The 496,845-nt window shown below is 43.9% G+C and overlaps 11 protein-coding genes and 2 long non-coding RNA genes across 17 annotated transcripts; 7 read left to right on the top strand and 6 right to left on the bottom strand.

The window, feature by feature from the left end:
* The first annotated feature begins 2,269 nt into the window (after nt 1-2,269).
* LRRC58 (leucine rich repeat containing 58) lies at nt 2,270-16,196 on the top strand. The gene is given in 6 exon segments (XM_065742104.1): nt 2,270-2,314; nt 2,317-2,400; nt 2,403-2,920; nt 8,987-9,115; nt 10,433-10,710; nt 12,071-16,196. Coding segments are annotated over 6 exon segments (1,263 nt in total). The 3' UTR covers nt 12,280-16,196.
* An 8,232-nt stretch (nt 16,197-24,428) lies between these two features.
* Nucleotides 24,429-34,888, top strand: GPR156 (G protein-coupled receptor 156). Of its 2 annotated transcripts, none has more exons than XM_065742103.1 (10): nt 24,429-24,479; nt 27,471-27,678; nt 28,270-28,406; nt 28,595-28,730; nt 28,845-28,955; nt 29,050-29,175; nt 29,655-29,750; nt 32,131-32,367; nt 33,233-33,391; nt 33,632-34,888. In XM_065742103.1, the coding sequence occupies exons 2-10, from the start codon at nt 27,574-27,576 to the stop codon at nt 34,814-34,816; spliced, it is 2,292 nt and encodes a 763-aa protein (XP_065598175.1). In that variant the 5' UTR covers nt 24,429-24,479; nt 27,471-27,573; the 3' UTR covers nt 34,817-34,888. The 2 variants fall into 2 exon arrangements, with proteins under 2 accessions (XP_065598175.1, XP_065598174.1); XM_065742102.1 differs by having other exon boundaries at nt 28,249-28,406.
* Nucleotides 34,889-51,936: 17,048 nt separating this feature from the next.
* On the top strand, nt 51,937-187,887 carry GSK3B (glycogen synthase kinase 3 beta). Its single transcript, XM_065742125.1, has 11 exons — nt 51,937-53,274; nt 103,451-103,644; nt 129,663-129,746; nt 140,291-140,401; nt 143,957-144,087; nt 145,686-145,792; nt 153,112-153,209; nt 164,009-164,104; nt 176,346-176,532; nt 181,671-181,769; nt 187,364-187,887. Exons 1-11 carry the CDS (start codon nt 53,187-53,189, stop codon nt 187,429-187,431), a joined length of 1,263 nt encoding a protein of 420 aa, XP_065598197.1. The 5' UTR covers nt 51,937-53,186; the 3' UTR covers nt 187,432-187,887.
* An 8,512-nt stretch (nt 187,888-196,399) lies between these two features.
* On the bottom strand, nt 196,400-222,137 carry CFAP91 (cilia and flagella associated protein 91). The gene is made up of 15 exons (XM_065742122.1): nt 221,980-222,137; nt 219,172-219,255; nt 217,385-217,441; nt 216,344-216,525; nt 215,511-215,688; nt 215,036-215,193; nt 214,605-214,787; nt 214,350-214,492; nt 208,477-208,593; nt 205,773-205,844; nt 204,962-205,108; nt 201,800-202,021; nt 200,431-200,579; nt 199,140-199,231; nt 196,400-196,734 (listed from the first exon to the last, which is right to left on the bottom strand). Exons 1-15 carry the CDS (start codon nt 222,111-222,113, stop codon nt 196,547-196,549), a joined length of 2,106 nt encoding a protein of 701 aa, XP_065598194.1. The 5' UTR covers nt 222,114-222,137; the 3' UTR covers nt 196,400-196,546.
* A 13,481-nt stretch (nt 222,138-235,618) lies between these two features.
* Nucleotides 235,619-237,601, top strand: LOC136051514 (cytochrome c oxidase copper chaperone). Its single transcript, XM_065740964.1, has 3 exons — nt 235,619-235,795; nt 236,703-236,813; nt 237,375-237,601. The coding sequence occupies exons 1-2, from the start codon at nt 235,677-235,679 to the stop codon at nt 236,785-236,787; spliced, it is 204 nt and encodes a 67-aa protein (XP_065597036.1). The 5' UTR covers nt 235,619-235,676; the 3' UTR covers nt 236,788-236,813; nt 237,375-237,601.
* Nucleotides 237,602-241,989: 4,388 nt separating this feature from the next.
* Nucleotides 241,990-251,429, top strand: POPDC2 (popeye domain containing 2). 2 transcript variants are annotated; one of them, XM_065742101.1, is made up of 4 exons: nt 241,990-242,864; nt 245,005-245,113; nt 247,177-247,558; nt 251,217-251,429. In XM_065742101.1, the coding sequence occupies exons 1-4, from the start codon at nt 242,374-242,376 to the stop codon at nt 251,297-251,299; spliced, it is 1,065 nt and encodes a 354-aa protein (XP_065598173.1). In that variant the 5' UTR covers nt 241,990-242,373; the 3' UTR covers nt 251,300-251,429. The 2 variants fall into 2 exon arrangements, with proteins under 2 accessions (XP_065598173.1, XP_065598172.1); XM_065742100.1 differs by having other exon boundaries at nt 247,177-247,696; nt 251,217-251,304.
* A 1,635-nt stretch (nt 251,430-253,064) lies between these two features.
* On the bottom strand, nt 253,065-273,751 carry PLA1A (phospholipase A1 member A). Of its 2 annotated transcripts, none has more exons than XM_065742124.1 (11): nt 273,502-273,751; nt 271,952-272,153; nt 267,803-267,980; nt 266,706-266,814; nt 265,317-265,418; nt 264,335-264,424; nt 263,537-263,704; nt 262,708-262,797; nt 262,144-262,252; nt 255,099-255,263; nt 253,065-253,524 (listed from the first exon to the last, which is right to left on the bottom strand). In XM_065742124.1, exons 1-11 carry the CDS (start codon nt 273,572-273,574, stop codon nt 253,446-253,448), a joined length of 1,365 nt encoding a protein of 454 aa, XP_065598196.1. In that variant the 5' UTR covers nt 273,575-273,751; the 3' UTR covers nt 253,065-253,445. The 2 variants fall into 2 exon arrangements, with proteins under 2 accessions (XP_065598196.1, XP_065598195.1); XM_065742123.1 differs by having other exon boundaries at nt 253,065-253,527; nt 273,502-273,749.
* A 37,752-nt stretch (nt 273,752-311,503) lies between these two features.
* LOC136051513 (uncharacterized) lies at nt 311,504-313,567 on the top strand. The gene is made up of 3 exons (XR_010622472.1): nt 311,504-311,552; nt 312,199-312,390; nt 313,528-313,567. It is a non-coding gene; the product is annotated as an uncharacterized LOC136051513 (long non-coding RNA).
* A 9,643-nt stretch (nt 313,568-323,210) lies between these two features.
* ATP1A1 (ATPase Na+/K+ transporting subunit alpha 1) lies at nt 323,211-346,254 on the bottom strand. The gene is made up of 23 exons (XM_065742115.1): nt 346,046-346,254; nt 340,398-340,502; nt 339,113-339,172; nt 337,920-338,123; nt 337,470-337,583; nt 336,764-336,898; nt 336,463-336,580; nt 335,427-335,695; nt 334,241-334,439; nt 333,182-333,291; nt 332,663-332,797; nt 331,937-332,129; nt 331,296-331,471; nt 330,643-330,779; nt 328,842-328,992; nt 328,165-328,333; nt 327,421-327,575; nt 326,985-327,108; nt 326,101-326,246; nt 325,841-325,971; nt 325,203-325,304; nt 324,025-324,116; nt 323,211-323,546 (listed from the first exon to the last, which is right to left on the bottom strand). The coding sequence occupies exons 1-23, from the start codon at nt 346,055-346,057 to the stop codon at nt 323,518-323,520; spliced, it is 3,066 nt and encodes a 1,021-aa protein (XP_065598187.1). The 5' UTR covers nt 346,058-346,254; the 3' UTR covers nt 323,211-323,517.
* A 43,107-nt stretch (nt 346,255-389,361) lies between these two features.
* MAB21L3 (mab-21 like 3) lies at nt 389,362-402,384 on the bottom strand. 2 transcript variants are annotated; one of them, XM_065740961.1, is made up of 7 exons: nt 402,337-402,384; nt 399,332-399,472; nt 397,235-397,306; nt 395,029-395,320; nt 392,534-392,715; nt 391,663-391,857; nt 389,362-389,986 (listed from the first exon to the last, which is right to left on the bottom strand). In XM_065740961.1, the coding sequence occupies exons 1-7, from the start codon at nt 402,382-402,384 to the stop codon at nt 389,753-389,755; spliced, it is 1,164 nt and encodes a 387-aa protein (XP_065597033.1). In that variant the 3' UTR covers nt 389,362-389,752. The 2 variants fall into 2 exon arrangements, with proteins under 2 accessions (XP_065597033.1, XP_065597034.1); XM_065740962.1 differs by lacking the exon at nt 397,235-397,306.
* An 18,615-nt stretch (nt 402,385-420,999) lies between these two features.
* SLC22A15 (solute carrier family 22 member 15) lies at nt 421,000-449,357 on the bottom strand. The gene is made up of 12 exons (XM_065740960.1): nt 449,271-449,357; nt 439,390-439,602; nt 436,289-436,421; nt 435,272-435,436; nt 433,590-433,719; nt 431,695-431,910; nt 430,555-430,695; nt 429,730-429,815; nt 429,212-429,332; nt 428,217-428,289; nt 423,065-423,253; nt 421,000-421,638 (listed from the first exon to the last, which is right to left on the bottom strand). Exons 1-12 carry the CDS (start codon nt 449,355-449,357, stop codon nt 421,552-421,554), a joined length of 1,641 nt encoding a protein of 546 aa, XP_065597032.1. The 3' UTR covers nt 421,000-421,551.
* Nucleotides 445,070-445,876, bottom strand: LOC136051510 (uncharacterized). Its single transcript, XR_010622471.1, has 2 exons — nt 445,363-445,876; nt 445,070-445,275 (listed from the first exon to the last, which is right to left on the bottom strand). It is a non-coding gene; the product is annotated as an uncharacterized LOC136051510 (long non-coding RNA).
* A 42,318-nt stretch (nt 449,358-491,675) lies between the features above and the next one.
* Nucleotides 491,676-492,095, top strand: NHLH2 (nescient helix-loop-helix 2). The gene has a single exon (XM_065740959.1). The coding sequence runs from the start codon at nt 491,676-491,678 to the stop codon at nt 492,093-492,095; it is 420 nt and encodes a 139-aa protein (XP_065597031.1).
* Nucleotides 492,096-496,845: the final 4,750 nt, after the last annotated feature.

Raw genomic sequence — 496,845 nt, 5'->3', positions numbered from 1 at the left:
GGGCTGGTTCTTTCAGGGGTTTTTCTCCCATGAAGATCCAGATATGAAAAGCTAGCACCTGTGATGTGAGTGAACGAGCCCACAGGAGCTGCAGATAATGCAGGACAACACTGGGAATCACTGTGTTCTGGTGGCCCTGGAGGAAGTGTTTGGTGGAACAGTACTCATTAGACACCTCCTAGGTCCCCTAGAGAGGGGCAAAGCAGCATCATGTGCTGGTTCTGGAGTCACAGGAACATGGTTAATAAACGTTTTGCTTTATTCTGCCCCATCTCTGAAGGGTAATTCATGCCTCTCAGCTCAATTGCTTGCAGCTTGGATCATTGAAGTGCCTTAGTAAAAAACACAACGGCTTGCCTTAAAGGCTTTCCCTGGTTGGGAAGAACATCTTATTGTCCAGGCAGGAAGATCTCCAACTGAAACAAAGCATGGTGCAGGAAGGAGAGACATCCATGGCAGAAGGGCTTCTGTAGGCTGCATTCCCCAGTCCCCTTCCTGCAGATGTTGCAGTCTGTGAGGATGGCTGCTGGGGAGTTGTATGCTGCCAGTCAAGATTCACAGGACTTGCTCTTGGACTGAGGCTGGGGGATGGGCTACTCCTTCAGGCAAGACAAGCTAAGCTCTCTAACAAGCCATGCAACAAATCCTAGAACAGCATGGTGTAGGGGTACAGTGAATGTGCCCCTATGGAAAGAGCTGCTACCAGTGAAGCCCAGATCATACCCCACAACAGGCAGAGGGATCACTGTCATCTGCAGGGTGACTCAGCTGTTGAGGGAGGGAGTGCTGAATTCCAGAAGGTGCCCTCTGGGACAATTGCTGTAGAGACTGCAAGTGGCAGGGAAGGCATTATTTTAAAAAGACAAATTTAAGCAACAAACAAGTCCCACTCGTCCCTCTGTATTCCCTCCTGTACGTGTGTGAGAGTTATCAGTATTCCGTAGGTTTCCTTAGTGCACTTATTTTACTTGATTTTGTAATATTTTGAAGCAGGGGAGGGGGGGTTGGATATTACTGCCAAATAAAATAAAATTTTAAAAGTAATGCTTGTTTATTTTTTTACAAGCCTCAATTCCTCATTTTCGTCCTCCAAAACCAACCAAACAAAAAAAAAAAAATCCTAGCTGCCTTTCACACGTCCTGTGGTGGCATTCAGACAGATCTCCGTGTTAATATTAAGACATAGCCCTCTGTGGTTTCCAGCTGGTGAAACTGTAAAGAGAAGTGGGAAGCCACAACCACAAGGTAAGCCAGGGGCAGAGGCAAGCCTCCAGCCACAGCTGCCTCCCCGCCGTGCACTGTGAGCAATGGGATTGAGCTTCACAATCCATTCACAATTCTTTCTGCTCCCTTAGCATCTGTCCACCTGTGATGGATGTCTTTGTACCTGAGTACGGTGCCAGTTCAGGGTTCTGTGGGCTCGATTTCTCAAGTTTGCAAACTTATAAGGGCAGATCCGAAGCCTTGGGCTAGTCAAAAAGAAAAGCTCTAAATGTTCATCTTCTAAGTGTCTGCTACAAACTGAGCTAGATGTTCTGTTTGCCGTGTGTGATGCACATGCTTAGCAAGGCTACGTGATTTTAGTCGTGGGAGGGGTGAAGAGCAAGAAGTCTGTTGCCCACCTCTAGCAGAAGCCTGTCAAGCTCTATCTGCTGTGTTAGGCAGTAAAGCACGTGAATATTGGTGGGAAGCTGGACTGTGTGGCTACGTGCACTTGATCACTTTGCAGTTGAGCTTCAGACTGAGGAATATGCCATCCAAGTGGCTGATCCAGCCTCTGAATAGCACTTGTAAGGTGTTATCTTAAATTCTGAAGGTGGGAGCAAATTGGGCCATCAGGAGAATTGGTGCCTGAGGTTGGAGGGACCTTACAGACGGTCTAGTTTTAACCCCTGCCGTGGACGTTGCTGATTGCATAGCTTTCAACCTGTGCCAAAAGGGCGACAAACTGAAGTTGGGGCTCAAGCTGCTCGTGCAAGTAATACACGGTGCCGGCCGGGTCAGTTCGGTATCAGTGTGCAACCTGACAGACCTACGGCCTTGTGGGCTAAGTGCAGTGAACGTCCCAGAGAGTAAAGCAGTTCTGTGGTGCCCAGGCAAGGACATCCCTGGAGATACTCAAATGCGCCCTGCCCGCCCCGCGCTGCTCGAGCATGGCAGGCGTCCCGCCCCACACGCCTCTCCTCGTGCACTCCTCCGTGTCATGCTCGTTCCGGGCCGGCGGCAGATTCCCAGCCTCCCCTCCGGCGGCCGGCGGGAGCCCCGGAGCATGAATAGGAACGCTCTGTCCCCTTCGGCCGCGATCGCCACACCCTCCCGAGCGCGCCCGGGATCGAGCATGGCCCTCGAGGGCGGCGGGGCTATTCAGGTTCCGGGGCGGGCGGCCCCGTCAGGCGCGGCTGTCGGTCGCTGCGAGCGGGATGGCGGCAGCGGGCGGTGCGGCCGCGGAGCCGGAGCCGGAAGCGCCTCGGCGGGGCCCGGCGGAGGACGAGGAGGCGGCGGCGGCGGCGGCCGAGCTGTCCGCGGAGCTGTGTGCGCGGCGCAGCGCTGAGGCGCGGCGGTTGGTGCTGTCGCCGCGGCGACTGTGGGGTCCACTGCCCGCCGGGCTGTCGCAGTGGTTCCCGGCGCTGGAGGTGCTGGACGTGAGCGGGACGGGGCTGGCGGAGCTGGGCGAGGAGCTGCTGGCCCTGCCGCGCCTGCACACGTTGCTGGCCAAGAACAACCGGCTGGGCGGGCCCGGCTCGCTGCCTAAGGCGCTGGGGCAGGCCCCGCTGGGCCGCTCCCTGCGCGTCCTCAACCTCAGCGGCAACCGCTTCGCCGAGCTGCCGCCCGCCCTGCTGGGCCTCCGCGGGCTGCAGAGCCTCAGCCTCGGCGGCAACCGCCTGCACGGCATCCCGCCCGACATCCAGGAGCTCCGCAGGTGAGCGGGCGCGGCCCCGGAGCGTTGCGGGCGGTGGGCTGAGGCGTGCCGTCTGTATCACGCAGTCCTGCGCGCTGTCCCGCTCCTCGCTCATGGCAGTGTGTCACCAGAACGAGTGTCGGCGCGCGGAGAGCTCCGTGCTCTGGCTTTGATACCTCCAGGGGAGAGAGAAGCCAACCCTCGGGTCCCGTGCAGCTCGTGGCAGAGTGGGAGGATAAAGATCGGATTGTGGCTTATGCAAATGCACGGGCCTCTTTACTGATGCAGCAGCAGTCTCATTAGGATGCTTGGTTGTGTTTTGGTTTTATTTCTCTGCCCTGTTTTATTCTTTTCTGTTTTATTTCTCTTCACTTGTAAGGATCTGACAGGTCTGAAGCGTAGAGCTCTGTGCCACGCTCAGGGTCGTGGCACATCTGGTGCCATGGCTTGAGCAGACCAATGCAGGACGATGACGCAGAGATTGAGGGCTGAATCATGGTAACCAAGAACATTTTTGGGGTGGGAAGAGATCTTATGGATTGTCCGTGCGGTATTGGGTGCCCGTGTTGACCTGGGACGGGTGCTTCTGAGGCCTGCCGCAAGCTGAGGGTGGTGTTCTGACTCGTCGATGACACACGGGCACCTCAGTGAGTTCTGCTGGCCTGCAGGGCCTCGGACCAACCCCATACTCTTTGAGACTGACCTCTTCTCACCCTGACCCCTTGCTGAGCAACTAGCTGGAAGCAGCCTCTCTGACGCAAGTCCCAGCAACCTTGGCCCTATGAGACTGGGTTCATCGTGGTGGTTCAGCAGAGCCACATCCAGTGGGAACTTGAATGCGTGGAGTGCTGTGTCCCAAGCTTCTAGCTGGGCTTGCTAGAGCTACTGGAATGCTGAAGGGAAATGATTTTGTTCACTGCAGCATAAAGCAGTTTGATATGGCACAGCGTGCTCTTGTGGATCTGGAACAGTGATGAGCTAGGATGGAGAGGTACATTTTGAGTTGGGCTGCATTCTGGGTTGGGGTTGCCACATCAAAGGGGAGTCTCAGCTTTTTATTTCTTCAGGAGCAGTTGCTTCAAAGACAACAAAGAACATGAGGACGGTGGCACCAGCTTCTTAGGAGAGGAGGCCAACATCAGAGATGAGCTGCATTGCCTCCAATACACGTGTGGTAGCTGCCTGGGTTGTGCTTGGAATTCAGTTGTGACTGCCTCTGTGGCGGAGGCTTCTGCTGCTCCTTGCGTGCCCTCATCTGTGGTTCTGGTTTTATTTTTCTTCCAACAAAACAAGCCTCCAGCCCAGTTTTTGTCACACAGCTGACCCCAGGAAGGCACCTGGCTGCATCACACAGCATACGGTGCTCCAGTGAACTGTGCTCGGTGCAACATTGCTGTCAAACGACCGCTGCTTTCTTCCTCTGGCCTGCCCTGAAGCAGGAGTCCTGTTTTGTCCTGTCCTGTGGCTTTTCTTCCACTGGTCATACTTGAGCCCCAGACCGACAATTCTGAGAGGGCAAATGCGGACAGAGCTACTGAGCCGTGGGTTTATCGTTACAAAGTGATGTGTCAGGTAGAAAAACTAAACTAGACTCGACTTGTGTCTGCTGCCTGTGAAATTGCCGTTAACTTGTTGAACTTCTGCTGATGTGTCACCATAATAAAATTGAACTTTAGCTCAAGGTAGTAAACCCCTGCTCCTCCAGGACTGTCAGCTTCTTCTCCATCAGCAGCCCTTCTGTGCTGGGAACTTTGAATAACAAAAGGAAGGAGCACGCTTGCTTGCAAGAATTAGAGAAAACATTACTTAACAGTTTAATATCTCTCTACGGTGGATCTTGAATCTGCTCGTTGAAGCCAGCTAGTTGGCAACCTGATGCCCTTGTCAAAAGGATGGGGAATATAGAGAGAGCTGCTGTCAGACCCTCCTCTCACGTCCCAGTGAGAGGGGTGTCACCAAAGGGAGCGTGCCTGGCATTGAAGTGGGTAAAGCAAACTTGAGGAGGAGCAGAGCAGGGCCAGCTGCTGTGGTACAGAGGCATCTATTTGTTTCTGAACTTTAGCGGGGGGGAGCTGGTGTAGGCTCTGGAATGAGAAATGTGTCAGGTGATCTTAACTCATATGAAGGTAATAAGCCTACAGCTTTGCAGCAAGCTGGGGTCAGGTCTTCTTAGCATGTTCCTAGTGACTTGGCAAGTTAATGAGCTATGATGGATGAGAACCACAGCCAGTCCCACTGTCTTACTGCTTCCAGCCTCAGCCTTCTGCCCTATCTTTGTCCCTGCAAATCCTTGGGTGCTGCGCAAGATTCTGTGTCAAAAGCAGGCACTTTTCAGCTAATCTTGTTACCTCCTAGGCAGTTTCAGAAGGATTGTCTGTAAACGTTCTTGTGGCTTCTAAAATGAATAACCGTGATTGCTGTAGTGACAGCAGTGGGTTGGTGCTGGTCATAGCAAGCTGACTCCAAGGATAAAGCCTTTGCTTCTTGTTTTCTGTCAGAGATGTTGCAGAAAATGCAGTGCTGCTCTTTCCTCTGGATTCCGTAATCTCTGGTCGGTGGTGATCTGGAACCACCTTTCAAATTTCTGAGGAATAAGTGTGGGCCCTGCTGAGGGGGTTTTCAGTTGTGTTATGGCTGAGACAGCTCCTCCTGTATGCCTGCCACCTCCAGGTACCGTCAGCTAGCAGTGTCAGTATAGTGCAGGACTGCATTCTACAAGGATTGCAGTGCTGGTTGTTGCTGTGAATTTAGGGTAGAAAGTGCGCTAGCTAGGTGAGAGCAACCCTCTTTGTGTTTGTTGCCCCTAGAAAGGTGAGCTTTCTGTCAGTGATCCTAAGCATCCTCTCTTCTGCAGCTCTCCCTCCAGCATGGACCTTGCTGTGTTTTCAGTGTGAGATGGTCATGTGCTCTCTCTCAGGCTTGGCTCGTACCCCAGAAGCTCCTCCATGTGATGAGCATCACTGCACAGACATCTCACTGCTGCTTGTCCAGCTAGGGATGCATGAAAGACTCATGTAATGTGGCTGGTGAGTTAGAAGTGTGCTCACCTGCTTCTCCTGGGTTTGGACAAAATCTCTTTGGTAAGGCAGGCTGTCAGCGTGCAGCTCTGCTCTTCACTGCAGGTTTTGGTTTACTGGTGCACATTGTTCTCATGGCTGTGTGCTTTGGGGATGTCTCGCCCTTTAAAGGGAGAAATCCTTAAGAACTTGGTGAAATGCATTTGGTCCCCTGAATCTGCTCATGTGAGTTTCCAATTCAGTGTTCCTCTCCCAGTTAATATCCACATGCAGCAGGGCATCAGGAGTGAGCAGAAGAGCACAGAAAAGAAGCAGGCTCCTTTCAGGCATCTGCCATATGCGTTCCCTTCCTTCTTGTTTGGAAACCTGTACTAAAGCCCAGTCATACAAAGACAGGGATCAAAGGCCTCGAGCTCAGCAATGGATTTGTCCGAGTTGTGTGTCGAGGCTTAGATGCAATGAAAACCAGAGTATTTGCTTTTATTCATGGCGAGTATTAATCGTGTCAGACGAGCATACGCTTAAGAGTGGTTGTTACGGTGTGGGAAACGCAGCAAATGAAGCTTTGATAAAGATACAGCATTAGGAAATCTGCTTGCTGCCTCCCTTTTTCTTCCCCTCTTCAAACGTTTTGCAAATAGTTTTCAGACAATTGTTTGATCTTGCATTTGCATGTCAGCAAAGGCAGTGCTCTTCTCCCGGGAATTAGCAAATCCGTAGAACAGGGTGAACAGGAGCGTACTGTGGGTTGCTTTTAAAATCCTCCCTTGCATGAGCCTCCAGCTGCTGTGGAAATTCCTTGCTAAAATATGTATCCTAAGCAGACCTGGAGCTGTTATAGGCCCGCCATTTCTTTTCAGATTACCTATTTAGATGGGTCTGTTTGATGTCGGCTGTTATATGTTATCCGAAGAAGCATCTATGGGGAAACTGGATGGGTTGAAATTTTGTTCATCTTCTGTGCCAGAAGACGTTTTCCCCTTGAAGTGTGATATGGAAGTGTTTGGGGAATGGACAGGGCATTAAAAATAGCTCTCGGGCTCAGAGTGGGCTCTTAGCTACCAAGTGTTTGGGTTTGTTTTGTGGTGCAGGACAGCCTGGAAACATCAAGACGTATTCCAGCAAGCACGTGCAGTCTCTTGACACCTCTCATGTATGCTTCGCTGCCACCACCTGAGCCGGTTCATGGCTGTGTGCAGGGCTGCTGGAGAGCCAGCATCCCCATGGCCTCTAGGCTGAGGCTTAGCACAGTGTGAAGCGAGACCAGGAGTAGGTGAGCAGCAACCCGTGACCCTGTGCTGTGGTCAGCTTAATTCTAATTACAAAATGGTTGCATCTCTTTGAAATGCTGGTCTGGGTCGTGGTGAGCTTTGCGTAAACAGTTCTTTGACTTGACTTGGCTCCAGAAGTGGCTGTTAGGTATTCCTCGGTCTTGCTCAGCCAAGATGAGAGACTGAGTCCTTCCTAGCAAAGAAAAAATAATCTCAGAACTGACCTACTTCGTGCCTTTGATTTCTGTGATAAAATCTAAATTGTAAGTACGAGACTGGTCCCAGTTACTATCTGCCAGCCTCTAAAACATGATACAGAAAATATGTGAAAGAAAAACAGTTTTTAAGAAGCCCTCTGTTGCCAGAGAAAGAATTACTTTATTTGGTGGATTCTTTGTGACGCTCTGTAGCCTGGTGCTGGGGCTTTGTATCTTAGCTAGTGGCAGTGCCCTCATTACACGGCCCTTAAAAAGAGTGGACTTGAAAGCTGTAAGTTTGTTGGCAGTGTTTGCATGCTGAGCATGTGCAGTAAGCTGATCTTACAATGTCTGTGCTTTATGGCTTGAATGGGGTTTTGAAAGTGTTCACTGCATATTTTTGCTTCCCTTTTTCCCTTCTCTGCAAGAATGAGTTTGTAATGGCGTTGTCTTCAAGCACAGAGGACAAAGAGTTAATTATTCACTTTTCCTAGGACATGGAGACCTGTACACATCTAAAGCTTATTTAAACATTGAAATCCACATTACTGAAATTCCCTTGCCCAACACTTTTTCAACGTGAGCTCCAGCAATGGCACAGAGTTAAAATATGCGAAGGAACTGTAGTGTCAGCAGTTAGGCTGCTTGGCTCTCATGAGGCATTAAGTCCACCTTGGGAAACAATGGAAGCTGGAGGAATTTTGGTTAAAATTCCTTTGTTAGGGGATCAGAATTTAATTAAAACTGTTTTCCCTTGTGCTCTGCACGACAGCCTCTCTCCTGCCCCCACTCCTCACCCTCAGGTTGTCCACGTAGAAGAGAGGCAGCTCTTGAACGGTGTCTGACCTCCCTCTGTGTACCCCTCGCACATTGAGCATAACCTCCACAGATGCTGTCCTATCAGTCCTGTCTCCCATCTGCTGAGTTTCGGCAGGGAGGAGTTGTTACTATTTCAACCCAAGCTGCAGTTAGCACAGCCGGTGTCCTTGGTAGCTCTGGGCTCTGTGACTGTAATCAGTTTGCTTGACATGTGTGCTTGTGTGACTCCGGTGCGCCTTGTGCTCTTGCAGCTGGAGTGCTGTGGGTATCTGAGCTGTATAAGCAGGGCATGGGATGCCTCTGACTTCTGAAAGACTGCAGTTAGTCACTGAGGAGTCAGGTGGCACCACAGTGTGTGACTAGCCCTCGTGCAGGGCCAGTGCCACTGGGATTTTTCAGGGGAACTACTACTCTTGCTTTTCTCCTGTTGAAACTGAGAGCTCCCGCTGGCTGCAGCAGGAGCTGTGTGGGTGCTGCATGCTGTGAGGAGGTTGCTCCTCCTCGGAAGGAGCAGCTTTGTGTGTGGAGTTGGTATCTGGTGCCTGTCTGCAGATGTAACGGTGACTGCGGGAGTCTGGAGGTAAAGCTCAGTGTTATCTGTTGCAAAACAGCAGCTCTATTGTAATTGTGATGTGTAACAGTTTATTTTTTCCCCTCAGCAAATTATTTCACACTTAGTCAGCTGTAAGATCTCTTGAAGAAATGCATGAGATGGGAAGACCTGCTGTTAAATGAGGCTGGAAATGACCATAATGAAATAATGCGGTGTTTTTTCTTTTTCAGTTTGGAGTTTCTATACCTTGGAGGAAATTTCATTACTTCAATTCCACCTGAGTTAGCAAACCTGCCTTCTCTAAGCTCTCTAGTTCTATGTGACAACAAGATTCAGAGCATTCCACCTCAGCTGGCACAGTGAGTATTTACTGTCATCAGCCACAAGCTGCAGTTAACCCTTTGAACTCCTCCTTCTCCTGGTGTGGATAAAAGCAGATAGGAGGGCATGTTTGTCCTTCAGTGTTTCATTCAACACAGAGATCCTTAGCACTGCAGGCAGACCGCAAAGATACGCTGTGGAAATCTCAGTCAGAGTGCTGTGGAAAAAAAAAAGTCACCAAGTGCACTTTGCTGAGTGAACCCATAGATTTGTGCAGGGAGCCCTGAGAGGTACCTGGGCAACTCTCAATGAATAGCTGCTGTGCTGCTGTATTCTTAGCAATGAATACTTGGTTTGTCTTGTTTTAGCCACAGCCTTCCTTTGCCTTTATGCCGTACCATCTCTTGTGTTCCCTTGGCATTTCTTATTCTGGGATCTGAGGAAATTTTAGCATTCATTAAATCCTACAGCACAGCAGTAGAGGATGAGTTACTGCTTTATGATGTCTTGCATAATGGGGAAAGTACACTTCAACTGCTGTATGGGTAGCCTAAGATGGGAGGTGAAGAACTCAGTGTGTAGTTGCAGCCCCAAAAGCAGTTGGATGGCAGTGTGGAGTTTTCTCAGTTGGAATTCGGTGTCTTAGTGGGGTTATTCTTTATGTACAGTGCTTAATGACTCCAGGTGTCTTGTAACTTGTACTAACTTGAGAGCATCCCTGGACATTATGCTGGAACATGTCTTGTGAAGGCCCGGATACTGCTTGCTGCCCATGCAGACGCTAGCCTGGCCTGACCTTGCTAAGCTTTTAAGATCTGGTAGTATCACAGCACAGGGTGATGCAGCTGCAAGCACTGAAAACGTGGGGCTTCACAGATCTGGCTGCCTACCAGCATTCATCTTTAATGCATGAGGGAGAGCAGGTGACTTATTCAAAGTATTGCATGGAACCATTTTTGGTGCGTGCACTGGATACAGAGAAACATTATCTCCTGCTGAAAGCAGCCAACCTCTATACTTCTCTTCTACTTTTTTAGTGGCTGAGGAGACTGTGGGGTGTGTACTGAGAGGCACACCACCATATGGAAGACTTTCTTTAAGCCTTTCATATTTAAGACTTTCTCACATTTAAGACTTTCTTTAACAGGCGTTCAAGAGCTGAACCGAGTTTTCAAAGGCGTTGTGAGCACTGGAATAGCAGTGTCTCCTTTAGCATGAATTTATGCCTTAAAAAGAAGGAAATCCAAAGCAAAGGAATTGTCAGGAGGGAGGAGAGTAATCAGGTCTACGTGTAGTGCAGCTGTGGAATGTTTTTTTCCTGCACATCCTGACTGGGTTTCCATCTCCATCCTCAGGCTGCATTCCCTGCGTTCCCTCAGCCTGCACAATAACCTGCTGACTTACCTCCCCCGAGAGATCCTTAACCTGGTTCACCTGGAGGAGCTGAGCTTGCGAGGGAACCCGCTGGTGGTTCGCTTTGTCCGTGACCTGACCTACAACCCCCCGAGCCTTCAGGAATTGGCAGGGCGCACAATTAAAACTCGCAATGTTCCCTACGCTCCCAGCGATCTCCCAGAGAATCTTGTCCGCTATCTGAGCTTGGCCAGCAACTGTCCCAACCCTAAATGTGGTGGTAAGCTTACCTTTGCTGCTCTGTTTCCTGCTTTTACCTGATGGGTTTTCTTTCCCTCTGACTTGACGTGTCTCTCGTAGCTCAGCCAGGTTAGATGTGCTGCCACGTATGCTGTTGGCTCCAGCCCTCCTGAAACGTGTCTTCAGGGATCCTGATTCGATCAGTCTTCTTAGGAACAGCATTTAAAGTTCTAGCACTGGTTTACTACAGTTATTTGGGAATGCCAGACAGCGTTTCCATTGGAGCACTGACAGCTCATCCCAGCACTCCACCGTGCTCTTATGTTCTGAATTTTCTGACCCATCTGCTCTAAAATAGCTCAGACCGAGTAACTGACAGGAGAACTTTGGCAGACTTTTAAAATTGGGCTGCTGAACAGCAAATTTCTTTTCCAGATGGAAAAAGAGGAGGGGAGCTGCAGTGCTTGGTGGGTAACAAGAGCATCTTTTTAGCTCTTGCTTGGATAGCTAATGTGTAATACCTGTATGGAGAGGACTTGTTGATAAGCCCGAAATCCTTGGGCTTAATTTGGCTTAATGCTTAAGCTTTATTTGGAGTAATTGATCTGCGTTTGGCCTTGAGAAGATTAAGGAAAATCATTAATATATACCCTGCAGTCATTATGCAGTTTGTTATCTTATCTCCATATGGAACAATATCAAAGCAGGTTCTGTAAGCAAAGGTGAAGGGCTGCAACTCGTGCATTGGAAGAGAAAGCAATGTTTCCTTTTTTTAGAGCTTTGAACAGCCTGGAATGACAGTGGATTGGTTTTCCTCTTTTCTCATTTTTCCATATGAATTAGCACAGCACTGCAGTGTTGCTCTGACACTGCAGGAGAAAAGATTGCTCCGTACCAGCCAGGACTTGAAAGACTGCTGGAAACTTCTGAAAATGTCAGTGTCCAAAATCACTCTCTGTGACAGGAAGAGAACGTAATTGTGCATTACAGCAACACTGTTGCCATGGCAAACAGCATCCAAACTCAGCATGGTGACTTCACTCAAGCAGAACAGAAGTGGAGCCATGAAAGAGAGGGGGTCTATTTGTGGACATATTTTTGCTAGCTGATAGAAGAGGTTTTACAGATTTGTAAACAGAGTGGGTGAATTAATTCATCATTTAAGGTTGCAAATTCCCAGCCTGAGATTTTACCAAGGAGAAATTCACCAAGGAGAGAAGTTCCATGTTTCCATAGGTCCTTTGGTCCCTTCTTTCTCCAGCTTCCCCACCACTTCCACATCGGGTGCTGTGTTATATCCTAACTAGAGGCGTTTGCATTAAGCACAACAACCTCATGGAGCATGTGAATCACTCCTCACACGGTCTCACCTGTTGTTACTGTGCCCTCTGCCTTTGCAGGTGTCTACTTTGACAGCTGTGTCAGACAAATCAAGTTTGTTGACTTCTGTGGGAAGTACCGCATCCCGTTGATGCACTACCTGTGCTCCCCGGAGTGCTCCTCGCCCTGCAGCTCTGCCTCCCAGAGCTCCACTTCCCAGAGTGAGTCTGACTCCGAGGACGAAGCCAGCGTTGCTGCACGCAGGATGCAGAAAGTCCTTCTGGGATAACAGAGAACAAAACAGGAAGACTGGAAGGAAAAGTGCTTGAAAAGTAATAATGGAACAGTAAAGCACGAGCCTTTGGCCTGAGGGGCTCACAAGAAACTTTCCTCAAGTCCTTGTAGAGGGCAGAGCACCTTAGCAAGCCTCGGCTTGCTTGCTTCAACGCTTCTTAAGAGAGCTAACTCAGTGGATACTGCCTGTAGGGTACCTGGGGTTGTTAGAGATGTCTGCTGTCTGGGTGATCGCCTTGTGTGGGGTGGGGAGGGGCTTTGTCCTGACTGGCAGATCGAGAAGCGTTTAATAGGAGATACTTCATGGGGCTTCAGCCATCCCACAGAGCTGGATGGAGGCTGGCCAGATCCCTGAACGCTGTGGTAAATCAGGAGCAGGCTAGTGGTGCCACATGGGTATGCACACATGGATCCCAATGTTTTCTGTAGCATTTTGATTCTTTTTTGTCTCCTTTGATTTCAGTTACAGATCTTGAACCCATCCACCAAACATGGGAGCTGTTGTTTTTTTTTTGTTCTTCAGAAGTAGATTTTCCAAACTCTGGTTACTGCTCCTTTGCCTGGAGGCACGGGGTCTCTGTGCTGCTGCCAATGTTACAGCCATAGAACTCATAGAACTGAGCCACCCTTTTTTCTCCTTCATTACACCAGGCTGCCCTCAGTGCTTCCTCCTAACAGTATTTGTTGTTTGTTTTTTTTTTTTCCTCCTTCTGCCTCTTCCTATTATGCTTGGGATGCTGCTTTTTTCTGGTGCCTTCAGAAGATGGATCAGTTGTTCTGTTGAGACTTGATACTAGCTCGGACCTATGGCCATGTGTGCACGGGACCAGATGTGATGCTTTCTAGCATGTGTTTGAGTCTCAGCTTGCTGAAGCAAATCTACTTTTGTATCTGAATTGCAGGAAAGGTCTTAATTGACATTTCCTGTCCTTAAGCAACCGTGTTCCTGTGCTGCAGCAGCCAGCTCTCCTGTGCTTGCTGCAGGGCTAGCATCTATCTTTAAGCTCATCTATTTAAAACAGAGAGCACCTTAGTGAGGTGGAGGTGCTGACAGATATGCTGCAGAGAGTGGTTTTTGGGTTTTATTCTTAACATGAGAGGAAAAACCAGTAAGATAAACATGACACACTTTGAGCATCTTGCTGGGGGTGCTTTTGAAGCCCCTTTCTTATTGGCATTTGCTCTTGCTGTAACAGAGGTGACAGTCTGTTGGGTTGTTCAAGTAACACATCCTGTTATCTTAAGCTACGTTTAAAGGAAAACCACAGAAAAAAAATCAGAATTTTTAAGTATAAAGCAATAGCTTTTAAAGTTAGAGCTACGAAATTGAATGTTGCTTATAAATGTACCTGTTGGTGTTTGGCTCAGTGAGAGCTGCTGCTCTCAGTTTCCAGCAGACAGTCCTTTTGTTGCAGTCTCAGCAGAGCAAATCCAGCTGTGCCTTTGAATGCGTGAGCAGAGCAAATATTTCATGTTAAGAAGCAAAATGAACAAGCAAAACTTTACTTAACACACTTTGGTCCTAAGGGGGTAATTAAAAACCTGTGCTTCTCTCTTGCATTTGGAAAACACATGTGCCTGTTAGGATATCTTATGGCAGCTCTGTGTTAATGATCCTGTTTAATGATGCTTGACACGTTATTAAAGCACTTTGATAATTCTACTCTTGTAACTAGCTTTAGTGATTTTTTTTTATTATTTTAAACTAGGATTTTCCTTTTAATGTGAGCTGACAAACAACGTCTGTGAAACTTATACATTCCAGCCTGACTTTGTGTGTAGATCTAAATTCTTTCCTTGAACTTCCTTGACAGTACTGATTGCTTCCCTGGTTTCCTTTGCAGAGAACTTGAATATGAAAGAAAGGATCTGCTTATGAACTATTGCAACTTACTCTAAATCCTGCAACTAACAAGTGTATAAGGAATTGAGTGACACATGCTCTGTGCCTTTCCAAACCATTGTCACAGGTAGATTTTTAAGACAGGTGCACGTACAAAGCGACTGGATGTCACTGTAGGAAATTCTGTGAGGTTTGCTTAGAAAGAAAAACCCACCGTTGTGAAAAGAAAGCACCTGCATGCTGCCAGTTAGAGAGGGATCAGTGAGTAGACGATGTTTTCTTCATCCCTTCTTTCAGATGCTTCTTCCTGTCCAGATTGAATCTTGTCATACAAATGCTAAAGGACAGTAAACTGATTGCAGAGCCACAGTTTTAAGTTTACTGCTGATTTTAACAGGAGGGAATAACTGTGTGATCTGGAGCTTGGCTCTTTTGCCAGTTAGAGTGAACTGCATAAGCTGAGATCTCAAGATCTTTTGAGCTCAGGGCCACAGAGTACTGCCTGCCTTTCTTCTCTTGAGTAGCCGCTGTCTTGAAGTGATGTCTTTTTCATTTGACAAAGTTACATTTCACAGCCGCCTTGCTGCCACAGTTCCTTTTTTCACAGTGACTCCTATGAGTGTGAGAGGCCAAGACGAGTGGTGGCTGATTTTAATTCAACTCCTTCCTCTGGTGCATTTTCTTGCCTAACTGAACAAGCAGCCCATCTCTACCCCATTCCAGTAATGCTAATAGGCTAATCTGTTTCTGTAGCTGCTTTACTGTAGCCAGGTTGAAATTTGACAGCTTATGCAATGGATATCTCTACACTTTAGGCTTGATTAAAATACCTTGTCTCTTAAAAAAAAATACATATATTATTATATATATTTGTGAATATAGCTAAAATGATTTTTCTGTGCTGCTGGGATTTGAAGTGCAATTCAAGTAAGTCAGAATTTAAAACAATCAGGGACTTGTAAGAAATATGACTTGTTAGTCATTTTCCCCTTGGAGGTGGATGTGAGAGCACTAGGGATACAGGTTGGTACTCGCAGTGCCTAACATACTGAGCACTCCGGACATCAAGATTTTTGGCAGTTTTAGGCCCCAAAGACTGGAAAAGGTACTGGACAATAAAATAGGTGAGATGAAACTTGAAAATTTGCTGATGGATGGTAAGTTCCTACCATCCCTTTCTTGGAGGCCCCGGGAAGCAGGCGGTGGTTTTGCCGGCGCTCTGGCTCGTAGCTCTTTATTCTTCGCCAGTTTTAAGTAAGTGGATTTCAGTTGCTTCCGATGTGCCTCTGGCTGCAGTCTTCAGTCAGTGTTTTGGTATCGTTCCCCTTGTTGCTACAGCAGCCCAGCATGTCTGGCCTTTGAAAATGTTCTTAAATGGAGACACAAGCGTGTGAAGGAAAGCTGCTCATTCCATCTTCCCTGCAGGGTCTAGGGCCCTGCCGGCATTGTTCCTCTGTCTCACCAGCTCCTTGCCAAGGGGAGCTGATGGTGTGCTTCTGAATGCAGGTACTCAATAGGAACAGTGGGATCACAGGAAAAAGAAGTAAAATACCAACTCGACCGGGAGCAGTTTCTACAGTTGCCAGTTCTTTTATGTTTGTTATTCTTTAATAAGAGGTGAGACTTGAGGAAGTCAGTAATGAATATTTAAACGTGCTCTGAAGTGGCCAGATGCAGTTTTTCATGGGCTTCTGTCCTGGTCATTTTGAGTCTTTGAAATCTTGTGTTGAATTATAATGGGAGTAGGGGAGAGGGAGAGGAAAACCAGCTCCTTTTTGTTTCTTACTCTTGTTGGCAATAATGAATGGAAGGAATTTAATCCAATGAAAGTAATGAAACTTAATCCCTGCACTGTGTCTTTGTTAACCAGTTCAAAGAACTATTTTTAATGCATCTTATTCACGCCAGGCAGATGAATTTCTGCCATCGCCACCCCCAACCGAAGGTACTTCAAGTAGACTACTTCAGAATGCACACTAATGCAGCAGTAACTCTATCTTGGAAGCTTCCATTGATTATTTCATTTGCCTGCCTGCCTACAGGATTGGTCTTTTACTGACCTGAACATCAAGGCGAGTGAGGGTTCTCATCTAGCCCACCTGTTGAATTTGTATCATGGGCGTTTAGTTTTAGGAAGCCTTAAAGTGCCTTACGTTTTTGGGGTTTTTTTTAAATATATTTTGCTAAAAATGTCTGAATGTAGAATATCTCTAACATTATTTCATTATGAGCTGTAAAACCAACTGTAAACACTAAACCAAAAACGTTATTTCTATGGCTGTGTGTGTCCGTTATTTGCCGACGTCTCGACTCTGCGTATCGCTGCAAGCAGAATGCTTGCAGAGGTGTGAACTTTACAAATGGGGCTGTATGCAGTCTGAGAACAGAGTCCTGTGCTGTGTAAAACCAGCTGTAGGTGAAACTTCCAGAAGGGCTGTTAATTTTCTGATCGTGCTAACTGTGTTCCCATTTCTTGTGTAATCCCATGTTTCCTTCTACATCCTTAATAGTTTTTTGTATTCTGTTGCCAAAACATCTCAGATCCTGCTGTGCAATTACCAGGTGTCAGTGCAGGAATGTGGTATATTGGAAAACTGGATGGTGTAAAACAAGAATTAACTTGATATTAACTTAATCAGGAACTACCTCAGACAAGGTTCAACTTCACATGCAATGAAACCTCTCAAATGGTGCTGCAGATCCATTCTAAAAAAAACCCAAACAACAAACCACCAAGGAATCCAGTGACCTTACCTGTAGTAAGCAAGCTGGGAATATTCTTGCCTGTTTTTGTGACTAATATGAAGACACACCCCTCTGAATGTTGATAGAGATACTGCTCCAAAGGAGCCTCTGGTGGTCTCTGGTCTGCCATCTCCATTTAAGAAGGAAATCACCAACACTGGTTCAGGTCATGTTGGGTTTGTCTAGCTATCTTAGAAACCTGCAGTGATGAGATTCCTCTGTCTGCCTGGGATTTGGTGCTACAATCTCCTAGTGCAGAAATCTCTCCGGACACTAAACATCTTTCTGACAGCAGTTGCCCCTCTTCCAATCTCAAGGAATGAATTATGGCTCTCAGACTTCCTTACCTTTTAGCACTAATGAACTAAGGAGTGTAAATGAAGCACCATAGATGCTTGAAGCAGGTCCTCAGAACATCAGATTGGCATTTTAGCCTCATGTTGAATTGGGAACGTTCTGTTAATGCTTTGGAAGTGAACATCATGAAGCAGAGCTATACCTTTCCTTGCATCCCAGATAGCTACAGCTGGATGCACACGCCTTGTCTGTTGTGCCCACCAACTGCTTAAAGAATTTATTGAAAGAAAGGCAGTTGTAGTGCTCCCCACAGGTTGCAGTGAAAAGGACTGGTGATATCTGCAACCTTCAGTCACAGTCTGGAGATGTGCTGTCTCTGTCCCTTCTTGACAACTCTGTGACTTCTCAGATGAGATGTGAATGCATGTGTTTGTGTAGAGGAGCTTGCTGGTGCAGTTGATGAAGTGAGGATTTTTGACATGGAGTTCTAATAGCAGCCAAGGTCCTTTCAGGGTAAAGGGGACAGTAGTCCATGGTACAGACCCTGAGTCTGCTTCTGAGCAGTATTTTGTGGTGGGAGTGAGTGCAACTCCAGTTTCAGTTGAGTGACTGGTTGTTGGGAATGCTGTGTGCAGATCCCTTCACCCTCATCCTTGTCCTGGCCTGATGCTGTACTGGTGGCAGCTCAAGGGATGCTGTCAGGCTGCCAAAGCTTCAACATGTGGTCAGGGTGCTGTCCAGATGCCCTGTCTGTAACTGTTCCTTTGGTTCTGTGGAAACAGGCCCTGAAGTCAGCAGCAACTAACAAGCAGGTATGCTTATCCTGAATACTACACGTGGACCAAAGAGCCTCAAAGCCAGGCAAGACACACTGCTGTTTAGTTAGTAGGAAAGGACCCTTAGGGGTCATCTAGTCCAACTCCCCTGCAATGAACAGGGTCATCTACAGATAGATCAGGGTGCTCAGGGCAAATTTCATCCACAGGACTTTGCAGATGGGCAGGAAAATTCCACCTTATTAATGATGATTTTCCATTATTCATGGGTGTCCTGGTGTCCATAGTAAAATTGAGTTCATAACAAATGTGTGTAATAATGTTGAGAAAATGCTGTGCTTTGTGCTGGATGATGTTACATGGTTGCTGTTTGTGGATTTAATTTGTTAATAAAACATCATTTACTCTGGGGAGGGCTGTCCTGATGCTGGGAGGAAGAGCTGTGTAAGAAGAAAGGCACTGACCAAGCCTTTGCCAACCAGGCCACAGGGGCAGTGTGGAACAGAGATGAACAGCGTCTTCTGTTTCCCTTCATGATGGCTCTCTGCCACTAGGACAGTGTTTTTTGGAGATGGGAGACATCTGACTTTGGAGATGATCCTTTGCGTTGAGCAAACAGGTCACTGGAGCTTCCTTGCCACTGTTGTGGATCCCTTTTTGCTGTCCAGGGCAGCACAGAGTTTCTCTGTTTTCTTCTGCTCCTTAGCAAAGGGCCCGTGGCACTCCTTGGGCTCAGCCCCCTGCTCAGAAAACCTGCCTGGTGGTAGGTACCTGGAAGCACTGGCTGAGCTCAGTGCTTTGTGTTGTGTTATTTACAGTGCTGCTCGAAGGAACTGACCGGAGGATTTTAAAACATCCACTGCATGAACATAACCAAGCAGCCTTTATCTCGGCCATCAGGAGCAGCAGGGAAGGGCTGGTTGAAGAACCGAGCGCAGCGTTTTCAACTTCAAACAAACACAGCACTGCCTTTTGCAAAGTTATGTTCCCTAGTTATTCTCCCCACATATCGGGTTAAACTGTGTGTGTTTGTTTGTGTCTCTCCTTAAAGCAGCAGCAGTCTTCTGAGGAGAGATGCAATCATGAAAGGCCTTGCAGAAACCCCACGTGACTGGGCTGGTTGAAACATGTTTTGAAACAATTCAGGAAAGTTTGAAGCTATTTTTGGTTTTCTCAGCTTGCAACCCCATCTTCCCCCTTTACTCTTTCAAACCCCTGCCTGAAGATAACCCTTTGTGATGGTTTGTAGGGAAAGAGCAGCCTCAACGCCGGCTGTGCCTGGCACCGTGGCCTGGGCCTGAGCGCTGCTCTCTGGGCACCCTGCCCACAAACCTGGCTTGGTGAGCATGTGGAGGAGCGATACACGGCCTTAGCTGCTGCCAACCTGTGTGCTCTGGGCTTGTTATGGCAGTGGGTGCTTTCGTCCCTGAGCTCTGAGGGCTCTTTGGCAGTCAGCCACGAGGGTGAGAGCAGCTGTGGAGTGCATCCAGTCAGGCCTTCATCTCACGATGGAGTGCTGTGGGCGTTTCACCCTGTGCGAAGTTGTAGATGTTTCTGCTCTAATACGTTGCTGTAAAAGCCTGTGTTGAAGTGGCTGGCAGTGCCCTGGTGAGGTGTATCCGTGCTCCTGGCCTCCCCGTGCCAAGCTGCTGGTTGTGGCTGGTGCCTTCCTCCAGAGGAAAGAGGGCAGAGGGAGACCATGCTCACCACACAGGAGGACGGCCTTCTCCTTGTTCACCTTGCATGTAAATAAGCAATGGTGTTGCCTGTGGATAGAGGCATAACATGCTTTATGGTGTGTAAAGGTAACAGGCAGTGCTCTCCTGATGGATGGGGATGTAGCACGTCAGAAATAGGGAAACGTGCCTCACAAACGGTTATTTCCCATTGATCATATTAATGCACTGTCAGATGAGCCCCCAGTGACATCTGGGGTGGTAAGGAGATTCACAGGTATCATGAACCAGCAAATCCAGCTAATGGCTGGTTCTTCACCCAAGGAAAACCTTTTCATCTTTCCAGAGACTTCTTTTCAGATGACTGTAATAGCTGTAGTCCTGGTCAAGGCAACCACAGGAGTGGACATGGGTCTGTGGCGGCTTTGTTCAGGCAGCACATTAATTCCTGAAATCCAGAATAATAGCCCAGCATCAAAAAGGCTCCAATGGCACTTGAAAATAAGTCTGTTTCTGGTCATCTTTAGCCACTGCTCCGGGTTCCAGGATTGTGTATTTTCCCAAGCCTGCTTCCAGAAATGTGGGGGAACCCTTGGGTTTGACCAACCACTGCAGGAGCTGAGTTTTGTGAGAAAGTGTTGACGTTGGCACTATTGGTCATAGTGATAGAAATCCACCATGGCTCATCTACTCTCCTTGCACTAATGTGCCTGAACATCGCAGAGCTAAGAGGTTCCCACCTCAGTGTTGTATTTACATAGCAGCCCAACCATTCCAGCATTAACGTTCTCTTCTCTCTTTTCCCATTACAGAAACAGCGTTTTCAAACCTGAAAGTCATGTTGCTTTCCTCATTCACTCCTTTTTATTTATTTATTTATTGTAATCCTTTAGGTTGAAAAAAGCCATCAAATGTCTTCATGATCTTTTATCTGGTACTAGTTGTTTTTTCCATGCGGATTTCATTGCTAAACTTCTATTCATGAACTTTTTCAAAGGCTCCTTTTCTTAAGGAAAAAAAAAAAGGGCGTGTTTCTTTTAGTTTTAAAGGATGAATGGGTTTCAAAGCTTCAGAGAGACTGCAGAGTTTACAACATCGGGCTGGTGTATGTAGCTCTGTGAAGTCGGTGATTATAATGCTTTTAAATGACAGCAACCTCTCACAGCAAAAGCTGCTGTGGTTGTAAAATACTTTCCCATCTCAGATTCTAAAGTTTGGGTAAAGCAATCTGCAGTCGCTGCTCCAAGTTTCTTAAGTGCTTCCCACTTCATTGCCACCATCCGGGTGCTTTAAATTCTGTGCTAGTGATCCTAGGCTTGACTCGACTTTAAAGGACATGGGAAATCTATCATATGACTTACATTTTAGGTGTATGATATTGACACATTTAGATCAATAGCCATCACTGTCACAGTACTGAAGGGGCTGCTAAACTGGGTGTTGTATATCTGCAGAAAGCTGAAACAGTTTTACTTTTAAAACTTATTCCTAGTGCCTTTTATGAAAAGCGAGAGGTAGTTGGCTCCTTGGATGCCTGGGTTGATTTACCTTTTTCATGTCCTGAAGCTCAACCTGCTCTTTCTCTGGGACATGCTTATCTTCCCCCTGAGGTGAGTTCTCCGTCCTGTGTCTTGTGCTGATGCCATAAAGGTATGTTCTTCCCTCTCAGTGCAGCTCATCATCTCTGCATTTGCTGTTCTTCAGACACACTAATATTCTCCTGACTCGATGGATTTCTTAAAGATATTGGCTAACAGTCACATGGCTCCAAGTTGGATCCAAGATGGATCCTTCAGAGATGCTCATCCACTTCTTACCTTTTCACCTGCCCAGTTCCTTCCCTAAAGTTATTTCTTAAATTATCTGTGACATTTGCATCCACTCCAAGTGTGGACAGTAATCATTTCCTGGCCATTTCTCATAATCCATTCTACCCTCAGCATCCCCTTTCTTCTTTCATTGTTCTGTTTCAGTGACCCATTGTATTCCTTTTTCCCTGTCAGTGCTCTGCCAGGGATCCTTCCTGCCAGCACAGTGTTTGGGAGCAGAGAGGTGAGCCCTGGGTCCCCACTGCAACAAAGGACCGCCTGAGAAGGACTGCAATCTACACAGTGCTTCAGATGTAGTAGATAGAGCCAGAAAAAAAAGGGGTGATTCTGTTGTGCCTTGGATAAGAATTAGATCTGTGCTAACAGCAAAGGTTTTGCTTCTGTTTTTATTCTCCATTGTTAGAAGTAAAAACATCTTCACAGTGCCAAGCAGAAGAAAACACAGTGAAGGACTGAGCTGAGGTCACTGTGTGACTTCATAGGTAGTCACGGACTGCTACAATTGAAGGAAACCATCATTTACCACCTGTTATTTAGCAGATGGGCACAGCTGAAACACAGCACTGCGGGAGACTTTGTTGTTTCCTTATCAAATCCTGTGAGGCTGAGATACCTCCCGAGACCACTAAGCGCTGCTGGGCATGGGTGTTGCTGGCCGCAGAGGGTGAACCCTGAAAGCTTTGGTGGTTCACATGAGCATCAAAGAAGCTGGCTGCTTTCCCTGGGTTCCAGGCCACGTTAAACCTTTAATAACAATAATACACGGTGTTTTCAGTATTACAGGAAAGAGCAGGCTGGATTATTGGACACACTGGACACGGGCAGTCGCCTACATAAATTAGCTGAACTCCTGGTGTCCTGTGTGGGCATGTACTGGGGCCTGTGCAAAGCCCAGCTGGATTCCTCAGGAGCACTGTCCTTGGAGGTCCATATGGAGCACTGCTGTGGGACACCAGCGTGGCCTTTCCCTGAAGCATTTCCAAACTTTGGAAGAATTCAGTCATTCTTTCACTAAAAGAGTTTTCCAGCCACCAGCTCAGGCTGCCCTGGGTCCCCCCAGCCTGGCCCTGAATGCCTCCAAGGATGGGGCAGCCACAGCTTCTCTGAGCAGCCTGTTCCACCATTTACTGGGTTTCTTTCTCTGCCCAGCTGCAGAAACTTGTCAGAATTTCACAGCTATGAGAGTCCCCTCCCACTGCTAAATCTGTTGCAGTTTGCCAGAAGGTTTAACCACTGGTGAAGCTGACAATGGGCACCCAAACAATCTCTGAATATCCCTCAGGATATCACTCTCAAAAAAGGAAATGATCCCAACGAACTGGAGAGGCTCTTGTCAAAGATGAGGGAATTGTTTGTCTCGGATTCCCATGACAGTCTGCATCGTTGCTGCCAGAGCCAGGTGCCTCCTCACCAAGGCTGATCACAGCCCCCGTGCTCTGACCACACTGACGCAGAGCCGACCTGCTGCTGTCTTAGAAACTCTGCCCCACCATCCTTCATCCTGATGTGGTCCCCATCCAGCCGTGCTGCTGGCAGGGTGCGTGTGGTCTGCAGCCCCTTGCTGTTTTTAACAACCTCAGTGGTTCTGCTTAGCAGGTGGATCAGGGAGAGTTGAGCACTCTGCCTGTCCACCAGCAGCCCATTGTTTGTGGAAAAATGGCCAAATGGGGGCGGAATGATGTCTCAGGCCCGAGCCCTCTGTACTTTTCTGACCTCCTGTCTGGTGAATCTGGGATCAGCCTTGTTTGCATAGGAGACAGGATGGGTGAGAGCAGGGTGTTGCTTGCAAACCAGTTTTTACTGGTGGGAGTAAACTTGGATTCTAAGCACAGTGGAAACCACGCTGGAGCTGAAATTCTTGCTTCAGACTGTGCCATAGCTTCGACTTATGTGGGCTGTAGGTCTCCACTATTGGTACAATGTGGGGGATGTAAGGATTGAGCACTGCCCTGTCAAAAATCTCCTGGGGGTACTGCTGGATGGCATCTGCAGCACAGGAAGGCAACCATATCCCGGGCTGCATCAAAAGATGCAGGGTGAGGGGGAAGATGCTGCCCCTCTGCTCTGTGCTGATGACACCTCACCTGGAGTACTGCGTCCAGACGTGGAGTCCTCAGACATGTGGACCTGTTGGGGCACATCCAGAGGATGGCCACAAAAATGATCCAAGGGATGGAACCCCCTTCCTATGAGGACAGATTGAGAGAGCTGGGGCTGTTCAGCCTGGAGAAGCGAAGGCTCTGGGGAGATGTGAGATCAGCCTTTCTGTATCTAAAGAAGGGCTATGAGAAGGATAAAGGGGAGAGTCTTCATCAAGGTCTGTGGTGATAGGATGAGAGAAAGTGGTTTCAAAGCAAAAGAGGGAGATTTAGACCAGATAGTAGGAAAAAGGATTTTTTAGGCTAAGGGTGGTGAACAGGGAACGGGTTGCCCAGGGAGGTGGAGGATGCCCTGGCCCTGGAGACACTCAAGGTCAGGCTGGATGGGGCTTTGAGCAACCTGGTCAAAGCGTGGATGTTCCTGTCATTGCAGGGCTATGGGCTCAACGGCCTTTAAAGTCCCTTCCGACTCAAATGTCTCTATGATTCTGTCACTAGAGACAATTTCAGAAGGATCACAAAGCCAACAAGGCGGTGTGGGAATAACAAGAGAGCAATAGTGGAGTCAGGATCCTCAGAGAGGAAGAAGAGACCGATTTTCCTCATCCTGAAGAAAACACAACAAAACGCAGTTCATCCCGAAGGGAAACTCAGTAAAGTCTGACTGAAAGCTGAGTAATCTATGGTGAGCTGAGCGGGTGACCCCGGGTACGAGCAGAGACTGAGGGAAACCGGGACCCCGGAGGAGAGGCTCCGAGCCGGGCGGGAGGAGCAGGGCCGCCCCGGCCCCTCCCCGCCGCCCGCCTCCACCGTGCTGAGCCGTGCCGTGCCGTGCCGAGCCCAGCCGAGCTGAGCCGAGCCGGGCACAGCCGCCGCCGGCCCCGAGGTTGGCACTTCGGCGGCGCTCCGCAGAGCCTCGGGCCGGTGCAGGTGGGTCGGGAGCTGCCGCGGGGGCCGAGCGGCTTTGGGGTCCCGCTTCGGGGAGGTGTGCTCCGTGCTCACAGCTCTCCGCGCTCGGGTTGCTCCGTGCTCGGGGTGCAGCGCGGTGCGTGGAGGTCAGCTCCGGCCTCGCGGTGCTGGTGGCGGTGGGAGTGGGGCGGTGGTTTTCTTTCCTCCGTTTGGAAGTCCCCGCACCCGACGGGCGGTGCCGTGAAGTGGGATGCCGAGCAGGAGCGGGTTGGCTGTGGGGATGCGGAGATGGGAAGTTGAGGGTCCCACGGGGTTTCGCTGGAGTGGAAGGAACACGGCGACGAAAGGCTGTGCCCAACCCCTCAGCGGGGCGGAGGGTCCCATTTGGCCCTGCGGCATCGCACCCCTGCCCCGTTTGCTCGGGGGTAGCTCATGACATCCCACTCGGCCTCAGCTGGATATCAGCGTTGTGCGCAGCCCGGGCCGTGCATTTTCCACTGCCCCATGGCCACCCCGCAGCCTGAGCAGGGCTCAGGGGAGAGAGGGGAAACCAGATCCCTGGAAACTGGCAGCCGTCACCCGCCTGCAGCCCGTGTTGAGTTGCAGCTGGCGTTTCTTGGCGCCCTTGATGTGCCGGCATCGCCTCGCCTGCGCCGTGCCAGAGCGAGCCCAGTGGGAGCTGGCGTGGCTCTGACCCGCGCGGGGCCCTCCCCAGGAGGCATCGCACACTGTTCTGCCTCCTGTTTTGGGGTCAGAACCCATCGTCCAAATTTCCAAGCTCCTATCTGATTTTAAAAGGGAAAGAAAAAAATAACAAATTGATGCCGAGCTTTTTTGGGTCGGCAGCATCCCCACTGCCCGGCTTTGCAGTGCTGCCACTCTCACCCGACCTGCGGCAGCACAGGGACAGTGTCTGGTTGCAGGTGCTCCTCTCTGCCAGCTCCTGAAATGGTGAGCTCCCGGGGGACAGCCTCCATCTGCAGCACAGCCTCATGGAAACATCCCGCTGCGGCCTCTCCCTCCTCTGCACTCCGTAGCTCAGCAGCGAGGAGAGAACCTCTATTTTAATTAAGTCCCACACACCTCAGCCACGGGTCGCATCGTTTGTGTAAGCAGCATGCTAGATGGCTTCTTTGGGTGCAGTTATGGAGAGCAGTGCAGGCTGTGCCTCCCTGTGGCTGCCAACAGTGCGAGTGCCTGGAGGCCGCTGCCGCAGCTTGGGGCCATGCCTCAGAGCAGCACGCTGGGACAGGATTTGGATGGGAATGGCTGGGAAAAAGGTGGATTTGCAAAGAGGAGAGCCCTCGGCTGGGATGGAAGCAGGAGGTGGTGGCATCAGCCGCATGGATGGGCACCCAACAGCGCTTCCATATTTGGAATGTGGATGAGGATAGATGCATGGCCACATTGTTGGGGTGGCTGGAAATAGTGCATGAGAAAGCTGAGAGGAGAGAGGAAGAGGCAGGTTTTCAATAGCTGTGTTTGGGGGTGCTGCAGTAAGTGTAGCTTGGGATTTTTTTTGGTCGCCTTGGGGTTGGCAATGCTGCAGGTTTCTCAGGTCAAACGAGAAGGGATCTTGTTGGGCGAGAATGGCAGAAGGGAGCAGTGCGAATCTTTCTCAGAAGAGCCAGAGTCTTCTGAATTGCAAAACCCATCTCATGTCATTCATCCTACTGGAAAAGCTGTATCAAATGACTTGGTGGTTTAAGCGTGGGGCCCAGCATCCCGTCCTGCTAGGGTTGCTCCCCACCAGTAGGCCCCATCTCCCATCAGTGGTGGCATCAGCTCCACACGTTAGCAGTGGTCTTCTTCTCGGCCTCCCTCAGGTTGGATGTTAGGAATAACATCTCAGCAAGAGTGGTGAGGCACTGGCACAGGCTGCCCAGGGAGGCGGTGGAGTCGCTGTCCCTGGAGGTGTTCAAGAAATGTGGAGATTGTTCTATTGTCTGCAAATTGCCTTCTTTGGTTTTCCACCTTTGGATTCATCAAGCTGTGACATCACCATCTTTTTGGGAGGAAGAAGTCTTTTTCAGTGCTAGATGAAAAAGAACTGGTTGGGGTGAAACATTTGTTGTGCAAGCTTTGGGCTCAAGCAATTTGCCTTGATTTTTCAGCTTCTCTAAGTTTTGGGTTTTTTTGTTGTTGTTATCGTTGTTTGTTGGTTTTTTTTTTACTTTGCTTTTTCAAGAAGGATCTGAAGGCAAGGAGAAACTTTGAGAGAGTCAAGATTTTCATTTAGACGTCAGCAGTGTTGTTGCAGGCCGTTTATGTGCTCCTATACTGTTGCTCAGCATCGGTAGATAAGTCACCTTGGGTCTTGGAGAATCAGCCCTGGAGACACTGAGTTGAATGCAAATTGCCTTTAGCCAGAGCATTCCCAAGGGGCAGCTCCATGGGGAGACACACCGGATCTTGGTGCCGCTCACTGAAGGGCATCTGGACATCACCACATTCACCCAGGGCTGCTCCATGAGCTCCCTGCACACACGTTTGTCTGTGAGCGGTGGGAGAGTCTCACCTGGTGCTGGCCACATGGTGGTGGCAGCTGTTCCTAACCAGGAGTTTCTGTCCCAAGAGGTGCATCTGAGGAGGGGGAATGCTGGTGCTAGGCCCTTTAGCTGTGTTTGGGGTCTGAGCTTAGGGTCCATGGGCTGGGGGCAGCCCTGAGGAACACTGCTGAAAAGAATTTTTGCCTGCATGCTGCTACCAGTGAACAGGGACAGAGCTTTTGCAAGTCCAGCCCAGCTGCTGGCCGTGCGAGCCTCGCTTAGGGCCGTGTACGGGAAGCTAATTAAAACCAGTGACAATGGTAATTGGGTAGGGATGCTTGAGGATAAGTATGACCTCATGTCTAAAATGGTAATGAGGCCTATTAAAATCCCCACCGAAGAGGAGCAAAGGAGGCAGCGGCAGCACGCAGGGGCCAGGGTGCCAGGACCGGCACAGTCCTGGCCTCAGCTCGGTGCTGGAGTGTGGCAGCCACAGTGACCTCCACCCCATGCTGGTCTGCAGGGCACCCTGAGGAGCCAGGCAGGACGGTGCAGGATGGCACCGTGTCACACAGGCACCCTGCGCTAAGTCAGAGGCCGTCCTGGATGAAGGCTGAGGATGTGCTATGGAGCTGGGTTTCAACTGCTCTGACCTCTGCGATGGCCAGCCTGGCTTCGGCAACCAGGAGCAGCGGCAGCGAATGCTGCAGGAGCTCTGCACTGTCACCATCGTACGTGCCCTTCAGGGATGGGGATTTGGGGGAAGGGATGGAGAGGGGCGCGGGGCAACACGGTCCCCTCCTGGTAGAGGCTGCATGCTGGGTGTCCTTCTTTGCCCTTGGCTTTTCCCACCCCCTGCAACTTCAAAGGGCTTTTCAAATATTAATAGAGCAGCGTTTAATTAAAAGTCACCATGTGCAATAAGAGGCACCTGTCCCCACTGCTGGGCCAGCAGGAACAACTCGGGGACGCGTGTGCAGGCACTCAGCTCCACGTGAGGCTGTCGCAGGGACCGGCCGAGCATGGCCCTTAATGAGAGGGCCATAAGCTGCTTGGCTCCCCGGCCCTGGCAGCTTTGCTACAATTAATATTCCCCCTGCTAGGGCCGGGATTTACTCTGCTCAGTGGTAAACGAAGTGCTCCATCAACTTCACACAGTCACAGGCCGCTGATGTCCTGGGAAACAGCAGCTGTTTTGTGTGTATGTGTGTGTGTGTGAGACAAAGGAGAGTTTGGGAGGTGTGGTTTCGCATCCTTTCTGGCCATGACAGTGAAGGGACTTCCCTCACTGGGAGCCCCAGAGATGTCCTCTTCCTCCTCAGACATCATCCGACCGCAGTGGAAAGAGCTCCCCATCCTTCTCTGCTGCCCTCCTAGGAGTTGTGTGGACGTTTCTGACCGGAGGAGTCCTGCTTGCGTTCTTTTTTCTTGTCTTTACCATCCGCCTCAGGAAAAACAGGTGAGAGCCTCCTTTCCTGCTGCAAGGCACTTCCCCAGGGCTCAGGGTACAGGGTACAGGGGGACAAGCCTGAGGGACAGCACGAGGCAAGCAAGGCTGCCCTTATCTGTGCAAGTGGACTTCATCCCAGTTTTGCTGAGCCATCGTGCTCGGTAACTGTCACCACTTCCCTGCTTTGTCTCCTGGAGGATCGTGAAGATGTCCAGCCCCAACCTGAACATTGTGACCCTGCTGGGCAGTGGCTTGACTTACGCTAGTGCTTACCTCTTCGGGATTCAGGAACAGAGCCTGTCATCGGGGAAATCGGTGGAAATGCTCATCCAGGTGAGCAGGGATTGCCAGGATGGGTTCCCTCAAACGTGTCCACATGCATGAACGTGGGTGTCAGCCAGAGCCCTGGAGACGTGTCCCCAGCTCAGCTACTTCCCCTGCCTGCAGGTGCGGCTCTGCCTGCTCTGTGTGGGGACCTCACTGGTGCTCGGGCCTGTCCTGGGGAAGAGCTGGCGGCTCTACAAGGTGTTCACCCAGCGGGTGCCAGACAAGCGGGTGGTGAGTACCAAGTGCCCAGAACAGCATGCAGTGGTTTGGGATGGCTGATGCCACCTCCACATCGCTCTCCTTTAACGCTTTCACATGTTTACAGATTATCAAAGACCTCCAGCTGCTGGTGATGGTGGCGGTGTTGGTGCTGGCAGACGCTGTGCTGCTCTTCACGTGGGTTTTCTCCGACCCGGTCCAGTGCTTCCGGAGTCTCAGTGTCTCACTGCGGGTAATGGGATGGTGCAGTGCTGTGCTGTGTTGGAGGGGCTGTTTGGAAATAAGGCAGAGAGATGAGCTGTGCAGCCTTCTGGATGGTCCAGGCTAAGCTTGTGTCTATGGCCTATTACATGGACAAGGATCAGCCACAGACCTGGAAGCAGTCGCTGGTAGCAGAGCCCTAGTTGGCCAAGCAGTGGGATCCTGGTGAATGGCCTTGGCCAGTCTGTGCAGGTCACCTGGGTGCCACAGGAGAGCCCCTTGCCATCTTGCCATCTGCAGCTGCTCTAGGAAAAGGCTTAACCAGTCCTGCTGGAATTGGAATACCGCAACTTCCCTTTAACTGTCCGCCTCAACAGCATCGGGTTTGGCATTTCCCTTTAGGAGTGTGCAGAGGAGACCTGCTTGGGTTTGCAGACCCATCTGCCCATTGGTCTGTCTGCTCCTGGGCAGGGCAGCAGCCTTCACTTCTGCCTTCCCATTGCCTCCTAGGCCACAGAGAAAGGCATGACCTGCTCAGTGAGTCGGATGCAGTCCTGTGCATCTCTTTATTCCGATCTTTGGCTCGTTCTCATTTTAGGGTTCAAGGTACGTAACCTATTTATTGATTCTCACAACGTATCTCACCTCCTTTCTGGCCTCACAGCCTAAACTGTTCAGCAGTATTCCTAGTTTTGCTGCCCTCCCAAGCCACGTGTGCGCTGCAGATCTCAGCTGCTCCTGTTCATCCTGAAATCCTCTCATCCCTATTCCTTCCCTCTTGACATTTTCTTGCATTCTGTTAGCCCCCCCTATCTCTGCTGGCTCCCCAGTTCTCACCCTGTAGCTACCCACACCTCATCTCTCTTCCTCCTTAGAACTTGTGCTTTAATGTTTTCCAAAGCTCACTCTTTCCATGAGGCTTCACTTGGCCGCCCACCCCAGTGATGCACCATGCCCCTGAGTCCTCTGCCACCACATCAGGGAGGCGAGGTGCTGACAACAGGTGCTTGGTGCCTACCTGTACAGGATGTTTATCAGCTTAATTATACCACTGAAGCTCACTTTCACTGGTGTAGCGTTGTATGCGGCCATTCGTATTCCAGGAGAGTTAGTTATACCAATGTAACTATGTAAGTGTAATTATAGCTGTAATTATCTGTGGTCTCATGTGTCTTTGGGCTGGCAGAGGCTGGAAGCACTTCAGCGAGCAGATTTTGGTGAGATCACAGCCTAACCTTGTGCATGGCTTCATCTGCTTCTGACTCACTGACCATCCACCAGGAACTACAGGAAAAAGAGTAGGCAAAGGCCTCAAGACACTGTCCTCCCCCCCACTCCACTCCATTCTAGAGATATTAGCTTACCTAGCCTAGCATTAAAAGGCCTTCGGTGCTGGGCACTTCAGACCTCCCTGGGCAGCCACTTTCAGTGCTATGACATTATCTCCAGGTGTGTTAGGTTTCTTCAGGGCTTAGACAGGAATGCCTTTCCTACAGACTGGTTTTGTTCCTCCATTCACAATAAAACCTTTTCGATCACAGTTACTCTTCATTAGCGGTGCCTTCAACCTGGCCCTGATCCTATCTAGCAGGTATTTCTTTAGTGGTTTCTCTGGAGTTAATCAGGACTTACACTAATGGGAGAGCAGGCTCCATCTCCATGTGTATGTAGCACTTCTTATCTTGCAAGGCATTACTGTGCTCAGCCCTTTGTGAAGCCACTCCGTGTATTATCCCACTTTTACTGGCAGGCAGCAATGGCTTGCCAAGGTCATCAGTTGAATGAGGAGTGCAGTCCTCCACTCAGGATTTAAAACAACAACAACAAAAGTTAGCCCTGTGCTTATTTAAAGTTCCACTTTACCAGATGGCAGTGTTTTTGTCTGTGTCCCTGGCAGGCTATGTGAATTTTAAATGGCACTTTGGTGTTTGCCCTCGGGATGTGTGTTTGGAGGTGCCCCGTGGTGAATGCTGTTATGATCCAGTGAATGTTGCTGTGCTCCAGTTAGGATTCACATGATCCTATGGAGCAGGTCTGACGGTCTGCCTAGTTCCAAGCTCTCTCACAACTGCTATTCTCTGTGACAATTCACAGTGCCCTTAGATTGAGAGTCTACAGAATATGTGCAGGGCTGGCCACAAAGCTCTTCTCATTGCCCAGATAGCAATTTAATATTTATTAGTAGCAAAAAGCTGACAGCTGCACTTGCTGGGTGCCACGGGGGTAGTGTAGGAGTCGCGTTCCTGCTGTTCAGGTCTTTGCAGGAACGTGTTAGATGGCATTTCCAAAGGATGCTGATGGCAGATCATGCCCTGTGCTACAGAGGAAGGCATAAGACACTCAGTGCTGCCTGCCAATGTGAGCAGGGAGGGGGCTGCTGTGCGCAGAGCCCTTCTGCAGCCCCAGCACCATCACTGCAGTCGGGCAGGAAGCAGGGAAGGGAAAAGAACTGAACCGAGTGGTTTCCCGGATTTCTATTTAGAGGCACCAAGGACATCCTCTTCCCTCCAGCCTACCCCCTTCTTCTTCCGTCCTGCTGTTTCCTTCTGTACATCCTTCTGAGCCTCCTTTCTGCTCTGTCAGAGGTGTGTTGTTGCAGAACGTCCCCCACTGCTGCGTCTCCATGCTGTTGTATAACATCCCCGAAGGGACTTGTGTCTCTCATCTGCCTTGGCTGCTCCCACTGCAACACAGCGGAGAAAGTTTTCCCAACTTTTCAGGCTGTGCCCTGCCCTGTGGCATCACTGCTCCCACCACTGCCACTGGTCCTGCCTTCCTGGCCAGCAGATGCTGACATAGCATCCCTGTCCCGTGGCTGCTGCTCTCTGTGGAGTGCCTGCTGCACACACACAGGCTGTGAGACGCATCAAGGGGCCTTTACAAGGCAGCAAGTGTCTCGGTGTGGGGTGGGGGCTGGTCTTGGGATGTCATTTTCCATGCTGTGTCAGCCTCCACTCTGAAGGCAGGCCCTGGCTTCTGCTTCCAGAGTGTGCTGCTGCTGTACGGGACGTACCTGGCCGGCCTGACTGACAGCATCAGCTCTCCACCAGTCAACCAGTCCCTAACACTCATCGTGGGGGTCAACCTCATCTTCCTGGTAGCTGGCACTGTTGTCTTGGTTCACCGCTTCTTCCGTGCTTGGCACAACTTGCTCTTCGGTTTCACCTCTGGAGGCATCTTCGTGTGTACGACGACAATCAACTGCTTCATTTTTGTCCCACAGGTACAGTGCCAGCTCTGTGCCATTAGTGGGAAAAATGCGCCCATTGTCACAGCGAGAGGAAACAGCTGTTTGCTTGGAGTTGGGTTTGGAGGGATGTTAGGGCTCGAGGAAATGAGGTGAGGAAGGGAGGTAGAGGTGAAGCTGAAGAAAGAGCAGATAGATCTGTGCAAGTGGTGCTGGGGGATCTCACCAAGGCACACAAATACCTGATGGGAAAGAGGTCACCACCTGCTTTGGTGATCCTCTTGCAGCCGGTCAGTGCCATGCAAGCATGGAGCTCCAACCTCTGTGTTAACAGCCCCTGAGGAGCTCCACGCCTGCTCATGCTCTCTGGGCAAGAACGAGCATCCGAGCTGTGCTGCTTTGTGCCTTCTGCCTCTTCTGTTCCATCACTGCAGCCTGGGGGCCTCGAGCATTTTATTTATCCTGCATCTTTTAATTCACCGCCTTGTTTCTCCTAATGGGTTCACTTGTCTATTGCTCGCCTGAGATCGATGAGTGGTGTGAGCTGGGCTGTGCAGAGCACCAGACAAGAAAACAGACCCAAAGTGCTCTGGTTGATGGCTTGTCACCAACGATTTGGGGCCAAGGCTGTGTGCAATTCTCTCTTTGTTACAGGGCTGGAGGAGGGGGGGGATTCTGCTGCATGCCTGAAGGCTGCAGCACAGACAGGAGGAGCTGACTACCTCTGTTTTAGAAGCCAAGACAGAGCGGGCAGGGTGTGGCTGTGCGGGATGCTCCCTGCATCACTTCACTGCCTGTCTCCACGCTCATCTGTCACAGCCCTTGTCCCCCACGCCCTATTCCACTGTCTCCTTTTCCCTCCTGTGGCTGCCTCCTTTGTAACAGATCCTTGTGCCTGCAGCTCAGGCAGTGGAAGGCCTTTGAAGAAGAAAACCAGACTCTGAGCCACATGGCAAAATATTTCAGCAGCCCGAGCAGGAGCTACCACTCAGTGTACAGCGAGGAGCAGCTCTACCAGCTGATAGGGGAGAAGAACTCCATGAAGCAGCTGCTGACAGAGGTAGGGGACTTGGCAGCCTTTCCACCCCCAGCTCGGCGAGGTGGGAAGCCCCCATTACACCTCCATCCTCCTTCCAGAGAGGGCGAGCTGGTTTGTTCTGTCCTGTCATTCTGCATCCTTGTCCTGAAGTGGTAAAATAGGGGCATAACCTGTTTTTCTAAAAAAAAAAAAAAAAAAAAAAAGAAAAGCAGAGATGGAGTGAGAGCAGAGAAGCCTGACGCATTTGTTTGTTTGATGCAGAAAAACGCCGTGATTGAGAGCCTGCAGGAGCAAGTGAACAACGCTAAGGAGAAGCTGATGAGGCTGATGTCGGCGGAGAGTGGCTGCAGCCCTGCGGTGCCAGCTCCCTGCTCCCAGAGTACAGGGCAGCATGGCGAGAAGTGCAGCGGTGCTGGGGATGTGCCCAGGGAGCACTGGCCCCTGGATACAGAGAGGGATGGGCAGCAAACCTCCTGTGTGCTACGTGCACTGCCTCACAGTCCCGTGCCTCTTAGCAGCGATGCTCAGGACCTCTGGAAACATGTAAGCCGTGAGCACGAACTGACCGAAGAGCATGAGTGCTCACCGACGCTGTTTTTTGACACGGGGGACAGCCTTGAATGCAGCCCAGAACATGCCCAGGAGTGTGGAATGCTTGCTGGGAAGCGCTCTCTGGAGCAGGACGCCTCAGCTGGCGTGGCCGGAGAGCGTCCCCACAAGGTCAGCTATGTGAGCAGCGAGAAGCTGCAGGAAGTCCTGCAGGAGCTGAGCCTGGACAGCAGGACCTGCAGCCCGGCCCTTCCTATGCACGCAGGCAGGATGTGGGGGGCACAAGAAGGGAGCCCGGCCGTCCGCAGCCCCCTCAGCCCCTACCTGACCCGGCGGCGGCGGCGTGTCCTGCTGGCCCCCACCTCCACTGGCATCCCTGCGTCCCCTCGTGCCCGGTGCACAGCAGGCAGCAGGCCGGGCACCCGGAGCCATGGGGAGCCGGCGAGACTCGGTCCGGCTAGGGAAGGCGAGGGGGCCGGCAGGGGGCTCCCCCAGCCATCGCTGTCCTCTCCCTCCATCCCCGCCAAGGGCTGGCCGGGGCTGCGGGGCTGGGCGCTGAGCGGCACGGAGCTAGATGGTCGCCGCAACTCTCCCTTGCAGGACTGGCAGCATCGGAGCAGCCTGGGGGTGCCGGCACGTCCCATCCTGCAATCGCTGTACCATTACCCGGACTCAGACTCCAGCAGCAGCTCTGAGGAGGTGTTTCCCTGCTGCCACCGGCCGTGCTGCCAGCTCTGCTTGCAGAGTCCACGCGGTTCTCTGGGCAGCAGCAGCAGCAGCAGCAGCACAGAGACAGACATGGAGCCTGGCCGGGCTGTGGGACGCTGGCTGGAGCCCCATGGCAAGACTCAGCCCGTTGTGAACTTCAAAGAAGATCTGAAACCTACATTCGTGTGACCACAAGCACCCCTGCCTGAAAGGCGAGTGCCCCCTTCCTCCCAAAACACACCATGCTAGAGGAAGCACGGCGATGCAGAAGTGCATCCCTCTGCAATGGGGATGGCAGGGGAGCTCACAGCCTGTCCCACCTCTGAGCCAGGCCTCGTGGCCGAGGGCACATTGGAGGCCCTCTGGTAAGGCTCGGTAGTATCTGAATTCATGCGTGGAGTCCAAAGGTGACATTTCTGGATGTGACCCTGTGTTTTGCGTGGCTCAGTTGCACGGTCGTAGGTTCCACTCAGGTTGGCGCTGAAGGGAAGGAGAACCAAACAGTCTTCAGTCTTAAAAGAGGATCTGAAAAGGTCCCTCCATTTTTATTTTTATTTTTCCTGGGGCTTGCGTGCCCTGCTGTATGCCTTTGTGGTGGGTGAAGTAGTCTGGAATGGTTTAGATTTGTTTAAGTTAATGTGGTTTGTTTAATTTTCATCTGAGAAATACCAAGACCAGTAAATGTGGTATTCCCACTCCTGCTGGGATGCGTGTGAAGGCATTTCAGTGTGTGGCTGCCACCACAGGAGAAGGATGGGGCAGTGAGAGCTGAAGCTCAGCTCACAGGGACCCTGCGGAGGCAGGATGCAGCTGTGCTGAAGGGATGGCACCAGATGTGGTCCCAACCCATCTCTGAATGATGTGTGTTAGTGCATCCCTCTCAATTACCCTTTGTGAGGGTGAACCCCTTCACCACCACTGCCTTTTCTTTCCAGCACTTCTCAAGATTTGCTGAACTCTATGGTTCTGGGGCAAATCACCGAACCCAGTAATCACAGAATCATAGAATATCTCCTGTTGGAAGGGACCCACATCAAGTCCAACCCCTGGCTCCACACAGCACCACCCAAAACCCAAACCCTATGTCTGAGAGCAGTGTCCAAAATGCTCCTTGCGCTCCAGCACTCGGGGCCGTGCACACTGCTCTGTGCATCCTGCTCCATGCCCACTGCCCTGTGGTGCAGACTCTGTCCCTGACCCCCAGCTGCCCCTCCCCTGACACAGCTCCATGCCGTCCCCTCGGGCCCTGTCGCTGTCACACACAGCACAGCTCAGCGCTGCCCCTCCGCTCCCTGTGAGAGCTGCAGCCGCCATCAGGCCTCAGCTCCTCTGCTCTGAGCACACCACGGGACCTCAACCACTCCTCACACACCTTGCTCTCCAGACCCTTCCCCATCTTTATAGCCCTCCTTTGGATGCTCTCTCACAGTTTCATGTCCTTCGTACACTGTGGCACCCAAAGCTGCACCCAGTGCAGGAGGTGAGGCAGCACAGCGCAGAGCAGTGCAGGCAACCCCTTCCCTCCACCAGCCAGTAGTTCTAATGATCTTGAGGGCAACAATATTCCCTCAGCCCCTCTTTGTTCCTGAAATGGGAACACTCCAGAGCATGATTCCAATCCCCAAAGTCCACGTCCTCTTGAGGCCCTGGTGGACCCTTCCCCAGCTGTGAGGGCAGCTAAATGCTGGAGATGGTGCTGAAGGGGATGGGGTTGCCACTGGTCCCAGCCTACTGTTGCCTCCCTTGCAGAGAAGGAGGGCAAAGCAGTGGCTACATCGGGCATGTTGCCCTGGAGGGATGCAGGAGGATGGAGGCTCTGCCTGCTATGAGATTCCCTGAAGGGAGGATGGGATGTGGGGAAGGAGAGTGGTGCTAACAAGATGGAGAAGGGGAGTGTGAACAGTGCCTGGTGCTTTTGGTGGGGCCCAGTTCTAGCTTCCTCCCATATCCAGCAAAGAACACATGCTGTATCCAGGTGGGAAGAGATGAAGAGCCATGCGATGGACCAGGCTGCCCATGCATGAGAGGAGAGAACAGAGAGAGATCGTGGTCTGTCTTTTATTGCCATTAGTATTATGGGATTGTCACATTGGACACTGCACGCCACATGCCTGCCTGCTGCCTATCTTTAGTATTTGGTATTTACTATTTGGTTCCCCCACAGCTCCTTGTACGCAGCCTGTGGAGAACCCTGTCTCCCCATTAGCTGATTCGAAACACCTTAATGAGGGCTTTGCCCAGGACCCAAGGTTTCTGAGCTGCTGTAGTAGCAGGGATGCACGTTCTGGTGGAAAGGCAGATTGTGAGAGCTCTGGCAGCAGAACTGCAGTGCCCTGTCATGTATTTTGTTGATGGTGTCTACAGAGGAGTGCTCAGTGAGAGCCATCTCACACGTCAGGGTTTGTACCATCAGTGTCCCACACAAGCAGTGATGTCCTCTGAATGTTTCTAGCCTCCTGAGCTATGTCTCCAAGTCATTCTTTCCATGACTCCAGCTGCTGTCTCCAAACTATACAAGGCTTGTAGGAGGAGATAACAAGGCTGTCTCAGCCAGTGTGTGCACAGTGCGACAGGAAATCTTGCACAGGTGACCCACAAAGGACCTTTTCCCAGTCTGCAGAGAGAAAAAAAGAGTGCTGCTAACCATGGGAATATGGGGATCAGCAGCTGATGACCCTGCATCTCTAGATGGAGTGGGCTTCAGATTTTGAGAAGGTGAGGGAGCACCCACATCCATATGGAGACCTCCATGGGTCTGAAAGAAGCTGCAGAAGAGTTGTCCAGCAGCCACATGGGCTGCAATGAAGCTTTCTCCTCCTGACCACTGTTTGTTTCCTGAGCCCAGACACCAGATCAGTCTCTTACCTTACCCCACTCCTCTCATATGCCTCCTTTTTGGCCTCTACCTCTATGTACTCCTCCAACTGCAGTTGCTGACCTTACTCAAACGTCTGCTCTTAAAGCCAAGGGCAGCTAAGCTGTAGATGTCCGTATGTGAGGTGTCAAACCTTTGGGTTTATCAACAGCATCCTGACCACAGCCTTGTGCTGAAGAAAGTGATCCCATACTCAAGGGACAGAAAAGAACACCATACAAAATCAGTGGGTCCTGCTTGGTAGGAGAAATGTGTCTGCTTCAGCAGTGGATGTTAAATACATTTCTGCTTCATTATATGACCATGCACTGTGGAAACGATCCCCCATGCACATGGTGCAGCAGACATGCACACACAGCTCAAAGCACTGAGTTTCCTTTGTGTGTTAGAAGTTACGGATTGAAGGACTTGGGGCACACTCACTTCCAGGCACACACCTCTCCAGTGAGGTTTTTTGCTTTCATATCCACACCACCAGCTCACTCTGTGCAGCTGAGCTGAGCAGGTTTTCCTCTGGCTCAGGCACCTGCAGACTTCTGCTTTTTGCTGTCAGAGCGCAACCATTTACGTAAGGATATCTTTTTCTCTTTTTTTTTTTTTTTTTGTTGTCCTACAGCTTCTTGAAGACAGGATGGGCACAAGGGACTTTGTTCTGCCAGGCAGCTATATAAAGCACTCAGTGATTCAGCATTTACTGGGCCTTGCACAGATTCCTCTGTTATCATATCAACAGGAATGCGGGGCTAGGAGGGATCTCCAAGTCACTGCCATGTTCCCTTGCAGTGACAAGCACTGAGTCATGAAGTCCCTCTTTTTAATTTATCACAGTCCATCTCAGAAGTCACTAGGAGTTTTCTTGGCAGGTTATTCCATAGCCTCAGTCTGACACTGAGGAAACTTGTTTCTGATTTCCAGCCCACATTTTTTTTTCCGAGCCTATTTTTATCTGTTTGTTTTCATGCCAGCGCTGTCTTCTTGTTAATAGCTTTTCTTCCTTCTTTAACCTACTCTTATATGCTGATAGAGAGTGAGGCTTTGCTTCCCAGAATCACTTGTCTACTCAGACAATAGATCTTCTATTTCTAGTTCCTTCCGGCAGCCCATGGCTGCTGCTCTTCCTCTAAAGAGCTTGTCAAGTGCAAGAATGGGACTGCACTCACCTTTGAGAAAGCAGGCAAGAAGGAATACTCATCAGTAGTTAGGGCAGCAGAAAGGCATGCCAGAAGCAGGCAGCGTTTCTGGGGGTCAGCAAAAACTTTAACTATTTCTCTGAAATCTTGCAATGGACCAGGGGGTCCTGGTACCCATCAAGCACTAGGTTTAGCAACAGTAATGTGCTTGCAGAGGGAGGCCTGTTCATCACTCATGTGCTGATGTTTCCTTCCAGCACACCTCCTGCAAGTACCAGGAGATGTGCCTGTGCCTGATCCTGAAGAGCCTTTGCTCATTGGAGCTTCCCATGGCTTAGGACACCCATAGGGTCAGATCCTTGATACTTCTCAAGGAGCCACAGGAAGGGAAAACAAAGACATACCTTGCACAGTGTCCTGATGACATGACACTGGTGACATAAGAATGATTTGGTTTGCCCAAAGAAGTTGTCAAGTTGCCCAGATAAGCTATGGATGCCCCATGCCTGGAGACATTCAAGGTCTGTTTGGATGGGTCCCTGGGAAGCCTGATCTAGTGAGTGGCAGCCCTGCCCTCCACGGTGGGTTGGAACTGGATGGGCTTCAATGTCCCTTCCACCCCAAGCCTTGATTCTGTGAATGGCATTTCCATTTTTATTGGACACAGTGAATACAACCAGTAAGACACCCTCCCACAGATGTGTGCTGCTTTCCAGGCAGTTTCACCTTGTATCTAGCTCAAATGATCAGGGCAATATTTCAAACCAAAAACAACACCAGGAATATTGTTAGCTGATGCAATCACATCTTGCATTTACAGCACAGCTTGGCAGGTCCATGAGCAGAGGGATATATAAGTGGTTACAACAAATTCAAGTTCTTATTTGAAAGCAGCTGTGTTTTTTCTTAAAACTGTTCCCAAATACAGGTGCTGGATAAAGACTATTCCTGTTACAGGTGAATCTTTCATTTGATGGTGGATTATGCTTTTACAAGTGTCAGCTTATTTTCTCACTATTACAGTATTTTTCATACAAGTTACAGAAACACATTTTTGTGTTTCCTGACTCATTCTTTGTGACCCCCTGACGGAGAGGTCTCATTTGGCTGTCATTCAAGGCCACCTCCCTGAGATACATTCAGGCTTCCTTAATATGCATTTACAAAATGCATTTGAGTGCTTCCCAAGGAGGGCCAGAGAGGCAGGTCAACCCTTCAAAGAACAGGAAAATGAGAGCCAATACTCCCAGCCCTTGTGGCTTTCTTAGCCAGCAAGGCTTGGAATCCCAACATCCTCTGGAAAACGTGGTTGAGACAAGGGAAGAGAGGAAGGAGATCAGGCAACGGGCTGGGGTACACATGGTGAAGATTGATGTCGCTGTTGAGTAATCAGTATTTGCTGTATTTGGATGATTTGTTCAAACAGCTGGTTTTAGTGAATCAGATCATAGTTTTGTGCATGCTCTTGCATATATTTGTGTCCTCCCACAAAGAGGAAACATCCCAATTTCCCAGAATTACCCCACCAGGAATTAACTGGAATTCGACAATCGCGAATTAGAAAGAGCCAAGAATTCTTCTCTCCATCAGAAATTCAGGCATCAGCTAAAATAAGCATGAGGTTTCTACTACCACGTGGAGGTATTTCTAGATAATGACAACTTTAGAAGAAACCCCACAAGCGAGGAAAGTCCACTAAAGTGCTAAAAAAACAGGTGTCCTGCTGTGCAATCAGAAGCTGGGCTGTGGGGGGCACTGTCCTACCAGAAGGGGCGATGCCTCTAAGCCAGGCCTAGCAGGAGCCTATTTGCTTTGCAGAACTAGTCTGTTCCCCTCCAGGTCCTGGCAGCCATCAGTCCTGCAGCAGCAGGAGGAGATAAGGTCAGCTTTGCACTGACTGTCCACCTTACAGGGCCGCTGGAAAGCTAGGGACAGCATCGTTTAAAAAATCATTCATTGAATTTCCACTCGGGTGTCAAGATCTGTGTTGGTGAAAGCTGAGTGACTGAGTGTTCGTCTTTCCTTTTACAGGATTGTTATAAAATAATTTCCCTCTGTGACCAGTTTAGGCTGCTCTAATGCACAGTCAGAAATGAGGCATTGACATTTAAAGATCTTCCTGCCCTTAGGGTGACAGATGAAAGAACAGGTCACAGCTTTGTTCTGCTGCAACGTGTCTGGAAGTGTTCGGAGGCGTGCTTTCATTACAGCAAAATTTCCACTGCCTCATTGGTTTTTTTTTTGCAAGTTTGCAACCTACCTGTAGAGTATAAAGGAAATGCTGGGATGACCAAAACAGCTATGAGACATGGATTTGCTCGTATCATTTAGGCAGCAAGAGCTGTCTCTTGGCAGCTGTGTCTGTTGAACAGAGTACAGTGGCTTACGCCTGTAACATAAACCTGGTGGCATTTCTCAGCAGCTCAGCAGGCGTTGCCCAAGCCCAGGATAACATCAATTAAGTTAATAAGCCAGAATATCATTTTTACAAAATAAAGTCATCTGTTAAAGAGCTCTTTAAGTCCAAGGACAGTGCTCAGATCATTTCGAACATACTGCTGTTTTATCTCTGCCTTTGACTTTTGTCCCCAGTTTAATACCACTGTTTTTATGACTGTGCAATAACCAACGGAATCAATTAATTTAGCTGTTCCAGATGACGAAGAATTTGTTCTGCAGCAAAAAGGTCTTCAGTGAAGACTAAAATGTTAGAGACCCATAGCATGCAGCAATTAACAATTTTTTTTATAATGGGAGAGAATACAAAGGAGAAAAGCAAGAGTGAAAGAAGACGAAATACTTATTACTTCATTATCCAGCAGTTAACATCCCAATGCATATTAAGGCTGCATTTTCCATACAAATATCTTGGATTCACTTGCCTATCATTCCTAAAAATCTAAGCATTATACCAAAATTTTCATGCTGAGTGTTCTGGAAGAATGAAAGTGAACATGATTGAGGATGCTTCCAAGCATTTTCCACCATTTCCAGCACATCTGCCAGGTGTTTTTATTATTATTATTATTATTATTATTATTATCTTAATTTTTTGTTTGAGACACTTCATCTCCCTCACACCGCACAAACTGGAAGTGTATTTTTATGGCTTTTGACATTTTTATGGGTCGTAGGATTCAGTAGACAAAAACACATCTCCAAATCATCCCTTGAAAGCCCTTTCAGAGCATGCTCCATCCCCTGCAGCTGCCAGGCTTTTCTGCAGGTGGTGGCCAAGCATGCTCCACCTGCAAGTCATTGCAACAAGTTATGGAATGGGACACTGAGCTGGCAGGGAAGCAGTGGTTTTTTGTTTTTGTTTTTTTTTCATGTGTGCTGACCCCCATGCTGGTGTTGAAGCAAGATGGAAAAAGAAGCAGACTTGAAAGCCAGTCGTGAAGAGGTAAATCTGATTGAAGAATGTGTTGTATCTTGGGCTGGAATAGCTAGAGAAGGAGGAAAAATGGAGAGCTTCATTTTCTGAGAGAGGATAGAATGGATCAAGCTGCTAAGGACTCAGAGTCTAGGAGCTGCTGGTAAAAAGGTAAGGCACTGCTTGTTTTCAGGGGTCTGGAAAAAATGGGAAATGAGAGAAACATGGAGGGAAAATTTTCCTGGTGGCGCATGTTGCCCTCTACAGTCTGGGAGGGAACTCAGGCATCCCTAGTCTCTCATCTCATCTGCTGCCAGCACATGGGTTTGACTCCAAGGCTTTCCAGCAGCACAGTGACCTCTGCTTACAGCCACCCTTACCTTGGATGGTTGCAGGGGGCACAATTGCCTCTGACAGTCCCTGGAAGGTGTTCCTGTGGTTGATCTAACTTTTACAAGCTTTGGAGGGACCTTGTGGATGTGCACATCGTAGTATTCTTGCTAGGTCAAGTTTGCTTTAAAACAAGCCATCCAGGATCCTAAAAAACAGCATACCATAATCTGTGCCAAAAAGTCTCTGAAATCAAGAACTCAGAAGCTAAGGGAGCCTGGAATTTAAACAACTTGTGCAAACTTAATTTGGCTTTCTACAGGATGTATGATTTTGTGGAAAACAGCCCTGGAAGGGACCTGAAGGAGCCAGCTGGGGATTCCAGCCCATCTCTTTGCCCTGAGGCAGGGCCAATTATTCCTGGACCATTCTTGACAAATGTTTCTTTAATCTTCTCTTTTGAGGCAGACTTTAATGACATGATCGCATACTTTTTCTTAATGGGATCCTGCCTCAGTGCATAAAATAAACCAGGACCATGCTGTGAAGGAGACTGGGAGCTGAGCAGGAGAAAGGACTTGTTTGTGGTTCGGCTTGCTCACTGCTGCCCTGGAGAACTGCCTTTGCTTCTGAGTTCCGGGGTGGCCATATAAATCAGACTTTTCACAGTCAGTCATTAATTGCATTTTCTCTATTTTCTGTGTGTTCAGCTTGAAAATACTGCCTCTGACTTAACTGCCCCTGTTTGGTGCCACATCTTGATACAGACTTAGTGCTTTACTGCTTCCACTACACAGCTAGCCAGCCCGTATTGCATTGGTTGTCATAGTCTGGGAAACCCAACTGAAATTCTTTTGTGCAGTACTCAGCTCTGGCTGTCATAAGTCACTCATCTCCTGCTTTTCATCTGACCTTGCCCCGTGTGCTCTGCCAGCCTCCATCTGCCCACCCTTTGCTTATTCATCTGAAAGTATGTGTATCAAATCTCAGCCTTGAGTGATGATCCCCAAACCTTGTAATTTAAGAACAGTTCTTCTGTCTGTTTTATTAAGTTCAAGATTCCTTGTAATCACCTCATCCTCAGAGCCATATGTACTCTGTAAAGCTAATAATATCAGTAATACCTGTAATTACCTCAAGGAAAAATAAGAGTTTAACAAAATGCATAAAAATCAACACCATATAGGGCCTACTTCCTTGAATAGGAGTGCTGCTGGATGTTCACGGGGACCTCAACTCAAGGTCTCCTTCTGCAGAGCTTCCTTCAAGAACTGCTGGTGCCTGGTATATATTTGGGCATGGAGTTGTTCCTCCTCAGGCACAGGACTCTTGAACTTCATAGGTTGCTCTCTGCTCAATATCCCAGCCTGCTGAGCTCCTTCTGAATGGCAGCCTGCACCTCCTCCCAGCTTTGTAAAAATGTACAAAACTGTTGCAGGTGTACTCTGTCCCATCATTCAGATCTTTACTGTAACTCTTGAACAGTAAAAGACCTAATACTGACCCCTCATACACATGACTAATGATCGTCCTCCAGCTGGACTTTGTGCTACTTATGATGCCCTGGGTCTGGACATTCATACACTTTTTGACCCACCCCACTGTTCACTAATCTAACCCATACTTCACTGAGTAATGTATAGGGGTGTTAAGGGAGACAGTGTAAAAAGACCTACTAAATTTGAAGTAAATGTCATCCACAGTTCTCCAACCATCTACCAGGCCAGTCAATTCATTGTAGAAGACTGTCAGGTTGACTGAGCCTGTCTTTACCTTTGTAAATCCATGCTGGCTGCTCCCAGTCACCTTCTTTGCTCTTCATGAGTCCAGAAATGGATTCCATTAGTTGTTGCTTCATTACCTTTTCAGTAATTAAGGTGAGGCTGACCAGCCTGTTGTTCCCTGGTTCCTCCTTCTTGCCCATCCTGAAGACAGGAGTGATGTGGAGCTGCATCATCAGAGGGTCAGGTTGGGGATTATGAAAATGTTCTTCACCAGTGAATGGTAGGACCCAGGAACAGGCTCCCCAGGGCAGTGGGATTGGTCCCAAGCTGCTGGAGTTCAAGGATACCTCTCAGAGGTAGGATTTGGATTCTGGGTGGTGCTGTGTGGAGCCAGAAGTTGGATTCGCTGACCTTTTTTGGTCCTTTCCAACTCAAGATGTTCTACAATTCTGTGTCAATCCATATGCCTCCAGACCTCAGGAACCTCTCTTGATCGCCATGATCTTTCAAAGCATGGCCTCACAGTGATATCACTCAGCTTCTTCAGCACGTACAGCCCACTCCTCAGGGATCTGGGATTGCCAAAAGGCAGTGTCTCAAGTCAAAGCTTCTTCCTGGGTCACTTCACCTTGCTTTTGCCTTCAGTGCACTTCCTTTTCATTCCAGAGTTCAGTCAGGGGCTTCTTGTTCACCTACACAGGCCTCCTGCTGCTTTTGCTTGATCTTGTCAGAATGAGTCACACATGAGCTCAGAGGAGGTCATCCCGGAATATCAGATTGCTCAGGCCTTCATTTGGAGTCCACTATCTTGTTTGACTGTGATCAGGGCAAGATATTTGAGCGTGTTTTATAAATCTTACCATAATTGGAAAGTGGGTGTATAGCCATTTCTGTAGAGTTGGAAGACTGTGTTCAAACAGCAGATTTCACATCACACATAAAAAAAAAAAATACTTTTAACATTACCTCCTTCTGAGGTGAGTATTACTTAGTACTTGTCCAGATTCTACCAGCTTTTCTGTACCTGTGGTATCCTGTACCAGTGATTTCATAGCCTGGCTATAGACAGTGACTATCTTCTGTCACCTAATGGGAGGTTTCTTACCCCAGGACTCCCTTACTAGCTGTGGAGAAATGAGTCTCCTCCCCACGAACTTCGAAAGCAACCCCACTTGGGAACTTGAAACGCTCCTGGAGGCATCTTTCACCTTCCAGTGATAAGAAAAATATCCCAGCCTGTACAATTACTGCTCCATTTAAAACAATTTCCTTCTGCTGCTTTTAAAAGTTCAATCACTCCCATTAATTGTGTTGTCCTCTTGCTTCTGCACCACGAGGCGGTGGGACGGTCCCTGTGAACTCAAAATGGCATCATCAGCTAGATATGGCTTGAATCCAGTCTAATTAAAAGTAAGTAACTGTAGCACTTCCCTTAAGTCAGTTGTCCTGAAACGACTCCTTTATAGAAAGGCATTGTTAATCCCACCAGGGTTTTTCTGCTTGTAGGCTCTTTTCTCAGGGTTCTTTTGGAGTGACTGCTGCTCCAGTCACGCTAACCTTGCTTGAGCAGCCATTTCCTTTCCGTGTCCTTACGTGCTTGCTCATTGCTGCCTGTTGAGTACAGCTCTGCTCCTGCTGGTTTGCAGCCTCTCGCTGGGTCTGAGACAAGAGCTCATCCAAGTCTCGCAGAGCAGCCAGCCAACTGGGCGAGATCAGGAGATAAGCATTGCTGGCCCTTAGCAAAACAATGGCCTGTACGCTCAGTGCTACAAAATACACTAAACAAACAGAGGGGGGAAAAAAAGGTTGCTGGTAACAATCTCAGTTACAAAATGTTCAGGAGGAAATGAGATTCTGGGTTATTATTTTTTTAAGGATTGCAATTGTTTCTATTGATTTCTAAGACTTTTTGGTGTTTACATGCTGCTGGCTTCTTGTTCCAAGCCTGTTAGATCTGTTGCCTGATCATGAGCCCCTTCTTGAAGAACAGACTTTTAGACTGTGTCTAATAAGATGAAGCAAAAGCAATACAGGCTGTTTTCCTGATCAAATTAGGAGGTGTGCTCTGTTGTGAAGGGAGTAAAAGACTTTGCTGTGTCAAGCAGTCAGTGTGGAAGTAGGGGAAATGGGTATTTTTTTTAATGGCAAAAATCCAATGTTTTACAGACACAGCAGTGAGCCTCTTCTGATCTTATTCCAGAGCCTACTCTTAAGCTTTATGTTTGCAGACCCCTTCCCTTTACCCTGTGCATGTACCTGCTAAGTTTTTATGCTCAGCAACACAATTAAACTCTATGCTTTTCCAGGTGTTTTAGAGATCTGGGAGGGAACTCTCCTTTAGGAACATCTGTCCTCATTTCAGGCCCACAACAGCTGTCAACACCAGACATACAATGCAAGGCGCAGCGACAATTAGTAACTATTTGCAAGCCAAATACGAAGGAAGTAGTGTGCAATGGTCATTAGTGAGCAGCCAGGGACAGGGATCATTAAATTAATTAGACTGCTTGGCAAAAACTCAGTGAGCAAAATGGAAATACTGTTGCAGTTTCAGCCACTTCGCAATTATCTATGCATTTTCTCACGGGTTCTGCTCACTCTCCATTCTGTCACCTTTTAAAATAGAACAAAACTGAGGACAACCACCACTTTTAATGTGGGCTGCAAATCAAAAGACCTCAGAGCCCAGGAAGTACATGCAACAATATTGAGAGCTTGCTGCTATGGCTGATGTATAGAATGACCAAGTCTTCCTCATAGCCCTCTTCCACCATTTTGCTATGTGTTGTGTATCACTGTGCTGTTATATATTGCGCAAAGTACAGTGCAGAGGGACCACTCCTTATGCAGACATAGATGCATCCAACTTCCCACAGTCTGTCTTGTGGCATCAAGAGTGCCTGTAGCCCGCCAAGAGGAATTTTCTTTCTTCCACTCATGCTATTATTTTCAGCTAGGGTAAGGGCAGCTAGAACAGCAATGGCTGGGTGAACATTTCATTGCAGCTACAGATGGTAACCTCAGCCTGCAGAGAGCTCTCATAGGAAGGTCAGCACCCCAGTCACCCTGTGCCACTCACTGGAGGTCTGTGCCTGGATCCATGTGTTATCAAGCCAAGGCTTCCCACAGCCATGAGATTTTCCTAACTGGATTGCAGGCTGTCTGTAATTCTTTGTATTTGGACAGCTAGGCTGGAGGTTGGATGAGGAGGTGGGAAAACAGTGAGTGTGGGGCATGGGTGGACCCTTCTACCAATTCTGTAGTTCAGAGAGCCACCAATAAAGTGATGAGCACTGTTTTTTTAATCATAACCTTACTGAGATTAAAACAATCTTTTGCTGAGTGACCCATCTGCTCGTTGGTATCCCCTTTGCAGAAACAGACAGGACTGCTTGGAGCACTGAGAAATACAATAGAAAGCAGATGGGTGAACATCTTTGGCTGCTGGAGTGAATCTAATGTGAGAAGAGCCCAGTAATTTTCTAGATTTGAACCATTTCAAACTGCTGAGGAAACAGACATCACTCTTGATTTCAAGAGAACAAATGTCTTGAGGGCTTGTCAAAGGATTATCAGAGCAACATGGCTTTTCTGGCTCTGCGTGCTGTGTCCTTTCAGAGCTATTTAGGAATGGGGTGCGGCTGGACAAATGCTGGAACAAGGGAAGCTGTTCAGCTGAGTAACGTGTCCTGTCACACAGTGAAACCTGATGTCTCTCTCAGTGAGTAGGAGCAACCTTAAACCTCTCCAGAGCATCGGTGGAGAGGACTTCCATAGATGGGTGCATCAGCCTGCATTGTGAGTCACCAGTGTTTTCCATGTGTTGCAATGTTCCTGTGAACCTTCACTGGACAGCTTGGCTTGTTCTACTGTGCTGCAAAATTGGGAAATGGAAGCTCTCTGTGTCTCATTACATTACACTGTTCAGATTGCCTGGCTCTATTGACTCTAGTGAATCTACCTGGCATCCCAAAAGGTCTAGGTGCACCCACGCACACCCAGATCAGCAAAACATCAGCTGGTCTCTGAAGCAATTGTTGGTGATGACGTTTTGTGACAGGAAGTCATTGCAAAACGCTGGGTTCTCAGGACTGAAAGCATCTGTCCTGTTCAGAAAAATAAATGCAACCAGTACATTCTAAACAGATTCACGTGGATTTTGTTCTGGGATAAAAATCAAAACTACTCTTCAGGATTTATTGTCCAATAATTAATGCCTGAGCAGTCAAAAAAATCTATGGTTTTCTGTTAGAAAAATAGAGAAAAAGTTCAACTATAGCCATTGATTCTGCCCATGCCTATTAACCAAGAGACAAGTCATTACATTACCTCATTAATTACTATTATTTTTTTTTATAATTCACTTGTCAATATTAAGGAATTGGATGCAAAACCAGTAGATCCGTCAATATCAGTTTCATTCACTGGTGTATCAAAGTGCAAAGAAACCTTGAACGATTTCACCCTTATCAGCCAAACAGAAGTATAAAACGCTACCCTCCTGCCCTCTTACCACGGCTGATGTTGGAATGACACAGCAATAGCTGCAAGATAAGCAAACAAAAAGGCATCAGAGAACATTCTTGCTGATTAACTGAAGAGGAAGAAGAGGAGAAAAAGCAGGAATCCCCTGTGCCAGGAACATGTCTACTGGCTGCTCATGAATGCTGGAGCTGATCTATTCAGTGTATTCTTAAAGTGATTGGATTTGAATTTGATGGTGATATATGAAATGTAAGTAGTCAAATTAGACAAACAAAAAAGCTACTGAGCTTTTAAAAGCTTTGTTCTTCCCAGAAATAGTACCAATTTTCTAATTCACTGCCACCTTATGGCATTTTGGAGAGATAACACTTCACTAATTTCCATCAGATGCTTCATGTTTCCAGGCACCCTCTCTGAGAACTTGGATGTGACAGGAACGCTTTGATTTTTAAGTCATTGCAGCTGTAAAACTGCCCTTTTCATCCAGATTTGGAACAATATTAATGCCTAAGACACTGGATTATTCTTGCTTGTGAAAACCGATCATTAAAGCGTCAATTCTATTTATATTTGCGGATTCTAAAGGGAGGTCACTTCATCAGCAGAAGGGCCAAAAATAAATATGAACTTTGCAATGTTATCAAAAGAGAATCTTTCAATCTAAAAAAGCCACTAGCTCACTCATGACTTCCCCAAACGAGTTTAATTCAGTGCATTTTTGACACTGAGGATGAGAGCTTAGCAGATGCCCTTCTTTATGTGTTAATGATTTTTCTGACAGTAGCCCTAGCTGAGGAAATAATGAAAAGACTAACAGAAATGGGAGATGGTTAATAGCTTTTTGTCTCTTCAAATAAATAATAACCCTACTGTTTAAGTATACGCGTGTGGTTTCATTCTAGATGAGAAGACACTATGACTGAAATAGGGTTTAGAGAGTTCATTGCTTAACTATTACAGAGAAATATGGGCAGGCTTGCCTATAAAGCAAGTAGAACTACCAGGATATCTGTAGTGTGCATTCCCAAGTGGACAGTCAGGGTTGCTGTTCTAGAAAAGCAGGAGTATCAGTAACTGAGGGTTGGGGCTTGATGTGGACTGTTTTGGTACTGGGGGATGGGTGACTTCTTTGATAGAGCGTAAGCATGAAGCATTTTCCAGAATTAGCCTTGTTCTTTGCATGTGCCTGAAGTTGATTTTTCTATTTGTGTTACCAACTCGTAGACTCATCATAAAGAGGACATTTTTCACATTGATTCTGGCAGGGTAAATTACACACAGGCTTGATTTTTATTTACCACTATTACAAAGAGCTCCTTCTCCTCATGATGTTTTTCAGCCCATCCACTTTGTCGAGACACAAAGATTGGCTATCTCTCTTTAGTCAGTGCCACCATTTACACGGCTTGTCTAAAGAATTTCATCAGTAAATAAGAAAGTGAGATTTGCGTTGTGCTCAAAACCAAAAAAAGCTCCAATTTTAAGCTCACCTCTAAAAGATGACTGGAAGGCCTGTTGGTGCATTTCAGGTAGAGGAAGGCTGGATGCCACCTCCTTCCATGGTCTCTTTATTATGGAAGATTGCTCTTTAGAGAACTAACTTAGTATGGAGCCCTAATGATGGACAAATTCCCTCCGTGACTAATATTGTCTGGGGGAAGAAGCTCTAGTAAAATAGGCCAGAAATAAAATTCTGGATGTTGGCAGCTTCTTGAGACTGTGTCTCAGGGACATCTGATGTATAATGAGTATGGCAGGGTGCTGTGGGTTGTGGTAGTATCACATGAGAACTCCCATTTCAGATCGTCTACTCCTTCCAGTTTCCCTGCTGCATTGGAAGCTCACAATGAATCAAACTGTAAACAATCCAAAGTCCTTTGTAGTAGGTAAAATAATTCATCATCTATCAGGCAGGAAAAAAGCTTCTAGCAAATCAAGCACCTCAGGGTGAGCAGAGTGCTGAACAGGGCTGTGTGGAGAGGCTAAGCTGGTTTTCTGCTTTGGAACAAAGCTGTTATAAAGGATAAATTTTAGCTGCCATTGGCCAGATCTTTGTTTTCTCACATAGCAATGTCATTTAGAATGCAACTGGGGGGGGGGAGGTGAAGGAATAATCTGGCAGAATTTTGGTACTTTGAAAAGAAAGGAGCAGTCTGTTTAGACTCTAACACTGTCAAAAAGTGATGCTGCAAGTCCAAGATATTTTGTTTGGCAAGAACGTGCTTTTTAAAACCAGTATAAGCAAATGGGACTCGTTTTTTTTTGCTGAGGGCTGACGAGTGATTTCACTGAGGTCACAGGAGAGCACCACTCCAGCTCCTGCCCTGCCCCAGCTGCTGCCCTGAAGGAAGGACAGGCTCCTCTGGAGGTCACAGCAGTGGCTGGACATAGGCCAGCACTAAGCAAAACCCTCTCGTGGTGGCACCAAGACATGGATTCGAGGCCGTTTTAGTGGCTCTAATATAAAATGGATTTCCTACTATTTGCTGGCAGCGGCTGAGCTGAGAGAACTTTGTACTCATCTTCTTCCTCTTCCTCTCAACCGGCTTTTCTGCAGGTGCGTCCTTTCTGTCCATAACCTCAAGGTGATTTCAAGCATTGCAAACGCAGTGATGAACTGCTTTTTTAAGAAGCAATTCTATTCTGCGCACAGGGATTTTTGCAGCCAAACGTCCCCACGACTTAAAGCCATTAACACCCAGTGCGACGGGGTTTAAAGCCTTCCATTTTACGGCTTAATAGAACCACGAGGGAAAGCTTTGTGCTTCCACACGGAGGAGGATCACGTATCCCCCGGCGGTTTACGAGCACGATATTATCTTGCAGCATTCTCAAGGCCATGCTTTTGCGCACCTTACGCGGACCCTCCCTCAATCCTCGCTCAACTGCGCGGGCAGGGTGAGAACCACCCCGCCCCGCCGGACCGAGCATGCCCACTCTCTTCGCAACCCCGCCCTGCGCAGCCGGTGAGGTCAGAGAGGTGAGCGGGGCGGTGCCCGCCACGGCCATGCCCCAATGGGAGCGGGCGCTGCCGCCGGCCCGGCCTGGGGATTGGTCGAAAGCTGGCAGCTGGTCGCCGTCTTCGGGCCGCCTCATCGCCGTCAACCAATCGGAGCTCTCCGTCGCGCGAGCCAATCGCAGCTCGCTCCCGCTCTCCGCCTCGGGCTGCAGCTTGAAACCGTCCCAGGGCTGTGTAATCGAGACAGCGCGCCCCGCGATTGGCTCTCCCGCTTCGGCTCCCTTCGGGTTGGCCCGGTAATAACCGGAAGAGAAGCCTTCTTCCTATTGGCCGCCCGACCGCGCTGCTAGGGCGGTGGCAGCGCTTTCCGATTGGCCCTCCGCCTCGCGTCGGGGAGATTCGGCTGCGCCCGTAAGGGCTTGACGATTGGTTACGACCCGTCACGGGCATTTCCGTAGCGACCTCAGGATTGGTCCCGACGAGGCTCGGCTGTTTCCGTGAGGGCCTCGGGCTGGGGGCTAGCGAGTGCGTCGGGCGCTTCGGCTGGCTATTCACAGAAGGTGCTTAGGGCCGTTCCGCAGCGTAGGGCGGCGACCGGTATAGGCGGCTGCGCGGCTTTGGCGCACACAGAGAGCGCAGCAGCGGGAGCCCGGCAAGCAGCGTAGGCAGCAGCGGGGACAAAGGGACCGATCAAAAGAAACGGGGAGGGGAGCCCGGCGGCAGGCAGCCGGTGCCAGGAGGGAGCGGCAGGAGGCTTCAGCCGGGCGGACGGCTCCCATGCGGTTCGGACGCCCGGGGAAGCAGCAGCAGTGAGAGCCGCCGGCGCTCTGAAGCCGGTTGAGGAGGAGCCGGGAGCCGCCGCCGCCGCCATGGCCCGCACCGCCGCCACCGGCCACCACCCGCACTGCAGCCTGTCCAGCCTGAGCCGTCGCCAGCTGCCCCTGCGGGCGCAATGAGGAGCCGCGCCGGAGCCGCCGCCTCAGCGCCGCACTGAGAGGCTTCAGCCAGCGAGGGAGCGAGGCCGCCCGTGCCGCTTCACCCCACTCCTCCCGCCGCGGATCCCGCCGCCACTGCCGGATCCCCTTGCGTTCGGCCGCATCGCCTCCCGTCGGCGGATTCAGGAGCTCCGAGATCCTTCCGCCGGGGGAAAAGTAGTCCCGCCGCCTCCCTCAAGAGGCGAGGGGGCAAGGAGAGGGCGAGAAAAAAAATAAAAAGGAAGAAAAAAAGGAAAAAAAAAGACAAAAAGGGTAAAAAAAGAAAGGGAGGAGGAGAAGGAGAAGAGAGAAGCAGGATCGGAGGAGCCGGGCCGCGAGCCTCCGCCCCATGTGACTGCGCTGAGGGTGGGGGCAGCGAGGCCTAGCACACCCCCGCTGCTCGCGGCCGGCCCGGGGGGCTGCTGCTGGGCGGAGGCGGCTCTCGGACACAGCGGCGCGACGCGGGGATGGCTCTGTGAGCTCCGGGCGGCTAGAAGGAGCGCGGCCACAGAAGAAAGGAGACGCGAGCAAGGCCGGTGGGGAGAGCGCGAGGGGACGGGGCTTCCCCGAGGGGGAAGGGGCCGGCGGTTCATGTGGCACAGCTCGCCCTTCGCCTCCCGTTGAGCCCGCAACCGACAGCCCCGCAACCAGCCCCGAGGAGAGCGGAGGAGGCGGACAGCCCGTCGGGACGCAGCCGGAGCCGGAGACCATGTCCGGGCGGCCCAGGACCACCTCCTTCGCGGAGACCTGCAAGCCGGTGCAGCAACCGTCGGCCTTCGGCAGCATGAAAGTCAGCCGTGAGTATCGGGCCGTTCCTCGCCGCCTGCCTCGCGTTCATCTTGGGTGGGCCGCGGGCTCGGCCGGGCCTCCAGGATACAAAAAGGCCGCTCCCGGCCCTGCCCTCGGTCCCTGATGGCTGTGCCGCTTCGCCTTCGTGGGGTCTCCTCGCGCCCCGTTTCTGCTTTTTGCCTTGGGGAGCGGGGGATGAATGACGGGCACGCGGGTACGGCCTTGACGTTCGTCCTCGTCAAGTGTTTTCTGCCCTCTGAAGGAGGGAGAGGTGGGGACAGGTCTCTGTGTTGGGTGTGGGCACCCGGTAACCCGGCCTGTGAGAAGGGGCAAAAACGGTTGGGGAGAAAGGAAGAGGGAAGAGGGGGTTGGGGGGATTACAAAGGCTCTGTCTGAGGGGGGCTACAGAGCGTGTTGGATAGACTGCCAACGATCCCCGATGGAGGGAATGAGAATCCTCATTGTGGCGTGTGAGTGGTTGTTTCGAGCCGAGGATGCCTTTTCCAGGTTTTCTCGACGGGAATATTTTTAAGAATGAGGCTTTTGCTTTATTCTTCACGGGCAATGCTGCAACTGAGCAGTGCTCGATGCATGCCCATCCTTCGCATCGCGGCTGGTGGGCTCGGCCATGCTGTGTGAATGGAGAATGGGCATTGCTTCTCAGTATGACCAGAGAAAGGCCTGGCTCCAGGTCACTAACAATTAACTGTATCTCTGGAATGGCAAGTAATTTCTGAAGTCCTTTTTTGAATATGTGCCTATTAGCAGACAAATCTTTGCCAGTTCATGCTGTGGGCTTTGTTTTCAGAAATATTCCTGTTTTTCGTATGGAAATGGAGGGCAGGGTCTTTATGGGACCCGGGAACGCTTGATGGGGCGTTATGGTTTGATTGATCCATTCGATGTTGCGTGTGGTCACACCTGACGCTGCCGTGTGTGTGTTTCTTGGTGTTTGAGGCTTTTCATGCCGAGGCTGTGCCTGGTTGTGGGCTTTTTGACAGATCAGAAATTCTGACGTTTTTCTGCACCGAAATGTACTTCCGCTGCGGTTGAAGCCTTGAGGAGAATGTTGGGCTGGGGTTCTGGAGCTGCCTTGTATCTGCACGATCAGCGTGCCTGCTGTGCTCCAAAAAACACAGAGTGCCCTTTATACCCTTATACTACTAATATGGGCTATGTTTGATCTGGTTAAAGTGTATTAAAGATCTTAATTCACACAGGAGAAAAATATGACTCCATTTTAATTTATTGATTTACTTCATGTGCGCGTGGTATAGGAAGCAGGTTTTGTTGGTGGGTATTTCTGCAGGTGGCTGTCTAATGCTAGCCAGACCTAGCCCTGCCGTGCTCCGAAGCTAAATTTGCCTTATTCAAGCTCTGCGGCTCAATTCTTGAAAGGTCATTGATGCTCCTTTCCTGTTTGTTTGAGGTCAGAAACTAGACAGATGCTTGCCTGTGAAGCGGGTGCTAACTGATGCAGACTAACAAGTTTGCAAATACGATTTGATCCCAAGTATATAACACCGAGGGGGAAACAAAGGCCGTAGCATAAAGCACACGCACTTGTGATAACCCCCCCCCCACTCCCCTCAGTCGCTCTAGTCATGTGCTCCTGGTCCTTCTGCTGTCTGGAAAAAAATGTCAGAACAAAGCAGGAGAACCACATGCAAGGACTGTGGGGAAAGCAGTTCATATTTTCAATTAATCCATCCATATAAGACAGTTCAGGAAGTTTAGACTTTTTTTTTCCTTTGTAAAAGAACAGCACTACTGGTTGCCAAAAAGGGTAATATTTTTCTGGTTTCCTGGAGTTTCAGTAGCACCTTATGAAATGGCGTAGCAAGCCATCTATTACTGCTGTTGACTACTTAGAGGGAAAAAAAAAAGCCAGGTGTGATGTATAGAGATTTTGCTGGGCTCTCTTATTTGAATGTGTATTCAGACTGATACTTAATGACATTCTGTGCCCTTTTGAGTGAAAAGTGGGATGTAAGATTCCTTGTGAAGCAGGTGGAAATGGATGGGTTGCTGTTCTGTGAGTCCTGTAGGCAGTTTTTGTATCCTCATCTTGGTTCAGGCCTTCTCCAGCTCGTCAGGAAGCAGAAACTCACCTGCTTGATGCCGGCCTCATTGCTCTCATTTGTAAGGCTGGAGTAGTGCTGGAATGATGCGAAATGATGCGGTGAGGTTTGCTTGCTTTGGTGGCCACCTTCTGACTGGGCCTGGCGGTAGTTCTATAAGAAGAAAGGATTCAAAGGAAGAGGTGGAAGCATTGATGTAGGAATGGAGGAGGGCTTGCTGGACTTTGTGTTAGGGAACTGGAGTGCAGGGAGTGTGGTGATCACTCTTCTGCTCAGGGTATGCAGGGGGAAGGGGTGAGTAGGCATTGTCTTTTCCCTCTTATCAGACTGTGCTCAGAAGTTGATGAGAAGCCTGAGCCTTGAATGAAAGGGGATTCCCAACAAGTTCTTGTCCTCTGGCTTCTGAGGAAGGCGACTTCCCATGCACTCTGTAGTAGTGATAAGAATTTACAGTTCCTGTAAAAGTAGGAATCCTTTGGCCTTTCTGTATCTCTTTGAAGACATACCAGCATCAAGAGTCCCTGTGAGATCTGCCTATTTTTTTTTGGTATTTATGTTTTGGTGGTTTTGAAATCATTCTGTGTTTCTTTCTGCCCACTGTATGGATTTTTGTGCTCAAATAATTCTCAGGTAGCTTGTTCTCTGTTCAGGTCCTCGTTGCTGGGTTTGTAGGTTTTCTTCGCACAGAAAATGTGTGTTCTTAGGTTGAGCCCGTAGGAAGTGCGTGGTATGGCAAAGATCATGGTTGTGAGAGTTTAGCTGTTATCTTAATGTCTAATAGTGCAAAAAATCTGCTTCAAAATCAGGTGATGAATATGTAAATCAGAAGCTTGCAGTTCTCCACATGCTGATGCTATCTACCTGCTGATTATAGCATAAGAGAAGAGGTATGAGCTTAAAGCTTTCTTTTGTTCTTCACCTAAGTATTCTTTCATTGCCTCCAGATGGACGTTGTTTCCCAAATGGGACAAAAATAATACTGAGGAATAAAGGATGGTCATATAACGTGACACAGAATATCTACAAAAATAGAATTCCTGAAGTTTAGTTTGTAAATTTTCATCTAATGACTACGGAATTTATTCTTTTTTTTGTTTTGTTTTTCTTACACCTCCCCTCCCCCTCCTTGAGCTTCTGGAAGGTGTCACTTAAAGCAGTCTGGTGGCTAATACTTGCCATAAAGACCTCCTTGCTTCATGTTTGAGCATTGTGGCTTTGTAATAGGTTGTGCAGAATTTGTAAATGTAGAGGGTGAGGATGGTAACTGAATTTGCTTTAGCTATTTCTCGTGTTGTACACCTAATCTTTGTTGCAAAATCAAAAGGACAATCTTGCAGTAATTCATTTTGGATTCTCTTGAAGAATGTTATACCAATGCCAGATAGGTTTTTGTTGAAGTGTTTGTTTTCCTTCTCAATTCACTTTTTGTTTAGTTTGTGTGTGTGCACCGTATACTCTTCCAACAGGACAGTATGATGAGAACCCTCCATTTGCACATAGTAGAACTGCTGATGTGTGAACCTGATGCATCTCTCGTTAGTGTAGCGGTGCTTTTAAAAACAGTCACTTGAAGGATTAAAGCCTGGGAATTGGTTGCTCCGCTCATAAGCCAGTGCGTAAAGATTTGGCTGCTTTTCAGGCAGAATGAGATGTTTAATACTAGATGTTGTTTAGGTCAAGCTGTAGGAAGGTAGGTTCGAAAAGCACCCTGGGCAGCTTCAGCGAGAGGAACAAGTGGGACTGATGAAACTGGCCCAATGGCTGGGATAGCACTGCCTTGTTTCTCAACGTGCTTAGGGTAGGGCCCTCTCTGTTGCTTTGATAGCAGTTTCTGCCTAATTGGTTTCTGAAACTGGAAGCCGCCCATCCTGCTCTCCTTGCTGGAGAGAGGAAGAGCACTCCCTTCCAGAAGCCTGCTGAGAGCTGTGTAGCAGTGCCTAGCCCTGTCCAGCTTTCTAACTGCTGCTGCAGGAGTGGCTTTCCTCCTGCCCGCTGCTTCAAAATGGTAACAATAGGAATCGGTCCAGCTGAGGTCTGCTGATGGCCATGTGTGCTGCGGTGACCCAGTCATGCCTCGCAGGCTGAACATGAGACTGACGGCTGGCTGTGCTACCTAATTCTATCCCTGGCTGACTGTTTTCTCTTTACTTATGTTGTTTAGGGGTAGTTGGGCAGAAAAAAAGAAAAAATAATACAAAAATGAAGCATCCCAATGGAGCCTAGCAAATAATAATCTCATTAATTCTTCCTCTGTGTCCCCCATGTCTTACTTTTGTGATGTTGATTTTTTTTTTCCTCTAGTATGGGAGTTATTCTGAACCTTTTCTTCTTCTGTCATTGAGCTACCTGTTTCTTCTTCCCTGTGCTGTTTTCTGGAGGTGATTTCCTCTTGTATTATCACTTGATTTATATTTTCTAGTTCTTATCTTACACATTCTTTACCTTTATCTTACTCAGAATGGGTTTCTATGTCTGTGTTCTGTACCTACGTGCATCCTAGTTCTGGAAGTTGTTAAACCATTTCATCCCTTAACTTGATAGGGTTGTAGGTATCACACAGCACGTGTTTATGTGCTTTGATCTATTGGAGGATAAGAAAAGTATTTCCTTGAGATCTGTAGCTGAAGACCACCTCCTTGACTGAAGGATTTTCCTCTTCTGCCCATAAAGCTCTCTAATTTTGATGTATTACAACTGCAAGTGCAATTTTAGATAGAACTGAAATTATTTCCCAATATTGATGTCAAGTGTAGTCCTCACAATTCGTCATAATTAATTCTGAAATTTGGGTTATGGACTGTTACTGCTCCCCTGCCCCATGCTCCTTCTTGAACTGCCTAGATGAACGATGCAGGGTCTGAACATCAGTGAGGAGTCCATGTCCACAAAAAGCCTGCAGTGGGAGCTTTATGCTGGAAGAATTCCAGCATTTTCTGTTGGCTATTTGTATACAAGCTAATAACACACAAAGTGGTTGGAGGACACATGCAGCCTTCTTGTTGGAGCTCTTGGACTCTTTTTGTTTCAGATGGTTTATTGACTCTTGTTTTAAATCAAAAGATCTTCACGATTTCCAGAAATTTCTACAGACTTGCTCATTAAGCACTTTCCTGGACTTTCCTCCTTGTTCTTGGACATAAAGATCTTTGCTCTTAAGGACTTCTGGTCAGCTGTAACCTGTGAGCTAAGTGCCAAGGCAGCCATCTCCTACAGTACTATGGTTGGTGGGGGGGACTTGGCTGCTTCCTGAATTTGTTGAGCAGCCCATCTCAGCCTTTAAAGACTGACATGTTTTAAAGTGAAGCAGCTGTGAAAAGGAGTTCACTGAAAGCTTAAAAGCTTCACCCAATTCCATATCAAATCCAGAATTTCATATTGTAGCAACTTCCTTTGATAAGCTGTGCATACAGATTGCCATTTATTTTTAGTTATGTATGTTGAAAATAAGTGCTAATTACAGCTTCTACATTGCGGCGAGAGAAGATACTCCTTTAAACAGCTCAAATCCATTTGGACCTGTAGAGGTCAAAATGTGTTGCTTTAGATGCAAAAACAGGACTCCCTCCCCACCTTGGGATCTGATAGAGATGAATCCCAAAGTGCTGCATACTGGTTTGGGAGAGTATACAAGTTTGGAGTCATGATGGTCTATGCTGGCTGCTCAGCTGCTATTGTTTAATTGATTTCTATTGTAGCCATCCTGAGTGGGTGCACTGCAGCAATCTAGTCTCAAGATGAGGAAGGTGAGCGCTGCTAACAAGGTGCACCTCTGTGAGCTGCAGCTACAACATCAGTCACAATCAGATGAAGTGTCCCTGGTCAGTGCTGCGGTAGCTTGTTAAGCAGAAGCTTAAACTTGAGCTCTTTCCAAAGCTGCTTCAAGCAATGTTTGGATAACAACCATAGGTAAAAGATGCTGTTTTCACAGAATCTTCTGCTCACGTTAGTTCTGGCTTATTATATAGAGAGGGGGAGTAAGTCTTCTGGGTGTAATTCATGAGACAGCCCGTGGTCAGCTGGATCCTATACTCTGTAGCGGTGCTACCCTTTAAAGTTATGTCAACAAAAATCTGCACGTTGGAGGTCTTAGTGAAAGCATTTTTGTGACACCCTCTGAGAGCTGTCAAAAACCTGAATGCTCAGAAGTTGTTGTGACATGCCCCTAAAAGAAGTGGACAGTGACTTTTGTCTGATCTGTGCTATCGAAGAATCTTTTCATCAGGTGCTCTTACCATAGATGCGTCGTCTGTTGTTCAGAAAAGGAAATAAAGCGGTTCATTCTGTACTTTTACCTTGTGCAGACAGGAAGTAAATCTAAGCATTTAAGGCAATTTGTGCTCTCACCCTCGCCTTCCTTACAACAGAAGAAAGGACAGTGGTATGATAGCTTTTCAGTGTCAAGCACTGAAAGCTTTTTTCCTTAAACAAGATCAGTACAGTGACAGATTTTCAGAAGAATGGCACCTGTCCTTAGGAGCATTGCACTTTTCTGCAGCAGTAAACTCTGTATTTTCTGATGTACCATCATCATCTTAGGGTTGGTGAGCTTGGCATTGGTACTTTCTCTCTTAAAGTGGATGTTGCACACCTCCACTTGATATAACGTCCATTGCATCTCTTTTCCACTTGGTGTTTTGCTGGGTTTCTGTGTCAGTGATACAGAGTCAGCTCAGCTGAAGGAGTGGCACCAGTGTTGCAGGGGGCCTTGTTGTCTTAGATCTGCTAAGGAAAATACGGTTTTCTAACTTCGTAATTAGCCTGAATAGGGCTGAGTGCCTTCTGCTTTGTATAATGACCTATGAAGTTGTTTTGAAAGTAGTGGACTACTATTAGGGAGGTATTATGATGAAATTAAGTAGCCACTAATATATTTTTGTTTAGGTAGCTTCTGTTGGTTGTATATGCGTGTGGAAAGCAACACTTACATGTAATACATGGCAGGAATGTGAAGTGGCATAGTTGCATTGCTTGACATGTCTCCTCAGGCAGTTGGGCAGATTTGGAGAACCCTGCTAGTAGTCCATTCCCTGACAGCAGAAGTCCTACAGCTTATTTGAGGAGCCCTTCTGATTAGAAGGGAAAAAAGAAGGGCGCCCCGATCAGGCTCACTGGATAAGTATTGGCAGCAAGGGTGTATGAGGTAGGAGTACAGTACTGTTCTGCATGTGTGAATACAAGCATCTGATGTAGCTGCAGAAGTTGCAGTGGACTTTTGGATCCAAGCTCTTAGATGGAGAGGAGTTGGGTGTTGGCTCCAAAGTTATAACCAGAAGGCAATCAGCCGCTGAATTTTTCCAACCAAGACATACTTCTTAGAGCTGCATCTATAGAGCATCATCTGTTTTGACTTTTTTTAGTAGGAATATAATTCTTGTCAGCTACAAGCCCTGTACTTCAAAGAACTGCCTTTTGCCAGGAATGCAAGCAATTGTTTAATTTTCAGGCAGGCCAAGAATATGTTGTGCAGAAAGATAAACTAAAATTTGACTGTTGCTGTGAAGCAAAACTTGGTTGTCTCTGCAGTGCAGAAAAAGAAAATTACATAGCTGCAGTTGATGGAGTTAATCTGTTTGGTTTTCTTGATTCTCACCTTACTGTAAATGGTTGCGTAGAACCTCTGTTATTACTTGTATCCCATCTCTCGCATGCTTCATGTGGTTTAAGTATTTGTGAATTGACCAGTATGAGTGGGTTTCCTTGAAGGAGGGAGGAAGGGGACACAAATTCATCAGTCTAAATGAACAGAGTCTTTGATTGTTGGCCAAGTAAACATGAATCATTTGGCACAGATTTGTATCCCTGCAAATGAAGTCCACGGCCATAAGTGAATTTCCACACATTTGTGGGAGGCTGAGTATCAGCATCAGAAAGAATGTTTTGTGCCCTGCTGAGAGAATGAAGACTTCTAGGCAAGGCATACTTTTTGCAGGTGAGTAGATGTAAGGCTTCTGGAATGGTTTTTCTCTACATGTCCCAATTGCTCAATTGAAACTTGCAGAAGTGGAAAATAATGTTGTCCTTGAGAAGATTGTATCTGTTGGCCATTTCACTTCCAGTCTTGCAATCTTGCTCCCGGTTGTATCTACTAGCTTGGCAGCTGCTGCTATATAAAGCGTAATACAGTGTAGTGGAAACAAAGTCAACTTGCAGCGCTTTAACAAGAGAGAAATCTTAATCAAATTTAAACTATGGTGACTTTGAAATGAGTTTCTCATAACTATTAATTTTGGAGTACGTATCAACTGTGGAGTTCATTTGAATCTTGGGGATATGCTTTAAAAGGTGTTTGTTTACCTCTTTGTCTGGTTTTGGAGGATCAGCTGGTGAGCGTAACTGAGCCAGAAGCACAACATTTGCAGATTGGAAGAGCTTTGCTATTCCAGAGATCTGGGGCCTGAGCTTCAGGACAGCGGAAGTGAAGGTAGTGGACTGTTTTTGGTTGGTTCAGCTTTGAGCCTGCTGCTCCTTCTTGGGTTAGTTGGAAGATGTGTGGACATTGTTATGCAAGTGGTGTGGGGCTGGCACTTGTGCGTGTTAGCTGGAATCTTGATGTGTCTGAACAACAAAGTTCACCAGCAGATTATCTGTATGTCATTCAGTCAGTGTTTTAGAAAATCTAATTGGCTTAATAGAAGTTTATTTTAGGGAAATGAACATTACCAAATTGGCAAGTCTTTTGTGTTTTGTGATGGACTTCTCTTTGTCTGGAGGTACTGTCTTTGAGCCTCTGTGAGTACTGCAGAGGGTTTTGCTGGGATATCTATATGTATTTTTAATATATTTTTGATGGAAAGTGTGGGCCAGAGAAGAGAGAGAGGCATGTATGCACTGTCAGAAACACGATTGGAAGGGCGGACTGTAGTCTACGCTTCTGGGGTCCGGACTTTAAACCTAGAGCACGTGTGAAGGCTTTGCTTTAGCACTTCAGTTTTAAAGCCTTTAAAGGCTCCTTTAAAACATCCTGTCAAATCTGGGTCGACTAAGTACACTTCTGCAGGCAAAGTTTGAGAGTAGTGCTCTAATGCTTGAACAATAATGGCGTTGTCAGAAAAAGTGAACCTGTTTCTCATTTGGCTTTGCATGATACATTTTGAGACTTGGTATCGTCCTATCCCACTGGCATTAACATGTAATTTTGATGCTACTAAGGAAGCTCTGAAACTGTGTTGCGATTTAGAGTACTGTCTATGTTTCCGAATATTTCCCCTTGAGAGAGGTGACTATAGGAGGATTTCCGCCTGGCTGTAAACTTTTGTTTAGGTTGTCAGCAAACCAATTCTAAAAGAACATAACGATCAAGGCAGGAAATGGAAGTTCTCACATTGATAAACTGTCAATTTTGTGTGTGTGGCTGTTTTTGAAACTCTTCAGAAATTAATTTTCAAGTACATAGTCTCTATAACAACATGTGCTGAGGACCAGGATTCAACACCTGTGTATTTTTCAGGGTATATTTGTCTGTTTTTGTGTGAAAGCTTGGGGTGCACAGTGGAACAGGCAGGAAAGCCAATGTCAAAACAATCACAAACTTACACCTATAGTATGTGTTTATGTCTATTAGAAACTTACAGCCCATGCCACTGTTTTTACTCTGGAAATATTTAAGCATTACAGTGAAACATTCTTACTGTACCTTTGCTGTCACTGATCTGGAGTTTTGAATTGGTTGGTTTTGGTGGTTTTACAGTTTGGCATTGAGGCTGTAAACATAATTTTTTGACAGTAGTGTATTTGAAAGATGTGTTTTTTCTCAGTATAGTAGGAAACAAAGGCAAATGTTTCTCACATATTTTCCTGGAACATTTCTCACATATTTTCCTGGAAATATCCAGGAAAATTAGTTAATAAAGAGACGGGGAATTTGTCTACATGTGAAGAGGAATAATGAACTTCCGTCTGACCCTGAAGAGAGCAGATGCCACTAAACTCCTGGAGATTTCTTGGTTGAAATCCCTTGTAATGTAGTAAGTGCTCCAGGCATCTATTAACACTGTTTTGCTTCAATTCATAATTCCATCAGTATAAAAGCATGCAGTGAGTTAAATAGAGATAATATGGCCATTGTTTTGTAGCACTTAAACCCTGCTGTATGGAGTTACTCTCTGTATGAAAGCAGCTCTGCTGTTTATTGCTAGTTTTTGTACTTCAGTGGAAAGTAAGTCATTGAATGCTAAATACACAAGTATTAGTACCTTTCCCTATTTTTTTTAAAGTGAATATACAAAAAGCTAATGCAGTGGTACCAGCATTTCGTCAAGTTTGAGTTATATGCAAACTGATCTCTTGTGTAAACTGTACTTCTTAGGACATCCTGCAGCAGAGTACATAATATGCAACTCTTCCTATGACATGAAAAATTGAGCTCAACTGCATTGATACATGAAAGCTAGATGACTTGACTCAGGAGTCAGTGCTGCTCCTGAAGGTTCAAGAGTGTGTTCTCTTCTGTAAAATGCAACAAGCCTGGTGCAATTAAGAATCACTTTTGTTTCATCTTGCTGTAGTATTAAGGAAAATATTCCTTCGTGCTATTAAAAGAGAAATAGCTGAAATCCCTTAGAAGTTGTCCAGAACGGCTCTTTTTTTAATAAATATATGTTAAAAAAGTACAGTATTCAGATTTTGGGAGTGACCCACTCCGTGGCTATTCTTTGAAGAAAAGAATGTGTAGGGCACTGTACAGTAATGGCTGAGTTGCAGCCTGAACCACTGATTGAGCACCTGGAGAAAAGAGCCGGTCAGCCCTGGGAGCACAGGTGTAGACAATTCATCTGTGCAACCAGAAGACCTCATAGACCTTATGTAAGGGCTAACTGCCACTGAGGCAGGATCTCTTGTTGGAGTTCCCTCTGTTGTGAAGCTTTTCCTGCAAGTCTTGATCCTTGGAGATGGGTGAGTGTTCCATTTTCTTCTTCGTTTGGAAGACCTTCTCATTGTGGTTGCCATTACAACCACAGAACTAAAACCTCTTAATAGACGATCAGCCCTAGAACGTGTTGGTAAATGGAGTCAACTGTGGAGCAGGAAAGTGCTCTTTTAAAAATATACCAGCTGCTAAAACAATTCAAATGTGTACTTCTGTAGAATACTGTTTATTTTTCCTCCAGTAATTCAGTCACAGCATTTTCATTTCTTTTTGCCTTCATACAACTGAGAGCTCTTTGTTAACGTAAACTGGACGTGGGTAACAAGGCGAAGTGCTGGAGAACAACTTAATTTATTTCTAGATAAAGCTACTGATATACTTTAAACACACACATATATAATATATCAATATGGTATAATAATATGTTGAGTTTGTATGTATTCTATGAGTTCTTTTCTGAGTGCTTATTTATGGCTGCATACAAAGATGTAGTGAAGAGGATTATATGAGATCCTGATCTAACCCAGTATGTCAGTTCTTAAATGTGGAATGTAGCCTTTATGTTGTCTCTATTCACTTTCATACTTCTATTTTGTATTTCTGGTCAGAGTTTCAGGCGTTTGTTCATCTAATCAATGCATGTAGCCACTGTAAAATAAAGGTTTTTTTTTTTTTTTTTTGAGATTAGTCAGAACTTACAGTTTAACTAGGACGATGGGAAAGGGGCATTCTGAGAGTTTTTCTTAGGTGTAACAGGTTTTGTTTTGTTTTTTCTTTTTAACTGGTTTGAGCAGACTTTCAGATTGCATTCCCTTCAGAGAAACTCCAAAGACTTAAGATCATGTGTTGAAAACAATCTAAACAAATAGCAAAAGTGTGGCATGTAAAGTAGGATGCAGTTTAGTAGGACCACATGTAGTCTGTCAGATTTCAGACTTAGCTGTGCAAATGATAAGGTGGAGGATACCTGGGAAGGCATGAGATCTGCAAAGACAGCCTATCAGCTAGGTGTCATGCTTTTCCTCTCCACTACAAATAAAACAAGTTATAGACTTAGGCAGCAAATGTGCTTTCAGTTAAGATCAACAGAAGTGCTGTGATAGACAAGGAAACTGTCAGATTTCTGGCAGTGGCTGTCTTAAAAATAGAGAAGTTTGCTTGGTAGTTTTGATTGGAAGTTTGCATCGGTTAGAATTAAGGCAGCTGGTAGTCCATTACAGCCATATTTTCTATCATTCTGGTTAGTTCTGCGTGGTCTTGGACTGAATTTCAATTGTAGACCACTAGTCCTGTTCCTGTTTCTTCTCCCATTTGGATTGGGTTAGGTAGTGCTACTGGCAGCTTGCTGGAAGTTGTTGGATGTGAAGGTTGAGGGCCTGTGAAATGTGCCATAGCTTTCAGACTTACAGCTACGTTGTCTTAAGAGTTGATTCAGTTTGGGAACATACTGTATGTAGTGGTTTGTCTTACCATTGACATGTAACTCGTTCAGAAAGAATCTCATTACACTTCAAGTTGAGGTAACTGTATGATGCTTGAAAGTGTTTAATCTGTTTGGGAAGGTTTTTAGTTTAGTTAGAGGCTTAAATCGGTTCTGAATTTCGCTTTTGACATAAGTCCTGCGTGCCTGAACGTTTGCTGTAGTATAGGCCTCCTGTATTGCAGTTGAGAACTACTGAATTTCTGCAGGGAATCTCCATCTTGCCTTGTATGGGCCCTAAGGAAATTAATTCTTTCCTTCAATTTTTTGTCCTGTGGTTTTTACTTCAACACAAGGGGATTTAGTACAAGTGAAGCATTGCTCTGAGCTTCAAGTGTAGACCAGGTCTGTATTGCTGTAGCTGTCTGTGTATTGATATTATGATAGGGGTGTATGCCCGAATGAACTGACGGTGTAAGTAGATAACTTTAATGTGTGTAATGACAGTGTGTGAAGAACGCTTGTCCCTTTATAACTTTCTAATTGCAGTAGTCACTTTTGTTTCTATTAAATAAATAGGAATGCATCTGAAAATTGTGTGTAGAAACAGACGTCACTTAGAGGATAAGCCAAAAAAGGAAAGAATCTGTTGGTCTGCTGTAAATGTGTAGTGTAGATACCTTCCAATTTTATTAGAGTTCTCTAGTTCAAAAACAGAAGATTTAATGTGGACTTCGAAAATCAAAGCATTGTCAGTTAACACTGTAATCATAATTCTTTTAGGGTTTTGAATTGACTTATACCCAACTTCTTGTTACACAAAAAAAGTGGAATGTATGAAACTCTAGAATTGTCTCATGAGCGCTTAAGGTGCTTTGAAGCAATACTGGTTATCTCTACAGGTTAGTGGCTTCCAGTTTGGTGCTGAAACTTTGAGGAGCAGTACTAAGCAACCACTTCCTCTTCTGTGCCTCACAAAGCTTCAGTCTGTGTGTGTACACATATGAGGCTACTTTGGACGGCTGAAATTCTAAACTACTGTTAATATAGCTTCTACAACTATTTCATTTTTTAAAAAAATTGATGTCTTTCTTCTTTATTCCATATGATTTTAATAATAAAAAATAGATGGATGTCACTTTCATTTTTTTTCTTCCTAATGGAAGAGGAGATAACTCTGTAGCTTTGTGCTGGGCTTCTCCTAATGTGTAATAGCACAGAATACCTTTTATTTTTTTCCCTTTAAATCTTTGGCTGATTAAAAAAAAAAATCAGACCTTCAGCTGTAAGAGAGGCTCTCACTTGAGATTGCAGAACTTTGCTTAAGGCTCTGGATAGCGTTTGCTCTGAATCTGACATGCATAAAATAGTCCATCTCTTAGATGGCTTAGACCGTCAGGGGCGTGCAGATCTTTTTTTGTCTGCAGCTGTCATCTTATGAACGATGGAATAGTTTACAACTTGGGTATTGTGGAAAATTTGTTCCTCTTCCCTGCTGATAGCTGTGAGAGACTGGGGTGCTTCTGTTGACATTCTTCAGCTTCAGAGCTGTGATGATGACAAGAAGTTGGAGCAATCAAGTGTCAGAAACAGCCATGAAGAAGGAAGTGTGGCACAGTATTTTTTCCTTACAGGAATCATTTGGATGAATAGAAGGACAATGAGGTTTGAAGTACAAGTGAACGAAAAAACACATGCTTCTCTGAGCTTGGTGGGTTAGGAGTGCAGCAACTGAGATGAGTTGGTGCACAGGCTGAGATTTAGAAGTTAATTTGTGTGTATTGAATAACTTTTTCCTTGTGATGAAGTGAGAGAAGCACTCCTCAGCTTTTATTTTGGCAAAATTGTGGAGACTTCTCTTTGTATGAAGACTGTAGTTTAAATGATTATATGTCGCTTCCTTGTACTTGCACCTTTCTTATTTTCTTACTTTTTCTATATTTTTGATTGAAGTTGTATGGAGCTACAGCTCTTCAAAATGTTGTATTTATTGTTTGTAATGCCGGAGTTTAGTTGATGTTACTGTAATGTTTTGTGTGGGTTTCAATTTTAGACAAGTATGCTTTACAAATATTAAAAAGTACATGCTGTTTTTTTGGTTTTTTTTTTTTGAGGTTAAAGGGGAAGTGGAATGGCAAACTTGAAAATGGGCCTGGTTTAAAGAATGCAGCAGTACATGTTTAGATTTAAAAAAATAATCAATGCCAATGTAGGGTTTCAGGTCTTATTGATATTCTAGATGTATTTTAAAATGAGTTCCAAACTTTTTTTTTGTCATTGGCTTTCAGAGTTCTACACAGATGGTAGAAGCTTATACAGATGGACTAAGTTTCCAGGTTTGGACAAAAAATTGATGCTCAGATGAATGTAGCCAGCTGTGAATTTCTCAATAAGACTAGAGTAGTTTAGTTGAAAGATTCTTATGAAGACCATAGAGTCTGATTGATTGTCCAAGTTAAAGGATATTACCAACAGTGTAATCCAAATGCGTCTTGAAAACTGACAATCAAGGGGCACCAACTGCCTCTTTATGAAGTCTGTTTCAGCATTTGGCCACGTTCATGATAAAGAAATGTTACCTGATGTCCAGACCGACCCTCCCCTGGTGCAGCCTTCTGCCATCCCCATGCATCCTTGTATCAGTACCAGGGGATAAGAGACTGCTGTTTCCATTTCCCATGCTCAGGGAGCTGCAGGAAGCATTGAAGTTGCTTCTCAGCCTCCTCTCAACCAGACTGGACAGCACGCATGTCCACAGCTCTCCTCACAGGTCATGCCTTCCAGCTCTGTTAACCGTTTCACTCCATCTCTGGGTCAGAATCTGACACACGCCCTTGTTGACTTTCATGCCATTGAAGGCGGGAGCACTGGACAACCAATCTAGCTCCCTCTGCAAGGTCTCTCATCCCTCAAGAGTCAACAGCACCTCCCAGCTTAGTATCGTCAGCAAGAGGTAATTAATGTGTGGTGTACCCAGAAGCACTGCTCGGTTTGGGTAGACAATAACAATTGCCTTGGCTGTAAGTGAAGGTAAAACTCCTTATTGTACGCCTTTCAAACCACTGCCAGTGGGAAGAAAATATGAAGTCTTGAGTCATTCAGAGTGACCTCAGTAGCAGCAGTGAAGTTTGTGCTGATCTTATAGATTCATACATACATTAGGTTGGAAAGGACCTACAAGATCATCTAGTCCAACCATCCTCCTATCACCATCCTTACCCACTAAGCTACTAAATTATTTCTTATTTCAGTGACTTAGCTTTCCTGTTTTCAACATAGAACTAATTCTTATTGTCACAAATCGGGGAGTAGAACAGCATACAGGAATACTTCGTACAGCATTCTAACAGAGACAGGAAAATTGTAAAGGGTCACTGCTGCTGGGGGCTGCATGTGGAGAACTGTGTGCTGGTTGTGTTGCGTGGGTTCCACAAATGGCATTTCCAAAAGCAGGGGTTATCATAGGAAAGGCAAACTTGGAAGTGAAACTAATAGTAACTGTCTTTATACAAACTTCCTCTCTGACTATTCTGCTAGTGTTATTTTTCTCTATGTAAGTATTTTGGGTGAAATAGTGACCATTTAATGATTGTTTTTATTCATTAGAGTGCAATATTTGTGCAAAATTCAGGGACACCAGTGTTTGGTTTTTTTAAAAGTCTTCTGTCTTAAAAAATCTCAAGCTCCTGTTCTCCCACCTGCCCCAAAAGTCGAAGAGGTAAGTTCCTTATAGATGTACTTTGAATACAGTTGCTGTGTTAGCAAGAAATTCGACTTAGGGACTTAACAGGTTCCTTTTGGTCTTCTGCTTGTAAGATGTATATGAGACATTAAAGCTTCTTGCCTCAAGTTGTGAAGCCTTTTGTAATTTTTAAAATGCCTCTGACAAAACCCTTCTAAAAAAACCCTCCAAAACTCAAACTTCAGCCGTCTTGAGGGGACGTTTTGGTTTATACGGAGCTGGAGGCTTTCTTTGTTGTGGCCTGAAGAGAAAGCCTTACTTGCTCTTTGTAAAGAGCAATTGTGCCTGTTTCCAGACCACTAAAAATGGCTAGAACAAAGCTAAAGTGAATAAATAGAAACAGTAATTTAGTTGTTCATGGACATGTATGGGACTTTCTTGTGGTTAGTAGTAACTAGAGCAGCCACCTAACTTTATCAGATGTGGAGCTGTCTCGACTCGCATTCAGAATAAAATCTCTATAGCAGCAGAATTGTTTTCCAGCCTCTCTGTTTAAGGCTTGAGACTGGTTCCAAATAGAGTTTTGTTCATTTGATAATAGCTCCCTCCCCCTCCAGTATTTTGCATGAAAATATGAAAAGGTGCTCCCCTCCATTGATTTCCCCCCCCCCCCCCCCCCTATTTATCCAAATTGTTGCAGTTTTTTACCATTGCACTTCATGTAGCTGAGTCAATTCTATGGCTTACTTAAGAGGCATCAGTAATATTTGACTGCCTCTGGCGTGTTGGGCATGCTCAGAGTCTATTCAGGGGAATTCCCTTCTCATTGTCAAGTCCATAACTGCTTGTGTTTTGATTGTAATCCAAAGTGAAGGACTGAATGTGTATTGCATAATGAAATTACATTTCACTTGGGCTTGAGATTGCTCTTAGCTGTCATGCTGGGCTTGGAGTCAGATTATTTAAAATTCAGAGAACTGGACTGTAGTATCAGTAATAAGGGGATGCACTGCGAGTCCCACATCATAAGATATAGCGGGAACCAAATTGATATGAAAATATTGAGACATACCTTAATTTCTGAAGTTTGAGGTACAGTTAAATTTCCGTGTGTTCCACAGGAACAGGGTTGCACTGTTACAAATCCTCTGTCAGCCAGCAGTGTGACAGTGTAGAGACTTAGTTCTGTGTTTTACAATAATTATCCATATAGTCAGTGTACTGGAGAAGAAAGGAAAAACTATTTATGTCATAGACTTTATTTTCTTGTAATGGGAGGAATGTACTTCTGTTGAGTTTTTGAGTGCCTTTTTTCCATCTCCATCCAGTTTTCTCTTGCTTTTGTTTTTCTAAAGAACCAGTTCTTTTAAGTACCATTAAGCAAAACCATTGTATTTTAGGTGTTGGTAGAAAAGTTTGTCCTCTGGTCATCTTGGTTATTTTAAAATATTAAAATTTTAAAGGAAAAGAAATACAGCAGGTTTTGGTCAGAATGCCGTACCTATCACAAATGACTGCTCAAGTCCCTGGCTACTTAACAGCAGAACCTCATCTTCACAGCTTTTTATTTCAGTGTTAGTGAAGAATTTTAGGTAGAACAAGGCTGCAGTGCTGAACAGGGTCTGACTGTCAAAATTTGCTTTCTGATGTATGTACAGTTAACTTTTACCATTGTATATGCTCAGGTAAGAACTAAAACTTCATTTAGTTATGTAATTAAGTCTACACAAGTAGTAATGCACAGTTTTTGCAATATTTCCAAGTACAGGTGACTTGGATCAAGCTTTTCTTTGGATCATGACTTTCTATCTAACCTCTTTATTTGGACTTCTATCAGCATGTGCAGGTGTCTACATATCACTATTATTTGTTGATGCATGGTTGAGATGTGCCAGTTGTTTTTGTTTAGTCCTTCTTCTCCCTTGTTAACTGTCCCACCATAGCTCTTATGCAGTGAACAATTTTGATGAAGACTTTTCAACTGGCAGTCTTTAACTGGACATGCATAGTTTTAATGGTTTTTTTACTGAGTTTTTTTTATTACTACTGTGTAGTACTGAGTACATCATCCCTGGAGGACTGAGCTTTATGCTTTTAACTGTGGTCTGTGCTGTTGTGATCAGAGTGGAGACATGCATGCTTCTGTCCTGTTCTGCAAGGTGCTGCTTGCATGTAAGAAGCTGAAATCTGCAGCCAGCACATTGAAAGTCCAACATCAGTCTGCACTTTGTAGTAGATAAACATAAATATATTTATACTTAAAATTAAATACCAACTTAATATGCTGTTTGAGAGATTTCTGCTGATCTTCCTCACTGTGAAGCTTTTGTGCAGCGAGCAGCAAAATTAATTGTATTTAAAAAGTAACTGCTTGGCTGTATGGAGGAGCTTCCTCACTGTTTGGCAGCTTGATCATTTCAGGGTTTAGAAGAAGCACACTCAAGTCTTGGCACAGCCCTGAAACAACTTCTTGAAAGCCTGGCAACTCATGTCTTCTGGCTAGGAAGTGTCAGTCTCTTCCAGTGTTGTCACATCCGTACAGTTTATGACCGGATGTAAGCAGGCTTGAACTTCTAAACCCTGGCTAAATATATATATTTATATTTTGTGAAACCAAAATACTTAGCCTTTCTGATGTGGAACCAGCTGGTTTTGAGCTTGGGAACATACTAGCTCAGAAGACTTGCAAGTGAAACTGAGGTGCTGAAGCACGGGAGCTGCTGCAGTTTCTGGGGGCGTTTCACCCTGTAGCGAGGCCATGAAATCACCACGTTTATGACCGTGGTGCAGAACACTGTGTGAATTTTGCATGTGGTCCACCGTGGCTCTTCTGTGTTTCCTGCAGTTGCTAGTACATTTCCTTCTGATGGGTCCAAAAAAAATGAATTCTGATTGTTTTATCTCAGTTTCATGAACATATGGATTCAAATTTAAATATTCATGTACACACAAGGAGCTGAAATATGTTTTATTGCTTTTTGTATTGTTTTTTTTTTTGGGGGGGGGGGAGGGAGAATTTCCTTTACCCTTTATTTGCTGACAAACTGAACTCTCCATCAGATTTTTATTTGTAAGCTGTAGTTAGAGATATGAGTTCTGATGCATTTAGCTGCTATTTTAAATATAAGCTAAACACTGTGATTTTAAATCACTTGTAATATAGGCTAGCTGCTTGCTCAGATGGAAACAGTACAAAGGACATGAAGCTTATGTCTTTCTAGCTCCAGATAAATCTTGGCTTTCCTATTTCCCTGAATGTGTGCTTAAACTCTGCTGGTTTGCCTCCATTCTTAGCACACATCCTTGTTACGGTATTTACTTTTGGCTGTGATACAGAGCTCAGAATTTGTTTTGCAGAAAGCAACATTTTTTTTTTTACAACACAATTCCTTGAAATACAGTGTGGCTGCCATCAGCATGACAGCTATGCTTAAATCATGCCTACTTTCAAAATGTCCAATTTACCTCTTTTCCCAAGTGAAGCTTAATTGCCCTCGTGTTCTTGTTGATCCTTGACTCACCACTTCATGGTAGAGTTCAATTTATTTAGAAAAATGGCTGCTTGGAAATTGAATAATTACCTGCACAATTCTGTACAAAAAATCTTCTGTCTGAATATTTGATGTTTGAAATAGTGGCCGTAGTTAACCGTATAAAGGGTTTCTGGTCTTTCAGTTTATCTAGCAAAGGACTTGACTATGTTTGAACTCTGTAAACCGTCTGAAGCAGCTAAGATGGTTGGTATTTCTGGCTGACAGGGCTGTTAGGCTTTTAGAGGGCTGCTGAAGGACTCGTTTGCTTTTGTATGTGTAATACATCCACTTGGAGCTTGGAACACACAGCACGCTTAGGGAAAGCCACTGTTATTTGTTGAGGATACACTAGTTTTATTTACATAGCAAAGTGGTTGAATCTTCACTTTAATGGTAAAAATGTAGCCATATATTTAGCTAAAATGTGTGGATTAACAAATGTTGCTTCTCTAGGCTTAAAAATATCTTCATTATTTTTAGCTTGTCCTTAGAAACTCGCAGTGTTTATTGTTGGAATGGAGCTTCTTGATATGTTTGGAATACAGAAATATTGAAGCACTTATTTTTCTTCTTTGGGAAGAGTTACAAACATGCTTGCTGCATTTTAAGAGTTAGTTCTTGTGCCTTTGGTAACAACTCTGAAGATGTCTTTGGAGCTGTCAGAAGATTGCACAACTTTCTTTGAGCCTCTCTGTGACAACCTGTGTACAGAGCCTCAGGGCTGAGAAAAATCTTGACTTCCCTTCTAGTGTTTGCCTTGTTCACTGTCTCTTGATTTTTCTCTATATATGGAACGTTAAATTGAAAAAGTGTCAGCTATGTAACTTCTTTTCTTTTTTTCCCAGGAAGTTGTCCTACAGGTGGCCAAAATTCTTAACTTTTTGGCTCTAGAGTTGCTATATGGTAGCTGCAAGCCTTCACATGTTGCTAGAGTACAGCATGCTGCTCACTGCCATGGAGCTAATGGAATGGGCTCTTCTGGCAGAAGTTAGCAGAACAAAGATGTGGGGGATATGTGTCTTATCCTGACCACAATACATACTGAAATGGCTACTGTGATCACCCTTGGAATTCAAAGTTTAGGTGATTATCTTTTTCTCCTCTGAATAAAAGCATGACTTAATGTGACTTTAAAACTGTAGCATTTTGGATAAAATTGTGTATTCATTTAAAAACAGATACTCATTCCCTTTGTGACTTCTTTTTTCCTTTAACTGTTCAGATGTGCTTCTATATGACAGAGCATGCAATTTTGCCACCTTTTTGGGAAAGTGAAGTTCGAAGCCACTTGTTATGGTTTGTTTAGGGATGGAATGAACCATAGTGGTAGGGAAAGCTACTGTCTTCCTTTTTCCTCTGACACTTAGTGATATGATGTGGTAGGTTCTTCAGACAGAAGTCTTAAATATGATACAGCTGAGTATCTGAATCAACTATTTTGTTTTTTTTTTTTAATTTGAAGAAGTTCTTGAACAGTATTTCATAAAATAAGTAGTTATTCTGATATTTTCATTAGATAATGTTCTACCTGACTGTTAAGGTTTTTGGTTTGAAAAATTATCTTATAAATAAGTGTGATTATAAACTTGACCTCTCCTTGTGGAACTAGAGCAGGTACATTGATCTGACCTTGGTTGATCAGATTGAAGTATGTTAAAAGTGAGTTGTGAATGCCTAATTTGTCGTAAGAATACCTGTGTACAACATCTTAATTTTAGTCTTATCTAATTTCCTCTTTTCTCAGCCTGGTTACTATATTTTACTACCTCAGGCAGCTGGTTATGGTCATAATGCAAACCAGGAAGTAAATGGGTGAGGTTGTACCTATGGCCTAGTTGCATCACAATTGAGGAATCCAGAACAAAAGAATTGGAATAGATTATGCAGTGCATACTGAGGTTTTCTAATCACGACGTTGGACGTGGAGAATGGGAAAATGCAGTGATTAAGGCAGATAAGATAGGCATTATGTTGAAAATAGAAGACCAGCAAAGAAGTGAAGGTATTATCCAGTGTCCTAATAACCCAGTTTCCCTAAACCAGTGACTTGCTTTCTCTTTCCTTCTCACTTTTGATCTTTAAATGGCCACTGCAGCTGGGGAGGAACACTTTTTTCCCTTGAAGGCTGTCACCCAGCTGCAGCCACATAATGCAGTGGCTGTCTGGAGCTGACCCTGCCTAGTGATGTGAGCTCACAGCCACTACACACTTCTAAGAACGTGACCCTACCGAGTCGCTCCAGCGCAGAGCCCTCGCTGTTGGATTTCACATGCTCCTACAAAATGTTTACAGACAAAAGCAGCAGGGTAAGCAGACAGAAATAGAAAACCAAATGGTTAGTTCTGTAGATCTCAAGCACTTTTAAACATGTTGGCTTAAATTTTGCTTACTTAGAGCAGCAGGCTGTTCTGAACTGAACATAAAGGTTAGAGAATTACTCACTCTGCTTTTGCTATCTTCTTGATTAAAAGCAAGAGCAAAAGAATTGTTCTTTCAGAGATTTGTTGCTTCACTCCTTTAGAGATGCTTCCTGTCTAGTGGTGTTCAGCCAGATTATGTTAACACTGATTTTCCATGCTGTGTGTAGGTTGGTCCCTGCCTGTCTCCCAGAAAAGCATAAGCTTTGGTGGGTTGCTGGCTTCCCTCTCAAAGCCTGTTAGATGGCAGTAGAATTAAGAAAATGAAAGCAGTTGATCCTCAACAATTGAGGATATCTTTTGGGTTCTCTGTAGGATATTAGAACTGAGGCAGATTTATCGTGAATCTGATGAATACTGATGGAGTCCATTTTGAGTTGTTGCCAAAAAAATAAGAAAGTAAAGCTTTATGTACCACATGATGCACTGTGGTTTAAAAAGAAATTCTCACATTAGAATTACATTTTCTTGCACCTTTTGCACCTGCCTGTTACTAAGACTTTCAGGCTTCATGTAGGGCAGAGGATTTTGTCCCATTTTATCTATCTCCACTTGTGCTATGGCTCGTCATGCATAGATTCATGCATGAAGGTAGTAATTGGTAGCAGGGATGCCCAGTGATACACTAAAAGCACATGCAGGCTGTGGTTATAATTCAGTTTGCAGTCTGAATATCCATAGTACAAATAGAGCATCAACTTCAGCACTAATACATAGGTGTAAACACAGAATGACCTTACTCCACAAGATGTAGCTCTTGCTGTTACAAGTTTCCTAAGGGCATGTTGCCAGGATTTTAAAGCAAGTTGGGTGAGACAGGGTGGGTAAAGAAATGAGGTCAAATGTAGGTGGAAGCAGAGCTCTGGAATGCTTTAAAGCAGAGGTTGAAGAGTTTGTGGACATGCATGGCACAGACTTCTGAGCTGTGGAACTAATGATGCCTGCTTTCTTATAGATCTGTCCATTTATTTATGTATGTGCTAAAATTCAGTGACCTTAGTTTCCTCCTCTTACAGGCAGAGAAGGCATTTGTTTTGGATTGCTGGAAGCACAGCATGTTTCTGCTGGTGCCTGGTATGTAAGGGCTGGTGCATTGGCTTCCTGATGGCAGCCAGTGTGCAAGAGCCGATCCCTGCTGCCCTGCTTGGTGAAAGTGTTGCCGTATTTGATGGGGTGTCTGAAATTTCTCACAGGTTTCTGCACTTCCACACATAGTCAGTAGTAGCCAATGAGTTCCAGGTCTTCTGGTAATGGTGGGGAAAAACAAATGGGCAAAAGTATGGCCACTTCAGCATAGTAAATTCAGGGTTCTGTTTGAAAAACTGGTAGCCAGGGTAGAGTACAAAAAAGAGAGAAGTGGACATGAATTTTGCTGATAATTTGTCCCTTTGGGCAAAAGTTTCATTTTTCCCCAGTATATCAATTTGCAAGTCATGTTTTAATCACCATCATTACTCTGAGTGCTTTACGAGCATTTCCTAATAAAGCACTGACTCCTGAAGAAACTGTCAGCTGGAAGACTGTGAGGCTTTCAGTTCAATCCCCATCTCTCTCACAGTTTTTTAGCCTCACTCTGCTTCATTCACAGGGCACGTTAATAGCAGTGACAAGAGTTGGCTTGTCATGGTACTGTCTTCCAGTTTCTGTAGCAGGAAGAGGTCTCCTTTGTACCTGGGCAGACTCAGGGCTCTGCAGCACTGCTGGCACTGCTGACAGTCCCCAGCCATACTCTTTGCACAGTGTGCCAGTTCCTTTCCTTGAGCAGGGCTGCTGGCTGCAGCATGCTTTGCTGCATGGAGCTTTTCTGTACAGCCCAAGAAATGCTGTCACTGTGTGTTTAACATGTACACACATCTGCCTTTTTTCTAGGGGTTGTTATGTAGCTAGCAAATAGTTTGTAAATACTGTGAACATGGTAACCTTAGATAGGGTCTTCTTAGTGGAGTGCTGAGAACCCGAACCCCAGTATGCATTGTTTTATTCAAGTTTGAAGTAAGTAAGTTAGGAAGAGGTAGGGCAGTTTCATGTCAGTATTTCTGGGAGGTGCTGACTAAACATCCTCTTCCTCCCCCTCATCCCTGCTGTGCACAATTCATATTCCTTGTCTGTGGTCTCCTCCCCTCCTCTCCTTCGCATTTGTTGGCTGTAATGTGTTTATGAAAGAGAGGTTCTATTTGAATGTGCTTCTGAGAAGTCTGGATGGCTTTCTTTAAAGCCAGAGGACCAGCCTGCTCAAATTGTCATGCAGGAAGCAGCTGAACTCAAAGGCAGACTGCTCAGGCTTTCACCTTGTCCTTGATTCCAGTCTTGCCTAATGTGGGATTTTTGAATGCTTCCTGGAGCTGTGCCGTGAACCAAATCATATAAAAGTCATAAATAAAGTTCTCCCCAAGAGATGAGATTAAAGAATTGCCTTCCTGTTTTTTACACAAGAGCCATTTGTTTGTGTTAATGATTTTTTTTCTTCACAGTTGATTGGAAATAATTTCGTTTGTGCTTCTGTGTTTACCTTCACAGTAAAGGATGTGGCATTTTATTTTTCTCAATTTCCTTATGTAAGCATACTTTCGTTTTGCCTTTTTGGCACTTGAGATCTCTTCGCTTTTTCTTCACTCTTCTCTGCCCTCCTTCAACAACAAAGAAGAAAGCTATTTTTCTCCTTTCAGGATGGATAACATTTTTCCTTTTCAGTATCACTTTTCAGGTATCTGTTTCTGTTGCTTTCCGTCTCTGGCTTGTCATCCTGCACATCAGGTTATGTTGATACTAATGCAGTTTTCTTTCTTGTTTCTATTTGTAAGGTGTGTGGGATGTCAGTCTTTCAGAGCAGCCTGTTTTGATGCATTGACTACAGTTTCTATTTTTGATGCTGTCTGTTTACCACTGCAAGTAAAGATGATGAGAAATGGTGCCTATCCTGACTGACTTGAGGATGAGTCATACTGCCTAATGTACAGACAGATTTTCATCATTTGAACTAATGAATTTTGGTCATAATATCAGGAACAAAACACCTGATATCAAGCTTCTGATGAAGTTGGTTTTGATGAACCAGTTCCCACAGAGATCAGTGGATTATAATGGAATAATTAGTTACAGCAACAAAATAAGTTACTTCTTTGTGTTAACACCTTACTCACAAGATAAGAGCACCAGCAGGTTGTTCATGTCAGCCTTTCTTTTTTGAGGTGTTGACCAAGTAAGGTGAATGTGCTCAGGAGGACACTGTTGCAAGTCAGTGTTTCCTGAACGCTTTTCTGCTTAAGAATTCACGCCTCTGCTGGACTTGGCCCTAGAAATTATTTTTCAGAAAATCATTGTTTTACAGAAGCAGCCAGATCAGAGGCTTTTTGCCCCTGAAAGTAAGTAGTGTAAATTAATGAAAATCTGCAACAGATAATGAGTGCTCTCTCCTGTGTTCTTTTTAGTGATTGTTTTTCTGAAGAGCAAGTAATGGTAGCGGTAACTTGCATTTGACACCAAGAACTGACCTTATGAGTTTTTTAAACTTTAGAGCAAAATCCATATTTATTTATACTTTATTTTTCACTCTTGTATAATGAGTGTACATGTGTATAGGTTTGGCAAGGCCTCGGCTTTTGCACAGAATTTGATACTCTTCTTGAATGTAATTTCTTTGCATATAACTTGTGCATGTAGTGTCAGTTCATCATCGGTTGCAGAAGGATTATCTCGTTGCTATCAAAATGGGGTTCCCCATTTGTATTCATTCCTATGTTTGGTCTCATTAGAGCTTCAGGTGACCCTGCAGTGAGCCACCTGAACTTCCTCATTTATCAGAAAGTGAGCTCAGTGTGAGAGCAAACACTTTTCTGCTAGGTGAGCAACTTGATCAGGCTTATTTTTAGCTGTGATGACAAGGAATGGGATAGACTTCATGGCTGGGGGAGAGAAGGAAGCAGGAGGGAGTGTCCCCTCTGATGACAGCAGAGCATTAGGTCATTTTGTCTAGCCACACCCATGGCAGTGTAAAGGCTGAAGACTCATGCTTTTACCCTGTCCTTGATGAGTATCGCTTCCCTTCTTTAGATGGAAACGTGCAGGCATGCTTTTCAGATGCAGATCAGGGTCCAGGTGATGAGCCTTCTAGAACAGACAGAGCTGACTGAAGTTCTCTTGGCTTAGAACTGAACTGTACCTTAACGGAAGCTGGAAACTCTATTGAAACTCTTTCACTACTGCACTCTTAACTGTTTTAGCAAGTGAAAGTGTATGGTTCCGCCTCTGAACCAGAACAGCATTTCTACATCATTAACAATGCTTTTTTTCGTGTGTCTCTGTTCCCTTCCATAGACAGACAAAGGGAAAGCAGTGCTGAGTGTGGTGCTTATTTTGGTTCCCGTGGAGCCCTCGCTTGGATTGCAGATTATGTCAAATATAAGGAAAAGATGGGGATGGGAGGTGGATGTACTTGCTAGGGAAATGCTGGCAGTTATTGTACCAAAATATCTTTAACTTTTTTCACATAATAGAATAGGTAAACAAGCTTCAGATAAGCCCAGGTTTGTGTGGAAATGCACTTGGAAGTTGCATTACTTATAACTGGAATTTACCTGAAAGAACTGTTCTGATGTACAGATTTACTTGAGTGTTGCTCAGTTCTTATACTAAGGGACTGTCTTAAATACAGACATGTCTATTAACATTGCTGCCAGTATGACACGAAAAAAAACCCACATGGCTGATATTAATCTTATGTGTACTTGTGAGTTTATCTTATCAGCTGAAACTCATGCTTCAAGGGTGGAATTGGGAAGCTTGCCTTTCTTAAAGCTTTTATTCACCTAAGCCTGTGTTAGTAGTGTTCTACTATTTTCTGCACATACTCTCAGCTGTGGAAATATTGGTCAAGAGCAACTGATTTCTGAAATTAAACAAGCAGTTCCAAAAATTATGCGCAATCAGTTCTGCTGTTTGCTATCATCAAAGTAAACAACTTATCTGTTCCAAATTGGCATTTGGAGATGTGGGAATCCAAATAAAAGTACGAAGCTGTCATAGTTTCGAGGCAAGCATGAAAGCGTTTTTCTGTAAGCAGTAACTTTGTTCCCTGAGAGTGGCTGGATAGCAGAGAGCCTATTGGGGAGTGAGGGTTTGGTACAATGGGGGGGATGCTGTAGCAGCTTCTGGATACATAGGATTTCTTACATGAAGTCAGTGGATTTGACTTCAGTCTCTGGGCAGCTTGGGCACTGCTTAAGGCTTTCCCTGTACACAGTGCTAGTTCTGCTTTCTCCCTAGTCATCTTGAAAACCCTTTTGAACACATTCTCCAAATATTCTTAGATCTGTAAAATGCATGTTGAGATTCACTTAATGTCTAATGCTGTGACATTAAGTGGGAAGATCTGCTTTTCTGAAATGACAAAAACTACAGTGTTTGAGGTGGCATTTTTCTAAAAATGGATGTTTATTGAAGGCATTTTAAACAGTTGTGTGAATTACATGACCATATTAGAAGTGTATATACAATTAGAGTAGTGCTTCTGGTAAATAGTTGTCTAATTTAATATCCCTTTTGGGAGATGGTAAGAAACATGTTTTGCTACACAAAAATAGAAATGTTTTCAGACCTCTTCTTACATAGAGAAACGTAGCTTACTTAAAGACTTTCTAGTCTGTCTGCTCAGAAAACAAATACGCTGAAGGCAGTCAAAACAATTGTGTGAAAGCTGTTGTAATTGCTTCTATAAACGTGGATTAGGAGTTTTAATTTACCCTATGGGTTCTGGGATCTTTACAAGTCCTTGCTCAACCTCTTATGGAAGGATATGTAGCAAGACAATAAGAATAAAAAATAAAATAATCTCCAGAGCAGTAAATGTGTTTGGGAAGCAAAGTGATAGTGTAATGGTGCACCTGGAGACACCAGCGTCTTGAGGACACTCTCACCTGTGTAAATGAGCTCTTGGTTGTCAGACCCTCACTGCTTGCTTCCAGGGGCTGGAAGCACCTTTTCAGAAGCAGACAGAGGCTAAAGAGGTGTCTCACTCTCCAGAGGGCTTTTGGGAGAATTTAAAGCCTGAAGAAGTAGTTAACATCCGCACTCCTTGATAGGTAAGAAAATGTGTTACCGTGCCTTACCTGTGTTGGCTTGATTCATTTTCACTGTTGCACTGTAAGCATTAAATAGCTTTTCTAGGAAAGAACTTGGCTGCTGGCGCACAGCTGTGTGCCAAGGTGTAGGAGCGTGCGTTGTGATCACTCTTTCCTAGCTAGATAAACACCACGTAGCCCTGCACTTGGTTGTGCTTATACTTGGACAGAGATGACTTGTACACAAATTCAGCTTTCCTTCTAATCACAAGGAGACTGTGTGGCTGCAAGGAAGGCTGAAATAATGTTGTTGACTCTGTCATTGACCTCTCAATACAGATTAAAAAGAAGGTAGGACGTGATGAAAGGCACCCCTCCAAGTTTGAGGGGATGAAAGAAACAAACTTGAGGTTCCTGCTGTAGTTCTGAGTTGGGGACAAGGAAGAAGCAGGTCAGGAGAGGAGCTCCAAGGAGGAAAAATTGATCTGAAAGGGCAGTGAGAGTAAACAGGAAGGATATGGAAATGCATGCTTGGGAAGAGTTTGGGTGAAAATAATCAAAGTAAGGTTTTCGCAGATGGAAGCAATTGGTCTGGGACATTGTGCAGGTGCATTTGTAGAAAATGATTTTTAGTAATTCCACCACATTGTGAAGCAAATGTCATTATAGTCTTATAGGTATTTGAACTCTTGCTTGCCCTCTGAGTAAGCCAAAATGTGTGGAGCTGTACTTTTTGTTTTGCATTAAATAAAAACCTCCTGTTGTACCTAATTTTGTAATTGTCAACTATTTGCAGGCAGCACTGCCCAGAATTGCAGCATGTTCCTAGCTTGAGCTGGGAGAAAGAAGTTTTTGTCTTTAGGGTTATGGCTCCTTGTATTCCCCAGGGTTAGGGCTTAACCATAGGATGAAAAATGAGGGTTGCTTTTAAGGAGAACTGGGTTTATTCTAAGTGACTCCAGAAGCAGGCTCCATAAAAAGAGTACCAGCTATTTAAAGTGGCAGTAATAGACGTGGCTTGTAGTTTCGGTATTCACTGTGTGTGTGTATTTTTTCTTTTCCTTTCCTTAGCTGTTAGTTGTCTGACCAAAGTAAGTGTTCATGTTGCTTCCTGGGCTTCTGTGCTGTTCTGTTGTCTCTGCCCAGTACAGAGATGAATAATTCTTAACACTTTCGTTTCTATTTTTGTTACTGTCCAGTTCCAAAAATTACCCCAAAATATGGTAAACTTTACTAAAATAAGGTTTCTATAGATGGACTACCAGACAACTTAAAACAAACAAGGAAACTCTTCCTTCCTACTTCCTCAAGTTGAATAGCTGAAGAAAATACTGTGGACATAGATCATGGACTGAAACTGACTATTAAAAAATAAAGTATCTCATATTTTCTTTTAATTTATTAATTGCTCTTACCTGCTTGTAAATTGTGAGGATGTGCTTTTAGCTATTTAAGACAGCAGTTGAGGTATTTAAGTGGGGTGTAAGTGAAGCTGCTGGTGTATTTTTTGTGCTTTTGTAGAATTTAGGATGCTTGAACTCTTGTACGTATGTTTGACCAAGTGCTGTTAGTATGCATGTTTACTGATTCTTTGTGATTACTGTACATCAGGCTGAGTCCCCTTCACTGCCATTTAAACAGATAGCTTCCTTTCATCGAAATCTGAAGACACAGGAAGCTCCAGGTCCTTTTTCTTGCTGTTCCTTGTGTCATGGCCATTGATTCTGGTTTCCTGCTGCCTTCAGAGATGGTGGGAGGGCCATGGCCTTGCCTCAGGCTTTGATGCTGCCTGTTATTCCCTCCCTGCTGCCTCCACAGCACAAGGTGTCTCAATGAGTGTGTCTTCAGCTGGACTTGGGGTGCCAGCTCTGGAGTCCATCCATCCCTTGGGGCTTACATGTATCACCCATTCTGTGCCCAGCAAAGCTAATTGGAGCAGGTGTGTCGGATAACCGTTCTGGGTCTGTGTTGGCAGGTTGCAACTTGGTTCAGCTCTTTAAAACCATTTTGCCTCGTATATGGGTGTGGTTCAGGCTGTGTAGCCTCTTGTCAAGAAGTGTTTTTCTGCTGTAGGGCTGTCTTAAAAGTTATCTGTCACAACCTTGCCCAGTTCAGAAGGCTGTTAAGATGTTCCCCAGATGTTCTGGTTCTGTACTGACATGCAGCCTCAGTGGAGATGGCTCTGCCCAGCTGTGGAGCACCCAGTGAGAGCAAATTTCATCACCTTGAGATATTTCTCCAGGGGTTGTCTGTCCCAGTGCTTTAATTGCCAGTCTGCCTGCTTCTCTCACCCTACCCCCATACAGGGAGCAGAAAGCAGGGAAGCAGTGTTAGGTAGCTGCTTGCAGGAAGACACGGAGAGGATGTTAGTCACACTTGTATTATGGACTCAGGTCCAGGTCAGGTGAGCAGGCTGGAGCCATCCAGCAGCAAAAGCTACACTGAGAGCCTTGCTATCTTCTACTTCCATGAGGTTTCCAAGGTGGGGAGGAGTACCAGTGAGACTTGTGTATTTGCTGGGATTTGATTCTTGCCATAACTAACTTGAATCCTGCTGGATAGAATCTGTGATTGCTTGATGTGGCCTTGCCTCTTTTGAAGAAACATTTGTCTGGCATACTGGGTAGTGACTCAATTGTTTCATGCTTGTTCTTCTGTCCCTACTTACTTGCCTGGAGGTGAAAGAGGTGTTGCCTTTTAAAGGTGCATTTTACTCAGGGTGGAATTCCTGTGAGGTGACATCAACTATGGCTGGTCATACAGCTGGGGAGTCAGCCCACTTCTAACCTGGACTGACTTTGCTGACATGGATGCTTTCAGAGATGGAGCCTGTGGCAGCGAGGTGTGTGTAGCTGTCTTGGAAGCAAGTTTTTCCTGACTTGTGCCTGAAGTAAGGTATAATTGAGACAGCTAAACTTGTCTTCTTCCTGCTCTTTCTCCCATAACCCAAACCCCAAGTTCCTCTACCACATTTAGCTTAGGATTTGTCCTTTTCTTCTCTGAACTGATGTCCTTAGAGGAATGTAATGGAAATTAGTTCATTAAATCATGGTCAGAGGTTTTCCTGCTGTTACATCAGACAATAATACTAAACGATTAACGTTTCTCCTCCAAAAGTTTTGATTTAGAAAGTGAAAGGTAACCGTACTGTGTGAGGTCAGTAGTTCTTGTAGCCAAATATTTGGTCTTCAACAGCAGTAGTGCTTGGCTGTCTAAGGACTGCGCGTGAATGTTGCTCACAATCTTCCTCCTCTTCTAGCTTTCGGTTGCTGTTAGAATATGCATCATCAGCCGTTCCTTCAGTATCTGCTCCTGACCCTGAGGTAACAGCTGGCAAGGAACTTCTGCAGTCTGTGTTGGTGTTATCTGCTGTCATCAGGTTTTTGTGAGCTTTGAATGTATTCCACCCCCCCAACTTGTGTTCGAATCAAAGAGCCCTAGCTTCATCGTCTTTGCAAGAGATCACTCATCAGTGTCTTTAATCCTTTACTTCTCCTTTTCTATGCATTTCTGACTTGTGCTGCTTGCGCGTGCTTATTGTCTCCACTTCTTTCTAGTTGAGATCTCAATGAAGTGCCTTTACATAGCAGCAGAAAAACTTTCTGCCTTGTTTTCTGTCCATTCCTGTTGATGTCCAACTTAATAATGGCTGAGGTCCCTTTTTGAATATTGTAGTACAAATGCAGTTTGGAAATACAATTTACTTTTTCGTTGTATTGCTTCACATCTCTGTGCTGAAGCTCACCGCTCATCAAACTTTGCTTGTACTTTCAGTTTTGTGTGGTCTTTCTGAAGTTCACAGCCTGCCACTGCAGCAGATAGCTTTGTCTGAAGACTTGGAGAATTCAGCTGTGATCTTCTCTCCAGGTGTCTGCAGATATTGAACAAAATGAGTCCTGGAAGTGCTGCCAGCTCAGCTCCACCACTGATTCTTTTACTTACTGGGAATTTGGCTATTAAGTCTTACCCTTCCTAGTCTTTAGCCAGCTTTCTGCCCATACATGAGACCTTTGCTCCATAACCAGGCAGCTTGATTTCTTGCTCTACATTGTTAAAGAAGCAGTCTAGGCTTTCTGAAAATCCAGATATATTTTTTTTGATCCCTTGTGCCTGTCTGGTTGAAGTGCCAGCAGTCTAGTGGGGCAGGGTTTCCCTTTGCCAAGATGATACTCACCTTTGTCCAGCAGACTGTGTGTGCTGTGCCCTAATTTTCTGCAGTTTTGCCCTGGAAAGAGGTCACATTTTATCAGTCTTTGAGCACTCCCACCAGAATCTACTAGGTTAATTATGAAATAACTTGAAAGCGTAAATGTGAGGCTTCATCCCCTGAGTCAGTACACCCAAGAGTACAGCTTTGGAATAGCAAGAAGTAAAAACTTACTTTCAAACAAAAAGTTACAAACAAAGCAGTTCTTCAGGTATTAACTGTTTTGCTATGTATCATATTGGATCCAACTTAGGCACGTGCCTTCATGTAAATACGTATGTGATTTACAGTTCTATTAAGCAAATACTGCATATATTCCTTTTGAAAATAATAACCCAAGCAAACAGTGATCTGTTCTTAATGCACTTGGCCTGAAGGTAACTATTCTGAATAGTGGGAGTTCCCTGCTGTGGCTGGTGAACCCTCACCCCTTGATGCTTTTTGGTTTTGAGTGCAGTGAGTGCAAGGCTGATTTCATTTTCTTGCCTGACCTTGGTCTTTTCGGTTCACCATGCTAGTTTCTTGTACAACTGTGCTGTGAACCCCATCAGTGAGAAGATCCAGACTTAAAAGTGTATGTTTTTTAATGAAAAACATAGCTTGGTTTCCTTCCCAGATTCCTTCATTGATGTTTATAGTGTAGTCACCAGCAGTTTCAGCAGTGTGATTTAGTGAGTGATGAATTATGGTAGGAAGAGCAGGAATAAGCTGCAGCAGTGTGTGGGAGACTTCGTAATCTGACTTTGCTACCAGAGGCCAGCAACATGGCACTACACAATCAACTCCATGTAGAACCACTAAGTTAGGTTTTTCATGCAGAGTACTTTGCTACTGTGGCTACTGTTACAGCTGCAGGTTGTTGGATTACTTTTGTGAGGTGGAACTGTCTTTTTATATTCAGTATCAATATTTAACTGTGCATATGCAATAAGCAGTAAATGTTCACTTGTTGCCATAGGATACAGTGATAGAATATTGCACTCTTGTAGTTTTGTTTTACTTTAGAAAGACTTGTATTGATGGCAGTAAGTCATTATTGGTAGGAAGTGTAGAGGATAGCAAATTGCTTATCTGCTTCAAGTGACCTTCATGCTATGTTCAGATTGTCCCCATGGAAGCTGAAAGCTAAATAATGGACAGTAAAAGAATACATGCTGGTAAACCTGAAATATATTGAACCTGAAATATATTGAACCTGCTTTAACTGCTTTGAGGGACAATATTGTACTGATGCAGAGCTTTTGTGGAGGTGGGTTGATGGCTGTTAAACCCTGAAGCTCCATGTAGCTGATTGGAAGCTTGCAAGTAATAGCCACCTATGTGCTAAGGAATCCCTTTCAAATGTTTTATTTCTCGTAATCAGACTGTCTTAGAATGTGAAACTGCACAGTATTAATTTTTTTGAGAGAGATTGATTATCTAAGTTAATGTTCTTGTTGAATATGGCTACAGATGTTCTCTCAATCTGAATGTGTGTACTTTGCGGACAGTGTTGCATTGATCAGTCCTGACTGTGGTTTCTGTGGGAACTTCTCTATCTCATGGGGAAGTGATAGGAAGATGAATTATGAAATTGAAAGAAGTAGCTTAAAACTGTTAAAAACCAGGGTATATATGTAATTTACTTATGTTTAAAACCGCTGAAGTGGTGTTTCCAGTGTGTCTTTTTCTAATCATGTGAAAATTGTTAATATAAAAATAATTCTGCTAATGGATGTTTTACCTAGCAGTTTCTCAGTTTAATGCAGAGCACTGTTTACAGTCAACTTGCAGAGCCTGTATTTAAGGAATGTATTCATATCCTGGCCACAGGTCTTTCTGTCTTAATATCTCATAAAAATAATGAACTTCTTGGTTTTCAGAAATGACCATGTAGTAAATTGGATACTTAGATGGAATTATGGAATAAATCAATGTACGTACTCCACAACTACGTTGACTGTTCATTTCTTCATGTAATTCTAACTTCCTGGGGAATAATTCTGCTTTCTTGGTGAATGATCGAAGGGTAAAGACAGGTGAAGATCCATTACTGTGATGGATGATTCCACTAATTATGAACTTGTTTTTGAGTAATTTCAATATTGCCATAGTCTTTGTGTTTAAAAAAAAAAAAAAAAGCTTTGAGTTTGAATATTCTCCAGCCATCTAATTTTGAAGCCAAGTGTTAACCCCTCTCTGATGAGCAGTGTATATTTAAGAAAAAAAAAGTCTGAAGGTTCTTCTTTGTCCCTAGTTCCTATCCACTGCATAAACTGTCATGCTTAGAATAAGAAGGTTTTTTTAAACAAACAAACAAAAACAATAATTGGATTAAGAAGTATTTCATTTTCAGGTCATCTTACAGAAGAAACGAGTCCTTTGAAAAACTGTTCTTCTGAGATTGCGTGCCAACTCGATTGCATTTCATTCTTTCAAAGGAAATACTTGGAAAAGAGCTGTTTTCTCCTTAATTGCATTCTGAATTGCAGTTCTATTTGTTTTATCAAGGATCTAAAGTGAAATCTTAGAAGTTTCTTTACATGTCAGCATAAGGGGAAACAAAATCCTGGGTTCAGTTCTCAGCAGATAAAGGGCCATTAGTCTTTTTGTTTTTAAGAAAAGTCTTTATTCAGAAGAATGCTTTTACTAAAAGTGTTCTTCATAATAACTTTATATCTGAACTGAAATACAAAGAGCTAAGATGACAGTCATCTTACCTTTGCTGAAGTCCTTCAGTGGTAAATTGGGTTTTGCAATCGTTATCTTAGCTACAGTGCCTGGCTGTGATGTCTCAATGTAATTTCCCTGTGGGTTTGTGGGTGAGTGGCTGCTCCTGTAGAAGATAACTTCTGTTCAAGACTTTGCTTCCTGTTTCAGGCAAAGTGCAAGCATGCAAGCATATTCTGTAAACTCCTTTCTGACCTTCTTTTAGTGAGAACTATGTTCTTCTAAGCTCTTCAGAGAAATCAAACACTGTTTTACCTTTTTACGCTTTACCTTTTTTTCCTGCTTTTTGCCAGACAATCCTGACGTTACTGTGTCACTTCTGCCTGTTCAGGAGCGGATGGTTGTTTTGCTGCATGGAGTATCTTTGGGCCTTGGGATGGGTTTGCAAAGGCAGAAGACAAAAAGCAGAGGTACTGCCTTGGGCATGGGAAGGTCCTGAGCCACATGTAGCTAGAGGCTGGGAGAACGGTGCTAGGGAATGGTCTCAAAGAGCTCCTCCTGCTGTATGCTCTGCCTTAACCACTTGCTGTTTGCTGCTATACAAAATGGGGAAAATGGGACAGGTGTACCTGTGTTTTACGTGCTTCTTGTACTCTGAGTACTTCTGAGTACTTGCAAAGTACTCACACAACGTATTGAATTAATCATATTGAATTAATCTTTTCTAATAAAGGAATTGCATTACTTAGTGTTTTGTTTGCCACTTAACTGTCTTCAGAGGTAGGTAAATAAGCCCTTCTCTGGTGAAGAACCATAATACTGTTCCTCTGTCTGTAGTCCTATATGTCTGTTGTTGTGCTGAAAGTAACCATTCTAGTTGGATCAAGATTTTCATTGTTCTTCTGTCTCAGCAGCACTAAAACAATTGGCTCTGTTACCTTCTTCTAGAAATAGGAGTCCTTGGCCTGTACCTGGAATTGTGGTCTTATAATGCCTAGATTCCTAGGATGAGGAGTGCACATAAGAAGGAAGAGCAAGCAGCGTTGAGACCTCAAAGTCTGTTTTCTCTTTTCTTAGATCATACTTGTAACTAAGAAGACTTGCTGTGCTGTTGGCAAGACACCCTCAAGTGCTTTCAAAGCCTGTAGTGATTTGACACTGCAGTACTTGAAAAGCCTCCACTTCTGGATAGGTCTGCAACTCCTGCACAGGCCTAGATATCATTTCTTAGCTTTTACTCTCATGAGTTTTTAGGTTAGTTTTTTACCTGGTATTGCTTCTTTTCTGCTTCTTATTATCTTCAGAAGTGATAGAGGCATGGAACAGTAGAACTGAAGAAAAGTCTGGTTTTTTTCTTCCTTGCTCTCACAAATGAGGGGAAGTTTTATTAAAAAACAACGCTGCTCTTCTTTCCACGTTACCAGAAACCTGCCTCTATTTCAGGATTTCAAGCTCCAGCAGTCTTCCTTAATGAACAATTACAGGAACACTGTTGAGAACCTCAGTGTATGTTTAGAGCTTTTCTCCCAAAGCCTCATGTGCTGGCAGGAGGGAATCGATTCCCCAGATGGTCGGTCTCATTCCTACAGACAGAAATATTCCTTTTGTTCATGGCTTTTCTTTGTGGAGATTCTCACTGTGTAGGATGTTGTTTTAGTAAAATCTGTGTACTGCAATAAAATATTTAGAAACGTTACCACAGTTTGAATTGCACTATTACTGGCCTGTCACTGAAGCAAAAATTCTTGTTAAAATAAGGTGAGGGCCAGAACTGTGCTTCTTGTGTACAGCACACAGCTCTGCCATGGCTTGGATTCCCAGGATATGATTTTACATTGCATGTGTCTGAAAGTGCGTGTGGCAGGGAGTGGTCCCATTCACCCTTCTTCCTCTTGTCAGACCTGACAGCTACCTGTTCTCAAGACAGATTGCTTCAGTTTGGAGATGAGTGTCTTTGTCAGATCTGTAGCTGACCCGACTCAACCTAAGGATACAAGATTCCCTATTGCAGGAGTGAAGGTGGGAAGTTGGATCATTGTTCTAGACTGTAGCCCTACATCAATTAAGTGATAAGGGGGGTATAGTTCATCTACCAAACTTAAATGGTTTAAGAAATGCCTGATACTTAGTTTGCTTTCTTGCCCCTTCTAAATGCTGCCTCATCTGTAGTGGGAGTTCCTACACCTAAGCTATCTATTTCTGCCAGGGGTAATATCTGTATTATGTTAATGGCACGCTTACAATTCCTTAATATTGAGATTATGTTCTACTTGAATTCAAAGCCATCTTCAACTTAAGCTGACTTGTTTCGTTTTTGTGCTATTCAGTGTCATTATGAGCAGCACTGAGGCTGTGTAGTCTTAGGGCTGCTCTGTGTTCTGAAGCAGGACCTGTGCAGTGCTGTGCAGCTTAGTTTCACTCTCTTCACGAGTGACTGATGTGCCTTTGATTCTTCAATTAGCGTTGGACTGGAGATTGCAGTTCAGTGTGGGGATTTCAGATGAGCTCCTTGTTCAGTCTGTTCTAAGCCATTTTATTTATTTATTTTGCTGTTTGTTTCCCTATGCCTTTTTTCTCACCCACAAAGGATATCAGTTCTGAGCAGCTGGCTGTTTTCTTACTTGTCTCTGAGAGTTAAATGGTATAAAATACTTTTCATAACTGGCTTCATCTGTCTTTCTGTTGGGATTTTGGCTGATGTATTAGATTCCTGAGTATCTGTTTCTCACTGTGATTTCATCTGCAGACTGATTATGCCATAGGTTGGTTATCTGGTGTTGTTTCCTGGCCTTACAGGGAATAGTACATAAAAGTACATGCTGTGCTCCTCTTCTCTGTAGTGTAAACTTGGAGAGTAAGAGTGGTACTTCTTTGGTGGCTCACAAAGCAGTACTGCTGCAAATTCTTTTGTTGAATTTCTGGTTCCTGCTACTTTTTCTCTTTTTAGTATGGTTCTGATCTTGGCTTCTTGACTTTTTTTCCTACCTTTCTTCACCTTTACTTCTTTTTTTTCTTTATTTATTATTTTGGCCTATTCCTTTCAGGCATTTTCTTCCTTCCTCCATCCTCAACCATCCTCAAATAACTCTGGTACTTGCCTGCACTAGCTGACCATTATACAGTTTCCTGTGAGATCTGCTGTCTCAGCCCAGCTTGGTTGGTTGGTGTGTGGTAGGCCAGCCTGCAGTTCTGGGACAGGAGCTTTCTTCTCATCAGAGTGGCTTAGGTTGGAGAGGACCTTAAAAGATCATTGAATTCCAGCCACCCATTAAATCACATTGTTTGGGGCCCCATCCAGCCTGGAGATGGGACATCCACTGCCTTTCCAGGCAATCTGATTCACCACCCTGTGTGTTAAGAGTTTTTTCCTAACATCTCACCTAAATCTTCCTTCTTCTAGTTTAAAGCCCTTACTCTGTCACTATCAGATAAGCTGGAAGAGTACCAACATTTTAGACTAAAAGCTCCCTTCAAGTACTGGAAGGCCGCAGTGAGATCTCCTTGGATCTTCCTCTTTTCCATGCTGAATGAGCCCTGCTTCCTCAGCTTTTCTTTGTAAGGGAATAGCTTCAGTGCTGTCATGATTTTCGTGGCCTCCCCTGGACCTGCTCCAGCAGCACTACATCCCTGTGCTGGAGGCCCTACAGCCATTGATGTGCCTGGCACAGTGGGCTCCTGTTCACAGCTGATCCTTAAGCACTGCTGTAACAAACAGGATTGAAGGATTTCTCATTTAGACTCCATAAGTGTGGAGACTGCCTCTAAGATGCATTAAGATGTTCTTAACTCATGCAGTGCATTGTAGGGAGGGTTTTGGTGACTTGGAGCTACTGCATGCAGGTCTCCTGTGATAAAAGATGCTGAGAAGTAATGAAAAGGGAAAAGTCAACGATAATGCCTGTTCCTAGGGGTCAGGTATGTGTTTGGCTAGGTGACATACCTATCTATGTTTAACCAGCATCAAATCCTAGGACAAATGCAGTTAAAACCAAGCTACGAAAGTCCACAAGTAGCAGGCCTCCCTCTTACGCAGTTTGTTCAACACAGTTATGAAAGACTTCCATCTCATACCAGAGGGGGAGATTGCAGGTCTTTCAGGAATTCCCAGAAGATGGTATCAATTGTTAGCCTTTCAGAGAAGAGAGGGGAGGTGTGGAACCCTTGCCAGAGCTGTCAAAACGAGTGTATGGGTGGGTGTCCGGATTGAGTGTCAGCTGTGCTAGAAGTCACCAATGGATGCATTGAGGATCAGCTGTTGAATGGCACGAGCAAGTGTGTAAATACGATCCGTTTGTAACTTGGGGCTCTTCAGTGCCCTGTCAGGGCTTGGTTACAGGGGGGTTATAAGTTATTACGTGTCAGCTGAACTGCTATAGTTGTCTTTGGCAAACACTTGCTAAATCATGATCTCTGATGATGTAAGAGGGAGGAATAACTAAAGGAAGCTTCAAATGAGAAGTTCTAGTACTGTATGCTTCCTGGGCTTGCCTGGGTTTCTCAGACAGATGTATAGCATAGATATAGACTGATGAGGCCACAGTAATATTGTGTTGTTTCCACATACTCCTTGTTGTAGCACATCTCATTCCGCATGTAATCTGTATGCTCTTTGGGGCAGGAATGACCTGACCCAAGATGATGAAAACAGACATTGTTATGATCACTTTAGTACTCGCTGCATAAACTGTGGAATCACCTTATCTAAATGTAAAGTTGATCTATGGAGCCAGGCAGCGTGTGTGGAGTGGGCTTGTCTGCATATGTGTGTGTGAGGTGGGTGGGCAGAGAGGAGAACAGAGAGAGGACCTGCTAAAAATAGCTACTAATGTCTGCCAGACTGCTTATGAAACAGCACTAGCAGCCACTGCTACGATTACCTTAATTGTATGTTTCTGTATTTTTTTCAAAGCAGAAGTTTAAGTGTAAGCATTCAAGTGAATACTTTGTTTAATCATGGGGAAAAAATTTTTTTCATGATGTAGGTAGATTTTCTTTACCCCACCTCAGTGTTAGCAGTAGCTTGATAAAGCTTTTTAGCTTATGAATTTACCATGCCGGTCTGTTTGCTGTGCTGGGAGGAGTGCTTGGAGAAAACTGCCACAGATGGTGAAGGTAGAAAGGTATGGGCACTGGCTCACATAGTGATAGGAAGAAAGGCTTGAGGAAAATGATTTTTCATTTTGACACCAAAAGTAAATATCCCTTTAAATATGACTTAATGGTTTACAGCACTGTGGGATGATGACCTGCTGGGCCTTAGTGGTGGCCACCCAGCAGCTGGCTGCTGAATTCCCTTCTGCCACTTGGACCCAGAGGAGTCATCTGATGGCCCAAGTTATAGTGTCTGTGCTAACACAACAGGCCTCTTCCCCTGCTTTTCCTTCCCTGTGGGTTTTATTTTGTCAGATTGCTCTGAGTCAAGCTTATGCTGGAGAAGATGAGCACACTGCAATGTGAAAGTTGTGCTGTGTTTGCCTTGACTTCCTTAGTTAAGAATTAAAAGCCTGTGGAAAGTAAATGCCTTAGAGCTTAGCGTGACCTTGCAGCGACCGTTTAATGAGACCATCACGTGAATGTTCCTGGAGCTGTGAAGCATCTTGTTATTTTTTAAATGATTGTTTGCAATCTTAAGCTTTCAAATAGAGAAAATGGAACTGCTCCTCTAAAATAGCGGCTTAAAACTCTTGTGACATTTGGAATGATTGGACTGAAGTGTAGTAAATCTAGATGCTATTGCTTAGTAAATAGCAGGAGAAAAACTGCCCGTGCATCTTTTCTGTTCCTTGTGACATACTGACCTCAAAAAGGCATGAAACAGAGTGCTTGATTTATACACTTGTTCATTTTTTTTTAATGAAGTTATTTTGCCTTTCTGATCTGGTGCATCATATTTTATAGCAGCGTCATAGTCTGTTTTACAGTGATGGTGACTTACTTCTACCTAGTATTTACTGTTTTCTCCAGCTTTTAGTTACATCCTGAAGACACTTAGCATTTTTTTTACTTAGAATTTGTGTGGCCATCTTAGTAGTTCTTTTATGCTGGCAGGTTTTGAGATGATTGACATCTAGAAAGCTCCATTAACATTAGGTGCAAGTGGAATGAATATGTAGGTGTGTATATGTATATATATTTTTTCCTTTGTTCCTGTGTGTCCAGACAGAAACAAAGAGGTTTAAAAACCTGAGTGATCCTTGTATGGCTTATCAGTTGCTGCTAAAATTGATCTGATTGTGAATTGGCACACAATTGATGGTAGCTATTGGTTGGCCATTATCAATAAAGTTAAAAGGAGGATTGTTTCAACTTTTCATCATTTATCACAATCTTCTATTTATTATAATTTGTCAACAATTTCTAAGCTGAATACAGATTTTGATTGTGATGGAAAGCAGCATATTTAGTATTGAGCGATGACGCTGTTACATGGGGGCCCTGGAGAAGTATCTGGTCTGCATAATGTTGTTTAAGTATTGAATTTTTGTGGCATTCTGAAGACCCAGAGAGATCATCACGATCATCATGTCCAGGCTTTCTTATTTCAAGCCTGGTAGTTGTTGCTCAGCTACACAGTAAGCTTTAGAAGCAATTCCAATCTGAAATAAAATGCCATGCCACAGAAATCACACCAACTTTCAGAGTCTGTAGAAAATTCATGTCCTTGATATTTGACTTCTTTCCAGTTCTGTCCCAGACTCTTGCAACTTTTGTTTCTGATCTTTGTATGTAACATCTTCTCTTATTACTAGGGCCCTCAACTGAAATTTCTGTGCCTTAAGTGTGTCTTTTAGGTATAATGCTCATTTCAGTTTTCTCTTAGACTTAAATTGGTTGACCTCTTGAAGTCTCATTCAAAGGAATGTATCTTTCTGACCTTTTCGGATAATGTCTGTGGCAGTGTTTTGAGTTATCTCTGAATTCTAGTCACCAGAAGTGAGTACAATAACTTATGCATAGATGGCAAGGAGGGAAGAGAAATTTATTTCTTGATTGTTTCCTGGCTGATGTTCTTTTAGATATCCACCTTAAGGATTGCTTCAGGTCTCAGTAGCAGTGTTCAACTTAGGTTTTTCTTTCTGTTCCTTGCTTTCTGGGGTGCCTTTCAGGTCCTAGTAGATGCTTGCACTCTTTGGGTTTGACGCCATGGCCCACTACCCTGGTTCCTAAAGCCCTTTTATGCCTGGATTTTGCAGGGAGGGAAGCTGCTTCTTCATTATGTCTTCTCTCTGCACAGCGCTGAGTTCTATGTTGCTTTTCTTTCAGGCTGGTGGCAGAAATGTCAAGAAGACGAACAGTTAATACCTGTGGGGTCTCTACATAGCTCTTCTTAGTTATGTTGAAACCTACAGCCTAATTGTAATTTGATTAATAATCGTACTTATTTCTTTATGCTTGTTTCTTGGTTAATGTAGGAGGGAGTAAGTCACAAAACCCTGAAGAAGTGGGTTTATATCAAGGCTCTTTTTTCTTTCTACTCCATATGAGCCTGCAGTCTGTGCAAAAATGTGGAGCCCAATGATCTAGTCTTCACAAACCATGTTACTGCTTCTGTACTAACAAAGTATCTGACATGATTTGATCTGGAATTATCATCAAAGTTAAAGGATCATAGTTACCTGGGTCATCCCATTTGTGATTGTTCTGTAATCTGATTGCTTTCAAAAATCAACACCATTTCTCAGCTAGCTCTTCTAAAATCCTTGGACTCAAATTGTGAGATTCTTCTGATCTTACATAATGTCTGATGGCTCTTCTTTTCTTACGGGTATTCGGTTTCAGTCAGGAGGTCAGATGACATTTCCTGTGCCAAAACCAGTATGTAAATTTATTGAGTGCTTCTGCGATCTCTGGGGATGACTGACATATGAGTCTTTGTTTGGTGTTTGACTTGAGCTGTTTTTGAAATATAGAGGTTTCCTTTTGTATTAGTAATAAAATATATATATATATTTTAAATGTTATATTTTAGACTCCTTACTTCGATTTTTTCTAATTCCGTTGTTGTAATTTATTTCTATCTTCTGCCATCTCCCAGTGGGTAATGTTCATTCATTTCACTGGTGAAGGGAGGATGCTGCCCAGTAACACAGTTCACAGAATCTTAGAATTACTCAGGTTGGAAAAGACCTTAAAGATCATTGAGTCCAGCCACAGCCTAACCATACAACCCTAACAACCCTCTGCTAAATCATGTCCCTGAGCACCACATCCAAATGTTCTTTAAACACACCCAGGGATGGTGACTCAGTCACCTCCCTGGGGAGCCTATTCCAGTTGATTAACAATCCTTTCTGCAAAGAAGTGTTTCCTGATATCCAACCTAAACCTCCCCTGGCACAACTTAAGGCCATTTCCCCTCCTGTCACCAGTGAGAAGAGACCAACCCCACTTTTGCTTGTAAGCACCTTTTAGGTATTGGAAGAGTAATAAAGTCTCCCCTCGGCCTCCCCCAGACCAAACAACCCCAATTCCTTCAGTCTCTCCTCGTAGAGCACGTTGTCCAATCCCTTCACAAGTCTTGTTGCCCTCTTTGGACCTGCTTCAGCACTTCAACGTCTTTTCTGGACTGAGGTGCCCCAAACTGAACACAGTACTCGAGGTGGGGCCTCGCCAGTGCTGAGTACAGGGGCAGGATGACTTCCCTAACCCTGCTCACCACACCATTCCTTATACAAGCCAGGATGCTGTTGGCCTTCTTGGCCACCTGGGCACACTGCTGGGGAAAAAAATCATTTTTGTATTTTGTTCCCTGTACTGGCTCATAATTATTAGCTTTTATTGAAGTTAACCTTGCTCAAAATTGTGCTGGGAATCCATGTTATTAATTCGGATTTACCTATCTAGGTATCAGTAGTATAATTGTAATGCAATTGCTTGCACTTAACCAACTACTGATTTGATCAACTTCTTTTTGTCAGTTAAATTCCACAAAATTTCCCACGCCGTATGCAGGAGAATATTTAGAAAACTGTCATCTAGAGCTGTGACTTCTGCTGCTGACTGTGTTATGACCTCAGTCATGTGTTGCTTACACTGAAGACTTGTAGCTGAGGACTTCTAGACCTCTTTCTTCTTTCATGGGTCATTAACAGGTATCTAAGCAGCCAGGAGTTTCGTTCCTTAGTGTAATCTGATGGGCTGCATCATGTCTTAGCAGATGACTTTTCTTGTGCTTTCTATTAAGGCATTTGTTTCACGGTGTATTCAGATCCTTTGACCTTCTCAGTTAGCAATGAGTGAAAATCACCAATGTGGTTCTGGTAGACTTCCATTGCCCCTGGTCACTCATGTCCTGTAAGCAGAGGTGACAGCTGCTGGTTGTAACCTATTGCACTTGGCAGGGGTTACATGCACTGGTGTAGTATTTCCATGGCATAGTGCCTTGTTGAATGTATCGAACATAAAGTAGATTAAGATGAGAGACCGTGGGAAGGGGAACAGCCTACAATATTGACTTAATATTGAGCAATATCTTTGTAGGGAAGTGGCTCTGAGAGTTAAAACAGATCAATGGAGGTATTTGAATCAAGTGGAGACAGGTAGCTATGTGACCATAGACTTCAGAGAGTATGATGTAGATGTGTGAGTTCTTCTTTTAGCTCTAGGACACATCATTAACATCTAGTGGGATGACTGTGCATGGTAGCATGAAGAAGTGTACCAGCTGGAGGGTGGAAGAAGAGCAGGTAGGTAGAGTTAGAAGGAAGGGGAAGTGGAGGAGTTCGTAAACAGCACGAGGGATTGAGGTTGTGTTTGAAGTAGGAAAAAAGCAGAAATAAACATCCTATTAATTCTTACTGCCCTTCAAAACGTATAAAATAGAAGGAAAATAGATTATATGTAGTTGAAAGATGTAAATAGTCATAGATCTGTCTGTGTGTGTGTTAGTGTGCATCTGTACTGCTCAGTCAGAAGTTAAACAGCTGAAGGGATGTAGAGCAGACATAACTTTGGACTTTCTCCAGGCCTATTCATTAGAATGTATGGTGGGAGTTGGGATCAATAGCAAAGGAAGTCTTTCATGGTCTCAGAGGATTGAAGTGAATTTTATTGACTGACAGCTACGTTGAATCACTAGCAAAAAGCCTACGTGCAGGATGCTTGCAGCTTTGTGCTGGCAGTAGGGGTCTGCAGCTGATGGGATATTTATATGAGGAAATCCTGGTCCAGTAGCATAATCCATTGTCATACCTGGGTAAACATCATATGGTGGGTTTTTTTTTTTTGAGAAGCACGCCTGTGTTTCCTAAACCATGTGAATGTCTCATTACAGTGATGCTGATCTGAGTTCATTTGGGTGTAACTGATGAGTTGTACAAACAGAATGAAGAATTTAATATGAGGGCTGCTCTGAAAGTAACGCCTCCTGTTTTGTTACGTTGGCTCACAATGTCAGAGGTGGACATTGGTGGTATGGCAGTAGAGATTGCACCTTCCCAGCAGATGCTCTGTTACTTCTTGTTGCTGTGAGACAGATGGCAGTGGAGGGGCAGTCTGACAAAATGGCGTCTGACATGGAAGTGCAGATAAAACAACAAAGGTTTCATTGAATTCTTCGATATAGAAAAAGTTGCACCTGTTGATGTTCATTGGTGCTTTCTGAATGCTGATAGAGCACAGTGAGATGTGCGTCTCAGCAGTGATGACAGCAATGGAAAGACAAGCCACATCCCGGACAGACAAGTACAGTAGTCACACCACAAAATGAAGAGTTTCTCAATCAGCTCATCCATGTGAATTGGTGGATTGTGATCAGTGAACTGTGTCTGGAGTTCAGTATGTGCTTCAAAGCTTTGGGAAGGATGGTGGCAACATTGCAATATCACAGAGTTTCTGCTGGGTGGGTCACACAAGAAAAGAAAGAACAGTGTATTCAGGTTTGTCTGGACCTATTGAACCAATACAAGGCTGCAGGTGATGGTTTCCTGGATTGTAAAATTAGCAAAGATGAGACATGGTGTTGTCATATGAACTGGAGTCAAAACGGTAATCCATGGAGTGGCAATGTGTGAATTCTTCTTGGAAGAAAAAGTTAAACATGCAACCCTCAGTGGATAGAGTGTTGTGCACTGCCTTTTGGGGTAGGAAAGGGGTGATCTTTCTGGATTCTTGAAATGCAGACAAAACATCAACTCTGACTGCTATATTGCCATGGTGACTAAGCTGAAGGCTTGGCCGTACCAGAGAAGGAGGCAGTCTTTCTCTTGCAGCGTGGTAACACCTGGCCCTGTACCACTTTGAAGACCAGAACACATGGCCAGTCTTGGCTGGACTGTCCTAGCACACCCACCATGTAGTCTGGATTTAGCACCTTCCCACTTTGATCTGATTGAGCCGATGAAAGATGGGCTCTGTAGGCAACATTTTCCTAGCAGTGTCATCATCTTAGCAGCTGTGGAACAGTGGATCACCTTTGCTGTACAGATTTTTACAAGCATAGCATGCACAGCTGATGGTAGACACTGTTTAAAAAGTGGTGTTTTTTGGCTAAGAATTTGCTGTATTTAAAATAGTGTTATCGAGCTCTGTTTCTGTTGTAGTTTCTCTAGAAATAAACAGAAGGCATTACTTACAAAGTGACCTACGTATACTCACAGAATTTGACTAATACCCGAGATTGAAAGGGTAAATTATTGCACTAAGGTAAAATGATGATATGAGCCATGCTAAAATCTTACTAAGATGCTGTAAAATAGTGTTCAATTTTGCAATGATGCTTTAATTAACTGTTGTCTTGTGAGTGTAGTACATTCTTTTCTTCACCAGAACTGATTTCTATTCTCTGCTTTCAAACCACTGACTTTACCTAATGCTCGTAATGTGTCCCATTTAGTAATCGTGTGCTGGAGGGTGGAAAGTGAGCTAGAAACATCAGAGCATTTGGGAATTATAGTGTGTTAATTTTGTTTTCACTTGCACTTCTGTGATCCACCTTCTGCAATTCGTCAAGAGCACCCCTATGTACTATGGAATGGATGTTAAACACCTAAACAAGTGTCTTTAACAAATCGGTGTTTATTTTTACCTATGTTTCTGTCTTGGATATTGAGAAGTTGGTTTACTTAGATGGTGGTTGTGCCATCATGTTAATTTGCTTTTTTTGTTACAGTGTAGCGAGGTACCATTAGCACCACAAATCAGCTTGCTGGAACAAACAGTAGTGGCTGTTCTGATGTGAGCTGTAGTGTTTTGGTGTTTGGTCCCTTCTTCCTTATATTTTCAAGTTAATCTTGTAGACCTTCTGCAATCCCAAGGCGTTGAGAACATTGTGCCCGCCTAGCCAGTGGGGACACCAAGTCTGGCAGCCTGAAACCCAGTAAGAGGCAAAACAGATGAGATGAAAACTGTCTCAGCTTCGCGTTGAGACTTGCTGTGGTGTGACATTTCCTGGTGTTTGCTGTTGGGAATCTCAATTTGGAGATAGCAAAGATTGCTGGAGAAGGGTGTTTCCTCTCCACCAGCTTTTGTCACACTGAGGCTAAAACCATATTTCCCAGAGTTGTTCCAGCAAACTTATTTGTATGCTGTTTGGCTGGCAAGTTAATTCTTGCTGTCCAGACACTAAGAATTGGCATACATGCTGAACCGGGTACGGGCTTCTCAACAGTTAGTACATGAGTGGCAAAACTGGCTTGGGGCTCCTGGATGCTGGTGTGATACAAACACCTATTCGTATGCTTGGGGAGGAAGTAAGATGCTTGCTGTTTGGAATCAAAGCTGTCAAAAGTGCAGAGTGAATTTTACCTCACAGTAACTTAGTTTCAGATATTCTCTAACGTAGGCCAAGCACTTCACATCACAATGGGAGTTGCTGGTGATGAGTTTCCTTCTACCTCTGGAGTTTGGGAGAGTTGGGGAGTGAGCCTCATAACTTGTAATCTCAAAACTCCAAGCTTGTGACCAAGCCTGGAAAAAAAAGAGGTGGGGAAGTAGAGGATTTACCTTTTATATGATAAGGATTGCTACTGCAGGAACATAGATGTCACCTATCTGTATAGGCTGAGTTAGAATGTTCATCAGAGAAAGTCAGCCAAATTGAGGTGGACAGCTACTATGAGAATTACACTTACATCTTGTTTACAAAAAAAAAAAACCAAAACAAAAGGAGTTTCAATGTTCTTTCTCTTCTTGGCTTCCATCCTTGTAATTCTTAAAGTTATCAAGGGGGAGGGTTAATCTTCCATGCAGTTTTAGTCTGCTTTCCCTTTGTTTTCCTTTCTCTCTGAGCAGATGTTTATCTCCTTTTTTTTCTTTTTGTTGATTTGCTGTTTTCTCTTCAAATGTATAAAACTGATTCTCACCTTGTGAATATTTTGGGGGAAGGAATCTATATATATCTACTGGGTATTGTTTGGCAAGTAATTGTCATCCTTTGCAGTAATGTTCTTCTTCTTAAATTTGTTTGTTTCGTGGAGCAGTTTGGTGCATAAAAGCAAACAGTTTGTAAGGACTCAAAAGGTAAAGAGATGAGTAACCGTTAATGTGATCTTTTCAGGAGCAAATAATGCTATACCAACCCACTTGGTTTCTGCGTTTATGGATGCAGAAGTAATAGCAGATGCATGCATCTTGACTTAAACATTTTCAAGCTCATTTTCCCATGAGCAGCCTGGGAAAGTTCTGGACTTTTAGAAATCCCTTTATAGGGGAGCACAGGTGTTTGGTTATTTTGTTTGAGTGTAACATTGGGTTCAAGATGAAATAATATTTAAGGGGTTTCTGCTAACTCTTTCAGCAGGCTTGGAGGATTCCCTGTTGTGGTTTTTTTGTTTGTTTGTTTGTTTTTTTACAGTTTCTGAATTTAGCTCCATGTAGTGTTGTGAAATGGGTCTTCTTTCGGTGGTCACTCAGTATTGGAAGAGTACTGTTGGAAAGCCTTGGATGCAGTTCAGCTGGGGCAAATGTGGACTCTTTGGTCTTGATGAGAACAGCCAGGTGTGGAATGGAAAGGGGACGGTGATTGGCAGGCAGTGCTTCTGCACATAAGGGTTTGGCACCTAAACTGGCTGTGAGTCAGCCAGATTCTCACATTGCAAAAGCTGCAAACGTTGTGCTGGGCTGCACAAACAAGCGTGTTGCAAGTTGGGTACAAGAAACTGCTAGCATGCTGGGCAGAGCTCAGGTAAGCTTAAGCTGGAGTGCCTGCTTTTGGGTATCATTCCCGAGAGATGTTAGCAGTGGTGGGACAGGTCCCCAAAAAGAAGTAGCATCTTCATGTCCTTTGCAACGGTCCTTCATGTGTTGAGAGTGGAGCGGGAGGAGAGAAGGTGAAAGGGGATTGCATACTGTTTTCTTTGCCTATGGGGAGTGAAACTAGCAATATGCCTAACCCAAAGGTGACCTGAATTATGTATTAGAAAACTCTTGATACATGAGTTGTGAAGGTCTGAGGAAGCTGTGGAAGGGAGCTTTCCTAGTAAACAGGCGTGATGGGCACTTTGAATCCCATTCACGTTGTGTTGGTGAGTGATTTCTGTCAAACAGCAGCTTCCTTCTGGCTTTTCTTGCAGCCTTATTTGATAATGCAATCTGAACCATCAGAACTGAAGGACAAGTGCTGGTGTGTACTTGCAGGATGACTAAAACTTTGGTCCTGTTACAAGTAAAATCAGACTTTGAACACGAGGAAGCACATTAGTAATAAATTGTTGTCATCGTAGGCGATAATGGTTTTGTCTTTATGGGGAAGCAGCTGTGTTACTCAAGAGTTGCTGGCTGCCAACATCAGAAACCCACAGCTGCTGCATCTGCACTGAAGCACATGCACGCATGCAGTTACTTTGGATCCTGAGTGCATGTTCTTGTCTGTGCTCTGCTGCACAGCATGAAGCATGAAACTGAAATACTTTGTCATGCTGCTGGTTTTTTTTATTGCTGGATATGCACATGTGTTCGTGTGCTGCTGTACTGACAGCTTTGTTTCTTTCAGTTACGGGAAGCTATATGGAAATACGAGCAACTCTGTGTTTAATGTCACTTGTCTTAATGCAGAAATGAGTATTTCTTCTGGTCATGCAGCAGATTTTATTGCTGAGTTATTTATATCAGGAAAGGAATATTTCTTTTAATGATCAAGTGGAAACCTTGTCAAGCACTAAATGTGTATCAGTAATAAAACATATTCAGTGGCTTTTCTGCCTTTTGACATTTTTCTTCCTCACTTATATTAAAGCATGTCTACTGATTTAAGTCTTTGCCCTTTTCTGTTTCATTGTTACTAGTAATCTTGCTTGTGAATGTATTCTGATTATTTTCCTCTCTCTTCCTTCCCAGGAGACAAAGATGGCAGCAAGGTGACTACAGTAGTCGCAACTCCTGGACAAGGTCCAGACCGACCACAAGAGGTTAGCTACACGGACACCAAGGTGATTGGAAATGGATCGTTTGGTGTTGTGTATCAAGCCAAACTCTGTGATTCAGGAGAACTTGTGGCCATTAAGAAAGTCCTGCAGGACAAAAGATTTAAGGTAAGAGTATGCATAGCGTTAGAATATTCTTCATAAATGTTACCTTGTTTTCCATTTATTTTATGACAGTCTTTTTCATTTGTTTTCATTGGAGCACATAAATGCAAAATCATCCAAGACTAAAGATTAAACAGATGTTTTTTGATAAAGGAATATAGTTTAACTTGAAATGAAGTGAGTCACTGCTGTTACTATTAGCAATAGTGCAAAACAGGAAGCTGAAAATCTTGATTTAGTGTTGTAGTGCTGTTCCCTGATTGCAGACTTGATTCTTGACACAGTGAACCAGAGCAAAAAAAAGCTGACTTTTTTTTCTAGCATGGATTCTTCTCTAGTAATTAGCAATTAAGCTGCTGTAAGGAACAGGTGCCTTTGGGCTTCATTCTTGGGCGTTGCCACCTATAAAGTAGAAGGTTATGCTTGAATAAATCAGAAACTCCCCAGGCCAAGCAAGAAGGTAACAAGGTACTGAGCCCAGGGCAGTTTGGCCTGAGGGAGGATTACTTCCCTTCATTATCTGATTCATAAATGTGATCTCTTCTGACTGAAGACTAGTGAATCTTTATTCTAAGCAGTAAGTAGCCTTCTAAGAAATTTTGATACTTAAACCAAACGTAGGGCCATTAGCAACCTCATAACTGCTGTTATTTGCCCCTGCTTGGTGCTTGGTGTGTTTGACTGCTTTCCCGTATAGTTAAGGGAGATGCAGATAAACTAATTCAAGAGTGAATGGTGGCGAAGGTAACTGATTTTCCCACAGCTTTTATGACTAGGTCGGTGTATGGACTGTTCGTAGAGAAGGCTCTAAGGGTAATCTTGTTGGCACAAGCTAGATGCAAAAGCTTCTGAGCTTTAAGATAGGAATTAGAAACATGGCTAAGGAAAACTGATGATTTGAAACTCTTTTGAAAAATGTTGTAGAAGTCCTTCTGAGAGCTAGTGGATGATATTTTCACCATCTCCTTTGCAGTTCTTGTTTTTTTCAGTAACATTTCATGCCTTGCTAGCTTCACCGGTTATATTTCTAATTGGGTCCTGTTTTAGTAGGAAAACCATCCTTTTGAAGTATTTTGAAATTAGTAGAACATGCCTTTTCCTTGAATCTTGAAATTGATGTTATCATCAACAGTCATCACTGTATCACAGAGACATCAGCTAAAGAGTGGAAAGGAAAGAGGTTTTGAAATTATATTAATAGTGCAAGCATTGTTTAACTTATAATTGAAGGAGGTATTTAAAATTCTTACATTGTTCTTATATTTGTCAGATTTATTTCTGGCTTATATTATGTGTTAAAGGCAATTAGCACTGGAGAAGCAGTATGGGAGAAGAACACATTCTAAGAAAGGAAGAGGTAGGAGAATAACAGAAGCTCTAAATCTAGTCATTCTTAAAAGAGTTATTTGATCTCTTCCACTTTTATGGTTTTAGATGAAAGGCTAGTATGTTTCCCTTGCCATGTCGTGCTTGGTGGATATCGTAAAATCATAGAATCTCACTAAAGTTGGAAAAGACCTGAAATTGTCTAGTCCAGCTGTCTGCCTACCACTGATACTGCCTGCTAAACCATGTCCCTTAGTACCGCTTCTGCATGTTTCTTGAAAACCTCCAGGTTCCGTGATGCTTAGTGATGCTTCCCTTGGCAGCCTTTTCCAGTGCCCAGCCATTTCCTTCTGAGAGGAATTTTTTCCTGACGTTCAACTTGAACATCCCCTAGTGCACCTTGAGGCCGTTCTATCCCACTCTATCACTAGTTAACCAGGAGAAGAGGCTGACCCTCACCTTGCTACAACCTTCTGTCAGGTAGTTGTAGAGAGCAATAAGGTTTACCCTGAGCCTCCTTTCCTCCAGACTACGCAGTCCCAGTTTCCCTTAGCCATTCCTCGTGTGACTTGACCTCTAGATGAATCACCAGCTTCATTGCCCTTCCCTGGACACACTCCAAGGTTTCAATGTATCTCTTGTAGTGAGGGGCCTAAAACAGATCACAATACTCAAGGTATGGCCTCACCAGAGCTTATTACATGGGGACAGTCACTTCCTGTGTCCTTCTTTCTGCATTATTTCTGATACCACCCAAGATGCCGTTGGCTTTCTTGCCTACCTGGCACCCTGTTAGCTCATATTCAGCCAAGCAATGATCAACATCCTCAGATCTTTTTCTTCTGTGTAGCTTTCCAGCCACTCTGTCCCAAGCCTGTAGTGCTGGCACAATGTTGTTATGACCAAACTGCAGGACTTGGCACTTGGTCTTGTTGAATTCTAGTTCCCCAAAGAGGCTGTGAATGCCCTATCCCTGGAGGTGTTCAGGACCAGGTTGGATGGGGCCCTGGGCAACCTCATCTAACACTTGATCAAGCATTCAGCCGTCCTACCTGCGGCGGGGGATGGGAACCTGATGATCCTTGAAGTCCTTTCTAATCTAAGCCATTCTACAGTTCTGCGGGCTTCATCCCATTGGCTTCAACCCATCAATCCAGCCTGTCCAGATTCCTCTGTAGGACCTTCTCTGAGGCAGATGAGTGCTTCTCCCCAACTTGGTATCATCTGCAACCTTACTGAGCATTCACTCAGTTCCCTCTTCCTCATCATCAGTAAAGATATTGAACAGAACTGACTGTATTATTGACCACGGGGGGATACCACTCATGGCTGGTCTCCAGCAGGATTTAACTCAGTTCACTACTGTATCAACTTGTGCTTTGGACCAAATTTGTAGCTATTTTTTAATCCCATGATTTTGAGATTATGATGTAGGCTGTCAAAATGACAGTTTGCCCAAGCGTTATAGTTTCTGCCCATCAGATACTGGTAGTTTGTGAGGTCTTTTATGTTTGTTTGGTTAAATAAATCTGTATTGGACATCTAATTAAAATGAATGCCTTTGATTATTTTTCTTCTGGTATTTAATCAGTGGAATTTTTGTTATCAAAAATGTAGTGCTTCTTTAAGCCATTAGGAAAAAAGAAGGCTTGTTTTCAATATTAGCCCTCTTCTTATTTAAGGGAGAAAAAAAGCTAAAAATCCCATTATATTTATTTTTTGTGCCTTGAACTCTGAACTAATTGTCCCTGTATAGTAGACATGAGCAGGGAATGTTTAGTGTCCCTAAACTGGATGGAATTAATGTTAGGTATATGAGTAGATTGATGGGTTTATAGCATCAATTAAAAAAAGTTCTTTTAATTTAGTAATCTGCATAAGTTACATCTGCAGTATGATCTGTTTGGGGAATAAGAACATAAAATGTTACACATCACCTATCTTTGTCTTCAGCTTGCTTTTTTATCCTGTAATTCATAAGAGTGGCCCTTCCTTTCATTTTACACTTTGATCTGGAAGTGCATGTTCTGAAGGCTGAAGGCGCACATTCCTGAAGGCTGGGAGAAAGCTTCTGCTTAGACAGATTTGGAAGGTGCAGATAAGGTATCTTATGTCAAGAATAGTTTACAATTACTTCATAGTGTGCTACTCCTTGGGGACATCTGATCTAGGTTGTAAATGCTGGACTGAATATTTTATTAGGGAACTTGGAGTGCTTGTTACCTGTACAGTTTGGTTGCAGTTCAGAAGGAGACCTCCTCTGTTCAGAGGGCTGGCTGGGAAGTGCACACCAGCTGTGCTCTTGCCAGCCCAGCATGACTGCCCAGGTGGCAGTCTCAGCTGTGGTGACTGTAATTCCCACTTCTCTATCATGAACCCTTTCTTTGGTACTAGTGAGGAGAAACCCTACCATAGGCAGTGAAGGATGATGGTAGTAGTTGGCTTGCCTGTTTTAAATCAGCTTTCTCAGCTTTTGAGTGAAAAGAGGAGTGCTTCAGCGCACCTGTCTGCGGTGGTTACAGTGGTGGAGTTGCATCAGGAGAAGAGTGTTGTACATAAATTTCTGAATTTCAAATAATGAGTGAAATTTTTGGCTGTGCACTCTAGCTGGTGCCTGCTTATGTCTTATCACCTAACAGATTTACCTTGAGATATGCTGGACAATTTCTTTGTTGTGTCCTGGCCCACAAAAGTGCTTTTAGAGAAGACAGCAGGAAGTCTTGAAACTTAAAGAAGATTCAGAAACTTTAGGAAGTCCCAAGAGAATGTGACCTCTGGGCTCCTTCTGTATTTTTGCGAGTGTGGAGGGTGTTCATTATGAAAACACAGAAAACACACTGCAGTTGCTCATTTTTAGATTCCTTTCAGGAAGTTGTGGTACCTTTGTCCAGGTTTGAAGCTAGCTTGAAAGCTATTAACTGAAGCAGGAATTACCAAACAGTGTTGCAGTGTTTTTTACTTGTTTCTTTTTTTCATTTCCCTTACTATGACACGTTTATTCACTGAAGCAGAAGTAGTCTTGGTCTATGCCAGAGCAAAATAACTGTAAAATCTTCACTAATGTGTTGAGTGCAACAATTTATGTGATGGTATGGATAGTTTGCTGTGCTGCTACCTCCTTGTTGCAGTTTAGTTGGTTCTTCAGCTGTGGCACTGTGGTTCTAGCAAGGCTGTGTTTTAAACAGGGTCTCTGAGTTTTAAAATGGTGTGTGTTAGAATTAACTGTAACTTAGAGCAACACAGTGGATACACAAGGGATAGACTGAAAGGAACAGCTTGAACAAATATGCTTAATTTTGATTTGCAGTTCAACTGCCTTCATTAAGCTAGATCTCCATGTTAGTCATGTCATTTTGGACAACAGCATGATACTTAGGTGAGTGGTTCACAGATGGTGTGCTACTTGTCACTTACATGTAAGACCATTGCAGTCGTCTGTAGTTGGTGTGGAGAATCAGAAATTAACAGTTTGATGAGGCTAAACATCTCTGTTTGAAGAATGGTGCAAGACATCTTTAACAAGCTTTTTGCAGCTAAAACCTACTGGAATAACAGAATTTCCTGAGTGTTATCTCCTACCCTTCATAGATACTGTGCTTCTGCAGATGTGTAAGAATAGGTCTTCAAACAAGCATTGGTAAGGATAGATGCATGCAGTTAAATTATTTATAATCTTTTCCAGTATTTTCATCCACACTTTAATGCAGGCTCTTAATTACCATAGTCTCACTATGGTGCTTGGGAAAAAAATTCAGTAATATAAATCATCTTGCCCTGATTTTGTTGATTTGTTCTTTGGAATATTCTCCAGAGTGGAGAGCAGCATGACTGATTCTTAATTCTGCAAAAAGCAGTAATAAGGCAGCAGGTCTTAGCACACACAGGAAGTTCTGAGTCTGATTTTTGTTGTTTTTGTTACTCCATGCCCATGCTTAAGAAATCCTGTTGGAATGGATTCATGAATTGCTGGAAATATCTCTTGACCGACTGGGAATAAATACTGAACTCTGCATATCTAGTACTTGATGCTTTTGCTTTAGTCTAGGCTGTTGCTATCAAAATGGTCGGATTCTTAATCCTTCACCTTCTCAACTGATGCAGAATTAGGCATTGCATTTCCTGGGTGTTGGCCTGAAGTCTGCAGTAAGAATGAACCACATTCTGTGTGGGAACAGTTCATGCAGTGCAAGCCTTTCATGTCATTCAGAGACTGCTTTGGTTTAGCTCTTAAACTGCGTGTGCCATGGCTCAGTTGCCTGAATTTCTCAAGTAGGCACACAGGTCTTCCAGAACTTAAGAGTCTGTCAAACTAGGTCCCTGGTAGTCCATTAACATGAAGTCCTGTGTAGGTAAAGCTGAGGCTGCTAAATAGAGCAAGCAGTGAACTTTCTTCTGTTTAGCCAGATTTACAGCATTTACAGGATTATTATTATTGTGTTTTAATATATAAAAGTTTCAGCGTCAACCTGAGCTTTACAAGCTTATAAAACAGCAGGATGGAAAAGTAAGTATATGTTGAGGTTCTGTTTTTTCTCTTTCTCTGCTGGATGTGTGTACTTTGGGAAGCTGTTTGAGGTGCTTCTGAAAGAAAACCATTTTTATTTCTGTTCCAGTCTCAGATATATCAAGCTCCTAAGTATAAAAAGAACCTTTTTCAAATTGGTCCACATCCACTGTTGGTGTTGGCTTAATTACAGTAACTTTGATTATAGCATCTCACATGGAAAACATAAAACCACAAGGAAGAGTTCCCATTTAAAAATGATGTGTTCTTCAGTTATATTAACTTTTGAAGAGACCTTTCTGTTCAAAATGTTGAAAAATCTAAAGTTGACGAAGTTATTTAACAGATTTTGTGTGTCTGGTTGTGGTCAAACATGTCAGTCTGTAGATATGCATGTACAGAAAACACAAGCCTGTTAACTAATGAGATGCATCTCTTTGGCTGTCAGAATCTTGCCTGGTAACATATCACTGAGTCCATCTTCTCGTTTGGCTTAACTGGTTCCATTCCTGGCTGCCCTCTGTGGCCCTTTTCTTGTCTCTCTGTTATCCTTGGCTACTTAGAACAGAGAAGATAGCAGATATGTATTGGAAAATGTGCTGCGTTTTCTGTGGGCTTCGCTCTACCAAGGCGACTGTTAGCATAGTTGATTTCTTTTGACAGGGGTACACGGTACTCTGATTGAGTTAAAGCAAGCATTTTCTGTGGTCTATAAGTGCAGACTGTAGATAGTCCTGCCTATGGACTGACAAACAAGGGTTTGACAGTCAGCCCCAGCAGAAAAGCTTTTGAGGATGAAGTATCACGTTCTCTTCCATGCATGCTTGGTTTTCCCTTGTCAGGTTCAGACAGAGTGTACGAGGTATCTTCACTTTTTAGTATTTTAGCAAATCCATCTTCCAGACTCCTATTCCTGTGTACTGCAGCTTTGCTATGAGAACACTCAGCGTGGAGATGAAGAGAAGCCATCTTCCCTGTTGGACAGTTGAGGTACCTACCATGGTAGAACTCTGTCTCACTCTGTATATGCCTGAGCTGCCAGTCTTTCAGGCACTTGGAGTTGAGGGAAGGACATTATGCCTTTCTACAGAAGGGACTGAGAGGTGATCAAGCAGGTTTAGAATGAACATTGGCTTTGTCTTCAGACAGTGCTTTAGGTCTGAAATCAAGAGTGAGATACAATGTAAAAGTTAGACCTGCTGTGTTGCATTGATGGTAGTGTTTCTTGGTGGCCTTGTCATTTGCCTAGGGGCTCCACCAAGGACAAAACTTATTTTTGTTACTTTAATGTGTGTGAGCTAGTCTAGTGTTCTCATATCAAACATTGAACTGAAGGCCTTCTCACAAAATAATGTTTTCTTAATTTATTCTGCCTCATTTCCATGGGATGAAAGGTCATAAAGGATAGATGTGATGATGAGAGATAATAATGTTTAAACACCTCTCTTCTAAGTCTTTGAGGACTTTCACATCTTAGCTACTGTGAAGATCTGAGGGCTAATGAATCACTGCTCATTAGACCATTATGGAGGTGGCAGTTTTAGAAGGATGGCTTAATTTTATTGTTAAATAACCAAAAGCACCCTGAACAATAGTTCTGTCTTCGTACTACTTCAGTGTGATGCGTTATGCTTGTAATGCAAGGGGAGAAGAAAGCTGCAAATATTTTCCTGTGGCATTAGCTAATCTTAATAACTTCTGTAGAACAAGCAGAAAAGATCAAGTTAGCTTGACTGGAAGTCTTTTCAAAACTATCCCTTAAGCCCTTCCTATTTCTGTGTACAGGGTTGCAGTCCCTCTCAAAAACTGAGGCCATCAGATATGATTTGAAGTATCAGAGACACTTGGGCACATGCATGTTTGGAATATTTTCCCATGTTCTGAAGAACTCAAGGGCTGTGTTCTGTTGGAGAGCCTTTCTTCTAGTCTGTACTTTAATTATTGTATGGAGGCCAAATGTGCAGCTATGATCCAGCTTAGTTTATCCTGATTAGCAGAGATGTTTACCAAGATAATAGCATTTCTTACGACACTGTTTAATCTTTCTCTCGAAAGCTGGCTTATCTGAGCCAGTTCTGTCATTTGGCTGTTACTGTGATTGTGTTGCTTTATTGTTCTCAATGGGCTGAAGAGTCTGGATAGATAGCTAAGTTCTCACTCCAAGCCTTGTATTTCATTCAGTTTTCCTGTTTTCACAAAAACTGAGTATAGCCAACAAAACCAAAAGTCTTTGTGTACCCTTGATTTGGCAAGTGTTGAAGTGTGCAAGTGTACGGCTCGATATACCAATCCCTGGGCATACTCCTGGACCCTAAGAGGGCTAAGAAGCATATTCTTCAGTTGGTCTTATTTTTAAGTCTTTATTGACTTTGTGGTTATGTTAGAACTCTTTCTACATATGTTTCCTCATCTTCTAGATGAATTGGATGCATATTGGTTGTCAATGCAAAATAGATCACTTTGGGGCATGGAGACAAATCAAAGTTCTATTATAGGCACTGATTTCCCTTTTCTTCATTAGCCGTGCAGTCGGACTGCAAACTATTGCTTTTAGGATGCGGATCTGTCCTTTGTGTACATGCAGACTCAAATGAAGAACCTTTAGAGGTATTGGCTTTTGGTAGTCTTTTGCTTCAATAGTCCAGGTAGTTTGTGTAGCTGCTGTGATAGTGGTTGTGGCTAACATGGATGCAATGCCGTTCTGCAATCATGAGACTGAGAGTGGAGATTAAAGTTTAGAAGAATTCCACAGACATTAAGGTATGGAAATGTGTAGTTTCAGGAACAGAAATAGCTGTTACTCTGCCAGGTACTGACAGCATACTGAAGCTATTTGACTGCAGTTGAAGATGCTTCAAAATGCCTGATGCTGCTCACATTAAATTTCATTTTCCAAGGCACTTTCCTTTGTCCTTTCCAGCTAAGCTGTTTAAAAGCCTGAGAAGGAATGATACAGAAAAAAACAGAAGTCTGCGTGCAGTAGGATAAGCTGCTCTTTGTTCCTATTTGTAAATCTTGTAGGTGTTTTTTCTGGGACACCCCTGGGAGGGGACCTTGCTCGTAGTGCATGTTCCTAGGACTGTGTAGCCACAGTGAATGGTGACTTGAAGACTTTCTAGTTTTTGAGTGGTGAGCTGATGTTCAAAAGCAGTTGTAAAATATGTGTGTCTATATGGAAAAGATCTCTGATAGCCTTCAGAGCTTCTGTCATGAGCACTAGCATCTTTCCTCCTGGATCTCAGCAATTTAGTGATTCACTGCTGCTTAGGGTCATATACAAATTCTAAGCTAAATTTTTTTCCATCTTGTAGTTTTAGTTAAGACTACAAGACAGAGAGCAGGCATGCCTAATGCTCCTCAGAGCTGGCTAGCACTGCTGTTGTACTGAGCTCAGGTATTAAAGTGGAAATGGTGTCCCTTTGGGAACCTTCTACACCTGTCTCCCAGTTGAGAAAGAATAAAAGCATTTTACAGGATATAAATAGAGGATTAGTTGATCTTTGTTGAGATCAAAATGGTGTTTTTGAGACTGCTTAGAAGTTCGGTTCATGCAGTTAATTCAAGGCTTTTTGCTGTACCATTGTGTGCTCTCTCTTAGAAGTGCACAGCATGAGGTTGTGCCTGCCCACAGCAGATTGAGCTGAAGGGCTTTTACATCTAGCAGCATTACGTACCTGTGCCTCTTCCTTGCTGACTTTCACTCCTATTTGATTAAATTACGTTTGATGCAGTGTGCCCTTCTTAAGATGTGATTGGAGTGCACTGTCAAATGATTTGTTTTTTTTTTGCCATTTTTAACTTAAAATATTGTCTGCTATCTCAGGCTACAGCAAATGGCCTCTCTTGAATCCAGTACTCGTTACTTATTAAGGTATTCTACTTTGATAACTGAACACTTTGGGGGATGAAAAAGGGATAATTAATGAACTGTAAGGGACAGGAGGAGTGAAACAGACTCACCTGCTGCTCAGTAGAGGTTTCCTAGAGTAAGGCCAGGAGACAGATCTGCTCAAGCATGGTACTTCAGACCTGAGATGTGCCCTCCAGCGCTGTCTGCTAGCTCAGCCCACTCAGCTTCGTTCAAAACCTTGTAAATGAGCTGGCTTTATCCCTAGCTCTCCCTCCTTGAAGAGAAATACCTCAAGTTCAGCAAGCAAAATAAGGAAGGCTGCAGGAAATGTGGAAATTAGAATAATTTTTGATTTGCTACTTTGTTTTCTTGACTAGATCTGACATTTTTAAACTAACTGGTGTGCTCCTAGGAAGCTTTCAGAGCTTTAGGAGCTGTGTAGCTCTTGTTTCCCTTGCTACTGAAGGCAATATGCAGTGCCTACTTCTGGTCAGAAAAGTAGTACAGAGATGTGAGAAAATAATGAAAGCAAGCTATTTTTTGTTAAGCCTCTATAGTGCAGAGAAAAGGACCTTTGGTCTCTGGTTTTTCCTGTGGCTTGGATGCTTCCTGCTCCTGGGTAGAACTGAAGATGAGATGTGAGTGCTAGGCTTGTTTTTAGGCTGCATCATATAAGGAATCGCCTTTCTGCTATTTTACTCTGCACTTAAAAAAAATGTTTTGAGGGAAGTGTTTTGTTTTGTGTCCTTCTGAGGTCATTCCCTCATATTGTGGTTGTTTTTTTGTTTTGTTGTTGTTTTTTTTAAATCTGCACTATGCAGTGCAGTTTGGCAGGACTAAATTTAAGGATGAAAGAAACAGCGAGGTTTTGCTGGACGACCTTAACTTCTGTATGTTCTTCTGCAGGAAGTAAAACTGGATCTGAATTTTGAGTGACTTCATAAATGTTTGTATCATGTAATAATGCCTGAAAAAAGAAATATTATGGAAAGGTGACAAGACATTCATTCCAGTAAGGAAAATATTGTTTATGGTGCTTGATGTCCTGGTTTTGCATTGATAGATATTTTAAAGTATAAAGAATTGTGTCAATACAAAGCTCACAATGAACTTGTATGGAACGAGGATGACGCCCACTCCAAATCCTGTTCTGCTTCTTTAGTGTGAGATGTGACGAACTCTTAACTAAGGAGAGTGCAGTCTCCTTTCTTCAGGGTGGGTTTCTCTTTCTGTGGTGCCTGGAAGAGTGAACTGGAGTGAGTAATCAAGGCTCCTGTATGTGTCATGATGCAAATACCCAGACTGTGTACGTCTGTGTTCTGGAGTTCTAAAATTCAAAGCTCAGCATAATTGTTACAGACCCAGCAAAGGTATTCATTCCACCTCTTGGTTTGTGATGTTCCTTTGAAAGTCCCCAGCCATAGTGATTAGAGTGCCTAGTACTAAGCTAAATAGTCAAAATACAAACAGCCTGAGTCATTGAAGTATAACAGTGCATACTAAAACAAACAAACAAAAAAAAACCCAACAAAAAAAAAGCAGCTGGATCTAATTTAGGTTTTTTAATTGGAGAGGCACTCTGATGTCAGAGGACTAGATTGTATTTCCCTTTCTTTTTTCCCTTAGTTTTTGCCAAATGAGGATGAAGATGGATCTTAAAAAGGCATCAAGTCAGACATTCTCTTTCTATGCTATTCAATTGAAGATGTCTGAAGATCTGTTTATCAGACTTGAGTTTGCAGGCCCTTGTGCATTCATCTAAATTTAATGGCACCAGAAAAATGACTCATAAAGGTTGTAGCAAGTTTTTTGGACTTGAGAACAGGCATCTCATTTATACCAGATGACTGTAACAGTGCAAGAATGCTGACTGGTTGTAAATTAAATCATTTGTTGCAGGCTACTTAGTCTCTGAAAGGGGACAGTGCAGCTTAGCTGCTTCTTTGGGGGTTTTGGCAGGGCAGACGTGCTTCCTAAGCTCCAAGCTGCACTGTTAGTGTGGATTTATTTATTTTTTCTTATTCCACACTTGCCCATATGAACCTGATGAGGCACGTTCATGGGGAAGTTTGGTTTTCGTGGTGAGTTACAGAGGAAGTTTTAAAAAGATGCATTTCTGACTTCCTTTAGTGTTAATACCAAGTGTGGAAGTTGGCACTTTCAAGTTTACTACTTCAAAGCTTAGGCTAGGGAAGTTCAGTGTGGTACATGGATGTGCTTGTATTAGCTTTCTGATCTGGACTGTGTGAGCACATTTCAGACCAAGCTTGACAGGGAGCCGTGGGATGCAGGGCAGGGAATCTGAAGTGAGCACGCATTTCTGAAGAATTCTTGAGGACAGATGGTTACTGTTTTTCTTTATGTTGCTTTGCTGACATCTTTATATAGTAAGCAATTCTGAGTTACAAAATTAAAGATTGTAAGAGCTGGTAATTTTTAGTTGAGGGAGTGGCATTAAACTTCTGTCTTTTTAAAAGCATACATGCAATATTTATAGACTAGATTCTTCTGTTAGTGCAACATCACGGTAAACTGGAACTGCGTGTCTATGAGACCTGGGGCTTCCTTGCTTACACTAGGGTTATTAACACTGCTCACTTGTCATTTAGGTACCTGCAAAAAGCAACGTTGTGAGAGCATGTGAAATAAAAACACTCTTTTTCCCCAGTGTGATAGAAACCACTGCAGGTGATTGAAGTCAGCATTTGAAGAGCCAGAGCAAATAGTCATGGACTTGATACAGCGCGTGCTTTTTCTTTTTTTTTTTTTATTTTCTGAAAAGTCAACATGAGTTGGGAAAGGACAGAAAAGGACATGGTTTGCAAATAATATAACTGATTTCCTGATAGGCAATGACTCTACATCTGTAGCTGTGTGTAACAGGCATAAAGGTTATCTACAACTTTTTCATAAGGCCAACAGATCACATAGGACAAGGAAGGAGTATGAGACATAGGAAAACTAGGGCAAACTAGGGGGTTGCCTGGAGTGCTGGAGGTACAGCAGAGTCACTGCACTCATTGTGCAATTTGTGGCAGCATGAAGGCCATCAATTAACAGCAAGGATAAACAGCGCAAGCTCCTGGTTTGGGCTCCTCTGATGAGTAGCTCTGGAGAGGGTCCGCCTTGCTAGTGGGAACATCCTGTACTCAGTGCAAATGCATGGTGCTGTGCGCAGGTAGCACTGGGAAGGCCCTTCCTGGTGGAGCACTGGGCTGTGGCATCCTGCCCTACTGGCTTGTCTGCGTGGGTAATAACGTTGTAGGTGACTTTTTGAGTTGACTTGCTTTCAGAGTTTATTAAATTCAAGTGAGACTTCTGAATTCAGCTGTCCACCAAACGCTTGCTATCTTCACTTACCTTTTAATGTTTATTTGAATTAAATTGTCCTGAATGACAGTGTAACTCAGGATATGGTGTCTGTCTTAATCTGTCCTTCTGTGCTGTTAACACTAGAATGCATTGGTAGCAGCACTGTCTTGCCTACATACGCAAGCAGTGTTGTGTCTTCAGCATGAAGGAACTTTGATATTTTGTGCTGAGGTTATTTTGAATACAGAAGAGTGTCAAGACTCTTCTTTACATGAAGCTTGATTTCCCACCAAAAATGTGGAGAGCATTGTTCAGTGTGCAGAGATGGGGGTGAGGAGGCGAGCTGGGGCACAATCCTGTTGAAACATGAGGCAACTGGTAGTATTTCTTTGCATCTTTGGTGAGCACGTTGCCTCTTAATGTTGGTGTAAGCAGGGCCTATCCTTCAAACTTTCCTTCTAAAAGCAATTCAGCAGATCTTGGTCCTGTGACTGCTGATCTGGGTAGTTAAAGAGGTGGAACTGCTGGCATTTGATCTTTGGTCTCTTCACTTCAAAGAACCAGAGGCTCTTTTATAGCATGCTCACTCTTGAGCTTTTAGCGACTGCAGCTCCTATGACATAAAGTATTGTAAAGTACAAGATACCTTCAGCTTCTTAAAACTGGCGTAAATTACTACTTGCTAGGCAAACTTATTACTTGCTACATTTCATATCTTGTTTCTCCACTTCGACGTGCAACATAGAAACAGTCCATGAAGTAAAATAAAGCAAAATGTGAGAGGGATTTTGAAACAAGTTTTGTTTACATTAGCTTGTAATAATTTTGGAGGGATCAATTCTGTAATTTTTCACAACTTTCAGAATTGTATTTCAAAACATTTCAGAGGAATGCAGAAAACATGATGGAATAAGTTTGATATTCCTAGCTCGTAAAACTGTCAATAGAAAGCATTCTGTACAGAAATGGGCAGTAGAATTCTTGTGATAACTTGTTAAAACTTCTTGCACAGTGGAAGCAATCTGGGAGAAATTCCAGCTTTTCAGTAACAGCATGGAACCCATCTGAACTCAAAGCAGATTTTTTCTATCTGTACAGCAATCTTGCTTGATTAACTCTGGCTATGGGATAAAGTTATAATGTTTCTGAGCCTAGGAGGGGGGATATAATGTGAGAAGTGGGCTTATGGAAGTCCTATTGCCCTACCTACGTATTTCATGCTAGCTTTGAATACAGCTGGTTTTCAGAAAAAAGTTGAAACTCTTGTGCATCCTTTTTGGTCCGTGCAATGTAGGAAGCTTTGGGCAGTGCTTTCTGTGTCTGGTAAAGGCTTGCCATAGACAAGTAGCTCTTAATGAGGTGCTGATACAAGTTGAATCCAGTGCCTCTGTTTTGATTTCTCAGAGAATTGAACAGTGGCTACACCCTAGTTCTGAGAGGTGATGCAGAACAAAGTAGATCCCAATTTCTAGTCTAGCAAAGGGTGTTAATGTGATAAAGTTGAGAGATGGAATTTGTTGTCATCAAGGTATCATAAACTGAATTTTGCTGTTACTAATATATATGTCAGTGCTACAGTTTTTCTAATATACTGCTTCCCAAAAACAAGATGATGGATAGAGATGGAGATTGCTGCTTTTCATTTCTTTTCTGCACTGATGATGAAGGTTAGCATGTTAAGCTAAGAGTCTTGAGGAATAAAACTTTAGCATAGAGACACTATTTGAACATTTCTATTTGTGATTATCTTGATTGCTTCTGTTAACAGTAGACTGATGACTTAAGAACTTAATTCTTAGTATTTCAGTTCTTCCACTGTGTTAGTTTTTGATGAGTCACTGTTCAATTCTCTTATTTGTATAAGCCTTTTGATCTTGAGGCTGGCTTTTAGTAGCCCTTAAAATACTTTTGACTTCACAGAATCGAGAAGGTTGGAAAAAGCCTACAAGATCATCCAGTCCAACTGTCATTTGAAGCTGTCACATCTTCGAGAGACACTTGATAGTTTTTCTGGGGTTCTGCTTCAGAAACTTAATCAGGGAGAAGCAAAGATTCTAGCTTATTTTGCAGTTGGGTGTCACTAATTTGCATATTCCTCATACCTCTAGAACAGAAATACTTAGACTTCTTCTATCTACTCAGAACTTCATGTTTTCCACCTAATTGTGCATACTGTGCATTTTTAGGAAGCAAAAAGATTATGGTTAGGGAAGACAAGCGGACCAACTGATGAAAGGTCTGTGGTATGAAGACTTTACTGGCCTAGACAAGCCAATCTAATCTGGTTATCTCTGATGTATCCTTGTACCAGTAGAGGCTCCTCAACTGTCTTTGTTTTGTATGACATCCCATTTTCTGATTATATACCTTAAGTGTGGACAGTGGGAATTTCTTTTTCCTCCAGTCTGTTTGTGTAGTGGATTCATGGTGATTTGGCTTTTGGGCTAGATGCGAACATCTGTGTTGTACTGGCTGATCTCTCACACATTCTTGATTGCTCAGTTCTTCAGAGTACACTGCTGGACAAAGTGAAACATGTAAGGGCTTGCTGGAAAATCACATCTGTGTGACTTTTCTGTGTGCTAGAGGTAGTTTCAGGTGCATTTTTCACAATGCAGCATTATGAAGTGCTGAGACTGAAAGACCGTTCTTGTCATTGCTGCAGTTATCAGTGTATTCACTGCAGAGCTTTATGCTTTTATACCCAATGAGATGAGGCCCCTAAAGGTGAACCTGCTTTCATTACCCAGCACAGTGCATCTCTGCAGCAGCCCTATAATGTAACTGCATCCTGGGGAAGCTGGGTGCTCTGCAGAGGCCCACTTGGCTGAGGGGCTATCAGGAAGGAGTGGGATGTACTTTGGCCATCACAGCTTTTGTCCAAGTAGGAACCATATTCATTTCTCTTAGTAGTTTTCTGTTGCCTTCTAATTGACTTGAATAAAAGTAACATTCATAGAGATGAGGGAGAGGCATGTTCCTAACACAAGTGATGTAACTTGCATTAGGAAGTAACAAAGAAAGATCTTGTAAGAAAGATCTCTTAAATGTTTTTAAGTATTGTTACTAATAGCAACTATAGAGGTAGAACATCCTTCTTTGTTTTGTACGAGAAGCAAGTTGGCATAGAAAACCAGAAATATTGTCTCCTAAGCTATGGAAAAAAAGGTCTTAACCATGGAAAGTACCATTGGCGGTTGCAGCAACCACACAGAGCGGAGGGGCAGCGCTGAGCTGTGCTGTGTGTGACAGCGACAGGGCCCGAGGGAACGGCATGGAGCTGTGTCAGGGGAGGGGCGGCTGGGGGTCAGGGACAGGGGCTGCACCACAGGGCGGTGGGCATGGAACAGGATGCACAGGGCAGTGTGCACGGCCCCGAGTGCTGGAGTGCAAGCAGCATTTGGACACTGCTCTCAGACATAGGGTTTGGGTTTTGGGTGATGCTGTGTGGAGCCAGGGGTTGGACTCTGATCCTTGTGAATCCCTTCCAACTCAAAATATTTTATGATTCCATGGTAATTGACTGTGATTGACTGTGACACAGCGTCACAAAGTTGTTGTTTTACAAATGCACTTTTTTGAAAGTAGCTAACAAGCTTAATATGGGAGGTTGAACTTGGTTTTCTTTAGGTTTTGGCATGCTAGGTGGCTAGGAACTTCTTGGAGTCTTCTTAGAAATATCGGATGCTAACAGCTGGTGAGGTACCATGTGACCTAGTGCCCAGAAGACCAAATTGTCTTGGCTACCTTAGAATCTTGGGTTCACCAGTCTTCTTTCTTTCTTTCTTTATGACAGTTACGTGGTAATTCTCTTCTGATTTTTAGAAACAAGCAGAATGCTCCTCAAGCTACTCCTATCTCATACAATAACAGTGCTACTTCTGAATGATTACCAGCTACAGCTGCGGCTTTTTACTTCGCCTTTCTTGTGAACTTAGTGGTCTGTTGCTGATAACCATTGGCAGCTCGGTGTGTGATTTGATCTCGATTGGTAGGGAGCTGTGTGCTTTGGATGCTGGTGGGGCAGGTTGTGTGTCATACTGCCTGCTTATGGCTGTAGGGACATGAGCCTGGGCCATGGGGCACGGAAGATGACTGAGCCTGGGGAGCTATGACTGCTGGCCATTGCTGGGACCTGTAGGCTGCCTGTCACAGCATTGTGCTCCTGAGACCCTAAGATGTGGGTTGTGACATTCAGCCTGGGGTAGGCTTGAATTCAGAGGTATATTACTACACACAAAAAAGGGAGTGGCTGAGTCGATAGAATTCCTAGATTTTTGCAGATAGTGGGAGAAGAAGGGCTGAGCTTTGCTAAGATTAGGTCCAGATCTGTGGATCTGGCTCTTTGGGAAAATTTTAACTTGGATTCCTGTGGAGTGGTGGTATAGGAGACATGCACCAAATTCAGAAATGCTCGCCGACAGCTTAAACCACTTCTCTCTGCTTCTTTCTTTCTGTTGGGGTTTCTTACTACTTTTTAGCTTGACTAACCAGTGAGTGGCACTGTGTCTTTGTGTTTTTAACACTTTACATAAAATGCATATTTTGTCATGCAAATACAAAAAAAAATATTCCTATTCTCCATGCTACATCTTCTGGGGGATTTTAGACCAGAAGTGTATTTAAAGATTTCCTAATCTTTTGGTACTGTGATGCCTTTTAGTCTAAGGAAATGATTTTTGGAAAAATGTAACTGCTGGAAGTGCACTGGTGCTGACTAAGGAAAAAGCTCCAAAGTCAGAAGTCTGACAACCCATTTTACCAACCGTGAGTACTACCTATCTGGTAAGTTTGTAGGGTATTTGTACATCGGCATGGTTGGCTTTCCTTTTTAAGTGGTAGCTTTTTTGCATCTAGGAAAAGGTCAACCAGTGAAATTGTTTTGCAGCAGTATAAAAATACATATTTGAGGGAGCTTGAATTGTTTTAATATGAGGCTACAAAGAACTGGTTTTGAAGCATTCTTATAGACATGTGGCTACCATCTGAAATTTGGTAGGACATACGGTTTCTTAGGCATGCTTATCTCAGACTCAACATTTGCACGTGGAGGTTCTAAAATATAGTGGTTAACTAATAAATGCTGTTATTTGCTGATGACAGACTTAGCAAACCAGAGGCTGGGAAGCCCTCCAGTAATTTGGGGAAAAATAATATTTTTTTTTATGCATAAGGGATCTACGTCCCTTTTTTAACTTCAGTGCTGGAGTGGTGCCTTGGTGCTGTGCATTCTCCACCCCTCAGAGCAGGAGCTGCCTGGTCTCTCATTGAGTTCAGCAGTGAATGGTTAACCTTTAAAAGCTCAGTCAGCTGGGAGCTCATTATTAAGGCTTGTACTTCTGAAAGTTTTAATTCTGCTGGCAAATAATTATCTGAAGGCAGCTAATTCCACTCACCAGCTACACTCTCCTTCCTTATTCTCTGTTTGATTTTTACCCCAGCTACCCTTTCTTGTGTCCTTACATTTGAATGCTCCCTTCAAGTTCTTAGGAAGATGGATATTTTCATTTGGATTGAAATGAAAGTCCCTAATGACTTCTAATATCAGACATCTTCTGTCAATGTAGAAGTAGTCTGAAATGAAAAGATTGGGGGCAGCACTTACCTGTACCCTAAAAACAATGTAGAGACATATTTGTTAAAATTGAGGATGAGAATTTTGTTTTGCAAGTCCTTTGAAATCTGCTTAGATTAAACATCTGCTGTGTCATATGTAAGAAGAGAAGGCCAAGAGTAATAAAGCATTTCATTAATGTTTAATAGCCTGGTGATTAGCAATTCAACAGATGTCAATGCCCATGGGAGATTGGAACTTATTTGATTAATAGATTAATTGCAACCTGTTCTGGTTGTAATTGCAGGTGTAACTTTCTATGGATGTTGCAGACTCACTAGCACTGGTGTTATGGACATGCTTACACTTTCTGTTGCCTAGCTGAAGAGTTGGAAATCAAAATATGAGAAAAATCCATTTTTATTTTTTTTGAAATGAGAATGATTTTTGTCAGTTTTTCAACAGAGGTCCTCTGTGCTACCTCTGAAAAAGAATGACTATTATCTCTGAAAGCGCGAGGCTGCCTTTTAGAGAGTACTTTTTCTTTCAATTATTATCTTTCCTTCACTTTCTTATTTCAGTGTTGTAATGGACTTGAACCATCTCTCTGAATTTCACAGCTAGTTCCATTTTTCCAACTTTTATAATGAGCGTGCTGTAATTCCTGCTGCATATGGCCTCGCCCCTGGTAGAGCACAGTAGATGCTGCAGGACTGAGATTTGGAACTAAGCAGTTCACCAGGTCACAGGCTTTGGAGCAACCACTTGAAAATGATTAATTGAATTTCAGGTTGTGGTCTGAAAAAGACACGAGGCTGTAAATCAGTTTCTGTTCCAAGTTTGGTCTCAAGCTTTCTGAGAGCTGGCAGGAATCTAGAAATGGTATTAAGCCTCTGAGAGGCTCTCAAGCTCACTTCCATTCAAAGAGACCATGGTGATCTAACTAAGAATTTGTTTTTTTTTCCCTTCAATTAACCGCTGAGATCTGGGGAGAAAGTGAAAGAAGAGACAATTTTTCTTCTGTTCCCCAGGCTTGTCTTGTGCTCTCTCAAAAATAGGCAGTTTGTCTTTTCAGTTGCAGAAAGAGGTGTGTCCTAGCTGTATGAAGCCAAAGTTTTCTGTTTAGGGACTGTGTCCCGCATTGGCAAGAGCAGGCTGGAGGTAATATAAAATGGCACTGTATGGGGGAACAGGTAGGTGGCCCATTTGTAAGAAGGGGCACAATGCTTGAGCTTTTCAATGAACGACTACACAGGATGGAAGTAAGGTGTGTCTTAGTGTCTCCATTTTCTATTCAGCATACCTTTCTGACAGCTCTCATTGCTGCATGGTGGAGATCTAATCTGCCTAGCTTTCCAGGGGTTAAAGAAACCTGACCCATATTTGAGGCAGCCTCGTGCGAGCTGACGCGTTTTACCCTGTTCTGTACCCATGCTGCGACTGAAGGTCGGTGCACTCAGTAATAATTTTTGACTAGAGTAGAGCTGACACACACTGTTTGTGCTCTGACTCTTCCTGGGTGTTCTGCATTAACAGCTCTCAGGCCAGCGTTCAGAAGCGTTGTGCTCCACAGCCCTGCTGTGCATCTCTATCTTCTGTCACATTGGGATGTTAACCACCAGATTTTTTGCATGAGGACAAAGAGTGGAAAGTTTGGCAGCATTGTGGAATTTGGTAGGGAAAGGGAGCCTGCATTCCTTGCGGTTGTGTGGTGACATAGCGTGCTGTGACTGCACTGCACAGACAGACATGCACGAGCGTTCTGTGTCTTGGGTCCCTTTGTTCACGCTTGCTTCACAAAGTGGGTTCATTATCCTCATGTTGCATGGGTGCTTAATATTTAGGTTTTCCCCTCTTTGAAGGGCTGGAATTCTTGTGAATGGCCAGGAGAGGTGCAAGGGAAGGACTGCATCTGAGTGGGGTGGTGGAGTTGAAAGCAACAAGTCTACATTTTGCTGTTAGCTGCTGGTTGCTATCGCTGATCCTTATTTTTTTCTCTCAGAGAAGCCCTGAATGCTAACAGTGTACTAATGAGTATGATATCTGTCTCTAGGCCTTTTAGGATTATAGAAATGACAGCATTTTACAAACAAAATCCTCCAAGCTGCACACGCGTGCTGTTCATTGGTAGGGATTGGAGCAGGATGCGGCATCTGAACTTTCTGACCCATGCACTAAGCCAGCAGAGCTGCGAGTATTTTGCAGTCACTGATGGACTAGTACTAACTGGGTGATGGTGGCTATTGGAAGAGGGTTTTTCTCTAACCTAGATCCGTCCATGTTCGAAATACACTGTGTCTGGCAGCAAGAAGACGACTGGGATTGGACTTGATTCACACCACAGATGTGAATGAGGAAAACTGTGATCGCTGTTGACATTTCTCTCTGCTTGAAATTGCTTGCCTGCAAAATGGACTTTTCATGCCTGGCTAGCTATTAATGACTGACATGGGCAGATTCCCAGCCCTGGCCTCTGTAGTTAAGCCCTTTTCACTTGTTTTTCCTTTAAGCACTGTTCTATTTCAGTGATGGCTTGGGGCAAATACAGGATAATCTAGGAATTAACCTTTATTCTGTAAATGACTGAATCATCATATTTCTGTGCAAGTTATTTCTCTGAAACCTAGAATTTTCGGACATTCTTTTGGCAACAGCAGGACAACCAACTCCATTAAAAGGAGCCTTGTGACTGACAGCATTTGTAATGCATTTTTTGTGGAATGGGTCAGGCAGCTCCAGGAAGACCTCAGATGGAGAGATCTGTCTGTGTGTGATCGCTGTCCTGTGCTGGAGTGCAGCTTTTTGCAGGTGGTGTGAGATGGATGGGATGGTGAGACTTCTTTCTGCTCTGTGGAAATGCTTGACGTCTCTGGAGGTGTGACAGCCTGAACTCTTTCTCCAGAGAGGCTCAGTAGTGCAGCAGTTGAGTGGAGGTGTCTAGCCATTCAAGCTGTTCAAGTGGAAGCAGGAAGAAGAGGGGGAGAAAAAAAAAGAAACAACAAAAAAAGCACCAACCTGAGGCTTTATAATAGCCTTCATGCCTCCTGCTGGAAACTAGTTCCTTTTTCCACTGCACTAATGACCCTGTGCTCCAGCTCATCACTGTGTAAAAAGCTTTGCAGAAGAATATGAAGCATGGTAGAAAAGAGAAAATTATGGAGGCAGCGGAAGAAAGCTGTAAATGTGAGACACACTGGGAGAATTAATGTATGCCAAGAAATTTGAATCTACCTATGCTGCTTCTGTCTTTGTGTAATGCCAGAATCTATGATGATTGTCATTTGTCAGCTTTTTGCAAATAGAGAGAAGAATGGGGCATATCAAGCTCAAGCATTTGAGCATTTGAAGGTATTGCCCTAAGAACAATAAAAACAAAGTGCAAAAATGATCATTACCTTTTTTTGTGAGAAGATGGGTGCTGAAATTGTTGTTCGAACACATCAGTATTTTATCCCTGAAAGAATGCTGCCTTTCCTTCCAAAAGTTGTCCTCCCTGTAGAGAACCAGAGGTACATAATCTTACGTAGTTGTACCAGGTCGTAGCCTTGGTGTATCAAAACAAAAATGCAACTTTCTAGTCTCTTACATTTCATCTGCTTTGAGCATCTTCTTTAAAGTACCTTGCTGGGAATGTAGTCATTTTGGAAGGAAAAAAAGAGCAAAATCCAGCATGCTCTTCAGCCAAAGAAACTATGAGAACATCTCTTCTGAACTGTACCCAGGTGGTATTTCTACACTTCGAGTGTGTATTGATTCTGACATGCTGGTGGGGACTGCCTGGAACTTGTCACCTCTATTTGCTCTGATGCAGTTCAAGAAGTTTCAAATCCATAATCCTTTAAGATCCAGTTATTTTGTGATATTATTTAAACAAAAACAACAGAAAGATCCAGATTAGGATTGATAAATAGCTGACATAGCTCTAGAAATCTGGACGGGGGCAGAAGAGAATGTGTGTGGGGAGATAGTTATCCTGATCCGTTATAGCAGATTAAGGTAGTGAGGCAGAAATAATCTTGCTTTGGTGGTTTTATATCAACTGCAATATTAGCATAGCTATGAGAAGTTGGGATACAACCTCAGACAGAAGTCGTGCATCTTCATGCATCAGCTTAATTGGCTGTGGTTTAAAGTTACAAATCGGATGATGTCTCGGCAATCTTTAACTTTGAGCAACTGTATTTATTCAATATAATGAACAGATTTAGAGACAGGGCTAGGAAAGTTGTCATCAGAAGCAATGAACAGGTTTTTGTCAGGCTAGGTTTGCATCAGTAATTATTGAAAGGCTGAAATGCACTGGTTGCAGGTCATTCCTCAGGGACTGTGCGTCAGCATCCCCTTGCATTCTGGATTTTAGGTCAATCTAACTGCAAGAGAAACTTGCTGAAGGTTCTTCTCACGGTGCCATTGTTTTTGCTGCTTCTTGAAGGTGTGTAGCATGTACCACAAGAGCTCCATGTTTCAGATAATCTGGGTCCTCTCTTGTGGAAGGACTGGTGCTGAAGGTTGAAGCTGCCTTCAGCGCTTTCTTGGCTGAAATTCTCAGTTGGTGTGTAAGCCATATCTATGAATAGAGGTATATGAATAGAGCCATACCTATGAATAGAGGTAGGAGAAGAAGGAGGACTTCCTCTGAGTCTTGGACTTTTCACCAATGTCAGTTCTTGAATGGCAGAGATGAATGAAGGATGAGCACAAGCTTGATGTTTCCATCTGCTCTGTGTTTTGGTCGTGCGCTGTCAGCTTGTCTCTTCAGTATGTTTTGAAGTGGTTTTAGCCTGTGTTATATCTTAGCTGTGCACTTTCTCTCTTAACACTGTGTGGGACATCCATCACTGCTCTTTTCACGAAGAATTCCCTTGGTGTAATCCAGTTGTTTTTTTATAAGTATATTTATGCACGAGTAATTAGTGACCCACTTTGATGTGAAATGGCTGTTATGCATTTAAGAAGCATACAGTGAAGTAGTACAGTGAGAGTTCTTGATGTATTCATTGGAGAGAAATGAGTTCTTAAGAGCATCAGCTTGTGACATGAACATCAGAAGCTCTCTTCCATGCCACATTCCGTTGAGAAATTGTGACTGAGTATTCCATTTTCACCTCCATCAGGAGTGATGATTGAAAGTCTGGTTGGTTTTAAGATGGCTGAGACAACTGACAAAGATGACAGTTGCTTCATTCAGTCTGTTTCCAGGATGCTAGATGTAGGTTACTGTGTAACTGGTTTATGGTTATTCCTGATGTTAGTACCCCTTGAAACACTGCCTGTGGAGCCGCAGCAGATGGTCAGGGTCAGTGCCGAAGGAGACAGATCTGAGTGGAAGGCATCAGAGTAGGCACAGATTGTGCTTCTGCTGGGCTGAGGTACCAGGGGATAAATATAGCCTCAGCCTTGTATTAGAGTAACTCCTGATTTTTTTCCCCAGAGTATCCAGTCAGCTTACACATGCTATCTTAAGAGCGTGAAGCAATAACTTGACTTAAGAGGGTACATGTGTATTTTAAGGAGCTAGTAGAGGGATTGCTAAAATAGTTTCTACATGTGCATGCTTAGTACATTCATGTGTCTTCAGTAATTCCTTGAGATAAAAGGTATTATTTCCATCTTACTGGGATAAATGGAACTAAAAATAATTTAGCTTGCCAGTGGAATTGAGTTGGAGATACGGGAAATTCTTGTTAGTTTCAGTCATTTAGTAATGTTGTTAAGCACTGTAAAATCTACCTGGGGAAATGAGTGTCACAAGAAGTGTTTCCACATGACCGGTAGATGCATCTTAGCTTCCTCATAGTAGTAAAAATCTGTAATGGGTTTTAAGGCATCGAGGTGATAGCACTTCATGAGTGGTGGTATGCAGGTTGAACAAGAGAAGAAGGCAAGGTCTTCCTGTCCATCAGAAGTCAGAGTTATACCACCTGTCATAGGAACCCCAACACAGCTGTCCAAAGTGACTTCTTGGTAATTTTTAATAAGGAAAGGAGTAGGAAGAGATTATTCAAGCTTCCGTTCCTGCCCGAAGAACTCTTTTTTTCCATTAGGTGCTAGGTGTGTTGGTGAGATTACATGGTGAAGCCAATATTCTTCTTATGCAAATAGACTTTATGTGATTGCAGAAGAATTTCAGGATTCTTGTGGAGTTCCTCAAACTTTAGAAGTAGTGGTAGGCACTGTATGTGACCCTCAAATACTTGGAATATGACATCTGTGTTTCAGCAAGTGCACCTCACAAAGTATGAGCTTTGAGTATCTGGATGAGAGTGTTCTGTAGCAGAAAAGTTTTCTTCCTAAATATTTCTGAAGTTTTCAAGGTTAATGAAGCTAGTAGGACTAGTGTATATCTGGTCCTAACTAGTCAGGTTGCATAATTTGCAACCCTGTGATCCAAGTTAAAGTTGAAATACCTTCTAGTTTTAAAACTACAGATGCAGTAAATGAAGGAAAGAAGGATGTGTAAGCATAACCATGGGAGAAAGGTGTATAACAGCAACCACCATAGAATAAAATACAAAAAACATAGCTGTGCTAATTTTACTTGTTTTCATTCATACCTGCAATGCGACATTTCACTCGTTTTATCTGTTGGGCTAGAAGCTCCCTAATTTGTTTAGGGCTCAGTTGCAATGAGTATTTGCACTAAAGTCCCCAGTTTATTATGTATATAATGAATTGATTTTATCTTAACAGGTTTTCCAAGTTGATGTAAAGTGGGAAAAATAGTGTTGCTGTGCTGTGTGCCTGCAACTAGTTAAACCTTGGTTGAATGAAACTGGAAATTGAGTTCCCTTTCCAATTACATGGGTTTTTTTTATTGTCATTTCAAGGATGGTAAGGGAAAGGCTCTTCCATCATCTGGCTGTGGTGGAATTCATTTGATTTCCACCGGTGAGCTTTTTCTTTTTTTCTCATCATCTTTTCTCCTTCTCCCTTTGAGGAAGGGAATGAGAAAGCACTGTGGTGGAGTTCAGGTAGCCATCAGTATGCTGGGATTCACCTGGCCATCAGTATGGTGGAATTCAGTTGGCCGTTAATCTGAAGGATGGAGGAAGAGAAGTGCTATGTCTGCTTTTACACTGTTTGCATTATTTTTACAGTATTCAAGAAGGTCTTGTACCCATTCTGGCTGATAAGATCAGGAAATAAAAATGCAAAGTAAATATTTTCTCATCTTTTACCAGTGATACTTCGGTAATATAAGTAGGTAATTATTGGGTTTTCAGTGTGTTTACAGATCTTTGTTTTCAAGGGAAAATACATTTGATGACATTGATGTTTTCAGTGGTGAAGTAATTTGAGAGTAAGACTAATCAAAGTGTGATTCTTACAGCAAGAAAACTGTTGCATCTTTCCAACTTCCAGTTTTCTTTGGCTTCAGTTTTATCATCTCCTTTATGTGAATTTTATGGTGTTCAGTGAAGTACTCTAGCTTGAGAAAAAAGTTTCTAATTGTTTGTTTCTCCTGTTTTTTTCAGAACCGAGAGCTCCAGATTATGAGAAAGCTGGATCATTGTAACATTGTCCGATTGCGTTATTTCTTCTACTCCAGTGGAGAGAAGGTAAGAATGGAAAATAGAAAGATGCTTCCTAGAACCCATCTGGGCCATAATGAGCTGTTTGAATTTGTAGAGACAAGAATGCATGTAAAGATAGTGATAACACTGAGAAGAAGCTATCAGGATGCTGAGCAGATGTTTTGGAGCAGATCTTCATTTCGGAAGTGTGGTCCAGGAGGAGTACTTTTATTAATGTATCATAACAATAGTGTAACAGGTTTAGGTACACGATGCTTCTTTTTTTGGAGAAGCACAGTAGGGCTTCATTTGCACATTTCACCACTACCTTTTCTGAACTGTAGACATGTTTTCTAGCATTCAGCCTGAAGCACTTTAGATTTATAAAGCTTACGTGATATTTTCCAGACCTAGTCTCTGGGTGCTTCTGTACCCCTTCCCATGATTGTAATGTTTGTGCTCCAGAAGGAGGAAAAGATTCATAGAATTATAGAATATCTCATGTTGAAAGGGACCTGTAAGGATCATCAAGTCCAACTCCTGGCTTCACACAGCACCATGGAAAAATTAATCCTTATGTCTGAGAGTGCTGTCCAAATGCTTCTTGAGTTCCAGCAGCTTGGGGCTGCACCCACTGCCCCTGGGAGCCTGTACATATATGTAATAAATATTGGCAGAATGGGAGAGGGATAGTACTCTCACACCTTTAAGCCTTCAGACCTTGTCTGTGGGATTTAGGAGAGGAGCTGGCACCCCGAAGATGACGCGGTGACACAACTTTGCATTCTTATATGATGCATAGAGGGAGAACTGTGGAGCTTCTCTTTGTCAGTGTAAAGCTTGCAGAACCAGCTTGCAAGAGTCAGGGAGGAATCTGTTTTGTTTTTTATTTCCTTTTTTCATTATTTATTTATTAAAAGTTAGATTATACATTTACCATGCTTGCCAAACAAATGTAGAGGGAATATTTCCAGTTTTTTATGTCTGTTGTTTTTTTGGTGATAGTTTGCTGGAGGTGGTTTTCCAAGTATACAGTGATCATTTAGCATATAGTCTGAAATTCTTCAAGTAGCATGAGTATAAGAAGAAGAAAACTACGAAGGAGGGCTTGGTTATGGACTCTCTAACCATCTTGTAACTTGACCAGAGTGAAGTAGAACTTCGTGAGACGAGCAGAAGACAATTGTCTTATCTATTGTCTTTCAAAAATCTGCCAACAGTGGAAATGTTAAAAGTTAGTATACTGTTCCAGGAGTCTTTGTCTAATAGTAACTTCTTAAGTTATGGTCTTTTGAAAATCTTTAACTTGATGTTGAGCTTGTGACAGGATTTTCTGTTTGGCTCTTTCAATTCCACATGGCTAATTCTTGGCAAAGCTAGTTTTGATTTTAATAATGCACTCTCTGTCCATGACAAGTGAATCTTAATGCTTTGGGGAGTAGTTTTTTCACATTCTTTTCTGTTCTTTTCTGTCCATGTCTCTTGCTCTGTGCCTTTGAAATTTCCACTACCACCTTGCTGCAAAGTGTGGCAAATGGGAGCCAGTCTCTAGAGTGAAGGTACATTCAGCACCAGCATCAGCAGCAGTGTTCAGGTTGCAGGGTCTCTTGCAGTTTTGTATAGAATGGTACATAATTGGCTTGTGAGTATTTTCACGTTGGCAGCAGTGAAGAATAACTGCAAATGAGTTTGTCCTCTGCTGTTTGGGAAAAGTTCTAGATAGCAGCAAGTCAGGGTTCTTAGCGATGAGTTTAAGAATTCTTGTCTGTCTTCATATAGAGCTTAGCATAGATTAAACACAAATTAAAAACCTATCTGTGACAGAAACGTTTCACATGTAGCTAACTGTTGATCTCTTTAATAAAGCAGTTTAACAATCAACTTAATTTTGGTACCTACCTTCTAAACATTTTCATGCTGTCGTGATTGTTTCACTTGTTGGTCCAAGTTGGAGGGTGCTTGGACTTCTCTCCACTTACATCCCTGATTCTTGACACCAGGGACTCAAAGCCCAGAAGTTTTTGTTTCTTTCTTTGTTTTATTATTATTATTATTATTGACTAATAACTGAAGCATAAATTTACATCCAAATTCTGCCTGTTTAGACTGGTACTCTTTCAAAAGCCATGTGCTGAATAGTTACTTCAGTTCAGTTTAGGCACATGGCAGTTTTGGGAATGAGCCAGTCTTAAAGCTGACTATATTCTTGCAAAAGAGGCAATTACATTTATTGTTAGAAAAGTTGAAGCAACAGAAGATAGATAAATATCAGGTGTTACTTGGAATTAGTTTTATAATAGGACTACTCTTCAGCTGCATCAAAACTTTAGCAAAACTGTATAGAGATTCAGAGTTCTCTGTTCACTCTTTTAGAATCTGTCCATTGAACTGGTTAAAGTGGTGAACTTCTCATTTTTATTTCTTTCATTTACTTATATTCCATTCCTGCTTTTGCCTAAAGCAATCCAGAATTAGCAGCAGGGAATTCTCGAATTAAACATAGTTTTGACTGAATCCTTCTCCCTTGTTTTCTGTGTCTGTGTGAATTCCTCATTTCTGTACATCCTTGGCATTGTATTACCTATATATAGGTATGCCTTATGAAGAGGTTTTTGCATTTATATGTGTGTGCATGTATATGCTTACTTACATATACGTTTATTTATACATGTATTCCTTTACGTATATAGGTTTGACCACTGACTATATATTAATCGTGTTTGACTAATAATTTCCAACTTAAGATTGCTCACAAAGAACGTAATATACATTAATAAGATGGTTGACAGGCGTGGCATTCAAGTTGCTTCTGTAAACTGTATCTTCCTCAGTTCCTTCTTCCTGTAAGTTTACAGGCATTCATCAGAGCCATTCTTCCAAAAGATTACCTTAACGAATTTTCCAGAGTAGTTTCTCATTTCTTTTTTTCTAAGGCTTTATGAGATGACTGATAGCAGAGCGCTGACTGTTGTCACTATAATGTGCTTTTTGGTTGTCTAAAACCTGTAATTTTAGTAGTAGAAAGAAATGGAGGAGAAGAAAATGTAACCAACTAGTAGATTGATTTGTGGAATGTTCCCTTTATGGAAGCAGCAGCAAGTGTTTTCCAAGTGTAGTTTTGTGATTTCTGTTTTTCTAGATAATCCTTGGTGGAAATGGGCAGGTTTGTAGGGCCAGCTATCTCTCCTGTGGTTGGCTGTTGTTTTGGTATTCTGCCTTATGGTATGGTCTTGAACTAGAGACCTAGTTTGGGCAGCTTCCCTTGAGGAGATCAGTCCATATTAAGAAGACATACTTTGTTTGGCTTTGGTTCCTTTTCCTTAATTTCAAGAACTAGTTTGCATGTAGCATGATAGATAAATGTAAGTGTTGTATTAAAGTATGGAGTAGTCCATGCAGCCTGCCCTGTTTAGGTTTCAGCAGCACAGAACTTTCAGAGCTTTTGAACCATGCTCTAAGGCAGGGTGGATATGGATGGACTGAATACTACTCCCTTTGGCTTCTGTGCTCAAGAGTATTTCCAGATGTTTTGTTGCCCAGACTAACTTTCTTAGATAAATGGCTGCTGAATTAAACCCTTCAGCTTGGTAAAGCCTGAAATAAGAGTTCCTAATCCATTTTTTCTCCTCTGTATTTCTGGTTTGGATAGTTCTTGGTGGTATTTCATAACTGTCAGGTTTTCCTGTGTGGCTGTTTTTGAGTGTTTGATTGACCTGAATCCATGCCCAAAAGAGGAAGAGAGGTCACTGGAAAGATTTCTTCATGCATCAAATTGTATAAAAGTAAAATAAGTACTGGTTTTATTGGGTAATTGCATCTCTGGTTATGTAGCTTTTTTTTTTTTCCTCTTTAAGGTGGCTTGTTATTCAGAGTCGTCAAACTATATTTGAAAGATCATAAATATGCAATATGCTGATTCTTTTCTGGAGGCTGAGCTGGCCCATCTGCATCTTTTAATTGATTTTTAATCTTATTTAGCCTTAGTGTAGCAGCTTGCAGCCAAAAGCCCATGCAAACTGAGGGTAAAAATTTTCTCCCATAGACCGAAGTTTAAAATAAATATGCAGGGCATAGTGCAGAGCAGTTTATAGGTGCAGCTCAGTGTGCATCTAAAACGTGCTTTGGCAGCAAATTACTAAGCTACATTGAAGAAATTTGGAAGAAGGGAGTGACTGACTGGTTTGAACGTTTGGGCCTTGCTGAACAGCTATTATTTCTGCAGGTTCACATCCCTGTTAGGAAGTGGTGCATCTTCCAGTTTCAGAGACATGAACATCACCAGCCTTTTTTGCAGAAGTTACAAAAAAAAAAAATTGGTTTTGTGCAATACACTCAAATGACAGAGCTTTGAGCCCAACTGAGAATGGTCAGAGCCTGTGTGCATGCATTGCACCAGCCCGGTCAAGTGCTGGAGGGCCATTGCTACAGATGAGTTTAGTCACTGTGATCCATTTAATCCTTGGCAGATCTGCTGTGCTGTTAACAAAGGAACAATTAATGCCAATTATGATGAGTTTGTGATGTTGGTATCTCTAGTCCTTGCCTGAGGCCCGCCTTGCATTTTTCAAAAAGGGCACTGGTCGTCAGATAATGATTATCAGTTACTGCTGCTAGAGCTTGCAACATGCTGGGAATTTCCTTAGCTGTAGCTAGGAGCAGTCTCTAGTTTCCAGTAGGTACTGTTACTAGAAGTTGCAGTTAGGTCTCTCTTCAGCAGGGCTTTGCGTTAGACAACAGGATCCTCAGTGTGGTCAGTGCCTGCTGTGGAAATGCAAAGCTCTGGTTTCACTGGGTCTGTGAAACATCCACTATGCCTAGTGAGTCACTTCTGTCTTCTCAGGACATTCTTCCACTAGTTCTAGCTGCTCTTCTCATCTTCCTTCTTGGGTGGCTGTTGGGAGGCCCTTCTCTCTCATGGCAAGGTATGCAGGACTGCTCAGTTAGCCCAACTTTCCCCATTAATTTGCATCTTTCTACGGATTTGTTGCCAGGCTGTGGAATAGTGTCTGAAAGGTGCGGTTCAAGTGGCCATGTATCACCTGTGTCAAAGATCACAAATCGGTTCTACCTTTTAGATGTTGTCCTTCCAACTTCCAAGAAATATTTATCTTTGAAAAAACCCTGAGGACCTTTTTCCTTAAGTGTTTTTTTTTTTTTTTGTGGGAAAAACTATGGCAGAAAACTTTTAATGAAGGGAAGAAGCATTGTATTAGAACACAAGACTTAGAACATCACCTAATAATGTAGCCTCTTCAAATGATGAAACAACTGTTTCAGAGTCAGATCCAGGAAAGATCTTAAATATGAATTATATTGATTGGCCTGATTTCTGTCCTTATGCTGCCATCACAGCTGGTCTGGTAGGCATCTCCTGCCTCAGAGTATATCCTGCTGAATAATAATGAATATTACAGGCCACTTTGGGAATCTTCTGACAGGTAGATGTAGGAACAGAAAGCATAGCACCCTTGTAATTTCTCAAACTCCGTCAGAGGCACTGAGGGAATAGAGAAGGAAATACTTTACCCAATATTTGCTATACTAATAAAAAATAATGGTATATTTCTGAAATGTGGTTATAAACTGCAAATACAGACGTGCTCATGTGGCCACTGGATGTCACCATTCCTTCATACAAATAAGATCATTTCCAGCATTTTTTAAATTTAAAATTTTTCCAGAATGTCACGGATACTAAGTAGTTAGAGTAGGAAGCCTGAATTTTCTTTCTTTCTCTATGAAAGCAGCTCCAAAGGCTTTAAAGTTGCAAAGTACTATGGCAGCATTTACGATAAGAGAAGAAAGGTGTGTCTCCTACTGTTCTTGGTAAGAGTATATGAAGTCTGTGCTGGTTGTAGCTGTAAGATAAAATGGCCTTTTTTAAAAAACAAACAGAAAAAAAAGTTAACTTCAGAGTGTTGTTCTGCATTTAGGATTTGTGAATGCAGAGTTAATTTAAGAAACTCCTGTGCTCTTCATTTCTATTCAGTGGTGCTCATGCAGTTGATCATCTGAAAACTAGCTCAGAGAAATGAGTTGGTATTTGTAAAAAAAGAAAAGAAGGGATGGAAGGAAAAAACACCTGGAAACTACACAATTTCACCGCGTTCTTGCTAACCTGGCAATGGAGATGGAAACTGAATTGAGCATGCTCATTACTCTTTCCAGATACTGACTGGTAAATTCAGTCACCACAGAAGAAAAAAGTGTGCAGAATAGTTTCAGTACTTCTTATTGTGTTACGTTATGCCCTGTAGAATCATGGGACAACTACCAGTTCATGAGAACTTCTGACACTGTTCCAGATACTTATGTATTCTTCAAAGTATGACCTGTGATGCTCTCCCTTCTTACCTTCAGCATGTCCTTTGGCGTTTAAGAGACTACTGGCTTCTTTCATTGTGTTGGTGGTGAATAAGGGACGCTCCTTACACTGAGACTGACAGATGCCAGTTGCAGGTTTTTACACACACATTCCAATTCCAAATACAGTATGGGCAATACATGGGAAAAAAAATGAGATCTTATAGAAAGCATTTAAGCGTTAGCTTAAGTTTGTTGAAAAGGGAGTTTCACAGAGAAGAAATATTCTTTCCCTGCCAGGAAAAATCCAGAAGAGCAAACCTTTTAATTCAGTAGCTAATGGTCTATATTGACTGTAGAGAATGTCAACTGGATGGTGCTTTGAACAGTTTTACTTTGTAGATTGAAGAAGAGGTTTAAAAATTGACTCTGTGACTTCCAGAAGCCTTTTGTGTTTGTAAAACAGCATTTTTGCTTTCACCAGGTCTTCAACCATGCAGTATTTAATGTTCATGTACTGGAGCAGTTGTATTACAGACTTTTTGCTTTCTAATTTCTGACACAAAAGTTTCAACAAATTCTGACTTCTGCATCCTACTCATGCTGCTCACTGTGGCACAGTTTGTATTGGTATTTGTTTACATGAAGTGTTTCCGATCACAGTGAAATGATGCTTCAGCTGTTGGGTCCTGAGAAATACAGACTGGTTCAGTGACAAGGCCATGGTTATTTTGCTCTGAATCTTTTAAGTATTCAGAAGCAGCATGTGTCAGCTGAGAATTTTATCTGCCAAGAGACAAAAAAAACCCAATAACTTCTAACATTTGATACAGTTGATCTTAAATGAGTCGCAATGCTGAAGTCAAAATGAGGACAGGAATGCATTGATCCTTTATTTCAGGATCCAGCTCCTCTGTACACCCTCTTTTTAAAGAGTGTATATAGAGAGTTAGAACCTGAGCAACAAGCATGGGAAAATGTGGGTGCATGTGAATATTAGACCTGTTGAGGAAGGTTAATAATCTCTTCAATCCCAACATATTTAGAGAAAAGTGCATTATTTAATGACACCTTATATCTGTTTTCTGCAAATGATTTCTATGGTGCAGCCTCCTCCAATCCATTCTGGGCTCTGAAGATGTGTGAGATAGGCTCCTGGTGGGTCATTTATCTTGTCTGATTCCCATCCCAGCAATTTTGGGACAGTAGTGTGGAAACAAGTCACGTGCGGATTATGTGGTGAGGTCTGAAAAATGCTTCTGTAATGGAAAAATAAGCCTTGATCCATTCTCTGGGACCTCAAGCAGTTGCCCTCATTTGGTGACCTCTTTGAGCTAGCCCTGTTTCCTGTTGTACTATATCTGGGTCACTGGAAAAAATATGTGTTTGTGAAGAATGCGTGAGCTAGGCACACCAGATTACATCATTCTCAGAGCTTGTCAGGCCATGACTGCTTTCTAGCTCACACTGAATCTTGGTCAGGGAAATCCAGGTAATTTGGTTGTTATTTTTGTCCAGATCATGCTCACAGTGAAGGGTGAAGGTTCTTGAAACCTGTTCTCTTAAGTGTTTATCAGATTTGTACTAGGTAACATCAGGAGGAGGTAGGTCAGAACACTCAAATCATCTTTAATTCATGAGCATAGCTATTTAGGGCACTTCTGAAGTGTCAGTTGCTTGTGGTAGGAGTGGAGTATGTTGCTTCTTACATAGCTGACACCATAAGGCTTGCCTTTGTAGTTGCATATTAAAGTTCTGGGTACTTCAAATATATGGATCTAGGTAACACGTTTATTGGTTGGGGGAAAGATATTCCTGTGCCATTGCATGTAGATTTTAATGTGTAACATACAGTTTAACAGAAACAGCAGCGTGCAAAAACCGTATAGGTTGTTCACATGCTGTGGGTAACATCAGAACTCTCAGGGATTTGATTGGGTGGGTGGAAAATCTCCATCTGCCATTTAAGTGCTTTTAATGTTTCTGTGCCTGTGTCACATCATGCCATTGAAGTAGTCCTGTTTCCAACAGATTGCAAAGTCAAAATCAAAATGGAAGAGAGAAAAGTAAAACAGATGGTATGAACTAAACAGAGTTCTTTAATTCTTATAACTCACTGCAGTGGAGGTTTTAATGGTTTCATGTATTAGTTGTACCTACCTCCTTTTGCTTGTACTGTGAGAGGATAATGAAATCACTATAATCCCACTTTTACTCATTTTTTCTGTCAAATCTTTCATGTAAATCTTCTTGATACATGGAGCATGAACCCCTTGAAAGAGAGTAATCAACCTCAGTAGCAGACAGTTTGGCACAGTGACTTGTTACCCATATGACTGCTGTTCTCCAAGAGGAGAGCATTCTACACATTTGTCAGGATGTATCTACACTGAAACAAGCATATCCTCTTCAGGAGAATGTTTTCTCTCTCGGTGTACAGCTTGCCCTACCAGGCATAAGTTAATGTGGATTTTTGAGGGCATATATTGTACTATTAATAATACCATGACATCTCTGACCCAAGTAGGTGTTGTGTTGGATTTGTGTTGTCTGAAATCGAATGGGAAAGAACTGTTGATGCAGAAGGGAAAGTGCTGAAGTATGGCAAGTTTTTCACATGATTGCACACCTGTGGAATTCTAGATTAATTCGGTATTTCCTTCAGTGTTTGTCCCTCATCATCCACGTTCTGGCTTGTTCCCCGGGTTCTATGGTGCCGTGACCCATTTCGCAGGACAGGGTTGGGAGGCTTCAGAGCAGGCAGGGTTTCTGGGGCTGCTTTTCCTTCAACCATGTTGTACAATTACAGTAAGTGCAGATTCAAGCCATTGTATCCGTTGGGCCACTGGCATTCATGTAGCGCTGGTGCTGTTACTGCTGTTGTTTAAGCAACAATGTTTAAAGGAGAATATCCTTTTGGATGGAAGATGTTGTGAGCAGGGCCTTGTGTGGTGGCTTTGCCTTTTAGGAGCTATTGTTAAGAGCTGCTGATACCTCCTGAAAGTGCTGGTGTTTATTGTCAAGTAACAATGACTATAAAATTCACACATCAGGTATTTTGAGGTGTTTCAGTGTTACCACATACCGTTTACATCCTTGGCAAGATCCTAGCTACTTGCTCAGACAGGACATGGTGAGAGTACACACCACACTGTGCTCTAAATTATTAGTTAAGTCACAGTAATTTTATTAAATTGAAGCTAAATGAGGTTTGTTTTGAAACTGAGAGATGTTAAGATCAATAGGCAGTGGACCAAGCTGAATACCTAGGAACTCTGAAGTGTCACCATCCATGTAGTGTGTTCCTCTATCTCACCCTTTCCTATAGAAAGCTCTAGTTCTTAGTGCAACAAGCACAGAAGTATATCTCTGCTTAATTCACCTAGCTTTCAAACATAGTTTTTTTTTAGGTTGATATAATTAATGTGTGTGGGGGAGGGGGGGTTAGTATAATTAAATGTTTGTAGTCCTCATGCTTTGCCCAGAAGACTGCATTAAAATATCAGAAGTCTTTTTAAGACCTGTTTTACCACTGAAATAATCCCTACCCCAATTAGAAACTGTGATTACAGTACTGTGTCATTTAATTCCTCTTTGTTCCTTCTTTCCTTTGCTAACATACTCTGCAATAGAATACCTTGTTGTATAGCTACTTTTGTTGTTTTTCTGTATTACATTCACTCAAATCTTTAACTTAATTCTGGATGTCAGAAGCAAACATTCAAGAATCATTTTTATCTTGTTCTGTTTTACCAGGAATCAGTTTGTAGGCTTAAGTTGGATGGAACTGGGATGTTAGAATGCTTATAAAAACTGTCTATGAATATTAACACTAACTTGCTGTCTATGAATGTGTAGTAATAGTCAATTATAATTACTAATCTCTTAATTGTTAGGAATTTAGTTAGATTAAAGCAGCATTTCTAAAATATGTGGTGTTTTAAAACATTTTTAATGTGTATTTGTGTGGTATGAGCTTGGGAATTTTAAGTTTGCCCTTGGGTTTTCCCAGGGAAGGGAACTAATCTTTCAAGGTGGTGTCCCATAATGAAAATATCAAGTGGACATCATTGTCTTCTTTTATAATCAGAAAATACTTTATGGTAGAGACTATCTAGACTAATGTGACCTTAAATGTAAGTTCGACTCAGATATTAGTGTAAAGGGAAAACAGTTCAGTGGCACACTTAGTAAAGATGTTTCTCAATCTGTCAGCTTTTTTGAATGCTTTTACTGTTCCTCATGCTTCAAAATGATTATTGATTTATTTTTTTCTTCTCTTTCAGAAAGATGAAGTGTACCTCAACTTGGTGCTGGACTATGTTCCTGAAACAGTATACAGAGTTGCCAGACATTATAGTCGGGCCAAACAGACACTCCCTATGATTTATGTCAAGGTAGGTAACTAATAGCTGTGGTTAGATCAAGAATTATATTGTAGGAGCAAGCTCTCTGTATACCTCTTTTCTCATATAATTAGTTTTCTGAAGTTCTTCAAGTACATGTGTCTTGAAGCAAGGAGCAAAAGGAATCAGGATGTCTATTTGTTAGGGTGAAGGAAGAGTAGAAGTGAGAGGCTTAAGTTTCAGCGCTCAATTTCTCACTTTACAGAAGTCTTGGAGTGGTTGAGGGGAGGGCTATTAAGTGGGGGGGTGTTTTGTTTTCATATAGCTTAAAGACTGACACCAGCTAGATTCCTAGCTTCATCTTCCAGAGGTGATGGTGACACAACAGTACAAAGTTCAAGAATTCAAAGAGGATGTCAGTAATAACGGCGTTCTCTTATGTGTTATCTTCTTTGCCTGATAGGTAAGAGCTCCTGTGCCTCTGTTGAAGGAATGAAAGGTGTGCTTTTGTCCCCTTTTCTACACTTGGAGCTCATTGACTTTACGAGCTGTGTTGAAGAGTGGGGCAGTATGTTTATATGCACATTTTAGCCTTAAAACCTCACTTTTAAAAGATACGGTTGTATCTTTTATTGTCTTCTACAAAGTGGATAAAGATGAATAAAACTTCATTTTTTGTCCAGTATAGGACCCATCTGGGTCTCGTAATTATATTTTGCGTATTGTGGTGGTCTCAATTGGCACGCTCATGAATGATCATAGAATTATAGAGTATCTTGATTGGAAGAGAACATAGAGTCCAGTGTTGTTAACTTGAATTTAACTTGATAACATAGCATGCAGATAACAGGCAGTTGGAATTAGCAGTAAATGTTTGATTTGTATCGATTTCTTCAGGCTTATTGTTACATATGTAATGCTTAACATTAGGGTGGGCTGAAGAAAACTTCTTAATGTAATTGAAAAAAGGAGTGCTGCAGAAAGTAATGATTCCAACAATAACGTGTTGTACCATAACCTTGTATACAGAAACTGTAAACAGAGTGTCTTGGCAATAGCCAGCACCATTCCCTGTTTTTAAGAAGGCACAGAATCTTAGAATTCTACAGTAAGAATTTCTACTGCAAAGTAACTTCTGTGCTTGGCCTGTTAGTGGAGCAGAATGTCCTCAGGTTATATGTGCCACAAAATTTGCTGGCTTAGGTTTTGATTAGATTATTCATTTATTTTTGTTTTAATTGCTATTCATTATGATGACTTTGAAAAAATTGTCTGGCGATGAGCCAGCAGTGTGCCCTGGTGGCCAAGAAGGCCAGTGGGATCCTGGCTTGTATCAGGATGAGTGTGGCCAGCAGGTCAAGGGAGGTGATCCTCCTCCTCTGCTCTGTCCTGGTGAGGCCTCACCTGGAGTACTGTGTCCAGTTCTGGGCTCCCTTGTACAAATAAGACAGGGATCTCCTTGAAAGAGTCCAGAAGAGGGCCATAAAGATAATAAAGGGCCTGGAACACCTCTCTTATGAGGAAAGGCTGAGAGACCTGGGTCTGTTCAGCCTTGGGAAAAGAAGACTCAGAGGGGATCTGATCCACATCTATAAATATCTAAGGAGCAGGAGGCAAAGGGATGAGGCTGGACTCTTCTCAGCAGTGTGTGGCAATAGGATGAGGGAAATGGCCACAAACTGAAGTTCCACACAAATGTGTGTGGGAACTTCTTCACAGTGCAGTGATGGAGCACTGGCACAGGCTGCACAGAGAGGTGGTGGAGTCTGCTTCTCTGGAGACATTCAGGACCCGCCTGGATGCCTACCTGTGCAACCTGGGCTAGGGAGCTGCTTTGGCAGGGGGTTGGGCTCGATGATCTCTAGAGGTCCCTTCCAACTCCTACAGTTCTGTGGTTCTGTGTGTCTGTAAGTATCCTTTGAGAGATAATTCTGTTTCATCTGTTTCATCTTTCTGGGTATTTGGGACTTTCTTTTCCATGTAGCCAGGAAATCTGTTCTTACTTTGTTTTTCTGACAAGGCAAGCCTAATACACATTCTAAAAGCGGTCATATGACTTTGATGGCATTAGAACTTTTGCAAATGGAGGATTGTTTGGCAATTGCAGATGTCACGTTGTACTCGTTTGTTCACCTTTGATTGAAAGGCAGAGAGCTCGCTCCTCTTTCCTGGGTAACAAACAAGCTGCTTATGAAACTGCAAGAATCTTTTAAAATCATCTTTTTGTAACTTTTTATTGCAACCTCTAACATTCTGTAATACATTTGTGGAAATTCTGTGTTTGTCCTATGGAGATGGAGGGCATACTTCATGAACATTGCATGCATTAACTTGACTCTTCAACTTCCAGCAATCTTCCAAACTATTTTGCAATACAGTTGCACAATAAGTACTTGACATGTTAAGAACAGAACAGGCAACTCAGAAAATGTTTATTTGCTTTTCTTTGTGCAGATTTCTGGTTTTGAAAAAACAAATATGAAATCTGAAAACATAGAGCCAGTAATTAGACAATTCTTCTCCTGCTAGTATCTTCCCTGCCAAGCAAACAAAAAAATGAGACAAAGAGAGTGCAAATGCAAAGATAGTGGTGAAAATGAAGCAAATGTGACTTGTTACCAGTGTCTAGCAATTGCACCTGGTTTTACAGACTACTGAAGCTGATGTGTGGAGAATGTGCTTACAAAAATGTGCAGGTGCAACTGCAGTGCTATTTCCAGCCTATAGTCTGATTTTACATCATTGGAATAATTTCAGAAACCATGGGGGACACAAGAAAACTATGAAATAGCCTGTCTGCTTGTTGGCAACTTCCATGTCTTAATGACTGTATGTGCTCTACAGCACTAATTACGTCCAGCAGGTCCTTATTCCTTGCAGCCAAAGATGTGGGCAGCCCTGCTTTACCCTGTCATTTTGCCATGGCAAGTTCTCAGCTTGCTGTATTTTTCATTGCTAAAAAGTTGGCCAGCCTTGGAAGGGGGAACGGAGCAAACTCTCTCCATTAGCAGGCTTGTTTACTTTGCCTCGTATAAAATTGTCTTCAGTTGACCTCTTTTAGCCTGGAGGTTCTAAATTAGAAAGAGTCTGCCCCTTCACCAGGAAAAGCTGGGAGATCATTCCAGTGGCAGGCTGAAATAAAAATATTCCTTGGACAGCCTTAATAACTTCCTTGGCTAAAGGGTGTTTTTCACTTTTTATAATAACCTGGAATACCTCATTTCTATGAAGAGTGTGATTTATAAAGTAAATGGAAACTTTATTTTCTATGTTTTCTTTGATTACCATCATTGTTTGCTCTGTTGTTATTTATATATGTTGGAAAGCTGGCATAATTACTTCTTTTGAATTGTGCTCATTTCCAAAAGGAGAGTCCTGAACCTCATGTAGGAATGTGGCAAACAGGGAGAAGACTTGCCAGTTTCTGGGCTTTCCCTGTCTCCACAGGGCTAACATAGGTTCATCAAGATCTTTTCTTTTCCCCCTTTTTTTCTTTTTTTGTGAGTGGTTCTGTTTTTCACTTTAGTAAGAGTTTTGTGTTAGTTGAGTTGTTTAGCCTGCTTGGGTTGGGAAAACATACCTTATGCAATATTTCTGTTGTTCCAGTTGTACATGTATCAGCTGTTCCGGAGTTTAGCCTATATCCATTCCTTTGGGATCTGCCACCGGGATATAAAACCACAGAACCTCTTGCTGGACCCTGATACAGCTGTCCTTAAACTATGTGACTTCGGAAGGTAAGCTTGTTGGTGGCCTGAAGCCTGGAGAGTAAGAACTTTTTATTTCAAAATAAATCTAGTGAAATTTTGCAGAACTCTCAGTGTTCCTCAGAAGTTTGTCTGTAGTTTTAACAGGGAAGTTAACATTAGAGTGTTTTCTTTTCAAAATGAGCTTGTATGAAGAAAAGAAAAGGAACTGGTGAAGGGTGTCAAATAGACAAATAAAATTCAAGCCTGATTTGTGTGCAGATACTATTAAAAAAAAAAAGTAAATGGGCCATTGCACAGGGAAAATACTATGCCATGGAGAAATAACACTGAACAGTAGGTTAAAATGTATGGAAGAAAAATAGGCAGAGTGGCGTAGTAACCTGTAAAGGCTAATGCTGCTTTATTAGCCTATTTGTGTTGGTCTGCCAATTCATCTAATATTTCAAATACTGTAGAGGATCAAGTTCACCAGCAGCAATTCCAATTGCAGATAGTTGACATCTGTATCCTAGTTTCCAGTGGCATGTTTTTTCCAGTTCTGTTCAAGTGATTCAATTGAACAAGTGAGTCCAGTCCTCCTTTAGAAAGTAAAACAGATAATGAAATTCTAGATATCCACGCTGAGAAAGGAAACAGATTTCTTCCTGGTAAAGTTCAGTCTTCAGATTGTGCTGTAACTTTGCAGACTGAAATAGCCAGGTCATACACGTGTGAGGTCACTGAAATTGCTGTTGCTAAATTTGCTTGCCTGTAGAGAGTGGGGATGTCAGATGGTGATTACTCAGGCAGTGCATTGTCACACCTCGTGGTTTGGGAATCTCCTTCCTAGCTCTGCCTCATGAGCATTGGAGCAAAATAGGAATCACACTTAAACTTGAAGTAACATCGCATGAACAGGTGGTACCTCTCTTTATAGTGCTTTGAATTGTGGTTTCTATATCAGAAAACTGTAGGCAAAACCAAGACTTTTAATAACTGTCTAATTGGGTGGTAGGAAGCTATTCCTTTTCTTAAAGGCTCAGTGATGAATTTGGCTGGGGTTTGTTGCCACTTAGTGTAATATATCATACTTCTGAAAGAGCAGGTTGTTCTTCCAGATCCTCTCTATGAAACACGTGATATTAATTAAGAAAGAAATACTGTGTAAACTCATGTTCCAAAAGTAATGTGCTGTTGTGTTTCTAAAGGCACTTGTTCCTGTGGTTGTGGCAGTACTGTATGTTCGATGCTTTGTGGCAGTGTAAATGGAAGCCTTCATGTTAATCTTGGACTAACAACATGCACCTGTACCATGATAGCTACATCTGACTGAGCTGGATTCTGTTGTCTTTAACTTTGTACAGAAGCTTTTAAACACATCAAACTTACACAGGCAACTGCCAGCCAAAATCCTGACTCTATCCTCCAAATTGTAGTCAAAATTCCTTTTGCTGTGTCCACTGTAAGGTAGCTGCCTGATGGGCTGATTTCACAATAAATCATGTGCCTTGTATCAGCTCAGAACACAGTACTTCGCATTTAGGAATCAGGGGTGGTAAAGAGTGCTAATGCTTAATACTGGTCTGCACAAAAAATATTGTGAAGCTTTTTGTTGCTAAAATATTACTGATTTGTTTCCATTTCAGTGCAAAACAGCTGGTTCGTGGAGAACCTAATGTTTCATACATCTGCTCTCGGTACTACAGGGCACCAGAGTTGATCTTTGGAGCCACCGATTATACCTCCAGTATAGGTATGTGTATGTATTTGTTGAAGTCTGTACCATCTGTATGGGTTTTTATTCTGTAGTTAATTGTAAAGGCTTGCTAGAGGCAGAATTCTCTTGTAAATGAGCAGATACCACTTCTTAGCAAAGTATACATTTTTTAGGGGGCTGTTACAATTTTTATATTTTCTGAGATTTTGATGTCAATTATATAATAAGAGGATGTTTGTTTTTAGTTTGAGATGAAATCTTATTGAAGTAAAACATTTTCCAGCTCTCCAGGTAATTTTGCTGTTTAGTTTAAAAGTAGGTACAAGAAAGAGATCAAACTAAAAAGTGCTTTGATGACTGAACTATAAAGGACTCCTAAAATATAAACAATTCTACTGTTTCTGATAAGTTGTGATTTAGACCCTAATGATTTTGTAGCTTGCTTGCTTGGCTTTTAGCGAGCTGTTTTTAGTGGGAGAGAAAATTCAGGGTGATGTTTGGCTTTAAACTCTCTTGGCAGGTTCAACATATCATATGTGGCAGTATTTCAGATTGTGCTCATTCTGTTAACTTTTGTTGCCCCTTTGTCATTGTGAACACGAAGACTTTTTTTTTTTAAATACTGGGCACACAGCTGCATCGTGGAAATGATAGGGAAGCTGGAGGTTTACGCTGAGAACAGAAAATATCCTGGTGTTCATAGAGCAGTTACAGAAAGTTTCTCATAGTAAACAGCAATGAGATACCTTCTTGTGAATAACTTCATCATTTTTTTTTTGGTCAAGGTACTCCCAGGGCTCTTTCTAATGGCTGGTGCTAAGATTTTATCTTGCTTACAGTCTTGAGGAGTACAGACTAGATTTAATAGGTTCAAAAGAATGTGGAGGTTGTGAACAAGTCTTGGAATAATATGCTTATAACTTGGTGAAGTGTGTTTAGAGGTAGTAAGTTCTAACTAGTGTTGAAATCATTGACTATCTCATTTCATATGTTCACTTCTTTGAAAATAGAAATATTTCCAAAGACTGACTTCCTCTCATTGTTAGGTTTTTTTTGTTGTTGTTTTTTGTTTGTTTGTTTTTCCCATTAGTTATTCTCCGGAATCATTTTATACCAACTCATGTTGGTGTAAAAAAGGGGCAGGACTCAAAGTCCAGGAAAAGTAATGGCATAGTAAAGATAAACACATATCTCCCCTGGTATGAAAACGTGGAGAGACAGAAGTCTGGAGAGAGTAATGGCACAGTAAAGATAAAGTGACAGAGCTTCTTTAATGGTTAGCCAAGCCAAAAGTGGCAGCCTCAGCCCTCCTTTTGCTCTTGAGTACACCAGCTCCCACTCTTTCCTGTTCAATATGCTGAGTCAGCTTCAGTTTGTCTAGAGACTTCATTTTGGCTAGGTTAGCTTTCTGCAGTGTTAATGAGTTGAATCAACATTACTGCGCAGTCTGATAAGCACCAGAGCACAGGTAAAAGCATAGTGGCAGGAGTTTGTGAGTGAGGGAAGGCAGCTGATCCCAGCTGACGTCTTTTTGCCAGCTGAGAGCTAATAGATTGACTCAGCTGTGTTATCAGAGCACACCGAAACAACTTGGTTTCAGGGGATAACTACATAAAACAAATATTTTAGGTCACCAGAAGAGACTGTTTTATAGATAAGTCTATGATTTTTTGCTGTCTCCAACTGTAAAATGACTTTAATCTAGCCTTTTTTTGTAGAAACTTTATCACACTGTTGTTTCAATGTTTGTTTTCCTACCTGATGGTCTCTAAAATAATTCCATTAAAAAAATTAAGGTGAGGAGTCTAATTTCCATTTGCCAAAGCCATTGTGATTTTAAACCATTGTGGTTCAGACTTTCTCATACACCCAAAAAACTCTGTCACTTGAAAATCTTCTTCTAAACAAATCAACTGTGGTGAAATTTGCACGGAATTGTTTGAAAATGAAGTTTACCAAATCCTTCTTTCCCTTTCTTCTTTTAGCTTCCTACAAAGTATCTTTCCATTTGGGAGCTGAGAAGTAATAAAGTGCTTTTAGAAACTTTTTTTTTGTAGTTCCCAGAACTCTGGGATGTCTCTGCATCCTGGAAGTCACAATAGAAATGTAAACTGGCTTGTAATTTCTGAGATCCTCATTATTTTATCAAAGTACATCAATTAAAGAGAGCAGTTTTTTGGATTATTGTTTAAAATAACTGAAATTGAGAGTAGTGTTTGCACTTTTGTATTGGGTTGGTGGCATAGATACGTGTATGACAGCATCAGTGGCATCAAAATTTAATGCAGCTAATGCCTCAGTATGTGTCATCTTGCAAACCTGGAACTATTAAAATAACGAACCGGGAAATTCTGTTGAGGCTTCTGAAAGTTGCTGTTGCCAGTTAATTACTAAACCAGGCCTGCAGCAACATTCTTAGTGTGTACTTTTAAGGGATTTTTCAGGGGCAGGTCACAGCATTTGTGTCAGGTGAGAATCTACAGAACTTGGGGCTTCATTCACCTGTGACTGAATTTTATGAGTGCGTCTGTGAGGCTAAGGATGGCATGCAGTTTTGTTCCTGCAGCTAACTGGTAGGAGCATCTGTTTTTATGCAGACAGAGCCCTTCCGCTGCCCCTGGATAGAATTTTAGTCAGAACTTCCTCCTTTCAGGTCATGTTTGTGCTGCTGTCCAGGGGTATGCTGCCTGCATGCTGCTGGCTGCTCTCAAGTGCTTGTTGCCTGGCTGCTTCTGCCAGCTGAAAACGTGGGATTGCTGCCCACATTTCTCTAATGTACGGAGACAAACATAGGCAGACTCTGGAGTAGGGCTGGATGCAGGCATTTGTTACTACATGGTCCCCCTTTATCAAAAAAAAGAACTGAAGTTGAGCTTTACCTGGAGAATGTGTGTTTTTTACTAGGTCAGGAGATGAGGAAAAAAGAGTGCTCATCAGGAAATGTGGTGCTTCTGGCTAATGAGGGTGTGCTGGTCTATGGCACATTCTCTCCGCAGTGGCACTGGTAGGGGTTGAGAGCATTCCAGAGGCAACATTTATAGCTGCTGGCAGAGAAAGATCAGTCTGTACAGCTGTATCACTGGCTTCTGCTGGGCTGTCCAAAAATAAGTGTCACAAAGTTATTCATTCACTTTCCTAGCAAGTACTAGAAGTGAGGATGAGAGAAGTTCATCTCCTTCAGAGCGGAATTTGCCCTGGAGGCATATGCAGTAAGGTTGTCTCCAAATTTCTTGGGGGAGAACTGTCATGAGGTGTGTCTCAAACCTGCTACCGAGCAATGAAAAGGATTTGCCTCTGTCTAAGATGGTGACTCCCATTGCTGGAGATAAGCATGGATGTTAAAGTACTGACCAGTTCTTTCACTTGTGGTTGCAGTTTCATCCCTTCTTTGCAAAAAGAGAGATACCCATGTTGTTGACTTCCTAACCATTTCAGGTTTTAGCCTTATTCTACCTCACATTGGCTGTGGATCTGTGCTGAGCAGGTGTGCAAAACTTACACTGACATAGCACACGTGCCCGTTATCTGAGATTTTGTTCTCATTCTGACATTCTAAAAAGCATTCCAAAAAGTCTTAGCAGTGAAAAGCATTTTATGCTCTGACATTTAGCAACTAGAAGCTGCTGATTTTACAACCTCCTAGGGCTACTGTTTCGGCTCTTCGTTTTTTCCCTGCTGGTTTGTACAGATGATTGGCTTTCAGAGAAACAGTTTTGAGGTGAAGGAAATCCATCAAGTCGGATCAAAGGATGCTGAGGCAGAGCTGACTCATGCTGAGGAAAAGAATATAGGAGAGTGGATGTGCCCCAGAGAGAGGAAATTTCTTAGTTTTCACTGAATTGATGAGAGCAGGCAAATATTTGTTTTCTTCATGCCCTCTAAATAACAAGTTGGGGAAGGTTGTGTATAGTACCGTGAACATTGTGTTGTGATGATGGGAACCAAATTCCCAGCTTAGAATGTTGAGTTTGAGATCACAACAAAATGTGACAGAAATGGCATTAAAATGCACAGGAAGTATTCATATAATTAATATTTTATGAATTAATACTTCTGGAAGCTAGGCGCATTGTTTGTCCATATTGTTGAGACTGTGTTCTACTGAAGGTATGAAGAAAGTAGCTTTGCTCACTTATGCATAAAATCAGTAACTTCCAGTCTTTCTTCCTGCATTTCACATCATCCTAACTAGATTCTGAATTTTTTGGAAACATTTTTTACTTCAGAATTGTGAAAAATATTTCCATCCCAGTTTTGAAATTAAATTCCAGAAGGATAGACTCAAAGGAAGAAAATGTTATGGAGTAAAAATTTCATACTGTTATAGTTGGTGGCAAAAATTTGCATTAAATTTTACCAGAGTCAAAATTTCCCAGTTTCTTCCTTAATTTATGTTCCTCAGCGGAGTTCTATAAACACCTAAGGTAAATTATTTTGTTGCCATTCCTACTTCAAGCTGCTGAAGTTGGCTGCAGATCTCTGGCTTCAAATGAGAATGTTTAAAAGTTTTTTCATTTCCTTGAAGTGGGAACATTGCCCAGGTCCAAACTTGGAAGAGAGTGAAATGATGCTCCTGGAAAATAAGAGTTATGCATTTTAGTGTATCTGTTGTGCATGTTGACACATTTGAACTATTAGCAAGTAAAATCAAGGAAAATAAAATAGGTTTGTAAGAAGGTATTGAAACACATGATCTTACAGACTTCCTTGCAGAAGGAACAATGGATGTGTTTCCAGTAGATTGGCTGTGTCTGCTGGATTCCTCTATCACTAGTACCATAAGCATTCCTCAGACTTCCCCGTCTGCTCCCTTGTGACCTGCATCCTTTTTATTCTTTCCCTCCGCAGTGCCCTTAGCTTCTTCCTGCATGCTGCTGGCAGCTGCTTGTGCATCCTCTGGCTTGTCTGCAGCTGCAGCATGTTCTTGGTCCAAGCAGGTCCTGCAGGACTGAGCTCTCCTTCCCACAGCAACGATGCTGCTGCTTGCCCTCCTTTTTTCCCAAAACTGCAATGGCCTTGATTCTTCAACCTTTAAGACTTGTCAGAAATTGGCTGGTGGAGTGGGAAGGCAATTAGAGAGACTGGAAAAAGGATAAAAGCACAAAGCCATTGTCATGGAGAAGCCAGACCAGAAGGTTAATTAAGACAATTTTATGAAGCCACGGTCTAATTAAAAAAAAAAAATCATGCTGACTTCGTTTCCAGATCTTAAAAATAACTGAGTTCTGAACTCAAAATTATGCAAAACAAAGCTGGCATTTAAATATGTTCTATCTTTTCAGTATATTGTTCTTTTTTATTCTAAAATAAGCCTCAAAATCATCAATAGTGATTACAACTTCGGGGTGCCACTTGTTTTGTATGTTCAGTGGAAGAATTTCCACTTTCTCAAAACCCCTTACAATGCCTTCAAATAGACTTCTAGGTTTCAGAACTGGATTTAATACATTTTGTGTTTCTTCACTACTTCTGAAGAAATCTGTTGTCTTTTGGTCTGCTGTGCAAGTTCCTGTAAATGCACCTACCTATTTGGAAGGTTCTTGGTACATATGGATGACATAAATCATATGTTCTTTTCATAATTTGCTCATATGTATCGGTAGCTATCAGTTAGCAGCTATTCAGCAGTCAAAGCAATGTGTTGTTCTTTTCCTGGTGCATTCTTGGTTTTACAGAAGAGATCTTGGCACCTTGGTGGCATTCTACTAAATATTGCTAATATTTCAAAGAGTGTCTGGTTTTCCTTATTTTATCATCTTTATTGGTGATTTAGATGAGAGAATTGAGTGCACTCTCAATAAGATTGCAGATGACGTCAAATTGGGGAAATGTCAATCTGCCCTGGTGGTAGAAAGGCCCTAAAAAGGGAGCTGGATGAAATTCAAGAAGACTAAGTCTCAGGTCCTGCACTTTGATCAGAACAACGCTGTGCTGTGCTACAGGCTTGGGACAGATTGGCTGGAAGGCTGTGTGGAAGAAAAGGATCTGGGGACTGTTGGTTGACTCTTGACTGAACATGAGCCAGCAGTGTGCTCAGGTGGCCAAGAAGGCCAAGGGCATCCCCGGGCTTGTATCAGAAATAGTGGGGCCCGCACGAGCAGGGATGTGATGTCCCTCTGTACTCAGTTCTGGTGAGGCTGCATCTCGAGAGCCGCATTCAGTTATGGGCCTTGCACTGCAAGAAAGATATTGAGGCCCTGGAGTGTGTCCAGAAATGGGCAGCAAAGCTGTGAAGGGTCTGGGACACAAATCTTACAGTGGCTGAGGGAATGGCGGCTCTTTGGTCAGGAGGAGACTTGGGGGGAGGTCTTATCACTCTCTACTACTCCTTGAAAGGAAGGATGAGGTGGTGATTGGCATTTTCTTCCAGGAAACTAATGATAGGACAAGAGAGAACGGCCTCAAGTTGCACCAGGGAAGGTTCAGATTATTAGAAAAATTTCTTCACAGAAAGAGAAGAAAGGGGCATTGTAATAGGTTGTCCAGGGAAGTGGTATAGTCACTGTCCCTTCAGGTGTTTTAAGCAAAGTCCAGATGTAGTACTTAGGGACATGGTTTAGTGGGCAGTGATGGTGGGGGGTGGATGGTTGGACTAGGTGATCTTAGAGGTCTTTTCCAACCTTAATGATTCTATGATTCTATTACTATTGCTTCTTGAAATTCAAGACTTAAACATGGGCTAGTTCAATTGCCATTTGCATTTGAAGTTGTTACCTTTTAGGATGAATACTGTTTCAATGTCTGGACTATGGCGTTGTGAAAAGATGCATCCATTTAATGTAGGAATTACTTCTACAGCTGCAGTAATGAGCAGTGCTTTTTGCCTACTATATGTTAGCATAAAACTGTATCTTTCTTGATAGGAGAGGAAAATAATTTTACATTAACCCTCTCTCTTTATTAAGGAAAGGGTCATTCTAACTAACTTCCATATGGTTGCATTACTGACTTTGAATTGCTGAATGTGTTCTTAAGTTACTGTTGTAGTACTGAACTGTCGTATTTGTATATAAGATAGACCTATAACAGATGAAGATTGTCTTCACATAAAGGAATAGTTGCTTGTGGCTAGATGTGTTTTTTGGTATATGAACGGAAGTGAATCTGCAGATGTTGTTAACCTATGCCCTTCAAAGCTGTTGTCCAGTGAAGTTTGGAAATGGAACCGGGAGAAAGATTAGGTCTCGATGCTAGATGTACATTTAGGAGAGGAATATTTTCAATTTTGTTTTATGTTATATACAGTATGAAATGCGGCAAGTAATAAAGTAGAATTGCTTATTTTTTAATACAAATGAACCAGTGCATACCTTTTACTTACACCTTTCCTGTACTCTGCTTTTTTCCCCTTTTAGATGTGTGGTCAGCGGGCTGTGTATTGGCTGAACTGTTACTAGGACAGCCAATCTTCCCAGGTGACAGTGGTGTGGATCAGTTGGTGGAAATAATCAAGGTATGAAATTTTAAGTGTTTTTTCAACTCTATGCAAATCAGTAGCTTACATACTGATACCATTGTACAAAGTTTTGCATGTAAACTGTGATTGGAAAAATTTCTCATGTGTTTCTGAGAACTTGATAGTCTTTATTTGCCCATCTTGAAGTCAGGCACAATGTCTATGTCTTCTAATTATATAACTCTTTTTCCTCTTAGAGTTTTGCAGTTCTGGTGTGATTGGAAATGGTTCTTACATACTGAGCCAATATTTATTAATACATGATTCTCATTTTTTAAGAATCTAGCTCTTTCCTTTGTTGTATGCAATTAGTGCATAGTTTTGAAAACAGTGTGGTTGAATATCTTTGTGTCAGATTCTTCACATATGTAGCCTTCTTTTCTTCCTTCTTCCTACCAGCTCTTTGAGATGAGCGGTGAAAATGGGTACTCCTTTTTGGAGATGGAAGATCAGGACGTAATTAAATGTAGAGCAAAAAGACCTTCCACCTGAAGTCCTGTTTTTGAAGTGAGAAAGACCTAATGTTTCTAAATGCATGACATTTACATATTGCTTATGCTCAGATGCATCTTGATTGATTTCATTTGGTAAGCTGTGAATGTTCTTTGATTCTCAAATGAGAAGCATGGAACAGTACTTCATAGCGTACAGAACTGGGGCCTGGTTTCCCAGCATCTGTCCAGTTCAGCTTTGTTACCTTTGAAATGATTCTTTCCCTGGTTTAACTCCATCCTCCTTCAACTTCTGCAATAAGGGAGGCAAGGATTCCAAAGAGCATATGTAATTCCTCTAGACACATCTGTACTGTGTTCTTAATAAGATAGCAGCATTACAAAGGATAGGTTGTGTACACGTGCTTCTTTTGTGTGTGTGTTACTGCTATCTTTGTACCTGTCCTATCATAGCATCTGAAACCAGTACCAAGCTGCCATCCTTCTGCATGGGGAACACAAGCAGGCGAGGCTCAGAGTTTCTGTGGCTGGCTGTAGAGTCCCACTGGTGTGTGCCCTGACCCTTCTAGGTTTTCAACATGTCTCCTCCAGCCTTTGGCCATGTAAACTTAGCTTCTGCTACAATGGTTTTATGCCTGTCCTGCTGGAAGTCTTCCAGTCTACTCCTTTTCTACAGAGGCCTCTTGTATCTCCTTCTCCTATGACTTCCTTGCTTTTTTAATACTGTCTTTCTGCCCAGTGTATCTCAAGCTCAGCAAGTTCACATAGGGTCAGTTTACATAGGAAACACCAGTGGAAAATGAGAGCTGCTGTCCCAAGTAGAGCTGATGATGCCATGAGTGAGAATTTTCTCCTTTTGAGAAGTGTCTTGGAGCAGTGCAATTCTTTCCATTGCACCTCTTTCGTGAGATGTAGAACAGTCTGTGTAAACATGTCAGATTGCTAGAGTTCCCGTGGAATTTGTGCAGTAAACTGTGCTACTTCCCTTCAGATATTTGCAAAAAAAAACCCTCACATTTCAATTCTTGATTAATATCTGCAATCCCAAGAATCTACATCTAAATGAGTTTTCATAAAAACTACTTTTTATTTAATGATGAAAGCCCTCTAAGTCCTTCCATGATTCAGTTAGAAAACTGAGAGACCTTATCAGCAAAACCATAGTGCTCTGCGGTTCCTTTGACTTCCACAGTATGAAAGTAAAATAATAAAGGAAATAGATGTCCCTTCATTATTGAGATACTTGCCAAGCAGAGATCGTCATTTTGCTTGAAGTTTTCTAGAAGCTGCTTTCATTACCTAGGCATTTTCAGTTTTACAGTTCTGGGGGTAAACGTCTGTAAACTAATGATTTTGTAGCATACACGTGCTCTGATTGTGATAATTTGGCTTCATTTACACTTATCTGATGGTGTATTGAAGCAGTGGAATACTTTAATAAAATTGTTGATGGCCTGCATGCCACCTGCAACTTCTTTAAATGCCAGTACCATATGATTTATAATAATTTTTATTGACCAGTTCACAGAACCATAAAATACCCCGAGTTGGAAGGGACACTCAAAGACAATCGTATGATTTATAATAATTTTTATTGACCAGTTCACAGAACCATAAAATACCCCGAGTTGGAAGGGACACTCAAAGACAATCGAGTCCAATTTATAACTGAATATATAGTGTTCGCAAACTCACATTATGACATGTCTAATAATTTCTTTAAGTGCAGAAATAGTAATTCTGAACGATCATCCAAACCTGTGTGTTTGTTTTTTTCTGCTCCTATTATACATGTAGCCCTCTGCATAAAAAAAAATAATTTAAACAGATTAAATGTAGGAATAACCTCATTTAAAGTAAGCCTAGTCTCTTCAATTAAAAAGCTACAGTACTGAGAATGTTATAGGAAAGTCTAAGAGAACAAACACTGTACGTCTTAGAGTAGTGGTTATTGTGTTCACTAAATCCTTAAAATACAATGGAAAATGTGAACTTGAATTGGGTAGGTGCCATGAATAATTTTCTGCCCATATACTTGTTATGGAGACAACATAGATTCTCAAGGCAACAATGGAAGAAAAAATGAATGTAAACTGTAGAAGTGTACTGTTTTTCAATACCTCTGCATGTGACATGTTGTGTTGTGAATTTTGTAATAGCTGTATATATTCATAAAAGCATTGGCAAAAGGCCAGCGTGAGAACACGAAGGGAATTGCAGTTGAGGATAGTGCAACCACCAACATGCAAGGCATGAGGTTACTTAAGATGCCAGCTGGCTTTAAAAGAAGCAGAGCCTGTGGGATCTACTAACTGCAGGGAATCTCTCATGAGGTCCCATGTTGAGCACTGCATCCAAGGCCTCCAATATGAGAAGGGCATGAACCTGTTGAAGCAGGTCCAGAGGACACCTTGAGGATGCTTAAAGGACTAGAGCTTCTCTCTTATGAAGGCAGGCAGACGGAGCTGGACTTATTCAACCTGGAGAAGGTTGTGAGGAGGGCTTATTGAGGCCTTTCAGTACCTAAAGGGAGCCTGCAGGGAAGCTGGGGAGGAATGCTTAGTCAGGGAGCACAGTAACAGACGGGGAGTGATTTTAATTGAGAAGTGGGTAGGTTTGTATTAGACACTAGGAGGAAATTCCTTAATCAGAGAGCATTGAGGCACTGTTGCAGCCTGCCTAGAGAAACTGTGGGCGCCCCATCCCTGGAGGTGTACAAAGCCAGGTTGGATGGGGCCCTGGGCAGCCTGATCTGGTGTGTGGCAGTCCTTCCCGTGGCAGGGAGTTGGAACTGGGTGGGCTTCAAGGTCCCTTCCAACCCAAGCCATTCTATGATTCTAGAATAAACAGTCATGAACTTTATAGAAGGTGGCGAGTTGGGACTAGCGGCTTGCTGATACACTGTGACTGTTTTGGGGCCTGACTTTTCAGATAGACACTTGGAATGTGTGTTTGAAATTTAGAGAAAGTTGAGTATGTTAAATTTCCCAAAAGGATTAGAGTTTAAAAACAAAAAACAAACAAAAAGTGTATCCACGCATTTGGGAATGCATCTGACTTTTCATCACTTTAGGTTTATTTGATTCCCCCCATGCATGAGGTCAGCGTAGAAATTCTCTTGCTTGTTCTTGTCAATTCAGGATGACTACAAGCCATAGTTAAACTTGCAGCATTTTTTAGGCCAGGCTAATTTTTTTGTGTTGCTTACTCAACTCTGAATAGTCACAGCTTCTTTCACAGTAGAGCAATTGGATGCTGCATCTCTATGTCAAATTTTTTGCATTAGACTGAAGAATGACTTTGAAATGCCACTCTGTTCAACTTATCCTTCCTTTCTCATTCATTGTGTGATGGCATCCTCTTCAGTGCTGGTAGCCATGAAGGCAGACATTGTGATATGTCCATCCAGCATGACTTTTTAATTCTGCTGGTTGCACGGATCCTCCAGTTTTCTCCACATCCTCAGGTCCTTGCTACACCAGAAACATCTCAGCAGTGTTCACATACTTCCCTTTCATCCAGTTTTGTAATGTCTTCCCCAGCCACTTGTGCTTTTAGTTTCTCAAGACCTATTTCTGATTTACCAGCTGCTCTGAAAAACTGCCCTTGTAAGTCACAGCATCACATTCATGTAAATCAAGACAGCACCCTTATTTTTTTAGTTTCTTTTTCTCTTGTTTGTATTTCTTCAGTCTTTGTTCAGTCTTTATGTAGTAGTACTTCCTTCTTTGCTTCTTTCTTTTGTATTTTGTTAGCCTTTCTGGATGTTCTCAGTCTGACTAGGAGAGAGGTATCTTTGATGACTTACCTTTGAGGAAAAAAGATTCTCAGTATGGCAAAATACTGCCTTAGAGCTGAAAAAAATCTGAAAAAATAACTAATTAAATTCTTCTTGAATTCTTACATTGTTACTGGAGAGAAATTACATATGTGCTTTTTCCAAGGTTTTATCTTGGATGGTGACTCGTCATTATTTTTAGTTCTTGCAGACTATTCCAAATGCTAGGTTATCCCATTGCTGGAAATATCTCAAGTAGGTAACCAGATACATTAATTTTAATTTTGAGTAACAGCCTCCTCAGAAATTTGCTAGTTCCTGAAACAGACACAGTGGCACTGCAGGCATAGCAGTGGTCATGGTAGAGAAATTACATCTGAGCGAGTAATACACTTGAGAGAGCAGTGGTGTGGGTTGGGTCCCTTTGCTGTGGGAAAGGTGGAACTGCTCCTGTCAATAGCCCAAAAGGGTTGCAGTTTCCACCTAACTAGAATACAAGCAGGATATTGCTGAATACAGCTCAGAGAAGAGCTCTCAGCCCGCAAGAGGGAATTTTTAGAGATGCAATCAGTGCAGGCTCCTGTGTGACTCCCTCTCCTTGTGCTCACAGCAAGGAATGTAGTTGTGGTGCCTGCAGGATGGCTATGCCCACTCTGGAGGCTTGGAGAGGTAAATCCTGTGCCTCCCACACCCTGGAGAGCCCTGAAAATTTGCTGAAGTATTCCCCAGACTGAACCATCTTAAACTGCAGCTCCCACAGAAAGGGATTGTGCAGTGTTCCCCATGCAAAAAGGATGTTTCTGAAGCATTATAGTTTTCTTTCTAAGATACATACTTAAGTTCATATTTATCTTCTGAAGGATTCTGCTTAGCCTCTTTCCTCTACTCTGCTCAAAACAGGAAAAGAAATCTTTGTCAAAGGAATGAAACAGCAGTACTCACGTGAGCAGTCCTGGCACATTGGGAGGACAGCATCTGATAGTCTGCTTTTTGTTGACTGCACCATAAATATTTTTTCCCTGTCTGCGTTGCTGTCTCAAGCATAACATGCAATGACCAACTCATGATAACTGTAAGAAACGGCTAGGGGTTTTTTGGTGTGGACTTCTGGTTCCTTCTGGATTGTGCATTTATTCCTTGCACTGAAGGAAAAAATGAAATCATCTTCCCATAGTTCTCTGGGTTAGAAATGAGGCAACAGGAAAAAATGTACTAAAACCCAAACTTTATAGTATCAGGAATCCTATTCATGTGTAACTTTTTGATCTGTGACAGTTTTACTGAACCGAACCCTAAGTATAGACTGCAATTATAATATATGGCTCACACTCAAATGTCAGGGTGCTATTTTGGGCTCAGTTTTTGCAATAAAATAAATTCAGTCACAGCATTTAATGGGGAAAGTGGAGCTGTCTCTTCCGGGAGAAGAGGCAAGCAGAGAGAAGACAGCTTGTTATCGACTGTGGTCCTGCATGAGAGAATGTGGCCCAGGGGCTGATCATTGATTGTATATGACACCTGTGTATCTCTGCTGCAGGATATCGTCTGGGTCCTTCCCTCGTGCCCATAAAGGAAGTCCCCTGGCATTTCACCTCCAGCATGCACCACAACTTGCCTTTTCCTGTACCTCGTGTTGTTTCTTGCTTCCAGTGCTTGCTGGCAGGCAGTATAAAAAGATGACGAATAATTATGTTCGCGTCAGTGGTGACAATGGATTTTTTCCTATTCCTGTTGTGTAGCTATTCATGAGTTTTTTAAGTAGAAGAAATATCTATATTTAGTTGGCTTTCACTTGTGTTTGACAGGACCATGATTTTGAAAGAAAGTGCATATAAAATGTGCAAGTTTTTTTTTTTTTACCATAGACCTCTTGAAGCGTTATTTCAAAACCAACTTGTCTTTACTGCTTGAGATGCCAGCACCATGAATTTAAGTAATTAGTTGGCACACCTCTAACAGCTTTCTGAAGAGGTGCAGACATGTTTGCAAAAGTAATATTTATGCCATCTGGTAAACCATACACACCTGGTGGATGTTTCCTCCTAAGATAGCATGGTTTTCATGGGGAAGGCACTATAACGCTGTGTGGTTTCTAGAAGACTCTGAATTAAGTAACAACCTTCTTTCTTCTCAAGTTCACTTCAGTCTTCCCCAGCCAGAGTTTCTGAACTCTGCTTTTGGCTGATTTTGGTATTTTGGCAAATAACTAGCAGTAAGTAACAATGGCTGTCAGAAAGGGCCTTCATCCTACTGAAGTTTATGCAAACCTTGCAGTTTCCACTTCCTCCTATGTTGAAACATTGTGCTTTTGGTCTCATAGACCTGCAGGGTTCTTGCACAGTGAGGGCAGGTGTGGACAGCAGCTGTCTTCACTTCTGGACTGTAGCTCCTTCTGTGAAAATTCAATTGCAAGTAAAGGAAATGAAGATCTTTACGCTATTTGTTATAAAATTCAGGACTTAACTCCAGATATGAAAATTTCCTGGTATTTTTAGAGATGTGATTATCAGGAGCCTATAGATTTTCTTCAGTTGCTTAAGATATATGCTGTTATGCTACCTTCATTAACCCTGTTAGTAGAAGAAAAAGTATTTGGGGAGCTTAATCTTGCAGGTGAATGTCAGGGAAAAACTTTCCTGAAAATCCCTGTAAAATCTCCCACATTCACTTTTCATCCTAAGAGAATTAAAGTAGCATCTATTTTATCAACAGATATTCCTTTGTTACACAGATAATTTTTTAATGTGTTTTTATTTAAGAGATGATTATGACTTTTGAGGATGAAGAGCAAAACCAGTTATCTCTAGCCTACAGTTGTCTTCACTTGTGAGATCTTTGCTTATAGGCCCCTTTCATTCCAGACACAGTTTGTCGTTTTTTAATTAAAAAGATAGAAAAAAACCTCATCATTTTATTTGAAAATACTACCTTTCATAGGGCTGTACCTAAGAAGCAGAAGTAGAATAGTATATATTGATGTGCATAGACAGGAATAATTAAGTTTTGGACTAAGTATTTCTTAAAAGCTGTCTAACCTATGCAAGGTCTGGGGAATCTCTTCCATGTAAAGAAATACCTGAAGGAAAGATGCAGAGAAGACACAGGTTCTTTTTGGGTGCCCAGTGCCAGAGCAAGAGGCGGTGGACATGGGCTGGGACACATTAAACTCAAATCTGTACACAGGAAAACAGCTTTTATTATAAAGGTGACAAAATATTGGAGCATGTTTCCTGGAGGGGTGGTGGAGCTTTCATCCTTGGAGATTTCAGAAGCTGCCCGGACATAATCCTGAGCTCTTGCTGACCTGCTTGAGCAGAGGCTTGAACCATTTGGCCTCCAGAAGTCCCTGCCAACCTCAGTGTTCTGTGATTCTGTGAAACCTGTCAGCAAGGAACATCTGCTCCATAGTATTTTCAGAGCTGGTATAGCTAGAGTGGTTGTTTCACAGTGCAATTCTGCCAAAAATGTGCAAAGTAATTTATTCTTCTCCCTTGCATTCCAACAGAAATAGCAGTCATATGAATGACTTCTCTTTTTAAAAGAGAGAGTGTTTGACCAGCTTTTGTGATAGCTTAAATGGTTGCTGCTACTCAACAAGGTTACTCAAAGGTATTGCTAATGTACCTAAAACTCTGCATAAGTCAGTAAGTTATGATTTAAAAACGGTGCTGCAAAGTGCCCTGGAGGGCAGGGTGGGGTTATTTCCATCCCTTGCTACAGGACCTCTTCCAGGCATTGCAAAATACCAGAACATTTTTATAGCTTATCATGTCATTCATCCCACATTTCTTTTTCCCCCCTGAATTGTGATTTGAATATGACATTCTTAAAGGCTGCCTGCCATTTTTCTTGCTGTGTACTTTCCTCTTCTTATTATTTTTTCTTTTTTGCCTTAATCTGCCTACTCTCAGTACAAAGTGGAAGCATCCAGACACCAGTGGCATGGCTCTGCAATGTAGGGAAAAGAAAGTAAATACACTGAGTGGTTAATGTAAGTCACTTAATATTCTCTATGGGTCATTTTAAGTGTCTGAGGCTATATGTAACCATAAGATCTGGCTTGCTCTTCATTCAGCTAGCATTATCCCTCTTCATAACCTTCTTTTCAAAGCATTCACGACACCTTAGGTACAGTTGTTTAAAAGCTTCACTATCCTTGTCACCAAAGATCCAGCTCAGGAGTTGCTCTCTCCCATCATTTGTATTTAGGTCTTTGGGTTTTTGTGAAATGCATGGCTAGGTCTTGTCCATGGGTCCTCTCATGAACCTATCTTTGCCTATCTGATCTGAAATCTCCCCCATCCTATTTGCATTCTTTTTAGGTAAAAATACAGGCACTGTGCAGATTCTCATTCTGTGAAGCCTTGGGAATCGGGCCAGATTCCTGAATTTCGGTGATGTAAAAAATTTAGTCCTTGCCTTCTCTTAGGAAAGCTATTACAGATGGTGTTTTTTATTCTTCTGAGGGGGAGGAGGTGAAGGAAGGTAAGCTTGCCTTTAAACAAGCTCTCTCTATGCGAGGGAGGCCTTAAAATGCGGTAAGCCTTGAGAACTTGTATTGCTGTCCCATCATTTATCTGTAATTTGTCAGGAAGTTAAATAATCCAGGGAGCTTCCAAGTTTTTGCACATGGTTTTTACCACGCATTGAAACTGAAATACTATTTGCAGATCTGAAATTCCACCCATTTTTAGAAGCAGCATTTGAGAGCAGTGGTCTCAAAGCCTAGAGCCAGGGAAACAGCACACTTCTGGCTGCTCCTATCTTCTTCATAGTTTAGTAGAACATATAGGATCCTGTAAATGGACTCTGCTACCAACACAGGCGTGCACAGAAAAGTAGTCTGTCAGATGTGAGCATAACTCTTGGATTGTAGAGGAGGTGGGATTTATGTCTCGGTTAGCGATCAAGAGGTGGGCGTTCTGTGATCATTTCTTTCATGTAACTTGCCGATTGAATCTATTACCCAGGAAGTAATTGCTCAAACAAGTTCTGGGAGTTTCTTTCCTTTTGCTGCTGTTAATTTAAAGCATTGCTTTATGGGTAGATATTCTGTTTCATACAGTTGTATTTTAAATTGCAAAGAGGTAGCAGACTCCTTTCTCCTTTCAACTGCTAGGTTTTTTTTTCGTTGAACTGAATAGTGATCTTGTCCCTTTTGCCTGACTCTTCAGAGTGTGTTCGTGCCATTTCCACTCCGGTAACAGAATATATAATGAAATACGTCTTTAGCACTCTGCCTTACTAGCTAATGGCGTCGCATTTTGGTTGTTTCCTCGTGGTGACAGTGCATAACATCACAGCAATCTGTATGACAGGAGCAGTGTAGTTATAGGATTGCCATGGGAAAGTGAACTTGAGCTGAGTAGAGGGACAACTTCTGCTTTCTGCTCTCCTCTCTTCCTTCTTTACAGAACAAAAGGATGCCCAGTGTGAACAGAAAACGATGAATTCTTTGGACTTGCTTTCCAACTTCTATATATACATAGAATTAAGCATTTTCTTAAGATTAGATCAGAAAGCCAAATTGTCCTGCTGATTCCCTAGAGGAATTTGCAGGACCCTGACAAAATATATCCTGCCTTCCAAAGAGATGTATGATTGCATGGTATTTCTTACATGACTACCAATTTGCAGGTAATAAATAATGTTGTGCAAAATAGGTTTAAAATAAGTTTATCTTCTGCACTGAACTTCAGGGAATATATGTATGTATTTATTTATTTTTATATATTTCTAATGAGAAATAAAATACTGTTTTATTATTATCTCAAGAGCAGTAATTGGCTGATCTTGTGAGCTTGTCCATAGAGTTGTTGTTCTTGACTTAAAATGCAGTCTGTTACACGTCAGATCCTTAATCAGCTGTATGCTACAATCAACAGCACTGTCTTATAGTATTAAAGTTACAGTAGACTCTATTCCTTATTGAAATATCACTTAGTTTGAGAAAGATTCTTGAATTTTGTGAAAAAAAATTAGAAGCTAATTATATTTTTAATGCTTAGCTTGGAGCATGAACTTTGCCACCAAGAGACTACTGAAGCTGGAGCAAGAAGTGAGAGATGACTGAGGGACTTGAAGTATCTGTCATATGAGCAGAGGTTGTGAGAGCTGAGACTGCTCAGCTTGGAGCAGAAAGGGATTCAAGTGTGACTTTATCCGTGCACATAAATATGGGCTCTTCTCAGTGGTGCTCACTAACTGGTCAAGAGTCAACAGGCACAAAGTGAAACACATGCAGTTCCATCTGAACATAAGTTGTGAAGTCTCCGTCTGCAAAGATACCCAGAACCCAGCAGAACATGGTCCTGGCAGCCTACCCTATATCTAATCCTGCTTGAGTAGTGGGTTTGGACCAGATGGCCTCAGGAGGGGAGATCCCTTCCAATTGAAACTGTGGAAGTTTTGTTGTTTTGTTCTCAACACTGTATTAATTTACTGATTATACAGATTGACCTCAGTTAAGTTTACTCGCTGTGTAATAGATTGTACTGGGCTCTTCCAGATCCATGTGAAGCATATGTAAGCAATTGTTGTTTTTTTTCTTTCTCTTTGCTTTCTAGGTTCTGGGAACGCCTACAAGGGAGCAAATTAGAGAAATGAATCCAAACTATACTGAATTTAAATTCCCTCAGATTAAGGCACATCCATGGACTAAGGTAAGTCGATACGAATTGGATAATAGCAGCATGTGGGCTGAAACTGAGAAATTCAAGGAGTTGTGGGATTGTCTTTGTAGCTGTCAATCTAAACTAGGTACCTTTAACTATGCTAGAGACCCAATAACTCTTGATATAGGTAAGAATAAGGAAGATATTGAAGCAGTGTATTGCATTATATATATATTTTTTTTGAAGCTGCATACAGCCTTTTTCTTTAAAAAACAGAAACAAAAAAACAACAGAGGTGTGTGTGCTTGTAGTGGACTGCAATATATCTAAATCCTGTAACTCTTGATGTGTGCAAGTCACTTAGAAATGAGAAAGTGTTCCATTGATGTGTGTGACACTTCTGTAATGCTGTTACATAATCTGGCAGTGAAGATTGACAGTCATTTTCTTAACTGGTTCTTTCAAAAATATTATATTTGTAATCCTGTAGGTGTGTTGTTCAGTGTTGTCTTTTTTTTCCTGGAGTTGCATCTTGAGACTGTTTTGCTACCTAATTTTCAGAAGGAGGTACTACTGCAGTAAATACTTGCAATAATATAACAATGATCAAAGTGGAAACTGCTAGCGTTAGAGTAAGTACATGGCCCTGCAGTTAAGCTGTCCTCCACATGTGGAGGAATGGTAGATTTTTTATTTGTAAAGAGGTAAAATCTGATAATTTAATTAGCCTCCAGCTTGTCAATTAAGTTAAATATCAAGTTTTAAACAACTGATGTCTGACATAGTTGTAGTATGTTGTCATCATACCTTGGTGGTTCAGCTTTTCTTCTGCTAAGAGCATATTGTTTATGTATGAAAGGATTTTATTCTTAGCTGAGCATGTGTCCAGGTCAGACTCTTTAAGACCAAATGCACTGTGGTGGTAGGAACTCTGAATAAACCAGCTAGAGCTAATCAAGAGTCTTTCTGACAGCTGGTGATCTATCTAGCAGGTACATGCCAAGCCAGATACGCTGTTTATATGATAGATTATTCAACATTTCATGCACCACTTTGTTTCTCCTTTTCCCCAATAATTCCTGGTTTTTATTTCCATATCATAGTTTCTGTGGGTTTTTTAAGTGATTTATAATAGTATGAGAGGTCTGTAAATCCTGTGATGCTTTTTAGCATCTTGCCTTAACTGGGGAAAACAGTAGTACAAGTTAAATCCCTGGGAGTTGGCCTCTTCCCTTTAAAATTGCACCACGGTAGAAATCAAGTCACAAGAATAAACCCCAAAGCCTTATAGCACAGAATTCTATGATTCCATCTGGATTTCTGCGGTGAAGGTGTTCTGGATTTGAGAGATTAAAGTAACATGCAATGGGACCAGGGGTGTTGAGAGGTAGCACATGGAGTTAAACAGCTATGCTAGCTATGCAACTTATCTTCTGCCTGAAAAGTCTTAAGAATCATCTGTATGCACCTGATGATCACAACAGTGGCCTTTCAGCAAATGCAAGCTTCAAGAAAGAAGTGTTCCTTATATTTATATCCATTATACATACAATAGTATATTTTGTCATTCTAAGTGGTCATAGGTGAAAATAAGTCAGTTTGAAAGAATTGAGAGGAGCTTGCCAGGAGATCACATCTGCATTCTGCATTAGGACACAGTTACTTTTGGACATCTGTGCTTGCAGCATGGCTGCTTCTCAACTCATTCTACACGTTCCTCCTGACGTCAGTTGGGTGTACAGTGGCATTTAAACCACTTTGCTGCAGCTGAGTGACGTGATATTTCATTTATGTCATCTGCACTTCTCTTGTTTAAAAAAAAAATAAAAAAATTGTACTTTTAGAGGTGCGGCTGCGTGGTGCGGAGCGGAGTGGGACAGCCCCTCCTCCCACCTGGCTGGCAGTGCCGGGTCTGATGCACCCCAGGGTACAGTTGGCCCTTTGTGCTGCCCTTTGTGCTGCCAGGGCACTCTGGCAGCTTATATTCAACTTGCCATCAGCCAGAACCCATGGATTCCTTTCAGCAGAGCTGCTCTCCAGCCTCTCATCCCCTGGTCTGTACATAAATTCAAGATTGCCCCTTCCCAGCTGCAGAATCTGGCACTCAGCTCTTTTTGAATTTCACGCAGTTGATGATTGCTTAGCTGTCCAATTTGTCAAGGTCTCTCTGCAAGGCCTCTCCATGCTCTGGGAAGCCAACAGCTCCTCTTAACTTACTATCATCTGTAAACTTATTATGTGTTTGAGTCCTGCATGTAGGTCATTTAGGAAAACACTGAAGAGAATGGCTCCTAAAATAGAGCCCTGTGGGATCTCACTAGTGACTGACCACCAACCTGGTGTGACCCCATTTACTATAGCTATTAGAGCCTGATCCATGAGCCAGTTCTTCAGCCATAGCTTTATGTTGTCCAGCTGCCTGGTCATTTTGTCCAGAAGGATACCATGAGAAACAGTTTCAAAAGCTTTGCTGAAACAAAAAAAAAAAAAAACTAAGCCAGCATTAATCAATCACATAGCATTTTAACTAAGTTTCTTAAGCAGCCAAGGAGTACAGGTTTCCAATCTAAAACTGCAGAATTCCACACCAAAAACCTTACAGAAAGGGCTTCAATAAAAACTTAAAAGAATCACAGCTGAAAGTCTTACCTCATCCTATAGCACTGGTTGCACATACTCTTCTTGAGAAGTTATTTATTTGACAGTTACCTGTCTCATCAATTTTTGTTAAAAAGTGTTTTAAAGCATTATAAAACATTATTATAAATAAACTTTCTGACCCTTGATCAATGCAACCATGTCTTAACAACTACTCACTCATCATTTATTAAACCTTAATAAATCACAGCCTGATATAGCAGTGACCTTTAATAATTTGACATTAGAGAACAAAGAAGCATTAAAAGGATAAAGACAGCAGATCACTGAAGGGTTTAAGATTACTGAATACAAAAGTGTCCATCTCTTGGAGTTTCTGTATTTTAGAGTTGAAAAATTCCACTAGAGAAGTGCTTCTGAACTATCATTGCAAAAGTGCAGTCCTAATAAGTGGTAAAGGGGAAAGGGCAAATGGTTTTTGTTACGTGTATAACTAGAGTGCTGTAAGTAGTTGCCAGCAGGACTTCAATTTTGAAAGCTTCAACCTCAGTAACACAAACATTTGTCATCTAGGTTTAAGAATTACTGAGGATTCTGTATTTAGAAGGCTGCTATTTCTGTGATCTGGTTATAACCGGAGGGCTCATCAGTTAAGAGTTAAATTTTGTGTGGAAAAGTTTCCAGGCAGCTGTTTATCAGAATAGTTAGAGGAAGAAGTCACTCCTCTGTGTAGGCTCACAAGAGCTTTCTCATAATATTTCAGGGAAAATTCATTGGTTTGCAAAAGTATGTTTGGATTACAGTTAAAAGGATTCTAGTGTTTTGTATTAGAAATTACGTTTGTAATGTGAGGACTTCTGTTGGACGTACCTGGTGCGGTGGTCTGCTCCCTGGGTATTTCTGGCAGGTTTTGAGACCTGGCCTAGTGGGATGTGGCCCTGCCTATAGCAGAGAGATTGGACCTAAATGATTTTAAAATGTTCTTTCCAACCTGAACAGTTGTATGGTTCTATAATATTGCTAATACTATGAAGTATTGGGCATATATTTTAGATTGAATACTGTGTACGTTGGGTGTGTCTGTGTGTACAGTCTTTGTATGCATTTTACCACTGTGCTCACTGGTCCTTAATTGTTGAACTTTGCTGTACTTGAAGCAGGTAGTCCTGTCCCCCTCCCCTCACCGTGGGACTGGGACATAAGCAGTCTGGTCTCTCTCATGACTGTTTTTTTCCACCCTCCCGAGTCAGCCTCATGTCCTCATCCTGTCCTACTCCTGCTCTCCTGGTTCTTGTCTGGCTTTTAAGCAGATTGTTTTGCTTGTAATACATCCAAGTGACTGCTCATGTTGTAGACAGAAGAAAGAATACCAAGCAGTAAAATAAGATAAATAACTTCTTTTGTCTCTGCTAATTATAACTGATGACAAAAGAAAATGGAAATTCTTCTGTCAGAAGTCTTCCTTGGTAAACTTGCATTTGAAATAAAGTATCAAACTTCCAAGTTTGGGCCTGATCTTTTGTAGAGATGTAGAAGTAGATTGGAGATTATTTCTTTAGATGCAGTTTCATAATTAGCTCAAGTTTGTCATGAAAAGGGTTCTGCCTTTCCATTCCCTCCTGCCTTCCTTTTGCATTATTGTTTACATAGTATCAAAAACCTCTTGGGGAAAAAAAAACAAAAACAAGTTATTTGAGGTCTGGGCTAGCTTTCTTACCTCCTTGCTCATTCAGGCCCAACTGTACGTATTGGGACTAGAGAATCGGGCACACTTGCAGGGCCAGGAGAAGGGCAAGACTGTCTTTTCCAGCATGATCTAGAGGCGGTTGATTGCCTGTTGTGAAACCTTGGTTCTTTTTGAAAGGTACACTTCTGTTTTTTACTGGATGTGTAATGATTTTTCAAGCAAAGACTGAAAACAGCTCTGCGGGAGGCTAGCTTAAAAGAAAAAAGAGCCAAGTTTTTCTGTTAATTTCATCTTTTCCAGATCCCTCCGTAGGAGCAGTGATTTTTGGATAGTGTAAATCTCTTATCTCCATCTAATGCGTGAGAACAGAGGCCAGGTTGTGTAGGTGATAAATTGCCCTGCCTCACAGCCCTGTTTGTATGCAGTAAAGAAAGTAGTGTGTAATCGCAAATAAGAGAGAATCCTTTAATATTAAGACGTGATTTGCATGAGTGCAATACAGCAATCACATGCTAAGTTTTACTGGTCTTCTGCAACGCAGTGTCTGTTCTGCTGTCCTATTGCAACATGTCTGCAGAAGCTGTTCCTTGTGGCTGGCCTGCTGAGGCTGGGATCATTTCCAGAGGCAGATTATTTTTATTTTTTTCTTTTTTGAGTTCGGTCTGAGGAGAAGGGGAGCTTGTTATGCTTGGCTGTGTTGCCCGCCTGTAGAGCTTGCTAGAAGCCAAGCATGTGCTGGTTAATAAAGGCTACTTGGTGCTGGTTTTGCTGGGACCTCAGTGGAATTAGCCCAATAACAAGTGTGTGGTCTCAGCAAGTAGGAGCTCCGCAGACAGGTTTCTGGTTCTGTTCCCAGTTCTGTGTCAACTCATTTGCAAGCCACTTAACCCTTCTGTCTTCATTTCTCTGGCTGTAGAAGTGCCATCAGACAGGGATTTTTGACTACCAAGGCGTAAGCAATTTTTGAGAGGCTTTTGAGAAAAATATGTAAGGGGATTCAGTCAGAGAAGATGGACTTCTTTAATCTTCATTTGCATAATGCGAGTTCTACGCAGTTCAAAAATAGAAAACTGGTGTATTTTAGAAACCCCCTTCCAAATTTCATAGGCTCTTGGGACAAGACTGATCCTCAGAGCAAGAGCACAGTGTTAGTTTTGGATTTCCTTGCATTCGGGTGAAGCTCAGTCCAGACATCGCTGCCTTGCATGCGTCTCCTCCTTTTCCTTCTGTGTTTATGAACATCATGTTTCTCATAAAGCTTATTATGTTTCGCTTGCGTGACTGAAATACTGCTTCATGTTGGGAAGCTGTGCTGATGGTATTGTGTGATTGCATTTCAAACAAGCTGACTTGAGGGGTCGTGTCCTACATCTGACAGCTTTGATGGCTTGCAAACAGGAGGAGCTTTCCCTGTTCCTTAATACTGAAGTGTTTCCAGAGAGACAGTATCCCCCGCTCCCCAGCCTGGGGCATGTGACATCGAAATGTGCTTACGGACCAAGAGAGATGTACGCAGGCTGTCGGCCTGCAGTGGGGCTGTGGGTGGTTCTTGGCAAAACACATGGGGCTCCAGAGCTGGCAGGGAAATTTCTAACTGCAGTGTCACCAACTTGATGCGTTAGCAACAGATGTCATTTTAATAAGCTTGTGCTCTCTTAGGAGCACAGCACGCTAGCAGGACTCACAATCTGCATGCAAAACATGTGGCGGTTGATGGCAGGAGCAGTGTCTTTTAATACACGCTGGCTGGAAGAGCACCTTGCTGTAACATTGTGGAGCTTGGATGCGTAATTAGACCAAGGCGGCGGAGCTCCACGTTGTGCATGGCAAGTCAATGAGCTGAAAGTCAGACCAGGCATTCTGCTGAAACAATGCTCAACTCTTGCCTCGTGGGGTTTCATTTGAGGGCTGAATGCTGATGGAAGTGCAGTGAAATAGAGCATCCTATGCTTCCCATTGCTTTTCTTGCAGCGTATGTTAGTCAAGGATAAAAAATAAAAATTGAAATTCAGAGAGAACTCTACTACTCTTATAGGAAGCATTTCAAATCAGAAAGATAGTATGTGATTTGTTCTGCCAGTACACGAAGGCTTCCTCTAAATTGGTGTCATTTGGGGTTGAAAGCCCAGTAGTGCACCTGGGGCATTTAGGCCTGAAAGTCACTTCGGAATGTCAGAGGTGGTGGTGATTCCTGAAAAAATGGAGAGGGAGCTGCATGAGAGAGATCACACTGATAGCAGTGTCACACAGGAAGGAAATAGGCAACTTGCCTGGGCTCACTGCCTGCAGTCATGGGCGTTCGAGCATCACCAGCATGCCTGAACACAGAACGGACTTGTGCTGGTCCCTCAGCTTTTTGGTGAGGTATAGAACTATTGGAATCTGAAGGAAAACAAACAAAACGAAAACACCAAAAGCTGTGGTTTTGGATGAGTCAGCATTTCCATTTTACATGACCATGCAGAGATTTTGTGACTCATCCAAAAAGAGCCAGTGACTTGGGTCTCAGCCTGAAATTCATTGCTTTGCAGAAACTAAAAGGTTTTGAGTTATGCAAGTGCAAATTTTCCTTGGAGAATATTGTATGTAAAGCCTTTTTTGTTTGTTTGTTTTGTTGTTGTTTTTTTTTTTTGCATTTGTTTATCTCCAAAACAGGTTCATTTTTTAAAATGAAAACTTGAGCCTTCGGTCCCGCCTGTGGACAAATAGCCTTACCAAAGGTCTTGTTTCATTTTAGAAAAATGAATTGCTGCGCCGGTGGGGTAGTATCTGATTGCTTTAAAAGTTCCTGTCAGTGTTTTATTTTTGGTTTTGTTTGTGGACTTGCTGTGCATTTTGCCCGGCCATATTTAGTCTGCATACTAAATGGTAGTCTGCCCAAACACTTTACTTTGTGCACTTAGCTTTTTTCCTTTTTGTTTCTTTTTTCTTTTTTTTCCCCCTTTTCTCCTTTTTTCTTTCCTTTGTTATTTCTTATTTCTTTTGCTTTCACCCAGATGCACCTTAAACCAAGACAGACTTTGCTCCAAAGGGCCGGATTTTAGTCCGTGCACTAAATTTTAGTCCGCAGACTAAAAAAATAATCCGCGGATTATTTGCTACCTCCATTCCCTCACTGAGAACTACCCGGACCTGAAGCTCTGGCTGCACCCCACGGCCTGGGGGGGGCTCACAACTAGCAGGGAGCCCTGCCCTCTGTCCGCTGCCTAGCAGTGACTGTCCCCAGCTCCACACGAGTGTAGTTCTCAGTGGGTGAATTTGTCAGCCTTCCCGGTGGGGCTGCGTGGGATCAGAAGAGCTGGAAGACGCAGAGGGGTCGCTTTTAGTTTTAGTGCGTTAGTCCAAAGGAGAGGGGGAAACAAATTGAGGGAAAATTTCTTAATCAGTGGGTGCGACGATATGAGGGGGAAAAGACCCGTAGTAGAATGAAATTCAGTCCATACCCGCACTCCTGAGGTGGTATCTCCAGTTCCTGAAGAATCCTAAAGAGATCACATCGGCAAACTCCTGTGGTGGGGGAAGTCAATCCAAAATGGAGAATAATCCGCGGCGGCCTGAGACACCCATAGCTCACGCAAATTGAAAACATCCAAATTGGAAGGACAGAACCCAGATTTTTATTTTCTTTTCGGCACCAATTATAAATTGCTAGGGGTTTGGCTTTTTTTTTCCAGAAAAATAAAGTTTGCATTGTGTCTCTGGGACAGATTTACAAGTGGGATGCACTTTCGAAGACAAACAAATTCGGACCCATTGTCTGTGGACATTTATACCCAGGACCAAAGACTGAAAATTCTTTATGATGAGAATTTCAATTACCCTTTTAGTTCGAGTTTTGATTTCAATTTTTTTTTAATTTTATTTTTTTAGTAAATGCACTGGCATTGGAACATAAATTTGATAGAAAAATGTTTCTATACTATGCCTCACCATTGCACAATCAATTTTTTGGCATACACTGTGGTGAAGTTGGACTTGCTGCTATGGAGACTGATGCTTAAAGTTTCTAATTGTATAAACATTTTCTATGTCTCCCACACCATGGATTTCTTATAATATTGGATATATTTTTCCTTGCTGAACTATTCTCATTTGGATTGACTCCCCCTGTTTGGATTATTTCACTGCATTATCTTTAGGACTCGTCAGGAACAGGACATTTCACCTCAGGAGTACGGGTATGTACTAAACATTTTTTCAAATTACTAGGCCTAGCCTTGAAAAAAGGAGAGGAATGCTAGAAGTGATATTTGAGTTGAATGAGCATCCCTGAAGCAGCGGACAGGCAAATGTTTTTTACCACCAGGTGATGAGGAGATAGGTTTAGATGTGCAGCTCATTCACCACTTAGTAGTATGGAGGGTGGGGGGAAGCTGAGTGAGGACTCGAGTAATTTGGGTTTTCTCCTCCCTGGTTCTGTAACAGCTAGGGGGGCCCTCAGGCACTGCCTGCCCTGGGTGCCTGGCTGCTCGTTCAGAGGCAGGTTGATTTTAGGAAGAGGCTGTGAGGGTTTCTCTGCCAAAATGAAGAGCTTAAGAGCTAGACAGCTGGGAGAACTCTTCTTGCAGACAGCAGGTCTGCTGCTCTGCCTGCCTGCTGATGTGCGCCAGATAGGGACTTATCTTCTTTTCCTAAAGGAAGAACAAAATGATAGTTTTTCAAATCTGTATAGTAGCAGATAAGTGAGCTGTCCTGAGGGAAAAACACAGCTGAAAATGAAGTACTTCAGTTTCAAGCTGTGGTAAATCAAGCCTGCTGAAACACCAGTAAGAAGATACAAGACTGAGACTCTCAGTAAATATAAGAAGACTTCACTTCAGTGGTTTTACCTCACGACGTGCTTATTTACATGATTATATACACTGTTATTTACACTACTGTATACACTATACCATAGTGTAAACAAAAGTCACTTTGACTCCATGAGTCCCAGCCACAGGAGCTAGCACACCATGTGAGGAACTCTCACAAATGCTCTCCAGCACCCCTGGAGGACTTGTGTCCAATTCCCATTCTCCAGAGCACGTTCTTTGGCTTTCAGCCCGTCCAGGGGTGCAAAGTTTCTAACTGCGGACAGTTAGCATGCCACGCACCAGTTAATTTCTCCTAGGTGCTGCATGGTGTGTGTTCACTTGCACTGGTGCATGAGCATTTTGGATTAGCTCTGCTTTTATCAAAACTGCTGGCATCAGAACTTAGCACTCACCCCAAGCTCACTGCCTTTTCTGCAGCCTGTGCATCACCTGTAATATAGACTCATAGAATCCTCAGAGTTGGAAGGGACCTTCAAAGTCCCCTGCAATGAACAGGGACATCACAGCTAGATCCGAGTACTCAGAGCCTGGTCCAGCCCAGCCTTGAATGTCTCCAGGGACAGGGCTTCCTCCACAATCTCTGGGCAGTCAGTTCCACTGCCTCACCACTCCTTTTCCATATATCCAACCTAAATCTACCCTCTTTAATTTCACCTTGTCCTTGACTGACCCTGCTAAAAAGTGTGTCCCCTTCTTTCCTGTAGTGCTCCTTTAGATACTGAAAGGCCACTACCAGGTCACCTCTGAACCTTCTCTTCTCTAGGCTGAACAGCCCCAGCTCTCTCAGCCTTGTAGGGAAGGTGTTCCATCCCTTGGATCATTTTTGTGGCCCTCCTCTGGACTCACTCCAACAGGTCTGCGTTCCTCCTGTACTGAGGACTCCACATCTGGATACAGTATTCCAGGTTAGGCCTCACCAGCAGAGAGCAGAGGGGCAGGATCACCTTCCTCTCTGCTGGCCATGTTTCCTTTCATGTGGCCCAGGATCCTTTTGGGATTGCAGCCCTTTGTGGGTTGCGAGGGCAGATTGCTGGCTTGTGTCCAGCTGCCATCCACCAGTATCCCCAAGTCCTTTATGGCAGGGCTGTGCTCAGTCCTTGTACTGGGAGTTTCCTTGACCCAGGTACAAGTTCTTGCACTTGGCTTTGTTGATCCTTTGTTCTCCTGGGACCACTGCTCAAACCTGCCTAGGTCCCTCTGGATGGCATCCCATCTCTTGGACATATCAACTGTACCGTACAGCTTGGTGTCATCTGCAAACTTGCTGAGGGTGCACTGACCCCTGGGGAACATTGCTCGTCACTGATTTCCATCCAGACATTGAGCAGTTGATAATCACTATCTAGACTCAATCCTGCAGTCGGTTCTTTGTTCGTCAGACAGTCTGCTCAACAAATCCATATCTTTCCAATTGGAGAGAAGGATGTGAGGTACCATGTCAAAAGCCTTACTGAAGTCCAGATAGATGACATTGGTGGCTCTTCCCTTGTCCATTGTTACAACGACACCATCATTGAAGACAGCTAGGTTGGTCAAAGAGGATTTGCCCTTCGGAGAACCAGCATGGCTTCTCACCTCCTTGTCTTCCATGCACTTTAGCATAGCTTCCAGGAGGATCTGCTCCATGGCTTTTCCTGGCACAGAAGTGAGACTGACAGATTGGTAGATCCTGGGTCATCCTTTTTACCCTTCTTAAAAATAGGTGTGACGTTGCCTTTTTTTCCAGTCACTGGGGACTTCACCTGACTGCCATGACTTTTCAAATACCATTGAGAGTGGCCTGATGACTACATAGGCCAATTCCCCTCAGGACTCTGGGATACATCTCATCAGGACCTAGGTTCTTCAGGTGGTCATGAACCTGGTCTTTGCTCACAATAGGAGTGGCATTGCTTCCCCAATCTCCTCCTTCCAAACCAATCATTTGAGGGCTGTGTGACAAGCAGTTATCAGAGAAGTCCAAGGCAGTAAAGTTGTTTAGTGCCTCAGCCTTCACCTTGTCTGTTGTTACCAGCTTCCCTGTGTCGCTCACTAGTGGGAGTTACACCCTCTTGGACGTTCCTTTTCTGGTTGGGGTACCTGTAGAAGCCTTTCTTGTTCTTTTTGGCACCCCTTGCCAGGTTTTGTTCAAGATGGGCCTCGGCTTTTCTTTCCCTATCCCTACATGGCTGAACAGCTTCCTTTTACTTTTCCCACAGTACTTGTCCCTGTTTCCACTGCTTGTGCCTTTTCTTCTTGCTTTCCAGTTTGACCAGCAGGTCCTGTTCAGCCATACTGGTCTCTTGCCTTCCTTTCATGACTTCATAGTGAGGTTCAACATAGTGAGAGGGCATCCATGTCACCTATATGATAACCTTCTCTTCTCCTTTTACGTAAGGAGAAAGGAGGATGGGAGTATTATTAGGTGTGTGTATAGCTATTCTTGGAGGTGTAACACCAAGCTGAAGTGAGAAACAGCTATGAGCTCTGTGTTGTCATCAACCCAGGTAAAAATCTTTTAGAATGGAGTAGTTGGTTTTCTTGACACAGCTTTCAGCCTTAGAAATACCAGATGTGCAGGAGTTATCCCATTACAGGAGTGACTTGCCAGAATAAGGTCAAGAAAGGATAAACCTGCAAGTTAGAGCTAGACATTTCCTGCACCCCACCCTCGCTTCCCTTGTTGTTCTCCAAAGTTGAACAGCAGCCTCCATAGCAACAATCTGACCTGCTGCCTGCAAAAGTCCATGTTAGTAAGACTTCAATAGCAAAAAAATAAGAATAAAATTGAAAAGAAAAAAAACAGTGGGGCCCTATTCAATTTTTGCATTCAGTGAATCCTGCTCATTTGAACCCTTCTCCTCACCTTCACTCCACCCCATGTGCATGGCTGGTAGCACCTGTGTGTGTTTGTCATGACTTTTGAATGAGTTCCCCCTTCGTTCTTGGAGTTGTTTCTCTGAGTGCGCTCCCATGAAGTCTCTTGCTGGCACTGCTCCTTCACTGAGTGCAAAGCTTGGCAATTAACCCTTTCTCAACCCCAGGAACTGGATTTTCCCATCCTCGCTGGGGGACGTGGATTACTACAAACACAAGTTTGTTCCAGCGCGTTGGGCAATGAGAGGTTTAATTGCTCTGGCTTGCTGCTGCTCAGTAAAGAGAAAGAACATACCAGACAACCTGTTTCTCCTTGCTTGTTGGTTTTTTTCAGGTCTTCCGGCCCCGCACTCCACCAGAAGCAATTGCGCTATGTAGCCGTCTGCTGGAGTATACCCCCACTGCCCGCCTGACTCCCCTGGAGGCCTGTGCGCACTCTTTCTTCGATGAACTACGGGACCCAAACGTCAAGTTACCAAACGGGCGAGAGAAACCTGCACTCTTCAATTTCACCACTCAAGGTAGCCTGCAGGCATTGTGGATCCCTGCTTTAGGGAGCCCTGGGATTGTTTGTTACGATGCACACATCACTCAGAAGTTAAAAACCAAAAGGTTTACACTTGCAGTTTAGTGTCCACATTCTAGCTGATACCTGTGCTTGGAACACCATAGTCAGTGTCCACAGAGGTTGGTTTTTTTTCCTTTTGGAGGTGTTCCTGCTTCTTCTTACTTGCAATGCCACGTCAAGGAGCAGTGGATATTAAGGTTGGCAGGGAAGTTTGTAGTGTTGCTGCCTACGTTGGTTTTAGACATGAGATAAGTGCAGAAATCTCACTGTCCATGTTTTATGTACTGTGGAGTTTACCTGGCATCATGTGGACTCAGTAAATCAGAAACAATAAAAATGACAGACAGTAAGCTTTTTTATTTGAACCCTAGACCAGTATCAAATTTTAAAACTATTCATGCATGTTCCTCTACAGAAATAAAGAACTGATATTCCAGCAGAACTGTTTTGTCTTCCAAGATAGAGAGCGTGAGAAAAATGGTATACAAATACCTGAATAATTAATGTTGCAGCATTTCATTTTAATGTTAGGTGATGAGCTGCAAGTTCTCACTCTTGGAGCAAAGACAGATCAGTGTGTATTTTGTGCTGGAAATCTAAAGTACCTTTTCTCTCAGTTAGCATCAGTGTTGTTTCTCAAATCCTTTAGTGCACGTGATGTCCATCTGCTGAAATGTGCCCGAGTGTGCACAGGTTCTGAATGACTGCCTTGCAGAAGGTGAATGTACTACATGAATACAAGGGTTTAAAAAGGGATTGTAAAGTGCTATAGTGAGTACTTTAAAAATCTGTAGAGAAAAAATAAATACATGTGTTGGAAATTTGTCCCTGGTTTCCCCTAGGCAGTGTGGAAACTGCTGAGCAATCTAATCCTCTAGTAAGCTCCTCCTTTGCCAGCCTGGAGAGCTGGTGTACTCTCACAGTGACTCTTGGGAATGGCAGGAGAAATTGCTTCCAGGGAAAAGAAATCCTGAAGATTCAAACAAGCAGTTTTCTGTCACTGACAAGTGCCAGTGTTAGCATCTATAAAAAGAGTGTGGGATAGAGGTTAGTCATTAATACGTTTCCAAATGAGTTGTGTTGCATGTCACAAGCAAAACAAAAAACAAAAAAACCTGACCAGAATTTTAAGAATAAGTAAATAGTTTCTCAGTGATTTTAAGACTTCCGTTAATAAGCATGCAGTAATAGGTCCTGTCTAACAGCAGTAGTGATTATGACCTGAGGATACACAAAGGGCTTCTGCTCCTCCTGTGTTATTGTCAGTCTTTAGCTGGACTGCACAATAACCCTATCAGACTGACTAATCCAAGTCAGAAATCATATTTGGGAAGCAGACCAGGACTTTGGAAATCAGATATGCTGATAAGTTATGTCATCTCTGGTAATTCTGAAAGTGATGAAAGACATCCTTTTGTTTTCTATGTTTGATTTCAACAGGCGATATTAAATTTTAAAGGAAGTGTTTTATTTGGCTATGACCAGTTGACCGAAACCCATGGAGTAGGAGGTTGAGAAGGCTTGAAAACAGAGCTGTTAGAAGTAACAATATAGATCTGATCATTACTGTGCTGAATTGATTTTCAGAACAAACCTAGGCAACCTACCAAATCTGCTGATCTAGAAAAGTGGTCTAGAAAAAAGCACAGAGTGTATGTGACAGATAAAGATTGTGGTCTTTGGCTGCCAGCAGTGGTTCTGGGGCACATAGATGCCTGTTGTAGAGATGGGAGCTGTTAAGAGAGCTTTTTCTGATCATTCTTACCATCTTTCTAAGAGTAAAAACAAATGTGCTAATTATGAATGATAATTAAAAAACTATCATGCCCAAGGAAGCATCTGTAGTAGTCAGTGCTGCAGTTCAGTGACTCCTAGACCTGCAAGACAGAAAGCATGTTTTTTTTTCTCATAGAAGATGAATTTTCAGTCAACCTGTAAAATGACTACCACTTACTATGTTTCTTATAACATCTCAGTGATTCTGCTGGGTCACAGATGTTACTATCAGTTCATGTTATTTAACCATTAAAGACTTAAATTCTGCTGTGATTCAGCACTTAAGGAGTGGCTATCATTGCTGCTTGATGACAAGCACTTTTATGCCTGGAGTTTTTAATCAGAAAAAAATGACTTGTGACCTTTAATTATAAAAAGGGGTTTTATTTTTTCTTAAAAAAACAAAAACAAACAAACAAAAAAAAAAAAAAAAAAAAACCTATTTCTGTCCAGACTGTCTCAGTGTGACCATTTGAGTGTCACCTAGTTTCTAATGATATTTCTGTTTAGGGTATGCTCAGTGAGGAGGCACATAAAGAGGAGTGTGAAACTTGTGTTGATTCCAGCACTCCTCTGCTTTGAAGAGAAACTGCTACATACACTTGTCACACAGAAAGTTTGTTATTGTGACCAAGTAAATGGTACAAAACTAATTTCTCCAGGGCATTCTGGGAGTGTTGAACAGCTCAGTGCTCTCAGCATCGTCTTTTCCCAGTGCAAAGCATTTTATTGTGTTTGGGAAATTAATATAATCTGGTGTTCTGGTAAAACTGGATATTTTTATTCTGACTCCTCATTGGAGATGCAGAGTGGCTGTATGTATCAAAATTTGAACAGGAGAAGGAGAGAGGTGTTTCCCCAGCTGATGTGAACCACAATTGGCTCTCATAAATGTATCTGGGTATCACTGTTCGGTTCACATAATGATACCGAAGGCTTTATCTATGTTGCCTTGATCACAGTATCTTCTTGCAGCAGTATTGGTTGAAATTACCACAATCCTGAACTACAAGTTTGGTTTAGATAAACATGCTACAGTTCTAGAGCTTGCCCATAGGTTGTGACAGAAGTCACTGAGAACAGACTGTCAGTACCACAGCTCACACCTTTTATTCTGTATTGACATGCCTCATTCTCATAGGTACAATAGACACAGATGCAGCAGAAAAATTCAAATTCTGAAGCAAAGTTGTTCTTAAACTCCAACCAAAGAAGTTCAATTTGCTTTGGTTGTTTGTTGCCTGAACTGGCTTGCTTCTCCTCTAAGTGAAGTACCGAGACACCCGAAGCATGCTGACCTTAAGAAACTTCTTACCAGTTAAGACAACATGAGGTTTTTGAAGAAGTGAATGGTATCAGCCTTGTAGTCTCTGCACATTCTTCTAGGTGGCTACAGAGAAGCACCAGTGCAACAACAACAAAAAACAAGTATGCTCCTCATAGCTGTTGCTGTGAAAGGACATATTCTAGCAGTACTTCAAGAAAGTATGGGAGGAATCAGCCTGGGATTTGAAGTGCCGTTGCAGCACTATTTTTCTGCCAGTTCAGCTGGCTCTTTGGCCCTAGGATTCTGGCTACAGAGGTGCTGTTGGAGGGTAGTTGCATCCTTGAGGGAACTACTTAGAGCCAAAAGGTAGCAAATGTCATTCGGCTATCACTGCCTCTCTTTGAGCTGCAGTCCCATACGACTGCCAGTGAAGAATAGGAAGGAATGCTTGGGTAATGGAAACTTTAAGAAAATAATGAAGAGAATGGCAGATTTCCTGTAGTAACAGATTAAAGAAACAGCTTTAGAAAAGGTATTAAAGTAGCAAGATTCTACAAAGCAGCTAATAGCCAATGTAGGATTAAAGTATAGGTTTATTACTTGAGTTCAGCTTTGGTTTTGGAGGATTCGTGATTCTTCAGTTTATTTTTCCGTAAAAAGGAGACTTGTGAATTCTGAATGATGTTATGTATCTATGAATTCTACATTATTTTCATATGAGTTTGAAGACTTGTATTTATACAAATGTTTTGATTATTGAAGCATTATGGAAAGGCCAGGTCTTCTTGGACCAGTATGTAGTGTTACAGTGGATAGATTAGATGGGTTGCAGGTAACATAGTAGTTTCTGTTTGGTTCTAGATTGGAACTCATATTCAGAAGTGCTTAAATACAGTCTCAAAATATGCATTAATAAGAGGGTTATGAACAAGTGCGAGTTTTCTGCTACGAAGGGAAGATGCAGACAATGAACTTAGAAGGAGGAAAAGTCATCATTTTAGGCCCTAAATTTAAAGCTTGTGTTAAGGAAGAGAAATAGTCTCTTAAGGAAAAGCTCCATTAATGTAAGACTGTGTACAAAACCCCTTGGAGCACCAAAAGTCATAAGTCATCCTCCTGTGAGGTGACGGCTCACATCCGTCCCACCGGATGTTGCTTTCTCAAAGAGACAGTCACTCCTGATGCTGAGGCAGACAGGAGCTGTCTTGTCTTGGCTTCGTACCACCTTCTGTGAAACAGTCACTTCTCTTGAGAGGCTGTCAGAAGATTGTCAGTTGTTGGCAATGTGTTGCCCTTCACCCTCCCACAGCAGTGGTTTTAAGATGCCTATTTCTCATTCTGGTATACACTAAAGCTATATTGGATTTGGAGCCTAAAAGCCATGGCTATTTTTTCCTTAGTTAATGTTTCAGAAAGAATGGCTGTGTCATTTTGTTGTCCATTTAAATCACCCTGCAAACCCCCTCCCTTTGCCTTTCCCTGTACTTTTAGAGGAGATGATTCCTCTTCTGGACCACACTCAAGGAGATTGCCATAAGATTGGTCTGGGTTCCCAGGTCCTTGAGAAATGAAGCTTGAGCCAGCCAAAGAACTGAACCCTTGGAGCTCTTGGAGCCACTGTGACAGCTGCTTGTTGCTGAGCCAGTGCCCCAAGCAGCGCAACTGCTATCAGCATTCAGGCTGATTGCCAGTGGGTTTGTGAAGGGAATCCTTCCAGTTCTCAAAAGGCAATGCACCATCAGGCTTTGAATAAGTAACAGGCTTGACCAGTTCTTTGCTAACTCAAACCACTGTCTTTAGGAAATAATTCCCTGACACCCGTACCACCCTGTAGTCCTGTCAGCCTTGCTATGGGGATGGCCTTGTTGAATATTGCCATGGTTTCCCCCTGCTGGTCGCCCAAGAGGAGAAGCATAGTGTGGCCTTTGGCTGTGAAGGACACACGTTTGCCCCCAGCTTACCATTACAGGGCAACCTGAGGAGCTGCGCTGCATGCGGGGCTCTTTCTGAATGACAAGCTAACTCTGTTTGTTCCACCTCCCCTCCAGAACTGTCAAGTAACCCATCTCTGGCTTCGATCCTCATCCCTGCTCATGCTCGGAACCAAGCAGCTGCTTCAACCCCTACAAACGCTACAGCAGCCTCAGGTGAGAAAGTGCGCCCGCCTGCCTCCCCTGCTCCATGGCACCATCCTCAGTGAAGGCCCAGGGTGAGCAGGAAAGAAAGGATGGGCTTCTCCAGCCCTGCCCTCTGCTCGGTCTCCACTCGTGGTCACCAGGATGACAGCTGTGGTCACTAACCCACATCTTAACCTGGGCCACCGATACGTTTGTTGACACCAAGACTTTCACTATGAAATAACAGTTAGCTCCCCTGGTTTTTATTTTTTTTTAACACTTATTTTAGTTTGGATTGTTTTGCACCTGAATTCTGAGCTTTCGGCCTCTCCAAAGATAATACTACTGACTTCGAGCATGATGCCTAGTAAGAGGAGGAGTGGCTAGCTCAGTAGACATAGCCTCTGCAGAGCATGGATGTAGAGAATTTTCCCCAGTGGGAAAGGGAGTAGCTTACAAAAGTCAGGGTAGGGAGTTGGGTCACCTTGCTCACTGCCTCTTCTCCGTAGCTGCAGTTGCTTCTTACTGAGTTTACTTGTGTTATCTGTGAGCACTTTGGGTTTTGGCCAGCACTGAGTGACCTTCTTTGTTCCGTCTCACTCACGTTTCTGTCAGAAACCTTCCGAAATCTCCCTGTCATTCTGTAGCTACTCCAGTTTGTATTACGTTTCCAACGAAACCTGAAAAGCTGAGTAATATCAGTTGGGAGACTCCCAAAGCAAATCCCAGGTGCTGCAGGAAGTGGCAGCGGTGATTCACACGTGGCACTGCATCAGGCCTGAGTCAGCATGCCAGCAGGCGAGCTCGCTGAGGTGTGCAACCCCAGGCAGGCTGCAGGATGGGTGTGTTAGCATGCATGTCTCTTAAGCATATCAGGCCCACTTGAGAAGGGCAGGGACCCGCTTTTGAGGTGCAGAGCACTTACTCAGTCGTGCAGGAAAATGTCTGAAGGTTGATGTGCCAGTTACTTCAGTTCTGATGCGCTTGGTCCACCCACTGCCATACAGAAAGTATTTTCGTGGTCCATTTTAGACAGCTGGAACTGATTTAGAAGATCAGACTTCTCTCTGAAAATGTGGCATCTGTTAGTAAAAGACAGAGCCTATATAATTTATGTGGTTTAATCTTAGGAGAAAGCAAATTTGCTCTTTTAAAATTTACTGTGTTTGTTTCACACACTTGCCAGTATTTTACAAATAGTCATGTTCTCTGTTTCCCTTCTGTGTACATCTGTTGCTCAGTGAGTGAGGAAAAAACAGCTAAAGTAGTGATATGAAAACTACAAAATACAGGCAGGGGATTTGACTTTAAAGTCCTTCTGAAAAATCCCTTCACTTAATGTCATTTTAATGCCTTTCTGAGGGGCTGCTCTCTTTGGTAAGATGAGGACTGAACTGGGTTAAGATAAACTGTTTTCACCCAGTACTTATGCTCCAGTACACAGAATGGGAAAATGCATTACTCTGAATCCTAGAAGCATCCTAAATGTGAAGTATACTAACAGAAAAGGAAAAAAGAACACCCATCTCATCGACACCAACATGTGTAAGCCTCCTGTTCACAAGCAGCACTCACAGTTGGGACAGGACATCCTTAGCTCAAAACCAGAAAAAACCTTGCAGCTTGGAAGGAGTCTGTGAAATCAATTAAGTATTGGGCAACTTGCAGCATTGTGTTTCTGCTGCACAGCTGTTTTGTAGTTCTTTGCTCACGTGGGGTTCTTACAGCAGACCTTGGGAATTTAATCCGTAAATCACAATTGTGATGAAGTCCTATATGAGATGATGTTAATCTGTTCTGTTTTGCATGCTGTTGCTGCATTGGGCAAAAACCTTTCATTGAAAGAGTCCCTTATTTCCCTGCCTCTTGCACAATCCAGAGCAGGAAGCTCTTCAATACTGCTAAAGCAGTGTGGAAGCAGCTCTCCCACCTGACCCAGGGCAGCCTAACAGGCAGGAGGCTCTCCTGCAAAATGTGAACCTGTGTGAATAAACAGTGCAAGTTCAGAAACTGTTCCGAGCAGGGGAGAGAGCAAACCTAGTTACATATAACCACAATCCATGTTCATAGTTTGTCTCCTGTCAGCAAGCAGAACTGATGCTGAAGTTTGTGTATCCAGTGCTGTGCCCAACATAGCTGCTTACATAGGTATTCTGGCACTGAAATGGAGCGAACAGCCAGCTGGGCTGCTGTTACCTGCTCACAATCATTTGCATAGCTGCTATGCAGCAGAGTTTCTGACAGGAGTCTCCATTTCTTTGTGAGGTGTAAAGCACTGCTTTATATCACACACGTATTATTATTACGCGTTAACCAAAAAACTGTGTTCATTAACTGGTGGATGCTCAGCAGTGATTTCAGTAGCCCAACACAACAGCAACTTTGGGACCGTGATGCAGGGGAGCTGGCAGTAACTGTTGGATGTGAATTTGTTTGTAAATTTCCTCTCAAGGCATAAAGCCAGGCTCCCTGTACTGATAGAACCTGGCTTTGCAGTGGGAGCATTGAGGCCTTGCTGCTCTGACGCTGGGAAACTCACACAGAGTTTGAGAAATCCCCTATGACTTTTATGGCACAAAGGGAGGAAAGAGAAGTTGAAAGTGATTGGCCCTGCTGGAAATGGTGTGCTGGCTTTCTGTGAATTGCACTGATCATTGATAAAAAATGCCAGCGCAGACTTATACATGTGAATGCTGACTTGATCAGTCCAGGGGAGGAGGACAGTTCTCAGCCATGCACCCACACCAAGCTGGACAGTTCCCTGTTTGTGCGACTGCGTTTTTCTTCCTGGCTCAGGCAATAGCAGCAGTTACCTCTCTGTTAGCAGTGCCAGGATGGGAAGGGTGTAATTGCCATCTGCAGGGTGCTGAGCCAGCCGGGATGCTGGGGCTGTTGTCTTAGGCATCCTGCTGTGCTGATCCCCCGTAATCCCAAACGAGATGGTTTGCCTGAACTTCCAGCAACAAAACAGATTAGAGCTAGTGTCACCTGCCAATGTGGAGTGGTTGAAAAGGCCACGCTGCTCTAGTGAAATAAGATTTGGTGCATGTATGGTATTCCCACTGAAGGAATTTTGGACAGCTCTACTTCCTTAGACAGGAGAGGTGCAGGCAGTTTTCATGGCAGCTACAGGAGAGCAACTTGTGCATGCAAGTTTAACCAGTTCTGCGTTGAGACCAGCATTTCTCCTTCAGTAGACACTGCAGGAAAAATGAGCCCTTCTCATCCTTTACTCCTTTCCTCTGTTGCCCCATGAGGACTCCTGGGCTGTTTGCACTCTGCTGCTCTCTTTGTAGAAGAGCAGTGCTGTCTGTCAGCTCTCAAATCCAGTCAGGTAGAGCTGTCATTAGTGTTAATGGGCTTTTTCAGACTGACTTGGTGGCTCTGTCTTTGAACTGCAGCCCAATCTTTCCTTTCTGGGAGCTTTCTAGGGAGCACCATGTACCCTCTGAGAAAGCAGAGGCATTCCTCAAAGGCAGCAGATGAACTGGCAGAGAATACATTGATGAGAGATGACTTTTTCCCTGTGTTTGTAAGAAGTTCAGAAGTAGCTGATGCTTCAACCTTGCTGTGGTTCCCTTGCCACGCATGGAGATGTCAAGTGTGTGGGTCACAGCAGAGCCTGCCCTAACAGCCTGCCCTGCCCTCAGGCCACAGGCTGCTGCACTCACTTGTGCTGAACTAGAGAGCTTCATACCAGCTCGTGGCTTCAGCCCCTAGCACAGCTTCCACAGCAGCACGTTGGCAAAGCAGATTTTTAACAGAATTTAGGGGTGTTGCTGAAGGCATAGTTTTTCTTCTTCTGTGCCTAAGGAACTATTTCTCCTGGTGATGAGGAGTAACTGGATGCCCAGAGACCCTCCTGCTCCAGTTGTGCCCTTTTTCCAGCACTTCAGCAGAGAGATGCTGGAGCAAGCTCTGCTCTGCTCCCCTAATGCTCTGCCTACAACAGTGTCACGATTCTGCATTTTCTTGCAGGTTCAGAGTCAGTGCAGCCCTAACCAGCCCCTGCTCTGTCCCAGACTGGATGCACTGTTACACAATGTTGTGGAAAGCCCCATGTAAATGGTCTGGGGCTACATCACCTTATTTCCTTCTTACCATATGCCACATATATTTCTCAGAAACTCCCCCATTAGCGTGATGACAAGAGAAGGAGCATGAGTTACGTGTTACGTGAAGTAGCTCCATCCCCTCCTTTCTTTGTTATCTCTGTTCAGCAGCAGTGTCGTGATAAAGGTTTCAGCCTTTGCTGTCTTCAGGAGTTAGGAGATAAAAAAAAAAACACGTTTTATTTCAGCAAATGAAACGCACACACTTTTTGTTCTTATACAGAGGAATCCTCTGCCAACAGCACAATCTCCAGCTGGACTGTTTGCATCAGGCACAGATGTTGCATTAGCTAGGGTTTATCTCTACCTGCAAATCAGGCACAGTTTGAGGCGTGACTCAGCCAGAAGCTGAAAGTCAGAGTTTCCACTTGAGATTTCCTTGGTCATCCTTGCTTTGCAAGCTGCTCCTTGAGAGCTAGTTTCCCCACCTAGTAGGAGGGCATCTCTCCCATGGACAGATAGCTTCACACATAACACTGGTGTTGCTGGCACATTGCCATGATGCTTTGAGCTTCTTTTCTTGTGGTGGGCATTCCTACAGGAGGGAGAGCTTGGGTCACTTTGGGGTGGGGGGAAAGGGAATGGGAAACTTTCCCAGCATGGTATTTAGCATCCCATGCCCACAGAAAGATTTCCCTTTCTTCCTACACTTTCCTCTCACCATTTCCTTTTCATACAAGCGTCGCACTCTGTCTCCCTTGTCCTTTTCATTCCTGGATGCTGGTGCTGGTCTGATTGCCCTTTTTTGTTGCCCTCATCTCTGTGTGTTACTTAATTTGTCACTCAACCGGTGCACTCAGTTTCTGGGCTCTCATTCACCTCACTGCCTTCTGCTCGTGGTTGCACTTCTGACTGCAGTCAGGTTGGCATGGCCGGACAGCAGATGGGCTGCACGAGCTTCATCCCACTACCATGCCTCACCAGTGCTCCTCCAGTGGAGAAGCACTGCTGCACCCCACCCCCCCCATTTGTATTTTGTCCTGTCTGTTATTTCTGCTGGTCATGCTGTCCTTCATCAGTCAGCAGATTTACTCTGTCCTTTGTGAGCCCTTTTCCTTGTCTTCTGAAAGCAGTGCTTTCCTGCTCTGCCCTCTTCTGTACTGAGGTAAAAGCCATTTTTTCCCTGTTGCAGTAGTGATAGTTTTGCAGCTAACCTTAAGTGGGAGAAACACACCTTTGCTACCAGGAGGCCTAACAACAGGAGGCATCAGCACCAGCGTGTGGCCTGGGCAGTTGTGCTGGGAAGCCTGAGCACGGCCTGTCCCACCAGAGCAGCTGGGTGTTAGCATGCTGAAATCGTGTTGTCCCGCTCAAAGCACACCTCTGCCCAGAGCAAACTGCTCCTCGTGGACCCAAGGAAATCAGGAGAGCATCGTGCCTCGGTGGTACAGTGGTGGGATTTGGGACCTTCCCTGTGCGGGCGATGTCATGGCTGTTGTTGCAAATGTCTGTGTTCCAGAGGTAATGCTGGTTGTTCTTTCTTTCTTTCCTTCCCTCGCCTGTCATTTGCAGATGTTAATGCAGGAGAACGAGTTCAGACCAATAGTGTAGCTACAGCATCAGCCTCCAACTCCACCTGAACCGGTACCAAGCAGCCAGCTGCACAGGAAAATCACCAGTAATTTGAGTCTTGCTCAGCAACACTGGTCACATTTGGAAAGAAAATTAAAAAGAGGAAAAAAAGCAACCAACCAACCAACCTGTTCATTTTAGTGTTCAATTTTTTATTATTATTATTGCTGTTCTTATTTAACCTTGTAAAATATCTATAAATACGAACCAGTTTCATTGTATCTCACTCTGCAGGGTGTCCGGGGCAGGGACTAGGTGGGGGGGAGGAGGGAACGCGGAGCAATACAACACACCGGTGTCTCTCCCCTCAACAATCTCTTCATGTTGGAAGTTTGCTGTTGTGTACTTCAGAACCAGGACTCTTGCCTCATGCCCTCTCCCACAACGGAAAGAAGGAAAAAGAGAAAAAAGAAAAGAAAAAAAAAAAAAGAAAAAGGAAAACAAACAAACAAAAAAAAAAAGAACCCCCAAACCTCATTCTCTGCTGAAGTTTTTTTTTGTTTTGTTTTGTTTTTGTTAACCTCTTTTTTTTTTGTTTGTTTGTTTTGTGGTTTGTTTTTTGTTTTTTTTTTAAGCGAAGTTTCGGACTTTGTTGTAGTGCACAGCTTGAATTTGGTCGGGAGCTTAGCAGGGGTCATTCAGCAGAGCTCAGCGTTTGGTGCCAGCAAATCCCACGGCCCGGGCCGACCGGCGGGCGGCTGGCAGCTGCCCTGGCTGGCGTGGTAGGACATAGGCTGCCTGGGGGCGGGGGGAGGCTTACGTGTGTCTAAGACTTGAGCTGCTCGTGGCAGACTTTCCTTTCACAAATCAGTGCTAGCGATGAGGAGACCTGCAGCTTCCTTCCAGAGGAGCCCCTCGTGAGGCTCTATATAATATAATACACACACAGGCGGAGGGGACGGCGAGGGCCGGGCTGGGAGGTGGCGCCGCCTGAGCGATTTCCCAGTCCCAATTGGTATAGGCTTCCCTTTCCCGAGATGTACAGGAAAAGGACACCAGGATTTATAATGTGAACTGTAACAGTCTTCTACTGGTTTATTTTGTAATATTTTTTAACTGCAGCTTTAACTCGCAGGACGCCACATTCTACGGTAGCTCTGATTTTAAATCCACGGCTAGAACCTGTATTTAAATTTCATCTTTTTAACCTCTTTGCTTTTTTTGATCTCTATTTATTGATGCGCGTTGCCACGTTGCCATTATGTTTTTACATCGGTAGAATATTAATAAACTACACATCGGAGTGCTATCAACAGTAATTGTACCTGCTGACTTGTAGGAAAGCTGGCTACATATGAGTGTGTGTGTATATATATTATATAAATATATACATGTATACATAGAGACAACACTGTTTTTTTATTTTGTCTATGATCTCGCAGCAGTCTGACTGAAGCGTGAGGCGGGTGCTTGTCGTAGCCCAGGCTTTGGGTTCCCCCCCACGAGGGTGAGCGACCCCGCATCTGCCCCGATCCCGAGCAATATCCCTGGGGAGGACAGGTGGAGGAGCCCCCTTGCCTTGCGCTCCTACCGGGAACCTCTTCTCCTTGCAGCCCTGGGGCTTGATCCAAGCCCTGACCCTGCCTGATAACGGTGGGTTTGTGGGAGGGAGGAGCGAGCACCCACCCTGAAACCACTAAGCCCTTACGTTGCGCCCCGCGTCGCTTTGCTGTCGGGGAAAGAAGGCATTTCTGTGCTTTAAAAAGTGGCTGTCCCGAAATTCTGGCTGATTGTAGAGGAAGGCACGCTGCCTCTTCAGGGCTGAAGGCTTTCAAAATCCTCACGCGTGACGCAATTGAAAGGGCTGAGAGCATCCTAAGGGCAGAAGCACAGGTAAGTGTGGGGGCCCAGCGGCAGCCTGGCCATCCACGTAGTGCAGGAGACCCACAGAGCAGGGCACAGTGTGGATCTGCTGCAGGACAAGAGCGCTGGGCCATCGCCTGTAGGCGCTGCTACTCAGAGGCAGATAGATGACTGAGTCTGTAAAATGTAAAAAACAACGAAGAAAAATCGCTGCTCGTTCCAGGAAATGTGGCTTTTCCTTTTCATTTTTCTTTCTTTCTTCTTTTTATCCTTTCATTTAAGCGTAGCGGAGGAGAGTGAAGAGCTTTGCTCCTGTTCTGTGCCGTGTCTGTGTGCACTGTGCGTGTGCTAGCCGGGGGTCGGGGCACCCCGGGGTTTTTGTTGTTGTTGTTGTTGTTTTTTTCAAGGATCACAGCAGGATCACCAACTCTTTTATACAGTTCGATCCAGGTCTTTGAGTAACTTTTTTTTTTTTTTTTTTTTTTTGTAAATAAGAAGAAAAAAAGGAAAAAAAAACACACAGGAAAAGAAAAAAAAAAAAGAAAAAAAAAACCACAAAGCTCCTCACCAAATTCAAGCTTGTACATTATTGTTTTTGGTTGTTTTTAAATTTTGAGTTTTATTGTTTTGTATGTAAATATGTGGACCCAGGAACTGTTATTAATGAGCAAAAAGTTACCGTTCAGGGCAGTGATTCTGTTTAATAATCAGACAAAATGTAGACGAGCTTTTTAAAGCCATATAGTTTTAACTCTGTACAGTAGGTACCGGCCTGTATTATTGTAACAATAACTCTAGCGATGTATAGTGTATCTATATAGTTTGGAGTGCCTTCGCTTCCATGATTTTTTGAATTTTATTTCCTTTTTGTTTTTGTTTTTTCTCTCCCTCCCCCCCCTCCTTTATTAACAACATCCCCCACACAACCGCATCTCTGCTCCCCGCTTTCTAATTCGGAGTGCTGTCAGGTTTCGGTGATACCCCGATCCCTAGCGGAACGAAAGGAAACCCTCCTCGCCCCCATCTCACCTGAGCCACGGCTTTGCTCTGGACGTCCCCGGCTCCCCCTGCCCTCCCCCTCCCTCTCACAGTGACCGGTTTTGTCCTCGACTCGCTCACCCGCGGCGGCCCTGTGGCTGGCGGCTGAGCTCGGCTTTGCTCGTCTTCTCCCCACCATCAATGGTGGATCCTCCGCCATCATTGATGGGTCCCCCGCCGTCATCGGTGAAGGGCCCTCTGCTGTGGTCAACGGAGGGACCCCGCTGTCGTCAATGGGCCCTGTGGGGGCCCGGGGCTCTCTTAGAGCAGGGGGCTCCTCACCGCATCCCCTCCCCACAGTCACTTTTGGTTTCTTAAGATGGCAAGTTGAACATGACTCTTGAGTTCTCGCGCCCAGCACGAAGGCCTTGTTTCTACAACTAGTCCGCTTGTGTTTACTACCTGGTTAGTGTTCCACCTGAGGTTGTCTTGAATGGGAAAACACTGCACCCTGTACCAAACCAAAGGTTGCTGTCTTGTTCTGGAGCATCTTGCGTTCATTCCGGTGGAGCAGAGGCTGCACTTTTTCTGGTGACACAAAGGTCAGTGACGTCACGTTGCTTCTGACGGTCCGCTCAGAGCTGTTACTCTCTTCCCTCCGTCCGGGGCATGGTTTTGACAACGTATGGTCTCGATCTGTCCTCTTGTCAACTCCACAACGCGTAGGTCTCTGAGATGGAGCTGATGGCGATCGGGATCCCCTCCGGGCACCCGATTAAAGACACCACTGTTCTTAATGCTGATTAACTTTACCTACCTTACTCAGAAAAAAAAAGAATTACAGAACAAAATTGGCTAACGGCGGATCCCTGCTCACTCTCTTCGGTTATTTTTAAGCAAAGCTTTGCCTACAGCAGTGGCAGGTGCCCGCGGCGTGCCACTCGTGAGCACATCCAACCCCCTCAGCTCGGCGATCCCTTCTCCGTTAAGTCTGCCTTTCTGAGGCGGGGAGGGGTGCCTGGCTCCCAGGTTCTTCCCACAGGGCTCTTAGTCGGTTTTGTTCCTAGTTCGTATCGTTTTGCCACCCTGCAATAACAGCAAAACGACCGGAAAGGAAAACAGTACCTAAGGGGTTAGCTTGAGAAAAGTAGCTTCCTTGTGTTGGTCTTATTCAATTTATTTTTAATATATATATATATATATATATAATATATTTATATATATATAATTTGCTTGCCTGTAAAATTTGCGTTCATTAATGTGTTGCTGATGGATCACTTGGGCCTGTACACACCGATCAGTGTGACCACTTCCATCTTAAAAACAAATCTAAAATATATATATATATATTAAGGACTGTGGGTTGTATACAAACTATTGCATACACTTGTGCAAATCTGTCTTGATTTAAAGGAAAAGCGAAACCTGTATAACATTATTACTACTTGAATGCCTCTGTGACTGAATTTAATTTTTTTATTTCATTTTAAATATAATTTCTTTTTTTTCTTTTTTTTTCTTTTTTTTTTCTTTTTTTTTTTTTTGTGGAAAGTATGCTTAATGTTTTATTATTTCCCCCGCCCCGTTCCCCTTGTAAATACGTTTTGTTCTGTGTGACTCGGTTCGGAAATAGTTAACTGGTACTGTAATTTGCATTAAATAAAAAGTAGGTTAGCCTGGAAATGAAATTGAAACTTCCCAAGTGTGTGGTCTTTATTTCAAAGTCTTGCCCCCCCTTCCTTCCTCTTCCTCTCCCCCTTCTCTGCCCCTTGCTCCTCGCCCCCACGCCTTTTTTCCACTCCGCAAGAATAGGAGGACGTTGAATCTTTGTAATAATGATAAAAATAGAAAAAAATAAAATAAAATGAATCATGAGAAATAAGCATGTTTTCTTAAATGAGCTGTGTTACTCCATGATACTTTTCCAAGAGGTGCCAGCTTGTCTCTGATGCCGTTTGATTTGATGGAGAGAGGAACCCTGGGACACGATATCTCAAATTAAAACCGAGCAATCTTCCTTTACTGTCCACCTATAGATACAAACTTCAGAACCTGTGTAAACTGCTGGCTTTGAATACTGCACTCATCGTTTCTTTCTTTCTTTTTCCTCATTGGGTCCCATTAGTAACGTTATTTGGTGGTGATTTGTAAAGTTTGTCAAGACCACGTCCAGTGGACCGTTCCTCCAGCAAATCAGCACGTAGCTATCTCTGAGTTGGGTTTCCGGTACTGGATAATGTGTGTATTAAACATGACATGTCTATTAGCGCAAAAGAAAAAAAGAAAAAAAAAAAAGAATAAAAATTCCTTTTTTGGGCTGGCTGACCTGGCCGAATCCATTCTGTCGCTATCCTAAAGGCTAGATGCAAGGTCATGTGACTGCTGCTTCAATAAAAACAAATTTATATTGCACGGCGGCTCCTCTGGCTTTGTTCGGGGACGCGAGCGGGCGACAGCTTTGCAGCCGGGCTCGGGGTGACACGAGCCCCGTGGGGCGGGCGGCAGCCACCACAGCTCCCCACCTGGGCTCTGCCACCACTCTGCAGTCTGTGCTGCACCCAGGGCTCCCGGGTGGCAGGGCATGGGGCCGGGAATGAAGCACTGCCCACTGTTGGCTGCAGGGAGTGGGGCACTGCTCGAGCAGCACAGGGAGCGGCCGGTTGCACCTCTGTGGAGTCACCGATGGAACTGCTTGGTGAGTTCATATTGGTCTGAATTTTGCCCTTCACCACAGCCCTTGGTAGTCTGCGGTATTTACCCTCGAGCACTTTCCTTTCTAAGTACACTGCTGCCTCGTGCCTTCTCTGAGTACCTCTGGTAATGCCCTTTGACAAGGACCCCGTTTTAATTTGAAACCATTTCTTCCTGTCCTGTCACCATAGGCCCTGCTGAAGACCCTGTCCCCTTTACCCTCCTATAGCCCCCTTTAGATACAGAAAGGCTGATCTCACGTCTCCCCTGATCCTTCTCCAGGCTGAGCAGCCCCAGCTCTCAATCTGCCCTCATAGGAAGGCTGTTCCATCTCTTGGATCATTTTTGTGGCCCTCCTCTGGACTCACTCCAGCAGGTCTGTGTTTCTCCTGTACTGAGGACTCCACATCCCAGCGCAGTACTTCAGGCGAGGTCACATCAGCACGGATCAGAGGGTCAGGATCACTTCCCTCATTCTGCTGGCGACACTTCTTTTGATGCAGCCCATGATATTGTTGGCTTTCTGGGCAGTGAGGGCACGTTGCTGGCTTGTGTCCAGCTGCCATCCAGCAGTACCCTCTGTTCCCTTTCAGCTGCGCCCCATCCTTTCATCCCCCAGCTTGTACTGATGAGCCAACATTGTCTCAACCGAGACACAAGACCTTGCACTTGGCTTTGTTAAACCTCGTGAGGTTCTCCTGAGCCCACTGGTCTGAATTTGGCCAGGTGGGAGGATGATGTGGGCTGACGGGTTCAGTAGGTGAGGGACCAACATGGTGTTTGCAAAAGGCTTTGATTACAGATGCCGGCTATTGCTGACTCATAAAGAGGGGGAAAAAAAAAAAAAGATTTCATCTTTAGGATCAGTCCTGCAGCAGCTCGGAGAGAGAGGAGCAAATGCAGCTTCACAGTGCTGCTTCTCAAATGCTGGAGAGAAGAAACGTTGAACAAGCAGATGCTGCCGAGTGGGTGTATGGGAGGGCAGCAGGGTTTGGCAGCTTGTCCTTCAGGAGTTACATAGCAGCGTGGCTCGGTAGTGCTGCATCTGTATTCAGAGCACCGGTGCTGCACATTGCTCAGAGCTGGTGCTGTCACCAGGAGCAACGGCAACGGGTCCGTGCTGCGCAGCTGCCATTGCTCAGCGCACTTTGCAGATGCTGTCAGAGTGAGGACTGTACCTGTAGCTGTATGAGCCCGCAGTTGTGTGAGGGCTGAGCCGAGCCCAGCAAAGCAGCAGGCAGAGCCCGAGCACCTGAGTGAGACCAGAGGAGAGGGCACTGCTCAGAGAGCAGGAGTGCAGCTGCTGTGCAATGGCTCTTAAGGGAGGCGGGAGAGATGGAGGAGTGTGTGTTTGTCATCCGTAAGCACCTGGGGAAAGGTGAGCTGCCTTCAAGTTATCCCACCAGGCCTTTCTGCTGCTTGGAACTGTGCTTACTGCGAGAGGATTTCCTCACCCCGTGCTGCAGGGAAGACCTGAGACCATCTGCCTTCATTCTTTCACTCTGAAGAGACCAATTCCCATCCACTCCGGCTGCTCCATGGAGCCTGTGTTCTGCGCTCCCTCCAGGCCCCATGGGGATGTGGAAGAGCTGTGTGACACTGCCAGGCTCCTCCCTGGAGCTGCTGGAGGAAGCACAGGGCAAATGCCATCACTCAGCTGCTTCTGCTCATCGGTGCAGCCCCGGAGGCACCTGCTGTGTTGCAGGTGCAGCTCCTCCCCAGGGCTGTTCTGGGTCCTGCAAGGAGGGAATGCTGCGTCCTTGTGGTATTCATCTATGAGCTCAATTCCCTCTCACTGTGCTCATTTTCTTCCTCAAAGCACATTCTGCAAAGCCTGAGAAACCCCACACGTGATGACTGAAAGCAGTTCCTGGAGCGGTTTTCAGCAGCAACCCTGCCGTGCGTGGCCTTCAGTATCCATGCCATGCCTTGTCACATGGAGAAGATGGCTTTTCCCTGACCACACCAGAAGCCACGGCGTGTTTAGCTCAGCCTGCACACAGCACCCACGTCCCCCACTCCTGGCTGCACCGCTGCTCCCCATGCCCACTCCCACACCTGCTGGAATGCTTCTTGCCTCTGTAACCATGACAAACCTGTACGCAGGGGATGTTTATTTCCACATGCAATCTCAGAAATACAGTGAATGCTTTGCTGGCTTGCTCTTCCCGTTCTCCTGTTGTGCTGCATCAACTTTTCCATCTCTCTCTTATTACACTGGATCTTGTGATTCGTGTTATCCCCTCTTTCAACCAGGCTAAATTTGTCCAAGGTGGCCTGAGGCAAAGGAGCCAATGCCCTGCACAGCCGCTCCTCCCACACTCTGCGGTTTTTATTTTCTGCTTCTACATGTGTTACCTTCGTTTGCAGTGCTTAGCAAGGTACGCCATTGGAATTTTCCCCAACCCTGAGCCTTGCCACGTGCATCCTCACAGCATCCTCACCCATCCCTGACTCCTTTCAGACTCCACAGCATCACAGAGGCTGTGAGCCCCCATTTCTGGCCCGGCATACTCTCCAGTCCTTGTTTACAGCTCAGTGCAATGTAGGGGTACTCTAGCTTTTTTTCTTTCTCTCTCCTCTCTATCTGCCACTTGCTCCCTTCAGTCCACAGAACAGAAAAGCGATGAAAAATGCTTCCAGCACTGCCCTGGTGGGCCTGGACTTTTGATCAACAGCTGCTTTTGAACAAACGGAGCAGTGCTCAGAACTGACTGGACCACGCCTGAGGCTCTGCAGCCCCAGCACCAAGCACAGGCAGCCAGGTACAGAGAGGTGCTGGAAGCACGCAGATATCAGCCCAATGCATCGGCATCAGGAGATATTTGTTGAGCAAATTACCACTAGAGGAACCGTGAGTAAGCATTTGTGGGTTTTGGTCATGGCTGTGCCTGAGTTTCATGTTGGGTTTGGTGTCAACTGTGATGCTAAACGCAGAGACCTGGGGAGTTTTGACAGGTGAGTGGTGGAGAGCTGGCAGCTCCATGCTCAGATGCGCTGCAGTGTGTCTGCAGCCCGCTGACTGCTGCATCCTCAGCCTGAGCACCCCCTGCCTGCACACCAGGCCACTCCTCTGAGGCCAGGGGCACCTTTCCTCAGTGCATGGCATGATGCAAGGGCTGGCATCATTAGTAGCTCATCAAAGAGGGGTTGCACTCAGATACAATGCCAGATAGTGGTGGTACTGATACAGCAACCTGCTTGCTGCTTTACTCTATTCAGGCAAGCAGAGGGATGTGCTTGAGAAAAGCTGTGTGGAGGGGCTCACCTCAATACATCCCACTGCTGGAATACTTCGTCATTCGATGTTACTGATAGAGGACACACCATCAAAAGCTCAGGTGCAGATCGCTGTAGGCCTGCACATACAAACAAGAATGCCAACAGTGGTCTCTCACTCAAGCTGCTCTAGTAATTAGAAGAGAAAAATGAGCTAATGAGGTCCAGTGGTCGTTGGATCAGGACTGTTACAATGGAACTGTATGTTGTTTGGTTACAGGACAACAGAGCTGGCGGACAGCTGAAGGGACAGAGAACAAATTTTGCATTGTGGATGCCTTGGAAAACGTAAATGTCACGTGCTTCCATCTCCTTCCCTGTGCTCTGAGCTCAGGTCAGTGAGGGGAAGGGAAGCTCACCATGCTTGTGTCTCTAGGAGGCCGTGCCACCCTTGTCTGGTCCATCAGCAGGGCTCCCTGCTCGCTCCTGGGGGCTTTCTTCTCCCCTGATCTTGCTGGCAGACGTCTCCTGGTGCAGTGCTGGATCAGCCAATAACTCTTGCACACTCCTGTGGATGATCTGATGAGCAGCGTAGATGTGTTTTCTTTGGGACTGCCTCACTGCACAGGAAAAGAGGTAAGTGAGGCTCTTCCCTGGGAACGGGCAGCACAGGGCTCTCTGTGGGGGAGGCGGGAGGGGCAGCTCGGAGCCTTTCTGGAGCTATGGAAAAGCCAACCTCAGGGAAAATCACACCCCAATAACTTGGGTGAAAGCGTTCTGCTGCCACCTAATAGCAGCAACCAACTCTGCATTTCGCTTGGAAGATGAGCTCCCCCGCCCGTGGAGAGCACGGCCCCAGCATCATTCCTTCCAGCTTAAGGCATAACTGCACGTGTTAGCGGGCTTTAAATTAACTTCTCCTTCTGCATCTGTTAATTGCAGCGGGGTTCTAGAAGAGCAGAGCTGAAAACTGCTCTTTATGTTACGGTTATGCTCATACTAAGAAAGAGTTCAAAGGAAGACCTGGAGACAGGGTAGATTCATTAAGCCACCCATCCTATCATCTCCCTTTTACTCCTGTAGAATTGTTCTTTACCAGTTCCCTTCCTCCATCTACAAGAAAGAGGGTTCAAAACTGCAGGATGGGTTTTCTCCTTTTAAAAGCAGGTTTTTTTTCACATGAACCCACCGACCTTCGGTGAGGCTTCAGGTTCAGAAGTGACGTCCCGGGATGAGCCAACTCTGGGTAATTCCTGCTTTTACGCATAGGAACAGGAGAGAAAGGAGGCAAGGAGAGGACAAGAGTCTACTTAATGGCAAAACAGAATAGGGAACGCTGAAGCGTAGGCACAGTGTGAACTTGGAAGCCCTCAGGCCTTTGTTATACAAATAGGCTTGCTCCAGTGGCAGGCCGCACAACTGTGCTCTCAGATCACTCCCCGATAGTTTCAAGGAATGTGTGAGCTCAAGAACGTGCTGGGTTAATAAAACACAGCTTCATAATGAATAAGCTGGCTCACAATGGGGAAAGCTTTAGAAGCTTCCACAGAAATGCAATACACTGATGTGCTCATGAGATCTAACATTGCTCTTTGATAATACTTCCTTTGGATTCACATGGAATAGTTACTGATTCTGCTTCCCTGAATGTCTCACTGTGAAGGAGGTCTATGGCAGAGCTTAATCATTACAGCACACATTTGGTACTTGTGAAGGCTTCTGTCACAAGAATATTGTGCCAAACATCACTTTGAAGGAGCTCTTGTACTTGATCACCTATTGCTCTAGCTCTTCCCCCAGCCTCCATTTTTGCTGGGTCTAGCTCTCCCTTCCAGGCACTTCCCCTGTATCTGAGACAGTGGATCTTTGATGATTTTTTTTTAACTTCTGCTTCCTGGGAGCTCTTCTGAGATGCTTCATCCATTAGCTACTGTTGCACTTAAGCACCGTCTGTATTTTCTTTATTGATGGTACCTCAGTGCGTCCAGAATCCTAAGCCATGTCCAGGTCTTCTCTTTGTGTTCTCCTTTCTGACACAGGCAAATCTGTGTGTGCTATTACCTATGCTGCAGGCTTCATTGACTACCATTACATCATCCTGCTTCGGAAGGAGTGCAGAAGCAAGGCTAAGGAGAAGGGAGCTGATTTAAGCTTGAAAGAACTGTCAGCTGCTGAACAGATAGTTGTGGTTGTGACAAATACACAAACCAGCAATAAACAGGTCTGCACAATTCCTAGATCATAAAGTGTATTTGGGAGGTTTGTGATTTCATTTAAAAAAAAAGTACAATAAAAAGTAAGCACCTTTTCAAGGCAGGGAAGTATAATGAGGCAAGAACCTCTTCAGACTCAGCAGTGATGCAAGTGCTTTTCATAAGTTATATCCTCATTATATGGATGACTGCTTTAGTCAAACCTTCTGAGCATGCTAGTCAGTGGAAAATTCTGAGTTACAAACAGCTGTCAAGGTAATGCATGGGTTTCCAGTGTCCTCCCCTCTGTATTTTGAGGTATACAACTGCATTTTGACTAAACAGAAATATCTTTTAACACAACAAGATTATCTCCTTCCAGCACGGTGCCACTACGTTCAACCTTAAAACTGTATTTGTGGGTTTAGTTTATAATCAATTGGGAATAAAAAGCAACGGAAAGGATATAATATTCCTTTCAGATATGGTGCATGTTTAGGTAATGTGCTTGTTAAAGACTTCTCCGGATTTTACAGATTGCCACGTAACAGGCAATTCACAGCCATGCTGCTTAAAGATTTTTCTCTCTTTCTGGAGACACAATGTTTTTTCTTCTTTCCACTCATGCAGTTATATGTTGCAGTCATACCAACTTACATCAGACATAATCCAGGCCATCAAGATCACAAGAAATTGGTGAAAAAGGGCTCCACACTGCAAATGAGGAGTCTCAGAGAACTGAGACAACTCCTGGCATTGCATATTTTCCTTTCTGTGAGCAAGAGTGAGGATAGTGAAGCAGTTCAAAAACAGCATTAAACTTGACTCCTCACCTTTTTCTCTCATAGACATTTTCTCAATCTCTGGTATCAGGAAAGCATAAACCAGCTCTGCTACAATCTCTTCTGACTGTAGGTGAGTTCGTCTACAGAACAGATGCAGAGAGTAACATTAGTATTTCATTTTTCTTTCCAGACTACCTTTGCAAGAACACAATTTCCTTGTAAATATTATCACTGTTTTCAAGTGAGTCATGGCAGTAATCATCAACTCAGTCTACTTATCCTAAAAACTGATGCACTGCCATGACAGTGCGACTATTGCCCTTTGCACTGCCAATGTCTTCAATACTGCATTGGAAAAGCAGCATTTTGGGAGAGAAGATCACCCTACACTCTTCATCCTCTGAGGTATTTAGGAGCCCAGCCCTGACTGATGATAAACTGAGTTAGACCCACACACGTAGCTCCAAGGATTTGGGTCTTTCACAGTTTAATTTTTGGCCCCTTGCTGAGTTTGCTGAATTCTTCTCTTTTGTGACTTTGCACTGGTCCCCATGCTCTTTACCATGCCAGTGTTTAGTGGGTTCCCAACTGGCCCAAGGGCTGTATGCATTATCTACGCTTCATTCTCCCCAGGGATTTTGACATTGTGTTCCTATTCATCTAGTTACAAAATAGACGGCTGCTGTACCATAGGGGAGCCACTGTGTCTTTGGGATTTTTATGGCTTGGATCCAAAGAAAGGGCATAGAAACTGAGCTAGAGGTTTGGCAGGTCCTAAAAAGTATTCACTCTTGATGCCCCAGTCAAACACAGGACTGTGGTGTTCTCAACAAGTTGCTCTACCCAGAGCGTCATCAATACGGCTGACCCCATGGAAACTGGCACTTTGTTAAAGAACAGCCACCTCAGAAGGGGAGATTTTTGTACAGCTGTATCTTTAGCATCTCTTTCAAACCGAATTTCTGTAATACTGCGCATAAATGAAAAGATCAGTATGAATGGGCATTGCTTTAGGCAGTTCCCAGATTCACTTAAAGTTCAGTCACAGCATCACATTGGCATGAAGAAGTCTAAAAAGGGTGATACACAGATCCCACAAGTGGTTTCCAAAGGGAATCTGGCACACGCTGCATAAAAAAAAATACAGCTCTGATGAATTTATATGCATGTACCAGACAGTAACAGTGTGGTTCCCATACCACAGTGCCACTAATGAGGTGGTCATGAGCAGTAGTGCTCTACCCTTCCTTTCTCTCAGACTGTACATGTCACCACGGATGCAGGTAGCTAGGCAGGTTCCAAACTGCTCTAAGTAGTCACATGCTTTTTAAGTACATACCTTCTTTCCAGTTCATAAGCAATGTCATTGATTTCTACAGCCATTCTCTGAACTTCTTCCCTTGCTTGCTTTTCAGCTGTTTTCTCCACACTACTCAAGATAATGTCTTCCAGGTAGGAGTCAACAGTGCTCTGCTGCACTTTTATCACCTGAAACAGAATACCAAGGTGTTGCTCTTACTGCCTGTTGCCTTGCTAAGAGAATGGAACCAGATTTCCAAAGAAACAAAAACAAGTCTCTCTCAATTTCAGGCAGGCCAGCCTGAGGTTTGGCTTCAGAGACCCTTTGTGGGAAGAATAACTTGTGTAAAAAATTCTTCTCTAATAACTCCATCTGAGAACAAATAGATAGAAGCAAGTGCAGGAAAGAACTAGCAATAGATGCAAAACTTATCAGCAGACACACTTCTTCTGCAGCAAGTTTACTATGAATACAACAGCAGTTGCTTCTTCAGTTCTCATGAGCTTCTGAAGAGCTGCCAAATAATTAATACCAGTATTGGCTTCAGTAAGTTAATCAGCTTTCATTCAAGCAAGTCCTGGAGGAGAAGCTTCCATTGAGCCAGACAAAGATACGTGAATAACAAGGTAAAATTATTGGTTTCCTTAACAATGGAAGTTGAGCAGAGATTCTAGAAATGGGACTTTTCCCTCTGCTAGTCTGAAGGATCTGAACTAATTGCATTTTGACCTTCCTTGCTTGCCACTCGGAGAACCGGAAAAGAGAAAAAGACAAAATGAAAAGAAAAACGATCCTAATTTCAGACTCTCCTGGTATTAATTTCCTCCCATCAAGTTTGAAAATCATTGGTTTAGACAATTAGGCTCCCATTCATTCGTTTCAACTGCTTCATGCAGCCAGGAGCTAGGGAATAGGAACAGAACTACATAGTAGTTATAGAATAGGATAATCTCAGGACTAATTTCTGGACTTGACAGTTATGTTATTCATTATTGCTTCCAAACAATCTTATGGTACCCCTTGTTATTACAGTCCCCTTTTGAGGACAAAATGGTTCCAAAATCTTGCTTGAAGGCATCCTTCCTGGGACAGCCCCTAGCAGTTCTGCTGGAATGCAAGTGTCCAACAACTTCTGACAAAACATTAATCCTAAAGATGACTTAGATTCATCTGTTCTCTAGAATTATTTATGGAAGCTTGGAAACTTACATCCACTCAAGACACTGAATGCTTGACAAACCTGTCTGTAGGGGCACTCGGATCATCCTTAACTGAGTGGAGATGACTCTCCTAGGAAGCAATCACTTTCTCTTCACTAGGCCTTCCTCCTACCCACCACCTTGGCACTTCCCTTCCGCCCAGACCTTCCCACAAGCTGCCCACAGGTCCACCAGTCTCCTTCTCTTGCCTGTCTGAAAATCTCATCTTCCTGCTGCCGCTGCCTCTCTTCCACCTGACGGCGCCCACTCTCCTCTGCCTCCCGCATCCGCCTGATCCTCTCAGCCAGCATGACAAAAGCGTGGATCCTCCGCTCTTCTTGCAGCCTCAGCAGCTCTTTGGACAGGAAATCAAACATGTTTGCCAGTGCCCTTCCTTCTTCCCGGGCCAAGTGGCTTTCCATTGATGACAGCTTGAAAAAAAATGCAAAGAATTGTGTTACAAGCCTCAGGAATGTCCCTCTGGGTCCCTGGACTACCAAAGGCATGTGAAACAGCTCTACAGCATCCCCTCACGCTGACTGTGGGGAGTTTTGCATTCTTGTTTTACATGCACAGACCTGAATTCCACATAATGTAGTGCTCCTGTGTACTGGCCCTGCCAGTACGAAATGGGAAGAAGATGGTAAAAGCCACTGTGGGGATGGTCCTGGTCCTGTTGCACTATGACAAGCAGCCCCTTTGCTTGGGTGAGTAGGAGGGGATAACACACTAGATGCACTGCAGTCCAGCTTTTCTGAACTGTTTTTTTGTCTGTGAATATAATCAGAACAGTCACTGGGGCCTTCTCTTTGCTACTGGGAAACTGCTGCAGGTCCCAGACCGGGAAAAGGGAGATAAAAAGGTGACAATGAAACGGTTTCAACTGTATACCCTTCATCTAAGGGATCCAAAGCTAAGCTTAGCCAGAAAAAATCAGATCAAAAGATGCAAATACAGCTTCTAACATCTGGAAAGTAAAGCCTCGATTCTTACAAACTGGGAGCTTGAGTCAAAGTTTAGGAAACTGTGCAATTCTGAGTACAGCCACATTTCTGTGCTACTTTGAGGACTCACGTTGTCTGTTACAGTTCAAAGCTATCTCAGAGAAATGCTTCATTTTTGATTGGACATTCATGATGCAATCAAACTGACGAGGTGATACAGGATATCAAGAGGTTTAGGTATTGGGTTATTCCCTAAAACTGTACAAATTAAGTACTGGATGCTATCAAATTCAAATTAACAGTGATTACACTTGATTGCAGAAGTGCTCATGAGAACTCAAAACTCCAGGCAATGGAAAATCAGAAAGTCTGTGACAGAGCTGAGCCCAGAGTCCTCAGGTGTTTGGCACTACACTGCCATTCATGACTTGTTTTATGGGCCTGGTATGCGTGACTGCACTTCTGAAAGTGAGAAGATATATGGTAAGTGCATTATCTCCAGCATGGACTATGAAGCCACAGTCTTCGGCAGGAAAGAATGTCTGGAGCTGGCTGGGATGCTGTGTCTCTGTTGGAATAAACAGGCAATAACAGAGCAGACTTGAATGTAAAATCCAAGGCATAGTGGAGGTGAAACATGCAAGAGAAGTAGAAATAAATCAGATTTCTTATACTGCTATGCCATTTGCTCATGCAGTTTTTCCAACTAGAAGTGACAATGCATAGGTGTTTAAGATGGAGGACAGCAATGCTGTAACTGCACCATCCCTCAGGGATGGATACCAAGGAGCTAGCAAGCTTCTTTCTCTTAATTGCTCATGGCGCTGTGTCTAAAACCTGTCTGAAATGGAGGAGAACAACCAAGGAACAAACCTGTCTTAGGAGTTTGGTCTACCTCAGGTTAGAAATTTTCATCTTTGACTGCTTTTATTTGGAATTTCGGTCTTTCTTCTACAGAAAACAGTTCTTGAAAAAATGCCTCTTTTCATACCAGAGAAGTTAAAATCCTGAAAAAACTGTGACCACCGCCAACGAAAGGATTGTGAATCATCAGTGACTTTCCAAAATAGGCATACACTTACAAAACTACTGCACATGCATTCCAGAGTTTTAAAGTTCAAAATATTTAAAGACTTGAGCCTTGGACTGTGTGCCTTCAGAGACTTAGTTCAAAGAGGGGAAACTTAAAAAAAGAAGAAAAAAAAAGGAAACCGGCAAGTGCAGAGGAGATAGGTACCAGCAGAGGGAGATAGTGTCTCTCCCAAAAGGAAATTCTGAGATCAGAGGTCAGCATTTTTACCATTTGCTCTCTCTCCTCTGAATGTTATTATATCTGAACTGCTTTCTCCTTCATTCTTACCCGGGCTTCCAGAGGAAAAAGAGCAAAAAGCTTTCACTTTTTTTCTTAATTTCTCAGTAGATGAATTCTATATTCTAAAGTTTTACACTCGGGCTCCCTGTGCATTAAGGGAGCATCTAAAAATGACAAACAGCAAAACACAGTCACCTAATTCACTTTGTATTGAGATCTGAGTGGAAACGTTGTTGCTGCCCACCTAGCAAGATGCAGTACCTTGACTTCATCTCTGCCAGGCCAGTGGCTAGTGGATGCTGTTGGCATAATGTGCATCCTGCAGGACTGTCTCACAGCTGGCCAGTAAACACCAGGAAAATGATAAAAAATAAACAAACACTTGCAGAAGTTTGGGAGAGACTCCGTACCTGAGATGGACAGAATTTCTTTATGATCTATTCCAGTCTAACACTGTCATTTGATTAACTTTGCTCTGGAAGCCCACGTCCCTGCAAGGAAATAGGATGAGAATTTGTGTCCCCAGCACTCACTAAATTCTTGGTAGAAGATTGGGCCTAGAATTTTTCCTCTTTTCTCTTGAACAGTGGCAAGAACAGCAATATGACATCTCCATCCCTACAAGATTTACAAAATAAATCCACCAATTCTTCGTGCCTGAGGAGGACTCTGAGGGAGTGCCAAGACAGAAAAGGAACTGGAAATAACACAGTAAAAACATGCATTCAATAAAAAGCATCTGACAGGTGCAAGTGACTAGCATGTATTGTGATGTCAGGTCACAGCACCAGGCAAACAGACTGAAATGTGGATAAACCAAGCTTCATCTGAAGGTGCAGTTTGTTCAGAACCACAGGCTCTGACCTACAGAAGTATAAATAAGCAAGTAAGAGCCTGGGTCGCAGCTGTGGTCAGGGTGCTTCAGTCTGCTCTTGATACTGTGCAGGCTCTGGGGAACCTCAGAAACATTTTTAGCCCCACAGACTTGAGTTACTTGGGGTACTTTCTGTGCTGTGGATAGTAGAAAACAAGTGACAGTGCTGCTGCTGCTGTAAGCACAGAGTGCCCTGCTAGAGGAGTGTGGTGAGTCAACCTCTCCATCTTTACAGGCATACCTTGTGCATTTTCAAGTCACGATGCTGCTGTAAGGCACGGGTCATTTTCTCCTGGGCCTTCAGAAGCAGCTGTCCATCCTCCTGAAGTGCGTGAGTGGTGCGCAGCTCTTGGATCAGTTCCAGCCTCTTCTCCTTCTCTTCAAACATCTTTTAAATAAAGTTAGGCAAACAAGCATATTGAATGGAGAACATATTCAACATGTTCTGCCAGCAAAGCACACACTTTTTCACCATGAGTAGAACAGAATAGTTTACTTGGAAGGGGCCTACAAAGATCATTGAGTGCAAGTGCCTGACCACTTCAAGGCTAACCAAAAGTTAAAGCGTACTACTGAGGGCATTTATCCAAGTACCTTAAACACTGACAAGCATGGGTCATCAGCTCCCTCTCTAGGAATTCTGTTCTAGTGTTAGTCCACCCTCAAGGTACAGAAATTTTTCCAGATATCCAGTATGAACCTCCCCTGGCACAGCTTTGTGCTGTCCTCATGTGTTCATACACTTGGGATCCCGGCATAATCATGGTAAAATGTACTCATGTTCCAGATCTAGTCTAGAATTTGCCATTTGTGTAATTCTGTTACGAAGCATCTAATTAAACAGCTGAATGGACAGCAGGGAGACAGAAACAGGTAGGAACCTAAGAGTCCCTGTAAAAACAAAGGAACTTCAAGGACTTCAGAGGACGTACAGGAGGATGTGCTGCATAACCCTCATTACCCTAGATTAGTTCTGAGGAAGAAAGACTGCAAACACCTCAAATCATTCCCATCATTCTGAAGAAAGACATAAACAAAGAGACACAACATACCTTGTTCTGAATAGCCCTGCCTCGGAGCAATTTCTGCAAACAGATCACTGCCAGTTCTCTTTCCTCTTCCTCCTGCCAAAACAAAACAAATATTCATACAGTGGCTGACAATTTCTTTGAGGGCTGAGGTTTCTATGGAGTATCCACCTAATTATCAAAAAGTTAAATAAATATCCAATTTCTCAATCGTTTCTGAATGCTTTTCTTCTAATGAAAGGAATATGAGTCAGAATAATACATACTTCCATGTTTTATAAGAGGTGGGGGAGCAAGACAATGTAATGAGGTTCTATCTGAGATTTTAGGGGGCCTCTAGAGAGATGTACCTAATTGTAAGAAGATGTTGATAGAGAAAATGACTGTACATGTTAAAAGTACTTCCTATCGCTTGAGTGAGTTGGCAAAATGAGCATGAGCAACACAAATCTACAGATGGAGATGCTAAGAGGATAGAAGAATTATTTAAGGAGGTACAAGAGAGCTGTTAATCATAAATAAAGGGATTAAAAAGCAACACATCTTTTTTTTTTTTTTTTTTGGCTGATATTTCTTCCAGTGGTGACCTTTATCAGAGTAACTTGGTAAATTTAAGACTCAGAAAGTGATAGTTTGAAAGTAAAATAAATTACCCTATAGTGCAATTTGTTTTGTTGAGAAGTCTACTGGCCTAGCACTGTATGACAAATACCAGCTTGGAAAAATGATAGCATGTAATGAGAAAGAGAAACATGTCCACAGGAGAAAAAAAAGGCATATTTTAAAGGGAAGAACTTGCAGCGTTTTTTCTTGGTGAGGGATGTTACTGAATTGACAGCAGCAGGAAAAGAAAGCTCATCAGGTATCTGGGAAAGATAAAAAGAAAACTAAAAATTGAAAGAAGGAAGTTTTTGAATAAAGAGTGTGCAAGGCTTGAATTGAAATGTGGTATTTTAGTAGTACTGGGGAGGGCGTGGGAGAGAAGTGGAGTGGGTTTGAAACTAAGTAGATGTTTTTTCCTTAGGTATTGCAGATGAAATATTCTGAAAGCAAAAGAAAGCACTCCTGCCTTTCCTTACCACCACCCTAGAAGAGAAAAGCAGAAGTAGCCAAAGGATTGCCTTTCAACTTGGTGTGTTCTTTTTCCCGTGAAAAGAAAGGATGAATTTACAGTCCAGTTAGAAAGCTAAACTGCACCACGTCACCTGGCTGTGGAGGTGAGGCCTACAACCCCTCCAAACTAAGTTTTGGAAATGATGACAGTGAACATACATGCAAGACGGGTAAGGCAAATTACTGTGAGATTTCATTTATATTTTTGTGAGATGTAATCTTCTGTACTTGGAGTTGTATTGTTGAGTGCTGCAAACAATGCTTTAGCAAGGGTAATCATCAACCTTTTCAGCCACCTGCTACACTTTTCCCACCTGCAGTGGGAAAGAGTGACTAGTTCTCCTTGCAGCCAGCTGGTAGGAGATAGCTTGCTTGGACTCTTGTAAGGAAGGTGATGTTGTAAGTGCTCTTCAGTGGCTGAAGTGGACTGATTTTACAGATCTCTTCACTGGAGAACTCAAATCAGGTATGTTCACACATAAAGATATTTGAAAATCAACCAAATGTTGGCAGAATCAATTTAAGTGGAATTCTATTGTAATGGAACTCTTGCAAAGGAAAATATAATCTGAAAACAGCTTCAGGAATGACTACGACTGAGGGATAAATTTTTCTGACTTCTTTTCTTGTAGCTAAAAAAATCTCCTAAACTCTTTTATTTAAATAGTGTGAATCTACTGCTCCAATGCAATACCTACTACCTAGGTGTAAGTAAAACAGTGGAAAGCTCTCCCCAGGGAGAGATTCTTGTTGCAGTCATCTTAAAATGGTCTCTTTAAAATGTAGATCGTCATACTGCATGAGGGAAGATGGTGTGGATGGTTTAATAAGAGTTTTTCTCTCTTGCTAAATGGCTCTGTGACTCCAAAACTCACAGGTTTAAATGGTAATTACGTCTGATTTTTACCGCCTCAGGAAAACAGTGTTAATAAGCAGACAAAGCAATCCATGGGGGCAACCATCTCTTAAGTGCATTACTTCAAAAAAGGGAAAAAAAAAAGTTGCAGCTCCCCCAATAAGTTCTTTTTTTTTTTTTTTTACTGCACATGACATGTTCTTGCTGTTCTGATCTCTACAGAAGAATGAAGGTGAACTGTCACCTAAATTAAGCATGCACATCAAAGACTGAGTTCTATGCAATGACAAGAACTCCAGCAAATTAATGATGTGCATGGCCAGGGCTAAGTACCCAAAGTCTCATGGATTTCAGTGGAACTAAACTTAATAGCTCCACTGCATTACGATAGTGTTGTCTGAACAGAAGGATGGAAGACACTGAAAAAATTCATGCTTGCAGAGGTATATGACTGCTTTTTGGTTCCCAAAGATCAAGGGAACAACACGTCCACTAATTTATTTCTTTATAAATGGAAGCTAATTAAAGGATTTAGCCAGCAGATAAGGTAAAGGATTTCCAGCTCTTCAGTTACTAGAATCTTTATAGACTAAATAAATAAGAGAGGCTTAAGAAATACTCTTGCATTTCTAAGACAAATACACAACAACAAAGAAAGATAAAACTCACTTCTTCTCTGGGCATTCCTTCTACAACCAGGTAGGGAATAATTGAGGATCAAAAGAAAAAAATGAATACTGTTAAAATCATTCCACTTACAATTGATGGTATTTCCAGAACTGGAGTGGGGGGACGAGGGACAGGCTTCTCTACTTTTTCAAGGAAGAGCAGAGGCTTCTTTGGCTCCTCGACTTTATTCTTCTTCTCCAAAAGTGCCTGAAACAGTCATAGAGCTTAATCAGAACTGAGACAGATACAACAAGATAGTAAGGCCACTCCTGCAGATGCTGACTACTACTGATCACATCGACTGCAAGAAGTTCTGCATTTTGAAGGCTTATAGCTTCCCTTTCTCACTGCACATCAACTGAAAAGCTATATAATTTTATATAGTTGTAGTTTATACCAACTATATAGTTGGTAGATGGTGTTATTGGTTGGTCAGAAGATACTGGTGGGGATTTCAGAACAACCTGTAAGGAAGTGAGAATTATTTTATTACATTTACAGGTAATCATCAGCAACTGTACAGAGCAAGTCGCCTAAAATTGGTGTGAAACCCATCTCTTAAATAAAACATCCTTAAAAGTATTTTTTTCCATTTTAAAATTTAATACTGACCCACCTGCAAGCAAAAGCAGTTGTATGTGTTACTTTCTTGCCTTACACAATGACAAAGATAATAATTTTCTTATGTTAGAGGTAAAGTTCTTTGAAAGCATGGGTAAGAATATCACAATTTCAGTTTATGTATTGATAAAGAATGGTTTTAAGTGTTTTGCCTTTAACTGTAGGTAAAATGACTGTTACTGCAGTTGAAAGTGTTACGTAGCCACTAGTAAAGGGTTTACTCCAAGAGTCATTGTTCTGTGCTCACTCCTTGGGGAAATATCTTTGTATGATATGCTGTTACAGCACAGGGCTGTACTGAATTACCCAGGACATCTTCTTTGCAAAATATGCTTTGGAACTCTCTTCTGCCCAGCAGCACTCACAGCAACAGCATAGGTAGATTAAAGGCAAAAGGGATGAGAAACTTGCCTGAGAACTTCCTCCTGCCAGGAAAAACCACCACTGAAAGTGGACTTTACTCTGCTTGCAGCTGCTTGGTGGCCTATGCTAGAACTCACAAGCCAAAGCAGGCTGGAAGTTGAATATTGCCAACAAGGTCTCAGCCACTTCAAGATAGTTGCAAACTGTTTATACAATGAAAGTCCTGCCAGATGCCCTTTGGAACCTACTTAGAGCAAGATATTCAAACAATCTTTTCCAACTGCACTGCAACACCTGTTTGCATACGTTCAAACTTCCTTCAGAGATGAAATCCTACTACTGCATGGGTTAAAGAACAGATGTATTTCAGCAAGGAAAAGTTGGCCTTTTATTGTTTATTTATTTATTTACTTTTAGGGTAGGCAGGAAAGCGGGAATCAAAGAAAAGAAATCCAACACTGAATTTCTCTAACAGCAAATAGATGGCACTTGCACAAAATTCAAGTTTTGAAACACCAGTGGTCATTGTACAAAACTTTTCTTGCATATTGAAGCTGAACATTCAGGGCAGGATAACTAATGGGTGCAAAAAAGGAGAGGATTTTCTAGGGGGAGGGGGTAAAATGCTTTAATAGTGCGACTTCTGAAATGGACTACATTAATAATGCAAAAATCAAAGCCTGTAAACTGTTTATAAGCCATGGGAAACAGTTATAGCTCAAAAAAGTTACATTTTCTGAACTTTTTTTGTATTTGATGACCTCAGAGCTTTCTGGCATGAAAATTACAGTAGTGTTTGCTATGATTTATAAGGTGTTTTGCACGATGGGACAAAGTGAAAGAAAAAATCCCTGGTAATTGTGACGATTTTCAAAACAGTGGCTCCTATGTTTATTAATACAGTGTTGCATTCATAAGAATTTTTCTGATAAAACTTTTTTTCTATAAAAATACTTCTTGTTAATCAGAATAACAAAACACAACCAGAATTACAACTTTTAAAGCCAGAAAATCTACAAGCACTTCTGACAGGCAGGAGTTCTTATGAGTGTAGTTTTGAGAAATACTGCAGAAGTGGCTGTAAGCTTTCATGTCAGCACGAGCTAGCACTGCTTTGTTATCCTTACTAAGTCAAAAATGGTTACCATTTGCTTTCCCAAATTGGAGGTTTTAAGTTATTTTAAGACTTAATGGTACAAAAAGAAGACAGTGTGTTTTTGGCATTAACCTGTTCTGCTTAACTTAACAAGTGGCCGTTTTTCCATTCCAAATAGAGAGGCCAGAATGGAAGAACTGCTGTACAAATATTTTCTTAAGATTTATAAAAATGTGCTGAAGTTCTGAACAACACATTTCAAAAGCTATTACCTACCTCTCACATGTTAACATTTCTGAGGTAGATTGCATTACCTCTTTCAAGTAGTAGGTTCAGAGTCATGGTAAAGTATAATTGGATTGGACAGTGAAGGATCGACTGAATCTTTCACCTCCTTTTCATTCTCCTAATGAATGCAGTGAACAGGAAATAGCACCTCTGCTTTTGGCCAAACTCTTTGCACTTTTGGCTGGCTTTTGATGGAAGCAAAACTCTTGACAGAATAGTGGCTTGAGAAACAACTCTCCATACATAGAAATGATCCATTAGATTTTTTCATTTTCTATCTTCTCTTTAATCTTTGTTTACAGGACACCATGTCTTATTTTCATACACAGCAGAGTTTTCTGTTGTGTCTCTTCCTTCCTTTTTGCCCATGCTGCATCTTGGCTGCTCAAGTCTGGTGTGATAGCTCTTAGAGTCTGCCTGAGAATCAGCCATCTAACACTGTGTTAGAGAGCTGTTCTTGATGAAATAACTGCTTTAACAGGTTTTTCCTGCTCTTTGAAGCTGGCACAGATTTTCTTCAGAGATATTCTTGGCCATCCTACTTCTCCACCTCCTTCCAGCAATGGGATGAAGGAAAATAGCCATGATGAGAATTACATTTAATGCTGAGGTGAGAGATTCTCTGTAGCACTTTGAAAATACCTGACACGTCCTCTCTCCTGAGACATCAGAGCATCATGGTCAGCCTGCAGTCATGCACTGCTCTGCACTGGGATTTATTCTAGTAGCTCCTCTGTTCCTTAGTGTATTCAGTTTCCTAGTTGCATTTATTTTTTGTATGATAATTAGCTACATCAGTACATTATCTCTTTCTTGAACTAAATTAATGCCTTTGATTATTACTTAAGATTGTATAATGGTTCACTTACATTCCCTTAAGCATTACTGTGTGCTGGCTAAGAACTGGCTTTCCTTGTCCTTTTACAGATTTGGCTTAAGATGCAGAACATTGTTGTTACTGTAAATCTTGTTTCTGCCACATTCTCTTGTTTTGGTGAATTATTCAAAGAACACTGAGGGTAAATAAGACTCTTGCAAAAGGTTTCAGGATACTCCTCTAAAATTCTGCTTCTAAAATCACTCCTGTTTTGATTCGTTTCAATTCTAAAGGAAGCTGTTCTTCTGTACCTTTTCTGTAGTTGCCTGGGTAATCACTTGTGCCTTTTTATAGCCTTTAACCTTAAGAAAATGCTCAGTATGGCAAACCAAGAGGAATACAATGAGGAGAAGTAGTCCAACTTGCCACTTGTTTGGCCAGAGAAGCATGCCTGGCAAATTTTCTTTATTAAAAAATAATTATTTCTAATGCCAAAGTCTAACATTCCTCCTCTTCTGCTGCTTCTTTCCAGAGATTAGCCAGCAAAAGAAACAGAAGGAAGTTCACTCCAAAGCTAGATAATTACACACTCTGAATGCTCTAGAGTACTGCTTAATTTCCAGAAATATGGGAGAAAATTTCCAGACTGAGTGCTAGGAGAGTGCTAAAAAGGGGATTTTGAAGAGAAAACTGGTCTAACTGCTTGGCTACAGAAATAATACAAAGCAACATAGTCCTTTGGAGAAGCCCAACTGTCTGCTTTAAACCTCTTTCATGTTCTTTGTGGAGAAGATTGTTGGCAGGTTTGAGATCGCTTAAACCAAGTGATCTGACTGCTGCCCACTCAAGTGCTAAACTCTGTTAAGTCAGGTACTCTGCCCCCTTTACTGCCCCCTTCTTGACAGCACCAGTAGCTTATGAGCTGGACCGGTCATAGATGCTCCCGCTAAGCCAGAGAACGTGGTACAGCTGCTAAAATTGGGAATCCAAAGGCTCTGATGAGAGAACTAATCAGCAACCTCACCACAGAGCTCAAGAGCTAACCAAGGCAGAAATACTTGCAATTGTGCAAATTGATTGCTGTGATAAAATTGTTTAGCCTCTTGTTGCTCTGAGAAGAAAATCTGTTTAATGGTGTCTGAGTATCTAGCAGTGTGTCACTACTTTCTGCTAGTCTGGACTGACCAGTTTGGTGTCTAGTTCTGTATATCTAAAATTATTAGTTAAATTTTGTGCAGTAGATTTATCATCTCTGCCTACAAAGAAAATATTTTGTGATTTTAAAAGAACGTATATTTTGCTTTTTTATGGAGGGGAAATGAGTTTTTGTTATGCTAGCCTCTCAGCTGCTATAAATCAATGTAGCCCAAGTGACGTATTGCAGAAGAAAAGATGCAGTATTGTCTGCTTTTGTTCTACATTCCATTCCTTTTGGCTATCATTTTGTCTCTGAAGAGACATTATTATGTAAGCAGCCTCTATTAGGGCATATTTCTCACCAGTGACTGCAGTTCAGACATTCCACTGTGGTCTTTCAAACCTTGAGAAGTATTTTGAAAACAGAATACAATTGTTGTAATTAAATTTCAGTCCTTCAAGCTCAGGCTAACGTTCTGCTGCCTGTGAGAACTACCTCACGTGTCAGGATCGTGGGTATACATAGTCACTATTTTGATTTTATGTGAAAAACACCCAAACTCAAATGTTGTCTTCTCTAAACCTGTAGTCAAACAATATCCTTAGTTCTTGAGCACTTTCTGCAGCACTCTAGACTCTCTTTGAAGATTTTCTATCTGAATAATAGCCAGATAAAATGCTTAATCTTTTACAGGGTCCACTGGAATTTATAGTTGAAGTAATGTAATTGTTTTCTCAGACAAATATTTCAATTTAAATATGACTCAATTTAGCATTATTTAATTACACTAAACCAAGAATGCTATACACGTAATTTCCAAACTTGAAATATTTTCCACTAAAAAAAAAAAAATCTGTGAAGTAAAAATAAGCAAGATTTGCCAAGCTTTACGAATTAAATTAGTACTCTTCAGAGATGCATCAGCCAGCAAGAATAAGCCTGATTTTAATGAAAGGAAATCCTCATAAGGAGCATACTTAAAGAAGTACTTAATTTACTAATATTATGATTGTAGATGCAAATGAGTTGTTTCTTCCCTTAGTGGTTAACAGCATACATGGACAACTCATTTGCATGAACAGTTGCGATAAATTAAGATATGCAAAGCACTACGATAAGATACTGCTGTTCAGGAATAACGGTGATATAAATCCACCATTCTGATTCAGTTTTTTGAGTGCAGTCAATTTGCTGCATGTGTTTTTACAGTATGTACTTAAAATGTACATTTTTAAAAACGTAAAGAACTTTTAGCCTATGAATTCACATTTGGTTTAATTCATTATTGTGAGTTTGACAGTGTAACCATCAGGCTTGCCACATGTGAAAGGGAGAAAAGAGAATGAGCAAATTGCAGGACACAGTTTCTAACTGACATAGCACATCCCAGTCCAAACAACACCAAATCTGTAGGAATACAAATGCAGCTACGCTTGTTTCCTACAAGGCCAAAGCAGAACCACAGATGCTCATGAGACAAAGTACTGACAGACTGAGTTCCAGAGTAGTGCTGGTCATGTCTACACCAGACTGAATGTCTGATACACTCTGTCCTTGAAGTTGTCTCAGACAAAATATGAATATATATATATGAATATTTCTGAGCAGAAACTGACACACTGCTGGATCCATCTCCATACCTGGTGAACCAGAGCCAGCTCCACTTCTAGCCTTGCTGATCTTTTAATATATCCAGTCCTATCAGTGGTGCGTTTAGGTTTTGGAGCTTTAATTTTGACTTTGGTGGCAGAATCTGGGAGAGATGCTTCCAGTTCACAGAGTCCTAAGAGAAACAAAGAGCAACTAAGTAACAGAGTGATGGCGAGCAAAATCTGAATTTTTTTAACATCTTTATTAAATATCTCATAGCAACTAAATCTTCCAAAGTGCCTTACCTGCAAAGGTGTTAAGGTAGAAGTTTTTTACAACGTATCTTTCAGAATGGTTGTCTGGGAAATAACCAATCCTAGACAAAGGAGCATATGTTTGTGATGCAAAGTTAGTATACTCTTCGATGATATCTCGTCTCTCCAGCTTCCCCATCACGTTCTTCCTCTTAGCTATCAGTTTCCTGAGCACTGAAAAGGATACACAAATGTAAGAATTTTCTTCATACAAACAGTTCTAAAAAGTCTCATCTCCAGAAATTCACAGAGGCTCTGGCTGGGTAATATAAAACATGGCTGGTCTGCTCAGAACTGGCCATGCATATCTACACTGTGGTTATGACCTGTTTCATCTTGATCAAAGACTGCAACTTTGCGAAAATAGAAAGAGCTTGTTTGAAAATTAAGTCTCATACTGCTCTCCTGGTTTTCAAACATACTCAGTGCAAAATCATGCTGAATCTTCTTTATTTTCTCTTCTTTAGCCTTCTGATGTTTTTGCCAGTGGTCATCCAAGCGCTTCCAATCCAGCTCATTCTGTTTCTCCTCTCGCCTCTGCAGCAGCTTCATTAAGACTTCCAGTCGAATCTCTTGCAACCTGTAAGGGAAAGAAAGGCCAGGTATGATTTAGAGTGCTCTGCAGTGTTCTGTGCAACGTACCAGCTGACTGCTTTACACACAGTTCATATTGCGTATCTCATTTTTAATCTTTCACTTTTAAAAGTGAATACCTGCAGGTTAAAAGACTGTTGTAATAGCAATCTTTTATATTAAATTTAACAAAAATATCCCTTTTGAAAATCAGGGGATTTTTGCAGAAATCAAAGGTTTGTACCCTCTAGCCAATCCACTAACCCTTCTCGTCTCTTTTCAGGTCATAATTAAAAGAAAGAACGTGTATAGATGGTCTCTCACTTTTCAATTTCCTGTTCTCTAAAAGCCCATTCCTTCCTCTCCATTTCATCCATCATTTTCCTCCTCTTTGCAATGTTTGAGGCACTGTCCAAGGGTGGAAGAGTTGCTTCCCATGCACGTTTTTCCCGGGCACGTTCAATCATCTCCACTTCGTCCAGTCCTGCTGGTAGCCCCCGACCTTAAAGGGACAAGAAGCAGTAGCTCTTTAGAAGGACTGTCAATCCAACAGAGCACTAAAGTATTAGAGGGCTTCATGGGCACAAACCCATGAAATGCAGGAGAGCCAATAAGCAGAAGTAAATACCTCCAAGGCCAATACAATTCTAGTGTGAGAAATGGTTGGACCCGCAGTCGCTATAGCTTAGTTGACATTTTACACTAGTTCTTCACTAAATGCCTCAGAAGAGCACTATTAAATACATGAATATCATTCCTATTTTAAAAATAGACGAAATAACCATAGAATCATAGAGTCATTAAGGTTGGAAAAGATCACTAAGATCATCTTGTCCAACTATCAACCCATCACCATAATGTCTACTAAACCACATCCCTCAGTGCCACATCTACAGTCTCCTTGAAAACTTCCAGTGTTCCAAACTGTTCCAATGCATTGCCACTCTTCTAGAAAGAAATTTCTCCTAATATCCAACTTGAACCTCTCTAGGTACACCTTCAGGCCATTATCACTTTATTGTGCCCTAAAGGAAGACAGCAAAGGGCTACCATACCAAAACTACAAATAGGCTTAAAACCTGACATTGAATAAAAGGGAACCTGCTGCTAAAGGGGGGGATATAACTATTATAATTTATCTTGATTTTGCAACTCACCCCAAGTGAGAGAAGCAATCATCAGAATTTCAGGGACTGAGACACTGGAAACTATATATTCAGGTGAATATGGATCTGTCTGGGCTTCACCATCCCTGTAATCAGTCTGTGTGCCGAAAGTTCGTACCTTGGGACCAAATTTCTCACTGTCTTCTGTAGGTAAATAGACAACGGGCTCTGTCCTAAAAAGAGATGGAAGATGGAAGAACATTTGTCATATTTAAAAGAACAAAACAAGAGATGCAACACTAAGTCAAAAGAAGCATATTCAAATGTGCATTGCTTCATCTGAATTTGGCTTTCATTCATGATAAATCCAATATCTTTAGTAAAAGCAGTCTGAGGCAACACTGAATCCTTTGAAAGCTCCCTCCTTCAGTAAGCAATCCAGAAATCTTCCAGTTTCAGCTCTCTTTAATTACTACATGCAAATCTTCCCTATGTATTTGTTCTAAAGCATTGCTTTTAATAGGCAGAAAATGTAACTGATGGTTGAGTTTAAAATGAAGGAGCACCACTTCAGTTTAACTTACACGTTAGCCTTTCCAGTATTTCCAGAACAAAACTCAGTTCTGGTGCAAGCAGGTGCAACTTCCATTGACTCCACTTGTGTTCTTCAAAATTTGATTCACACTGGAAATCACATCACATTACTCAATGGATGCTCTATACCATTGAACGGTACTGCAGCTATCACAGAAATTGTAAAAAAAAGTCAGGAGAATTTCCAATAGCATTGCTGTACTGAAGAATTCTCTGTTTAGGTATATCTTCCAAGATTCAGAGAACCTTGGCTTATTGTTTCAGACCTCATAATCTTAACATACTTCTTTTAACCAGAAAGAGCTGTTTACCTACTGTAGGTAAACACCAAACCAGGCATTCACCTGCTTGCCCAGGAATTTTCAACAGTGAACAAAGTCTACCACTTAACAAGTTTTTCTTGTCCTTCATTACAAAAAACATTCATCACTAAGCAATAATTTTCTGGTGAGATGTGGCCTATTACAACAGTTTTGTCCCAGAAGAGAATATACTTACTTTGCAATCGCATAAGAAACATCTAGTGGAAGCAGCTTATTAGGAGAGAGAAGTGGTCTAAAAAAAAAACACAAACAAAACAAAGAGGCAAGTCAATAGCCATGAGGCATAACAGATTATTATAGCTTAGAAAAACTGCAATTCATTAATTTCAGTGAAGTTACACTGATTTTCCTCAACTCAGGATCTGAATCTGCATGTTGTGCCTGAATACTCAATTCACAGCTAATACCTCAACAGTAGGAGTGAGTGCTATTCTTCTGACAGAGCATGGAAAAAAAAAGTATTCTTCTGATTCAAAATCTTGATTTTCCTTACTGCTTTTGATACTGATCCAGTTGTGACTTCAGGAGAATTACAGTGATCTGTGGGGTGCTAGGAAGTGGGGAGTCACCAATAGCAAAGCAAATTAACTCAGTGATTTCCAACAGCTCAGAGATCCTGGATACTACTTGCAAGTGGTCCATTAGAAGAAACAAAAGTAGACCTGTTATATTCGTTATATAATGGTGTACACTAAGACTGGACACAATGACACAGTACTAATACTAAGAATTCCTTCTTAGGAATTCTTATAGTTTGAATGTTGTTGCTCCATAGCAATCTTCTGAAGCCTCTGAGAGGTTTAAAAGACATTACAGATAGAAAACTGCATGTCTGCAACTTGAAAAAGGCATAAAATTGGTGTTGTATGATAATGTTTTAAACATATAGTTTTTATAAATGATAAATGCTTTCTATTTACAGTCAAGATTTAACAGAATATTATAAAGAACAACTGATGAATTAGGAATACTTATGTTCTGATTCTTTATTTAACACATAGTCCATCATTTTCCTTTTCTAAAGGAACCAGATGAACTAAAAGCTTTCAATCAACAAAAGCCATGCATGAGACTTTTTGCAGGTGACTACTACTGTACTGTTTTAGTTATTCTCCTTCAAAGAGTGTAAAACAAGACAGGTTGTGGATGTCCTCTCCCTGGAGGCAATCAAGGCCAGGCTGGACGGGGCTTTGAGCAGTCTGGTCTAGAGGGAGGTGTCCCTGCCTATAGCAGGGGATTGGAACTAGATGATCTTAAAGGTCCCTTCCAACCCAAACCATTCTATGATTCTAAGTCAATGTTACAGCAAAGCTAACCTAACATCAAGGTCCCATTAGAAGGAATGGACTCTACATAATAGACTTAAATAATCTTATTAACATATGTAATATATGTTAATATTTAACATATTGTTATTAACATAGCAATTTTACAGGATTTACAGTGGACATGTTGGCCAATAACCTTTTCTACAAATGGATTTAACACAAAAGTATACATGACTAAGTTGAGAATGTTTGTATGCTAGCTGTTGGTTTAGATCTTGATTCCAGTGCTGGCTGCAGTGTAATTCTGTCTGGAACAGAACAATACTGCAGTAGAGGACATGGATGAAAAGTGAATTAAAGATTCCCTTTAATCCTGTTCTGTTCCTGGAGGAAAGTGGGAGTTTAAAAGTGCCTTCCATGCCTTCTCCAGAAGGCATCTTTCCAGGAGTCTGGAGAGCCATGATGGTCTAGTTTGCCTGAAGCTTTCTACAAATAATTATTAAGTACAGAATGCCTTGTACAGTAACTCATTACCTGAAAATTCTGGGACAGTGAGAATGTCCCAGAAAGACACATAAAAAAAAAAAAAAAAGAAAAAAGAAAGAGAAAAAAAAAAGTTTTGGGCATTTAAATATTATATCAACGTCACAGAATCAAGCCTCAGAACTCTGTTTCAACTCAGTTCATTGCTTACCTTGCAAAATATTTGTAGCGATTCCTTCCACTAACTTCAGGATCTTCATACACCATTTGGGGTATTTGGAGAGAAGTTTGACCTCTAAAAGCCAAAATACAGGTTAAGTACAGGTTCTTTACTCATCAAGTACATTCAGAGCAGTTCTGAATTCTTTTTTCTTATGTTAATCATTCATTTTTTCTCCCTGCTTCTCTGGTTGCACAATCCAAACATGCATATTACAAATTTCACAAAATCCTCATACATACGCAAGCAATTATATTTTGCTTTTTTCATACTTAGATATGTAGCAAGACAGTTTCACATGATATCGTGCTGTTCCCTTGGCAAAAAAAAAAAAAAGTCAACAGACAGACTTAATAAGAGTTCTTTATGTACCTGTCATGACAAGGCCTAAATGCTTAACCTAAAAACTACTACTCCTGGGATTTGGGCGCGCCAAGCTCATTTCCTTAAAGTGAAAAACTTTCCATAACAGAAAATATGTGGTATAGTGAACAGAGTGGAAGACTACAATCTGCTGCCTTCCAAAAGTAGCTAGAGATTTTAAATGTGAGAAGAAGCTCAGAATCAACAATTTCAATTTCAGTTCTCCAGTACAGTAGAAAAACTATGCTGATCACATGAATGTTTCAAAAATTATGCTGAAACAAAAACATTAATAGTGATTCTTCATTTTCTCCTCATCTTGAATTTAAAGTACTCAGATCATTTACATTTACTGCTATAACATCTTGTGGGTTCTTTTTGTTTGTTTTTCTTTTAAAGCTAGGAGGTCTTAATTTTAAAACCAGGAGGACTACTGAGGTAGGTATTCAGTGAGAGAATGGGTGGAACTGAGTCCTTTGAAGGCTATGTATCAGGATTGCCATTAGATTTCACAGCTATTTCATACTCCAGTCTTACACTTCACAACCTGCAACCTTGAGAAAAACAAAACTGAGTGGCTGGTTAAAAACAAAACTGTGATGTTGTTGTTGTTGTTGTTGTTTTTAAGTAGTATGTCATGCTATAAAGGTCAATCCTTAAAACTGTTCGTGAGGCCAATCCTGAAGGTTATGTTTTCCTAATAATATTTTTGGTAACTTACAACAATCCTGACCTTAAATGTATGGAATTCTGGGTACTCCAGTTGGTTGCTGACACCTAATTTTAAATACAGAGCCACAGTGACAAAGTTAACAATACGTAATATTGCTCACTGGGATCAAAACGGGGATTGCACACTGAGATCAGCTGTCTTCAAAGACCTCGTAAGCCCTGTGAGCTGTGCTGTGGAACTCAAGGAGTCAACCGTATAACAGCAAAGCCTGTAGTGATGCCTCCTACATCTTCTGTGACATACAGTTTTACTGATAAGGTCATCTCTTCCCAGCATTTTCAGTCATATCATGTAACAAAGGAGAGGAGAAGGGTTCAAGGTGCTGTGCAGTAACAGTGGATACTTAGTCAGCACTAAGCAACCTATTACTGTAAAGTTGTGTCTGAAATTCTAATGAGATAACTGAGCTGATGGCGAGTTCCACTAGCTGACTCTACGTATCAGTGTTGCTCCATTCAGATGGGTTTGTGTTTCATTCAGCACAGGTAGACACTTATTCTTAAGATCTAACTTTATTAGCATAAGCTATTTATCGTGTTATGATTTGTTATAGGCACAATGGGAACCCGCTGAAACATTCTCTTTTATTCCTCAGATCCTGCCTCTTCCAAGTCCTTGACTTACATTTGCTGACTTTGCTGAAATAAATGAGCATTCATTCCTGATGACTTTGCTGAAGCAATACAACTACTGGGAAGACAGCTGGAAAATAATTCTATCATTTCAGTACCAGTAGCACAGTCAACCAGTGCAGGCTGGGTTTTTTTGGTTTTGGGTTTTTTTTTTTGTTGTTAATTGCAAGCTATTTTGCAAGATATTTTGCAATACATGTTGCTGAAATATAATTTTAAAACACCTAAAGCATCAAACACCTAAAGCCTGTTACGGAACAAGCAAAATAGAAGAAGCCACTGAGGGTTTCATAAAAAAACAAAAGCACCTCCACAATTATCACTCTGTTGTAGAAATGAGACAAGTATGCTTTTGAAACTGAACAGAAACAGGTGTGAAATCCTTCGTATCATTCTTAAACACCTTTGATCGCTCTCTGGCAAGTGGTAAGACTCAGTTAACAATACCAGAGCATATATAGTATGAAGACCCCATGGTCTACAGTTAGTTTGTTAGGGCAGCAAAAAAGCTTGAAAACAAGTAGCCAAGCTGATGCCTGCATTCTTGTTGCTACAAGAAGACTCCTAAAGACACGTGCTGTGGCAAAACTCGAATGATTGCTTAAATATTTGCTGAATCAGAAGTGCAAATTGCAATGCCAGGAGAAAAGTCATCCAAGAAACCTCTGAACTATACACACGTGTCCTGGTTCAAACACTGTACATGCCTGAAACAACTGCAAAAGCAATCCAAACAGTTGCAAGAGGCTGGGACTAAAAGGAAACAGCTATCACTGGAAATAACACATGAGCCAGTGAAATCTTTGCACCTTGTCTGATCTACAAGAGATTGAAATAACTCTTCATTTTGCCGGCAAACTGCAGAGCAGACAGCACAGGGATGAAGGAATGTGTAATGTCCATCCTGTGAGAAAGAGATGAGCAACCATACTCCATAACAGCTGCAATCTCTTCATTTCAAGGGCAACGTAAGTAGGAGCAAACTACAGTCAATTCTATGTAAGTGTGTAAGGGTTTTTGTTGTTTTTGTTTGCATGTTTGTTTTAAATTACTGAAGCATGGAACACTTACACTGCAAGCTGTTGAAGAGCCTCCAGGCAATGCCGAGCCTTCCCTCTCCATCTTCGGTCCATAAACAGAGGCACTGCATCTTTGACCTCCAAGCACAGACCATGGGCCGGGAAATGTATCAAGCTACTACGCATGCTTCTGAAAATTGGTACTTTTCCCTAATGTTTGTGTGGACACAAAGAAGAAGTGGTGCTTTAGTGATTTCAAATAGCATTAAAGTGATCAGAATTTCAGCTGGAGCTGGTGAGCAGTATTTACGAGCAGTCCATAGAAAAGCCTGGTGTTATTTACAGGGCATTTAGGAGGAAGAAAGAAGACATACACATGCTAATGACTGCAGCTGGTTAGACAGTACTTCTCAAGATGTGAAGCATACCAGACTAGCAGCAGATGCACAGATATGTCTTCTGGCTGTTTTCCAGCATCTAAACTTACACTACAAATCCAAGGGTCTTACAGTTTGTTACATAAAGAAGTTAGTATGCAGAAACTGTGAATATGCAGTAATGTGAACTTCTAGCAGACTACCCCATGTAACTCCCTCCCACTCAGTGTGCTCTAGAAACGAAGAAGCATATTCCACTTACAGTTACATTATCTTATACTACAATAATTTTAGCATGTGCTAAAAATATCTCCATGGGAGTTAGCATACAAAAAAGATCATATTAAAAATCCACACTCTTTCTTCTGGAGTACTGATTTCCCTGGGTAGATCTGCCTTAAATCCGAAGATTTATGGTTACCAATAAATCTTTGTGACTCAATTATAAGTGATGTAGACACGTAGATAAACTGGCCTCTGTAAAGCCTGAAATCAGTTCTGAATTGCACATTACCTCCTTCATTTCAGTGGACAGTAACTCACACACATATAGGATAACAGTGACATTTCAAGCACACTAACTCATCAGAGTGTGTCAGATTATGAAGGCCTAGGCAACTTTCTATGAGCAACTGCTTTCTGAGCATGAGACTGCATTTTTTGTTTTATTTCTCTTGAAAGGAAATTAAACTTTCTAGAGTTCAGAAGTGCTTATAAACTAGCATTAGCTCAGCCTCTGCTCACCCCATTTTGTGACGCTATAGACTAGGAATCCAAAGTTGCATTGTTTTGTACAGCACATTACGCACTTGGTGATTCATACATTTAAAACACATCTTACAGAAATCAGAGTATGTCACCATACCCCTCTGCAACATTACATTTATGGCATTCACAACCTTCATAACAGTACATCTGCTTTCTTGTCATGCCTGAACTATTGGCACAGCCATACTGCTGCAAGGACCTTTATGATTACAGTTCCACGTGTTTCTGCACAGAGGGGTAGACAAGCACAAATTTCTGTCAAGCAGATGTATGCTTACATACACAAGAGCCTGACGTAACTAGGTAAGAGACATCCAGAAACATTCTTAAAAAAACATTTCTTGATCTCACTGTTGGGAAAGCTTTTGGGGGAATTTTTCCTTGCTGTAGGAATAGGTTTTCAGAGTTCCAAATATCTTGGTCAAGTGCAGTTACAGGAGGGGTCTTTGTTTAAAATCCAATTCATTGTGCTGCTGTAATCTTGCTGTAGCAAATCTGCTTTTCTTGTCATTCTGCCTATATGTAGCCTGTCCAGACATCCATCACTGCTGTCCAAAGGTGTGACTGCAGTTCCCTAAGGATGTGCCCTAGCTGGTTTTAAACTAGCTAGGTTGAGTGCTGATAGCAGGAGGACAGCGGGGAGCTAAGCATGGGCTAACTAAGAGCTTAGCTGGGAAGCTGAACTATGCAAACCCAGCATGAAGAATCAGGATGGGTTTGCAACCTGTTACAGGCTGTTTAGCTGTTGGTACCTAGTAGATTTCAAACTGCTTGTTACCTTGAGCTGTAAGGTAAGTACATCCCAAGGTAAGGGAGAGGACGCTATGAAATAATGTATTTTAACAGCTGCATTTGAACAACAGCCCAACAACTGTCCAGTTGTTTTATTTTTATTAATACCACATGCAAGATATTTTTATCAGTATTTGGTGGTACTTTATTAAAATACTGACATGCAATTTTGGAAATTACCCAGGATATGAAAATGGGCATTTCTAGGCTGCTGCTACAGCCATCCCAGCCAACAAAAAGGTGCTCTCTGTGTTGTCTTTTATTAGGTAAAATTCCTACTTTTCTTTCCTTTGCCGTGTAGGTTGCGGTTTTAAGGGAGCACCTGAGTAAATAAGGTTCCACTGATTTGCATGCATGCACGTGGAAAACCAGATGCACTGCACTCTTCGGCAAACACCTACCAACTTCCCACCGACCAGATGAATGTGGCTATTTGCCTTTGGACGGTCCTTCTCACTTGGTAGAGTGTACAAAGGGTCTGAAAGATAAATGTCGAAAATAAATGTCCGCTCCCCACGGGCGGGGATGGACACCCAGAGGCCGCGGCCACTCACACCGGGGATGCTGGGCCTGGCCACCCCAGCCCCCCCGCCCCGGTACGGGCCGCGAGAAGGGCCCCGCTGCTGCGGCGGGCCCGGTACCGTAGAGACACAGGAGAGTTCGACCTGAAGCCGCTCCGCAGCAATGGCCGCCGAGGCGCGGAGATACCGCGCGGTTCGTGGCGGCGGGCGCCTGCCGTTTCCAGAGCAACAGGCAAGAGGGCAGGGCCAGACCGTGGAGGCCACGCCCCCTTGTGGTGACGTCACCGCGCTGAGCGGGAGCCGAGGTGGCGGGTTTTGACCTGCCCAAGATGGAGGGTGGCGGGTGCAAGGTTCTCCAGCAGTACAGCTATCATCCTCACAAGTCCTTCGCCACCAGTAGCACAGCCACTGCGCAGTTCTACATCAGCATTGCTACCTCAAGTCTTTCACAGCACCAGTGCTTGTAGATGATGCTCCCCGGTTCCCCTGGATCCTTCCTTAATGAAGGAAAAACTGTTCTAGCAATGATGCTGGAATTGAGCCTGGATGTTCCTGCCTCTGCTCGTGTCTACAAGAATTCCCTTGCTATAAAACGGTGAAAATGGGCTAGGTGCCTACCTACTGGAGCAGCAACTGGCATTCTTGCGTTTTTACAGTGCCCAAAAAGACCTACATGAGGGATTATAAATAGACCTTACTTTGCTAGTGCAGCACTGCTGAGACTGCTCATAGAGAACAGGGCACAAAAAGCACCAGAATTGTCTCTTTAGTCTACTATCCTAAAGTAGGTATCTTGCATTCATTATTTTGTGTGCAAAACTGTATACCAAAAGAATTATTCACAGCTTGGCATGTCTGACACAAAATTCTGTTCCCTCAGTATTTTATCACAGGAGAGAGACATGAGGACTGTGGCTCCAAACTCTTTGACTCTATCAATTTACATTTAAACACTGAATTTTGAGTTTGAAATGCTGATTTACACTTCCTCAAGGCCTGAGGCTTGTTTGAAGCAGCAGCATATTTCTTCAGGTAGCAGATCAAATGGTTCAGTTCAAAACTCTGTAATAAAAAGTCCTGTTGCAGCTTTACGTGGTACATTGATTAATACTGTAAAGATAGTCAGCTGGCTGTAATGGCCCTCACTTATTAAAAAGCTTTACAAAGTGACACCTTGTAATTATTAACAGGACAGCAAGCATCACTTAATAGGTTTGCTTAACATTTCCCATGATCAAGTTCTGTTTTCCTTTTTCTTGTATCTCATTGCACAGGAACTTCATTATTTCCACAGTGAATTTTTTTGTTCTGAGCATCTGCCTTGAGATGATGAGATGTGTCAACTGTATGTTGGCCAAACAATGGCTCTTTGTCAACTCCACCCTCTCACATTTTTCCTCTTTATGGTTTTCAGAGAGTATAGGATGCAGGTGCATGGACTTTTGTTTTATTTGTTCTGATGAGGGAAAGACTGGATGGAAACTCAATAGAGAAGAAACAGTGGAACAATTACTTAAGTTGTTGATACAGAAGTACAAAATCTCAGGATTTAGCCTAAAAGATGAGTACTCTTGGAGCTATGGAAGATCAGAAGGGTGTAGTCCCACCATTAAACTTAGCCACTTCACGCAGGTTTAAATGTAAGATGCTACCACCTTCTTAATTCTACATGCATTACCTGGCCTTACTGCCTCTGACCTGTGGGTGTTGGCAGCTGGAAGGCTGTGTGGGGAAGTAGCTCAGGAGAGTGGTGTGTCTGGAAACTAACCAGACACAAAATAAAACGTTTTCAGATCACGGCATAACTGCCTGAAGACTAGCACCCACTCATGGGAGGTGAAGGCACTTGTGGCTAAGCAAAAAAGCCCAAGGTTCAGGTTCTTGGAATTTGCTTAGATTAGATTAGGGGAGGGAGGGGATGAAATACCAGCTCATTCTTACCTAATGTTTCTGAGGAATCCGTGAATTACAGATGCGTCCAGAGAGCAGTTGTGCAGTGTTTGAAGGTGTGTCTATCACTGCTGTCTTCTTGAATTATCTTTGCCTGAAAGCTTCATGTTCCTGTGGACTTGCAGCTGGAGTGGAACTTGGCCAGGGCCCAAGGAGCATGGCTGTACGCTCTGGAATAAACTGAAATGAAGCAGTGCTGATGTTTGTCTGAACTGGTCTTCTTTTTTATTATTATTTATTTATTTTCATTTTATTAATGTGGATCAGCCGTTTTTAAAGAAAAAAAATCCCTAAGAATAAAGGACTCCGAGAAAGGTGTTTGATTACCAGACAGTAAACTGACGATCTTGTTTCTGGACAGGACTTCAGAAAATGTGTTTGAATCTTGGCTGGTAGGTCTCTGTCTCAGAATGCACGCTGTTGCTTGAGTTAAAGTGAGCTAAAGGTAGCAAAGCTGTTAGAAATTAAAAAATTCCTTAGCTTAGTTTTCAGAGAACTTGACTGTTGGTTTTCTCCTTAGGGCTGCAGATCAAAGAATGATATTTATTTATTTATTTGGTAATCGCTTTCTCAGAACAGGATGGTGTATCTGAACTGAGGTCCTGTCTGTGTGATGATTTCTTACACCCATTTGGCTGTGTGGGAACAGCAAGTGCTCAGATGTATGGGTAAGCTGTCCACAGCTCTGAGTTACTGTGCAGTGACTGATGGAGTGGACTAATGCTGGCCCAGTGCTTAGCATGTTGGAAATGTGTGGTAAAGTGCACTAGTTTAGCCAGCCATGAAAGAGGCTGAGCTAACTGCATTTTACTTCCTATTAACCTTGTGGCAAGACAGAGTAATTTGCTGCAAAGATGAACTACTGCCACTCTATTGATGGACTTGTTATGCTGTGATAGTTTGCTGATGTGCTTGAACTGTAAAACCAGACAGAGAAAGTGGAAAGCTGTGATGAGGAGGCATCAGCTGAGAGCAGAAGTAGCTGGGCAAGGAGAGGATGAATTGAACACAAACTATGATATAGGAGGAGAGGTCTGGCTGGCTGAGCAAAGAAATGTGTGGAGAATCAGTGCGTAGGGGAGGAAGGGGAGACAGAGTGAGCAGGCAGTAATATAATACATGGTTTGGACAAGAAAATGTGAGACAGGGTTGAGGAGATGAAAAAGTGAGGAAGGCTGTAATATCTCCTCGGTCTTCCTTCTGCCCAGAAAGTTTAGGAAGGAACTGGATTTTTGAGTGTGGCTGTTCTGCAATCCATAAGCAGCTGCGAAAACCCTGGCAGTACGTCATCCGTCTGGCTCTAAGCTTGGTTATGTAGGTGTTCCTCTTCTGATGTGTTTTTACCAATAATCAAACAACCATGCTGTTGTGGTGTGATGCTTTGTGGTGTTTTTTGTTGTTGTTTTTCCTGGTGATTGACAATAAATTTACAGCATTAAAAGCATTGTTGAAATGCCCAAAGGAAAACCACGCGTTTAAAATTAGTTGCAGTCAGATGGAGCTGGCATTTCCCAGGCTTGCCACAGGATGTCAGTCTTTCTCCGTGTGGGGGCTGACACAGGAGAAAGCTCCCTAGCTTGGGAGCTCCATTTAGAGCTTCTACTAAACGTGAAATGACAATTACATGAATTTGGCCCTTGGGCTCATCCCAGATAAGCCCCAGTATCCATTCCCAGACCGATCTCCACGTGCTTCTCTAACTGTGTATAGTATTAGTGAGATGTTGGCTCCTGTGAAATCTGTTGCTTTGTGGGTCTAGGCTTTGTCTCAGCGCTGGCTCTTGGCCATGGTAGTGCATTATAACTGCTGTGGAATACCTCACTTATGACATCTTTTGTAAAAATGGCCTTAGAGTACTGATTATGCTAAATTTAGCTTCATCAAGTTGGAAACTTTGGTTTCTTTTGCTGTTTTTACTTATAGCTCAGCTAAAACCGGCATCTTGAGATAAAACCACTGAAAAGGAAAAAAAAAATCACAGAGATGAAACTCTTTATGGGAAACCTTCTGTTCTCTCTTTCTCTTCTTTTCTTAGTACAACTGCTGGCATGTTTCCTGAACTAAAAGCAATCTACAGATGAGGATAACTTCAAAAGTCAAAGCTCAAAGAAACTGAACCAGCAGTGCTCTGTGATCGCAGTTAAAGGATTCACTCCAAAGCCTGTTGAAAGATTTCTATAATGGTTTTGATTAGGGAGAAGAAAAAAAGAAAAAAAAACAGAGAGGGAAAAAAAAAAAGAGAAGGGGAAATTAAGGACATTTTCAGGCAGTAGGAAGAGAAGTGCAATTTCTGACAAAAGCCCACTCACTCATACAGTTAAGACATGCATGTTCATAAACTTCATTTCACTTAGATGAGCTCTGGAGGAAATTCTCAGTGATTAGGGAATAACTGAGGCAGACATTTGGTTGCTTTGCTGGCCTGGTGTTGTCTAACCTCAGAAGAGGATCTTGAGTGAACTGCGTAGGAAACTGGTGAATTCCTAGTATTCTCACTTTCCTCATGTAATACTCAGAAAAAAATAAATGGCAGTTCCAATGTTAGCTTGCACTGTTCGAGTTCCAGTGTGCTAAGACATCTAATTTCAACAAAAATCCTTGAATTCGTTTTCTCCCTTGACTTCCCGAGCAATGGTTGAATCAACCTTCTAATCAGAGCACAAGAAGTAATAAAAGAATCATTTCCAGAGCTAGAGGAACAGTGGTTTGATGGAAGGGGAATATTATACTGACTTAAAAGACAGGATATTCCCTGTGTATGTGGCTAAGTAGGAGCTGAGAAGAGCTTGTATCTTCAAAGCGAATCCAACTACTTGTTTCAGGAAACCTGGAAGATGTGCTTGTAGCTGAGTTGTGATTGGAGGCACGTCAATCCCAAATCTGCTTTTCATGAGGGTCTGGCCCCAGACTAATAATTTTAGTCTGTTTTTTAAAATAACAGCTACATTTGCTGCTAGCAAATCATTACTCAGCCTGAGGTACCCATCTCCATAATACTTGCCTGGTGATTCCTGTTCAGCCTGCAAGGATGCAGGGAGGGTGCTTTCATGAGCACTGACCATCCCAGCTGGGACAGCTGAACGTGCTACCTGTCTCTGCTCACCTTCAGATTAAAAGAAATGGCAACTTCCTGAGAGTATTAAGGCCTGCAGAGAGAAAGTTGTCCAATTGGTCCTAGGAGATCTCTGTATCCAGAAGCTCATGAGTTTGGTAGCTAGATTTTACTTGCTGTTTGATAGATGGTTCTTACTGTAGCCAACAGTAGTTCAGAGTAGTATTAAGGATTCAGCAGATGGGGAGACAGGCAGTATATATTTGTGTGATGTGTCAAAAAGTATGCAGTGGAGTACCTTATTAACTTCTGCAGCATTTCTGCTCACCTTGCTTTCTCCTAATGTTTGTTGAAGTGCTTGGTCAAGTCTGTTTTCCAGTTAATGGGAAACCTTTCTAGGAAGTGAGTATGTCTGCACAAAGACCTGATGTGAAGGGAACCCCAAGAACTCTTGATATTCTGTTAGCCACTCTCTTCATAGAAATCAAGTAGCTGGAAAGACATGCTGAGAAGCTGCATTTCAGCTTGTAATTATAAATATAGCTCTTCCATATACCACATTCTTATTTTCTCTCAAATAATTAGTGCATCATGCAATCCACTGGACTGGGTTAAGTTGAGGGCTGGCATGCATCCAGAGATCCAGGGAAGGCCTATCAGAAATAAAAGGGTAAGGCAGCATTGGCAGGACACCAAAGACATGGCCAGAAATGAGCTAGAATTGGAGGGAGCCTTTTCAAGGGTTGAAGAAGGATGCAATCTCAATCACTTCCTCTGTGTAGCAAAGCAATGCTTGTGGAAGTTCTCATATCCTGCCTCTCCATCTTTGCCAAATAGTCCTTCCCATTCACTTGCCAGTTTCAAATTGTGAAGACTGAACAGAACACAGTACAGGATCCAGAGCACATCACCAATGTCTTGATATGTCAGCTGTGAGGCATGATAGGAACAAACAGCCTGTAGCACATTGATCTGAAAACATCTCTTTCTGAATGTACCAATAATGCTTATCAAATTCCAAAGTTCTTCTCTTGAATCAACAAGAAAATTAGAAGAAAACAAGTGCAGGAGAATTAGGTATTTAAAACTGCAGACTAGTCTGACCACTGATGTGGAAGAAATGCCTGCATTTTCTGCATTATTTTGTAACTTTGCCTAGCATATAAGAGCTGTGGGAAGCCTGAATGAATTTAGAAGATATGTAATGTTTCCTGCTCTTGACTAGCGACTTGCAGTGCTATATAGCATATGTATTGATGCAGTATTTAAGAGGAGTGAGATGCTGGGACACATGAGTATGCAGAAGAATGCAGCCAAAATCAGTAACGTATTTGGAAATACTAAGTATTCCTTCCAGGCTTTCATTTATATCCTGCAGTTTGTTGTGACTGTTAAACTGCTTGCTATAACAGAGCTCACATTTTGTAAAACATGATCAAGAGAGACTTGAACAGATTAAAGCAAGCAAGATTTGCTACTGACACTGACAATAAAATGGCACTGCACCAGGCAGAATAAGATTTTTAATAGCAGCGGGGATGACTGTAATGTATACAGTGAGCAAGATGTTGACCTACTGCATCACTAGATCAACAGCTGAACACCATTCATTGGAGTTTTTCAGTAACACTGCTTGATTTGAGCAAACTGATCAAAGTGAGAAGATGATATTGTGGAATACTTTATTTGACTCTTTTTTTTTTTTTCTTTTTTTTTTTTCTTTAATTTTTTTTTCAATACATAGACAAGTACATTTGTGTTCTGAATGAGATTTCCTGTATTGAATAAGCATAGACCTTAGACAGCATTTGCTTTCTGTATGATAACTAATCAGAGATCATACATGCATGTGTGGGGTGCTTTATTAACGGTGGCTAAGCTGTCTGATTGCTTGGGCTCACATTCAGACATTTTGGGCAATTTGTGTACAGGTTATGCAGAAGTTTAAGTCTTATTCTTCCAAGTCATGAGAAGTGAGAGTGAAAGAGGTTTCCTGTTTGGGAATATCTACATCAGCAGCTGCCATAGTTAACTCTGTACAGGAGTACAAAATCCCAGCTTCCTTTTTTTGTGATGTTGCCACGGTGACCGCATACTGAATTTACTGATCTGACTTCTAGAGAGTTCCACGGCAAATTCATAATCTTTGCTAATATGTCTGGATATGCTTTCAGGGTAGGGAAAAGACGAGGAGACATTGCATTAAAGTGATGATAATCTTAGCACAAACTGAGGAGAGATTTGCAGCAACAACATGACTAAATGAAGCTTATGGAAAAAAAGTGCTAATGTCCATTTTATTTTTCTATACAAAGAACTGGTTCTCACCAGAAAAGTCATTAGTTGCTGGAAACAATCTAACACGTTCCATAAAAACATTGGTTCCTTAGCAGAAGCAGTGGTAGCAATGCTTGAAATTTTTGTTGTAAATATTGACGAGGACAAAAGTTTTTCTCTGTATGTTTTTGTAGGAAGCTCATCGTTTTTCTCACCATGGATGAGTGGGCCATACAGTCCTCATCTCAGCATGAGAACTCAGAATCTCTGGGATGCTGTTTGCTGAGCCCTCTTGGGGATGGAGGCAGTAGTTCTGCTTCTGAAATGAAAAGTGACTGCAATCTTGCAAACTGCTGTCCACCTCCAACCTTTGACACTCTGAAGATTTGGCTCAATTTCTGGCAAGAGATGATCCGTTGCAGTACTAAACTCATAGAGCATTAAAACCAACAGAAATGTCTTAAAAATAATCATGATTCTACCTTAATAATGTTTCTTCAACAACTCACTTTCCAGTAAGACTGTTTCCATACAACCTTCCATGATGATCTCCCAGTCCCACTGGGACTGTCCCCAGAGGGGACAGTGCAGTGCTGTTGTACAGAGTTCTTGCAGAAAGAGATCATGCTGTAGTGCTGAAACATTTATGCTTTCAGCCTGGGTCTGGACTGAAGCATCACTTTTTGAGGTCAGGCTTTTTTAGCTGAGGTTTAGTGAACCAGGTACCTTCACTTAAAGATGGAGTTTGAAATTTATAGGGTTGCAATTAATCATGTCAGTCTTTTCCACTGTACAAGATCAGAGTAAAGGTCCTTCAATCCGAGCATTCATCCACTCTCATGTCATACTCCTGAGCAGATAATACTGGGCAGTTGCATATCTGCAACACTGATTGAAAAGGGATACTCTATCCAGTACACAGGCAGTTAATGCAGTTGTTAACTGGGCCATGACAAGTCATCTTTCTGTGAGGCTTGAAGTCCTTTTCTTGTAGCTTGTGGATTTAAGTGTTAACCAGAAATACAGACAGCTTGTGTGACAATTAGATACAGGTTAATTGGGCTGCTGGGGCAGTGACTGTCTCATATTTATACTAGGTCAAAGAAAAATATTTCCCTAGGTCTATTTTCAAGACAGTAAAGGGTTAATGGATCCCAGAATAGACACTGTGTGGAAAATACCAAAATACATTTGGCTGTGGTTCACCACACAGATTTTCCATTGCTAAATTCACCTTTTATGTCGTGTATATCAGAAGTGTGAGAAATCTGGAAAACCTCAGTCTGCTCCAGCTGACATTGAATAGGGGTTTAACCTACATAACATTAACAATGAATATAAATATACTTTTGAGGTTCCTTGAAAAGTCTGCCCTCTTGAGCCTCTCTAACAGACAAAGACTTACTTTTTAAGCTGAAGATCAAAGAAGCCAACAGCACAGACCGCAGTGCTACTGGGATGCTTACATATTATGTTGCTGAAATATGTTCCTTAATTCTGATAAAAGGTTGTGCATGGAAAATAATCTATAACACCATGGAAACTGAGCAGGCTCCTCCGGTTCACCCATTACTCCTCTAAACCAAGATCTGTAAATGCCCAGCACTCTTTGTATTCCTTGTACTTTCGCTTCTGGAGCCAGGCTGCCAAGTGACACCGTAGATTGGAAAACATCTGTTTTGATTACCTCTTTCAGAGGCTCTGAGATTTTCACTGAATCTCCTTTCTTGGGCATTGGATCTGACAATTTTCCAGCAGTTTCATCTCTGCAGCTTGCCCTTAACCATTTTTCTTTGACTTGAGGATAAATCTGTTCCTATGAAACAGCTTTCTGACACAAATTCTTTAATATAATTTGTCTGCCACTGTCAGCACACAGAGGACAAATGGAAAACAAAAAGCACTAACTTAAGCATTCATCCTTGTGTACAAGGTAACATCAGAAGACAACAAGTGTGCTCTCCTCTCTGCCCTGTACCCCAGGATGGAACAATCAGGACGAAAATGTGTCAACTGTACTTCATGTTGTGAAATGTCTGTTCCTTTCCTTCTCATCCCTCCCAATTCTTGCCCACCAAGAAATGATCCCTTCTTCCAGGGTGATCTGTTACGAGCCATCACCATGTGGGCAGTGTGGCCAAAACAGCAGTGCTACTCCTTAATTTGGAAAGATGCTGGAGTTGAAATGGAGTGTTGCTCGCAGAGATGTTTCTCCAGGCTATACCTTTGTGTAAAGAATGAAGACAACTACATTTTCACCCCACCTCCCTTGGTATTCTGTAGCTCTAGCTAGACTATAAAATGTTTTGCTGGAAGATGTTAAATAAAAAACACTGTTCACCTACAGACTTGGAAAATCCCTTTGAGGTTTTTACCCTAGATTCTTCAAGGTTTTTACCTCCAGAGCTAGGTCTCTGGATAGTAATCCGTAGATAAAGCTCTAAGAAGAAAAAACAAAGCTCATTTATTTGAAAGAAAAATACATTTAATATATTAAACAATCAAAACAATAGCAAGGCGCTGCTTTAGAGTGTTGATGCAACCTTTCAATAAGAGTTTAAATCTCAGCTCCACCTTGCAGGATGTTTGCATGGATTTGGGAAAAGCGTATCCTGGTCAACATATAAAACCTGTGCATCTTCCAACTGAATTGAAGAAAAGAAGCTGAGAAACTTAACAGCAGAGTTGTGTTACCATTAAGTCGGGCATTCTTTATTAGTGGTGCCAGGAAGCACTGGGGATATTTCCACCATAAGTGCTTTCCCGATTATGTGATTCTTAGTTCATGTTATTTCCATAGATAGTACATATTCATCAGTTACCCACGAGATAATTAACACAGACATGCCTATCTCAGGAGTGATTTATGAGGTTCTCAGTCTTCTACTCCACGGTCTCTTCTACCGTCTAGCATCCTTTCAGCATCATGACAGTGAAGCTGAGTGCCTTCTGCTTCATACAGTGGTCTTCCTCGCTCACTCTCCAGATGAACTTTCACTGATGCATTCTCAGTAGGAGAATGCCTATCATAATTTATAGGTACCAAAATCATAACAACTCAGCACTTTGGCCATTATTTCTTAACTTCTGCTCATCCTTGGATAGAGGTAAGTTTGGCAACCTGTCTTGTAATGAAGTATACCAGGGTGTTGGAAAATAAGGAGAACAGAGGTGAGTATCTTGATGTCTGCCTGCTGCATCCCAATCTACTCCCAGAGTGAGACAGTTTGACCTTGCCTGAAGGTCCTTTTGATATTTGATAAGGCTACTTGTGTCTTCATTATTGTGTTTCTTTTGCTGAAGGTCTCTTAAAAGAGAATAGCCAATGCTACATCCATAACCATTTGCAACACCCAAAAGCTATTAACAGTTTTGCAAGCAAGAACTAGTCACATAATGCAACAATTATACAGCCATATTTCTAAAAAGATGCTACTAAAATATACTGTGTATTTACTTCTTCTAATCGCAGCTGGGTGCACAGCCTCACAGAGCCTGTGTGCTGAACCAGTTGGGCACGGGCTGCCCTCAACAACCTTATCAGCCACAGACAGGTAGCTGGGGACAGGCTACTGATATGAGATTGGCAGGTAGTTAAACAGGCGGTCAGTGGGGTGAGCGAGTGGTGCGTGACACCATTTCAGAGGCAGGAGGCAGCTCACACAGGAGCCTGTGTTTTGAGGAGCTGCATAGACACGGGGCCTCAGGATGGTGAAAAGAGAGAAGCCTCATCTCTGCATGTGATGAAAACGAGGAGCTTTGGCCATCTGGAAAAGTGTGTTGCACGCCCTAGACTGTATCACGAGAATGGACCTGCCCCCAAAGACGCATAGGGGACGGAGCCGAGCGACTTGAGGGAGCATCGCGCATGCCGCCGCCCCCACAGAAGCGCACTCAGGCCTGGGAACTACGCTTCCCGGAATGCAACGGGCTACGCGCGCAGGCGCAGTGCGCGAAGCCAGTTCCGGAAGCCAAGCTCGTTGCAGGCCGTGGTAACGGTGAGACGCTCGCCATGTCGACGGTAGCGGCTGCCAGCTGTGACTCCAAGGGGGCTGGGGAGGTGCGGGACGAGAAGAAGCCGCTGAAGCCCTGCTGCGCCTGTCCCGAGACCAAGAAGGCGCGGGACGCCTGGTGAGTGACCGGGCCGCGGCATCGAGCTGTGTGGGCGCCTCGTTAGGATTAACGCGTGGCGGCCCGGCGTAACGGAGGGCGGGGGCCGGCTGCTGCCTAGGGGGCTTCGCTGCTGCTGGCTCTGCAAAAGTCAGGCGTGTGTGTCCAGGACCCCCTGAGAAAAGGGGATGAGGTGCGAGTGTAGCGTCTGGTGGAGCTGCCGTGGGTGACAGGCGCTTCTCGTCACGCTTACCATAGCGAAACTAAAACGCCGACGAGTAGAAGGTATTTTCGTACTCGCAATTTTATAGTTCGTCCTTCTGGCAGTGAAGTCCCCGCCCCTGGGGCAGGAAATGCTCTGCGAGCTGCCGGAGAGCGAGTCTGAACTGGTTCTGTGGTGTGTGCTGCGCTGCAGTGATGGCAGCTTCCTGATACTGGTGGAATACATAATGGACACTGAGATGGATGAGTGATATCAGAAGTTACTGTTTGTGGCAGTGCCTTTATTTTTAATAAATGGATGGACTTTTCTTCCTTTTTTTTTTTTTCACAGAATCCCTAATAGCCACCATAAACTGGGCAAAACTATGGTTTATTCGTAAAGCCACTCTAATCTGTCCTGTATGGTAGAAACTTTGTCCCTGTCCTTACTGAATGATTTGAGAACTAGCTGTCAAGATCAGCAACCTGACAAAGTGAAGCAACAACCACGTACTGTATAATAAAATCCCAGTGGACGTACTCATTATGGACTTTAGGATTGCTACCTTACACACGATAGGCCAAAAAAATCTCTGGAGCCTAATTGGTTTGGTTACATTTTGTGTTTTTATTTTAATTGTCCTCAACAGCTTGTCAGCTGTGTGGTTTTGACTAATGGTAGGATAACATTTCATTGCTGAACCTTGGAAATCTTTTTGTTTTGCAGCATCATTGAGAAGGGAGAAGAAAATTGCGGCCACTTAATTGAAGCTCACAAAGAATGTATGAGAGCTCTGGGCTTCAAGATATGAGTGAAATGAGTAAGATGATGTGTGTGGTGAGTATAGCCTATAGGAACACAGTCAGTGCTTGATTTTTGTCTCTGAAGTATCCTGGCATCTCAGCAGCTGCTGCTGGAAGGTACAGGATACTGTCCCTGATGGCAATGGGCAAATCTTCCCTAAAAGAGGGAAGGAAAAGTAAACCTCAGTGACCCTGGAGTAACCATTGCTCCCCTTGTGAGGCTGCTGAAGCCTTCTGGAAGCACAGAACCCATGTGAATGGCTCTTGAATAGTGAAGTTTGGTTCTGTCTCTGTTCTCTTTCAACAAATCTGGAGTTCAATTTAGATTTCTAATGGTAGGACACTGTGTCTAGTTCACCCCCCTCCTTCATCCAAATGCAAAAGTCACATCAAGAAGAAAACCTTTTCTTGTCTCATCCTCTTTGGAAACAAAGATAACTGTCCCTGGAGTTGAAAAAGAAACTCTGGAACCAGTTTAAGAGCAGAGTAGGGATGTTTGTAAACAATACTCTGAATGACTGGAGACTGTTGAATCGCCCCTTGATATTCTGTGGGAATCCATGTTTAATGCATCTGCCTTTCCTCCCTTTTCTAGATGATGACTGTTGCGTGACTGGTGTACTGGAAGGCTGAAAAATAAATTATTTCTGCGAGTTGCTTCAAGGGACAAATATGATAAAAGAACCTATTTATAAATAGAGCCTTTAATGGTAGACTGTGTATCACGTCTGCAGCTTTTCCACTGTTACTTCTTTATTGCTGGTATAGAAAATATATATTTTTCCCTCTTAATAAAAGTCTAAAAATGTTAAGTGATCCTGACTTCTGTTTTTTGTTTGTTTGTTTTCAGTAAAAAGAAAAAAAAAAGACAATAGTTACTCAAAACACTGTGCCATATGAATGGGGAGAGTGAGAAAAGCTTTAATTGAAATGAGAACAGGGATCATTCAGACCAAGTGGGTCTTCAGTGTGGGTTTTCCCTTTGCAAATTGTGAAATCATGGTAGCAACATTGTTGTGTTACTGCTTTCAGCAAAGTCATGCTGAGGCTTGTTGAGCAGCTTGTAACTGTATTTCCAGCAAAGGCAACTGCAGTCTTATGAAAGGAATTGTTTTTTAGAGTCAAAACTGGATTTACTTTCCCCTACTGAAAAGTAGAAACAATTTTAATACAGGTCTGCCCCAGAATTACAATTCTTTTTAATGAAGAATTAAGAGCTTTTCTGTACTGAGCTCAAACTCTTGAGCTAATTGTCCTTGAAAGGAAGGGGAGGACTGCAGGTAGCTCCCCTGAAATAAAAGGGGTTATTTATGCCCAGTTTTTTTTTTTTTTTTTTGTTGGGTTGGTTTTGTACTAGGTTTCATAGAGGCTTTTTATTTTCTGTCTTTTCCCTCTCTTGTGTGAGATCAGAGTGGGAAGGTGTTTGTGGCCTTTTATTTCTTCTTACAGTCCAGAGCAGAAAGTGAAGTTGGAATTTGTCACCGATAGGATTTTTTTTGTTTCACGTTATGTCTCCATACCAACTTAATGTTTTTCTTCCTTTGGCAAGTTAGCTTTAAGGTAACATGGCTGGTTATTTCTTTTCTTCCTGACGAGCTTTCTTTTCAGAAACTGAAGATAAGAAATCAGCTTTGTCTTGTTTGCTGTTGAAGGTACGTGTGTAGTAGTAATCCTTTGTCTGTGTGCTGGGGATTGCATATTATGAACTAGCAGCAGTGGGCCTGTGAACGTTGTTATGTGACACTTGGTATTGTCTCTGCCAAGAATTACAGGTTCTGTGAGAGGAATTCATACTGCTTTCTAGAATGTTTCATAAGCAAAGTAAAGAGACTGGTAGGGGAGAATGGAGTGCTATTTTAATAAGAACCAGAAACGGAAAAAATGGATTCCCGTGCACAAATTCTGGAGACATCTAGACCTGTATAAAATGAAAGGCATGGTAGATGTTCTCAAATTTTTTGGAAGAAAGGAAAATGATGGATAGTCTGCTGCGGTACTGGTGTGCAGCTGCTCAAGAGATACTGGACAGCTGTATACTTAAAAGCAACAATTGCCTTGTAGTCCAATCTTGCTGAGAGGCTTCCATTATTACTACAGGATTCTTGTGGTGTAGGTTCAAAGCTTGAATGGAGGGGGAATAATGGCAGACTCTACTCTGCACATGGTGTTCAGTGTAGCTGCAAGGACATGAAGCAGGAGTTGGAAATGTGACCAGCTGCATAGCAGTAGTTCCACTAAACACAATACAAGTTATCTTTGTACGTTAGCAATTGACCGTGAACTTTTCTGGAACACTCTTGAGACCTTTACCAACTGTTGTAAATGCTATGTGACTTGAAACATCATGTGGACAGTCTGGAACTAGAGGGTTTATTAGTGTGTATATATGTTTTGCAAACTGCTGTCAGTAATTTAAAAAAATTCTCTAATTATACCCACTCTGACTTTAGGCCATCAAGGTATTAATGTCCACAACTCAGGTGATTAGACTTCTTTTGAGATTACAGGGTCACTAGTGAACCTATATAAGTCCTGAAGAAAATAACAGATCAGGTAGCTGCTGCGGGGTCTGAGGCTGATAATCTTTTGATACAGGGCTGCTCTCAAAGATAGATGATAATGCCGTGTACGCAGATCTATTTGCCAAACATAATGCACCTGGTTTGCATCATCACCTGTTACTGAATGTGAAGTGCTACTGAGTGAGTTCATTATATGTAAGAAGTCAGTAGAAACCACTTACATGCTGCTGATGTCAGGGCTGAAGAACTCGATGTATCTATTTTATTTCCTCACATGCTCGTTTTGTTGTAATGCCTATTGTCTTCTTCCAGTGAAGAGTTTTGATGCTGCTCAAGTATCTTATTATTTGCTCTCTTGATTCCAAGTTATTTTGAGCTTGATATCTCCCTTCTAGTGTTTGTTTAGCTTTTTCCCTTGAGTCAGTATTGGCTTGTGCGTGCTCAGCTTGGAAGGACCTCAGCACCCCTAGGTAAGAAGGCATGTATTCCAATTCTAGGCAATGCATTAGAATAAAATCTATTTTCAGAAAACTAAGACAGTTATTTAAACTCTTGTTGGATAGAAAACTGAAGCAAGGGCCTTGGTGTATCATTTTTTAATAGTTGCCAGACACCTCCACAAGCACTGATCCAAACAAATGCTTGAAGCAACCTCAGCAGCTCAGGCACTCTTGCATGTTGCCACTGAGGACTCTTAATTCTGTATCCTCAATGATACAGGCTTTGATTTGTATAAGTTACAGCACTAGTATAAAAAGTCAAGGCTTGACCCCAATTGAATGTGCCAATACTGTAAAGGAAGTCTGGCTCTGAGGTATCTTCCTTGCAATCTTAATGCCTGCAGTTACTGACATCAATGTTTTTTTCCAAGCGAGATGTGTCCTGTAAGATATCAGGGTAGCACTTTCTTTGTCCTAAGGAGTGGTTAACTCTGTGTACCCTACGTATCTTCTGCAAGAATTTGCCTGAGGTAAAAACATGTTACTTTTTCTCTTTTTTGGTCCCTTTCTTTGGTAGAACTGCAGAAGTTTTTTCATAGTACAGAAAAGCAGGAGAAATTATGACCTGATGTTACATGCAGGAATGGGATCTACCAGAAAGAAAAGGAAGAGCTGGATGGTGTTTAAAACTGTTGAAGCTGGGCTCTGAAGTGAATCCATTATTCAGATGGGACAGATCTAGAGGTAATCTTACTGCAACTTTGCTTTTCATAATGCTTCTTGAAATGCAGTTCAGTATTATTATCTACAGCAGTTCATTTTTATCTTGCATATCTTATGTAACATATCTTAAGTGTTGCCCAACTTTATATCAAATGCTAGCTCACCTTGAAAAAGGTGTCCCTTATGATATTGCATTTGCAGAGGCCTTAAGGTAGTTGCTCTCAACAATAGCTTGTGTAGCATGAACGTGACAATGATAGGAAAAGCAGAATTTGGCTCCCAATACTGTTGCTGTAGTGCTTTGGCTGTAAGATCATCCTTTCCTCTCTGCAAAGGGGCTAAGGATGCCTCTTGCGCTGAGCTTTGTTATGCATAGTTGGTAGAATTTCTTAAGTAAGGGATCATTGGAGGCAAGTTTCCCTGTATCACTTCACCCTTAACACAAGCATGTTTCTGAGTGGATTGTACTCACCCCCTGAGCAAAGCTTAATTTGTGTCATTTCCTTGCCACGTGGCAAACTGGTCAAGGTTCCTTCACTGCTCATAGTCCAGCATTGTGTTGCACATAAACTAGTCATTGCAGAGAGCAGTCGTGCTGGCTGAGACCATGATGTTTTCTTCAAGGCTTCCGTGAAGCATTGCTTGTGCCTCACCCAGTTGATAGCGTTATCCTAGAGCACTATTAGTGGGAGAGCTGATTGTGTTTCTTTAAATGAATGGTGCCAATAGGAATGGCATGTTAGGCAGGGCAGCTGCAAGCTCATCCTGAAACACAACCACCCTTGGAAACCCAATCCCTACCCCACTGACCCATGTGAGCTGACTTCATACTGTTGACTGACCATGCCGGTTGCGTCAATGCCTGAAATGTAACTGCTTCCTGGCAGCAGGGTGGATCCTGCTGGTGTGATTGACAACGTGTTACTCGAAGCAGGGGAAAAGCTGCATTTACACATCTTACCCATGACTGACAATGCAGGCCTGCTGCTTGTGGGGTGAGAGAATCCTCACTCAGTTGGGATGTATGTGCACTCACAAATGTACTCTGGTGCTATACCTCAGGCCTCTAGGACTGAAATGCCCTGCCCGTGGAGAGGCTGTGCTGCAGAGCCCATTGCTGGAAAATAACATCCCACGGAACAGCCTCTCTTCTGCTGAAATCCTGGCACTGCTGCCTGTTGCAGCAGGAGAAGGAGACACCCTTTCTCCTTTTATGTTCTGTGTGAGGGTCACTTTCTTGCAAGAGCACAGAGCAGTGCTGAGCCCTGCAGATACCTGGAGTTCTCAGTGATAAAGCCTGTTGCTCTCCCTCTCCTTTCCCCTCATTGCACTGGTCTTATCTGGGTGCCTGAGTTATGTTAAGTGGCGGGTGCGTGCCTGTTCTCCATTCCCCTTGCTGCTTTTGCTCCTTGGATTTCAATTCCAAACATGGTTATCCCTCTGGGGTCCCTCTCCTCGCTGCTGCCAAGTGATAGACGTACCAAATCCAACCCAGCCGCCCTCCCTGCCGTGCTCTCACGGGCTCATTTTCACTTCCAGAGGGCTGGCGACAGGAGCATTGCAACCAGATCTCTAACTGGGCTCAGAGTTTTCCAGCTAATGGCCTCTGCTTTCTTTTCTCCTGAGCTTTTTCAGCTTCTGTTTAGCCAGATCTGTTTTTCTTTGGTGCAGCCAGGGAGAGGGCCAGCCTGATTTGTGAGCCACAAAGAGGAAAAGTGAGCGCTTTGGGGATTTTTCAGGAGTGAAAACATCTAGCAGTGCTTTAACATGTTGCTGTGAAGTGCATTTCTATGGGACTGGCCCGTGCTGAGGAGTAGGAGGAGGAGCAGCCACCCAGCAGCTCTTGTTTCAGACCTCTGCACTCTTTGCATATGACAATTGCTTTTTAACGCCAGCCGGCCAGGGCAGGATGAGCACCAGCAGCCCCTCCTGGGACCAAGCTATCCTCCAGCCTCCTGCCTGCGATGCCTGGAAGGAGCATATGGAGGGAGCGGCCTACCACCTGGCCAGCTGTATCGTCCTCCTGGGCTACATGGGTGGCAGTGGCATCTTTGGGTCCCTCTACATCTTCGGCCTCCTGGCCCCGGGCTACTTCTGCTATGCCCTGTGGGGCTGGCTGAGTGCCTGCGGGCTTGACATCTTAGTCTGGAATGCGCTGCTCGTCCTTACCTGCGTGCTGCAGCTGGCCCACCTGGCTTACCGGCTCCGCAGAGACACCGTCCCTGAAGAGTTTGAGCTTCTCTACAAGGCCATGTACCTGCCCTTGCAGGTACCCCTGGAAGTCTACAGAGAAATCGTGAAGTGCTGTGAAGAGCAAGTGCAGTCACTAGGCCGAGACCAGAATTATGCAGTGGAGGGCAAGACGCCCATCGACCGCCTCTCCTTGCTGCTGTCTGGCAGGTAAAGCTCTCCTGGTTCCCAGCAGACCCACAGCAAAGTGCTGAGGCTGCTGTTTGTAGATTTCCCCCTCTGTACTGATTAGGGTGGTGATAATTTCCTTTGTCTGACTGGGTGTTGAGATATGCATCTGCCTGCTGCGTCTGCTGATTTTTTAATTTGCCTTTGTGCTTTTTTTATATATAAAAATATTTCAGGTAATGACACACAGAACCAAGCAATATGCAGTGAAGCTGCCAGTACAGCTGTGCTTGTGATAATGTTGTGGGGTCCTTACCACTTTCTTTGTCATTTTAAAGTGATTTTATTTTCAGTGGAGCCGTCAGAGCAGATGTGTCTGAACCTATGTTCCAGACAAGGCTTTGTGCTATGGGTGGCTGAGTACACCAAGCTGGAGTCCTTGGTTCACCTGCTGCCCTGGCCAGCAGTGTTAAGGGAGACTTCTCTCCCTGTTCCCAATACCTGGACTCTCAAGGCTCAGTTTTTCCTCTTTGAGGGTCATTTTGTCAATAGAGAATTCATCTCACCTCAACAGGCGTCTTTCTTTTTTTCTACTGTCATGCATTCACACCTTCTTGGACCATCAAGGAAAACCTCAGGTTCTGTAGATAGTTGCAGCTGATTGCCTGCAAACTGTGTCAATTTGCTATTTATTTTTTGGGGGGGGAGTGATTTTAGAGTGAACTGTGCTAATGGAGTAATGGCATTTGTTTACCCTTGAGCCTGTGGCACACATCCATGATATTTTCCAATTCACAAAATCGAAATGCAGAAAATAGTAGTGATATTAACTGCTGCCAGGCACTCAGCAGTAATGTCAGGAGAGAGTAAAAAGGGAAAGAGACCTGTAAGTGTCTCACAAGGATATTCCTTTGGAAAGACAAATCCAGCACCACCTGAAACCTGTGGTCTACTGCAGTGGAGGTGAGGGGTGCGTGAAGAAGGGCTGTCCTTGTTTGTTGTTTTTTGTGTGTTTGTGCATTTTCGAGGGATGTGTTAAAAGCATTCTGGGACCACCAACTAGGCCATCTGAGAGGAAATTGGTTAAAAGTATGTCTACTGGATGCCCTTCTCCTTAGCAAACCCCATTGCTGAGCAGCCTCCTTTGTACTGGACCTGCAAATAGCATTTCTGGGGAGAGCTGGTGCTGCCTTGCCTTGCACTGGGTCATCTGCTGCTGCTCTGTGGGCACACAACACTGCAATGGCCAGTAAGCCAGTGCTGATGGGGTGGTTCTGCTCTTTTTTGCTGTGGGAAGTATGCATCTTACTATGGGATGCTCAGTGGAGGTGGGATTGGATTTGCATTTCTTGGTACCCACTCTGTTACCTTATGAGGCCATAGCTGACCCTGCAGAGCATAACTGCTGTTATGATGCCCTCTCTGGAACTGAGTAATAACAAGATAAGGTGGGCTGGAAGCACAGGATGTGCCTGCAACAGAAAGTCTTGCAGTCCCTGACCTTCCCAGGCAGTGCATCTAACTGACTGGAATACGGCAGTGAACTGAGCCTTGTAACTCCTGAAAGCTGGAATTGCCCCTGAGCTCATGCTACTGCTGAGTGTGGCAGCAGAGAGATAAGAGATCCTAAATCATGCAGCAGTGTGGTAGTGCAGATCTAAGAACAGAGCTGCTGTTCCAGGCTGTGTAAATGTTGCTTGGAAGGCAAGAGGCTGAGAGATTAAATGTGTAGTGAACTTTGAGTTTGCAGCATGATGATGTCAGTGTGATTTTGGGAGAAAACTGTGTAGCATGGAGGTGAGGATTGCCTGCCCTCATGCAACTCTAAGGAAAGGGGGAAGATGCCGATAGAGGTATGGTCAGGCTGAGAAGTATTTGAACAGCAGCAGCCCTGTAGGCTGAGAAGTCCTGGTTTAGGACTGACATTGTACCTGTGTAGGCTAAGTAAGCAGTAAAGAAATAAAACAGGTGGAGAGCAGGGCACTGGCAATGAATCTCATTTCCTACAGAGTAGAAGAGGGACAGCCCCAAAGGCCAGAGCATTTGCAACTGTCTGGGAGGCTGTGGGAAACATATGAGGCAGGTAGAAGGCCTCTCCTTACAGGTAGGACTGGCTGTGTGGTCAATTTCATGGGGTGTCTGTTTTGCTATCTAAGTCTGTGCATCTTGCCTGTACCCGCAGGGTCCGTGTGAGCCAGGATGGGCAGTTCCTCCACTACGTCTTCCCATACCAATTCCTGGACTCTCCAGAGTGGGAGTCACTGCGACCTTCTGAGGAAGGAACGTTCCAGGTAACCCAGAGGGTCACTCAGTCTTGCTCCTAGTATCCCACAGACAACCAGCAGCAGTGCCAGGCATGGTTCAGCAGGCAGTGAGGCCTTTGGCTGCTGGCTTGCTGCTGTCAGAATGCTCCCTCATAACAACACTGAAGTGTTTGCCCAGTGGGCTGCTTTATTCTGTGGCAGGATGGCAACTATTTGGGGTGGAGAAGCAGAAAGGACTATTCACGCCTGAATATGGTCCTTTCTGAGCAGAGGAATCCCCTGCTGAGAGACCAGACCAATTGTTATTTGTGTCAATTGAGAGGGTTTTGTTCTTGCTGTCAACACCACAGTATTTGGCTTTTTTTCTGGAGGAGATTATGCAAGCCGTATCTCTCTGCCTTTAACCCATGAGCCAGGACAGGCTGATAGTTGGGGCAAACAAGGAGGGTCTTTTCTAGTCCCATGGAAGCGTGGGACAGCCATGAGGGAATTATGATGCTGTTACGAGAATGGCCATGTTCAGTTTTGGTTAACCCAAGACAGCTCCCCATATCTGCTTTCCTCAGGTCTGAATTTGGCCTGGGAACTGTGTGAGAGGAGTCATGGTGACTGGTTCTGAAACCATCTCTGATGATCACAATCCTGCCAGAGGAGCAGTGGCAGGGAATGGCTGACACTGTGAGAGTGGCACAGACTTGTGAACAGAAATTGAGATGCCAGACTAAAGTACTGAGGTGGATAGAGGATAACAACAGCATGGCTGTGCCAGAGGTGGGGGTATCTTGTGTTCTGCACCAGGCTCCAACCCACTCCTGGGTTGTGTTTGAGTAAGAGCTGAGGAGAGAGAACAATACTTCTTGTTCCCTGAGGGGAAATGGTCCCGCTAGGGCAGGAAACATCTGCACAGACATTTGCAGTGCTTTCTGAGCTATTATCTGTGGAAGCAAATGTTCCTGGAGATTTTGGTCAGGGAGATCGGTTGTGAGAGGCACTGGGAGAGGGAGGTGTTGGTCTAGGTGGAGGAAGGTATGCTAGAAATGCTAAAATCTTGTCTGCTCGCTAAGGAGAGTGAAGAAGTATGAGGCTACCTGAAACCAGCATTCATCAGGTGAGGTTTGACTGGTCCATGTTCCTGGCAGAACACTGTTCTTGCTGCCAATGGTGATGTGCTATTTTTGGCAACTGTTAGATCCACTAGTTCCTCTTATCTGTGTCACTTCCAGCACCACAATCGTGTGGGTAGAAAAATGTGTATTTCACTCTATACCTTTGCTGGATGAGTACATGGAAGGGTTTTCTTGCCCACATTTCCCACCTTGGCTGCCTGGGTTAAGCAGTTTTAGGCTCACTGAGAAGTGGCAGAGGCCTGACTCACTCCACTTTTCCTCACGCTTTCTGCCTTGGCCACTTGGTCTTCTTCCCGCTGAGCTGCTGGCTTTTAGTACCTGGAGCAGTCAGGTTCTGTGGCTGGCTCGTTCTCCCAGAATCTCTGATGATACCAGAAGGGTTCATGAACAAATCCTGCTTGTTGCCCTGGTTAGGAAAAAACTTTTATTGTCACAGCTCTTCTAATCCCTTGTAAAAAGCAGAGGCCTTTGATTGCTGTGCCAGAAATTGGTTAGGAAAAGGAGATTCTGCTCACTGAGGTTTCTATGTGACCCATACCCTTGCTAACCTTGCCCTGGGGAAGTTCTTGGGTGTTAGGTCCTGTATTTCTTTCATAGGGCAGCTGCTGGCATGGCAGCAGTGTTAGATATCAGTCCCAAGGACACACACTTGCAACCAAGCCATGTTCAGCTTCCCGATGGCCCTCTGCCACGGTGGCTGGCCAAGGAGACCCCTGTGTATGGAGTGAAAGGGAGCCCCCGGGATATTTTGGTTCCAACGCTTGTTTGCATGCCAATGTCTCCATTACATTCAGATGTTCTTCTTTAGCCCAGGAGCGTTTCACCCTGCATATGTCTCTTGTATTTTATTAATATATTTATTGGATTATACAGTCATGTGCTGTGTATTTTTTAAATTATTGTTAGCCTGGTCTTATAGCTAGCGTAAAAAATGGCTATAATAACTGTCTTGCTGCTCTACAGGTCACACTGACAGCTGAAACTGACTGCAGCTACATCACTTGGCCAAGGCGGCGACTGTACCTCCTCCTGAGGAAGGACCGTTACATTGCCCGCCTCTTCTCCTCTCACCTGGGTTATGACATTTCAGAGAAGCTCTACTCCCTCAATGAGAAGCTCTTCGCCAAGTTTGGTCTCCGCTTTGACATCCGCTTGCCCAGCCTCTACCATGTTCTGGGACCAGCCTCCTCAGAGGGGGAGCTGGAGGAGGCTGAGGAGCTGCCGCGCTCACCGCAGCCTGACCATGAGCTGGACGGGGCCTCTGAGCCCCCTCCACAACCTCCACCACCACCACCACCAGCTGCTTCGCGCCCTCGGTCTTCCCGGCCTGAGAGCGACCTGCTGGGTGAGGACTCCACCAGTCTTGTCTTGGAAGATTTTGCTGAGTTACCAGGGTCATTTATGGACTATGTGAGCGAAGGGGAGTATATGAAGTGAGGGTGATCCCTGCAAGGGCATGCGTCACCCCATGTGGCACCCCCACGTAAGTACCCACCAGTGGCAGCAAGTCCTTCCCCAGCCTCTTGCCCTTGCTTGCCACAGTGCTGGGGAAGAGTGCAGGTGGCTCCCCTGAGGTTCCCAGGGGCAGAGGTACAGCAGCCCCAAAGCAGAGCAGAGGATAGTGTCTGCTTGGCCTTACCAGCTCCCTCCTGGTGGCTCTCGCTCTCCTTTCATGGAGGTTAGCGTATAAGTAAGTAAGAACCTGCAGCATGCAACACTCTTTTTCCCAAGGACATTATCCCCAAATGCACCTTATGGTTGCCAGGTGCACCTGCTTGGTCATAACAGTGCTGGGAAGGATTGTGATACTACCATGAGGTCTGCTGCACTTGGCAGCGTTTGTTTTTTTTTGCTGCTGAAACAGAACCCAACAGGTCCTTGATCTGCGTGATTTTAAGCAGGAGAAGGTAAAGGCTTAATTACAGGCATCAGGCACACAGTGGGGAGTAAGGACTGGTCACCAGCCCATAGGAAGCTCCTCCCTGCCTTGTCCACACTCCTGGGGAGCAGAGGTCCTATAATGGTGTCCAGGTGGGTGGGACGTATGGATACCTGCAAGGACAGCATGTAATCAACTTGCTTGTGGGAGGCAGAACTGTGTCTGGAGATATTCTGGTGTGGAACTGAAGAGGGTAAATGCAGGTGAGAGAGCTGACAACCTCAGTGAGGCCAGCACGGTTAAAACCACCTCCAGTGCTTAGCATGGATTGCTAATGGGAAGCACTGTGCATCGTTCAAAGTCTCCAATGATTCTGAACCCTGGCAGGCCAAATGTAAAATGTTGTTTTTACATGCCCCAAGCTCTACTTTCTGGTAAGTGGGAATAAGATGCTCCCCTCCAAAATGCCAGCTTCTTGCTCTTGGAGGAGAAAACTCCTGGGCTTGGGGACACTGGGGCAGTACAGGCGAACAGAAATAGCTAGTAGAGTGGCTCATACTTGAAATTCAGATCCAAGTGTCTAGAGATAAATTCCATGCTGAGCTACATTTAGCCAGCTGCTGCACGCCAGCTGCAGTCCCCAAATGTGAATTCCTGCTGTCTTGAAGTACTGCTTTCTGACAGCCAGTTGCCAGATTCTAAGCCTGGGCCTGGGATTTCTGTACTAGAAGCGACCACTGTGTGAGTCCAAGATGAGTCTGCGTGGCAGCAAGAAAGCTGAAAAGAGTTTTTGAAAGCAGTAGAGCTGGGAGCTTTTGCTTTCCTATACCATTCTGCTTTGAATTAAGTCCCGTGCCTGTTCCTGCACTTCCATGTCTACAGATTGAAATCTGGGATATAAACAAGTGTGTGGTTTTCCTTGAATTGGATTTTAAGAAAATTTCAGCAAGAGTTTTGCTTAGTTTAATAAAATGTTTCAGGGATTAAAAAAATTAAAATCTTATTTTATTTTCTAGCTTAGGAGTCCTCCTAATTTGACAGTAAGGCTGTAGTCTTCTGGACGTACAAACTTGAAGCTTTTTCAGTCCTTACTTGGAGAAGTAGGAACATGAATCAGTTATGAAACAGTCATCCTCTTAAGTGTCAGGCATTTCTATTAAGTAGATGTAATAAAAAATAATTGCAGTTGGTGCTGTAAGTGGGTTACAGGCACTTTGTCTATGTTTTGCTTGTATGTTGTCTTCTCAGCACTAGGATATCCATTCTCAGGTCATTGGCAGAATTCTCCTGGTAGATGAAGCTCAGAAAATTTCAAATGCAATTACAAAACAAAAAAAAAAAAAGTAAATAAGGAAGGAAGTGATGGAGGCAAGGAACACTACAGCTTTTCTTGAATTGAACCTTTCATCCAACTGTATTTGGCATAAGACATTACTGTGAACATGCAAGCAAAAGGTGCCTGTGTATGTCTGCATTAGGGAAAGCTCATGGGATGCAACACAGAGCTCCACATTCTGTCACAAAGTCCTTTTGATGCATTTGGAAGCTCATGTCTTTCTAGATCTTGGGTCTGAGCCAATGTCAGTGTGGGTTGATACTTGGAGTAGAGATTTGTGATAGAAGCCCAAATGTTCCAGAGGCCAGTATTTGAGGTGGGAGGAGATGGATGGTCTTCCTTTGTCTGTCAGTTTTCTTGTCAGTACGTTGTTCCACCATGACCTGAGCACTTAACAGCAAAACACAGTGCTGGAGAGGAGCTGCAGTCCTCAATCTTGGCTGGGCACAGCTCAGTGGTAAGCTGCACCAGCCTACTGTGGCCTGGGCAAGCACTTTTGTAACTTCTGCCTGAGAAGTGGTGAAAACATTAACAGTAAACAGGGATAGTCCCTGCAGCATCTTTGAGTTATGCAATAGCTGTGGTCTCAGAGCTCCCCTGGGGCTTTCTGCTGTCCTAAGCTCTCATCTGTCTCCCCAGCAGCTTCCAGCCTGGGTAATTACCTACTGGTTCTTTAAATTCTCCTTGCTGGAGTGCTTATGCAAATCACTTTTCTTATCGCTGACTGTTGCAATAGTCACCTTGCTATGCCACAGCGCAAGAGACAATTTTTGAATGCCACAGTGATTTTTGAATGCCCACAGAATGATCTCAGTTGGAAAAGACCTGCAAGGTCATGAAGTCCAACCGTCAGTGTGACCTACTGAGTCCCATCACTAACCACATCCCTTAGTTCCACATCCACACGTCTCTTAGATACCTTCAGAGATGGGAACTCCACCACCGCTCTGAACAGCCTTTTCCAATCCCTGACCACCCTCTCTCTGAAGAATTTCTTCTTAATGTCCAACCTAAACCTCCTCAGTGCAACTGTTTCAGTACGAAATATTCCTGCGTGATGTGTTGTCCTACTGTACTCATCACCTAGTCCTTGAGAGAATTTCTAGTCTGCTTGTGAGCAAATAGACTGTGTTATCCTACTGAAGAGCACATGCTTTCTCAGGAGAACAGCTGTTTCAGTAATTTGTCTGTTTAAAAGAGACAGGTTCAAGGGTTCTGTTCAAAACTTGCTTTTAACAGTGTACTGCTGTATAGCCTAGTGTTCCCTAGCAGATAAAGCTTTAATCCCTGAATGAAAATTCATACAACCAAAAGCCACCTGCCTTTTCCCCCTTCCATGTCGCATTTGCTCTGGCTTCTTCTATAAATGCTTACAAGATTTTAGTTCTGCATCCGTGAGCTGGCTTTCTCTTGTGTGGGCAAAATGGATGGGTGCTTGATAGGTGTCTACATTAGTAGGAATTTTTACACCTGCTTTGCAAGCAAAACTAAAAGGAGCTGTGGGCTTTGTTCTAGTGCTGTTGCAGAAGATGCTTGGAAAAGCTTTGGTTTTGCTGCAGTGTACTTGGATAACATTTTCTGATTTATTTTGTGCAGAAGAACAATATGGTTTTACATGCTAATTTAACAGGAGAGGGGAGGAGGAAAGGTAATGGTGGTTTGTGTCTTGGAATGGTTTTCAAGCCAAGTAAGAATTATTCCTGTGATAATAATGATACTTTCTTTCTTTCTTTGTCTCTTTCTCTCCCCCTTACTTTTCCTTCCCGCTCCATTGCTTTCTTTCCACAGCCTCTGAGAATCTCCGGAGCCACCTTCCTGCTCCCTGCAAAGGACGAGCTCCCCTGGCTCCCACCCAGACCCCTGAGCTCTAGGGAACAGCAGGCTGTTTGGATCTCAAGCCCCTCTGAGGGCGTGTGTACTCACACACCTTCCTGACCAGATGGACACTCTGTAGCACGCACCAAAATGTCTGCCTGCATGGACACGGACACTCAGGAGCACATGAAGCACACGTGTGGGACTGCAGTGACCCTCCAGCACATCCCACTCCACAATGTTTGCTTCAACCTGCCAGTCCCAGGGCGTGGTTTGGTTCCTAGTCCTGGTAGCCCTGGTACCATGACACAGCGATATGGCTGCAAGCAGCATGAGCTGCTCACGGGATCTGTGTTCCCTTTGATTTAACGATTCCCATTAAAGACAGAGGAGAAATTGGTGGTGTTTGAGGATTTGGAGAGGGAGATAGTGCTGCTTGAAGAATGTGACTGAAAGCCGTGGGGGAAAGGGCAGCGGGCATTGGGCTGCCTGGTGGCTTTGGTAATGGGCGTGTGTCAGAAGGCATTATATGGGGATTGGATCCATTACATCACAGCAGGTGTCCACTCTAGTGAGGCCAGGAAAGCCCTTCTAGGGACTAGGTTTCTCACTGCTGGCAAGTACTGCTTAGCACTGACACTGCCAACTTCAGGTGAAGGGTCAGTTGTTCGAGTTGATTCTTTTGGAATAAGGAGAAGGAACTGGGACTCAGGTGAGAAGAAAAGTTTGAAATGGTATTTTTATACTCAGTGGGGCTTGGTCTCAGGGTGTATCCACAGTGAAAGAAATGACTGAGTGAAAAGCCTCTGGGGAAAACAGCCACTGGTAAGGAGGAGGTAGTGCAATGCCTTAGAAGAAAGTGTGGAAACGGAAAAGCCTCTTCCACATTCAGCTGCAACAGTATTTGGCTGATGGGCTTCCCCCACCAGACAGATCTCCTCCAAATGGGGTCTGAAGCCTCAGGGTCTGGTGCTGAGTGTTGGAGGTAACTCTGCACTGACGCTCTCTGGTGGAGTGACAGCTCATGCCAAGTGACATTTCTGGTTTTTCAAGGCTGAAATGCCTTTAGTATGTTTCTTTAACTTGACTGTGGTGTTCCTGGTACACTTTTCTGTCACCCAGTGATGCCAGCCCCAGGGAACTAGAGAGAGTGATCTGCAGAATGCGTGGGTTTTGGGCAGCAGTGAGGGAAGACTTGTGTGCTCTTTAATTTGCAGATACATCAGAGTGGTGGAAAATAGGTGGAATGGATGAGGGCCACTTGCGAGTGTATGTTTCCCTCCTACTATAGGCTTCTACCAGCACTTTCCAGACATCTGCTTTTCCAAGGTCTAAAGGGCTGTACTGAGCTCCTGGGACTAATCTGTTGGGTGGTCCTATAGCTGAAGTGCTCTGTTCCGTTACATTCTGTTCTGAGTGGTTGTTTTAAAGCAGTGCGAAGTTGTATGGAAGAGTACTGCTATGCTTATGGTGAGCCTCAAAGAGACCAAATCAACAGCCAGAAGAACAGCTATAGTCCTGTCATGGGATGAAGATCCACTTTGATTACATAACAAGAGTAATTAGATGAAATCAATAGACTCAGTCTGAAGGTGTCTTGTAGATGCTACAAGTGAGTTATCAACTGGGGGAAGCTGCTGAAGCAATAGGGATGTGGTTCAGTGGTAGATTTGGTAGTGTTAAATGGTGGTTGAACTTGATGATTTTATAAATCCTTTCTGATCTAAATGATTCTATGATTCTGTAATGCTTCCCTGTGCCAAGACTGAACCAAAACTGAACTCCCCATACTGAGGATAAATAATACTTTACACCTTTAGTACAAAGATCTCAGGACACTTTAATAAAACATAAATGAATCATCCTAATATTCCCTGTGTAGGAAGAGTGAATTATCTTCTTTCATAATGAATCCAATCTTGAGATTAAATGACTTGCCCATCTTACTTTTCAGACCTGGGAACAAAATCTGTGAGATAGAAGTTCTAATAGAGACTTTTTACTGAGTGATCTTGTAACTGCTTAGTCTTGTAATCACTGATGGACTCCTCGCTTCTTTTCCTTGATATCCGCTCCTAAAAGCGGGAAGTAAAAAAAACCCACACAGTTCTGTAATGAAAGTGTCATCCATGAGCAGAGAGCAGCAGTAGGCTTAGGATTCCTTCGCAGCTTTGGGCATGCATTTGTGCTCCAAATGCAGAGCTAGCTGTAAGCAGACAGCTGGAGGGAGAGTTCTGCGTTGTCATAAAGAGTGAGGTTCCAGGGCAGACAGAACATGGTCCTGCTGTGGGAAGAGCACAAGGAGGTCAGGCTGAGTTTTGGCAGGCAGGGACTGCCGTCCTTACACAGGGGCAAGCAATCTGCTGATGGATCTTGTGCTGCTTTGCAAAGGTATGATGAACGTGTGCTGAGGTGGGATGAATCAGCTGGACCTTGCTGCTCTGAGCAGTTTTGTGATGAGGGCAGTTGTGAACCTGTGCAACTTCACAACTTCCCACCTGCATCACAGCCAAGTCCAGTGCTCCCAGTGGTACAAGCCAGCAAACTTCAAGGCCATGCACAGTGCTATCCCATACATAAGTGCTATCCCATACATAATACATAAGATACATACATGTATCTGCATACCTGCCACTGCTTTGTACTGCTTTGCTCTGCTAAGCCTGCTAACAAGGAACAGTTGTTTCACTTAAGTGCCTGAAGTCTACAAAAGGATGACTATTAATTATCTCTGGGCCTATAATATATTTTGCTGCCTTGTGCTTGACTTCCCTTGCCCTTCAGAACAGTGTCTGAACACAAGCTGGTTTCCCTGCTCTGGAGTGTTCACTGGCTTGCTTCAGCCTGGAAGCAAGGTAAGTGTTGGCCCAGAAACAATATGGAGAGTATAACACATCTGTATGGACCCAGTTATTTTGCCCTGCCTACAACAACTTAGGATCTGCAACAGTCCTGGCAAGTGTATTGTACTATGGAGAAGTTCATCATCTCTTTCAGAATAAGAAGGACTTGGTTACTTCAGCTGTGGAGAAGGTAGTTATGGCTGTAGGTATATGTACTCTGCAGTGTCTGGCTCTGAGAACTCCTAAATGGTTGTCTTCAGCCTCAGTGCTTCATAAAATTGTGTGGGGTGTGTGTGCATACACACACATATCTATATCTATGGTCTTCAGTTGTCTCACCCTGAAAAACGTGTTTCCATCATGTTTCAAATGGAGACCCGTTGTAGGAATGGGAAAGATGAAGAGAACAAGGGAGCACAAAACCAACAATTCCATTTAGTATGAGTTTTTGTTGTGGTTTGTGACTTCACCATCTTCAAGGTGAGGTGAGTGGCATTTTCCCTGTATGGTGTAACAATTTTATCCTGAGGGAAGGACCAAAGGAAACTCATGGTAAACTACCGTAGTAGTTTTTGTCTCTCACGGGTAGAAAATTATTAACACTTTTCAGAAGTGTGTGGAGACAGGACAAGGGGGAATGGACAGAAACTGCAGCATAGAAAATTCTGCACGAAGGTGCACAAGAACTTCTTTACAGTGAGGGTGATGGAGCACTGGCACAGGCTGCACAGAGGGGTTGTGGAGTCTCCTTCTCTGGAGATATTCAAGACCCACCTGGACACCTACCTGTGCCACCTGGTGTAGGGAACCTGCTTTGGCAGGGGGGTTGGACTCAATGATCTCTAGAGGGGTCCCTTCCAACCCCTATGATTCTATGATTAATGTGGGGACTCAGAAGGATGAGAGAGACCTCTTTACACTTTTATAAAAACTGAAGAGAGAAGGCATTGGTATAAACTACAAACTTCATCCCCAGCTCTGTGCATCCTTGGGAGATGTTCCTGTGACTTACTTGTTACCAAGAGGCAGTGGAGCTGCACAGAACTTGCCAACAATTTGTGACTCATCCTTCCTCCAAAACCGATTCTTGGGGAGATATTTGAGTGTCACGATGTCTGTCTGGAAGAGGGGAGCCCTGTGGGCCAGCAGCCGTCTGCCTACCTCCTCCTGCTTAGGTCTGCAATGGAAGGGGAGAGACATGAGAGTTGGTGTCCAACTAACCTGCAGATATAGATTGAAACACTGGAGGTCCATTCGTCTGAATCCCTTGGGTAAAAAAAAAAAAAAAAAATGGAGCACAAAGATTCATCTGTCAAAACAGGGTACTACAAAAGAGTCAACAATTGAACATATTCTTCTTAGCTCTTTCTTCATATTTCATCTCTGTAATCAGGAGTACTTCCATATTAAAATTACTCACATTAGAAACTTAACATAACTGCAGACATCATGGGAGGAGCGTGGACAGGTTCATAAAATAAAAGTGCTGGGAGCTAATAAAGACAATCCATCTTTAGCTGTGAATGTTCCTGAGATGTATTTAGCTAGAAATAGGGAAACTACCTTTAAGAGATATTGCTGCATGCCTACATTGCCTTTTTTATGCTCTTCTTTAGGAATTTGCTTTAGACCATGTTGAAGGTGATGGGATGCTTGGATAGATGGATTTTTCATTGGTTCATAGGTTCATAAAGTTGGAAAGGACCTACAAGATCATCTAGTCCAACCATCCTCCTATCACTATCCCTACCCAACTACTAAATCAAATCCCTTAGCACCTCATCTAAACGCTTCTTGAACAGCGCTAGGGACGGTGCCTCAACCACCTCCCTAGGCAGGCCATTCCAGTGCCTGACCACTCTTTCAGAAAAAAAATGTTTCCTCAGGTCTAATCTAAATCTTCCCCGGTGCAACTTCTGGCCATTCCCTCTCATTCTGTCATTATTTATCAAGGAGAAGAGGCCCACCCCCTCCTCACCACAACCCCCCTTCAGGAAGTGGTAGAGTGCAATAAGGTCTCCTCTGAGCCTCCTTTTCTCCAAACTAAACAATCCCAGCTCCCTCAGCCGCTCCTCATAAGACTTGTGCTCCAGACCCCTCACCAGTTTTGTTGCCCTTCTCTGAACACGCTCCAGGGCCTCAATGTCCTTCTTGTAGTGAGGGGCCCAAAATTGAACACAGTACTCGAGGTGCGGCCGCACCAGAGCTGAGTACAGAGGGATGATTGCCTCCCTGCTCCTGCTGGCTACACTATTTCTAATACAGGCCAGGATGCTGTTGGCCTTCTTGGCCACCTGGGCACACTGCCGGCTCATGTTGAGCCGAGCATCAACCAACACCTCCAGGTTCTTTTCCTCTCTACATTCTTCAAGCCATTCTGCCCCAAGCCTATAGCATTGCATGGGGTTATTGTGGCCAAAGTGCAGGACCCGGCACTTGGTCTTATTGAACCTCATCCCATTGAGCTCAGCCCAGCTGTTCAGCCTATCCAAATCCCTCTGAAGGGCCTCCCTACCCTCAGGCAGTTTGACACATCCTCCCAACTTGGTGTCATCTGCAAACTTACTGAGGGTACACTCAATTCCCTCGTCTAGGTCATCAATAAAGATATTAAACAAGATGGGCCCCAAAACTGACCCTTGGGGGACACCACTCATAACAGGATGCCAGCTGGACTTAACTCCATTAACCACTACCCTCTGGGCACGGCCCTCCAGCCAGTTCTCCACCCAGAGAAGAGTGAACCTGTCCACACCACGGGCTGCCAGTTTCCTCAGGAGAATACTGTGGGAGACCGTGTCGAAGGCCTTGCTGAAGTCCAGGTAGACTACATCAACAGCCTTTCCCTCATCTACCTGTCTGGTCACCCAGTCATAGAAGGAGATGAGGTTGGACAAGCACAACCTGCCCTTTGTGAACCCGTGCTGGCTGGGTCTGATCCCCTGGTTGCCATGCACGTGTCGTGTGATCTCTCTCAAGATCATCTGCTCCATAACTTTCCCTGATACCGAGGTCAGGCTGACAGGCCTGTAGTTCCCCGGGTCTTCCTTATGGCCTTTCTTGTAGATGGGAGTCACATCGGCAAGCCTCCAATCTTGTGGGACCTCTCCAGATAACCAGGAATGCTGATAGATGGCAGAAAGTGGCTCGGCAATCACCTCTGCTAGCTCCCTCAGCACCCTTGGGTGGATCCCATCTGGCCCCATGGACTTGTGGCAGTTCAGATGGAGGAGTAGATCTCTGACCATCTCTGCTTGGATCACAGGGGGTGCATTATGCGCCCCGTCCTGGACTTCCAGGTCAGGGCAAGTACCCTGTGGACAACTGTTCTGTCTATTAAAGACAGATGTGAAGAAGGCATTGAGAACCTCAGCCTTTTCCTTATCATCTGTGGTTACATTCCCTGCCTTGTCAAGTAAAGGAGAGAAATTTTCCTTAGTTTTTCTCCTGCTGTTAATATATTTGTAAAAGGGTTTCCTGTTCTCCTTTACAGTAGTAGCCAGTCTAAGTTCAAGCTGGGCTTTAGCATTTCTAACTTTCTGCCTGCAAATCTTGGCCAGTTCTCTGTAGTCTCCCCAAGTAGCCTGTCCCATCTTCCAGGGGACATAGACTCTTTTCTCTCGGAGTCTCAACAAAAGTTCCTGGTTCATCCATCCTGGTCTTTTTCTCCTCCGGCTCGACTTACGGGACTCCGGGACAGCCTGCTCCTGTGCCTTTAAGATTTCCATCTTGAGGAGCATCCAGGCTTCCTGGGCCCCTTTACCCCTCAGGAGCAAGTCCCAAGGGACCCTTGCAACAAGCATCCTGAACAGGTCAAAGTCTGCCCTCCGGAAGTCCAAGGTAGTAGTTTTGCTAGTCACCCTCTTGACATCACCCAGAATAGCAAACTCCACCATTTCATGGTCACTCTGACCAAGACAGTCTCCAACCTTCACATCTCCTACTAGTCCTTCCCTGTTAGTGAAAAGAAGGTCTAGCAAGGCATCTCCCCTGGTAGGCTCTTGCACTAGCTGTGTCAGGAAGCAATCATCCACACATTCTAGAAATCTCAAGGACTGCTTCCTCTGCGCAGTATTATATTTCCAGCATATGTCAGGGAAGTTGAAGTCCCCCATGAGAACGAGTGCTGGCCATCATGCAACATCTACGAGTTGTTTATAGAACACCTCGTCTATTTCTTCATCCTGACTAGGTGGTCTGTAACAGACCCCCACCACGATGTCACTCCTAAAGACTATCCCCCTGATCCTTATCCATAGAGACTCTACTTTATCATTTCCAACCTCAAGCTCTTCAACATCAAAACACTCTTTGATATAGAGAGCTATGCCACCACCCTTTCTTCCCTGTCTATCTCTTCTGAAGAGCTTGTAGCCATCAATCCCAGTATTCCAGTCATGGGAGAGGTCCCACCACGTTTCTGTAATAGCCACAAGGTCATAGTTAGCCTGCCTCACAATGGCTTCAAGCTCTTCTTGTTTATTGCCCATGCTGCGTGCATTGGTATAGATGCACTTCAGCTGAGATATCTGCCTCATCCCTTTCTCCAGCACAGCCTCCTTAGGCTCTTTTGTCTGTCCTTGTGCTCTTCGCCAGGTAACATGCACTGGGGGAAGCCAGAGCAGCTAATTAGCAGAACCTGAAAGTGGTGCTGCTCAGTTGCTTTACCTTGGTGGGCTGCCTTCCTTCCATAGAGTCTGTCCTATGGGGCATTTTATTCCTAGCCTACTTGGCACCTATTTCCTTGTACTGTTTAATAATGTGACTGCTCAAAAACATGACAAAGGGAAGGGATGACAAAGGAATCAGGAAGAGACTACAATTCTGGTAACCAAAATAAGTTGAGGATCAGGCTGACAGCTGGACTGAATGTCCTCCTAGGCCAGAGCTGCCAATCCAAGCCAGTGCATCCAGTTCCTTTCTTAGACTGCAGTGATAGATGCTGGAGGTTTTGTGTGTGTGGCTTGAAGCTGTCCAAAATGATAAGCATTGTTAAATTGTTGGCTATAAAAGTGAATAATGGGTAGCAAATGGAAAACAAACTGAGGAGAGGCTGTCCCTTTACAGCATACTGTGCATGGGCAGGATCCAAACATGCTGCAGGACAGAGGAGCACAGTTAATTACGCGGAAGAAATTCAGTGCTGGGACTGACATTTTGTCAAAGCCCACACTGCCTCTGGGTGCGTGTAGGACTCAGGCTAACTTCAGAACTATGTTTTCTTGGGTATGGGGGATGATGCCATGTTACATAATGTGGTACATAAGCAGCACCAGAGCAGCTGGGAAATATGCCATGTAAAAAGCTCCTTACTCTGTCAGACCCATGGCAGCTGTCAGGCTTGAGGACTCATCCCTTGGGGACACTGTGAGCAGCATGTGTAGGGTAAAGTCATTCTGTGGAGTGAGATTTGATGTTTGGGAGAGAAGGAGGTTGGTGTGAGGCAAGAAACATCCACGTGAGTCACTTGTCGAAAGCTTGGGCCTGGCTCAGCACTAAGTCCCTGTGTGGCTCCTGGGAACCAGGGTATAACATGCAGACCAGATCATCTGAAATAATCAGTGGTCAGTCAGTGGCTGAGCTGCAGTATAAGAATCTACCAAAGATGCTTGTTGAGTGCGGTGCACCGGAGATTTGAGCTTTGCCTGAAGGAGGCACATTTCTTGCTTGTTGCTGTAGTGTGAGTTGAAAGAGATTTCTTCACAGGCATACTCAAATCTTCAGGCTTATGCTGTAAGTGCATTTTTTTATTTAATCTTGTGTTTCTTCAGTTCTGGGCTCCCCAGTTCAAGAAAGGTGGGGATCTCCTAGGAGTCCAGCAGAGGGCCACAAGGGTGATGAAGGGCCTGGAGCATCTCCCTTGGGGAAAAGACGACTGAGGGAGGATCTTACCAGTGTTTATAAGTATCTAAAGGGAAGTGGGAGGCAAGTGAATGAGGCCAGGCTCTTCTCAGTCATGTGTCATGATAGGACAAGGAGTAATGGCCTGAAACTTGAACACAGGAAGTTCCTTACTAATGTGCAGAAGAACTTCTTTGTGGTAAGGTTGACAGAGCACTGGAACAGGTTGCCCAGGGAGGTTGTGGAGTCTCTTTTGATGGAGATATTCAGTACCTCTCTGGACACCTGCCTATGCAACCTATTGTAGGGAACCTTCTTTAAGAGGGGGTTTGGATTTGATGATCTCTTGAGGTCCCTCCCAACCCCTGCAATTCTGTGATTCTTAAGAGGGCACTTAAGTGAAGCACAGCTGCTGTCTTCCAGGGCAAGGGTGTCCCTGGATAGCTGTAGCTCTACTGTTTCATTAAAACCTGAGGGTACAGTAAAGCCTTGGGAACGCCTAGCTGTCTCGCTTCCCAGGCAGACTTCTCTCCAGTGCTCATATGTCTCCTGCTGCACATGTGACAAACACTGTCTGACAGCTGCAAAGGAAATGCTGCATATCTTCTTGAACAAACTGTGGGTCCTGACTCTACCTGGGTGTTGCTATTTCCTCCTTCTCACACCTTTGAAAAAGGTAGATTTGGCCTCTTCATTTTCAGAGAAGCTTGGATCTGTCTTTCCTTTACTGGGGGGTTGGACAGACTTGAGTTCCACCAGGTTGGAGTATTGTGGGGTAAATAACTCCCAAGGATGGTACTCCGCAAAGAAATAGTATAGATGATGGTATATTTTGAGCAGTTCTATATAGATAGAATACAAATAATACAAAAGAGAAGATGGCTCACCTTCAGAATGACAAGGCTCACAGGGGACTCCACGTAGGAGGGATCTCTGAGAAGAGATCCTTCCCTGGTGGTGGTCAGCCCTTAAATGGGGTTTGGGAGAGGTGGAGCCAGGCTCCACCCCTTCCAATCACACAGGTATATCACCTTCACCTGTGGCCCCATGGCTGACTTGGTGCTCACCCTAGGTGACCAATCAGTGGTTCAGGTCGTGATTCAGCATTTCCCATACAAGTATGAACTCCAAATTGCAGTGTTAGCCTGGAAATCCATAATCAAGCAGCTATGTCATGCTGGGGAGCACCCTCCAGTGGCTCTCCCCTTCCCCAGTTCTCACCTCTATCTCCCGATGTCTAGGATCAGAGCTAGCTGTCAGAGTTTGCTATGGCATAGTAAGGGCCATGTGGGAGTCAGTTCTGGGCCCCCTCTGAACCTAGAAGGGCTGGCTGGGGTCTTTAGAAGACTGCTTTCCTGCTTTCTGAGACTGTGTGTTTACATGGTAGTTACCAGCCCCTGGCAATAGGCAGGAAGTTGTGGAAAGAAGTAAGGAAGACTTCTGGGGAACTTCTCTATGATGGGGAGATCCCCCTCCCAGCACAGGCTGGAAGCTCTGAGTCTGACTTTTTTATTCAGTGAGGGTTTGGAAGAGAATGGTATTGGCAAAAGAGAGACGACTGTCTACGGATCATAGAATCATTAAGTTTGGAAAGGGTCCAACCATCGACTCATCACCACTGTGCACACTAAACCATGTAGCCTTGGTCTCTTGTCGACTGCATTTTTCCCCTACCGTGGGGGCTATGGCACATTTTGGTGTTACTATGGAGACAGTAGCGTACTCCTGACAGCTGAACATAATATCTGACTGTGCAGGGATGTACATGTTTTGTTTTTTTTCTGCAACCACTGTCCCATCAACAGAAATGTCTGAGTCAAGTCCATCAGTCTAGAACCTCTAGTGGATGGGATCTTGCTGTAGCCAGTTCTGTCTGGCACAGTAGCATTAACAACTATCGGATGGTGATTTAAATCAGCACCAACCATGGGTATGGTGTAAAAAAGGAATCATCATAGCAGTACAAAGTGGATCCCAGAGTACAGGTCTTGGTTTGTGTACTTGTGGACTTTGTCAGGGTTACCGAGTAGTGGTGGCACATACCTGATTCTTGAAAGCATTTAAGATAAACATGTAGGAACTTAAGAAAATTGTGGCTCATCACACAGTGGCTGCACTCAGGGAGATGTTCCATCCTTGCACTTTCCATGGACCTGGAAAAATATTCTTACACACGGAATTATGAAAGCAAGCCAGAAGTATGCACTGTTACTCACATGGTGATCTTTGTCGTGTCCTTGGTGCTGTTGCTGAAGAAAGTGATTTCAATGCTGGTGATTACATTTCTTTTCTTCTGCAAATGGAACTCAATGAGGCTGTGGTGAACTGAACAAGAGGTAAAAAATGTGAGAGTGAGAACAGGTGCTGTGTGTTGGACCTACCTGCCTAAAGAAGTAATTTCTAGCACTCACTGCCTGGTGCCACTAGCACAGTTAAGATTAAGGAGATGTAAGAAAGAAAGTGGTCTGCGGTTTGAGAGACACAGTGGGCAGATCTGCATACTCTGACGTGAACAGATAGGCATTTTCTGTACCCTTCAATTCAGCCCTGGAGCCATGTGGCTGTGTTAATACGAGGCTGTGCCCACACTAGTAAATCCATTGGAAAGGGCTTTATGAGGGCGATGTGCAGGGTTATTGCTCTTCAGCTATGTGCCTGGAATCATCTGTGCCCCAGTAGCTGATTCTGATGGGGGTGGTAGGCTGTCACTGCTTGGCCTTGCCAGTCTGCCTCATTTTGTCGTCCCCCTTATGACTCATTTTTAATTCTTTGCTACTTACCACAAAATGGTGCTGAAGAACTGGTCATTAAATAAGCATTCACTTCCATAGGCAGCCTTCTCTTGCTGACACCTTCCTGCTCCAGCAGGCCTGTGGGAAGAAACAAAGCTGGAGAAGAGAAAGCCATGAAGGACCCACGACAGAAAAAGAATTTATTCCAACTCACCTTACTCCTAACTTCACTGTCTCGGAGGACAGAATCTTTCTTTATACCAGAGCAAGCAGAAGTTTGTGGTGTCTGTTTTCGACCTGTGTTTGACAGGATAACAAGCTCCCCAAAAATCTACTCTGATTACTGTAGCTTACCATCAGCAGTGTACCTCTTGGTGGTTTTGTGCAGATGCAAGCCAACACAAGGTGCTAGGACGAAGAAGACCCAAGGTGCTGGGAGACAGCATTTCTGGCTGATGTGAGAAGACATGAAACCACTAACAGGGTGACAGCGTGGCTTTGCTGAGATAGGAAGGGATTGGATGACCTGAGAGCCTCTCTATGTGTTCCTCTAGTACCAGTCACCAAAAAGTACTAGAGGACACTTCCTCTCCTCTTGCCACAGCTGAGATTCTGGAGAATGTCTTTTAGTACAAGCCCCGTGAAATGTTTAAAGATGTTTAAAGGTCAGTAATGTTCAAGACACTGGTGTTCTACCTTAGGCAATATATCAGCTTCTCTACAGAGTCCTGAAAATGAGACAGTTTCTCCCTATCCCCAAATAGCTCCCATTCAGATCCTGCTTGGAAAAATCTCAACCATGTCCTGTGGGTTGTGCTGGCACTCATCAACAATGTGTTGTCCCCTGCTCCACAAAGGTCTCACGCTGATACTGTACCTATTCTGGGACAGGAGAATGGGAAGGGATCACCACAGTCCACGCAATGTCCATTCAAAAAATCTTGATGACTTGTGCAAGGGAATGCCACGATGGGACAGGAATGTTTCAAGGCACTGACATAGAGATGTACTGCCCTCATGTGATCACAGATCAGATACTTGTAGCCTGTAGGAAGAAACGCACGCAGAAAAAAGCAGCTGTCAGCCTTTCAACTGGTTTTGATCTTTCTGCGGGTTCCTAAGGAACAAAAAGTCAAGAAATACTGATTCTGCAGCCACCTCCTCTCCACAAATAGCATTTTGTAGAGCACCTCTATGACTGCAAACCCAGATCTCACTGTGACTGAAGTCATCCAGAAACCTGGAAGCCTATCTCTCACAATAAGAGGGAAAGCACCTGGCTGCCCTGTCTCCATCACTGTGCCACTGATTTGGACCCAAGCCCTCTGTAATTAGGCAATAGCTTTGGCTCCCACCTGTACTGTGACCCCAGCTGAAGGAAGTGAGGTGCCCTAGGCTTCCCTACCATCAGTAGAGCTGTCTTATCCAGAAGGTATTTGAATATTCATCCAGCCCATGCTGCAAAGATACCTACATTTGTTTTTAATTTCAGCTGCTTTTTGTACTGTTGAGGAGATGTGGGCCATGAATCTCTGCTGCCATTTGTCTTTATAAGTATATGTTGTCATGCTCTGACATCTGCTCTGACTGTGGCAGGAGCTGGTTGCCATACAGCGTTTTCACAGATTGCTAAATGGCCACAAAATCTCTTTGCTTGGCCACAGAGTGTTCTCACCTGCAGAGATGAATCGGGGGCATCCTGGCTGATCTTTGCCTCCATTGACAAAATAATCGATGTGGCCTACAGGGATCCGGATCCCAAAATCTGAAAGTAGATGAAATGCAACTTTATTCCTACGCTCTACTGTAGGCTGTACCCTATGTGGTGATTGACAGGGGCCTACTAACAGGTTGAATATGAGTAGTGCTGGACATAGCTTCCCCATGACCCATTTTTTTCACATAGCTAGAATGTATTTCCTGTTCCTTCTCAGATGTGAACAAGGGTTTTATGCATGGAGCAGAGTGCTCCAAGATCTACTGTAAAAACGTCTGGTAACTTTGGCTTAATCACCATCTTCATCACTCTTGTTCTTAAGCCTGTACAAGGGAGAGCAAAACTGAACACAACCTTCATGGGGAATTACAAAGCATGAGTGAGAGTTATGCTGGTAGAGATTTTTGTGATTTCCAGGCAAAACATACAACTGAAAGGCAAATGTTTATATTTTAGTACATTTACCTACAGAAACACATTTTACCTAGCAGAAACTAAGTGCCTTAGGAAAGTTACTCAGTTGTTGCACCAGCTGTGGGTTTGACTTCATTACTTTCTCCAGTGGCACCATTCTGTTGTCACGTGAGCAAAAGCAAAGCAAGGTTAGACATCTAAATTCCTTGCAATTAAAAAAAAGCACACTGAGCTTGTTCTGCAGAAGCTCACTCTGCTGTAGCAAGGTTATGAAAGAAATATGTGCTGGAAGATTGCCCTGTGTCTACAGCACTAAAGCTCCCACCTGTTGCTGTGATGTGCTCTGTGGTGTGGATGCCTGCCAGTGCATTCATCTCTGAAGCCTATCTAATCACAGAACATCCTCAGACTGGACCGGAACTTGTGGTCATCTGGCATAAATGGGACAATGACCTGCTTGGTTCTTAACAATAACAGTGGCAGGACAAACAGAAGTGTGGGCTGAAGAGGAGAGAAGCCAGCTTACTGTCAGCATCAGTATGAATGGCTTCCACAAAGAGGGCATCCCCAGGGTCCAGGCGTTCTTCCAGGCTGGCTCTGGTGTACTTAGGGCCTGCAGGATCCAGGCCTGCAACAAAATCAAATACCCCAACAACAGATGCTCTTCAGACCCAATCTTTCTTATTTCTTGACCAGTAATTTAATTTAAAGCTTTTTAAAATGTTGCCTGTCAGAAGTGATTAATTATTCCCTTGTTGCATTGATCGTGGTTCAGAAAGCTTTCTGCTCGTGCTAAGTTCCACTGCAGCTTCCTTACCTTGTCCTGCACTGCTCTCAGCCATCCATTTCCATGCAGCAGCTCTATACCAAACAGCCCACGAAGCCTCAAATTTCTAGGCTGTAAAGCCATGACTGAGCATCAGGTACCTCTAACAGAGTAGAGGCAGAGCATATTTTGGATTTTCAGTGAAAGAGAATCAAATCTGCAACACCTTCCCTAATTGTACTGTCATCTGTAGTAGTGCTACAGCCTGAGCAATGTCACTGGAAGTCTCAAGCTTGGTGATGAATTCAGCATTGTAGGCATTAATCAACCCAAGCTTTACAAAGGTTCACTACTATCAAACAGTCTTAAAATGGAAAGACTTCTGAGCCCTCTCCCCACAAATAAAATCAAGTTCTCAAGCAGCCACTGGTGTTTTTGCCTGAAAACTGCTCCTAGAGCAAATTCTGAGGAGCCAGGGTAATACTGCAAATTTTCTTTGATGGTACCAACAAACAGGTTAAAGATCATGTTTTTATTCTGGCTGATGTTTATTCTGTTCACTTTGCTTTGAAAAATGACCGCACAAGACCTTTTTAACTCCCCAGGCACCAACAATAGTCTAAGAAGCAGCTCTGCTCCTTGTAATGCTGCCTCAGAGCTGCCCAGTTTAATTGCCTTTTGGACTAAGTCCCATTAATTCTCTATGGAGAAGGTGTTATCAACAAAATATAAACTGACATGTTTGCATTTGTGTGCAGAAGCAGGGAGGAGGAGAGGGGAAAGAAGAAACGTTATTTCCTAGCCTACCTAAAAAAAAAAAAACCACCATCAAAGGGACAAGTGGTCAGAAGAATGTACTGCTTTTATTTATCATCCACATTCTTTTGTCTTGTCCCATGCAAAACACTGAGAGGTTCCCTGCCCACTTCTACAGAGCAAGTTTAAGTTAAAGGCTTTAGGGTAGAATAAGAAGTATTTTTCAATACAGCTTAAAGTTCTTCCTGATGAGGGAGAAACACTTAATACAAACAGCAGCTAATTCTAGCGCAGCTAGCACAGTGGTTAAAAGTCCACTATGGATGACTCCCCTGATATTTTGCTCTCTTCATGGAACCAGAAGTGAGGACCCAAGTCTCAGTTTTATCATACCTGTTATTCGTCCCAGCTGACCATCATGGAAGTGCCCTACTAGGCCCCCAACATGCGCACCAAGGCTCACACCGATAATGTGAATGGATGATGCAGAGACTCCCAGGGCCTGCAGATGATCATACAAATATGTATTTCTATACAAAAAAAAGATGAAATTCCCAGCAACTCTAACTCTTCTCATGTAGGATTGCTTTTGAGGTATACAGCGGAGGACAAACTAAATGTGGGAATTATGGCTACTGCCCCTTCTACTTTTCAGAGTCTTTCTTTTGGTCCACACATGCAAAACCAGCTCAACCAGGTTGGCCATATGCTTCTGATCATGACTACAAAGCCTGTTGCTCATCTTTCCATGATTTGTTTCAGATTGAACTTCCTTCTCTTAGCTGAGTAACCCATATTCCTCAAACAAACAAACTTTTCCTCAGTAAAGGAAGTATTTTTATTTCAGCTTTATACCACCCTTGTGCACATTGTACCCATACTCATTATTTTAAGACTATATTCTCAGATATGAAGATTTTTTCCATAAGTTGAACTGTCAGTAAGACACAGTCACTTAGACATGATGTGGGGGGACTCTATGTGAAGGGACTCTACTGACTGCATGATGTAGTAGCATACAGTGGGTGAGAAAGAGACTAGGGGAGTGAGATGAAAAATCCTTCCTTTGCAATGTGTGAGGTTACATCTTGCAGTACTGAGGCTTATGAGAAGCCAGAAGTAGTCTTCTGTGGTGTACTGTAGCTGGAGAAACTGGACAAAAAAGTCCTTAAACAGCTGGACTAGAGCTCAGCACAAACACAGGATGGATGCTGGGGACCAGAGTGGCCAAGTAGCCTGTTCACTCTGTGACCAAATCAGTAATGAGGGGTGACAGATCTCTCCCCTCCCAGCCCTATCTCCATCCTCCTGATGTCAAGCTGCTCCAGAAGTATTAGTACATACTCTGGTGCATACCCAGGAACTCCCACATTGTGGAGTCAGGGTCTACAGTGCAAATGCTACACAGAGTTTATGAATGGCTGGTATATGCAAAGACATACCACCCTCAGTGCATAAGTGTTGTTCAGCTGTGCTGTGCATGAGCTTACCAGGAGCTTGCTGATGAAGTGTGAGATGAAGAGGGCCAGTTGTGTGACATTTTCCACTGCAGAGTAATAGGCTCCTGTAGACCCATGAACCCAGTCCACTGCAATCACGTTCACCTGACTTATGTGCAGAATTGCATGGACAAGCCCTTCAATCCAGGTAGGTTTTGTACCCAAAGCTCTGTGGAGTAATCAGAAATAAATATGTTAGGTGTCTTCTGAAGTAGGACACATGACAACATATTGTTCACTGATGCTGGAGCTTCATATGTCTCAGAGTAGGCTGACAGGCAGCTCCTGAAAAGTTGTTCTGGTGCCAGACACATATACCTGACATGTCATTGCTGCAGTGTAGTAACAAACACTGTCCAGAATGGATTGATTCAGAAAGGAAACAAACAAGAAAAACATCGATAGGAAGAGATCCTGCAGCTTCTTGTGTGATTTCATCCTGGTTTTCTAGGCACTTGTCATTCAGATTTTTGCAAATCAAATAACATTAAATGGTCACAGCTGTCTGAAAAATGACACAGTAAAAGAAGCTCGCAATACGGTGACTGGTTAAAAAAAACAACAACAACAAAAAACTGATTTACACCCCTACATTTTCAAGATTAGAAGTACTGTGTGCCTGGCAGGGATTCTAAATGACTAATCCAGGCTATTGGTAAACCAAGACTTGAGGTGCGAGGAGAAGATTTAAAGGGAAGAGGATCTTGAAGAAAAGACTTTGTATATAAACAGATTGAAAGAAAAATAGAAGAGTAAGGAAAGGGAAAGGGAACAGGTAAAGAGACAGTGAAATAAAGAAAGAATGAAACTATAAAAGAAAAAAATGATGGAAAGGGGAAAAAAAAAAGAAAAGGAACAGGGAAAATAGTTTTCTAAATTGTTTTAGACTCCAAAAGTGTGAAACAAAAAATAGACATATAATCATACAGTAAAGCACAGCTTCCTACTGTTTCAAGTTGGGTGACAGGAGGCTACATCGTGAAAATTGCAAAATTTTTTAGACTTTATGTTCCTTGGGAGAATGATGAAGGGATTGGGAGGATAGATAGTGTTCTCAATTCTCCCAGTTGGTGTTTGAGGCCAAGGTAGAAGAAGGGGAATGGATCAGTTGAATGAATGGCTGGATCACAGTATTGTGTTAATAATTTTTGGTAGTATGATCTTGGACATACCTCCAATAGACTGGGCATGTTGATGTTGGATGGGATGCACTTGACCAGAAGGGCCAAGAATATAAAGGGGAGCAAACTGGTGGGGCTTATCACCAGTGCTTTAAACTGGATTTTGTGTGGGAGAGGGACATAGTTGTTAAGTAACAGAGAATAGTCAGAGAACACTGTCACTTTAGGAACTGGCAGAAGTAAACCTCAGATTTGTCCCAGAGAATTTGGGGAGGGCTCCTCCAGGAAGTTAAAACAGCCAATAGCCCAGCTGAAGTACCTCTACACTAATGTTTGAAGCATGGGAAATAAGCAGAAGGACTGAAAAAACATGGTACAATTAGAAAACTGTAACCTAATTTATACCATTGGAAGCATGCGCAAATGGAATACTATGGCTGAGAGCTACACGCCTTTCAGAAGAAAATTGAATAGAGGAAACAGGAAACCAGCATGGCTGAGCAAGGACCTGCTGGTTGGGCTGAGGGATATGAAGGAAATGTACAAGCAGTGGAAAAAGGGATGGATGGCCTGGGAAGAATACAGGGATGCTGCCCAGATGTGTAGAGATTGGATCAGGAAAGCCAAGGTGCACATGGAACTGCACTTGGCAAGGGATGTGAAAAATAACAAGAAGGGATTCTACAGGTACACTGGCCAGAAGAGGCAGACCAAGGAGAGTGTACACACCTCTGATAAATGAGAAGGGAAAACTGGCATCCCAGGGTCCTGAAGGAACTGATTGATGTGGTTGCCAAGTCACCGCCATACTTGAAAAATCATGGCTGTTAGGAAAAGTGCCCAGTAATTGAAAAAGGGGAAACATCACTCCCATTTTTAAGAAAGGGAGAAAGCAAGACCCAGGGAACTATAGGCCAGTGAGCCTCACCTCTGTACCTGGTAAGTTCATGGAGCAGAAATTCCTGGAAGAGATGTTAAGGCAGACATGGGATTGCCAGCAGTTGGTTCACCCTGGTTCTGTGATGACTGGGGAGAGGGGACCCACAGACCCACGCCCTGGGAATGGGGAAGGGCAAAAGGGAAAAAGGAAAAGGGAGATGGGCCTAAAAACTAAACAGCAGCAACAGTCTGAGGAGGAAAGCTAATTTACTAAATGTGACATCAGAATGAAAAATAACACAATATAATACAATATAATTTGAATTGAAGCTCGAATAAAATGAGAAGAGAGTCCAAAAACCACAGGCCTTATGCTAACGCTGAAGGTGAGATGGCTAGGAAGCACCTGCTGCAGCGTTGATCCAAAAGGGAAAGAAGCCTATGTCTCATGACATATAACAGCTTTTATCTTTCCCTCTGAGCAGAAAATGGAAAAAAAAAAAACCACAAAGCAACACAAAGCCTTCTGGGGTATGGAATTCTTCTATTCTGAAGCAGGTATACCTGAAACTATTGATGATCCACAGAGCTGGAGCATTAACTCTTTAACTCCCAGTGCACTATACGATGTTATTATGTGGAATATAAAAAACAAAGATCATAAAACCATGACATGGATGAGGAGGTGATCCAAAACAGTCAACATGGCTTCACCAAGGGCAGATCGTACCTGACCTTCTATGAAGGAGTGACAGCATTGGTGGACAAAGGAAGGGCAACTGAATGCCATCTACCTGGACTTCTGCAAGTCCTTTGACATAGTCCCACACCACATCCCTACTTCTAAATTGGAGAGACACAGACTTAAAGATGAACTATTCAGTGGACAAAGAACTGATTGGATGGCTGCTGCAGGAGAGTTGTGGTCAATGGCTCTATGTCCAGGTGCAGGCCGGTGATGAGTGGTGTCCCCCAAGGGTCAGTCTTGGGACTGGCGCTCTTCAACATCTTTATCCATGACATAGACTTACACTGCATCCTCAGCAATTTTGTTGATGACACCAAGGTGAATGGTGCAGTTGGTACAACAGAAGGAAGAGATGTCATTCAGAGCGACCTGGACAGACTTGAAAAATGGGCCCACAGAGACCATTAGGTTCCTGAATCTCATTAGAGATTCAACAAGGCCTAGCTCAGACTAGGATAGCAACCCTGCAGAAAAGGACTTGGGAATTCAGGTGGATGAAAAGCTTGACATAATCCATCAGCGAGAGCTTGCAGACTGCAAATCCAACTGTATCTATATGGGCAGCACTGAAAGAGGGGTGGCCCCATCTAGTATACTGCACCCAGGCCAGAGGTCCCCAGCACAGGAAGGATGTGGAGCTATTGGAGTGGGTCCAGAGGAGGTCCGTGAAGATGATCAGAGGGCTGCAGCACCTGTTCTATGAAGAAAGGTTGAGGAAGCTAGGCTTGCTTAGCTTGGAGAAAGGAAGGCTCTGGGGAGATCTCATTGCAGCCTTCCAGTACTTAAAGGAAGATTATCAATAGGAGGGAGCCCAACTTTTTACAGTCTGGTAGTGGTAAGACAAGGGGAATGGTTTTAAACAAAAAGGGAGATTTAACTTAGAAGTTAAGAAGAAATTATTTACTCAGAGGGTGGTGAAGCACTGGAACAAGTTGCCCAGAGAAGCTGTAGATGCCACAGATGTAAATGTCACTGGAGGTGTTCAAGGCCAGATTGGATGGATGGACTCTGGGCAGCCTGGTCTAGTGGGTGGTAACCACGTCCATGGCACAGGGGTTAGAACTAGTTGATCTTTGTGAAGTCCCTTCTAAATCAAGCTATTCTACAATTCTGTGATTCTATGAAGGTTATGTGGTAATGAGAGTTGTCATCAGCATTTTTTCCCACCTCTGTCCCTGTCCCACATACAGTCTCACAGACAGTTCCCAGGTATGGTTTGGCACTGAACACACCAGGCTCTGCTCTTAGCAGGTGTTTTCAATATAGTCACTGTTGGGGAGAGTAAGATTGTCAGATGGGCAGGGAATTTCCATGCAGCCCCACACAGGGCCTAGGAATGCCCTCTCTAATTTATGAATATAAATTTAACCATAATGCTCATCTTTCTCTCACCTGAAGCCATGGATTATTATCTTCGTTTCCAGGCTGATATTGAAGCTAGAGTCCTTGATGCTATCATCAGCCAAAATTAGCTCCCCACAGCCGGGGCTGGAGGAGGTGAACAGAAGAAACTGGACATTAAGCTTACTGCCATGTAGGAAATTTGCCGTCTGGAAATCAGCACAGTGATGACCGGAGATTGTTTTAATCTTCCCTGCAATGAGAGGGAGAGAAAAGAGTTATTTGGCCTGTGCCTCTATCTTGGATGAAAAAGGTCATTCTAATTCACTAGGAATCCGGCTTCTATTAATAAAGAGTCAAAGGATAAAACATAAATCAGCCTAATCTGGAAAGCAAGTATTGCCTGAAGAAGCTGTTCTGCCCTTTGACAGAATTTGAGCATTGATTGGGGAAGAAAACTGTGGATGTCTGTGGACTTCTGAGAATTTTTTACTGAGGTGTGAATGAAAACAAAAAAAAAATCATAAAACCTGTAGCTAGTACAAAACTGTGCAAATTTAGGCTATAAATCAAGGGAAAACCTACACAGAAGACCTATGTGCTGTGCATGACTAGCCAGCAGAACAGGTTCTCCACAGAAGAGCTCCATCTTTTGGCATTCTAGAGAACTGGTTGCTATTTCAGAATGGCTATAGAAGGCAACATGTTGGATTGCCTAAAGATAAATTTATTGACATATGATAAGCAGGAAGCCAAGTAATTGGTGAAATGGTCCCTTCTGGCCTAAAAAAATGGTTACAGTGTGAACTGACATAGTGGCATCGTGCTGAAATGACAATGCATGTTCCTTTCCTTTTCTAGACTGAAGGAAGTGAAACAGCCTTGAATCTGCATGTTTAGTTAAAAAAAATCCCAAACAACCAGCTCCCAGCTGCTACCTGTTCTCACAGAAGATACTTTACAGCAGTGAGGTGGAACATGGCCTAAGCACAAAAAACAAACACACAAACAAACAAACAAAACCCCAAAAATTCAGTACTCTTGCATTCCCCTTGTGGAACGTGTCTGTTCCCTTACTGTTGTCTTTTTCTGGTCTCCTGTGAATCAGAGACAAAAGGGAAAGACATTCTCTGGGATACGTTCAGAAAAACTGCTGCTTGTGAACTAGCTGCATTTAAAGGGCATGCTCAGCAAAAGCACAGTGCATGTCAGAAATGGCATCAGGGGAGAAGGATTGTGAGTGAAAAAAGATCCCAAATAAAGCAAGAGATGGAGATGTGGCATCTATTTGTTATCCCTCAGCTGCTGCAGATTACACTTGCTCAGCTTTCAAATCAGGAGTTGCCAGTGCCAAAGGTCAAGTGATCCCTTTTCCTCCTCCTTGCTCAATCCCGGAACACTTTTTAAAATCATATTAGTGGAGTAAAATCACTGAGACAAATGGAATAAGAAAGGATTGTTCCTGCATTGGCCATTTGCCTGATGTCTAACTAGATTAAAGCAAAGACCTCTTGAAACCCAGGTATGCTGGGGCGAATATAAGTCAGATCCTTCTATGTAAAGCCTTCAATCCCTTACCATGCATTCATGCCTTTTCTTACCTGCTTGTGCTGAGCTAAGCAGAAAGATGCCAGTAAGAACAAAGAGGAGTCTTCTCTTCAGATCCTCAACCATCTTCCCGTTAGTCCACAACAAGTATGAGGACTGTACACAGAATAACAATGGTTGTGGGTTGCCTGTTTGGCTTGTCTCAGTCAATGATCAACTAGGCTCTGCTCTTTTGGGAAAACGAGTAGGGGCAATCGCCTCTGCTCTTGTTTGATCATTAGTCAAAGTCTGTGTCAGCAGAGGCTTCACCAGTATTTTGGTTAAAATAGACGTTGACACCCCTTTCCTTCCTACTTCCTTTTCCTGAAGGCAAGAGAAGTAGTTGCAAGGTTTCATAATATGTTTGTGCCAGGAAGGCTCCTTGCAGAACCTTGCATCTGAATATTTTCCTATTGCACCAGTGTCTTTCTTCTTGGTACATGCTGGTCTTCCCTGCAGAACAGGCAGCTTTGCCCTTGACTATTCTAAGTGGCAAGAAGCAAAAGAGAAAGCGCCTTCCCTGTCCAGGCAGGAGTTTACAGCCGCTTTATTTGAAGAACAAAATGAAGAAATTGATTCTGACTGATCAGACAGACAACCAAACACCTTTCCAAAAGCACCAGACATTACCTTCATTCACAATTAACTGGCAATAGCAGTCATTTCCTTACACCAATTTTCTCAAGGGTACTGGGCAAGAGCAGCTACTTTAGGCAGAACTTTTTTTTTTTCCAAGACACTCCTGAGGGAAATTCCTCCTGGTTCTTATGGGGAAGTTTGGCAGCATTAACTGCTTGGCCCGGAGGGCCGCTGAAACCTTGGCCCAACTGCATTTTCCAAGAGACACACAACAGACATGGCCTGACCCTGACCCACCTGGCTCTGTGGTCATGCAGGTGTATTGTCTGAGGAACAGATTCTCAGCGTTTCTTCAAATACATTACTGAATTGGTGTCAACTGGTTGTCTACACAACCAATTTTCTAAGATTTAGTGTTGCAATATGAAGAACCAGGCTTCCAGCCCAAGGTGAATTCTGACACTGTAAGACACAAGCTAGCTTTAGACTGCAGCAGAGTCCAGCCCACTCCCTAGTCATTACACTCACAAATTGCACTGATCTGATTCATCTCTTAATGAGCAAAAAAAGAAATAAACTTGTATAATCCCACCAATAAGCAGTGCCATTTCCATGCAAGCCTCCACAGCAAAAGCCTAATTGTGAAAATGACACATTTCTTAGAGTAGAACCAAAATTGAGCACTTAAAGAAAATCAGCAATCAATTTTGTTTCTCTATTTTTTTACTATCATATATTTTTTTTTACAATCAGAGTTATAAGCTCTACTCTTAGCATCTTAGCAGGATGCAGCTGTAACTTTTTGCTAAGTGTTGCATCAATTTTGAAGTGCCAGGTACTGTAAAGTAAGCACTGGTTTTACAGCCTTAGAGTAAAGTAAACCTTGTAGCCAAGGTGTGCAGATTGATATGGCTTTTTGGACCTCTATGTGAAAGTACAGGTTTGTTAAACTCCCTATGGTGCAATAAAAAATACATCTGAAAATAATAAATCTTCATAATAGGAGATTCTGTTGCCTTAATGCCTTTTTTTCTCAGTAAATGTAATCTCAGTATTAAGCAATTCTATGAAATTTTTGCGTCAGCATACTGCAGTGGTTTCTCATGCACAGAAAAACACCTCCTTGCTCTGTGGTTAGAATGTTTTACCAGTAGAACTACAGTAGTATAAAGGTTTTCCTTTTTATTTGTCATCTTAGTCAGAGTTATATCAATTCAGAAAGGTATTGCTGGCGCCATTATTTTCCTCCCCACAAGGAGTGACTATATGAACAGTGGGGGCTTCTATACTGTTGCAAAAACTTTCAGCCCCCATCAAATTGAAGCTCAGTGTGATTCACTTGAGTCAGTCAACACACTAATGTGATTTTATGCACAAATTCTTTTTATTAATGTTCTGAAAATTATGCTGTTCGCACATTCCAGCAAACACCGAAAGTGGAAAATGTCACCAGCTCACTTACAAAGCAACAGCTGGCAGCAACATATCAGCATTTCGACCTGCCCAGATGTCAGAAAGAAATCTGACTGCAGGAAGACTCACTTAGGTTTGAAAGCAATTAAGTGGCAATGGAAACAATCCAGCCTGAGCAGCAGTGCATGGCCCTGGGGAAAACAAGTTATCATACCAGGAAGTAATGACTAAGTCCACTCCTTGTCTTCTTCACATTCGAGGGAGGGCATGAAACTCTTGCATGGCTTTGCTCATGGTGCATTGAAGGTGGATCCACCCCACTGTTGGAATACTTGGGATCATAGCTCCTTGTCTGCCCTTTGCCCCTTGTGCAGAAAGTGCAGCTTCAGGTGTAGGTAGCACCTGTGTACTGCTCCCAGGAGAAACCAAGGAACAGGGTTTAGGTCCCAGCTCAGCAAGAAGTGATTAAAATCCCCTGCTTTCAGAAAGTGTCCTGGCTATGAGATAGCAGGAAGAAAACATTAAACACTAGCTTGGCAAGTGAGGGGAGGAAAGTGTGACTCAGATTGGATTCTCAGAAAAGAAGGGAAAATGATCCTTCCCTTGAGTCTTCAGCAAACACATAAGGGATCCTAGCATTGCTACATCAGTGTGGAAAAGAAGATACCTTGACACCTATCCCTACAGTCTCTCAAAACAGAGGAGCCAAGGTGGGGGTCTCAGCCACTGGGCTCATGTTTCCCTTTTCTCTGCCCCTTGAAGCTCTAATTGCTCTCTACAAAGAGGAGCAGTTTCAGTAGGAAGAAGTCAAGCCCTACTTTTTGTGTATGTGTGTGACCTTCTGAGGTTCCTTCCAACTTAATAATAACCTCAGTGAAAGTATTTTGTCATAGAATCACAGAATATCTAGGGTTGGAAGAGACCTTAAAGCCCATCCAGTTACAACCTCCCTGCCATAGGCAGGGTGGCCACCCACCGGATCAGGCTGCCCAGGATCCCATCCAGCCTGGCCATGAATGCCTCCAGGGATGGGGCATCCATGGCTTCTGACGGGAGCCTGTTCTGGTGCCTCACCACCTTTCGAGTTAAGAATTTCTTCCTAATGCCTAACCTAAATTACCCCGTCTTCCAGTTTGAAACCATTCCCCTTGTTCTATCACTATCAGATCATGTAAAAAGTCAGTTTCCCTCTTGTTTATAAGCTCCCCTCAAGCACAGGAAGGGCACGGTGAGGTTTCCTCAGAGCTTTCTCCAAGCTAAACAAGCCTACCTCCCTCAGCCCTTCTTCAAAAAAGAGGTTCTCCAGGCCCTGCTTAAGATTCCTCCCTGCTCTCCCAGGAGATCACATAACCCACAGGATGGCTATAGCAGGCAAGGGAGGAGGCAGCACCCTTCAAAACAGTTTCATCCAAAGCACCCAGCTTTTGGGAGGACATATTACCTATCAAGAGGGCCAGTCACCTGCAGGGAGCTGCCTGGTAAACCAGTGTACTGCAGGAAGATAGGACATTTCTGGAGCACACACCATGACTTTTTGGTGCAGGGAGCTGAAAACAGGAGGAAGGACTGAGGGACTGAGTCACGGGCTTCTGTTACTAAGTAGAATGAACTTCTGGGATTGAAAGAACAAAAGTGAATGGTGTTAAACAGAAAGAGAGGAGAATTAGGTTAGATGTTAGGAGGAAATTCTTTACTCAGTGGGTGGTGAGGCACTGGCACAGGTACCCCAGAGAGCTGTGGGTGCCCCACATTTATTTTATTGCACTCTACCACTTCCTGAAGGGGGGTTGTGGTGAGGAGGGGGTGGGCCTCTTCTCCCTGATAAATAATGACAGGACGAGAGGGAATGGCCACAAGTTGCGCCGGGGAAGATTTAGATTAGACCTGAGGAAACATTTTTTCTCTGAAAGAGTGGTCAGGCACTGGAATGGCCTGCCTAGGGAGGTGGTTGAGGCACCATCCCTAGCGCTGTTCAAGAAGCGTTTAGATGAGGTGCTAAGGGATTTGATTTAGTAGTTGGGTAGGGATAGTGATAGGAGGATGGTTGGACTAGATGATCTTGTAGGTCCTTTCCAACCTTATGAACCTATGAACCCTGGAGGTGTTCAAAGCTAGGTTGGATGTGACCCTGGGCAGGCTGGGCTGATGGGAGGCAGCCCTGCCCACTGCATGGGCTTTAAGGTCCCTTCTAACCCAGATTGCTCTGTGTTACTATCATAGGTCTGATGCCACGTGGGGCCAGCTCTATGCCATGCAGGTGGGCATGTGGGTGCAGCCTAACTATGGGTTTACTCTTGTTTTATAAAGACCAAGACAGCGTTGCGATGACCCAGCCGGTCACCCGGCGCAGCACAGAGCCCTCGCACAGGACAGACGGGAATTCCCCCCCCTCACTGCTCCACCTGCAGCTATCATGGATGGGTGAACGAGATGGGCTCTCTGGGCTCACCCCAGAGAATCTTGCAGATAACATTCTAAACGAGTGTCGGTAGCGTATGACTGACGGAGTATCCTCTTGTGCCTTTGTTCACCTTGTGAAGTCGCTTTGGAATTTTACAGAAAGCAGGTTGGAGTGCCACAGCTGTTCTGGGCTGGGTCCCACCGCTGTGGGCTTATTCACCAAATGAGAGTCTAACTTCCAAACAATGTGTATTTTATAGGGAGAACAGAAGATTGTAATTAGGCAAATAGAGAGGATTATGGTGCCTGCTAATACCATTTTTCCTTTCCATGTCCTTCGGGGGGCAAAAAATGATAGCTCTGTGTCCCTTTCCTCTCTGTAATTATGTATATGCTGATTAGGATGAATGATCAGGAGTACAAAGAGCAACTCGCTGCTGGTGAGGACTAAATTACATAGGTGAGATTTCACACCCTCTGTTTGTATGCTAATATTGCTGCTATTATTTATGTTGCGGCCTGTGTGTAAATGTTTCTACTGCTGCATGTGGATTTTATCAAGAGCATCCAGGTGGGTCATGAATATCTACAGAGAAGGAGGTTCTCAGCTTCCCTGGGCAGCCTGTTCAGTACTCTGTCACTCCCACAGTAAAGAATTTCTTCCTCTGCCCAAGTGCATGCAGTATATCAGTAGCAGCTTTACTTGTCATGCAGATTTCTAGTCTTTCAAACTATGTTTGCAGCCCCTCTTCCTCTGTCTTCCCTCACCTCCTGAATCCCAAACTTCCCATCCTCTCTTTCCAGTGCCCAAGTTTAAAATGCTGCTCCTGTGCCCTCATCTCTGGAAAAAGAAGTGAGAGAGGAGCACAGACTATAAGCCATCCTTAAGACTTGCTTCTTCATTCTTCTTCATTCTTGCTTAATTTAGTAGTTGGGTAGAGATAGTGATAGGAGGATGGTTGGACTAGATGATCTTATAGGTCCTTTCCAACCTTATGAACTTTTATCAATTTATTTTATTTATTTTATTCTCCCTTGGGGAAATCTGACACGTGGAAGCTGACAGAGCATAGTGGCAGCTGCGTTCTTCAGCATCCCTCCTTGATGTGTAGGGGGTGCTGCTATTCCCAGTGCCCTGTTCGATCTGGTGTTTGTCTGCTAAAACCGAATACACAATGCTTATAGAGTAAAGATCACACTGAGGCAGTGAAGGACTTCAAAGGAGAGTGGTTTTAGTAGGTCTTCATTCAGGGAGCATGCCAGAGGAACAGGACTGTAAGGCTGTGAAAGAAAGCTGAAATCCTGAGATTATAAGTCTGTATTACTGTTCCAGAGACAGGAATGATATAGCTGAACTTGTGTTCCTGTTGTTTGTGAAGCAGAAGTGAAAACTCTGTGTAATCCAAAGAGGTGAAGTTAGCTCATAAAAGCGAAGTTGGCACAAAAATAAGTCACATTTTTACCTTCACGGAGAGGAATATTCTTTCCAAGTTGGAATTGTAGCCCAGTGGATTCTTATTGTTAGAAGTTTATTTTAGATGCATCTCCTCAGAGTTTCAAACTTTTAAGGATTAAGAAAACTTGCTTCAGCTTTACAATCAGTAATTGACAGCACTTGGCTCAGAGCTTCTGTTTCAGATCTATGAAGAAACAAACCTGAGCTGCAAAATTTTGTATCGGATTCTGTCCTTTATTTAAACACAGGACTTCAGATGCGTTGCCAGAGATGGGTGGGGACCTGAAAGTTGTGAAGTTCCCACACACTCCCTCTCAGTGGTACAAGGGAGAAAATCAGAAGAGCGAGACCAAGGAAAACATATGGGTTGAGATGAAGACAATGAAGTAAGCAGGGGGCAGGGTGAAGGAAACTGGAGTTGTTCAGTCTGGAAAAGAAGTGGCTCAGAGGAGGCTTTATTGCTTTTCTACAACTGACTGAGAGGTTGTAACACGGTGGGGGGCAGTCTCTTCTCCCAGGTAAATATCAATAGAAGAATACAAGTGATGCAAAGAGAGTGACAGAGGTTTTTGTTGCTTACATATAGTTAAAACACCAGTCCATAGACTGCTGTGTGTTGTTCAAGGGCAGCAGTGTGCATTCCCATGAGCTTGCTGCAATAAGCAAGTGGAATCCTCTGTTTTCTGTCTTACATTCAAGATTTGCAGTCACTCCTATACAAATCTTATTTGCTTCTGCAACAGCCTGGGGCACTGCTGCAGCTTACCATCTCAGCTCATTCTTGCCTGGCTGTAGCTTTTGCCTTTGCTTCTATACACAGTGTCCAAGAGCTTTCTTACTGGAGTTTGGAAACAGGATCATGTCTGTGGTCTGCTGGGGACGTAGGGAGCAGTACATGAATATCTGCCTGTCTTTCAGTGCTAAGCATCAAGTCCTGGGTCCTCTGCAACTACAGGTCTTCTGATTCAGAGGGAATGTAACGACCTGGGGGAATTCACAATGGGGAAAAAAAAAAAGCCTGAAAAAAGGGGTGACTGGAAAGTTGAAAAGAAAAAAGAAAACCCCAAACACAAAGCCAGCCATACCCTCAGCTATATCAAAAGAAGCATGACCAGCAGGCCAAGGGAGGTGATCCTGCCCCTCTGCTCTGTGCTGGTGAGACCTTGTCTGGAGTACTGTGTCCAAATATGGAGTCCTCAGTACAGGAGATACATGGATCTGTTAGAGTGTTTCCAGAGGAGGGCCACCAAAATGATGCAAGGGATGAAACAGCCCTCCTATGAGGACAGATTGAGAGCTGGGGCTGTTTAGCCAGGAGAAGACAAGACTCTGGGGAGACCAGGTAGCAGCCTTTCAGTAGCTGAAGGGGGGCTATAAGAAGGAAGGGTAGACTCATAGGGTCTGTGGTGATAGGATAAGGTGAAATGGTTTCAAACTAGAAGAGGGCAGTTTTAGGTTGGATATAAGGAAGAAGTTTTATGTAGTAAGGGTAGTGAGGCACTGGAGAAAGTTGCCCAGAGAGGTGGTGGATGTCCCATCTCTGGAGACATTAAATGTCAGGCTGGATGGGGCTGCGAGCAATCTGTATATGTATATGTAGATGTCCCCGTTCATTGCAGGGGAGTCAGAAGAGACCTTTATAGGTCATCTAGTCCAACTTAAAAGATTGTATGATTCTTTGAAAGACACTAGTGCATGCTTGGCTCTTGTGGGCAGTTGCAATTTTCTCCTTTCTCTAATACTTTCCAGTTTTTTCAGAAAAAAATCTCTTAGCAGCATCTTTTGATTCACTTTTATTCAGTTTTAAGATCAATCAAGATGAGGGAAAGTAACACTCAGTGGATGAATTTCTCACTTCTTTCAGTTAGCTAGCAATTTGCTTCCTGTTAGTGATTTCTTTACATGAAGCCCCTTTGCAGGAAGTACAGTTTCTCAGGGTTGTCTGCATTCCTGTCTAAATCTTATGCTTCTGCTGTCCATTCTAATCCTGCTTTTCTTTTCTCCTTCAGTCCATGTGACACATGCAGGAAGTAAAGAAAGGAGACGTGGATTGTCTTCTCAGCTGTCTGGCTTCCTATAGCAAACCTATGCAGGTTTTAACTATCTATCACTTTTAAGTAAACTCTTCAAAAAGATTTTCTAAAACTATAAGGAGGTATGTAATGCAAACTGTGGTTTAGCAACTTAAGTCAGTGCTGATGGGAAATTAATTGTAAAGCTTTCACTAAACTGGCTTAATATACAAGCCCCCCTCCCCCCCCCCCCCTTCCCCATTTCTTAAAAGGATTTCTGTTTGCTTGCAGCTGTGGAAATATGAGGAGAGAATTAATTTTGCATATGGCCTTTCACAGTCTAAAACATATTAATGTGTTCCCAGTCAAGAGATTTCCATTCCACTGTTGGCTTAGACAGACTTGTTGCCTTAGGAACAGTAAATGTTGGCGGATGAATCACTATACAAGGACTTGAAACTACCTGGATTCTTGTGTCTGTTAAACAAAACTGAGCAAATGCCTTCTCTGGACTTTAGCATCCCTCTTTATATAACGAGGATGAAACTGTATGCAAATTACTGCACCATCTTTAGAAAGGAAAACTAGGTATATACTAAGGATCCTCTTTCATAGTAAATAAATAAGTTACCTTTTTATCTAGTGTCACCTCTTATTTGCATGCAATAGAATACAAGGATATTTCTTTAATGTGTCATCATGGGATCTTCACTTTCTACTGAGAAGAAATCCTCAAGCAGACCTTAAATAAAGAAGTGTTTTGGCTTCAAAGCTTGGCTGAAAAATAAACCTGAGCCTCAAAACACCAATCTAGAGATAGGATGCTTGCAAAATGCCTATCTGGGAGATCTAGCAGGCTTCTTAGAGAAGCACTGGTGCTGGACTTGTGTCTTCCACTTCATTTATATTCTAGGATTTTGAATATATTTATTAGGAAAATAACAAAGCCCCAGTTCTGTTTTATTATACAGACAGTGTAAATTTCACCTGTACTTCTTTTCTAGAAATTCCTTTTCCTCCATAGGGATAAGAAATATGAACATTTGCATTTGAGCCAGTAAAAAACATGTTTTTTTTTCCCAGTCTGTTGCAGTGATTATTCACACACCAACGTTCCACTGTTTTCCAAAAATAGATGATACTGAGGGCCTTCTTTGAGAAAGTAAGAGGTCCTCCCTGACCTGATAAAGGGAAATAGCGCTCATGATGACAATGAGGAGAAGGAAACTAGGATACGCTTGGATTTTGCTGGTTATTGAATGGATGTAGAATACAGTTCTTCATTTGGTGAAATGTGAATTTTTTAGTTGATGGCTGTGGTATGGTGCACTGCAGGATTGAGCTGAACCTCTCCTTCACTGTCTTTATCACTGGTATAACTATTTCCACATATGTACATGTGAATATAAGAGAAGGAAGTTTAGTTTATGCTTTCCTCATGGAAGGAAAGAGGAGAATGTATAGTTCAGGCAAAAGAGTCTGCTCTGTAGGTAAATGTCTGGGCAGACACTGGGAACAAAATGAAGTACTTTCTAAGTTTTTTTTTTGCTTTTAAGTGGGAACACCAATGAAGGTGTTCACATTCGTTTAGAGCAGCACCTGCACAGCATACAGTCACTGTTGTGCAGGTGTTAAATACTGGGCAAAGCTATAGATGTACAAAGCAAATATAAATGAGGTTTCTGCTGGTAGCACAGCAGTGCTTAGCAACTGCAGAAGAACAGGTGTGCTGTTGTACTCTAGACTGCACAGAGCAGTTACACATGGACTATGCTTCTGAGAACTGCAGCTCTACTCTGATCTCTTTAAATACAATAATGGAATGATGATAGGGACCTGGAAGGCATGCTAATAGGTAATCATGGAAGGCTCAGGTGGTTTTCGATTAATGTGTATGAATATCTGAAGGGAAAATGTGATCAGATGCTTCTTAATGGTGCCCAGTGATAGGATATGAGGCAGTGGACACAAACTGGAAGTTCTGACTGAGAGTGAGGAGAAGCTTATTTATTTTGAGGATGGCAGAGCACTGCAACAGGTTGCCCAGAGAGGCTATGGAGTCTCCTTCCAGGGAAGTACTTGTACTCATACATGGACACGATCCTGGGTAGTGTGCTCTAGGAGATGCTGCTTGTGCAGACATGTTGGATTAAGTGATATCCAGAGGTCCCCTCCAATCTCAGCCAGTCTGTGATTCAGAAAGTACTTGTCCTACAGAGATGTCAGTGCTAATAATGCTGCGGGCAAACTGGCCATGATCCCTTAGAGATGAAGGATCATGAAAACTTCTGTGTAGTACCTTTTTTTCTCAGTTGTGGTGGCACAGGGAGACTGTGGCATGAATCTGTTTTTGGGCCTTGCAGGATCTCAAAACAAGAGTCAAATGTAGGGCATTAGGGTGTTGGTGGTGGTTCTGAACAAATGGCTGGATTTCCAGTTGTTCTTGACAGAATGAACAAACGAATCTGTGGTCATGATGGTATCTATCTCCTACACTTGATGGTAAATGTTGAAGAGAAGCTTGGCCTGAGAGAAACATCTCACTTCCTCTTCCATTGATATTCTACCGTAACTTTCCCACTGTAATGTCTGTTCATATTCCCTGGCAAGAGCTACTGTTGGTGTAAAGATGGACAGTGGTGTGAGCTCCAGGATTGTATGAACATTGTTCTTGCAAATGCACTCCCCAGATACACAAGGAAGAGACAGGGAGCATCTGAAAAGCACTCTCATCTGCACTGAAAAAGGTATATGTAAGAAAGAAGCTCCACTTGTCTTGGGAGACTGTGTAGGCCTGGAGGTAATTGGAGATGATGCCTGATGCCTCAAATGGATCATGATGGCCTTTTCTTCAGATACAGAGGATGCAGGACTTTAAGGAACAGAGTTTACCAGCTTTCAGGCCACTGTCAAGAGTGACAGTTTCACATTGGAGCAGGTCCAAAGAGGGGCAACAAAGCTGGTGTAGGGTTTTCCCTATGAGGAGCAACTGAAGGAAGAGGAGGCTGAAGGGAGACCTGTTTGGTCTATTCAAATACCTGAAAGGTGTTTCAATACCTGAAAGGTGATTGCAGTGAGAGCGGTGTTGGTCTCTTCTCACCGGTGACAGGTGGCAGGATGAGGAGAAGTGGCCTCAAGTTGCACCAGGGGAGGTTTAGGTTAGATATCAGGAGAAACTTCTTTACAGAAAGGGTTGTTAGGCAGTGGAATAGGCTCCCCAGGGAGGTGGTTGAGTCACCATCCCTGAATGTGTTTAAGATCTGTTTGGATGTGGCACTCAGGGATTTAGTGGTGGGTTGTTAAGAGTTAGGGTAGTATAGTTCAGTTGTTGCTGGGCTTGATGATCTTGAAGGTCTTTTCCACTCTGAACAATTCTATGATTCTATGATTTTGCTGGGCTAATGTGTATTATCCTTATGTAAGTCACTTTGGAAATAACCTCAGCAGAACTGATGGGCTCGAAGGAATTGTGTTCTAAAGAGCAGAGTTGTAGATTTACTTTATTGTTTTTATTTTATTTTAATTTTATTTTTTATTTTCTGTTGGAAAATATAAGTATATATAGGTCAGGAACAATGTTGCTCATTTTTAACAGTAGTTGGCAACTGCAGGTACAGTCATAGTGAAATGATGACTTTCTTCAAGCGTGAGTAGAGGCCATCCTGATGGTCAGGAAAACAGGCAAATCAGGAGATCAGCTTGGCTAAGCAAACCACCGACAAACATTTTTTTTTGGCTGAAACAGCTAAGTCTATAGACTATGAGAGGAATGCAGTGAGTGTTACGTGCCTTGATTTGAGCAAGGCTTTTTATGCAGTCTCCTACAGCATTGTTGGAGACCGAAGTTGCATTTTCCTACTGTGAATAAATGTCTGTATGCATGGATAGAAAATGCGTTAGAATGTCAGGCCTGCAGTTAGTGGGTGATGTTGCTATTGCTGTTTTCTTTTTTCTCCTTTGTATGCTAGTGGCAAGTGGATTACTGCAGAAGTCTGTCTGGGAGCCTGCACTTTTCAATATTTATTGTCTTGGACAAGGAAGTAGAAAGCAGTGTAATTGAGTTTATAAAAGACTGCAAAACACGGAGTGGAGTTGGTCTGTATAAGGGTAGGATTACTCTTCAGAAAGAGCTGGAGGAATGGTCCAGAGTGAACCTCATAAAGTTCTGCAGGGGCAACAAAGTGTCCTGTGCAAGGAATGAGTGGACGAAGACCATGCAGTGGTGTATGCTGAGGACTGCCTAGCAAGAGAGTAGCGCTGCTAAAAGGTACCTATTTTTGTGAACAGTGCACTGAAACGTGAATCTATACTGCTCCCTGGCAGCAAAGAAGACTAATAGCATCCTAGGCTGTTCGGAGGAGAGCTTGAGCCAGTAGGTTAAAGGAAGTGATTATTTTCTGTTACTTGGCACTTAGTAGATGATATATGCCGTACCCTAGGGCTGGAGAAGTGCTGATAAATGTAAGCAAGTTGAGCAAAGTATCACCAACATGGCCAATGGCTAGAGCAAAATTCATTTTGTGAAGCAGACAGTAAGAAGAGTGTGGGAGATGAGTACTTGTTCCATGGGGGTGGGGCTGTTTGCAGGAAAAAGTGTTAGCTGCTGATGTTAACAATGTGGTAAGCTGTAGCTGCGACCTCACACTTAAGCACTGGCCTGTACTTGGAAGCTGAGGAGGGATTCTGTGCTTGGTAACTGTAGCTGTCTTTTGCTTTCTCCTTAGACACTGTTCAAAAGGAGAACAGCAGCTTTGTGGCCAAGCATGCAGATGATGGTGTTGAAAATGAAGGAGGTAAGTGCCTGCATAGTGGAGTGGCATTTGTTGGCTTGGCTTTTGCCTAAAGCTTGTTGATGTGAAGTTATGGGTGGTGCCATTGGCTCTGGGTGCCCTCTGTTTGGCCTCTGGAAGGAAACTTGAGGATGCTGTGGCACTAGGTGTGGAGGAGATGGTGGGTGTGTTATGTGATGTCCACTATGGGCAGTGGGTTTGTAGATTAGGACTGTTACTGGTATGATGCAGGTGTGATGTTTGCTATGAGATCAGATGTTTGTGATGGAAGTGCTTAGCAGATTGACCAGACTCACTTTGAAAGTCTAAAACTGAAATGTGCTAGCATTCATTAGTATTCATTAATAACACAGCTCTTTCTCATGCTAATATTTCTGTGTTAAGCCTTAACAAACGATAATGGAGTATAGTGGTGATACCTCCGTGTCAGCAGGCAGAACTGCTATTCTGCTCTTTAAATTCTCGTCATTATTGAATATTGTATTGAGATAGAGCTGTCAATGTTACTCAGTATTTCTCTGTATTGCTTAGGTGCCTTTATTTATTCAATTTTATTTATTTACTTTTATTTATTTATTTATTTATCTTCCCCACAAAGAATGCCAATGTTACTAAACTCATGGTTTTTCTTGTGGTCTGAGCTTGTTTTGAAACCTACAGGGATGCTGTGGGAGAGCTGCCCCACACCTGAGAAAAGAAGCATATAAAGCTATCTGTTAATGAAGTGTACAGGCAAGGCCTTGCAGTCTTTCATCTGTCCAGACCAGCATACTGCTTCTGTAGAACTTTTCTGCAGTAGAGAAAGCCTGTAGAAAGCTAACTGATTTCACTTTTGTCACTATTTATTTTCACACTGTGATTCTCATGAAATACTAAATATCTTACTTTTGGCTCTGGGATCATTGACCTTTCATTTATAATAATAAATCTGACTGCCATGGCAGCACCTGGCAAGGGGCAAGAAAAGATAAGCACTGTGCTAGTGCTGTGGAGGAGATGGGATGCTGGTCAGCAGAGGATTTGTTATTTACAAATTACATAAATATACTTTTTTACTAATAAATTAGGTAAATTATAAAATGCACAAAAATAGAATTTAATAAGATTAGATTAGGAATATATTCTTGAACTTGCTAGATTTTAACCTCCTGTGCTGTAAATTTTCCTCATCTTCAGTTTCCCTCCTTGTTAAATAAGAACTTTGTTAGTCCTCAGAAGAGAAAACTAAGGGCACCTGCCATTACTATGTGGAAAGAATAGCAGCAACATCATTTCCATGTGTGGTGTGTATTTAGTATAAAGATTAAAAACCCGAGTCTTTGCCTAAAAGTGGTGTCTGAAGGTCACAACTATCTGATTCAAAGTCATGGAGTCAGAACAGCCTTGCAGAAACTTCAAGCAGCTCTGGGAAGTCTGGACTTTGCAGTTTTCAAAGCAATATTCAAGCTCAGAGTTTTTGTTGTTGTTGTTTATTTGATGCTTTTTTGATGGATGGATTTATTTTTTAAGAGGAATGTGTAACCAGACATTTGGAAATGGGCCCTATTTCCTGATCTGCTGCCAGTTCACTGACATCATTTACGGCATATATAGCACCAATGTCCCTCTCTTCAAATGTCTCTGCAGTAACTAATGAAGAATGAACATTTTCTCTGTGAATTACTATGTCCGAGCTTACCTTGCAATGAATGCAATGATAGGCAGCTTTTAATAGCAAAGAGCAAAAGCTCACTGGAGATGCCAACAGCTACTTTTGTCTGGTGTATGACGTGGTTACAAGTGATGCTGACTATATGCCAGGAAGCAAGCGTGGCCTCTGACACCCTCAATCCCCACTCATTGCCAATGCTGAGACATGATGCAAGTAACAGAACTGTTGGTAAGTAAAAGCTGCTGGTAAATATCTGTGCTTATAAGATACATCCCAACTGATGACTCTCTATTATTTATTTATTTACTTATTTATTTATACTATTTGCTTCAACCAGTAGAAATGTGCCTGCAGGTGATGTTGCTCTTCTTTCATCCCAGAATAAATGAGACCAGAGTTTGAGTGCTGGTGTTGAAGCAATATTGTAAATTTGGGATATAAAACCACAGTAGTCAAAGCAACTCCCTGTTGTACTTATGTGCACAAACAAGCTTTTAGTTGTTTGCAAATGCCCTGTCCTGGATCTAGCAGGGCTGGTTGAAAAATGACACCATCCTTGTCTAATCATGGGGTATACCGCTGTTAGAAGCACTCTTTGATTGTCATGAAAGCAACTGTGTGAGTGAAAAGGCTTCATCAGTGCCTGACAGCCAGCTTTGCATGGGGCTCTGCAAGCAGAGCTGAGGACTGTGGCTTCCAGGAGCAGGACCCCCAAAAAAGTTGGGGTCTGCAGGAATACCAGCACATGTACTTGTCTCTTGATTAGACTTGTATCTGTACCTTAAAACAGGCTAACAACACCTACCAGGATGTGAGGAGATGATGCATACTCTCTGTGGCACACTGCTTCTGGAACATAAGTTCACAGTGTTCTTCAAGAAGCAGCAGATTAATTTACTAACAGGAAGGTGAGCTTGTGCGCTTCTGCTGTCTCTGGGTGCGGTTTGTACTGCTAAGTACAAGGATGTGAAACACTTGCTCATATTAACAAAATTCGGAGGAGTTTCGCCTTAGGTTTGAACTCAAGGAGTATTTTCTCCTTGAAAGGATGTGTATAAAGGTGGCCTTGGGTACCATGTTGGTTCATGTGATTTAAGTGCAGCTGAGGGAAAAACCTATGTATTAACTAAGTTTGCTTAGTCAAGCTTTATATGACCCAAGTAATATGGCTTCTGCCTTGTTTCTGTTGGATGTCTGAGGAAGGACCTGTGAGTTCCAACACTTGTCTATTTTTTCTGGCAGCTAGAGGAATAAACTGTCTCTCTGCTTCAAAAATTCATTCTTTGTTTTAAAAATCTCAAATTTATTTCTCATTTAAAATGTTTTTCCCTCTTCTTCCATATCCAGTATGGCTTGAATGCCATTCCTCTCCAGTGCGGGATTCAGTGTACTTCAAGTTTGTGTTTCTGAGTCTCCTTTTGTCCTTGTTTATCTTTTGGTGGAGAGAAGAGAGTGGAGAGTTGGACCAGGAGGATGGAAAAGAGAGTAATCGAGCGGTGAATGTTAAGTGGAGGTAAGTACAATTAGGAGTCAGAAACTGTGTGTACACTACTGCAAAACAGAGTGTTTTTCAGTGCTTCAAGGGTAAATTCATCCCATAATCATCTCTTGACATTCCTGCCTTTTGCTGCAAAAGGCTGTGTCCTTCACCTCTAGCCACAGAGGAGCCATGCCTTTCCACAGGTACAATCCCTGCTAGTTCTGATTGAAGATTATACATCCGAAGGTTTCACTTGAGTTGGAATTCTTAGTTTTAAGAGAATGTTACTAAATAGCTAATATAACTAAACTAATCAATAAAATAAAATAATCTTGGTGAGGAAATGGGAGACAGCGTGAAGGTTGAAAATGGTATGAGAATCTCTACGTGTCAGATCCCTGAGCTCTTTACATTCAGGTGTTGTTGCTGCATCAGGGACAGGACGTGCTGGTGCATATGGAGCATGGCTTGGCAGAGTGTGGGGCTTTTCCCAGGTTCCCTCAATATCCACCCCTTGGCTGAGCAGGGAGGGGAGGTTTCTAAGGAAGGGCATTGATCTGGGGAGGAGAAATTGTATGCTATGCTATGCCATGCCGTGCTGTATTATGCTATACTGCAGGGAGCAGGTTCCCACCCACTGACTCAGACAAGTGATGTGTGGTTGGCTTACCCTATGGGATGGGATGTTTGGCTGCTGATGTATTCAATTCATCCCCCCTTTTTTTTTTATTTCCTGAGAGTAATTAGAAATTGGCTGATACACGACATCTTTATTGTCTTTAGATCACAAGAAGAAGGGCTTGGAGCCTTGGGGAAAATGATCTCAAAGATATCGTCATGATTTAGGTTAATAAGCAGCCTTGGAGGCAGGATGGGCCAACGCCTGAAAGAACACAGTAAGGAATGGGCTGTGGGACTTGGAGGCTGATGGCCTTAGTGGCTGAAGGCCAGGCTGTAGGGGTGGGAGACCTTTTCCTTGTAAAAATATCAGTATGACACAGGGGTGCTGCAGATCAGATTTCCTGTTACATGTGGACTGCTGGGGACATGTGCTTGTGTGTCAGCCTCTAGGAACCCTCCCACTTCTTATTTTCACCACTTTTCCCTTCACCTTTTTTACCTGTGCTGCTGAGGTTCCATGCAGTGTTTTGTTTGTTTTTTTATCACTGTCCTTGCACAACTTCTGTCACATCTTCTCCAAAGCTTGACAGCATCCACAGAAAGGTCTCTCGCTGGCTTCCAGTGGGTGTGGAACTGTTTGGTGCCTGTGGCCAGCCTAGCAGTAAAAAGGTCACAAGGAATAATACCTAATTTGAAACGTGTGATGTGAAATGTGATTCCCAAATGTGTCAGTGCATGGAATGCAGCCAGAATATTTGCTGTTTGTTCTCTGGCTCCATCATGGCTCCGCAGCAGAGACTTGCAAAACAGCACCAGTTAAATCTGAAACTCCTCTTGTTCAACTCTGCAGTACATCAGCCAGAACTGATTAAATAATGCTTTATGTAGTCACTGTAGTATCACAGTGGTAACAGGTATATGGTGAATTGAAATATTACAATCGTTAACTAACACACTCAGTAATTCTCTATTGTTGTTTTCTAATTCTCAGTTTCTGGAGCCAAATAAATGATGGCAGAAGTTCACTATTGTTGCAAAATCAAACGGTGAAAAATTAGTGTTGAATTCAAGATTTTCTGCACTGTCTTCACTTGTTTCCCTTACGCTTAATGCATTCTGATAACAGATGGGTAATTTCAGCACCCAGTGATAGCAAATGGATTGTATTCATCATCCCAGTGATCCAGCACATCATAATCCAATCATCATCCAATGACCCTACATATCATGAGTAGGACAGAAGTTTTGACACCTGTTCTGCCCGCTTTTTGTAACAGTGGCATTATTGGCATTTTTGAGCACATTTATGTCAAGCTATGTTAAAGCTTTCAGTGCGTTGGGGTCTTGTGATCTTAGTGCACAGCATTTGACAGGTCCAGGCGTTGGCTGGGTTGACATCAGCTGGACTCAGAACTTCCATGGAGAGCTGCAAAGCTGTGCCGGTTGTACCAAAGTATATTGCCATAGGCGAGGCAGTCATCGACTAGCTTGGGGTTGGCCTAGGAGTCATTAAAACCACAAAAACTAAAGGAAGATGAGTACCGATGTGGGGCTGGAGATCCCATAAAAATAAGAGCCACACTGATTCACAGAGCTGGGACATCTTACAGCAAAAGTGCACCTGGATGCCGGCTCCCGGGCAGAACCACAGCAGAGCTGGACAAGCAGCTCTTCTCCAGAAATATTCGCACTCGACTGCAAATTCCAGTGTGGAAATATTTTCAAGTGCCGCGTGCAAGCGGCCAGCAGGCACCGCTCGAGCATCAGCAGTCGCTTTCAGCTGGGTGGGGAGGGCTGCTCACTGCTCTGCAACCCGCACGGGGTGCTGTGGCTGCAGCCCAAGGTTTGGTGTTTTCAGAGCGTGGCCCGAGGGCTGTGAGCTGAGATAGGGTTTGCACGAGGTTTGCACTTGGTTACTGTGGACTGTTCTTGGATTTCTGTGTTTCAGTATACCTAGAAATAGTAATGACTATCAAAGCAGTGCAAAGGCTGTATCAAGCAGGCTAGCTGTAATTAAATCTCTCAGCCACAGAAGTAGTTTAAACAGGTACAGCTGGAATGGAGATAGAGGTAGGGGCAGTGAAATGGACAGAGATGTTCTTTATTGCCTTAGAGCAGAGCAGGGGTTCTGCTGCACAGCAGTAACAGGAGGGAAAAACAGGAAGAGGGTAGAGAAGGACTGCAAGAGGGACAGCTCTGAAAGCCAAACGAGTGACCTTTCTTCCCTCTGAACCGAAGTGGGACCGTTTCCTCCACGTGCTGACATTTGCACCAGCCCTGTTCTCCTGCCACTTCCTTTGCCTCTGCTTCGCTTTGTAACCGCCCTTTGTGTTGTTGTCTTTCCCCACCCACCTCCATCTCCTTCCCTTCAGCATTACCACTCCGGGAATCCATCTGCACAAGCCCAGCCAACAGGAGGAATAAAAAAACCACCTGTGTCTCTGCTTGCTGCCCAGTCCTTCCAATTTCTGTGGGCTGGGTCTGCCTTACTCCACATCTCACACCTCTTAGGGCTTCTCTTTGAGAAGGGAAAGGTATGGGGATCCTTGTTCTGTTCCTTGTCTTCTGCCCATGTAGACTTCTTGGCGTACTTGGAGTTTGACCCCTGGAGGTTCTCCTACCCTGACTCTATTCTGGAACTCCACCTCTTCTCTTACTGGTACGCACTGTGCAGCCATGTTTATGCTGTTGCTACTCACAAACAGCACTTTAGGAGTTTGACTCAATTTCCCTTTCCTTCTCCCTTGCCCATACTTTCTTGTCTTTCATTTGTTCATTATTTAGGCTAGACAGACTGGAGACTTCCAGACTCCTGAAGACCCACATTACTGGTATAAAAAAAAAACCAAAAAAACCTCAACAACACAAGTGGAAAAATGCTTTTTTTTTTTTTCCCCTTGAACTGAATCCCACAAGATCTTTAATCTCTTACATCTCTTACAAAGACACATAGAGGGCATGAGCTGCTTTTCTTTTCCTTCAACAGTTACCTTTGACTCCGAAGGGGAGACAACTTGTTTGATAAAACAAGGAACCAGGAGGTAAGGTTCCTGATTTCTGCTGTCAGAAATCTGCTGCTCGTTGCCTGTCTCGCTTGGAGCCTGTCGCACCAGGTTTGTGTCAAAGTTTACCTAACTGTTAAAGAATAGCTGTTGCTACATTTTCTCAGGCTCTTGCCTGCAGGGGGTGATTATGGAAAAGGTAACATTTCCCTTAATGGCTGAGCTGGAGTCGATTTAATTTGCAATTTGTTATGAAATAGTGGGTATTGTTTTACCTTTCTTCATCCCAGGGCTGAAAGAACAGCACAGTGAGTTCCAGAGATAATGGCAAGCCAAATAATTAGAAGCCTGGCTCCTAGAGATGATTGGAGGATTAATGGCTGCTTGTAGTGTGCTTGGAGTTCCTCGGCTGCAGTGTGCAGTGTTCAGCTCTGGGGCACAGCAGGCTGCAGGTGCTGGGCAGTGGGAGTGCAGCCCCAGCAGTGAGGCTGGATGGGTGCAGGAAAAGGCTTGTACTAAATCTGGGGAGTGCTGTGTAGGACAGGGAGGTGGGAGAGGGCCTCGCAGGCTTGTTGCTTGTAAGCCATGTTGAAGAGAGACACACTGACAAGTATTTGTCTGGCAGTCTTTCCAGCCAGTACCTCGGCGGTGCTCACGAAAAAATGAAGAAAACAGCTTGAATGGTCTCCTAATGCCAACCAGAGCCTCCTTTTCTTTTCCCCTTGGAAGCCCATGGGTGACCTCCACAGTTTGCTCTAAGTCCCATCTCAAGTGCTCCATCTCAATGCTGGAGCTAACGTGCCATGGAAGGCTGTGACTCGTCGGGGCTGCAACTGTTCACTGTCACTATCACTATCACAAGTAGAGAAACTTTTCTGTCAGGTGCCTGTGCAGTGTCTGAGTCCCAGCTTGGCTTTTACAGCCCTAGAAGGAAGTGCAGAGTGCATTGCTTTCTAATCTTGCCCAGGGAGGTTTTCAGAGGAGAGGCTGTGCTGTGGGAATCAGTGTAGGATACAGATGGAACCAGCCAGCTTGCGCTTGTTTGAGTCCACGAAGAGCCAAGCACTCGGGGAAAGTTCTTGCTGTCCCATGGGAGAAGCACGTGGGGTTGGAAAGATCCTTGATCCTGCTGGGGGGGGGGGGGAGAGGAGGAATTTCTCCTTGGGTCTCACATGTCCCCCAGAGCGATGTGGGGAGGAGCCCAGTGCTCCCAACATTGTCCTAGGCAGCAGCAGCTGGTGGTGCTGTGTGACAAGGTTCTGCTGGCACTGAGGTACAGTGATTGAGTGTGTTGGCACAGGGGCAGTGACCCTGCGGGAGTGCACAGGTCGGGTTATGGCTCCAGAATCTGTCTTCTGTACACAGACAGTGAACCCATCCCAAGCTCCTTGCTGCTCATCCCATCCTCTGGGGGAATGGAGAACTGCTTATTTCCTTTTCCCTGCAGCACCAGGAGAGCAATCAGAACCTCTGAGCTGTGGAACATCCTCCTTTTCCTTCTCCTCCTCTAAGAGGCCTGTTTTAACCTTTAGTCTCATGCAGCAGTAATGTACATATGGCCCTTCACCTGCTAGGGCAGCGTTCCTCGTGGTCACTCAGCCTATGTGCTGGATGCCACTATTATCACATTCCACCCTCCCTTTGCATTTTGAGATGCAATTGATCCATTCTGTACATTCGTATTGTGCTAACTCAGCACTCTGCACTATGTACAACGCTCTCCTGCTAAAAAGCTTTTTAAAGCCACTTCTGGTATTCAGGGGCCTCACCAATGTCATTATTGTCCATGGAGTCAGGAGAAATTTACTGGGGGACAAACGTGTCATCTGATCTTTGGTAAAATTCTTTTCTTTGAAACTTTGTCTCTTGGTTATGGGTAACGCAGATAAAAGCGCTATGCCCAATCCCCACCAGGGAGAACAGCATGCTTGAAGGGGAATTAAAGGGCCATGGGAATTCTCAGCATAATTTTATTATCATGACCTTTAAGGAGACGGTGGGGGGATGGGTGAAGAACACAAAGACAACACTCAGAACAGACCACACAGACAGTGCTTAAGGGGGAAGAGCAAACCCTAAGCAGGTTAGGGAGGGAGATAGGAGAGAGGAGAGATGGAGCAGAGACTGAATGAGACAGGCAAGGAATGGCGGAGCCACCTCCTTCCAGGAGCAGATATGGGGCTCTCCATCCATGAAAAGCAGCCTTCTATGCATCGTTCTCCATTTTCCTGAAATCTCTGCTTTTCTTCCTCCAGGCAACCATTAATCTAATATTAAGCCCCTTAACCTCTCTAATTGTTCCCTTTCAGTGTCAGCTGGTTTCCTATTAACCTTTCAATCTCTCTGTAATGCAGTTACTTCTGACTCCAGCCAGCCCTGGCTCTAAAGCTTTACCTCCGGCAGTGAATTTTCCAAGCTTTCACTTTTTTTCTCTTTCTTTTCTGTAATGATTATTACTGCTGTTAAGGAGCCAGTTTGAACCAGCCTCTAAATGCACAGGGCTGAACCACTTGGAGTCTATAAATAGCCCTTCACTAACCTTGGGCCTTATTTCATTAAGTTGATTGGCCTCTCTCTCCACTTCATTGCATCTCCCTCTTTCTCCTCTCTCCATTATTGATGCTGGTTCTTTTGTTGCTACCTGAGACACCTTCTTGTTGATAACAGTGCTGGTCAGTCCTCAGTTTTTCTCTCCTGAACAAAATGGTGTTGTTGCTGAGGAAGTGTACCTAGAATTTTTTAACATGGAAAGCAGGGTGAGACAGTCCTGCTCTGAAAACAACTGTGCCTAGCTGAGCCCCAGTCACAGTTTGCTCCCTATAGGCTGAATTTCTCTTGTGACACACAATGTGATTATGCTCAAATGAGGTCTCCTGTGCAAATCCCATTGTGCAGTACTGAAACCAAGACGTCTGTCTGCCCACAGACAAATCAGGAGTTGCTGATCTAAAGTTGAAAGAGGGATCTCAAAATGCTATGTAAACTGTCTGCATCTCAGAGAGATCCCTTGGAGACTTTGACGTCAATAATCAATATGCTACTGCTACTTCTCCCTGTACAGAATATGGCTTGCTTCACTGCACATCAGATTCAGCTCAACAGTATGCTCGTGCTGCCTCTTCTAACCCCAACCTGCTTCTTCAGTGCTGGTGCTGAGCTCTGTTGAACCCCGGTAGCATTTCTCAGTGCCTACAAACTGTTTTTTTTTGTTTGTTTGTTTGCTTTTGTTTTGTAAAATGCAATGACTGTTTGCAGTGAAGTCTGATTTGGAGCAGTTGCGTGAGATTACTCTGGAGTCAGTGTAAGTCACAGCACTGCATTATGAGATGGGGGTAGCATTGCATTCAAAAATTGCTTGTGTGCAGTGATGCAAATAGCATCTTCCAGTGCTTCACATGTTCTGGGGATGCTAGTGCAGTGCCATAACAGGTTTGGTTGGTGGCTCCGGCAACAGCCATGGCTTCTGTGGATGGGCAAGTCCCATGACATCACAGAAGAACCTGAATCAGGGGATCTTGTCATGCCCCTGTTTTGCTATGTGTCAAGGGGTAAGGTCTTTCCCTACGAGCTGCATTTTTCCCTGACGAAAGAAGAGAGAGACATGGGAAACTTTTGTGGTTTGTGCACTGGTTGATATTCACAGTCTTTTGCTTCCGCTCCAAAGGATTTGTGTGTCTGAAAGCTCTTCTGTTTTCCCTAGCTGTATCATTTGTCTAATACCAGCTGTTACCTTTCGCTGAGAGTCCTGCCTCAAGGTTAACAGCGGCTTACCAAAATAATAGGATCTATTCTCTTCCACTCTCCATGCAGCTCTGTGTGTCCCTGCTTGCCCACTCACTGATTTTTCTTTGTCTTATTTTCTGGCAAATGTTCTTGGTCTATGCTAGGGTAGTAAAGAATAGCAAAGGAGAAGTGAGAGCTGGCAAATCTGTGGTTAAAGAAAGTTCACATGGAAGTATCAGATGAAGGGCCTTCTTTTTCAACAGTCGAGTCCAATAGGAAGCATGGCTTGTAGAAGTGCTGCATGTAGCTCATGAGGCAGGTGGCAGCCGATGCTCACATCTCTTTAATAATGCAGGCTCTGTGGGGTAGCTGAGGGCTCACTTTCCATCATCACAACCTTGTGGCCTTCATGGTTCAAGTCTCAGGCCTAGCCGTTGTTCTGGTGTCCTTTGTGTCCACAGGAGCCACTGAGCCCTGGCCATGCCTGCAAAGGCTAGAAGGTGAGTGCTGGGCCTGCCACTGGGAGCCATCTTAGAGCAGGTGGGCACCATCTTGGGGCACTATCCTTGGCTCCAAAGTGGCATCTCAGTGGGGCCTGTGGGCTACAGGGACATCCCTGGGCCCATGACCTTGTGGTGAAGATGTAAGTCAGTGGTGGAGCACATGTGTTCAGAGCAGGTGGAAGAAGTAATCCAAAGCAAGCATGTCCCTGCTTTTTCAGTCTGCACTACAGCAGACAAGTGATGTTGGATCATCCCCTGGATACTCCTCGAGTACTCATTTTACCTGGCTTCTCTGCTATGTCCGGTCTGCTCCACAGCCCCTGGGAAGTTTCCTGACTGCCCACCCCAGCGATCAATCATATGACCCTGCTGTGGCAATGTGATACAGCTTTAGCTGCACTAATCAGCTTAGCTTGCTCCTCGCTTGTCGTCTTATTTCGGGAAAAACTTTATTCAGTGCCTGGGTAGGGCTGCTCATTCCAGAGGATTTAAATCCAAGGTGAAAAATAGCAATGCAGACTTCTTCTTTGTTATTTTGTAGCCAGAATTTAGTTTACCATTACAGCTTCTAATTCATCATTCCTCTAAGAGGAGCTGAGCTTTGCGTGATACATGAAGGTTTCAGTTGCATAGTAAGATCTCTGACTCTGCTAACAAGAAAAAAAAAGAACAACAAGAAAAAACCCTCAGGAAAAAACAAACAAAAACAAAACAAAACAAAAAACCCCACAACAAAACAAACCAACAGTAATGAGTGCTTTGGCTGAAGCATTTGAGAGGTGCTCAGTCATCCAAATGAACTTAGAGACTGCATCACTTCCCTCCTTTCTCCTCCCAGCTTGAAGCAAATTGGGCCCTAGAGAAAAGAATATTGTTTGTTGCAGGGGACTGGAAACTTTCACCTTGAGCCTCAAGGGGGTTTTCAGATGAGACAGCAGGAAAGGGGAGGGCTTATGGTAAATGCATTTTGGAAATGCTTTTAAATTTTTTTTTTTATTTATTTTTATTTTCTCCACAGAGAGACTTGGAGACGTTCAAGAGCCACCTAGATGCCTACTTGTGCAACTTGCTCTAGGAAGCCTGCTTTGGCAGGGAGGGTTGGACTAGATGATCTCTTGAGGTCCCTTCCAACCCATACAATTCTGTGATTCTGTGATCTCCATACTGGAGCGCTAGGAAAAGTCAGAACTTGGTTGAGAAGTGCCCAGCCCAGACCTCATCTCACTAACTAGTCAGCCAGTGATGCATGTGGGAAAAAGTATGCTGGTACCTATGTCTCCATTAGGTGAGGGCAAATCAGCTATACTGAGGTGAAAGAATAACTAAATGTGCTGCTGTGTAAGATGAGGATCTGGCAAAACCGAACACCTTCCAAAACCTGAGAACCACAACCACTAGCAGTTTGTCGTGAGAATCTCTCAGCCCAGCAGGAGATGGTTAACACCCAGCACCCTTCCAGGCCAGGGAACCTCTCCAGACCTGCCTTAGGGCTTTCCCAGCTCAGCTGCTGCAGCCTCTGCTCCCAGGCTTCTGAAGCACCAGCCAGATGCAAGAGTCCCTGGTTGTCACCTCTCCAGCCCTTTCCCCTCTCTAAGAGGCCTGTCCTTGAGGGAGTTAATGATCCTGCTTTCTGAGGAGGTGCAAAAGATACTTCCATGTTGCATCCCAGGGGAGACATGGAACTGCCAGGAGTAGCAGAAGACTTTGAACATCCTCAAGGTTTTGTACTTGTCCTCTTAACCCCCGTGACTTGAATATAGTCTGGAACTGATTAACTTCACTTCGATCTCTGGAAGGGAATGTTCTTCCAGCAGTTAAATATTCTCTCAGCATTGCACATGGCCCAGACATTACAGAGGCTAGGGCTGCATTTGCATTTTCTCCTCATGAACTGAAAGAGAAAGGAATATCCTCCTGTATTTCAGCGCTGCCAGCTCCATCCTTCATGGTAGTCCAGTGCCAAATTCAAGCTAGCTATCCTGTTAGCTTCAGCAGCACTCCTCCAGGCCCTATGGCCATGAGATTTGCAGCTCACACAGCAGGGAGCCCATGCTGCACTCACGACAAATACTTTGGTTCCAAAGTACATCCTCAGAGAACAGCATGAATCACATTTCTGAGAAACACAGTATCTCTAGCACTTATAAATGCCTTTGCATGGTATCACACTGGGAGAGGTAGAGCTCCCCTACACAGCTTTCCACTGATGGGAAGACTTTGGGGATAATAGTGACTTAGGGAGCACTACAGTGAAGTGGTTAAAGAGGGAAAATCTGAAGCATCAGTGCGGGCTTTTAGAAATATACCTAACTTTCCTCCAGCTCATATTTGGATACACTCTGGTGTGTGTGCCTTTGGTGTGCTGATACAGCTAACAAGAAAATATTGCCTCCTTCCACTGCTGCCTAGCATCAAACTGGGAGTTGGGTGTTATGCTGCATTCAGGGGAAGGATAGCAGAGTGGGCTCTCTGACTCCTTCCACATGAAGCTGAAGAACTCACTGAGGAAGCAGATCAGCTTATGAAGTGCCCTGAGAGACCTTTCCATAGAAACTGCGCTCGTGGCTTCTCTTTCCTGACTATGACAGATAATGGAGAGCTGCTCACCACCCCAGGACCAGATCTCCCCCAGAACCCAGCAAGCCATTGCTGCTGGGTCTGTGCCAGGGAGGAAAGGAGGGAGGCCGGAAGGTATTTTGGCTCTGTATGAGGTTGAGCAAACAGCAGCATTTGCCTGATAGTGACCACCTGCATGGGAATAGGTGCAATCTCTGGCCACGGCGATGATGTCCCTGCTGCTCCTCCTGGCACAGGGAGTCTCCTGTTTCCTCTGGCTCTGGCAGGGACTTCTTTTTTTTTTTTTTCTTTCTTTCTATGTGGTGCTCATCTGTTTGCTTACTATTTCAGGCACTGGTGACAGCAATCAAAGAAAATTCCACTGTACTCAGTTAATCCATAGGAAAATCCCATGCTGGTACGCAAAATGTGGAGACTATGCTTACGCATTTTTCCCCAAGGGCCTTGGGCAATGGAAATTTTCTCAAGCTCCATTCATTAACAAAATAGATGAGCAGTTATGTAAGATCATGTGAGGGAAGTGGTTGGGCTTTGGTCAATGAAGGAGTTAGTCACACATCAATGAGTTTGATGATTCTGGGAGGAAATATGGAGATGCTCTTTTGTTCAAGGACTGAAAAGGGAGAATTTTAGTTTCAGATTTTCATCCTAAGTTTGGACACCACCTTCACAATCGCATTGCAAAAGTGCTGCTGTACTTAAGCAAAAGCAGAGTGTTGAGATCTGTTGAGATCTCCCTCTTTTTCCTTTCCTATGTTGCTCACCTGTGCCCTGAAAGACTTTATCAGAAAGACTTCATCAACCACCTGTTGATTTTGGGGTGCAATTGAGGTGCTGTTTCCCTCCAGCTCAGCCAATCTGCCCTGGGAGTGCTTTGGGTGTAGGTAAATTGAACACTGTAGTAATATTCAGTGGCCACAGAGTAATTAAAGTCTGCATGAGGTTCTCAGTAACCATTAGGGCATTTGGCTGGGGGAGGATTTGCAAGGATCTCACCTCAAACTTGTTATTTTACAAAGTTTGCTCCTGGTTTAGACTGTTGTCTCTCCTGCTTTGAATCAGAATGAATCATACTGAGTTTCTTGGTGAGTGACCATTGGGAAAGCAGGGAATATTAGGGAACAGGTGTATTCAATTAGATGGGAACTGGTATACTCAATTAGATGTGGTCTGGAACAATATGGTCCTACTTCTCACTGGTTCTCATGCTCTCTCAGCACTGGGAGCCCAGCCAAGTGTCCTCCAGGACCCTGAGCTAAGGTTATCCCGGCCCTTGGCTCTTCCTAGCTTCTGCTTTGAGGCTTGGAGTTCTGTCTTTTAGACAATGACATTTTACAGAAGGCAATCAAATAAGGTTGTTGTTTTTTTCCTCATTTGCTCTAATCCCTGCATGCTGAATAACCAGTTGCTTGTGTTCTTTCACCTCGCAGCCAGCCTCCTGAAGGTCATTGCACTAGCAGAGCAGCAGAGCTTGGCTGGCAGCCTCCACCAGACGTGGAGTAGCAGTTGCCGAGCATGACCTATTGGGAGCACTCAGGGCCTAAAGAGTGCAGAGGGGGCCTCCAAAGGAAAGTGATGTGGGGCACATAGGGAGGATATGGGCAACAGGGTGTAGCTGAAGCACTGCTTGATGCATGAAGACCGGAAATAAGTGAGAGCTGTGTGAATTGCATAAACCCAAGTCCCTCTCACATCCTCCGCTCGACCTTGTGAGCTGAGGTTGTGAAACCTTGGAAACCTGCTGCGTGGAGGTGCTCGCAGATGCACGCTGCTGCTGATGGCACTGGGCAGGGTATCCCAACCCACCGCACGTGGGCATGCATGGTGCATGCTTGGTCCTCAGTCAAAGTCCAGTTGTCTCACCGAGTGGATGGTTTCCAGAAGGAGCCACATTCCTGACCATGGAGAGCTTAAAGGACTGCAAATGGGATATGCCTTAAAATAGACAGAGATATAGGAACAGAGCTCATTTCCCAGGCAGCGAGGACATGTGCTGACATCTCAGGCGTTTATTCAGAGGGAGGGGCTGCTAAAAGTGCAGCTGACAGCCTTGGCTGCAAGTGTCACTGGTTGCCTAAGGGCAATTTTCACTACCGTAAAGGATATTTGTTAAGAGTGTTATTTTTTTTTCCAGTAAGATTTGCCTCTGCCTCTCTATAAGGCAGGCAGAGTGGGAAATAGATTCCCCTTCCGCAAAACTGTCAAGGTGTCCAGTAAAAAGAGGTGTCAATAATTGGGATAAAAAGTTCAAATCTTTACCTTTTTGAGGAACTGATATTTCACTAGGAAAAAAAATGCTCTCCTTGTTGAGTTGAAATGTTTTATTTCAGCAACCTTCGAATGTTTTCTTTAGGATCATTTAGATACGGTTAGCCTTCCGCTTTTTAATGACTAAGCATTGTAAATCTATAGTGAAGACCTTCTGACTTTGAAAGACATCTGAATGTTATGACACTCACAGAAGGGATCCTGCAAGCGGTATGTCATGCTGACATGTTACTTGAAAGCAGCACTTCCCTTGGAAATTATTTGGGAGCAATGAACTTCCATTAAAACTGGAAAACAAGTTTGGCAGAATGATCCCGGCAAGTTCTACTGACACCTGTATGTTTGAGCTGCAGAGCTCACAGTTTTGTGACTGAGTAGGGATGGGCAGCAAGGCAGAGCTTTGTGATTGATGGCAGCCAGAGAACTCAGTGAGATGAATCTCTTTGGCAGCCTTTGCTACATACTTTGGCTTTGCTCTTTTAAATAGTTCATAGGGACCATGAAACAATATACCACAGTGTCTGTTGTTTCTGCAAAACAAAGTGTCCAGTGTATGCAAAGTGCTGTTGGGACAGTGCTCACCAGGTAGGAAGACATATCCAGAGCAACTCGGATATCACTGATGGAGAAACCCAAGTGCTGGCAGGTCAGAGGACAACAGAACTGAGCAGAAGAATGGGAAATCAGCTTTCCCATACTGCCCATCTTGTGCTGAGCTTTCCAGCCAGCAGTGTTACTGCCTTACAGCACTGGCTGGAATGCATGGCACCAGGCGACCGTGTGAGTTAATTATTAAACAAAAAGGCGTCATTGGTCCCCTTGTCTATTTATGCTGTCCCTCCCATAAATATGCTGCGTGGTGGAAAAATGATCATGTGCAATAAGAACAAAGAAACCTTTTCAGGATGAGCAGATTTTCCTTTGCTGAAGAGCTGCTCCCACTTTGCCTTCCTGGAGTTGAAAGAATAATGTACTTGCTCTCCATAAAGGTGGAGTTCAGGAAAGAAAGATGAAAAGGATGCAGAGATAATCACAACACTGATTTCCATGAATAATCTCCCAGCTGTTAGCCCAAGCTATTTCCTTATCAGGGAGTACTGTAATAGCAGCATTTCAGAGTCTGGAAGGGAACATTTTAAAGTTAGCTTTGTCATTTCAAGGCTAGCACTATTTTCACCGAGCTTCCCTGAACCTCTAGATAAAATATTAACTCTGGACTGGGTGCAGAGGCCCCGGCAGGCTGTAAAGCAGTGGCACAAGTGAAGAGACAGGCTCTGGGACAGAGACGGTGTCATAGCATCCAGGCCTTAGAAACCAGCATGTGGCTAGTTTCTCCTGACAGACACATGCACTGCCCCTCCACTGCCTTTAGCTGCACATCTCAGGAAAACCAAAAGCTTGCATGTGAGTCCTGTAGATGCCAGGCACCCCAGGAGCAGTTCCCTTTGGTGAAATAGCCTGTCACCTTCACTCTGGAAGGGAATGGTGGAGAGCCTCTCTAGTTTTTTCTGCTGTAAAGCCTTTCCAAAATACTGTCTCCCACCACTCTTGCTCCCAAGGCTGGCTGTGGGGCCCAGGGATCTGGACAAGGTGAATACAAGCTTCTGTTGGCATGGTTTCATTCCTCAGTGAAACAAGCAACATGTTTACAGACAGGGGACACTAAAACCATTTCCTTGCCTGTGCTCTGAGCTTGGCAGGTTCACAGTGACCTCCTGAGCTGCTCCTCTCCTCTAATCCCCTTCTTGTCTTCGCCTTATGGCTGTGGAGGAACCTCTGTAAGCAGACAACCGCTCTTGCCTTCCTAGCATCATAGCATCACAACTCAGTGGTCTGTGGGCAGACCCACAGCATCCCCACTACTCTGCATCTCCACTACTTCACAGGCAATGGACATGCAAAGAGTTTTCCAGGACACCTTTGTGTGAAGTGGTCACTTCCCAGCAGAAGCAGGGCGTCTCCATTATGTGTCATATCACTCGGGCTCAGCTGTGCCAGTAGGTCTTGATTTACAAATGGACTGTGTTTACTTATAAATGCAAGTGAATCTGGTTAGTCGATAGAGTCAAGTTACAGATAAAATAAACAAATGTCATACAGAATTATGGTTAACACCTTTCCTTTAGATGCTTCAGCATCCTGCTTAGCTGACTGCCTGGTGTGGGTCCTAAGCCAAGACCAAAATGCTGGGAGAAGTCCTAAAGCTTCATCTTTCCTGCTTTAGGCTTTAAAGATAATGAGGAGACACCAGAGCAGTGGCTCTGGGTTATCAGCACTTCCTTTACCTAAGGAGAATGGACAAGCTCCTTTGCAAATCATAGCTTCCTTGGTGGTTGTGATGGAAAAGTGCCTGAAATTATTTTGTTGTTATTTGTGTTCAAGAAGCATTAGGATGTTGTACTGAAGGACATTTTTGAGGGGAAATACTGATAGGTGGGTGGTTAGACTAGATGATCTTGGAGGTCTTTTCCAAAATAGGCGATTCTGTGATTCTATGATTTTATCTTCTTCCCTAAGAGCCTTTCTTTATTGTTTCTGCTTTACACCTAGTCTGAATGCCATTCTGGAATTCTGAAGTCAAAAGCATTTGATGCCATTGGCAGCCCCCACACAAGGTACATGTCACAGCAGGCACAGCCTGCGTCCTTCTTCCTCGGCTCGGAAAGAACAAGGACAAATATTAGGTTTTAATGAAACAGAATGTCTTCGCTTTGTTAGGGACAGTGCACTGATAATGGCTTTGCCTCACATTCTTGGCCAGCCTCGTGCCATGCCCTGGGAGCCTGCCAAACTTGCATTCAGGTGATCCTGCGCTATGTGGGAGGGAAGGCAGAGCCAATGTCCACTCAACGGACTTTGTCCTCCTGATGGCAGGCAGATTATGAAACGTCAGTCCCTGCATGTACTGGCATAGCAGGAAGGCTCTTGCCTTCACAATAGCAGCGTTCTCTGCGAACTCAGCTGGGAAAGATGAGCACAAAATTAAACCTGAATGCATGCAGGCTTAGAGCCCTTTTCAACAAGATCTCATTAGCCTCTGGCGATACCAGAGGCACAGCTACTGGTTGGATGGGCTTTTGCAGCAGGACTGTCTGGAGGATGGCATGTGCATGCACATATATATATTTGTACTTGCAAGTGGTTTCTGGATCTGTAGACTAAAAGCTGCAGGTTCTTATGGACAGCCATGCAATCTGGATGCTGCCTTGGGCAGCTGCTGTCAGTGGAGCTTTGTGGGTTGCCTCCACAGACCCTGGACACATGAAGCATATCTTTGCCAATGCAGTTAAGCCTTCCTGTGAAGAGATGCTTTCAAAGTGTGAGAAAATCCTCTTCTGGCTTCTGTTACCCTTTCAAAGGGCGGGTTTATCTGTTGCGTCAATACCTTTGTGCTGGGATCCAGCAGGATGAGGCATATCCTCTGAGCATGAATTGGCTGTTTATAAGTAAGGGTTAATGTGGGGGATGAGACTGGAGAGTAACCTGTTGCTCCTTCCAGGATCAGAGATGGAGATTTACCTCTGAGCTTTCTTTGTGCCACAGGGGCTCTGATGGAGGGAGCAGGATGGAGTGCTGGGGGTTAGAATCATAGAATTGCAGGATCATGAAAGTAAAGACCACTAAGATCACCTAGTTCGACCATCAACCCTCACCACTGTCCCTCAGTGCCATGGATAAGGAGGCAATTCTGCAGCATGGCTGCCATTTCCCACAGTCTGCTCTTTTATTGGCAATCAAATTAGCTGACACAGGCAAGGGAAAATGTTTACTCAGTTTGAGATCAGCGGTCCTTGTTTTGAAAGCGAAGTTTTATCCTCAGCCCTAACTTCTCCCTGCACAGCATTAATCACTGATCTGGGAACTGAGGATTTGAATGATCTCCAGAGCTGTACAAGCAGATTTGGTGACTCTCAGCAGTGCTCTGTAAATAAGTCCCAGCAGGGAGCTCTGTGAGCAAACAGCTCCTTTGCGAGCAAGAGGGCCTTAGCCTGCAGGTTGTTCAGATGGGCAGATGGTGAGAGGGAAGGGCTGCGCTATTTTGCAGGGACAGCCAAAGCTCCACAAAGAACAATCTGAAGCCACCAATTTACAGCCCAACCACCCATTTCTTTGTCACCTAGCAAGAGCAGGATTTGTATCAGGGAGGCAGGAAGCCAGCTGTGTGGCAGAAGCAGCTGTGCCTTGACATCATCTTTGTCCCTCAGCGCATGTGTGTTACAACACAGGCCGTAATTACACAAGTGTGAACTCGCCTTACCCACAGGGTCTGGTTTCTTAAAAAGCTTTCTGTGCCTGCCAGAGGAAAGGTGTGGTTTTAGGATGTAAATTCTCCTCTAATGCTTTGTGGCAGACTGCTAGAGCAGAGCGTCCTGTTCCAACTGCAGGCAAGGTATGCCCTAAGACCTCACCAATATTTTTTTTAACATTTCCCTTTAGAAAATGATACTTTTTGGAGTATTTCTATTGAATGTTTCAGGAATTCTTTGTGTATACATGTGTATGATCGAAAATGTTGAAAAAAGGATTCATTTCTTTTACGGGGCTATTTTCCTCTTAAGAAAAAGCTGAATTTTTTGTTGAATTTCTTTTCCAGATGTACAATATTGCCTACCCCTGGGAGCCTGATGCTATCAGGCAAGACTCAGATTATTGAACCACCAAGGATATAAATAAATGCTGTTAAATGGTTTAACTCAATGGCCTTTGCCCTTCCTGGGGGATGGAGCTCATCTTCCATCAATATGATTAGCGGAGGAGATTGTGTATTGATTAATAGTCCAGACTCATTTCTCATTAGCTGGCAGTAGCCTGTGCTACATGACCTTTTCTACCAAAATCAGAGCTTTGCTTCACAGTGGCTAGCTGCCCGAATCCCCCAAGCACTCAAGGGTCCATGCTGTCAGCATCTGACAGCTGTCCCTTTAGAGTCAATGACAGCCTTCCTTCAGGGGACGTCTCTAGGACAGAGCTGAAACAGGTGGGACAAAGATCACCCTACAGCTCCCATGCCTGCAGCCTCCCACGGGGAAGCATCACAAGCATGCAAGCCTATGCAAAAAGCGAGTACAGAGCACACATCACAGAATGAACACCTTGGCCTGCATGTTGCTGAATAGCCCAATCACCCCTCCTGAGCACTGTCCCTAAATCCCCACTTTCCTGCTGGGGTTGGAGTGCCGGCAGCAGGGCGTTGCTGCTTTCCCGGGGAGGAACTGGCAGTCCTGCAGCAAGAGAGTGCTGTCGCTGGATGGGGCCCCAGCGTTTCCAGCACAACGTGTCCCCAGGCCCCCAGCCTCCGGAGCTGGCACCTCTCGTTGCCTATTGTGTGCGTGGCTGGGGTTGCTGCACGAGCGGTAACCTGCTCCTGAGCTCCACAATCACAACCGGGCATTGCTGTCGCGCTTGGCCGGATATTACTGTGTCCCAGGTGCTTGGCCTTGAGACAAGTGGGATAAGAAGGTGGCATTCACAAGCTCTATTCTTGTCGCTGCCACGCGGTGTGACCTTGAGCAAGGCCAGCGGGAAGCATGGGGAGGCAGTCTCGTGATGCTGCCACTGGGCTTTGCTGTGCTGGGACATCACCTCTAGGACAAAAACGTAATGGAGGAAATGCGTGTGCTCCATGTGAGTGACGCTGCTGAGCAGCACAGTGATGGAAATCCTCGTACCCAAGGGAAAGAGACAGGGAAGTTGCAGGGAGGAATGTGGTTCAGGTGTTGGCAGGCGAGAGTAGGAGGTTTGATACCTGGAATAGGGTGCTGCAGATTTGTCCATCCCACCTGCATCCATCTGATACTTGGCTAGGACCAAATGCATTGAACAACAAAAGTTACTTGACCTCTGTCAGCCACACTGTACAATGCTACAGCAGCAGCCTTCCTCTTGAGGAAATGAGATTCACAGCCATAACTTGCAATTAGAATTGCTGTCTACAGGTAAAGGCAGTTGCACATTCTGACTCTGTACTACCACAGCCTGCCCTTGCTGTCTTAAGTGAGCAGACATTTTGGAGCTGGGAGACTAAACAAGGCTTACGAAAGACTTAAAAAGGCTGATGAAATCTCACAGCTGTTCTCATGAATTCAGGTTTTTGCCTTAGGTAGCTGCAGCCAGCACTTTCAGTGGAACAATACTCTTTCATGTTCTGAAAGCTATACTGTATTTTCCTTCAGGTTGCTCAAAAGCTGCCACACTTCACTTATTGGTTCATGCCTAGTAAAGATGGGTTTATGTCATTCTAGGCTGTCAGGAGATGTGGAATTCCCACTACAGCAAGGAGTCTGTTCCCTCATCCCAGTCCCTGTACCCTCATTGTAGCATAAGCATGGACACGCTTGGGTCATCCCTACCTTATCTTCTGAGCAGACATCAGAGAAGAGCTTAACAAATATGTTAGAGAACTCTTTCCTGCTACTACGTTATCTGAAATTCAACAAAAGCTTGCAAACTGGAAATGGGAGGAAAAGCACCAAGGAGGCGGTTGGACTAGATCATCTCCAGATGTCCCTTCCAACTCCTACAATTCTGTGAAGGAGAAAGGCAAAACTAGACCCAACAGAGAAAAAAAAAGAGGAGGAAAAGTCAAATTCAGAGCTCAGAGAAGCATGAGGAGGACATATAGGAACCTGCCAAGGAGGACTTGCAGCAAGACGGGCTGCGAAAGGACAGAATGAAGCCAGAGACTCCAGGAGGACCTGGGAAGATAGGTCTGTGTGCCTTGGGACTCTGTAAGTGAAATCATCACCATGTCACAAAACAGATCTGGAAGAAGAGCAAAGGCAAGTGGGCTGTGAGGTAGTATTGGCTGCTTGTGAGGTTGCTGACTGTGAAGGAACAAAAGGCAGTAGAGCTGATAAAACAGCATCTGCCTGGCTTCAAATTAGCTTGAGGAAAGGTGACTGAAATTCTGCTGCAGTTACCCACAGTCGGCTCAGGGTATTGATGAAGGTCTCTCATGATTTTGTAAATATCTGCACTACCAGAATTTGGGTTTTTATCTTCCTATCTGGAGAATAATTGCTACTAGTACTGGCTGGACTCAGATATTCCCGGATGTGTCAGCTGACACATTTCCTCACAAGGAAGCAGCAAACTAATCAGAGCTGTTGTTGTGTTCTTGGTAACAAGCGAGACATTACAGAACAATGTGGCAGGAGACAACTTTTAACCTTGACTGGGCACAGGCTGATTCTGTTTAAATTAGATGGAAGAGTAAATATCATGGTGCCACAGTGAGCATTTTTTTTTTCAACCAAAAAACAGGAATCATCACAGAAGTTATGGATGGAGGTGATGAAGACATCTGAGCTAAAAGTCTCAAGTATATGTATGTGGAAGATGTTCACACTTAACACTGCAAAAGCTGGCTTGGTTTCCTGAGCAAAGGTGTGAATGGAGAGTATATAGAAAAGGTTCATCTCTCTCGTGACAAAACTTGTTCATTGAAAGATGGGAGTGTTCAGCACTGCAGAGGTCACACAGCTTAGGGAAGGGACACATCAGTTGGTAGATATCAAGGTGAGATAGACCTGGCTGAGGGAATCCTAAATAGCCCAAAGAAGTTGTTTGTAAAGGTAAAAAAAGATCAAGGAATGAGATCAGACCTCTCTGCAGTGAGACAAAGATCAAGATGTGCCTCATAAATACAGTTTTGGCTCAGTTTGTAAGAAAAATTGTGTAGCAGAAGGAGATTGTGAGACAAAAGCACCTGGAAATAGAAACAATCCCATCAGAGGTCAAAGAAAAACTTGCAAGGTCTATGTAGATCAGGAGGTTCACAGAGATCTGAAAAAAGTGGCACACTGAGTAGTAAGTCCTATGGCAAAGATGTTCAGTCATCCTGTGAAACTGAGGCGTGGACAAGGACTACATAGTTGTATAGTGCCAACTGTTTTACCTAAATATAAGCAATGGGACAAAACAAGGATGTGCTTTTTTACTGACTCAAGATCTCAGAACAACTGAGGCCAAGAAGAATGTTAAGAAAAAAACGAAGTGTATGGACAGGGGGACAGCATTTAGCATGGTTATATGAAATGTGGAGCATTTTGGACTATTTTTGTATTGTGGGAGAGAATTGTTCATTTTTAGATACTGGTTGTGTGGAATGTACTTATATTTGACATTAGGTGGTATGGAAATTGTGAAAGCGGGGGTGTACAGGGATTCACAATTGAACTAGAAAGTGGATAAGGAATTACTGAATGAAGAGATGCTGAAACATAAAGCAGTCGACAATTGCTAATGAAATTCCTTTGGGACTGATTTTGGCACCAGCCAATTTCGTATCTCCATTAATGACCTTGCAGAAAAAAGTGTAGTTGTTGCTGAAGAGACAAACAGAGGTGATGCCCTTATCAAGAGGCAGCAGATACCTTCCAGCAGGGCTGGAAAAGGGGTGAGAAATATCCACCAAGTGCAAAGACTGGCACTAGAGTGATCTGGAAATAAGTGAGTGCTGATGGTAGGAGCCTAGCCAGTCTTTGACTTTTTTTTAGCCTAGCAAGATGAGTATTAAGAGGGCATATGATTGCTGCCTATTAATATATCAGATGGGTAAATCCCAGGGAAACAGAATTGCTATTTGGAGTAAAAGACTGAAGAGTACTGGCATGAGAACATATATGCATCACCTACTTAAAACAGGGAGGGTACTAAAGGGTGAGTTTTACACTAGTACTGTAGAGACAACTGCTAAGTTGTTTGCATATGTTTGCCATAAAAAAACAACTCTGGAGCCAAACTTTCTCTCTCCCTTGATCAGTACTGAATAAGCTGTCCTGTGGTTCTGTTGTGGGTAAAGTTAACTGGAGGCCACTCCTAATTCTAGCTGCAGAATATCAGTGTATATAATAATATACAGCTTAACCTGAGCTACAAAATACAAATCATGGTCTCATTGTTCCTGAGATCGGGATGCAAAGATGGAGGAACTTCCTTGGTGAGCTCCCTGAATAACATGCACGTTTGGCACAACCTTCACAGTTGTGTTCTCTTCAGTACAAGTGGACATGTTGCCACAGCTCCTCATGGAGCTCTGGGCAGTAGCCCAAGAGGCAAGGGTTTAGCAAGATCTCCTTCAACAAAAAGCATCTTTCATCTTTCCATTTTTCTTACCCTGCATACACATGCAGCCATCTGGCTGTATGGGAACTGTTGAGTCAGGGCCTGAACCACTGATTGATCACCTGAGGTAAGCACTGAGTCAGCCACAGGAGCACAGGTAAAGGCAATTCACCTGAGTGACCAGAAGGTGTGGAGTCTGGCTCCACCTCTCCCAGACCCCATTTAAGGGCTGACCAACACTGGGGAAGGACCTCTTTCTGGTAAAGGCTCCTTTGGAGATTCCTATTATGAGCCTAGGACATAGGTGAGCATTTTCCTTTGTTTTGGTTGTCTCTTTGCATCATGGTTATCTTTTAATCTTTCTACCTATGCCATCTGTAAAATATCTTAACTACAGTACTATTTTGTATAATTCATTCTGTTAGCCCTACCCTGGTCTTAAAAAAACGGAGATCCAGGACCCCAGCCTTTGAGAAGAGGCTGAACTGTGCTCCTGGGCTGCTTGTGGAGGCCTCAGGACCAGGGTAGGTATGTCCTTGCATTTGTGTGCCAATACTGGTGAGGCTTTGCATGAGTCATCCTGCCTGAGCAAGTGTAAGGGGAGAGGAAGGGAGCATCACTCATGTGCCCCGTTTTGAATGATTCAGTCGTTGCCACCTGTTTAACCTCAATCCATAAGTGATTGTTACTTTGTGCAAGGAAGGATGCTCCCTGTAGCTGAACTACTGTGTACAAATGCGGCCCAGAGACACAACTTCCAGGGAGATACTTGGTCATGCTTCAGAACAGGCATCTGTCAGAGGTATGAGCTGAATCATAGAATTGTAGAATCACAGAATAGGTTAGGTTGGAAGGGACCTTAAAGCGCACTAAGTTCCAACCTCCCTGTCGTAGGCAGGGTTGCCACCCACTGGATCAGGCTGTGCAGAGCCCCATCCAACCCTTGTCCTATGACTATGAGGTTGTGTAAAAAAATTAGTCCCCCTGCAAAAAGCTGGTTGAATGCAGACATAGTCACCAATGTTCACACTGAGCACTTTGTGTGATCCAGGACTATTGAGGAATCTGTGACACCTGTGTTCTTGACTACTCACTGCACATTTTTTATTTTTATTTTTTGCTACTCTCACAAATTATAAATTATTTTCCTGTTTTTTCTCCCCTGTCCAGATGCTTGATACTGCCACTTCTCAGAGATTGCCATCTGAGGGATTGGATCTTCTTGGAAAAGTGTGCACAACAGATGGAAGGACCCTAGTAGGGATAACACTGCTTATCAGACGTTTCTGAATCCTTTTCTTCTATGTGAGCAGCGGAGGAGGTCACCCTGACAACCACCTCCACGCTCACCTGTGGGGAGAGGTGAGAGAGCAGTGCCCAAGGGATGGGTTTGAGTTCTTCTGAGAGAAACCACTATGTGTGCCCCATCCCAATGGGCAGTGGGGGCCTGATGGGAGTCAGCCAAAGCATTCTACCCGTAACTGATGTCCTAAAAGATGCACTGTTTCAACACATCCATGAGCAAGTGACTGAGGTAGGGGAGAGAAGGGAGCCCTTTGTCACTGCTCTGAACAATAGCCTGTCTGTGGGATGTGGAGCAACACTGCCTCAGCCAGCATCAGCTGCCCTTGTTTCTTCCGTCACGCTGACAATGCACAGTTGCAGGGCTTCTTTCCCTGCATGGAGAATGGGATTTAATGATACCATAAGTTAGTCAAACCAGCAGCCAAGATACCAATTCAAGTCCTGTTCAATGAAGGATTTTCTTTGTGTTGTTTTTCCTTCGCTTCCCCTGTTTTGCACTGAGGTCCTTCTCTCTGTAGCGTGAGCACTACAAATACACTTTCACTTGTCTCACTGCCATTTACCTCCTGTTTTGGATGAAGCAGCTGTGAGCTTGTATTGTTAAGGAGATATTGAATATTTTGTCCTTGGAGAAACAAGTATTTATCACTGGAATTAGTATCAGTGTGCACCAGTGGCATGGCATCCACTCAAAGCACAGAATCACAGTGTGGCTGGGGGGCCTCTGGGTGCATCTGTCTCAGCTAATACTCAAGCAGGGACACCTAGAGCAGGGTGCCCAGGTGGCTTTTGGTTGTCTCCAAGGAGGAAACTCCATAACCCCTCTGGGGAACATCTCTGCTGGGTGTGCAGATGTTGCTGGGAAACTTCTCAAGGACCTCCTTGGTGCATCTTGCTTGTATCTAAAGATAAACCAGTGTCCAGATCCAAAGACAGGAGAAATATGTTGCCCTGATCATGTAGGGAAGAATTGTGAGGATAAGGTTTGGTCCACTGGGATTTCACTTGGTGGATCTCATCCCCCTGTTGCAAGGAACTGGGAGACTCTGGCTTTTGTATCAGGTTTTTCCCTCGGTGCTGGGAAGCATTTCTCAGAACAGAGAAGGGGTAGAATTTGTGTGGAATGAACAGGAAGACACATTCCCATTGACCATGGGCGGGTATCTGCCATTCTATTTTAAATCTATATTGCAGAATATTCTCTGATGATCAACAGGGTACTAGAAGTACAGAGGAAATGTCAGAGCAGAAGGATTGGGCCTTTAAAGCTCCACCACTGCTGAGTAAAAAGCAACAGAGGAAGATCAAAGCCCATTTTGCTCTGTGCCTGTACAAGATATAAGGAAACAACTTGTCTCTGTGAATCTGCCCTTGTGCTTGCACTGCCTGGCTCTGCTGCACTTGGATGGGCTGGGTGCTTTTTGGGGGAGGAGAAAGGAAAAGAGGAGTGCAGCCAATTCCATTAGAGGAGATCAGCCCATGACTGGAACTGAAAACAAGCTGGACTGCCACAAGGCCAGAACTAACCTTGATTGTGCCAATCAACACAATGTATCCCCTCCAAAGAAATGGGCAAATGGGATCCTACAGTGTAAGGGCTCAATGTGTGGGCTGAGGAAGACTGCATGCAGACCTGGAGGCCACAGAAAGCTGTGCAAGCCACAAAAAATATGGGCATGACTAGATAGAGCTGGTATGTGATGCTGTGATGTGGTAATGCACGAAACTGACTGCAGCTCAGTGTGACTGTGGTGAACCTATCTGCTCAGAAGCAGGATAGGCAAAGCACTGCCAAGCAAACTGGTGATGTGAAAGTGTGATGTGTGTAAATATACATGGAGATTTTATATATAGGTGTGCATGTCTATCTGTTCATGTGTAAATTTGGATGTGTATGTATATAACTACATATGCACTCAGAGGTGATGTGTGTGTGAGCTACAAAGATGGGAGAGGGTCTGGAGGGCAAAGTGTATGAGGAGCAGCTGAGTTCCCATGGTGTGCTCAGGGCAGAGGAGCTGAGGGGAGGCCTGATGGTGGCTGCAGCTCTCACAGGGAGTGGAGGGGCAGTGCTGAGCTCTGCTCTGTGTGACAGCGACAGGGCCTGAGGGAACGGCATGGAGCTGTGTCAGGGACAGGGTCTGCACCACAGGGTGGTGGGCATGGCCCTGAGCTGTTGGGAGTTCAAGGAGCGCTTGAACAACGTTCTCAAACACAGGGTTTGGATTTTGGGTGATGCCGTATGGAGCCAGGGTTTGGACTGGATGATCCTTCTGGATCCCTTTCAACTCAGGATATTCTGATTCCATGATTCTATGAACTCAATACAAGCTGAGGATGGAGGGCAGAGCAGCAGCGTGCCATAACAGTACCAGCAGTGTTACCCAAGGGAATGCTTTTGTCACTGTCATCACTCATGTGTGATAGCTCACTGGAAAGCTTTCCTATCCCAGAGCTGAAAGAGAAGCAATGGGATTGCATCCCTGGCTTCAGCACACATAACTGAGCTTCCCAAATATTGCTTTAACAGAGGATTAAACACCGAGCAGAGCATGGAGGGTGCCTCTCACACAGCACAGTGACACACCAAGCCTAGTTCTGTGTGGTTTAACATGAAAGAAGAGCAGCAACAAAGGCATTTTGAAATTTATCCTAAAATGAGTTTAAGAAGGACTGGTCTTAAAGAAAAGGGGGTCAACCTTGGCTGCTTGTGCCAGAGGGGGTCAGGCTGGAGCAGGGGGGTAGAAGAGGGATCCAGACCAAGGTTTGTGCAACTTGAGATGGGAAGAGGCCACAAAAGTGCATAGTGGAGAAGAGGTTAAGTGGAGAAGGGTGGAAAAGGTAAAACCTTAAATACCCCCCATGTGAAGGACAGGATGGGAATATTCTGCTTAGCTGCTCAGGATAGAGGTTTATGAATTTTTCCTAAGCAATCTGGTGGTGCTATCCACTGTGAAAAATCACTGGCCGTGGATATATCTGATAAGGACTGAGCTGGCATCAGTTGGGAGAACAAAATGTCAAGAATGCATTGACTGCGCCCCCCACTTTTACCAGTGGGCAAGCCTGGGAACAGCGTGCTGCTCACTCTTATCTCTGATTGTCCAGCTTCTTTACTGCCTCCTAATGAGTGCAGATACAATGTTCTGAGATCTGATCTTTGTCTGAGAACACTTTCTCCTCCTACGGCCACCCCCTTCCTACATTCCCTGCACACAGCCTTGGGGAGCTCCAGGAGCTGGGAGTGATGTGGTGCAAGAGAAGACTGTGGTTTGGCTGGCTCTGCTCTCCTAGGTCAAGGGTGACATAGCTTTCCCTGCAGAGCAGCAAAAACCTGCCATCTATAGCAACAGCTGTCTGCTCCCTATGCTATTAGTGGAGGAAATCAATGAGTGAGCCTGCTCAGGCTTGCCTTGCTGACAAGGAAGGAGATATGAGCTGTGGGGTGCTGAGCCTGCACCACAACTATTTGGGATGCACCAGAAAGGTCCCACCAGGGGTCAGAAGCAGTGTATCAGAATGGGACTTACCAAGGTGGGACTCATGGTGGCTGCCAAGAATGTGCAGGATGCAGCAAGGTGGGGCAGGCCTTGTTAGGTTTGCATCAATGAAGTTAGCCCAAAATTCAGGGAGGGATGGAGCCACTTTTACTGTTCCAGGCCTGGTATGAATGAAGCTGTGGAAAAAGAAAGCTTTCTCTGTGCTCCTTCCTCATGCTTGACTCCAGCAGGATGCCCTTCCCAAACCTGGTTTGGGAATCTTTGCTTTCCCCTTATGGGACCATCATGTACTTATGGCCCCACAAGGCACATCATAAACTGCTCCCCAGGGCTGCTGGCAGTTCAGCTCATTTTCATGAACTCTTAGTCAAAATACTTCTGTGTTTCTGAGCACAGGGTGCAGCTCCTGCCCCTGAGGGCTGCTGCACCCTTCCCACATTGCTGCTGGAGGACACCCAGAGCCCGTAGGGCACAGCTTCTGAGGGCAGGCCCCACCAGTGTTGTTGTGCTCTGCCTCAATGCTGGGACAAGCCTATTCAGGCCCAGTAAGTGGTCAGGCAAAGGAGTATTTGTGGAGCTGTATTTATGCAGCTGTAGCTATAATATATATCACATATATATAATGTATATCTACATAAGACATGTTTGGACATCTCCACTGGAGGCAGTAAGGATCCTGCCTTAACTAATCTGCCTGTGACAGAAATAGATCCTACCCAGCAGCTCCTGAGGATGCTCATCCTGGTGTTAAATTTCCTTTCCTATCATGCTTCAGTATTTCCAGGTGGTCACTGTTTTGACCAACTGTACTGGCTGCTGACCCCATGCTATGCCATGGTCTGTAGTAAGGAGAAGTCCGTGGGGCTCTGGAATATCAGAGAATGAAGGTACAGCTTTGCAGCCAACTCAAGTTGTAGCCCAATGGTAATGACGTGGTGAATCCGACTCCTGACATCAGATCAAACACACCACAGCCATGCAATACAAAGGGCGGATGAGAACGAACTTGTTGGTTGTAAATTTTTGAGGTGGTAGTTCTGTGCAGCTAGTCTTCATGGATATGCTACTTTTTTTTTTTTTTTTTTTTTTTTTCTCCAGGATAAGATGCTGCCTGCCCTGTACTTGGGACAAAGCCAGCACAAACTCCATGTGGTGTTCATGTATGTCCAGCTAGACAGAAATGAAGCCCTCTGACCTCAGCCAGATGAAGTGTATAATGCTGAGTAATGAAGATGGACAGCAGTTGAAGAGAAAATGACCAGAATCTCAAAAACCTAATACCAGGGCAGCTCCAAAAGTCATAGAATCACAGAATCATTAAAGTTGGAGAAGACTGCTAAGATCATCTAGTCCAGCAATTGATCCATCCCCACCATGCCCGATAGCCATGTCCCTCAGTGTTATGTCTTCACATATCTTGAACACCTCCAGAGATAGTGAGTCCACCACCTCCTTGGGCAGCCTGTGCCACTGCCTCACCACTCTTTCTGAGAAGAAATGTTTCCTAATGTCCAACTTGAACACCCCCTGGAGTAACTTAAGGCCATTCCCTCTCATCCTATTGCTGTTACCTGAGAGAAGAGGCTGACCTTTTCCTCACTAATTTCTTTCAAGCAGTTGGAGAGAATGGTAATGTCTCCCCTGAGCCTTTTCCTGACTTAACAGCCCTAGTTCCCCCAGTCCATGACCTCAGAGGCAGATGTTGGTGGTATGGGAGTAGAGGTTGAACCTTCTCACCAATATTATCCATCAACTTCTGTGAATCATGAAAAACAGCTTCTCTACAGTAAAGACAACTGCAAATCATCCAAATACAAAGGTGCTATTCCCTCTTGATTTATCTATTGGGCCATATGTGTTGGGTGGGCATAAACCAAACTAATAAGCTTGTTGATAAGAAAGCAGGATGGACATCCTGTTGTCCCAACAAGATAACCAAACAGGTGTCTCTCTTCAGGAATAATGAGCAGCTCTCCCCCTTCAACATTTGAAAATTTTCAGCAAAATTTACCCTTAGGTTTAATAACCAGAGTTTGAGATGTGATGAATATGCATGTGCTATACCTTTAAATATGTATTCTTTTCTTTCTTTGGTGTGCATTTTTGGTGGAGAGATCCCCCATGCACCCAGCGCTGTAATAAAGGGAATACCTGCTTGACATATTGCATTGGTGTGTCAAGTTACTTTGTCGGATTTCTCAGTATCATCTGAGAGAGAAATATCTTTGTGGTCAGGTACTGTACAATTCAGGGTATGAGGAGTTGTGTGAAACCCAGGTTAGCTGAATGGCCAACCTGAATAGCTTTGTAAGGGTGTCTGATATAGTGGTACAAGGACATGCAGTCAGAAACCCCTTTGGCTGTCCCACTAGCTGAGGAGTTGCATCCCTGTAAGGACACTGCCTGCTGACTCTGAGACTGCCTTGCTGTGAAATCTGAGAGCAGTGTGCTGTGTCTAGCAGGTACGAAGACCAAGGCAAATAACCCTCGATAGAAAACAAACGTGCAATGGAGTGGAGGCATGTTGGTTTCACAGTTCATCTTGGGACTCACTTCCTGCAGCTGCTCCAAACCCATTGCAGTCATTGTTCTTAACCGTGATTTCAGCCAGCTGTGAGTTTGGGCCCATAAGGGTGATGATGCTGTCAAGAATCCTCTTTTTCTTTAACACTTAAAAAAAAATAATCCACGTCACTGTCCCACTGGTCACTCAAATTCCATGCGTCGTGCTCCCGGCTCGGCAAGGCTGACACAAACTTTCCACAACGCAACGTCCCGTGATCCCAAGGAAAGCATGGCTTTTTTCCAGCTGCTGTAGGAAAGTTCCCCTGGCATTTCACTGGAGAGAGGATTTTCAGTATCTGCCTCCCAATTGAATCTCTGACTGTCTGAGCTGGCTGTTTGCCTGACAGCAGCGCAAGCCTCCTGGAAGGAGGGAATCTTTGTGTGCACCCTGCAGGAAATTTGGGGCCATTTAAAGTGAAAGGAACAACAGAAATGTGAGACACCAATGCTGCTGTTATGAGAGCTGGGCAAACTCGCTGTGTTTGCTTTCCAGACGTTGGAGGAGTCAGGTTCAAAAGGTCACATGGGTGAACTGTTGCTGTGTTTGGGGAAACCAGATGAAAGAAGTCGGGAGACGGATGATCTCACTGGAGGAAAGATGAGTGTGATGAAAGGGATGGGGAGAGAAGCGCCTGCTCCCAGGTAACTAGTGATAGGATGAGAGGAAATGGCCTCAAGTTGAACCAGGAGAGGTTCAGGTTGGATATATATTAGGAGATTTCTTCTCAAAAAGAGTGGTGAGGCAGTGGTACAGGCTGCCCAGGGAGGTGATGCAGTCACCATCCCTGGAGGTGTTCAAGAATCGTGTAGATGTGACACTGAAGGACTCAGTTGAGTGAGCATGGTGGGGATGGGTGGCTTGATAATCTCAGAGATCTTTTCCAGAATTTATGGTTCTGTGATTCTATGGTTCTAAGTGCATCTCCCCTGAACATGGACCCTCCACCACACCATTCTTCAGCAGAGCCCAGGGGCACAGAAGCTCTTGTAGGGGGACATGGAGGAGGGGTCGTGGAGGCTGGTAATGAACAGAGGAAAAGAGCAATGTCTGAAACAAGCACAGTTTGAGAAGGAGAACACAGTGGACCTTGAGCATAGCTTGGGAGCTGCGAGGTGGAACTGCCTGGCCTCCCCTTGACACCACCTCCTGAGGAGCCCATCCGAAGGGCTGAGTGCTCTGTGGTAGCCTTTGTTTATACACTTTTCCACCTAATTGGGGTTAATCTGCTCCATGCTTTGGCTAATCTGAAGGTCAAAGGGGTTGGAGGGGGATGTTTGACCTTCTTTTCCTTTTCATGCCATGGAGTCAGCAGGGAGTAGTGGAGCTGCCTGCAGTCAGCTCTGGCAGAAAAATACCTGGTCCTTGAGGCATGGAGTTGAGGAGCAAGTCCCTTGGATGGGTTAGTTCCTTTCTTCCATCTAAATGAGCTTTGCCTTCTGGGAGCCATCCTGCACCCATCTTTCCAGCAACTGTTGCTATTTTGGGACCCCTGTGCTGCCAGGGAGGGGGTGAGGCAAGGGCATCTCGTGCAACATCTTTCTTGTAGACATAAAGGAGGTTTTGGCCACCAGAAGTGTATATGAGGGTGGAAAGAGAGACGGTGAACCCAGTGTCACTCAGGCCTTTTGGATCTCCCAGTGCAAGGATGCTCCAGCATCCTCATGCTCCCTCAGTCAAGGATGGGTCTGACAGCTTTGAAGATCAGAGCTGGTTTCCAAATCAGTCCCTACTCTTCTAGGAAAGCCACCACAGATGAGACATCAAATAGCAACGTCTTGGGAAGCTTCCAGCTCCGGAACAGGAAACAGAAGGGAGCCCCAGAGCTGATAAGTTGTGTGAAAAGGGGCAGAACAAAAACTCAATTGTTGCCAGGGCCCAACACAGTGACAGAACACTGCTGGCCGTGCCAAGACACAGAGCCAGCTGCCAGCAGCATTCAGGTGCTCCAGCTCCTGCTGCTTGTGCCAGACCTGCACCAACCTGCAAGTTACCAGGCACTGGTTAAATGTACATGCCTGGCATCTGCCCAGCAGATTTAGGTGGTCTCTAGCTCGGCTTTCACCTCCTTCCTAAGATAGACAGTGCCCTTAGCACAGTCAGTCAAAGGCCCTATCTAAAGAGGTGTGGCTGAGCTGGTATCCCAAAATCCCTGGTGGGCTGCAAGGCAGCCTCTTCATCAGGGGCACATGGGAACGTGCTGAATCCCTCTGCCATGGGGTGCTGAGTCAAAGCTGTGTGGGGACCGAGCGAGATGCAAATACCCTGTGGATGCTGAATTGTCACAGAGGCCAGCTGACACGGTGTCCTCTCATGCTCTAAGTCCAGCAGGAGTGCTCCAAGCCTCACCCTCTGAGTGGTGCCCAGTCCTCTGTGACACAGCTCACATCACCTTCACAATGGTAATTCTAGCTGAGCACACCCACTGTATCCTCAGGGTCATGAAACGAGAACATCCATGATAGTGGGCCTGGACCTTTGGTCCCTCTGCCAAAGGAAGCGGCACGGCCTCAGCACGTGGGCAAAACGCCACCATGCCCTCCATTTCAGCCACTCCCTGACAAAGCCAGTCCTGATCAGGAAACCTCTCTGAAGGATTTGGGAACCTGGTACTGTGGGCTGTACATCCCAACGGCACGGAGCCCTTAGAGCAGATCACAGGGGGTAAGGTAATTCTAGTCTTGCTGGACACCATGAGACCTCAGTTGTCACTCTGCCTGGCAGAGAGCAACACCATGCCTCTGCCTTTGGTGAGGCAGTGGCTACACAGTCCCAAGCAACGAATGCTGACTATACTTGGAACAGAGTAGATACTGCTGCAGTGCTGGGCTCTGCATGGGGAAAACTGCTGAAAGGAACTTGCATTGAGATCATCTTTGTTTCTGTACAGTGGAGGGAAGGGCTGTGCCTGGTGTCATTCACGCAGCTTCATGACCGCCCAGGCCCAGATCTCCAAAATTATATGAGAAACATGAACATGGCACCTGTTACATTTTTAGCCTCAACTTTATTCTCTATCTTTGCTCCCATTTCATAATTTCAGCCCCTGAAGCTTTCCTTTAACATTAGCCAACAGTTGCACTATGCTTGCCTCCAGAGCCATTTTCTTTCAGGAGCTCACAATTAGACTGACAAACAATAGCACAGAACCCAAGACAGGCCCTGGTCTGGCAGTGTCCACCCTCCATCTTCCTTGCAGACACCTCAGCTCAACAAGGCCATTGCTAATCTGACCACACATTGATGCAGGTGAGCATTAATCAATGGTCAAACCTTCAGTTGTCTGTTTTCACCTACACATTTTATTGAGGCCCACTCCTAAAGCTGTTCAACACTGAAAAGCCAGGGAAGGAAGAACAGGTCCCTTCTTTATTTTTGACAGCAGCAGACAGCAAGGCACAGTTTGCAATTTCTTTGTAATAGGACTCTGAGGAAGTCTCAGGGACTAACCAAAAAAGTTCAAGCAGGTGCATAACATGTGGATGGAGCAAATACCATTTCTGCCTCACTGCTCCATCATCAGCAGGGCGAGCAAAACTTCCCCCTTCTTCCCCTTTAGTACAGCTCATCTCCCAGTTCCCAGCTAGGATCACCTCAGCCACAACTGTACTGATTCTGCTGTTGACAGACTGAGGTCTTGTTTTTTTCCCATATATACATATATAAAATCTCCAAGTGAGGGTTCCACATTAGAGTATCTTACATTAGAGTATCTAAGGCAAGTTTCTAAGGCAAGTTACATTGTTCTGCTTCCTGTTTCTCACTTACTACCCCCCTAGCTTCCTTTTGTACTGTTAATGCCGTTTGCAAGTCTACTGTGTCCAGGTGGTAAGTGATGGAGCTTTAAAATAAAAAAAATAAAACACACAGGAGGGATGATGACAACATGAGTTTTGACCTCAGATCCTGTCAGTGTTGTGGTTTAGAGCAACTCTTCGCAGAGGCAGATGCACATCCAACAGAAACAGTAGTTCAGGAATACAATCAAGAGCCTGAAGAACCTTCACATGGCTTAAGCTCAATGACACAAGGAACATGACTTCAAGATGGTGACTGGCCACTTGTGAAAGGCCACCCTCCCCCTGAGCTCTCAGCAGCCAACCATCTAAGCATAAAACTTAGATCAAAATACACAGTAAATAGCTGGAAGCCCTGAGTGAAACAGCACAACCCACTCCAGCCCAAAGCCCACACAAGAAGTGTCTTATATTTACTCAAACCACCATGACGAGGCTGAAAGAAGAGGTATTATTTCTTGCAATTTTGCCCAAATTGAAATAATGAGAGTATGCAAACCTCCTTCCTCATTTTTAATAGACATAGAGGAAGAAATGGAGCTCTGAGAGCAGAATAAACTCAAAGGGAAAGCTTCGCAAGATAAGTTGGGCATGAGGCTGGTACTGAGTCTAACTGCACTGAGACACAAGCCTGTAGCAGCAGGGCAAGCAGCATGCTGGTACATGCTCAGACCAGCACATGCATGCAGCACGCCCCATTCTAACCCCAGCAGCACATCAGAACCAGAGCAGACACTGAAGCCTCCAGCATTCAATGTTAAGAGTTGCAGGATAGAAGTTTCTTCCAGAATGCCACCAAGGTGCATAGTTACAGAGATCAGGAGTGTTCCTGGGCTTAAGGCATTTACATGCAACTGGTTGCAAGAGTTCATCCTGTTAGGCAGTGAGCTACAGCACGGAAGCTTCACACGCTGCCTCCTGCTATAAGAATGGGAAGCCAAGCAAAAAGCATATAGTGTTAGCACCACATCCTGAACTGGTTCATGCCTTGAGGAAAAACATCTGCCTAAGACAATATGGGGGCATCCTCTTATAATCCATCTTTATTCATAAAAATCCATATATAAAATCTTCCATTTCCTTTTACAAAAGCAAAGATGTATGAGCCTACTCAATCCCTCATCTCCATGGATGGATGGTATGACACTTTCCCCCCCCACCCCGTTCCTCTCTCTTGCTTTCTCCTGCAGTCCATGTTTCTTCATGCTTTCTTCAGTTTCAGGTCCAATTCCGCACTTGCAAAGACAAAGTACACACACACACACACAGAGGAGATGATGGAGAGGTGGTGTGGGCTGTGCGTGGAATGCTCTACAGGCGCTTTTTAGTAATAGGTCTCTCTTTCCACCCAACCTAAAAGAAAGTAAGAAGGAGTTAGTTTTCAGGCTGATTGAGCATGAAGTTCACAACAGCTCCTTTCAGGCTCTGAAAACTTGCACTGTGATACCCATACTAGAAAGGGACCTGGTCGTATAATAGAAACCCTTCCCACATTGTTCACGTGATGCAGCTTTCATGCTTTATTGTGACTTCCCAAAACCACCCAAGCATTAGGTCTTTTCACTTAGTTCAGTGTACTGATACTTCCATACACCCAGAGAAGACAAAGAAGGACAGAGTCCTTAATTTGAACCAACCACACTTAATTTTGGAGACATGCTAGCAAGCCTCCAAGGTTGGAGAGAAGCACTGCCTTGCAGCCCACTGCAGTATAAGCAGCTCAAGTTGGGCAAGGAAGGGAAAACAGCAATACACCTTCATATGGTGTTCAGCAGCAGGAGGACCCCGAGCAGGAGCTGGGGAAGGAAACAGACCAACAACACATTCTTACCACCAGGATTGCGTCTGATAATGAGCTTTCTGATTTCATCATAGAGGAATATGAGGAGGGAGTATGGGAAGGCACAGAACCACCACGTTGGCCTGTTGGGAGAAGAGACAGTGAAAACAGACAAGGGAGATGCTCTTTGCTTAGCAGAGCTCAGAAATGAGGGCACAGAAGAATGTAGATCTTGAAGGCTGGCAAGCTGATGCTTGCCAGCATGCCCATTCCCACAAGGCTATGGCTCAGTGAGAACCCTCCAGGCCAAGAATTACCTACCACCTTCTTGCTGCAATAGGTTAATCCAGTTCTGGATATTCATTCCAAGACAAGGTGGGTCACAGCATCTTTGTTCTGTATCAGCACCTCCCCACCTATTAATCCAGCTACACTTCCTCTCAATAAATGTAACCTTTGTACCCATGGCCTTGCTCAAACTGCATTGGTTTCCCTTATGACTTGCACGTGTTACCATCCAGCTGCTACAGGCACTGGGTAGATGCCAGCTTTTCTTGCTAACACTTCAAACTCCAAACAACACTTCTGAATGGAACACAAAACATACCAGGAGTTTTTGCCACTGTGATTTCATGAAGGTTTAGTGACAGGACTGTTCAAAGTTTGAACAGGACTAAACCCTGCCATGAAATGTTGCAATGCTGTTGGGTAATAATCAAGATGCTGGCACACTCTCAACCATTAGGAAAGTTACTACACACAGACTGATCCATCTGCACTTATGGAATAACCTCTTTCAGAAGGCTGTGCAAATTTTTTGGAAGGCACAAAATGTCATGGCCAATTATTCAGTAAAGAAGAGATACTTGGCTTATGTTTTACTGCCAGTTGAATTGCTTTCTTTGGAGGTACAATCCTTCACCCCTAAGAAAACAACCATATATGTACAAGAGCAGCTGCACCACAACATTAATATAGAGGTTGTGCTGCTAATTATTAAGAGAGTTTGCAGTTCAGTGCCCCAAAAGTATTTCATGGGTAGTAAAGAAAAGCAAATCTCTAGGGAGTTACATGGCAACAGAAGTTCACTCATTCCCTCTAGCCTGAGTTCTTCTATGTTAAGAGTAGGTTTCACATTCTATAAGCCTCTAACTACACTCTGACTTGTTTTCTCATTTAACATTGTTCTGTGGTGCAGCCTGTTGCACAAGCAGCAAGATGCAACTTACTTGAGGGGGTACATCCTGAGAGCAACATCCATCCCAGGGCAGTAAGACAGGAAAGCAGCTAGAGCAGTCTCCTCAAAGAGACCAAATATTAGGATCTTGTTCCTAGTAGAAACAGGAAAACGGTCAGGGACAAAGTATTCTTGTGGACAGCATTTAGTTACCATATAGTAGAAAGGAGATGGACATTCCAGACCAGAATGCCTACCAGGTGGGAACTATCAGGTGATCCAAGCTGACAGCTCAGCTATCTGAAGGGTCTGTTATGTCTCTACAAACAGACAACTATACAAGCCATACAAGTCAGCTGCCCTCATTGAAAGTTCAGAGAGCAGCTGGGATTCACCAGATCAAGACCTCAGCTGCTCTGCTACCACACAATTGCTGTGCTGGAATATCCCCCTGCCACTCTCATTTGAGGTGAGCTAGCTTCCCACTAAAGTCTGCACTTCATTTTGGCTCTGCCTGGCAGGCTGCAGCTGATCATACAGAGAGACATTTAGTTCCTCTTCCATCCATTTTAAAGGCACAAAACTGCTCAAGACCTATATACCAAGATGCTCAGTCACTGCTGTGATGAAGAACTAGAATGCCATGCCCTGTAGCCCCACATCAAATCCTCTACAGACAACCCTACTTACTTCATCCCCTGCTGGAAAACAGAGTTCCTTCGGGTCTTACAAATAATCAAGTCTGCCCACTGCACAACCACAATGCTGACAAAGAAGGCTGTATGGCAAGTGAACTCCACAATTTTTCTCTGTTCGAAGGTCTAGAAAACAGACAAAGCAGAGAGCAATTTGTTTAGACATATTGCCTTTGCTCTCTCTGGCATGAACACTAAGTCCAGCAGGCATTAGTCTTCTGGCTGATGACTTCTGGACTGTGCCTCCAAACATACCCATTGCTGTCCATAGCTGTCTTCAACATCATTAATCCATCGGTCATCCCACTGAAGTCTAATCCCTAGTAGTCCAGAGGGCCAGAACCCATTCTCTGCCATGATTACAAAATAGGTGAAGAAACCTCCAAGGGCCTGGATCATACCTGAACAGATAAAGCAGAATGAAACTGATGAACCGACTGCTCAGTGCAACTGTAACAGAAAGCAGTTTGTTGGAGACCTCAACCACTTTCTGAAGCTCAGTCTCAACTGACAGCTGTAGCTCACAATAACAAACTCCAACTTTTTTGCTGAGCAGTTTCTGCTCCCAACCTTCATACGGAGTTAATTCTGTTCCACTCAGTGCCGCAGAGGACAGCACATAAAACTCCCTTTGTATTCTCATTAAGCCTCACCCACCCCCCAACCTTTGCAAAAAGCAGTCAAGAAGGTTCCCAAGGTCTGCTGCAATTAAGCATGAGCTTCTATCCTGTGAACCGGGCACGTCTCCGTAGCGGCTTTTAATCAATGCTCCTAATACCATGTGTTTAGGGATATGCTGGAGACAATCCTTTACTTCTAATTAAACTAACAATGAAATCTATGTTCTTGCTAAACAAGTCTGAACCAGAGGAGAGCTGGTTGTCAGCCAGCTCCTTTACAGTGCTATGCAATTAAATAAAATTACTGTGAAAGTAATTCAGTGGATCACAGTGCACAAGCCACTGCTATGTGCTGTGGGGGCAGAATCAGAGCAAGATCTTAACAGCCTGAGGTTCTGGTTTATGCAGCCCAAACCTCAACCCTACAAAAATAAGCAGAACAGCAGCCGACTCAGGAGAGCGCATAAGCCTTGCTACCATTAAGTCCAGATTAGTGCCAGAGAAAACAGCCCAGCTTACCAATCTGCCCATAGGCCATGCTGATCAGCCTTTCATTCACCAGCTTGTCTGTCTTGGGATTTCTCGGCTGCCTCTTCATGATGTCACTCTCTGCTTGCTCATATGCCAGGGAGATAGCAGGTACCTTTGGAGGTGGTATTAGACTGCTGTTACAACCACTTCTGTTTGCCACTGTACATAGCCATCCCTGCCTCACATTGTCAGCCTGAGAAAGAATACTGCCCAAAAATGCCAGACAGTATTTAGGCGAGGACCTCCACACTCTTCCACCCTCCTCATTCTGACCTTACAAAGGGTGCTCAGACATTGTAAGCACGTATTTATAATCTTAGCACCAAAGAAAACTACATATGAGCATTTTCCTTCTACTATTTTTAGAGGGTACTAGAAACACCCATATTTCCTTTAGAGACAAAAAAAAGGAAAAGGCATTCACCATGTCAGTGCCCAAGTCAATGCAGAGGATGGTGACTGTTCCCAGTGGAAGGGGTATGTTTGCAATGATGAAGATCAGGAAAGGCGTGATTTCAGGAATGTTACTGGTCAAGGTGTAAGCAATGGACTTCTTCAGGTTATCAAAGATCAGGCGCCCTGAGGCAGGGAAAAGAAAAGCATACCTTTTGCTTAACAGAAGTAGCTCACAGGTAGCTTCAGAACAAAGAAATGCAAAGTGTTACTGCAGTAAATTGAAGAGTTATCTCACACCTGAAGGGTGTTCTACAAGGTAACAAGGCCCATGTATATCAATCAGGTCATCACCCATACAAAGTACTATTTTCTAGTCATGAAAATGCTTGTATGCAAGGCTCACTGCAGTATGATACTAAGTCATGGTTCCTCGAGATCAAACGAGGTACCCCCTCTTAAAGAGCTATTATTACTGAGAGGAAAACATGTAAGACAGATGACTGCAGAGCTGTAGTGACAACTCAGAACAACAAAGCAGCTACTATCACCTAATTGCTTCCCACTGGTAGCTGTTCTAAAGCAAAGTGATGGTTCCAAGGAAAGGCAGAGGACTTACTGAAGAAGGAAAGTCTCTTTTCCCTCCTTCAAAACACTTGTTGAGGAGACAAGATTCAGAGACAAACCCTCCAGAAATGACTATTTCAGAAGAAATCATTAACATTGCTGACAAGTGCCCACATGCTTGAAGACACAAATGTAGTTATAAACTCACCTTCTTCAACCCCAGTGACAATAGAGGCAAAGTTATCATCCAATAGAATCATGTCAGCTGCCTGCTTGGAGACATCTGAGCCAGCAATACCCATAGCAACACCAATATCTGCCTTCTTCAGGGCTGGGGAATCATTCACACCATCACCTGTGACTGCTACAATGGCACCCTAGTCACAAAGAGAAAGAGGCAAAGACTGGAAGCCTTCATTTAACATTTGGGGGTAGAGGAGGTTTGTCTCATCTTCAAGGAGACAAAAGATTCAAAGTATTTCATTGTTGTGAAGAGACAGCTGTTTCTCCTTGTCCTCATGCCAACCCTTTTAGGTTCTTAGGCTTATCAGAAAATCACACTGCTCCCTCCTCAAAGGAGGGGAAGGAAGAACTATAGCCATGCTGAACCCACTGCTCCCAAGTACTTTCAAGACATTTAAGTAGTATGTCTATTGACAACAGTGCTAGGATCAGAAGAAAGTTTCATCACTAACTATGCTCCTGTAAGACCTGTATACGTATGTACTATGAAACGCCTCATGGCTGCTCAGGAAGTCTGAAGTCTAGTCCTGGTCCTTTATCTGAGGGCAACTAAGCCATGCTACTTCAGAAGGCAACACCATTTGGTAATTTATTTGCATATGGTAATTATTCTGATTAAATCCTTGGTCTCCTGTCTCTTACCTGGCGCTGACAGCCTTCCACAATTATAAGCTTCTGCTGAGGAGATGTCCTGGCAAAAACAATTTCTGTATGATGAAGCAGGATGTCATCCAGTTGCTCACTAGTCATGTCTTTTAAATCAGAGCCATGAACGACACATGCCTTAGCATCCCTGCAATCAAAAGGCAAGATAATGTTTCATGTCAAGTTATACTTTCTCAGTAGTTGCATTTGATCCATAAAGCTATGGCTGTTCAGTGCTCTGGGTAAAGATCAAATCCCTACTATGTGTGGCAGAAGACAACAAGGCAATATCAAACTGACAACCCCACAACAGTCTGGGATTTTTAGTTTGCTCTGTTTTTTAAAAGGCATCAAGGTATGCACAGCCCCTACCCCCCAGCTCTTAGTGCCCCTGCAAGAAAGGGCCCCCAGGCTCAGACAGCTGTCTAATGCAGGCAATTTTTCCAGACTAATCTATGTTTGGCTCTTCAGAGAGATCATGCTATGCCAGTTCAGTCTGTTTTACTCTCTTCAGCAACAAAAGCTGATGTTATATTTAGATTGGTTTGGCACCCTGCACACTAGAACAAAATACCACCTCTAACCTAGTATACTACCTCTTATTGGTCAAGGTGACTGCTGCACAGCTAGTGATGTCAGGCAGTTTAGACAGGGGAATTACTTCCCCATCCTTACAGGCAGCTGTTGATATGCTCAGTCACATAGCCTGGCAATCCTCAGTGTGTGTTCCTGGGCTGTGAAGCTACTCTCAACAAGAGGGAGAAGTCAGTCACAATACTCATCTTCTCTCACAAATTCTTCCCACAGGTTATCTCTATTCACAGTTTAAAAGCTGCATGGCTGTCCTCCAGCCCAAACACAGGCTGGGATAAGCTAAGCAACACAGACAGACTGGCCTTCCTGCAAACAGACCACTTACACTAAAGTACATTTTCTTAGGTTGCCTCAGTTCAGCAATAGTCTGTGAAGGCAAGCTTTAACCCCTAAGAGCTCCATCCTCATGCTTATCCTGCTTGTTGCTGGTCAATAGCTACTATTCCTCCAGTCATCCTAAGTCCTGTTCTGTTTGCCCACCAGCAGTCAGGGCCAGCATAGTTAAGGAGCAAGGGCACTGAGTAATCAAGTTCAGATGTAGTGTTTTAACTCTTGTCTCAACAGTAAAAAAAGAAGTTAAGCCAACTTTTGTAGTCACTATGCAAACTAAATAGGCTAATAGGCAAATCACTTCCTTCTGCCAGATTTCCCCCCCCACCCATGAACCTTTTAAGTTATTCTCCTGAAGTACCTTGACTAAGAATATGTTAAGTCTACTTTTGTCCTCCCCTAAACCTCTACTAGAGGAGCTGAGAGCACAGGAATACACTGTTTCAGGTCTGCAGTAGCACTGTTCAAAATAGCCCCCCAGACAGCCACCCTTCTCCCCCATGCCTCTACCCAGCTAATCCTTTCTGCTCAGGACACAGAGCTTGTGCTCTCCATCCAGTCATCAGGTTCTTTTCCCCCAACCTGGGGGCACATCATCAAGATAGGAAGCCTGAAAAAGGAAGAAACTGATGGAGTTTTCCCATGTAGAGCTTACTCCTAACCACTTCCCATGCATAAGAGGCATATACATTCAAAATAGTGTTGTGCATTCTCCACATAATTCATGTGACATGTTGAAGAGCCACAATACACTCAGCTAGTAGAATTCAAGCTTTCCACATCTTGGGAGAGATGCTAAGAGACTACCCAAGGCAAGGAGAAAGGCAAATGCTTAATCCTTTGAAAAGCTTTAGCTTTCCCCACCAGTCAGTACCTAGGGTTGACCTGGCTGACAGGAATGTTGAGTCGAGCAGCAATATCTTCCACTGTTTCGTTGCCCTCAGAGATGATGCCAACACCCTTGGCAATGGCTTTGGCTGTGATCGGATGATCTCCAGTAACCATGATAACCTAGAAAAGAAAGACTTCTGTGAAAGCCTTGCCAAGAACAGCACTGCCCAAGAGACAGAATAACTTCAGGCTGAAGAAGCCACGTGGCTTATTACATTAGCAAGTCTTGGCACAGAGCAAGCCTGAAACATAGGCACACAACTGTCTTGTCTACTTAAGACAGATGTAAGCATAAGACAAAACATAATCCTGAGTAATGTCTATTCAGTTCATTCTCCGATCATCTTCATCAGTACTGTGGGACATACAAAATACACACCTGAGCCAAACCACATGCTCTGGGACACCAGGACACTGGCAGACACCACCCTCCAAGTTTGGAATCTAGCTCTTTTTTTTTTTTAGTCATATACAACCACTTAAATTTAACTTGCCATAAAAGCCTGAAGTAGCACTGGTCAGAATTTGACCAATAGTTCCCTTCATCTACGTTACAGCCTCTCACAGAGTATGGAAAGTTCTTCAGATCCACAGGTGTAAAAACAAGGCATTTCTCACAGCCCAAGAAGCAGCTACCTTAATCCCAGCACTCCTGCATTTGCCAACAGCATCTGGAACAGCAGCACGAGGAGGGTCAATCATCGACATCAATCCTACAAAGCAGAGTTTTTCTACAGGAAAGTTTACTTCATCTGTGTCAAACTGGAAGCCTTCAGGAAACTGGTCATCAGGCAGAGCCAAGTGACAGAATCCTGCAACACATCAAAACCCATGTTTATTCTGCTCCTACCTACTGGGAAGCAGAGTGAACACACTGCTTCTGCAAACAGCTAAGCAATAACAGGACAGTACCAGAGGTTTAGCCAGGGCTACTGAAACAGCACTCACAATTATATTCTGATAACTAATAGCTGTTGCTAGGTACCCAGACACAGCATGGTTCACATGCAGTGGAGCAAGTATAATATGATGCAACCCCACAGAGATTGAAGGTCCTAAGCATTTTGCTTCATTTTGAACCAAACAACCCAGCTGCTAGGTAAGACCCGACCCTGCAGACTGCCTTTTAGATTAGTGGCAAAAGGCAGGGTTGCTCCTAAATGAATTGCTGAAAAGACCTTGTCTCAGCACTATGGCTACACTGCAGGAATGAAGTACAGTGCTCCACCTAATCAACAGTGACAGCACACAATATTATGAAAGCTGCTTTTCCTTACCCAATACCCTCTCCCCAAGGCCCCCCAGCTCAAGGTAGGCATTCTGAAAAGAATCTTTCATTTCCTCATCCAAGGGCTGCACTTTTCCATGAATAAGAATGCTGTCGCAGCGATCCAAGATCCTCTCTGGAGCTCCCTTCATCACCAGCAAGTAACGAGATTCTGATGGATTTGCATTCTTGTGGATAGACAGCTAGAACAGAAGTGGAAGTTTTTAGACATGCACTGTAAATGCCATGAGTAATCACCATTACTTAGTGCCTTGTAACTACAGTAGATCAGAGCTGTTTGTGACGTTCTGCTCTAGCTTTCATTCATCCACACTTTAAGGAGTTGTGCAAAGTAAGGTACATCTACATAGTCTTTACCATTACCACATAACCACAGGTGCAGCAAAGGCCTTTTGAATCTTAGTTTCACCTGTAAGAACACTTTCCTGTAGTTCACTGATACCCACAAATCAGTGCTCCTCCATTCTCTGTGCACTATTGCTGCACAGGTGAGAAATATGTCTGATCTTCCAGCCATTGACATCTAAATGCCAAAGCAGCTCCAGAAGCTCTTACACTTGAGCTACATATTGTTTCACTATCTTTACAGACTTGAGCAGTCTACAATTAGTAACAGCTAGACAAGACTTTGGTATCAGAAATTTTGAAGTGGTCTGCACAGAAACTTGCTTAAATACTTCACAAAGTGTCTCCCCTCAAGAGAGGACATGCTTACCTGGTACTTATTGGTAGAGTTAAATGGTATTTCCACCACTTTGGGATACCTTTCTCTCATTTCTTTGACAGAACCACAGCACAGTTCAATGCATTTCAGAAGTGCAGATTCAGAGGCATCTCCTGCTACTGCTCTCTGAGCAAAAAGAGAACTATTAAAGGGTACATTCTTGTGAACTCGACACAGAAGGCAAGACATAAATATGAATTAAAAAGAAGTACATTCATTTCAGCCCAGTCCCAGCTTCAACTGCCTAGGAAAGCTTTCTGGTCTTTCCCAAGTATCTGATCTCCCCCTCAAGCAGGATGGCAAAGAGTGTGATGGAGGAAGTGTTTTTCTAGTTCCATTTCCTCTGCCCACTGCAAATCTCCTGAAGTGTTAGACCTCAGAAGAGATCAAGAAAGGCAGATGCCTCTAGTTTGAAGCTCCTTGTGATTTGTGAAATTTAATCTCACTACCATTAGTGTAAAAGTGTGTGTGGAGGGGGGACGAGGACACTTGTTTCTTTCAGGAACTTACCTTAAGAATTGGTACATTTTCCTGGTTGGCCTGAAACACAGCACGGTTGCAGAGACCTGCAACTCTAGACAAAGCAGTCCAAGTAGCTGAACTCTTGTCAAAGGAAGCACCTGAAAGCAGAGGAAAATGATATAAACCAAAATAAGCTATGAATTCAACACTCCAGAGGAACAACAGCAAAAGCATTTACCTCAGAAACGAGAAATTCAACTAATGCCTGTTAAGCACATTACAGCTACTTCATATCCCTATCTTAAGTACAGGATCCCCCTTCAGGTTGTCTCACTTTATTCATCATGCAGAAAACTGGATGGAACAGCCCCCATAGGAGCAATTTAAGTACAGATACACTGCTTTTCCCAAGCCTCTTGAGTTAACTTCAAGAGAGGAACACTTAACTGATAAGTCGATGTATTTTCCATGAAGAGAAGCTTTCTATGTTTATTTCCACTGCAGTCAAGCCAGCCATTTTCAAGCCAAATCTGAATGCTTCCAAATAGCACTTTATTTATAGCTTATTACTTTGCACTAGTGTTGACTAAAACCAGCAAATCAGCTTTAAGTAGTTCAGACAAGAACAATGTTTTGAGGTGACTAGGGGAGACAGGAAACAGCAACACCACTGCAAAAAGGTAATGCCAGTGATGAGTTACAAGCACAACCTTTCAAAGGTAAATGACAGCTAGGAAACTCCAGAATTCAGCTGTACTAAACATAGTACAAGAGAGATAAGGACCTCTTCACTGCACAATGACATTTCAAATTCCTTACCAGGAAGTTCCTTCAAGAGACACTAATGTGTTTAAGTAACATGTAACTTTTTCTTATTAAACCAAGAGAATAAAAGAGGGTATTAAAACTAGCAGGTTGGACACATGGATCAAACAGAACTGTAGCATAGTGCTGAAGTTTCTGTAGGTTACCCAAAGCCTTTCAGTGCTTACTATAGATCCTATTAGAAGCCCTGCACCATGAACTAGAGCTAAAAAAAAGTGCAGATTCTTGCACAGAAGGCTTTATTTCAAACAAGATGCCTCAAATGCAAAGAGATGATCTTACCACTCTGGTTCTCTGTAGTGTCAGCCTCATGAATCTGATTGTCAAACCACATGTGAGCAACTGTCATGCGATTTTGTGTCAGGGTGCCTGTTTTGTCAGAACAGATGGTGGATGTAGAGCCTAGAGTTTCCACAGCTTCCAGGTTCTTCACCAAGCAGTTCTTACGAGCCATACGCTTGGCTGTTAGCGTCAGACATACCTGGAGATGAGGAAGACAGATAGGTTGGATGGGTTAGTGCACGAATTCAGTACTACCCAACTCACTGTTGGCATGGAATGATAGCCTTCTGTGCCTTGCAGAGTCCACCTATCAATTTTGCACTGGCAAGGTGAGCACAGACTGCAGGTTTTAGGCCCAGCTGATGGGTTTAAATGACAACTCCTTCTCCACAAGACCTCAAAGTTTCAGTCTCCTGCTTCTCAGTGGATTAGAAAGGAAATACCCCAGACTAAGATTCTAGTCAAAGTCACATTACCCTAATCAAAGGGCTTTTAAAATAGGTGGAGGCATGCCTCGTACAAAAATAGCTCAAAATAATTCTGGAGATTGGGTGGCAGTTCAGTGATAAAGGAAGCAAGCAGCCCCAGCTATCCCTTCTCTCCAAAAGCTCTGTGTGGTTCTCACTCTCAGCAATTCATTCCCAGTCTCAGACACTGCCCTGCAGACCAAGGTTGTGTGGAAGCCACTAGCTTTGTCCATCGTTATCTACTACAGAGGAGCACAGCCAGAAACTCTCCACCTTTTAGGGAGACCAAGTTTTGTAGAACCTCTGCCAGGAAGAACAATAGAGAAACTTGCTGGAAACTCTAGTGGCCCTCCATTGTTGGAGGGGCACACAGGTGCCAAATGAAGAGTACAGTGGAAAAGCACCTGACCACAACAGAAAGATCAGAGGAAGACAGATCTAGAACTAGCCTTACTCACTTAGTTCTACAGTTCCAAGTCACTGTGCAGGTATCACTCAGAAATCCACCACTACATGAACAGCTGTGACATTTGACAGTCAGTTACACAACTGGCCCAAACATAATACATCTATAAAACCTAGCCTTATACACTCACCACATACAATACCTAGAGAACTTCAGATTCACCTCTGCAAACACCCACTGGTCATGAAGTACTCCACTTCCTGAAGTACCACACACCACTTATTCAAGTCAACCTTTTTCCAACTTCACTCACCGTTACTGTCGCGAGCAATCCCTCAGGTACATTGGCAACAATGATCCCAATGAGGAAGATGACAGCCTCCAACCAAGTGTACTCAAGGATAAGTGAGAGGATGAAGAAGCTGACACCAAGAAACACAGCCACTCCAGTGATGAGGTGGATAAAGTGCTCGATCTCCATGGCAATGGGAGTCTTACCCCCTTCCAGTCCAGATGCCAGACTGGCAATACGGCCCATCACAGTGCGGTCTCCAGTGCTAATAACAATGCCACGGGCAGTGCCTAAAAGAGAAAGAGGCTTTAGAAAAGGAAAACATACCAGAACACACAAAACTGAGATTGTTTAGCCTGACAGACAGCTTCGCAAGCCTGGTCCAACATAACGCAGGTAGACATCCCAATGGGCCAAGATCTCCCACCACAACTTTCATGCTCTCCAATAGGATGGAGATATTTGGAGATAATGACTACAGTCTTTCTGCACAGCTAACCGAACTGCATGCCCTTTCCCTTCTCCCCAAAAGAGTCAAGAGTCCACTTGATTCAAGTGCCAGCTGCATAGGGAATTAAAGATGGAAATAGTCTTCAAGCAGACTAGGCCTCTGCTTTAAAGGAAGAAAGAGGACACTTCCTCTTCCCAAGGCATGGAAAAGAGGCTCTGAGCTGCAACACAAAGAGGACCTAACACCATACCTGGAACTGCAACAGAAGTTTTACTGGAAATATCTGAAACTTCTGGCTTCTGCAACAGCTGCATCATTTGCTATACCTCTGCCTAGCCCTCTCTGTATCTGCAATAAGGCACCCATGCCTGAAGACACACCACATAGCTGGGAGAGAGATGGTAAAAACAATGCTGCAGAGTCATCTTTGCCCATTGTACAGTACTGGGGGTGGAAAGGGCAGAACCTTTGCTGGAAACTTCAAGCCTGCTCTTACGTAGTAGGAGTGGGTTACAAATATGCTGAATACACACACAACATTTGCAATGCTCTCCCACAGTTAGTTCCCTCATGTTAACACTTCAGTTCACAAAGACAGACACATACCTTCCACACAGTTGGTGGAAAAGAAGGCAATGTTCCTGGTTTCCAGTGGGTTCTCATTGGAGAAGTCTGGAGACCTGGTCTGAGGCTCTGACTCACCAGTAAGTGAGGAGTTATCCACCTGCATGGAGCAAAGTACTACTTCATACACAGGCAGAAAAGTGATCCAACAGTGAAAGCCAATGAAGCACTAGAAACCCTCTCACTCCACCTTCCTTTTTTACTCCATCATTCAATCAACTCACAGCACAGTAGACATTCTTTGATACCAATTTATGAAGTTTTCAGCCAGTCACTGCTATACCTTGCAACCATGTGCAGATATGATCCGAAGGTCAGCTGGAATTCTGTCTCCTCCTTTTACCTCCACAAGATCTCCAACCACAACACCTTCAGCATTTATGCTCATCTTCTCACCATTCCTGACTACAAGAGCTTGCTGAAAGACAGTAAAGAAACAACCTATGTCACAAGCAACTCCTAAGGTGCTCAAAAGATCCAAGTATCTTGAAATAGCACTAGCGTTAGTATAAGTAGAAACCTCCTTAGAACAACATGTTTATATCAGATACTGAGATATATCTGAGTTTTAAGAAAGAGCTATTTTTGTTTTCTTGACACTAAAATTCCTTGTTGTTGCCAAGGTGATAGCAAGATAGCTCGGTATGATACAGAGAGTCCATGAAGTAATCTTAAGTTTTAGTGCTTGTTTATCTCACCAGTTACAGAACTATCAAGAAAGCTATGGATGTTAATAAGCTGGTGCAACTCAAAAGGCTGCCTGGAACTGCCCTGGATTACCCACATAATTACTTGGAGCATAAAGAACAAGCACTCACCTCAACATTAAAAGCTAGATACCCACACTAAGAACCTGGCAAAAAAAAAGACATTTTGTCTCCTAAAAGCCAACACCTATATTCACAGCCAAGCCTTTTGCAATTGAAGCTCATTACAGTTAATAACCCTGAGCAAGTTTGGCAGGTCAAGGAAACTTAAGTTTTCTGTACCTGAGGCACCATGTTCTTGAAGGACTCCATGATCTTCGAACTTTTTGCTTCTTGGTAATATGAGAAACAGCCAGTAATGATAACCACAGCTGCCAACACAACACCTAGGTACAGCTACAAGGAACAGAGAGAGTGACTGAGAGCAGGATTTACCTCAAAGGCTTACAGTTTGCTCAGATAAATTGCTTGGTATTTAAGTATGGATATAATTGCAGCCTCCGTACATTTTGTACACAAAGGGTATCCACAAGCCACTGTTGTTAAGACAACATGAAGGAAGTCAGCTGCTCATTTAATTATGTGGAAGCACTCCAAGATACGTTAAGCAGGGGAAATTCAGTGGGTGAGCTTATGGGAAAAGCTTCTGGACTGAATGATTAAAGGAAGCTGATACACTCTGAGCCACAGGCAGGCTGAGGAGACTGAGTTAAAACAGACATTTTTACTTACATTATCAGAGTTCTGCTCTCCCTCCATCACACTTGTAATGCCATAAGCCAGAAAACACAGAAGGGAACCAATCCACAACAGGAGTGAGAATCCTCCAAAGAGCTGCCGACAGAACTTTACCCATTCAGGAGTGGTAGGTGGAGGTGTGAGGGTATTTGGGCCATCACGAGCCAAAATTTCAGCTGCGCGTGCAGGAGTCAAACCCTAGAAGAGAATTTGCTTTTAGAGGCATTGTGAAAAGACTGACTGAGGAAAGCAGCTTTGAATTTGTTCACCTTCTGCTTGAGAAGGCAGGCAGAGTCCTGCTAAAGAAACAAGGAGACGACAGAAATTCATAGCACAGCAAATCTGCTGCAGAGAAGAACAGGATGTGAAGGTTGAATGTGAGAAGACAGAACCACAGAATGCTGGAAGACACATAAGGAGCCAGCAGATCACAGGGCTACAAGCACAAAAGAAGGGCAGGACAAGACGACCAGAGCAACAGACTTCAGTCTCTGAGGAACTACCCAGTGCAATTCAACCTATCAAATCATGGAACAAGTGAAAGCTGGGGTTATGAAGATGATGACACTTTGGATTGGCTTTCCAGGAAGTTCAACTTTTAGAAGCCAAGGTCTTTGTAGGGAAGGAAACTTGCCTACTTCTGTCAGACAGAGCAGATTTGCTGCTAGATGGAGACCAACAATAAAACACATTAAAGCAAACATAAGCAAAAGTGCAAAAAAAAAAAAAAAATCACTGCAGAGCTTCTGCACCAGCCTTTGAGGTTAGCCAGGATATTTGTACACCTTTTACTATAAAAAGGTTTTAACTGCTACTAGTCATCATTAAATCTTCAGGCATGCACTAGTTCACTAGGCTACATCTGCAGTATAACAAACATTTGCCTTTATTACAAGCTCCTTGGGGAAAAAAAATCCAAGAATCAAGTTGACCTTGGAACAATCTGGAGGCAGATAACAGTGACTTTCTTAGAAAATAAAGTCACTAAGCCATTGCAGGCAGGCTGTGTAGTGGAAGGAGGAAGAGGACTATTTGCAAGCTCAACAAGTTATGTTTCTCAGGCTTTAAGAAACTTAACTGGAAGAACGGAGATTAAACAAACAACACAAAAAGTAAAAAAGCCAGACCACCCAGGTCTCCTATTGTGAAGTGCCCAAGCAAGGAGGGAGAAAAAACAGTCTACCTACCCGACTCAAGTCTGTTCCATATTTACGATGAAGTTCATCAAGGCTGAGCTTATGGTCATCCTGAAAGACAAGTAATAGATGAGGGAGTGACCACAGTCATTGCAGATCAGTCAGCACAAGCTCAGCAGTTCCCCCCTACCATGTTTCCTATCTGCATCATTCCAGCGAGACAGGGATTCTTTCCAAGGAAAAGATAAGCTAGTCTTGCTATATCATTCAGCAACTTAAAGCATTCCTACAGCTATTTGGGTACAACATAACAGCTTTTTAAATAACTTCTGATTTATCTCAGTGCTGTCTTTATGCTCACAGCAAATTCTGTGAAGTCACAGTGATTTTTTGGCATTTTGTTTCTTGGGAGTGGGAGGTAGGGGGACAAACGAAAGTAACTGGGAAAGAAGGTAGGAGTATATGGAAGACTAGCTCTGTAATTCCACAAATCTTAAAAAGCACTGTCAGTTTAAGCAGTGTTTCATCCCTCCTCCTCCCCAAAGCTCCATTTAACAGCTAGGTTACTTTCAACTGGGGAAAGAAAAAAACCCAGTACACAGCAGTGTCTCACTAAACAGTGACACTGGAGGGCATAGATGCTTTAAGCAAGCTTTGTTACCAAAGAAAACCTGAACTTCAAGCATGCTTTTCAGTAGCTCCTCTCCCAAGTGAACAGGGAGGGGAAAAAACAACAAAAAGAGCCCAAACTCAATTACACAGCACATAAATAAAGACTGTATCAACTTCAAGATCAAATCTAAGCTCATACAGATGAGCAACACCATCCAGCATTCATAGATGGAGATGGGAGACACTCCTCACAGTCTCAAACATGATTAGAAGGAATAATACTGAGGTCAGTCTGAGCTGAGGCCAACAGTAAATGGAGCTTTACTGAACAACTCCACCATTCCAGCTGGAATGAAAACAGCAGTCTTCCTCACGTGTCAACAAAAAGCCTGCACTGCTGCTATCCAGACAATAATAGCCTGAGTGAGGAAATGCAGGTACTCTTTACTACATGTAACACAGCTAATCAGGGACTTGAATTCTGCCTCTAATGCTTTTTGAGAAGTGGTATTTTCAGGGCCTAGTGCACGATCCTCTCAATACCAAAAGACTTGCAAGGTATCCACCCTAGAGACAAAGGGAAGAAAGGAAATCAGTGCTTTCAGTCACACAATGCTGTCAGCTCCCCAGCACTTTTACCACTTAGTCATAGGAGGCACAGCACAGAGCTTTGGAAGCAGTGAACACTGTTAGAGTTGTTTGTTCCATGCCTTACAAATCTTACCATTGAGACTTCCTTTTTAAGCTCATCCATGTCCCTCTCCTTCGCCTTTTTCTTCTTTGTGCCATGTTCTGATGTAGCAGTAGGCTCATACTTATCTCTTCCAGCCTATAGGAGACAACACAGTACTGTTAAGAAACAAAGTTAATTCTACACTAGTAGATAGCAGCTACATACGTGAGACTGCCAAGTAGACAAAAAATAACATTAATGAAGTGGTTTATCTTTAAAAAAGTGAGCTATCACCAATTACTACCAGCATGATTAATACACAGATTATAGACACACATCTAGCTTGGATGAGAGCAAGCTGCGCACTATTCAGTCAGCCTTGGTGTGTGAGCCACTGCTCAAGCAGAAAAAAACTATTCCTAAATACAAATGAGTATTCCTTCCTATGCATTAACTTTTCCTCCCTTTGCTCAGTCTTCCACACCCTCTGGGAAGAAAGCCTATCAAGTGAAGATAAAAGGTGGTATCTCTAACAAATCAGATTTGAGGGATAAGTTCTAAGCTCTTTCAAATTTCAGTTTGGCACACTAGCTGGGCTGTTACACAATGGAAATCTGCTTTCAATTTATGGAAGTCTGCCCAGCAAGAATGGTACACAAAGTAGTAATGCACCTCCACAGACTCAATCTGCACACAGTCTTGCTTCAGCCTCAGAAAGCTGATGAACTGCTCAGAAAAGTCCCTTTACTGAGATGGACTTCCATTTGTACCACCTATGATTAATTCTACATGAAATTTTGCAAGGGCTTAATCTTGACACAATGTGGTAAACAAGCACCCAAGGGCAAAGAAAGTGTGAGGCAGCATATACGAGCATCATTTAATACAAAAACTACAAGAACTTTGACACATTGTCAGACACCAAAGTCAGGCCTCACAGAGCAGTTCCTCCTATAAGTATTGCAAAAGTTTCCAGACCCTCTCAAGTCTCTGATTATAGTTTTCCCTTCCTTCCCCACCGCCTAGGACCTATAACACCCTGACAAGTTTTACATGACGATAATTTCACCAAATAAAACCTTTGAGAAATATTTTGAGATGAAACAGCAATTAGCAACGACACAGCCAAACCAATAACAAGACAAAAGGAGTTGCAAAGACACTGCCTTGCTCTTCACACAAGTGCCTCAAATCACATATTGGATTCCTCAGAGTGCTCTGGACACGTACCACTGTTAAAGCCCAAGAACTGTCCTGATCAGCAACAAGCATGGGAAATTTATTAGTTACTGCAAGAAAAATAGACAAAACTAAAAGTGAAACTATACTAAAAATGATTTTTTCAGAAAAAATAAGTCAGCCTCTTTACAAAAACCAATCAGGCACACCCAGGCCAGGATTTTAAGTGCTCTAAGCAAGCGCTGGGTGCATTGTGCTGCAGCCATATCCATGCACTTCACGTGCACAGAAGCCTCTCTTGCCCTGTTCACTAAGGGCAGACTTTGCACCTCCCATATACCTGCATGCAGCTACAGTTGCACAGTAGAAACAGTTTTAACCAAGTAGAAAAGTCAGTTTGCCACCTCCCATCCAGGAAAAGGGCACACAACCGCAGACTGTCAGCATTCTTAACATTCTCCTCCCTGTACCTAAATTCCCATTGCACTATTAAAAAAAAAAGCAAAAGCCTCAGAACTTCAAACAGGCAGTGTTCACATTCCAGCATCACAAGAATTTGCTACAGGGCAATTCTCAAGTCACTGTGAAATTTCTCTTCAGTCTGAAGAAAACATCTTTGACTGCTGAAGTTGCAACAGTCCCACACAAAACACGTGCTTCTTGCTCACTTCAAGAAAACAGTGATTATTAAAGAGGCTGGAGAAGACAGGGTCCTGCCTGGCACTGCAGCACCTCTGCCTCACCCCTTCCCCAACAGAAGAGCCTGACAAGGTCTTAGAGGCAATGTGAGGACTAAGCAGCAAACAGCCTGAGAACATAGGAGTTGTAGCTCCAACGTGAAAGGACTCACTGCCTTTATTCAAGCACAATTTGCTTAGAAATCCTTGCCACCAGCTGCAGAGTGGGTTCTGCAAGAAACCACAATATCTTCCCTTCCCCCTGCAGCACCTCATCCTTAGATGGAAGCCAGCCTAGCAGCATTGGTCTCAGCTCTCGCTTTAGGGTTTTAATCATTCTAAATCTGAACTTCCTGCTCTGTCACTCACATGTGACCTTGAGGAACAATCACGGTGCTGCCCGTTCTGTTCCCTGTGGTTGGGGCCATTGCACCGTGCTGGCAAGAGGAAGCTCATCAGTTCAACAGAGACTGAACAGTGCTGGCTGGCCTGCAAGGGGCCATCCATCCCACCCCTCTGAGTCAGAAGATGTCCCTGCTCTCCCCCCTCCTTTTCCTGCCAGACAATGAAGAAAGCATATGGTGCTCCTAACTTATCAAGATGCAAGCACACAGCCTGGACACAAAGGAAGGTCTGTCTCATCAGAAATGTCACCTCTGTTAGTTCACTTAGAGGAATTCTGACTCATCAAAATTGCCACATAGAAGAAAAACACAACTTTTTTCTTCTCGTGGATGACTTTTTCCATTGGCTCAGACAGAACACTTGTAGGTATCAGGGTAAGGAGTCCTACACAGCCCCCAGCAATCCTATTGTCTTTCAAAGGCAACTTCTACATTTCCATCTGGACTAATGGAGCCATTCATGGCTGATGTTCTAAACAAGCCACCATTGACCAGGAAACAGGAGGGGTGCAAATCAGCAGATGAGTTCATAAGTATCCTATTCTAACATCACCTAATCCAACCAGCAACATCAAGTAAATGCCAAAATAAATTAAGCAGTCTCTGGAGGGCCGGACTGTTCCAGTATTTATGTCATTACAATCAACCGTGCAGAGCAAATAGTGAAGTTACTGTCTCGCTGTCTCATGAGACAACCTTCATTAAATACACTAACCAGATGAGACAGCAGCAACTATTCCTACTGGACTAGAAATGCTGCTTCCACAGCATTAAACAAGAGACACAAACGCCCTCCTGTAAGTCTTCCTCCTGATTCACCTCTGATCCCTCAGGTCTGCCCACCTGCCACAGCTGAGCAGGGTCCTCACAAAGCAGGATAACACAAAGCAGCTTTTACTTCACAGCCTGTTACTGTTCATCATGAGTGCTTCTCACTGGGATTCAGAAAGCAGGCAGCAGCTTCCCAAATTACAGGATAAGTCCTCCTTGTGTGAAAACAGAATCAAACCTTGCAAGGGCTATCATGATCAGGGTTGAAAGGGAACCACATAGTTTTCTGCATAGTGGGACAAGCATCTCCACTTCTTGTGGGTCTGCTTGAAGACCCAGGTGCAGAGCAGGCTTCCTAAACACCAGCAGACAGCTAAACAACCTGCCCTGTTCTTATTTTGGTGTTATTCCATATTGTTTTTCTATATGTAATCATACAGTTCTTGAAGTAGAATATTAAAGCATCTTTACTACCACATCAAGATGGCTCCAGTGCTTGTGAAGCTAGGGGAGATTAACAGGCTGGACACAGCTCTCCCCTTGAGGAGCTGGTATCTTCAGCAACCCTTGTTGACACTGTGCAGTATGCCAGGACCCCACTGTGCTGCTGGAAGCCCACAGGTGCAAGTGGCTTGTCAGATACCCTTTTTATCCATCATGCTGCTTTGAGAGCATGCAATGACTAGGCTGGGGTTTTCTTTGGCATCCTCTAAACCATACAAATAATGAGTGGGAATATAAGAAACAGAGAGGAGGAAGACTAATATTGACACCTTAACTGTCCCACATAAGGGCTGCTTTGATTGGCAGTTCCCCTCAATTGGTGCATTAGACGTAACCAGGATTCAAGCACTAGCACCAATCTCCAGAAGCAACCTAAAGCAGGTAGTAAGGTGTGACAAAGATGGAGAGAAGCACACTGCTGTCTCCAAACAGCGATGACCTCCAGCCTGCTCTCCTCCCCTATACACACACACTCTCCCCAGATAATACACACGCCCAGGGCCCTCCCACTGCCATCTGAAGCCACACAGCATCAGCACAGCAGCTCACACACACACACTCTGCAGCACCACACACCCACGGGAAGGAGATTCCTTTTTGGGCACCCCAGGGTGGACAAGTGAGCTGTTCAGCCCAGCAGTCACACCCTACTTCTCCCCACAGCCTGACGCTTTCACATCTCTGTTTTTCAGAGGGTCCCCATTACTGCACGCTCTCACCACTAAATGAGAGAAACCTTGTGACTTATGGAATAATGAAGCAGTGTGTGGCTGCCTCAGACTTCCCGGCAGTACACTTCAGCCTCAAGCTGATTGTTTACTATGCACACAACCCACGTAATATGAAGTGAAAATCCACCTTCTGTATTAGAAAGCAATTATAACCCTCTCAATGAAGCCCAGACCCCAAAACCTGTTGCACCGCTACGTTATAAAGATGATTTAAAGCATCCATAGGACTGCATCAATCCCCACCCCCCACATTTCATCCCTCAGATGAGATCATCACACATGCTGCCTGTTGCTCACTAGACTGAAACACATTATGCTGGGGCAACTAAACTGCAAGAGGACTTCACCCATGCAAGAAAGCGGCCCCAAACCCTACTCCACAGCCCCTTTTTCCAGATGGTTGTCCTTGATCTGTTCACTCAGGCACTGCTGTTACCCCACACTGATTAGGACATCATGTTTGAGGAGCACTCTGGAAACACGCAGCATTGCTGAATTCCACCACCAAAGAAGGATGGGGGGGATAGGGCCAACTGGTCCGAGGCACCCCACAGCCACACTCCCCTCAGGGAAGCAGAGCAGCCTGGAACAGCCCTGTTTCTGGGCAGCATCCCTCTGGCAGGCCTGATAGCTCAGCTGGTTGGCAAGCAGGGCAGATAACACCAGATCACGCACACTCAAGTCCTGTGTGGGCTCATCTCTTTCCACTGCAACAGCTGGAACCAACGATCCTTATGGCGATCCTACCCAACCTCGAGCTCCTGCTTGTGTCTCTGAGAGCCTCCAAACACACACAGAAGGACAGAACCTGGATGGAGGGCTTCTCACTCCACACCATAACACAGAGAACAGGTGGACTGACACAGCCCTAACGCACACACCACAGCATGCCGGGAGCCTACCACCTCAATTAACGATAAGGTCACGCCTAACAGCCTTCCTTACGCCACCAGCTCCTATCCGCCCTCAGCACCGCGCGGTGCCAACTTCCCCCCCCTCCCCGGGGGCCCCGCTGCTGTGAGGAGTCTAAAGTACTTCCACGAGGCCCACGAGACGTTGGGGCAGCCGCATTTCGCAGCGCGGCTCCAAAAGGGCATCAGATAACGTCGGGCGAGGGGTTCCCACACCGCCCTCACCTGGAGCCCCGCGGAGCCGGCCGGCTTCACGCCTTACGCGGCCATTTCCAACGCCCATCTCGAACTCCCTCCCCGCCTCCGTCCAGCCACGCCCGCAGGGAATCGCCACCCACCGCCGGCCTCGGCTCCGCGCTGGCCCCTCGGCTCTCCCCGGGGCCGCCGCTTCCTTCCCCCGAAGCCGCACGACATGGCCGCGTGCCTCCCAGACAAAGCGGAGCCGGCACCCGTTGTCCCCGCCTGCGGCCCCCGACCCTCCCGCTCCCCCCCGCTAACCCCGCACACGGCCCGACCGCTCACCCCCTTGCCCATGGTGCCGGGCGTGCGGACCACGCGGCCGGCAGCGAGGAGCGGCGCTCAACGACGCCACGTGGCTCCGGCTGGTGCCGAACAATAGCGGCGCCCCGCCGGCCGCTCCGCTCTGCTTCCCTTTCCCTCGCTGCTCCCGCCCGGCTCCTCGCCGCCGCAGCTCCAATACAGCACCGGCTTCCCGCCGGATAAAGTCCCGACCGCCCCGCCCCCTCCCGCCCGCAGCCCGCCCCTCCAAGCGGAGGAGCGGACCGTTTAGCGGGGGGGAGGGGAGGGGTGGTGTTCGGTTTGCTCACGTGGGTGTTAAGCGGAATCACCTCGGCCGCCCTAACCGCGCCCTGCCCGAGAGACGCGCCGCCCCGGGCTCCTTCTGGGCGCGGGGTGAGGCCGCCTGAGGGCGCTGCGCGGCGCTGCCCCCGCTCCCGCCGTGCTGCTGCCGCCATGTCGGGGCGGTCAGGGCGCCGTGGGCGCGGCGGCCCGTCGCTGTGTCGAGCTCCGCTTGGTGGCCCCGCGTTCGCCGAACCCGTGCCTGGTCCGGCAGGTGGTCTCGTAGCTCCCTTCTCTCTTGAACACGTGAGAGACGGACGCACGGAGAATCACAGAAGCGCAGTATCCCGGGTTGGAAGGCAGCTGTGAGGATCATCAACTGCAGCCCCTGGGTCCACGCAGCATCACCCAAAACCCAAACTCTATGTCTGAGAGTGGTGTCCAAACGCTCCTTGTGCTCCTCGGGGCCATGCCCGCTGCCCTGGGCACCCTGTTCCATGCCCACCACCCTCTGGTGCAGGACCCTACCCTGAAGGTCTAGCACCATGTGTTCACTCTTCTGCCTTTGTGCTCTGGCAAAATAGCTCCTGCCCTCATTCTTGTCAGCTCAGAAGAACTGGCAGGACCCTGAAGTGCCTGGGGAAACCTGATGAGGAAGTGTTCGGGTGGCCTGTTCCCTGCAGCAGGCTGTGGGTCTGACGAGGGCCTTGGACACACAGAGCTAGCTACAGGCAGTGGGAATGCTCTTGCAGATGGAAGAGCTTTCATTTGGATAGGTTCTGAGTAGCAAGGCTTGAAATTCCCCGTGGCAGGAGAATAAGACTGAACTCAGCTGTAGAAGTGTTAGACAGGAGCTTTGTCATCCAACTGTTTGTCCACAGCCCTTTGTGATGGGAAAGGGTGCTGCTGCAGGTGACTGCTTTAAAGACTTCTGGGGAGCATCAAACCGCTGCTGGAGTTCAGTCCTGTCATTGTCTCCAAGTCCTGTCGAGGCATTTCTGGTACAGGTCACAGTGAACTTTGCGAGTTTAGATGTGATTTCAGATGGCAGGCAAGCATTTCAGAGACATGATTTTAGTCTTTTGCGGAAGATTCATGTTAAACTTCCATTAATGGTCTTTATTGGACTTGGTACTGGTTTAACAGCCTCAGAGACTGAAGTTCACCTACAAAACACCAGATACCTGGGCAGCTATCTAGCTCTCAAGCTGCACCATCCTGGTCCTGAAACAGAGCTGTCATTTCACTCCTGTTACTCATCTCTGAAGTTTTCTTTCATTTAAAAGTGCTAGTTCTTGGCAGTAGGTGGGGAGAAGGTGGGGAGAAACTTTGTAAACATTAGGAACTGGGTAGAAATCTCAGAGGTTGAAATCACTTGTTTCATTTTCAGTCCTTAACAACAATTCACCATATCAAACTTGTTTCTTTCAGTGTGACTGTGAAGCATCATTAGTAGAACACTAAAAGAAGACTTCCAAATAACTTACAAGACATTCTGCCCCTTGATGTGTAACAGCTGTGATCTAAACAGTACAGCTAAGCTGGAATACTATTAGCAAGATCTATCTTCTGCTTTGGGACGGTTGATGAGTTGCTGTTTCTTCCTGAGGTAAAACCAGAGAGATCAACTGATCTTATAAAGTCTCTTCCAGGAGAAAGAATGAGGCTGAGTTCCCTTGCTGGCAGTGACATAAAAAGAGGGCAAATCCATACGGATCAAAGGAAATAGTTTTACATAAAACCAGGAACAGAAGGTAGAGTACATGTGTTCTCCTCCCTTAATAGATATCAGAGAGATTAGCTTATGAAAAACCAAGAGAGCTCTGTTTTCAGTATCTACAGCAATTACAAACTCTTTTTGATACCTTTGGCATGATGACTGGGAGAAGCAGAGATAACATACAGGGCACTTCACTCCTGCCAGTGGATCAGGTCCAAGTTGTTTTTTAATGCCTGAAAATTCCTGCTCTTTGGCTTGTGTGTCCCTCTCAGCTCATCCTGGGAGTAATCACGAATCCTTTTTGAAGATGTGAAGCAAGAGGATGTTTTTCCCTCCTGACTGTTTGTGAAGCCAGTCGTGGGCTGCTGCAAAGCTGTTCAATTCCATGGGTAGGGAGCACTGGGTGCAATGAAAGGAGAAGGGTGGGCCTTGTAGGTAGTGCAGAGCAACTGCCGACTGCTGTTTTTATAACACACACATCACGCAGTCCTGTAGTGTTTTTCTGTTTGACAACCTGAGGATGTTCTACAGCAGGGAGTTTTATGGCGATTTTAGGGTTGGGAGGACAGAGTAGCTGACACGGAGGTGGGAAGACTTGAACAGATGCAAGATAAATGTTCATAGAATCCTAGAATCATTAAGTTTGGAAAAGACCTTTAAGATCATCTACTCCAACCATCAACCCACCCCCACCGTGCCCACCAAGCCACGTCCCTCAGTGTTGCATCCACACATTTCTTGAACACCTCCAGGGGCAGTAACTCCACCATCTCCCTGAGCAGCCTGTTCCAATGCATTAGCACTCCTGTGAAGAAATGTTTATTAATATTCCACCTATCCAAGGCTTTGACAGCCCTCTGCTCTTGCTTTTAGGGACAAGTTTCTGCTCAAGGTATACTTCTGCTTTTATTTGCAGTCTGCATATAGCTTGATATAGAAAAGCGAATTGTTACCCTTTTCAGCTGCTACAGCTTAGGACTGCGTTTGTTAGGAAAGCTAGGATGTTAGATCCCTGTAATGGATACCACCCAGAACAGGAAAGAACATCACCTCCCTCTTAGTTTTTCTTCCTGTGAGATCTTCTGTGCCCACCACCATTTTGGATGAGTTGCAACAAGAGCCATGCTTTGGCCTTCACTTTGAAAACCACAGCTGCTGCTTTAGCAGCAATTAAAACACACACATTGGGGCAGTTTGCTTGCGGACAGTACAATGTCCCTTGCATCAGAGAAGGATCATAGAGTCATCTGGATTGGAAGATGAACCTTCAAGGTCACCAAATCCAACTGCCAATGCTCCCACTTATTCAGAATTCAAGAAAAAGGAACAGAGCTGGACCCAGACAAGCTATTTTTCCTCATCCGTGCATGCCTTATTGCTACAGTCACCTGAGGATGGAGTTACTCACAGCACACTAAAGCAGGCAATAAAACCAGCAGTAGTGCAGGTAAAGCAAGCTATGTTCCTTCATGAGATCTCTATATAAAGGCCATTTAGAAAGGCAGTCAAAGGGGATTCATGCCTTCCAAAGGGTGGTTCACTTAACAGGGGACACAGAGTACCCCAGGTGACTGTATGTAACTATTTCTGTCAACCTACTGGCTGTAATTACAGGTCTCTCACCCCCTGCTGGCTTGTACCCTGCCCATAATGAGATCGTTTTGAGAGATAAACCTGAGACTCCATTAAATCTGACTGGTGTAAGAAAAGATCAAGATCCACTACAGCCAGTCAGGCTTGGCTAAGGTTCTTCATGTGCTTTCTTTCCTCCCTCTGATCATGGACACAGCATTTTGCATTTCTGACAGTGTTTTGCATTTTTCAGAAGCCTTTCAACTAGGTCATTCAAATGCTGTTTGAAAAAAAAACACAACAAAGTGTCCTTAAAGGCCCTTTTAACTTTAGGTCTCCATCCTTTCATGTTGCACATGAATGGTCCTACCTTCATTCAGGGCCATGGCTGTGTGGGTTGCAGAGGCGAAGGGACGAAATACTAAGCATTCCACTCATTTTGACTGTCTCAAAGCTACGCTTGCAGAAAATTCCTACAAAATTCCTAGGCACGTGGTCCTGCTGTAGGTGGGAAATTCAGCTGCTCAGCTTTTCTCAATAGTAAGTTGTAACTGTTGTTTTTGTGTTTTTGTTTTGCTTTCTACTTTACTGAAGAGGAGAATGTGGAATTTAGGAGAGCTGGGTTCCTCTCTCACTGCTTGATGAAGGACTTTTAGTGCTAGTTCAAAAAGCCCAGAAGACCACTTCTAGGTGCATGCTGTGAGAGCAAGAACAGTAAAGTCATTGCCAACGGATTCAAATACACCATTCAAGCATTTACAGTTCTTCAGAAAAACAAATGGTCAAGAATCCACTGATAGAATGCACTGATCAAAAACACAATAAAGGTGTTAAACTCCTGCTCTAGGAGTTCTAGAGCTGTTAAGGCTGTGATATGTGCTTGTGATACTTTGTTTTTTAAAGCCCATAATCTATCATTCCATTTTTAGTTACAGGCACTGTTTTTAATTTGCCCTCCTTTGCCAGTTAGTTATCTGGGAGATAAAGCAGCTTTGAAATCCCCAGACTCCCTGGAACCACACTTTATATCTGTCCACGGTTGTGCGCACGCTTTGCCATTCCGAAGCAGATAAACCAAGTACCATATAACTCACTGCTTCTTTTGAGCATTAGTAGCTATACAGGAATATTTTAAAGAGCATAGAATTCTTCTTGATAACTTCTCATTAAAATTTTGTGTTAGAAAAGTAGGATGTTTTCCAAGAGGAACACCACGAAGTCAGGATTTGCGAAAGTCCCGCCTCTGCCCATTCCACCTGTCTGCATGTGTGGTGCTGCAGTCTGCAAGTTATGACATTCTCCTGAGTTCATCATTTCAGGTGAAATGCTGCCTGATGAGTAAGAAGGAACAAGCTTTAATAGACCAAATCTCGTCTTCATCATTCTGCACCCTGTTAGACTAATTTCTATCCAGCCCATTTTGTCTACCAAGACCAAAAGAGTTTTCCCCATTAATTCCTACCCTGTATTTTGTGTTCCGTTTATGAGCCTTAAGTCAAATCTAACCAAGAATAAAATGCTTGGCCTTGAATTCCTGTGAAATCCTGGGCATAAGATAGCTGGTGTGATCCCAGAGATTGTGGGAATGTGTGGATGGGGTCATATAAAAAGAGGGAGATACCCATGGAGACCAAGGTCCACAGAGAGTTCGACACCTTGTCTGTTCTGTTCACCAAGTGCTAAAACAGGATGGCATCAGGATTCCAAGTTCTATCTGGCTTTACTCTGATGTCATACACTGTCTTGATGGTGACCCTATGGTATCTGATTTCACCTATACGAGGCTGTGCCTCACTCTACCACAACTTATGCAGCCAAAGGGCTAGTGAAGTTGGGTGTTCTCAGTTGTAGAAGAGAGGATGTGTGTGCAACTTCTTGATCCAAAATATCCTGAAGTTAAGTTTTTAGGCTAGCTGCATAAACCATCTAATTGCCAGAGCACTTGGGGAGGACTGAGAATATTCTTCCGAGCATGACAAGGATGGATTTTCTGGAGGTGGCTGGTTCTGTTCCCGTAGAGATGATTACTTTAATACAATAAAAAATGAACAATATGAGTTTGGGCACCTATAGCCCTAAATAGCGACGTCTTTAAATTTCATTTAAGTCTGCATCCATCAATAAAATATTTGATATTTTTCACTAGACAACTGAGTTCTGCACAAGATGTTCAGTCTGGCCCTGGTTCATCAAATCACTTAAGTGCTTTGCTGAATCAGAGACTTGATTCTCATTAAATCAGGCACTTTATACAAGGAGGCAGGGAGCATACTGCAGCCTTACTTCACTGCATGGGCTCTCTTGGGAAGTTGGTGTGCAAGTAATAGGTTATGGATTAGGACCATCCTCTTAAGGCCCAGGTCCACTCCGTGTCTTCCACCAGATGCATTTTCAGTTGATTGTTTATTGAACTAGCATGGGAGAGCTTGAGCTTTGGGAATGAGCTAGTTGTTGTTTAGAAATGACACTGATTTTTTTTCCCTGTATTCTTCCATATATATGGCTATAGCCTCAGGACTATAGGGAAAAGTTTGGAAGTGCTGTGCTCTGAAAGACAGTTAGACACTGAGTTGGTTCACCTTTGGGATAATCTCTCCCTGTGAAGGTTTTGACATAAAGGTACACACCCTGAGAACCAAGAACCCCCAGATTTGCTGTGAATCGAGTAGAGATCCTATACAGGTCACATACGAGCTGATGGCCAGGATGTGCAGTCCCACAGCAGTTCCCCTAAACTGGGTTTATATTGTGAGTTTGGTGCCCTGTGCCCTGGGAAACGTGAAGCACATACAGACAATGGGTGTTGCTTATATATGAGGCTATTTCAGTACAAGGTAACTACTGGGAAAAAAAGAAGATTTCATAAACGTTTTGAAACAATCAAGATAGCTTCATAAAATCCTCCACTGCCTAAAGTGGAAAGCCAGCAGAAAGCAACTTTGCCAGCAAACACAGTTCATTCCAGCTCTTGCGGCAGGGAAACAAGACAAGCGGCCTGCCAGAACAGTGGGTTGCAGTTCATCTCAGGAGTACATCGGGATCATTATAGCTCTGAGATGAGCAGTTGCCCTTAGTAAGAAAAGCACACTCAGCAGCAAAATTGTTCTATGTAAATGGGCTATAGCCCAAAGATATCTTGTATTCCCAGAGCAACTCACATAGATGCGAGCAAGCAAATCGCTGACCAACTGTAGACTTTTGTTTTAAGCTTCTAAGTCCTCTTCATCTGTAGCACTATTCTGAAATGTACCTGTTTGTGCTAAACACTTCACTTGTTCTGGGGACAGGAGAAAAGAGCTGCTTTTCAACACTCTGCAATTTCATCTAACAGAAAGAAAACAAATTGGGGAATTAATTACAAGAAGAGAACTGATGAGAGAGAGAGGGAGACAGATGACAGACATAGTTGGCTCGGTTGCTGCTTTTTACAAAAAAAAAAAAACAACCAAAGAGTCGTTTTTAAAATATGTCTGTTGAGAACATAAGCAAACAAGGCTTAAGAGCACACATCTTGAGAATGGCTACTCTGCACGATGGAGAAGTACAGAAAAAGAAATCTGTTCAGTCTTTTTTACAGAGAGTTCGGCCTAACCCTTCTCGTTCATTGGCATTACATGGGATTTCTGGTGCCTGCAAGGACAAGTACTTGCCCCGGGACTTTTCCAGCATTTACAACAAATGCATGCATCTACCGGTTTGCTAAATTTTTTAAATGATCTGGGGATGGGTGCTTACTGAACCTATTGCACCAGGCAGGTTATCAAGTGGCTGTCATGCTTTAGGGCTTCTGTCTGCTCGAGATAAGAGTTGGTCAAAGGCTCTGGCTTGGCAGTGACATCCAGATTAGGAAGAAGTGGCACTGGGTTTAATGAAATTAGCAAAAGTTTCAAGCACAGGCTGGCAGCTGACAACAACACTGAGAAACAAGGGTTGGTTTTATATTGTTTCTATGCTCCCTACAGAGGAAGAGGCCTCTCCGGAGAGGAAATGGTTCTCCCAGCACCAGCCCCTGAACCTAGGGTGAGATGGATCGCACGGAAGACCCCGTGTGGTTTCTCCACTAAACTTGATCCAGTTCAAAGTCCTGAACTTTAGGGTGAGATGAAGTTAGGGGCAGTGAATTTCACTGCCCAAGCTTCTTGGAAAATGTTTGGCAGAGCTAGGATCTGCTCCATTTCTGCTTTGGTTCACATATCCCAGATAACCCAAAAGCCCAAACTCTGCTTTGGACATCTGCTGTTCACCAGGGTACCAATAGTTCCTTTTAATGTCTTTCTGTGAGCAGCTGCTTTGGGGAAATGCAGCTTTACATTTGTTCAACACATACTTTTAGTAGGACCACAACATCAGTTTCCCAACAGTTGACATTGTGGTCAATTCACTGACTTGTACTTTGGGATTTTTCTCTAATGGAGCGAGGAGTTTACTGCTGAGCTCTGCTCTGGGCGTGATCCTGTTGCCCTCTTTGTTCTTTCTTACAGGCTGCTGAAAAAATGATGTTCCCTGAGGCTGTACTGTGCACATCTGTCTGTCCAAGATGCATTTACAGGGGAGCCTATACCCTGGGGAGCAGTACTGAGGAGAAAGTCCCAGGAGAATGCTCTTTGTTCCTTGAATGACACTGCCCTGTACACAGGTGTCTGCCAAGTACATGCCTTGCCCAGCTCTCTGTACCGTCATGTGGTTATATATATATATTTTTTCAATAATATAGAGTTTAGATAGGTTAAGAGCTCAGTTTGCCAGCACATAGCTATTGTCTGCATGGGCATGTCCTCAAGAAACAATGCAGAGAGCCCATTATGGTTTGGGATAGACCTGAGCTGTGTAATTGAGATCCACCCTTAAGCCTCAAATATTCTGCTCTGATGCTCAGCCCCAGCAGACTCTTCTCTTGCAGATAAAAGCAAAAAACCACCAGACCCAGCATTTCCAGAGCTCAATTTTCCCAGTTTTAACAAGCCTGAGGAGTTTATTTTGGCTGGATGGCTCAGTGTCAGAGTTCAGATCCCACTCTGTGTGTTCAGGAAAAGGGCTGGATGTTCCAAGCCTGCTCTGTAGTTACAGTGAAAGTACTTAGTGAGTTTAGCAAATACCTGCAAAAAATTCATTGCAAGACAGGTCAGAAAAAGTCTTCTTTGTGCCAGCATAGCAATATTGTTAAGGAACACTTTTTTTTTTTTTTTTTGTAATAGTTTGTTTTGGCAGATAAGTTGAAATTTCCATAATGGCAAAAATGTTCGTGCAAATGCTGTTGAATCCACTTGTAAGCCTTTTTGCCAATCTTTTGCCAGTTTTGTTTCATTTATCAAGATCAGCTAATGGAACAGGGCTCTCCTGGTAACAGTAAAAGCACAAGGAAGGTTTGCAGGGATAGCTCTTCTAGAACAAGTTCATTTGGAAATTTTAAGATTGAAACCCTGCTGCAATTAAATGTATATAGATTGTGCAAAGAACTAGTATTGAGAACAGCTTACAATCAGGTCTTCTCCAAGCTATCTCAATGTGCAGATGAGAAAGCTTTGCCTTGCTTCCAGTTCCTATACAAAGAATGAGAGCTTCCTCTGTTACTGATACCCGGGTGAGCAGGAAGACAGGAATAACAAACAACACTAGTCCTGTCTTCATTCTTCTCAGCTTATTAGCCTTACAGTGTGCAAACAAACCTCTCCAAGGGCATTGCCAAGCTCACCCCAAGGTATGTTCTGGAGAGCTAACACATGTCACGCCCATTCAGTCCTCTTTTCATGCATCTCCAGGCAAGGGCACAGACCGCCCATAAAAGCATGTAAATCATTCTCTAGGCATTGTACAAACACGTGAAGGAAAGTATTTCCTTGCCCTGAGGAAGTTGCTGGCAATGAAGACAAGACAGAAAAAACTGGGAAAGAAATGCAAGTAGCTCACTATTCTCTAGCTGAAATAAAGGGAGGCTGGGGTAACCTCCAGGGTGATGGAGGAGGCATGAGCGGGACAGCCTGAACAGATCAGCTGTGATAGCTGTTGCCCATCCCAGATCCAATTATACCCAGGGTGACTCAGGTGCTGCATGTGGGCAGGACCTGACACCAGTGGGTGGATTTCATGTGGGCAATGGGGATCTGCCTTTGGCCAAGGCCTCCAGCTCATAGCTAAGAGATACGGGTTTCTTCTGGGGACCGATGCAGTGTTTTTGCTGCCGTCAAAAAGAGCTGCAGAGTGTCTGCCTGCAAGCAGCTGACGTTCCACTGCTGACCTTCACAGCTGAACCTATGGGAGAAACATCCCTTCCATCCCTCTAGAATTTTACAGATATTTTTAAATCTTGCTTCACAGCTCAAGGAAATATCCTTTTCTTCTTTCTTCATTTCTGGGGCAACATTTCCTTGTTATACTTTCCAAGCTGAAAACACAGCTGTCTCATAGGCTTCCTGATGCAACCTGAGTGTGTTGAGCAAGGCACCAGCATTACTAAATTGGAGCGGTACCTACCAGAGAGGCACGGCAGAGGAAACAGAAGGTTTTGCAAACCTCATCAACTATTCCTGCTGGTAATCACGAGACCAGCACACGTCAGACAAAATCACCAAGTGCTTAAACAACAAATTCAGGTGTTGATTAATAGGAACACACCTTTTAATCTATATTGGCCAAGCAAGTTCAAAAGGGAGGTTTATTGTTGCAAGCATGTGTACTATAAATAAGGGGATATTTGATGTTCTGAATGTTGCACAACAGAGTGTTTTATACAGTCTGACCAGAAATGTTTTTTTGCATGAGCTAGGTGGGTGGTTCTCTGAGGTGTTGGATTTCATGGACGTGCTCAGCTCTCTTTAGGGAGAGCATCCACCCTCAGAAGGATGGATCTGTCAGGCTGCCTTTTTGCCTCTCCCAGGCAACAGGGAACAGACAGGGTGATAAAAGGGCATAACCCTCTTTGGGAAGAGTGAGAAAAATTGGATTTTTTGGGTGAAGGAGGAATGGAGATCTGTTTACTGCTCTTTCAAAGGAGGAGCCTGCTCTGCATCTGAGTTTTGGAAATACATTTTGTCCTTGTTGCCAACACAGGCAGCAGCATACCATGAGCCCACTAGATCCTAGCACCACTCCTGGAGTCCTTTGTAAGAAAACACAATGCCTTCATGGTCTGTGACCATCTAGCAATCCTGAAGTCAGCTTCTAAGGCGGTGAGGAAAAAAAAAGAAAAGTATATATATATATATATATATATATATATATATATATATATCACAGGAGCACAAGCTGGTACATGATGAGCGATGGGGACACAGGAAGCCTTTGCAGCAAACTGGAAGCTCATATGCACCTCAGCACCTTCAGGACTTCAGAGGTACTTGGGCATAATAGGTGCTGCACCTCACATGGTGAACTTTGCAAGTTTCTGCTTACCTGTTGTGCCGCTTGGAACCTCATCTCCTCTGTTCTGGATCAGGGCTGCAGATTACAGAAGTATTTATTCTTCTGATACCTAGTACAACGGTAGCTCCATTTGTTTAGAATCAGCATTCCACAGTGTCGTTGCTTTTTGGTGGTGAGGACATTTGTGAACAAGTGTTTTCAAGGATGAAATAAAGGAAGAGTAACATTTCATCAAAAATCTCTGGTGAGCACCTTGAGAGCTCATTAAGAATTGCAACTGCTGCCATCAAACCAGACTGATGTGTTTCACAAAAACAAGGCCAAATAACCCACTTGTTTTTTGGTTTTTTTTCTCTCTTTCTTTTGTTTTAATAATAATTTTAAAAAGTTTAAAAACAAAATAAGTTTTGTTACTAATATATTAACTATATATTATGCTTTATGTGCAGCCCAAGGCAGTTTCTCTTCACTCAGTGTGGCCCAGGCAAGGCAAAATGCTGAACACCCATGAGTTAGCTCACACTAGCTAACATGTCCTCAGAAGGCATGCTTTCTGAGCCCACTGTCTAGCTTGCTTCTTTCCTGCAGCTTTTCACCCTTCTCTGAGTCTTTAATCTGAGATAATACAAACTTAGTCTGATTCCCAACACCAACATAAAATTCTCCTTGTCCTTTTTCCTAAAGTCAAAATCTTGCTTTTAGCCATATCCAAATTTTGGATAAACTTACACTTGAAATGAGTGCACAGGTCCATAAGCAGAGCCTGACCCACATTAATTCCTGAGACAGATGTTAATAATGCAGAGGAATTAGAAACTTTGGATGCTCGGCTTGATTTACCAAAGAGCTTGCACCTAATGGATTGAGTTGCAGGTCCTGGGCCCAAGCTGTGCAGGGATCCTGTGGAGGCAGAAGTAGAGGAGCCTTTGCAGGCAGAACTCATCTTCCCACAGGCACCAGCAGCAGAAGGCATGGTATTTGTTACTGATTTGGGTTTCAGTACATCTACAGGTGGTAACCAGAGAAGCCATGGCAGAACTACAGGGAAAGCAAGCTGAAATAGATCCAATAAGCACTTAGCCCATGGGCTATCCTGTTGCAAATCCTACTCAGAGGACATCAGAACGGCAGTAATGGAGATTACTAAGGAGCAGGTTTCTCATGTTTTATGAATCCTAGAGAATAAAAAAGGCAAATTCAACACGTTTGCAGCTTGTATATCCCTGCTTCAGGCATCAAGGCTGAGAAACCACGTGCAGGGATGCAGCTTTAAGAAAGCTGGATCTCACAGGTATCAACTTGGCCTCTGACACTCCACACCCAGGAAGAGAACAGACCCATAGCAAGTGCCAAGAGACACAGCAAGGTGGCCACTCCTAGGTCCCAGCTGCACAGGAGTGTGGCTGCTGCTGCACATTTTCCTTCCCCCCTCTCTCAAGAATGTGAGGAGGGAGTTAACAGCACTATAGCTACGTGCTGCAGTCCAGAGGCACTGTGCATGTCTAGTGCCATGGCTGCTGCATGGGGAAAGGGATAGCTGCACCCTGCTTCAGAAAGCTGTGTTGGCACTTACCATGGCCTTGGAGGACTCCTGGTCATCCTGACATATCCCCAGGCATGCATCTTTCTCTTTAAAGGTCTCATTAAACCTGGTCTTGCATACCTCCAGGGATGGGGCATCCACATCTTCTCCAGGCAGTCATTGCCAATGTCTCACCGCCCTTTGAGTAGAAGATTTTTTTCCTAACATCTAACCTAAATTTCCCCTTTTCTAATTTAAAGCCATTGCTCCTTGTCCTTTCATTACCAGATGATGTAAAAAGTTGCTCCCCTTTCTGCCATCTGCCTCCCTGATCATGCTGTAGAGCTACGAAGAGACTAACTCCTGGTGCTGCCTTTGATTTCCAACCCCTCCTAGCTGTGAACAGTTAGCAAGAAAAAGGCACAGTGCTTGGGAAGAGTTTGCTGCTGGGGTTGCACCAGTGCTGTTTGGTCCCATCCCATGCATAATCTTGCTTCAAGGGGGAAAAAGGATGATTTGACAAGGAGATGTGAGGAATAAGCCTGTGCCTCGTGCTTGCTTCAATATAAAACCAGCATTTGCAGAGTTGCTTCAGAAACGTGGCTTTCCAGTTGCATGCTGCAAGGGCTATGTCCTCTCAAACCATGCCTCCTGTCCCCCGATTCACCACGCACTGTAGCAGAGGTGAGAGACAGATAAGGCTGATGCTCATGAGATCCTTTACACGCGTTAGCTGAAAGGCAATACCCAATTGACAGCTGCCTAGGCAGGATTTTTCCTGGCTCTCTTCAGCTGGATTTACTCCCATCCTCTTCAGCTTAACCTATTGTCTGCTTTTTCAAACAGGAAGAGTTAATGCTTTTATTCTCCCCAAGTTGGGCAAGTATCCAGCTAAGCACAAAGAGAAAGGAAAAAGGTTCGTTAGCAACCTCGAAGTAATGTATGAGAAATCTCGGGCTGTATTCATCACTCGGCTCTACCACAGAGACTTGGACTCGATGGATGTTGATTCCCTGCTTGTAAAGCAGATGATCGGCCTGCCCAAATGTGTTGCTGGGGCGAAGCTTGATGTTGCTCATTAAGCTCTGTTAGGTTGCAGAAAGGTCAGGCTACCTGGCTGAAGGAGGGGAGGCTCAACACTCAGCTGGTAGGCACTCTGACTTCCAGTACAACAGCCCCTTACAGGAGGAGATAGTAAATTCCACAGGCACCAGAAAAATGAGAGGAGGGGGGAAACACAAATGGGAGCAGCCACTTTCAAGTGCCTTTCCCATGTCCTCTGCCTCCTCAGACAACTGGTAATGGAGAGAGAGAACAGAGTAAAGAAGGAATGGAGGGTTTTTCATAGATTCATAGATACATTAGGTTGGAAAAGACCTACAAGATCTAGTCCAACCATGGTTGTGGAGTCTTGGTACCAGACCAGAGACTAACAGAGGCAATGTTGTCATTGCTTAGTGCAAGCAGTCTTGCTTCACACAGCTGCAGCCCAGGCTGGTTGCCTTCTGCAGTGGGGTGGCATCAGTCACACAGCTGTCACCCACCTTGGTCACCCAACTTGTTCTGCTGCTTTGGCTGAACAACAAGGAAAAGCAAAACTACAGGAGCAAGAATGCTTTCCAGGAGGGTGAAGGCAAGGAAAACAAGGATGGGATTTAAAGTGTTACCTCTGTAATCACTTGTTAAAGGAGCTGGGAAGACAGCACTTTGTAAGAGCAAAAACAACTCATGCATAGGTACTCACAGTTATGCCTCAAAAGAGCACGTGTAGCAGGATAGCTTGCTTCGTTTGGGAAATTGTTGCAAAAAATAACAAACCTAACAACAACCAAAAAACATCAGGAAGTGCTTTGTATGGAGAAGTATGTATACAAGATTGTATATACGCTCCCAGGGTACTGTGGCATTGCAAAGTCTGCACATCACCTGGTCATGGTGAAGAAATTTGGTGTTTGTAGCATGTGCAGTGTCATTCAGCAGAGAGACAATACTAAGTGGTTATTGTTTAGTAAATTATTAGCACCAGTACCTCAACAATGTGTCTCAGCTCTAAAATGTGTGCTGTGCAAGGAAAGTGGAGGAAGAGACCATGTCCAGCTTTAGCAAGAGCATGCTCATCACAAACCTCTTTGTCTTCACCTTCACAGTTTTACATTGCACAGAGGAGCTACAGCAGCTCTGCAGAAAAACCCACATTATTATAAACTACAGCTTTCCAGGACGTGCATGTATGCAGAAAAGGGACAAAACCCCAACAGATAGATGGGTCCTTGGGCTCTCGGACTCACCTTCAAACTTTCCTTCATCCAGAAACATTAACTCCAGATCCTTGCTGACTGCATTTTTCACAAGCAATGCATGCTCAGTATTGATCAATAATTGATCCTGCTGAGACAGACAGGGATCACAGGCTACTGGAAGCCTTCAGGCTTCACATGCCTTTCCTCATGTGAATAGTGAAAGAATTTGCCTCTTTGTTTTAGGGATTGTTCTCCCCAGCTCTAAGCACAAGCTGAATATTCATGAACCTCCTATGTGAATTGGTTATCTTCTACATGCCAACACAAAGTCCCCATTCTGCCTGAGGTGCCCAGGAGCCCGAAGTAGCCCAGTGTCTGCTCTAACAGTGGATTTCCCAGAGACTGTGCAGGCTGCCTTAAGCCAGTTGTGATCGCCTACTAAAGCAGCATCACAGCAGAACAAAGACTCTTGCAGAGCTGCTTGAGGCAGCTGCAGCTAGTTCTGACTTCTATGTTTCTTGACCTGATGTGACTCCCAGGCTGCCACAGTGTCTGAATGGAAAGCAAGAAGGAAGCTAATATGCTTTTCATGGCAAGTGCTGTTCACTCATGCAGTCAGGCTGGTTTGTGTTAAGATTCCAGGGTGCTAAGTATCTTGCTAGTACAGAAGTTCAAATTCATGCGCTGTATTTGTGGTAGGAACAAATGGGTGTGTATATGCACAATTGTATATAATGGCCTGTTCACAAGTATACCTGTAAATGTGTCGTCATATATGGTGCATGAGGGAAATCTGCATCTCTGAGTGGGAGCTCTCCTGAGGTTGTTACAGATATCATAGAATTGTTCATTACATTTATGACAGAGCTGACATGACATTCGAGAAATCAAGGGTCAGACAGAGGCACAAATCTGATGGGAAAAAATAGCAAAAAAATAAAGGAGTAAGCAATTGCAAGTACACCTCCCTGGTGGTGTCCGAGGCCAGGCTGGATAGGGCCCTGGGCAACTTGATCTGGTGAATGGCAACACTGCCCACAGCAGAGGAGCTGGAACTCAGTGATCTTTAAGGTCCCTTGCAACCTAAGCCATTCTATGATTCTATGATACATGTGTAAAAGAGACCAGAAGTACTCAGTGTCCATATTGGATCTGTTTGTGATGAAGTTACGGAGTTAGCATTCTTCATAGCAGCTCAGTGGCACTCAGGTGCAGTTTTGGCTACAACAGCACCAGTAACACTAACATTTTGGCTACTGCTGAGCCAGACTTGCTCAGTTTGAAGGCTTCCTCTCCCTTCCCTGTATCCACAATGACCAGTCGGCTGGGGATGAGTGGACAAGAGGGAGGGGAGACAGCTGGGACAGCTGACCCCAAAAGGCCAAAGGGATATTGCATACCATATGACCACACCGTGTATCATGCTCAACAATAAAATCTCAGGGAAGAAGGAGGGATGGGAAAGTTGATCTAAATTCCTCCCGTCCTGCTGCGAGTATTGGGGTTGATGTCAGACAGCGGGACAACGTCAACCCAGCACCCTGTCCTTTTGTGAGTGAGGCCTATGTCCTCCCAGGTCCCTCTACGGGGGTGGTGGGGCTGTCAGGCAACCAAGAAGGCAGTGAGCAATCCAGACTGCTGCGTGGAAACAGCACAGGGCTGGGGAATAGGAAGCAGCACCAGGGGCAGTCTGTCCAGAAACACAAGTGTTGTCCCTCAGAACACCACCACAGAACAGGTGCTACAGCAGTACCTCAAGACAGCGGTGCCCCTGGGCCAGCCTTTCCAGGCCCTACTAAGATACCCTCCTTTCTCTGCACAGGAAGGCTAGAGTGGGCACAAACCCCTAACCCAAAAGACATGATGCATGTGGAGCTCTGTCTGTCTAGTCATGGACAGCAGCCTCTTCTTCCCACATCAGCTGGGTCATATGGGTCCTTGTACCTGTGCTCTGCACCATCTCTGTGCTCTGCTCAGGCCTTTCTGAGCTGCTGACCCTTCTCCAGCCCAGAGTGAACATCCTGGAATATCCAGGTGTCCTACAACCACTAAGGAGCAGAGATGAGGTTTCCTAGGTGAGTCTCCACCATGCATCCTCCCCTTCTTGTGTGCAGGTGGCAGATAACTGTTGGTGCTTCAGAAGAAGGTGACACTTGCCAGAGACTGTCCAAACTAGAACTGGTTGGACCCCACTTGCTCCCTTTTCCCAGCTCTGTGCCCCTCTTTCGCACTAAATAGAGTCACCCCTTACCCTCAGAAGATGTTGAGGGAGCTCAGCAGGTCTGCTTGCTCCATGAACCAGCTCCACAATCCCACAGTCACAGAGTAGTTTATGGGTCCTTGGGCACAAATCCCTTCATCAGCACGAGAGCTATCTAGTGCAGCCCCAGAAGGAGAAAGACAAAGAGGAAGGACCACAGTGACTACTTCTCTCCCCATGCTTGGGTTGCTTGCAAGAAGTGGGCACTAGTAGGGGGTTTCTGCTCTGGTCCCCTCATCTTGCACTTCTAACCCTGTCCTTCAACCCTTGCCCTTTTTTTTCCATGAGTTTTCTCTATTTTGCTGCATTCCTTTATGTTCCCCTGGCTAATAGCTCTATGGTTTAATTAGATCATCCGACACCCCACCTGCAGTGTAGGGTTTTCCCCAGCAGGCCTTGGCTAGTGGCCACATGATTGTAAACAGCTGGAGATCAGCAGGGGAAACCCAACCTGGCATTAATGAGGGTGAGAGGTTGCTGCATGACCCTCTGAGCAGCAGGAGCTTGGCTCAACAGCAGTTCAGCATATGCTACTTTATCCTTGCAGAAGAAAATGGCTTGTATTTCAGCTGTAATAGTGTGTGCATCTTACCTAGCTCTGGAGATTACAGTGTTCAGAGTCCTGCTTGCAGAATGATTTTGGGAACTGCTTCTACTCCCTGCTGACATTCAGGAATCAGAGCCCTCACCCCTTCCTCCTTCTGGTGCCTTGGTGAGGGCTGTGTGCAGGCTACCAGATCCAAAACGCTTCTCTGGCCAGGCTGTCTCTCTTGGAACATCTGCACAAAGACAATCCTTCTCAGTGCAGCTCGCTGCTAATTGCACAGCAGAATACTTGGAGCTTTACACTAACTACCAGTGTCATTTATCCCCACTCCTCTAAGCTGAGTGCAGCAGGGACTTGCCGACACAGCTCAGTAAGAAAAAGATTGCACTTCTTCACAGCCTTAACTGCTACCAGATGTAGAGATGGTCTGGCCCTGAAGCCCCTGAGGTGCATGTCATCGAAAGTAATTATGTAGTTTAATTATTACTGTACCTCTGCACACAATAGTGGTCCCCAACAGGAAGCCTGAAGGCAATCCATAAACCTTGTGCAATCCTGAGAACGGATTACAGTCTCAGGAAGCCGCTGTCTATGCAGGCCAGAGACATCAACACAAGCTATTGCCCACAACATGTTCTTTGCGCAGTATTGTTAGCTAAGGAATTACATATAATATGTGGTCATATCTATCATCTACTTAGCTATGCCAGCATCATTCATATAAAGATGTTATGCCAGCAAATTTTCCCTAGTGGACAAGCCTCATCATGGTTTTCTGACAACCATATAATGCAAAAGTTTTCACACTGTTCAGAACCACCAGGCAGTATTGGACCTGGTTTTCAAGGTAAGAAACCCTCTGAAAACAAGGAGCATGCTAAAGGGTAGGTTACCCTGTTTCTGCAGTGAATAATGTTTTATATTCAGAATAAATTTTGCCAGGGACTTCAAAGTCATAGTTCTGAGAGCCCAAAATGTCAGTGCTGTGCCTGTATACTTCAGGAGGGTTTGTATTTGTAACTGCATTTCCACAGTAGATATGTGACTCCATTCAGACCCCAGATAGAAAGCATGTGTGTGTAGGGGTTTGCACAGAGGGTGTCTGCTAGCACAGATCCCTACTGCAAACACTAATCTCATCTCAGCGCTTCCAATTGTAGCCTCATTAGAAATAGCAGATGATCATTGATGGCTTGCAGGATGTTTATTTTCCATGCAACTTGAGCAAGGACCCATGAGGCCAATCATAGCTCCAAGGCCAGTGAAAGAGCTGCTTTGAGAATGCAGGTGAGGCCAAGCTGTTGTTCTGGCCAGCGTCAGAGGTGTCAGTGTCACTTTTGAGCTGGTGGCTGGAGACATGCTATAGTCCTCGCCTGTGTTGGTGGTCAACCAGAAATTCGAGGTGGGATGGAACACCCAAGAACCAACATGATTTCCAGCATGTAATTACTCTGGATATGAAAAACGCTCTCTTGCTACTGACAGCATGGGTCTTATGCATTTTGTCCCCACTGCTAAATGGGAAGAGTTGTAACGGCCCATTGTACAGAGATGCCTGCAGCTCAGCAAAAACCCCAGCACAGGGGCCTCATACTGGCTCTGTAGGAACATGCACAAGCAGAAGACCATTCCCTTCAATGAGCTAGTACAACATCCAGCAGCAGTACTTGCATGGATTGTCTGGTAGAAGAGCATGAAACAACTGGCAGAGGTAACCCTATAGCGAGGCATTTCCCAGACCACCAACATGACCAAACCCACTGTTTCAATACCATAAGGTCTTTACCCTGCATCAAGGGCTCTTCTTTCTATGTGTGCAAAGAGGATGATGCAACTCCTAATAACATAGCCAAGAACCTCATGCTCTTATGGGCATCTCCAAGAACAACATCAGAGCACAGCACAAAGCCAAACACATAGTTTGTGGAGGAGAGGGGTTCTGTGAACACCTTGGATATGTAGGTGTTGCAGGTTATGGTCTGGAGAAGAACAAGGCCTTGGCTGGTTGCACACCTGCCCCCATTAGATATGTGCGTGTGCATGAAAGCGTACTGTGATGCTTCACAGCAGATAAGGGGAAACCTTTAGAGGATGGGGCTACAGTATAAGGTCATTGTCAGCATGCCTGTGCTTCACCAGCCAGATACCTTGAACATGCCCCAGGCTTCAGCCTGGCTAAGGAGTGCTGTTGAAATCTTATCTGCAGACGTGATTTTGTCTTGCTGTATCATTCAGAAGGATCTGCAATATTAATAGGATGACAGCAGGATTTTCATGTGGGAGGGACAGACGGTAATGCCAGAGATAGAAAGTGCAGCAGTGCAATAGGTGAGACATGGAGCAATGTCATGTTGTAAACAAAGTTTGGCTTCACCTACTTCAGTTTGCTATATCATGGACTTGCAGAAGCCATGGACAAAATATTGGCATTTCACTCACTTTGAGAGTGCCCCAATTTGAAGAATAGCTAAGTGCAGTTTTAGTCCTCTATGGACAAAAGGGATTGATTTTCCTGTAATGTGATAAGGGGCAGTGTAGCTGGCTCCTTCAGGGCTATTGTATTTGCAACAGAGATGGGGATTTGGCAGGACAAGGAGTTGAAGGCAAGAACAAGCCACGAGCTGCATGTGTATGGTCACAACATTGGGGCTGGAGGCAAACCATCCAGATGAGAATTATCCATGGATGAAGCAAAGACCTGCCTGCAAACACCTGTGTGTGCCTGAACCTGCCCACTGGAGAGGGTGTTGGAGTGTTAGTCGAAGGTTTCCGGAAACCTGGTGGTATAGGTGGTAAAAGTCAGAGCAGAGCATACCACAGGGTTCATGTCAGTAGATGGTACAGACCAGGTAATGGAACCATAGAATCGTTTGAGTTGGAAGGGACCCTTAAAGGTCATCTAGTCCAACTCCCCTGCAGCGAACAGGGACATCTATAGCTAGATCAGGCTGCTCAGAGCCCTGTCCAGCTCGACACTGAATGCCTTCAGGGGTGGGGTATCCACCACCATTCTGGGCAACTTTTTCCTGTGCTTCATTCACTACCCTTATTCTAAAAGAATTTCTCCTTTTCTCCAAAGTTAATCTCCCCTCTTTTAGTTTGAAACCATTTCCCCTTGTCCTGTCAAAATAGACCCTGATAAAGAGTCAGTCCCCTTCTTCCTTTCTAGCTCCCTCTTAGATACTGGAGGGCCGCTCTCAAGTCTCCCCAGAGCCTGTTCTTCTCCAGGCTGAACAGCCCCAGCTCCCTTAGCTTGTCCTCGTAGGGAAGATGTTCCATCCCTTGGATTGTTTTTTGTGGCCAAATAGGGTCCAAATCCAGCAGCACTGTCACAAAGCTGCGATGGGAGGTCTAGGAAAGCCTAGCTGTTTTTCTGTACAAACTGCAGGAGGCTGAGAGGAGCCACAGTAATAGGCCCCATACACATGAAAGATCATTGCAGAAGGGAAAGGAATAACCCACTCCTTTTTCCCACTGGAAAAAGTCCAACTCATGTTTAAAACACAGTATGGAGTTACAGGTCAATGCCATGAGCTGCCTTTAAACATTAAGTTGAGCCACTCACTTCCTGAGCAGACTAGAGGACTGCAGGACTGCTAAAGACATGTCAAAGAAACAAGTGTGAGGCATGGGCTGGGTTGAATTAATCATTCCCTGGAGAGGAGAGTGGGATGGCTGATCCCAGGGCTGTCAGCTAATCTGTGTGATGTGATCTCATCAATCCTCCTAGCATCCAGGGACTGAAGGCAGCTATTAAAAGCTTCTTAAGATCCCTCATGATTTGTGTTTCTTCCATAAACAACAACAACAACATAGCTTATTTGAGAAGGAAACAGGTATTCTGGGGAATACAACATGTCCCATTTTCTCCATAGCCATTGCCAAAGAGAGGACTGTGAAAGGAGTCAGGTCCTGCAGTGTCCCTTGGGAAGATGGGGACACCACAGCTGGCAGACCATCTCTCCAACGAGCCTCTCCAGTCTCTTGGTTGGGTGGCTTTCAAATTGAAGGTGCAGCCTCATATGATGAATTTATACTCAGTGGTTTAAATCGATCTTCTTCAGTGCCCCTCACGGATCCTTTGGAAAAAGCCAAAGAACGGCTGGGGTCTGCAGACCATGGAACAAGATCACATTGTTACAGAGGGCTTAGGTTTAAGCTCTTTAAAACTGAGTCTAAGGGACCAGTCTGGAAATCTTGAAGATGGAGCTGATAGTTGGACATCCTCCATGGTATCTGTGACCCGTGCATGACAAGTGTCCTGACGCACACAGCTCAGGACCGTGACAGCAAGCATCTTTGGCTTCCCGGTAAGACCACGATGGGGGTTGCACAAGCTCCTTCCTCTCTGCTTTCTGTCCCTGGGGTCTGCTTGGAGTTTTTGCTCTAGCTCCCGCCCTGGAGGCTAGAGCATGCCGTCCTGCTGCCTCATAGAGCATTGTTTGCAGAGACACAAATGGGCTGTGCTTGGCAAGCGCAGTGGAAAGGAAAAAGAGGGTGACCTAGGAACATTTCTGTTCTCACTTCATTTTTCCATTGCATCTACTACTTTTTTTTTTCTTTTTTTTCTATCAAGCCCAAAGAGAGGAGCAGAATAGCAGTGAAATGTAAACAGGTTGTCTCAACATAAATACTACAGGAAAGAAGCACTGTCAGAGAGAGGAAAGCAAGAATGTCTGGGTTGCATGCTCTTGTGCTTCTGCTCACTCCCTTGTACCTTCCACCTCCTGGTCTCCGGCATCCTGGTGCCACTGCCACTCAGGACGCTGAGCCTCACTGCTGCCTCACATGGGTACCAGTCAAAGACTTACATCACCGGCCCTGAGGACTGATTTTTGGAAGTGTATTGTCAACAGATACAATGGCTTGAGTATGACAGCATTATTGTTATTGTTCTGGAGAAGATCTATTTGGAGAGGATTCCCCATTGAGACAGAATTGCACCCATGACAACCCAACTGCCCTAGGGCTGGATCCAGGGGTTCATTTTTCTGTGTTTGACTGGAAGTGTTACTACCCTGGCAACAGGCACAAGGTGGACCCCTCAGTCTGCCCCCAAAACCCGGCAGAGCTGCAAGGGCCTGGGGAATTACAGCTCCCCGAGGCCTCAGTGCAATCCTGCCCACAAGAACAAGTTTTTAAGATAGAGAAGCATCTACTCAGACCTGCAGGCAAATACTAAAAGCCAACACATCTTCCCTCCACAGAGCAGCTCTGAAAACAACAGTCAGCAGGAACCACCTTGAATCCGGCCTGCTGCCAAAAGCCCATTAGCCCTAATGGAGGGGAGGTGGCTGCAGAAGGCAGCACTGAGTGCAGCCTCAGGCAACCACCCCTCCTGGGCTGCCTGCACCTCAAACCTGCCCAGAGTAATCTCTCTGATCTGGCTGTGCCTCTCTGAGGGCACACATTCCTGTGCACGCTTTGTGTCTCACGGCTGGATATTGCAGACTCTCTGGAGCAGCGGCTGTGCCCCTTTGGATGCTGCTCCTTGCCTGCAGACAGTTCTTGTAATCCTCCTGTGTAACCGGAGCAGGCGGAATTGGTGCTGGCACCAGGAAGCAGTTACACAATGTTGGAGGAGGCAAAACCCTTTTGGCAGGGGAACGTGGAAGCAGACACAGGTGAGAGGCTCCAGGCACTCGAGCAAACACTGACATGTCCTGAGAGCCCAGGGGGGAGAGGATGGGCAAGCCTGCCGGGGTGACGGTGTGCCTGCAGGCTGTTGTTCTCCCCAGCCTGCTTGCTCCTGGAATGTGGACAGAGCCGGACAACAAGTGCTGGCACTGCATCAAGGCAAGAACACTCTGGCTGTGTCTCCTGGCCATACCGTGCTGTGATTACTCCCAAGGGTAGGGCCTAGCTTGTGCAGCCCAGGGCTGGCACGTGCTGGTGGCAGCAGTTGCATCCTCTTCTTGTGCATGTATCACACGTGGTGTCGGGAGAAGAGCTCTGAGCTGTCAAGGCAAGACTTTACACTCAGCGTGGTTTCCTTCCAGCCATGCAAATTAATTCCCTCACAACTGAGAAACGTGACCCAACTGGTTCTCTGCACCACCTGCACATGCTGGAGTCACTGGGTTCTAGTTCTCCTCTCCTTGCCCAAGGCTGGCGGCTCCCTGCAGCTGCCCTCCCACCCCTGCAGCAGAGACGTAGGCTGCAGTGTTGCCATCTCAACTGCAAGTGAATGTCCATCAACTTTTTCACCTGTGTGAGATATTTGGAAACCCCATGTGCCCTGCTTCTTCCTAGGCCTTGACATGGCTGTGCTTCCCCTAGGGTACAGCAGGCCTGATGCAGGCTGAGCACATTCCTTTCTCCCTTCCTCCCCAACTCACTCTGCCCTAAAGTATTTCCCAAGGCATTTCTGTGGCATCTGAAACCCTGAGAGATGTGGTTTACATCATGTGCTGCTAACCCTGCATCCCACCAGCACTGATGGGTCCTGTGCTGGCTGCTGCACGCCAGCTGGCTTTAAGCAGAATGAAATTGCTCCCCATGAGCTGACCAGGAAAACACTGTGGCTGCACGCTCTCTCTTCCAGGTTTGTAACAATCAAAATAATAATTATGCGGCCTGGGAAACAATGATTACTGCCCATAAGCCTGGGAACGGCTTTTGCTATTCAGCCTTATGGGAACCTGTAGAGCTCCCATGGAAGGGGATTATTTACCTAGTCCTGAGAAAAAGCAGAGGAGGCTGCATGCTATTGTACTGCTAAGTCCCACAGCAGTGCAGCCGGCGAGTGGCTTCCTCTGGCTGTCATTAATCCTTGATGCCTGACGGCCCCTGCACGTGCATCCTTTGGTTCCCGGCTGCTGGGAAGCTTGTCCATTGTTTTAGAGCTTTTGTCCCAGACTCATAGCTTTCTGGAGCTTTTCTTTCTGTCCATGTTTGGCCAAAACATCACCAAGTGACTGGATTGCAGAACCAAACTTGTGGGGATGGGGGAATTTTAATGGGGTTGTTGCCTGTGCGTGCGCATAGATGTGCTTAGGAGTTGGGGCACACAAGGAAACCTGAACAGGCTCTTGGCTTCTTCTGCTCCAAAAGAAGGAGTGGTCAGAGTAGCAGCCAGGAGCTGGGAAGGTCTGGATGATGACCCCCATGTAGAGAGAGAGAGGAGAGCCAGCTCCTTCCATGGGATGTGCCAGCACCATGCAAGGCTGCAATTAGTTGGGGGAGACAGTGTGTATTCCTGCGGCATTAAGCCTCCTTCCTCTGGGAACAGGCTGGCACAACAGCAGCCCTGTTGAGGCAGCTCAAAGGGATCTCATGATGCCAAAAGTACCGAGGGCAGGCACTGAGTTGCCCATGGTTTCCCCAAATGCTTTGCTGGAGGCTTTGTCATGTGGTGGAGTGAACAAGCTGGCCTATGGCTCTTGGTGCCATTCAGCAGGATTTGGGGTTTATCCCACATGAGGGATGCTACTTGAGTCCCAAGAGCAGCCCTGCTTTTAGCATCCTCCTCTACCCTGTGATTGTCCAACTCCCAGTTTAAAATTCAAGTCTGCTTCAAAGTCCATGGCTTTGGCTTGGAGAGGCTCAAAAAATATCCTGTAGTTGTCACAAATGTTTAGCATGAAGGGCAGTACAACAGGAGGGGCAACAGGAGCACACACACCGTTCTGCTCCTGCAGTGCTCAGCTGGGAGACTCTATGCTTTGCTCCCTCTGGCCACCAAGGTCTGAGCAGAGAATGAGAGGCTCTAAAAGCCAGCCAGCAACTGGCTGGCCACACCAACTGATTCCCAAAGTTGCTTTTTTTGCTGTTTGTTCTCACCACCCTGTCAAAACACACATGAAATGGAGTTCACGTGACCTTCCTGAGTGGTGACAGCAAAGGGAGGTGCTTGAGAAAAGCCAGAAACAGGAGAGAGAGCAGAAGGAGGATACCAAGAAAACAGTCTGTGGTTTTCTAACTATCAAATAATACACTATGGACTTGCAGTGTTTTTTTGTTTACTGTTCAACAGTTTGAACCTAACCCAACTGTTTTCCTTCCCTTCTGGCCATTTTAAAGTCTTTTTATTTTTCTCGGAAGAAAATAAATGTGAACTGAGGGAGCAGCCCTGCTTCCCTTGCTGTCCCCACCTGTGTGAGAGTAGCAGTGGCAAGGGCTGAGGCTGCACCATGCTGAGCAGGCACATAGAGGATGCACAGCGTATTTGGAGCTTTGCAACAACTACAGCTAATTTGGTTCTGCCTTGAGAGAGGCTGGGTTATTTTTGTTTGCCAGTAAAGATATTGGAAAACCAGAGGTCATTTCCTTGGGATAACAATGCCCCTTTCTGAAATGGGCACTGGCATGATCTCCGGTATGCACCCCTCCATGTTCCGGGTTTGCGTGAAGAGCTGAGCTACAGTCATATGTGGTACAGCAGCCTTGTCCCCTGTGCCAGCCACTGAGAGTGCAGGGACCTGGGAAGGAGTTTTGGCTGATCCAGCGCAGCGTTAGCAAGCATGCAGAACTGATCTGTCAGGACAACAAGAATGGTTCCAGCCCCTTTTGTCCCTGACCCAACCTCAGATGGGAGCATGGGCAGAGGGGGACGCATCCCAAGCAGGAGGTCCCACTCTTCCCCTTGTCCTATGTGCTGTCTGTCTCTGCTACACTCGAGGGCCCCCGAACACCATCCCTCACCCAGCACTGGCTGCCCATGCCATTCCCAGAAGCTCGGATGCAAAATCAGCAGGCTGCGAGCCAGGGATCTGCGAAAGAGCAAACTTGAGGCTCAGCTCATTCAAACTCATACAGGAATGTGTTTGCCACAAAGAAAATCTTTTTTTTCTCTCTCTGTCAGTCAAACGATCTTCAAGTTTCAGGCCACTTTGCTTTAAAAGTCAGCTATTTTCTGTGTTGTGCAAGGAAAGGATCTGCAGAGAGAAAAATAAGCCTGTTTAAAAAAAGCTCCTCTCCAGCGAGCAGGGCTGTTTGTCACCCACTTGGAAATTTGTAAACTCTTTCCTCTGTATTTATCTAACTCTGCTATTTTGGGATTTGCCGGAGCTGTCTGTGCTGGCAGGGCATGCATGTCAAAGGGAGCCGAGGGAGGAATAGGGAAAGATGCAAAGCACTGCGGGAGCGTTTGCTGCAGGACTCAGCTGAGAATAGCGCCCTGACCTGGCAGTGGGGCTTCACCCTAATTTAACACAGGTTGGGAAGACAATGGGCAGACACTGGATAATGAAGGGTTGGACTCGATGAGCTCCAGAGATCCCTTCCAGCCTCTTAAGATTCTGTGATTCTGATTTGGAGGGCTCACTTCAGTCCTGAGCTTCTTAAAGCCTGAGACAGCATTGGCACATGCTGATGGCTGTGATCAGCAGTGAGCCCAAGCACCGGGTGATTGTTCCCCAGAGGCACACCTGCAGGGGGGCACATCTGGGCTCATGGGGACACAAGGACACGGCACTGTGGGCACCCCTGGCTGTTGGCATAGAGTTGCACGCTATCCCAGCCAAAGTCCAGGCTGGAGACACTGTTCATCCCATAACCATGCACAAAGCCAGTCCTCATTTATTGGAGGCTTTGTGGTGGCAATGTTTTCCAGCTCTAGAGTTTTGATGAGGGCTTATCTCAAGAGGTCATGGTGCCTGGATAGATTACAACCTGAACATCTGCATTCTATTATGCAGGGATGGGGATTATTTTTCAGCATTACCCACATCTTCTAGCAGTGACAGTAGTGATTAAAGCCTGGAGTGGATTCCTGAGAAGCATTTTGACTTCCTTTACTTTCACATCCTGCTCATAAACAGGAGAAAAGGGCTTTCCTTGAGTGCTGAGTCAGGAAGCCCGTGTGCCTTACGGCAATCCTGACATGCTGATGAAAGCCTGAGGATGTCAATAGGTCCAAAGCAGCTGAACAAACCTGCCAAGGGGTGCCAACAATAGCAGGATGTCACTGTGCTTCGCAGAGAGGATGTTCCCATTCGCTGATTTGGCTCTCGTGCCAAAAGCCTTCAATTGGCCCAAGGAATAGAGCCAATATCTCCAGGAAGCAACCATGAGCAAACTCTGGTGGGTCACTGCAAGCACCATGGCTTCAGCTTCCCATCCTCAGAGCCAGAAAGGGAGGAGCACATGTGCCTAAAATTGCTGTGGGCAGCACCACCATGAGCAGCTCTTGTTAGGTCTGGAGCTGTGTTAAAATCATAGAATCTTAGAACGGGTTAGGATGGAGGGGACCTTAAAGGTCATCTAATTCCAACATCATTCTATGAGCAGGGCTCCCAACCACTAGATCAGGCTGCTCAGAGCCCCATCCAACCTGACCTTGAATGCTTCCAGTGATGGAGCATCCACAGTTTCTCTAGGCAGCCTGTTTGTCTGAAGCTGGCTCTATCTCACTGGAGCCTGAGACTTGAGGAAAAATGGGAAGGAGCCAAGAGGAACAGGGTTAATATGCTCTATCTTATAGCAAGAGCCTGGAGAGCCTAGCATCCAAGAGACCACTCCAGCCTGGACTGAGGGAGGATTATATGGGAGTTGCTGTGAAAGTAATGCCTCCTTCTTTATTATATTGGCCCACAATGTCAGAAGAAGATGGTGATGGTACGGTAGCAGAGGTTGAACCTTCCCGCCAACATTCCCATACCTGCTGTTGTTGTGCAACAGATGGTAGCAGAGGGGCAGTCTGACAGAATGGCAGCTGACATGGAAGAGCAGATGAAGCAAAAGGGTGTCACTGAATTCCTCTGTGTGGAAAAAAGGGCCACCACTGACATTCATCGACACTTGCAGAACATTTATGGAGACCAAACAGTGGATGTCAGCACAGTGAGGCAGTGGGTAGTGTTTTCAGCAGTGGTGACAGCATCAATGGAGCACCACCACTGGTGCAGATTTTTATGAGCATGGCATGCAGGCTCTTGTTTGTGGCTAGTGAAAATGCACAGCTAATGGTGGTGACAGTGTTGAAAAATAGTGCTTTGTAGCTGAGAATTTGCTCTATCAAATATTAGTTTTGTGCTCTTTGTATCTATAGTATTTTTCAAGAAAATAGGAAGCATTGCTTTCAAAGAGACCTAGGTACTTTTTTTTACTCCTCATGACACTAGAAGAAGTTAATGAGCCTGCATTTCTGAGCTGTTGGTTTTGGGCTTGTGCAGGTCAACTTTTTAAAAAAAACCAAAAACAACTTCTTTCATGGAAGTTTTCCCTGCAAGATGTTGTAAGGCAGCCAAGGGCATACAACTGTCTATAAATGAGCGTGGCTGCGCTGGGTGGGTCTCAGTGCTGAAAGCAGAGGCTGTCTGCAGTCTGGATGTGGCCAAGGAGGCAGGAGGAGGGCAGGCTCTCTGGCCGGGTGCCCTGTCCTGTGGGGCCAGTAAGCACCACTGCCCACTTTCCCTGCAGCTCTGCCAGCCCTTGTCCCTCTTTGCACACCCATTTGTCTGTTTGCTTGTCACTGGATGCAGGAGGAGGCTCTGGGGATCCTACTGGGGTGGAGATAACCACCTCTTTCCCCTGCATGTGCCACCCGTGAGTACAGAGCAGGCCAGGAGGGCTGGCAGTGCTGGCAATGTGGATACATGCAGTGTTTCTTCTGGGGGAGATACAGAGGGAGAGAGAATGGAAAGGCAGGTGCAGCACCCAAAACTACATAAAAATGAGTCAGCTCCACCAGCTGATGGCCAGGGGGGTCCTGGAAGATGTCAATGCTTCTCTCTTACTTTCTGGAAAATAACCAGCCTTGTCAATGGAAAACTACTGCAGCGAGAGTCACAAACGTGGCTGAGACTGGCTGTGATGCCCATGCTGGAGCAAGCCCTGTGTGCTGTGAGGCACCCTTTCTCTCAGGAGGGCACCCATCTCCTGCATCCTTCCCAAGCATCCTTCGTTCCCCACCTCCTTCCCTGTGGTAAACCCAGGTGCCCACACACCTTCTCTACTGCTAAATCCTCCCCTGCCCACCTGCATTTAGGATGCAGTTCCACGTTGCAGCAGTGCCTAGCTCCCTGCTAGACATCAGCCTGGGGACAGATGGGATTTTCAACCCATTTTTTGTCTTTCCTCACCTATGATTACCTGCACCTGCTGCTTGTTTCTCGCTATCTAATCACATATCCTCAGACAATCATGTTCAGGCATGGTGCACAGACCCAGACCTAACCAAGGACACACTGCCGTCTCCATTACAGGTCAGGAGATAAGCAGCCCTCCCTTAATGCGGGCTTTGTACACCTGGAAGGCGATGCCGAGCACCAGGAACAACAGAGCCTTTCACTTTACCATAGGACAGAGAGGACAACAGAAGGCAAATCAGCTCAGCAGCTCCATTTGTAGGGAGACCGGGCACTGTGGGGTTTGGATGGGGCTGGTGGTACTGCTGGTGGTTGCTGGGGTGAGCCCATTCCCAGGGAAAGAATGCACCACTTTGCCTGATGTCAAGTAGCAAAGTCCTCAGGGAAGGCAGCCAAGCCTCTGCTGAGCACATGCTGAATTACTGAGAAGAGGAATCTTAGGACTGCAGGTGGAGTGCAAAGCATTACAGGTGGTTAGCATTCAGGGTAAAGTGGCCCTGATGGAGAACCACCTCTCTGGTTACTGCAGGATGATTTTTCAGCAGTGGAGCAGCACAAGGAGCTGGAGCAAATGTGGTTAGGAACATCATTACCCAAGGGAATTACTATTCTCAGTAGTGCAGCTTCTTTGGAAGCATTACAGGGAGCCCGAGATGAGCAGATCCCCCTCAACCACTCAGTTCTCCAGCACCATTCACATCCAGCCTTTGTCCTTGCTCAGTGAGCCCCAAACACCCTTTTGCTTAATCAGAGCAATGAATGTTTTCCTTTGCTACCCCAGATGCTTTTCTCTTGCACAGACTGTGCAGCAGGATCCTGCTCATGCCCCAGCTAGGCTACATAACTGGATGGACCACACTGGAAATATAGGCACTGTGTTCCAAGCACAACATCAGCTTTGCAGTGTTAGCTGCCACATCCATCACACACAAAGTTTGCAGCCACAAGATAGGCATGGTTCTCCCATGGGGAAGGGTGACTGTGTTCCTTGCATCTATAGGACATAAATCCAAATTCACCCTGGGAGAAAAGAACATGACAATCTTCCACTGGAACAGGCTGCCCCAGTACCACCTGTCTCCCCCCAGCCTTGTAAGCCCTCAGCAGGGCCAATGGGTGACAACAAAGCATGGACATATGCCTGGCCCTGCACCACACGTAAGGGGCTCACATGCAGCAGAGGGTACAACATCTGCTCTGAGAAACTTGGACTCTTGGGAAGCAATGAGGAAACCTTCAAATGCTTTGTAACCAGACTTCTTCCCACCCCTCCTGCTTCCACATGATTAAGACCATATAAAAGTCATCTGTACTTTCCAAGCCTCCTGAATTTGCCAAAATTGGTCTGGATTTGTGGAGACTGGCTTCCCAATGAGACCTCGGGCACTTCCTGCTTCAAACACCAGGCCAAAACCAACACAGCAGCTCTTGCTTTTCTGAATTTTGATATGGCTCCTTTAGTCCCACAAGTCACAAAACTCTTTGATTTTAAAATCTTTAGCGTCAACTATTTTGGCTTCTTACAGGCAGAACCTCACAGTGTCACTGGAAACGGGAACATTTTGGAAGATACCTCCAAGAAATGTCAGCTTCTGGTTGCAGACACGGGTGCCTGGTGATCTGAAGCCGTATCCTGGGGTTGAAGTGTAATATCAGGCAGTTGTGAGAGCCATTGTAGCCTGTCAGGGGAATCACTGAGGAACACTTTTAGGGATCTGGAGAGCAGAGAAGCGCATTGCAGCTGGCCATGCTGCTGTATGGCGTCAATGAAGCCTTTGTTCAAAGACATTGTAATTTAATATGAGATGAACAAGAAAGATGAAGTAATCAAGGTGGAGAGGAAGCCAACCAAGGGCTGGAGGAAAGTGTGATGTGTACCAGAGCTGCGGGGAACGAAGCTTATATTCCTAATTAACAGGCTCACTTGTCTCATTTTCTGCCCAAACCACCATGTTAGCCTTTTAAATATAGAAGGCCCCTCCCTCACTGTGTATGCAGCCATCCCGGCACCGCCAGCCATGTCGGCTGCTTTGCCACAGGCTGTATTTTCAGAACCACTCGATGGGTGGATTAACAGCTTCCTCTTTATTGCCAGCTCTTCAGCTTTTGGGGAAGAAAAAAAAATCTATGCAAGGTTCCAAAGTGTCATGAAGATGGATAAAAAAAAAATCACAGCTTTTAAAAAGGAAACTGTAGGGGTTTTATTTGCAGCTTAGTTTGAGAAATGTGAGGCTTATAGGCTGGTTTTTTTTTTTTTTTGTTTAGTTTTTTTCCCACATTTCACCCTCACACAGCCCAGGGCTGGAAAAATATTGTATTGTTTTCAAATGAAAACAGGGTGTTTTTCATAATTACATGGCCACAAGATCTGGGGCTTTGCTGGAGTAATGCTGCCCGTCAGCAGCCACCTGCACAGGGACCAGCAGGTTTCAGTCCTATTGAAAGCAAAGAGCAAAGTCTCTCACCTTCTGTTTAGGGCTTGGAGAAGTAATATTTGATATGAAAACCACGGAAGTGATTTACATGTAATTACAATTGTTGACAGAGGTTTGATGTACAAAAGAGTATAAATCAAAGAGTTTGTTTGGAGAAATTATCCCTATCAAGCGAGAACAGAGGGGTATAACCTGGATTTATGAGTTTCCCTGTAGGTAACACAAACAAAACTCCGGTGGGAAACAGAAGGAGATCAGGATGCAGATCAAGGAGAGCACAGCAAATGTGCTGGGGATGGGAGAGAGAAAATTAAAAGGTGCAGCTTGCTCTCTGTCCCCCTGCAGAACTGCGGCAAAGCAGCACTTCATCCAGAAGCCTCCCGTTCCACATTTGTCATGGTAGAAATCCAGCCCCCAGAGGGCACGGTGGGGTCATTTCTATCTCTCCTTCAGCTCCAAGCCTCCAGCCGTGCTGCAGCAGGCGGCGGGCCAGCTTGATGCTGCATCAAACTGCTGCTGCTCCCACCCCGCCAGTCTTGGCTGCCGCCTGTGCTCCCACTGGGGACAGAGCCAAGATGGCTCCTCACACTTCGCATGAAACTGCTGGGGCCCAAGTGACTCAGCCTCGGAGACGCCTCTTGTTCTTGGGAAAAAAAAACCAACAACGGGGTGATGTGAATCATCGTGTCAATCAGCGAGAGGCCCAGTGCTCTGGGCTCCCCTGGGCTGGCTTGGCCACCAGCCATGAGCATCCTCTGCAGCCTGCATCTGGAAGCACTGTGCTGTGGGGCCATGCCATGGAGTATGAGAGGGTTCCTATGGGCACATGACTGCCATCCCAGCCATGGTGATGTCCCCAGGGCCACCAAGGAGTCACAGTGGGAGCCCCTGCACTCTGTGTGCCTGGCTGTGCTGCAGACATGTAGGCCACACAAGTCCCTGAGGCAGCACTGTGTTGACCTGCTGCCACAGGGCCTGCCCTTGCTCAGCAATTAACTGGGATGCAAATGGCGCTTGAATGTGAATCGCTCTGCCTAAGTAACACCATGTGTGGAAGAAGAGTGAGTGCTTTTCCCCTGCTCTGAAATAATTCCATTTATAGACACACTCTTTGAGACAGATGAGGTTTCAGGCAGCATCACCCCAAACTGCTCTGACTGCTGGAGCCGGAGGGGCCCAGCTCAGGCTGGGAGGGCAGCAGCACAGTGCCAAGTTGCCCAGCAGCCTCTGGCTAGGGGCACCCTTGTTCCTCCCGCACTGCTGTCTGGGCACAGGATGGAATTTAGACCTGGCAGATCTGATTACAGCATTAAGGAGGCACTCACTGATGAGACAGAGCCAGCTCGCCCCATCGGCCAGATGAAAACCTGGCGTGAGGAGAAGCAATGGAGGCCTAAGTGCCTGGCTGCATCCAGATCCCATACTGGCAAAGGGGGCTGGAAGGTGGGGGCTGCACCAGGGTCTTGGGAGAGGGCAGCAAAACGTGCTCCCCCCCACACCCCGACTCCTCAGCGGCTTTGGAAGCTGTTCTGGAGACAAGAGGGAGCTGTGTGAAAAACGGCTGAGAAATATTCCAGTTTCCAACGTAATTTGAGTCATTTGCAATGGAAAGTTTCCATTGCCCAATAAATCTAACATGCTTATTTAAATGAGGGGGGAGGGAGCAGAGCTTCAGTGCTGGGTTGAGGAAGAGAACAGCTCAGGCAGCACAGGGGTGCAGCACCCAGCAGGTACACCGTGTTCTTGGCCAAGGAGGGGCACGGGCAGAAGAGGGACAGGGGGCACCGAATAAGTATGCTTGCTGCAAAGGAAGAGCCTGCCTGTTCACCTTGGCACAGCTAGCAGAGGGGAGAAATAAGGCTTGGATCAAAGGAAAAAGCAGCAGCAACAACCATGCAGCTTTGTATTACATTAAAAGGCATGGCTGTGGGGCACCAGCCTGCAGCGAGGAGGAGGAACAGATGGTCCCCTCCCCAGACACCAGACCACAGAGAGTACAGGAGGAGGAGGAAGGAGTGAGGGCCTTTCCTGGAAGGTCTGGGCAGAGCTGGAGCTGCTGGAGCCATCACCTTGAAGGACAGCAGGGTGCCCAGAAGCAGCAGACACTGCTGTTGTGCCTCTGGGCAGACAGCCGATGGCAAGCCCAATACTACAGCTGTCTGTCTGGGTTAGAGAAGAAAAACTTGCAAATGTGGCACAATTCTGGTTTGCCTGTGAAACACCATATCTCCAGTCAGTCACTCCTGCCCTGCTACAGGTCAGCAGGGGTCAGGGCAGCAGCAGAGATGACGCTTGATGCTTGTGTCAGTCTTACTTTTACAGCCAGGAAGTAATGATACGTAATAATAAGGGTGTCTCCAAAAGTAATGCCTCCTAATTTATTATTTTGTCCCAGAATGTCAGAAGCGGATGTCAGTGTTATGCCAGTAGAGGCTGAACCTTCCCACCAGTATTCCCTTACACGTTGTTGCTGTGCAACAGATGGCACCAGAGAGGCAAAATGGCATCTGACATGGAAGTGTGGATGAAGCGAAGGGGTGTCGCTGAATTCTTCCATGTGGAAAAAAAGGCCACTGCTGGCAGTCACTGACACTTGCAGAACGTTTATGGAGACCAAACAGTGGATGTCAGCACACTGAGGTGGTGCGTTTCAGCAGTGGCAACAGTGGCAGTGGAGTACCTCTGCTTGTTTGTCATGGGTGAAAACACACAGCTAATGGTGGTGACAGTGTTGAAAAATAGTGCTTTGTAGCTGAGAATTTGCTCTATAGAATACTGTTATGCTGCTTTTTGTACCTGTTGTAGCTAGTTTCCATAGAAATAAATAGGAGGCATTAATTTTGGAGGAGCCTACTTACATCCAGAGTATAAGAAATGCTATGCTTTGTGCAGGCAGCCCCCTGCAAATTGACAGGAGATGGATCTGTAATCACCAAGGAGGATATAAACAAACAAACAGACAAATATAGAAACCCATATCCATTAAGAATATCAAATAACAGCAGAGAGAGCAGCACAGTGTCACGATCAGCAGCAGCAGCAGCTTTTCTGCAGTCTGAAGCAGCCGCAGGCTCACAGATGAGTTTCTCAGGTCAGCAAAGCCCAGCAGGCAGCAAGGGCAGCCTCTCCCACCCTCTGCCTCTTTTGCCCTTTTGCCCCATGCAGCCACACGCCACCAGTCACATCTTTCTCTGCTTCCCAGCTGAGGATGCACAGCATGACCTGTGCTAAAAGGCCGTGCTCAGCAGATTGAAGACAGGTTGAATGTTCTGCTAAGCCCACCCTGAGCCCTAGCCAGTCTGTGAGGGCTCTCAGAGGTGGGCTGAAGCTGAGTATAACCAGGGAGTAGAGGGTGTGGGAATGCTTTTGGGGGTGATGGTTGGATGAGATTATCTTAGTGGTCTTTACTGAGATACTACTGGATATTAGAAAAAATTTCTTCTCAGAAAAAAGTGGTGAGGTGTTGGAACAGGCTGCCCAGGGAGGTGGTGAGGTCACTGTCTGTGGAGGTGTTCAAGAAACGTGTAGAAGTGGTACTGAGGAATGTGTTAGTGGGCACAGTGGGCTGATGGTTGGTCTAAGTGATCTTAGTGGTCTTTTCCAACCTTCATGATTCTGTGATTCTATGAAATGGAAGAAAAAGAGGTGATTTTAATGGTTATCTTCTCCTAGTGCACTAGCTTGTATCTTACATCCCAAACATTTTAAATATGATTCTGGCACTCACGTTCCATTTGACAAGGATTTTGTTACAGAGGTTTTCCAGTTTGTAAGAACAGACTGCTGGGAAAAAAAAATAAAAAAAATCAATAGCTACAGCCTCTTATGGAGTGGTTTTAGATCGATTTGTATCCAGTGCACACAGGTAAGAAGCAGTCTACTGTTCCCACATAGCCACGCTAGTATTACAAGTTGCTGAGCTAACATTAGGGTTTCTGTCTATTAAGCCCTAGAATTTGGCACATATCAGTTTCCCTTACAGGTGGGTCTGCCTGTGAAAAGGGAAAGGGACACACCTGCTTGGAGTTTCGTGCAAAAATTCCCAGTAGGCTCAACACAGGCAGTTTGTGATGCCAGGTCAGCCTCTCCAAAAGGCATGCCTGCAGTGTTCAGGGCACAGGGGAATGGGGTGCCCAGGCTGCTCTGACAGCACGGCTCTGGGTTGTATGTGAAATATGGAGTTGTTATGGCAGTGTGTTTTTCATAAATTACATGGATTTGGGATATAAACAGTAACTATTTATCAAAACATTGTTTTCTGTTTTCTTATTTTGATTGTGGGGTGAGGTTTCAAAGAGATGCAGTTTGAGAGCACCAAGAGCTGCCTTTGCTGTGGTTTCCTCAGCAAAAGACAGAAGTCAAATAATCAAAACAGAGCTGCAGTCCTTCCTTTAGCCTGGAAAATCTCTGCTCTCATTAAATCCCAGCAAATGAAAGCAACCATGCTGCGATCCCTCCCATGAACGTGACAAAGACCAGGGCCTCTTGGCGCTGGGGGCTATGGCAGGATCAATGCTTTAAGAGCCTTTAATGCAGGAACAGAGAGTGCCTGGAGGCAGGCTACATGGTCTGAGAAAGTCAGCAGGCGATAGGAGGCCTTCCATTGGGTCGGCCTCCTCCACCTCATGCCCTGCCCTGCTCATGGGGTCTGCACATTCGCTGCCAGCTTGGGGCACCAGCAAAGGGAGCCTGGGCTCTGCTCCTAATACATGGTGCCTGCACACACATAGAGAGTGAGGGAGGGAAATGCAGCCTATGTTTGGATTGCTACATTCATCATATATCATATCCATATTGCATGTGAGCTCATTAAAACCCGGTGACAAGGCCTGAGATGCCATTGTTCCTTTGTCAGCAGGAATGCTGCTGGAAACATGCGGTGTCATGGAGCTCCCAAGGTGTTGGAGCTGCTGTCCCCCAGCTCAGAACACTGCTGAGAGCCCAGGCAGGCTCAGCCAGCAGAAGCAGGGTTGCTGCCCCTGCCCCTCTCCTGCCTTTACTCTGAGATTACTCTATGGGTTTGTATTGTGTCAAGCTTCCGGAAGCACAATGAAGATGAAGATCCGTCCTATGCCAGGCTCCTGCCCCAGACTATCTACTCTCCTGGGAACAGAGAGCAGACAAAGGGGAAGGAAGGCTGCACCATATCTCAGCAGAAGATCAAGGTGGTAAAAGGATATATTATTCATTAAGTGTATCTCCAGGACAAGTAACAGGGAGTGCGGGAACAGAGCTTACAATTGTCTTAGGTACAGCTGTAAAAAATTAATGTACACATTATCTCCACTTTTTTGACAACTGTTTACTTCTTTTGGGATAGGAGTCAGCCTAGCCCCGTTTTGCAAGTGAGTGTATTTATAGATTCCCACTGATTTCACTGGTGGTGACGGGGCATGCATGTGACTAGATGAGTACTTGCACTTCCTCTGAACCTGGAGTTTTCCCTGAGAAAAAGCCATGCTTTGTACAGATTTTACCCCCTAATTGGCTTTAGCTGCAGCACTAAGTAGCCAGCGCCCAGGGTATCCCCCACCCAGAAGTACTGCTTCACTGCACACACGCAGCTTTGGCTCTTGGCAGCCCCTTCAGTCCCATGGGTTTTCCTTCCCCATGCAAACCCTCACTTCTAGTCCCATTTGGGAAGAAAAGCACAGTGAGCCAACCCCATACGGGGCTGCATTTCCTTCACAGTGCTGAAGCTCTTCTGCTCAGGGCTGAGCTGAGGGCTGGTGGAAGCAAAACCCCAATACATCGACCCTCTGCGGGGGCTTCCTATGCCCCCTCCACCCTAAAGAGAGGCAACTGCACTGCCTCACGAAATTACTTTTGCTTTATTCTCCAGTCTAACCTCTCTCTCTCTGCAATATGATCCTGAGGTTTAATCTGGTTAGGATCTCTCGCATCACGCGATGACAAATGGTCCCAGATGCCAAGCTAAGCAATTTAATGAGATGCTGCACTGATTATGAAACAAAGCAGGGAGATTCTATTTCAGACCAGGTTAGCTCAGTGCCATCCTTGGGTTGTGGGGCTCCAGCCAAGCACTCCTGTCACAGATGTCCCGACCAATGCAGACCACTGCGTTGGGCAGTTCACATTCTGCATGAGTTTTGATGGAGAACCATGCTCTGCTAGGCAGGGCGGTGTACGCCGCATGGCCACATTCCCAAAGTACCAGCACAACACTCACTGGCCATGGGTGTCCAAGACAAGATGCAGGAAATAGTCTGTTTCTTCGGCTCTTATTAGACCTAATCTAAACGTAACAGCCCAAGATAGATTAATATTACCATTGTTTGTTAATCCAAATGCTATGAGACACTTTTTTTTTCTTCCTGCCAGATAAGAACCACCCTTCCCCCTCAGAACTGCAGTCATAACGTAATTCCCTCTCAGCAGTTAATGGCATTCATAAATTATGCTCAAGACCTATTGTTCATTTAATCCTTTTTGCTGCCATTAGCTCTGGTCACTGATCTGTTGCCTCTCCAGCTCGCAGTATTTTCATGACACAGCTAGAAAATAGCCAAACTCCTCAGCCTAGGCGTAGGAAGCCAGACGGTTGTTGCAAGGAGGGATGGTGTCCACCAGCAGATTGAGGAAAAGTGGGGAAGAAGCTTAGCCCTGGGATAGCTGTGGGCTGGGCAGAAACAAAGGAATAAGCTGGGACAGGTGGATTGATTCTGGCCCGAGCTCAGGGCTCACAGAGATGATGGAGCTGCTGGCTCACAGCCTTGGGAATTTGGTTCATTTCAAAGACAACTGGACCATGGAGAGCCTTTCAACCAGCCTAAACTGGTTTCATAAGGAAATCATTGACGATAGCTTCCCTTCCTTTGAAGCTGCAGTTATGTTTTAAGAGAACTTGACACTTTGGTGTTCTTTTCAGCACAGTACCAAGCTGCATAGCACATCCCGCATTCATGTGGCATGCCACTGCAGGAGTTGCTGAAGACACCTCATCTGGAACTCTGCAAAGCACCCTGGATATTCCTGCACATGTGAACTAAACTTGAAAAGGGAGCACAGCTAGGCCGGAACACAGATTTTAGCTGAGAAAAATGGACCTTGGAAGTTGGCATATCTGGTCATGCTTTGCTAAAAACAAGGAAGATTATGATCACCCCTCTGATAGTGGTACAGACAGCAAACCCTACAGGGGAAGAATGGCGTCTTAAGTCTGTATTGGAACAAAACCACAGTGCTGGCTGTTGAATGAATTCAGGATGAAAGTTCAAAGAAAGCTCCTGATGATCTGTGCAGGCCTGAAACGGTCTGTCTGCTGAAGGAGCAGGGGCTGAGTACCTGGAGGCCTTTGAAACAGCTCTTGGTTCATTTGCAGATTAGGATCAGATCGGATGATGGGATTCAGCAACTGATGAAATCACTCTTAACCTGGTTCTCTCACCTGTTTAAAAGGGGTTCAACAGGAATCCACATTCACTTTCTTAAATTTTTTTTTTTTGCCAGAAATATTTACAAAACTAGCCTCCCAATTGGCACTGTCTTTTCATATCATTACCAGCCATGCTGGTGCTGTACTGGCAGTACAGTCGCAGCACTGGCACTGCATAGGATATGACCCAGCTGTTGCTGTGGAAGCAGCATGGATCTAAGGCTACCTGAAGCTGCAGCAGAAGAGGTTCGGCTGCCTGATTTGCTGCAGTACAAGTGGTACCCACATCCTCTGAGGCAAAAGCAAATAAGCAACTGGTTCCTAGCTTGCAATCAGATGACCCTGCATAAAGAACAGTGCCCTGTTGACAGGAGGAAGTACATTTCTCTGAGCTGTTGACCTGTGCAGGTGCCCAAGTCCAAGAGTGGCTTCTCTAAGAAAAAGAAACAAGGATTCATTTAGCATTCTAATCCAGAAAACTTTAACTGGCACGCACTAGAGTTGTGCAGACGTTAATTATCACCATTCAGGTGAGCCAGAGAAGATGTCAATTTTTCTTCTAATCACTATAAAGCCTCTCAATCTAATTAATTTTTTCCTTGGCGTGTTTCACTGTAATTTATATTTGTGAGGATGCTAAGGGATTCTAGAGAATATTTCCTGTGGAAAGAATATCCTGCATTCTCTCAACAGCCTTGGTGCCTGGTAGGATTTGTGCATTCCTCATCATCCACCCAGGAGTTGCTTTCAAAGCCAAGCTCTGAACAAAAGGTGTTGCCTAGAACAGAACTAACACTTGCATCATGAGAAAAGCACTGGCACAAACTGCCCAGAGAGGATGTGGGTGCCCCTTTTCTGGAGTTGTTCAAGGCCAGGCTGGATGGGGCCCTGGGCAGCCTGAGCTAGTGTGTGGCAGCCCTGCCCATAGTGGGGGTTTGGAACTAGATGGCCTTTGAGGCCCTTTCCAACCCAAATCAATCAATGGCTCTATGAAAAAGCAATGTTTATCCCTAGAAACAACAACCCTAGCATTGGTGGAGAGGGAAACATCTACTGTGCAGGCAGAATGATCTCATCTATAACTCTGTACCCTAGTTTTGCTCAGAGTGGCAGGGCTACACCACTAGGAACACAGTTTGCAAGGTGGTCTGACTTCAGGGATAGTAAACACAAGGAGAAGCATGAAGACAAGGTCTGTACTGGCCCCTTTGCACACGTGGTACCTATGACATCAAAGACAGATGATGAATAGTCAAGACCTGATCACCTGAACTGAAGGAATGGCATCAGAAAACTGTGCTTGGAGAAGTTATCTCCTGGGGTAGAAAAAGGGGAGAAGGAGGAAGGCAGAGTTGCCAGGGAGCTGAAGCCTTGACTGTTGGTTCCTCAGCACATGCATAGCCCAGCCTTGTGTGCAGAAAGGCAGGGTGGTAGCTGTCTCCTTCGCAGCACCCTCCTGCTGTCTTCCTGGTGGTGCTGTCCCTGAAACAAAGCTGCCTGGAATTGCTGCCAGCCCATCTCCCACTGCAGAAAGCAATAAATCCATAATCTGTCCCTTGGAGTGGTTCCCAGAGTTTAGGGACTTACTTTCTTCTACCTGAGCCTTGCTACTTATTAGAAGGTCCTCCCTTACTCTCCTGCCTTCTCTCCTTTTTGGCAATGGAATTTAGAATTAGATTTATTGAGATCATTTGCTTCTCAGTCCAATGAAAACTAACAGGATCCCGATTCTCAGAGCAAGATCCTGAGCGTGAGGTGTGCGTTTTTGAGGGCGAGATTGCCCTCTAGTGATTTAAACTCAAAGTTCTAGCGCTCGGACTCATTGCATGATTTTCCTTCGTAACAGAGCAACAGATTTTCTACCGAGGTTTCCGCTAGAGGGAGCACAGAGGGCCGTGCTGAGAATGCCCTGGGTCTGTAGGAGTCTCTCAGCACCCACCGGTGCAGAAATCATCCCTCGTCCTGTCAAACCAAGAATTTTCCTTCCTTCCCCGATAGTGCCTGTGGGAGTCAGCAAGCACTCAAGAAATCGATTTTAAAAAGAGAGAAAGAGTGGTCTGTACATTCTGTAGCCAAGCCTCAAGGCTATATCCTTCTTGAGAGTAAGGCTGTGAGTTTATAATCAGCACAAATGAAAAGCTGATTGCAGAAAGCTTACTATGATAAAAATAAATGCAGCAACTATATTTGAAAAAGTCATTTAAAACAGAGACCTCCTGTACAACTCTACCACCACCACACGGAAGCATTCCCACAACCTGACCAACACTACGTGGTGGTGTGTATCATACTTCCCATCCATCCCTGAGATTGAATTATTCCTTGTATTCAGCCCCTAATTCTTATACTAATTTTTTTTTCCTCAACCTTAGTGGCAGTGACTCGCTGTTCTGGAGAAAAAGCTAGGGATGGTTCTGTGCCTTTGTAGTCAGTAGCACTGTAGCTACCCTTTTAAATAGTCACAATGAAATTTTCTGCAGCATTATATGCTAGCTGATGCATTTACCTCGGTGTCAACAAGAGAAGAGAAAAAAAACAAAAACGTTGGCAGACTTGGCTCCAAGCAGGGCTCCATCGCTCTGGGCTCGCTTGCTGGCTTTGCTGATTCATTCCTGGCAGCTGGAAGGGCTGGAGCAGAGCAATAGTGCTTCCATCCTGTAGCTCTGCAAATGATGCCATTTCCTATCTGTCCATGAACTGCAGCAGCTGAGGACCCTGATACATAGGAGAGTTACCTTTTCAAAACAGTTCCATGCAACACATCTACTGGTGTGGAAAAGCAACTTGGAAGGTATTCCCAGGGGTGGGATCTGATGCAGGAGAGCAGCATGAGAAGGGTGACACAGCTGAGATCCTACCTGGCCCTTCTCCACCATAAAACCAGACAAAACTGTAAGTAACCAAGAAGGAAGGTACTATTCATCCTCTTTCTTCTCCATCAGACTGCTTTTCCTGTCTCCCAGGTTGTTGACCCTGGAGAGTGGTATCCTACAAATTGGATGGGTGAGGATGTCTTCACCCTCTCCTGAATCCTTTCTGAACCTGTAACCAGTCGTGAGCCTGGGACCAACACTCCCATATAGCACAGCTCCCAAATGCAAGATAACTCCTGCAAGAGTTACTCTTGCATACAAAACCAAGCCAGAAAGCAGAGACTGTGCTGAAGATGAATGGTAAGACCGCAGTTTGCCACATGGGGGAGACACTCTGCCACAGATGGCCGTCTTGGAGGCCGCACACCGCAGCAGCTCCCTGGAGTAGGGCTATGAATCCCATCCTTACTACCTCATCTCCATACTTATTTGCTTTCTTTCACAGGTGTAAGAAAAAAAGTGCACTTTGGTGTAGTTTCAGTGATTTAATAACATTAAAACCAACATTCTTTCTACTCATTCTAGCACTTGGTTCTGTTGAAACGCTGAAATTGATTTTCTTTTATTAATATTAAAAGCACTGGGAATGTCGGAGCTACGAGCCCTTGAAAAAATATTCTCCTCCTATGCAACACCCCAAAAAGACATGGGTGCTTAAAACTAGGGAAAGACCTGCTCCTCCTCCAGCCTGCTGGGTGGAGCAAGGGTACAAGTGAAATCTGCTCTGGCCAAGGCCCCATTTGTATGGCACTAACAGAACTGGCAAACGTGAAGAAAAACATATTTGAAGTAACAGGAAGAAAAATGGAGGTGGAGGAGAAAAAAAACTGAGGAGGCAAGAAAAAAACATTCTTCCTCCTGCTTCCCTTGAGCTATTCAACACTACTGGCAGGGTTATTTTTGTGCGGGAGCAGGATCCCATTTGACTGTAGATGGAAGCGTCACAAACTGTCTCAGAGAAGGCTTCCACCTTTAGCATACCTCCAAAATAATGTTTCTCTGCTATTCTGCAGAGCTGGCCTACCAGGTTGTCAGGGAATGATGTTTAGGGTCCCTTCCAAATCAAGCCATTCTACGATCCTCACTGTCCTTGTGAGGAAGGAGGAGGCAGCCACCATCCATGTGCTAGGTTGCACAGCAGGTAGGCAGCAGAGTGAGACTCCTTTGCACCATCTTTCTGCTTATGTACCACAAGACTGGAGGCAAAGAACAAGGCAGTTTCTGCTCTGAGTGACACAGGGTTGGGTTTCACAGGCTGTAGCTTCTAGGCAAACTGTTGCTGTTGAAAGCAAATTAGATCGGTTGGGCATCAGTTTTCACCACCCACCGCTCCAATCTTGACATTTTGTTCATGCCATCAGTGCCAACTGCCTCAGAAAGCCAGCTGCAACACCTACTGGAAGGACAAGAACACCATCGGTGAGGAGAACAGGTGGGGAAACTGCTCAAAGTTGAGGTGAGGAAAGCTTTTTCCTGCCCTAGTCCAGGCAGAAGACAGGGTTCTCTAAGAAGACAGCAAGCTTGCTGGCCACCACATCCAGGTCACTGGTGTTGGCATATTTGAGCAGATTGGTGTTCTTGACAAAGTAATGTTTGAGGAAGTGCTGGCTCACACACTTGTGCAGCTTCTGCACCAGCCTCAGGAAGGCTTCATGGAAGCAGCGCCAATCCTTGGTGCGTGGGTATTTTTCACACGTCCAGAATAGCACTGTCTGCAAGAAGCAGATGGGAGAGAAGAGGTGTTAGAGGTTCTGCTGAGGGCTCACACAGCTTGCTAAGGCAATTTGAGTGCTGGTAAGTGGCTGACAGCCTTGGAAATCGGAGAGCCTCACACCACAGTCTTCCTGCATTAACGATTCTGCACCGAGGGATTACAGCCAACAGCCTAAGGAAGAGCCCTTTCACCTTCCCTTGGCTGTCCCTTTCCTTTACCTTCCAAACCTCACTGGACATACTGAGGACCCTGTACCAATGTCCAGAGCAGGTAGGGAGGGAGGATTTGAAAAGGCCAGGGACCTCTGGGCAGAAATGCCAGGTGTTTTAGGCTGTAGAAAATGTCCTGTTATACAAATGTAGAAGCCAACAGGTGCAAAGAGGGAGAGAATAATAATCATATGAGCATAACATAGTTAGCTTCAGCCATACTTGTGCTGAAGATGCAGACAGATTTGCCTTCCAAGTACACTCAGATTCTAAGTAACTCTTGCCTGTCTTCTTCTCACATACAATACAGCATGTCTTATATTCTCATTCTCCAAGTCTATTTCATATGATATCATAGAACGGCTTGGGTTGTAAGGGACTTCAAAGACCATCTAGTTCCAATCCCCCCTGTAGTCAGGGTTGAGAACCACTAAACCAGACTGACCAGGAACCTTGAATGCCCCCAGGGATGGGGCATCCACAGCTTCTCTGGGCAACCTGTTCCTGTCCCTCACCACCCTTTGAGTGAAAAATTCCTAACATCTAACTTAGACCTCCTATCTTTCAGTTTAAATCCATTCCCCCTTGTCCTACCACTATCTATCTGTGTAAAAAGAGAAACCAATAGAAAATAAAATAAAATAGTGAATTGCATATGATTATTGTTCTTATAATATTATTTTTATACTGCCCACATTGCATTTTTACAGACTTTTATATGTTTGTGAAGAATTTTCTGGATGTACTTACAATTATTGTGCCAAAAAAAGCAATATTGACCATCTTGATCAACCTGAAAATCATTTCTAAAAAAACCAAAATCACCAATCTTGGATGTAAGAGTCTCACTAAGTTTCTTAGTATTCTCTTAATTCAAATTTGCAGATTCAGTGTCCCAAAGAGACCCACAGATGCTGTGAGACACAGCTTAACTATGGCCTTCAATTTCTCTGCTTTTTCAAAGTTAAGAATTTCATCAATATTATTTTCTAGATTGCCTGTTTCCCACCTCCAGTTGGCATTGCAATAGCTGTAGTGCTGAGGAAGTTCTTCTCAGGTAGCTTTTCAAATGTGAGGAATTTTTTTTTTATTCACAGCTGCAATAACCAAAGTCTTCTTTCTGATGTTGCCAGGGAACAAAAGACATAGTGAATTCAAGCTGTAGCTCAGTCAGAGCTACTCCTTGGAGGTTTGCAGAGCAGTTAGCTCCCATCACCACTTCAGCAAGATCCACGGGCATTTGCTACAATGAAGTTTCTCCAGAGGCAAGGAAAATAGTGCTGGTTTTCCAGTTAGGTGAAAAACAGGTGATCTGTCGCCAGCATTTACTGAACTGGCTGGAGCTGCCAACTGAAGGAGACATGGCTTTCAAAATGCACCTAGGTCTTTCAGACATCCTGATTATGAACACCATTTCCTTATAACAGATCCTGAGACGGTATCTTGGTATCATGGTGATGCCTACCTGAAGGTGATAAGCTGTGATGACAGGCTTATTTCCAGCACACCAGACATCTTCCTTCATCTGCCTCATGACTCTGAAGCACTTCATACGACAACCACCATCTTCATCGAGGCCTTCCATGAGTATATGCTCAGCACGGGAGAAGCACAGCTGCCAGTGATAATTGGAGCGGGCCAAGAGGTCAAAACCAAGTGACTATGGACAAAAGGGAGAGTGTGACATCGGATCAAAGGCAAGCTTCTCTGCGTAATGCAGAGGGTTGTTACAAAGAGATTGTATGTTAGCAGAGACAGCAAATACAGTTAATGCTCCCATTGTGACTCCTGATTGATGGAACAAGCGATTTGTTTTGTTTCAAGTGGTGATATTAGTTACTCCCAGGAGATTCAGCTCTAGAGGTGCCAGGTGCAGTGCTACTAAAACTGAGGCACAGCTCTGCAGGCACTTTGCCATGGAGCAGCAGGTCATAAGCAAGTAGGAAGCAGGACTGGAAGGCAGAAATGGGTGTGCGGGATCATGGCAACCTAGGGCTGATCTGGAGTGCCAGAATCTAGCCAAGGGGAGAAACATGATAAGGGTGGAAGGAAATTATTGAGATAGTGCCCCACTTGCAGAAAGGTTACGTGAGACAAAGCAGAACAGCAAGAAAAGTGCACTGAGCTTAATGGCCAGAGCTATTTGCAAGAGACTCATGCAACACACTGTTAAATCAGTCTTCCTTCCACAGAACTCACCATCATTAAGGGAAAAAAAATCACAATAAAATCTGAATAAATTGAAATTTTTCTTCTCTACTGTGTTCCAAACCACTATCACATAGCTGCAAAGTAAATTTCTGCACAGGCTTTACAGATGTTTTTACACTGCTCACCTTGATGCACTGCACTTTTTCCTGGGATGGCCAACGCTTGAGGCAACGAGGCCACCTGGCTTTCTCAGGCCAGCAAGTTGGAATCTCCACTGTAGGGGCCAGCTCCACCTCAACCTGGAATTCTGATGTTTCCACAGCCACCCGGACCACTGAGCTGAAGCTCTCCAGCATCGTCACTTTATCTGTGAAGGAACAACATGAAAAGTGATAAGGGTGAAAAGATCCCTTCTTGAAGCCAAGCTAGGGGCTGTGTAGTGCCCATGTCCAAACTGAGCCTTGCATTTCCACAGCTGTCTTAGCATTTTCTTCAGTAACATAAGTGGAATGTAAGAAGACAGCTTATTTCAATCTGCACAGAGGAATGAGAACAGGAGGAAAAACTAAACATTGTCAGTGTTGCTCCAATTGTGCTCATGGAAGAAGTTCCTGTCCCCATTTTTCCCTGTCATTCTGGATGGATCTGTTCCTTCAGCTTTGCTGTTTGAGCCAATTATGTGATCATGCTCTAAACCACTGAAGTAAATACAGAGCAGATTGCCATAAGCAGTTTAAGTAATTGCGTGTTAATCCACCTCATTTCAACTGACACTGGCTAGGGATTCCAGTTCCAAAAGGAGTCCTCATAGAAGACTTGAAGGGACAGTGATGAACATTTAGGATGGTAACAACTTCTGTTTTCACTGAAGAAATATCCACCTACTCCCAATGGCAATCTCCTCAAGAAAGCACAGTGGAGTCCATCCCCAGTATAATTTCATAAATATCAGCCTATCTGGGTGTTATTTCCCCACTGAGCCAAGCCTGGCACCAAAACAGGAGCTGTACTGCTCCCAAGCTCTCAGCAGAGAGACCAAGCAGTCAAAAAGCATTAAAGCCATAGCTTTGTCAGCGCATTAATAAATTCACAGCAATCCCAAAAGTATCACGACTGTGCTACCTATCTTCCACCAATGGCAAGTGAGGCAACTCTGCTTTTGCTGGCTCTCAAAGAATTAAAAAACAGAGAAGCAATGGCACTGGGAACATTTTTATGTAATTTTAGATGTTCCATAGGATGAAGTTCATTCTTCACACACACATAAACAAACAAACACCAAGGTAATTACTCCTCCTGATTTCAACTCAGTTCATGACCTCTGTCTCCATTTCCTTCCATCCAACCTTACAAAAATGGAAAGACAATCATCAGCCCAGACGTCACTCCCTGGCTCCCTTGGAAGGGCCTATTTTGGCTCAACAATTTGATGAGCTGCTGCTAGACACAATGGCAGGTTTTCACCTCAGCACAATGACTAACACATAAGTAAAGCTTCAGATGAAAGCTCTTTCAAGATGATTTTTCTGTGAGCTTCAATGGTAACATTTTATCCTTATCCTTTCTGTAATAACTAGTAATAATAATACACAATAATAATAATAATAATACAGAATAATTAATTCTGTAATAAGTTTCTGGAAGAATGCAATCATCCAGCTGAACTAGACTTTAACATGTTTTCTCCTGCAAGTAGAATTTGGAGTGCAATCAGAGAAGCTGAAATATGTCTACATTTCTAGAACGCATAAGACCCATATCAGTCTGCTGACGGGTAAAGACATTCTGGAAATATAATGTGAGAAAAGGCACCATGGTCTGAACTTAACCATGTCACAGTATCTTAATGTGAAAAGATGAATACAAACCATTCAGCTTGGATGAAGCCATGTGTTCATTAGCTGAAGTCTATAACATGCCTTTAGGACGTTAAGAATTAAATATGAGGATCACTGTTTAGGCAGCATTTTGCTGCAGATGTCGCAGCTATGAAGGCATGTTGCATGCACCACTGATTGCATTATGTCAGCACTTCCAGTACAAATTGCCACAGGATATACACAGGCACTTTGGAATTGCTCACAGAAGGATCAGCACCACTACTGAAAGCAAGCTTCCGTGATATCTACCGAATAGCCTGGGCACTGGGGAAAATGGAGCACTTGTCCAACAGACTTTTCTTCAAGTCCTCCTACATCTTGGAAAGGTATGAGCATCTAAGACTTCCCTAGAACATTATCTGCCCTATCTATGTCTTCAAACACTTCTCCAGTTTATTCACTTCCCCTGTATCCAATTCTTCCTGCGGTATCTTTCTGACTAGTCAAGTCACACTGCAGCTGCCATACCAGAAAGAAAAGATTTTTTTTCCAAAGTTCCTAACTGCTTTGAAAATCGGGCTGCATCTTGTCTGAGGGTGATGTTGGTGGAGAACTTACCCAAGTTCCTAAGAAAGGAGCACCATCCTGAAGAACTCAATGACTACTTAATTCTGTCTTCTATGCAGGTCTACATTTGGACCACTGCAATGGGTTAGAGGCTCCCTGACTTTGGAGGGGTTTGCAGTTTTTTAACTTCTAATTATGTGAATGGCCTGAACACTTTGTGTATGCAGTAGCTCCCCCTCTGCTAGCTGCAGAAGACAGTCAGTTCCCCTTATGCCCCTCCCCACTAAACTCACTGGAGAGGTTACAGGAAACAATCGACTTTTCCACCAGCTCTCGGAAGACGATAAGGACTTTGGCTGGAACCAGATCACCTTCAATGTTCACATCCGTTTCATGCCACTGCTGAAGGCTTTTTGAGAACTGTTCTACCTCGAGCCATTGATGCAGCTCCTCAGGGTCCCGCACAGAGGAGAGTAGCTTGGCTCCATGCACGGTGTAATAACGCCAGTGTCGGACCTGGCATTCCTTGTACCCAGTCAGGCCACGCAGAGGGACCGTGATAAGGAACTGGCTCGGAGCTAAGACCTAGGAGAGTTCAGAGAGATTAAAAGGGCTAGCAAGGGCAGATCAATGATCATGAGGGTTAAGGAAGTAACACATGCAAGTGGAGGCTTTGGAGGGAAGGAAAAAACATGGCATTATAGGAATGATTGAATGTATCCAGAACCTGTTCCATACCTGTCTGAGATTTACCTTGGTGATACACAGAGTAAGAAGAAATTGTCCTACAGGAGTCTGACATGACAGGCATGGCCCACACAAGACATGAACACACTCTGGTTGGTTTGCCACCATATCTGCCAGTGTTTTCCCCCACTCCTTATTATTTCTAGTCTGCAATTGTATGAAATATAATAACTAACAGCTTTCAAGGAGCAAGAGAGCATCAGGGAGCTTGTTGTGAGATCCAGCAATGGGAAACAAAATAGTTCAAGTTCTTAACTCAGAGCCATCACTAGAGATAAGCCTAGAGTTCCACATTTCCACAACGCTAGCAAAAGTGCACTTTTTGGATCTTTTCTGAAGTCCACTAATGACATCAGTGGAATAAGACCACAGCCCATTCATTTCACTCTGTGTGTGTAGAGCAACTGCCCTCCATTAAGAGAAAATAGACACCAAGGCAAGTGACAAGCCTGAGCCTACACAGGCACTGGCATTCTCAGAAACAACCCCAGGTTTTGGCCAGTGCTGAATGAAGCTGCAACTTCTGCTGAGTAGAAGTGAGAAGCAGAGTAAGGATAGAGAAATGATCAGCGGATAACACCCCCAAGCAAACTTGTTTGCAAGACAATTAATCGGCCTCACTTCGTGGATAACCATTCTCCAAACAAACCAGCACTCAACCAGTAGAGTGAGTAAGGTGACACAAAATACCAGAAAACCTCATACAGGTTTAGGACACAGCCAGAATTGCCACACACTAGTTTGAAAGCATTTGGTAATCTTGGCTCCGAGTGTTGGTGTCCAAACCCATTCAGACTTCTACTATGTCGACTCTGAAAGCTTTTCAACTTCTCTTGAGTCCAAGCCTAACTTACACTGGCATTAAGAAAGTGAAAGTGCTGTGTGAACAAGATGTGAAGTGACAGCAGTTGCTGGAAGGTGGTTACCTCAAGGTGAATTAAGCACCCTCGTCATTCTCCAGAAATAATCCCAAACATTCTGATACTTTTCAGTGTAACTTAGGATTTAAAATATTACTGCAGAGGTGCCGAGGCCCTAAGGGCACTGACAAGACCTTAATGGCTCCAAGCAGGCTTTTTGGGGCTCCTACCCATACCTTTTGCCTGTGGACCTCCATTTCAGCTCAGCCTCAGACTTTGCTCCTTCCGATAACTGTATACAGCTTGTATGCAGGTGGCTGTCATTCCCCCTCAAAATCAGAAGGGCATGCCACAGGCTGGGAAGCAACAGCCCAGAAGAAGGTAAAATGAGAAAGGTGTTGGGGTGTAATGCTGATTCAGGCACTACACAAGTGTATGCTCTGCTTGACCAGGCTCCAACTTCACTTTGAGAGGCTGTACTCACACCAAATTTAGCTGTGCAGCTGGTGTCCTCCTGGCCTAAATGAACCCCAGGTCTGCACCCTTGCTCTGTCTCACCAGGCCTAGCATGGCAGACCCAAACTGCAGGCCACAAACAAGTCACAAGCAGTGGACCAGGAGCATCCAGTTCTGTGATGTGTAACCTGCAGCTGACCCTGTTGTATTAAAAGCCTACCCGTAGCATGTTGATCAAATTAAGTGCAGCCAAGATGTCCCAGGCAAAAGGAAGCCTTAGGTTAGAAATACAATGTGTCAACATATATGCCTTGAGCAAAAAAACAAAGTTCCTTGCAGAAAGGCTGAGATAGTCATGAGAGGACAAGTTAGGAGGGCAAATTGTCTGGAGAAGAGGGTGGGTAAGGAGGGAGTGGGCACTGGGAGGGTGCTGTACCTGGATGGATGGGTGGAACGGGCGCTTTCCCTGCAGCAGAGCTGACCACCTGGCCAGTAAGGCCGGCTGATCCTGAGAGCGGCAGAGAGGAAAACAAGAATCACACAGAACAGAGAGAAAGCATGTGCCAGGTCATTCATTTACCACCAAGCAAAGCTGCAAGCATACTTCAAGCCTCTTTGCTAAAGGAAAGAAATCCCCCCTGCCAGCATGACAGAGCTGACCGCTTGGCACAGCGGCTGGGCAGTGCCATACTAGGAATTACTCTGGATGTTAACCTGATCCTTACATCTTTATTGAAGCTTTCACAGCCTTTGCAGCAGACTTGCACAGATGACAGCTACAAAAAACAGTGGGCCACAAATTGGAAGCTGTAAAAACGAACTACTTAATTTGGTCTTATTTCAAGTTCTCTTATTAAAGATTTTGGCTTTATGCCCCCGGGCTGCAGAAAAAACACACTGAATATCTATAAACTTACCTAAAATTCCCCACGCAACCCTGTGTACCTAAAAGGAGGCTTGTAGTTTCTCAACAAATCTAGACCCTGCATCAAGTTATATTAAATCCTTTTAACTAGAAGCTAGAAGTTCTGAAAAGTCACCATAAAAGTAATGAACAGGAAAAAAAAGATGCTGCAAAATTAAACACAGAATTGTTAATATACTGACATTCCCTTGACACAAGTCTCCTCTAGGGTGAGTTATCTCAACAATGATATTAAAGATTCTATTTTTTGGAAGCAGTACAGACCAAGTCAAAAACATTTTCTCATTAACCCATTCTTTGCTGCCACAAATCTACAGCACTGTGTTAGCCAGCCCTCCTAGTGTGATTGTCACTGACTTATAGCACTGGGTTAAGTAACAAACCTGCCACTTTTAAAGAAAATATATTTCAGGGATTTCTTTTAAGCTGAGGATGTTCAGACCAACCTACCAAGTTACTGATCAGAATAGATTGCCTTATTTTTGTTCTGTTTAGTTTTCCAGAACAGCCATTTTACCTCAGCCCTGGTTTTGTCAGACCTCATATGCCAGGCAGATTTGTTCCAGGATGAGAGGTGGGTGGCAGACCACAGAACCAAAGAAGATGTGGATCAGGATGTGGCACTGTGTTGTGGGTGGCACTGTGGTCATTTCTACTGGCAAGCATGTCTGCCTCAAGACACTTGCTATTCCAGAAAATATGTAAATCTAAATGTGTTTGTCCACCAGAGCAACAGACACTTTTCAGGCTGGATGGCTCTATTCTGCCTCTACCTCCATGCCCTTCAAGCACCTTCATACCCAGAATTCTTCCATCTCAATCTCAGAAGTTGCGTTATGCTTTCACATGCTGCGTGTTTATCCATAAGGGGCTGCATTTTAGTGTAGGGGTTGACATAACTAGAGAATGTAAACTACTTCAGATGAGAAAGATCACTTTCACCTACAGTAGCCATTGCTATCGGTATTAATTATACCCTTACAGTTGTAATTCCTGTGTTACATAGTCAAAGGCAATATTCACTCTTCTGTCATATCTGGGACTAAAATGGTCTAAAACAGCTTCTCTTCTCCCACTGATGAGCATGTTTCTTCCCAGGAAAAAAAAAGTTCTAATCCATGACCAAGGAAAAAACAATATTTTTCTGAAGAAGCTTTTTATGTTCACAGCAGAAGAAATCTCTCTGAATTTTTTTTAGGGAGTTGACAGGTTTTCCACCTATGAAAAATATGAGTCATAGCTCATACAGGCAGGGACATTTTTTCCTCTTAATGTTACTGCAGTGCTTTTATTTATTTATTTTTCTGTCTGTCTTTTGGCTTCTGCTTGCAGATTGACAGCGCTGGCAACAGCATGTCTTTGTAAAAGCAGCAGCTGTGAAAAAAGATGGCCTGATTTACCCATCCTTCTCTGATGCACCTCCAATATCAAGATGCCAGTGAGTAAGTCCTTATGAACCAGTCAGTCACAAGAATCCCCGCAATGAAATGTCACCATATCTTCTGTGGTGTTTTACTCAGAAGTACCAGTCTTACCACTTACAGAACGGAAAATTACTGACTGATTGTCTACAAACTACAGACACTACACTAGATCTCTTGTCCATACCTTAATATTCTCATTGTGAATGCCAGAGTTGGAGATAGCCTGGAATCGTGTGGCCTTATAGCTGATTTCTGTGGTCAGTTGCTGGATGATTTTCTGCACTTCCTCCACTGTTTTGGAAACGAGATAATGGCGTGGCTCCACCTGTCAGTTCCAAGAAATACACTTCATATTACAGATAACTGTAGTCTTTGTCTCCAGTGGTAAGAACAGTCAGCTTGGGGTGCCCTGAAACATATGTGCCTATGCTGCACTGGGAATAAAAAGTTGTTCCCTTTAGGTTATAATCAACTTACCATGAGGCAGAGCTCTTGCTAGTAAACACTGAAAGGAAAAATTAATGACTGCCAAATATTAGTTGATATTCTCATGCCAGTACCAGTGAATGGAAGAGAAGGAGTTGATTAAATGGATGATTTTGCTAACAACTAGCTGCAGTCTTGTTCTTCACCCATTTTGTTCCAGGTCAGCCAGCTATTTCCCTGCAGAGCCACTCTCAGTGTTGGATTACTTTTTGCTCCAACAGCTGGCAAGACTACAAGAATCACAGATATCTCATGCATTACTCAGACTGCAAATGTATGTGGTAACATTTAGCTGCCCATCTATTACGCAGTGCATGGTAATAGGATGAGAGGAAACGGCCACAAACTGCAGTAAGATCTTCTTCACAACAGTGAGGGTGGTGGAGCACTGGCACAGGCTGCCCAGGGAGGTGGTGGAGTTACTGTCCCTGGAGGTGTTCAAGAAACTTTTAGATGTTATACTAAAAAACACGGTTTAGTGGGGAAATATCGGTGGTAGGTTGGATGAGATGACCTTGGTGGTCTTTTCCAACCTTGGTTATTATATGATACTATGAAAGCTAACACTTTTTACTAAGCTTTTATAGCATTTACAAGTAGGAAATACATAAAGATAGCAGTATTATATTCCCTTTCCCAAGCTCTCACCTACCTTTTGCATCCTAATTTTTTGCTATATTAACAGAACACCTAATGGCTCCCTCAACAAGCAGACATTATGAGTAGTAGAAAAAGTTATCCACCCCTAAGAGCTCGTGGAGACTAAAAACAGTCTGTTTAAAGTATATCATCCCTGTTGGTTGGCTCAAGCTGAGGTCCAGGACTGCCCCTGTACTCCTTCCTCGTGCCGTGTTGTCTCTCACTGGTACCTGGTAGAAGAAATACTTTCTTCTGTCTCTGGTATCCTGGGAGAATCCATCCAACTCAGCATGACCTCGTTTAATTGTGCCTTTATTGCCTACCAGCTGAACTTGAGCTGTTGCCACAGAGTCTCTAGGACAGTACAGATTCTAAATATTTAAGGGATTTACCACTAAACACCTCCATCTGTGTATAGAACCTCATCACTGAGGCAAGGATGGAAGAACAAATGACATGAGACACACATTACCCAAAGCTAATTCCAAATATCTCCCCAGTCTGCTATTGCAAAATAAAACCTTCCTACAGAAGGGAACCCACAAACATCAGAAGATAGAGAATCAGCAAGTGAATGCAGTTTCTGAAGGGCCAGCACATTTATCTAACGGGTTTAGCACCAGAACGAACACATTTTGAGAAAAGGCAGGAAAAGTTCTTCATCAGACAGCCATTTCTATCACCTTTTGGCATTCCCATTGGGAAACTTTGACTTCAGGAGCGTGCCAGAACAAACAAGGTTGATTGAGACTTCATTATGGAGGAAAGAAAAAGGACTAGGGTTGACTGGAGGTTGTGAAGAATGTTTAAGTTTGTTTTTAGTTACCCAGTCACCTGCACAAAGTGTGCACTTGGGTATTTCCTTTGCTGGATGAGTGGGTAAAGGAAGAAGTCCTTGGTATCAGAGATTCATTTTTGCAGGAAGAAACAAGTAATAGTAAGCCATCAGAGCTGGAAGGCTGCTAGAAAACAGATTTTCAGAAAAAAAAAAAAGAAGGAAAACATTTCCTTCTATGAGCCTTACAACTAGGCTTCACTTCTGTTTTGTACTTGTGGCGGCTGATGAGAATCTTCCTTGTGCAAGGCTTCCCTCTTTTATATAGCTCTATAAATCCTTAGAGGACAGTTTGCTGTTACAGCTCACCGAATAGATTCTGATGGAATGGTCTTCCAGTGCAAAACACTGAATAGGTGAAAATGAAAGTTCTCAAAGAATCACAATTACTTGTCACCACAACATTACCATAGAAAAAACAAGCATTTCTTACCAGCCCTTTCATGGTATTAGAATATTCCATCCTTTTCCAAAAGAAAGACTTACAACTTTCCAATTGGAAATCATTTTCCATTCCAGCGTTTTCCATTTGGAATGGAAAACGATCAGATAGAAATTAGCTAATCATTGTGAAGAAGCACAAGGTTAAAAAAATAATATATTATGGCTCATTTGGAATCTCTTTTCGCAGAACATTTCATTGATAATTGTTACTGTTTTTCTTCATTTCATAATGGAGAAAAATATCATAGTGTTGCAATGACTCTATAGAAAATATATTTCCAAGCTGAGACATGCTGTTTAGTTGTGGTGTATAGTGAAGTATCCTTAGCAGAGGTGACAGTCAGTGAGAGAATTCCAATCTCTCCCCAGTTCCTACATGCATCTTTTTGAGAAGCAGCCCCTTGTTGGAGTGGCTTTGGTCTTGTATCTGTCAAGTCAAAACCACTGGACAAGGAAAGAGGTGAGGACTTCTCCCTAGATTAAATGTTAGTGATCACAGCTTATCTCACATCTGGAATTATGAGAGTGGGAACAAAAACTCAGGAAATGTGAAGATAAAGAAGAGAACATGCAACTTGGAAAACAAGGCTACCAGCCAAGATCCCTGATAACATTCTGCAACAGAAACCTAGAAATCTCATTAGAAATACAGTTCTTATAAAACTTCATCCAGCCTCATCTCAAAAAATGAAGACAGAAGGCAAGCAACTAACTGTCAAGTTTAGCACCCTTCTGAATCAACACCTAGTGTGGGAGACAGAAAATCTGGACAGATAAAGCCTTACCTTGCTCTGGATGTAGATTTCTACATCTTCATCTGTGAATGGTTTCATGGCAAGTAGTGTGCAAGTTCACTCTTCACTTGTTCACCTGCATCTGGAAACAGGAGGGACACTCAGAGAGAGCTGCTCAGAACCTCCTTGTCCTGTAAAACTCAGATCACCTAATTCCTCCATGATAGATGAAATGGAGAGAGAAGCAAGAAAATACACCTTCTTTTTTTCCCCTTTGGTTTGAATGACAACAATGATACCCAACTGCTTAGGAAAATTAGCTCCAATTATTATTTTCTAAACTTGATTGTTATTATTTTTACTATGATTACTGATGGTATGTCTAGCATGCAGGCACACCTACAAATATTCCAGTTACTGCTTTGTCTTGGCAGATCCTTTCAGGTTGCATTGGAGATCCAGTAGGCTCATGCACAGCCTTATCATTACTGCAAGTACTTCCCTGTTTCTCTAACCCTTCACTAAACCATTTGTTAAACACTGTCAGTTATCCCTTGTTGACTTCAATCCACCCACTTTCCATCGGAAATGGTGTGGGTATTTTTACACTCTGATCATTCATTTGAGTTGTGGTCTTCAGCCTCGGCTCCTCTCTCCTTATATCTCCTCTCTCTCTCCGGCTGTATTGACAGTAAATATCCTGCTGCCTGTCCCCTCCTGGTTGCTTGCTTTGCTTTCTTTACAGTAAACAGGCAGAACGTTCTCTCTTGCTTTCTGCCAGCAGCTCAGCTAACGACCCCAATATGGATAATTCAGTGAGAAAAACAATTGATCAGGACTTATTGATCCAATGAGGGTTGCTGGCTTTTATAAAAAAGGGTACATCAGTACATAGAAAGGAATGATGGAGTAAATGGATGAGATCCAACGCTGCTTCTTTATTAAGGAAGGCATGCTCTACTTTCCAGTAAAATCTTTATTTCCCCTGGAAATGGAACTTTGACATCCATTGAATGACATTACCACCACAGCAGCTGGCACAGCAGCATTTCCATAGGCACTGGGTGCTCAGAATCTCAGAGCAAGCTCTTTCATCACTGGACATCTTTTGTGATCATCATTTCCTATTAAGAGATAAATGCTAAGTACATTAAGGGAGAACCAATACCCAAGGACATCCAATCCTCCAGAATCTACAAGTCAATCTTCTCCCTGTTCCTCACCAGCACCAAAGCTGCCTTTCTGTTTTTGCTGAGAGATTTTGGGAATATTCACAAAGACATATAGGCAGCTACTTCCCAATCCTGTTTCCATGGGAGCTGGACACTGAAAAAGATTGGATCCTCTATTTTCAGGAATCCTACCTCATTATTTCTATCTTCAGTGCATACTGGATGTCTTCACCTGAGGGGCCTGTGGTGTGAGAGCTCTTCTAGGAAAGTCAGACAAAAGGCAGGATCCAAAACAAGGTGACTGAAATAATAAACTACAAAGGGCTCGTAGGTCTGGGTTAGATGGGTTCAGTTCCAACAGCGTGCAAAAGTGAAGAATGAGCTTCACAAATGGTCAGATTTGTCTAAAGATAACATCAATTCCCTTGTGCCCCCTCAGGTGTTGAATGTACAAAGATAACTTCCTTAACAACCTTGGTGCTATGCATTACTTCAACACCTAGAACATCAGATGTGTATTAGGAAGCAAGGAGTCAGTCTCACTTTCTTGCACCTATAAGGTCTCTCTTCATGACAGCTGTCCAGAGTCACAGGTGCTGGCAGCCACACAAAAAACATGGGTATGCTCATTTTTCTTGTGTACAATAACACACCTCGAGTTTATAATCCTTTTCCAGCATAAGCACTTCTTCAAGAGGGCCTAGAGATGTCCTCAGCTCCCTCTCTCTATAGAGAAGAACATGGCATAAGGACGTCCTTCAGGAGGTTTTCACTTATATATCTAGCTGATCACTGACAGTCCCCTGGTTTCTGCTTGATGGGCATCAATTGATTAATCCAGTTCTTCACATGAATTTCCAAGCCAGGCTTCAGTATCTTGTTCTTCTTCAATCACAGTTCCCTGCTGATCTATATAAACTATCTTGAAATTATCCAGTTGTATTACACACTCCCTCTGTTTTATTTCAGTGCCCATGTAGCACTTTCTAATGGTATTCACTGTGACCAGTTTCCTCTGTACTTCATCTGTTTTGCACCTGTGCCCTCAGTTGCTTATTGATATGCTTCTAAAAGTATTTAAGGATTTCCTAATATCTCTAACTATATTGAATCTATGATAGATCATCCCTATTTGGGCCACATCCTATTGGGCATCCTATTTGGGCAACATCCAGAACAATCCATTTGATTGTGGTTCTGGTAAGCCCATCTAAAAGCATTCTGCAAATATATACCTTGAGTGGTATTAGATTGGCTCTGTATCTTCTGAAGCTGACAATTATGGATGCTTTCTATGCTTGTTCAGCTTTCCTTTCTTCACTCTTTAGTTCTATAGAGATGACAAAATATTATTTCAAACATGCAATCAAAAATCATTTGAACCGTGAAGTGCACAACAACAAAAAATCACCAACAGATAAGAACAGTAGTGTTAGCTGCACAAGAAAGTCTAATATTGTGGCACTTTCTGTTTTGCAACTATCTGGAAAAGCTACTCATACGGAACAGTGAGCATGCATTAGAAAGCCTCTACTAAATCACACAAATGAGTTAGCCCAGTGTACCACTTGTGACTCACAGATGATCTGCAGTGGCAACAAATAAGCCCCACTGAAGATGATTCTGCCTTCCAGATGAAATACAACACTTAATTTGCAGTTGCTGATGATTGACCCATCACTTCTTGCTCTAATTACCAGAGGCAGTAAGTACAGCCAAAGTGTGTACTTGAGTCAGGAGAGGCTACCAAAACAAATTATCCCTGTAGATTTAACAATCTCTGATAGTCCTCTTGCCTTCTTAAACTGTTGCCCCGTTTCTCCTCATTAGTGGACTAAGTGACTGTACAAAATGATAATTGTAGCTCGAATCCCTTATATTTATGCTGCAACAGTCTTCAGCAGCAATGCTCAGTATTACCAAGTCTACATTCAGAGGATACTAGCATAACACAACCAGACTTTGTAGGAGCACAACTTCTGTGTGTTGATTTGTTTGGTTCTCTTTGTTTGCTTTGTGAGGTTTTTTTGTGGGTTTTTTTCCCCCCCCACTTTGTCTTTCAACAGAGAGATATGGACAAAAGGGATGCTTCAATGACAAAAGCCTGGGATGGGCTACAGGGAAAAGAAAGTGTTGCTAATTCACTATGACAGCATCAGAATCACATATAGATGCCAAATTGAAATGCTTCTCTGCTCATTCCCACCCCTCACCAATCAATACTTGGCAAGCTCCAAATGCTCATACTGCTTGGTCTCACTGCCATGCGTTCTTACATCAGCTCCGGACCCGTACTACACTGCAAGCACGTTAAAGGCTTATATCCTTTCCAAATGAAGCACAGCACTGGATCAGGTGCAGCCTGATATCTTTTCTCCATTTATGACCAGACGTGTCAGAAAAAGACAACTAGCCTTTGCCAGAAAATAGTTCTCTCACCTGGGAAATCTTGAAATTCAAAACAATTTGCAACTTGAATCTTTTCGGGCTTTGGAGTAGTATTTCCAAAGAAAGTGATCACTCCAGGAGAACTAGCTGAGGATGCAGAAAATCCTGAAAATCACCGAGACCGTGAAGTAGCTGCCCTCCACTGACCACCCCCAACCAGCAAATTCATGGGAAGGCAGTCCGTTTTGCAGCTGTTAAGAAGCAAGTCACAGGGTAACAAACACAAAACATGGCTTCTAGTAATGCTAAGATCACCAGCACCCAGTGTGGGGAGCTGTTCAGAGTGCCAGGAAATCTCCAAGTTCATAATGGTCAGCTCAAGGGGCAGTGTGCAGGAGACAGGTTGCACCAGCTCTGAGGTTCCCAGGACAGCTCTGACTGAAACATGGGCAAAAAAAAGTGACAGTTTGACTTCTTAGTCCACGTGTTGACCTGTGGAAATTCATTGAAATAGCCAAGTTTGGTGCACCAAGATTTAAACAAAATATGTCATCAGACCATTTCCAAGCATTTGTAAAGGATGTCTTTCCTCCATTACTGTTCTATCCACCACTAAACTACAGTGACTGATCTTGTTTCAACAGGGAGGTCCCACCCTCCTGAAAAGCTGCTTGCAGCCAACATTCATACAAACGGAAGCCTTCCAGTACTTTTATTTATAGGCCTGGGTAAATGGCCTGAATGCCAAAAAGGAAATATAAAACACCAAGGAACTCTCACTGTTTTAAACACGTGGTTGGAAGAGCTGGATCTGGAGGAAACACGATGTTTAGCAGAGCACAGCATGACTGGAAAAGCATTTAGCACTACAAGTCACGGCAGGTGAGAAAAAGCTGCTGCATTTCAGGGCTCAGCATGGGTTTGCTCAGCTCTTGGTAGACTGATTACTTTCAACTGTCAGGAAAAATACTTTAAATAAAGAGGAACAGTAACTCCAGGACAAAGACCACAGCCAACCTTTAAAAGAGCCAAGAGTAGAAGCATGCTTACTGCAACAGTTGGTCTATATGGGGCAGAATCAGATTGCGACACACTTCCAGGAGCTGGTACATTTCTGTGGCTGCCCTCCAGAGCACAGACCACGTCCACTGTCATTATTTTTTACACTTTGCTGTTGTTTCCAAATTGACCTGATTCATAACTTACTGCTCAAGTCTGTGGTAGTTTGAAGCAAATTGAATAAATCACTAGTGCTAAATGAGAATAGTCACTGCAACGCAAACTCACTTGGGAACAAGAGACTCGAGCTGGCATCCCTGCTTATGTGCTTCATCCAGCAACTGACTGTTAAAAAGCATGTTCACTGGAGCCAGAACTAGAAACTGGGTTTCATATCTCACAGGCAGTGGCAGCTCCGTGGCCATGAGGTCTATGGCTTTATCTTGGTGAAAATATAATTATTTCAAAACAAAGAAGCGAGCCTCAGCAAGTGGGTGAGAAGGGTCCCAGTCTGAGATCCAGATCCTTCGGAACTACTTAATAGAATTATGGAATCATTAAGGTTGGAAACACCTCTAAGATTATCTAGTCCAACCATCAACCCACCCCTACAATGTCCACTAAGCTGTGTCCTTCAGTGCCATGTCTTCGCATATCTTGAACACCTCCAGAGTCTCCACCACATCCCTGGGCAGCCTGTGCCAACACGTCACCACTCTTTCTAAGATGACATTTTTTGTAATACCCAACCTGAACCTCCCTTCGTACAACTTAAGGCCATTCCCTCTCATCCTATCACTGTTACCTGGAAGAAGAGGTTAACCTCCACCTCACCATAACCTCCTTTCAGGGAGTTATAGAGAGTGACAAGGCCTCCCCTGATCCTCCTCTTTTCCAGACTGAACAATTTCAGTTCCCTCAGCTGCTCCCCATAACACTCATGCTCCAGATCATTCACAGCTTTATTGCCCTTCTTTTGGGCATTTCTGAGAGCTGGGAGATGCATTTGTATGGGAGAGACCGACTCACACGGAAAACAAAACAAGAGTAAAGGCGGTTGGACTTCCACACTCAGTGTGAACATGAACAACATCAAAGCATCTGTGGTTTTGTACAGTCTTTGCTGGCAGTATGATCTACAGTAAAAGAAGCTGTTTGATCACACTTCTCAGCTTGTGTCACATCACGCACAGCTAATATATATTAAACATGAAAACAGTAAGTGTTCCCAGGATATGTTAACTTGAATGCTGTGCTGTATTCTGAGGGTAACACAGCACAAAGAACAAGGTGAAAAGAAGAAGCTGGAGAAGCTGAGGGAGGCTTTGTCAGTATATCGCTAGGAATGATCAGAGACAAGCACAGACATGTTTTGGATAGGATGAAGGGAGAGGAAAGGAGGATCGTTAAGAGACTCTAAAGCATGAGGGTCTTGAGGGAAACATGCCAAGAGAACAATAAAACAAACAAGAATGAGAGGACCAACAGAAGGGTAGAAAGAGATCCACTTTATTAGAGGAATGCTACATGTACCACAAAGCTAATCAGGAGATTCAGCATACAAACTGCAGTGAGAACTCGCCTTGTCTGAGAGAGCATCTCAGCAGAGGCTTCAGTTGGGTCTGCTCAAAGAACTTCTAGACAGAGGAGATCATGACCTGCATTGCTACACGCTCCAGTCACTGGAAGACAGCTAACAGCCTCCAGCCCAAGCTGTGTCTGGTGAATAGACGTTATTCTTGTAGTTGGCAACTTCAAAAATGTGTCATCAAGAGCTGGCAGCAAAAGGAGGAATGCAATTGCATTTTCTAAGCAAACTTCCTCCTCTACCTAAAGCCATAAAACTATACAGCTTCAAGCAAATCCCCAGCCAGCTGCCCAGCCCTTTCCACTTTATTGGCTGCTTTGTGCAGACAAAGCCAAACCGCCCAAGGGAAAAGGGTCAATCATTTGTGCTGCATCTGTTCCAGGCTGTGGCAGGACACAGGGTTGATATTTAGGGCTGGAACTAGTTGATTGCAAATTCAGAAAGCAGGACTAGAGGAGAAGAAATTGTCCTGGAATAAAAGCACTGGGAATTTGCAGAGGAAGTTGCTTGACTAGTTGGAGTGAGGAGAAAGTGTATCTCTGCTCTTTGGGCTTTTCCTGGAGGGAGGGGAAGGTATTATAGATGCACGTGTGTTGGAAGGTGAAATTTAGGAAGGAAAGCAAGGTCAATAAAGCTATCAGCTGTGTGGGAAGACAGGGAAGGGCTGCTGCTTCACCATCCAGAGTTTAGGTTGGAAGGGAAGAAGAAGCAGAGCAGCATTTATGGGAGCACAGAGCCATTCTGTGCCTGATAGCAGGAACTGGAGGAGAGAGATCTCATTTTAAAAGGTTCAGAGAACATCTACTGCTTTCACCTCTCTTTACCAAACAAGACCAAATGCCAGCTGTAATTCAAAGTTGGAGGAGGTAAGAGACCCTCAGTTCAAGCAACCCTCAGAAAAGGCTACAGTGCAAACACTTGATCCTACTGTTGTGCACTTTTTTTCTCCAAAAGCCACATTATCTCAACAGTTTACCCTTCTGTATATTACAGAAGGATTAGAGAACTCGAAATTTAATACCTAGGAATCTCAATTCCTCTGTAACACCCTTATGCTGACTTCAGTAGGGATGCCCAGAATCATCAGAGTAAATACTAATTGAACATAAGCCATGGTCCATCCAGAGAGACCCTTGATGGGCTCAAGCAGTGGGCACAGAACCTCAAGAGGTTCAACAGATCCAAGTGCAGTCTCGCACCTGGGTCACAGCAATACCTGCTATCAGTACAAGCTAGGGGTGTAAGGATGGAGCACAGCCTCTTCCTGGCAAAAAGGACATGAGGGTACAGCTGGATGGCAGGGAAGTGGTCCTGCCCCTCTGCTCTGGTGAGACCTCACCTGGAGTACCGTGTCCAGATGTGGAGTCCTCAGTAAAGGAGACACGTGGACCTGTTGGAGTGTGTCCAGAGGAGGGCCACAAAAACAATCCAAGGGATGGAACAGCTCACATAGGAGGACAGGCTGAGGGAGCTGGAGGGCTATGAGATAGAAAGTGACAGAGTCTTCAGCAGGGTCTGTGATGATGACAGGACAAGGGGGAATGCTTTCAACAGAGGAAATTTAGACTGGAAGAAGTGCTTTACAGTAACAGTAGTGAATCACTGGAATAGGTTGCCCAGAGAGATGGGGAATGCCCCATCCTCAGAGATATTTGGGCTAAATGAAGCTCTGAGCAACCTGATCTAGTTGTAGACATTCCTGTTGGTTGCAAGGGATTAGGACTAGGTGACCACTAAACGTCCCTTTCAACCCAAACAATTCTATAATTCTATGATCCATGGAAATTACCATTGGGTCAAATTTTGGATAGACTGGGGGCAGAGGGTTGAAGAAAGGAGCAAATTTGGTCAGAAAAAGTGACTTACCCAAAGCTGGCGCCCATTTCAGCTGCAGTACTCAGAGCTCCTCTCCTATTCACCACAGCAGCAGTGTATGCTGGCAGGACTCGCAGAAGGTTCTGAGCATTTTTCTCCACTTCCTTTAACAAGCTATTCATCAAACATTTCAAAGTGGACATCAAGTAAACCAGAAAGAGTATTTGACACAAACAGAACAAGGTCTGGGTAAATGCATGCATGACTGCAGCTACTGAAGAACCAACAAACAACAGGGTGGATATCTGGTACCCACCGCAAACATATCCATGAGCCAGGACATTTGACAGGTGGTGAGGTGCCTTGATACAGGTTAAAAATTGGAGGAAAACCCAAGTATGTGAAATACAAGGAGACAGATTAACTATTACAGGAAAATAAAGGTGACTTCAGAGCAGGAAATCAGCACAGTGAAAAGTATACCTAGAACTGCATGCCCAAGCTGGCAGGGCAGGTCTTCACAAAGGACAATTCAGGCATGCTGAAGAAATGAGCCCATTGCCTTCTTGTTGCATGAGAGAGGTCTATAATGGTCCTGATTTGGCTCCCTAGTGCAACTGGAGGCAGAACGCTTTCTTCAACAGCTTCTACTTCTACTTGAGCTCAGAGTCAAGAACATCACACTTATTTTTGGGGAAGAGGAACCAACTATTAGCTGTGCTACAATCTGTGCAGGAGGAGAACCTACTACCCGGTCCACCCTCCAACCAAAACTGAGGTAAAGAAGTCCTACCAAACCAAAGTTTTACTAGAAGCATTGTGAAGTGACAAATATTTACAGGAGATCATGGAAGTAGTAGTGCTTGGTTGAGAGGCATCACCCTAAGCTGAACAACTTGTCAAAGTCGTTCTTGCTTGCACAAAGCACCTATATGCTTCTTATACATGTTCCTCTGCTTATGTTAGGTGAACACAGAGGATCACTCCATCATAATATTAGCAAAGATGTCAACTTGCATGGTCACAGCTGGCAGACAACTTAGGGGCCATAAGTCTGGGCTATGCTCATATAGCAGGATGCAGCTTCTAGTATCTACCTAAGGACACAAAAATAAAAGAAAAATAAACAGTAGAACACCCCAGCACTGGAACATGGTCCATGGCACAATCCATAGCTGAACCAAAATGAAGCTGAACTAGATTTTAAATGGTTTCTAAACTTGCAAACTTTCACAAACCCATCTGCATGGATCAGTCAGCCTTCCCTTTGACAAGCCCTCATGACATTCCTCATTGTAGCTTTGCCAAGGCACTGCATGGATTATACAAAGTGCATAGAAATGAACAAAATTGCCAACTTATAGCTGCAGAACAGATTGCAGGATTGCCATATCCTAGCTACCTCTCAGCAAATTGAGATCAAAAGGAAAGCTGATTTTTTTTTCTGGTGCACATTACATCCTCCATACCCAAAATGGGGGCAAATTTCATCAGTTGAATCTTTATTAGAAAAAAAAATACATATGGTAAGAATAAGTAATCTGCAAAGCACTTTTTCAAGTTTGATATCGTATTATATGCTGTTAGCAAGTTTCATAAATAAGATGAGATTTCCTCCCTCCTCCCTGCAGCAAAGATTGTTCATTGAAAATGCTCTCAAGAAACAGAGCAGGATTAGAGACTTATTCACCAAGATGGAGATAATTTGGCCATGAGTGTTTCTCCTCTCTCTTGTTCTATGTAGCATCTAGATAAAAGATGACAATGCTGGAAAAGGCAGAGCTAAGTTCTTCACACAATCACAATACTAGGAGATAACATCACTTCAGCAGAAGTTCACTGTGGTTACACCACAGTTAAAAACGAACCCAGTGCTCTGAAGGACTAAGTGATTTTGCTTACTTCTGCCATTATAATTTACACCAGTACTGGCTCCCATTGGCAAGGATACAAATCAAAATGTCCTTCCTTTCAAAGAATGGTACTTTGTTAATTCCACCACTCCCACTTGATGGCGTTCAGAGATGTCTTCCCCATGCCACCATGAAAAATTACGGACAGCAAAAGCGTCATAACAGGCAAAGGCCAGTTACATTAGCCAAAAAAAGACAAACAAACCTAAACTGCCATGTGAACTACAGTCCTTCTCTTAAGTAATTTACATCCCCTTTCCGGTCTCACCCTGCTTTTCCTTATCTTGACTCAACAAACAGCACAATACAACTGCTCGGCAGTCAAACAGGCTCCAGCTAGAGCAAGATATGGCTGGTTCCCACACAATGAGCAAGAAAGCAAAGCTGCATTTAATGGCAGTCCAACTTAACAGAGTGTAGCTGGGTACATCAGCACGATCTGCCCTGCCCAAGGGCTGGCGTGGAAGTAAATAATCCCAGTGGCTGCTCGCAGAAGCACTCCTTAGATGACAACTGCCTGACTCCTTCAGGCCACTGACTCCCTGCATATGTAGTTGAAGTAAATTTGAGAGGGACAACGCATTTAAGTGGCTATGGAAAGAACTGAGAGGAGTAAGAAAGAAAGTATGAGAATAGACACCTCTGAAAAATCAGGGTTTTCAATTGCTTTCATGGTAAAACAGCAGCAAAAGCAAAATCAGAACTAAAATGCTATGCATCTCAAGCACCAGAAAAAAAAAGAGTAAAGTTCACAAGAACTGGGAATAACAAGAACCAAAGACAGCCTGCCTGGTAGCATTTGATTAAGGGATGCACAGTACAGGTGTTTTTATATACTAGTGTATGCTTCCTAGATGTTAATTATTCATTTTGGAAAGGCTGATGATGACAACATTAGAAGTTCAGAAGTCTTGCAAACACGTAGTCTAATGCTTCACGGGTTTCTAAATAGTGTCTGGTCAATGTTTCTGTTTCTGCAGTAAGGAACACAAGAGCAAAGAGTGCTTCTACAATGGCTTGTGCCTTGAAGGGTGACCAGGGAATCAGGCTGGATCATTGTTCTTAGTTCCACTTTGAGAAAGAGTAAAATGTAAAATAACAGAAGACCTGGTATGTTATCTGTCATGCAAGACCACTTGTTTTCTTCAGCATATATACTTTAAAATACTGATACATACAAAGCATTTGCTTCATATCTGCTCAAGCCACTAAATAGATATTTAAGGAGAATGTTTAAATACATGATGAATATGCAAAGGTATGAAACCAACACTTTAAAACAGAGCACTGCTTCCAATTATACAGATTCAGAGAATAAATATCACAGGACTGAGGAGGGAAACGTAGTTAGGCTATTTATCACCTCTCTTCCAGGTAATGAAAACAAATACTCAAATTCTGCTATTCCTTGCCTAAGTGTTAAGGCAGAACCCCCGAGGACAGGGCCTATGCTTCTGTGCATTTGCACAGCACTCTGAAGAAGAGGCATAAATGCCAGTTAGTGTTTTTGAGTACTCTGCCACTGCAAGTGTTAGTAGCAACAACAAGAGATATTTTGTTATGCTCAAGCCCCAAAGTGTTTCAAGTCTTTCAACATCAATCAGCACAACTGAAGCCAGTAGTAAATTGATTCTCACATTCCACTGCTGCCGGGTTTTGTTAGAAATGATTTGTGATAGATATGGTGGAATATATTGATTAGTACTGACAGTCCCAGTTTCTCAGGCGCTTTGTAGCACTGCCATTCCAAACTGACCTGCTTTCCACCTTGTCAATTTTCTTCTGTGGCACCCATTATAAATATCTATTCTATTATAAGATAGCTTCAGTGCCCTCCAGAAAACAAAAAGGGTCAGGCAAATAAAATCAGTACAATAAAATAGGTTTACAGTGTTCCAAAAGAGTTTGTTTTTATTGAGAGATTTTTGTGTCAGGGGAAGAAAAGGCACAAAATAAGTTACAAAGACATTATATGAAGTACACGTGTCAGAGGCAGTATCAGAGCTGTTACTAGTCACCTAAAAGTGAGCTTTCCTCTACAAAAATCTTAAAATAGTAAATTTCAAATGATCAAAACCATTCAGAAATTAATTGAGAATAAAGACCACCACTATTAACTTTCATCTGGGATTACCATCATGTCTTTGTCTTGGAATAAATACCTAATATTACAGAGTTATTATTATTTTTAAAAAATTCATTTTAAACTTTATAAATTAAGAACCTGATATTTACCCTTAGTACCACCAATGAAGCACAGTACACGTGGGTAAGGCAGTATGCATAGGAAATACATTAAGAAAACAAAACAGGTAAGTGCAATTACTCTGAATATTTCTACACTTGTTGCTACGGTCCCTTGCTTAGGGAAAAGAACACCTTAAAAAGAGGTGGACCCGACGACTGTTCACAGAATGTATGGACATAACACAGCAAAAGACCTATTGTGGAAAAGCTCATGATATTTTAACTGTGGCTTCTGAGATCAAGTATTCTAAACACAGACTTTTCATCAGAACAACTTCAAGTTAATGACAGCGCACTCATACAATTAAAGAAATACTCTAAAATTTACCAGTCTGTGTTTTAACATTGGAAGGGTCATAACAGTCAGCATTCAAGTAAACCCCAAAATATTTAAAATTATGCACACCATCTATGTACAACTTGATTCAGTGCTGCAAACAAAAATCAATTCCCTGAACTGCTACTTTTCTGTTACTCAGCTCTGAGCTGACCAGGACTTTACATCTACAAGATCTAGATACTGTAAGAAAGATTTGATTTCATGATGATGAAGGCTTACGCAGAGAGGAGGAAGTTTACCCCTTTGGCTGCTCCTCTGGTCAAGTGGAAATCTAAGATCTGTCTTCTGAAATCAGTGAGAACACAAGCATGTAACCAGACACAGCACTTGGCTATAAATGTCTGCTTATATCCTTAGGAGTTCCATTTATTTGACCTAAGACAATAGTAACACAGAAAGGGAATATAGTACCAAGTTTTGCTCATAGCAACTGTCAGCCCCATAAGGACTTGATCTGAAAGAAAGCATTGTGGAGTCAAGTACTAGGCACACCTGACAGTTTTGGTAGTGGAGGTCATCTAAGGTCCCATTGAGCTAGTTGCCCAGGACCTTGTCCTGATGGCTTTTGAACATTGCCAAGGACTCCACAACCTCTCTGGTCAACCTTTGGCAGTGATAGGTTATCCTGGCAGTAAAAAGCAAAACAAAAGTTCTCTTATCCTTAGGCAAGATCCTCCTGTCCTTCAGTTTGGCCCCATTGCCTCTTTGGGACAGCAAGCACTGACCCACTCCATCCATGTGCTGCAGACAGTCAAAGTACATTGTGACACATCTGCCTATTTAAGAAAAAAAGTAATACTTGCAGAAGGAGGAAGGAAAAAGAAGGGATAAGACTGCTATCGTGGGATGAGGGAGATGTGACAGCAAGGCAGAAGTAATGTCAAAAAAACAAACAAACCTGTAACCCAAGTGGGGGCTGAGAGGATGAGACTTAGAAGGAGATGCAGCTCTACAGGGCACTGAATCCAGTGAAGAAAGCCACAGTAAAGCAGCTGAGTAAGAAACAAGGAGCATGGAAAGACAGCTAGCACAATGCTCTGATCCCCATCTCCTCAGCTACTGAGTCGCCTTGCTGAAGGAACTGAGAGTAATATCCAGCCAAGGGACAGGAGACCAACAAAGATGGCAACGGAAGAGTGTCCAGAGAGAAGCAGCAGTGTTTCCCCTTGTGTTTTTCTCCCCTCTCAATACCAACAGCAATAAATAAAAGCTCTTTAATTGGCAATAAGTTAAATTCCCCAACTCAAGACTTCCTTCCTCACAAGCTATCTTCTCAACTGAGATTAGTACAAAATTAAAGGTTTCTTGCCTTTCTTTTTTTTGCCCTCAAAAACAGTGCACACAAGAGAAGCCAAGTACTAAAGGTGCAATAATTCTGCTCTTCCAAAGGCTTTTAAGTCCTTTTAAACTGATTTTAAAAAGCCTTTAAATAAGACTTTAAAAAGCAAAAGTCTTCCTTCTCGGTTAAATAATGGATTACAACATAAAAAATGGAAACATTATCTAAAAATCTATTAAATACAGAAGTGACAAAAAAGCTCAACATATGGAGGTAGTAGCTTAAAAATGAAAGTAAAATTAGATTCAAGAAGGAAAGTAGTGCAATAAATGTATTCGTATGAAAAATATATTTCAGATTTCTTGTAGAAATTTGTATTTTTAACAAGTGCACATGGAAAACTGGATTGGACCATGGGGAGTGAGGTGAGCAGTACTCAAAAACAGAGTTATACTTGACATCACAGCAACTGCAATAAACTCTTCTACTATAAACCACTCAGCAGTTGTCACTTCTACATTAGAAAGCTTTTAATCAGTTTGAAACAATGTTTTCCTTTTTTTTCCCCTGCAAGCTGTTATTTGAAATGTCTGTCTCCCAGTAAAGTTTCCATCATTTTAGAATATTTTGTTTGAACATGGATGTACTAGATAGTTTTTTCTTAAAGATGTCCCAGTGGAATTAACTGTTTAAGTATTGCCAAAGATATTCTCATTGCCACATTCTTTGCCTGCCTGCTGCAGCAGATCTAATACAAGCATCTTAAATGTGTTGGTAAGCATTATGCATCTTTTTATTATTTTTAATGTCTTTTTTCTCTAAAGCCTTGTAATTGAAAATGGGCAAGTGGTTGTTTAAATGTATTCCATTTTATAAGCTTGTTTGACATATCATGGTCTTATTTTATCCTGCACACGCAGTGAAGAACATAGATTACTTCCTCTAAACCACTCTTTTGAAGGCAGCCACCTCCTGCTGCACAAACATTTAGACACTTGCTCATTTGCTGGCAAAGAAACAGCCCTGACAGAGCTGACTTGCATCAAATTTTGTAGTTGTAGTGCTGAGAACTACAAATTACTATTTAGTGATGCCTCAAACTGCACCTTTTATCTGCTATATCCCATGATGCTTTAGACAATTATTAGCAATGCTAACTTGTAAGGCTGATGACTGAAGTACAGTCCCAATGTGCAGTTGGAAACTAGGTTTTATCAGTCTTCAAGAGTGAGCTTTGGCATTTGCAACTCAGAAGCAAACAGGCTCTGCAGATCTCTCTAATTGAGAAGTGGTGTATACTCAGCCTCTTCTACAAATCCTACACTTCGTTCTTTCAAAAAACATAAAAGTGAATTGAAAAAGGTAAGACAACAAGCAAACAGACTACAAGCATCTCCAGAGCTTTAGGGCACATAAAGTAACTTTATGTGCCCTAAAGCTCTGGAGATGCTTGTAAATACCAGTTGTGGCAGGTTGCATGGAAGAATTCCAAATGAATGCAGCTAGAACTAGTTTTGGACCATTGCTTTTCAGCAAAAGTAGTCTTTGGCACTTGCATCATCCAGTTCTATGATGTTACTTTACACAAAGTCCCATATCGAGTTGATTGAGGAAATTAAAATAGCCTTTCATGAAACAGGCACTTGCAATAAATTAGAGCAGAAAAAAATCCACTCTGCACTAGGCAATACAGAAACTTTTTTCAGGATGACAGGAGCTAATAGTACCAAGAAAAGATGAGAACGTTCAGAAAACTCAGACTGTCAGGATGAAAAATTTGCACACCACTAACAGACTGAAATAGTTGAAAAATTCTAATAGAATGAAATAACTGTAGAACCTGGATAATCTGGACAAGCTTAATGTAGACTGGGCAAGACATTAAGAAGACATGGCATGGAAAAACTGTAAGATTGTTCACACTTCAGTTCTATGTTCAGATGTCACATAAGCTTTCTTACATAGGTCTTTCCTCCACTTAATACGTCTTGCAGCACAATACAAGCAATAGAACTCAAAACACACCTATAACTAAGTGTCCTGTTTGGTAAACAGCTGCATATAGACATTTCTGACACAGGCACTGAGTATATCAGGCCAGACTGACTTCTATCATCAAATGACAGTACTGCTGCTCATGAGCACTTCTGATGTAGGAACACAAGATCAAACCATGTACACAAACCATGTACACAGATGGTTCAGCTATATGTCAGAGAACATGATTAAAGGAAGTTCTAAGAATGGGGAAAAATTATGGTCAGTACACCAACCTTCAGCTGAAACAAAGTAAGATACTGACCAAATTTACAGTTGGAGATTATGCAGAATATTCCTGTTAATGAGTTTTTGCTCAGTGTTTCCATTAAGTGTAGGAGCTTGTAGCTTGTTCCTCACTTTTCCCTCTTCACCAGTGTAAAAAAATAAATAAACAACCAAACAACAACACAAAAACCAAAACACAAACCATTCTCTTGCATACCTCTTTGATATAATAAGAAGAAATATGCTGGAAAACATACAACTCAACTGCATTTCCTGAAGTTAACCTCAATACAGGGTATTCTGCTAGCCTTGGTACAGCCATACAGCCTGAAAACCACATCATGGAGAGTGCACCCTGAGCAGTTCAGCATGTGACTGCAATTCTAACAGCCTTGATTGTAACATCAGAAGTGGCAACAAGCTACAACCTGCTCCGTATTACCTATGTCTCTTAGGTGAGGTGTGGGTGTATTCATCATTCAGCACCGTGAGGCTGAACAGTGGGTCACCTGCAGCCCTCCTTTAACACAGAGTTCCTGAGTTTGTGGTGTTTAAGGATCCCTCAAGTCACTTAGCAGCAACATCCCAACCCCTAAAAGGAAAGTACCAGGCTTGTTTTCAGGGGATCTAGTTTCTTTAAAAAATGCCAAACCACCTCCCCATTCTATTTTGTCCAGCCTAAGAACTAGTAAAATTCTTTTAAAAGGCAGTTGAAGTATTGCTTCACAAGCAGTTGCATGACAAAAAAAATAAGTACCAAGTGCTTCTAATATTCCCATATTTCTAAAGTGAAGCATGATAACTTATCAAAAAATATTTTCTTCACTCTTGTTTCTGCATTTTTACATCTACACCTACAATATAAAAGTGCATGAATGGAGAAGTAAGTTTGATTACAAGCTCAAGACTGATTAAAATTGAAGAACCATAAAATCCAACTCAGGTTCTGCAAAGTGATCTCCCCACCTGAACCGTTACATCCTACTCTTCTAATGAAAACTATGTAGACATGATGTCCTGTGGCAAGACAAGCATTGCAAGTAGCAATTAATGACACACAAACTATGGACAAAGAATGGCTAGCAGTTCCTGTCTGAACCCCAGGGAGCTTACTCCACATGCCATACAAGAAGGGAAAATAAGCAGCAATCACAAAAATCACAGAATTGTAGGGGTTGGAAGGGACCTCTGGAGATCATCTAGTTCAACCCCCAATCCAGTGTATTTTTTAGAGCAATTCTCTAAAAAGTACACTGGATCTTGGCAGCATGCTAAAAATGCCAGGCTTACCACTGTTTTGCTTTCAAGTAAGCAAGCTTTATGTCTTCAAATCATCAACAACAAAACCAAACCTGATACTTTTCCAACTACCCATAATTCAAAATGCAAATAGAGAACTAAAAATGACTTGGAATAAATATACTCAAGCATTCCATGCTTTTTCAAGGACCTTATTTAGAGAATTTTTCAAGCACTCACAAGGGCCAAATAAAGGCAAAAAGAATGTTCAGCCAGGATTAAAAGTGCCCTACTACAACATCTATGCAGCAGTCTGGAAGAAAAACTGAAGACACATTGTCCTCAGGGACTGAAGTTCCCTACTCTGCTCACAGCCAATGCCTGAATCAAATTCAGATCAAGTGGGAGTACTACACACTTCAATCTATAGCCTCCCAGCTGCCTGCTGCACCAAGCAGGGTAGTTGCATTTTCCTCAGTGCTACAGTTCCAATGAACAAAGGTCGAGCAGCTAGCTGTAAACTTCAGATGCTGTTCAGTTTCACTTTCTTTCAGAGTAAATGTACTTCCCATCTTAACTAGAATAAATTCAGCTGACAGCTCTTTTTTTTTTTAAAATTCAATTTTCTAAAGCTACTATTCACAAAAAATGGCTAGCAAGGTTGACAGCTCTTTTCAGTCACTACACAGAATTTTGCTAGTAACTTTAAGTATAAAAAACTAGCAAACAACTTATGGAAACCAATCTTAAAAAATAGCAAGCAAGTGGTTAGAGGATGAAAATGATAATGTAATCAAGAAAGTTGAATCTTTCTAAGGCCTTATTTTTTAGTCACAACATTGCACTTACACATATTTCAAGATTTCGTATCCTTCTCACAAAACAAAGTGTAGTGTAAACTAAATAATAAAGTTGTCTTCCTCAACAAGGTCAAGTAATCAAGTAAACACTGGTTTAAAGAGTTTAAGAGCATTATTGAACAAAAGAATTTTAAATAGATATTAGCAGCTTCCTGGTAATAATCCTACAAGACGTAACAGCAGCCCATGGCTTCTCTTGTCACTTTAGTGTTAAGTTTCTTCCACAAATAAAGATGTAGACAGGTTCAAAGAAATGAGCTAAAAACACACTTCACATTATACAGTATGTGATAAACACCTCACCTGTGTAACACTCATGAGATTACATCCTTAGACAGATTTACTTTACTGCACAGACAGAAAAGTTGCCAAGCTTTAATATTTATATAAAAATGAAGACAAAGTAAAAGTAGGCAAAGCTACAAACAGCAGTTCTGAGATGTGGGAAACGTGGCAAGTCCATGCGTAAGGCAGCCCAAGAGACTGGTGGTTAAAGGAGAGAATTATCAGCAACATCCTCTATATCTACAGATGTTATAGACTCTTCCCAGCCTTTCATCATCACAAAGTTCATGGATGGATCAGGAACTGATCAGCTGTACCCTGTAATTCTACACAGCTATCCACCTGCTGAAAGAGAAGCCTAATAGTTGCCTCTCCCCCACTCAGTACACAAAAGCCATTTTAACATACAATTTCATAAGTTTGTTCCTCCTGGGGTAGCACATGGCATACTGTGTGACCACTTTCACTCCACAGAAATCAAACAGTGAATGTTTTCAAGTTTATCAGTTTATGATGACTCAAAACCAACCACATGGAAAAAACAAGTGTGTGCATTGATGATCTGCACAAATAGGAAGTTATCAACTGTGCTTTAGAAATGCATCATCCTCCCCTTGATATCAGCCTGGATTCAAATGCAGTCTGTGCACTCTCTCATTCCTACCCACAAGTATTTGAATGGCTGTCTCGCATGAAAAGAATCAGTGAATGTAATTAATCTTAACAGTACTTAAACTCCCTTCCTACTCAGGAAAGACACAGGCACCTGCCCAGTTACATTCCCTGATAGGTGGCCTCCAGAACTCTCATCTCAGAGCTGTACCGACTGGACAAGTTAGAAAAACTAAGAGAACAAGTCTGTGTTTCTTCTTTTCATTACTTGATCATATGGGTCTCTTCATCAGCATCATAAAACTCCTCATCTTCACTTCCACTTCCTGCAGAATTGTCCTTGTCTCCAGACTAGAAAGAAAAATGAAGTAACTGGTTAACATAGAAGCCATCAAATAAGTCTCAAAATATACGAGTACAGTGCACTGCACCTCTATTAGAATGAGTCTATTGCTAGCAGAAACTTCATCTAGTTTAAATGAGTATTTAGGATTTTTTCCAGTATGCTTACGTCTATTCTAAGACTTCTGCCTGACTAATCATATGCAAAGAACGGTGAGAAAGAAGGTGAAAAACAGAGAAATGGAAATCATACTCCTGACTGACAGAACCACACAAGCAAAATCTGTAGCTTTAGATCTGTCTTCAATGGAGTTTTACTACAGCAGTGTGTGTAACTGCAAAAGAATTTCAAACAGTTTGAGCACTAGAAACTGCCAGAAGATATAGACGGAATCTCACATCATGCTTCTATTTTACTCCTAAAATTATTTGAGGAGAATCAGACTATTGATGGTTGCTGTCCAACTTGAATATTACATTTGTGTACATTAACAGGGACAAAACCTACACTCCGGGCATCTAAAAATGCATGTTATCCTTAGAAAGGTACAAAAGGACAATGGATTCCACAGGGGAAATTCAGGGTATGCCAAATAAACTCTATAGCTTTCTCATAGCAGCTTCACAGGCCTCTCTGTGGCCTTGTCAAATAGGGTTAATGTTTAACAGCTTTCCATTTTATCAGCACTTCCTTTGTATAATATGTATATATTACTATATGTAAATGATATTATTAATTATATATATAAATATATATGATCTTGTTCAGATTGGGATTCTTAGAAGGCCTGCAGAAATGCAAGAACAGAAAATATAAACCTGAGAAGACTACTTGATGAAAGTGAATCCAGTGGTATGCATATTTATTGATGTACATCACCCCCAAATGGTGATACATAGACATTATTTGGCTGGAAGGGCAAAAACGATCTTTTTCCCTCCCTCTGAATTAAAATAACCACACTGTTTGCTAAAATCAGTTTCTGTTAGCTAACCATCTAGGTTAAGATGTAATGATGATGTAATTTCCAAAATAACAGCTGACACAAACTTGACATAAATACATACAATAAACTTGTTTTGCCAGCAAGAATCTTCTTTAGCATCTAAGACTTCTCAGAAACTTCAGTGGCCAGCTGTGTATGAAGCATACCACAGCAATCCATCTTAGAGACTAGAGAGACAGATTTCCCCAAGACTTTGATCCCAAACAAAGATTGTAAGCTTTTGACCCTGAAGGGATGAATTAACCCAGTTATCTTTCAGCCTGCATTGCCAGGGAACAATTCAGATGGGATGGTAAAGTTACTAAGTGATCTTGTGCATCTGGACCTATTATCCACAGGCCAAAAATCACTATCCTAGAGAACTCAGAGTAGGATATGTAAGCTGAAAGTTAAAATGCTAGGGAAAACAAGAATTAATAATAAAATACCTGTGAGCCATTTAGGGTTTGCAATGACATGGCTTCATCCCCCAGTCTCCAGTATGAACATATCTGTAGGTCTGAAATAGTTTCTAGCAAAGGGCTGTTTAAGGTCTCTGGCAACAATAAACTTAAGAGCCCAGACAGTAAACCAGTTGCTCCAAATACAATGTAAGGCAGAGACCACTGTACAGATTTCTGAAAACAAGAGCAGAGAGAGTGATTGGTAGAAAGTAGATTGGTTCCATTTAGTGCATACTCAAACAGTTAACCTTTACAATCAAACCAAGTGGCAATTTTCAGGAATATAATGAACTCATAACCCATGAAACTTTCATACTAAAAAAAAAAAATAATAATAGTAGAACTGATCGTATCCTGGATTGTGGAAGGTGAATCCCACCCTCTATTCAGAGCTGGTGAGGCCACACCTGGAGTTCTGTATCCAATTCTGGGCTCTTCAGTACAAGAGACATAGACAAACTAGAGTGAATCCAGCAAAGAGACACAAAGGTGATAACGGGATTGGAGCATCTCACATATAAGAGAAGGAAAAGCTGAGACAGTTGTATCTGTTTAGGCTAGAGAAGTCACAGGAGGATCTTATCAACATATGAGGGCTACTCCAAAAGCAGTATCTCCTATTTTATTATGTTGGCCCATATCATTCTGATGTTGGTGGTATGGTAATAGAAATTGAACCTTCCTGCCAGTACTGTTACACTCTGTTGTCATGCAACAGATGGCAGCAGAGGGGCAATCTGACAAAATGGCATCTGACATGGAGGCACGGATGAAGCAAAGGGGTGTCACTGAATTCCTCCAAGCAGGAAAAAAAGATACCCACTAACACAAAACAACACCTGATGAACATTTATGGATATCAAATAGTAGATGTGAGCACAGGGAGGCAGTGTGTGTTGCATTTCAGCAGTGGCAATAGTGATGTGAAAGACAAACCACGATGGTCATGTACAGCTGTCACACCACAAAAATGAAGAGCATCTCAATTGGCTCATCTGCATGAATTGGCAGATTACAACCAGAGACCACTGTACAGAGCTGAATATCAGCTTCCATGAATTGGAAACAATGACAGCAACATTGGAATATTGCAAAGTTTGTACCTGGTTGGTCCCACAAATGCGCACACAGGAACAGAATGAACACCAGATGCAAGTTTGTCAGGACCTACTGAACAAACACAAGGTTGAAAGTGATGGTTTTCTGGTTTGCATCATAACTGGTGACAAGATGTGGTGTCACCACTATGAGCCAGAATCAAAATGCCAATCCATGGAGTGGCAATGTGTGAATTTCCCTATCAAAGAAAAAGTTCAAGACACAGCCCTCGGCAGGTAAAGCAATGTTTACTGTCTTTCAGGATAGGAATGATTCTCAAGGATCTCTAGGACCCTGAACAAACTATCATCTCTGATGGCTACATTGCAATGCTGACTAAATTGAAGGCTCAGACTTCAAGGGTCAGGGCAGAGAAGACAGCCTTTCTCTTGCAACACAATAACACCAAGCCCCATAATAGTTTGACAATCATGGAAAACATTGCCAGTCTTGGTTGTACTGTCCTACTACACCCATCATATAGTCCAGATTTGGCACCTTCTGACTCCATCTATTTGGGCCAATGAAAGATGGACAACATTTTCCTACCACTGACATAGCAGCTGTGAAATAATGGATCATCTCTGCTGATGCAGATTTTTCACAAACACAGCATGCTTGGTCATCACTGGCAAAAAATGCACAGCTAATGGTGGCAACTATGTTGAAAAATAGCATTTTGTAGCTGAGAATGTACTCTATCAAACAGTGTTATTGTGCTCTTGTTTTCAGGGAAATAAATAGGAGGCATTAATTTCAGAATAGTATATACATGCATGAAGAGAAGATGCAAAGAGGACAGAGCCAAGCTCTTTCCAGTTGTGCCAAGTGACACAGCAAGAACAAATGGGCACAAACAGGAAGACAGGAGGTTCCATAGGAGCACTGGGAAATACTTTTACTATGAGCACAACTAAGTACTAGCACAGCTTGGCCAGAGAGCCTGTGAAATCTCCAGCCTTGGAAATAATCCAAAGCTGTCCAGACACAATCCTAGGCAAGCAGCTCTAGGTGGCCCTGTTTGAGCCAAGGGCTAGGAGGTGGAACAGATGGACCAGATAGCTTCCAGAGATCTTTTCCAACATTAGCCATTCTTTGCTTTACCTTTACTGTAGAAATTACCAATTTTATTCTTTCTTATCAGTATTGTCAATTGTATCTATCGTGATCTAACCCCGGTAGGGAGCTAAGGACCACAGCTGCTTGCTCACTCTCCCCAGGTGGGCTGGGAGAGCATCAGAATGGTAAAATCATGAGAACACATATTCAGCCAATTCCAGGAGAGCAGAGCTTAACACATGCAATGGTTTCTCAGGAAGACAAATGCCATCACTCCAAATGGCCCTCCACCTTCCTTTTCCCTTACTCCAGCTTTTATTGCTGAGCATCAAGTCATATGATAAGGGATATCCCTTTAGTCCATTTGGGTCAGCTGTCCCGGCTCTGTCCCATCCCAGTTCCCTGTCCACCCCAAGTCCCCTTGTTGGCAGGGCAGTATGAAAAACAAAAACAGGCCTGTATGAATAAAGTTACCTGTACCCCAGATAAAACCACAGCAGCTCCTATCAACACTATGATAGCCATACAGATTTTGGGATGGACTTTAAAAGAAATGCTTGCTAAATTTGTACTTAATTCTTGTCTACAATATGTTGTTTTTAATAAAATGTAACATTGCTTTGTAGTAGGGTGATACATCACACAAAGACATGCTAGTTGGAAGGAATCTCTAGATGTCACCTAGCAAAACTACCAGTTCAAAGGAGGGCTACAGCCAACACTAGACCATGTCAACCACAGCATTATGTAGCCAAGTATTGAAAAACTTCAAGGATGGCAAATTCTTCCCCCTGAGAGGACAACTCCATGGCTACATTAAGCCTCACAGACAAAAGAAAAGTTTTCATGCTTATCTGTAACTCTCAAATTGCAACCAGTGGCCACTAACTCTTGCTGAACTATTTCACATGACTGGAAGTTTGTCTTGGGCCAAATAAACACAACTGCTTCAACTTTCATCTGAAGCTGTATGTTCTAGGCCCCTCATCATCTCTGTTGCCCTATTCTGGACCCTCCCCAGAGTTTTTCCATATCCTGCTAGAAAGGGAGACCATAAACTTGATCTGCAGACCATGCACTAATGTGTGCCTGATACAGTTCAGCGTGAAATTTGCTAGCTGATCATATAGTCACAACTCCTGGGTCTCTCCCAGTAAAGCTGCTACTCAGTTGGTCAGCCTATGCAAGCCCTGTGATTAGTCCACACCAGAAAGAGAATTTTACACTTCTTGGATGGATCAGAAAGTGGATCCAGGCAGTGGATCCCTCTTAAAGACACACAGTATTAGCATTTTTCCCTGCACTTTCCTCACAGGCATAGCCACTTCTTTCACCACCACTTGGGAAATCCTATCCCATGGTCTGAAAAGCTTTCAGTTTCTTTCAGGATTCATGAACCTACTTCTCCCCCACTACTGCCCAACCCTCTGCTTCCCGTGTTCATATGCACAAAGACTTGGGGTTAGGCTTTGCCTGTGAAGACTAAAGCAAGTGTTAAGTACTTCATCTTATTCCACCTAATCTACCAATAGGATTTAACGGCATTCAACAATGAGCTAAACGCTTTCTCTATATGTCCTTTGACTGACAGAATCTGTATTTATGCTTCTTGCTAGTTTTTAGTTCCAACTGAGCTTTGGCCTTTCTGCCATCACCTCAGAAGACAGCCTGGTGATGTTTACAGACCACCTTTAACGCCTGTCCCTCTTAACATGTTTTGTTAAAAGCAGAGCTACACTTCATACAAAAATAAGAACACTTCATGTAAAAATACAAATCATCTTCAATATAGCTCAAAAACACATGCATTCACTTTAAGAATACTGAAGCAAGCTTATTTGAAAAATACAGAAGTATAGCACTTTCAAAAATTCATTTTCTATAGTAAAAAAACAATTTTAAGTTGAAAAAAATAGGCTGTGATTAAATGCATGTAAACATTTTCTCTTAGCTCAGCAATTAACTTTTTCCCCAATGCTACACAGAACAAACCCATTGTATAAGGCTCCCAGAGAAAACTACTGAAAAAAAACATTCAAAAAGTTGAAGAAATTCCAGTGTAGATTTTAGTTCTTCACACAAATCAGTGCTTATCTGTTCCTTAAACAGAGCTATTTCCACTGTCATTGGACCCTTCCAAAACATGATGATTCAATACTTGTCTCTTTCTACTGGATATTTGGCACTACTACAACATAATGGATGTCCCCCACTGCTACTTAAAAGCAGCCTATTAAATCCACCTGGGAGATTGGTACCAGTTTTGGCTTTGCATGTCATTGCTCTGAAGACACTCTCATCCATCTTGTTTCATTCTACAGAACAAGAAGTCCAGTGTGCTCATCTACTCTCCTACCATTCTTCTGCATGCCGTAGTAGGATAGCAGATGGCACAGAGAAAAGTTATTCCAGATGAAATCTGTGTCATATTAAAGGAATACTTTAAGTATTTAAGGAATACTTTTTAAGAGAAGCTTAAAGGTACCTCAGGTATCCAACAACTGTGTCTGCATTCATTGAAATACAAACATTTACTGACAACTATGATGCAAAGATTCAGTGAAGTGCAGCAACACTTAAATGAATTTCTTAAAAACACGTTTCTGAGAAGAGCACTGAGCTCTCACGCTTTATCATCTTGATGCAGTAAATCTTCTAACTACATTTTTTGTTATTGCTGGCTTATGGTTTAAATCTGGTAACATCAATGGTTTTTTTTTTTTGTTTTTTTTCCTAATGACAGTATTGGTGAAATTCAAGGGGTAAATTCCAAAATCCTAAAGTACCTTCTGAACTAAACACTGGGATTTTCTAATTAAAGATTATATCCTAGTGCCTTTAGCCTACCATAACACTGCCAAGCCACCTAACTTACAGATTTTATATACATAGTTTAGCCAAATATTGCCACTTCTGCAAGCTTCTGAATCATCAGAGCCACAGAACAAAAATGTACTTAAAATAGTGAGTTCAGACAAACCAATGAAGGGACAAAAGGAGCAATGATTCCACCAACACGGGAAAACATGGAGCAGGCACCCATTCCAACATTCCTAAGAAGAAACCAAAAATCATTAATTAGTCACATTTGCACAGGAAAAAATAGGATTTTTTTAAGTGCAAGAAGCTGCAAGTGAAGGAAAGGTTTAAAAAAAGTCTCACTCATGATTCTGACCATATTAACTGACAACAGAATGTGAAATATAAAAGAAAATACCTGAAAAAAGGAATTAAATCATACGCTTTGTACTCAAAAGTACAAATCCACTGCACACTCAGAATTCTAACATAAGCATACACTTAAGAAGACAAAAAGAAAGTGTGATTTCAGTCAGTGCATCTCATCTCTTCCTGAAACTTTGACTAAGTTACTTTATCCATATCAGCAGATTCCCCCACTCGGTAGAACATTAAAGTCCCAACGATGTCTAGCCATTAACAGTGATACCTGACAAACAAATACTTCTATTAAAAATTGCACCTGTATAATAGATGCTTTTACCTACTCAGTTGCCACAAGAATAGGGCACTTCTACCTTTGAAGCACCACCTTATTTCCACAAAGCTTACTGACTGGTCACATCTTTAACATTGCTGCTTAAGGAAGCACGAATATCAATAGTTGTCTGATTTACAAAGCACTGAGGAACCCACAGATGCTGTTCATTAAAACATAAGCAATACTACTGTTATACTCAATAGTGGAGAGAGAACTGTGAGAACACTAAGCATCCAACAGGACAGTTTTACTATTATGGAGAATTTAGTTACTCTGAAGAGAACAATGCAGATTTGAGGGAGATGGAGGTGAGGATAAGAAAAAAATTTTCATACATACAAGACTATACAGATAATCATTGTATGTTAAGTGAAAATCTCAAATGAAATGTAATAATTAATAGAAAAAGTGAGAAGTAAAAGGTGATCAGGGAGAAGAACCAGAAAAATGAAGATCTTAAAATTAACTTGCATTACCTGATCACTGTGGGATAAAGTTCTGATGTGTAGATGTAGACAATGTTAAATGCAGCACTGATTGTCAGTTTCCCCAGCAAAGAAAGTGAGCGACTGTTCACCACTGCAAAAACTCCAGTATCTGATAGAGAAAATGTGTCACTTAGGCTCTTTTGGCATCAGCCTTTCACTTGGAGAGATACCTACAAGTTGCACGTGTATTAATACCGACAGCTCATTTGGATAATGAAGATATCCCAGGAAACATCATTCTTTGGGAATACACTGAGAAGGAGTGACTGATGTGATAAAGTGGAAGTGTAGGATAGAATCCAAAGACGAGTTCAAATCCACATCTTTTCAACAAGCTTTTCTTAGGATCTTAGGGAAACTTCTACTTATGGCTTAGCTTCTTGAGCCTTAAAGTTGAGACTAATGTGGTAGGAGCCTAATTCACTGACAACCAATAAATTCTTAGGTACAATGAGGTGCTTTGCAACTTCTTACTAAGTACTCCGGAAACAAAAGAAAATATTTACCTTTCTTTTTAGGAAGAAACATGACAATAAGACAAGCCAGTCCTCCCAGGAACAGAAATGCACTCAGTGTTCTCTTTCGACCAAACCTGATGTCCAAAAAAGGATAACCAATGAAGTCTCTAAAATCACATTGTCTCTATTTGCAAAATAATAAGCAACATCTCCACAAACACCTCCTCTCTCAATGCTTTTTAAAAAAATCTGCTTTTCTCAACAAAATGAGCACTGAGAAGTCTTCATGCTGTAGCTGACAGTTTCTGGGATTTTTATTTCCTTCCCACTGTGTACATGTGTGTAAAGTTGCTCAGGAGACGTATAGAAATGAGACTGGTAAGTGAATTCTACAAAAAAACCCACCAATGAAGACATTGTCCAGAGTACCACAGCTCAGGAAAAGGCTAAGAGTCAGAATCAACAGCTCTGCTCTTATACATTTACAGCAGCTGTAAAATGACATCACAACAGTTTCAGCTGAATTTAATTGCAGTACCTTTGACCTAACAGTGAGAATGGAAGTTACAAGACAGGTGGGAAGAATGCCATCTTGTGTCTGGATGGAGTCAGCACAGCTAGTACTGACAATCATCTGTATCTTTGAGCCATATTAGAATGAGCTACTGAGCAACAACTTAAACTTTATTAGAGGTGAAAGTTTAACAGCTGCACTTTCAAATAAAAAAAGCATTTCTTGGGAGAATATAATTGACTGGAAATATCAAAGCAGAGAGTCCCACACAACGCCTATGGGCTGGGAGATACAATTTGAAAGAAATTTATATTAAAAAAAAAAGAAAATGATAAACATTAATAGAATTTCATACTTACCATTTTTGGTTAATCAAGTAAATACAGATTGGGTATGCTGGGATTTCTATCAACCCTGACAGGGCTAAATTGGCATAAATGCTTCCACCTAAGTCACCTACATTAAGGGTAAGACCATAATAAACCAAGCTGCACACAAACCTGTAAAAGGAAAAAAAAAAAGTAAAATCAGAGCTGGCCATACCAAAACATTCTTCTGGCACAATGTAGTAGTATAAGTTTATATATATAGCCTTTTAGATAGTAAACCTAAAATTTTTCTACCTTTCTTTAAATTCTACATCATGGTCCAGTTCTATCAATTTCCAGATTCTGATTTTCACTTTTCCTTTTGTGACCCTGACTGAATTCTGTACAGAGAAGAAAGCAACAGGTCACCAGTTTATTCTGCACTAAATCAGCAAGGCAAACTCCTAATTCTCCTTAACAGAAAATGGACTGTTTCCAGAATGAATATTTGGAGAAGCAACAGAAGTATGTCTGCTGAAAAAACAAAGCCATTTGTTTTTTTCTTAATACTCCTCCCCCAAAGACACACATTATAAAAGCAACTGAATGAAAAGCAATACCAGAGAACTTGCATACCCTGTCATATATCAGGTTTACTCCAAAAAGGCAGCAAGAAAGCTGAGCTAGTGGAACTATCCAAAACAAAATAGGTACTTTTGGATAATTACATTTCTGCAAGTGACTAGAGGTAGAGTCATGACAGCAACTGCTAGCACTGGCAACCTTTGGTAGCACTTTTATAAGAAATACACTCATTAGACAAGGTAGGCCACCAGCCTACTAACATGCTCCTTACACACAAAACACAAAGAGTAGTCCAAGTGATTGAAAGTATGGACACATGCATGGGACCAAAGAAGATGACAGCACGACTAATTTCAGCAGCCTTTGAGAGTCAGGAAGGAATACACACTTCTCAACCACTCTAGACCTCAAAAAGCACGAGTGAAATGCAAAGATAAAGTACCTTGGAAGTAAACTATAAAAATGTACTAAGGAAGAACTATAATAGGGATCCTTTTCATGCACGGTATCCCTAAAAATAAAGGCTGAGAACATGCATGATCAGCAGATTCACAGCAACACATTTCCTCAAAGTAACACAGCTAGGCCTAAAAGCATTTCAAGTACCAGGTGAACATCATGATTAAGGTGCGTCCCAAGAGAATCCTGTATCGGAAGAGATCCAAGAAACTTCCAGCTTCTCTGGGACTCCTCTCAGCAGGGAGTTTTAATGAAAAGGTGTACTTCTGCTTGCGGTTCTTCTTTGCAATGAGGTAGAGGGCATCTTCTGCTTCACTCAGCCGGCCTTGAGAATATAGCCAGCGGGGGGACTCTGGAATAAATCTGTAACACATTTTTTTATTTATATATAGAAATCATATATATTGTAGAGATGCTTGAGGGCTTTTCTATTCCATAGCACTGGGCTATGGAAATAAGGCTGAAATACATTTAAGCATAAGATAATTTCTCAAACAACCCTTCAGGCTCAGAATGAATTTGCTGAAACAAAGCAAAACATGTTGGAAGTAAAGGGAAAGTAATTCATACCTAACCTAGGTAACAAACAATTATGCATATATGCATATACACATACACACAACAGTATTAAGCACAATATCATTCTTCCTAGTAGAACTCAGAATCAAAGATGCTACATGTTACTAAAAGTAAAATGTTTTCACAATGTTTACTAGCTGTCTTCTATTCCTAGTGTTCCAACATTTCCTTCTTTATAATTAATTACAATAATTCTTTTAATTCTCTCCTGTAGATAGCAAGGCTGTAGAGAAATCAGGCTCTTGCACCTCACACTCAGCATTCACTTGATAGGTCTGTAACACCAATACATCCTAGAAAACAAATCAGATATTTTCAGATTCCCAGAACTAATTTAAACTTCTGCACAGGGACAAAGTATTAAAAAGGTTCTGAAAAATGCTGAAGTGCTATTCTTTCATTGAACAGGTGTGTTCCTGCACTTTTATAAAATAACTGTTCAGAAAAGAAAATTATTTCCTCCCCATAATTAAAAAAAAAAATCTGGTAACTTTTCCTACAAAGAGTCATTTTTAAGTAGTGTAGGTGAGAGGCAGCGTGAAATTTTGACTGAAAAATCCTTACTTACAGTAATATGGGCCTCTGAGCACAGCTCTGAAGTCCCAAGCATAAAGTGCTTAAAAAATTGCACGTTATCTGAAAGTTTTGTTTTGAAACATTAGATATGTCAAATATGCTTTTCACCTCACAGTTTTAAAGATCTTTCAGTAAGTTATGGTGCTTCTTTTGAAAGGCTGTTTTGACTGGTTAGCAAGAAGTTAGTTGCCAAAGTTAAACAGATACTGGAAGGAGAAAGCCTGAAGATTTAACAGCAGCTAAATTTCATTTCTTCTCAGTTGATGAGTTTTTGCTGAGAAAAAGATATGAGAAAGCATGGTGCTGAACTCCGCAAACAACAACCCTGACTACCTTAATAAAGAAGCCTTCTTCCTATTTTATTCTATCCTATTCTATTCTTCCTACTCTTTCCTAACCAGAATACTTGGAAAAAAGAAAATCAAAGGAAGCTGCTCATTTTTAGTTTTGTATGTCACATTTAAGACTATATGTGCAAACAATTTTGATGCAGTTCCTTCTGCATAAGCAGAATTATAAGAAATATATGATCATGTAAGCACATAAATGTTTTTGTATCCTTTAGGATGTGTACACAGTATCTTGTAGCACACCTGACAACAGTTTAAAGAATCAGTACATAACAGTGAAAGAATAGGATGTTCTACACCACTCAAGACTATTCTGATTTACAGTAACAATGCATATACGGTGTGACAAACACTTGCATTTTCAGATATTGCAGCACTGCAATTTGAAGTAAGCACATTACATGAGGTGGTTGAAGTTGAGAAAAATGCCTTAGTTATAGCACTTCATACCAGCCTAGAAAAGCTCCTTGACCTAATTGTATTTTCTCTCATTATTAACATCTTCCTTGAAGAAGTTTAGTCTGAAAAACTACTTACAGAGAGAGAAGAAAGACCACTGTTCCTTCCAGGTTAACCACAACAGCCAGAGTCCTCCAGGAGCGGATGAAGTACCCTAATAAAGCATACTGAGCAATTCCCACAGCAAAGAACAAGCCACCAATAGATCCTAACACACAAAGAAAAAAAAAACAAGAACAAAAACACCATTATCTCTCTTTTAAAGAACACTTCTAACTCCTAACACATGGGATCATACAGAAAATAACACTTCATTAAGAACATTTCACTCAGTAGCACAGGCAAACACACAGCTATTTAACCAAAGAGAACTCCATCCTTCACCACACAGTACAAATGCATTGCACCTAACTGCAAACACCAAGACGAGCCCAAAAAACATTCTTCTACATCCTGCTCACCCAAAGCCCAGTAAAGAATTCAATCTTCTAATTCCACATGTAAGTAGTACAAAAGTAGTACAAGCCACAGGAAAATTGGCATTTTTAGAAATCTACAGTATTCGTTGCTGCTCTCATGATTTAGAAGATAGTCTTTTTTCAAAACAGTTGCTGATCTTTCATCATTAACACCACTTTGGCACTTGTCAAGGACTTGGTAATTCACACTGCAGAGCTGTAATGGTACAGTCTAATATGCATCTAAAGGACAGCCTCAACACCAATTATCTCAACAGTTAAAAGGGACATATCTTTTGTCCTAAGTCCTAAGGTAGAATGGACAAATGGCACAACTCTCTCTTTGAACACTAACAATAGTTGTCTCCTCTTACCATTGTACAAAAAGTTTTTTGATTCGAGAACAGTCATGAATGAAAGAAACGATATTTAGCAAATAGACACAAACTAATTGCTGTTTTCCACAGTGTCTTAATTTCAGCTGGGATGGAGTTGTTTTCTTTACAGTGCCTGGTATGATGCTATGCCCTTGGTTCCAAGAAAAAAAACAATGTTGATAAACACACTGACATTTATAGTTGCTGCTAAACGGTGTTGTACAGGAGGACATACTCAGCAAAGGGCTCAAGAAGCTGGAAAGGTACAGAACCACAATACTGACTTAAGCTGGAAAAAGGGATATTCCACACCATACGACATCACGCAGAAGGAGTTCTGAGATGAGTGGGAGTTCATCCCTCTCTTTTCCACTGCCTAGGAGGCTAACAGGGCAGAAAGTGGTAAGCAATTGCTTGTGCAACACTGGTTATATAAATTCAAATATTTATACATACACACTATATAGATATATTCGTAAGTATTATCCTTTTCCTTTTCTCTGACTTAGTTTTATTTCAACTCACAAGTTCTACTCTTTTTCTTTGATTCCCTCTCCCACCCCAATGGGAGTGAGCAAACTATGTGGTGCTTAGTCACACGCAGGGTGAAATCACAACACAGTCCCAATTTCGATGGATAGAGCTCAGCTATCATAAACCATGAGTAAGTTTTTAGTCACATAGCACCCACAGGGGATTTGTTTCAATTTGAGTGATGCAGAAACCTGAATGGCTGAGTTATGCACTGTGCCAATCTAAAGTTCATATTAAGTAAAGCAGGGCTCAAAGAATGCAGTCACAGATGCTCAAGAAAGCAGAGTTAACTTTGTAAATCCTAGTTGTAAATCCTTTGGTGTGTCTCAAGCAGTATGTACAACTGAAATCTGTAAGTTTGACAATAAAGACACTGACACTCAAATTTTACCTGCTAATGCCCAGTAGGCAGTACCCACACATTCATTCAGTAGAACAAAGGCCACCAGAGACATCCCACCATTCATCACCCCTACCAAGAATCGAGACACGGCAAAGAATTCATATGAGGGTGAGAATCCATTTGCAATGGCAAATAAGATGTCGAGGGCAAAACCTGAAAAAAAATCAAGGCAAAAGGTTTAATTTCAGAAAAGCACAGTAAAATAGAAGCACTTATCAATGTCTTTACTTGATGTTCACTTGGTGCCTTACTTAATCCCCAAAGTCAACTCACAGAAGACAACTTTCCAAATACTTAAAATTACTTCCTGGCTCCACTTAAAATGGTTTCATAGTTATGTTCATAGAGAATTCCCAGACTATGCATACAATCAAATACCTCCCCTCGCTTCTGGAAAGTACTCCATATGATAGTACATTGGAAGATTGCACTGCTTAGAAGACTCATTTTTATCAGCTTGGAATTAATAAGATTGTCTCTTTGAAGAAAAGAACTGCACTGTTTTTAATTCTGTATGCTCACCCATTGACAAAATACACACACAAAACATGAAGTTTCTTTTTGTTTGATTCAGGGATAGTAACAACAACAAAAAAAGTCTCATTAACTTTAAAGTGATGATCCCAAATAGAAAAAAAATTAAATCACACAGGCAAGAGATAAAACATGAAACAAATTTGCAGGTTATACCTATGAGAACATTGCTAATAAATTATTATAAATATTAATTACTTCTGAGCATGACAACCAACACTTTTTTTTTTTTTTTTTTAACTATAAGCCCTTGTAGTATAATTCTTAAATTCAGAACATCTCCCTAGTACTCAGGTACTGACTGAACAGTTGAATATTAATTTCTTGTCCCCAGAAATATACTGGAAAGACAAAAGTAACAGCTCTGTACTAAGCAGAAACTGGGCTCTTGCCACTCATCTTCAGAGATGCAACACCTCCATTTCATTTGATTGTTTACCTGAAAAAAAAAAAAAAGATCATTACCATTACCTGTGAGATAGACTTTCTTCCTTCCAAAGCGATCTGAGAGCTGGCCAAAGGATATTGCTCCAACAAACACACCACTGAAGTAGAAAGAACTGGCAGCACTGACTTTGTATGATGTGTTGCCAATTAAAAACCACTGCATGGAAACAAAAAGGGAGAATTAACCAGAGTCAAAATGGTTCACTGACAGCTAATAGTTGGAGAGGGGTGATAAATACTTTCAGGAAGATAAAAATGCCAAAATCTCCTAAATATCCCAGTCAGTCTGCCATCACATAGCCACTGAAACAAGTGCTTTCTTCCAGACCCTCTAGAGGGGTAGTAACCAATTGCACAGCTCCCCAAATCAAGTATAGTCTTTGATTCTGAACTCGAGAATAGATCTCTCATGGGATATGGTAATTTTGCAGCCTTTGTCCCCTCTCTCAATTCTCTTGCCTTTACTCACAACGAAAGTTCTACCTCAAATATATTCAGTACTACCTCTTGGCATTTATCACCAAAGTGTGTAGGCACATTACACAGAATAAAGCATTGTGATTTATGTCCAGAAATATTTCTCTCCTCCTTAAGAACTGTCTTGTCACTGAGAAACACTTTGGCAGCTTTTGACCAGTTTTCTGGTATTGCTTATCCTTTTATTTTTACAGTCCCCTTTGTGCAACTTCCAATTCCAAATACACACCTGATCTTCAGATGCTTTTACAGACCTAATGTTGTCTCAGAAAGGGTCAGCCTGGCAGAGAAAATTATTCCTCCTACAGAACTCTAGAGTTAAATTATATCAGGTTCTCACTGATAAAATGTATTTCCTTTTTTATCCTAAAAACTTCACATATGGCGTTCTTTTCCTTTTCTGCTCCTCTTTTGTCTTGAAATAATGTTTCCTTTCAATGATACCCAGCTTTTATTCCTGGGCAGGTAAGCTGCTGATTATGTCATTATCTCTGTAATAACAATCTAATCCTCTCTACACAATCTCTTCCCTTACCAAAATCCCATTAGATATCCATCCTAGCCTGGCTTATATTATTTCACATCTCAGCTATAAACTACCTCACCATGAAAAGAGAACTGTGCAATTAAACCTCACCAAGATTACAGAGCTAACAAAATATGATCACACAGAAGCTCCAAGAAAATAACTTGCTTAGACTCAGTACGTGCTTTATCAAATTGTCACTTAAATGGTGAAGCATTTACTGACAAGATCAGCAGTAGGGTGCCAGGCCTCCAATAAAATTATCTTCTGAAACTAATTAAATGACCACAAATCAGCTTCTCTGGATTTAAAAAAATAATTCACAATAAAGTAGATTTCTATAATAACAGCATATAATGAGGTTACACTTAACTTGAAATAACACGGACGTGCAATTTTATAAGAGCTACAAGAATAATTCCTTAATTTTGGTATAAATGTTGAAAAGATAACCTTACCTCAGTGACATTAGATTATTTGTGCATCAGAGAATAAAGCATAATTTGGCTGTGGTAAAGTAAAAGCTGTTCAGACGTGCTCCACAAGTTAATCTCAATGACTAAGACAAACTTTAAAGGACTTGAGATATATAATACCCTCTCTGTAGAATAGATCTTTTTACATCAGATTTTTCAGTGTAAATTTGCAACAGTCACATAATTAGGAAATGATACCACAAGGTAAGCATTAAAAATATCCTCCTCAAATGCTGAAAAAAATTTCTCTACATACCAGTAGAAAGACTGGATAGCAAACAAAAGCCCCCAAATTAAGATCAAATAGTTTTTGAAGAAATGCACTGAGATCTTTATAATTAACCCCATTGTCAAAAATATGGTACATGCAGTTAAAGTTTTGAACAAAGTTTATTTTAGTAGGGGGATACAGGAGGCAACAGGATTTTTATACGCACGAGCCTCTCCTGAAAAGTTCAGATTCTGCTTTGAAATTCTTTAATGTAGAAGATATCTTGAGATATATTTTTTAAAGTAAACTATGCTCTTTACCCACATTTCCTCACCTGTGCAGCTAAGATGCCTAAGAACCTCCACAAAATTTACATCCTAAGGCACTACTAGACTCCAAAAACATGTCTGACTTGTCAAAATTGAGAGAATAAACCATTACTGAAAACCAACAAATGAAAAGCTCGGAAAAGATTTAAAGAACTTACTGGCTTTATGTTATGCTCCAAAAAGCCACTGTCCATTAGGATTTTAATTTCAAAAGGCATAAGTACTCATCCTCTTCATTACCAGAATAAGAGGCAGTACACATTGTACACAATTGCTCAGTATTGTTCCCAAACTGGCAGTTATTAGTATGGTCATAACCAATAAAGTTAAGTACTTTATGGGACTAACTCAAATAGCATTAACACATTTGGACAATAGTCATGAATTATCAAGTGATGTTATGTTTAACTTAGCTATACAGCACTTCAAGTCTTACTCAAGGCTCTTGCACAGAGGAAAAACAATAGATCTTGTAGGCCCCAGCAATGACAGGTGATGCACATAGCACAGTGTGAAAGTTGAAATCATTCTTTTGGAGACAGTGGCCACACCATGAAAATGGCAAAGCTGAAGATTGTTTTGGGATAAAACAGATGAGGTTGCTTTGCACATCTTGCTCTCTACTGCCCACGCCCTCCCTGAAGCTGCAAAGAAATAGCAGAAGCTGCTTTCTCTCCAGTTCCTCCACTGCTTGCTAATTACAGGATGGATTCACTTACATGCATCTGTCTTACCAAGGGAATTTCAGAACACAGACAGAAAGAGCTTAAGGTATATACGGGATTTTAAACACATTAGTACAATGACATGACTCCAGCCAAGTGGTGGAACCAGGCTATGAGATCCAATATCCACATCCCACATGCAGAAAGTGGGCAGTTTTAGTGCAGAACATTTTGCACTGCAAAACAAAAGTCTCATAGGTATCAATAAGGGCAGGAATAGGTTACTCATTCTCCACCTGGAAAAAGCACCTGCTCCATTTGCTAATCAAAATTTGCATTACTGTGGGAGAAAGAATCAGCAGCACTGTCAGCTTTCCTTTCCACTCTGCCAATGAGATTTACTGCTCACACTCAGGACAGCAAAACCCATTTCAGACTTACCTCAGAGACTATTGATGTGAAGCTGCTGCTGAAGTGTACGTGCTTATGAACTTCACTGCCATTGGCAGTCAGGAGCCATTCCCCAAAGGCTCTCTGCTCACTCACTGACTGGTTGCTATGGCTCTGGTTAGCTGAGAGTAATTCCAGATCCCAGTGGTATGGAGGAGTTGCCCCCACCAACGCAATGAGGATGGCTTCAGTGGCCACATAGAGCTGGAAAGAGAAAAATATCTAAGATGTTTAACATACATCCAAAGCAATGTTTCCTTTGCAGGTGGATCAATTCAGCATTTAAATAATCCTATTTTATGTTTTCCTTCTGTCACAACAGCATGTTGCATATGGTCTCCATATATTCACAAAGTAGAGAACTAAAACTTCAACGCAATAGTTCTTGTACTTCTTACCTGTGGACTACTTTAAAGAAAGGAAGTTCCCTTCCTGACACCCCTCAGTCAGAGACCAACCTCAACTCCCAAACACAACAAGCATAGCACTTGGATGCTTAGAGTTGTTAGTCATAGAACATCTTGAAAGGGACCTCAAGGTTCATCAAGTTCCAACTCCTCGCCAAAGGCAGGGTTGCCAGCTGCTAGATCAAGAACTAGATCAGATTGTCCAGGGCCCCATTCAACCTGGCCTTTAACCTCCATGAATGAGATATCTACAACCTCTCTGGGCAGTCTGTTCCAGCACCTCACTGCTCTCTCAGTAAAATTCTTCCCCCTGACATCTCATACAAATCTCCCTTCCTTTAGTTTAAAACCATTCCCCGTTGTCTTATCACTATCTACCCTTGATTTCCATCAAGTTCATAAACTCCCTTTTAAAATGTTGGAAAGCCACAGTGAGGTCTCCCCAGCTGAACAAGCACAGTTCCTGCAGCCTGGCTTCACAGGAAAGGTGCTTCAGTCCTTTGATCATCTTTGTGGCATTCCTATGGATCCTCTCCAAAAGCTCCACATCTTTTCTGTGTTAGGGGTCTCACATAGGCAGACCCGTGGGGGGATAATCACCTCCCTGTCCCTGCTGGCCACTCCTCTTGCGATGGAACTCAGGATGCCATTGGCGTTCCAAGCTGCCAGAACACACTGCTGGCTCATGTTACATTTTTCATCAACCAGGACCCCTAAGTCCTTCTTGACAGGGTTACTCTCAAGAAGTTCTCCTCCCCGTTTGTATAGGTATCTGGGATTACCCCAACTCAAATGCAAAACCTTGCACTTTGCTTTGTTGAACATCATTAGGTTCACAAGGGCCCACTTTTCAAGTTTATCAAGGTCCCTCTGGATGGCATCTCTTTCTTCTGCTGTATTAACTGCACTGCTCAGCAAACTTACTGAAGGTGCATTCAATCCAATCATCACTTGTTACCAGCCTCCAACAGGACACAGAACCATTGAGCACAATCCACTGACTGATATTCCAACCAATTGCTTATCCACAGAATAGTCCACCCTACAAATTCACACCATTCCAATTCAGAGATTAGAATGTGGTAGGGGACCATGTCAAAGGCCTTGCAGAAGTCCATATAGATGACACCAGTTACCTTCCTTTTATCCATCGATGCCATCACTCCATCATAGTGGCTCATCAATCTGGTGGCCTTCTATCTTCCCTTGGTGAAGCTATGCTGGCTGTCTAGGATCACCCACTCATTCCTCACATGCCTTCTAGGAGGATGTGTTCCATGATCTTAACAGACACAGAGGTGATGCTCACTAGCCTTTAGTTTCCATCTGTGCCATAGCTTTCCTAATCCCATCTCTGCAAGTTCAGACAGCATCCCTGTATTTTTCTTCATCACTGATCTATTCTTCCCAGGCTACACATCGATGCCTCTGCTACCTGTACTTGTCCTTCCTTTCCTTCAGTTTGACCAGCAGGCCCTTGCCAAGCCGTGCTCTTTTCCTTCCAACAATTCCTTAAACAGTCTGAAGTCCGTTTCCTGAAATTCAGGGTCCTGAGTCCACACTTTGCCAGATCCATGTTCCTTGAGATCAAAAACTCAACCAGGGCAGTCCTGGCTGTTGCAGTCCTGGCTGCCTCTGATCTTAATATATTTCACAATCTCCTCCATGTAGGTAAGCACCAGGTCAGCAATGCTTCACTGTTTTAGACCTCTCCGAACATAGGTAACTCAGCATAGGAGCTCCTGACAAACCAAGATCCTGTTGGGCCTCCTGCCAATTGCTTTCTCCATGAAGAAAATCTGTCATGCCACTCCATTCCACAAACTTTCTTTCAACCACCTCCTTCTGAATGGGTCTTGCTCTGTTCCCAGCACCTCCTTGGTGTGTTCCTGGAAAGATCATTCCCCTTGGGAACACAGTCTCCCACAAGGCTGCTATATAAATAATATGCAGTACTCAGAACATAGATAAGCACCAAAAGATAAAAAAAAAAAAGCCAAGAACCCCTGAATCCTGATGCAAGCAACAAAAGATGATCCTATTCTGCTCTGTACAGAGGTACATCTGGAGTTACACCCTGGTCTGAAACAGAATTACTACTATTTAATGAAGAAATCCCTGAATCATTACATCTAGAAGAAGAAACCATCTGTTAAACGACATTAGTCAAGATAAAGAACAACTTCTAGGCAGAGAATGAGAAGTGAAAGACCTCACCCAAGAAATATGGCAATGAGTAAGAACAGATGATGGTGTAGTGAGAAAGCTGAGTGAACATGTTGATAGAGACATGTGGACATGGTACCCTCAACCCCTTGGAAACAGTCTGGCATCGGTGAAAACTTAGAATAATAGGTCACTGCCTCTGGTGCATCCCCATATTCTGACTTGCTCCTACAGTACCATGTCAGGACTAAGCGATAACATCCTTGGTTTTGTCTTGAAGTGATAAACATTTCTGAAGTAGCTCAGGAAATGAAATCCTGAAGACATTTGGTTTAGGGAATGAAAGCAGAACGCTCTTCATTTTTGCTCCAGGTGAAGCTCAACCCAGCTACAAAAGATGAAATTGAAAAACAAATGACTGCAGGCACACAAAGAAACACAGTGAATATTTTTTAAATTAAAAAAAATCAGCCATAAGCATTCTAGTGGCTGCAGCAAGCAAGGAGAGAACAACAGAAACACTTTCAATTGATATGCTAAATCAGAAAAATATACCAAGATGGTGACATGCCGCATGCAGAAAGATGCAATTGATATGATGTACACTGGAGTCACTGCTGTGACAAGACTTTTTCCTAGTGATCATTTGCCTTTTCCTTTGGCTAACAGGTGTGGTAAACCCTCTTAATTTAATAGCAAAGCAAACAAACAAGTTGTTTTGTTTTCTGTTAATTAAAATTGATAGAGTTGAATGAAATCTCTTGACCAGCTTTCTCAATATTCATGACTTCCAATAAAAAAACAACCAACATAGAATCTAATCTAGCAAGGGGAAAGAAAGTTTAAATAGTTCCGTGTTTCCAATAGTTTCACATGAGTGAAACACACAAAATCATTTAGGAAACCTTTTGAACTTTTAATTCCTCCATTATGAAATGCACATGAAGAAAAAAGCAAGACTTATTCTATTAAGAAGCACTTTCAGATTCATTTTAGCAGCTCATCTGTAGTTCACAACCTGGCTAGCCACTCTAGACAAATATCAGCTGAAACTTTCACTACTAAACAAAATTATGAGTCAACCACTAACTTCTGACCTTAAAAACACAAAGGTTTCTTCAAGGAAAGACAACAAATGACCTTGGTAAAAGCCCATGACTTTGTCAACCCTCTCTGGGTTACATTTTAAAGTTATTTCTCCTTACCACAGTATAAGCAGCTGAAAAGCTGGAGGCCACTTTTTTTTTTTTTTTTTTTTGAAAGTCTGATGAACTCATCTGCTCTGAATTATTCCAAAAGGGCAATTTGCCTCACATGATTATTTTTTTTTTTCTGAACAACTGTATATGTGTTTGTGTCTGTAGAAGGGCTCTAAAAGCATCTTATTTTCTGGTGCTGACAAAATGTTCTTCGATGAAAGTAGCCCTCTCTTCTCAGAAGCACAGTGGGGAAAAAAACCTCTCATACTATAAAGAAAGGCTATGTTGTATTTAAGCAGTCAAGAAAAGCCACATGCATAAAAAACAGTGTAATGACTCAGACACTTGACAACTCCCATACCACTCCCATGGCAAATACTCTTCAAGAATACTGTAACTGTTTTGGCTCTTACCTGCGCAACCACAGTGAGAACATACTTGTGAAGAAATCATGGAAACTAAAAGTGCATGGAAGGACGGATGTTGCAACTAACCCACCCATAACAACAACTGAGAGTATACAGTAACTGCATTAAACAGAATGAGCAGAAATACAATAGGCAAGGACAGGATTACTGTAACAACTGCAATTTCTCTAAGACCCCAGGTACTTTGAAAGAACCTAACCATTCTCTAGAGACACACAGAAAATCTACTCAATTTAAAGCTGCACTAGCAAAACGTACCTTGATCTTCTCTTACCAGAAACATTGGGTTTCCAGGATGGCACTAAGTTAATTGATACCATCTGTGATTTCTCAGTTTTGGGCAGAAAAAACAACCCAAAAACAACCACAATAAAAACCCACTTCCAAAGCTCCACACAAACCATGATCACAGCAGTGGATTCAAGTCTACAATTATGCATACCTCATTAGATTGTTCCCCAAATACAAAAAAAAAAAAAGTAAGAAAACTTGACCTCAGTGACATGTTGCTTATGATATCTGCAACCTAGATTTCCCCATAGTACTACAGATACACAGATAATGAGTTTTCTGCTAGCCATCTGTCAGTCTGCAACTATAGCAAAATCCTTCCAGAAAATTATCTGTAAGATTTACTTAGGGAAAGATGAAATACCTTACTGGCTATGAAAGACTTCCATTGGGCTTATCCACACCACTCCCTTGAATAAACTAACACCTATAACGAAATTACACCCAACTGAAAAAGAGACTCACATTCCTGCTGCCCTCTAAAGCATCCAGTTCAGTGACATAACTTGGCCAAGTTTGCTACATATCTGAATATCACAGCAGCTGTTTGCACACTGGTAAGCTGAAAACAAGAGGCCAGAACTGCTTCCTTTCCACAGCATGCTAGATGAGGTACAACACAGAGGCAAGCACAGCTATCCAGCATGAGCTCATGTGCTGCAGCTCCAATGGCTGGGTCAGGACTTCCCACTGCTCTGATTTGATCCCCACAGTGCAAAGGAAATAGAGAAAACCTTGCATCATACGTTGACAGCCCTCTAAATATTGCAAATTGTGACATCCAACATGTTATTTTTCCACCTTTAAAATCAGAAGGCCGAAAGAAAGCATGACTGCCTTATTAAAATATCCACATGTAAGCCTGTGGTTCTTCTCTGCTAAATACTCACAGACTTAAGTTTGAGAACAAAGCTGATAAGCAAGAACCTGCATTTTAATAAACCTTTAACTCAGTAAAAAGATGCAATTAAATGCATACACTGATCACCTCAGTAACGTACTGACAGTCAGTATCCAGACTAAAAGTTATTATCAATATTTGTATCATCTCTCATTCATTTAATCATTTTAAGGTCTTCCTTGAGGATAAGTAGTTTTTAATTAAAAACAACAGCAACACAATAGTGTCTTGGTTTTATTGCTGCTTTAGAGCACCGTGACTTCCAGAAATGAAAGAATATTTTTGCCATTTTTGTGGTAGAACTCCCTAAACCAGCAATTTACAATTTCAAAGTGCCTGAACTACTTTGAAAAGTTATCTGGAAAATAAAGAAACACAAGTGATGGCAGTCTTCAATTTTAAATTAACCGTACAACGATTTAACATCTGCACTGTAAAGTCTATATGGGTCTTAAAGGAGATTTTTAAAGCTCCCATCTCTCTCTCTAAATATAAGTATATATATATATATATATATGTATATTTAGAGAGAGAGATGAGAGCTTTAAATACATACATATATATATATACACACACACACACATATATTTAGCACACCACTCACTGAACAGAATACCACAAATGGGAAGCTGGAATAATCTAGAGAGAACTCTTCTCAGCTTTCTTTATCCCAGGTTATTAAATCTTCATTTTGTCCTGCAAGACAATACCTAGACCTTCCCCTCCAAGCCCACCAGGATTAGGAAAACAATGAAACAAATACAATGCTTACTCAGGTTAAATACTGATAACAGCAGAATTGACTTCCTTCCATATCTAGCCAGAGGTGATGTTGTAAACAGACAAAATCCAGAAAACAGATGCTACTGCTCCAAAGCACCTCCAGTCTACTGAGATCGTACTTGCCCAGAGCAAGACCCAATGCAAGAAATACATACAAACCACTACTTTCAGCATAAACCCAAGTACTTAACTTCAGTAGTTGAGTTTGTGGGTTTCTTTTCTTTTAGTAAAGAAAAAAGCATTTGAGTGCACAGAAATTTGCTTCTCTTTATGTCACCCAGATAATGTGCAAACCGGAAACAATCATTCTGAATCCAATTAGCATCACAGAATCAGTGAAATGTATCTTCACACCAACCAGTTAAATCATCTGGCTGAAAAGGAAACCAAACTGCCTAAAACGGAGGGAATGTCACTGAGGAGACCAATAACGATGTGGAAAAACACAGCAAGTTTATTGTCTACAAAACATGGGAAGATTAGAGAGCATATAGAGTGCATGGGCAGGGAAGAAGGAAAGGGAGTGATGTGTCAAAGTAAATATCCATGTTCCATAATCTTTGGCATCCAGTACAACTACATTCAGCTTTCCAGCTCACCTTCCAAAGGTGCAGAGGACAGATGAGAAAGACTGATCGTTCCAGGAGAATTTGTCATGTTGAAAGGCACTTTGATTAACAGAAGAGCAGGGGACTGCTTCAGCTCCCAACAAAGATGATTACCATTCCATTGCACAAAATATTTGATGTAACTGTAAATTCACTGTTAATAACACAAAAAGTTTAAGTAAGCTATCCGCTTTCCCTCAGACAGCTTGTGCAGGTGGGCTCATTAAAGAGTAGCTTTCTGCATCATGATATTCTAATGATGGAGATCATTAACTTGCTGCCAGCCACAAGAGGATTAGCAACACCTCTCAGGAGAGCTGCAAGTGCCTTGAGAAGTCTGAAGTTAAAACATTTTTCCAATAACCTTGATAATACTAACTATCTTTACTATCTTATCTTCCCTTTAGTTAGTGATAATTCCAAACTCCAAGAAAGAAACAACACCGTAGGTAATTATTTATACTATCATGCAATGTGCACATTTGCAACTTTAGACAAAGACTCTTTCAGTTTTTGCAGACAAGACCTCCCTTTTAAACTCTCAAAGTAAAGTTTAAGTATTCTAAGAGTTATCAGCTCACCTATTCCTCCCTAACTCTTAAATATACACTGGAAATGCAAGTCTAATACAACCTACAATTCATAGAATTAGTCTGCCTCCATATCCTTCAGTTAAATTTATGTTTCAGTTATGTCTATAGAAATTAGAACAAAATGTTGCTCTGCTTTAGCTACCATTGTGCTACTATAAAGATAGCATCCATAGTTGCAGAACATGCCCTAAAAACTTTCTAAGTCATTAAGCAGGCAGCGAATAAGTCAAGTATAGTTTAATACAGTATCAGCTCCAACAAGTTAATGAATAACCACAGCAGGTAATGCAGGAACAAAACAAAGAAGTGAAAACAAATACACTGCAAAGATGAAAAAGAGAGACCTGCAAGTCTTATACTTAGGCCAGTTTTACACCAATGGCATATGAATGAACAATCTTCTAACTACAACCAACCTGGAGGATTTCCCCCCCCACCCACGTCAGTAAGCTTGTCTCATAGGTCCGGTACCAGTTCAATCAAGCCCACATGAGAACTTACTGCCACATGGAAAGCTTCACCCAAACAGACTTGAGCACTTGGTACAACTTACCTCAAAGAAAATCTGCATGCAAACCTATGTTCGTAAATTAGAATTTAGAGACAAGACACAAAGACTTCATTTTGGCACATCAGTAAGGAATGTGACAAAAGCCGTTTGATATAGGAGTTGATAAGAACAAAACCACTGTAACATGAGGGAAAACAACTACAAAGTGGCACAAAAGTCAATAGATCAGAAACATTCAGAGATGAAAAAGCACAAAGACTACAAGAAAAGGCGAAAATTACAAGGAATCTTATGGGGTAGGGAACACAGAGCTTGAACTCAGCATACTCGTATCAGATGAAGGAACTTGACAGATCAGATAAAAATAGTTTTCACTCTGTGGTACTTTTATCTTTAAGAATGTAGAAATAGTTTTGAAACAAATAAGCTAATGTGAAAACACAAAACTGACTGAGGGACAAGGAAGTGAGCAACAAACTGGGACAGTCAGTCCATAGCAGAGGCACTGACAGACTAACAGGAGTTCTCCTGTAGCTGCATGTAATCCACTGAAGGAGACCACAATTACCTAAATCCACATCACATGTACCAAATATACTACTTACACCTTCATGCGTGCATCCTCCAGAGTTTGACAATAAACATGACAAATGACTAACACAAGTCATGGCAACTATCTTCAGCCTGATTCTAGCACATCCCAGTGACACATCACGTACTCTGGCACCAGCAAAGGAATGCAGGAAGAAAACAGCCACCCAAGCAGGAACTAGTTGTATAAAACTGACTCGTGGGCTGAAAGACAAAAACCTCCATCCTAAAGTTCTTTGTACTTTACATCTGTGCAGGCAGAGGAGTTTCTATCAGCCAGAGGATGAGACTCATGGGTAAAGTTCAGGAATTAAAGATAAGACAAAAGGAAAAAAACAAAAACCTAATCTTTAGTGAACATACAAGTTGTCTGGATGACCAGTAGAACAAGCCCTTATCAGTGCTTAACTTTAAAAGATCAATTAGCTAAAGAAGGGAGAGTGGAGGAAAATGAATGAGAATAAACAGTACAAGGAAGTAGAAACCTACAAGGTCTTTGCCATTCAACATCTCAGCTTTGCAACCGCATACAGAATTCCCAACTGAAAGAACTGAGCATCTGAACTTTGTTGGTTATTTTACATAGTTTCTTACCACCTCCATCAATCCCTCAGATGGCACAAGGCACCTTCAGACACACTGCTCATGACTGGAAGTTCCAGGTGACTATCAAAGAGTCAGCAAAGGGAGAGGTGCTTTTATGTGCCCCTCTTCCACAACGCTACTACACTTCTATAGTGGCAGTAGGCCAGAATTAGTAAGTCCTGATGAATTCACTACAATCATGGTATTAATAAGTGAAAATAGAGTAAACTAAACTTGAGGCAGATCTGAGCTGTACCTTATGCCTAGGCCAGAACGTGAAGATAAATACGCATTCTCCTCAAGACCGCTTCATAGAATCGCGAAGGTTGGAAAAGACCTCTAAGATTATCCAGTCCAACTGTCATCCCATCCCCACCATGCCCACTAAGCCACGTCCCTCACTGCCACATCTACACGGTCCTTGAACTCATCTCCAGGGATGGTGACCGCACCACCTCCCTAGGCAGCCTGTACCGCTGCCTCACCACTGTCTATGAGAAGAGATTTTTCCTAACATCCAACCCGAGGTCATGTCGGATCCCCTGCGGAATCTCCAACAGAAACCGCTGCCTCGCAGCCTAGCTCACTGAAATCGCGGCTTAATTTCAGGGCGAGCTGCCCTTCACCTGACAAAGCGCACTCCCTCGCTTCGCGCGCCGAACCACACAAGCCGGGACTGCTCAGGGCACAGGCAGCAGCATCCCCGCGTCCCAGGCTCACCCTGCAGCACGTCCAGCCGTGCCACCCGGCACCGAGCTGCAGCCCACGCGCGAGCACCCGCCGGAGACAGAGGCGGCGGCCCCCCTCACCTGGAGGAGCACGGCCAGCAGGACGCACAGATACACCTGGTAGGGTCCCATCTGCCCCACCAGCGGGAACGCCTCCTCCACCTCCATCCCGCCGCGCCGTGCATCCCCGGCCCGGGGCGGGCAGCGGAGCGCCGGGCGGGCCCTCGCCCCGCAGGGAAACGCGGGAGGCGCGAGGCGGCGCTCACGCGCAGCCGCCGCCAACCGCGAGGGAAGCGGAAAGGTGGCGGCCGCTCCAACACTGCTGGGAGCGACGGCGCATGCGCGCGGGTGGAGTTTAAGTAGGGGGTGGGCGGGAAGGGAGGCTCGTCTACTCCTGGGGCTGCCATTGGCTGCCAGTCAGGATAGGGGCGGGTGTGGGGGCGAGGGGGAGCGTGGGGTGGAGCTGCGTGGTGGGGTCTGTGGTGCGCGCGCGAGGGGAGCGTGAGGAAGGCCGCTGCTTGCAGCCGGTGGACTAAGAAGCTGGATCCATTCTGTGATTAAAGCCCGTAAATTCATGCAATGCTCCTGTATCCTGACATATCTAGTGGCCTTCCGTGATGGTGCATACGCATCAATGGACACGGGAAGAACAATGGATGTAATCTATCCGGGCTTCAGTAAAGCCATGTGGTCCCCCATAACATCCTTCTCCCCAAATAGACAAGCTATGGATTTGATGTGTGGACGATTTGTCAATGGACAAGGAACTAGTTGCAAGATCATACTCAGGGAGTGCTGGTCAGTGGCTCAGTGTCTGGATGGAGATCAGTGATGAGTGGTGTCCCCCAGGAGTCATGATGGGGACTGGCGTTCTTTAGTAATTTCATCAATGACATGCATTGACAGTGGGGTCAAATGCACCCTTGGCAAGTCTGACACCAAGCTGTGTGGTGCAGCTTACGTGCTCAAGGAATGGGATGACATTCAGAGAGACCTAGACAAGCTCAAGCAGGGGGCCCAGGAGAACCTCAAGAAGTCCAGTAAAGCCAAGTGCAAGGTCTTACACCTCTCTTGCACAACACCCACTACTAGTATTAAGCTGGACGATGTAAGGATGGGGCGCAGCCCTGCTGAAAAGGAATTGGGGGTACTGCTGGATGGCAGCTGGACGTAAGCCAGCAACGTGCCCTCACAGCCCAGAAAGCCAACAATATCATGGGCTGCATCAAAAGAATCGTGGCCAGCAGAATGAGGGAAGTGATCCTGACCCTCTGTTCTGTGCTGATGAGACCTCGCCTGAAGTACCGCATTTGGATGTGGAGTCAGAGTAGATGGCCGTTAAAGGACTCCTTCAACTCAAACAATCCTATGATTCTATGATACCTCATCTATGTGATATTCTGTAATTATACTTCATAGCACACCTGTGCTGTGTGTTGGGGAAAAAAAGAAAAAAAAAAAGAAAAAAAAGGAACACATACGCAGATTTGGCATGAGACTATTATGTATGTTCTGCTAGAGTTTGGTTCTGATCCTACCAAAATCATACTGTGCTTGATTTAATACTCAGTGAGGATATACCTCTCTCTATCTTCATAAAACTGTAATACTTGCCTTGTGTTTTATGAAAGCTTTTTGCAATTTGTTTGGAGAGCCTGCATTGTGAATGTGTAGAAGTTCTTGTTCAGAAGTAATGGGCTGACTTTTGAAAGAACAAGAACTCCGCTAAGTGAGAAGGAAGATAAATACGTCTGTGAAATACTTGAGAATATTCATGCAAAGTGGCCATGAACTTTTCATCATCTATTTCTATTCTACCTTCACAATAAAACTCTGGGAACATAAATGAACTAGGATTTTGAGATTTTTTTTCTTTCTAGTGGTACCAAGAAGCAGTAGCAATGCCACTTGTGGCTGTCATGTTTTTGTTGTATGAACAATAGCTGGAGAAAAAGGAAGAGAGTTGTGTTGTGAGATGTGACCTTTAGGACCATGCCAGGAGTCTATGAAATAATATCATTTCCTTGCTATAAAAATCTTGGCAAATTGACAAGCATCAAAGCAATTTACTCTTAATATGAAATTCACCTTTGCCATAAGCACTTCTTTTCATATTTGAGGCTTAGTACAGATTGATTAAAGGCAAAACAGCAAAGGATTTCTGAAATGTCAGGACCTTTCTGGTGTTCATCCAACCACACTTGTCTCATTTTAACACTTGGCTAAGACTCAGAGGAGGTGTTCTGGTCCTCAGCACACTCGACGTTCCTCTTCCTGTGCATCCTTCCCACCCACCCATTCCATTCAACCCCACTCTATAACATCTACAGCTTTAACTCAATCTGTACTCAGGCCTTTGCCATGAGCTGTCCCATGAGGTTCAGCTGGGCCCACTGCTCAAGCCTGTCTAGGTCCTCTGGATGACATTCCACCCCTCTGGTGTGCCAACTGCAGCCCACAGCTTGTTGTCATCAGCAAATTGGCTGAGGGTGCACTTGACCTCACTGTCGATGTCATTGATGAAGATATTAAGAAGTATCGGCTCCAACACCGACCCCCGGGGGATACAACTAGTCACCAACCTCCATCCAGCCATTGAGCTGTTATCCAGAGGTTTGAAGCAAGTGTGTGGACAAGAAGAACTCTTTGGGTGAAGTAAAATACCTGTAAACCATCACCCTAACCCCCAAACACTCAGGTCACCTCATGTCTTCTGCAAAGACCATATGGTGAACTTAGAGAAAAACAGGCTTTTCAATCTTCCTGATTTTCACTGACAATGCAAGGTGTCTGCCCCACGATCCCACTAGTTTTGGAAAGATTTGGATGCAACATTCAGAAGCTTCAGCATTTTATTGACAGAATGATAGTACGGCGCTCCACTTGACCAATGATCACTCTCTCACTGGAGCCCTCAGAGCTTCCCAGAGTATTAGTGTCTGTGAAGTTCATATGTGTGCAATTTGCTCCCTCCTCCTCCTCATTAATAACCATATCAAATAAGAATAGTTTAAGCAATCCTGTCTATGGGGAATTTTTCTTTTAATGAGGCTGAACCAGGCTTCTCAATCAGACATAAATATGCTATACCTTAGGCTTTCCCACATTGCTCCCAACTTCCCTTCTATTACCTCTGCTTCTGCACTTTAGATCCCTGTCTGACAAATCTATGTGGGCACCCCAAAACTGAGACATCCTTTTGGCTTCTTTTCAGCCTTTCTGAAGTAACTTTCATGTATGTTCAGCCCCCTCCTGCCTGCATATAATGTTGGTCGTTCAAAGCACAAGAGCTATGTACAAAGGGATAATCCTGAGCTAAATTTCTCTCTAAAAATCTGTTAAATCAGATTTCTTAAAGCTAAAATCTCATGCTGGTTCATTAGCATTGTGTTTCCAGATTTGTTGTATTAATTCATAGTGGATTCTGACATGGCTGTTAATTTTGCTTTAGAAACACAACCAACAGTAGTTTGAAAGAAGATCTAAAAAGTGCTATTGACATTTCCTCCTTCTAATGGGGACTCCCAATTCACTCAAAAAGTGGCCACATAAATCCCTGATTCAACACTTGGCACATCTGAAATTCAAAGCAGATTTCTAAGCATCAGCTTTTGGCTACAGCAAAAGATCAGGTTTGGGGGAAAAGGACCTTTGCTTCTGTGCTGCCTTGTGATCTTGCACTTCAGCAGGCACCCATCTCTTTCTGGCCTCTATTCCCTTATCTCACAGAAGGTTTCCACCACATCAGCTGAGCTCAGTGCTGAGTGACTGAATTCTGGCTGAGACAATGCGAGTGACAGCTGCAGGGAGAGGTGGTGGAAACCTCTTCCGTAAGAAAATAAAAGGGTTATGGTTCATAAATACAGCTACTGTTAAACAAGCCAAGGGCTAATGGAGGTTCCCTTCTTTGGACAGAAATAAAGCAGAGGAACACTTTCTGCCCTGGCTTGTTCTGATCCACAGCAACACGACAGAAGCAGTCAGAGGGGCTGTTTGGCACCTGCCAGAATGCTTGCCTTTGCTGGCCTCCTGTTATGGAAAATGAAGATTTTTTTCAACCAGACTAATCAGCTGCACGTTGCAGCTGGCTTGCCCCATAATACCATGCAAAGCTAGCATATGGCTCATTACAATATACTCTGACTAAGTGTTCAGCCAAACAATTCACCAAGGCATTATTTCTTCTCTGATGTGCTGTTTGCACTTTTTTGCAAACAAAGCAACAAACAATTCCTTTGGAGACACTTTTCAATTTCAGATGAGGCTTGAGAAAGTGAATTCCTCACTCTGCTGTGAAGGAGGTTACAAACTGATTCTCCATCTCTTGCTAGATGGACAATTCTTGTTCCAGAGGGTTCTGAGCTTCCTCACACATCACATACTTCTGATAGTGGCTGGTTGCTCTAAAGGTGGTTCCTGTTCCTGGTCCTGTTCAAAGGCACACATCTGTATCTGACATCCCTCTTGGCCAGCAGAGCCTGTAACTACTCCCATGATCTTACCCAGTTTCCCATCACACAGATGTGACTGACAGAGTCAGTGGTGGGAGCTCCAGTTTCACCACTAACACCTGCAGTGAGTTCAGGTTGAGAAAAAGAGTCTAATAACTACACTTCTGTAATTAAAGCATAGTAAAAACTTGGACATTATCCTAAGAGGCAGGATTGGCCATTATCATCTCCTAGCAGTGACTGAGGCAGAGGTGACACAGGTAACATTCACTGAACATACAGGTGGGACTTGTCCCTTAGAATGGTTCTCTTGAACTATCGTGCTGTGATGCCTTGAGATAACCTGTGGGCTATTTTTATGCTATTATCTCAGCAAGTGCAATCATCATTTGGCTCATAATCTTCACATTTTGTCACTCCTTTTTCTTCCCTATTATCAGCATGTAGAAAACTCGTTTGGACATGTCTCTTGCTTTCTATACTGCAGATCCCACAGAAGTACGGCAAGAACTTGTGGGTGGTTTGTCCATCAGAAGTAGCAGCACTCTCTATTTGAGAGCAGAACAGGGTTTGTGACAAGCAATAGCCTCCACACAGTGCTCTGAAAAATGCTGTCCCTTTGGACAGTATGATCTACTGAATGGTGTATATATACCTTAGGCTTCTGCACAAAAAATCAGAAAGCATCCATGGGTGATGGGATTTTGCATTTTTATGTGCTATCAGTGGAGGCAGGGGATGCTCCTTCTGTCAGTAATTAGGAAACCACAGAGAGGCTTTCTGTTGGCAGCTGTAGGGTATGCACTGTGAGTGAATTCCCAAAACAGAGGTGTCTTGTGAACTTCCTTTCTCCAGAGGGCTGTAGTTCTCAGAGAGGTCTCCAGATATTTGCCTGTATTTTCCCATAAACATCACAGAAGTTGATCTTTGCCTCAAACTTGAGTCTGATGTCTGTGTGAAAGTGCAAAGAGTGTAAAAGCCTACATCTCAGTGCTCTGACAGCAGGAAAGTGACCAGCTCAGTTCCAAGAAGCTCAGCAGCTCTATGCATACCAAGGTACCAAAGAGCATTTGGACTCTTCAAAGCTGAACATGTAGTGAGGGTTTCTGGTAGCAGTCATCATACAGTTCTGTATGTTCAATTTTCCTGCTCTGCTTCTAGAGGTAATCTCACAAAGCCCAGAGTTCTCAGCTGGGATCTGCCCATACATTTGGTTCAGGTCAACTTGCAAAATCATAGCAGGCTGGACATCCAACTGGGCTTAAAACATTCAGCAGGCTCTACAGTGAAACAACATGGCTACTTCTGAGCTTTGGAGGAGCTCATACCTGCACCAAGGCCATCTGTCTGGACACTGGCAGCAGTTTGGTGTGTCAGAGAAGGAACTTGTGGTTTCAAAACACTTCAGTCTCCATTCTTTTTTGTTGTGCAGTTACATCCAGCTCGAAACAAGCCTAAATCACCTGGTCACCACAGCCTGGTGTAACAACTGAAGCAATTCCTTTAAAATAGTTGTGAAGGTGTCCAAGGATCAAAGGTTTTCCGGCTCAGCTGGACAGGATTATTGTCTTTTTTTTTTTGGGGACACAGTTTCTTGTGTAACATGCACTTCTGGAAGAAGAACTGGGAGTAGGAAAGGAAAGCATACCACTCCGAAGTGGGCTTGAGGCTTCCTTGGAGCCCCAAGCAGATGAGGCAAGTACAGAGCATGGAGTCCTTTCATCAGCAGGACTGAGGAGAGGAACCCGGAAAGATGGTAACATCGCTTTTCAGGTTGGAGGAAAGAAAAGGAAAATAAAAGAAAAGAAAGAAAAATCTGAAAAAAATGCAGAAAAAAAGGAAAGGTGGAAAATGGAAAGAAAAGTAAAAGAAGGAAAAAAAGGTAATCAAGAAAAAATAATAAAGGGGCAGCTGCGTTCGCACCCCGAACAAAGGCTGCCTGCGCTTGCCGGCCGGGGCCAGCAGGAGGAGGCCGAGCGCCGCCGGCTTCGCCGCGGGGACAGCGCCGGCTGCCCGCAGCTGCTCGCTCCCCTCTCACCCCCATCGTCCTGCCGGAGCTGCCGGCCAGCCCCGGCTGAAGGGCGAGGAAGAGCTCCGAGTCGTTGCAAAGGTTGCTTAGAAGCTACGAATCGGCTCTGCGGCCACTCCAGGGTCTGCTGCACACGACTTGTGGAGTACTCGGTCCTCTTTGCTTGTGTGCTGGAGCAGGAATCACATGTTGCTATTTCAATGCAACCACTCTGGCGTGTCTGAAATTAAGCCTGGATTAAGCTTTGTCATAATACGGAGGCTGTCTTGTCAGATGTTTCTGGTAAAAGATACACTAATCTGCCATTCATACAGTTGAAGATCTAGTTCGTAATTGTTACTGTGATCAGTCACTGTGCCATCATCGCTATACTGTGCTATACTGTGACAGGCATGGAGCTGCAACACAAAGCAAAAGCCATACAACATTTGTGCTTGCAGAGGTGAGAGAAGCAGCTGCTTTACAGAGAATTGCCTTTCTTGTTATGGCACTGCTAAGTACCCAGTTTACCAGCACAGTGATCAATTGCCCCGCCACCATTTCCATGCTGCTAGGAAGAATTACATTGCAATAATAGAGTAGCTGTAAAATTTGTTTACAGTGGCAATATCTATGAAAGGGGTGGAGAAAGAATTATCAAGTCCAAGTCATCTTGTAGAAGTCCTAGGGGTCAACGCATGCAGTCTTTTTATAGCTATTTAAGCCACTGGATTGTAACACAGAAGAAAATCTGTCTTGAGTTAGCACAGGCTCTATGAGAGAAAACACTCCAGAAAACAGAAATGGTGGAGTCAGTGTCTTGTGCAGCAAATTCAAATCTAGATTTTTCTTTTCTAGAAAGTATGAATGATGCTGAAATCTGAGAATCACCAGCCTTTAAATAGCTTTGCTCAGTCCAAAACTGGACATTTGGGACTGTTGCTATGAAGGAAAACTGGAGAGCACTTTTGCTGCCAGAAGTCCAGCGGTGTTGAAGTGAAGCTACATATTGTTCCTGAGACTGCTCTGCCAAACAGCCCCTCATGGTCTCCAGGAGGCCAGTGTGGAACCAATGGAGGAAGCTTCCTGGAGGGGAAAGAGCTCACACAAGTGACTCAGTTGGATTCCCATGACAAGCAGCGTTAAGTAGGAACTGACATCAACTCCAAGCCCCAGAAGGCAGCAGCAACAGAGAACTTCCCTTCTGGTGTCTCCAGCATCGCCACTCAAGGCTTGAGGCCTGTTCTTGGAGGCCGTGCTCATTGCTCATCAGTTAGCTCCTTGTCGACTCAGATTGCCAAAGAGGACATCTGGTAGCAGACGGGAGCTGGTGCTTTTTCTGAGACAGATAGTATCTTTATTAGCAGCTGCATTTAGACTTCTAATTTCATCTAGGCCACTGAACGGTTGGAGGATGACAGCAACTCCACTGAGTTTTGAGGGTAGAAGTGCACCTAAAGGCTTCAGCTGTATTAATATGTTTGCCTGTTGAGTGACAGATGTGCCATCGGGTACAAAGTCAGGGATGACATTCTAAGAGGAGCTGACATTTTTGATCGGTTCATTGGTCACAACACCTAAGGCAGGAGTTTGCATAAGTCTCAGACCCTATTTCCAACGCCTTTGATGACTGCAGCCAATGAAGTGAATTGTGTCAAGGGGACAGAAGCTCCCTTAGAAGGGATAAAGGAAGCACAAGTGTGAAGAACTGTGTTAGTCCTCGCTGGGGCTTGGTTATTCATCCTAACCCTGGGGTGTGCTGGAGAACAGGCTCCAAACTTCTCAGCAGAGATGAACTTGCTCGTTGCCACACATCCATTTGTGTGGGTGCTGGAAATTGAATGCTATCTTAGATTACTTGATCTCCCAAAGGGTAGAGTGGAGCTAGAATTCAGGAATCAGGATAGGAGGCATAGGGAAATAAAGGCCGTTAGCTAAACTAATTTAAGCTTTGCGATAGTCTAGAAAGTCAGCAACAGTATTAGAAGGAAACACTGAGGTCTTTTTCCATGTATAGCTATGAAATGGAATGCTACACACTTAACGTTGCTGCAAAGAGAGAGAGCACAGTGAGTAGAAAACATATGATATTGGATGAGGAAGGACCAAAGCACAGTATGTCCTGAGCTGACATCCTTCCTACAGGAGGGAGACCAGTGGCAAGAAACTCTCAGTGAGGGCAGACAGTAGGACAACAGATCTAGGAGTATAAAATAAGGTCTCTAGAGAGATTAGGATTTTAAATAACTTGCACAAGAATCCAGGTTTCTGACAGGTCCAAACTTGACAGGTTGCTGCTGAGACAGAATAATTGCCATTAAAAGCAAGGAGAGATTTGCTATGATTATGGGCAGAGGTCTGCTTTTGCTCCTTACTTATGGAAAATAGTTGGAAAGTGATTTGTCCATAGTGCCAGTTAGAATATCTTTATCATATGTGCCCTGTATACTTCAGCTCTAACTCCTCTATAGTTTAATATTTGCTAGTAAAGAAGCAGAAAATTGAAACAAATGTACAAACAAAACAGTATATACTGACTGGAAGAAAAAGTCAAAATTGAAATGGAGGATCCTTTCTTTGCCAGGGACTTGCTGCTAGACTAACAAATAAACAGTCAAGAAGTGAGACCCCAAGATTTGATCATGAGAAGAAGACAAGAATTAATCTCTAGCCAACACAGATGATGCAGCTCCTGGGAAAGTGGATGCAATAGCAGAGCAGAATTTATTGAAGGTAGAACTGGACAGCCCCTTCTTCAAAACTTGTTCTGATGTCACTACTCTGAGCAGAGTCCTGTCCTCCTCTGGCATATTCTGATCCATCCTGACCACTGGTTAAGTTATGCCTATTACAAAATGAGAAACCACATCCCATAATTCAAATGAGGATCAAGGTTTTCAGCTATTTGAGAGTCAGTTTTTAGAGCTGTGATTAGAACCAGATCTGTCCTATGAAGAAAAGGCAGCAACTAAGGAAGTCAGTCATTAGGCTTTGTGTTGAAATCAAATTTTCCCTAAGCTAAGAGAAGCTGCAGCCAGTATTTGGATTTTTATCCCTTCTGCCATGACATCTCAACTGCTGCCCTATTCATCCACCGTTACTGTCTTTAAGTTAGATTGCTTTAAGTGAACTTGTTAATTGTGGATTTGTTTTGAGTTCCAGTTGGGCTCGTTGTATTCTGTTTTCAATTATCTGTAAGTAAAATGTAGCAGCTTCAGATACCAAAGAATGGGAAAGGTAGAAATGGAAGAAAGACTAGTCAGGGGAGCTTTTATATTCAATTAAAAGAAGTTCATGCTACTCAAAATCCATGTGATGCTTTGGGATTATTTTAAATTTAAAAGTTTCCTGAAGTGGCTCGAATTTGATTTTTGAAGTTTAGCCCATTTTACATCAACTGAATACACTTACACCATAGTCAGCATCTTCCTAAAATGTATGTGTTATCCTAATCATTCTCAGATTATCCAAGAAGCACCAGACAAGCAGTTTCACTTCTATGCCTCGATTCCTTCCAACCTCCCAAAAGGAAATGGATTATTCTTCTTGCCTACATGCCAAGATTTTCAAGGACCTGCATATTTCTTTATTTTTGTCTCTGACCCAAAAGCTCCTTGTGGTCAATGTAAAAACATCCACTGATTTCCCTAGGCTTTACTTTAGGATGATAAATAAACTCCAAAGTCTTTGCACAAATAACACCATGGAAATACAGTGCTAATACTGTGCTTTTTCCATCAGTTCTTTGGCTGGCAGTATTCCCACAGAAGACAGGCTGAGTGAAAGCCAAGTGTGGAGCTCCAGATTTCAACTATTGTCTTCTAAAACAATGTATGTGTAATCCGAACTGTTCTGCTTTGTTAGGTCTGAAGTGTATCGGCTCAAAAGGGTCTATTCCTAGAGAAATTTCATGGTAGGCAAGATACGTTGTACCCAGATGGTGGGGCTAATATCCCAAAAAGTTTAATGGCTGCAGGAGATCTGGCTCTTTGTTATTGACTAGGTAGTGCAAGCCTGAAAAGAGCATCCCTGGTGAGCAGAACTATCCTTATTTCAGAAGCAGGAAAGAGGGAATGAAAGTTCAAAGCCAAGCTCCTGGAAGACAACAGGAAACCTCCTGTTAGCCCCAGAGGTGCCCAGGTTTATTTACTGAATCAGTGGCACAGGTGAGAAAGTGACCCAAACTTGACACGAATGAGAGGAGCTCCATGCATTGGCCCTGAGACTGTGCTCCTTTTAGCTTTGTCTAATCTTCTTGCATTTATTTAGTTGTGTTGATTAATGGTTATCAGCTTTGGTCATTCATCAGTGCTGATGCTGCATAGCAGTGTGGAGACTCTTCTGGCCTTCTAAGTCCCATTTGGTTTAACCCTGATCCTGCTGAGGTATCTCTGATTAGTGTCTAAGACCCTGACAAGAGCCTTTTTATGGTAAAAATACAGCACAAGTTAATACTGGGGGAAAAAAAAAAATCCAGACAGGCAGAAATCCTGCAGTGTTTCCTCAGTATCTCTCAGGCTCTGAGTGTTTACTTCCTAACAGATTGCTGTGATGAACAGATGCACCCTGACACATCCCTCTGCTCTATGCTGGTGAGAACTCCCCTGGAGTATTGCGTCCAGATGAGAAATCCTCAGTACAGGAGAGACATGAACCTGTTGGAGTGCTTCCAGAAGGAGGGCCACAGAAATGACTGAAGGCATGAAATAATACCTCCCCAGCTAGGACAGTCTGAGAGAGCTGGGGCTGTTCAGCCAGGGGAAGAGAAAGCTCCAGGAAGACCTGAGGCCAGCCTTTCAGCATCTAAAGGGAGGCCATAAGAAAGAAGACAGATGCTTTTGCAGGCTCTGTTGAGATAGGACAAGGAGAAATGGTGTCAAACTAGAAGAGAGGAGATTTAGTTTGGATATAAGAAAAATGTTTTTTATTATAAGGCTGGTGAGCCATTGATCCAAGTTGACTAGAGAGGTGGTGGATATCCCGTTCCTGGAGACAATCAAATTTAGACTGAACGGGGCTCTGAGTGACCTGATCTAGATGTACATGTCCCCATTCAGTGCAAGAAAGTTGGACCAGGTAACCATTAAAGGACTCTTACAACTGAAATGATTCTATGATTCTATGACCTAAAAATTCTCAACTTTTTGGTTGGTGTACTATTGCACTTAAATTGCCAAAATTATTTGCATGTCTAAACACATTTATTTTGCCAGGTAGTTGGAAGGAGTGTGCTGAATGCTTGAAAAATGATTCTGTGAGATTCAGCTGGCTCTTCAGATCGTACACTCCATGATAGTGCTTGTCAACACAGGATAGCTCCGTGAGACTGGAGTGCCACCTGAAGTCACACCAGCCACAACAGACATTTCTTCCCTCCTGCCTTAGAAAATAATCCCCTGCTAGCTTTCAGAGGTGCCCCTTATTCAAGTGTCTCCAACTGGAGGGAACTATACACACATTTGACACTGTCAAAGTAGCTACTAATCAAAGTGAAGGCTCCAACCTTTGAATCTTGCACCTGTATTTGTCTGGGGCTCAGGACTCACATAGTTGCTTGGGTCTCATTCAAATTTGTGGATCCAACGAAAAACTTGTTTTTCTGATGTAGCCTCAAAGTAGGCAATGTAACTGTTAAAATGGGAATGAAAAACTGGGGAAACTTGTAAGTCAGTCTATGTGTGTACACTGTTTAATGCTATCTGCAGTATCATTGGAAGGAGACATCTTCATTCCTAAGAAGACAACTTGTTTCATAAGCGTAGCCCCTTCTGCTTCTAAGCTGACAAGTGTGTAGCAATGAAGAAGAGGAGGACAACACACAGCCCTGTGACATCCACAGCCCACAGTGTAAGGAAACCTGCAATGTATTTTTTGATGACAGTGAGCACAGAGAAATGAGAGCTGTTTCAGGGAATGTTACAACAGATTTCTGTTCATATAAGATAGAAGCAAAATACTTTGAGCAGCAGATAAGAAGTTTGGAGTGGACAACCTGAGGTCCCTTTGAGTGATCCCACCTTGAATTACGAGGACTGCAGGTGGTTCAGACTTATAAATCTGAAACCAGTGCACATCCCTCAGAAACATTTCATAAGTCTGGAGAATAACATGCTGGTCAGGAACAGGGATGGAAAACGCTGGAGAAACAGCTCCATTTCACCTCACAGTATGATATCTTCTACAGAAGGAAAGCTAAGCTGTTTAGTGAGTGGTAACATGATCAACAGACTTCCAGTAGTGTGATTACAGAGCCAGGGGGATCCACACATGCTGGGCACATCCCTGAAGCCTGCCAGCTATTCAGCTACCATTGCAGTAACTGCTCTAAGATCAATGACCATTCTGATATCTGCTGGACTGCAGATGTTGCTGCCATGTAATACCTACAAAACTGATAGGCAGGAAAATGAGCTGGAAGAAAAACATTCTTGTGCTGATGATATGCATTGGCCAGCACAAGGCAAATTCAACTCATGGTAGGAAATGCATTATTCTGTCCTTGTTGCAAATTACAAAGATTGGCAACACGTTACGTGACTGAAATAGTCAAGCACCTCCTGCACTCAGGAAGGATTCAAAGGAAGCCATAGTCGTTCCTCAGAAAAGTAGAGAACCAAACCACAACATCATGCAGAATTTCAGTACTAATATATGCACTGTACTATAGCAAGTTTATCTGGGTGCCAGCATCTCCTGAATGTTGTAAGCATGATGATCTCCTTGTCTCTCTGGATGGGTCACAGCCACATTTGTCCATTTATCCCAGTAAGAGCTGGATAATTGATTGACTTTTATTGCCATGAGATTGAGCAGACAGGACACGTCTGACAGTACCGACAAGGCATTTGTGCAGGAGCAGTAACAGAAAAGGGAAAGGGAGCAAGGAGCGGAGGGTAGCCACAGAACTTTCACTACCAAAGGACAGTCCCACAGTGCCTGACCATGGCAGAGCGGAGACAGTCATCTGAGAACCCCAAAGAATGCAAAGAGATGTGTCAGGTTATAGATCCATCTAGATATCCAACCAGGAGTGGCAGGGAACAAGATCAGAGTTAGAACTGGGAACAAAGCTGCTTACAACACAGATCTGGCATTGAGCCTTGAAAACTCCTCTGCCATTTAGGAGAATGCTAAGACACACCTATAGCAGTGCTTAAGCCAGATGCCAGCTCTCTGCCCTGAGCTTATAAGGAGTCCTTGGGTCCCTGGGCAGATATGTTTATGGCGGGCCCAATCAAGTCTTGTCAGGAGAGTTTAGGCTAATCAATGCCCTCAGGGTTCTAATATCGCCCTTTTCACGTAGTAACTGTTTCAAACTTCATAAAAATACTATTTATTAGTTTATAGTACTCCATGTTGAAATACTGGAATATCCCTTCCATGTGGTATAGATGAAGAGGTTATTGCAAATCTTACCTAGCACTTTAGCAAAACAGTTCAAGAAGGTCCTGCATGGCTAAAATGAAGTTGTTTCACCCATGCTGCTTTGACTGTCAAGCCAGCAAATATCAAAGGATGTAATGGGAACCTAGAAACTTATGAAGAGAAACAAATAGATTATGCCCATACTATTAAGAGGTTTACAAGCCCTTGAATTGGGTCACACATGGTGGATACACCTACTGTGTTTGAAGCACAAATCTGGATATACACTTAATAATTTTATCTCTTGAAATCAAAATTGCCTCATCACCAGCATACGCTTAAACAGCATCTCACTTCAGTGCGGGCAACAGGAGGCATACAGTTCCCAGCCAGAGGCTACTGCCATGTTTTCTGTGTATCACCACAGTGATATCACATGGATTGTGTTGTGTGGGTGAGTCTTCTGTTGGGTCCTTGTGGTGTCACACAGTACTGCTGTCCTTGGAGTTTGTAGGTGGCCCAGCATTGGAGCATCCTTGTGGTGGTGTGATTAGAGGAGCCACAGGCTGGTGGTGGATGAAGCATGGTGAGGGGAATGCATCACAGATTTTGCTTGTTTCCCGAATGTATGTAGACATAACCACAGAAGCAGCATGAAAATAGCTGAGGAGCTGCAGTAAGGCTTTGGAAAGGAAATCACGTGGAAGGCATCAAACCTGAAAAGCTACAATTTCTGGAACTTCTCAGAGGTCGAAGAGACTTACAAGATCCCTAAACTAGTGATGGCTCAGAAGATCCTTTTCACCTACTGAGTCTTTATGTTCTTTCCCACACAGCTGCTGCTGGCCACTGCTGCACACAAGATGCTGCCTTTGAAGTGTATTTCATCTGATATAGCATGGCCGTGTCAGTCAAGAGTGTAAGCTCAGTGAAGAGAACAGCAGCTAGCAACAGAAAGAGGTTTTTAAAACAACAAAACAGATCTTCTTCCCGTTTTCCAGTGTCAGGATTGTTGGAAGTCACACAAGCAAGGAAAACACCAAGAGTAAAGGATGGGAATCAGCAAACAGCACACTCAAAGATACAAAAGTCAAGTCCAGGAATGGGAGAGCATTTTAGTAGTCTGCCATCAGCTTGGCTGATGTTGGAAAGAAAAAACTGTGGGAGCAGCAAGGAGGATCAGCAAAATGGAGGCAGCAAGAAAAAGGAAACTGTGCCCTGAGAACAGAAACAGTGCAAACAATAGGTAAGAGACAGACTTCAATGTTAGCAAACTTGAAAAGCGGTAAAAACCATTCCTTCTAGACTGGGCTACACACTGGTAATTACAAGAAAAGTCAGCAAATATTCAGACAAAACACAGCAACAGAAGCAGCTGCACTGCAGGCTGTAGCAAGCTGTATGGCCATGAGGCAGTGAGCGCAGGATTGGAAGATGCTTTAGGAAGACTGTCCAGCCATACACAAGTACAATGCCTGCTGTAGCTGTGATACTTTTAAAGCAGCTGCTGCCAGTATGGCAGAGGATCAGCCTCAGAAGCATTTCATTGTTCCTTGCTGTGTGTCTGTACTTGAAATCATCTCGAGAGCTGTGCTCCAGGTTGAGTTCACTGCTCATGGTTCCAGTGAGGTTTAAGGCTCTCCACCTGTCTCAAGCTGCATCAGCCTCAGAACAGGGCAGTTTCCTACAAGATCCACAAGTCCAAACCATACTAAGACACCCAATTTTCCAATTGAATTGGCTTTTGGGCAGCTGAGAATGAGCAAATTTGTGCAATGGAACACATGGGAATGCCTGACCTGAAGCCCCCATCTCCAATTCTTTCAAAACAAATAGAATGCAGAAATGAACAGGTTTTAACCAGCCTTGGTGAGCAGCCAACATGGGCACATGGTTAGCTTGAGCAGGACTGGACAGCATATGGCACAGCGACCTGGCTTCTTGTGAATAATGGAGTATAATAAAACCTGTCAAACTGCTATTGGCAGCTAGGGTGAGGAAAAACCCTATGTGCAGACAGTTTGAGAAAACCTGCTTGTCACTGCCATGCAAAACATTTTGCAGCAGTAAATATACATGTGTAAAGTGTTTCTCAGACTGTAGTGTTTTATCCTCAGTTCCCATATTTCTCCAGGAATTCTGTACAAGCGCAGGGATGGCAAAGTGGGGTACACCAGTAGCTGGGAGCAACTAACACCAGATGCATGGGGAGGTGAAGGAGAAGGGAGCCAAGAAGCAGGTCCAGAAGCACGAACAGCAGGAGCTGAAAGGGGTGGTAGGAGGACTGAGGAGGGCCATGGCCATCCGCAGGTGTGCTGTCTGGAAGCACATGGTGGGGACAGTAAAGGGACTATGGCGTGTCCTCAACCAGGATGAGGCAGCCTCCTCCTGCCCTGAAGACATCAGAGATCCATGTTTTGAGAGCTAAACCTCCATGGCAAGGAGTGAACAGCAGGGTTCTTTGCAGTCCACCCACCCAGCCAATGCCAGCAGGGAAATATGGATGAGGGATGAACAGCTCTTCACCTATGAAAAGATAGCTGCTGCCTGGTATCTGTGACACCCCTGCAGAGCTCCAACAGAGAGACAGAAGTTAGAATTAACCTTCAGTTTTCAAGTCTTAGATAATCAGGCTGAGCTCTGGCTATGGGCTTCACCTCTAGATGAAGCTGAGTGTCTGAAGACATAAGGACAGCTTCCCTTGAGCTTGTCTGTGCCCCGCAATGCTCTGCTTCTCCTGGATTTGGCCAGCTTCAGCAGTGCTGCTGCTCCCCAAGAGTCACTGGGAAGTAGGATCACTGCTTAGTCATTACAGCCTGCCATTTCAGAAGCCTCCAATGCCCTAAAATGTTGCTTAGGGTGGCTGGTGGGTAGCATCAATGGCCTGCCTTCTCTCTGCTAAATGCACCTACATGGGAGCAATAGCAACAATCTGGAATTCAGAAAGTCTACAAACAGGCAGCCCCATTTTAATTAGTTGAGTACAGAGACTAATTAATATGTAAATGAGGAGCTTACCAATATTAATCATCTGTTTTACTAGGCTGCTTCACTAAAGAGTTCCTAACGAATTTGCAGATGAAGTTTCCATGACATTAAAAATCAGCTGAGCACCTATATGATAACACTCACTGCCTAATAGAAGGGAAGACAGAGGGAGAGCGAGGCTTTGGTTTTTTGGAAGGAGAACAGCAGTGACTAAAACTAATTTTGTCTCTGGCAAGTATCACATACTCTGACTGAGTCAACCTTTTCCAAACCCTAATTGAAAGCACTTCAGCAAGCTGGACACCAGAAGCACTTGGAACAGTACCTGTGTATGTGTGTCTGTGTGTATGCGTGCACATAAGTGCCTGTAAAGCAGGACAAGTTCCTAAAAAAGTGGTCTACCTTTAACATGTGTCAATAACCCTCAATGCTATGGAACATAAGCCCTAACTAAAACTGGGATGGTTTTAGTGGATCTGTAGTTTTACTAGCTCTATTCCCATTACTAATGCCTAAAACCAGAGTAATTGATATCACACCCCTGCGCTATGCTACTCTTTTCTCTGCTGAGTTTATGCCACTGAGCTTCTTGGTGAGTTTGGGGGAATTTCTCAAACTCAGACTCTGATTCTCATACATTACTTCAATGCCTGTGGGTTCCGCTGGCTGACACAGTGAACACAGAAATCAAATAAGGAATGCTTTCATTTCTAACAAATCTGCCAGAGCATCTTTGTACCTCCTGATTTTCTTTCCTATCTCTTTATCCCCATGTTCTCTCCATTAAAAGCAGTCTACATTCTTGCCGTGATGTGTCCCTTTAAATGAATGAAAAAGCAAAAGCGATACGTGCAAATCTCTTGAATCCCAGGTGGGACCAGAAATCTGCCAGCAAGATACTTCAAAAAAAAATTAAAGGCAGCCTTAAAAATGAATCCAAAAACAGTCTGGTCTTCAGAGCCAGTGAATGGGGCTTGGCGGGTGGTTTGGATTAAAGAGGTTCCTGAGGTTGAAGAGCTGGAAAATGGAAATAGCTCAGCAGCACCTGCCATCGCTCCTGAGATAGGCTTCTCCCTCCCAGCTGACCGCACTGAGGATGCACATCTCATTTATTTAGAGAGAAGGCCTGGAAAAGGGCTCCTCATTCAGCTACTCTTCAGCCACAAGCAGGGAGTGCTTCCCTCCTGAGCTGGGGACACTGAGAAGAAGGGGAAGGCTGTGCTCCTATTGCTTGCTCCTATTGCTCCCCACAAAATCCTGCTGCTGCTAACTGGTAACCAGTTTTCCTATAGCTGTCTGTAACATGGAAAATCGCTTCAGTGCGAGTTTTTATATTTAATGCAGAAGCACTGTTCATTCTTCCTCCCAGCGTGGCCTCTTCTCATCACTTCTTGATGCTTTCAGCATCCAGCCTCATGAGCTCTTGAGGTGGGGCAGCATTGTCAGGGATGAGGGTCACACCTGGTTAAGACACATTGTGATGGTGAGAGAGACAGCGTCCCCAGCTTGTACATGGCCAGAGGCTCCATCTCCTGCTCACCTGCCCCATCCCACCCAACATATCCCTTCCCCTCTGCTCAGACCTCCTATCATAGCCCCCACCTTGTCTTACAGTCCCCAGAATGAAAGTATTCAAGAGTGATGAGTGACTGAAAGTTGGCAAATGGAACAAAAATGCTTAGCAGGCTGTAGTGGTAGTTGTTTCTAGCATGACACCCACAGCCACAGACAGAAGGAAGGCAAGTACAAGAGATGGGGAGAGACAATAAACACAGTCAAGTATTCAGAAAAGCTGGTGTGAACACATTGAATTAGCCTCAGCATTTAGGGTCTGCAAAACAAGCTCTTTTAAGCTCAATGCTAATAGGAATATTCCCCTGGGGAATTGATGATCCCATCGATGGAGGGGGATTTTTTTACAGGTAAATGGTTTATTTTGGTATTAGTGATGCAAATAAGAGCAGAGTGCTCAGTTTTGGTAATGGAAAGATGAAACTGTGTTAAAACTGAGTAGGAATAGACAGCGTGTCCTCTTTCCTTTTTTCCATGGAAGGGCAAGCAGAGCCAAGCAAGATGAAAAAAACAGATGAGAGGTTTTGCTCTATTTTATAGAGGAATTTTCCAGTGTGTCACCTGCCAAACTTCTGAGGTCGTTTTGTTGCTGTTTTAGAAGGAAAATACACAGGTTTGTTTTTCCTATGACTTCCTTACTTTTACCAAATGCAAAGAAAAAAAAAATTAGAAAAAGAAGAATGATCTTTCTGTCCTTAGAAGAAATCACAGGGAAGCAAGTCAGGAGAAACTGAAGGAATAAATTGTCTCATCCCTGATACAGAAGCAAAGTCACCAAAATGGTGTTTCCAAGGGCTCATGCCACATTTCAGTATAATCCCTTCAAAACAGTGGAAACCTCAGTGATTATTAATATTTTGTTTTTGTTGTTTATGTGAATCTTGAGGGGGAAAGGAAGCTTCTGCCATTTTAATTCCTTTGTTAATGTCTTTATGAATGCAATTAGCACTTCATTCACGCTCCTTTGTTTCTGGATCCCATTATGGAGTGGCTTATGCCAACTCCTGTCTCCCCAGAGAGCTAAGGCATGGAGGCTCTGCTCAGCTGTGCGGCTGAGTACTGACAAACTCAATTTGCAGAAGGAGTGGGTGAGGTGACACTGTGCAGGCGGGTGGCCATGATACAGGCTCATGGCCCCTTCCACATCGAACAAGACATCACCTATCTTGGGGAAACATGTCTGCATGTGGGTAAGTGGAAGGGAAACAAGGCTGATTCACCTGACAAGAAAGTAACCTAAGACAGCTGGTCTTAAAATGGAGATATCTAATGATTCAACCCCTTTTTCTGCTGCTCTGATATAGGCACCAATAACTCTAGGTAGGGTGCTGGGAGAAGCCAGAATACAGTACTGCAAACTCTTTCTCCTGGTCTCCTGTCTTTGTGCTGGCCCAGCACTCCCAGTTACCCTGGCACACTATGTGCTTGGTCAGGCTCCAATGTCCAGACACACACTTTTGGCATCAGATCCCCTCCGGCTCCACTCTCACCCCAAAAGAATCTACTGCTGCTTAAAGTAGATCACTGTTTCCATCAAAACAAGCAGAATAAAGGGGGAAACGGTGGGCTATTAGGCCTGAGGAAAAGAGACGGGGATTCTTTATCGCTTATTAAATGTGCAATTCAAAACCTGGTGAATAGGGAGATGAAAAGCTCCTGCTGAGAAATGGAGAGAGAAATTGCATTTTGGCCTCGGGGAAACCTGTGCCTATAATATTAAATATGTGCAAATAAATAAATAAAGGCAATAGCCAGATTTACGTGTCTAATATCCTCACGTGCCATGATCAATGTCGATATTTTACTTTTTTATGAGGTTCTCCAAAAATCTATGTCCCTTTCCTTTATTAATTGTAGATCCTCATTGCAAAGGTCTTTCGCATGTCTCTAGCAACTAGGTCTTAGCTGTCAACTCCATTAAATTCTATTATAATATGGCATGATTGAATGCTCCAGTGGGATTGGCCAGCCAGCGTGTATTAATATATTATGGAGCACGCAGAGGCAGGCACCAGCACCTTGCTGCATTCACAAAGATGCTGTCATGTTTACATTCTTTTTTCCTCCATGCACACGGCTGCTGTTTCAGTGGAAACGTAAATTATCCCTTGCAAAAAGAACAATGTAAACTGCCAGGGAGCTTTCCTGGGATGTGGGAGCCAGCAGCCTTCCCCCAAGCGAGCAGATTCTTATTCTCTTCCTGGGATGTATTTGTATGACTTTAATTAGTTTGTGTTTGTACAGTATGAGGAGGCCCATGGTATTTAAGGTTGAGGAATATTAAGGAGTAGAGGATTTCCCACCCTGTGGATTAGAAACAGGGATGCTGTGCTGTAGGGAGGGAGCAGAATCAGAATTTAAATAGGCAGCATCACAGATTATTTTTAAGTAGGAAACACTGAAACATCACCCCTGGCAGCCCACCAATGAGGAAATATTTCAAGTTGTAACGGTTTTTACTGGTGAGGGGTGGAGGGCTGGGTGACGCATATTTCAAAGAATGGGGAGAAGACTTTTGTAGTACAACCGCCATGTCTTTTCATACCACAAGCTCCATTTGCTGCACCCATGAGGGAAAGAAGCACTCAACACAGCTACAAAGTTCATTTCCCCAATCCCATGCTTTTTGTGAGCTAATTCCTCCCCCTCCCCAAAAGCTGTGCCTCTGGTCTGCTGATCACATCCTCCAGCCTGCAGCATCGCAGCTCCTGTTTCACCACCCCACAACCTGCTTCACCCTTCCACTCCAGAGTGCCATGTGATGGCAGGGTTCTCGCACCTCATGGATATCTGCACCAGTTTAAGCTAATGCTTTTCTCCAAGAATCAGGCTGGGGCTGGGCTATACGAATGTCTGGTGCTCTTTTACACTTCCGTAGCAGGCAAAGGGGCCTAGCAGATGTTGCATAGGTCTAGTGGAAAACCTGTGCATTTTGGGGCTAGCACATATAGGCTGGGTAGGATGTCACCAGCAATGACTCTGTTTAGACAGTTGAATCCTACTCGAAGTGCATATTTACAGCCTGAACAGAGCAACCCAGCTTGGGCACCTTCTGCTTCTACTTGGAAGGCAAAAGAGCAAAGCATAATTGCAGGCTTCTAGTGAAAATCGGTTTAATTCAGAATTCAGGAAGAAAAAAGAGACACATAAAGGCATATGCTGCACTCAAACCATGTGTGGTTCCATGAGCTCTACTTGGCCAGAGATGTTCTGATATGATATATTTTACAGGTAGCAGCAGTAAGCCGGCACCTCCAGATGTCTGAAGAGCTCTTCTGGGCCACCAGTCTCTCAGCCATCACAGCCACATCTATTGGTGCTGTCAGTTCCCTTTGGCTCTGTTTACACTCAACATTTCCAAAGCCCTTTGTGCTACCATGGGCAGGAAGGCAGTCAGGGCACCATCAGCACTGCAAAGGACCAGGTTTGATGGGCATTAATGTTGTGACTGCAGCAAATGAGAGAAGACATAGACTGATTGCCTTTGGGGAGCGATGCTGAGGTCAGCCCAAAGACCTGGTCATGTTTGCCCAGTATGGCCAGTGATGGGAGGGAACTCTTCAACAGTCAGGGCTCTATGTTTGTAGGTGGTGAACTGCAGGCAAACCTGAAACTCCTGGATTATTGAGGGGATGAAGGGGGGCAGTGCTGCAGTGTTGCAGTGCGTGGAAGACAGATTCCTCCTCCCCAGGTCCATCCAGGATCATATTCAGTTTCAATGCCCATGCTCCTGACATGCTAACTGCCTTGGTCAGAGATGTTTCCTTGCCTGACTCAATCTGCTTCTAAAGACAAAGAACTCTCCTAATTCCATAATTCATCCTTAGCATCACACTCCGCCTGCTTCCAACCAGGAATCACAGAGAGATTGATTGATCTGTCACAACGAGGGCTAAAGACTGTCTAGTATTGGGGGCTGAGGCCGGGAAGAAAAGACGCTGCTAATACTAATAGATTGCAATTCCCTTCCGGGAGGATATCATTGCCTTTAGCCAATTTGAGAGACTAACCATCCAATTTAGAAGAATAAAAATAACCATTATGGTTACAACATTGACCAGAAGAAAAATAATAATAAATAAATAAATAAGCAGCAACAGAAAGGGGGCAGGTTCTGCTTTCCCAAATATCTGCTCACACTTGTGCCTGTGCAGAGCCTGCTTTGTCCCTCCTGCCACCAAGCTGAGGGGTGAGAGTGTCACAGAGAAGCACGAGCTGCATGTTCCTGGCTCCAAGGAGGATGTAAATGCATGAAACGTGATGGAAGAGGCTTGATTCCGTTTTGGTATTATTTCTCTCAGGAATGGTCTGACAGCCCCAGGCTGGAGTATGTGTCTCTCCCAAGTACTCTGTCACCCTGGTAACCATGGAGACCATGACGATCGATTAGATGCCATCTGATCTCAACCTCATAAAAAACCCCGCATGCACACGCGGGCCCGGCCGCGCACACGCTGACAAAAACAGGCAGCAGATGGCGGCCAGGCCACTAGGCCTGTCTCCAGAGAGGGGCCGCGAGACACAGGCGGAGAGATCAGGGGGGAGAGGGAAACCAGACAAAGGGAGGGGAGGCCAGGGGAGACAAAGAAGCATGGAGATCAGGAGGGAGAAGGAAGAGGGATGGGAACAAGCACTAAGCTGCTGCAACTTCCTGGGGGCCTGTATTTTGAGTAGCAGAGAACATTTACACTGCCTGCTGATCTGCCTTGCTTGGAGACTGGAGAGGGGAGAAAGGACAAGTGGAAAAGCATCAAGTCACACCCAAGGGAAGGCCTGTGGAAGCCTGTAAATGAGCTTTTGCACAATTCTGTCCCTTACAACAGCTCATCCCCTTCTAAACTGGTCAGGCCAGTGACAAGGTGAGAAGGGAGCCACACGGAACAGAATAATAACAGAGTTCCTATACTAGTTCTGTGCCATCAAGAGAACTGTTGCCACCCTCTGTTGAGCCTCTCTGAGGTTTATTTGTTGGGAGGGATGGAGTTGCTCCACCCTGAGGATCCACAGCTCATCGACCAGACACACTTTCACTAGGCAGGAGATGACTGGCAGACATTAAACCACCCCAAATCCTGCTTAAAAGGAACTCCCATGCATGCACAAAACCAGTAACAACTGAGTCCTCCAGCTGCTGTAGGCTTCTAAGCCAAATAGGCCATAAAGGCAGAGGTTTGGAGATGCAGAACAAGTGACTGGACTGAGATTCCAATGGTGCATGGGGAAAAAAATCGTGGCTTAAACATCACTCTGTAGGGAGATACCAAAATGAGACAAGTTACAGACTCTTCGGAGTCTCCCAACAAGCTCCTGAAGTTTTTTGAGTCAACTAGAGAAATAGAAAAGCCTCTTTAATGCAAAATGGTTGGAAAATGAGCTGACTCAGAGCAGAGAAGCAAGGGTGCAAAGAGATGAAGCTCCACTGATGGGAAGGACATACCTACACACGACTGCAAAGGCATCTGAATGTCAGGGTATAATTAGTTGGAATGAGTGCCACCACTGCAGTCATCAGTCTGGACTCCCTCTAATGGGGAGGAACAGGTCCTTCTGATGAGCAAGTCACCTCACCTTACTGCAAGTGTATGAAACTGTCTAGATAAGTTGTACCATCAAACTGTTTGCTTTCATTCAGAGTGTAAGGGGAATCCAGAGGAACAATCTCAGGTGGAGTGCAGACATGAGAAGTTCACTGAGATAGATCCCACTTCATATGTGTCAGTAGCACCAAGATGTGTCATTTAGCAGCAGTCTTTCTCCTTATGTGCCTGTGAAAGGACAACTATATGACTTTCAGATTCACTGAAGATTTTATTTCTCTGCTACCCACAGGAAAATGCAGTTATATTGCAATGACAGGAGCAAGTCCCGAGGTACACCTTCCCAGGATGCTGTTAAGTATTTTGAGGACAGCATGGATGATAACTTCACTGTGAAGACATTAATACTTGAGAAAAGTGGTTCATGATTGAAGCAGGTTAGTTTGCAAACTGCTCTCAGAGAGTGTTCACCTTGAAAATCCAGTAGTTGTCAGCACCTATTTACTAAGGTTAATCACATCTGATAAAACTATAGGAATGAGAGTTGTCCTCTCTTCTGTTATATACACTCTAAAGATAGCACCTGTCTGGTTTTGAGGTAAGCAAGAGACTGCTGATTGTCTGAGGTAGAGCTTCTTTGAAATCAGCTCTCGGAAGGTGCTATCACACCTCCAACATCAGGAGTGGATGAAGAGGACCAGTTCCACATTCACACTGCGCAGAGCTATTTGTATGTGTTCATTCATGAGTTTCCTGAAAACAGGATATTACATAACCTGACATCTACGCTTGCTTCTTAGAGTGATGCTTCACTTCAGTGAATTCAAAGTCCTACCAGCCAGTTGCTGATCCACAAGGTTTCAATAAAATGTATAACTCCCACTCTTCATTTGTTTTAAAATTTGTTGTTCTCCTGACTCTGAATGTCATTTCCCAGCTGCATACTTTACCAGCTGTCCCAACAAGCTTTGACCTCCCCTATACCAAGAGCCTTCAAAATGCTTCTTGAGGTTTTTCCAAGACTCATTCAACAAGCAAGTCAAGAAAAATATGTAGAATTTTTTTTGAGTTGGAAAAGTCCTTGAACAGTCATCTAGTCCAACTCCTCTGCAATGAACAGGGACATCTACAGCGTGTCAAGTTGCTCAGAACCCTTTCCAGACTCTGAATGTTTCCAGGGATGGGACATCTACCACCTCTCTGGGCAACCTGTTCCAGTGCTTCACTACACCTATTGTAAGACACTTCTTCCTGGTAACCAACCTAAATCTCCCCTCTTCCAAATTGAAAGTATTTCCTGTGCCTCACTACTGTTATTGTAATTTTTTTCCCCCTTATATCCAGTCTAAATTCTAAAAAACATTTCCTTTTGTCCTATCACAGCAGATCCTGAAGTGTCAGCCCTTTCTTTTAGCTCTCTTTTGATACTGAAAAGGCAGAGCTCATGACTTCCTGGAGCCTTTTTCAGGCTGAACAGCTCCAGTTCTCTCAGCTTGTCCTCATAGTGGAGGTGTTCCATCCCTTGGATCATTTTTGTGGCCCTCCCTCCTCTGGACACAGCAGGTCCAATTTAATGATCTCCAAAATGTCAATTTTGGAGCAGCCTAGAGTACTCACTGCAAGCACCCAGTTTCCACAGAGGCAAGAACAAACTGTAAGGAGGAAACAGTGACCTCAGAGTGTGGCAAGAGGGATTTACTATGAGGAAAGGATGTGCACAGAAAGGTTCTGAATTGATTAGGCATCAAACAAGAAAGAATGACTACTCGTAAGTGCAGGAGAAGGATTGTGGGGGTGTAGTCAGGAGCAAAACAAGAAAACATAGCATAGCAGTTAAAAACAATGACAAAAACTACAAATGAACTTGACTCTTAATATAGAGAATACCAAAGAATGGGTGACCAGACCCACAGACCCAAATAACCTGAACAGGAATAAGAATCCATTAGCTTTCCAGGAAACTAGCACTTTCTGAAATAAAATAACCACCTGAAATCAAATTGAATGGTACTAAAATCCCTCTGAGCATCCTTTTATCAGTCTAGTATAGTCCAAGTAATAGCAAAACAGACATGCCTTCCTGCACATCCATCCTCCTCAGGTCTGATGTGGAGTGGGACACTGGAGATCTCAAGGGACAACATGTCTGAAACGCTACTTTTTTGAGGGCATAAGGTGTGCTGTTCAAAGGAAAAGCTTTCTATGGGGCATAGAATGGCTTTTGCTAGCTAGAGTTTTTAAAGCTAGACAAAACACTCAAAAGATATTTTACAAACATCTACCAGGGGAAAAAGAGTGCAGATGGTATCTCAAATCACGTCCATCTCTAATTCTCATGAACCTCTTTTCTATCGTGTGTTGACTCATACCCCCATTTTATATACATTAAACTCACAGAAGAATAATCCAACCAGTACTTTTAATATGTCCCTTACAGCAATGTCCAGTTAAAGTAACAACACTGATAACCTTAATAGTGTGAACTGAGACCTCTGAGGAGAGCCAAATGATGGGCCAGAAGAAGCAGGACTTGGGAAATCCATTATAAGCCAGGATCTTGAGCCCAGCCTGACCCTCTGAAAGGGAGAGTACAACAAGCACTGGAACCCAAGTTTTGCTTTGGGTGCTTTCATGACTGTTATGAATTTAGTTATGATTGTAACTTCCCAATATGGGCTAAATTCACTACTTTCAAGCCCTTCTGTGTTTCCTCACCTTTTAGTTGGCCACGGCCATTGAGGTCAGCCATGAACATCATCTCTATATCTTTACTTTTCAATACCACCAGTCCCAAATTTCAGTTCCATTTTAAGTCATTTCAAGAATTCCTATATGTGAATAATTTACATTGGGGGGTGATGTAACAAGATTAACACGTTTGGTTAATCTCCCCTGCCAAGGAATTCTGAAGCTCAAAGTGACCAAATCTTTTTAATCCTAGGAACTTTTATTTCTCTCCCTCCTTGCAGCACACTATCACCTCTCCTTGCCCTAAGTTAGTACAGAGTTCTGCTTTATCTCAGCAGAGCAGGATTCAGAGAAGATGACCCAGGACTCACAGCTTCCAGGCCTTTTTCAGACAGCACTTATCCCAACAACTCTCTCTCATGCAGCTTTTTGTCGAGTCTGCTGCAGATGTGATTGCCTCGGTATTTGGGGTTGCATCCCTCCAGTTTCATATCATGCAATGTCAATTATTTCAGTTGTGACATGTGAGGATGAAGTTGTGGGGGGGGGGAGCTGAATAAGTCCCTGAGAAATTACACTGTCCAGATCCTCAGAAGCAGTGAAAAAAATAATTCCCTTCAAAATCAATACCGCAATGCCATCGAGGAATCAAAGCAATGTATTAGCACAAAAGCAGAGTTGGATATACCTGTGAATGAGTATCCTGATCACATAAACCACAGTGCCTGATCACCTCTACCTCTCAGTGTAAAAAGTCATGAGGAAATCAATTGCAGTCCACAGGACAGTGCAATCAAAGAGCTTGGGTAAGTGAGTGGAGAATCAGGGTCAGTAAAAACACAGTCACAGTGTTCAAAACATTTTTGCCATCCCATTCTTTCCCTCTTCTGTTTTTTCTTCTCTTCATGCTTCACTTCTCAGCCTTCCTCACACTATGATGATTATCATCGCTATTATTATTATCATTGTTACTTCATAGGCTGAGAGTTGCAGATCTCAAGAATAAAGCAGATGTCAGCAGCTCTGGAAGATCCTATTCTATTACACAGCAGAACAAATGAGTATGTCAAGGAAGGGCTCTCCAATCTAACAAGAAAACAGTACAAACAGCCACAAAATAAATAAATAAAGAAACCCTGCGGGGACAGGCAGGGTAGTTCTGATTAGATATTATGCTAACATGATGCCTACTTTCTACGCTAACAGTGTTTTAATACATTTAAACGATACTGGGGAAATAAGTCATGAAATAGGAGAAGAAGCCTTCATGTCAAAAACGATTAAGATTATCAAGGGGGCCAGACTGTCTCTCTCATGAAAATGCAGCTCTCATGGCATAGGAATATGAATGCAGCCCAAACAGTATTTACTTAGTTTGTCCAGCGCTATCTCATTACATTTGTAAATGACTGCTTTTCCCAGCTGCCTGAAGAGCAGTTAGGCTCCTGGTGAGAAGGAAGCCAACGCCAATATTGGCAGCATGGAAAATTCTCAGCCTCTACTGTGGCTCCAGGAGGCATAACCAGGGAATGGGTAAAAGCTGCATGGTTTGCAGGAAGATGCCATTGGGATTACACCTGAGGAATCACTTGAAGGGCTGGAGCGGGCTGGGACCTGCTATGGGAAATCTCCCTTGTTGATGCTCACACTTGACACTTGGGTACAGTGCATACCTGCCTCCCGCTTTCCTGAGGAGAGCACTTATTTGCTATGTAAAACCATGGAAACACCCATGCAGCTGGATCTGGCAGCTACTGTTGGCCTGTTGTCAGTGGTGAGGACCACAGTGCAGAAGAGAGACCTCAGGTCTTAGAGTTGGAATAGTCACACCATCTCAAGTGGCTCAAACAGACACAACACCCTGCTTGCCTCTACCTGGGACCTCCAGATCCTTTCCTTATCATACAGCCTCATGAGAAAATACAAGCTCTTTGAGTCAGAGTTTCAAAAGCAATTCAGTGTCGATGGAAGAACATTTCCACCTGACTGGAAGGAGATCCATGCTCTTAACTGCTGCCAAGAGTCACAGTCTTCCTCCCAGCAAACATGTCACAGCAGCTTCCAGCTGAGGCCAGAAACTACAGACATTAGCCCTTCTGGTTACAAGCGTCCCTAACTGTGCAAACCAGCAACCTTCCTGACATCATTATTCCAACCAGGCTGCATCTCTCATCTTCACATCCTACCAGTTTGCTTCTAAGTATGCCTTGTCCTCTCAGCTCAGTCTCTTATTTCTCTTTATTTCCTGTGCAGGATGTGGCTGTGTGTTTTGATCATTGGCAGTGCTCAGGACGCTAAGCCCCAGCACTCCAGCCACAGGCAACTTGTTTAATAAGTTGAAGCTCAAAGTCACAAGTAAGAGTGAACACTCCTGGAATTCATATTCTCAAACCAAGACTGTGCTCCCAGTCTTAAGAGTATTCTCCCTTCAACATTACCAAGAAGATAAAAATCAAATCTTGCCTGACTCAGCCTGTGGCATTTATCTTCCTCTTCTCTACTGCAACCCCATTTTCCCTTGTCCCAGACAGTGCAACATCCTCTTTGTCTCAAGGGACTTGCAAAAAAAAAGCCTGAATTCTCTCATCAAGTTTCATGCAGTGATATTAATTCTCCTCAAGCAATTACATCTTTGTGAGACCTTCCTATCACCCAGTCTTCGCAATTCTAGCAAATGGCCATTTATTAGCTGCAGCCCACAGTTTCCCTCCTCCCGTGGCCCATCTTGTAATTTTCCTTGAGCTGACAAAATACAAATGAACAGTGTACTTTTTCCAACTGTAGCACATAAAATATAGATATGGGCATGAAGTCCTGAATCTATCAAGAAAACAGAGCCTTCTCCCTTTTAAGACCCAGAACAGGGCTGAAGCCTCCATACCCTGCAAGATAGAGTCTGCTTAGGCACAAGGCAGTGATTCTGAGCCTGGTTAGCCATAACTTAATTCATGCAAGTGCTCTGACAGATGAACTTTAATGAGCCTTACAGCAGTAGCTGAAGAACTTCCTGGTGACCCACCTGTCATTACTCCCTTTTCAGGTTTGGCAGATGGGAACACGTCCTCCCATGGCTCTTCCATGGCAGAGTCTGGTGCATTAGCTTAGAAGCACTGAGACACCAGATGATGAACTGGAGCTGCTGAGACTTACACTGTCACAAGGGCAATAACTTGTGGCTGATAGACGAGGCAGGCAGCTAGATATGAAAGTAGCCTAAACTGCTACAAGAAGACTTGCCAGATCATCTGTCAACCCTAAGTGAGCAGTGAATCAAACTGCATTAACCTTTCCTCAGTTTTACAGGGCAGCAGGTGTTGGGAAGATAACATCCGGTACCCACAGCAGGCAACTGACCACATAATTTTCTCTCTTTAAACCTGGACTCTGTATACAAACTATGGTGAACAGCCAGGTAGAGTCACTGCAGTTTAACACCACCTCAAAGGCTTGATTTTACTGAGCTGAGGACTTGGTGACCCAGTGCTGCATAAGCATCCCCATGAAGACTGCATCTGACACCAGCCTGTGCACAGATTCCCTCAAAAATATTCCTAAATTCTAGGGCCAGTGAATGTCTGCACCAAGGACCCTGGAAACATGATTGTGTTTGATTTAGCAGAGCTCCAATAGCTACCACTCTACCCTAAGCCATTATATAGAGGTAGGGAAGGGTCTGCTCTCCTACCAGATACACGCTGCTATCATCTGTGCCTTAGTGGAGAGAGGGTTGGATCATGTTCCTGACTGTTCTCTACCAGATGTCTGTTCTTTACCTGAATTTGTGGCTATAACTCATCCATGCCCCATTTTCCCTTACCCACAAAGACCAGTGAAACTATTTACCTCCCAAATACACTTGGAGATCAATGAATAGAAAACTTCTCTGTAAAGTCATTCAACAGATGTTTCTTCATAGAATATCCCAAGTTGGAAGGGACCAACAAGGATCATCAAGTCCAACGCCTAAAGCAAAACTGAAACCAAATTTTTGGGGCAATAGGCACAGCCCCAGTAGAGATAAGAAGAGTGGTTGAGGTTTATCTACAAGGAGTTGGACATTTAACTACAATCTACAAAACTGAAACATCTTTTCACCTGCACCTTCAACATCAGGCACCCAGAATGGTCTGAATTAATGAGGAAATTCTGAAAAGATAATGGAGGTTATTGAAAGATTTTTTACTCTTCATGATGTCTGTGTTGGACTAAGCTCAGACTAGTCAGACTTGAGGTAAAGAAGACTTACCAAGTAATGAAGGACCACCCAACAAATATTTCAGAATTGTTTATGATGAACAGTAACTAATAATAGCAATGGGATGGGGGAAGAGAACAGTAGGGAGTTTAGGCAACAAATAAGACAACTGTAGACTACTGATGGATTTCATGTTGAAAAAGATAAGAAAACATGTTCAAGAGGAGTATACAAAACTAGCACCAGAACCTAGAGACATAAGCCAAACTTACAGGAAGTCAAGGAACAAGACATACAGCAGTTTGTAATACCAGGTGGGGGAAGTACTAAAAAAATCTCAAAAGCCAGGAAAGAAATGCGACATAGCCTTATCAGTACAGCAGACAGTTACCAGTGGAAATAACTGAGAATGCAGATCAAAAACCATCTTCTACACATTCAGGAGTAGAAAGATAGAACTCTGGATGATAAGGGAGAAGTTTATGCTGAAGCACAGAAGGCAATTAATCTTGTATAAAGACAAAGCCTACAAAATGAATTGATTCTCTATGGAAAGGGCTTCCTTGACTCTTGTGTGTATTCCCTAGAAATAGCTTATTAGAAATAACAAATAATCTGTTATGCTTGAGTGACTTTCTTGGGAACCTACAAACTGACTAGCTGCTTCAGCCCAGCAGCAGCCTAAGGCATCCCCTGATAAAGGAGGTTAAAGAAGGCTCCTCACATCACTAGTTAAAGAGCAAGCCCAGATCTCCTTTACATTCCACCACACATTTCAGGGAAAGAGACATCTAGGCCATTACTATCAATATGCAATAGCTGCCCTGAGTGGCAAGGGCATGAGATGTAAATCAGTTTGCCTCCTGAACCAGGAATGAACATACAGATCACAAGAGCATGTGTAAAGACAGTTACAGCTGACCCAAACCGCACATCTGGAAATAAAATGGCTGGTCTGCATCCTTGTAAGCTCTGTATACTAATATTATTCTTGCTGCATGTTCCAGGTATTAGAGTTGTTCAATCATTCTTTTCCATTATTAACCAGTTAGTTTTAGCTTCTGTTTACAAGAGTAATGCAGGGAGTGAGTACAGAGCACTGAAAAAGCCAGTGAGAAAGATGAAGAAGAGAATTACAACTTCTTTTGTATTGACATAATAATGGCTGACCCCAATTAACACCAGCTTTCCCTTTCCTGGAAACATTCATCCACAGATCTTAGAGATGTTCACCTCATTTCACATTACTTCTTCTGCACTAGTATGGGAAACATCCACTTTTCCAGGGGCAAAAATGAGGTGGAGGTATTCAAGACCTGCCTGGACACCTACCTGTGCAACCTGGTGTAGGGAACCTGCTTTGGCAGGAGGGTTGGACTCTATGATCTCTAGACATACCTTCCAACCCCTGTGATTCTGTGATACAGAGGAGTAAAATTGTTTGAAAGTGCTTTCTGACTCCAATTTGGGTTTGAGATGAAAGCTGAGAAGTTCTCACTTCCTCCTCATCTGATACCAGCCACAGACATTTCTGAACCTTTCACCCAAACCTAAAACTACTGAACACAAAGCTATTTTGGCAACTAGCAAATAGGGAAAGGGATGCATGCAACTGAAAGCACCATTGTGCCACTGTATGAATCTATGATGCATCCACATTTGGAGAATACATTCTGCGCCCTTCCTTACACCAAATGACATAGTAGAAATTGTCCCTTTGAAGGAAATACAACTAAGACAAAAATATGCAACTATTTCCATGCAAGCTACTACATGACCAAAATAACTACACAGACTTAGGACTTGTGGAACTGGAAAAGAAACCACAGAAGAATAAGCTACAGAAGCGGTCATGAGTGAAAAAAACTAACAGAGAAAAGCAAAGTTTATCACTCCTAAAAATCGAGAAGCAGAAGGTAAAATAAATGACAGAAACAAAAGAAGGAGAGGTGTACAAACACAAACAGGGAGAGATTACAAAAGGAAGGATAATGATTGTTCTCCTGTACCTAAGGATCTAGACCTGCGGGGAGTCCAAAAGGAAGGATCTCCAGCAAGAGAACCTTCTACAGTGGCAGTCAGTCTTTAAATGAGGTCTATGAGAAGCACAGACTGACTCCATCCCCTTCTGGTTGCACAGGAGAACTGCCTTCACCTGTGCTCACAGGGCTGACAGGGTCTTTCCTTCAGGTGCTCAATCAGTGGTTCAGGCTGTGACTTTGCTGTCCCCATACAAGAGGTAAGGTTTAAAGATTTAAAAGGAAAAAAAAATGATGGAAAACAAATCCTTCAGGGACTGTTAACATCCAAACCAATTCTAGCCTAAGAAATATCAAAGCCACCATTTGCTAAAAGACAAGCAACTATGCCTAGTAATGCTACCTTGACATCATCATCCTCTAAACCTTTATTACCAGCCAGTGTTAATATAGGGCAAAAGGAGACAACAGAGCTCCTCAGATGTCTTCAGGTTAATGAACAGATGCCCTTCCACCCACCTGCCTGATTAGACACCACCTAAACAGCACCCACCTTGTTACCATAGGCTACTTGCATTGTGGCATTAAAATGACATTTATGACTGCCTTGTTGCTAGGTGCCTATTATGTCACTCCTGCGGACATGCTTTGAGCTTGTGAACTCTGTTTCATACTGGTACATCCTGTTTGAGGCTGCAACACCAGGCATTTGCCCAGATCTTCAGGAGTGTTCAATGCAAACACCAGTGAATGGGCATGAGTGTAGAGAAAACAGCGCAGGGCTGAGCACTGGGGTGACCAAGTGAGGTAGTCCCTACAATGCACGTGTTTCTTCCTCATCAGCTGGCCTAATCTGGCTAAATATGATAACTGGCTTTTGTTTTACAAGTTTTTCTTCTCCAAAGTACAGAAAGGAAACCAGGCTGAAAGAGTTATGTGACATCAATTGAAGAAGAAATGTCTGCTTGTGGAATACAGGTGGCTTCAAAATCTCCTTTCCTTTTTTTCTTTCTTTTTTTTTTTTTTCTTTTCACAAGGAAAAGCACTCCCTATGGCTACACACACAGACATCAGATTTAAAAATAGCCAAGTTCCACCTTGACTGTGGGGGAGTGAAAGACAGAAGACAGATGTGTTGGCTGCCAGTTAGTCTTGACATCCACTTTTTCTTCCCTCACCCTGGCAGCCAGCAGCTGCACACATGTATGCAAGTAAGGTCCTTGGGGGCAAGGTATGTTGCATCTGCATCCCCCTTTCTCACTAATTCTCCAACTTAATTTGGGCTGCCCACACTAAGGTAAACAAAGCATGTACGAAAATCACCAAGTCTCTGCTACTTATCTTGCTTAATTCATAGACTACTCGTTAGTTATTGGTGTGCATTTTATTTTGTTAACTTCTATAGTGCCTGCTCCACAAGATGTTTTCCAAGGCTCCAAGCTATACAACATATGTGTGAAGGTCTGCTCATATTTGCAGATGCAGGCTCAGGTTAGTCTGAGGGCATCAGCTGCTTTCAAGGAGCCAGGCCTTAATCATGGTCTTGGTCATGGTCTTGATGCCTTCCTACTGCTCAGGCAGCAGCAGATTCCTCCTTTTTTTCCCTAGCTGGCCATATTTCACCCATTATTTATCCTTTCAAGCAAATTTAGTCACTGAAAACGTATGGCACTTCTGCCCACATACTCAGCACTACTCTTCGTGCATTCATATGTGGTAGAAGCCACAGTAATACAGCAAACTTGCTTAATTTTTTTTTGGCAAACGTTTACTATCATCTCCTTAAGCATAAACTGTGTGGCTCAGAGAGAACCACCTTGTTCTCAAAGGTTTCCCAGGCATGGTTTTTTGGTCACAGCTGAAAACAGGATATTTCTAACCTAACTCACTGTAAGCATTCTTAGGTTCCTAAAGGTACTTTCCGTGATTTAATTGTAATATGGTTTCTTACATGCCTGTATCAGGAACATTTAGGTTACATTATGATCTAATAAACTAAAAAATATAATATCTATTTATTGGTTTTGGGTTGGTTTTTTTTTTCTTTGTTTTGGAGGTTAGCATAAAAAACATCTCAGTTTTGGTCTAAGATTATGGACAGGAAGAGTGGGAAATATCCTAACCTTATAAGAAAAACAGGTTTAGCCTTGTCTACATGGTAACAAAGCTTTCAAATCTGTTTACTTTAACAAAAAGAAGGCTATATAACAGATATGGCCATTGCTAATGAATAGTGATCTAAGACGGACTAGGAGACGTTTGGCTTTATTCAGGCCCATCTTCTCTTTCTACTGAAAATGCTTGCCCAGGTGGAATTTTCCCACTTGTCTGAAATTTCAGGAAGTCTGATCAGAACAGCAGCAATAGCTGCAGCTAGGCTCTGCATAACCAGAAACTTCTAGTTACTAACTGGTGCATGCAGGCAAATCAGCTGTACAACACACATGCATACAGCTGTTCACATGGTTCCTACCTAAACCTTGTGATGTAATAAAAGAGCTCTTAAACTAAGGGAACAGGATGTAAAAAAATGCAGTGGCTAGGTGCTGAGATTACACATGCTTCTTTTCCACATCAGTGTTTTCAGCACTGGGGAGAACAGGTTAGTGGAGGACTTTACCAAGGGTAACGGTGAATCCACTAAGATTTAGATTAAGAGAAAATACTGTGTCTGAAGGATACATTCTTCTTTTTATTCTTGCAGGAACCAATCAGGAAATTCCTGAGGCCTTTGACCTATGGCTCACTATAGTCCCCTCTGCTTTTGAAAAGTGCACCATCCTCTCTCTGCTGAGACACTTCACCCTCACAAAGGCTGTGAACATTAGCTAACATGGCAAGGATGATCTTCAAACATACTGAAGCAATACAGCAGTGAAGGGTCATGCCTGGTGGTGGCACCTGCCTCTTTACAGTAACAGCTAGATCTTGGTCTTAATGTTGCAGCTGGTCTAGTCCAGCAAGCAAAGGGAACCAAAACAGAAACCAAGGGTCACGAACCAACAGCTTGTACTATGTAAAAAGAAATAGGGTTTTATCCAGAACCACCAATTTCAGCCATTAACTAGTATGGAGATAAGAAGTTTAAGCAGAGTCCCAGGACAGTTGCCCTCATATTGCAAGGGGACAGACAGAGGTCCTGCCTGTCTACCTGTTGCTGGCAGATCTCACCACGGTTGCCCTGCATCCAGACCTTGTTGTCTTGATTGCCTGGGATCCAAAAGGTTGCTCCTGACAACATCCTCAAGGCTCCTGTGAGGTTATTAAAGCAGCTCCAATCCCCCTGCCTAGAGATAGCAAACATGACTGGTAGAAAACAAAAAATATCACCCAAATGACCAAGGAAATCAGAAACTGAGCCACTGAGCACAGAGTTTTCTCCTCAGCACAGATTTTTCAAAAAGACACAGATTTTCATGGCTCAGAGTTCTAATTTGTATGACCGTTCATTTCCAAGGAACACATCCAAAAGTGACAAGCTCCATTTATTTCAATGGGCAGCATATGCCAGCAACTTGAATGGCGTACGCTATAAAAGAGAATGAATGTTCTCAAGCATTCTGGAAAGTTGTCCTTTCCACACATAGAGGACATGTCAGTAAAGGAAGTATAGCTCTGTTCTGACAAGCAATGCCTTAAAAGTTGTGTTGTAGGTCCCTATGTCTGATATCTCCCTGCAACAGCCCTGGGAGGTTTTCACTGCAAGTGAAAACTGACTGCCCTGATACCTGATCTAGTGCTGGAGAGCCCAGCTGGGTTCCTTCACTTTTACTCTTTGCCAGGACAGAAGGCCATTTCTGCAGAACAAACATCTACTCCAGGCTAGTGCTTCATTCATGTATTGTATGGCCAACTCAGGCCTTTTCTAGCAAAAGGCATTACTTTCAAATGATAGCGTGACATGAATTTGAGATGTTCATGCAAGCACATACCTCCTCTCCATAAAATATTACCACACAGCAATGCCATTTTCAGTCTTGCCTCTCTGACTGTATCCTGCAGATGACCCTGTTGTGAATCCTGCCCATCCCCACTGTCACCCTGGATAGCCCTGGGTTATGAATCTCTCTTGAAGATTCAACACCACCCATCACTTAATATTTGGTGACCTGTGATGCTTTACAGATGGCTGTATTGTCACAGCCCTCAGAAGCTTTTGCTCACTCTCTTTAAGTAATTGACTAAAATTACTTCCATGTTGGAACTAGTGAGCAGTGTGTATCACAGGATTTTCCTCATTTGATGGTGAGCCCTGGAAGTCAAAACAGAGTTTCTTCTTGCTGTTTTCAGTGAGATGGTCCCTACAAAGGTGAAATGTGATTCTATTCATAATAAGTCTTTCTCTGGCCACCTTTCATTGTCATTAAGCTTAGGAGTTCATTCAGAAGAAGATGGATTTTGTATGAGCTGCAACTCCATCCACAGGAATTCAGCTCCACTTCACCCATGCCTCCAGCCCTGGGAGCAATGTCTCAAAGACAGGTAACAGATGCTGCTGGCTCCCTTACAGCCCACCAGAATGTCAAGATTGTAGTCCCAGATGTAGTCCCTCCAGGTAATGACTGCCCATTTCAGCCTCTAGGTTCACCTGTGTAATTGACCTGCAGGATGGCCACAGCCATGCAATGCCCCTTGGTATCCATGATACTAACAGGAGACCATTGTTATATCATTTTTTTCCTATTCATTTTCCCTTTGCCAGGTGCTGCTCAGAAGCTACACTTTCACTTTTTATGGGGAAGCCAAACCTATGCTATTCATGCCACTGGGGTCACCTTTGATACCATTTGTACCTTTCAGACCCTCCCTCCACCTGTGAGCAGTGTGAACATGGGAGCTTTCTGCTGGGAGACTTTAGCCTTGCTCCTGGGCTCTGGGTTGTTGTTCCAGTCAGGCTGTCAGCTCCAGCATCTCTGAGTGGCTTCTGGGAGCTAAAGGCACAGAAGTTACACTCTGGCTCTTGCAGTTGATGTGAGGAGATGTGCGTATTGCAGTAGAGCAGCTGAGGAGATGCTGCAGGCCTGACATGCCCAGGGCGGGGTTGGAACCTCTGGATTTAACACAGCTGAGAGCAGAGCAGTGGGGTAATCGGATCACAGTGGTAGTAAACAGCACTTTAAGAGGTGTCAGAAATGTCCGCTCCTAACCGAAGGGCACTGAGATGCAACTGCTTGGTCTCATACCAGAAAGTAAAAATCAGAGGCAAGCCATGTGACAACAGCATCTGCATCAGAGAGCAAGGTGGCTTGCATGAATTAACGGCTTCCTGGCTGCTGTCTGTGGCAGCCTTAGCCTAACACATGTGCCACTACCACAGCTTCTGTGGGCTGAGGCCACAGGCTGACACCTTGAGCAGTGCTGCAAAGCAAAGTCACTGGTCCTGAGCCATGGACAAGTGGGAGCTGGAGAAAGCCTGCTTCACAGTGTAGACTTCATCCTTTCACCACCTCCACAGCCCATAGAGATTGATAGCATAACAAATCCTGTATTGCACGAAGCTAGTGGAGGCAGGGTTGACCAGAGTTTCCAAACTTCTTCACACTTCCAGCCTAGCTGGAACAGGCTTTTGTGTTGGCAGCATGCTGCTTGAAGCACAGGTTGCTGGTCATTTCATGAAATGAGTCCTTGATTCTTGCAGTGTCCTTGAATTGTTCAGATCCAGATCTCCAAAGAGCACCGGTGATAGTTACCTGTGAGCTGATCTGAATAGGGATGTGCCACAGTCTCTTACATCTGAATCTTCTTGGCTGAAATTCTGATTGCTTCTCTTCATAGTGGCAGAGGGAATTAGTGAGACCTGAGATATAGGATCTTAAACATGCTTCTGAGCTCCATCGTGATATCTCTTTCTAAGCAGACCAGGGTACCTCACAGTAACATCTCCTTAATGCTCAGCATAAGACTTTATGCAGATGCAGGAACTCCCACGTATGGACTAGCAGAGAACTGGGCTTGAGGCACACGTGTTTCAGACCCTCCCAGCCAAGCAGCCAAAGATCACTTAGCCAAGCATCTCCAGAAGCTCCTCTAGAGCCAGGAACCATGCTGGTTACCCACAAATCCAGTGGCAGTAGATGAAGTCACAACACCTGAACAAGTGACAGTGTCCCACAGCCTTGGAGACCTGTTCTGGGTAGGAAAAGGAAGAAGAACGTCCAAATTTCCCCCAAATAAATATTCATTAGCATCTTCTCGCAGATGTTTCTTCTGTGGGGCAGGTCCAGGTGGTGACAAGAAGCAACCAGGCAGGGACGTGGCTCCATCCAGCCTCCTGTGAGCAGAAAAGGCTCCCTCGCCTCATTGTCTGCATGCTGGAACCTAGGGGCATCAGACAGACAAAGACAGACAAACCGAGGAGGAGGTTCTTTGCCCCCTCACCCTGACTCCGGCAGAACTGCTCCAGCCCTGCACCAGATCTGTGGAGAGGGTGCACGGACAGGACGTGGGGAAAGCAGAAATAAACACACGAGGAAAAGAGCCTGGCAATTCTCCATAGGCTCCACGTACATGATGCAAATTGATGTTTAAAGCCTATTTATTAGCTTGCATGCAAAATGCCAGCGGTGTTTTTCTAGATCAGTGGGTATCCGATATTTTGGGGAGGGGGAGGCGGCTGAGAGGGAGGGGGTAGGGAGGGAGGACGGTGGGAGCGAGCGTGGCAAGAGACCGTATATCCAGAGGCTAGGCTTTATATCATGGGCTGCTCTCGACTGTTATAATTTGTGGCACAGATTCAGCGAGAATCTGATCCGCTGAAAATATTTGAGCTGTGAAAACTCCCACACTGTGACAGATGTCAAGTCCAATTAAGAGACTCGTGTCCAGGTTTCTGTCCAATAGGATTTCCCATTAAATATCAATTTAAGAGGGAAAAAAATGCCGTCCCCTTTTCTCTGAGCCTTTATCTCTTACATCCATCTCTCGGCTGAACCCTTTGGTACCAGGAGCGGCTCGCGCACATCCCCGCGCTGTCTGTCTGTCTGTCTTTCTGTATCCCTCCTCGGCTCCTCCGCCGCCCCAGGAGGAGTGGGAGGAGGAACCGCACTTTCTTTTTGTGCGTGAGCGCACCTCGTGCTGCAGCCTTACCCAAATCCGCGCCGAGATTTTTATTTCTTGTGGGGTTGTTCTTGCTTTTTTTTTTTTTTTCTTTGTGTGTGTGTCTGTCTGTCTGTTTTGTTTTGTTTTGCTTTCCTCGCGTTCGCTCTTCCTTCTCGCCCAGAGATGCAGGAGGAGTCGGGAGTCTCGGGAGCGGATGGGGGATTCGTTTGCCCTCTTTTCCCCCCTCTCCAGCTCCTGAGGGACCGGCTGAGAAACTACTGAGCCCAACACTTGCCTTCTGACAGGTTCTCTCCCTCTCGAACCTCTCATCCGCCAGAGCAGCAAATTAACCAAACTGTGCGGTGCACCAAAAAAATAAATAAAAAAAAAAATAGAAAGCAGGAAAAGGGGGAAAAAAAAAAAGAAGAGAAAGAAAAGAAAAAGAAGGAAAAAAGAAAAGAGAAGGAAAAGGAAAAAAAGAAAAAAAGAAAAAAAGAAGAAAATAAAAGAAAAAGAAAGAAGGGAGATACCGAGAGAAAAGGAAGGAAAGAGCATTGCGCCCCGACCCGAGCCGGGCACCGGGCCGGCCCTGGCGGAACAAAGCGGCCCCACCGCCGGCTCTGCGCCCCGGCTCTGTGGAGAGGCCGAGGGGCGGGGAGGGGACGAGCCCCGCTGGTGGCACCTCCGCATCCCTTTTGTTATTGATCCTGGCAAGAGGAGAACGAAGAGCGCAATTAATATTTCTTTTTCCCCCTAAACGCGACTCGTCGCCTCTGCAGCCCTCTGCCCCGAATTAACAGGCGAAGGCAGGTTTGGATGGGGGAACGGCTCTTTTCTCCCCCGATGCATCGTAAGTAACTTAAGTTGTTATTTATACTCCGCCACCGAGCACGGCGATAACATCTCCGGAGAGCTGGAGGCCGCGGCGAGGGATGAGAGCTGCCCTTCCCCACCCGAGCAGGACGCCGCTCCGCTCCTAATTCACACGATTTGATTTTGATTTCTTTCGAAATCCAAATTGTTCCATGCTCTGCTGCCGGAGGCACATCTGAACTGTAAAGGCACCGCCGAGGGGCGAGGGGACCCGAGGGGAGCGGCGGTGCGAGCGACGGCGCCGAGGTAAGCGGCCCCGCGGTGCGTCCTGCCCCGGCTGCGCGGGGGTGGCCGGAGGGGGGTGAGGGGGTGGGGAAGGAATAGAAACGAGCCTCTTCCAGGTTCGGATAGCGAAAAACAAACGCTATAAAACCGAACCGAATGGGGACATTCAGCACACAGCGTAGAAAAATCTTACAGCAACTTTCTCCGGGAAGCGCCTCTGCAATTGCCCGTTTTCCTACAACCGCTCCGCACATCCTCTCTCCGTCAGTGCGCCCTCACTGGAGTCTCAGCTGAGCGCTGATTTTACTCTAATTTTTTCCTTCTTCTTTTTGTCCCCACCAAGAAGTAGCCGACTCGCTGCGCTGTCTTTATGTTATCCCTCACCCCTGCCCTGTGGGCCTGGTGCTTGTTAACATCCAGGGGAGAAGGATCTCTCCCGGGGCAAGGGCTCTCCCCTCCCGGCCCCAGCGCTGCCCGGGGAGCTATCCCTGCCCTCCCCGCTCTGTGGCTGCCCCTCCATTCCGTTAGCTGCTCTTGCCTTTCATTTTCCCCGAGAGCCAAGGAGGACTCTGCCAGGGAACTTTCCGAGGAGATCCTCGGCAATGGGAATTTTGGGGAAGGGCTGTGCCCCCTCCCCGCTTCGTTCGACACCCCCGACTCGCACACACGCGCGCACATACACACACGCCGCGTCCAAGGTTATCCCCGAGCGCTGATGTATTGTTTTATTACATGCCGGCATGTCCCCGTACGCGCCCGGGTTTGTGCTGCTGTCTACATGACAGATGGTGCTCCGTGAGGCCGCAAGAAGATACGATTCAATTTTCTTTTGAAAGGCACCACAGCACTTATTTATTTATTTCCCCTTTCTTCCCCCCACCCTTTCCGTGCAGGGAGGGGAGAGGAGGGAAAATTTAAAGGAATCGGAAAGTTCGGGCCCTGCTTTGGGTTTTTCTCCTTCTTTCACGTGTTTATTTCATAATTCCCACCTAAACAAAAACTTAAAAAAAAAACAAAAAACGCGGCTCGCCTGATGTCCCCATTTGGTCGCTGGCGAATAGCACGGTTAGCATCAGGAAAACAATAGTAGAAATTATAACAGTAATGATAAAAGGAGCGCAGGAAAAAGAGCAGAAAGAGATCTGGGTACACACGGCAGATCCCGCGGTTCTGACGGGAAATCAGTTCACCCACCGGCCCCGCAAGGTTTGGGGAGCCTCCAGCTGTGCTTCCCTCTGCTTATTAGCATCGGTCTGCAGCCCGCATCCCGAAAGGGCAATGGTGCAGCGGCTTTTGGCAGGGGAGGACGGAGGTATTCAAATCGGAGGAAAACAAATCGGCCCGATTTGAGCCTCTGGATGATAGCTCGTTAGAAAGACGTGTGTATATCGTTTTATTGCTTTCCGAGCCTCTTCAGGCAAAGGAGCGGGCGCGGGCAGTTCCGCGGCCATGGGGAGGTGGCGGTGGGGGCAGTGCTCGGTCCGGGGCCGCTCCGCCGCGGGATGGGGGCTCTGACCCCGCTCTCTCTGCTTCTCTGTCCCGGGAAGGCTCCTCCGCCCCCTCCACGATGATGCTCAGTCCGGACCAAGCGGCCGACTCCGACCACCCCTCCTCGGCGCCCTCCGACCCGGAGTCTTTGGGCGGCGCGGACGGCCAGGCTCTCAGCTGCTGCGTCTCCGACCCGGAGCCCGCGGAGGGCGGCGGCGGCGGGGGGGTCGTCGGGGAGGGCCGCGGCGGGGGGCGGCCGGGGCTGCACCCGCCGCCGCTGAGCCGCGAGGAGAAGCGGCGGCGGCGGAGAGCCACGGCCAAGTACCGCTCGGCTCACGCCACGCGAGAGCGGATTCGCGTGGAGGCCTTCAACCTCGCATTCGCCGAGCTGCGGAAGCTGCTCCCCACGCTACCCCCCGACAAGAAGCTCTCCAAGATCGAAATCCTGCGCCTCGCCATCTGCTACATCTCCTATCTCAACCACGTCCTGGATGTGTAGCGCCAGTCCGCCCCGACGGCCCCGCAGAGGCCGGAACGGAACGCGCCGCCGCCGGCCAGCCCGGCCCCGAGAGGGCAAGGGCGGCCAAGTGGCAGCAAGAGGCCCGGCGGCGGGCGCGGAGAGCATTTCTTGGCGGTTGCGTCGCTCACGCACAGGAGCGGGGTGACCGCTGTTTTAAGCAGAGAAGTGTAAAATCGGATTGTTCCTTCAGGCTGTCAAGTGCCCCTTTATATATATCCAAAAACATCTTCTTGTGACCTTAAACGTGTGACCCATGGGTGCAGTTAAAAATAACTATTTTTTATTTATGGTAGAAGGAGTCGACAATTTATTTTTTTCAAGACTTATTTATTTTTCAGAGTGGTGGCAATTTTACTTTGGATACTTTGTGCCAATTGTTTTCTATAGTCGGGTGTTTACACTTCCTCCTGTGGAATATTACGTTTAACTTTATAAGTGTGTGTTGGGATTGAGACAGTGTTCTTTTTTTTTGTTTACTTTTTTGTTTGTTTTGCTCCAATTATATTGCACTTGTGTATGACAAACCTTCCCTTCCTTCCTGTTTATATTTTATATATATCAAGACATTTGTTCTTGATCTTTTTTCTTTTTTCTTTGTGTGCGTGTGTGTGTGGGTGTGTGTATGTGTGTGGGATCAACAACCACTAGCACTTAACTAGGAGAGTTTTTTTAAACTTGTTGTTATTCTGATCTATAGTTACGTCTGAAAAGTACTTTGCAAATCGTTTATAAGGGAAGTAGTTTTTTTTGTGGGTGTATCCGTGTGTGTGTGTGTGTGTGTGTATGTATACATGTATGTGTGTGGGGCTGAGCGTGGGCGTGTATGTGTGTGGTATATTTTTAGGAAAGGACATTTTTTCCTAAAAAAAAAAATAAATAAAAAAGAAGTAAATCCAGGACTGCTTTCCTTTGTGACAACCAAAAAAATTCTATAACCTGAAAATGTTTCATGCTCTTTGCTGTGAATCTCTTAAAACCAGAAGTGTGTTCTAGGGATGAGAAAGAGAAAGAAAAAAAAAAGAAAACAAACAAAAAAAAAAACAACACATCTGCTATCCAAAGATTTTAGTCTTTTTCAGGGTTTTTTTGTGTGTCTTTGTTGCTTTATATAATGCAATATTTTGTAGTGAAAATAGATAAATCTGGTTTCTATCTGATACGTTTTTCATATCTCTCATGAATGGTGACCTGTTTTGCATATAAATAAAAGTATCAAATAAATGCTGTTTTTTCCTAATTATTTTTTCCAGTTGGTCTTTCTATAAAAATGGGCATTTAACAGAGCCTACAGTCTGCTTTGTGAACAAGGCTTGAAATCTCCTCATGCTGTGGGGAGAAAGCTTCAACAGGTGCCTTGCATCTTGCTTGGGTGAGGCGGCCATCCCCCAGCTCAGCTGCCCATATGTGGGTGACGCACAAGACCACGACTGTCACTGCCACCCCACAGCAACTGGTGTTTGGCTGCAGGTGTCAAGGTTCAGGCTGTGACATCAAACCCGATGCTGGGAGGCACCTGCTTTGCTGCATTGCTCTTTGCTATGTCCAACTTTGCAATCAAAACACACATGTTGCACCTTGCCTGCATGAAGTGGATTTCTTCACTCTTCTTTAAATTTGGTTTCAACCCCTGTTATGTCAGATACAATTCTACGGAAACTAAGCAAAAAATCTTGTCCTTCCCCTTCTTACAAGAACCTCATCCATTTTCCTTTATGAGGCCCCACCACTTACAGTCTGTCAGGGGAAACATGATGCAAATACAGACTCGGTAACAGAAAGGGTTACTAACTGAGTAAAGCAAGACCTTGCTGTCACCTGATTTATTACATTATTTCCTTCTTTACTGCAGGGGGTTAATTTTACCTACAGTTTGAATATCACAATCGACATGGGCAGGCTGCATTCAGTAGAAGAAGTGCATCCATTGTTTCTGGCTTTAGAGATAAAACCCTCTCTCCCTTCCCATTTTATGGCTGACACTTTGTGCAGTGGTTTAATTAAGTGTGGTCTTGCCCAGCTGAAAAGCTGCATGCAGAAAACCTGTCAGAGAGGCCGTTAATTCCACTTTCTACCAATGCACACTTTCTGAGTCCCAGGGGACACACACAGACTGGGTAGTTCAATGCACAGTTATCAAATCCAGCAACTTTCAGTGCTGAAACAACTCCTCTGCTTTGGAGCTGGTCTGCTTTAGGACAGGCTTGTCTCTTGGGATCTGTCAAAGCCTGGACACTGGGTCATGTCTGATGTGCAAGTCCTGCCATCTAGCAAGGCTTCCTGCTACCAACATCCAGAAGAACTTAGTTAATAAAAAGATTAACGTTTTTCCTTTCCATGTGTGGGAATACATGTTTTAGGGAAGAGGGTATGGTGACTGCAGCCATCAGTGGCATATTCAGGCACACAGGTTGTGGGATAAGGAGATGTGAACACAGTGTCCCCTCTGCTCACATAGGGTGTTGCAAACTCATTTTTTGAAGTAGTGAAAACATCAGCTCACAGACTGAGGGATGCTCTAGCTTGGGACCCACAGTGACGTCTGCTGCAATTAGCAGCCCAAATGTGTCCTGAGTCTCAGAGACATATACAGAACGCACCTCTCGCCAGCAATGAGGCTAATTCCCTACCATGTACAATCCTGAAAGTGTCCCCACCATGCTCCCCGTGGCCTCTGTGCAGTGAGGGTTGCAGGGTTGGGCTACTGCTCCAGCATGGTTCCTATCCTAGCACAGATGAGAGTATTGCCAAGGTGGCTGAGTACTGCTCAGACTGGGAAGTAAAGGTCTTCTCCTGGTTGAACCATTCCCCAAGATAGCAGAGAGCATGATTACACTCAGACAGACAACAGGAAGGGCTTTGCTTTTGGTGATAGCAGAAGGAGCCAGCCTCAGTTTTAACCTACAGAAGGGTTGGGGTGCGTGACCTGAAGATGCAGCTTTTTTCTTCTGAATGCAACTGTTATCTGGTACAGAAAATTACTTCCTCCTGCAAAGTTCATCTCACTTCCATCCACTCACCACCTTGCTCATGTTCTCTCACCACTATGACATCAGCACAACCACTTTTGTTTTTCCTCCTGGCATCAAGAAGGAAGTCATACTCATCTAGCAGCTGATGACCGCTGGGAACAAGACGTTGTTTTTTGCTCCCACATCCCACTCAGAATAAATAAAAATTAAGAAAGATCTGAATAGTATGAACAAGCTACAAGGATGAACGCAATGAAAAGGCTGCATGACTAAGTGCTCAAAAGTCTGGATTTATGGACGAGTAAACAACTTAAACTCTGTCTCATTGCAAGTCTGCATTACAGAGTGATAAATTCTAATTATGTAATCAAAGTTACTTTGCCTACATCTGTGTTCCTTCAGCAATATAGGAATGAGTGATCTTGCACAACGCTATAGTGGGAACGCAATGGAATTGCTCAATGAAAGGTTACATCATATTCAGCTAGCCCAACAACCGCAGGGCAGAAAGAAGGAGTTAGTATTTCCTGGGCTTGTAGCAATTGAAGTTAACGTTGAAGCTACATTCAGGTATCAGGTATCATTCTTTCACATTTAAAGAGGTGCTCATCCTGCAGACTATGAAAGAAAGCACGTTCAAAGACAAAGAAGGCAGAACACTACCTCCAGAGCTTCACAGTTAGGGCTAAAAGAAGTGATTTAAGCCCAATTCAACCCTATATATATAAAGCAGAATGGAAACCTTCAGCACTCATGTACAGAAAGTGCTCTGAATGCATAGACCTATAATATCCCAGTATCACGGATATCCAACGTCTTCTAAATGTAAAATGTTTAAATACATTTACAGACATATATGGACACAAATAGATATAGGACACAAAATGCATTTGCATTGGTATTGATAGGAAACAAGGTATCTAACAGATTTAGCTAAGCCCTTGAAACAGATCCAGACTGATACAGTAACAGCAGACAGTCAGCAAGCCAAAAGTAACCTCTACAAATAAACACACTGATTTCTATGGGACTGTAGCACAAAGTAGTGTCTTACTCCTCATGTGAACCAGGTAGCATATTACCACTTATATTTACAGCAAAGAAATACTGAGGGCCTTGGCTATGATTTGATATCTGCTGTATTTGTAGCAAAGAATGTATGTGTGTGTGAGAGAGGGAGAGACGGGGGGGTGGGGAGCTGAAGGGACTGTTGTGTATGAAATTCAACAAAGAGATGGATCTTTTCCATTATACAGCTATGAAGAAATATCAGAGACATTCTATCTGTTGGTGTATCCAGCCATCCTGTAACCCAATTAACCCAGTCCTTTTAGGGGGGAATAAATATGTTCTAATATCAGCCATTATTTTTCAGTACTCTCAGTTTATTCTCCAGGGTGGGACAGATCAATAACCACAATAGCAACCGACCCAAAAGGAAAAGGCAATCTCCTGGCACTTCTTATTTATTCCTTCAGAGGCAATTCTGTTTTTCCCGTCTCTTCCCCTGGTGACAGATTTTGCCTTCCCTGCCCAGAACGGCCATGTCGCTTTATCCTGGGCTTTATTTGCATGTGGGCTTCAGATTTGTCTTTGGCTCCTTGCGCGGTTTGGGATGAGACTCTCCTGTCCCCAGAGAGGGGGGCAGGTGTTGCTCCAGTCGAGCGAATGGAACCAAATTACAGGACCGTCTGTCGCCTCCTCTGGGAGACGGCGGAGGGAGGGAAAGGCGGGGTGGGGAGCAGGATGCCATATGACAG

Source organism: Cyrtonyx montezumae, unplaced genomic scaffold (genome assembly GCF_038088225.1).
Source record: "Cyrtonyx montezumae isolate F1298 unplaced genomic scaffold, pur_monq_1.0 scaffold_3, whole genome shotgun sequence".
Lineage (NCBI taxonomy): Eukaryota > Metazoa > Chordata > Aves > Galliformes > Odontophoridae > Cyrtonyx > Cyrtonyx montezumae.
Note: the sequence above shows the minus strand (reverse complement) of the source record. Positions and strands in the feature narration are given on the sequence as shown.

What these genes read in the sequence shown, in the direction of transcription:
- PLA1A (XM_065742123.1), bottom strand. Translation starts at nt 273,574, where the DNA reads ATGGTTGAGGATCTGAAGAGAAGACTCCTCTTTGTTCTTACTGGCATC. An exon ending in TCAGCTGGGACGAATAACAG is followed by an intron (nt 265,419 to 266,705) that starts GTATGATAAAAC and finishes ATTTTGTTGCAG; the next exon opens with GCCTGGATCCTGCAGGCCCT. An exon ending in CCCCCGATTCATCTCTGCAG is followed by an intron (nt 263,705 to 264,334) that starts GTGAGAACACTC and finishes TTCTTCCTACAG; the next exon opens with GCTACAAGTATCTGATCTGT.
- LOC136051514 (XM_065740964.1), top strand. Translation starts at nt 235,677, where the DNA reads ATGTCGACGGTAGCGGCTGCCAGCTGTGACTCCAAGGGGGCTGGGGAG. An exon ending in AAGAAGGCGCGGGACGCCTG is followed by an intron (nt 235,796 to 236,702) that starts GTGAGTGACCGG and finishes TTTGTTTTGCAG; the next exon opens with CATCATTGAGAAGGGAGAAG.
- POPDC2 (XM_065742100.1), top strand. Translation starts at nt 242,374, where the DNA reads ATGAGCACCAGCAGCCCCTCCTGGGACCAAGCTATCCTCCAGCCTCCT. An exon ending in TCCTTGCTGCTGTCTGGCAG is followed by an intron (nt 242,865 to 245,004) that starts GTAAAGCTCTCC and finishes CTGTACCCGCAG; the next exon opens with GGTCCGTGTGAGCCAGGATG. An exon ending in CTGAGGAAGGAACGTTCCAG is followed by an intron (nt 245,114 to 247,176) that starts GTAACCCAGAGG and finishes GCTGCTCTACAG; the next exon opens with GTCACACTGACAGCTGAAAC.
- ATP1A1 (XM_065742115.1), bottom strand. An exon ending in GATTGCTCGCGACAGTAACG is followed by an intron (nt 334,440 to 335,426) that starts GTGAGTGAAGTT and finishes CCTCATCTCCAG; the next exon opens with GTATGTCTGACGCTAACAGC. An exon ending in GTCAGCCAGGTCAACCCTAG is followed by an intron (nt 328,993 to 330,642) that starts GTACTGACTGGT and finishes TTTTGATTGCAG; the next exon opens with GGATGCTAAGGCATGTGTCG.
- CFAP91 (XM_065742122.1), bottom strand. Translation starts at nt 222,113, where the DNA reads ATGCGTAGTAGCTTGATACATTTCCCGGCCCATGGTCTGTGCTTGGAG. An exon ending in CGCTACAAATATTTTGCAAG is followed by an intron (nt 217,442 to 219,171) that starts GTAAGCAATGAA and finishes TTTTTTTTTTAG; the next exon opens with ACCACTTCTCTCTCCTAATA. An exon ending in TCAGCATGATTTTGCACTGA is followed by an intron (nt 214,788 to 215,035) that starts GTATGTTTGAAA and finishes TATCCTTTTCAG; the next exon opens with TGCTCAGGAAACTGATAGCT.
- GPR156 (XM_065742102.1), top strand. Translation starts at nt 27,574, where the DNA reads ATGGAGCTGGGTTTCAACTGCTCTGACCTCTGCGATGGCCAGCCTGGC. An exon ending in GTCTCAGTGTCTCACTGCGG is followed by an intron (nt 29,176 to 29,654) that starts GTAATGGGATGG and finishes ATTGCCTCCTAG; the next exon opens with GCCACAGAGAAAGGCATGAC. An exon ending in GCTTCATTTTTGTCCCACAG is followed by an intron (nt 32,368 to 33,232) that starts GTACAGTGCCAG and finishes TTGTGCCTGCAG; the next exon opens with CTCAGGCAGTGGAAGGCCTT.
- MAB21L3 (XM_065740961.1), bottom strand. Translation starts at nt 402,384, where the DNA reads ATGAAACCATTCACAGATGAAGATGTAGAAATCTACATCCAGAGCAAG. An exon ending in AAATCTACATCCAGAGCAAG is followed by an intron (nt 399,473 to 402,336) that starts GTAAGGCTTTAT and finishes TGGAACTGACAG; the next exon opens with GTGGAGCCACGCCATTATCT. An exon ending in TGTTTCCTGTAACCTCTCCA is followed by an intron (nt 392,716 to 395,028) that starts GTGAGTTTAGTG and finishes GTTCCTTCACAG; the next exon opens with ATAAAGTGACGATGCTGGAG.
- NHLH2 (XM_065740959.1), top strand. Translation starts at nt 491,676, where the DNA reads ATGATGCTCAGTCCGGACCAAGCGGCCGACTCCGACCACCCCTCCTCG.
- SLC22A15 (XM_065740960.1), bottom strand. Translation starts at nt 449,357, where the DNA reads ATGGAGGTGGAGGAGGCGTTCCCGCTGGTGGGGCAGATGGGACCCTAC. An exon ending in GAAGAAAGTCTATCTCACAG is followed by an intron (nt 435,437 to 436,288) that starts GTAATGGTAATG and finishes ATTTTTTTTCAG; the next exon opens with GTTTTGCCCTCGACATCTTA. An exon ending in TGCCTACTGGGCATTAGCAG is followed by an intron (nt 433,720 to 435,271) that starts GTAAAATTTGAG and finishes TTTGTGTGTTAG; the next exon opens with GATCTATTGGTGGCTTGTTC.
- GSK3B (XM_065742125.1), top strand. Translation starts at nt 53,187, where the DNA reads ATGTCCGGGCGGCCCAGGACCACCTCCTTCGCGGAGACCTGCAAGCCG. An exon ending in CGGCAGCATGAAAGTCAGCC is followed by an intron (nt 53,275 to 103,450) that starts GTGAGTATCGGG and finishes CTTCCTTCCCAG; the next exon opens with GAGACAAAGATGGCAGCAAG. An exon ending in AAACGCTACAGCAGCCTCAG is followed by an intron (nt 181,770 to 187,363) that starts GTGAGAAAGTGC and finishes TGTCATTTGCAG; the next exon opens with ATGTTAATGCAGGAGAACGA.